The sequence below is a fragment of the Scyliorhinus canicula genome, chromosome 7 (genome assembly GCF_902713615.1).
Source record: "Scyliorhinus canicula chromosome 7, sScyCan1.1, whole genome shotgun sequence".
NCBI classification, from domain to species: domain Eukaryota; kingdom Metazoa; phylum Chordata; class Chondrichthyes; order Carcharhiniformes; family Scyliorhinidae; genus Scyliorhinus; species Scyliorhinus canicula.
Genome location: NC_052152.1, coordinates 191,947,705 through 192,524,420, shown reverse-complemented (window position 1 = coordinate 192,524,420; position 576,716 = coordinate 191,947,705). Strand labels below are relative to the sequence as shown.

General features: G+C 46.4%; 2 protein-coding genes and 1 long non-coding RNA gene across 13 annotated transcripts; 2 read left to right on the top strand and 1 right to left on the bottom strand.

Moving 5' to 3' along the window:
* Positions 1-98,560: 98,560 nt before the first annotated feature.
* Positions 98,561-122,418, top strand: LOC119968678. Its single transcript, XR_005461176.1, has 2 exons — positions 98,561-98,749; positions 122,266-122,418. It is a non-coding gene; the product is annotated as an uncharacterized LOC119968678 (long non-coding RNA).
* Positions 122,419-232,374: 109,956 nt separating this feature from the next.
* Positions 232,375-280,936, top strand: LOC119969651 (osteoclast stimulatory transmembrane protein-like). Of its 2 annotated transcripts, XM_038803585.1 has the most exons (4): positions 246,637-246,704; positions 266,224-266,286; positions 270,010-271,049; positions 279,354-280,936. In XM_038803585.1, the coding sequence occupies exons 3-4, from the start codon at positions 270,018-270,020 to the stop codon at positions 279,936-279,938; spliced, it is 1,617 nt and encodes a 538-aa protein (XP_038659513.1). In that variant the 5' UTR covers positions 246,637-246,704; positions 266,224-266,286; positions 270,010-270,017; the 3' UTR covers positions 279,939-280,936. The 2 variants fall into 2 exon arrangements, with proteins under 2 accessions (XP_038659514.1, XP_038659513.1); XM_038803586.1 differs by lacking the exons at positions 246,637-246,704; positions 266,224-266,286 and adding an exon at positions 232,375-232,438.
* A 4,825-nt stretch (positions 280,937-285,761) lies between these two features.
* Positions 285,762-575,163, bottom strand: LOC119969648 (nuclear receptor coactivator 3-like). Of its 10 annotated transcripts, XM_038803574.1 has the most exons (24): positions 575,042-575,156; positions 554,151-554,241; positions 482,099-482,218; positions 396,566-396,689; positions 369,349-369,456; positions 364,162-364,334; positions 354,934-355,034; positions 354,490-354,664; positions 351,175-351,363; positions 349,522-349,626; positions 342,094-342,234; positions 340,258-340,405; positions 334,472-335,780; positions 333,265-333,436; positions 325,670-325,870; positions 322,403-322,621; positions 318,044-318,173; positions 316,747-316,918; positions 313,548-313,853; positions 302,819-302,920; positions 301,438-301,639; positions 297,948-298,122; positions 296,885-297,071; positions 285,762-291,859 (listed from the first exon to the last, which is right to left on the bottom strand). In XM_038803574.1, exons 5-24 carry the CDS (start codon positions 369,435-369,437, stop codon positions 291,848-291,850), a joined length of 4,308 nt encoding a protein of 1,435 aa, XP_038659502.1. In that variant the 5' UTR covers positions 369,438-369,456; positions 396,566-396,689; positions 482,099-482,218; positions 554,151-554,241; positions 575,042-575,156; the 3' UTR covers positions 285,762-291,847. The 10 variants fall into 10 exon arrangements, with proteins under 10 accessions (XP_038659502.1, XP_038659499.1, XP_038659509.1 ...); XM_038803571.1 differs by lacking the exon at positions 554,151-554,241 and having other exon boundaries at positions 575,042-575,163; XM_038803581.1 differs by lacking the exon at positions 554,151-554,241 and having other exon boundaries at positions 351,181-351,363; positions 575,042-575,163.
* Between the last annotated feature and the right edge of the window lie 1,553 nt (positions 575,164-576,716).

Here is a 576,716-nt window from a genome sequence, read left to right as displayed (position 1 = left end):
ACCTAGCCTACACACCTTTGGACTGTGGGAGGAAACCCGAGCACCCGGAGGAAACCCACTCAGACACTGAGATCATGTTCAAACTCCACAGTCACCAGAGGTTGGAATTGAACCCAGATCCTTGGCGCTGTGAGGCAGCAGTGTTAACCACTGGGCCACAATGCCATCCTAATTTCACTTGTTCTGAGGCTCTCGATCAAGCGGGCTGGAATTGACGGCACACTAGCCCAGGAGGTCGTGACAAGATTCATACTACAGAGTACAAAATATTACACTCAACAACAGAAGCATCACCGGTTGGCGATTTTGGAGAATGGAAGTCCTGGTACTTCAGTGTGCACCAGGACACAAAGTCAGTTCAGGAGAATTCTACTCAGCCCATTTAAACACATCTTTCCAGAATACCAACCCTCCCATGTCCCATGATAGCATCTTATGGCTTCTTAAACCAGCCTGGAGCGTTTGCCTCAACCACCCGTTCCCCTCACCATTACTCTTGCTTTGCCACCTTTCAAGTATTTGCCTGAAAATTATTTCACCTCAAACATGCTGAACCCAGCATGATAGCTTCAGTATCCAGTCCTGAATCATGTTTATGCATTTTCACAGGTCCCTCTGGGCCCCCTGCCTAAAATACAGTGAAATAAGATTAATATACAGTTTATTCTACCACTCACATGCATGACTCTTCACAGCTTTCCACATTAAGTGCCTGAGTGTTCCATTGCCTCTGCTACCAATCTAATAGCATTAGTCCCACTGTCGGTGTGTGAAGATTGATGATTAATAAAGAACAGAGGTTAAAGTGTAAATATAAATCATAAAGCGAAACAGTAGCTGACATGCAGAGTGATGGAAGAGGTGTCCCACCAGAAAAGGCATCCCACCGGAAGTTCTCTGAGGTTTATTTGTTCCCCTTATCTCTTCAAACTCCAAATGATTCACTCGCTAACAGGTGTTTCTTTGCATCCCTTTTGGCCGTGAGGACTTTCAAACGTTCGAGAAATTATTCCTGCACAGAGGATTCAGTTTAGGTTGGCTGTTCCAAGCCAATATAGCTGGAAGTGAGAATCTGTGAAGAGGAGCCATTTGTAAATGCTCTCCTGATGGGCTATTCTTCACACGGAAGTACCAAGAAGTAAACTTTAATAACGGTGAGGGGAGTCCGACGAGTAAAGAAAAGAAGAGGTTTATTGATATGAACATGAGGCCCGGTTGTACCTCACCGGGTCATCTCTCCGTGTTGGTCGGTTCCTGACTGGCTGGGCTTTTGTACATGGTTATCAGGCCCGTAGTTAGCGGGGGAGCTCATACTCCTCGAGCCACATGGGGAAGACAATCAACCCCATTCCAGCTTGTCCCGTGTAGGTTAGTACATAAACGATCACCACATTCACAAAGGAGCCAACTGAGGTACATGTGTGCTCCTGTGGACCCTTCACCTCTGTACATCCACTGCAAGAAAGTGTGAAAACACCGGAAGAGCAACATAATAAAATCTTAATTTCAGGTACCGCTAATGATTATGTTGGAGTCGTGGACTTGACCTCCAGTATTCCCACACCATAACTCATTATTTTAATGATGTGGAGATGCCGGCGTTGGACTGGCGTGAGCGCAGTAAGAAGTCTTACAACACCAGGTTAAAGCCCAACATGTTTGTTTCAAACACTAGCTTTTGGAGCTAGCTTTTGGACTGTAACCTGGTGTTGTAAGACTTCTTACTGTGTGCATTATTTTAACACACTAGCCTAGCCCTCTGATGACAAATATGCGTTTGTGCGGAAACAAGCTTTACAAATCCTGCCCAGCGTTATTTAATCATATTAATTTACTTTGATCTCACTGAAATAATGTTGGTTCAAGCAGAAGACAGGTATGGCTGTAAGAAACCTGACTTCTGTTAAATCAAATCTGTGAAGCTTGCATACTGGGGAGTGTTACGGAGAGGACTGAGTCATTTACCTTTGAAACCTGTTCCACCATTCGACTAGATAATGCACCTTACCTTCACCTATTCTCCTTTTTTCTACAACCTTTCATACTCTTTTCTAACAAGAACCTATCAATCCTTGTTTTGATGTTTTTAATTGATCGAGCCGAAGCAGCTATTTGGGGCTGAGTTCCATATTTCCCCTACTTTACATGAAGACATTGGGCTGAATTTTCGCGTTGGAGACGGGTAACGGGAGCAGGGATATTTTCCAGCTCGGTGCACCTACCTTGTGAAAAAGTGCAGCGAAATTTGCAATTTTTGTCCTGGGAAAATAGGTGTTTACTGGAGTCGTGCCCGTCATCCCCAGAAACAGTTCAGAGCGAGACACAGGGGCTGCCAAGTGTTCAGATGGGCTGTTTAAATGGCTCACCCCAGTTCTCTGAGACTTTATCCCAGTTGTTCCTTTTACTGTCAGGCTGTTTCTTCTCCACCCCTCACTTTCCTTCATGTGTAGAAATCCTAAGAAAAAATAGGGGGGGGGGGGCTTGGACCCATGGGGGCAGGGGGTGCCCCATGTCAGATTGACCAGGGGGGCTGGTTGGAGGTCAGGTGTGGGCGGCCGTCCAGTGTGGGACTCAGCCTGGGTTTTTTCAATAGCCACTCTGAAGTTAGAAGCGTTTTTTTTCCTCTACGTCTTTCAGAATACTCATGAGAGTGAAACTGGCAGAATCATCTGAAGCTAGCGATTTCAATGGCTTCATTGATGGTTCCCAGCGCAATTATCCAGGGGAAGTTAGCTCTTCTGAACAATTGCTGGGCAAACCCTTACGTGGGAACCTCCTAGAGTGATTCTCCAGTGCACCATTGGGGTAGCACGGTAGCATAGTGGTTAGCACCGTGGCTTCACAGCGCCAGGGTTCCCAGGTTCGATTCCCTACTGGGTCACTGTCTGTGCGGAGTCTGCACATTCTCCCCGTGTCTGTGTGGGTTTCCTCCGGGTGCTCCGGTTTCCTCCCACACTCCAAAGATGTGCAGGTTAGGTGGATTGGCCACGCTAAATTGCTGTTAGTGTCCAAAAAAGATTAGATGGGGTTATTGGGTTAGAGGGATAGGGTGGAAGTGAGGGCTTAAGTGGGTCGGTGCAGACTCAATGGGCCAAATGGCCTCCTTCTGCAGTGTATGTTCTATGTTCTATGTACCCCACAAATGTGACTGGTGAGCCAGTCCAAATGGAAGGGAATTAGTGAAGAATGTGGTATACACTGAAGATTGTGAACTGAAAAAAGTAGTGTGCGGTGTAGTGTACCACTTGGGTTCACTGATGCACCCTCAGAACAGAAAAGGCCAGGGCACAGATTCCAATCTCGGACATTCCATGGACTGAAATTTTGGCACAGTGCCAAGGGAATGCAACATTTTTGGAGGTGCTGGTTTTCAGAAGAAATGTTAAATCAAGGCCTGCTCATGGGAAGTAAAAGATGCATGCCACTATTCATTAAAGGCTGGTTGTCCAGGCCAACACCTATCCCTCAACCAGCAGAACTAAAACAGATTGTTTACCTCATTACTGCGGACAAACCGTCTGCCACTTTGGCACTGCCTATACTTCAAACCTACTTCATTGGTTGTGAAGTGCTTTGGGACCTCCTTGAGACATGAAAGTAGCTGCATATAACTTATTTAAGTTTGTTCTTTGCATCAGAATTTTTCTTTTTATTAATCTTTTATTGTCACAAGTAGACATACATTGCAAGGAAGTTACTGTGAAAAGCCCCTAGTCGCCACATTCCGCACCTGTTCGGGTACACGGAGGGAGAATTCAGAATGTCCAAATTACCTAAAGCACGTCTTTCGGGACTTGTGGGAGGAAATCGGAGCACCCGGAGGAAACCCACGCAGACACAGGGAGAATGTGCAGACAGTGACCCAAGCTGGGAATCGAACGTGGGGCCCTGCAACTGTGAAGCAACAGTGCTAACCACTGTGCTACCGTGATTTCAAATTAGGTGCAAGGCTGGAACACTTTCCTTTTGTCTGCAGATAACGGGTCCCTGCGAATGAATGTATGTCACTTCTAGCAAGCATAAATGAGCTAGATTCTGAGCTTGACTGATTATCTTACAATTCTTGTTACTGTAGCCATCAGCACGTTCAGAATTGTTCAATAAATGTTGCCCTTGTGGCGCCAGGTATGCAGGGCAATTGGCTGATCAAATCAAATATGTTCCTCCAGCTGTTTGTAATGGGCAGAGTACAGACCATACCTCACCAGCCTCCACTTGTAAAACCCAAAACAAAATGCCTGCTGATAGATCTGATCCTGTAATTGGGCAGCAATTTATGAATAATCCTGAGTGCACTAATAGCTACACCAACAACCACTTTAAAGTAACCAGTTAAGCTCATTTACGCTTGAAGGAAGCATAGTGGTATAAATTCCTGCAGTATAAATTGTTGTAATCATTTGAAATTTGGCATTCTTGCATTAGTCCTAGTGAGTGCAAGGCAGAAAGCTTCAGCACCATGTCTCTCTGAACAACAATATTTGAGTTATATACTACCAAGTGACTGTTTCTAACAGCTACTATTGTAAGGGCCCTTCCTGTTTATTCCATTATTTCCACATTCTTTTATTGTGTTGTTATCCTTTTTCATCCATGGATGATTAATGAACATATATCGTTCAGTAACATATATCTTTAAGATGAAAGAATGAGCAATTCAGAAGTTACGGGAGATAATACTCTGCTAGTTTGAACAGGAGCTTCAGGCTTTTGGGCACCAGAGAGAGAGATGGGGTAGGACTTGGTTTGATTGATTGGCTGGGGGCCAATGAATTGACCCAAAAGGCCGTACTCTGCCCGGAACAGGTTGTGATTGGATTCTGTACCAGTGGAATGATTTTCACAGTCCTGGGAGCACAGGAAGAAGGACTCACTTTCTCTCCTCCATGTTTTCTCCAGGAAGACTGCAAGTGCTGTATTTCTGGAACTGTAGAGAACCTGAATGAATGAATCTACAGGAAATCCATTACAGGCTGCAAAGAAATACCAGGACCCTCTCTCTCCCCCTCTCTCACCAGAAAGGCTGTATTTCTGAAACTACAGGAGCCTGGATGAATCTTCAGCAAAGCCTCAGACTGAAAGTAGAGTTTGAAGAGGAATAAGGGGCTGGATTCTCCGCAGCCCTGCTCCAAAATCGCATTTCACGCGGGGGCGGAGAATCGGCGTTTATGCCTGAATTGGGCCCGGCGCTGCCCCTGTGATTCTCCAGTCCCAAGAGAATCGCTCGCCCGCGAATTATGCCAGAGGCCCTCCCAGCGATACTCCGGTCCCGACATGCCGAATTCCCGACGGCGTGGTTCTAACCATGTCTGGACGGTTGGTACTCAGTCCACGGCTGCCCTGGGGGGCGGGGCATCAAGCACTGGGGGTGGCCTTATGGGCGGCTGGGGCGGCGATCGGGCGGGTCAGATGGAGCGGCATGGGGCAGATCGGTGGGACCTTGTTTGTTGATCCAGGTACGCCGGCTGAGTCCGCCATTGCGTTCGGCGCGGCCGCGGAACCGGAAGTGCGGGGGCCCATATCCGCAGCTAAAGCTGCGGGATCACTCTGGGTCCCTGCCAGCTCCCTGAAGGTAAGTGAATTGCTCTTTTTATTTTCAGGGAAGTCTGGAGTGAAACGCCAGCAGGTTTACGCCGTGAGGACATAGTTCATTTTTGGAGAAATAGTCATCTGAAACAAAGACTCTTTTTCCCATTTACTTATTTGTTTTACCCCTTTCTTCCCCTCAGTGTTTGTCTCTCTTGGGTATGTGTATGTGCGTGTGTGTGTGTGTGTGTGCGCACATGTGTGTAGAGGGTGGGGGGGCAAGTTAAAGCAGGGAATAGTGAGCTAGTTGTATTTCCTGCATCTCCCCGTGTATTCGTGGGTTTTCTCTGGGTGCTCCGGTTTCCTCCCACACATCCCGAAAGATGTACTGTTAGATGAATTGCACATTCTAAATTCTCCCTCAGTGTACCCAAACAGGCGCCGTAGTCTGGCGACTAGAGTATTTTCACAGTAACTTTGGGTATTTTTCTAAGAATTATTGGGCAATCCACTTGTGTTGCGACTCCGGGTCAAGTGGGGCGGGAATTGACTAAGATGTCATACCTCTCGCAGCTGCCTCTCTCATTAAGATGCTCCGATTTCTGGAAAGCTCTCCCTCTACGTTATCATCTCTCAATCTGCCTCCAAAAGCTGCCTTCGTTTTCAGCCCAGCCTCTTTCTCCTCTTCTTCCTCATTGTCCAGATGGTGTGTGCCATTCTGCAAGGTGACCTGTCATGTAGCTCTGCAGAAATGTAGGTCATTATGGTGATTATTTTTATAAATATATCATAAAGGTTATAGTGAGAAGGTAGTGAGACAGTGGTATACATCAACGATTGCTGCAGTAGGGGGCATAGATGATGGTCAAAGGCATTATAGAGAGTACTTTTTAGGTATGTGATATATGCGATGGATGAACAGGAATTAAAGTATTCCATTGCCGGGTGTGTGATAGTGTGAAATAATGCTGTACTGCAAAAAAAATTAGAAATTCTGAAGTTTTGTTATCTATATGCTATGTTTTTTTTCCCATACTGAGGAAAAGTGCCTCGACTGTGGAGTTAGCAATGTCATTATATGCTCTCTGTCAGTTCAACCAAAGTGAAAACGAGGGAAAGCAATCACAGGGCAATTTCACAAAATTATTGTGCCTTCTTTGTCTGTCCAGTGAGCCAGTTAATTAAACAGGAGCATATTAAGGAAGTACTACTATATTTTCTTGAATTGTATGGTAAATTGGCAGAAACTATTGGCAGATGTATTTGCTAACTTTGGTTTTACAGGGAGAGACAGGAGCATTAAACCTCTGAATCATTTAGCTGATTTGAAGCTGTGAATTAGCAGGCTGATTGATGTAGGTGTAATGTGTCAGCAATGTTGAACTTGAAGGTAAGTGTTGGTGTTCAATTTAGCGATTAATTAATGTACAATCACTCACAATGCATAACGTTTGCTGAATCATTTATATGCAGCCCTACAACCAGAAGGGAGGGCACATGGGCAGTCAAGGTAGGGGAGGAGGTGGGGGAAGGGGAGGTAGAAGTTGGGGATGGGACTCAATGGGATCAAAGGAGAGGAGTGAAGGGGGAAAGGGCAAAGGTACGATACAAACAACAGGCAAAGCAATTGTCCATTTTGTAGTTAAGGGCATGAGGTCCTGATTGGCAGCCTAAGTTTGGTTCAGAGCCTGAATTTCAATTGAACCAGTATTAAGATCATTACTCGAACTACATCCTTATGGAACAGTGTGAGTCCCTATTCAGTCCAAATACCATTGACATATGCATGAAGGCAAAATCTAAAATAAATCAGTCACAACAATGTCGCAAGCCCAATTGTGCCTGTAAAACCCAATAATGGTATTCTATTATTTTGACTATCGTACAGGTGTGAACCCAAGATTTCATTGACTAGCACAGTGGGCTAAACAGTTGGCTTGTAATGCAGAACAAGGCAGCAGTGCGGGATCAATTCCTGTAGCGGCCTCCCCGAACAGGCGCCGGAATGTGGCGACTAGGAGTTTTTCACAGTAACTTCATTGAAGCCTACTTGTGACAATTAGCAATTATTATAAGACTGAAGATTTCTTCATCAATCTCAGTGGTGGCTGACAATTTTCTAACTTATATTCTTCCACAATTTACTTGCAATCGGAGCTTGCGGAAGGAAATTGGGATCTGACAACAATCTCTACATAGTTACGTAGGCGCTGCTCATGAATTTTAAACTTTCTTGATCAACTTTATTATAATCGAAAACTAGGTCTTGGCAATGGCTAATGGCCAAGTAACCCATAGCGTCTGCCTTTAAGAGCAGCAAAACATAATGTGCCAAAAATACAGATACAGCCAAAAAAAACAAACCAACTCAGAGAAGCAAATTCCTAAAAGGCCGAGTTACTGAAATAATTGTGTGGGTTAGCTATGAGGTTGCAAGATTTGGTATTGGGGTCTATTGCCATATTCTTGTCTGATTTGGAGAAGTATTACAAATCATGCATCCTGATGGACCCGTGCATCTTTAATCATAGGGACTCGCAGAACAAAATTGCATTTCAATGTAGGTTGTTTGGGGATGTATCACATGGATACAGGTTGTCAGCATACTGCCTGGGGTGTTAAAGGTTACCAGAAACTTGCATCCTCCTTAATCCAGGGTGCTTGGAGCTGTTAACCTGATCCAAAGTGGAAACACACTTCCCTTCCCAGCACCGCCAAACACTCTCAGCCCCAAAACAAACTGTGCCTTTGTTTGTGGAAACATATAAATTGAGATGTTTCACGTATCCTGACCTGACACAAGCATCCTTCTTACACTCTGTACGTGTTACTGGGGCAACAGAATTGGGTAATTGATTGGAAAAGATCTCCCAAATATTTGCAAATGTTGAAAACAGCAATTTGGTGTATGAAAAATGAATTAGCCGAGCAAAATGGCCATTCTGTGAGTCTTAGCTCTGACAGTAAAAGCAAAGGAGGCACCATTCAATCTGCTTCATAACAGCTCCCAATCTGTCGCATTAAGCAAGTATTATTGCCCCAGTCTCAGCTGGAAGGTGAAGAGCATGTTCCAACACTTCACTTTAATCAACTTAATGTTTTTCTTAACAAAACTCCAGCTGTGTTAAATGTAGGCTCCTGCTGCCTCAATCACCATTTGCAAACAGCACACAGTCACATATATCCTCCCCAAATAAACACATTGTAAAGCTCCTTGCTGTCCTTTCCAACTGTTTAACGTTATAAATTGTGTTTAAGTAGTGCTACGATTCTTTGTGTCATGGAGCAAACATAATACCTAATTGGCTGCTTCATCATCTCACAGTTTTACCTTTGTTCAAAAATACTCAAAGCAGCTCTCAAATAAATAGTAATCACCTTGTTTCAGAGTGTTTAAAGAATAATTTCAAATGAGGAAACATTTCACGATTTATTCCATCAAGGGAAGTCATTTGTTTGGTTCAGTCGATGAATGTACTCGTTCCTCAGTCCTGATTCCTGGGCTCCATTGTGCCCTGATTGAAAATCTTTCTTTGCCTGTGACTGGGCACATTCGTAATTAAGATTCCTTTGTCTGACAAATTTCTATTAGACTCAGATGTAAGAAACAAAAATTTGCGTAAATTAAATGCATGTCTGACTATTCAGAAATTCATTGAACATTATTGTGCAGAAGCAAGCCACTCAACCCATCACATTTGTGCCAGTGGTTTTGTAGCCATCTGGGGTGGCCACGTCCCGATTACGAAATGGACACTTTGCAAAGAATGCAGGGAAAATGGACAATGCTGAGAAAGCGAGCAGGTGCAAGGTTTGTCTGTTGATTGGAGCTGTAGCTCCCAGACAAGACCGATACTGCAAAGCCATTACCAAACTAATGAGCCATCTCCGGGGACAAAAAGTTAACATTTAAGTAAACAATACCAAGGCAGGCACCCCGGCGCCAGAGGAGGCTAGAACAAAGCAGGCCAACGGCCACCTAGGGCCCGCCCAGCAATCAGGGCACCCACTCCTTTATTGGAGGAAATTGATAGGAACAATCGAGAAACGGCCCAATTAATTGAAGCCAAGTTCAAGGCCCGCCCAAAAGCACGCAAAGCCCCTTTTGGGTATAAGAAGGATCCCCCAAGAGAGAATCGCTCTCTTGGCCTTGGCTCTCAGCGAGGAGAGGCCTGCCTAGCAGCTGCACCAGAACAAGTAAGTCCAAAGTCAACGCACGGTACGAGATAGACGCTCTTAGCTGCTATTCCGTACCAGCTCAACCCCAGCAGCCTCAGAACCGGACAACGGCCATTGTTCCTCTGACTGAGTGGGCGCCCGAAGCTAAGTATTGGCTTTAGTAGTAGTGATAATTTAGTTGGTAGAGTTTTGTGCATGAGTATATTTGACTGTGTGTGTAAATAAATGAACATTGATTTCGAACTTACTAACTGGTGTATCGAGTCTTTGATCAGTATTCGGTTTTGAACCTTGTGGCGGTATCGACAGATACCTGGCGACTCTTGAGCAAACGTAATTAGAATTAAGGACAACGACCATATTAACCGCCATAAACAGAGCCAATTAAAGAGAGAACACAATTAGAAACAGTTTTGACCATAAACGTCAAAGAGGACGTTTTTCACCCGACCTGCCCATCAGAAACTGGGTGTGCGGATATTAAAAAAACACCCAGGTTACTAACCCGCCTCGGAGCTGTCGCCAACTCACTGTTTGGGATTTTAACCTGCTCAATTAAGCAGGCAGCAAGAGCATCCACACAGAATCAGTGGGTTGGAGCCTGCTCCTGGGCCTGGCCAACCTGGCCATTAATAGGTCCAGGATGCGGGCAGCTCAGGTGACAGTCGATACCGACTGCCAGAAGATCTCATCTTAATAAGGTACAGATGTATCAAATTATAATGGTCTTTGCCTTACCAAACTTCATAACACTTTATCAATGCATAATGAAATGGTTACATCCGCTTTCTCTGGTTTTCAAAGAATAAACCAGATTAGAATGGTGTTCTACTTTGAAAAGCGGCAAGAATAGTATTTAGACAGCAATATATCAGCTGCCCGGAGCGATCCCGGAGCCCTTATGGTTTGGCTCTTTTAAGGGCAGAATAACAAGGAAAAGTCTTTGGTGAGATAACAACGCTTTAAATAAATGATCAGAGCGTAGCACGAGTCCCTGTACAAATTAAATAAATGATCTAAAGCTTAACACTGGTGCACACTGTATCAAAACAGTTGTGCCATTGATTTCTTATCTGACAGTGTGAAAAAGGTTCTTGCCAAATAAGGTTCTAGGTAACCTGGGCTCAAGTCAAGATCTACACGACCTAAAAGTCTTCTTCTTGCCACAGGAGGGAAGGAAGTTGACATTTCATAGAATGACTAAAGGTGGTGGGATGGACTAGAACTTCACTCCAGTGCTCCAGTGCTCAGGGGCTAGGGGTTCTTTCTGCAGTGCCACGAGGGGGAAACATTCCATGGGCTACAGGGTGGGGCCCTTCCCATCTGGCCCCGCAACCTCCCAAGCCCATAGGAAGGTCATCACATTTGATTAGACGGCCTCCCCAGGTGATGAAGTGATCCCCACAGCTGATAAAATACCAGCAGAGGTTGGACGGTAATGTGGACGACACCCCCCCCCCCCTTCCATTTCACCCAATTGTACTCACCCCCACCCCCACCTCCCAGCCTATTCCTGGGGGTGGGAGGGGGGGAGCACTAATTTATGGCAAGAGTCTCAATTTACTTTTCTCCACTGTTTCCCTTTCAATTGCTCTTTTTGAGGGAATGCTAAGAGAGTTCCTACATTTTAAAGGAGAGCAGACCCTCTCCTAATGAGACGAACCCACTATGTGAACAAGGTATTAGGAGACAACAGCAGGGATGTAATGGGAAATGTGGACCACATGGTGATAGCATTAGTACCAACAGCATCCATATTGTAGAACTGGGACTCAACAGCAAGTACAAAACATGTAGCTGCACTGATTTTATTCATAAACCATGGGTAGTCTTGGCAATGTCATGGAGTAAATTTGAGCGCACTCTGGTTTCAATCCAGCGAGAGACTGACCTGAGATTGATCCTCCAATTGGTACTGGACCTTGCCATCCCTCACTGGACGTACAAGGGGTAAAGAGTTTTATTAACTTCCAGGCAGCCAGTTAACAGCACCAAGATGGCACCATTCACAAGATGAATCATAGGATCATCTGCAAATAAGACATTGCAGGCAGCACGGTGGCGCAGTGGACAGCACTTCAGCCTCACGGGGCCAAAGTCCTAGGTACGATCCCGACTCTGGGTCACTGTCCGTGGGGAGTTTGCACATTTTCCCCGTGTTTGCGTGGGTTTCGCCCCCACAACCCAAAGATGTGCAGGTTATGTGGATTGGCTGCACTAAATTGCCCTTAATTGGAAAAAATGAATTGGGTACTCTAAATTTATATTTAAAAAAAAGGCATGGCAAAGTAGAATTCAGACATTCTGAAAAAATTAATAAAAAATAAAAAAACAATATTAATCAATAAACTGCTTTTAGTCTCATTACTCTTCAGATAACTAGTTCCTGGGATGAGAAGTCTGGCCTGTGGGGAGATACAGAGCAGAGTGTCTGGAAAGAGAAGTGACCTCATAATAATCTTTATTAGTGTCACAAGTAGGCTTACATTAAAACTGTTACTGTGAAAAGCCCCTAGTCGCCACACTCCGGAGCCTGTTCGGGTACATGGAGGGAGAATTCAGAATGTCCAATTCACGTAACAAGCGCGTCTTGTGGGAGGAAACTGGAGCGCCCAGAGGCGCAGACACGGGGAGAACATGCAGACTCCACACTGACAGTGACCTAAATCGGGACTCGAACCTGGGACCCTGCCACTGTGATGCAACAGGGCCAACCACTGTGCTGCCGTGCCGCCCATTGAAATGTTTGACATTGACAGGAGCAAATACTGAAGCTGATTTACCTGGCTGGAGATCCGAGAACTAAGGGGTCATAGAATTAGGATGCGGGATTGGATATTCAGGACTGAGAGGAATATAAATTTCTCCACTCAAGGAGTTGTAAATCTTTGGAATTCGCGACCCAAGAGGGCTGTGGAAGTTCAGTCATTTAGTACCTTCGAAACAGATCAATTAATCTTGGGGCACTACAAGAGTCATGAGTTAGGGGGATTGGGTGGGAAATGGCATTGAGGTGGAAGATTAACAATGATCTTCTTGAATGGCGGAGCAGGTTTGTGGGCTGTGTGTCCTACTTACTACTCCTATTTCCTGTGGTCTTATGATAAAAGAAAAACTGTACCATATCCCCACTCCTGCACCAGCTGTTAAGGGAGAAAAATGTGTATTCTTGCTCTGCAAAAAGATAAAATCCCAGGCAAATTGACCAATCCCCAAAAAATTACACCGACATCAACATTATTTAATTCATTTTTTCAACCTCATTAAGAGAAGTATCCAACAGCCAGCACCCAGTTATTTGAAGTTAGATGTAGAAAAATGCAGCCTAATTGGGACCTTCGTTTGAAGGTGCTAACGAGGATAACCTGACAGTACAGCACTTTGATGCTCCGCTGCTTTGCATCACATAACAGTGGGATGTTGCCGCAATTCCAGATTTCGAGATCGTCACCAGGGGACATAGAGTAAAAATCAACAAGCAAATCGAACTTCTCCACCTCAACTATCACTACTTTCATATACATCCGGCGGACACCCGGAGCAGCATTGGTACAGGCTGGAAGACCTCTGTAGCTTCATCTTCACTCATTGAGCAGCATATATATTATATTATGTTTAAATGCTCAGTAAACCATGTCAAAGAAAAGTGTGAAGATCAAAGAGACATTTTGAAGTCATTCGCCAGAATTTCAGAAATTACCAGTCGTACACTAACGTAGGCCTAGTCAAGAATATGGCTCTTTGACAACAGCACAAAAATATGCCCTTTGGCCACTTTTGCAATGAAAATTGCATTACTTCTCCTTCACCAAACATGCTCTGATCCCTTCTTCGGATGGCAATCAATTCTTCTGTTTACCTACTAATGGTGTTGCTAGTAAACAATGCTGGCACTTAAACGTTTTGGGACCCACTGAACAGACAGTAGGATGGTGGGCACAATGGGTGTATAATGTGCCAATACTGTTGTCAGTCAGAATAAAGTTGATTGGGTAATTGTGTCATCAATCATGCCTAGTGATTGAACTGCTGTAAGTGACAGGGATTGATTTTCATGCACACAATTTGTATGTAACTGCCCTCCATTCATTGCATTTTGTTGGAGAAATCAACGTGTTTTTATTGGAATATGTTGCTGAAGTTTTGGTCACAATGCTGCTTGCTGTAGTTTACTGGGACATCTTTTTTTAAAAATAGACTCTGTGGACTGTTTGCTGCAGTGTGCTGTTTAAACAGAGTCTATCACTGTAAAATAATGAACCCTGCATGATGGGGCTGTCCCATCTGCGCCTCACTGCCTGACACCATGGTGCCAATAAATATTGTGGGGCACAGTTGCTGCAGTAACTCAGCTGAACCTTCCAGAAGCTTCTGGGATATACAGAAGACAAGTGGAGAGGCAAATATTACGTCTCAGCCCCTCCCAACATGTTACATTTTTTAAGCTAACTTTATTGGTGGCTTTGAGTTCTGTCTCCAATTCTGACCTCAGATCGTTATCTAATGCTCAATCATAAAGACTTCCCCCAGTTGTGCATGATGCAGCGACCTATTCCACCTCAATCAACATTCTTTTCTGCACCAGATCACACAATATTGACGACAGATGAAAAATAATCAGTGGTTGAAATGCGCATTGGGAAATCCTGAGAACATGGTAAGGTGGATAAAAATGAAAGCTCAGGAAACTAAGGAAATTCGGCATGTCCACATTAACTCCGAACAACTTTTACACATGCACCATAGAAACATCCCATCTGGCTGCATCACAGCCTGGTATGGCAACTGCTCGGCCCAGGACCGCAAGAAACTTCAGAGAGTCGTGAACACCGCCCAGTCCATCACACAAACCTGCCTTCCATCCATTGACTCCATCTACACCTCCCGCTGCCTGGGGAAAGTGGGCAGCATAATCAAAGACCCCTCCCACCCGGCTTACTCACTCTTCCAACTTCCTTCATTGGGCAGGAGAAACAGAAGTCTGAGAACACGCACAAACAGACTCAAAAACAGCTTCTTCCCCGCTGTTACCAGACTCCTAAATGATCATTTTATGGACTGACCTCATTAACTCTGCACCCCTGTCTGCTTCAACCGATGCCGGTGCTTATGTAGTTACATTGTATACCTTGTGTTGCCCTATTATGTGTTTTCTTTTATTCCCTTTTCTTCCCATGTACTTAATGATCTGTTGAGCTGTTCGAAGAAAAATACTTTTCACTGTACCTCGGTACACGTGACAATAAACAAATCCAATCCAATCCAATTCAAGTTCATTCTTTCTCTCTTTCCCAGTTTGGATGTCAATTCTTTAATCTGCTAATATCTGATTCTCATTAGAAGAAAACCCTCAGAACATACTTCAAAACAAAGTGTGACTAAAGGGATAATTGCATTGGACAAAGTCACTGAATACCTGCTCCGAGTGGGCAGCTGGAAGTAAAAAGAGTGGGGGTTGCAGAATTCCTCACCTGCAGTTCCTAAGGAGAGGACTGCACTGGGACCATGGGATCAGTAAGTTTAACCCACATGGTTCCATTGTGTTTTACCCAAGCGCTTCCCAAGTTGACAGTGCTTTTGCATTCAGAGTCACTTCCTGAAGAGTTGAAACGTTCATCACCCTTTTTATTTTTAATGTTCCATGCAAAGACAAAGGACAAATTCTGGATACTTCCAATGCCCATGAACAGGCTTTTCTCTCAGGGTTCCATCTACAGTCATTTCCCACTGACATACAGATATGTCAGGTAGCAATTATTTTTTTAAAAGACGCAATTGTAAGCAGAGACCTAAGTTTCTATGTTGAATCCTTTCCATGGGAAACATAAGAAGCAAGCTTCTCATGACACCCACAACCTCTCAATAAAGAGATATTGGCCACAGAAAAGATATTGTGCAGGTAAGTTTTGGCATCTTTTTGCAAATATCACAATTTTCAAGTCTTTATCGTTTTACACATCTTTTCAGTCTTCAACTCAGAAGTGCAACAAGATGGAATCAGAAAGGAGTTCGTACAGGAGCAATATCTGAGCAATTAGAAAATGAACAACAGGGGGAGGCACAGTGGCACAGTGGTTAGCACTGCTGTCTCACAGCACCAGGGGCCCGGGTGCGAGTCCAGCCTTGGGTGACTGTCTGAGTGGAGCCTGCACTTTCTCCCGTGTCTGCTTGGGTTTGCTCCCGGTGCTCCAATTTCCTCCTACAGTCCAAAGATGTGCAGGTTAGGTGGATTGGCCATGTTAAAATGCCCCTTATTGTCCAATGGTTAGATGGGGTTATGAGGGATAGGGTTAGGAACAGGTTGGGGGATTGGGCTGAGGTAGGGGGTCACTAAATTCTCGATGGGCCGAATGGCCTCCTTCTGCACTGTAGGGATTCTGTGAACATATCATGCCATTTAATACATCAACTAAAATGGATCTATGTCCGGCTAAGAGAACAAAATGTAATTTTTGCTCAGTAAACAGAGATTGTGGATCAGTCAGGAGTGAAGAGCTGTTTAGGCAGAAAGCTTAGAAGTGCAAGTCAGAAGCAATTAGCATTTCCAGATTGTTTTGAATTTAAAACAAAAGCATGACATCCGGAGTGTGATGTTTGTGTGCAATAACATTGTGCTTTAAAAATATATTGTAAATGTGCAGAGGAAAATGACAGAGGATCTTTAAGAAGGATATGGTACTTGCACATTATGTTGTCTATCAGATGAAGGATCAGAGAGCAAAGTTGGATGTAGTTCCTCTTACATAATGAAAACGCAGGAGACCAGAGAAACTTTCTATCAAGTCACGAGCTCCAAATTCCATTTGCTCAGAAAGCCCCATGCCAAGTAGTAGCTTTGACCTCAGCCCCTCGGTAACAGTTCTGGCTGAAAGTGTCCTGCAGCAAAAGCAGGCTGTACTCCAGTTCTTCAGATCATTGCTGACCCCTGCAGTGCAAGCATCTGACATAACATGGTGTCTATGTGGTGCTGTGTACTGCAGGAGCAATGCACACAGATTAACCTTTGCAAACCCCGGAGACGGGCAGGAATTTTCTGTTTTACAACAGGGTCCAGGAGGTCATCAGCCTGTGCTAAGGTTTACAGAACTCAAGGGAATTGAATTTGATGGATATATTTGGTAACTAAGCCACCAAATTTCAGGTGAAGGCACCGCTGCTACTTTTCTGTCACATGGCATTTATATAATTCAGATCGACTTGCACCATTCCTCACCAAATAAGCATGGTTCATCACTTAAGAAACTTATAAGTCGTTACATCAATCTTCCATCAGTGCGCACAGAACACTTATTAAATCTGTCATTATTCCAGCACCAAAAAATTACAGATCCTCTGCGATGCTCGAAGCGCCTCGTGAGATCTAACGGAATCTGGATCTCGCCCCCACTGGGCATGACCTAGATAAGTATATTTAAATGAGCCATGAAGCTCATTCAAATGTACATTCACCAGATTCTACCAGAGCCCAGAACCCAACGGCCACGCCTGTGAGGCCTCGTCTACACAAACATGGACCAGGCGTAACAGTACCTGGGGAGATCTCTAAAAATGCTGTCCAGCAATATGTTTTAACCCATATCCCTGGACAATTGTCTCCTTCTATAATTTTGATCGATGGCCATTCGCCCATGAGGAGCAGGGCTGTGAGGAATCCAAACTCATTCCATTTGAGACCTTTACAACTTGTTCTGGGTTGGTGCCCAAGCAAGGCTGAGAGGTGCAGGAATAGTGTGCAAAGCCACTGTGGCACCCAACCTGATTTTGTTGATTATCTGAAAATCTCACCAGTGAATGTCACAGACTATCTCTTGGTGCTGATCCCCTTGCAACATGCTGATGGTTGTCAATCATGGAGCATGAAATAAAAGAAAGATTGATTGATTTAAGTCCTGTTCAACAAATGTTGGAGGGGGCCTCTCTGGGGCTAACCAGCCCATGGTGGGAATCCTGATGGCCCGGTGAATCAGGCCTCAGATACAAAATGGGTTCACGCTGGTCATGAAACCCATTGTGAGTCTCCTGACCTGACAAGCCGGCCCTGATGAGGTCCCCACTGACCCCGGCAAGGTTCCCGCCCAGGCCTAGTGGGAACATGTAAATAGCTAATTATTCCTAACTTGAATCTAATTTATGAGCAGGATGCCCAATTCAGCTGCCACCTGGCCCAGTGGGAGTTTCGCTGGCATGAATTGATGAAAGTCCTAAGAACGGGGACCGGGCAGCTTGCACTTTGATGGGGTTGCAAAGGGTTGAGTATCCTCCCTATCCTTACCTCCAGGATGCCAAGGGGGGACATTCTTGGGAGGTGGGGTTGGAGGGGTTTGGGCTAGGCTGGAAGGGTTCAGGTCAGGGGTCTATCCTGGGATGGGGTGGTTTGGGTGATCTTCCCATCTGCAGCCTTTAAACAATCTGTCAGCATGCCAAGTTCAAAGAACTATGAGATGAGTGTAAAAGTATTCCCTTTACTGTCTTGGAAAAGTGTTATTTTTAACAGTCGGTTTCATTGCCCCTTAAAAAAATTGGAAGCCTATCTGCAAGCTTAGAAACATAAAAGCTTTGAACTTCATTGTTTCCATTCAATTTGATGGGCTATTGCCTTTTATAAGCCTTTTGATTGGCAGGTCCAGGCAGTTTCAAAGGGAGGATCCTGTTGTTTATTTATATAGCTCTTTAAGGGTCCATTAACTCTCAAGTACTTCCTCTTTTGAGCAGCTGTTTATCCAACCAGTTTGTATTAAAGGCTGAAGAGATCTACCATGCAGATCTAGTGAAGCCTTGCAACATTAAAACTCAGTAGAAATTTGAGTTAAACGTCTCGGATGCAAATAAGAATCCTTTATTGCCTCTACTTGATTACAATTGAGAGACATTTAAATCTATTCTCAATAAAGTCCGGCTAGCAAAGGACTTAAAGAGAAGTAACTTATAAACAATTTAACTTTCGGATATTTTAGATCAAAGTACAGAATGATCCTGGAATAAAGATGGTTGTATGAACCATCATGTTTAAGGAGAATTTTATCAGTCTAAAGCCATCTACACCTCTGTGTCGTCCTAATTGGTTTGGGTGAGAATCAAATATATTTGATTCGACGGTTAACTGTCAATCCTCAATGTGCAATATAAGTTCTGAATGTTTCATGTTTGAATATTTGAAAATGAAAAAATGAAAAATGAAAATCGCTTATTGTCACGAGTAGGCTTCAATGAAGTTACTGTGAAAAGCCCCTAGTCGCCACATTCCGGCGCCTGTCCGGGGAGGCTGGTACGGGAATCGAACCGTGCTGGCCTGCTTGGTCTGCTTTAAAAGCCAGCGATTTAGCTGAGTGAGCTAAACCAGCCCCTGGTATTTATGAATATTTGTGTATGCTATGGAATGCGATTTTGTGCTATTATCAGGACTGGTTTTTACTGGTTTTCTGCTGACTTTGCTTTATCCATATTCTGGACAATGGTGCCTTCATATTATTATGGTGCTTACTTCGACCTTGATCTCGATTACCGGTGCAGCTTATTTCTTAATGTCAAACTGACTTTGAAAACCCCTTTATTAGAACAATAGCTTGTTCTAAAATGTTGTTTTAATCTACAATTAGTTTATGCATGTGTCAGGCTTTTGTGCTTCTGTTGACGTTATGTGTTTTGTCATGGCCTGAGGTTATGAGTACTGAAATCCTTATTTTAAAATAGGTATTAAAACTAGGCTTTAATATTTACATTAAAATACCCTTTATATCTATCAGAAAATAGTTGATTACTATCAAAGGCTGTCTCTTCGTCCTCAAGAGCGTCCGAGAAAGAGCATGTGCTCTGTGGAAACTCTGGGAAGTTGTTCAGAACAAAGAGACAACCCCTTTAAAAAAACTGTGGTTAGAAAACAAGCTGTTCCTCAGAGTTAAATTGACTGTAAAAAAAAACATTTCAAAAGATTTCCACCACATTAAAGGGAATACATAGAACATAGAACAGTACAGCACAGAACAGGCCCTTCGGCCCTCGATGTTGTGCCGAGCAATGATCACCCTACTCAAACCCACGTATCCACCCTATACCCGTAACCCAACAATCCCCCCATTAACCTTACACTACGGGCAATTTAGCATGGCCAATCCACCTAACCCGCACATCTTTGGACTGTGGGAGGAAACCTGAGCACCCGGAGGAAACCCACGCACACACGGGGAGGACGTGCAGACTCCGCACAGACAGTGACCCAGCCAGGAATCGAACCTGGGACCCTGGAGCTGTGAAGCATTTATGCTAACCACCATGCTACCGTGCTGCCCTACATTTACCTTCATCTCACAGATCTTTGAATATCGCATGCTGACAGACGGTTTAAAGGATTTAAGGCTGCAGAAGTGAACACTTTCACTTGATTCTCAGAGAACTTGAATATTGGCATGCTGACAGACTGTTTAAAAGCTGCAGATGGCAAGACCAGCCAAACGACCCCTTCTTAGGGGAGAGCCCTGACCCGAGCATCTTCAGCCCAGTGACCCCGGCCTCTCACGAAGGAGCTCCTCTTAGCACCCCCACACCACCACTCACCATCCCCTCACCACCACCCCAACGCGCGATCCAATCATGCGTCATATCTTGTGTCTTTCAGGATCACTTGGCGGAGGCGGAGAATTGCAAAGGCCCTGGAGAATACCGGGTCAGGCCTGCTAATGATATGCCAACAGGTTTTATTGTACATGCGGAGTAGAATGCATTGACGCTGCTGTCGAGGAACATTCCGCCGGCCATGATTTTTGCCCCACACGCGATTCTTCGCCCAATTATGTTCCGCAATTCTGGTGTCTCTCTTACCCTAAGTAAATAGTTATGTATTATTAGCCCTTCAATTTGTATGTTATATATGATTTGTACATAATTGCTGTTCATGCACATTGTTACATCTCAATACCACCGGTTGTCCCAACTGGGGAAGATGTAAGCCAAGTGGTCATGTGATGACATGCTGATGCAGTTACTTAAGAGGTCACGTGACAGGGTATGTAACAGCTGCTCGGCTCATGAATAAAGTAGTGTTTATTATAAGCCCTTGGTCGTCAGTCTTTGGGGACCCAGGACTTCTACACCTTTGTTACCTCTTGAGACAGAGTCAGAGCCAGATCCTCTGGCCTTTTGTGATTTAAAAAAATATAACATATTGACTGAAAAAGTTCCGTATTTACAGGAATGTGACACGAGCAAGAGAGCCAGCTGTTTTCCAAAGGTGATATTTTCCATAACAAGCCACCTCATTTTGTGGAATATTTGTCTGAATTTCACATTAAACCTCATTCCCGAAGAAACACATCCAGCATTTTCTGAAAGAGGTTCAGCAGAATCAATAGTGTGATTTAAGTCCCGAATTAATAGAGGCTACCCAACATCCGGCGGCAATGGAGACCAGAAGTCTTTGAGTACAAAGAGCCTGAGGGGAGACTTAATAAGGCCCATAATTTTATTTAGATTGCAGAGTGCAGAGAAGGGACCACCGGAGCACATATATGGAAGATGTTCCCTCAATCACAAAATAAAAAAAAGTGATACAGAATAGAGGCTGTTCAATTGCCACAGTTTATGTAAAAGAATACTTAATTTCTCAGTGGAGCTTCAAACTAATTTCAGAATGAGGGTAATTTTGAATTTGTGTGGCAGGAGCCGATCTGGGCAGCACAGTAGCACAGTGGTTAGCACTATTGCTTTGCAGCTCCAGGGTCCCAGGTTCGATTCCCAGCTTGGGTCACTGTGTGTGCGGAGTCTGCACGTTCTCCCCATGTCTGCGTGAGTTTCCTCCTGGCACTCCCACAAGTCCCGAAAGACGTGCTTGTTCGGTGAATTGGATATTCTGAATTATCCCTCAGTGTACCTGAACAGGCGCCGGAGTATGGCGACTAGGGGCTTTTCACAGTAACTTCACTGCAGTGTTAATGTAAGCCTACTTGTGACAATAAAGATTATTGTTGTTATTATTGTTTTTGATAACTCCCAATTTTCATTTCCATTGAATGCAAAGTTTCAATCATTTTTCAGAACTTGCGTCACACACCTGTGAGGACAGGTATGTATGTGAAATTGGACATTTGTAGGAACATAGGACTTAAGAGCAGGAGCAAGTCGTTCAGCCCTTCGAGCCTGCGCCACCATTCAATAAGATCATGGTCGATCTGGCTATGACTTTCACTCCACTTTCCTGTCTGTCCCCCATAACCCTTGACCCCTTCGTCTATCAAACATCTATCTGAACCAGCCTTGAAGAAATTCAATGACACAGCTTCCACTTCTTTCTGTGGAGAAGAATTCCACACACTAACATCCCTCTGGGGGGAAATAACTTCTCCTAATCTCTGCCTTAAATCGCAGACCATGTATTCTTAAACTGTGTCCCTCTAGTTATAGTCTCCCTCACAAGGGGAAACATCCTCCCAGTATCCGCCTTATCAAGCCCTCTCGGGATCTTGCGTGATCCACGAATCCTGTCATTCTTTTAAATTCCAATGGGTATAGGGCCAACCTTTCTTGAGAAGATACACCCATCGTCTCAGGAATGGGTCATCTCAGAAATGAATCAAACGAACCTTCTCTTGACTGCTTCTAATGCAATTATACTTTGCATCAAATAAGGAGAGCAGAACTGCACGTGTTACTCGCAATGAGGTCTCACCCTGGCCCTGTACAGCTGCAGTAAAACTTCCCTACTTTTATATCCCATTTTTCTTGCAATAAACACCAAGATTCAATTTGCCTTCCCAATCCCTTGCAGTACCTGCAGACAAAATTTGTGATTCTTGCACCATGACACCCAGGTCCCTCTGTACCGCCATGTTCTGCAATCTCTCCTTTTAAATGGCATACTGCTGCCCTCTTCTTCCTGTCAAAGTGGGCAAGTTTCCATTCTACATTGGCTACAGCTTTTTCAATGGCCTGAAAAACACAGATCCACTCAAGATGTCTAGTTGGATAGCAACAGTTAGATTCAGTCCCTTGCTTTGGATCCTGGATCGTGACCAAGGATCATTCAAAGGTATCTCTTATAATGACCCCGCTCTGGGATCGTTTGGATGGTATAATGAGAGCAGACTCCAGCATCACCCCCCCCCCCCCCCCCGTACGGTGCGATTACCGCCCCCGCCGAATCTCGGGGGGGCGGAGAATTTGGGACACGGCGGGGGCGGGATTGACGCCGGCCCTGGGCGATTCTCTGACCTGGCGGGGGGTCGGAGAATCCCGCCCCTGATTTGCTGAATGGCTTGTTTTATTATTGCGATATTCTGAGACAAGGGGCCCGCCGGGTCAGAGAATCGCCCGGGGCCGGCATCAATCCTGCCCCCGCCGTGTCTCGAATTTTCCACCCCCTGAGATTCGGCGTGGGCGGGAATCACGTCGCACCAGTCGGCGGGCCCCCTGCGCCGGTCGGTGGGCCCCCCGCGGCGATCCTCCTGCCCGCGATGGGCCAAAGTCCCGCCGCTGACAGGCCTCTCCCGCCGGCGTAGATTAAACCACCTCTCTTACCGGCGGTATTGGCAACGCGGGTGGGCGCCGGGGTCCTGGGGGGCGCGGGGCGATCTGACTCCAGGGGCTGCCCCCACGGTGGCCTGGCCTGCGATCGGGGCCCACCGATTGGCAGGCGGGCTGTGCCGTGGGGGCGCACTTTTTCTTCCGCCTTCGCCATGGTCTTCACCATGGCGGAGGTGGAAGAGATCCCCTCCCCTGCGCATGTGCCGGTAAGACGTCAGCAGCCGCTGACGCTCCGGCGCATGCGCGGACTTACGCCGGCCGGTGAAGTCCTTTCGGCCCCGGCTGGTGTGGCACCAAAGGCCGCTCACGCCAGCCGGCGGAGCGCCAACCACTCCAGTGCGGGCCTAGCCCCTCAATGTGGCCTTTTTCCCCAATTTTGCATAGCCCTGTCCGTCTACTGATTCTTACAGCATGGAAAAATATACATTTATAGCAAAAAGATTCAAAATTTTACTGATTTCCTTTATGTCTGTCGGTAATAAGATCATACTATGCTCCACAAGCTGAGCATTCATGTGTTAATTCTAAATATTGTTCATGGACCCGGGGTACAAGTGCAGATCGCTCTGCTCTACCACACACTCCCTGAATAAAATTAAAGCTCCTTCTCTCATACTCACTAGATAAAGTTAGAGTTCCCTGTGCTCCATTCCTCGCTCACTGTATAAAATCAGAGAAATTGTCACTCGCTCTCACTCAATAAATCAACAGAGGTTCCCTGGACTCAAGTTTGCTTTTAGCAGTAAGATGATTTTCCTTACTTGCATGTACAGGAGTTATGTGGTCTATTATGTTATTGATGAAATAACGGGCCGGATTCTCAATTTCTGGATCGAAGTGCTGATGCCGACGGAGAATCCGTGGACTTTCACGTCAGAATAATCAGCGCCACACCTGCACCGATTCTGCTACCGGTGAGGGGCTAGCACCGGCACCGCATGGAACACCCTCGAAACTCACGGGAAACGGTGCGGGAATCGCTGGGTAGGTTATAGATGCTCGTAGGGCTGACAAGCTGAAGCCGTGCTTGAACAATACACCACCCACACACACACACACTGATCGGGGCTGAAAAGATGGGACAGGTTGTGCTAGAGTGTGCCCATATAGCTGATGGGTCGGTTGAGGCCAGATGGCACCCAGGAGGGTGCCCAGGGGGGGGGGGGTCACCAATGCGACCCAGGGCACTAGGTTTACAGCGAGCTGTCAGCAGCATGCGCAGCCGCATGGCTGCCTTGCCGGCTGTGGTAATGGTATTGCGTACCCGTCCACCCTGAACCCCTAGCCCACCCGTGGCCCTGGCAGAAGCCCCCCGGCCAGCAGTATGGCTGTCAGCGATGTATTTGCGGTGCTGGACACTGTACGTACATCCTCTCTCTCTCAGCAGCCACCACGCCAGGTTCACAATTTGTGAGAGCACACGTGGACGGCACCATCGGAAACTCAGCCCATCAGAGGCAGAGCATCGCGGGCCCACTAATGATATGCAAATGTGTTTCAATTATGCGCAGCGTGCATCACATTGATGCTGTTTTCGAGGAGGCGGGGCATCGCAATTCGGCGTCATACCGGCAACCTGCCGCGATTTTGACGCCGGGAGCGATTCTCTGCCCGATCGCACGCTCCGATTTCGGCGCCAGCCGCCGGAGAATCCCGCCCAACACTTTTGATAATAAAACCCAAAATGTTTGTTTCAACAACTCGACTTTTTTAATCCTCAGACACACCAAACAATGGCACTTAAGCGAAAGCTTTTACCTTTTCGCCAAACCTCTGCAATTTTACCCGGAAATTTCCAGCATCATAATTTTCAAGGTTAGAAGTAAAGGTCAACGTAAAACTGTGACACTGTGGAAAATCTTGCGGGAAGAGTTCTTTCTGCCTCTGAAACAACTCCCTGAAACACCTCCCGGAGTGGCTTAGTGTCAGATGGAATGTGAAGCCTGCACTGGTCGCCCTTTGTCCTATTGTTGCTGTTTGTATTGTAGCTGTTCCGGGACTAGGAGATCATTAATTTATTTCCGAGGTCCAACCACCAGGGGAGCCGGCAGGTGTGATTCTGCCACAATTAGCTGTTAATAATGCGTGTTTTGCAATAAAAATTGGCTAGATGCTAAAGAGTTCACGACCAGATTTATATCTGGTTGTGGCTGCTGCTTAGTCATTAGGAAGCATGTGCCAGAACTCAGTGGAAAATAAAGACGGGACAGGATCCAAAAGGGGAGAAGTTAAGGTGGGGGTGGGGGTGGGGGGGGTGGGGGGTGGGGGGGGGGGGGGGGTGCAGAATTCCATGAACCAATGGCTTTGCACATCTAATGCTGACGTTTAATTTAAACATAAAGTGTACAAAATAATCGCGGTACAAAGAATTCAAAATCACAATGAACTTCAGTAATTTCACAACGTTATTTCATACCTGCCTAGTATAATACTGGAGGTGCATTTTAAAATATTCTCAAGCAATCTAGCTGCCCAACGAGAACATTTAAAGGTTCATTTTAATGCGAGCACTCAGCTACCTGCCCCGTATGTTCTTTGGTGACTTAATTCTCACAAATAATGTTTGCGATGCAGGCTGGCAAACTTAATTTATTCATATGAGATTCCTCTGTCCGCTGCCTTAAATGTAGATGTTTATGAATAGGTGCTTGGGCATGCTTATCTTAAAAAATAGCGCAAGAATTATCATTCAAATATGCAAAATGTAAACTCACTAATAGCAGACCTCTCGTTGCACTGACCTCCTTTGTCCTTATTAGACTCCTTCGTGATATCTGATCTTTTCCAAATCTCTAATTTTCATTGCTTCAGCTGCCTAGGCTCTGAGGTCTGGGAATCCCTCCCTGAACTTCACCACCTTTCTTTCTCTCTCTTGCTTTGAGGCGCTCCTTAAAACTCATCTTTTTGGCCAAGCTTTTTGTTGCCTGCCCTCATATCTTTACATAGCTGTCAGATTTTGTTGACTAATGTTGTGGTACATCGTTTATACGGGCAAGTAGGACCGTGAGGATTCATATGGCAGTCCATCAAATGGATAGACCGTCGTGGGTGGGGGGGGGGGTTTGGCGAACCTGATATTTTATTACTCCGCTAATGCAGAGAGGGTGTTGGGTTGGTGTGGTAATCCGGGAACCACGTGAGGACAGATGGAATCGAGGTAATGTAGGGGCTCGGGTCTAGGACCATTAGCAACGGCTTCGCTCCTGTTCTCACCGATAAAGTATTCACCACATCCCGTGGTTGTTTCCACTTGGAAGATATGGAGACAGTTTAAAAAAAAAAAAAATTTAAGAGTACCCGATTAATTTTTTCCAATTAAGGGGCAATTTAGCTTGGCCAATCCACCTAGCCTGCACATCTTTGGGTTGTGGGGGCGAAACCCACGCAACACGGGGAGAATGTGCAAACTCCGCACGGACAGTGACCCGGGGCTGGGATCGAACCTGGGACCTCGGCGACGTGAGGCAACAGGGCCAACCCACTGCGCCACCGTGCTGCCCGATATGGAGACAATTTTGACAACATTTTAAACTGGGGTCAGTGTCAAAGCTAGCTCCCATCTCTGCCAACAGGGCCAGTGCTAGGAATTGCGGGCCCAATTAGAAAATTGATGGCGGGGCCCCTACTCTACAAAAGTAAAAATTTATGTATGTTTATATTTCGTGTAGTATGCTCGTCTTTAACCAAAAAAAAACATTAAATGCTTGATACACTAAAATTTTGAAACTTACTTACCCGGGAGGAAGGATTTGGCGGCGCAGGGCTGAAGGATTTGTCGACGGTAATGCGGTGCGTTCCCCAAAAGTAAAAACTACCCTATAGTTCCTCTTAGAATACAGAAAAGGCTTCAAACGGTAACTCTGCCACCGCTGGCGCGGGGCCCCCTTAAGGTGCGGGGCCCAATTTGATGAAATTGGTCAAATAGGCTTAAAACCGGCCCTGTCTGCCAATCATCTGTTCAAGCCGGTGCGATTGAATGCCACATTTGAGGGGTGGGAGGGGAAGGTGTTGGAGAGAGCGGGTGATCTGGGGGGGGTTTGGAGAGAGCGGGTGATCTGGGGGGGTTTGGAGAGAGCGGGTGATCTGGGGGGGGTTTGGAGAGAGCGGGTGATCTGGGGGGGTTTGGAGAGAGCGGGTGATCTGGGGGGGGGGGGGTTTTGGAGAGAGCGGGTGATCTGGGGGGGGGGGGTTTTGGAGAGAGCGGGTGATCTGGGGGGGGTTTGGAGAGAGCGGGTGATCTGGGGGGGGTTTGGAGAGAGCGGGTGATCGGGGGGGGGATTGGAGAGAGCGGGTGATCTGGGGGGGGTTTGGAGAGAGCGGGTGATATGGGGGGGGTTTGGAGAGAGCGGGTGATCTGGGGGGGGGGGTTTGGAGAGAGCGGGTGATCTGGGGGGGGTTTGGAGAGAGCGGGTGATCTGGGGGGGGGTTTGGAGAGAGCGGGTGATCTGGGGGGGTTTGGAGAGAGCGGGTGATCTGGGGGGGGTTTGGAGAGAGCGGGTGATCTGGGGGGGTTTAGAGAGAGCGGGTGATCTGGGGGGGGTTTGGAGAGAGCGGGTGATCTGGGGGGGGGTTTGGAGAGAGCGGGTGATCTGGGGGGGGTTTGGAGAGAGCGGGTGATCTGGGGGGGGTTTGGAGAGAGCGGGTGATCTGGGGGGGGGGTTTGGAGAGAGCGGGTGATCTGGGGGGGGTTTGGAGAGAGCGGGTGATCTGGGGGGGTTTGGAGAGAGCGGGTGATCTGGGGGGGTTTGGAGAGAGCGGGTGATCTGGGGGGGGTTTGGAGAGAGCGGGTGATCTGGGGGGGTTGGAGAGAGCGGGTGATCTGGGGGGGGTTTGGAGAGAGCGGGTGATCTGGGGGGGGTTTGGAGAGAGCGGGTGATCTGGGGGGGGGTTGGAGAGAGCGGGTGATCTGGGGGGGGTTTGGAGAGAGCGGGTGATCTGGGGGGGGTTTGGAGAGAGCGGGTGATCTGGGGGGGGTTTGGAGAGAGCGGGTGATCTGGGGGGGGGTTTGGAGAGAGCGGGTGATCTGGGGTGGGGGGGTTTGGAGAGATCGGGTGATGGGGGGGGGGTTTGGAGCGAGCGGGTGATCTGGGGGGGGTTTGGAGAGAGCGGGTGATGTGGGGGGGGTTTGGAGAAAGCGGGTGATCTGGGGGGGGTTTGGAGAGAGCGGGTGATCTGGGGGGGGTTTGGTGAGAGCGGGTGATCTGGGGGGGGTTTGGAGAGAGCGGGTGATCTGGGGGGGTTTGGAGAGAGCGGGTGATCTGGGGGGGTTTGGAGAGAGCGGGTGATCTGGGGGGGTTTGGAGAGAGCGGGTGATCTGGGGGGGTTTGGAGAGAGCGGGTGATCTGGGGGGGGTTTGGAGAGAGCGGGTGATCTGGGGGGGGTTTGGAGAGAGCGGGTGATCTGGGGGGGGGGGTTTGGAGAGAGCGGGTGATCTGGGGGGGGTTTGGAGAGAGCGGGTGATCTGGGGGGGGGTTTGGAGAGAGCGGGTGATCTGGGGGGGGTGTTTGGAGAGAGCGGGTGATCTGGGGGGGGTTTGGAGAGAGCGGGTGATCTGGGGGGGGTTTGGAAAGAGCGGGTGATCTGGGGGGGTTTGGAGAGAGCGGGTGATCTGGGGGGGGTTTGGAGAGAGCGTGTCATCTGGTGGGGGGTTTGGAGAGAGCGGGTGATCTGGGGGGGGGTTTGGAGAGAGCGGGTGATCTGGGGGGGGGTTTGGAGAGAGCGGGTGATCTGGGGGGGTTTGGAGAGAGCGGGTGATCTGGGGGGGTTTGGAGAGAGCGGGTGATCTGGGGGGGGGTTTGGAGAGAGCGGGTGATCTGGGGGGGGGGGGGGGGTTTGGAGAGAGCGGGTGACCGGGGGGGGGTTTGAGAGAGCGGGTGATCTGGGGGGTGTTTGGAGAGAGCGGGTGATCTGGGGTGGGGGGGGGTTTGGAGAGAGCGGGTGATCTGGGGGGGGGTTTGGAGAGAGCGGGTGATCTGGGGGGGGGGTTTGGAGAGAGCGGGTGATCTGGGGGGGTTTGGAGAGAGCGGGTGATCTGGGGGGGGGGGTTTGGAGAGAGCGGGTGATCTGGGGGGGGGTTTGGAGAGAGCGGGTGATCTGGGGGGGGTTTGGAGAGAGCGGGTGATCTGGGGGGGGGTTTGGAGAGAGCGGGTGATCTGGGGGGGTTTGGAGAGAGCGGGTGATCTGGGGGGGGGGTTTGGAGAGAGCGTGTCATCTGGTGGGGGTTTGGAGAGAGCGGGTGATCTGGGGGGGGGTTTGGAGAGAGCGGGTGATCTGGGGGGGGGTTTGGAGAGAGCGGGTGATCTGGGGGGGTTTGGAGAGAGCGGGTGATCTGGGGGGGTTTGGAGAGAGCGGGTGATCTGGGGGGGTTTGGAGAGAGCGGGTGATCTGGGGGGGGGTTTGCCAGCCGAGAGGAATTGATGGAAAAGTTTGGGATCTCGGGTTCAGATTCAAGTCGGCTACTTTACGAAATGGGTTTTATCAACATTCCTCATGGCACCGCCAACATCCCAAATGGAGGGGGTTCTTTCGCTTGCAGGGTCAGGGGAAGGACACACCTACGGCATTTATGGACAGATTGTGTCGGAAGATTGTGTCGTGAGAGGAGGGATTGGGGCCCTGACTCGATGAGGTGCGGGGTGAGGCCCTATGCAAGGTGAACTCCCCGTCCTCGTGCACGACACTTGGTTTGATCAAACTTAAAGTATTTTTAGGGTGCACCTGAAAAAGACCAGAATGGGTTGCTTCTTTGCAGAAGTGAAGGATACGTGCGAGCGCTGTTCAGGAGGTCCGGATTACCTCGTGCACACGTTCTGGTTCTGTCCCAGGCTCGTGGGTTTCTGGGTCCCCTCTTTTAGGACCGTGCCAGCGATTCTGAAAATTGAAATGGAGCCCGGTCCTTTAGTGGCCATATTTGTGGTGTCAGACTTACCGGTGCTGTAGACGGGCGCACCGTCCTGGCCTTCGCCTCGCTGATTGCCCGGAGGCGAGTGCTGCTGGGGTGGAGGTCTCCACCTCCACCCAGTGCCTTGGTGGGGCTGGGAGATCTGATGGAATTCCTATACCTCGAGAATGTCAAGTTCACTGTGAGGGGAACAATCGAGGGGTTCTTTCGAAGGTGACTTCTGGGGCACATCTGGTGAGGACCACACAGTTGCCAATGCACATCAGGTGCAGGCAGGAACGTCCAGGCGAGACAGCAGGCAGAGGTTTGCTGGATCCCAGGACTCAGCTGGGTCCCAGTCAGATGCTGGGCCTCTGACTGGAGCTGCTGCCGTCGATAGGATGTGGCCGAGAGATTCAGAGGGGGGTGTCAGCAACACTCCGGCCAGTCCACAGCAGATTGGAGGAGCCCCAAAGGTTGAGGGCAAAGAAGAAAGTTCCGGAAATGCTTGGCACCGAGGCCAAATCTACTAGGGTGGCAACTGCAGTGGAGAGGCTGGAGCACGATATCAGCATCTTGAGTGATGGTGTCCAAGGGATTGCCCAGTTAGGCACGGCCACGGCTGAGTGCCTCGGCAGCATGTCCCAGTCTCTGGGTGGCCTGTCCCTGTGAAGGTGGACCTTTCCGTTGTGCTGTGGAGCATGTCCCAGTCATAGATGGAACTGGCTGGGTTGCTGTGGAGCATGTCCCAGTCGCTGGGGGGGCATTGCTGAGGCGCTGCGAGCATGCCCCAGTTGCTGAGGACCATGTCCCAGATGCAGGTGGTCATTGGCAAGGCACTGCAGAGGGTGGCCTGGTCACAGAGGGGCATCGCCAAGGGCATCCACACTGTGCTGCAAACATTAGGGAGCCACCAGGGCTGGCAGAACCAGATGACGCAGGGGCATCCAGAGCTCAGTCCAGCTGCCCTTTCTTACCAAGGTGACATCAATCTGCCTCTTTCTCCCTCCCACAGCTCCCAGCAGTAGACTCTCAACAGTGAAAAGTCACTCGAGGGTAGCGTAACAATACACTAGAAAGTCACACCGACGCAGAGCATGGTGATGAGTGAAAGAGCACCCCTTTCCCCCTCTTCAGCACTGGTAGAAGGTCACCTTAAATCCTCCCTTTGCTCGCTCCAGGCCACAGACGCAAAAGACCTGGCAGAAATGGTCAACAGACCTTCAAGCAAACTACTGAACAGTCCATATATCACACAGGCCATTAACCAACAAGGAAAAGGCATCGGGCTACTCCTCTTCAGTACAAACTACAACAGTGCATTTATACAAAAAAAACCAAACACACTTTAAACATGAAACAGTCAACAGCATAATGAAGTCCCAGCGGTTGAATCAACCTGTCCCCCTCCCCCCCACTCCCGCAGCTCCCAGAGACAGTAGCACAGTGGTTAGCACTGTTGCTTCACAGCGCCAGGGTCCCAGGTTTGATTCCCAGCTTGGGTCACTGTCTGTGCGGAATCTGCACATTCTCCCTGTGTCTGCGTGGGTTTCCTCCGGGTGCTGCGGTTTCCTCCCACAAGTCATAGACATAGGCATAGAATTTACAATGTAGAAGGAGGCCATTCGGCCCATCAAGTCTGCACCAACCATTGGAACGAGCACCCCACACCTCCACCGTAACCCAGTAACCCCACCTAATCTTTTTGGACACCAAGGGCAATTTAGTGTGGCCAATCCACCTAACCCGCACATCTTTGGAGTGTAGGAGGAAACCGGAGCACCCGGAGGAAACCCACGCAGACACGGAGAGAATGTGCAGACTCCATACAGACAGTGAACCAAGCCGGGAATCAAAACTGGGACGCTGGAGCTGTGAAGCGACTGTGCTAACCACTGTGCTGCCCCTAGTCCCGAAAGACGTGCTTGTTAGGTGAATTGAATATTCTGAATTCTCACTCTGTGTACCCGAACAGACGCCGGAATGGGGAGACTAGGGGCTTCTCACAGTAAAGTCATTGCAGTGACACTAATAAAGATTATTATTATCTACAAAAGTATTTCATCAACACTTCCAGCAAGCTGTTCGATCGAATCAATCCGCCTCTCTTCCTCTCTCTCCCTCCCGCAGCACCTAGCAATAGACTCTCATCAACAAAACTCATTTGGGGGTAGCGTAACAATACACTGGAAAGTCACACCAATGGTGGGCACATCAGAAGAGCGAAAGAGCACCCCTTCCACTTCTCCAGCACTGTTAGCAGATCATCTTTCATCCTCCCTATCCTCGCTTCAAGCCACAGAAGCAAAGAGCTGGCATCAGACAAACACATGGCCTTCAGGCATTAAATATTGAACAGTACAATAACTCTCTCCTGCTGCTAGTTTCTTTTGTCTCTCATTATTGGCCAGTGCAGACTGTGGGCCGAATGGCATGAGGTAAAGTTCTCACCACAGAGATCGCTAGATCTCTCAGTGAGGCTTTTGTGGAGTACATCAATAAGCCACTGAATGCAAACTCTGGGCTGTAGCATTTTGGTTTGGGGTTAAATCAGTAATCCCGAACAAATTGCATTCAAAATTGTACTAACTTTCAGAATTGAATCTTTTGCTCAAGTTTCCTCTCAGTCTCATTTGTTTTTTCAAACCAATGAATGGTGTAAAGTAATTTTTTTAAAAACCTTTTTCTCAGTAAAAATTATTCCTTGATATGTTCAGCTTTATTAATGCAACTAAAAATTGGTTTCTGACAAAAAAAAAACATTTTTAATCAGACTCTTCTCCATCATCTGAGTTTAGCACATCGCTAAATCGTTGGCTTTGAAAGCAGACCAGGGCAGGCCAGCAGCACGGTTCAATTCCCGCACCAGCCTCCCCGAATGTGGCGACTAGGGGCTTTTCACAGTAACTTCATTTGAAGCCTACTCGTGACAATAAGCGATTTTCATTTCATTTCACCTGGGGCGGAATTCTCCGACCCCCTGGGGGGTTGGAGAATCGCCCGGGGCCGGAGTCAATCCCGCCCCCGCCGTGGCCCGAATTCTCCGCCACCCGGGAATTGGTGGGGGTGGGAATCACGCCGCGCCGGTCGGCGGGCCCCCCGAAGCAATTCTCCGGCCCACGATTGGCCGAAGTCCCTCCGCTGACAGGCCTTTCCTGCAGGCGGGAATCAAAGCACATCTGGTGCCGGCGGGATTGGCGGCGTGGGCGGGCACCGGGGTCCTGGGGGGGGGGGCACGGGGCGATGTGGCCGAGCGGAAACCACTCCAGCACGGGCCTGGCCCCTCCAATGGGTTCTGGCCCGCGATCGGAACTCACCGATTAGCGGGCCGGCCTCTTACCCCCCCCCCCCGGGCCTACCTCCTTCCGTGGCCAGCCCCAGAACACCGGCGCCATGATGGTGAGGGGCCGGCGCGCGTAAGAAATTTCCCGCGCATGCGCAAGATGGTGCTGCCCAACTGCGCATGCGCAGGAATGAGCTGCCCCTACTGCGCATGCACGGGTTGGCGTGGCGCCCATTTGGGGCACCCTGTGGGGGCCAGAATAGGTCATGCCCGGGACCTGTTTGCGCCGTCGTGAAACGCGACGGTGTTCATGATGGCACGGGCACTTAGTTCCAGGAGCAGTAGTATTTAAAAGGTGCCTATTAGTGTCCTGTTGTCTACAAAAGCATGGGAGAAAGGTTGGGGATGGGAGGGGGTTGATTATCTCAGTTGAACAGCTGGTTCGTGACGTGGAGCGACGCCAACAGCACAGGTTTAATTCCTGTACCAGTTGAGGTTGTCCATGAAGGCCTCGCCTCTCAAACCTGCCCCTTGCCTGAGGTGCGGTGACCCTCAGGTTGAATCACCACCAGTCAGCTCTCAAAGGGGAGATAAGCCTGTGATCCTCTGGGACTGTGGCGACCTTTAAATTAACCGACAAAAGCTTGATTTTAAAACTTCCCCAAAGGTCCACAAATGTGTACAACTGACAGAATTTGAACATGCAGGGTATGGGGGCAGGGCTAGTGCTGTTGGGGGGTGGGGGGGGGGGGGGATGGTGAGGGGGCAGATAACAATGCAATGCTTCTTAAACCAGCTCAAGGGATGGTGGAAACTTGATTTGTGCTGAATGTCATTTGTACTTTTGATTCCGCAAGATTTTACAAGAAGGAGCTAAACTCTATTGAGGCCCAGATGTCCTCCCAAAACATATATATACCCTTTGTTGGTTTAGTATTGGAATGCTTTTGTGCAGTTGCAACCACATCAGAGCATGCCAAAAGCAAGCTCAACAGACAAATGGAACCCATCAGCAAACCAATTAAGTTGGATATTCAGCCAAAATTACCAACAAACCCACCAAAATATCATAACAACCTTAACAAACTCATTAATGAACCTACTGCACTCCTATAGAAGTTTTACAAAGCATTCCAGAAGTACATGCAAACATATTAATTAGGAGCAGAGCCCCTCAGCCCCTTGAGCCGGCTCCACTATTCAATTAGATTGTGGTTGGTCTGTTTGTAACTTCAACCCCACATTCCTGCCTACCCCCAATAACCTTTCATCCCCTTGTCAACCAAGAATCGATCTGGCTCTGCCTTAAAAATATTCAAAGGGCAGGATCTCCCGGTCCCGTGTGTTCCCCAGCAGCAGAGGGTGTGAACCACAGGGAAGCCCATTGGCAGAGGCGGCACTGGAAGATCTCATTGCTGACCAATGGCACGTTACCTCCACAAAATACACCAGTGCATAAAATCCCTCCCAAAGACTTCACTTCCATTGCCTTTTGAGGAAGAGAGTTCCAAAGGCTTACAACCCTCAGAGAAAAAGGTTTTCCTCATCTCTGTCTTAAATGTCCACAAAAGATCAGCCATGATCTCATTGAATGGTGGAGCAGGCTCGAGGGGCCAAATGGCCTACTCCTGCTCCTAGTTCTTATGTTCTTATGTTCTTTCCACATCCTCTCCATATCCAGCCTGTCAAGCTGCCTCAGCATCTTAAAGGTTTTGATCACGTTGCCTCTTACTCTTCTGAACTCCAGTGGATACAGGCCTGACCTGTCCAATCTTTCCTCTTGAGACAACCTGCCCGTTCCTGGTATTAGTCTAGTGCAGAGTTTTTCAAACTTTTTTTCCCGGGACCCACTTTTGCCAACCGGCTGACGTTCGTGACCCACGCAGGCCAACCTTCGGGACTCATGTCCCGTTTGCTTACCTTTAATGCAAAAGGGGAGCCTGCCTAGTCCTCTCAATCTTACTTCAATCACGTTCGCAGAAGGTTTACAGGTGCAAAGTTCAGCCAGTTTCATTGTGCCGCCTTCATCTTTGTGAAAACAAAAAATCCAACCTTGCACAAGTAGGCCATCATGAAGGGCAATAACAACAAAATGCTTATTTTACTCAGCACTGGATACTCCTGAGATATGAAATGAAAAATGAAAATTGCTTATTGTCACGAGTAGGCTTCAATGAAGTTACTGTGAAAAGCCCCTAGTCACCACATTCCGGCGCCTGTCCGGGGAGGCTGGTACGGGAATCGAACTGTGCTGCTGGCCTGCTTGGTCTGGTTTAAAAGCCAGCGATTTAGCCGAGTGAGCTAAACCAGCCCCTGCTAAACCAGATATGCTACTCCAGAATGCTGATGGCCTAATGGACTTTTGACCTGTGTTTTAATGTGCAGTCACAAGTCAGGTACAGCAGCTTAACCTTTTCATTTGGAGTCAGCTGTAAGTTAATAACTGACTCTGGCATCTCAACCTCAAAAGTAATTTTTCACCCACCAATTCTCTTTCATAATCTGAAACTTCTCCTCTCATTTTCCAGTTCTTCCTTGTATGTAACATACATGGGCTTTGCATTCTTTGCATTGGCACAATTGACAAAACCATGGGCGCGATTCTCCGCTGCCCACGACGGGAGGGCCTTCCCGACAATTTTCCCGCCCTCCCGCTATTCTCCCCCCCCCCCCCCCCACGGCCGCCCCACGACACGAATCGCTGTTCGCCGTTTTTTACAGCAAACAGCGATTCTCCCCAGGTCGATGGGCCGAGTTCCCAGGCCTTACGGCCTGTGCCAAGGGTGGCATGGGCCTGCGATCGGTGGGCACCGATCGCGGGCAGCGGGTCCGATACCCGCGCACTATTTGTTCTTCCGCCGCCCCGCAGGATCAGTCCGCGGGGCGGCTGAGGGGCATGACAGCCCGCACATGCGCAGGTTTGACGTGTCTGCGTGATGATGTCATCCACGCATGCGCGGGTTGGAGCCATCCAACCCGCGCATGCACGGCTGACGTCATCATGCGCGTCAGCCACCGTGACGCTTGGCGCGCGGACTTAACAACGGTCGCTAAGCCCGTGATGCCATGCTTCACGGGGCTGCGCTGCTAGCCCCACCCGGGGGGGAGAATCGGGTCCTGGGAGGGGGCGCGGAGGCTGCCGTGAAACACGGCCAGTTTCACGGCAGCCTTTACGACTCGCCGCATTTGCGGAGAATCGCGCCCCCTACCTCAAGAAATCATCTTTACACTGCTTTGTTCCCATGTTAAGTTTCTTCATTACAGGCTATTCACCAGAGGTCCTCCAGTTCTGTACAGAGCTAACACGAGCACTGCTCTGTCTTGCTATGGCTTCTTCTGAGCAGCTCTCTCCAGCAGATTCACTTGTGAGATTCTGGGCAGTGGTACACAGCCTATTTATGTCTCTTGCTGTCTCTCCCTTGTCACAAATCAATCCACCTTCACAATCCTCTTGCCTTGCTTGCTAGCATCTAGAAAATGAAAGAAGCTCTCCTCCGTGTTTTGGCGCTAAAAGCACATACATACAGGGGTGTACATGCAGGGCGTGTGACCTGCTCAAGACTGGGCACAGTCTCATTTAGTTCTCATTTAAAAGCTGGTAGTGACCACCGTTCTCAATTTAAATGCCGGTAGCGGCCGCTGGACGCTTCTCCTGCGATCGAGACCATCACGCGGGAATGCCGCGATCGATCTAGTAAACCTTCTCTGAACTGCTTCTAACGCATTTACAGAACAAATCCATTTTTAAAAAAAAGCAATTGCATCAACCAAAGGTTATCAGGAAGCCCAAACGATTGGAGAAAACATAAACAAAGGTGAAAGGAAAGCCACCAAAATACGCCAACAGATATGCCTTGAATATAAAAATAAACGGGCTCAAAATAACCAACATATCTAAATTATCAAAAATACACTGAGAAATGCAACAATATATACATTGTTATATATAACGTTGCAAGAGATATACAAGCAATAGCAGCACTAAAATTATGGTAATAAACTGACATTGTTGCAATAGCACTGACAAACTTAAGAGTCTTACAAAACTAGACCTACCAATCCATGCGCTGCCGCAATAAATCAAACAAAATGCACAAACAACCTGTAGCCAATCAGAATTTTCCAGTAAACCAAGCGAATCTTGGAAAAGGCTAACATCTTAAACACATGATGAACTTAAGTGAAGGAAGGATTGTGTGCTCAAAGTGGGAAGAATTCACCTCGATGCAAACCTCGATGCGCCGGACAGGCGCCGGAATGTGGCGACTAGGGGCTTTTCACAGTAACTTCATTGAAGCCTACTCGTGACAATAAGCGATTTTCATTTTTCATTTCAAAAGCAAAATGCTGATGCTGAAAACCTAAAATAAAAACAGACAATGATGGGAGCGCTCAGCAGGTCAGGCAACATCTGCGGACAGGAAAAACGTAATTAGTGTTTCAGCTCCATGGACCACCATCAGAGCAAAAGAATCAACTCAGAAAGATAGCGCAATTTTCAGTGCAGTTTGCCCACAATCAATTTGAGTGGCTTGAACCACCAGAACAAAACTCCTCCATAATTCAACCCCGGGGTTAATTTAAAATATCAACACATCAGCTCCCACCTTAAGGGTGTGATTTAACTCCCAACAAACCCTTGAGCACCCTGCCCCCACCCCACCTCTTAAGGGCAGGGAACCCCCTGGCCTGATCCCTGGCACAGACAACCCGACACACAGGCACCTTGGCACTGCTGGGGTGTCCGGGTGGCAATTCTGAGGTGCCAGGCTGGCAGTGCCAAGGTCCTGGGTGGCAGCAGGAGTGCCAGGGTACCACTCTGCCGGGAGCCCAGCCACGACGCGGGGCCTCCAATGGACTGGGAGACCAGCCCCCACCCCCCACCCCCACCCCCCACCCCACCCCCGTTATATCTTGCGAGGCGTTCAGAGCGTCGCAAATCTCGTGAGAGGCCACTCGAGAAATTTGACCCTCCTCATCATGTCACTGAGTCGGGTGCGACAAGGCCATTCAATCGGGCCCCAGATCTCAGCTATTTTAACTCAGCTATTGACTGATATAACATGCCCAGGAAAATAGTTGTTACTATATGTTAGACTTTCTGGTGAAGTTAGGTAGGGTTTTCTATCCGCCTATTCTTCAGTGGGTCCATTGGTATAATTTGATGGTGTATATAGATTCATTTGTTGGTGAGGTTTTTGATCTAGTTTTGTGGACTTTCTGTTGTAGTATAACCACTAAAAAGAAGAATTGAGCTCACTCGAGTCATAATGTGTGCTAAAAATTAGTCCAATGGATTGAAAAACTCACTTTATTGGAGACAAAAGTATTAGCCAATACAGAAATAGTTAAAACTCATAACGGAGAAGGTCTTCTGTCAGAGAATACCTACAGTGTAATGGAGGCTATTCATTCCATCGAGTCTGCACTGACCACCCGCAAGAGCACCATACCCAGGCCCAATCCCCCACCCTATTCCCTTTCATCCCACCTCACCTTTGGACTCTAAGGGGCAATTCAACATGACCAATCCACTAACCTACACTCTTTGGACTATGGGAGGGAACCAGAGCTCCCGGACGTGCAGACACAGGGACAACATGCAAACGCCTCACAGTCACCCAAGGCCAGAATTGAACCCAGGTCCCTGGCGCTGTGAGGCAGCTGTGCTAACCACTGCGCCACCGTGCCACTCTTAATGTCACTGACGTTCTAGGCACATATTTGTGAAGAAGGCCTATTACATGCTGTATCTAGCATGATAAGCCTTGAAAGCATTAATTTCTTGTTCCAATATTTCCTGACGAAGAACATTATCACAAAACAAAATAAACATGGGGGTGGCAGCGGGGGTGGGGGAGGGGGGGGGGCGGAGTGGAGAAGTGATTTTTAACCATGTCATATCACTTGAATGAACTTCAATTGTTTGTTAATGGGTTCTCTTTCTTTTACAAGCCTTCAGGGTCAAGAAATGGAATTAAATCCCATTTAGTAAAATAAGATGTCTGGAATGTTTGACATGCTACCCACCCCCACTCGCACCGCCTACCAGAAAGGAGAAGGACAAACAATGCTTGAGACAAACTGCCTGCAGAGGGAGAGGGGGGGAAGGTTAAACAAAAAATCAAAATGAAGTACAGTATAGATTTTAAAACCAGGGAATGATGTAACAGAATGATTAGCTGCAACCAAAATGGCACTTTTGGATTTAACCCTAATTGCTTCTATAATTTAAAATAGCTGAGATATCTTCAAAGGGCCTTGCAATTTTTTAATGATCAAATTATATGTTTCTTTTTCCCAATCCCTAACAGGGAGCAGGTTTTCCCTGAGAACCTGCAGTTTGGAATGTCCAGACCTCACAAAGCACATTGTCAGAGAGGCACCGGTTACACAGCCCAATTTATCAAGCTGTCACTTTGCTGACACTTGCTAATAAATATCCTGCCAGAACCCTCACACCTGGCAGCACAAGCACGGTGCAACATTCCTCTAACCTAATTTGCTAATTGCAGCTTTCCCCATTAATTTTATTCCTGTCTTCTCTGGTGCTGACATGGGAAAGCACAAGATCAAGGAAAACAGCCAGGACGTAATAGTTTTTGTGGATATGTCTCATGATGCCAGACTCACACCTTGCTTTTTTTTAAGTAAATCCAAACTGAATAGCTGTGAGCACCAAGATTATTTATAATTGCAGCCGTATTGAAGATCATTTGTTTCAATTATCCTTCCTTTGGCATTAAGAAAGCCCAGTGTCCGTTCACTCCTGCCCGGGTCTTGTGGTCGGATCGAGGAGGCATCGACAACATCTCTGGCCGTTTTCCTCGAAGGTGTTGGAGTGGGGCAGGGATTGAAATCAGGGGAATTCAATTCCTGCCAATCCAATTATTCGCGTTGTATTCATTTCAATGGAAAGTCTAGCAATCCATCAATTTAGTTAGCAGTTACATCCAGTGAAACTAGTAATCAGCCAAATTGTCCATTGTGACAAAGCCAATTACCATGTAAGTAAACTCAAAGCAGATTTAAAAACTGCATTGTCTGAACGATAGAAGCAAACATGTTTGCTCTTATGAATATAACACTCTTATGCAATATTATGCATGGTATAATTTGTTTTGGGGATCTAAAGCGAACCAATAATTCCAGTAATACGCTGAGTTTTACAATATTTTTTGGCCTCGAAACCATGCCTATCACTGCCTTTAAAGGAAGGGCCATCTTTGATAAATGACGCTTGTGAAAAATTCCAGTTCTAGCAAATTACAGTTACGAAGCAGAAAAATTCAAACCATATGCTACATGTAAATGAAGGCAGGTTGGAGACGATGAAAGAGGTCAACATGAAACAAATGATTCCAGAATCTCTACCAGATTCACAACTCAGGTTGATTGCCCTGCCAAGTTGATTGCATTGCAAGACAAGTGAATTATTGAGGCAGGCGATTTGTTATTACTGAGATCGACTCAGAAGCCGATTGTTTCACTATCGCCAGAACTTTTAATGCAACCTTGCGATATCCGAGCAGCTACTCGCACTGGCTGCACCAAGTTTAGAACTCATGGGCTATCTCACAGTGCTGAAGTGTGTTGCCCAAATCAGAAGCATTTTGATTTGAAATGTTAACGAAGAGCTGCCATGCAAGGAAAAAGGAACATGGTCTGATTAAAGCGGCTTAAAGACAGGCTTACGTTGACCCTTAAGTTGGCAGTTTGAATGTTCTTCGCTAGATTAGCGAAGTGGGCAGCACAGTAGCACAGTTGTTGGCACTATGGCTTCACAGCACTCGGGTCCCAGGTTCGATTCCCGGCTTGGGTCACTGTCCGTGCGGAGTCTGCATGTTCTCCCCATGTCTGCGTGGGTTTCCTCCGGGTGCTTCGGGTTCCTCCCACAAGTCCCGAAAGATGTGCTGTGAGGTGAAGTGGGCACTCCAAATTCTTCCTCTGTGTACCCGAACAGGCACCGAAATGTGGCTACTAGGGGCTTTACACAGTAACTTCATTGCAGTGTTAATGTAAGCCTACTTGTGACAATTAAGATTATTACTATGAGAAGCTTGGTGGACAATCAGAGGTTATGCATTATTTCCACCAAAGAAAGTTTCCGTCAAAGAACTCCCTGACACAATAAAACACTTTGCAATATATTTATGCCATTAATGATGCAGTGGTTGTCTATGGGCGGAATCTTACCATATTTTTTTCAAAGTGTCGGTGCCAGTGGGAATATCAGAGAGAATCCCGCCGATGCCAAAAGTGGGAAAAGTCAATGTATATGCAGCTTATTTAACAAAATTATATTTCCCCACGCAAACCACGCCCGCCCTCATGGCGACTTGCCTCTGATACATTCAGTTCTGTGTTTTCCAAAGTTGGGGGGGGGGGGCCTGATCGCATTAACCAGCAGCTCAGTAGTCCAAGCAGCGCCAAGTTAGATTTGAGGCGGCAGCTGGTATTATGGTAAAAGCCACCAAGCTACCCGCTTGGCCCGCCCCTTCTGCGGGTAAAGAAACAATGTGGGTGGGATGAGGTACTTAAACAGCATTAAATAGCCACTCCTGTAAAACAGGAGCAAGCTGGAAGGCAGTGGGCAGGCCAGGCACCGAACCACCAGCCTTCGAACACACCAGCAGAGGAGTGTAAACTCCAACCCCTTATTTACTTTCCAGGTAACCACTTCATTTGTTTGAAAACTTTGTTTGCAGCTAGTTTGATGAGGTTGGAATTTGACTCATTGCATTTGGCCGCTTGTCAGAAACTGGTCAGTTATGCTGGGCACGATCTAACCAAAATGGGAAGTATGTCCCATAGCGAGCGTGTTTAGCCGCGCGTTTCCTGGCGTTTCTCCTGTGACTCCGGTTAGATACGAGGCCTCAGCGGGGAATGCACAGCCAAGACTGCACTTAGACCCGTTCCCTGCACTGAGGAGTTCAGCTCACCGAAACGCCTCAGTGCAGGGAGAGATCCGGATGTCATTTCAAAATGCAGTCCTGATCTCTTGTACCCCCAAAGTGACCCCCAAACCCTCCCAAGCCCCAGCTCACTGTCCCCGGGCCCCCCTGCACCTCCCCACACCCACACAGGGCACTCCCGGCCTGAGCACCACTGCACACAACATGCCAGCTTGGCATCTTGCAGTGCCAACCTTGCAAACTGGCAGTGTCCCTGCCAGCTGGCAGTGTCACCTAGGCACCTTGGCAATGCCATGCTGGCGCCCAGGTGGCACTACAAGGGTGCCAGGCTGGCAGTGCCAGGGTGCCCAGGTGTCACCAGCAGTACGAGGGTGCTACCCAGCCCAGAGGCATGCACCTGGGGGTCTCCAATCCCCTAGGAGACCGACATGAGTGTCATTCCTTCTGGTCCCCATTTCTGGAGACCAGTACTGAACGGTGCTCGCCTGAGATCTCCAAAGCAAAGGGGATAGATCCCAATGCCTTGGCTACCTCAGGCAACTGTATATTAGATTGAGGCTAGGGGCGGGATTCTCTGATCCTGAGGCAAAGTGTTGACACCGTGCCCTACAGGGGGCCAGCATGGCACTGGAGCGACTCACACAACTCCAGCTGCCGATACCGGCGTCAAGCGAGCGCCGCAGGTCTGCGCATGTGCGCTATGGCCGGTGCGAACCCGCGCGTGGGCGCTAGTTTCCTTCTCCGCGCCGGCCCCAACGCAACATGGCGGAGAGCTGCAGGGGCCCAGTGCGGAGGAACATAGGCCCCCACCAGGACAAGCCGGCCCGCCGATCGGTAGACACCGATCGCTGGCCAGGCCAAGGTGGAGGTTCCCCCCAGGGTCGGATCCCCCCTCCCCCCACCAGGCCCCCCCCCCCCCCCCCCCCCCCCCCCCCCCCGCAGGACGAATGGTGAGGTCCCGCCGGGTAGGACCACACGTGAATGGCGCCGGTGGGACTCGGCCTATCTCGGCAGCCACTTGGCCCAACGCGCGATGCGAATCGCCGGGGGGGGGGGGGCAGCGTTGAACGGCCCCCGACCAACGCCGCGCTGACTGCGTCCTGTACCAATGGCGCCAATTCTCCGGGACCGGCGTCGGAGCGGCATTGTGTGAATTCTCCGGGGTCTGAGAATCCAGTCCTCGCTGTCTCGCACTAATATGCATATTTTCCACAATTACCGGGAATCACATCACCACGTCAATTGATATAAAAAGGTAAAGTTGCCATAGTCCCAGGTGACCATAGCCTGCTTTTCCTTTGGAGGGGGAGAGTTGACTGGTGGTGATTTAACCAGAGGATCACCACACCTTGGGTCAAAGTTGGGAAAGTGGGCCCTCACGAAAACCTCAACCTGTACATGAATTGAACCCACGTTCCTGGCCTCGCTCTGCAATACGAACCAGCTGTCTAGCCAAGTGAGCTAAACCGGCCTCCTCGCAATTGATGGGCAACATCATTCAAAAGCGTTGTATGTTTTGCTTTTCATTATGAATTGTGACTCCAGTTTAATAAGTGGGGGTCTGGTACAGTGATGCAAACCCAGGGAGACTGGAGACATTCATCACTGTATTCTTCTCACTGAACCACCCAAATTCTGCCACATCCACCACCCAACTGATGGGCAGAAATCACATTTCAGCTGCTGGGTCCCATGGGGGTAGGTGTTGAGGGAGGGCTCTGGGCATGATCGTTGGGGTGAGGGAAGAGATAGCGTCCCAGAGAAAGAAAGGACCAATGGTTGTGATTGAGGCTCAGACTCCTGCTCTTTCCAGCCCTCAAGGAAACCTTCTGGCTCATGACCCAGTTCCTAGCTGACACTGCTCACCTACTTGGGCCTCCAACCAAAACGTGAGCCTCCATCTGCTTCCCATTGCTTTCCTGTGGGGCATGTCCCAGTCAGGCGTTCAAATGAGCAGGCTAACGTTGAGACAACAGCAGGAGGAGATAGGGTAAGCGGCCACCCTAACTTTAACTACACCCTCCTACACCCCAGCCAGGCTTCCACCATGCCAAAACGGCAGAGGGTTCGTTAAAATCCGAGCTATGAAGGCTAACATTATTCTGCCAAAGTGCTGCTCTGAAATCTTCAGTTACTTGCCTTCCTTCAAACGCTGCCTGTCCGAGACTCATGACATCAGCAAATGTTTACCGAGAGAGAGTCAGCACAGAGATACAGAGGCAGGTGGGAAAGGGAAATACACTTCCAGACCATCTGCTCCTTTCACTAATAAGACACAAGATTCTCCAGCAGCCCCTGTGAACCTTTGTAATAAAAACTGCAAGACAAAGTTCAAAGCTCACCGATTTCTTCAAGCAAAACATCAGCCCACGAAAACTCAGAGCTGTTAATTAATGAGTCATGATTGATGACCAAACTCACAAACTACTCCACTCAGGGCATGCTGATCTAACTTCACCCCGATAAACTGTTAGGCTATTGACGTGTGATACTGGATCATGTCCAAGATAATACCTGTTCACTGCAAATAAGTTACCGACTCCATTTATAGCTTCATTGCATTTGTCACCCATCAGCATTTACAAGTTTACTTTTGATTTTGATGAACAAACCAGAACCATTAAAGAGGAGATTTATATCGAGCTATGAAACAGGAGAGAGATGAACCACTCAGGGGTTACGAATCACAGTTTAGTTTTACTGTGTATTCAGCATTTAAGTGTCGCCAGTTAAGCATTTTTAATCTCGGGCGTGATCTGACGGCCGCGTCGCGCCAGGAGTGAATCCAGTTAGATCACAGGAGAGGCCAACATTGGTTACTGATCTAACCAGCCCACTCCCATTGGCGAGATCCGGATCTCACCACAACGTGGCAAGAAACCAATAATCACCAATTAAGGCTAATGTCCATATGGTTAATGGGGCAACCCCCTATCTAACAGCCTCCCGTGATCTAACTGGCTCCCCAGCGAGTGGTCACGCTCACAATTAGTATTGGTCCACACAAACATGGACCAGGTGCATAATGCATAATGCAAACCCAGGGAAGCTGGAGACATTCATCACCGTATTCTTCTCACTGAATCAGAGACAGGGTAGGGTGGCTCCCTGGCTCTCCCTCTGGAAGCTGGACACCTCGGCACTGTCAGGCTGGCACCTTGGCACAGCCACCCTGGCACAGCCAAGGTGACCGGATGGCACTGACAGACTGGCAGTAGCACTGCCAGGGTGCCTGGGTGCCAGGGTGGCACTGCCAAGGGTCAGGGCATGACAGGGGCCCTGCCCATGAAAGGAGGGTTGAGAGAGGTATGAGGGGGGTATGAAAGGTGGGTGTGGAGGTGCCTCCAGAAGGTTGGGGTGGGTTACAACCTATGTAGGGGGGAGGTTCTGGAAGGGGGGAGACCCGAAAGGGGGCGTGGAAAGGTCTGAAAAGGGGGGGGCCTTCAGCAATCCCACAGCAAGGTGTCCTCACTTGAGGGGTGTGAGGTAATGCCCATGTGTGTGGGGGTGACATTGCCCACGGGTGGGTGGTGTGGGGGACCCACAAGCTCACATAGAGATTGGGGCACCCTTTCAAAATGGCGGCCCGATTTCTGAGGAGCCAGTTTGGCCAGTGAGTTCAGCTCCCCAGTGATGGAAAAAATTCTAAGTATGGGCTGGCCCAGGGAGAAACTCCCCAGGGCCCCAAACTATGAATAATTTTGGTTAGTTAGAAGTGGGGAACTCGCTGACAGAGCCGGGGATGGGGGGAAAATTCCCAGCAAAACCCGCCACAAATGACAGCTAGGGACGGGATTCTCTTGTTGTGCTCTCGCGTGAGCGAGACGAGGCCGGTGAATAGCAGGAGAGGGGGAAATCGAGAACCTTGCCAGGCGACAAACCGTTTGCGATGCAACTGACCCGCTCCCCTAGGCAAAATCTGGATCTCACCATAGCGTGGCGAGAAACCAATTATCACCACTTAAGCCTTATTTCCATACAATTAATGGGGGTCACCCCATATTCAGCGGCCTCCTGACAATCGTTACGTGGTCTCGCTGGCGCCGATTAGTACTCCTTTTGAAAGACGCGAACCTGGCGGGTGGGCTGCTATGGGGAGCCGAGGAGATGAGCAGCCATCTTCACTCACAGGCAATGAGCCCAGGAGCACTGGGCATGCTGCCCCTGTGCTCGGGTGGGGGGGAGGATTTGGGGGGGAGGGTGAACGTGCGCAGGCCCGCCATGCCAACTCCTGTACCGTGTGTTTCTGTAACGGGGCAACCAAGCCCCTGCCTGTCTGCTTCACCGATCACCCACGAGTCCCATTGATCGCAGAGGCCTCTGGTCGTGCGGCTGAAGGCTATTGCTAATGGGGAATTGGCAATCGAGATTAAGTCAACACGTCACCCAGAATTAAGTGGATTCCCGTGGGTGGGCAGGCCATGTAGCATGTGCGGCTCATCGCCCAGCATCCCAATCACACCTTGGTGCCTGGACACTGTGCTTGAACACAGCGGGAGGCAGCGCAGCAGATGCTACAGCCAATCTTCGACCACCCAGGGGATGGCCCCAGCAGCGAGCACATGTCCGCGGCCGGGTGTGCGTGGGCAGGGTGTATTGGGTGGGGGTGCGGGAGGGGCATGTTTGGGGGGGGGTGGGTGGTCGGCCCGCATCGTGGAACAAAGAGCCAGAGGCACAGGCGGCACTGACTGCCCTGTGGCCCAGCCTCGGGGACCCTCGGGGGAACAGGAGAATTATGCCCTGGGAAACCTTTTCATTAGATCATGCCTTTCATTTTTGAGCCTGACTAAGAAGGAATGGGAGACCAGCGAAGAAACATTTTGGGGGAACTGTTTATTCCAGGCCCATGAAAGCAACCAAAGATAGACTCGTCAACGTCTCCTACATCGCTGCCATCACATACCATGTTGTACTTCACCCAAGTAAACACAACTTAAGATGCAATTAGAACTTGCTACCCCAGCTAAATCGCTCAGTTTACCATGCTAATATAACCAGGGCCAATATCATTAAAGCTCACTGTGCCAATTAACAGTCCTGGCAATAGGATAATCACAGGCATTATGGCTGTGTAACTGGGACACTGTAACTTGAAATGTTATTGCATTCACCGTGCCAATGTAATCAGTGCTGGCATCAAGGGAAAGATATAATTGTGGCTCTTGGTTCCAATGAAAGAAAAAACAGAGAGGTGATATTTTAGAACACTCCCCCCCCCCCCTCCCCACGCCCCACCCTACAGCAGAAACCAGCCAGCACTGCCACAAAATGGTGAACAATAGCATCCAGGAAATAGCCTATGCCGCCATTGCCATGGCAATGTTCTCAAGGGTCTAGGTCACTGGGCAGCCAGAGTCAGGCATTAGGCCCAATAGAAATCCAAATCTGGGTCCTATAACATTCAGCCCAAAGGCCGGGAAATACTGCGTTTCAAGGTCCATTCTCCCATCCATCGACAAAGCAACTTTGATCTTCAAAGCACAAAAATACCCAAACGTAGGAAAGAAACAAAATACATTAAAATCCTTCCAATCAGACTCAATTGAAACACAGCTTGACCAAACATAAGTTTTTTTTAAAAAATCAAGTCATTTGGGAGCGTGTTGTAGTTTGGGACGTTAGAACTGGGAAATAAAACAGCGTCAACTCAAGTCAGAGTATACCTCAACTCCCAAAATGCGATCAACGCAACTTGAGAAAAGTGCCCCCCCCCCCCCCCCCATACACAGACTGTGGGTAAGTTAAGAGTTACCACCCGTTTAGAATTATTGATCCCCTGCCCACTGTTTCCAGCCAATCTGGAGAAAACTCAATTTGGTCATTAAGAAAGATTGTTCCATTCCTCATCTCACTGCAGCCACCCTGTGGCCTTTCTGAGTACGACTGCTTCTGCTGCCAAATGTTGGATAATTCGGCGTTCGAGGTTATGAATGTCCGCACACATGAATTAGAGGGCCCTTACAGACAACAGACAGAGGAGTCATTCAGCCTTTCTTTGGGCCCGACTCTGACCCATGTTACAGAAATAAAAGTTCCGTGTGCTCACCCCTGAACCATTCATTCCTCACTATTCATATTTTCAAACTTTCTTTCTGATCCCTTTCTGACGACTAAGTGGTTGCCTATTGCCTAGGTTCTGAAGTAAATCTTTTGCTGAGCGCCCCCCTCTCTTTGGTGAATATTGTCCCGTTCGTGCCTCCCTTCTTTCTAAGAAACAGAGAATGGAACATCCAACTTTGACAGAGGTGTGAAACAAGTGGTGATGGATCACTTGCCCATTGTAAAACCCTGATTTTCTTTCCTATTGACTTCAACTAGACAAGATCTAGAATGAATAAACATAGAAACATAGAAAATCGAAGCAGGAGGAGGCTATTCGGCCCTTCGAGCCTGCTCTGTCATTCATTATGATCATGGCTGACCATCAATTTCAATATCCATATCCCTTGATCCCTTTAGCCCCAAGAGCTATATCTATTTCCTTCTTGAAATTACACAACATTTTGGCCTCAACTACTTTCTGTGGTAGTGATTTCCACAGATTCACCACTCTCTGGGTGAAGATATTTCACCTCACCCCAGTCCTGAAAGATTTACCCCTTATCCTCAAACTATGACCCCCCAGTTCCCACCATCGGGAACATGCTTTCTGAATCGATAGTGAAAAAATTCACTACAGTCACATTTGTACTCCTGCCAAAGTTGAATCTCATCCTCTGTTGAATTGCATTGAACTTTTTCAGCTAACATAACCTAAAGACTAATAATTGTCACAGTGTCTAACGGTTGCCTGTGGTGTAACCATTGGACCAGACTAAAGAATTAGTTATGGTGCAATTCAATGGGGACATCATCCCCCCAAAAAAGCCTCATCTGCAATAAAATCACCAAAACGTGGCCGAGAATCTTTTGACCTAACTTTGGCCAAGATATGCACTGATCAAATGTAATGAAACTGTTCAGGTGGTAAATGGACTCCACCACCTGGTAACGTAGTGATAAGCCTCAAACCAACAGGGATGCTGCCACACCCAACAGTGCTTGGGTTGCCAACTCTCCAGGATTGCCCTGGGGTCTACAGGTGATAAAGTATTCAGAAAAATATCAGCCAGGTTGACCTTTTTCTGAACTGCAATCATTCCTGGTTGTGGGTGCACCCTGTTGCTAGTTGTGTTTTTACCTAATTCGCACTGTTTAATAACCTTGCTCTAGAGTCACCAAGTATCTTTATGATACCACCACGAGGTTCAAGTTCAAGTGCTGATCAATAACTCAATACACCAGTTAGGAAGTTTCAAATCAAAACACATTTATTATATACAGTCAATCGCTACTCATGCATAAAACAGTACTTACTAGAATATCTCTAACACTAAAAGGCCTATACTTAGCTTTGGAAATGGCCCACCAGGTCAGGGGAACAATGGCCTTTCGTTCGATTCTGTATCTGCAGGCTTCAAGGCTGGTATGGACTAGTAGCTAGGAGCGCCTATCTCGTAGCGTGCGTTGACTGGAGACTTACTTGGTAGGTGCAGCTGCTAGGTAGGTCACGGTCAAGAGTTGTTTCGAGCTGCTGAGAGACGCTGCCAAGAAGGATGAACTGAACTTGGGGGCTCTATTTTATAGCCCCCAGGGGCTTCGCGCCCTTTTGGACGGACCCCGTACCTGGTTCCAATTGATTGGACTAAGTTCCAATCAATTGAATCGATTTCTCCAATACTGGAGCTGTTCCCTGATCGCTGGGCGGTTCCTATGTGTCCGTTGGCCTTCCTTGGTCCTGGCTCCCACTGGCGCCGGGGAGTCTGGTTTGGTCTCGATTGCTCTTAATGTTTCCAATTGTTCCCGGGGATCGTTCATTAATATGCAGATAGTTGCTGGTTTCAGTTCTGTCTGGGTTTCTGCAAGTCCTAATACACAGGAAACTTTGCACCTGCTTGTTTTCCTCTTTCTGACCATTTCTCCCTGCATTCTTAGCGGACATCCATTTTGGAATCGGGAAGTGGCCAACCCAGGTGGCTACAACCCCTTTATTAAAGGCACCCAACTCAGGTTCATCCAGACCTGATGTCCTTCATATACACTTGTTGCTGCCTGTCCCTAATCAATGCATTCTACCCAACAGTTTGACACTCAATGGCATTACCATTGCTGAATCCACCACTGCCAACATCCTGGGGGTTGCGATTGACCAGACACTGAACTGGACTAGCCAGATACATACTGTGGCTATTAGTGGCTACAGCTTTGACAAAGGGTCATCTGGACTCGAAACGTTAGCTCTTTTCTCTCCCTACCGATGCTGCCAGACCTGCTGCGATTTTCCAGCATTTTCTCTCTGTGGCTACAGGAGCAAGTCAGCATCTAGGAAATCTGCAGCGAGTAACTTGCCTCCTGACTCCCGAAAATCTTTCCGCTATCCACAAGTCACAAGTCAGCCGTGTGATGGAATACTCTCCACATACCTGGACTAGGGCAGCTCCAACAACACTCAAGAAGTTCGACACAATTGAGGACAAAGCAGCCCTCTTGATTAGCACCCATTCACCACCATCAACTTTTAATTGCTCCACTCCCGACAGACAGTAGCAGCAGAGTGTACCATCTACAAGATGCACCATAACAACTCACCAAGACTCCTTCCCAGAACCTTCCAAACCCGTTATCTCTATCACTTGCAAGGGAAAGGGCAGCGGCTACATAGGCCAAGAACACCTGCAAGTTCCCCTCCACCACACACCATCCTGACTTGGAACTATATTGCTGTTCCTTCATAGTCGCCGAATCAGAATTCTGCAACTCCCTTCCTAACAGCACTGTGGATGCACCTACACTATGTGAACTGCAGTTGTTCAAGAAGGTGTGTTACCACCACCATGCCAAGGGCAATTAGGGATGGGAAGCCATTCCAGCCTAACCAGAAATTCCTGCATCCCATGAAATAATTTTGAAAAAGGCATTTGGAACTATCTGGCCTCTATCTTCTAAAAGACAGATGAAAGAAAGAAGAGATTCATTCCAGACCTCCAAGCATGGTGATGTATCAGAGAGATGTGGTTTGAGTAACTCCTGATGTTCCTCTGTGCTCACTAAACCTTGATGGCTCTTCAGACAGTGATGTTGAAAGTGGAGAAGAATGCCATTTATATTCAGCGTAAAAACAGGGTGAATGTAACGATTGATAACATCCGTTATTTTGACATCTTAGCCCGAACATTCGAAAATTCCTGGCTGTTACCTTCTAAAAGACAGCTGGAAGAAGTAACATCTTATCATTTTACAACATCCTTTCAATATGCTGCACAACTTATGCTTTGCAGTGAGATACAACTTTAAATAGGAAGGAGATTGCCTTATATTAGCATAGCATGAGTAAGTTATTTTTCCTCTTGCGGAATGGGATGTACCTCACCGAAGGCTGCTGCTCCTTTAATCACTCCTGTGACAACACTGACCCACTTCTGCAAGCTGCAATATCTCTGCCTGACAAATGACAACTGGCTTAAAATGTCAAACCAACAAATCTGTTTCTTATTCCTTCCTAGCATCTTCACATACCCCTATTCCACTGACTGTTAGCATTAATATTCAAGCAATTGCTTGTGATAAATCCCAATCCTGATGCCTGGTATAATGGTTCAATACCTCTGTACAATCGGTTCATGGCTCTGCTCAATGCTTCATTGGCACTGCATATTGTGTTATAGTCCTGTATAATGGCCTGATGGCTCTATAGAATAATTTAATGGTCCTATATAATATTTTGATAGCCCTGCATGACAATGTCGTGGTTCTGTGTAGTGATGGAATTATCTTATGCATTGGCAGATGGATTTGTACAATAATGTTGTGCAATGTACAATGATTTAAATCAAACTAATGATTAGTTAAATGCTGCGATGATCTTATATAATGGTGCCAAGTGTTTATATATCTATGCAATATAATGGTGCAATGGCTCTTGGTACAATGCAGTTGTTCTTTATCACACTACATTGATCCTATGCAATTCCAGAAGACAATAAAATATTGTAGTGGCTCTACAATAATTCAATGATTCCATGTAATCTTGTAACTGGCCTGTTAAGTGATACATGTTACTGTACACTGACTCACTAATGATGCAGAGACTCTGTATAAAGTATTTGATGGCCATATGACTGGTACAAAGCCTCTCTATAATACTGCAATTGCTTTGTATAATTGTGCATTGGTCATTTAACATGACCACCCAGCTGCCCTGATCCAGCACTGTATTTGCTGAACTCAGTTGGTCTTGTCTCAGTTATTTAATCTGTCAGCTTTAGTATTGCAAACACAAGGTCGCTGCATTGAAACAATTCAGCTATGGTGCCTTCCCATTGTAGAGTTGTCTTTAATCATCTAATACTGTAGTTATGTCACTCTGCTCTCAACCTGTTGCTATTTGGTTGGACGACATTGTTTTATCCAGTGAGACAACCCACTGCAGATATACAACTATCACAATTTCCAATGCAGTGTTGTATCACTCAGAATATTCTATTCTCTTCACCACGATCTTCACTTGAGCATAAAATGGCAGCGGACCTGTTGGAGTTAGCAGGTGAATGTTCCCGCGTCGAGGCCCTGTCAACCTGCAAATTCAGGCCAAGATTTGTTGACACAAAGTTGAGTGTTTTCAAGGGTTTGTGGTTTTTGATAAAGTGTTGGATGATTAGCTTGTCATGAAATGACTTCTTTTAAACGTCGGAGAAAGTTAAGAATGAATCCCTTTTTTCAAAGCTTTTTTTAAACCTACCGTTATGCATTATAGGATTCATTGGCTCATGATAGTTGACAATTTGGCCAATGGACGTGGAAGTGCCAGAGCTTCGCATAGGGGTATGACACGGACCTTTTTTTAACTGATCTTGACAAGGACCTTTTTTTAATTGATCTTTTTAGAGGGTCCCCTATGCAGACTCGGGTTCATGATTCCTCTGAAGTCCATCAACCATGACTCCTTAAAAACCTCGCCCAATTCCTTAAAAATTGTGGACAAGTAGGAGATCCCTATTCCCGCAATGGAGCCAAACAGGCTCATTTGACAGAACCAACCTTCATTCATCCTTCAAAGGCGCTCTCAAAAAGCAGACAGCCTGGGGATGGGGTCGGGAATTCCGGAATCAGAATCCGCCTGCCATTTTTAAAGGTATCCTGACTTAGTGAAAATTCTGGCCTATATTCCTAGCAAATCAGACACATCTCTTGCATTTCAGCTCAGAAGAAATCCATTCAGTTTTATTGTAACTGACACTTTAAGTAGAACAATCTACTGAATGTACCCTCCATTACTGTACACTTTACCCATTCCTTTGTATTCTTAAGTTCCAAACAATTCACTCGGAGTGAAAGTAATTTTACGACATTCTCCTTTGTTTCACTAATGGCAAAGAAGACTACATCTAGGGGCCATGAGTGCAAGATTACACTCATCGGGCAGCACAATCAAAGACCCCTCACAACCGGGTTACTCTTCCATCGGGCAGGAGATTCAAAAGTCTGAGAACACGCACTAACAGGTTCAAAAACAGCTTCTACCCAGCTGTTACCAGACTCCTGAGTGACGCTCCTATGGACTGAACTGATCTCTCCACACATCTTCTCTACTAAGTACCACTACACTCCGTACGCTTCACCTGATGTCCACGTCTATGTCTTTACATTGTGTGTCTTTCGTATGTCCTATGTTTTTCATGTGTGGAACGACCAGTCTGGTCAGCAGAACAATAATTATCACTGTACCTCAGTACACGTGACAATAAATCCAAATAAATCCAATAAGGAACTTATTCAAAGAGATTAAGAATGTGGAATTTGCTTTCACATCGAGTGATTGAGATGAATTACAGAGATAATTTAAGCGGAGACTTGATAAGTACACAAATAAAACAGAAGAACACTGTGATAAGTTTGGATGAATTGGATGGGAGGAATGGAGCATTATTACCAGCATGGAGCAGTTGGGCAGAATGGCCCATTTTTGTGTTGTAAAGTGCAGGCAGCCATTTATCCTTTAGAAGTCTTTCATAATTTTGAAAAATGAAATATGCCATATCAGTGATTTTTAGCCCACTCATTGAATTGTGCGCATTAAACAGCAAATCAAAAACATCAGATGCAATATTGAAAAAAATATATATAAGAAAGCAATCACGAATGTAGGCATGCGACACACAGAGAGGCTTCCATTAAAATTTCCAGTTTCAAATCAAGTCCAACAACGAACTGAAGAGGACAGTCTAGCAGCAGGAGCATTAGGAAGTAATTATTCCTGCAAAGGCTTGATTTTAAAACCACAGTGCTCGCTAAAAGCCTCTGAGTTTGTTATTTCACCCACCAAATTGTAATAAAGACAAATTGGTCAGCGTATTTGGCGTATGCCTTTCCCATGTTATACTATGAAAGCTGAAGGCTGTGCACTCACGCCTCGTGCAGAACGAGAGGCTTTTATTGCTTCCTACACAAATGACCGTTGTTTAAATGAGTTTATTGCTTTAAATGGACCACTGAGCCCTTCTCACAGCAGAATAGAGATGTAGATGTTGTAAGAGTCGAGAGTCGCAGTCTAATGAAGACAGCAGGGTAATGAGGTTGATATTGAGTGGTCTGTAATGGTAAATGTGTGTTGGACCAAAACACACACCTAATTGCTTCCTTGGGTTTCACTGATAGAGTTGTGGATGACTTAATTTTTTACTGTGTCTGTTATTTTTCATTACACTTTTTTATAGATTGCACTGTAGATTGTAGATAATGTCTTCCAAGCATAAACAAATCACTATTTATTCGTTTTTTTCCATCCCTAATAAGTATTCCATTGATTATCTAGCAAAGAATGATACAATATTAACAAATGGAAATTGTGAAAATATTGATTGCGGCTCTGCAGATTCACTGAGGTACAAAATCAACTGCCTGGGTCGCACGTTTTCTACAGCAAGCATCTTGGAATATATTCCAGTGGTAGTTTTGAGTAAATACCCTCAATACTTCCCCTATGCTGGGGAATGATATAGTCAATAAAATTTGGTAACTAGATGTTATTTCACATTCCCGAAATTTGGTTATCCAAAGCTCTGCTGCCCATGTCCTAACTCACACCAAGCTCCATTTGACCATCACCCTTACCCTCGCTGACCACCACAGGCTCATAGTTAAGCAAAGCCTCAATTTTAAAATTCTCATCCTTGTTTTCAAATCCTTCCATGGCCTCGCCAACCCTCCCCCCAACCGCCCCCCCCCCCCCCCCACCCCCACCCCCACCCCCCAACTCTGTAATCGCTGGTTTAGCTCACTCAGCTAAATCGCTGGCTTTTAAAGCAGACCAAGCAGGCCAGCAGCACGGTTCGATTCCCGTACCAGCCTCCCTGGACAGGTGCCATAATGTGGCGACTAGGGGCTTTTCACAGTAACTTCATTGAAGCCTACTCGTGACAATAAAGCGATTTTCATTTTCATTTTCATCTCTGCACCCCCTGTGCTTCTCTAATTCAGGCCTCTTGGGCATCCTTGATTTTAATCACTTCTTTGCTAACCCTGCCTTCAGTTGCAAAGGGCCTAAGACTGGACTTTCTTGCTGAAGCGGAGGCAGTGGCGTAGTGGTATTGTTACTAGACTAATAATCCATGAGACCCAGGGTAGTGCTCTAGGGACCTGGGTTCGAATCCCACCAGGGACGATGATGGAATTCAAATTTAATTAAAAATCTGGAATTAAAACAAGTCTAAAAGGTGACTATGAAACCATTGTCGATTGTCGTAAAAAGCGATCTGTTTCACCAATGTTCTTTGTGGAAGGGAATCTGCCATTCTTACCTGGTCTGGGCTACATGTGACTCCAGATCAGAGTGGTTGACTCTTAAATACCCTCAGGGATGGGCAATAATGCTGGCCCAGCCAGTGATGCTCACATCCCATAAACTAATACAGAAAAAAAAACTCTACCCCTTTCTACCTAACTTTCCTTCTCTGCCGTTTCAAACCTACCTCTCTGCCCAAGCTTCTGGTCAATTGCCCTAATATCTCTTCATTTGGCTTAATGTTAAATTTTATTTCATAATACTCTTGTGAAGTGTCTTGGGACATTTTATTACATTAGAAGTGCTGTATGAATGCAAGTTGCTATTGTGGTTATGAGGAGGTCATGTGGCACAGTTGTTAGCGCCATGCCGCAAACCCATTTATTGGGGAAAGAGTGGGCTTCCCACCTGAGGTCCTGTCCGTCCCACCATACAAGCATCCAGGTCAGGGTGGGTGGGATCCTGGAGGGAATCCTCCCCATGCACTTTTTAACGCTTCCCACCCCACCCTGCCCTGCATTGCCTCAAAACATGCCGGGTGGAGTTTAAAATTTAGGCCATTGTGAAATTGACAGTAGAGATCAAAGTACCTGAGTTGTCAATCAAACAATGAAGTAAGTTATGAACAAATTACTTTCTTAAACTTTTTTCAGCGTTTTCTTTTCCAATTTCCACGGTAGGTTCATCAGTTCTAAACAGCGTATCGAGGGCCATTGCTTGACGTAGGAGGCATTAAAAGCCACTGGGAGTGGGTGGAAGGGTGGAGGTTGGCTTGGGGCATGAGAAGCCATGAGGATGGGTGGGGGCATGAGGCGTCATGGATGGGGCATGGGGAGTATTTAGAGAGTGATGAGGTGTGAGAGCTGAGGGTTGGAGGGCCTTTGTTTTTTCACTTTAACTGAGATGAAGTTCCACGGCACCGAGGTGGGACTTTCAAACATTCCACGTCCGACCCCGGCAGCTCCTCTGGCTGCCTCTGCATTTCCTCTCGGGTTGGCTTGTCTGACTCCAGCCTGCATTCCCCCTAACAGCCTTTGCCAGCACTTTATTCCGAGGCAGGTGTACCCAAGTTGGAAAATCTCCTGACACCGCTACCTGTCTCGAGGATGATAATCCAGGTAATCATTGGAATTCATTGAGGACCTTCCGATCTCCCAACTTGTGCCTGGCCCTTGATCGAATCACTCTGCACTTCTGTTCCTCATCATTGTAACATAATCCTTGGCAGAAAATCACTCTGTTATCGGGCATTGTATGCCCGAGCACAATAATAATTATATAAACTGAAAAATTGGGTTTCCACAACCTGGAATAGAGAATGTATTATACTGGGACCCTTAAATTGAGGATACACAACATAACAGAAATAGTGTTATACCTGAAAGCTTTATAATGGTGGGGGGATGCAACTGAAAACCTTCTGAGGAAAATACAGTATTTCAAGTGTTATAGAAGATAACTTTAGAATAAAAATTCAGTGTACGAGAATTAGAGCTTTAATTGAAGAGCTGATTTCCATACTCGAGTGAACTTTGTAGTTTAAGACAAGAAAAGAAAACAAGTTATAAAAGGAGAAAAAAGAAACAATAAATAGGGGGTCACGGGGGTCGGCATGTGGAAATGCAGACTTGCATTGTTTTGTACAGGAGCAAAAATTAAACACGGGAAAGCACAGAGCCTGCGATTCTTTCGCATTGTCCAATCAATTGTTTTTTTACTGTTTATTCTAACACCTTGCAGAATAAGCACAGCTTGTATTTAAGTGAAAGCTGGCACATAGAAAAGTGCAATTTTGAAAAATAAATATTGAGCTTACTTCAATCTGTCAAGCAACTATTTTAATTCATCATCAGAGACACGAGAATGCACTTTTTGTTGGAAGATCGTGTCAGCTGGAAGGCATAAAGTACTGAGCATGCACTTGACTGCTCCAGTAATGTCACACCCATGCACTACAGTGCCCTTAGTTACACAGAGTGAGGGAGCGAGCAAGCCCCATGTGTACATGATTTCAGTTCAATTCCCACTCTAGTTGGTAATTGCTGCCTCCTGCTTTCAGGCAGCAGTCTGTCCTCTTTCAATCACTTTGCAATTCACTCTCAATGTTAGGAGTGGAATCAATGGGGTTAAAATACAGTGCTGCATCGTTCCAAGAAAATCAGTGCTTGCTGTGTTAAAAGGGCGTGTCAACAAAGCTGTTCCTTAAATCTGCAAAATCGCAGTCAGAAGGGGGGGTGGTGGTGGGGTTGAGGGGTGGTGTGAGGAGAGGCTGGGATAGCTTACAGCTTTCTGCTATTGTGAAAAACAGGTGGTAGGGAACCTGCAGCCAAGTCAAAATGGACCCCGGTGACTTTCCTTGGCCAAGGTAACACTCACGTTGGAAGAGAATCTCTTGCTTTCCGTGATTCCAATTTAAAACCGACAGCCCAGAGCAGTCTCAGTATTTATTTCATGAAACTGGATTCCCCCCCCCCCCCCCCCCCCCCCCCTCCCCACCCCACATTGTTTTAATCCTCACTTATCAAGATGTGAAGGAAGCACGAGAGTTAATAGAAATATGGAACAAAATTATTCATTGCCACAAAAAAAAACATTCTTTTTCGATTGCGATTCAGGGCCAGTAAACCCATTTTGTCAAAACTAAACAAAATTGAGGACAGTAATCGAGAAATAAAGCTGTCTGGGATGAGAGTGAGGAAGTGTTGATCTTCAGAACACGGTGTCAAACTCTGAGAGGAAAAGGCAAGAGGAAAATTAAACGGCAAAGACAAAAATAGTTAACAGATACCACGGAGGATACTGATGACGTTAGGAACACAAATCTGGAAAGGAACAACAAATATAGAACCTACGAACAAAAAGTAAATTCCAATGAATTCAGCCAAAAATGGAAAGAAATGTTGATCCGTTTAACTCCGAGCATCCAAACCCCTTTCCTTCATCCTTAGGTTTTATAGACCTTGGGCGGAATTCTCCGCCAGCAGGATTTTCCATTCCACCGGTAACGCACCCACACCCGCAGGTTTCCCAGCGGCATGGGGTGGCCACAATGGGGAATCCCATTGGCAGGTGGCGGGAATGGAGAATCCCGCTACCGGCGAAGGCGCGCCATCCAGGGAAACACAGCTAGCGGATCGGAGAATCCCACCCCTTAAATCTGATTCCTATTTCGGATCTCTGGAATCTTCATGACATGCATGCCTGATGCAATTACAAATACAGATACAAAAATAAATATAGATATTTGTACAATACTGATATGTGTACTTGTATATTGAGATAGATATTCTTTACATACTTTACATATAACAAGGGCAGATAGAAGTAGCTATAATCTGTATCGCTCAATGACATACTGCATTTATCTTCTGGACTATCAAAGGTGTCCTGGCCAATATTTATCCCTCAATTAACAGTTCAGAAACAGATTATCTGGTTATTACCACATTGCTAGTTGTTGGAACTTGCTGTGCACTAATAAACTGTTGTTTTCCAACATTACATCAGTGACAACCCTTCAACAAAGTACTACATTGCCTGTAAAGTATCTGGTAATGAAAGGTGCTCTATAAATGCAAATCTTTCAAAATGCTTTTGGTAAAATGAATTTTTACGGAATGCGGATTTCACTGGCTAGGCCAGCATTTGTTGCCCATCCCTAGTTGCCCTTGAGATGCTGGTGATGAGCTTCTTTCTTGAACCACTGCAGCCCATGAGGTGTAGGTACACCCACTGCCCTATTAGGGAGGGAGATCCAGGATTTTGATCCAGCGACAGTGAAGGAAAGGCGATATATTTCCAAGTCAGGATGGTGAGTAACTTGGAGAGGAACCTCCAAGCAGTGGTGTTCCCATATATCTGCTGCTCTTGTCCTTCAAGATGGTAGTTGTCGTTGATTTGGAAGGTGCTGCCTAAATAAGTTCCTGCAGTGTATCTAGTAGATGGTACTCACTGGTACTATTGTGCATCGGTGTGGAGGGAGTGAATGTTTGTGGAAGGGGTGCCATTCAAGCAGGTTGCTTTGTCCTGGATGGTGTCAAGCTTCTTGAGTGTTGTTGGAGCTGCACTCATCCAAGCAAGTGGGGAGTATTCTTTCGTGGCCAATATGAGGTGGCTTTGTGCTGCACTTTTTATTAAGGGACAATTTAGCGTGGCCAATCCACCTACCCTGCACAACTTTGGGTTGTGGGGTAGAGACCGACGCAGACACGGGGAGAATGTACAATCGCCACACGGACAGTGACGCGGGTCCTCGGTGCCATGAGGCAGGGCTTTTTAATGCATTTAAACCATTCCTGTTACATCTGGCCTGAAAATGCTTGTTGCTGATCTGAGATGGGGAAAATACTTCCCTCTTCCTCAACTGGAGTGTCCATTTTTATAATCCAATTTTAGAACATTTTACCAAATACGGTTCAAATTAGTGAAAGATTTGTCAGGAGTTTTCCTGTGATGTTCTGCTCATGATTCTTTAGATTTTCATTTAATTTCAATTAAACCACGACTTCTTGGAATATAATTGAAAACCTAATAAAGGCGATCAATCTTTCTTAAAGGCTACTAATATGCAGAGCATCTGACACGCTTCTTCACTGTTCCATGCACTGCACAAGAGTTAATTTTATGCAAATATATGCTTTGAGTCACATCAATGTAGCAGAGAAATGAGAATTCTGTCATGACAGCAAAAGATTGTTATTTCAAAGCTTTCAGGAATATAATAAGCATTGCTACAGACCGCATGCATTTTATCAAACATTTTGTATTAATTAGTCCATTGAAGGAGATGAAATACAAAAGTCCATCATCTGAGAATATTTCATTTGCTATTTTTGGAACAAACTTTACAAAAGGGAGATTCCATGTCAAGTGCAAATGTAATGAGAACTCAATCTGAACCTTTCATCAGTCAATTGTTAACAGCAGCTGCTCAACATGCAGCCCCTTGCACTCTACGGTGTGAAGTGCCTTTAAAGTTTGCCTTTATCTCTTAATTGCATATAATTATTTAATCATTTTCATTTAAAAAAAACTATTGACTTGCATCTGGCTTATGTGCATTGTGATAGAGTAGAATGTGTAATATAAGCAGTGTATTTTTGTTCAGGATAACGCTGTGAATTACAAGCCCAATAAATCACTCTCTTTTATTTGCCATGTAGCATAGATGTTCAAGAGTTTAAAAGAGAGACAGTTACAATCTATTCAGTATCAGATGTGTATATCACCTTTAACACACTATGTACTGTAAGTATTGTGGAGTTGAGGCTATGACGTACAAAAGCCATACAGTACTAGATAAGAACGCATTATACCTTTTTCCCACCTTGCTGTCGACATTATCGATGATTAAGTTGTAGGGTAACAAGAAAAACATTGTAAATTAATCTGAAAAATAAATTTAAATATGTCGCAAGCTCACAAACGCCAGCCAGTATGTATACAACAGGCAGCATGAGTGCCTTCCATCAGAACTGCTGAAGGAGACAAATCTGAAATGCTATTCGTTGCACAGAGCTGACAGGTCCACTGGATGCGTTGGGCCTTTTCTGCGGTATTCTTTATTTATTAAACCGTACGTATTTCCCAGTTCTCACCTGGATCCTAACACCCACGGTAAACTCATGACGCATTGCAACTGGAGTTTTAAGTCCTTTTGTCGCGTTACAATTGCTTTCACAGGAACCCTTGTGTATCTTACTGCCACTGTTTGTACAGCTAAGTACAGATGGGAATGTAACATTCCCTCTCATTTTGCAAAGTTGCTGTTTTTTTTTGTCAAGCTGCTCGTTGGCCGTTGGCTGTATTTTTTTTTTACCAAAAACTGCTGTGCTGGAAAGAATTCCGCCAGCAAGATACGCACACAACTGGGTAGGTCATTCTAACGGACAATTCTAAATTCAAACACTGAGGAGAGCAAAGATTTGAATCCAACATTATTCTTCAGACACATTTCCAAATTTCAGATGTTAAAGTGACCTGTCCTCCTGTGTGCATCCCACAGAATGTTTAATGTCTTGTATCGGATCTTTATTGGACCCTCACAACTACAGTTGTTACGATAAATAATAACCTATATTTCTTGTTCTATTACATAACTGGCTCCCCAGCCTATCAGACTGAATTTTAGATAGAACATAGAACATTACAGCGCAGTATGGGCCCTTCGGCCCTCGTCACGATACTTTGAGATCCTGATTCTTATATTTTTCCTGAATAGCAGTCGGTTATTAATTTTGATTTTTTTTTTTGTTCAATGTTATTAAATCCTGAGCATTAGTGTCCATATGTAGGAATAATTCGAGCTGTACCAAGAGCCCAACTCTTACAGATTATTTAGCTTAATCATGTGAGGGGGTGTTCTTTTTTCAATTGGTACAGAATTCAATACTGTATACAGATATATTTATTTATATATATTTATTTATATATATGACTGCTTTTGCCTTCAGATCGCTGGTTTGGGATGCAAACATGATTTATACAGAATTACACTTTAACTGTTGTAACTAACCATTTAGAGCCATTTCATCTGGAGAATGAAATGGTAAAACTCGATAGCCACATGAATATATGCTTCAATTCAAATTGATTCAGGCAGAAAGTACTTTTCATGTTCAAGATACGGACTAGTGAGCTGGTCACGTTCATAATGTACAATTTTCTGGTACACACCTTTGCTTCTGCTGCTTGATTCTTTGCCACATTTATATTTTCATTCATGTTTGCACAGGTAAAAAACACATTTGGTAAACCATAAGAAATCTCCACTTTCCACATTACAGATGCCTACATCCAGAAACCCATCACCCCCACATTACAGATATCTAAACCCAAAAGCCCCTCACTTCCATGTTACAGATATTGAAATCTGTAAACACATTTGTTCCCGCCAGGTTTATTTAAAATGCCAGGGTTTCCCTTCGTGCCATTCCAAGGAGTGAGTAGAGAACACAGCCATGCCGGCACTGCCGGTCCCACAGCCATTTAGCGGCCCAATAAGTGTTAATTGGCTGGAGACAGGGCCTCGACCCCTCACAATCAGATTGGCCGGCAGCTCTCTAGTCTCTGCAGCCCCAGAAACTGCAGTTGTCAGGACTGGGAGGGCAAGTCACCTTCATCGTCTAAATCGTGGGAGTCCAGGATCAGGTAGGTTTTGGGGTCTCAGGGTGGGGTGGGGTTGTGAGGTCCAGAGGGGGTTGGGAACAGGAGGTTGCAGGTCTTGATGGTGAGGCTGGGGGTAGGATGGAGCGTCTGCTGGGGCCAGACCTCTTGTGGGAGGTGCCCAGTGTTAAAAGGAGGCTACTGATGGAGGATTCCCCCCACCCACGAGAGTTCTTATTTGGGCTTCCTCCCGTCTCTGAACTCCTCCCACCAGCCTGAAAACTGATACCGGTCAGAAAAAGGGCCTTAAGTGGTCAATAATTGGCCACTTGAGTGCTTCAATTGGGACAAAGGTGAACAGGCTAGGCTTGGCCTCACCCACCCCAATATAAAATTGCAGAGAGGCATGACGAGCGGGAGCCTAATGGGTATGGCAACTGGAAAACCTAATCGCCACCCCTCACTATAAACCCGTTGGTGGGGGAAACATATAATTCAGCCCCAATCAGCATTTTGAGGGTGGGGCCGCTCATGCCTTAGCGGCCATTCGAATCTGCCAGGCTCTAGGATTAAAGGAGTCTGGAAGCTGGTTTTCAGGCAGCGTTTCCCGTGTCCTCCCTGCTGGGTTTATGGCAATGTCACTATCGAGGGATTGCCCTTTTGGTGTGGCAGCTGGAAAATGAGTGGGAGCAGATGAATCCATAGGGTCAGCGCTTGGGGCAACTGTGAGGTTCTTGGGTGGGGTCCCATGGGTGCCAGGCTACATGGGTAGATCGGGGGATTCTGACAAGTGGTGTTTTCCTGCCTCATGAGGCCTGAAGACCTTCACACAGGGGAGAGGATGATGGCAACTCCACACTCAGGCAGCACTATGCAACCAGAGGGCATCTGGGCTGGATTCTCCGTGCCCCTACAAAATTGTGTTCAGCGACGGGGTGGAGAATCCATTTTCATGCACATGGCCAGAGCATGTAGACATGGTTAGCTGGCCCTCCTTTACACCTCTCACATTTATCTTCTACCTCTGTGATCAAAGTGATTTTTAATGCTAGCTAGTTATTAAAATTATGTATTTTCTCTAATAGTGCTGAGGTTCACCCTGTGCCCACTAGGTGGCTATTGTTTCTTTGTCTTCCTCACCCTCCCGCTACGTCTAAGTGTATTCCCAGGAGCCGCAGCTGAGATTGAGGCGACCTACTGACTTCCTTGTCCTGTTACCCAAGATGCTCTTGGCGAGCGATTCCAGTGGGGCCTGCAATCTGAGCATCCCGTCCTGTTTTCAGGGCACATGGGTGTTGCAGTGCTACCCTCCTCAGTCTGCGGGGCTGGAGGTGTGTCACTCACAGGGAGGGGTGGGGTGCCAGATGGGCTGGACAGCCCAGAATCTCCGGGGTGGAAGGCCCCAGACTGTGCTTCTGTGATTCTCTTTGTTTCGGGTGTCCGGGGCCTCTGGGCTCCTCCAGGGGATAGAGGGGCAGCTGGAAAGAAATCGAGAAGTCCCGCTGACCTCTAGCGCTGACACTCGTCGATTCCCACTAGTGCCTGCACCTTGGAGCTGATGCCCTCAGCCATGGAGGTCATGAGCCGAACCCCACGGAGCATTCATCCCCCACCATGGAGTCTACTTCCTGTGTCAAGGGCTCTACTAGTGCCTGCCATCCTCGCAGTGAACTGAGGTGGGGTGGTGTTACAAGAAGAAAATAGGTGGTCTTGGTAATGACGCAGATATGTGGTTGGCTGGTCATCGCAATGGGAAATGAATAGAGGGGAGCAACTTCCAACCAGAAACCAGTTCCAAGATAAAACAACCTCTCTCACTCCAATCTTTATTTTGTTACCTGTATTTCACCTGTCCCATGCCGCTGCACCAAGTAGTTTCTGAGTTCACAGTTATCCTTCCGCTGTCAGATGGGTAGGAAGGTATCTATCTCCATGATGTAGGCGGTTCCTCTGTATGATGTTGACTACCAGTACTATGATTCACTGCTGTACAAAACAAGTATCTCAACAACCCAGAACAAAAATAGTAGATCGCCATTTATTATTTTTTTTACTTCCAATGCTCTGATCCAATAGTATTGGGAATGATTGACCCACATCCTTATCCTTAGTTCATAGGAGAACGGATCTAAAATCTAAAAATAAAATTGCTTAAAACTATAGAAATATGCTTATGGATCCATCCAGCATTGAGTTTCTCCTGCTTACCTCGTCTCTTTCCTTTTTCTTTCACCTGAGGAAGGAGCTGCGCTCCGAAAGCTAGTGATTCGAAACAAACCTATTGGACTTTAACCTGGTGTTGTAAGACTTCTTACTGTGCCCACTCCAGTCCAACACTGGCATCTCCTCATCATGAAATAAAGAAATGATGGGATAACAGTTCTATTGGCCCTCCAGCAAGGACCTCTATGTGGCACTGCTAGACTGAGGCTTGCCTGCTAAAGGAGCATGAGAAAATGTGGATTTGTCAGACGCTAAATACCCTGCAAATGGCAGATTGGTGATAGATTGGCTGGGATTCTCCGTCTGCCCAGAGGGCGCCTCTGATATCCCTCACAGTAGTTAACTCCTTCAGGGGAGGTGGTTAAAAAGGGTGGCGCAGGGAGAGGGGGTGAGGGGGGAAATGTTATTGAAGCACCGCAAAGGGGAACATGCCGGATGGAGAAAAGTTGAATTCTATTGCACTTTCTATGAGGTTTCAATTTGAAATGGTTTTGCCCTCGAGCTGAATGCCTGACATGGAATGTATATTGTAAATATCAAGTGAATGATATAGAGGCACCTAGGAGAGGCGGGTACAGTATGGAGACAAGTCAAATTACCTTGCACTTTCTGTAACTTTCAAGTTGAAATATTTTGTAATGTACTTTCATAAATTTTATGAATAAAGTGTATTTTTGGTGGGAGAAAGGGCTGATAGGGAAATTGGTGAAAAATAATATAGAAATGAGCTGCACAGCGTTGCTGCATTTAAGAGAGAGCTGGATAAACACATGAGAAAGTTAAAGGAATAGAAGAGTTAGATGAAGAGGAGTGGGAAGAGGATCCAGTGGACTGGAAATCCCAGCAGAGACCAATTGGGCTGAATGGGCTATTCCTGCACTGTACAGTCCACATATGGGGTTCACAAATCATGATGGGTGTTTGGAAATAAGTAGTGCCTAAAACATCCCCCCCCCCCCCCCCCCCCACCGTCCCATTCATCCTTCTCCAGGAGTTTGCCTCTCTATCCATGCACTTCAGAGACAGCAGGGCAACACAGTGGTTAGCACTGCTGCATCACAGCGCCAGGGACCCGGGTTTGATTCTGGCCTTGGGTGACTGTATGGAGTTTGCACATTCTCACCGTGTCTGCGTGGGTTTCCTCCGGGTGCTCCGGTTTCCTCCCACAATCCAAAGGTGGATTGGCCATGCTACATTGCCCCTTGGTGTCCAAAGATGTGCAGGTTAGGTTGGGGGATTGCGGAGGTAAGGTGCAGTGGTTGGGCAGCGGGGGTGAACCCAGGTAGGGTGCTCTTTGGGAGAGTCAGTGTAGACCTGATGGGCCGAATTGCCTCCTCCAGCACCGTAGGGATCCTATGATTCACTGTGGAGGGAGAACCATGCAAACGTGTGAATTAAATGCCGGCCATTCCTCAATCCCATACCAATTTTCAAATTAAAAACGAAATGAAATGTGATTCATCAGACAGGCTGGGTAATAACCAGCCTGCGCTTCAGTGGCCATGACTATTGTGCCTTTTGCTGGTTTGATTCCACCTACCTGGGCTCAACATCGTTAAAATACCATCGCAGCAAGGCAGGGGGATTCCAGGGCAATAACAATAATAAATGACTAATGAGCACGATTACAGGCGACATAATGTCCCAATAAAATCTAATAAAAATGATCGCAAGCTCGTCTCGGCGAGCACTCCCACCCAGCACCAGGAGCTGAGAAGCAGCAAAGCTCCACTGCGGTGATTAGAGTTCCTCTTTAGTCACATTGCCAACATTACCAGGCTGAATCAATTGTAACTAATTAAATATAATACTGTTATGAGCCACATTTTCATCAATATCAACTTCTTTATTGCACACATTATCGATATCATTGGATTGTGTGACACTCTCAGGAGAGCAGCAGCTAACATGCATCATTTTACTGATGAATGTGGAGTAAATTGGAAGTTTATTCCCTTTGAAAATAGCATTGAATATTATCAGGAATAAGACTAATCATGTGCCTTGTAGCATATGATGAGCAATTAATTTGTACAATATAAGCAGTAATGCTTTTAGATGAATGTGCAAGAACCGGTGTCTAAGCAATTATTACTGACTGTATCTTTTCTCTCCACAAACTGCTTTGGTGCAGTGGAAGCAAGGGCCGAGTGGTTATTTAAACTGCAAACTGAGCAGTTATTGTTATAAACCTTGAAATATAATCTGTTAGCATGTGTGTGACGACCATATTTGCGAATGCTGACACTGGCACCATCACACTTATGGACATTCTCTGGGAGTGATAATCTCATTGAATGTTACATTTGCTCGTGTGTGTGTGTGTGTGTGTGTGTGTGTCTGTGTTGGCAAGGGGGACCTGGACGGGAAAATAAAATGTACTCTCATGCACTTGATTAAACCCAAAGTCACAGGCGCTTACTAAATAGGAATGCACAAGCCTGTTCATAACTCACAATTCATTTCCAGTTGGGAATAAAAAATAGATGACTCTCTTCCCATCTTGACCCTGCCTCACTGGTTTCAGTTAAACTGTTGAACCGCCGGCCTTCTATAAGCGAGACGTGAGCTTCCTTTTCATTTTTTTTAATCTTACTTTCGCCCAACCTCTGCATCTAATTGTATTATTGCCCTGCCATTGCTGTGTGTTTTCAAATTCTTTGTGAGTCTCCTTATCAAGCCATCTCCTGCTAAGTAACCACCCCCCCACCCCCCACCCCCATCCCCCCACCCCACCACCACTCATGTATGGGTTTGTTTAAACATGCAATAAATCTTAAAGTTTACTTTGTCCCCCGCACCCCTGCAACACCCCCCCCCCCCCCCCCCCCCCCCCCCCCGGGCCCCCCTCTGTCTGAACATCCTCAAATTATTGTAGGGAGTGAAGGATAGGAGGTGGCAGTATGTCACAATGCATTTTATAGATTGCCCTCTGTCTAAGTCCCTTGAACAGAAGCTAAGTCGTAAAAAAAAAGTAAGTGGGGTGACAGGCACAAGCAAGACCAGTTAAAAAAAATACCCTTTGTATTACCACTCGGGCAAAAATGCCACCTCTTCCTTATCACTTCCTGTCTCTCTTTATTTTTTGCTTCTATCTTATTGTCTTATCTCTCCCTGCAGTCTAATGTTTATCTCGCAGTGGAGGCAGCGTGTTAAATCAGACATCAATCAAAGCATATTGAATACAATAATAGCAAATGACCTGTGTGGGACAAAATTACTACTTATGTGTGAAGCAAATTGGTATTTTTCCTTACATTTTGGAAGATCAAGACCCAAGTATTGCAAAAATCCACAGCAGATGCCTTTTAAAAAAAAATCGATGTGGAAACATTGTAAATTAAACATCAAAGCAATAATGTAACGCTCGATTTTAAACCTGTCATCAGTCATCGCTTCCGAAACTGGCACCAATGCGATTCAGCATTTAACCCTGTCAGAGCTGCAGAGGAATTTCTGTGGACAGGGGGAAAATGCGAGATTGCCGGAGTCAGTGTTGCAGCCACTCTAGTGTCCTGCCGGTCGCACAAGGGGGGTGAGGAATATTCTTCCTTCTGTCGACTGAAAATGAACAGGAATGTCTCATACATGCCCTCTATCTTACACATTGCAAAGTGAGTGAGGACGTTCCAGATATTCCCGTATTCAGGTTAATGTAGAGAGATGTTCTAGATTATATGAGTGAAAAGTATTTGGGATATTCCCATATTTTTAAAATTACACGACTCCTCCATTCTACGGATTAAAACAGAATAAGACATGTCCCAGACACTCTGAGGCCCTGCGATTTCAGCAATATGCGTAGAATTCTTCAGATCTCCCCTTATTCTGAGGGATACATGTGCATTAAATTTCTAGATATTCCTATTTTCTGCAGATTGTTCATAACATGACTCTCAAGATTATGCACAGAACAAGGACTACTTTTGATATTGCCTAATTTTTCAGAGCAGTTTTGGGCCAGTATATTTCAGACTTTTCTTTACCATCATGATCACATCATGAAAGGAGAATGGTCCAGCCTCTCCTTTCACTCTTACTTACTTTCTAAAATATATAAGAGAAATTAATCTCAGTCTTCCATTGTTCCAGTAATCTTTAACCCATTCTTCCCAACATCTGAACATCATTTAGTCATCTACTATGCCTTTTATGCCTTTCAGCAACAAACAATTTTCATTTATATAGCACCCTTAGCACAGTAAAATGTCCTAAGGTGCGTCACAGGAGTATTAAATCCATGGAATGTACTTAGGACAGTTTAGAACATAGAACATAGAACATAGAACAGTACAGCACAGAACAGGCCCTTCGGCCCTCAATGTTGTGCCGAGCCATGATCACCCTACTCAAACCCACGTATCCACCCTATACCCGTAACCCAACAACCTCCCCCTTAACCCTACTTTTATTAGGACACTACGGGCAATTTAGCATGGCCAATCCACCTAACCCGCACATCTTTGGACTGTGGGAGGAAACCGGAGCACCCGGAGGAAACCCACGCACACAGGGGGAGGACGTGCAGACTCCACACAGACAGTGACCCAGCCAGGAATCGAACCTGGGACCCTGGAGCTGTGAAGCATTTATGCTAACCACCATGCTACCCTGCTGCCCCAGTTTCTTAGAACAATGCATTGTGGAACTGACCACGGAACACACTACTTTAGATCTGGTAATGTGTAATGAGACGGGATTGATTGATGATCTTATAGTAAAGGATCCTCTTAGAAAGAGTGAGCATAACATTATTCAATTGCACATTCAGTTTGAGGATGAAAAACTAGTGTCTTAAATGTAATAAAGGCAATAACAAAAGTATGAAGACAGAGTTGGTTAAAATAGAAGTGGAAAATGGGTTAAAATGTCATAAGGTAGATAAGTATTGCAGACATTTAAGGGGATATTTCATAATTTTCAACAAAGATATATTGCATTGTGAAAGAAAGACTATAGGAGAAGGATAAAAATTTGTGTAAACTCGCAAGAAATATAAAAGCAGAGATTAAGAGCTTTGACAGGTATATAAGGAAGAGAGTAGCTAAAGTAAACATTGGTCTCTAGTAGGATAAAACTATATAATTAATAAATGGGTAATTTCCAGTTTGGCAAACTCTAACTAGCAAACTCCAGCAAGGATCATTGCTGGGCTCTCAACTTTATATGAACTATAATAATGACCTGAAGTACTGAGTGTGTTGTAGCCAAATCTGCTGACTATACAAAGATAGGAAGGAAAGCAAATTGGGAGAAGGATGAATCTGCAAAGGTTCGCAAAAGGATGTAGGTAGGTTAAGTGAGTGGGAACAAATTGTCAAGTGGAGTATAATGGGGGAACATACGAAATTATTTGCTTTGTTAGGAGGATTAGAAAAGCAAAATAATATTTAAATAGACAGACTACAGAATGTTGTGTTTAAGAGAGATTGTACAGGAAGGCCAAAAAGTTACACAGGTACAGGAAGCAATTAGGAAGGCAAATTGAATGTCAGTCTTTATTGGAATGTGAATTGAGTACAGGAATAAGGAAGCCTCATTTCTAATGGGCAGCATGTTAATGAAACCACACCTAGCGTACGGTGTATAGTATGGTCTCCTTATTTAAAGAGTGATATACACACATTGAAGGCTGTGCACAGAAGGTTCAAGAAGGTGATTCCTGGGGTGAAGGGGTTGTGTTATGAGCAGGTTGGGCCTGGGGAGTGGCGTCTGCAGGAGAGGGGGGGGGGGGGGGGGGGGGGGCATTGAAATTTAGATGAATGGGAGATGATGTCATTGGAACATATAAGATACTGAGGGGGATTAACAAGGTGGATGCTAAGAGGATATTTCCCCTCAATGGGAGAATCTAAAACTGGAGGCATAAGGGTTCTCCCATTTAAAACAGAGATGAGGAAGAATTTGTCCTTTAAGAGAGCCGTGATTCTGTGGAATTCGCTACCCCAGAGAGGTGTGGAGGCTGGGTCATGGAATACATTCCGAGGTAAGATAGATAGGTTTTTGAAGTGTTGAGGAGTCACTGGTTATAGGGAACAGAAATGGAGTTGAGGTCAAGATCAGATCAACAATGAGCTTCTTGAATGGATCAAGAATTACGGGTCCTCTTAGAAAAAGGAGAGAGAGCTACTCATGCAGAGGTTTTATATGGGGTTTTCCAGAGCTTTTATCCATGGTGACGTCCTGCTTTGAGTGTCTTTGCCCTTTCACCTTGATTTCTGAAGAGTTAAAAGAAACAACAGATTTGCATACAGTGTGGAGATGTTCCAGACATTTGTATTTTGCAGTGATGAAGAATCCTATTGACAATCTTTATTCTACACTTTGATGCCCACTGTCAGCACCGTACAGAGACTCACCATCATGAATTAAAGCTTGGGAATTTTGAAAGGGTCTAAGGAAGTCACGCCAAAAAAAGACTTTCAATATTTTAATGGGTCCTCACAACAAAAGGTTATTGCCACAAGCGTGTGAATTTTAATATTTTAAAATTCAGAATACTTTATCGCATTCCAAAAGGTTTATAAAGAACAACACTGAAAAGCGATTCACATGTTTTTCTGATGCCAGAGAATTTTTCTTTCTTTCTCTCCCTCTCTCTCTCTCTCTTAAGCTAATAACACTGAACATCCCAAACATGTCACTCTGCGTTGCATAATTCAGCAGGAAAAAAGGATCCTCGTATTACAAACCCCAATCTAATGGAAATTTGTGGTAACTTCAGGGAAGCTGTATGGTTTTTATTCATCAGGCATCATTATTAGATAACATGCATTATGAATACTTTGCAATTTAAAAAAAAAAGAAAGCTGAATAAAAGCAAATTATTTCCTTTATGTGCAATTACATCTTTGAATGTGAAATGGCGAGCTGGTGTAGCAGACACCCGTTACTGTCAAGCAGCGAAAGGGTACAGGTATTAATCAACGATTGAAACGGGTCGGCATGCTGTAACTTTACAAAATATCCTGATTATCATTAATTCACACACTGAATATTTCATATAATAAATATATGGGTAAATAGATGTGTACATTGCATATCTCTGGTGTGATGTAAGTAACATTCATTTTCTTGATTTAAATATACAAGATGTCAAAAGAAAAAGTGCAAAAAGAAAGGGGCCACCTTCTTCTGCCTGCCATGCAATACATAGACAGAACCTGCTGAATATTTGAATAATTTACCAGCGCTCCTTGTTTTTATTTAAATTTGGATGGTCATGCATCCACCATAGCAGCAGCAGTGCACACTGCACAGTGTGTAATGATAATATATTATATTCAGTTCAACAATTTAATTGCAAGGATTTTAACATGAAATAAAACCGAAATAGATACATCCTCATCTCCCTTTACGGCAGCCAGTGTCAAAATGGTAAATGGATTAATCTGTTGCTGAAAACTGCTTAGCTAGTCCACACTGCCCCCCCCCCCCCCCTTCCCGGTTTCATTGCGGATGGGTTCATAAGATGCATCCCAATCGTTGAAATTACTGTCGCAGAAACAATGCTCTTCTTCGTAAACTGTTCACTTGTGGAGCTGTTCGCTTATTGAATCTACTTTGGGATATATGGGAAGGAATTGCCACTTGGGGAAAAAAAACTATTGTGACAGCTTTAAATTGTGTTAATTTGAAGGAATAACGTGATAGGACCCATTCAGCGCCTGTTGTTACCTCAGTGACTGTTCCCTCTCGCCTTGCCTTGTATCCAAGCTGCTGCCATATCCCCTTCTGTAGCCCAGACACCTTATAGAATTGAAATAGATTTTCCTGGAGATCTGGGAAGACAGTTTTTATGTACATGGGCTGTATAAGAGTTCTGATTCTTAAATATTAATGGGTTTGGGGCCAGTATGCACAGATCACATGAAGTCGATTTCAAAATTGTTACTTGTGGCTATGTTCAATAATTTCATTCTGAAACTAAACTATTGCGAGTACATTGCAGCAACAGATCTTCTGTGAACAATTGTCTGTAAACTATCCAGTTACATAGTTGCAGCGTCGTTTTGAAAACACAATCCGACAATGCACTCAGTTTCTTTCTTGCGAAGTTGAACTTCTAACATTCACTGATGTGTTGCATGCAACAGTCCAAATAGCTTCTCAATCCTGTGAAATTTAAAGTGGATTAGCATGGTAATTGGACCAGCAATGCCAAAGAGTTTTGTGTTCGTTGCAGTTGGGCAGGTGCCAACCAGCGCATGCGCGGTGGCCGCCCTCCCCCAGGGCGGCCCCCCCGCTCGGTCCGCCCCCCCCCGGCTCGGTCCGCCCCCCCCCGCTCGGTCCGCTCCCCCCGCCCCCCCCCCCCTCGGGTCCGCCCCCCCTCGGGTCCGCCCCCCCCGTGCCCCCCTCGGGTCCGCCCCCCGCCCCTGCCCCCTCGGCCCCGCCCCCCCCATGGCCCCCCCTCTCGGCCCCGCCCCCCCCTCGGGTCCGCCCCCCCCTCGGCCCCCCCCCTCCCTCGCCCCCCCCCCCCAGGGTAAGGATTAGTGTCAATCCAGAGTGAAGCAGAGGGAGACTCTCTGGAGGACATCAGTGTGGTGTCGCTAGATATCTTGAACGCTTCAACCTTTCTGCAATTAATGAAGCTATTTAGTGTGCAGATGCTGTTTTGCCCTCGCCTTCTGAACATTTAGATTCTGGGATCACGTGTCCATCGGTGTAAGTATGACAGAGTGGAACACGCACCTGTCCTTGCCAATGCTGGAAACCCCAGTGCAAAATCTAGGGATGGAGTCATTTAGAGCATTAGCACCAGCAAGAATGCATCAGCTGCACCCACCCTGACCGGAACTGATCGATCCTTCCAGGGTAAAACAGAGTCCTCTAGATCCGTAGATGGGCAGAATACTTTTTTTTTGTTGTAGTTCTTCAGCCCCCATTGGAAGCCCATAACAAGAGGCGTTAATTAATCCCCTCCAGAACCAATTATTCTAGTGAAGGTTTAGTGCGTTTGTAAGTTATCAGAGAGGCTGATTGCCATTTCTTCATTAACCTGGTTTCCGCTGAAGATTTTCAGGGGTTTAGTGAGAGAAAGCCGGGGGATCCACCCTGACATGCATCCTTAACATGAGCTCATTGGAGGCAGATCCACCCTCCTACTTCCAATGCTGCAAACAGGATTTTAAAGCTGGATTCTCCGCAGCCCCGCGCCGAAATCGGGCCTGGCGCCAGTCCGGCGATTTTCCTGCACCCGAGAATCGGCATGATCGCGGAGTACTCCGCGCGGCTGGGGGGCCATTGACAGAGGCTAGCCCAGCAATCCTTCGCTCCCGACCGGCCAAGTTCCCAACAGCGTGGAAGTGACCCACTATTGCCAGTCGGGATGCTTGCGTGGTAGCTGCGGACTCAGTTCGTGGATGCCCTGGTAGCGGGGGGGGGGGGGGGTTATCGGACACCGATGGTGGACCTTATAGGCGGCCGGGGTTAATATCCGCGCTGTCAGATCCTCGGGCACTCGGACGATCGTGGGGCTCTAATTTCTGTGTCTGTTTCCACGGTCCGAGTCCGCCGTGGCGCTCGGCTTGGTCGCTGGAGGCCGGCGCCATGCGCAGGCGCAGACTCAAAACCGGAAGTGCGGGGGCCCGTATCTGCAGCTAAAGCCGCGTGAATTACTCTGGGTTCCTGCGAGGCTCCTGCAGGTCATTCAATCAGCTCCATTTTTCCCCAGGAATTTCCAGAGTAAAGCTCCAGCCTTTTTATGCCGGCGTGGGGGGACATAGTCCCATTTTGGGAGAATCCAGCTCGTGCTATATAATGTAGCCACATGTTGGCAGAACCACAATATCGCCCATTTTCAGGATTCCCCTCACCCTCCTTCTCCCTGGCTGTAACTGCCCCAGGGATTTGGAGGCCTCAGAATTTAACTTCTGAAAAAGAAACAATGCATTTGGCTGTCAGCTTGCCCCTGGGTAAGTCAGGTCAGGTCAAATTTCACCCAGGCAATATAAACCGAGTACTACCGAGCTAGAACTCAAACTGCAATTACTGATCTGGGAGTGACAGTCACAGAATAAATTTGCCTTTGGCAATAATTTGAGTTGTAATAACCATAATATAGCACACTGTACACCAGCTAGTGAATAAGTTCAGCGAATACCACATTTCAACAGAATTTGCAATGACCCTGGTAGTGCAGAAATTGGTTAAACAGGAATGCTGGTTTAAACCGCAAGTCATTGCACATTTTAATAATAATAATCTTTATAATAAAAATCTTTATTAGAATCGCAAGTAGCTTACATTAACACTGCAATGAAGTTACTGTGAAAAGCCCCAAGCCGCCTCAATCCGGCGCCTTTTCGGGAACACAGAGGGAGAATTCAGAATATCCAATTCACCGAACAGCTGGGGCGCGATTCTCCGCTGCCCACGCCGGTTGGGAAAAAAATAGCGGGAGGGCCTCCCAACATTTTTCACGCCCTCCCACTATTCTCCCCCCCCCCCCCCTCGCCCGACCCACGTCACGAATCACCGTTCGCCGTTTTTTACAGCAAGCGGCAATTCTCCGCAGCCGATGGGCCGAGCGGCCGGGCCTTTACGCCCGTTTTTTCACGGTAGCAAACACAGCTGCTTGCTGCCGTCGTAAAAACGGGCGCTGGATGCCCGTTTGGGGCGGGAGCACCACCGTTGTGCTCGGGAGGGGACGGGCCCGCGATCGGTGCTCACCGATCGTCGGGCCTGCGTCCAAAAGGGACGCACTATTTCCCCTCTGCCGCCCGACAAGATCAGGCCGCCACATCTTGTCGGGCGGCGGTGGAGAAATGCGGAACCGCGCATGCGCGGCTTCCGTCAATGGCGTGATGACGTCACCCGCACATGCGCGGGTTGGAGCCGGCCGCGTGTCATCTTGGCGCGCGGCCTTAACGACGGTCCCGCTCCTAGCCCCGATAGGGGGGGGGGGGAGAATCGGGTCCCGGGAACGGGCGTGAAGGCTGCCGTGAAACACGGCCAGTTTCACGGCAGCCTTTACGACTCTCCGCATTTGCAGAGAATCTCGCCACATGTCTTTCAGGACTTGTGGGTGGAAACCGGAGCACCCGGAGGAAATCCACGGACAAATGGGGAGAACATGCAGACTCCGCACAGACAGTGACCCAATCCAGGAATCAAGCCTGGGACCCTGGCGCTGTGAAGCACCAGTGCTAACCATTGTGTGAACGTGCCACCCTAGGTTGCTACAATTTAAAAAGTGATTTGCTTGCTTGCTACTAAGGTCTTGGGCGAGATTCTCCCACAACTGGCCGGATGGCCAGACGCCGAGGCCAAGTGGCGCGAACCACTCTGGCGTCCGGCCGCCCGGACGTTGCGGAGTCCTCCGTACTTCCGGGGGCTAGGCCGGCGCCGGAGGGACGCGCCAACCAGCAGCGAAGGGCCGCCGTGGGCCGGCGCAAGTTGGTGCATGCGCAGAATCGCCGACGTGTTTCCTGCACATGCGCAGGGGGTTTCTTCTCCACACCGGCGCAGAGGGAAAGAGTGCCCCCACGGTACAGGCCCACCTGCAGATCGGTGGGCCCGATCACGGGCCAGGCCACTGTCGGGGGCCCCCCCGGGGCCGGATCCCCCCCACGCCCCCCTGAGGACTCCGGTAGATGGCCGACAAGCCAGGTCCTGCCGTGTTGGACAATGTCCATTTCACTCCGGCGGGACTGGCCGTAAATAGGGGCCATTCGGCCCATCGGGGTCCGGAGAATTGCCGGGGGAACCGGTGCCAATGGCCCCAAACTGGCGCGGTGTGATCCAGCCCGAAAACCGGCTGCCAGATGAATCGCCCGGGGCCGGCGTCAATCCCGCCCCGCCATGTCCCAAATTATCCACCCCCCGAGATTCGGCGGGGGCGGGAATCACGCCGCACCAGTCGGCGGGCCCCCCGTGCCGGCCGGCGGTCCTCCCCCGGCGTTTCTCCGGCCCACGATGGGCCGAAGTCCCATCGCTGACAGGCCTCGCCCGCCGGCGTGGTTTAAACCACCTCGCATACGGGCAGGATAGGCGGCGTGGGCGGGCTCCAGGGTCCTGGGGGGGGGGGCCGTGGGGTGATCTGATCCCAGGGGGTGCCCCCACGGTGACCTGGCACGCGATTGGGGCCCACCGATGGGCGGGCGGGCCTATGCCGTGGGGGCACTCTTTTTCTTCTGCCCCCGCCATGGCCTTCACCATGGCGGAGGCGGAAGAGACCCCCTCCCCTGCGCATGAGCCAGTATGATGTCAGCAGTCGCTGACGCTCCGGCGCATGCGCGGACTTACGCCGGCCGGCGAAGTCCTTTCGGCCCTGGTTGGTGTGGCGCCAAAGGCCGTTCATACCAGCCGGTGGAGTGGGAACCACTCCGGCGTGGGCCTAGCCCCTCAATGTGAGGGCTTGGCCCCTAAAGATGCAGAGAATTCCGCACCTTTGGGGCGGCCCAACACCGGAGTGGTTCAGCCACTCTGACACGCCGGGATCCCCCGCCCCGCCGGCCCTTATTTTTCCAGGATACGTGGCAGAATAAAGTACGACCAGAGGACAGGAGATTCAGTTGTGCCATTACATTTGCAACTCTGGGTGCATTTCAGTACAGAAGTGGCAGTATAACGTGGAAATCAGGTCCGGAACTGGCTCCTGAGCACACTAAAGCCAATCAGTGTAACCCACCTAACCCACCTTTCCAGGAGGCTGCCTATACTGATTTGTCTGAGCACCAGCGACAGTATAACCCCAGCCCTGGTGCAAAGACACATAATTAAAGGGTCTTAATCATCCATTAGCCTGCTTGAGTAGTCTAAAAATTTGTTTTTCAATGAAATTAAGGTACTAAAATTGAAAAAAAACCACACAATCCTGTTATCTTTCTCTCGATTAAACATAAAACCCGTCTTTCATGGAAGAGACCTTACAAACACTCAAATTCACACGCACAGGTCACAGATCAGTAACGTGACCCTGGCAATTGCTAACAGCTGGTTAAAAGTTGCTAAAATAATGCTGGCATATCAACAGGCACAACACGCAATCATATTTGTGTTACAGATTTCTAATTACTTGATGAATGGTCCAGTTCAGCAATGATTGTGAACTTTGCACTTCAATTCTAACATTCTGAAAGTCCACGTTGTTACATTTCAGAGAATTGTATTTGATATGATTATCGTGGCCACATACTGGCATTTCATAAATTAAAGCACAACACGCAAAAACCGTGAAGCAAACACGTTCTACCAATACATTCAAGCCACAGTATAGGCACTAAATGCAGATAAGCATGTACATATTACAAAAAGTTTACAAATACATCTTACAGGGTAATTGGGGACATAATGAGCAGGGAGGTACAACATAAAAATCTTTTGCAACTCATCATAGACGGAGAAGCATGTTATGGAAACATCACAGAGAAGCAACATGGCAACTGCCATGGAAACGTATTTTAATCACAATGCAGGTGCATTCAAGACACGTTAGAAAATTATATCTCAGGATCGCAAACCCCCGGGGCTGCAAAAGGGGTTCTTAACGAGAGGTCACCTCACCAGGTTGCAAGTTTCTTCACTGGCGATAACAGATCTTGCACTGGACTAAGGGGCGGGGAGAACTATCCCGGTGAGAAAGCTCTGTTCACAAATTGTGACAATTGCCAACTGTTGTAATAAGACAAATGTTGTAACATCACAAATGTGATGATGAGGTTTTAACAACAAGATTTTATAACTTACAATTTATAAAAACAACTTGCTGTAATGAAAAGGTCATAATATCAGAATTTGTTACACAGTTGTTTGAGTAATTATATTTGTACTATTCACACATCCCAAACTGTGTACATTTTACACCAAGGCATTTTCTGGAGATAATAGCATCAAATAACATAACCTGGTGTTCTGTCAATAAGTGGAATATGCATGAAGTGCATTAATAATTAAATTTGATGAAATGTAGAATGTGTGTAAAATGCATCGGAATAAACAGTGTGGCGAGTTATTAACATTGAAATGCAAATAAAATTCATATTCAATATCTGCCTCAACACAGCGGATGGTCAATGCTTTATTTTTTTTGTTCAAATCTCATTTCTTGCATATTCCTTGATCATGTGATGGGCCCAACAGTGAATCTCTGCATTTCAAATACCATTCAATTATTTTTAATCTTTAATAATTTATAAGTCAGTTCACCTTTTGAAATAGTTCCAGCATTCCTCTCACGTGTGAGTATTGGCACCAACTACTTTCAAAGTCGTGTTAAAAAGAAACATTTCCATTCTTATCCTGTACTGTTTCAGGGGCTAAACATCTTGAATATCCCCCACTCCCTCCTCCTTTTCCCTGTAACTGTAGCAGTAGTAGTGCCTTAACAACCAGATCCTTAAGTTAAAAAAAAAATCAAATCTCAGCTCAACTCCTATATATGGGACGCTGCAATTAGATGCGGTCTCAATTCACAATAATTTAAAGCTTAAAAAATATTTTTTTGCAGGCCAGCCAAATGAGGGAACCTCGCTCACCACCTTGTCAATATGGTTGGGCTCTTAATTTCCTCCAGGGTGTCCATATGGTAGCAGATGAAGAAGGCAGGCACTTAAAGGGAGAGAGAAAAGGTTGCACGTTATGCCACTCTGAGTAGAGGCTCTTGAAGGGTTGTTAACACAGCAACATTGCAGAGCCGTGACAGCAGTTCGCTGGTCACCCCGGGCAGGGTGGCGGTTCAGGGTGGGGTGTGTGGGGGGGGGGGGTACACAGGGCAGGGGGATAGTATTAAACTCGTCAAAATTGTTCTCCGGTGTTACATTAAATAATGAGTTCTCTGTATTGCTCGAGTTCACTTATTTTGATTTTGTTGTCATAATATTTCTCAAGCAATATTTCATACCTTCCATTGTTAAGTGTATTTTCTTAAACAAATAAATAGCAAGTAAACTGCATCAACTGATCCACACGTGAAGTCAAGGCAGGGTGAGAGTCAGCATGAAACTTGGACTGGCTATCATTTAACAGGTAAATAAACAATGTTGCTTTTATTGTGGAAAGCTTTGCAACCCTTTGTAAACTTTCAATTAATTAAACTGGAATATGATAGTATTGCAAACTGTAAATACTCAGTATCAGTAATAAAAATCCTCAACAGTCAACTAATGACGCCTAGGCATCTCAGCTAAATGAAGGCATCAGAAATAAAATAGAGCTTTGGTAACAGTAAAAAAAAATCCTTTATTGCCTAACCTAATCTGTAAACTCAAGGCTCATGCTTTAATTTATTCTGTAACATAAAGGGGTTTTTTAAGTTGTTCCCAAAAAAGGAGAATTGTTTTTTTAATTCTTCTGTTAAAAAAGAAGCAAATTGTAAATTATTGCATAGGAAAATCATGGCAAGTACATTGCAAATTATCAGCAACAATGTGTGCATTAAATCACTCTGTACAATAGGGGTACATTTTAGAGTATTCATAGTGTAAGACTAGATAGCATATTAATCTAACACAAGGGTACATTTTCAATTATGTTGTAAGATCGGGAAACACAAGGTATATCTTAAATTATCTTAAATTATTCTACATAAAGTATTCAATTAACCAAAGAATGCATACAACTATTTGGTAAAATCTATGCACCTTTTAAATTTGTGCATAAAATGGAGACTATTTTAGTAAAAAGGAATGTATGTCGGAGAAAAGTTATTCTGTAAAACAGGATCCCATTTCAAATTATTCTGTCAGTATAGCATGTTCAAACTATTTCATAAAATAGGAGCTGGTTTTAAATTATTCTACAAGTAAGTAATATATTTTAGATTATTCTCCAAAATATGTAAATGATTATAAGAAATTTTGTCAAATATTGGACGGATTTTAAATGCTCGCACGGATACTGGGAACATTTAAATTTGCTCACAATAAACAGATGGAATTGCGTTGCTGTCTCACAGATGGGAGTTCTGTGTTATCATAAACCAAATCACAAAATGGAGATTAACCTTTCAAACAGAAAAGAGGGGGGAACTTTGTCACTCATCAAGGTTGTGATGCGAGTCCTGGGAATGAATTGTTTTCGACTGGATCACTAAATAATGATAATCTTCCCTCTCATAAAATTGAGATATTTTCAGGGAACAAAATGTGCGGTGAGGTGGGAGGAAAGTACTTTTGACCTCTATTCACAGATCCACGTGATTAGTGCTCAGTTCTAATCGTATCGGTTATTCTTACTGTGTGAGCATCCAACAAAAATAATTGTCGCGGGTTGTCTTTTGTGACAGTTCTTCTCTGAGGCATCCATTCGGCAATGAATAAAATGCAGCAACCCCTCGGTCAAGACTGAAGTTGTGGTGGCACTTTTCTATTCGGAGGAAAGCCTGGGCACGGTGCTAATCGTGTTGCCCTTTCCTCTCAGTAAGTGTCCATAGATGGAAACAGTACAGACTGCACCCGTTAATCATTTCACTTCATCAATGGAAAAAATAACGATAATGGACTGCAGCCCGATGCTGCTTTACTCTTATAGATGGTCCCGTGTAACACGAACCGGACACTGTTCATCACACCAGTCAATCTACAGCTTTTTGTTTTGCAGTCAGAAACTCACATTGCCCTTAATAAGACTGCTTTGCATATTAAAGTTTCAATGCATGTGACTGGTTCTTGGCGCCTGAATGTAAATAAATTCACTCAATTCTGCCGACATTTTAATTTAGCAGCTCATTACTTTTCCATTTTGATTCTCCAGTTTTGCATTGCCCTCGAACTCCCGTTACAAAAAAAAGGCAGTTCAATTGCGGTGATACGTTTTAAGGTGCTAGCTAACAGCCTCTGTGTTTTAACCGTGCTTTCGTTTTGTCGTTTTGCCACAAGTTACATGAAGATGATTATTGTTTGAGAAATGCCCTTTGCGTGGGGATGCTTAATATTTATGTGAATGAAGCAGCCACTTTCAAGCATTCCCATCAAGAATGTGTTTTTATTGAAAAGAAATATTCTTTGGGACATCCTTCAGTCAAAAAATAAACAAAAACATATTTACTATCTAGTCCTCTTAGATTGAGAATTTGTACACATGGATTCTCTCTTGCATCTCTTTTTTTTGACTGCCCCCCCCCCCCCCCCCCCCAACCTCAGCTTTCTGTTAAAAATTTCCACCTTGTAGTTGTGTTAATGCTGACTTCAGTCCTGCTGTGGAGAGAACTTCACATCTGCGTATTAATGACAGTAAAGATTAATTTCCCCAAGCCACAGTCAGAACCAAAAATACCAGCAGAAACCCCCTTAACAGACACCTCTAGTGGGGAAAAAAAAACAACTTTCTGCTGATCCAGTGATTCTGCTTTTTTTTTTGATCCACTCAGCTTCAGTCAAAGTAACCTCAACAGAATTTCTTTTTTAACACAAGTCTGCAAAAAAAAAAGATTAAAAAACAGTAAACACTAAAATAACTCCCTGAAACACAGCGATTTGAACTGGTAGCCCTGGGAACACTCAGGATCAATCTTGGCAGGGATCCGGATCACCCACTCGCCCTCTTCCCCACGGTGACGTTTTTCGCGGTAACCTCCTGACTGCATGTATTTTCTTCAGGGTGTGCAAAGTCTGCAAGAATCTATTTCTGGATCTGTCCGATGCTAAGCATCGGCGAGCGAAATTCCACACAGTATCGCCAGCCTTGACCTCATTAAGAGTGGCTTGCGACACGCCACACAGACAGGTGACCCACAAATCAAAGCCCCATGTTACGGGGCAAATGTTATCCCGTCATTGTTAGCGCGGGCATTTTGGAGCTCGCTGGGTCTGATAGCCGTGGTGAATATGCCCGTCTTATGCTTCAAACGCATCCCCTGAGCAGGTCAGGCTCATGAAATAAGAACAGAAAAATGCTGAAGGGATTCAGCAGGTCTGGCAGCGTCTGTGGAGAGAGAAATAGAGTCAATGGGCGGAATTCTCTGCAAGGCCCGACTCTGTCGTGAAACCTGGAGAGGTTCACGACGGCATCGGAAGCCTCTCCCGGCCCCCTATTCTCCCCTACCGGGGGGGGTAGGCGGGCCATACCGGGAAACTCGGCGGCCGGGCCCTGTCCCTGGCTTCAAGGCCCGGCGCGCCAAGAATGACGCCGCCGCGGCGCCTAATGATATCAGCCGTGCATGCGCAGGTTGGACAGCTCAAACCCGCGCATGCGCGGTTGCAGTCTTTCCCCTCAGCCGCCCCACATGACGTGGCGGCTTGATCTTGCGGGGCGGCGGAGTGGAAAGAGTGCGTCCCCTTGAGACACCGGCCCGACAATCGGTGGGCACCGATCGCGGGCCAGTCCCCTCCCGAGCACGGTCGTGGTGCTCGATCCCCGATCCGCCCCCCCCAGGCCCCACACTTACCTGGTGTGCCATGTTCACGACGGCAGCGACCAGATATCGTTGCCGCCATCGTGAACAGGTCGGGAACGGCAGGCCGCTCGGCCCATCCGGGTTGGAGAATCGCGGGCCGCCGTGAAAAACGGCGGCCCGCGTATCTCCGAGCGGCGTGTAGGAAAACTAGACACGCCATTTTGGGGGGGGGTGGGAGAATAGCGGGAGGTGCGGGAGTGGACCTCCCGCTATTCTCCCACCCAGCGTGGTTGCGGAGAATCGCAGCCAACATTTCAAGTCTATGTGACGCTTCTTAGGACCCATGGACCTGGGCTGGAGGGGCATTCAGAAAAAGAAATCACTTTCATTTATGTAGAGCCTTTCGTTACCCCAGGAACTCCCAAAGTGCTTTACGACCAAGGAGATATTTTGGAAGTGTAAAGAGCACGGTAGTGTCGGAAAAGCATCAGTTAATTTGTGCACAGCAATGTCCCACAAACAATCTATTGATGATCTGATTGTTGTAAAAATTCTTTCAGTTGGGAGATAAGGTCGGCAGCAGAGTGGGGAGAACTATGTTCTTCTTCAAAGTACTACCGTGGAATCTTTTACAACTATCTGAAAGGGCAGAGCGGGGCCTCAACTTAACATCTGAAAAGCAGCACCTCGGACAGTGCAGCACTCTCTCGGTAGCTCCACTGTACAGCCTAACTGGCTCTACACCGACCCGTATATAATTTGCAGCCAACAAATGTAACAATTCAAGCATGCCATCAAGCCATCATGGGCACCGAATCAGGATTGCATCTTCCAGAAGAGTTGCTGAATGCTGCAATCTAACAAGCCAAAAAATGTATTAGGTATCTTCCAGCAGCAAAGAACAAAGAACAAAGAAAAGTACAGCACAGGACCAGGCCCTTCAGCCCTCCAAGCCCGCACTGACCATGCTGCCCATCTAAACTAAAATCTTCTACACTTCCTGGGTCCGTATTCCTCTATTCCCATCCTATTCATGTATTTGTCAAGATGCCCCTTAAACGTCACTATCGTCCCTGCTTCCACCACCTCCTCCGGCAGCAAGTTCCAGGCACCCACTATCCTCTGTGTAAAAAACTTGCCTCGTACATCTCCTCTAAACCTTGCCCCTCGCACCTTAAACCTATGCCCCCTAGTAATTGACCCCTCTACCTTTGGAAAAGTCTCTGACTATCCACTCTGTCTATGCCCCTCATACTTTTGTAGACCTCTATCAGGTCGCCCCTCAACCTCCGTCGTTCCAGTGAGAACAAACCGAGTTTATTCAACCGCTCCTCATAGCTAATGCCCTCCATACCAGGCAACATCCTGGTAAACCTCTTCTGCACCCTCTCTAAAGCCTCCACATCCTTCTGGTAGTGTGGCGACCAGAAGTGAACACTATACTCTAAGTGTGGCCTAACTAAGGTTCTATACAGCTGCAACATGACTTGCCAATTCTTATACTCAATGCCCCAGACAATGAAGGCAAGCATGCCGTACGCCTTCTTGACTTCCTTCTCCACCTGTGTTGCCCCTTTCAGTGACCTGTGGACCTGTACACCTAGATCTCTCTGACTTTCAATACGCTTGAGGGTTCTACCATTCACTGTATATTCCCTACCTGGATTAGACCTTCCAAAATGCATTACCTCACATTTGTCCGGATTAAACTCCATCTGCCATCTCTCCACCCAAGTCTCCAAATGATCTAAACCCTGCTATATCCTCTGACAGTCATCATCGCTATCCGCAATTTCACCTACCTTTGTGTCGTCTGCAAACTTACTAATCAGACCAGTTACAGTTTCCTCCAAATCATTTATATATACTACAAACAGCAAAGGTCCCAGCACTGATCCCTTCCGAACACCACTAGTCACAGCCCTCCAATTAGAAAAGCACCCTTCCATTGCTATTCTCTGCCTTCTATGACCTAGCCAGTTCTGTATCCACCTTGCCAGCTCATCCCTGATCCCGTGTGACTTCACCTTTTGCACCAGTCTGCCATGAGGAACCTTGTCAAAGGCCTTACTGAAGTCCATATAGACAACATCCACTGCCCTACCTGCATCAGTCATCTTTGTGACCTCTTCGAAAAATGTCCCACAAACAATCTATTGATGATCTGATTGCTGTAAAAATTCTTTCGATCGGAAGTGGGCAGCGTCGGATTTTACAACACAGGTACAAGCCATTCGGCCCAACAGGTCAATGCTGGCGTTTATGTTCCTCAGTAGCCTCTTCCCACTTTACGACATCTCACCCTATCTGCATATCCTATGTCCTTTTCTCCGCCATGAACTTATCTAGGTTCCCCTTAAATGCATCAACGTTGTTCTCTTCAACCGCCCCTGTGTGGCAGGGAGTTCCACATTTTCAGCACTCTTTGCATTTTATCGTCACCAAAAGCCACCAAGAATGCAAATGCCATTCCTTCTTCTCAGTGGGCTTTGTATATTATAACAAATATACATTGGCTGTGAAGCTTCTCTGGAAGTCCTGAGATTGTGAAAGGCACAAGAGAATGAAAATTATTTGTATTGGCCTAAATACTGAGCCAGCCCAGTTACTAAAACAACATTAACAACATCATACTTAGAGAAGGTAATAAGGTTATAAGTACATTATATGTTGCCATAAGTGCATTCTGACGATTACAGTACAATTAGATTATAACACTGTGCACCACAATTAAACAAATATTGCTACATACCTAAACCTGAACCGAAAAGACAGCATGACCCCACTGTTATTACGATGCCACTGCATTACAACCAGATTGAGTTAAAAGTAGCTTTGTTGCAGCGATTTGTATCTAGTTTATGTAGGGCCCTGTCTCCATCAGGGCTAAATAGCTGGCTTTTAAAGCAGACCAAGCAGGCCAAGCAGCGCGGGTTCAATTCCCGTACCAGCTTCCCCGAACAGGCGCCGGAATGTGGCGACTAGGAGCTTTTCACAGTAACTTCATTTGAAGCCTACTTGTGATAATAAGCGATTTTCATTTTCATTTTCAATGCCAAGGCTTTATATCCATGATGTGGAGATGCCGGCGTTGGACTGGGGTGAGCACAGTAAGAAGTCTTACAACACCAGGTTAAAGTCCAACAGGTTTGTTTCAAACACGAGCTTTCGGAGCACGGCTCCTTCTTCACCTGAAGAAGGAGCCGTGCTCCGAAAGCTCGTGTTTGAAACAAACCTGTTGGACTTTAACCTGGTGTTGTAAGACTTCTTACAAGGCTTTATATCGACATTGTGAATAATTGCACCAGTGACACCTAGTGGTAGCTCATTAGAACCATTCAGACTTCTGTTTTAAATTCCATTAGCAATCAAGTCTTACTTCAATGTGAAAATAGCAATAATTATGAACAAACATTCAACCTGGCTATGTTTGATAAGAACGATAGTACCTACACTCAGCGCAAGGGTGTCCGAAGATCACAAGAAATCTTGGGCTGGATTCTCCCCTACCCAGCGGGGAGGGGGATTTCTCCGCACCTTTAAGGGCCGAGCCCTCACCTTGAGGGGCTAGGCCCGTGCCGGTGTGGTTCCCGTCCCACCGGCTGGCATGGAAGGACTTTGGCGCCACGCCCACCAGGGCCGAAGGGACACGCTAGCACAAGTCTGGAAATAATGCTGTTTGACAATCAGTGGGGAGGAATAGACAGCTGGAAAACAGGGCCTTACACAATGTAGACACAAATCACTGTGATGCCGTTGCTTCAATGGTTGAATGTCTCACTAACACTCTGTCTCACCTCAGACGTAAAGGACGGTGAGGGGGAAGAGGGTGCCACTTGGGTGAAGTATCTGCAGCCTGTTAGCACCAACAGAAATGAACCTCAAATACCAGCATTGGGAAATTAGCAGAAATGAGTGCCGCAATAGGAATGTGTTCCTGGGGGGGGGGGGGGGGGGGGGGGGGTTATTGGAAAACCGGTGGCAAACCCGACTGAATTAAGTGCCTCTCACTGGCCAGTTGGTGAGCCTACCCTGGCACATAAGACGCCGCCAACAGAATTCTCTCCATTGCCGGCTGTGCTACTGGGAGTGACGGCTGTTGCTGGTACGACACTGACGCCTTCACCAGAGATCATCCTGGGGTCTGGCCTCGATTTTGGCGTCGGAATCTATTCTCCATTCAATCGCTTTTCCTGATGGGCAGCACGGTAGCATAGTGGTTAGCACACTTGCTTCACAGCTCCAGGGTCCCAGGTTCAATTCCCGGCTTGGGTCGCTGTCTGTGCGGAGTCTGCACGTTCTCCCCGTGTGTGCGTGCGTTTCCTCCGGGTGCTCCGGTTTCCTCCCACAGTCCAAAGATGTGCAGGTTGGGCGGATTGGCCATGCTAAATTGCCCTTAGTGTCCAAAATTTCCCTGAGTGTTGGGTGGGGTTACTGGGTTTTGGGGATAGGGTAGAGGTGTGAGCTTGGGTAGGGTGCTCTTTCCAAGAGCCGGTGCAGACTCGATGGGCCGAATGGCCTCCTACTGCACTGTAAATTCTATGATTTCCTGAATCCAGCCCATGGTCTTTACGTGGCTCAATAATGAGTTTGATTAGCCAGTGGGCAGTTTCCACACGTCAGCCTTTTCCTGCTGCTGATTGAATGTGGATCATTTTCTTTGCTGGCAGGAGTGGGATGCACGGCCACCCCCACAATTACCAGGCCCCACGCCAAGGGCGAGTCGGGGACAATGGATAAGTCCATTGACCCATTGACCTCGGGCGGGATTCTCCGGGCGGGCGCAGCCGGAGAATCCCACCCCCCACAAGTCTGCTCAGTGCATTTCTAAATATCCTCACGGTTTTCAAGTTGCTGTTTTCCATGTTAAAAGCAGCTGCGGGCAGGAATCGAATGTAGCTATTATAAAAAGTTATAATCCGGGCATTGCCGTACTGACAGCGATCTCAGGAAGCCTGCACAAAAGACCCGGCTAATGACAACAAAATATACAGCACCTCAGTAAAGCTGCTGCGTAATAACTCCTGACACTAATAATTATTAAGTGAAGCTTTTGCGTGCACAGGCTGTTAGCTTAATAACAATTCATACGACTGCAGCCCCAGTTATGACACACTGAATATGCAGACTATAAATAGTTGGAATGAAAGTTATTGGAAGAATTAATAACACTGCCTCGGGGTTACAACTAATTCTACTAAGACTTCATGTGACACTTAACAGCTATTATACATGACAACACAAAAGCATTGTCAATTTGCACTGTAATGCCTGATTCTTCACACGAGCAGCTCAGTTACATTGTAATGAGCTCCCTGAGCCTTGCTGTCTTCCCGATCTTTTTTATAAGCCCATCAGCTCCGAAGCAGCCATTTTAAATGACTGGCCAACACCCTCCAAATACTGTCTCAATTTTTTTCTGTCAATCAACTACCCCACCCCCCACCACCACCCCAAATCTCTGGGTAGAACAGGCATTAAAGTCACCTTAAAGCGAATGCAGTTCCCAGATATGCTATTCTCTAAATCTGAATGAAGACTGAAGACTTACAGTTAGCACAAGCTCTTTATTCAAAGGGTTCGTTCTGCTTCCAGAGCTTAACTAGGTGTAAAACAGTCAAGAGGTATGACCAGTGAAACTAAGGTAAACTACCTATGCTGAGCTGTCTGTGTGTGCTGCTGCTCCCTAGCTCTGTGCTTCTCAAAGAGGCGGATCTTGCCTTGGGCTCGACCCTTTATACCCGTCCCCCATGCTGCCCTCTGGTGGTGCTGTGACTGTTACTTCTGTGCTGCAGTCCCTGGTGTATGTGCAGATGTGTGTACAGATGTACAGATCACTCCACTAGAAATCTGCGTCAAGGAACAGGATTTATTTTAATTGCGAATTAATCTTTGATGTTAATCGTGAGTTTGGTTGCCTATGAGATGGAATGATCGACGCTGGAAGTCTGTGCAGATTAATTACACCCAGCCGCCCTCCGACTGCGTTCCTCTAGCTTTGGCACCCTCCCCACCCCCACCGTTCCCCGCACTTCCTTCACTCACCAGTCCGGCAGGTGAGGCGCTAACTCCACTTCCTTAAGTTACTGCTGGAAACGACGACCAGGGATTTACACTTATCCTAAAACTATGACCTCTCAATCTGGATTGCTGCATCAGAGACAGTGTAGGCCTAAACTGCTCAATCCCTCTTCATAAGACAAACCCCCCAAAAATGGGGCTGTGTCCCCATGCCAGGGTAAAAACGTTGGCGTTTCACCCTGGGCTTTCCTTAAGAAAGTCCTGAGCGATTATCCTGCCTGCAGGGGGCTGGCAGGGCCCCGGAGTGCTCCTCGCAGCTTTGGCTGTGGATACGGGGCCCCGCTGGCAGGGCCCCGCACTTCCGGTCGGGAGTCCGCGCAGGTGCACGGCGGCAGCCTGCAGCGGCCGTGCCGTGTGCAATGGTGGACCCGGACCACGGATCGTCATCCAAAATGTAGGCCACCCCCGAGAACGCGCGCACCCGCGGATTGGTGTCGTCCAATCACTCCCTTGGCCATCCATGAGGCCCCCCCCCCGGGTGATCGATCCCCACCCCGCCTCCCCCCCCCCCCCCCCCCCCCACCAGGGCGGCCGTGGACTGAGTCCGCAGCCACCACACGAGGTTCCCGCCTGACGGCCGATACGTGGTCAGAACCACGCCGTCGGATACTTGGCCAGTTCTGCACGGGGTGGCGGGGGGGGGGTCCTCTGTCAATAGCCTCCTAGCTGCGCCGCGTAGATTGCGCGCCAGCGATTCCCCAGCGATTCTCCGGGGACCGGAAAATCGCTTCAGCGGCGTCGGTCCCGATTTCCTCAAAAACGGCCATTCTCCACCCCCCGCGCCGAATGCGATTTTGGCACGGGGCTGCGGAGAATCCAGCCGCCCATCTCTGGAATCAATCTAGTGAACCTCCTCTGAACTGCCTCTAATGCCTCCTCAAATAAGGAGACCAAACTGTACACAGTGCTCCAGGTATGGCCTCACCAATGCCTTTGACAATCGCACTTCCCCACTTTTATGCTTCATTCCTTTAGCCAACCTGCCCTTATGGTCTACTTAATGTGGCTCAGTGTCACCTATTATCTGATTGCACTCTTGTGAAGCACCTTGGGACATTTTACTACATTAAGGCCACTATATAAATGCAGGTGGTTGTTGGTCAAAATAACCAACTTGTGGCAGAAAATTGTGAGACTTCATCTTGGTGCAAGTAATTTTCTTTATCATCACCATTTCACACCTGGTGCTGAGATTATTAAAATAATTAAGACTTAAATTTGGCAAAGTTCCTGGATTTAACTAAACAATGGAGGACTGAATGGGTTTTTTCCTTGAGTGAATCAATAGAGGAAAGTAGTAAAGTGTGTGTGTGTGCGTTACTCAGAATGTCACTGCCTTTCTTTCTCATGCCCTCTCCTTTTGTCGCTGGTCTCTCTGCTCCACCTGAATGGAGTTAGGAGGCCAACTCCACTTACTTACCTGAGCACCAATTAGAGGCTGTCGCCCTGGAGCAGCAGTGCTGTACTGTTGAAGGTGCCGTCTTTCAGATGAGATGTAGGATCAAGTCTACCGTCCACCCTCTCCGGGGTGATATAAAAGATCACAGGGCACTGTTCAAAGAGCAGAGAAATTCTCCCCGGTGTCCCCGGTGTCCTGGCCAAACATTTATCCTTCAACCAACATCACCAAAAACAGAAACGCTGGCTATTTGTTTCATTGCTGCTTCTTGGGGTCTTCGATTGGCGGCCATGTTTTCTGTATTACAAGAGTGGCGTTGAAGCGCTTTAGTTTGCCCCGAGAGAGTGAAAGGCACGATAGAATTGCAAGACTTTCATCAAATCCACCGCATTGGTAGGTGCAAATGAGCAGGTGGGATCCGGCCATTGTTGTCAGCCATAATGGTGCTTCAAAAGTGAGGTCTATCAATAGTGACAGCCGTCCTGGGTAACTGATTGACATGGGTGGCGGGATTTTCCAAAACAAAGTGTCAGGTTCTGACTGAAAACCAGCCTGTTTCTCTCCAGAAACACAGCCAGGTTTTCTGTCCAGGTCTTCTCACACTTCTTGTCAGAAACAAATTGGAGGGGAGTGGGGGGGCGTAGCTTACGCAGTCATTCTGGCAGGGCGGGGCCTGTTAGAGCTGCCAGGCCCAACTACACAGAGATCGGGGCGCCATCTTTAACGGGCGCCCCAATCAGTTCCCACCCCCCGCTCCGCCACAAGCTTTAGGGTTACCCCCCACCACAGAATTATTGAGTATCGGGTTGTGCACTCTCCCCCCTCTTCCCCACACCGTGCATTCGCTGGCACACAAGCCTCTTTCCAGCGTGGTCATCACAGCTGGTTTTCGTTGGTTGGGGTGGGGGGGAGCAGCATCACCGGAGCTGGAAGGTGTGGCAAAAAGCCATTTAATGAGATATAAGTAAACGTAAATTTACGGAAATCAGCTTCCCGCCTATTTAGGGCTTACGTCACCGGTGGGGGGTTGGGGGGGGGGGGGGGGGGGGGCAGCCATAACGGGATTTGCGCCCGTAGCAAACGGAATAGAACAACCGTGTCCAAGGAGTTATTCTGGGTGATGGGAGGTACGTGCAGCAACTCTGAGTGATCTGCCCATCAGTCAGTACGAGCCAGAATAGGAGATCCATCAGTGACTAACAGATAATTCCTCACTGCTGGAATAGCAGTCATTGCTGCAATTAAAATCATTGGAGCTACTTTGATGTAAGGGAGGGAACAATGACAGATAAAAGGATTGTGCACAACCAAAGAGGACAAATATAAGTCACAAAAGTGGTTCCAGAAACACAGTCATGGGTGAACTTATTTCAGGCATCAACGCCATTTTGTTTCACCCTCTCTTCTATATAACTCTTCATTGGTTTGCTGAATGCATAATCCAGGAAAATGATTGTTTAATACAATCGAGACATTTAATTTGAGTAGCCCCCGGGTCCAAAGTCTGTGAAACAGGAATCACGGCACAATTTAGACAGTGGGTCACACAGAACATTGCTTATTCATTTTTAAATGCACAGTTTAGCTTTCAAATTTGCATGGGAAAGGACTTTTTTCTTTTTAAATGTGAAGAGAGAGAACACAGCCAAACTGGAAGACTGAAATATTTACCCATGGGTAGGTTTTCTGAATCCTAAAATATGTTTTCTAAATCCTTGCTGTTCATGCTATGCTCTTACTTGTTTACACTAAATTCCTGCACGCTCATGTTAAACTCTTCAATTTTCTTCCATCCACAGTAAAAGGTTGAAAAAAAATCTTCGCTGAAGACGGGGCTGAGAAATAGCTCAAACCATTAGAAGAATCAAATACAATGAGCCAAAACAGGCCAGAGGATCATTTTGTAGGTGTCATATTTTCTTTCTGACTAACAGAGTAGCTTCAGCTCCCAATTAGGGGCGAGCATTCCGACAGCAAAGTGGAAACATGTTTTTGTCAAAGCAAGGAAGATTTGTAGCTCTCCTGTCATTTCTATGAACTTTAACTTGTTTCTTCTGAAGCAAGATCACCCTGATGACATTCAGATGGAACCTGAGCACGGGGATGAGATAATAATGTCACTCAACACTTGGGAGATTGGGTCAGCTGAGAGGAATTGGATGCACTGAGCCTCAGTGGGCAGCACAACACTGCCATCATGTGGCCCAATTGGGTATGTGTCCCACTACCTCAGCTGAAAAGGGCTTGGGTTGGGTTAAGGTACTATCGCTCGAATGCCTTACCATCCAGTGCTGAAACAGGCACTGCTGCATCACTGAGCTGCACGGGGTTCTTTCCTAAGGGCCTACTTAATGTATTTATCAGGCTGTCACCTAGGATGGGAAGAACAGAAGGAGCAATGTTAACCGTAGATGATCCAACAGCCCGATGCAAGCAGGAGACCTTATTCTCTTTCACATCCCAACAAAGTCACAGCAGTCTTAAATAAATTGTCTTCATGAGAACATAGAAACAGGAGAAGGACATTTGGCCCTCCAGCCTGTTTCAGCATTCAGTAAGGTCATCATAGATATCATAGAATTTACAGAGCAGAAGGAGGCCATTTGGCCCATCGAGTCTGCACCAGCCCTTGGAAAGAGCACCCTACTTAAGCCATGCCTCCACCCTATCCCCGTAACCCAGTAACCCCACCTAACTTGGACACTAAGGGCAATTTATCATGGCCAATCCACCTAAACTGCACATCTTTGAACTGTGAGAGGAAACCGGAGCACCCGGAGGAAACCCACACAGACATGGGGAGAACGTGCAGACTTCGCACAGACGGTGACGCAAGCCGGAATCGAACCTGGGACCTTGGAGCTGTGAAACAACTGTGTTAACCACTGTGCTACTGTGCTGCCCTTGTCATGTCTGATCTGTGACCTAACTCTTGAGCCTTTGTCCCACATCCCTCAATACCTCTGGTTAATAAGAATCTATCAATCTCAAAGTTAAAATTAACTACTCATCGAGCATCAATGCTGTTGCAGAAGAAAGTTCAAACTTCTACCACCCTTTCTGTGAAGCAATGTTTCTTAATTTCACTCCCAAAAGATCTGGCTATAATTTATAGATTACCCCCCCCCTGGTCCAACACAGTCCCTGACCAATGGCTCCTTAAAACTGGATTGACACCAGGCTATGTACTTACCCACCACAATAACATGCATTAATCAACTTTCTTCAAGTAACCTTTGGACAGAACTATGCAATTACTTCATGGAATATCTGTAATTTTCCTAATGTCAATAAAAGGGAGAAGTAATATCAGTTTACTGGTAGGCTTTACACAAAGACCTATTTCAAAGCAAAAGGTCCTTAATCAAAATCACTGAAGGTGTAACTCCGATAACAATCCATTGTGTTAGCTCCAGCGTCCACTGTGAAGCAATCGGTTTTCAGTGCAGCACCAAGTTCCCTCCCATGTGATCTCAATTGCCAACCTTCGTGCCGCTCCCTATTCCAAAATCTGGTTGCTCCTCATTCTGTCATTTTGAGATTTAAAATTTCTGTTATTAGCTAGTTTGTATCTAATTCCCACTTTATTCAGAATTCATTCTTGGGGTCTGGACATCACTGGCAAGGCTTACATTTAATTCCCATCCTTAGTTGACCTTCAAAAGGTAGTGTGGGCTGTTATATTGATCCACTGCGGTTCATGAGGCGATGGTGCTCCCACGAGACTGTTACCGAGCTCCAGTTTGTTTTGCCTCAGCTAAGACGAAGGACCGGTGATGAAGTTCAGGTGGTGTGTAACTTGCAGGAGTTGATGGTGCCTCCATGCAGCTGCTACCCTTGCCGTCATAGATGGCAGAGTACATAGTTTGGGTAGAAGCTGCCTCGGCCAGTTACTGCAATACATCCTGAGGGCACACTGTAGAGATGGTGAACCACTGGTGCAGGGAATACTTCTCCCCATCCCAAGCCCCTTATTGCGGTCTTTATTCAGTCCAAGGAACTAATGCCCATCAATGTTTAGAGTACTTGGACTCCCTGGGCGGGATTATCACAGCCCGCACCGGGCCGGAGAATCGCCGGGCCGGACGCAAATTACTCAACGTCGCCCAGACACCGCCCAGACGCCGCCCAGACGCCGGTCTCCCAATTCTCTGTAGAGCGGAGAATCGGCGCAATTGACGCCGGTGCGGTCCGCACAGCGCCGGTCGCTGTACGCGGCCCCACAAAAAGTCCGAGTCCCGCCGGCGCCACCCGCGTGTGGTCTTACCCGGCGGGATCTCAGCGTGCATCCATCCGGGGGCGGCCTGTTGGGGGGAAGAAGGGTCTGACCACGGGGAGGGGGCCTCTGCTGTGGCCTGGCCCTAGATCGGGGCCTACCGATCGGCGGGCCGGCCTCTCGGGCTGGGGGCTTCTTTTGCTCCGGCCCCTGTAGCCCTACGCCATGTTGCCTCGGGGCCGGCGCGGAGAAGGGAGCCACTGCGCATGCGCGCATTGGCGCCGGTCCCACCGTGCATGCGCAGACCCTCGGCGCCTATCTAACGCCAGCATCGACAGCTGGAGCGGCATGGGTCGCTTCAGTGCCATGCTGGCCCCCTGTAGGGGTCAGAATCGCTGCTCCTGAGGGCACGTTAACACCGTTGTGAATCGTGACGGCATTTACGACAGCGTCAACACTTAGCCTCAGGATCAGAGAATCCCGCCCCAGTTCTTTGGCCCATCTGAGATCGGAAATCACTCTATTTCACAATCTTCTGTTGCAGCATTATCCTGCAATTCCTTCTTCAACCTTGCCCTATTTACAGTTTCACCTGATCCCCTATTTGTGGCTTTGGAGAGTATCGATTCCAGATGTTCACCTCTACGTCATCGGGGAGGAGATGTCAGTAATATTGCTCTCCTGGAACAGCTTGGCCAGAGGCTTGGCCCGTTCTGGAACAGAAGTCTTCAGCACTCCACCTGGGATGTTGTCAGGGTCCAGAGACTTTGCTGTATCCAGTACACACATTCATTTCTTGATATTGTATGATGTAAATCGAATTGGCTGAAGACTGCGATCTGCAAATTCTGAGGATCTCAGGAGATGAGCGAGGTGGGTCATCTACTCAACGCTTCTGGCTGAGGATGCTTGCAAACATTTCAACCTTGTCCTTTGCGCTGATGTGCAGGGCTCCCTCATCATCAAGGAAGGGAATGTTCACGTATCCTCTTCCTTTCATTGATTGTCCACCAGCATTCCCAAGTGGATATGGCATCTCATTCGTTGTGGTATCGCTTAAACCTGTCTGTAGCACACTGCGCCAGTTGGTTAGCGTGCAATAAATCCTGAGTTGTAGCTTCACCAGGTTGGCACCCATAGCATTCAAGTGCTGTTCCTGCATGTTCGTCTACAATCCCTGGGGTCGATCCACTGGCCCAGTGGTAATGGGAGTGTGAGGCAGATTCCAGACCTTAAGGTTACAGATTCTGGTTGAATACAATTCTGCTCCCAATACCCCAAAGCACCCTGTTGGTGCCAAATGTTCATCTGATTGATCTGTTCTGAATCTATCTTATTTAGCACAGTGATAGTGCCACAACAATATGATGGACGATATCCTCAGTGTGATGATGGGATTTCAACTCACCAAGGGCCATGCTGTGCCCCATCCTTTCAATACCATCATGGACCGGTACATTGGTGAGGACAAGACCAAATAGGTTTTTCCCCTCTTGTTGGTCCTCTCTGCACCTGCCACAAACCCAATCTAGCAGCTTGTCCTTCAGGACGCGACCACTTCAGTCAGTCGTGATGATACTCAGCCACCCTCACGAAACAGACATTGAAATCCCCCACCCAGAATACATTCTGGGCAATCAGCAGAAGGTTTCCCTGCCATGAGAATTCACGGGGGCGGAATCAATGTTAGGAATTCTGAGCGCCACTCCCTCCTGAAGGCAAGCCATGTTGTACCTTTGCCTCTGCCAATGGGGCAGGACGTACCCAGGGATAGTCATGGAGGTGTTGGGACGTTGATTGCAAGTTAGGATTTGGTCTGCATGAGTATATCAATCTGTTGTTTGATTCTGGTGTTTGACGAGGGTAGTGGGTGCCTGGAGCACGAGGTGGTGGAAGCAGGGACGATAGTGACGTTTAAGGGGCATCTTGACAAATACATGAATTAGGATGGGAATAGCGGGATACAGACCCTGGAAGTGTAGAAGATTTTAATTTGGACGGGCAGCATGGTCGGCGCAGGCTTGGAGGGCCGAAGGGCCTGTTCCTGTGCTGTACATTTCTTTGTTCTTTGTAGTCTGTGGGACAGCTCTCCCAATTTTGGCACACTCCAGATGTTAGTAAGGAGGATTGTGCAGGGTGGACAGGGCAAGAAGGTATGCCTTCATCATGTCTGGGACTTCGGTCGATGCTGGAGGATTCATCCTGTTTTATTTTTAAAAGCTTTCTTTGTGGCAGTTTCGCACAATTGAGCATATTGCTCGGCCACTTCAGAGGGCAACTCAGAGTCAATGACATTCCTGTGGCTCTGAATCCATGTGTAGGCCAGACTGGGTAAGGATGGCAGATTTCCTTCCCTGCAGGACGTTCACGTACCAGCTGGACTCTTACGACAATCTGCTTCCATCGGCACGATTACAAATACTAGCTCTTAATTCCAGAATGTTTTGATGAACTGAATTTAAACTTCCCAGCAGGGGCAGTGGGATGTGAACTCATATCCCCGAATCATTAGTCCAGACCACTGGATTACCAGCCCAGCACCCCAGCCACTGTGCCTCTGTAGCTGCAACGTAAATTTAAAGCCAGGTATTTACTTTGATGGAGCAGCTCTCTGTTGTGAAGATTTTGCAACATTGCTCTTTTCCAGCTTACTCTCTCACACTTTTTTTTTTGCAAAACTAGAGTCCTTTTTTTGAAATGTCAAAGGAATACAGAAGACGCAAAGTAGCTGCTTTTATTACACAGAATTAATCATACCTCGCAGCCCAAACTATGAGAGGCTTGAAGTTTATATATAAAAAAAAAAGCACCTCAATACGACTAACACATTCAACTGCAAATAAGCACCATCAATCATTGTACAGTCAGAAACTCATGTGTGCTCCTACCTGCTAGTCACTGGCATGACTTGCACAGTCTCTAGAGCACGCTGGTTGGTTTTGTGTGAAAAACTACTTGTCAGCAGGCAAGTGGCAGGTGTGTTAGGGAACATTTTAGAGTTTGCAAAGTTCTTTTTTCTTTCCCCCCCCCCCCCCCTCTCCTTTTTCGTGAAGCAGGTCGATAAATGAGATGACTGCGGTGTCCACAGAGGGGTAATCAGCCGTCCATCCGCAATCTGCTCCAGCCCTCCACCCCCCTCACCGCCCTTTGTGTTGATGTGTCGCCGCGCTTAAAACCCTTTGATTCCAGTGCTCCGCGGTTACGCTGAGAAAAGCCACTTGCTACTTCAAGTGACGTTCGACTTCAAATGGCACTATTCCCCGGTGAGATGAATATCTCACAACTGCAAATTATGGAACAGCAGGTCGGGACTAACTTCATCATTTAGGAGCCGATAGGTGAGAGTCAGCATCAGATTAAGGAAATGCTCAAGGGTTTTCTCAGCTTTCATAGTACTAATGAAGCCTGTCATTGCGTTTATATGGAGGCAGCTGAATTGCTCAGTCTGTGGTTTAAAATCCACTTATTAAGGCATAATGAAACTAAGCACGCTGCTATCGCTGGGAACTTGTAAGGGGGGAGCTATGAAAACAGGGCTGGCTGTAAGCTACTGTAATGACATGATAAAACTATCTCCATATGGCAACCTTTCAATGCTGTTTCAACACCCATACCATCACCCGGCAAGCTCAAGGCAAGCTTGTCAGTTGCAGATTGTGTTGTGAAACGCCTATAATGTTATTCCAGTTGGGTTATTTATGCAGGGTAACAGAATTATAATCAAACCGTACTGTCCCACCAGAATACCGGTTCAAAGCTTTGCATCAGCATAACAGCTTTAGCTCTTCCTCGAAAACAAAACCTCCAAATCTATCCAGAACGCGTACAGGGAAAAATAAATCAATGGCTGTGCCTGAACCTGCACCAGGACTAGCTCAGAATATTAGAATCGTCCCTTGAGTATTGCCAACCCGCGCGGGTTTCTCAGGAGATTGTATTCTGCAGGCCGTGATCCACAGAGTGTGACACACAGAAGGAGCAGGGTGCGTGCAAGAGCCACTGCTCAGTGGCTGGGCCATCTCTGTAACTCACAAGTGACGAATGAGTCACAATGGTCTTCGTTTCACATCTTTTGTTTGTACAACATGTCCAAATCTGTCAAACTGCATGCATTGTGATTGGGGGAAAAGTTAGTCGCCACAAGCATCTCCTTTACAATGTACAGAAAGTACAATCGACCAAGCAATGCCCGGCAACACCAAGTCCCAACAATGATCACACGCGACTATATTTCTAAAGGGTTTGCACACTTTGCTCCACATGGACCTTAATGAGCTGAACCCTGGAAGATAGGGATGGAAGAAATCAGGGGCTATTTGTGGTGCTGACTGCGCAAAAACGTATTATAATACCACAAATTGCACATTGTGTGTTCACCACTGATCAGCTCATTAGGCAACCGTGTGAGCAAAGCCATACATCTTCTTTCAAATAGTCGGACCCTATTGTCATCTTGCTGCCATCTGTGTGTTCATGTGCTGGAACAGGCCAGGCTGTTTCCATAACGCTGGTGTAGGACAAGGCAATGGTGGCTGGACAAATAAAGCCTCATGTCTCAGGAATTAGCTCTGCAGTCAATTTGAAAAGCTGAACTCTTCCTCAGTTGGCCCAGTCCAGGAATTTCTCACATTCTGGCCCACCCCAGGGCTGAAGTACAAGAACCAAGGTTGACACAACAGTGCAGTACCGAGGAGGTGCTGCTCTACCAGTCTTTCAAATCAGGCAATAAACTGAGGGAGGGCACATCTACTCTCCGGGATGGAGATGAAAGATCCCATGAGAGTATTTTGAAGAGCAGGGGAGCAATCCCCGGTGTTCTGTCCAACATGTATCCCTCAATCAAAATCACTATCGGAATACTTCCGTGAGAGTTTGCTGTGCGCAAAATGGCTGCCATGTTTCCTACATTATACCATGAGCCAAACTTCGAAAGCCATGTCCCACGGTTGTGAAAAGCGTCATATAAAGACAAGTCTTCTTTTTCTTTCTTTCGGGTTGATTTGTATGAATTGATTTCAATTTGTAATGGAAATTGGTGCTTACTCTATTTAAGGATCATTTTCAACTGGTAGCAACAGCAAAACCAGATCAATGATCACAGATGCAAATTTGGATTTCCAACGGTGAATTCAGATTTGTAAATACCCGACTAGGTTCAGCTCCCATTTACACTGCTTTTAATATGGGCGAAAGAGGACAGCAGTGATGGCAATATGGAGCACGCACATTTTCAAGAGCACTCATAACACTCTCCATTCAATCTGCTGGAAATGCAGTTTAGCTAACGAACCCGCCATGAGATTGCGCAGTGTTCCACTTTGTTTCCACCTAAGTTAATGGGTAAATGTTCCCTCCAAGTGAAGAGAGGTATGATGTGCATTCTGCGCCCAAGAAGCACGTAGACAGTGATACAAGTTGTGACACTGGGCGGAATTCTTCGGCTCGCGATGCCACAGACGCAAACCGCGATCGGGCGTCCTGCCAAAATAGAGGTCCGTGCCCAGTGCCAATTCGGGGCCCCATGCTCCGCCCTCCCTGGTGGCGATAAGAATGTTTGTGCCCCGTGCCAGTGGCGGTGTGCAAAACCGGCATTTACATGCATTTAAATGTGATTGGCGGGTTGGACACAGGATGCTCCGCCTTACCGTGGTGCTCCGCTCCTCTCAGGCAGATGTCTCCCGGGCGTGAATTGTTACAAATATTTACAAGCGTGGACTCGGTGCCATGGCTGCGGGGGATGGAGTGGGAGGCTAAAAAAACACTGTAAAACAGTTGAAAATTGTCGGGCTTGCTTGGGGGTTTGGCGGTTCGGGCTGGGTTGGGGGATGGCTGTCCAGGCTAGGGGCCATAGCGGACAATGACTTGGTGCCAAGTCGGTGGACATCGGGTGTCACCCTCGGGATCGGTTAGCCTGGCTCAGACCCCCATTGCTGCAGTCTATCTTTCAAAATGAACCTTTGGTGCTACTTACAGGCTTGAGTCTGTGGCCCACGCTGGGGGGCCATGCTCCTCACTGGCATGGAGCTGTGGATCCACCTTGGACTCCCGACCTCGGGGCAGGTTTTCTCTGAGCCTCCTTGGTGCTGCAGTGAGTGTGTGCTAAGTGTGGCGCCTAAAGACAGCTCCCGCTGCCAGACGCTTTGGCGCAAACTCTGGCCCCAGCTGTTAGAATGCCCTCTGGGCCGAGAATCGCTCAAAATTTGCGCCAGCAGAGAGCTTGCCTATCAGCATTGCTCCCCAAATAGTGCCCCCTATGAGAACACGAGCTGCACTCAATTCAGTCCCGGCACCAACACTTTGGGGTGAATTCCCTGCTGGCGGAATTCTCCGTTCTACCGGCAGCGCATCCCCAGCCGCGTGTCTCCCAGGGGCATGGGGTGGCCACAGTAGGAAATCCCATTGGCCGGCTGCGGGAACAGATATTCCGCTGCCATTCCCAGCATGCACGGGGCTGGGGAGGCGGAGAATTCCCCCCTTTGTTTCCCAAATGGAGAATTTCGCCCACATTGACTCAGCAACCTCGCAATTGTGTTGTCAAATAGATTAAAATTGTCAGTCGCTAAGGCAACTGAACCAATACTGAGGCTCCATGTCAACAGTAACAAATGAAGATGCTATGTTAATCCCAATAAAGATACCAAAAAACTATTTTTGCAAGAATAAGGGTCTGGATTCTCTGTTCCTGAGACTATGTTGGCGCCGGGGCAGGATTCGTGGACTTTCACGAAGCAAAACTGGCACCGAACCTGGACCGATTCAGCTACCGTTAAGGGGCTAGCACAGGTGCCACATGGAAAACAATCGATTCCATTGGAAAACGGTGCGGGATTTGCCGGGTCCATGATTGACACTCGGGAGGCTGACAAGCTGCAGCCACACATACACACTTAATAATAATAATCCTTATTAGTGTCCCAAGTAGGCCCACATTAACACTGCAATGAAGTTGCTGTGAAAATCCCCTAGTCGTCACACTCCGGCGCCTGTTCGGGTACACTGGGGAGAATTCAGAATGTCCAATTCATCTAACAGCATGTCTTTCAGGACCTGTGGGAGGAAACTGAGTGCCCGGAGGAAACGCACGCAGACACAGGGAGAACGTGCAGGCTCCGCTCAGATAAGCCGGAATCCCCACTCCCCACACACACCATCCCAGCCAACAAGATGGCACTGGTTGTGCTGGATTGTGCCCATACAGCTGATGGGTCGGCTGGGGCCAGGGGGCAGCTAGGGGGATGCCTGGGAAGAGGTTGGGGACGGGGGGGGGGGGGGACACCCATAGGACCTGTGGCTCGAAGTTCAAAGTGGGCAGTCAGCGGCGTGCGCAGCTGTGGCAATTGTGTTCCGTGCCCGTCCATCCCGACCCCACAGCTCACCTCCTGGTCACCCCCTGCTATTCCCTCCAGCCCTGGCAGAAACCCCCCCCCCCCCCCCCCGCTCTTCGGAGAATCGGCGGACCGGCGTCGGGGCGGCGTGGCGCGATTCGCGCCCATCCCGCCGATTCTCCGGTCCGGCCCTGGGGTGACAAAATCCCGCCCAGGGTCCCAGGTTCGATTCCCGGCTTGGGTCACTGTCTGTGCGGAGTCTGCACGTTCTCCCTGTGTCTGCGTGGGTTTCCTCCGGGTGCTCCGGTTTCCTCCCACAAGTCCAGAAAGACGTGCAGGTTAGGTAATTTAGACATTCTTAATTCTCCCTCAGTGTACCCGAACACGTGCCGGAGCGTGGCGACTCAGGGATTTTCACAGTAACTTCATTGCAATGTAAGCTTACTTGTGACAATAAAGATTATTATTTCCACTCCAGCGTCCTATGAACTAAGGAGCCAAATGTTTTAGAACAAAGCCTAAAAACAAGCATACACAGGGAGATCAATACATAATGACATGGTGATTCTACACCATCAGGTGGCAATGTTAGAGTCATTTTACTGTTCATGTTAGTCTGCCACAAAGTGTTTAAACATATTAACCTAGGGCTGAGAGTCAGGTTTAGTGCTAAGCACAGACAATCCCAAGATTTATTCCACATGGCCTAACATTACAGTATTAGGAGAACTGTAATCCTATTGAACATATTATTGTGCGACACAGCCTTCAAATAGACCAAAATTACGTGATGGTTTCAGATTCTCCCCCATTGCAGCTTCAATTTAATTTAGGAAAAAAAAAATTGCATGCTTCAAAGAAATGCGCAAGGGATTTGCTTTAGCACAATATTTTGAAGAAAATCATTGAGTGCTTGGTGACATGATGCCACCATTGCACTGCTTATCGATGGTTCGGAGTGTCACAACATTTAAGCAGCATTTTCTATGATAGAACCCATGCCTAAAATGCTGCAGCCAGCAAGCAAATTTATAAATAGCAAGTGTCATTCTGGCAAAGTGGAAACTCTGCAGCAGAAATGAGATGCGGGGTGAGACTGGAAAAGGAATCAGCCAGAGCAATGACTTTAATCTGATTTTTTTTGGAGCCGAGAGTAATGGCAATTTTTCGAATTGCGTACTTTGATTCAGAGTACTTTGAACTGAGAGCTATGACCCTTAAATTACACCATGGCACAGTAGCGGATGAATATCTCCTTCCCCTATATTAGCCGAGGCATTAGAGTGTTAACTTTGAACCGGTTAGTACCCCAGCTGGAATAGGGCAGGTAGGAATTTCAGACACCACACGCTGTGGCTTGTCCTACAGCTATGTTTCAGAGTGTTGCTGAATGGAGACCTTTATCACAATCATGATTCTGCCATAACACATGTCATCGAACCATACAGAGCTGAAGGAAGCTGGGTGGCCCGACATTCTGACTCTTTGAATGAGCCATCCCAAAGAGCCCCTTTCCTAACGTTTACCCCGTAATCCTGCATTTTGTCCCCTTTTCAAGTATTTATCTTATCCACTTTTGAAAGGTACTAGTGAATTTCCTTCCCCCATCTATTCAGGTAGTGCATTCCCCCTCCCCCCTCATGTCCCCTCTGGCTCCTTCACTAATTATTTTAAATCTGTATCCGCTGGTGACAGGTCCTCCTGTCATTTCTCCTTGTTTACTTCATCAAAACCCATCACAATTTTTTATACTTTGATAAATTCTTCATTTAACCTTCTCTGCTTTAAGGAGAATAATCCCAGATTCTTCTCCGTTCCATTTGTCCCTCATTCCAGGACGTTTCCTCTGCACCATCGCTAAGGCCTTGAGATCCTGTTTAAAATGTGGTGCTTACAATACTCCAGTTGACACCAAACAAGTAATTCAGGAATGTCTGACGCCTTTTTATCATATTTTCTTGAGATGTGAGAATCACCGGTAGGACTGGCATTCATTAACCATCCCTAAATTGCCATTGAGAAAGCAGTGGTTAGCATAACTTCCTTGCTTTAATATTCTATATCCCTCGGTGTATAAAGCCCAGGGCTCTGTCAGTCCTTATCAATTTGTCCTGACACTCTCAAAGGTTTGTGTGTGATTTATGAATTTGTCTTTCAAGAATCCAGGCAGCCCGCAGAAGCCTCAACCTCACCTTTCCATTTGAGAGCGCATAGGGTCCAACCCTGAGCATTTCACAAAGCTTTACCCAAGCATGTTCAGCACATAAAGATCCCAATGCACCTTGCCACTCAGTTTATTGTATTGGATGCAATGTGTTCAAAGTTGGAGGTCTCTGGGCCCTCTTAGATCAATGCTTTGAACGTGATTCAACAAAATATTTCTATCGGCATGATCCTCCGGCCATGCTGCGTCGGAAAGTCAACTTGCTGCTGCACAGCGTAGCTGTTGAAAGCTGGGAGACCCCGCTACCTTGATCTACCCGCCTCGCAACGCCTGGCAAGAGTCAGCGCGATCTCGTGAGGCATTGCAATGTAAATCCCACCCACTATGGGCGGGATCACGTTTTGGCAAATCTGCATATTAGAGCGAGGCAGTAAGTCTGACTCTAATGTGCAGATTCCCGAGCTACCTGAGGCTTGGGATTCAGCCCCTTCGTCTCAGGGATCTCGGGCGAGTGCCGTTCAGCACTGTTCCCCACAAACGGGAGTCTGATGGAACGGCACTTGTGGGAGTCTCCCCAGGGATTGGAGACCCAAGCTGCATGCCTTTTGGGCAGGGTGGTGCCCTGGAACTGCTGGTGCCACCTAGGTACCCTGGAAGTGCTAGCCTTGCACCCTGGCAGTGTCACTTTGGTGCCATCCTTTGCAAGATCTAAAATGATCACACAGGATGTTGCAATGTGAAGCCTGACCGTTGTGGGCAAAGGATCATTTTTGGCAAACCTGCATATTAAAGTGGAACAAATAGTATCATTTCAATATGCAGCTTCATGAGGCAACCAATGCATTGGGATCTATCCCATTTGCCTTGGAGACCTCAGCCGAGCGCCGTTCAGTACTGATCTCCACAAACAGGGGTCTACCAGGGGATTGGAGGCCCCCAGAGCCATGCCCTCTGGGCAGGGTGCTACCCTGCCACTGCTGGTTCCACCCTTGGCACTCTGGAAGTGCCAGTCTGGCACCCTGGCAGTGTCACCCAGGTGCCAGCCTGGCACTGCCAAGGTCCCAACTGGCATTTTGTTGCGCGGTGGTGATCAGAGAGTGGGTGCTCTGCACAGGTGTGGGGGTTTCAGGGGGCCCGGAGACCCCTTTACAGTGAGTTGGGGCTTGAGGGGGGTTTGGGAGGGGTCATAGAAACAGAGAAAATAGGAGCAGGAGGAGGCCATTCAGCCCTCCGCGCCTGCTCCTCCATTTATCACGATCATGGCTGATTATCCAACTCAATAGCCTAATCCTGCATTCTCCCCATAGCCTTTAACCCCATTCACTCTAAGTGCTACATCTAACTGCTTCTTGAAAGCATACACTGCAGGATTCTCCGTCAGCGGGATCCTCCGCTTGGCTAGCAGCGCACCCACGCCCACGGATTTCCGACGGCGTGGGATGGCCACAATGGGAAACCCCATTGACCGGCTGCCAGAAAGGAGAGTCCCGTTGCTGGCAGTGGCACGCCCCACCAAAAACGGGGCTGGCGGGTCGGAGAAGCCCACCCACAATGTTTTGGCCACAACTACTTCCTGTGGTAACAAATTCGACAGGCTGATCACTCTCGGAGTGGTCCTGAATGGTCTACCCCGTATCCTCAGACTGTGACCCCTGGTTCTAGACACCCCCACCATCGGGGAACATACTTCTTGCATCTACCCTGTCCAGTCCTGTTAGAATTTTATAGATTTCTATGAGATCCCCCCCCCCCTCATTCTTCTGAACTCCAGCGAATACATCCTAACCGATTCAATCTCTCCTCATGGCAGCACTCCCTCGAGAGCAAGAACATCCTTCCTCAGATAAGGAGACCAAAACTTCACACAATATTCCAGGTGTGGCCTCACCGAGGCCCTGTATAATTGCAGCAAGACATCACTGCTCCTGTACTCGAATCCTCTCGCTATGAAGGCCAACACACCATTTATCTTCTTTACCGCCTGCTGCTCCTGCATGCTTACCTTCAGCGTAGGACTTCCGGAGATGGCATGTAGGTGGAAGTCACACTTTGGGTGGCTCCTGCTCGAGACTCTGGTTTTTGGACTTTAATGCCTGGTTTCAAGGGGAATTTTTTAATGAGCTGGTGCAGGAAGGTATAAGGAAGGTGGGGAATGTCGAAGACCCAGAAGAAAGGTGCTGGAAAGAAGGGAGCAAGCGAAAGTGCGCTGTCGAATGAAAGGGTGAGTCCGGCAGGAGGAAATATGGCAGAGGCTGGATCGCTGGGTGAGCCCCCCCCCCACAGTGGAAACTCTGACCGAAGTGATGGCCGGAGAATTTGAGAGGCAGTTCACCAACATATGGAGGTGCTGCAGAGGGAGATAATGGCTGCGATGAAGGAGTGGTTGAGGAGGCGATTCTCCCCCCCCCCCCCCCCCCCCCCCCCCCCCCCCCCCCCCCGTGAGGACAGCAGTGTCGATGACATCGACCGAGGTACGGGAGCAAGGAGGGAGGTCGAAGGGGCTGGAGGAGGCACTGTCGCAACACAGTGACCAGTTGACCGCGATGAGTGACGAGCTGCGGTGGGTGGCAGAGGCTAACAAAGGGCTCAGAGCCAAGGTGAAGGACCTGGAGAACATTCGAGGTGGCAAAGCCTATGGATTGTGGGTCTGCCTGAGGGGGTGGAGTGCCCGAGGCCGACTGAGTACTTTGCAAAGATATTGGCAGAGCTGTTGGGGGAGGGGGTAGATACCTTCCGATATGAGCTGGACAGGGCACAACGGTCCCTCCAATTTCTAAGTGCTCTGTCCTAAAATCTTTGAAAATAGATTCTAGAATTTTCCCCACTACTGACATCGGGCTTACTGGTCTATAATCATGCTTAGTGGTTACGTTAGGGGCTCGAGAGATCCGGACGCCATCTGCTCTGAGAGGTTTCGGCGAGCAGGGCTCCTCAGTGCAGGAAACGGGACTGAGTGTGTCCTCGGCCACACGTTCCCCACCGAGGCAGGAAACGGGGCTGAGTGTGTCCTCGGCCGCACGTTCCCCACCGAGGCAGGAAACGGGACTGAGTGTGTCCTCGGCCACACGTTCCCCACCGAGGCAGGAAATGGGGCTGAGTGTGTCCTCGGCCACACGTTCCCCACCGAGGCAGGAAACGGGACTGAGTGTGTCCTCGGCCACACGTTCCCCACCGAGGCAGGAAACGGGGCTGAGTGTGTCCTCGGCCACACGTTCCCCACCGAGGCAGGAAACGGGGCTGAGTGTGTCCTCGGCCGCACGTTCCCCACCGAGGCCCCACATCTAACCAGAGGCATGTTAGATAGTGTTGCGTTTCTTGGCGCTCACAGCACCGGGAAGCACGTGGCTAAATGCACTCGCTATGGGACACAGTTCCATTTGGTTTGATGACGCTCTGAGTAATTTTTTTGGGGCCTTGGGGAGTTTCTTCCCGGTCAAGCCCACACTCAGAAATGTTTCCAACACAAGGTGTTGAACTCGCTATTGAGGTCGACTCCTCAAAGATTGGGGCGCCATTTTGAAAGGGTGGCCCGATCGCTAAATGATCTTGAGGCCCCCCCCCCCAAGTGAGGACTACCTGCTACAGGGGGCCTCCCTCTTCATGACTCCCCACCCCCTCCTCCTTTTGGGCTCCTCCTTTCAGGACCCCCACCCTTCATCTTCCCAAACTTTATTAGGCTTCTTCATACCCACCCTTCACACCCGCACCCTTCATATCCTCCTTTATCCCCCCTTTCATGGGTTGGGCCCTCTCAAGCATAGAACCCTGGCAGTGGCACCCTGGCAGTGGCACCCTGGCACCATGGCAGTGCCAGGGTAGCAGTGCCAAGGTATAAGCCCCATAGTGCCAAGGTGCCGGAGGGAGAGCCAGCGGACCACCATGCCCTATCCCCTGCCACACAGGGGTCTCCAAAAGCCTGCGAAACCCCCCAAATACTATTAGTACTAAATGGCTTCCTGTCGAGGCCTCGCTGGGGAGGCCGTTGGTTCCTGGGGCCCTGGAGAATACGGTGCAAGCATATTTAAATTAATCTAATGGCGCATTTAAATATGCTGATCTGAATCTCACCCAATGCAGGCGAATCTCATGAGACATCTCGGGCGTCGAGAATCTCGCAAGATTGAACGGCCTCGTTGCGCCACCAGGTCGGGCACGACACGGCCGTTAGTCGCTCCCTTCTATTCCACAAGAAAGGGTGACACCTTGTGTGATGTCTCATCACTACTTGTTTAGAAAATTCTGAAAGCTAAAGTCTAAGTCGGCATTGGTGCTCCATTTCCAAGCATTCAGCATCAGAAGTAAGGACCTGATACAGAAAGAAGTCACTTCAATAATCCTCTCTTGTTTTTAGCACGCTTTGGAATTATCTTGGAATTTAGCATTGACTAAATGTGCTCCAAATATCAGGGTCACACGTGTCGATGGCCAAACCGAGTTGGAGCGCGGCAAGTGGCCAAAGCAATGGTGTCGACGATCTGTGTGCCAGTCCGCTGCCTCTATTCCCAGCCCAAGTGAGGTCTGGAGGATAGCAGAGGGAGAGTGAGCTGATAAATTCACCTGCAGCAATGCTCAGGCCAATCGATTAAGTAGCTAATTCAGAGCTGGCCTTGGAATCTTTACACGTTTTCATAGGGTAGTGTGACTTTCAGGAGCTTTCTAATGCAGACCAGCAGGATGGGAGGAACAAGGTTGTTTGCATTTTGAAGGCAGAACATAACTTATAAGTGGCAATGAAGAGAACCACTCAGGCATTGAGCTGCCCCAAAGGTGCGAAATCCTCCGCACCTTTGGGGGCTAGGACGGCGCCGGAGTGGTTTGCGTCACGCCGGCCGGCGGGAAGGGGCTTGGTGCCATGCCAACTGGCGCCAAAGGGCCTCCGCCGGCCGCCGTGAATTGGCGCATGCGCAGGAGCGCCAGCGTCTGCTGGCGTCATCCCCGCACATGCGCAGGGGGTTCATCTCCACGTTGACCATTGCAGACCGGTACAAGTATGGCGCGGAGGAATAGAGTGCCCCCACGGCACAGGCCCGCCTGCGGATCAGTGGGCCCCGACAGCGGGCCAGGCCACCGTGGGGGCACCCCCCGGGACCAGATCGCCCCGCGCCCCACCCCCCCCTGAGGATCCCGGAGGCCGGCCACGGAGCTGGGTCCCGCCCGTAGGGACTAACCTTGATTTACGCCGGCGGGACCCCCATTAAACGGACGGGACTTCGGCCCATCGCGCCCCGGAGAATTCGGGCGGCCCTGGGGCCCATTGCATCGCGCAGCTCCCCGCCATTCTCTGAGGCAGGCGGCGCGATTCACGCCGGGGCGATTTTTGGGGAGCCGGAGAATTCGGAGGACGGCGGAGTTGGGATTCACACCGACCCTCGGCAATTCGCCAACCCGGTGGGGGGGTCGGAGAATCCTATTGCATTTGACTGTCGTCCGTGGTAGTACAATCTAAAACTGTACCTCCGACGGAAAAAAAAGCAGGCGTTGAATTTCATTGATACCTGACATTTACCAGTATGGCACTATGGAGTGAAATAGAGACTCTCCCTATGTAAATAATAATAGGATTAAAGAAACAAGATCAATTTGCTTGCAATGCATTCTTTGATAATCACAAACTCCAAGCACTCAAGGTAAATCGGCAGTCAAACTCACTTTAATGCACTTATCTGCCTGCACTGTTCAGAGGACGAATCCCTCAGTAAGAATGTGCCACACACTTTGGATAGTCGGTCCACTCCCCTTTTCAACGGTTGAATTTAATAAGTCTTGAAAAACACTGGAAAGCCCCCTTGGGGTATTGTTGAAACTACTGACTGAAGAAGCGATAAAGTCATCATGCATATGAAATTCGGGTTGGAAAGTTAATTTGTGCCGTAGCTTGAACATTCAGCCACAGAAGTATGATGAGGGTGCCCTGAAAACTGAGCCTTCAGGCCATAATTCTAGTCTTATTTGAACAAGATTAATAGTCCCTTCGAAAATGCGAATATGATGTACTCACTCTGACACACAATATTGATCGATGCTTGACTAAGGTCAAGCACTGAATACTCAAAGGTATTTACTCAGTGCTTTGAAGTAAATCCCCATCCTAAATTACTAACAGTAAACTTTTTTTAAGTTCTGACAAGCAACTTAAGCTTTATTTTTGAATGGCAATGTTGAAATGTTTCTAAGCTAATCATGCTTCCAATTTAATTGCTAAATTGACCTTTCTCTTGATGTCACCAGTTTAATGTCAACCTTGCTCCTTTGCAAAATCTGAGACATCATCTAAAAGACAATTCATTTGAAAACAAATTTGACAATAAAAATGTTAATATATGGGCAGACTTGGAATTAAAGCAGTTTTTGTTTCAAAACATTTACTGACATTAGAAATGTCTAAATTGCTTTAAAGAATTATATCCGTGCTTCAAAATGAGATGCATTTGCAAAGGAATTGATAAGTAAATTGCAAAATGTATGTGTCCAAAATCTAATAGATTCATATTTCCCAAATAGTGACAAGTTCCACTCAATACCTAATGGAGTGGGACACATTAAATATAACTATTTGTTCAATTGCATTTCACCTTTGTCTTCATGTTGCATCCTCTTCTAATTGTTCATCTCACCTTCAGGTTTTCCTCATTGTAAGACGTACATGATATGAAATATTTCTTTCCAGCCAATATATTGCAGGCATCATTCTTGACAATCAATAACAGTAATATATCCAAACTCCCATTCTTCCAATTTCTGGAAATAACATTCAGCACAAGGTTATTTGCACTTTAAAAAATTAAAGTCCTGAATTTACATTTCGTTAGTTTGTGTCGGCTTCATGATACCATTCTTTGCAAATTGTAATAGGAGATTAATAACTTACACATCAACACGGGGCCAAGGACAGATTGTGCATTGAAAATTGAGTGGAGAGGGAGGTTCTGTAATTCATCCAAGACATTAACCCATATTAGAGTCAGTGATGTTTTAGTACATTGGAAATATTTTTTTTCCTCTGGAGAAGTTGCAATTTATATATCTTCTTTATTTTTGGTCCATAAATTCATTCATTTCGTGGGTCATAAATCTGGGGCATCAATATTTTCCCCACCCTTTAAAAGCAATGTGACCAGAAGTACACATGAGAATCTTTTTTTTAATATACATTTAGAGTAGCCAATTAATTTTTTTCCAATTAAGGGGCAATTTAGCGTGGCCAATCCACCTAACCAGCACATATTTGGATTGTGGGGGTGAAACCCACGCAGACATGGGGAGAATGTGCAAACTCCACACAGGCAGTGACCCAGGGCCCTGATTCGAACGCGGGTCCTCAGCGCCGCTATCCCAGTGCTAACCACTGTGCCACATGCCTCCCTTTATATGAGAATCTTAACCTGCTTGAAGTAAGATGCATTGTTCCTGCCTCTCCATGATGGTGGATGGGATTGTGTACAGTTGTGTTATTGTCAGTGAACAATGGGAGTGTATATCAGGAGCTATAATAGTCCTTTGGAATGCATGGAAAAACTCAAAAAGAATTTGTGGAATGTGTTACACACAATGAGAAAATGCGTATGATTATGTTACAGCCAGAATATATTGCAAAATATTATACTAATTTCAGGTAGGTGTGACAATGTGTTATGGTCAATGCATGTGGATACATTCAGTAATGATTTACCACCCTCCGGCGTTTACCATTTTGTGTCAAGAAGCTAAAAAAGGCTCTTTGTTCTGTATTGTTATGTCTGCACATTTGCCCATCTCCCTGCACACAGGCCCACAGGTTTGAGGGCATTCCCACTGTGAAAATGGACCGTTCTTACCTCCCTCTTCCCACTCCTTTGCTTCAGGGCATTCATCCAAGGTGGACCAAGCAGCCTTCTGTTTCAGGTGGGCTCCAGTGTGCAAACTGGGGCCTCACACAGGCTGTCACATCATGGTGCGCTTTTGAGGTCCCAATGGGTGCAACATGCACCACGTGCTGGCTGTTAGGAAGCATGACCAGGTCCTGACTCCACAAAAAAACTTCCAGCTCAGTTCCAGCCAGACAACCAGAGTTCCACCAGGCCTCCATACCACCCTTTAACTCCCAACTTCTATCTCAGGTCTGCATGGGAACTGCCAGAATTTAAGATCCTTTCACCTCTCCCACTCCCATCTACTCCCTGAACCCTTGATTCTGCACTCGCAAATCACTGCTCATATTGAAATGGCTGAGGCCCAGCAACAAGGACTTCAAACGATGATGCAAGCACCATTTCTATCATCCCCCAACGTGAAGGGTCCATACAGTTCTCCCATTTATACTTATGCTTAATTTACAAGTTTGTCCAGTTCCCCAATGTTTGTACAGTTCCAACAGTAAAAGGTAGCCTCAGATGGCCACAGGCTGCTTTCCCCTTTGAGGGGGAGAGCTGACTGGTGGTGGTTTAACCTGAGGATCACCACATCTCAGGCGAGGAGCTCCTTCATGAATAACCTCAGCTGGTATGGGAATTGAACCCGTGTTGCTGGCCTCAGTGGCCAAGTGAGCACATTACAGTTCCCACATTACAGCACCGGAGGAGGTATTTTGCCCAATGTGCCCATTCTGACTCTTTCACCGAGCTTTCCAATCTCACCCCTTGTTCTTTATCCATAGCTCAGTAACGTTTTTCTTTTCAAGTATAATAATAATAATCTTTGTTAGTGTCACAAGTCAGCTTACATTAACACTGCAATGAAGTTACTGTGAAAAGCCCCTAGTCACCACATTCTGGCACCTGTTTGGGTACACGGAGGGTGAATTCAGAATGTCCAATTCACCTAACAAGCATGTCCTTCAGGACTTGTGGGAGGAAACTGGAGCGCCCGGAGGAAACCCACGCAGACACGGGGAGAAAGCGCAGACTCTGCACAGACAGTCACCCGAGGCTGGAATTGAACCCGGGACCCTGGCGCTGTGAAGCAACAGTGCTAACCACTGTGCTGCTGTGCCGCCAGATGCCATTTTAAATTTCTGTGAAGTTCAGCACCATGAAAAATCCTGAGGAAAGTTATGAAATCTGAAAGGTCAATCAGTGGGAGTGGGATCAATTGGATAGCTCTTTCCCAGACACAATGGTCAAATGGCCTCCTCTGTGTTGTAGGATTTATGGACCTGTGACTACTCCTGTGAACCTATCCAGCCCAGAGCAGAATACTCTCAGTTTTAGTCACAGGTTTTCAAATTCTTTTGCAGTAAATAGTTTTGTCCGTAGAAATACATATTTTAGAATGGGCTGCAACGAGGACAGACCAATTATCCACAGATAAAGTAAGCCCTAACTTGATGGGCGAAATAATTTAATTCTATTCTCAGCCCATCTTTAAACGATCTCACATTAAAATGCTTCAAATGATCTCAAGCTACATTGAAATAATCTGCAGAGAAATTAAATGCAATTAAAGAACTCTTGAAGTGATTTTAGACGCCGTTATTTAATATTTAAATAATAGTCTTTTCCTGTCAGTCTTTTTTTTTGCAGGTCAGCAAATCAATTTGAGATCGTCCATGAGATTGCCTATTAAAATCAAAATTGGTCTCATTCAAAACAGTTCCCCAAAAATGGGCGTGGGTTGCTTTTGGCGGAAGCAGTTTGTGCCATTGCGGACAGCCAAGGGGCATTGTTGGAAACGTGACCCTCATCTCCCAAATATGAACAAGCTCGCGGGTCGCTAGTTCAATTCCCAAGCAAAATTATATTAATTTGGGAGAATTTTCCATTTACTTCTAATTTAATAAGGAAAGCTCCATATATTCAGATTGGACATTCATCCTTTAATCTGGCCAAAAATAACAAGTTAGCTCGCGACATCTTTCATTGCTCCCTTTTTCCAACTTTATTTTTTTTACTCGTTTGTTTCTTCCCCCCTCACAAATTCTTTTTTCTGAACGCCGAGGTGGAGAATGGAATCATCAAATGAACATGTCAGTCGAGCGGGGAGGGGGGGGGGAACATGTTATTCCGAACATGGGAACAATTATGTGAGGACCAGCTCGAGGCGCTTGTTAATTTAAGGCAAAAAAATAGCTGGAGTGCCAGCATTTAGTGTACATTTCAGCGCGGATAAATGCTGAGCATGCAGCCTGCCAAACACTCAGAGTCGATCAGGAATTCAATTCGGAACATTAGAAGCTCTAACTACTTCCTTCATTTTTTTTTAAACGACCTGAATGTGTGTATGAGGAAACCCGATCTCAACAAATTTATAAAATCATAGATCCCACCATCGATCGATCCGCTGACCCTTTCAGCGAGTCTCGGGAGATCAGTGGCTGCCCAATCTCTCCCTCGACAAAAGACACCCAATTTAATTTTTCAAAGTGAACTCCTCCTGGTCATTTTTCAAGCCATGCCGGGGCTCCAGTCTCTCGGTATTAAAGTAAAAACAAAGAGATAAGCACAGCCGTATTGTCCCGTCCATCTAGATTTCACCCGCCAACGGAAACAAAACCAGAATAAAAGCTGATATGTACTGGCAGGCAGAAAAACAATACAACCAAAGAGTCACAAGCTGAGTAAGGCAGAAACTGGCAGACATGTCCTCAGTAAATGTCCATTATTCACCTACATTTTTGCACAATTAAAAATACTAATTTAGAAGAAAAACCTTGGGTGGCTGCACGGCGCGGCCAGGTAGAAATATTCAGTGACTGGAAGTTTGAACATGTGTTAATATTTATCCCATGGGTAAAATCCAAGAGGGAATGTGACTTTGCCTGTGGGATGCACGGAATGCTTGGAGTAATTTCTAGCCAACGTTTCCACTTCCTTTCCTAGGGTTTAATAGACTGAATTTTTGAAAACTGAGAATCAAAATTTTAAAATATGTTAAGGCAGTAGAATAATTTAGCAGTGCCTGCGCGGAATAAGTCATAGGGGAGCGATGGTTTAGATCCAGGGGTGCAGCATCTGGCAGGAATTCAGGGAATCTGGAAGGAGACCATATTTGGATCACAAGTATCTGATGGCTCAGTCAGGTGAACTCATTATGAGGCAGGATCAATTCCTGGTCCGTGCTGATTTAGGGAATTATATACAACCTCAGTGAGCAGACAAAGTTCCTGCTCTGACGGACCCGCACTCAAAAAGTCCTCGCATGTGAATGGAGGACGAGGCCTCGACTGTGCAGATGCAGAATGGCCACTTATGTGAGGTACCAGAGGCAATGAGCCATATCCCAGCATTAGGATTTGCTTTCAATGGAGGAGGGAAGAAAATAGTCTTTAAAAATCCTGGCTATGCCCTTGAGATAGTGGCAGATCAACTACCTTTCCTGACACAGGGTTGACCCAAGACACTTCACAGCAATAGCATGCTTTGAAACGTAGTCACTGTCACATTAAGGGGCTGCTTTAGCACACTGGGCTAAACAGCTGGTTTTTAAAGCAGACCAAAGCAGGCCAGCAGCACGGTTCAATTCCCGTACCAGCCTCCCCGAACAGGCGCCGGAATGTGGCGACTAGGGGCTTTTCACAGTAACTTCATTGAAGTCTACTTGTGACAATAAGCGATTTTCATTCATTCTGTAGGTAACAGGGCATCGAATTTGCACGAAGCGAACTTCCCCAAATGGCAATGAGATAATGGAGGGACAATCTGTTTTCATGGTTTTTTGAAGGATAAGTATTGGTCACTGAGAAGCTCTCTTATTCTTCTTTGAATAGTGCCATTAGTCTTTAACCTCCATTTCAGAGGGTCGATAGGGGCATAGATTTGAGGACAGATCAGACATTCCCCAAGACCACATCACTCAATGGCAGTGATCTATGGTCACTTGACGGAAGTACCAGAGAACTACGGGCATCCATATAACTGCACTGGTCTGACTGAGTCCGAGGTTTAATGAATAGGAGGGGGGGGGGGGGGGGGGGGGGGGGGGGGGGGTGGGGGGGGGGGGGGGGGGTGCGGGGGGATAAAGCTGCAAAGGACAAAATGTCAAAACGAAGATAACTAATAAACTTAGGCTCAGTGGAAGCAGCTCAGGCAGAATCAGCACAAAGAGGGAAAGCTGGACCAAAACTTTTCATCATAACTATCCTGCTTCTCAAAGCACTTTTGCAGTATAGCCACAGTCATAATGTAGGGAACAAGGCAACCAATCTGCGCAGGGCAATGGCCGGATAATTTGCTTTACAGATGTTAATTGAGAGGTAAATATTGGCCAGGTCACCAACTATAACTCCCCTGCTCTTCTTCCAAATAGTCCCATGGGATTTTTATTCTCACCTGAGAGGGCAGACATGGCCTTAGTTGAATGTCTCAACCAAAAGGCAGCACCTCCAATAGTGCAGTACATCTTCATAGAATTTACAGTGCAGAAGGAGATCATTCAGCCCATTGAGTCTGCACCGGCTCTTGAAAGAGCACCCTACCTAAGCCCACACCTCCACCCTATCCCTGTAACCCAATAACCCCACCTAACTTTTTTAGACACAAAGGGCAATTTATCATGGCCAATCCACCTAACCTGCACATCTTTGGACTGTGGGAGGAAACCGGAGCACCCGGAGGAAACCCACGCAGACACGGGGAGAACGTGCAGACTCCGCACAGACAGTGTCCCAAGCCGGGAATCGAACCTGGGACCCTGAAGCTGTGAAGCAACTGTGCTAACCACTGTGTTACCGTGCTGCCCTCAGTACTGCATGGATGGGGTGAGGTGGGGTGGGGACATGGGGGGGCTGGTGGTCAGCCTTGACTTTTGACCACCTGTTCTGGAGAGAACCTTGTGACTCAGAGCTACGCAAGCATGCTACTGAAATGGTAGAGGCCAACGAAACAGGGTTTGGCAAATCCTACTGTTTCTTTCTTAGGCATTGACTGGGGTCCTGGTGCGTTTTAAATCAGCATTGGCATTGGCAACTTTTGGACAAAGGAGATGGTCCTGACAAATCTGTGCACGCTAATTCATTGCCATCAAGAGTCTCAAACTCTAATGAAATACATCAAGCACGCTGTCTCTTCCTGTTTATACACACATCATCCACAAAGAAACTGCTACCAGAATAAATGTGAGCAGTTTGAAGGGTAAATTGAGTTAATTTCCAAAACTGAAAGAGACATTCAATGTATTACAATAGAAAGCCAGTCTGTTAGAAGAAAACAGCTTCCGCAACAGAATAGTACGATCAATTCTGTAAGAAACTGACTTTCCGCAGCACTTTGCATTCCTTTTTCCAAAGCTCCACTCGCAATGGAAGTAAGGGACAGATAGATATTTAGCACCGGATAGGCATTGCTGGTTGGCAGTGGTATAATACGCTTTATTAGGGCAGGAGTACTATACAATATATGGCACAAAGTATTATTTGTCTTCTCAGGTGAAGTTGTGCGTGATCTCGCCTGGCCTTTTTCTAATTGCTGTAAATAGGCACCTGCTTAGGTTACTGGCTAAGCATATACTGAGGTCAGAGGATAATTGTTTCTCTGTAACTCGCAGCTGCTTTTAAACCCCTGGCTGCTTGCTGAGGCGAAAGCCAGAAGGAAGTGACCACCTCTCGTTTTTAAAAAAAACTCTTTTTGTCTTTGAAATGTGACCCCTTAGTTATGAGATCTGACGTCAACACCCTTTCTGACGTTGTTCGAAACATTTTCTGGCCACGCAAGTTTCCATCTACAAAAAGCATGACTTCTTGTCGCAACGTTTGGTCATGGCTTTTGCATCACATTTTTTTTTACATTTTCACGTTGAATTATGAACCTGCCTCGGTGCGTTTTCACGTTATTGTCTGGAGTGCACAGCCTGAAAGGATAGTGGTATCTGATCCAATTCTAACTTACCGAAACCCTGCCAGCCAAGTCCCAAGTCTCACCAAGTTATGTTTACTCCTTGGCTCGCTGACTTATGTAGGCTCCCGGTTGAGCAACACCTCTATTTTTAAATCCTCGCTTGTGTTTTCTGTAACAACCCTCACGGGGTCCACGGCGATGCCTTACTCGATCCCCTCCATGCGACTCACGGAATACGAGCTTCCCCGCTAGTGGGCAGAGACCCACTCTGTTGGGGTGCGTAATTAGCCGGCCCGGTAGTCCAATTGGGGGGTATAGTGTGCGTGTGTTCCGCTGTAGCAGCTGTTTCCTTTCACCTTAAATAAACCTTTGTTCACTCAACTATTCAGCCTCCTGGGTCCTCATATTTTTAAAAAAATATTATTTTTTAAATCTTTCATGGGATGTGGCCGTCATTGCGAGGCCAGTACTTGTTTCTTTTCAGCTGAGTGCCTCACCCGTCCATTAAGAGTCAATCACATTGCTGTGGGTCTGGAGTCACATGTCGGCCAGACCCAGGTAAGGACAGCAGATTTCCTTCCCTAACCAGTGAAGCAGACTTTTTCCTTTGCAACAATCGTTTCATTAGGCTTTTAATTCCAGATGTTTATTGAATTCAAATTCATCCCATCGTTGGCGGCCATTCCTCTAGCACTGAGCGCGTAGCTCAGGAATTCCCTCCTCCATCTTCTGCGTCTCTCCTACCCCGTTTAAGACACTCCTTCGCGCCTATGGCTTTGACCAAGCTTTTGGTCAGCTGAAATGAAATTTTGTTCACCACGCTCCTGTGAAGTGTCTTGGGATAGAACATAGAACAGTACAGCACAGAACAGGCCCTTCGGCCCTCAATGTTGTGCCGAGCCATGATCACCCTACTCAAACCCACGTATCCACCCTATACCTGTAACCCAACAACCCCCCCCTTAACCTTACTTTTATTAGGACACTACGGGCAATTTAGCATGGCCAATCCACCTAAACTGCACATCTTTGGACTGTGGTAGGAAACCGGAGCACCCGGAGGAAACCCACGCACACAGGGGGAGGACGTGCAGACTCCACACAGACAGTGACCCAGCCGGGAATCGAACCTGGGACCCTGGAGCTGTGAAGCATTTATGCTAACCACCATGCTACCCTGCTGCCTAATGTTTTACACATTAAAGGAGCTATATGAATGCAAACTATTGTTGCTGTTATACTTGTAAAAGAAAATCATTGCAGAGCTACGTTGAGTGCAGGAGTGGGACTAATCTTTCAGAGAGAGCTAGGCAAGCAAGGTGAAATGTTTGGCCTCCTCCTCCCCTGTATAATTCTATCATTCCATATTCCAACATAGCTCCATCCAGCCTGGAGAATACACCTGGTGAACTTGAGGAAGCTGCACTGACTCTGGCTCTGAGAAAGAAGTATCTGTTATAGTGGAACGAACATAGAACATATAGTGCAGAAGGAGGTCATTCAGCCCATCAAGTCTGCACCGACCCACTTAAGCTCTTACTTCAGCCCTATCCCCGTAACCCCGCCTAACCTATTCGGACACTTGATGCACAATCAATGGACACGAAACGTAGATAAAGTCCGAACAATAGGCTTTAATACACAAGAAGTGGACCCGGCAGCAGACGTACAGGAGAATGGCAGACTGCAGGGGAACACGGGTTCTTATACCCCGCCTCGCAGGCGGAGCTACCTACCTCTCAGCCAATCGGCTGAGAGGCACATGACATACCTGGGCCAATGGGCAGCGAGTCCTCTGCACCAATGGCAGCTCACACTTCCAGGTACCGTAATACCCCTAGTCATACTACCACAACACTAATGGCAATTTAGCATGACCTATCCACCTAACCTGCAGATCTTTGGACTGTGGGAGGAAACCGGAGCACCCGGAGGAAACCCACGCAGACACGGGGAGAACGTGCAGACTCCACACAGACAGTGACCCAGCAGGGAATCGAACCTGGGAACCCTGGCACTGTGAAGCCACAGTGCTAACCATGTGTGCTGCCGTGCTGCCCAGGGGAACAGCAAAAGAATAAAGAATATTTGAAGCAATGGAAGACAAAGAGAAATGCGATTAGTTTTGAATTGTTTCAGCCGCATTGTAAATATCTGTGATTCTATGCAAGGTAACGCTAAGTCGGGGTGTATTAGGTAGTAAGGAGACAGAAAGGTTAGGAGACGTTAAACAAGACAAGATGACAAAAAGGGAAATGAAAAATCAGGATATCAGAAAGAAAAGGAGAATTCAAACTAAAATGTTTTTATATCTAATGTAAGGAACCAAAGGAATAAAACTAAAGAATCAAAATTATTGATTAAATAGGACACCAAGCCTTATTGTACAGCAGCTAGCGATTGTACTTATGAATGATTTGTTTGTAAAATGCATTTTTTTAACCTTCATTTAACAAACACACAAGCACTTGGGATAAAATAAAGAGCCTCTAACATCAGGAGCATTATCCAGAACGGAGGTAGCATCATTGTGTCTGTACATATTCTCTGTAATGGTGTCTTTATTGGATGAATTGCATCATTAAATTAAAGTGCACAACTAAAAATGCACCATTAATTTCAGAAACAACAGTAAATACATCTCATTTCATATATGGGGTCTGCATTGAAATGTTTCGCCTGCAGCTACCTTTGCAAAGTATTGGAATCACATTATATAAAAAAAAATAACGATGCAGTCACTATGCTAAAGTGTCTGTTATATGAAAATTAATATCTTTTTAATTGTCTGTAACTCATATGCAGAGTATTCATGGTGACGGCCATTAGCTCCCTGTCCATCAAAACCTCCAATGTAAAATGCCAATCCTCATGTTCAACCCCTTCCAAACACAGCCTCCTGGACATCGCGCACTTCCTTCAACCCACCTTAACTGGCTGTGCCTTTAGCCTTCTTGGCCACTAGGTCCATAAATCATTCTCCACCTCTTCACCTTTCTTTCCTTCTTTGAGACATTCCTTAAAACCTACTGAACGTTTGGCTATCTATCCTAGTGCCCCCTTCTATGACCGTGTCAATTGTTGTTTGATTAACACTTTGGGGTGTTTTATGGTGTTAAAGGTTTATATAAATGCAAATTTGAGCTGTTGTGGCATTAAATTCTCGTCAAAGAGTATACAGCACATGTCAGTCATTTACCTAATGTGATACTGTACACAGGGGCATGTAATAATGCGCTTCTGCAACCTGTTTTATAAATATCTATGACATCCAAAGAGCAGCCTTTATTTCAATTTGAGTATATCACGAGGTAATCATAAAGATACTCAATGCACACTGATGGGATCACAGTGCCATTTACAATTCTAATCCAGTCCACAACTCAATCTTTTGAATCTCTAAATTCAAAGCTTGGATTACAAAAGAAAAAGTTCCATTTCTATGGCATCTTTCTTGACCATTGTACAGTGCAAAGTGCTTTACAGCCAATGAAGTCTTTTCATTGACCACCACACAGGAATTGACATCCTCCAAAACGTCTAGCTTATTGATTGCTGTGTTTGTTAATTGTTCATATTGTAAACTTTGATTGTTAATGTTATATTGTGTTTCATTGCAGGAATGTTGTGTATTCATGTTGTTCCTATTTGGGGCAAGATCACTTGGAAGAGTCCAATCACATGATGTATTGATGATGTCATCGGCAGTTTGGGTGGGCTAACAGCAGCCTGTAGAGAAGTCACCTTTCCAATAAAGCTCTTGTTTGTTGATACCTTTGTGGTCTTAAAGCCTATCCTTTTAAAATATCAAGCCACTGTGTCACTGCTTCCCAATATCTTCATCATCATTAAGGCATGGTGGGATGAGAGTTACGTTTGGATTCACTATTGTAGCAGAATTAGCTTTTAAAAGAAATTTGTTATTTATAAAGTTAGTGCAGAAGTCTCTCTTCTGGAGATTATCTATAAAGTCAGCCTTAGAAGCTGTGCATGTACAAGCACCTCAGTGGCCAAGAGGTACTCCATTTGTCACAATAAATGGCAGTGAACGCTGGCAGCATTGACTGGACAAGTACAACAACACTCAAGAAGCTCAGCACCATCCAGGGCAAAGTTGCCCGCTTGATTGGCACCCCATCCACCACCTTAAACATCCATGCACTTCCACCACTGGTGCACAGTGGCAGCAGTGTCCAGCATATATGAGATTCACTGCAGCAACTCACCAAGCTTCTTCGACAGCGGTGACCTCTACCACCTCGAAGGTCAAGAGCAGTAGCTGCAGGGAACACTATCACCTGCAAATTACTCTCCAAGTCACACACCATCCTGACTTTGAGCTATATCGCTGTTCTTTCACCGTCGCTGTGGCAAATTCCTGGAGCTCCTTCCCTACCAGCACTGTGGATGCACCTACACTATAAGAATTGCAGCGTTTAAAGGCAGCCACTCACTATCACCTTCTCACAGACAATTAGAGATGGGCAATAAAAATTCTGACCTACTCAGCGATATCCACGTCCAATGAGAAAAACGTTTCAAAAGTCTTAGGCACTAAAACATCATGGGCGGGTTTCTCCGTCCCACTTCCCCAGATTTCTGGTGCGGCACGCCATCTGGATGTTCCGTTTCGCCGGCTGGCCAATGGGGTTTCCCATTGTGGGGAAGCCCCCGCACCGTCGGGAAACCCCCCGGGCTGCCAGCAAAACGGAGAATCCCGGCGGCGGAGAAATCTGCCCCATGTCGCGGTTGTGACTCCAATTCAGAGGTTATCCACCTGTAAGCTCATTGTTTTCAAAGTACATTCTCCGCCAAAGACATTCTCCAATGTTACAAGGGCAATTCTAAACAGGAATGATCTCGATAAACACATTCAATCTTTTCATGGCATCGTCTGTCCATGAGATTTTGCTCTCCAGTTAATTAATTTCCAAATTAATTCAGGGGAGCTGGGCACTCAACATTGTCACTGAGTGAAGCAACCTGGAACAGAGCATAGATTGAGTAAACCTGAGCTGAACGGAAGACTAACTAAAAAAATAAGACTGGCTGGAGAAGAACGCTGGATCAAAATGAAACATACGTCTGAATTTGTGGCAGAAAGGGGTTTAAGGCAAAGTTGGGGTGTTCTGCGACTTGCGGCAAATATCGTGGAATGGGATAGTCCCAGAATTACCTAATATTTGACAAAGGTTATGAAGTTTGACCGTTTATTTCCAAAATAAAGCCACACAGACACATTCTAAAGCCCTGGCATTGAAACATGTTGTGCTTTCACACAGGCCCCCTGAAGTTATATGCAAAGAATCAGGCGGGTAGGAGTTATTCCAATCGACATACAATGCATGTTATGAATGAAGAACTTAATCTAAAAATAGATTACATAAGGGACAATCATCCTGGGGAATGGATAGGAAAAAGCATGAGGCTCAGCTGTGCTGTTCTCATTGGTGTCATCACGTTCTTTGCCACCTCCGTAAAGGGCAGCGCCCAGCATGAGGGGTGCAACATGCAGGGGTGCACAAAGCTTCTGTCTCTCAGGACAATAATACGTCCATAGCCCCCCCCCCCTGCTAATCCACTTCAATGGGTGCAAAGGCAGCGAGAAGTGAGTGGCACCTGTAATTCCGAGGCTGCGGAAATGCCGGAGTCATTAGCTGGGCCAACCCATGGACACACACACAGCAGACAAGGCAAGAATCTACAAGCTGCCTTAGTTAAAATTCCAGACCACAAAAAAACATACACCTCACAGTTATGGATGTGAATTTGAGTTGGACTGAAGAAAGAACTATCTTGGAGTGGTTTAATGTGATTTTGGATCATAAATCAGCGGCCAACCTGAATTAGATCGATGGGCATGTTTAAACCTGAGTGAGTGAAGATGAATTAGTCACAGCATAGCATGGAGGTAGACAGAAACGAAGGGAAAGCTGCACTGACGAGGTGCCGAGTTTCAGATGAGGCGTTAAACGAAGGCCCGACCTACCCTCTCAGACGGATGCAAGAGGTTCGTTCCCTGGCATTAATTTGAAGGGGTTATCTCTGGTGCCTTGACTACAATCCACATCATTAAAGCAATTATTTAATTAGTATATTTGCTGTTTATGTGGCTCTGCAGTACATAAATATGTTAGACAGCATTATTTAGTCCACATATAATGTAAGATAAAGCTATGATCCTGGAATCTTTGGTCAGATTGTATTGTGGGACCATCTTTTCCCCAACTTTTGAAATCGATGAAATGCTTCAACATGACAATGGTGTGTTCAGTAAAGTTTCTGGTAGTTATATGCACCAAGTTGTATCTCTCAACAGATGTTTACAGTTGTCACAGATGTGTCATAAGCCAATGCTCCTCACTGGAATATGTATGACCCAGATTTTGAGTGCAGTGTCTGAAAATTGCAAAACTGTAAAACAATGAATTAAATTTTAGTGCCCATGTCACTGGACAAATAATGCGGAGAACAGGAGTTTAGAAAAAAAACATCTGCGGCATTCCTCGCCTGCAGACTCGGAAGGTCCAAGTGATAAAACTGTCAGTTCTTCTTCAAATACCCAATTATTTAAATTATGCCCTCAACTATTATTGACATCGCCGTTTCCAAGGCCTATTGAACCAGTGAATAAATAGTGATAGGGTTTTGAAGCACAGAAAAAGACCTTTGGCCCACCGTGTCCACACCCGATCCCATTTTCCAGCACTCAGTCCATAGCCTTCTGTGCTATGGCGTTTCATGTGCTCATCAAAATGCTTCTTAAATGTTGTGGGGGTTCCCGCCTCTATTATACTATTATACTTTCAGGCAGTGAGTTCCTTCCAGATTCCCACCACCATCTGGGTGAAAGAGTTTCCCCTCAAATTTCTTCTCAATCTCCTACCCCTGGTTATTGACCCCATCAGCAAAGGGAAAAATTATTTCCTCGTTATCCTAATCCCTCATAATTTAGTACACTTCATCAGGTACCCTGCCTCAGACATCTGTGCTCTAAGGAGAACCCCAGCCCCAACCAACCTCTCTTCATAACTGAAACACTCCAACCCAGACACCATCCTGGTGAATCTCCTCTGCACCCTTTCCAGTAGTCACTTCCTTCCTCTGGTAAGGTGACCAGAAATGCACACAGTGACCTAGCTGTGGCCTAACAAGTATTTTATACACCTCCATCATAGCCTCCCTGCTCTTATATACTATGCCTTGGCTAATAAAGACACGTATCTGAATGATCTGAAAATCTTCACCACACGAAACCTAAAACCTACAGGCAAATTTGAAGCCACACATTGCCGTACAAAATTAACTTCTCTGTCTCCCACTCTGCCCTGCTATCCCTTCCTTTTCCATACAATTCTGCGACTAGCCTCTCCAAAGGGGTCAAGCACCAACGCTGGAAGATAGGGAAAGAGCAGTTGTTGTGAACAATTTCTCCTTCACTTTAAAAGAACAATGATTACACATTTCTCCTGGCTGTTTAGTTATATTTTCGGACCGCTTCGTGCCAAACGACCAAATGCAGCAGTTTCTAATTTGCTTCAACAATTCCATCTGTGCAGCTGCCCAGAAAGACCAACTCCTCAGTTGGCAACTCTGGAAATTGGAACACTGACTCACAGAGATGTTGGAATATAGAGGCAGGAGTAAGCCATTCAGCCCCTCGAGACTGCTCTGCCATTCGATAGATCATTGCTGATCTTCAAACTCAATGCAATCATTTACAGGATGTGGGCATCGTTGGCTAAGCCAGCCTTTATTGCCCATCCCTAGTTGCCCTTCAGAAGCTGGTGGTGAGTTAAACCACTGCAGTCCCTGAGGTGTAGGTACAGCCACAGTGCTGTTCAGGGAGACAATTCAAGGATTTTGACCTAGTGACAGTGATGGAACAGTGATATATTTACAAGTCAGGATGGTGAATGATGGGGAGGGGGGGCCCGCCAGGTGGTGCTGTTCCCAAGTATCTGCTGCTCTTGTCATTCTAGATGGTAGTGGTCGTGGGTTTGGAAGATGCTGCCTAAGGAGCATTGGTGAGTTCCTGCAGTGCATCTTGAAGATAGCACACATGGCTGACACTGTGCATCGATGGTGGAGGGTTTGAATGTTTGTGGAAGGGGGAGGAATCAGCCCAACCCACTCAGCACCAGTTCGACATTGCCTTTGCAGTGTGTGACAGGGTAGATAGAGGCAGGATGTTTCTCAAGGCTGGTGAGTGAAGATACCAGTCTCAGAATAAGGGGTAAGCCATTTAGGACTGAGCTGAGGGGGAATTTCTATATTCAGAGAATGGTGAATCTTTGAAATTCTGGAAACCAGAGGGCGGCAAAAGCTCAGCCATCGGGCCGGATTCTCCGCTCTCCGACGCCAAAATCGCGTTCGGCGATCGGCCGGAGAATAAACGTTGGCCCCGAAATCGGGGGGTGGCGGCGCTTTGTCCTGGATGGTGTTGAGCTCCTTTGGTGTTGTTGGAGCTGCACTCATCCAGGCAAGTGGACAGTATTCCATTACCTGACAGCCAGGAGAAATGTGTAATCATTGTTCTTTTAAAGTGAAGGAGAAACTGTTCACAACAACTGCTCTTTCCCTATCTTCCAGCGTTGGTGCTTGACTCCTGACTTGTGCCTTGTAGATGATGGGCAGGTTTTGGGGGGGTCAGGAGGTGAGTTACTCACTGCTGGATTCCTAGCCTCTGACCTGCTCTTGTAGCCACAGTATTTATATGACTAGTCCAATTCAGTTTCTGTTTGATGGTAACCCCAGGCTGTTGATAGTGGGGGGTTCAGTGATGGTAATGCCATTGAATGTCAAGGGGCAATGGTTAGCTTCTTGGTACTTGTGTGGCACGTATTTCACTTGTCAGCCCAAGACTGGACATTGTCCAGGTCTTACCGCATTTTGGCAGAGTGCCTGATATACCTTGATGTATTTAATATCTAGAAATCTACCAATTTCAATCTTGAACATACATAATGGGCTGGATTCTCCGAATCTGAGACTAAGTGCTGACGCTGGCATGGAAACGGTGGCGTTTTATGACCATAAAAATGGCACAAAACGGCCACTGATTCCCCCGACTGGTGGGGGGCTAGCAGGCACGCACGTAGAGCATCCGGCTCTAGCTGCAGATGTGGCCGGAGAATTGCTGGGTCCATGGCCGTGCATGCGCACGGTGGTGGCCCACAGCGGCCGTGCCGAGTAACATGGCGCCGGCCGCGCACGGACCCTGCCTGCCGAATAGTGACCCCTTTGGCCAGGCTCGCCACCCCCGGACCACCCCCCACAAGTGCCCCAAACCCCCCACCCCCCCACCTCCCGGCCGCGAATTGGTTCATCCCCGACTGAGGCGGCGTTGGACTTTGTCCTCAGTCGCCACGCCAAGTTCCCGAAAATAAATACCATACGTGACCGACGCCATTGGGAACTCGGTCCATCAGGAGGTAGGCCTCAGGCAACGTCCTGAGGCCATCCCAACGGCGTGCGCCGTACCACTAGAGTACCCCATTTTGCAGGGGGCGGCGCATCGTAAAAGCGCCGCCACCCCCGATTTCGAGGCCAACGTTTATTCTCCGGCCGATCGCGATTTTGGCGTCGGAGAGCGGAGAATCCGGCCCGATGGCTGAGCTTTTGCAGCCCTCTGGTTTCCAGAATTTCAAAGATTCACCATTCTCTGAATATAGAAATTCCCCCTCAGCTCAGTCCTAAATGGCTCACCCCTTATTCTGAGACTGTATCTTCACTCACCAGCCTTGAGAAACATCCTGCCTCTATCTACCCTGTCACACACTGCAAAGGCAATGTCGAACTGGTGCTGAGTGGGTTGGCTTTCTGAGGCCCGAGCGAAAGGATGTTGTGAGCCAGTGCAGAGCAGGAGGCCAGGATTCTCCTGACCCTGGTGTGATAGGCAGGAGGTGCTGGGAAAATATCAGGAAGCCACGTTGGGATGGCTCCCTAATGCAGTTCCAGAATCAAGGAGATTTCTCAATTGCGGGTCTGGATGCGGATGCAGTCTCAAGTGAAGATGGAAAGCCAATCTAAATTATTAAAGGTTTTATTAAGTGCTAAGTTCTTGGACTGCTGCCATTTTCCCAGTGAGGAAACAACTCCTCACCTCGTGGGAAAGCCACCAGTTTCATGGAGGCTGCACCTATCTGGCCATCGGGGGTCCATTGTTGCTGGAGCCTCTATGCCCCCAAGAGGGTGCCACAGGCACTGCCTCCTCGGCCCCTTTCATTTTAAATTTGTACCATACCTTTCCCAGGGCATCTAAACTTGGAGACACTATCTTGATCTTCTACCTGTATCAGCAGAGCCCATTCATCTCAGTGGATCTGGTGCGGCTTTGGCACAGCCAGACCTGTGATTGGGCTCAGGACTCCCTTTGATGTTGGAATCTCAGAGCGTAGAGAGCGTTCTACTCTACATTCATGTTGTGTTTTATTCAATCTGGGGGTACTCGAGGCTAACACCGAGTGGCAAAGTGTTATGTTCATTGGTAGCATTGGTGCAGAGGAGTCAGAAACTGGTTGGTTCACATCCTTCAGTTGGCATTTCTGTGAATTTGCATTTGCGTGCACACCATGGCTATTTGGTCAGGGTCAGCCACTGTGCATTAATGCAGCTTTACCAAATATTCCTGGGCCAGTTATACGGCAGATTTTACATTCATTGAAGGCAATTTTCCTATTGTGCTGAAACAGAAACGGCAACACAGCCCCCGGTTCAAAATATCAGCCCTGATTTTAACCCAATCCATCCAACAAAAAAGTGACAGCAAAACCTGGCACCAGGCACCAAAGTGGCGAAAAGGTAAATAAATGTTAAACTTTTTTGGTGAGGAATTTCCTCCTGTGTCACCGCATCAGCCCTGGCCTACACCCCTCCCACTACCAACAGGTCCTTTTCAACAACGTAACCGCCCATCTCCCATGCCACTGGATTGGATTGGATTGGATTTGTTTATTGTCACATGTACCGAGGTACATTGAAAAGTATTTTTCTGCGAGCAGCTCAACAGATCATTAAGTGCATGGGAAGAAATGGGAAGAAAAGAAAATACATAATAGGGCAACACAAGATATACAATGTAACTACATAAGCACCGGCATCAGATGAAGCATACAGGGGTGTAGTGTTAATGAGGTCAGTCCATAAGAGGGTCATTTAGGAGTCTGGTAACAGCGGGGAAGAAGCTGTTTTTGAGTCTGTTTGTGCGTGCTCTCAGATTCTCCTGCCCGATGGAAGAAGTTGGAAGTGTGAGTAAGCCGGGTGGGTGGGGTCTTTGATTATGCTGCCCGCTTTCCCCAGGCAGCAGGAGGTGTAGATGGAGTCAATGGATGGGAGGCAGGTTTGTGTGATGGACTGGGCGGTGTTCACGACTCTCTGAAGTTTCTTGCTGTCCTGAGCCGAGCAGTTGCCATGCCAGGCTGTGATGCAGCCAAATAGAATGCTTTCTATAGTGCATCTGTAAAACTTGGTACGGGTTAATGTGGACATGCCGGATTTCCTTCATTTCCTGAGGAAGTAAAGGCGCTGTTGTGCTTTCTTGGTGGTAGCATCGATGTGGGTGGACCAGGACAGATTTTTGGAGATGGGCACCCCAAAGAATTTGGAACTGCCGACCACCTCCACCTGGGCCCCGTTGATGCTGACAGGGGTGTGTACAGTAATTTTCCCTTTCCACTGACCATTTCCCTTGAATCCCAGCAGGATCTTCGTAGGCCACCCCCACTGGTTTTTGGGTGGAAGATGGTTCCCCCAAGTTGGAAAGGCCTGGGCTTTACACACAACTCACCGCAGAGGTTTCACTCCCTCCCTGAACTCCACCTACACTGAATATATCCAAGGGTTAAAATAGGAGCGAGCAAACTTCAGTCTGATCCAATTAATCTGAAGCAATGTAATTGCAGCCAAATGTTTTAAATGCTCTCCTATTCAGTTTGCTTGAGCAGTTTTCCATTTTTCAATGTTAGCAGACAGCCATAAGACCACTGGCATTCCGCCAGTCTCCTGAGCAGTTAGCACTCTATGTAATTTTGTGTAAAGAACTCTAGTTATAGATTGCCTTTCAGAATCTAAGAATGTCCCAAATAACGGCACATTCAATTAAGAAATGCACAATACCAAATGGTACACAGGAAGATCCCAGAAACAGAAATTAGATAATGAGCAGGTAATTGAATGTATTTTTCAGCACACAGGGACAGACACTTCTGCCCCGATATCTATGGGGCTGTGCATTCAGAACTGTGGTCCGGGAGGACTTACAGACGGAAAATCCCAAAATACTTCTGAAAATCCTGTAGTTTGTTACTGCAGGGCACACAAACATACTGATTAGGAGCAGGAGTAGGCCACTCGGCCCCTCGAGCCTGCTCTGCCATTCAATAAGACCTGAATGCAACATCCCACCTCCCCTCGATAACCTTTCACCCCCTAGCTGATCAAGAATCTCTCTACCTCTGCCTTAAAAATATTCAAAGACTCTGATCCACTGCCTTTTGAGGAAAAGAGTTCCAAAAACTCCTTTGGGGAAAAAAAAATTCTCCTCGTTGCCGTCTTGGCTCATTTTTAAAAGGTGATCCCCAGTTCTAGTTTCTCCCACAAGAGGAAATATCTTTTCCATATCCGTCCGGTTAAGACCCCTCAGGATCTTCTATGTTTCAATCAAGTTGCCTCTTCCACTTTGAAACTCCAATGGATACAAGGCCTAGCTTGCCCAATCTTTCCTCAGAAGACAACTTGCCCATCCCTGGTATTACTCTAGTAAACCTTCTCTGACTTGCATTTACATCCTTCCTTGAGTATTGAGACCAATACTGTACACAGCACTTCATATGCAAGACCAATACCTCATACTCCAGATGGGATACCAAAACTGTATTAAAAAACTCCAGATGACGTCTTTTAAATATTTCATCCAGGTTTCCCATCCAACAACCGGCCTTGGGGGCAAGGGTGGTTAGGGGGGCAAGGGTGGTTAGGGGTGAAGATCTTCATCTGGGTATAGATGATGTTCAGGATAGTCGGATGATTGGGTGATAGAGATGGTGGTTGATGGTGGTACAACTATGAGGTGTTGAGGGGTAAGCTTGTTGGTCCAGGGGAAATACTCGTGCATCCTCCAAACAGCGCTGCAAAGCCAATTTATTTAGGAATCCAGCCCTTCTCACTTCCTTCCGCCTGCTGGGTTCTGGGGAAACTCAGCCAGCATGGGGTAAAAATGGAGATACTTTTAAAATGAAGATAAACAGCTGACCCACTTTCTGAGAGCAGAGTGGATATGCAGACCTGCCTCCACCCCTCTTCCCCCATCCAAGCTGGAGGCAGGTGGGTGCAAGGTGGGCCCTGTTTCAGATGTTAACATTTTCATCCTCCCACCCATTCCAAACCCACTATTTAACATTCCCCTTTGGGATATTATGGGCAGGATTCTCTGTCCAGCGACACCGGAAATCGCGAATCACGATCAGGCGGAGAATCGCATATCAGCCGAAAATCGAAGTCGGCGCAGGCATCCAACGGAACGCCATGCTCCGGGGCCTTGATAGCGGCACGAGTGTGGTCTACGCCCTGTGCCGGCATGGGCATGCAAATTGTACAGTAACGGCCATTAGTATATCATTAACAGGTCCGGCCTGGTAGTCCCCGGCCTGCCATGATGCTCCCCCTCCCCCAGGCAGAAGGGCGAGGAGACAGGGTTGTCCGGGCACAGACCACCATTGCCACAGCCTGCAAGGCAGCCATTTGGCTGCGACCTCCACTGACTGCCCACTGTGACCCTTACATGTGCACAGCGCCACCGGCCGTGTGGGTGCCCTACCCTCCCTCTGGCCCCCCCCCCCCCCCCCCCCCCCCCCAGGCTACACCCCAGGAACCCCCAGACCCAACCAAACCATCAGCGGGATGGGTGTGGCCCAGCGCAGCCAGTGCCCACCAGGTTTTGCCACCCCTAAGTGCATCCATCCGAGCCACTGACCCACTGCAGGGGGGAGTGCAGAGCGCAATCGGAACAGCGGGTGCCTGCACCGCGACCCTTGTAACCGCCCCTCCCCAGTTCACTGACCTCCTCCCCGCCCCCAAGCTGGTGCCCCACCAGTTGCACCATCAGCCAGGCCACCTCGCAGGAACACCAGCCGTCAGCAAGCCCCACCTGCCCACTCCCATCCACCATGCCCCCAGACAGGTAGGCACAACCAGTGCGTCGCGCACAGGACCCACGGCTACAGCCCCAAAAGGTGCCCACCCCAGCCCCGTCCGCAGTCCCTGCCCACACGCATGCCACCAGCCATGGCGCTGATCGGTGGTACACAGTGCCCCCCCTCCCCCGCAACCAGGTGGCACCCTGCTGGTAGGGTACCATGCGGCCCACCCAAGGAGGTCATGTACGGTAGACCCCACAGGAGGGCCTGGGATAGGAACCTCAGAGCACAGTGCTGGCATGGATGGGTGGCAGGGCAGGAGGCACCCCGGTGACAGACATAGCGGGGCGCTGTGAGGAGGGAAGAGTGTCGGTGGGAAGTTCTAGGATCAGGAGGGGGACATGCAGGGGCAGGGTCTGCAGTGAAGGCCAGGGCCACCGCGTACGCCTTTGGACCTGGTTGGGCACAGGAGTACTCAGCATGTCTGCCCTTTACCCCCTGCATAAAATGGATTTGCTGGGCGGGGGTGGGGGGGGGGGGGGGGGGGGGGGGGGCGGTGGGACTGCAGAACAGGAGCCTGCCCCAGAGTAGCAAGAGCCAGCCAGTGAGGCTGGAGAGCCGGCTCCACAACAGGCCAAGGAGCAGATGGGAAGGAGGCACCTCATCAGGCTTCGTATCAAGCGGCAGCGCCTGTCGTATTGCCTGTCCTACAAGGACCGTCAAGGTGACGGTCGCCCTGAACGTCTATGCGACGGGTCTTTCCAGGAGCAATTCTAACCTTACATGCCGCAATGATCCTTCTAGGTGGTCCCCCAGGGTGGTACATCAGAAGTGGAGGCGGCCTGCTGCGTTCACCGCCCTGGGACCTGGGTACCCTTTAGCAGCTGTCCTCTGGAGTGACCGGACCCAGATGGACCCGGCAGTCTTCCCAATGTCACAGATATTCTGCCAGCTGCCCACCAGATGCACCAGGGACAAGTGGAGAGGATTCAGAGGTGCTGCGGTGTCCTGGCACCCCTCCTGCGGATGTCGCTGGCACCACCTGATGGGGGCTGCATGGGGTTTGGGGGGGGGGGGGTGAGGTTGTGTGGGACAGGGGTGGTGCCAGGGGCATAGAGGTAGTGGCTCACCTGGGCCGCACTGAGGAACTTGTGCAGCTTTTTCCCAGACTGCTGCCCGGTCCTTGTGGTGGGGCCCACGGCACTCACGGCCTCTGCCACCTGCTCCCAGTTGACGCTGGCGGGTGGCAGCCACCTTCCCGACCCGGGGAAAAGGATGTCCCACCTCTCCTCCCCGGCATACAGCAATATCTCCAGCTCTGCATCTATGAATCTCATGGCCACTCTCCGGGGTGGGATCTTCTTGTCTGGAATGAATGTGGAATTGCACCGGCTCGACACGGTGTGAGTGTTGGCCAGTTAGCCTGTTCTGAATTGCTCCAGGACCAGCACCACCATTGGACACTGGCCACTCGGTCCCAACATCGGCACTTAGTCTCTCAAACGGAGAATCCTGCCCCATATACTGCAGCTGGAGGTGAATGGAAACTGATTTGCATTCCCGCTGGGGTGTCTCTGTGGGAGGGTTCCTTTAGATAGGGGGGTCTCAGTGGGGGCTCCCTTTAGTGAGAGAGTCTCTGGGGGTGATCCCCATATTCAAGGGATCTTGGGGGGCCTCACTATCTCGGGGGTCTCTGTGGGAGGGCTCCCTATTTAGAGGGTCTCGGGAGGAGTGAGTTCCCCAAATTAGTGGGTCTCTCAGTGGGGGGGAGGAGCCTCCCTATCTAGGGTGTCTCTCTGGGGGAGGGTCTCGCTATCTAGTGGGTCTCGGGTGGTCTCCCTATTCAGGGGGCCTCTGTGTGGGTCTCCCTATCTAAGGGATCTCTAGGGGTGTCTCCTATTTTAGGGGGGGTCTCAGAGGGGCCATGTGGTGCATTGCAGGGGGTAGGAGGGTGGCCCTCCAGTGAACCCCATGACCCACAGTGAGGTCCACCATGTGAGGGCCACTCTGGGAAATACCAATAGTGATCAGTGCCCAGGGGATTCCCAGCCCGGCGGACCAGAGAATGGCAAGGGCCCGGAGACTCCGGTGCTGGGCCCGCTAAATGGCTGAAAATGGGTCATTAGGACCCACCTGCATCCATTAACATCCGCCTGCTACTGCACGGGCACGAACCCCGATTTCATCCGGACGCCCAACTTGCCGCCCAATTGCCATCCGCCGTGCCCTCTTCGGGTGGGGAGAATCCAGCCCGAGGTTTAAAATGTCTCTCTTTGGACACAAAAAAACCCAAGGATGGAGCATCAGTTTTCTCAAGTGCTGCCAAGTGGTTCCGTAACAGGAACCACTCTTAAAGCAGAATAAAGATGCCACTGTGTCCCTGGTGTGGTGATATGCATCACTGTAAATACACAAGAGGTTAATGTAAATACACGTCGACTAGCTAGACACTAGAGAGAGCACCAGAGAAATGACACACAGACATTCAACCAATAGGTCAGTAAGATAGGACACGACCAATGGGCATTCACGATACACACAGAGGTGACACTACCACAGGGGGGCATTACACCAGCCCACATAAAAGGACACAGCACACATGATCTTCCTCTTTCCAGTGGAGACATTCAGTGAGTACAGATAGGGTTGATTGAACACATCACACCCACCACGTGGATTGTAGCAGACTGGTTCGTCAGTCTGAGTAGCTATAGCAGGATTAACAGGAGAGTCGAATCCAAGTAGGAGAATTGTTAACAGTTTAAATAAAAGTGTTAAAGCTATCTCCAAGTCTGAACCTTCCTTTGTCAGAGTGAACATCAAGGAAGCAGCTTATGCTACATCAAGAGCAAAACAAAACATGGTACCCATGGAGTGACCTGTTAAATCCATATAGTTACAACTCAGCAAACAGTAACAACCAGCAACAGCAGCCAGGCAAGATGATGTTTGGGATTTCGGTTCCACAGCAGCTCAGGTATCATGGCAATCTCAGTGAAAGCTGGCGTTGGTTCAGGCAGAGATTTGAGATCTACCTGGTAGCATCCGAATTAGATGGCATGGCGGATCAGAGAAAATAAAGCTTCTACTTATTATCGCGGGTCCAGCTGAAATCTTCCAGACCTTCAAATACTCAAAGGGGCAAAGCAAGAGCGACTTAAAGGCAGTCCTGGACAAAGTCCAAGAATTCTGAAAGGGGCATACAAGAAGAAACAATAAAGAGGTGCCAAAACTCACCATGAGGCAAAGGTAGGCTTTCCATTGGAGAAATCTGCAGTTTTGAATTGCAGCCATCTTGGTAAAGGTGCTACACATGCACAGTTGAGAAAAGGGCCCCAAGTAAAGGAACAGCGATCTGCGCATGCCCAATCACTTCCTACGACCTACATCACACGCGTCATGATGTCAGAGGCCCCAGACCACGCCCACTTAAAGGGGAAATGTCACAAAACACGGGGGAAAAAATTGAAAGCCGCAAAACCCGATTTGTTCACCTGGAACATAAGAACATAAGAACTAGGAGCAGGAGTAGGCCAGCTGGCCCCTCGAGCCTGCTCCGCCATTCAATTAGATCATGGCTGATCTTTTGTGGACTCAGCTCCACTTTCCAGCCCGAACACCATAACCCTTAATCCCTTTATTCTTCAAAAAACTATCTATCTTTACCTTAAAAACATGTAATGAAGGAGCCTCAACTGCTTCACTGGGCAAGGAATTCCATAGATTCACAACCCTTTGGGTGAAGAAGTTCCTCCTAAACTCAGTCCTAAATCTACTTCCCCTTATTTTGAGGCTATGTCCCCTAGTTCTGCTGTCACCCGCCAGTGGAAACAACCTGCCCGCATCTATCCTATCTATTCCCTTCATAATTTTAAATGTTTCTATAAGATCCCCCCTCATCCTTCTAAATTCCAACGAGTACAGTCCCAGTCTACTCAACCTCTCCTCATAATCCAACCCCTTCAGCTCTGGGATTAACCTAGTGAATCTCCTCTGCACACCCTCCAGCACCAGTACGTCCTTTCTCAAGTAAGGAGACCAAAACTGAACACAATACTCCAGGTGTGGCCGCACTAACACCTTATACAATTGCAACATAACCTCCATAGTCTTAAACTCCATCCCTCTAGCAAAAAAGGACAACATTCCATTTGCCTTCTTAATCACCTGTTGCACTTGTAAACCAACCTTCTGTGACTCATGCACTAGCACACCCAAGTCTCTCTGAACAGCGGCATGCTTTAATATTTTATCGTTTAAATAATAATCCCGTTTGCTGTTATTCCTACCAAAATGGATAACCTCACATTTGTCAACATTGTATTCCATCTGCCAGACCCTAGCCACTTAACCTATCCAAATCCCTCTGCAGACTTCCAGTATCCTCTGCACTTTTCGCTTTACCACTCATCTTAGTGTCATCTGCAAACTTGGACACATTGCCCTTGGTCCCCAACTCCAAATCATCTATGTAACAACAGCACAATGCCTGAAATTCGACCAGTAGCTGAAAGTAACCTCCGCAGAACCCTACAACAAGCAGTTAGCACCGCCCAAAGAGATGATACAGTCCTTGAAGACTATAACTCAGACCTTGAATTCTTCTTTGGACATCGGAAGCCCAATGCCAGCTCCGACACAAAACACGATGATATGGTCTTGGAAGACAATGACTCAGACGAAGATTTCACCTTGGGAGGTGGCTACCCCAGTACCAAATGCGAACCGCAACTAGACGTGTTGTACATTGACGACCCCGACCGACGTGTTCTTTGGATTGGGGAATCTTCAGCTCAGCATATGCGACATCCCAGTGAGTGCAGGATGAAGCTGCGGCCTGATGCCAAGAGACAGAGAGCAGTACAAGCCCACAGAGAGCGGCCTGCTGCCCCACAGAGAGTGGTCCATACACCACGAAGGGTCCCAGACTCCACACAGAGAGTGGTCCATGCACCACGAAGGGTCCCAGACTCCATTTTAGAAGCAACGCAAGACTCCAGAGTGCAGTCTTTGCATGAACAAGAAGTGACTCGAGTGACACAAGCCTCCACAGCGAGCTCGTGGACAGCCTCCACGATAGAAGCAACGCAAGACTCCAAAGTGCAATCCTTGCATGAACAAGACCATGAGAATCTAGCAACCTCCTCTGAGCAACCAGCAGCAGACAATGCAAGTCTACCACGCTCAAGTGAACAACAGAAAGACTATGACAGTCTGCCATGCTCAAGTGCACAGCAAGAAGACTGTGACAGTCTACTACGCTCAAGTGAACAACAAATCGACGATGAAAGTCCACCCAGATTGTTTGAGCCACCAGAAGAAGACTCTGACAGTCTACACAGCTCAAGTGAACGACAAGAAGCTACTGAGGCTCTACCCACTGTATGTGCGACAAGTGATGACAGCATCCCTCTTGCCATACAAGATGTGCAATGTGACGGACCTCAGCTAGTGTGTACAGAGGTATTCGACAATCACAGTGAGACTACTGGTGACTCCGGTGACACCACGTTACTTCAAACCTCATTCGCTCGAGCCTCTCCACAAGCAAATGCATTCCTGAACGTTTTGACTCCGGACGTGGAGCATCAAGAAACCTCAGAAGATGCAAGTAAACCTGCAATGACTCCGGACGGGGAGCGGCAAGAAACCAAAGCTGATACAGGTGAACCAGAAAGGGCTCCAGATGGGGAACATCGACAAGCCAAAGCTGGCTCAGGTGAAACAGACCTGACTCCAGATGGGGAGAATCGACAAGCCAAAGCTGATTCAAGTAAGCCGGACATGACTCCAGACGGGGAGTGCCGCGAACTCAGTGACAGCACGCTCAAGGAAACAACAGATGCCACAAAGCACGCTGGCACGAGTAACTGTGTGAAGTACTCGATTATCCACAGAATGTGGGCCTTGAGTACAGCAAACACGGCAACAAAACCAACCAACACAACAACAACATCAAAGACAATAACAAGAAGCGTACTAGAGGCAACAATGTCGACAACATGCACGACAAAAACAACAACTATGGCACAATGACTGGTACGACATGGTACAGCTCTGCCCACAAGGGACACTGTTACTGCTCAGCTCAGTACAATGACATACCATGGCAGGACGACAGAGATTGCATACATCGCTACCACAAGCATCGAAAGAAAGAGTCCACATCAGACAACAAAGTGATTTGACCACTTCTTGGTTCCTTACGCATAGGGACACGGATGGCATTTACAAAGCAATGCCACCATCAACATCACCATCTCACCGACCAAATAAGTAAGCCACTCGACCATAATAATTAATGAATTTAGGACTCATACATATGATTTGGACTTATTGTTTAATGATCACTGTTATCATAACTTGTACATAGCATCACATATCTACCTGTTTTTGTTCAATTTTCTTTAACACTGTACAGAAAATATGTAACACGAAAAAAAGGGGGATGTGGTGATATGCATCACTGTATATACACAAGGGTTTAATGTAAATACACATAGACTAGCTAGACACTAGGGGGAGCACCAGGGACATGACACACAGACATTCAACCAATAGATTAGTAAGATAGGACACGACCAATGGGCATTCACGATACACACAGAGGTGACACTACCACAGGAGGGCATTACACCAATCCATATAAAAGGACACAGCACACATGATCTTCCTCTTTCCAGTGGAGACACTCAGTGAGAACACAGGGTTGATTTGAAACACGTCACACCCACCACCTGGATTGTAGCAGACTGGTTCATTAGTCTGAGTAGCTATAGCAGGATTAACAGGAGAGTCGAATCCAAGTAGGACAATTGTTAACAGTTTAAATAAACATGTTAAAGCTATCTCCAAATCTGAACCTTCCTTTGTCAGAGTGCACATCAAGGAAGCGGCCTATGCTACGTCAAGAGCATAACAAAACACCTGGCTCTCTCAGCGACGGCAGACAACCAATGTCGGCCAGGACATGCTGAGGAGAATTGTTGCTGCTTGTGGTTATGGAAGCCACCCACACTAGCAGAGCAATCTGCCTGCCCTATGATCCCACTTTACACTGCATTTCAGAGAGACATGAGTAATGCGAGGCCTCAAATACCGGCTGTTCCGTAATAATGGAGCATCACGCGGGTATGAATATCTCCTTACAACATACTGAAATACCGACAGCTGCAGCCAAAGAACGGGACTCTGTACACTTTTTAATGGACCATTTTATATGTTGGCAGCCAACATGAAACCCTGTCTACTTAGGAACCCTATCAAAAATTTTAATTGCTCCAAACCAGGTGTGAAGTTCAGTCTTTCTCGAGTACCACCAAAACATGGCAATGAGAGCAACGACAATTATTCCTTATTATTGCACAAATATACATAAGCAATTTCATCGTTACCCCTCTTTATCTGACAGAATTTCCTTTTTAAAGGGTCTGTTGTATAATTTATCAGTGGTGCCTACCTCATGTACAAGTGCAGTAAATGCTAATATAGACTCAGTTTTTATTCTGTTAATTGCCCTGGGAATTTACAAAAGACAGCCCGTATTTACTCCATGCAGGGAATGTATGGTAATAAATTATAACCATTATGGAACTAAATAAGTCAATGACAGTGAATAAATGGGAAATGAAACCGGGTACCCATGTGTGTTTTTCAGTCATGCATAAGATGCACTCTCCATATGGGAAGCAGGAATGCAAATGCTTGTGTAATGAAGTTTAAAATAGCTCTGTTTTAAATTAAAACATTACAATCACATTTCATTTCTTTCCAATTCAGTTAAAGCAAGATCAGAGAATATAAAAAGTAAACTTTCTCATTAATAGTAATATATTCTGTCCCATCCTTTCCTTTTGAATATGTGAGAAATATCACGGTTGCTTTTACAGAGGAATCTGTGTAGCTCAGGTCACTTCTGACTCTTAAAGCAACATTGAGGACAGGTGACACAATATGCATGCAGTCTTTGCTGCGACAGTGATTGGTAAGGCTCAGAACCCGGACAACAAAGGGAAAATCAATTTCTCACTTGGTTTGCATTCTGCAGAGATATTTGTGGATGGCACGGTGGAATACACGCTGTCTCAGGGACCCGGGTTCAATTCCGGCCTCAGGTGACTGTCTGTGTGGAGTTTGCACTTTCTCCCCGTGTCTGTGTGGGTTTCCTCCGGGTGCTCCGGTTGCCTCCCACAGTCCAAAGATGTGCGAATTATGTGGATTGGCCATGCTAAATTGCCATTAGTGTCTAGAGGTGTGCACAGGTTAGGTTATGGGATTACGGGGGTAGGGCGAGGTGGACAATCATTAATGGGCAGAGTACTCATTCAAAGTGTCAGTGCAGACTTGATGGGCTGAATGGCCTCCTTCTGAGCTGTAGGGATTCTATGATTTTAGAGCTACATCTTTATAGTATACACGAGTATCCTGATAATCATAGAATATGAGGTTGGCACATTTAAGTTACATTGTGCTGCATTAATTGGGACACAGAGGTTTATTCACTGGCCTCTTGATATCCTTTAAATTTAAAAGTTAAGGATAGTTAACAAGATCTCAGATCTCTACTCATGTTAAGATTGAGCTGCATAATGTCCAGAGTAATCCAACAGAACAGCTTGAACTTGCCTTCATACTAGCTTGATGCTGAAATGATGTGGAGATGCCGGTGTTGGACTGGGGTGAGCACAGTAAGAAGTCTTACAACACCAGGTTAAAGTCCAACAGGTTTGTTTCAAACACGAGCTTTCGGAGCACTCAAGTCACACGCCATCCAGACTTGGAAACGTATAACCACTCCTTCATCGTCGCTGGGTTAAAATCCTGGAACTCCCTTCCTAACAGCACTGTGGGAATACCTTCATCATACAGACTGCTGTAGTTCAAGGTGGTTCACTACCACCTCCCAAAGGGCAATAAAGGGTGGAAAATAAATACTGGCCATGCCAGTGACTCCCACATTCGTGAGGATTTGTGAGACTCCCCCCCCCCCCCCCCCCTTTGGGGGGGTTGGGGGGGGGGGGGGGGGGGGGGGGGGGTTCCGACCCCGGGGGAGCCTCCAATGTGGCCTGACCCATGATCAGATCCACCGATCGGTAGCCGGCCTCTGCTGGGGGCCTCCTTTCCTACGCGCCAGTCCCTGTAGTCCTGCGCCATGTTGCATCGGAGGCGGCACATTGAAGGAGGCCACTGCACATGCGCACGTTGGCGCCGGCGCAACAGCGCATGCTCGGATCCAACGGCGCACAGTTCGCGCTGGATTCGGCAGCTGGAGCGGCGCGAACCGCTTCAACGCCGTGCTGGCCCCCTGTAGGGACCAGAATTAGTCGTGGGAGCGGCCCATTCACACCGTTGTAAAATGCAATGACGTTTACAATGGCATGGACACTCTCCCGCGGGATTGGAGAATCCTGCTCTATGTATATGGGCTTCCAATGTTTGTGGTGAAAACTGATCACAAACCACTGTTCGCAATAGGTTAAAAAATTCTGAACGAGATGTGTCCTAGGATCCAGTGCATGATGATGAAGCTACAACGATATGACTTTGGGCTGATCTACACACTGAGCCAGCATTCTGTTGTAACTGACACACTATTCCAAGCCACAGGCATAGAAGAGACACACGAGTTGGATAAGGACGTTCCAGTCCATGAGAATCTTGTCACTGAGTCACTTCTGGTACCTGATGACAAATCAAGATTAATAAAGGAAGGAACGACTAAAGAAACAGTCTTACAAAAGGTGATGACACATCTCCACGAGGTTCCTAAACGTTCCTGCTCCGGCTATTATAATGTAAGGGCAGATTTAAGTGATGTAAATGTTTTCTTGCTTCGACAACAAAGACTTGTAATTCCACGATCATTAAGGTCGATGATGCCAAGCAAAACCTCCATGAAAGGCACTTGGGAAGAGAAAAGTGCGAGAGAAGAGCCGGGGACACAGTCGATTGGCCGGGTATCAACCGTGATATTGAAGCAATGGTACAAAACTGTGCACAGTGTAGGAACGTGAACGACTGCACACAGTACAGGAAGCTAGAAAACTGCACACGGTGCAGGAAGCTTCAGTTCAAACAGCCGAAAGAGTCAGTTACTCGAAAATTAGAGAGGAAACCGCTCTTTCGAAAAAGGAGATAAAGGAGATTTAAAGACAAATCCACAAGGAGGCTTGATGACAAATCCACAAGACGATCCAACCATTGCAACCAGATGACACAGTCAGACTGGAAGATCCAAATGGGAACGGATTATCAAAGTATGCGATGATCCTGGGGCAGGCAGGTCTTCATTCATGTCTAATCATCACTGGTGATGGAACAGTATTAAGGTGAAACAGAAGAGCTTTGCTGAACCTTTTGTAATGAACCCACAAGAAGAAATGGTGAGCAATTCTAAGACATTTGAAAAAGATACAGTTCAGTATACAGAGCAAGGACAAAATAATCATGCACAAATGCAAGAAGAACAAGAAAAATCCCCAGCACAATGCCTGTCGATTTTCCTGCCAGAGGCATTTTTTAGAGAGATTGAAGGGATGATCACCTCATTCATATGGGGAGGGAAGGTGTCCAGAATTGGAAAGGTGCTACTACAGAGGGGAAGGCAGGCAGGGGGTTTGGGTCTTCCGAACCTGATGTATTATTACTGGGTGGCAAATGTGGAGAAGGTACGGAGCTGGGTCGGAGGGATTGACTCCCATTGGGTCAGAATGGAGGAGGGTTTGTGTAGGGGGTCGGGATTGAAGGCGCTAGCAACAGGGCCACTCGCAACGGCCCCGGGGAAATACTCAGGGAGTCTGGTAGTAATAGTTTTGTTGAGAATTTGGAGGCAGTTTCAACAGCACTTCGGGTTGGGGACATGGTCAAGGGAAATGCCGATTCTGGGAACCATAGATTTGAGCCAGGGAAGTGGGAGGGAAATTTTCAGAAATGGGAGGAGAAAGGAATTAGGACACTAAAAGATTTGTTTCTTGGGGTTCGGTTTGCAGGATTGAAGGAGCTGGGAGCGAAGTATGCGCTGGAGCAGGGTGAAATATTTAGATACATGCAGGTTTGAGACTTTGCCAGAAAGGGGATACAAAGCTTCCCGGTAGAGCCGGCCTCCACATTGCTGGAGGAGGTGCTGACAACAGGGGGACCGGGGAAAAGGGTAGTGTCGACGGTTTACGGGGCTATTTTGGAAGAGGAGAGGGCATCGCTGGATGGGATCAATGCAAAATTGGAGGAAGAGTTGGGAGATGGTATGGAGGAGGGGTTCTGGTGTGAGGTGCTCCGGAGGGTGAACGCCTCCACCTCGTGCGTGAGGTTGGGCTCATACAGCTGAAGGTGGTATATAGAGCACACCTCACAAGGGTGAGGATGAGCCGGCTCTTTGAGGGGATAGACAATGTGTGTGAACGTTGAGGAGGGGGCCCCGCAAACCACGCCCATATGTTTTGGTCCTGTCCAAAGCTGGAGGATTACTGGAAGGAGGTTTTTAGAGTAATCTCTAAAGTGGTGCATGTGACACTGGACCTAGGCCCTCGGGAGGCCATATTTGGGATGTCGGACCAGCCGGGGTTGGAAACGGGTGTGGAGGCAGATGTTGTAGCCTTCGCCTCGTTGATCGCCCGAAGGCGGATCTTGTTAGGGTGGAGATCAACCTCTCCACATTGTGTCCTGGCTTGGCGGGGGGACCTGCTGGACTTCTTGACTCTTAAGAAGGTGAAATTTGAACTGAGGGTAAGGATGGAGGGGTTCTGCAATTCATGGGCGTTGTTCATTATGCACTTTCGGGAATCGAACATTAGCGGGGGCGATTGGGAGGGTTGGGGGGCGGGGAACTGTATGTGTTAATGGTGACTATGGGTGATTCCTAATTTATTTTTGTTACTTGTTTATGCTAACATGTGTGCTAATAGAATTTACAGTGCAGAAGGAGGCCATTCGGCCCATCGAGTCTGCACCGGCTCTTGGAAAGAGCACCCTACCCAAGCCCACACCTCTACCCTATCCCTATAACCCAGTAACCCCACCCAACACTATGGGCAATTTTGGACACTAAGGGCAATTTATCATGGCCAATCCACCTAACCTACACAGTGACCCAAGCCGGGAATCGAACCTGGGACCCTGGAGCTGTGAAGCAATTGTGCTAACCACTATGCTACCGTGGTGCCCAAATGTTTGGGAGTTTGGTGGGAGGATGGGATTGTTGTTATTGATATGGGGATTGACATTACATTCGTTACTGATTACTGTTTATTGTTGGTGGGTGTACATTTGGGAGAAAATGTGAAAAAGGAGAATAAAAATATTGTTAAAAAAGGAAAAAGCCACAGCAACAAACGAAGATGAAAGAAGATCACAAATTTAACCACTGATCAGAAGATCAACAAGACAAAGATGTAAACCTGAGAGACTGAATTTGTGATGGACTGAAAATAGTTAAACGTTCTAAAGAATTCTGCATATCATATTGTAATGTAAAACATGGCCAAGAATATAAATAATTACATTTCCAAAGGAAAGGGGGTTTGATGATATACATAAGCAATCATGTATATAATGATGTACACGACCTCCGACCAGCAGGTGGCAGTGTAACTACCATGTGACTCTGTACCTGGAGGAGTTAGGAGTTAGCCGTGTTAGTGGACAGTCATACTTGCAGTAGCTCTAGGATAATTTATGGTATTAGTGGTTTTTAATATATTTCTTCTCATCTTTACCATGCATTTGTTTTATAATAAAACACTCTGGATTGGTTACTCAGCCCCGCCGCACCAGATTTCTGGTTCACACGTTGGGAGTCTCAGTTTCACCGGCTGGTCAATGGCTTTCCCATTGTAGGGCAGCCCCGCGAATTGACTCTGATGTCCAAATCGGGGCCGGCATCCGTTTGATGCCAGTCAGCCATGCTCCACCCCCTCAGAAATGGCATAATCACATCCCACCATTGCAATGGCGATGCTCTGCCTCTAATGAGCCAAATTCCCGACCGCGTGGCACACGTGTGGTCTCAGCGGTCGGGGAACGGCGTGGCGGCTGCGGACTGTGTCCAGTGCCACCACACTTGGCCAGGATCCGTGCCACTGGCCAGGGGGGCTTCCGTGAGGTCTGGGGGAACTGGTGGGGGGAGGCCAGGGGTCACGGGTGGTGGGTTGGGTCCATGCACAGCCGGCACCATGTTGCACGACGCGACCGCTGCAGGTCATCAGCCGTGCGCATACGCAGCCCGGGACCCGGCAATTCTCCAGCGGTTTTCGGCGCAGGAGCCAGGAGTTGCTAGCCCCTCACCGGTCCCGAAATCAGTGAGGGGTCGACGCTTATTTTTTTCATCGCAAACCTCCTGCGAATTCTCCATTTTAGCCAGCACTTCGCCGCTGAAATGGAGAATCCAGCCATATGTTCTCCCGCCAGAGCTGAACTGCAACTGGTTTACGATCCCAATGGAACCGCAAACCGGAAACTAATTCAGTGTTCTACGCCATGCAAATTTACGTATGGCGTGGAATACAATGAAATCCCAGGCAATCACACTATTGAATCACCATCTTGAGTGGGCGGCCCGATAGCACTTTGGTCCCGCGACCAGCTCCCCCCCCTCCCCCCTCCCCCCTCCCCCCGCACTGTAATTCAGGCCTGAAATTCCCACCCCACACCACACAGCAGCCCCCCCCCCCCCCCCCCCCCCCCCCACCCCTGGATTGCCTGTGTGCCCCCCCTACTCTTAGGTATGGGGTGACCCATCCCATCCCCATGCCCAGGGACTCCTGTAATAGGGAGACACCACACAGGGACCCTTGTAATGAGGAGACCCACCCCACAGGGACCCATGTAACAGGGGGACCCCCCACAGGGACTCCTGTAATAGGGGGACCACCCACAGGGGCCACTGTAATAGGGAGACCCCCCTCCCACAGGGACCCCTGTAATAGGGAGACCACCCGCGTGGACCCCTGTAATAGTAAAAATGCCCCACAGGGGTCACTGTATTCGGGGGATACCCCACAGGGAGCCCTGGGTGCCCCCCTTCCACCGACCACCTCCCCACCCCTCAAAAGAGACCCCTGTCTGGAAGAAGCTAGAAAACAGTCCAGACAGAGGCAGTGAGAGGAATTACAGCTGTAACACTTACCTTGAAGCTCCATCTGTCCATTCCACTAAGGAGAACAGCTGTGACCTGCCTCTGTTTCCCACAGATCCATTAGCTGGAAGCCATTCATAGCTTTCTTGTCTTGGTCTGTGATCGACAACGTCTACAAATCAGCTTCAGCTTTAATGAATTTGGCTTGTTTCACTGTTCAGTGGCCTAAGTGTAAAACGCCAATGTTTGTAAACATCAACCATTTCAAAGACCGTTAACTGCTTTACAATCACCCCCTTCACGCTTCAGTGCTTTTGAAGTGGTCAGCTGGAAATTGACAGCATTTAACTCTCTTTGAAGTGGTTGATGTTTACAAACATTGCGGTTAGAGCACTTGAGAGTTACTCAATCATGAAGGATGATGAATGAAGCAAGGCTAACAGCTGTGTGTGTGTAGAAGCTGTCAATCACAGACTAGTAAGGGAAATTAATGAATGGCTTGCAGCTCAAGGATCGGAGGGGTTTAAACACAGCTGCCTGGTATTGTCACATGGTGCTTGCTGTGTCTGAGTCAGCAGGCATATTGCCCAGGTGAGTGTTATAACAGTAATTATTTCACTGCCTCTGAGTGGACTACTGTCTAGGTTCCAGACAGGGCTCTCTTTTCTGGAGGGTCCATGGGGTGGGGGGTCTCCTTATTTAGGGGGTCTCTGTGGAGGTAAATTGTGTTCCGGGGAGATGGTGGCCAGCTGCGAGACCTTGCTATCGGGCCACCCGCTCAAAATGGCCTGCTCAATATTGGGTTACCCCTGGGAATCTCCACATATTCCACGCCATGCATCAATTTGCATGGCAAGGAATCTGGAATTGCATCCTGCTTTACGACCACAAGGGGATCATAAAACTAATGCAATTCAGCTCCTGCGGGAGAACAGTGGGCTGGATTCACCATTTTTGAGACTAAGTGTCGACGCCAACAGAGGATGTGTGAAGTTTTGCAACAAAGAAATCCGATCCACTTCCCCATCTGTTACCCATATCCCTTTAACCCGTTTCTTACCAAAAACATATCTATCTCTTTCTTGAAACCATTTAATGGCACAGATTCCACCACTCTATGTGCCAGTGAGTTCCAAACATTCACCACCCTCTGCGAGGAGTAGTTCCTCCTCATCTCAGTTCTAAATCTACCACCTCTCAACCTATAACCATGACCTCGTGTTCTAAATTTCCCCACAAGGGGGATCATTTGCTCTCCGTTTACTTCATCAATCCCTCTTAGTATTTTATACACCTCAATCAGATCCCCTCTCATCCTTCTAATCTCCACCTTGAACAAGTCCAAACTGTTTAATCTCTCCACATACGTCAACCCTTTCATCCCATGAATCAATCTGGTGAGCCTCCTCTGAACTGCCTCCTATACCACCACATTCTTCCTCAAATAAGGAGACCAAAACTGGACACAATACTCCAGATGTGGTCTCACCGACACCCTATACAATTGCAACAACACTTCTCTACTTTTATACTCCAGTCCTTTTGCAAAAATGCTAAAATTCCATTTGCCTTTTTTATTACATGCTATACCTGCATTCTGACTTTCTGCGATTCATGAACAAACACACCCAGATCCCTCTGCCCTGACACATCTTGAATCTGTTTTCCATTTAGATAAAGATTTGCCTTTCTGTTTATTCGAACAAAATGGATAACCTCACACTTATCTACGTTAAACTCCATCTGCCAAATTTTGGTCAAATCTCTGAGCCTATTTGTATCCGTCTGTACAATCTGTATCTCCTTTTCATTGCCTGCTTTCCCATCTATTTTAATATCATCCACAGATGTTGCTATGTTACACTCTGTCCCTGCTTGCAGATCATCTATATAAATTGTAAACAGCTGAGGTCTGAGGATTGAACCCTGCATGAATTGAGCCCTGGATCATGGGTGACTTTAATCAACAAGTAAATCGGGTGAATCAGATTGGCAAAGGTAACCTGGAAAATGGGTTCGGAGAGTGCATTTGAGACAGTTTCTTAGAACAATGTATTTGGAAGCCAACCAAGGAACAGGCTACCCGTGCCTGCTAATGAGCAATGAGACAAGATTAATTAATAACCTTATGGTAAAATAGCTTCTAGTCTTGGTGACAGTAATCATATGGTAGAATTATATGTTGAATTGGTAGGGGAGTGCGGTGTTCTTTGTGATGCTTAATTCAGGATGGTTGGCATAGTGTTCACAAAGACCACAAAGTAGCTTTAACATATAATCTACACTCACCTACAACTAATCTCTGCACTATAATAAACTATAATCTGCTCTTACTCGCACTATATTTACTTCAGTCTATGCTCTAGCTAACTCCATCACTTCTCTCCCCCTACAAGGCTTAGCATCAATGTCTTATATACTTGTAACTGTAGCTCCATCTAGTGGCTGATCTAAATATTTCATTAACCCTTGCAGTTCTTACATTTATGATAGCACCACAGGGAGAAGTGTGGGTTTACAGCCAGTCTGTGCACAGGGGCGTCCCAGAAACAGCAATGTAACAATGTTCAGATAATCTGTTTTTGTGATGTTGACTGAGAGATAAATATTGGCCGGGACAGTGGGACTAACTTCCCTGCTCTTCTTCTTCAAAATTGTGCCACTGGATCTTTTACATCCACTTGCAGAGTCAGTGTAATGTCTTATCTGAAGGATGGCACCTCCTGAAATGCAGTACTCCCTCAGTACTTCTTTGGAGTGTCAGCCTTGATTTTGTGCTCAAATCCTGAAGTGGGACTTAAACTTGGAACCTTGTAGGTCAGAAGCAAAAGTGCCACCAACTGAGCCGTGGCTGACAACAATGCACCCCTCATTAAATCAAACACACAGCCCACCAAGGAACCAGATAAAATAGTTACTGGAAAATTATGTAATGTGGACCTGTGCCAATTACACTAAAACAAGTAAAATTCTAAGAAGCATATTATAATCAGCAAGTTCCTCTTTTATAATATAATATCATCTCTATTCCACATACCTCAAACCATAGACCACTGAGAGAGTTTGGGCTGAAGAACGGCCTGCTTTTAATGCAGTCGATCTGTGCCTCTTTTAACAGCTGGCAAAGATTGATGTTGGCGCAGATCAGGGAGCAGCTCACTTTACACGCTCTCTCATTTAACGAGGGCAAATTGACATGGTACATTGGAAAAACATTAAAATGGAACAAAAGTTCTCGGTTCGTTCATTCCAAAATATTGCGCACACTGGGTTCTGAGCCATAATTGATAAAAGTGGGCTTGTTGATCAGTTATGGCAATATGACAAATTTTATATTTGAGTGTTTGCCGACGCTCGGCTGTGGAATCGAAACCTCTGCTGCTACCTGTTCCCCTGAAGAAAGGGTAACTCATTCTCTAATCACAGCTTCATGTTACCATTCACTGATCTTACAACAAGATTATGTTTCTATGTTCCTTTTTACAATGATCTCCACTCCGTGTTTTTTTTAATGTGTATTGGGCATTCCCTTTACCTGAGTATAAATGGTGATTCCTGGTACATTCATCTGTCTCCACAACAGATCGACATGGAGGCAATCCCCCACCATTGGTAGACACTTAATATTAAAAAGACTACAAGTGTGGGGAGAAGAGTGGGAAAGTGAGTGAATTTATTTCTATTAGTAACATAGTCAGATAAATATTATGTGAAACAGTGTTGATGATTTTGGTAATATTCTGTCAAACAGGCAAGCCACACTAACACCCAGCTCCTTTTGGGAGTTTTAAATAGCCAGCCATCTGAGAGAAGTGTTTTTCACTGTAGAGGCGCCTGGTCATCAGTTATAACTGACAGGCGAGTCTTGGATTTCTGGTTACAAACACAGTGGCCAGCAGGGATTATCAGTGAAACCACCAGGAGATTCTGAAGTGCACACAGGATAATGGAAGCTCTTCATTATCAAGGACCTGTTTGAGAACTTGAAATCCTGTTGCCATCTTTTACTTCGCTGAGCTGATGTTGTGCGGCAGTCATCTGAAATCATACTTTGTTACGAAGACTGGATTATTAATCGAAGCCTGTGTGTGTGTGTCGGAAGTGATACAGTTGTCACACAACATTCCAGAGTCAAACCTACAAGCTTGTTACCATGGCTGCTTCTCCCCCCCCCCCCCCCCCCCCTTTCCCCGTGCCAGCTCTCAAAGCGTGATTCTTCCTGATTCCAACATTTCCACTTGCCCTCAGAGTGCTGGAACAGGACCATTCCTGGGAACTACTCTCCTTGAGCAAAGAGCAGAGCTGTTGCCTCACGCTCCCCCCCGACAAACCCCCCCCCCCCCACCACCTCCACACCTTGGAAGAATTCACCTGATGGAAAACTGTCCCCCTGATGTTTTCTTTTTCCCTTTCCTGTCTTGCCCTGCCTTCACCTGGAGGCCGGAATGTTTAATTTTCTAAAAATCAACCACCAAGTATTACCGCTTGGTGAGTACTCCACGGTGTTCTGCTGTCAGAAGCATGACTCCATCTCAGTTTTTTATTTAGTTTACAGCTCGACGTCTATTGTTGACAGGCTGTCATGTGGGCATGACGGGATCACGTGTCACTCGCTCATGTTACAGATGCCAAGGAATGAACATCTGTCTGAAAGATTTTGCAACAAGCCTTCAATAAGGTCCACATGTAGCGATGGTTTCAATCTGTCGCTTTATATCCCTCGCACATCACATGAGTGCAGGGCAGGATCACCTCTTTGTTGCCAGTTCAAGTAGCAACCTAACCAAGCCTGTCAAAATCACTAGCATCATAATTAAATATTCCAGGTGACACAACACAAAGTAGCAAAAATGGGAACTCTGATCCCAGGGCATAGGCTGGTATTGCAATCCAAAATAGTCGATTGGGACTCCGGGCAATAAATGATAATAGAGCCTGCCAAAGTAAATCTTCTTTGCCCAGCTCAAGGTAAGCTTCTGAACAAGAGGAGGGTAAAGGGGGCGCTTCAAAAACACCCTGAAGGCTCACCTCAGGAATGCAATATAGACGCCAACGCCTGGGAGATCCTTGCTCAGAGGAGACCTACTTGTAGGAACCTCCTGATCGAAGGGACATAAGTCTTCAAGGACATCTGCCGACAAGAGGAGGCCCAGAAAAGGAGCTTGAGGAAGGAATGCCAGCGATCCAGTGTCCATGAACCGATCCCACCTCCTGAAAACACCTGCCATGCAAGAGCCCACAGAACCCATGACCAATATCACGGATTTTCTTAGGTAGACAGTCATACTCGTTAGCGAGTGATCGCTGAAGAAAATGATGATACCAGAATGCAAAATAAATATACATTTATTTTAAATGATCTTTGGCAATCCCTTGTTAACGTACATAGTTAACATAGAATTTACAGTGCAGAAGGAGGCCATTCAGCCCATCGAGTCTGCACTGGCCCTTGGAAAGAGCATCCTACTTAAGCCCATACCTCTGCCCCATCCCCATAACCCAGCAACCCCACCCAATCTCTTTGAACACTAAGGGCAATTTAGCATTGCCAATCCACCTGTCCTGGACATCTTTGGACTGTGGGAGGAAACCAGAGCACCCGGAGGAAACCCACGCAGACACGGGGAGAACATGCAGACTCCGCACAAACAGTGACCCAAGCCGGGAATCGAATCTGGAACCCTGGAGCTGTGAAGCAACAGTGCTAACCACTGTGCTACCGCGCTGCCCAAGTGGAAGGAAAATATCAGTTTTGACTACAGGTTTACAGGTGGCTCATGAGCCCTATCTTAACCTTGCATGTCTCCCACATTAAAAGCATCAGTTGTTAGCTGGTTGAAGCGATGATGGATTGTTGACTTGTAGAGATTTTGGCCGGGATTCTCGGCGTCCGCGGCGGGTCGGAGAATCCCGCCACGCCGCTCCAATGCGGCGTCGCCGATTCTCCGGTGACTGGAGAACTGGCGCCAATCGCGCCCGCGCGTCCCGCCAGCGTGGCTTACATATGGTCCCATCCGGCGGGACCTCAGCGTTCTGGTTGCAGGGGCCGTCCTGGTGGGTGGGCGAGGGGATCCGACTCCGGGGAGGGGGACTCCACAGTGGCCAGACCCACGATCGGGAGCTACCGATCGGTGGACTTGCTCATTCGGGGGGGGGGGGGGGGGGGGGGGCCTATGTTCCTCCGAGCCGAGTCCCTATAGGGCTCCGCCACGTTACCCAGGGACCAGCGCGGAGATGGCAACCACGCGCATGCGGCGGCGTGGAGAGGGCCATGGCGCGCATGCGTGGACCCACGCTGGCCGTGTAGGGGGAGCAGTGCACAGCACTCCGGCGTCGTTCTAGCCCCCGAGGAAGGGGGGAATGACTGGGCCTGGAGGCCTGTTGACCCCGGTGTCGCTCGCGATGTTTTTGATGCTGGCGTCAACACATGGCCGGGATTTTGGAGAATCCCGGCTAATATCTCCTCGTTATTCTCTCTGTGGCAGCTCTTGTTGATTGGACGCCCTTGATACAATTTTTGATGATGGATCACCATTTTGATCATGATTGGTCATCTGCTTCCCATGTGTTAATGTTACTTTCATGGAGGCTCTGAGATTTTCATGTGTTCCTGTGCTTGAATGGGCACCCTTGCATAGCTCTTGGGCACCAGTTTGGGCAATCTTGAGTCGGGCATTCTGAGAACATGCCCTGTCCATCTCAGCTGATGTGAGGTTACTCATGGTCTTTATACTTCTGTGTCTTGTAGAGCATTTGTTTTTTATTCTCGCATGTGATTTGCAAGATCCTTTTAAGACAGTGTTGATATTGTTATTCTCGGGCATTGATGTGGCACCTAGAAGTTGTCAACACTTCAGCACTGTAGAAATCGTGGCAAGAACCACTGCCCAATAAACATTTATTTTAATGTCAGGTCTGATAACATGATTCTCAGCACCAGGGACCCCGGTTCAATTCCAGCCTCGGGTGACTGTCTGTGTGGAGTTTGCATGTTCTCCCCATGTCTGCGTCGGTTTCCTCCGGGTGCTGCGGTTTCCTCCCATAATCCAAAAATGTGTGGATTTGGTAGATTGGCCACGCAAATTGGCCCTTCGCGCCCGGGGATATGCAGGTTAGGTTATGGGGTCACGGGGCTAAGCCAGTGTGAACGGGAGAATGGACATGGGTGCTGTGCTCTTTCGAAGGGTCGGGGGGATGGGCCGAATGGCTTCCTTCCGTACTGTAGGGATTCTGTAACTGTGAGGAGTTGACAAGTTCTTCCCGTGTCTACGTCAGTTTCCTCCGGGTGCTCTGGTTTCCTCCCACAGTCCAAAGATGTGCAGGTTTAGGGGAATTGACCATGCTAGATTGCCCCTTAGTGTCCACAGATAAGGTGCGGTTACGGGGATAGGTGAAGTGGGCCTAGGTAAGGTGCTCTTGGTGAGGGTCGACACAGGCTGGATGGGCCGAATGGCCTCCTAATGCACTCTAGGAACTCTATGGTTCTATGACTCTTTGTACCATTAGCGGGCAGCCCAGGATGTTCCATGAAGTCGTAACCATCATGTTTAATCTGATTTGCAGATAGCTAGCACATGGCAATCATATGACCATCCTGTTAGCACAATTCATCTTGCTATCCTAGTGCAATCTGTAGCACTCAGGTACGACGTGTTCTCCCATTCCTTTTTTGACAGATGACTCGTTTCTCAGATACAAATTGCTAGCAGCTTGCCTTCACATACATCACCGCATGCAGACGAGTCCTCATCAAACCCACACTACATCTCCCATTTATTACCCAGTTTGTTTGCAGTTAATCTGTATCCTTGCTCAGAACAGCATCTATCTTCCACACATCTGCTACCTGTCACCCAAGCGTCAGTCTGATGACAGCGAAAATGACAAAACTGTTGTAACAGTACAGCACTTTCTGTTCACAGCAAGAGATTAAATTGTACCAAAAAAAAACAGCACCCGGGGAAAAAAGGAGAAAAAATTGAACAATTAATACTCACAGATAACATGGAGTGACTATGATGAATTTTCTTTCTGTTAAGCAAACCTGCACGAGAACTAGGGAAAGGCTGTTTATGTATCATGGAAAAGCTGGTGCCAAAATTGCTGAAATTGTCATTTTTCTCCAAACTGTGATATATAAAATTGTGCGTTAACTGTGTAATAGCCGAAGCTACCTCACAGCTCAGGGCCATTGCTGTATGTGCCACACAGTGACTTCAAAGGGGAAACCTCAGTGTGATCAAACCTTGTTTTTATAGCCTCACACAGGGACCAGAGCAGTCAATCTTCTCCCTGGTGGAGCCAGGCAGGGAAGGAGGAACCTTATCGGGTTCACGCATTTACTACAGCAGGACAGAGGAACAGAAATAATTTGCAACAACAAGGTCGTCGCAACGATTGCCGTGTCCTTAAATAAGGCTGCAGTTTATTGGGGATTACTGTGAAGATTTGCTAGGAGTGGTACACTTCTCCCCACACAGCTAGCACACAATCCAGACAATTTTATTCCTCGAACACCAAAGCTAAAATCAAACAATTTGCGAGATTAGCAACTTTTCAACTCGAGTGCAAACGTAATCAAAACCTTAAAGCTAAATTTCACACATCAAGCTCCAGCCTCATCCGCCCCACATGCAAGTCACTCAAGTCACACACACACAACGATCACACATTAAATAAACAACGCAATGACACCAAGACAAGAATAGAATACGGGCTTCACGCAATATTAGTGCACATTTATATCAAGCTTTGATCTGAATTTCAGTTGCACTGGAACAGATGCTCCCACTGAACTCATCCCACAGAGGCACAGCTGATTGCGTTTGCACTAGTGTAAGCTATCACAATTATAATTTCTGATTGTAATCACAGACATGAGATAGCATCTCAGCCGCCTCTCGACATCACTTTGCGTTTTGAGTGTCAATAATACATTGCTGGATTTCAAAGTCCACAGCACACAATTTCCATGAGGTAAATCTTACTGGTGGTAAGATCAATTGTAACACTTGTTACAATTCCGACAGGAAACCATAAACTATAATAACCAAATTTACTGAATGTCCCCCAAATAAAGAGATTACCAATGAGATCCCATAAAGTTTTTACTTTAACACAAATCAGAACCAATATAAATTACACAGGCAGATGATACTTCAAGTAAAAAAGGTAAATTTCACAAGTAATAGTCAACACATCAAAGATACGGCTTACAGAACCACAAGCATTTGCCTCACTCTCCACACAAATGTGGTACAACATAGCTACACAGTTCCACAATATGTTGTTCTTTATTCATGTGGGGTCCATCAGGAGTCGTATTGGATAACAGCTTTCACCTTCAAGTTTCACAGGTACAATTATTATCAGCAAGACACAATTCTACGAACCCTACCTCCTTCCAGATATGATGTGGAGATGCCGGCGTTGGACTGGGGTGAGCACAGTAAGAAGTCTTACAACACCAGGTTAAAGTCCAACAGGTTTGTTTCAAACACGAGCTTTCGGAGCACGGCTCCTTCTTCAGGTGAAGAAGGAGCCGTGCTCCGAAAGCTCGTGTTTGAAACAAACCTGTTGGACTTTAACCTGGTGTTGTAAGACTTCTTACTGTCCTTCCAGATATGACAGTCCTGATGGTGTAGCTTTCCAGAGTTCCTTTTCAACTGAGCAACTAATAACACACAAGTTCATGGTTTGGCCACTCCTGGGATAACATCAAGCTCTTTAGTACCTTTGAGCTATTCACAGAGCTTTCCAGGTTTTTTAGACCTTTTTAGCCAGCTTGCATGGTACCTTCAAGCCTTCTTTTCTGCCAAACCGAAAACCAAGCCTCTTCATAAGTATGATTTGCTTCTTCTACTCTCAAGAATTCTCCATGTCCCTCCTTCTGCCTCTGTCTGCTTTCTTGCTGTGTCTGTGCGCTGATCATTTTAACCCTCCAGCTCCTCTGTTTGTCGCTCTTTTTCTGTCTGCCACCTGCACAATGTCCCCCTTAACCCCTTTCCTGTTGGTACTGCTTCCAGGTCAAGCACCGCCAGTCATTTGGACCAGTATTTCTTATTATCCACAAAAATTACAACTTTACAATTGATGTAAACACTTCAAAATTCCTTTCAAACATTCTTTAAAACAATTACAGATTTCCTAGACATTTTAAAGAAATTACACATTTTCCTTACTGCTCCCAGGTCAAAGGTCATCGCACATTATTAAATAATTTAAAACCAAGTTGGTTCTATCTTGACTGAGTGTGCTTAGAATTTGGCTAACTGTGCACTCCCTGGCTGTATCTGTAACAGGATACATCATATTGCATTTACATATTACTGTCTGAAAACATAACAGAGGAGACTGAATATGTATAACAGGCTTACTGTATTATCAGAACGCTAATTGTTTTATAAAATAGGACTGACTCTTTCTATTACCGAATGATTCTATCATCACTGACTATACATATAACAACACTGGCTGTCTCGGTATTTACAGAACAACATGTTTCTGGAGTCTGTATCAGGCATATGAATGATAAGTCCCGACCAACTCCACTGGGCCTTGAAGTTGGAGAAGTTTGCTTCGGCGATGACAGTATAGCAGTATCTCTATTTCCGCACAAACTCATATTAATTTGCCAGTCTAACTCAAAAAGGCCAGAGGATGATGTGGGAAGATCGGCGTGGCATAATACAAAGCAGTGCTCTCATTGTGCAGTAAGGCACATCGGCAAGACAAGGTTATCTGTCTCTTTGATGTAATATTCTTGACCTGGAGGTTTAGCAGGTTTAAAAGATACAGAGATATTCCATACGCAGAAAACAAAGTTTCCCCACCTTGGTGAACAGAATACAGCACCAAAATATAATCAAACATGTAGAGGGCCACCCACAACGGAGGCACTACCAGGTAGCGATAAAATTGAAGTGTTCATGGGCAGCACGGTAGCCCTGCTGCCTCACGGTGCTGAGGTCCCAGGTTCGATCACGGCTCTGGGTCACTGTCTGTGTGAAGTTTGCACATTCTCCACGTGTTTGCGTAGGTTTCACCCCCACAACCCAAAAGATGTGCAGGCTCGATGGATTGGCCACGCTAAATTGCCCCTTAATTGGAAAAAAACAATTGGGTACTCTAAATTTATTTTTTTTAAATTTAAGTGTTCAAATGGCATCGGCATACGGTCTCTAAGGAAATAGAACCATCAAGATCATAGTCTCACTTGGAGGAGATCATCAAGAACAATAGTTTTGCACGAAAAGAAGATTTGAAAATATAGACATGAAAACAGTGGGCATTGTCTGCTGTTTCAAACGTGTATTATAAATCAATGTCACTACTCGCCTATCAGATGTCACTTTTACCTTGGTGAAAACACAGTGACAAATTATTTTTACAGTTTACAAACATGCTGAACCACAGAATAAGGGAATTGTTACTTCGCAGAAGGAGGTCATTCGGACCGCTGCGTCTGCACCGGTTCATCAATGAGCATCATGACTTAGTGCCATTTTCCTGCCTTTCCCCCTTAACCCTGCACATTGTTTCCATTCAAATAATCACCTAATGCCCTCTTGGATGCCTCAATGGAACCTGCCTACACCACACTTCCAGGCCTTGCACTCCACACCCAAACTACATGTTGGGCGAAAAAGGTTTTTCCTAACATCCAATCTACTTCTTTTGCAAATGACTTTAAACCTGTGCCCTCTCGTTCTTGATCCTTTTTCCAGCGGGAACTGTTTCTCCCCCGTCTACTCTGTCCAGCCTCCTCACAATTTTGAACATCTCTATCAAATCAAATCAAACCAAGACAGGACTGATATTCTATCATTAGTTTAATGCGTAGCGCCTTGTGTTATTTTTCCTAAATTTATCACCAGTAGACAATCCTGTGTGCGACCTGCAGGGACAAAGTATTTCAAAAACATCACTGGTAATGAAGCGGTTAAACTGAGTGAGCCTTATTATTTCACTGTTACTGCAGCCACTGCCTGACGACACAGTACAATTAAAGAAAGCAGTTAAAGTGAAACATTTTCTCATTGTTTGGCCACTGATTGGAATCTATGTCTTAATGTATTTACAACAAACTCCATCTCATCAAGCAGCCATTTGGCTAGCAGCAGGAGTTGGACAAGCACCGTGCTTAACCAAAGACTAATAGAACGTATTTCTATTATCATAGAGCCACAGCCTCAACATCTGAACGTCAATCTTCAACTTTGATCAAATCACTAATTAAGTCATGCATTGTTAATGAAGGCTAGTGCACTGAACTTACGCAAATTATGCACAGTGAATAATTAGCAAGGGGGAAGATAATGAATTTTCAGTTCTTGTGCGAGTCTGCGATAAGGCATAAACGCTCAATGTCTCAGCAACTTTTTAATGGTAAGGTGAAAGGAGACATTGAAAACTCTTACCCTTCACCATGGTTCAACTCTGCACTAGATCACCATTTCAGGAGCACTCTGCTCCCCCCCCCCCCCCACCCTCCCCTTGCTGTATCATCTCAGCTATATCCCACATTCCATTCTGACCTACCAGCTATTCTATGCTCAAACTCCGATTCCAGTTTCTGATGCCCAATGCATGCTGTGTTCTGTGGTTTGACGCCACTTCTAATATATTCCAGTCTTCCCTGTAAAAGGCTTTGGAATACCCCGTAACCCTACCCCTGACCTCATCTGTAATATTGAACCCATCGCTGCAGCAATTGAACGATTGAACCCACCTGACAGCGCGCTACCCTTTCCTATAGAACTACCACCTCACCTTACATCACTTGTTAGCACTCCTTCGTGCTCTCCCCACCTATTTCTGCATTACTCCATAGGCCAATCTGTCACATAGCATCTCAATACCATAGCCCTCAGCCATCTCAACATTTTCCATTGCACTAAAGGAATAAAAGTAAGTGATAGAATATATACCGCAAAAATTAGGATACATATTTGACTGGCTGTGAAGCAGGTGTGCTTTAAATATTTCTTTGATGTTATTCTAAGAAATGGAATACCTAATCAAAGAGAGCGGACTCCAGTTAAAGATCTACACATGTCTAATATTTCTTTTTAAAGTTCGTTCATCACATTAACAAGAACCATGACATTTAAAGCGCGGAACAAAGATATATTGATGTTTTCATTGGACTTGCCATAAGCGGGTTCAGTAATTCTGTACAGAGTCACAAAGATGAATGTTACGTGAAGCACAACCTTTGAAGCAAAAAAAAAGATGATCTTTGGTTAGATGGTTGTGTAGTTCGAGCAGAGCTAGCTGTACAACTGCGTTTTAGTGAATAGAATGAAAAGAGACATTATTTATATACAGCAGTGTAGTGTGTGGAAAATATCGCTTAGATTGTCCAAAAGGATTGGGTCAGGCTTGCTAAAAGTGCCGTGTTGTTATATATTTGAGTCAGCGTGGAGAGAAACAGCAAGAGCAGCCACACAATGTGCAAATTAATATAAATATTTGCATTTTATTTGGTCCACTTGATCTAAACGTGCAGTAACATTAGTCAGTCTCTGGGCTGTCCAATCTTTCTTCGGACCTGCCCCAAAGTCTGGGGTGGTTCAGCAGTGACTGAAATTCAATATGCCTTGTAAACATGGCAGAGGGAAACAGGAACACCATTCAATAAAAGATACATACTCCGACAGGGAAAGTAAGATATATAAGATGCAATCTAATGGCCGCACTGCGCCCAATTCGGGACATGAACTGGCCAGTAAATCTCGCAAGAGGCCTCTCGTGAGATTTACCCAGCTTGTTACACCTTGCGAAGTCTAACGGGTTTGCATATTCATGTGAATAGTTGATTATGTCCATGCCGGATCTACCCAGCGCCCAGGATCGAATCCCCTCACCTGGGAGACCCCAGCTGTTTATCACTGGTCTCCACAAAGGTAGGCCACCTGGAACGGCACATGGGAGAACTCTTTAAGACCATCGAAGGCCCCTGGATGGTCGGCCTCTGAGCAGAGTGAAACCCTGGCACTGCTGATGCCATCCAGGCACCTTGACACAGGTTCCTTGGCAGTACAACCTGGCACCATGGCAGTGCCACCAGGTGCCACACCGATACTGCCAGTACTGCCAGGGTGCTCAGGTGGCACTGCCAAGCTGGCATGGGCACTGGCAGTGTGCCAGGCTTGCAGTGTCGAAGTACCCAGGTGGCATCTTGCCCATGCCGGGGATCAAGCCTGGGTGTGCCCTGGCCTTATGAGGTGGAGTGGGGGGGGCCTCGAGGACCCCCAAATCGGTAAGTTGGGGGGGTCCGGGATTTCATGTTGGGGGGGAGGGTCAAGGGATCAGGGTGCAATTTTTAAATGGTGCCCCAATCACTTCTTGTACTGAGGAGCAGAGCTCGTCAGTGCAGGAAATGAAGGCAAGTGCGGCTTCGGTGGGGCATTCCTCACCAAGGCCCAAAAAAAGAACAGAGGGTGGGATTCTCCTGAATCCCCGCGAAGGCCCGACGCAGGCGTAAAAAACGGCGAAAACCACTCCGGCTTCGGGGCGACCGGAAGTTGCGGAATCCTCCACAGTTACGGGGGTTAGGCCGGTGTCGGAGGTGTTGGTGCGAGTTAGCGCTGGCCTATTCTAGCGCATGAGCAGGGGGTGTCTTCCCAGCGCCGGCCCCTGTAGGTCCGCCCGCAGGTTGTTCTCGGCACTGCGAGCGTTGGGAAATACCCCATTAAACGTGCCCACGATGGGACTCGATTTTTTTTCCGTTAAATTGGGCCCATAATCTGGCACAGAAAAGGAAACAGATCCCCATCAGGAAAGAAGAGTATAATCCCAGCAAGGATCAGGAACATAGGGCGGTATTCTCCGTTCCCAGGACTAAGTGCGCGCACCATCGTGAACGCCGTCATGTTTCACGACGGCACGAACAGGTCCCGGGCATGACCTATTCTGGCCCCCACAGGGGGCCAGCACAGTGCTGGAGTGGTTCATGCCACTCCAGCGTCCCTACGTGGCGCCAAATGGGCACCATGCCAACCCGTGCATGCGCAGTTGGGGTAGATCATTCCTGCGCATGCGCAGTTGGGCCGCGCCATCCTGCGCATGCGCGGGAAACTTCTTATGCACGCGGCCCCTCACCAACATGGCGCCGGTGTTCTGGGGCCGGCCGCAGATGGAGGTAGGCCCGGGGGGTGGGGGGGGGGAAGGAAGAGGCCGGCCTGCCGATCGGTGGGCCCCAATCGTGGGCCAGACCCCATCGGAGGCCCCCCCCCGATGAAGGAGCCCCCCTCCCCCCCCACAGGCTGCCCACCCCCCCAGCACTCCCGCACAGTTCCCGCTGGCAGCGACCAGGGGTGGACGGCGCCGGCGGTAGCCTGTCGTGTCGGCGCGGCCGCTCGGCCCATCCGGGCCGGAGAATCGGCGCTCGCCGTTTGCGCCGATTCTCCGAGCGGCCCGGCACACTTTGTGCGCCGCTGGTTTCAGGGGAGTGGGAGAATCGCGTACGGGGGTCGGGGCGGTGTGGCGCAATTCGCGCGGCGCCCCGGCAATTCTCCCACCCGGCGTGGGGGGGGGGGAGAATACCACCCATAATCTTACTGAAGAACAAGAAATGATCCCATCGAAAATTTGAGCGCAAGGAATTTTATTTAATTTTTATTCGTTCATGGACTGTGAGTGCACTGGGAGGACACCATTTTTGCTCATCCCTAATTGCCCTTCAGAAGATGAGTGTCTGCACCCTTCTTGAACCGCAGCTTTTCTGCAGCAATTTGATACAACTGAGTGGTTTGTTGGGCCATTGCCGAGGGCAATTAAAAGTCAACCATATTGGCATGGGGCTGGAATCAGGCTGAATAAGAATGGTGGACTCCCTCTCCTGAAGAAGGTTAATGAGCCAGATGGATTACGATGATAATCTAGTGGTATCATGATCATCCAAACTGAGATTTCTGTTAATTCACTGAATTTAAATTCCCCCGCACTACCATGGTGGGATTTGACCTTAATCCCCTGAATGGGAATACAGGGGCACGGATTGAAGGTACAAAACCCAACAGAGGAAATGTGAGACAGCCTCAAAGGAACCAGGGCACAATTTCACATACTGCCTCAGTTCCAGAGGCTGTACATCATCATTCTGGGGGCGACTGGTAGCACAGTGGTTAGCACAGTTGCTTCACAGCTCCAGGGTCCCAGATCTCTGATTCTATGATTCCTACACCCCTGGGGAAGAAAAGATATCAGCCAGAGTTCCCAATCACTACCCAGCAATTCCTGCTGAAATGTGCATGAGTATATACCGTGATCACGGCTGGATCTTCCGGCCCCGACAATGATGAACCCCCACTGTGAGTTTCACGGTGGGGTTTGCAGACAACGGGAAACCTGATTGACAGTGACGAGACCTGAAAACCCTGCCGCCATTTCTGCTGCCGAGAAACACACCATGGGGGGTGGGGGGTGGGGGGGGGGGGGGGGGGGGGGGCATGGAAAATCCTGGCCGTGTGAGAACAGGATCAAATTCAGCTTTGATGATCCTCGACATTGTTAACAGTCTCCTTACACTGCTGCACTAGGTATAGGTACATAGGTCCATAGGAAAGGTAATGAACTAGGCAACCCACATAAACAACACATCCATCACTTGCTTTATGCATCAGCGGACAGACAATTGACTGATGTGCTTATGCTTCGCCTGGCGCAGCCTGTAAGGAGCCAAAATAGAGGTTGAGTGCGATTGTGGCTTTGACTGTCACTGTGGCAAGGAAGTGCTTCCGGCTTCCACACCTGGGACACACAAGTGGCACTCGTGTGGGACACGCAGGTAGTGCATCTCTCTTGCCTCCTGAGGGAAGCACTGATGCCTCACATGTTGTTGATCAGCAAGATTGAGATCAGACCCATAAGACCATAAGAAATAGGAACAGGAGTGGATCGTTCGGCCCCTCGAGCCAGCTCCGCCATTCAATAGGATCATGGCTGATCCGATGTTCCCATGTCCACTTTCCTGCTCTTTCCCGCAACCCATGATTCCCTTACAGATCCAAAATCTATCTATCTCAGCCTTAAATATACACAAAGACTATGCCCCCACAGCTCTCTGTGGCAAGGAGTTCCAAAGACTCTCAATGCTCTGAGAGAAGAAATTCCTCCTCATCTAAGTCTTCAGTTGGCACCCCTTTATTCTGAGACTATGCCCTCTAGACTCTTGCATGAGGGGAAATATCTTCTTAACATTTATTCTGTCAAGCCTCGATAGAATCCTGTATGGTTCAATGAGATAACCTCTCATTTTTAAATTCCAATGAGTAGAGTGCCAACCTGTTTAACCTTTGCTCACAAGACAATCTTGCTCTGTATATACAGAACGTTGGGTAGTTATAGTTTGGTGACTCCTGTGATGCTGATTAAATGTGACTTCTTGTTCTTCCTGACTTCTCTTCTTCTTCACAGAGATAAAAGGGAATTTCTCAGGGAAGCATCACTATAGCAAGCATGAATACAAAAAGATAGAACTTATTTATGTTTCATGACCTCAAGATATTTCACAACCATTGAGGTATTTTAAAGAAATGTCATTGTTGTCGTATCGGAAACGGACCAGCCAATCTGCACACAGTAAGGTCCTGCATCTAAATGACCACATAATCCAGTCCAGTGATGTTGGTTAAAGGGTAAATATTGGCCAAAGCAATGAATAGTCTCACTAGATCTTTTACATCCAGCTGAGAGGGCAGGTGGGACCCCAGTTTAATGCCTGCCGAAACACAAAGAAAACATACAAGTATTCATCAGGAAAGTAGGAACGAGTACAGAATCCTCAAAAGATGGTCTTGCAGCAGCCATCTATGAACCACATGTGCTGCTTTTACACTGGACTTCATTTTGCGAGGTTAGACACATAGTGCATGGGACAGGTCTGCAAACTGAAATAGATAAAGGCGCCAATGATTTGCAATAAGTGCCTGAGATTTCAGCAAGCACGGTGTTTGGAGGAAGACGTGAATGGCTATTTTGAAAAATACTTGTGCAATAGCTTCAAATTTTCTTAAAGCTGCACTTATCATGTAAAGTATCTTTGGCCTTTTGGATATAAATTGGATTTTCCGTTTCACAATTTATTGTTGAAACTCTTTCATTCACAGATTGAGGCCATGTTTATTACAATGGGGCACTTTCCTTTGGCAGGACCACCTATTTAATAACAACCACATATTGCTTCACAGCTGCGGACGAGATTCATCCAGCCGTTTGCAGAACGAATATCAACCCACTTCCCTAGAAAAGGGCAATAAAATCCTTTTTTTTCCATACAGTCCCATAATCGATACAATTCAAATCAACCAATCACGGTAGCAGTGGTTAGCACTGTTGCTTCACAGCTCCAGCAACCCAGGTTCGATTCCCAGCTTGGGTCACTGTCTGTGCGGAGTCTGCATGTTCTCCCCATACCTGCGTGGGTTTCCTCCGGGTGCTCCAGTTTCCTCCCACAAGTCCAAAGAAGCGCAGGTTAGGTGGATTGGCCATGATAAATTGCCCTTAGTGTCCAAAAGTGTCAGGTTGGATAGGATGGAGATGTGGGCTCAGGGTGCTCTTTCCAAGTTGCAGACTCGTTGGGCCGAATGGCCTCCTTCTGCACTGTAAATTCTATCATTTGACAACCATTCTATCATTTGACAACCATTGACAACCATGGGGCAGGTTTAGCACAGGGCTAAATCGCTGGCTTTTAAAGCAGACCAAGGCAGGCCAGCAGCACGGTTCAATTCCAGTATCAGCCTCCCCGAACAGGCGCTGGAATGTGGCGACTAGGGGCTTTTCGCAGTAACTTCATTTGAAGCCTACTTGTGACAATAACCGATTTTCATTTTCATTCTTCCCACAAATCTTGATTTCACACACTAGCTACTGCATTCCCAAATCAGCTACAGTAATCAAGATCTGTAATTTTGTAAACAGTATGTAAATGGTTACTTATCACTGTAGATTTTGTTTCTCTCCCTCCAGTAGTGGGGCCCAATGCAGACTTTCATTTGTTTCCATAGCTCGTTTTTTCCTGGAACAAGTCACTAGTCTGTCACCAGAAGCTTAAAGCTTAAGGGGCGCCACACAAACATAAAACCTCCTTATTACTAAAGTGCTCTCCCCTTTAACCAGTTTTCCCATGGAATTACTGTGGGCGTGCTGTCCTAGTGCTCCGAGTCAATTCCTACTAAAAGGAGAAGAATCGTATGAAATGCAGATCCAGGTTAGTTGTCGTGCAAGATGTGAGGACACTTTAGCCTGCCTTCTTGGCTTAAAGAGATGCAGATGGTGGACAGTGGGAGTATATTGAAGTCCACACAACCTTATCCTCAGTGAAAATCATGGCTGCATCTACCGGTGCCACGTGCAAGTGAGGCAAGGAACAGAGAGCGAGTGCAGCTGAACGCATGGCTACAGGGCTGGTACAGGAGGGAAGGCTTCAGATATGTGGATCATTGGGATATCTTCTGGGGAAGGTGGGACCGGTACATGAAGGACGGATTGCGCCTAAACTGGAGGGGCACCAATATCCTGGTTGGGAGGTTTGCTAGAACTCTTCGGGAGGGTTTAAACTAGTTTGGCAGGGGGATGGGAACCAGAGCTATGGATCAGAGTAGCTGTTGAACAGGCAGAAATAGTATGCAGCAAGTCTGTGAGGAAGGATAGACTGTTGATAGGGCAAAGTTGCACTCAGTGGAATGGGTTAAAGTGTGTCTGTTTCAATGCAAGGTGTGTCAGGAATAAGGAAGATGAACTTAGAGCATGGATCAGTATTTGGAACTACGACGTCGTGGCCATTACGGAGACATGGATTTCACAGAGGCAGGAATGGTTGTTAGATGTTCCGGGATTTAAATGTTTTCAGAAGAATAGGGAGGGAGGTAAAAGAGGAAGGAGAGTGGCACTGTTAATTAGGGAGTGCACCACAGCTGCAGAAAAGGGGGTAGTCGAGGAGGGTTTGTCTACTGAGTCAGTATGGGTGGAAGTCAGAAACAAGAAAGGAGCAGTCACTTTATTGGGAGTTTTCTATAGATCCCCCCAATAGCAGCAGAGAGATAGAGGAACAGATTGGGCGGCAGATCTTGGAAAAGTGCAGAAGTAACAGAGTTGTTGTCATGGGTGACTTCAACTTCCCTAATATTGACTGGAACCTCCTTAGTGCAAATGGTTTGGATGGAACAGATTTTGTCAGGTGTGTACAGGAAGGATTCCCAACTCAATATGTGGACAGCCCGACTAGGGGGTAGGCCATATTGGACTTGGTGCTCGGCAACGAACCAGGCCAGATGTCAGATGTCTCGGTGGGAGAGCATTTCGGTGACAGTAACCACAACTCCTTGACTTTTACCATAGTCATGGAGAGGGATAGTAACATGCAGTATGGGAAGGTATTTAATTGGGGGAGGGGAAATCATGCTGCTATTAGACAGGACCTGAGGAGCATAAAGTGGGAACAATTATTCTTGGGGAAATGCACAACAGCAATGTGGGGATTGTTTAAGGAGCACTTGCCGCGAGGGCTGAATAGTTTTGTCCCACTGAGACGAGGAAGGAATGGTAAGGTGAAAGAGCCTTGGATGACAAGAGAAGTGGAGCTTTTAGTCAAAAGGAAGAAGGAAGCATACGTAAGGTTGAGGAAGCAAGGATCTGACTTGGCTCTAGAGGATTACAAGGTAGCCAGGAAGGAACTAAAAAATGGACTGAGGAGAGCTAGAAGGGGGCATGAAAAAGCCCTGGCGGGAAGGATTAGGGAAAACCCCAAGGTGTTCTACACTTATGTGAGAAATAAGAGGATGATCAGAGTGAGAGTAGGGCCGATCAGGGATAGTGAATGGAACTTGTGCCTAGAGTCTGAAGAGATGGGGGAGGCCCTAAATTAATACTTTGCTTCAGTATTCACTAGAGAGAGGGACCTTGAGAACAGTGCGAACCAGGTTAATAGACTCGAACAGGTTGATATTATGAAGAAGGATGTGCTGGAAATTTTGAAAAGCATCAGGGTAGATAAGTCCCCTGGGCCTGATGGGACATACCCAAGGTTACTACGGGAAGCGAGGGAGGAGATTGCTGCACCGTTGGCGATGATCTTTGTGTCCTCACTCTCCACTGGAGTAGTACCGGATGATTGGAGGGAGGTGAATGTTGTTCCCCTATTCAAGAAAGGGAATAGGGAAATCCCTGGGAATTACAGACCCATCAGTCTTACGTCTGTGGTGAGAAAAATATTGGAAAGGATTCTAAGAGATAGGATTTATGATTATTTAGAAAAACATAGTTTGATTAAAGATAGTCAGCATGGCTTTGTGAGGGGCAGGTCATGCCTCACAAGCCTCATTGAATTCTTTGAGGATGTGGCGAGACACATTGATGAAGGTCGGGCAGTGGATGTGGTGTATATGGATTTCAGTAAGACATTTGATAAGGTTCCCCATGATAGGCTCATTCAGAAAGTTAGGGGGCATAGGATACAGGGAAATATGGCTGTCTGAATGCAGAATTGACTGGCCGTAAAGAAGACAGCAAGTGGTAGTGGATGGAAAGTATTCTGCCTGGAGGTCGGTGACCAGTGGTGTCCCGCAAGGATCTGTTCTGGGACCTCTGCTCTTTGTGGTTTTTATAAATGACTTGGATGAGGAAGTGGAAGGGTGGGTTAGTAAGTTTGCCGATGACACAAAGGTTGGCGGAGTTGTAGATAACATTGAGGGTTGTTGCAGGTTACAACAGGATGCAGAGCTGGGCTGAGAAGTGGCAGATGGAGTTCAACCTTGATAAATGTGAAGTGATTCATTTTGGAAGGTCGAATTTGAATGCTGAATACAGGGTTAAAGGCACGATTCTTGGACGTGTGGAGGAACAGAGGGATCTTGGGGTCCACGGACATAGATCCCTCAAAGTTGCCACCCAGGTTGATAGGGTTATTAAGAAGGCGTATGGTGTGTTGGCTTTCATTAACAGGTGGATTGAGTTTAAGAGCCGCAAGATTTTATTGCAGCTTTTTAAACCTCTAGTTAGACCACACTTGGAATATTGTGTCCAGTTCTAGTCGCCTCATTATAGGAAGGATGTGGATGCTTTGGAGAGGGTACAGAGAGGGTGCTGCCTGGACTGGAGGGCATGTCTTATGAAGAAAGGTTGAGGGAGCTAGGGCTTTTCTCACTGGAACGAAGAAGGCAGAGAGGTGACTCGATAAAGGCATACAAGGTGATGAGAGGCATGGATAGAGTGGATAGCCAGAGACTTTTCCCCAGGGTGGAAATGGCTGTCACGAGGGGACATAATTTTAAGGTGATTGGAGGAAGGTATCGGGGAGATGTCAGAGGTAGGTTCTTTACACAGAGTGGTGGTGTGTGGAATGCACTGCCAGCAGAGGTGGTGGAGTCAGAGTCATTAGGGACATTTGAGCGACTCTTAGACAGGCGCATGGACAGCAATAAATTGAAGGGGTGTAGGTTAGGTTGATCTTAGATTAGGATAAATGGTCAGCACATCATCGTGGGCTGAAGGGCCTGTACTGTGCTGTACTGTTCTATGTTTTATCTCACATTTGACCTTCTGGTTTTGGATAGTGCAGTCAGGGTTCAATTCCTGCAGTATGCAACACTCTGCATTGTGTGCAGTTGTGAATGAAACCTTTTCAACTGAGTACAAGGTGTAACATTGCCCCGTTGAAACCTGCAGGAACACTTCCAAACAAATTACAGAGTTATCTGGTCTTCAGTCAAGAATGTGTGTACAGCATTATCAGCTAGGTCCTCAAGCAGCTTTAATTTTAAGTGCTATCAAAAGCAACCAATATTCTCAATTAACTTCTTCTAACAACCTCAGGGCAAGTAAACAATTATTCTCCAGCAATTCTGCTAACTTGCCTCCTTTGCTCCACAATCCTGTAATCAGCCACAGGCATTTTTAAGGCCCAGTGTGTGCCTGAACTGCTATCCCAATTTTAAATTAACCTGCTGAAAGGGCTTGGAGCTTATTCAGGTCACTTGCCGTTTTAGACCCTGTTCACTTCAATGGAGCATAAAATCGGGCAGGTGTCTGACCTGAACCTGGCCCATTACAGTCGGGCAAGGTCACTTCAACCCAAAACGTCCCTGTCAGCTGAAATCTCTTGCACCAATGATGCACCTCTGCATTGTCCCAAAGTCCACTGTCATCATACTGACGAGCATCAGCAAGAAATCCAAACAGGCAAGTGGATCCCCAGGAGTACATCTCTTCTGGTGCATGGCACATTCCTTGCCAAAAAACATCACCCACATGGGAAAATCAACCCTCTGTGAGGGTGCATTTCAGAATCAAAAGAACTTGGTTCAATATTCCACATTCCCCCCAACCCCCCACCCCAGCAATAATTTACACTCAGGATTAACAGTAATTTCAGTAAAAGTCATTGAGCAGGAATCCGTTACACTAATTACTCTGAAATATGCAAGTTCAGGAGTGGTTAAACAACCTGCCAACTGCCGTTGTTCGATCAATTTGTAGTTTTTTGCTGCTCAAATTAAATTTTCAATGATAAAAACTCAGCGGGTCAATTGCAAATTAACTTAATTCCACTCTGTTAATGGCAAGTGCGAGGTTGTTACATCCAACACTGCCAGCGGTGATAAAGTCATCAAGTAATGAGGTCTGAAGTTTCAACAAGAGTAACCCCTTGAGGGAAAGACTGGTAATTCAGCAGGGAGTTTTATCCATCGTATCCAGAGGAGAATCCGGGCTGCAATTTCCCTGCAGGCTTCTGAGCACTGCTGTCCGGTTCCAGGCTGCACACTGCTGTCCGGTTCCAGGCTGCACATTGCTGTCAGGTTCCAGGCTGCACATTGCTGTCCGGTTCCAGGCTGCACATTGCTGTCCGGTTCAAGGCTGCACATTGCTGTCCGGTTCCAGGCTGCACATTGCTGTCAGGTTCCAGGCTGCACATTGCTGTCCGGTTCCAGGCTGCACATTGCTGTCAGGTTCCAGGCTGCACATTGCTGTCCGGTTCCAGGCTGCACACTGCTGTCCGGTTCCAGGCTGCACATTGCTGTCAGGTTCCAGGCTGCACATTGCTGTCCGGTTCCAGGCTGCACATTGCTGTCAGGTTCCAGGCTGCACATTGCTGTCCGGTTCCAGGCTGCACATTGCTGTCCGGTTCCAGGCTGCACACTGCTGTCCGGTTCCAGGCTGCACAATGCTGTCAGGTTCCAGGCTGCACATTGCTGTCCGGTTCCAGGCTGCACATTGCTGTCCGGTTCCAGGCTGCACACTGCTGTCCGGTTCCAGGCTGCACATTGCTGTCCGGTTCCAGGCTGCACATTGCTGTCCGGTTCCAGGCTGCACATTGCTGTCCGGTTCCAGGCTGCACATTGCTGTCAGGTTCCATGTTGCACATTGCTGTCCGGTTCCAGGCTGCACATTGCTGTCCGGTTCCAGGCTGCACATTGCTGTCCGGTTCCAGGCTGCACATTGCTGTCCGGTTCCAGGCTGCACATTGCTGTCAGGTTCCAGGCTGCACATTGCTGTCCGGTTCCAGGCTGCACATTGCTGTCAGGTTCCAGGCTGCACATTGCTGTCAGGTTCCAGGCTCCACATTGCTGTCCGGTTCCAGGCTGCACATTGCTGTCCGGTTCCAGGCTGCACATTGCTGTCCGGTTCCAGGCTGCACATTGCTGTCCGGTTCCAGGCTGCACACTGCTGTCCGGTTCCAGGCTGCACACTGCTGTCCGGTTCCAGGCTGCACACTGCTGTCCGGTTCCAGGCTGCACATTGCTGTCCGGTTCCAGGCTGCACATTGCTGTCCGGTTCCAGGCTGCACATTGCTGTCCGGTTCCAGGCTGCACATTGCTGTCCGGTTCCAGGCTGCACATTGCTGTCAGGTTCCAGGCTGCACATTGCTGTCAGGTTCCAGGCTGCACATTGCTGTCCGGTTCCAGGCTGCACATTGCTGTCAGGTTCCAGGCTGCACACTGCTGTCAGGTTCCAGGCTGCACATTGCTGTCCGGTTCCAGGCTGCACATTGCTGTCCGGTTCCAGGCTGCACATTGCTGTCCGGTTCCAGGCTGCACACTGCTGTCCGGTTCCAGGCTGCACATTGCTGTCCGGTTCCAGGCTGCACATTGCTGTCCGGTTCCAGGCTGCACATTGCTGTCCGGTTCCAGGCTGCACATTGCTGTCCGGTTCCAGGCTGCACATTGCTGTCCGGTTCCAGGCTGCACATTGCTGTCCGGTTCCAGGCTGCACATTGCTGTCCGGTTCCAGGCTGCACATTGCTGTCAGGTTCCAGGCTGCACATTGCTGTCAGGTTCCAGGCTGCACATTGCTGTCCGGTTCCAGGCTGCACACTGCTGTCCGGTTCCAGGCTGCACATTGCTGTCCGGTTCCAGGCTGCACACTGCTGTCAGGTTCCAGGCTGCACACTGCTGTCAGAGACCCATTTCTAGACCAGTGGCTCTCCCAAACTTCTGCAACATTATCACCACCACCACCACCTCTCTCCACCCCAATCTGGGTGCCTTCTCTCCCCTGCCCTTTCCATGATGACCGCTAACCCCTTCTCCTCCTGGCCCTCGTCCTTCTCCTCCTTTGGCACCTTCTCCCATCTCCATGTGCAGCAAGACCCCCACACCCACCTCCATGCTGGTACCTTACATTTAGAATCTGGGGACTGGGTGTATTCGTATCAGTGGCCACTGCTGCTGGTGACGCTTCCAGCACTACAGAGCTGCTGGCCAATCAGATGGCCGGCAGCATTAAAAGGCTGCAGAGCTGCCAACACCGGGCCACCTTTTCCTCGTGGAGCAGGAAACCCACCCTATTCAGTTACATGTCAAGAAAGAATGCCAACAACCATTATTTGCATACAAAATGTTGACTGCGGAATTCTCTGTCAGCGGGATCCTCCACTCCGCCGGCAGCACACCAACGCCCGTGTGATAAACCACTGTTGCACCTATATTAGGTGATGTATGGTGGGACCTGTACTACAGGTACGTCGGGAGTCCCTGCCTGCTGGCTCCACCCAGTAGGCGGAGTATAAATATGTGTGTCCTCCATGCTACAGCCATTTCGCCAGCTGCTGTGGGAGGCCAAACACCTTAGAGCAATAAAGCCTCAGTTGTATCCAACTCTCGTCTTTGTGCAATTGATCGTGCATCAATTTATTGCTCTACGACGTGTCAGACCCCACCCCAGCAGCTGGCAAAATTTATTGCTTTGAAATTTTCAGAAGATGATCCTCCTGTTGTGAATGTATAACATAAATTCACACTGTATATCACTGTGTCCCTGTGGGCTCCATCTGTGAGCCGTTGCGCGGCTCTGCCCACAGGGGGAGATGAGGAGCATGTACAGGGCTCCGCCCTTGGCTCCGCCCACAACCGGAAGTATAATGTGCTGCGGTCTTGCGAGCCTGCCTTCAGTTCAGCTAGTCGCAGGCAGGCTCAGTTGTAAGTCGATTAAAGCCACAGTTTACTTCAACTCGTGCCTCTGAGTGAATTGATGGTTGCATCAATTTAATCGACTTAAAAAAACTACCATGGAATCAGCCCTCAAACCTGATCGACTGGAACTCGATCCACAGGCCGCAGAAGCGAAGGAAATATTTTTGCATTGGCTTCGGTGCTTCAAGACCTACCTGGCTGCGTCGACTACCTCCGCCGTTACAGAAGAGCAGAAACTCAGTCTTCTATACGCACGGGTGAGCCATCGTATTTAAACTCAACTTGATAGTACTGACTTGTACACTGAGGCCCTCGCGATACTCGACCGCCTGTACGTGCAGCCCGTAAATGAAGTTTACGTGCGGCACATCTTTACAACCCACCGCCAGCGCCCTGCAGAGTCGCTAGAAGACTACCTGCGCGACCTTAAAGCTCTAGCACGAGAATGTAACTTCCAGACCGTGACAGCCTCCCAGCACATGGAACTTGCCGTCCGAGATGTGTACGTTGCAGGGGTCCGGTCCAATTATGTGCGCCAGCGTCTCCTCGAAAAAGGGGCCCAGAACCTGGAAGACACGGTAACGCTAGCGACCTCGTTGGAGGCCCCTTTTCAAAGCTTAAACTCGCTCCCGGCCAGCCACGCAACACCATCGTGGACCCCCGACCAGAGACTGCCCCAGGCCTGCGCCGCGCGGCCACCCGCCCACCACGGAGGGCTATCGTGCCACTTTTGCGGCCAGCCCCAACACCCCCGGCAGCACTGCCCGGCCCGCAACAAAACCTGCAGCAGCTGCGGGCGACACGTGCGACTCATGGGGGCCGCCATCTTGGCAATCCTCCCCCACGCGGCCGGCCATGTGCAATTCATGGGGGCCACCATCTTGGGCATCATCTTCCTCGCCGCCTGCCACGTTCGATCAATGGGGCGGCCATCTTGGATGCCATCTTCCTCGCCGTCCTCCACGTGCGATCAATGGGGGGGCGCCATCTTGGCCATCACCCGAGATGCCACTCGACGACTACGACCTCCGCAGACAGTCATCACGGGGCCGCTCCAGCACCGCTGACCACGCCACCGACTACCCGCAGCTCAGTGCAGTCACTTTGGACCAGTCGCGGCCAAAGCACCTCAAGAGCTCCATGATGTCCGTCCAAATCAACGGATACGAGACACCTTGTCTCTTCGACTCCGGGAGCACCGAGAGCTTCGTTCACCCAGACCTGGTAAGGCGCTGCTCGCTTCCAATATTTCCAACACAGCAAACTATCTCCCTCGCCTCGGGGTCGCACTCTGTCCAGATACAAGGGCGCACTATTGCAACACTAACGATACAGGGCGCCAACTACTCCAACCAATTGTATGTACTCCCAGACCTCTGCGCCCCTCTCCTCCTAGGACGGGATTTCCAGTGTAACCTCAGTAGCCTAACACTCAGCTTCGGTGGACCCCTTCCCCCACTCACTATATGCAGTTTAGCAACACTAAAAATCGACCCCCCTCCACTCTTCGCTAACCTCACCGCTAACTGCAAACCAGTGGCCACTCACAGCAGGAGGTATAGCCTGCAGGACAGGGTATTTATTAGAGCCGAAGCCCAGCGGCTCTTACGTGAGGGAGTCATAGAGGCCAGTAATAGCCCCTGGAGAGGTTGTCATCAAGACCGGGGAAAAGTTCCGGATGGTGGTTGATTACAGCCAGACCATTAACCAGTTCACGCACCTCGATGCGCACCCCCTCCCCCGGATTGCAGACATGGTAAATCAACTCCCTCTCCCTCATTGCCCCAGGGCCCTCAAGAGGTGCCTCGGATTTTTCTCCTACTACGCCCAGTGGGTGCCCCAGTATGCGGACAAAGCCCGCCCACTATTTAAGACCACACTCTTCCCACTGTCAGCCGAGGCCCGCCAGGCCTTCAACAGCATCAAGGAGGACATCACCAAAGCGGTGGATGAATCCGTCCCATTTTAGGTGGAGAGTGACGCCTCAGAGGTCGCTCTCACTGCCCCTCTGAGCTAGGCAGGTAGGCCAGTAGCGTTCTTTTCCCGAACCCTCTCCACTTCGGAACTTCGACACTCCTCAGTCGAAAAGGAAGCCCAAGCCATTGTGGAAGCCGTATGGCACTGGAGGCACTACCTCGCAGGTAGGAGGTTTACCCTCATCACTGACCAGAGATCAGTTGCCTTCATGTTCGACAACTCACAACGGGGCAAAATTTAAAATGACAAAATCTTGAGGTGGAGGATTGAACTCTCCACCTATAATTATGATGTCGTATACCATCCGGGGAAGCTTGTGAGCCCCCAGATGCCCTGTCCCGCGGCACGTGTGCCAGCGCGCAAGACGACCAATTACAGGCAATCCACAATGACCTCTGCCACCCAGGGGTTACCCGGCTCGCCCACTACATCAAGGCCCGCAATCTGCCTTTCTCCACCGAGGAGGTTAAAGCCGTCACCAGGAATTGCCCGATCTGTGCGGAGTGTAAACCACACCTCTATAGGCCAGACAAGGCCCACCTGGTAAAGGCATCCCGACCCTTTGAACGACTGAGCATTGATTTCAAAGGGCCCCTCCCCTCGACCAACCGTAATATCTATTTTCTTAATATCATAGATGAATTCTCTCGCTTCCCGTTTGCCATCCCATGCCCCGATATGACCTCCCACACAGTCATTAGGGCCCTGCATAGTGTCTTCACCCTGTTCGGTTTCCCCAGCTACGTGCACAGCAACAGGGGTTCGTCCTAAATGAGCGACGAGCTGCGTCAGTACCTGCTCGGCAAGGGCATTGCCTCGAGCAGGACTTCCAGTCATAACTCCAGGGGGAACGGGCAGGTGGAGAGGGAGAATGCGACGGTCTGGAAGACCGTCCTACTGACCCTATGGTCCAGGAATCTCCCGACCTGCCACTGGCAGGAGGTCCTCCCCGACGCGCTCCATGCAATTAGGTCCCTCCTGTGTTCGGCCACTAATCAGACTCCTCACGAGCGATTATTTGCCTTCCCTAGGGGCACTACCACGGGGGCCTCACTTCCAAGCTGGTTGAGGACACCGGGCCATGTCCTCCTTCGGAAGCACGTCCGGACACATAAAACAGACCCGCTGGTAGAGAGGGTCCTACTCCTGCATTCAAACCCCCACTACGCGTTTGTCGAGCACCCCGACGGCCGACAGGACACCGTTTCCCTCCGGGACCTGGCACCTGCAGGATCTACTACCACTACCGCTGAGGTACCCCTCACACCACACCCCACCCGACCCCCCACGCCTGCGCCCCTGCACCTACAGGCTTCCTGCACCCCCTTTCACCCGTCACACCGGTCAGGAACGAAGCTCTGGAAGAACCACCCCCGGAGTCCACCCTCGGATTCACACCGAACCTCTGCCCACAGCCATCCGAAGCGGCTGCAACTCCGGTGCTCCGTCGGTCCCAACGCACGATTCGAGGACCGGACCGACTAAACTTATGGACCCGTCACCCCCACCGGACTTGATTTTTTGGGGGTGAATGTGGTGAATGTATAACATAAATTCACACTGTATATCACTGTGTCCCTGTGGGCTCCATCTGTGAGCCGTTGCGCGGCTCTGCCCACAGTGGGAAATGAGGAGCATGTACAGGGCTCCGCCCTTGGCTCCGCCCATGGCTCCACCCACAACCGGAAGTATAAAGTGCTGCGGTCTTGCGAGCCTGCCTTCAGTTCAGCTAGTCACAGGCAGGCTCAGTTGTAAGTCGATTAAAGCCACAGTTTACTTCAACTCGTGTCTCTGAGTGAATTGATGGTCGCATCACCTCCGTATCAAACCGGATCACCTGCAGCTGGATCCGCAATCAAGCGACGCTAAAAAGGGACTTTCAGCACTGGCTAGCTTGTTTTGAGGCGTACATCAACTCGGTGCCAAGCCCTGTTCTGGAGGCTTTAGAAAATACAGATACTGTACTCGAGGTTGAGCTCCTACGTCTTTCCGCTGATCCAGGATGCGCTAAACTACACCGAAGCCATGACGCTACTTAAAGAAAATGCTAACCTCCTTATGCGGGATGCTTTTGTTATGGGGATTGGGTCGGACCTCATGCGCCAGAGACTTTTAGAAGGGGCCACGCTCGATCTCGCAGAGACAAAAAGCTAGCGCTCTCTATGGCGGTCGCCTCGCGCAACATTCAGGCCTACACCCCCAGCCGCGTGGCCCACTCCTCCTACGTATCATGGATCCCACAGATGGCTGCCCCAGCAGGAGCCTCACCCAGCCAATACGCCTGCGCCACGTGCCAGCCAGCAAACCCCGGGGGTTCCCGATGTTACTTTTGCGGCCAGCAGAAACACCCCCGTCAATGCTGCCCGGCCCGCGCTGACCTTGTAATGCTTGCAGTAAGAAGGGGCACTTCGCCACGGTGTTCAAGGCCCGCGTAGTCACCGCTATTGCCCCCAACCCCCTCGTTTATGGACAATGGGCGCCGCCATCTTCACCTCCCCAGACGACGCACGGTCAGTGGGCACCGCCATCTTCTCCCCCTCAGACCAAGCGTGGCCAGTGGGCGCCGCCATCTTCTCCCGCTCAGACCAAGCGCGGCCAGTGGGCGCCGCCATCTTGTCCTCCGCAATTCTCCCTCAGACCACGCACGGCCAGTGGGCACCACCATCTTCTCCCCCTCAGACCAAGCACGGCCTGTGGGTGCCACCACCTTCCCCTCCGTGCGACACGTGCGGCCAATGGGCGCCACCATCTTTCTCAACCCCGCCATGTGTGGCCCATGGGCGCCGCCATTTTGTCCTCCCCAAGACCTTCAGGCACCGCCATCTTGTCTCCCCCACAAGCGTTCCAGGATCCCTGCCGCCTGGGCACCCCATCATCCGACACCAGCGACGACCAACCACGACTCGCCTCAGTGACCATTGACCAGTCTCGTCCGCACAACCTGGCCGCCGCATCGACAAATGTGAAAATCAACGGACACATGACCTCTTGCCTGCTGGACTCCGAGAGCACCGAAAGCTTCATCCACCCGGATACGGTAAGACGCTGCTCCCTCGCGGTACACCCCGCCAACCAAAGAATCTCCCTGGTCTCCGGATCCCATTCCGTGGCGATCCAGGGGTACTGTACGGTCACACTCACGGTCCAGGGCATAGAATTCAGCGGCTTCCGCCTCTTCGTCCTCCCTAATCTCTGCACCTCTAATCGTCCTCGCTATTACTCGGCTTGGACTTCCAGTGTAACCTCCAGAGCCTAACCCTGAAATTTGGCGGGCCCCTACCACCCCTTACTGTCTGCGGCCTCGCAACCCTGAAGGTCGATCCACCTTCCCTCTCCGCAAATCTAACCCCAGATTGCAAACCCATCGCCACCAGGAGCAGACGGTACAGCACCAGGACAGAACCTTCATCAGGTCCGAGGTCCAGCGGCTGCTTCGGGAAGGCATCATCAAGGCCAGCAACAGCCCCTGGAGAGCCCAAGTGGTAGTAGTTAAAATTGGGGAGAAATATAGAATGGTCGTGGACTACAGCCAGACCATTAATCGGTACACGCAGCTCGACGCGTACTCGCTCCCACGAATATCTGATATGGTCAAGCAGATTGCACAGTACCGCGTCTTCTCAATGGTAGACCTCAAATCCGCCTACCACCAGCTCCCCATTCGTAAATCAGACCGTACATAAACTGCCTTCGAGGCAGACGGTTGCCTCTATCACTTCCTCAGGGTTCCATTCGGCGTCACCAACGAGGTCTTGGTCTTCCAAAGGGAGATGGACCGACTGGTCAACCTGTACGGTTTGCGGGCCACCTTTCTGTACCTAGACAATGTCACCATCTGCGGCCATGATCAGCAGGGCCATGATGCCAACCTTACCAAATTTCTCCACACCGCCACTCTCCTAAACCTCACCTACAACAATGAGAAGTGCGTGTTTAGCACGACCCGCTTAGCCATCCTCGGCTATGTGGTCCAGAACAGAGTTCTGGGGCCCGATCCTGACCGCATGCGCCCCTTATGGAGCTCCCCCTCCCCCACTGCCCCAAGGCCCTCAAACGCTGCTGGGGTTCTTTTCATACTACGCCCAGTGGGTCCCAAACTATGCGGACGAGGCCCGCCCACTCATACAGTCCACGCATTTTCCCCTGACGGCCGAGGCAAAACAGGCCTTCGCCCGTATCAGAGTCAAGGCCGGGATGCACGCAGTAGACGAAACACTGCCCTTTCAAGTAGAGAGCGACGCATCAGATGTCGCCCTAGCCACCACCCTCAATCAGGCAGGCAGACCCATGGCGTTCTTTTCCCGCACCCTTCATGCCTCAGAAATTCAGTACTCATCCGTTGAAAAAGAGGCCCAAGCTATCGTTGAAGCTGTGAGGCATTGGAGGCATTACCTGGCCGGCAGGAGATTCACTCTCCTCACTGACCAACGGTCGGTAGCCTTCATGTTCAATAACACACAGCGGGGCAAGCTCAAGAACGATAAGATCTTGAGGTGAGGATCGAGCTCTCCACCTAAAATTGCAAGATTTTCTACCGCCCCGGTAAGCTCAACGAGCCCCCAGACGCCCTATCCTGAGGTACATGTGCCAGCGCACAAGTAGACTGACTCCGGGCCCTGCACGACAACCTTTGTCACCCGGGAGTCACACGGTTGTACCATTTTATAAAGGCCCGCAATCTGCCCTACTCCGTCGAGGAAGAACGGACAATCACCAGGGACTGCCGGAGTGCAAGCCGTACTTCTACCGGCCGGACCGTGCATGCCTGGTGAAGGTCTCCCACCCCTTTGAGCGCCTCAGCGTGGATTTCAAAGGGCCCCTCCCCTCCACCGACTGTAACACGTATTTTCTCAGTGTGGTCGATGAGTACTCCAGATTCCCCTTCGCCATCCCATGCCCCGAAATGACGACTGCCACCGTCATCAAAGCCCTCAACACGATCTTCGCTCTGTTCGGTTTCCCCGCCTTCATCCACAGTGACAGGGGATCCACATTCATGAGTGATGAGTTGCGTCAGTTCCTGCTCAGCAGGGGTATCGCCTCCAGCAGGACGACCAGCTACAACCCCTGGGGAAACGGGCAGGTAGAGAGAGAGAACGGGACGGTATGGAGGGTCGTCCAACTGGCCCTACGGTCCAGGAACCTCCCGGCCTCCCGCTAGCAGGAGGTCCTCCCTGATGCACTACACTCCATTCGGTCACTACTGTGCACTGCCACTAACAACACACCCCATGAACGTCTTTTTGCCTTCCCCAAGAAGTCCATATCCGGGGTGTTGCTCCCGACTTGGCTCGCAGCTCCAGGACCCGTCCTTCTCCGTAGGCACGTCCGACTCCACAAGGCGGACCCGTTGGTGGAGAGGGTGCAATTGCTCCATGCAAACCCCCAGTATGCCTACGTGGCGTACCCCGACGGCCACCAGGATACTGTCTCCCTCAGGGACCTGGCACCAGCAGGTTCCACACATACACACCCCTCCGGCCCAGCGCCACCCTCCGCTCCCCCGGCGCTCCCAGCAGCAACGCCCCCAGGACCATCTGTCCTCCCCCTGCCCACGCCCGAGGATGAAGAGGATTTTGGCACGCTCCCGGAGTCACCGAAGATCAGATCAGCATCACCGCCACCACTGCGTCGCTCCCAGCAGCACATGAAGGCTCCGGACCAGTTAAACCTCTAACTGGACCACTGGACTTCAAAAGACTTTTTTTTTCTCTCCACTATTGTAAATGTATAACTCATTTGTTGTATATAGTTCTCCACCACCCCCGACGGACTCAATTTTAACAGGGGGGGGAATGTGGTAAACCACTGTTGCACCTATATTAGGTGATGTATGGTAGGACCTGTACTACAGGTACGTCGGTAGTCCCTGCCTGCTGGCTTCGCCCAGTAGGCGGAGTATAAATGTGTGTTTCCTCCATGCTGCAGCCATTCTGCCAGCTGCTGTGGGAGGCCACACATCTTAGAGCAATAAAGCCTCAGTTGTATCCAACTCTCGTCTTTGTGCAATTGATTGTGCATCAGCCCCGGGTTTCCTGACAGCGTGCGGTGGCCAAAATGTGAAATCCCATTGGCCAACTGCCGGAACAGAAGATCCCACTTCCAGCGAGGGCGCACCACGCAGGGAAATGTGGCTGGCAGAACAGAGAATCCTGCCCTGTATCTTTGGACTAACAGTATAAAATAAATAGATTGTTGATGCACGTGGGTCGAATGCAATATCAACAGAGGGCAAAAGCCCATGAAGTAGCTGATAATGTCACATTACACATAGTGTAATGCCCCTTCTTAAAGAGGCATTACACACGACTACAATAACCCATATATATAACATCCCTCCCCCTTTACTTCTGAGGCCTAACTCAACTAATATCATAGAATTTGCAGTGCAGAAGGAGGCCATTCGTCCCATCGAGTCTGCACCGGCTCTTGGAAAGAGCACCCTACCCAAGGTCAACACCTCCACCTTATCCCCATAACCCCAGTAACCCCACCGAACACTAAGGGAAATCTTGCACACTAAGGGCGATTTATCATGGCTAATCCACCTAACCTGCACATCTTTGGACTGTGGGAGGAAACCGGAGCACCCAGAGGAAACCCACACACACACGGGGAGGATGTGCAGACTCCACACAGACAGCGACCCAAGTCGAAATCGAACTTGGGACCCTGGAGTTGTGAAGCAATTGTGCTGTCCACAATGCTACCGTGCTGCCCTATAATAAACAATTATTTTTTGTCTGTCGTTTGGAATGTGTAGGATATTGGACCAGTCTGAGCCAATACCATCGCAGGGCCTATTTCTTACGAGTGGTGTAGCTGCGTGCTAACACTTGTTCTTGTTGAAACGAGCATTTCCTTGAGTTACTTTCTCGTCTCAAGATCTGTGTCTGTTGGCTGCGCACTATGTCAGGTGGCTCCTGTAGCAAAGGTAGTGCCACAGCTTCCTTCTCATTAATAACAAAACTGGTGAACTTTGTGTAACCACAAGTGTCATTCTTCATTGTGTTGCTAAAAACCTGTTCACACAGTGATGTAATGAACCTAGGTCCTTGGAAGCTTACTGTGCCTGCTTCAAGGACTGGGTAAACCTTTCAGCCAAACCATTTGTGGATGGGTGATAAGGTGTTGATTTTGTATGTTGAACTCCAGGCATATTGAAGTAGTCTTAGAAATCTTGCGTTGTAAGCTGTGGCTCATTGTCACTCACGATCTGCTCTGGTTTTCCGAATCTCGCAAAGATTTTGTTTCGTTTCCCGATGGTTTGTCCCACAGTGGTTGGCTTCATTCGGACCACCTCAGACCACTTTGAACATGCGTCTACATGGGTGTGTCCCTCGAATGGACCAGCAATGTCAATGTGCAGACGCCGCGCACATGACTGGCACAGCACTGCTTTTTCTTCCATCTGGGCATCAATTCCTGACCACCGTAAGTAGCTTTGTGCTAGTTCCTTCATTTGAACTATACCTGAGTGTCCTTCATGGGATTATACCAATACTTTTTGTTGGGAATTTGGAGGAATAATTGCTCTCATTCTCACCCCCCACAGCAGGCAGCCGCCCTGTGCTGTTAATGTGAGTCTCCTGGAAATTTACGTTTTTAATTCAGGATGTTTTCCTGCTATCTTACCCTTTAATACCATTTCCTGTACCTTACCCATCATACGATGATTTCACATCTGTCTTTGGACTTGAGCTGTAGTCACTGGACATTATCGATCTGTGCGCGATATAAATAAAATCATGACTAAGTGATTTTTGACCAGCTGGTAAAGGCAAACGTGATGATGTACCTGCATTGGCATGGTTTTCAGATTGATGGTATTTGATGTCACAGTAATGTGCAGTTAATATTAAAGACCATCGTTGGAGTCTGCTTGCAGCCAACGGAGGGATGTCTTTGTGTGGGCCATAAATAGCTGTGAAGGGCCTGTGGGTCCATCAGCAATGTGAAGTTTCGATCACACAGGTATTGGTGAAATTTCTGTGCACCAGATATAACATTCAGTTCCTCCTTCTCCAACTGAGCGTGGTTCCATTCCGCCCTTGTTAACAGATGAGATCTAAGATCATTGGTCTTTCTTTCCCTGACGGTAGTATCTGTGACATCACTGCTCCAATACCGTACAGCGAAGCCTCACAGGCAAGTTGTAATGGAAACATCGGGTTGAAATGTACCACCACTTCTGACCTCTTCAGTGTCTCTGTTGCTGATTGATTTGCTTTTTCGCATTCTGGTGTCCACTGCCATGTCTGTTTTGTACACAAGATATGTAATAGTTTAAATAGGTTTGCCAGATTCTGGGCGAATTTTCCATTGTGGTTGATTAAACCTAGGAATTGCGGTGATATGCATCACTGTAAATACACAAGGGGTTAATGTAAATACACTACGACTAATTAAACACTAGAGGGAGCACCATAGACATCATGACATGCAGACATACAGCCAATCAACAAACAGAATAGGACATGACCAATGGGCAGTCAAGACACCCAGAGGTGACACTACCACAAGGGGGCATCACACAACCCATATATAAAAGGACAGGGCACACATGCTCTTTCCTTTTCCACAGGCGCCCATGTGGCTTGGAGCATCACACCCACCATGTGGCTTGGAGCAGACTGGTTAGTTAGACTGAGTTACAATAGCAAGATTAGCAGGAGAGTCGAACTCAAGTAGGAGAATTGTTAACTGTTCAATAAATGTGCTAAACCTATCTCCAAGTCTGAACCTTCCTTTGTCAGAGCACACATCAAGGAAGCAGCTTATGCTACATGAAGAAGCATAACACAACAGGAATGACTTAAGCTGAGTGATATTCTTTGTTTGGGGAGCCTTGATATAGCTTCCATCTTTTAAGATGCTTTTTGTAGACCCTTGCTGTTAATTACATGTCCTAGATATTGTATGGATGTCTGAAATAAATCATATTTATCTTTCCTGACACAAAGCCCGTGCATCTGAAGTTGTTTCGTGTCCATTTGTGCTGGTTATCAATGTAACATCTTGGTAACACCGTACCCCCTGTAAGCCACTCAGGATCTTGTCCATTGATCATTGAAATAAAGCTGGTGCTGAAGTTATTCCAAAAGATAATCTCTTGTCGTGGAATAGGACTTTGTGAGTGATGATGGTGAGCAGCTGTTGAGATTCAGCTGCTACAGTCATTTACAGGTAGGCTTGCGATAGGTCAATCTTGTTAAACCTATGTCCTCTTTCTAGGCCTGCAAAATAATCTTCAATCAACGTTAGCAGGTTTTGATCCACACATAGAACCAGATTGATTGTTGTCTTAAAATCTCCGCAGATACGAATTGTCGTATCCTGCTTCATGACAGGTACAATAGGGGTTGCCCAGCCAGTAGTATGACGGATTCTAAGATTCCTGTTTCCACAAGTCTCTGTAGTTTACATGTTACCTTTTGACGTATAGCATAGGGTACAGCTCTCGCCTCGAGACATTTTGGCTGGCTACTTTCCTTCATCTTCAGGTACCCTTGTAATCCTTTCATGGACCCCACCGTGTCATCAAAAACACTGATGGATTTTTTCCTTATGGTCTGTAAGTATAACTTTGAATCAACTAAGTTGTTTACAGCGCAAGTTCAGTTTGATCGTTTCCAGCTAAGAGCAGCTGAAGAGGGCTGGAAAACCTTCTCAGACCACATGGAGTGATTGTTCTGCAGTTTGTCCACTTTGACTGTGATGCAACGTCTCAGAAGCACTATTTCCTCACGATTTCCTCAAGATCACATCTGCCGGTTTCAAAAGCAGGCGATTAAGTTTCCATTCCGAGGTGGTCTGGGAAATTCGGGAGGCACCAGCCCCGTATCAAGGTCCATTTTGATAGGTTGTCCATTTAGTTTTAACACTATCCAAGAATGGTGTGAACCACCCTGGGCTGAGAGTATATTCAGCTTCAATTCTTCATCAGAATCAGTGCTACAGCTTCACTGTGCTTGTTGTTCTTTTCTTGCACATCGTGGGATTTAATAGTTGAAGTCATGGGGCGGGATTCTCCGTCCCGCCAGACCTGTTTTCTGGCCCAGCGCGCCTCGCCGGTAGTGGGATCCTCTGTTCTGGCAGCCAGCCAATGAGGTTTCCCATTGTGGCCACCCCCACGCCATCAGGAAATCCGCGGGTGTGAGTGCATGGCCAGAGAAGAGGAAGATCCCACCAATGGAGAATCCCACCCATTTTGTTTCTTTCTTTGAATGAGTTCTGTGTCTTCCTTTGAGTGTTCTTCTGTGGAGAAGTGATTTTTCTTCAGCAAGCTCTTACTATATGGCCTGTTCTGCCACAAGTTTTACATTAGTTGACCTTGCTCCAGCAATCACCTGGTGAATGGTCCATTTTTGCACAGCGATGACACGCCTGTTACTGTGTAGACTTCTTCTGGCCGGTCGGCAGCTTATGGAGCCCTTTACTTGTTGCAAGCTGAAAAACCTCCTTAGCCTCAAACTCCATTGAAACGACTATATTTAATACAGTCTTCAGACTTATATTCTGTTCCGTTAATAATCTCCTCTGAATGACCTCACGCTGACAGTCCTCAGAGGTAAAGCAGTGGATGTAGTGTATATGGATTTTAGTAAGGCATTTGATAAGGTTCCCCATTGTAGGCGTGTGCAGAAAGTAAGGAGGCATGGGATAGTGGAAAATTTGGCCAGTTGGATAACAAACTGGCTAACCGATAGAAGACAGAGAGTGGTGGTGGATGGCAAATATTCAGCCTGGAGCCCAGTTATCAGTGGTATACCGCAGGGATCAGTTCTGGGTCCCCTGCTGTTTGTGATTTTCATTAACGACTTGGATGAGGGAGTTGAAGGGTGGGTCAGTAAATTTGCAGATGATACGAAGATTGGTGGAGTTGTGGATAATGAGGAGGGCTGTTGTCGGCTTCAAAGAGACATAGATAGAATGCAGAGCTGGGCTGAGAAGAGGCAGATGGAGTTTAACCCTGACAAGTGTGAGGTTGTCCATTTTGGAAGGACAAATATGAATGCGGAATACAGGGTTAACGGTAGGGTTCTTGGCAATGTGGAGGAGCAAAGAGATCCTGGGGTCTATGTTCATAGATCTTTGAAAGTTGCCACTCAAGTAGATAGAGCTGTGAAGAAGGCCTATGGTGTGCTAGCGTTCATTAGCAGAGGGATTGAATTTAAGAGCCGTGAGGTGATGATGCAGCTGTACAAAACCTTGGTCAGGCCACATTTGGAGTACTGTGTGCAGTTCTGGTCGCCTCATTTTAGGAAGGATGTGGAAGCTTTGGAAAAGGTGCAAAGGAGATTTACCAGGATGTTGCCTGGAATGGAGAGTAGGTCATACGAGGAAAGGTTGAGGGTGCTAGGCCTTTTCTCATTAGAACGGAGAAGGATGAGGGGAGACTTGATAGAGGTTTATAAGATGATTAGGGGAATAGATAGAGTAGACAGTCAGAGACTTTTTCCCCGGGTGGAACACACCATTACAAGGGGACATAAATTTAAGATAAATGGTGGAAGATATAGAGGGGATGTCAGAGGTAGGTTCTTTACCCAGAGAGTAGTGGGGGCATGGAATGCACTGCCTGTGGAAGTAGTTGAGTCGGAAACGTTAGGGACCTTCAAGCGGCTATTGGATAGGTACATGGATTAGGGTAGAATAATGGAGTGTAGGTTAACTTCTTAAGGGCAGCACGGTAGCATTGTGGATAGCACAATTGCTTCACAGCTCCAGGGTCCCAAGTTCGATTTCGACTTGAGTCGCTGTCTGTGTGGAGACTGCACATCCTCCCCGTGACTGCGTGGGTTTCCTCCGGGTACTCCGGTTTCTTCCCACAGTCCAAAGATGTGCAGGTTGGGTGGATTGGCCATGAAAAATTGTCCAAAATTCTTTGATTAACCTAGGACAAAAGTTCGGCGCAACATCGTGGGCCGAAGGGCCTGTTCTGTGCTGTATTTCTCTATCTATTAGTCAGTACGCTAAAGATAGCGCCGCATATTTGAAACAACTGAAGAGGGAGCAAACGATTAGGCCTCATTACCTCGAAGGGCAAGAAATAAATGATTGCACATGTGCAGTCGTGTTTACTGGCTAATTCAAGTTCAAGCATTATCTTACTTCGCAAGCTGTAAGAATCTTTCGCTCTCTGCCCTGCTCTACCTCCATGTCGAGCTCTGCAGCCTGAACTCCCGAGTGCTGATTTAAAATCGGTACGGGCCCTTCCTTTGAATTTCTGCCCCCAAAATCTTAGTGGTTCTGATGCCAGGTGCAATTTCTGACCTCCTGGTAATCTGTTTGATCGATTGATCTGTTGCAGCAGCTCAACTCTGGAACATCAACATAGAACATAGAACATACAGTGTAGAAGGAGGCCATTCGGCCCATCCAGTCTGCTCTGACCCACTTAAGCCCTCACTTCCACCCTATCCCCGTAACCCAATACCCCCTCCTAACCTTTTTGGTCACTAAGGGCAATTTACCATGGCCAATCCACCTAACCTGCACATCTTTGGACTGTGGGAGGAAACCAGAGCACCCGGAGTAAACCCACGCAGACACGGGGAGAACGTGCAGACTCCGCACAGACAGTGACCCAGCGGGGAATCCAACCTGGGACCCTGGCACTGTGCAGCCACAGTGCTATCCACTTGTGATACCGTGCTGCCCAAATGGGAAATTATGGCTGTTTCACACCAAACGATCTCTAATTGTGTCGTCTAACGAGTCACCAAATTCACAAAACTCTGTAAGTCGCTTGAGGGCTACAACAAACTGCACAATATTTTCCCCTTCTAACTGATTCCTTCAATGAAATCGAAACCTTTCTGCAATCATTTTTTTTTAATTTAGAGTACCTAATTCATTTTTTCCAAATAAGGGGCAATTTAGTGTGGCCAATCCACCTACCCTGCACATCTTTGGGTTTTGGGGGCGAAATCCACGCAAACACGGGGAGAATGTGCAAACTCCACAGGGACCGTGACTCAGAGCCGGGATCGAACCTGTGACCTCGGCACCATGAGGCTCTTTCTGCAATCATCAACGGCTTTGGTGCATAATGATCTTCTAATATTTGAACCAATTCTTGATATGTCTTATCCCCAGGTTTCTCTGGTTGACCCAAGCTTCTTAACAAACTGAAAGTTTTGCTTCCAACTGTACTTAGGAACACAGGGACCTTAATACCTTCCAAAATCTTATTGGTTAGCATTCAATAATGGAACCTTTCTAAGTATGATTTCCAGTTCTCTGGGGCTTCATCGAATGAGACCATCACACTAAATCGTCCCACCATTTTTGATTTTGGAATGTTCTCCAAATTTCCCTTCAATTAAAAACAGTTGAATTATTAATGTGCAAAACCCTTTAACTCGCTTTGCAAGCTGTGAGAATCTTTTGCTCCCTGTTCCACTCTACCTCTGTGCCTTTCTGTACTGCAGGTGGCGAGTTCTGCAGCCTGAACTCCTCGGAATGCTGGTTTAAAGTTGGTACATGGCCTTACTTTGAATTTTAGCCCCCAAAACCTTATTGGTTCCGATGCCAGGTGCAATTTCTGACCTTCTGTTAAGCTGCTTGATCGATTGACCAGTCGAATCAGCTCATCTCTTCTACATCAACGGCCAACCTTTGACTTTTTCTCTTTTTTCAGAAAAATATTTTTTTATGCTCTGTTTCTCGTTGCTAATTTTCTTTTTGTAATCTGTTGTATCTGTGGACTGACGAAAAGAAATAGTTCGCGGACGCACTGGGTCAAATGCAAGATCAACAGTGGTTTATAAGATTGGTCTTCATTGTACAAGGGTTGGTACTAGACTAAGGGCATAAGCCCACGAAGTAGCCGATGATGTTATGTGATTCCCTTCTTAAAGTGACATTACACACAACTACAATCACCTACATATATAACATAGATTGGCACCTTTAAAGTAATAAAATTATCCAGCGTGCTTCCAGGAGTGTTATGAAACTAAAACTGACATTTAACCACACATGGAGATATTAGAGTAGATGACCAAAACCCTGGCTAAAGGGTTTAGGAGCAATTTGGAGAAGGAAAAAGAGGTAGGGTGGAAGAGAGAGAATTCCAGAGCTTGGCGTCTAGGCAGCTGTAGGTGTAAACGTCAAAGATGGAGCGATTAAAATTGAGACATATGGAGCAGGTCCCGCCGACAGGAAGAGCCGGAAAACTTCGGCCAATGGGCATGATTCTCCAGCCGCGTTGTGCTCAAGCGGGAGCACAAAGTGGCCGGAGAATCCCGGAAGAGCCCTCTCACGAGCCTCCCAACAGCCTTCGCGCCTCGTGGCAGTCACCCAAGTCCCGTGGAATGTCAGAGTCGGAGCTCGGCGCCAAAGGAGCGTGACCAAACACCGCTCCCAGACATAGGTCGTAAACCTTCTTACGACCTACCTGCCTGAGATCTACTGGCCTCAATTGATTCACCAGCCTCCCCAGCGAGGCTGCAGCCAGGCGCCAATCGGTGCTGGTCCAAACAAAGGTAGAGCAGGTGGAACGGCACCCGGGGAGGTCTCCCGGGCCATCGGAGAACCTTGGGTGGTCAGGGTGGCCCCCTGGCTCTCCCCCTGGAACGTGGGAACCTTGGCACTGCCACACTGACAGTGCCAACATCCCCAGGTGGCACTGCCAAGCTGGCTGTAGCATTACCCAGGTGCTAGGGTGGCAGTGCAGGGATGCCATGGGCAGGAATCAGACGTTGTTGTACGATGCAGAGCACCAGAGCTCATCGCAGAGGGGGTTGTCATCATCCTCCATCCCATGGGTCAGTTCCCGCTGTTACTGTCAACCCTGGGCCCACACCCCTTAGTGCAGCAGATATGTATCACAAAGGGGGTTGCAGGTGGGGGGAGTTTCCAGTGTGGGAAGTTAGGGGCTATGGGATTGGGATGTGGTGTCCATGCCCAAGTCTAGTCCCTTCCTCTACCCCCCTCCAAGTCAGTGAACCTGGAGGCGATCACAGCATCCCGTGCACGCGGCCCTAGCGCACGCCCGCCTCCCTTGCCTGCCTGGGCGCCATGTCCTACCCGCCCTCACCTTCCCCCGCATCCTCCTCATCAGACGAGGCCTGGCATTCCTCCTCCTCCTCCAACACATCGCCCCTGTGCTGTGCAATGTGGAGGATGCAGCAGGCTGCCACAATGCTGGTTACCCTCTCAGTATCATACTGGCGGGCCCCTCCAGAGCAGTCCAGGCACCTGAACTGCATCTTCAGGAGGCTGAAGAACTGCTCGATCATGCCCTTGGTCGCCATGCGGGTATCTTTGTAGAAGTCCCCGTGGTGTCTACTGTACATGCGTTCAGGAATGCATTGATGCCACTGTCGAGGTACTGGAGTATTGCGATTTGGCGTCACCACGATTTCAGCGTCGGAACTAATTCTCCACCCAATCCCCTTTCCCAATTTCGGCATCGGCTAACAGAGAATCCTGCCCTCTCTCTATCTTTCCCTCTCTCTTTTGAAACAAAATGAAATAAAATGAAAATCGCTTATTGTCACAAGTAGGCTTCAAATGAAGTTACTGTGAAAACCCCTAGTCGCCACATTCCGACGCCTGTTCGGGGAGGCTGGTACGAGACTTTTTTGTCTTTATCTGTCAGATTTGCTGTGCCACTTTTTATTTCTGGTCTTCTATGTGCGTTTTTTGATTTTTGAACTTGATACCTTTTGTTTCACTTGAGGGGCATTGTTGTAATATGTCAGCAGAGCTTAGGTTTCGCTCAGTCGCAATGAGCATGCACAGGAGGCTGGTACAGTTTGTAACTGTGCAGAGGCATGACACCGAGGAGACAAAAACAGCATTATTAACCTGTTTAGGAACCCTGCTCTACTTGATATATGTTGATGACTTCAGCTTTGATGTACAGGGCACAATTTTAAAATTTGCATGTGATATGAAACGCGGATGTGTTGAGGATAGCATAGAATTTCAAAAGGACATGGACAGATTGGTGAAATGGATGGACAATTGACAGATGAAATTTAACGCTGAGAAGTGTGGCGTAATTCTTTTTGGTCGGAAAGCAGACAGAGAAAAGTTTAAATAAAGGATACAATTCAAAAAGGGGGTGCAGATGCAGAGGGACCTGAGTGTATGTGTGCATAGATCATTGGAAGTGGCAATGGGAGTGGTTAATAAAGATTACAGCATCCTGGGCTTTATCAATAGGGGCATAGAGTACAAACGCAAGGAAGTTATGTATAAAACACCACTTTAGCTTCAACTGGAGTATTATGTCCAGTTCTGGGTCTCACATTTTAGAAAGAAAGTTGGAGGTAGAGAGGAAATGCAGAAGGGATTCACAAGAATGGATCCAGGGTTGTGGATCTTCAGTCAGGTAGCCAGATTAGAGACGTTGGGACTGTTCTTCTTGGAGAGAAGAAGGTCAAGAGGAGATTTGATAGAGGTATTCAGAATCAGGAAGGGTCTGGACAGATCAATGGTGGCAGAGATAATAATTGACAACGTTACAAAGCAGGGTCCACCATTAGTACACAACACTAAATAAAGCAGATGTATCATTAAAAATATAGAGTCAGTTCGCTATTAGATGGGGGAAGGATACATCTTTCAATGAACATCTCAGCATCAAAATAATATGGTAGCTTCCTCAACCCAGAATTATCCAATGCCACACAACTGACATTCATTTATTCCGAGGGTCATTTCACACAACTATTTCTTTAATTACAATCTCCTGCTTCAAAAAATTGTACTTGGTGATGAAATGAAAAATAAACATGAGGCAATGCTTGTCAGTACAAGTCAGAAGTAAAAACATCAGCAGAAAAGATCACTTTCAGCCTCAAGAAACACAATCACCACCAAATTACATTAGAATTTTTTTTTTTATTAAAGAAAATTGCTTCCTGCAAAGTTAAATAATACAATCCCCTCTTCTCGCATGCCATGGCCCATTTCCTGTTGTATTTTTCACACTAACTAGTAGATACTTGTGACAGAGGAACTGTATAAAGAATCGGAATCAAATTAACTGTACATTCTAACTGCATTAGGTGCTGTCAAGCATAGCACTTTAACTTCATACATTTGTACCTTGGGAGTAAACAATTCATACCATTTATCTCCAAGTAAAAATGGACAACTCGCGTAATGGAGAGCTGCTGTTAAACTGTTTGGGGGGAGTTATTTTTCAGGAAAGGGTTGCGGTGACGCCGGGGAAATGTGGGGAGATAACAGCGTATTAAGAAGTAAACAGAGGACGTTGATTCATTTTGCTCTTCAGCTGTCATGATAGCTGGACTTCGATCCGCTTCTCAAAATCTGAAACACCATCACTTCTAGTATCATAATATCATAATATCTGACTGCCTATTCCACTTGGCCTTTGCCCATATTGATTGCCTGAGGCAGAGAGCCCTGATGGATCATTTTATAAGGTTTTTGCAAGTGTTACATCCAATTTATCAATAAACTAAAAAGCAATGAATACCCTACATGGGAGCTTTTAGCTTTATTCCACTGCCTTTGGAAGTGGCGATATTCGAATGCAGCGCGATATTCACATTTACACGTTCGTCCACCCTGAAAAAACTGAGTCATGCTATTTGTTGCCATGGCCAAAGATAATAATAATTTCTATTAGTGTCATAAGTAGGCTTACATTAACACGGCAATAATAATAATAATAATAATCACTTATTGTCACAAGTAGGCTTCAATGAAGTTACTGTGAAAAGCCCCTAGTCACCACATTCCGGCACCTGTTCGGGAAGGCCAGTACGGGAATTGAACCTGGGCTGCTGCCTTGCTCTACATTACAAGCCAGCTATTTAGCCCACTGTGCTAAACCAGCCCCTAATGAAGTTACTGTGAAAAGCCCCCAGTCGCCACATTCCGGCGCCTGTTCGGATACACAGAGGGAGAATTCAGAATGTCCAATTCACCTAACAAGCACGTCTTTCGGGAATTGTGGGAGGAAACCGGAGCACCCGAAGGAAACCACGCAGACACGGGGAGAATGTGCAGACTCTGCACAGTGACCCAAGCCGAGAATCGAACCTGGGACCCTGGCACTGCGAAGCAACAGTACCAGCCACCGTGCTACCGTGCTGCCCAATTATCACTGATTTTTCCTTCCTGTAATTTTTACCTGTTTCCTTCCTGTAACAAATTTACAAAGCTGCACATCTAAACTAGTTAACGTTTGTTAAGTCTATCACTTTATAAATAACCTTCCCCACTTTTAAAAACATCAAGCTACAAAGCATGAAAAGTATAATATATAGAGGAGTGGGAATGATCCTGAAAAGTAATGCCTACAGATTCTTAATTTACTTAATAGATGTGTCTTTTCTCCTCTCTTAATCCACAACCTTTTCCTTGCTCAGTCTTTTTAATTTTATCGCTGCTTCTATGACCAATGCGCCAATGACGTTTCCTCTTGTCCCTTCTGAACTCCAATTATGCTAATCTCTGAATTCTTAACGTTTGGAAATTAGGGACATCTTCTTGTTCCTATTCAAACTCATTTTCAAGACTGTGAAAGCCTTTAGATCGTCCATTCCTCAAGCAAGGCCTTTAAAACATTGCTCAGGTGGCACTTATCCACGAGTTCAACTCTTTTCCCCACAGAGAATCAGCTGAGATTTAATGGAGGTGTTTGAAATCATAAGTGGTTTTGATAGAGTAAATAACGAGAAAATATTCCCAGTTGCAGAAGGCTTGGTAACCAAGGGATGCAGATTTAAGGTGATTGGCAAAGGAAACCAAGGCGACATGTGGAAACTTGTTGAATGTACATGCAGTGCGCCGTCAACCATCTCCACCTCGGCACCATTGATGCAGACAGGGGTGTGTACTTTGCATCCTGAAGTCAATGACCAGCTCCTTAGTTTTGCTGGCGTTGAGGGAAATATTGTTGTTGTTACACCACACTACTAAGTTCTCTATCTCCCTTCTGTACTCTGACTCATCATTGTTCCAGATCCACCCCACTACGGTCTTGTCATCGGCAAACCTGTAGATGGAGTTGGAGCCAAATTTTGCCACACAGTCATGTGAGTACAGGGAGTATAGTAGGGGGCTAAGTAGGTGGCTGCTTCGGGAAGGCATCATCGAGGCCAGCAACAGCCCCTGGAGAGCCCAAGTGGTAGTGGTCAAAACAGGAGCGAAAAACAGGATGGTCGTTGACTACAGTCAGACCATCAATCGGGACACGCAGCTCGACGCATACCCCCTCCCACGCATATCTGATATGGTCAATCAGATTGCACAGTACCGGGTCTTCTCGACAGTGGACCTGAAATCTGCCTACCACCAGCTCCCCATCCGTAAGGCGGACCGCCCATACACTGCATTCGAAGCAGACCACCACCTTTACCACTTTCTCGGCGTCACCAATGGGTCTCGGTCTTCCAATGGGAGATGGTCCAAATGGTTGACCGGTACGGACTGCGGGCCATCTTCCCATACCTGGACAATGTCCCCATCTGCGGCCACGATCAGCAGGACCATGACGCCAACCTTTCCAAATTTCTCCACACCGCCACTCTCCTCAACCTCTCGTATAACAAGGAGAAGTGCATGTTCAGCACAAACCGATTAAGCATCCTCGGCTGTGTGGTCCAGAATGGAGTTCTGGGGCCCGACCCCAATCGTCCCCTCATGGAACTCCCCCTCCTCCACAGCCCCAAGGCCCTCAAATGATGCCTGGGGTTCAAGGACAAGGCCCGCCCCCTCATTCAATCCACCGTTTTTCCCCTGACGGCCGAGGTTCACCAGGCCTTCAACCGTATCAAGGCCGACATCGCCAAGGCCACGATGCACGCGGTCGACGAGATGCTGCCTTTCCATGCATCAGACGTCGCTCTGGCCGCCACCCTCAACCAGGCAGGCAGGCCCGTGGCATTCTTTTCCCGCACCCTCCATGCCTCCGAAATTCGGTACTCCTCCGTCGGAAAAGAGGCCCAAGCCATCGTAGAAGCTGTGCGACATTGGAGACATTGGAGGCATTACCTGGCCGGCAGGAGATTCACTCTTCTCACTGACCAACGGTCGGTAGCCTTCATGTTTAACAACACGCAGCGGGGTAAGATCAAAAACGAGAAAATCTTGAGATGGAGGATCGAGCTCTCCACCTCCAACTACGAGATTTTGTATCGCCCCGGTAAGCTCAACGAGCCCCCTGATGCCCTATCCCGAGGTAAATGTGCTAACGTACAAGTGGACCGACTCTGGACCCTGCACGACAATCTCTGTCACCCAGGGGTCACCCGTTTTTACCATTTCATCAATGCCCGCAATCTGCCCTACTCCATCGAGGAAGTCAGGGCTATCACCAGAGACGGCCAGGTCTGTGCGGAGTGTAAACCGCACTTCTACCGGCCAGACCGTGCGCGCCTGGTGAAGGCCTCCCGCCCCTTTGACTTCAAAGGGCCCCTCCACCGACCGAAACACGTATTGCTTCAGTGTGGTCGATGAGTACTCCAGATTCCCCTTCGCCATCCCATGCCCCGACATGACGTCTGCCACCGTCATCAAAGCCCTGAACACCATCTTCGCTCTGTTCGGTTTCCCCGCCTATGTCCACAGCGACCGGGGATCCTCATTCATGAGCGATGAACTGCGCCAGTACCTGCTCAACAGGGGCATTGCCTCGAGCAGGAGGACCAGCAACAACCCCAGTGGAAACGGGCAGGTGGAGAGGGAGAATGGAACGGTCTGGAAGGCCGTCTAGCTGGCCCTATGGTCCAGAAATCTCCCGGCCTCCCGCTGGCAGGAGGTCCTCTCCGACGCACTTCACTCCATTCGGTCGCTCCTGTGCACCGCGACTAATGAAACCCCCCATGAACGTCTCTTTGCCTTCTCTTTGAAGTCCACGTCCGGGGTTTCGCTACCAACGTGGCTGGCAGCTCCAGGACCGGTTCCCCTCCGTAGACACGTTCGACTCCACAAGGCGGACCCATTGGTTGAGAGAGTACAGCTACTCCACGCCAACCCGCAGTATACTTACGTAGCGTACCCCGACGGCCGCCAAGACACAGTCTCCCTCAGGGACCTGGCACCAGCTGGTTCCACACACAACCCCCCTGCCCCGGCGCCACCCTCCCTTCCCCCGGCGTACCCCACCGCAGCCCCCGCTCCGGTACAATCCGTCCTCCCCTTGCTCCCACCCGGGGATGAAGAGGGTTTCGACACGCTCCTGGAGTCACCAAAGACCAAGCTGCCGCATGAGTCACCACCAGCACTGCGGGGCTCTCAACGGTAGATCAAGGCACCGGACCGCCTGAATTTGTAATATTATCTGTAATTTTAAACACAAGTTTCTGTACATAGTTCTCCACCACCCCCGCTGGACTCATTTTTTTTTTAAATAATTTTTATTGAAAGAGTTTTTCCATACAAACATTTACCCCTACTAATTTTTAAATTATTTACAACACAATCCCTCTAGGCAAATGTCCCTCCCTCGCCCGCCCTCTCGCGCGCACCAGTCCTCCCCCCCCCCCCCCCAGGCAACCTTAACAAACAAGGCAGCCTACAGTTTCAGACATGAGCAGCGAGCAGACTTGCCCGCGTTACAGTCGTGCATGTCCCCCCACGACCCTTGCTGCCCCCCCCCTCCCCTCCCCCCCTCCTCCCCCCCCCCCCCCCCGGGTTGCTGCTGCCACGACCCCGAACGTCTATCTCTGATCTAAAAAGTCAAGGAAAGGTTGCCACCGCCTGGAGAATCCCTGTACCGACCCTCTCAGGGCAAATTTGATCCTTTCTAGCTGAATATAGCTAGCCATATCGTTAATCCAAGTTTCAACGCTTGGAGGCCTCGCGTCCTTCCATTGAATTAATATCCTTCGTCGAGCCACTAGGGACGCAAAGGCCAGTATTCCGGCCTCCCTAGCCTCCTGTACCCCCGGTTCTACCCCGACCCCAAAGATCGCAAGCCCCCATCCTGGTTTGACCCTGGACCCCACCACCTTCGACACCGCCCTTGCCACCCCCTTCCAGAACCCTTCCAGCACCGGACATGCCCAGAACATATGCACATGGTTCGCTGGGCTTCCCAGACATCTGACACACCTGTCCTCACCCCCAAAGAACCGGCTCATCCGTGTCCCCGTCATGTGAGCTCTATGCAGCACCTTAAATTGAATGAGGCTCAGCCTGGCACACGAGGAGGAAGAATTGACCTTCTCCAGTGCATCCGCCCACGTCCCGTCTTCTATCTGCTCTCCCAGCTCCCCTTCCCACTTGGCTTTCAGCTCCTCCCCTGATGCTTCTTCCGCCTCCTGCATTATCTTGTAGATGTCTGATATCTTCCCCCCTCCGACCCAGACCCCCGAGAGCACCCTATCACTCGCCCCCTTACTGGGGAGCAGGGGAAACCCCTCCACCTGCCGCCTAGCAAATGCCTTCACTTGTAAATATCTGAACATGTTTCCCGGGGGGAGCTCAAACTTCTCCTCCAGCCCTCCCAGGCTCGCAAACCTCCCCTCTATAAACAGGTCCTTCAGCTGCCGTATGCCCACCCTGTACCAGCTCTGAAATCCCCCGTCGATGTTCCCCGGGATGAATCTATGGTTCCCTCTTATTGGCGCCGCCAACAGACCTCCCATTTCCCCCCTATGTCGCCTCCACTGCCCCCATATCTTGAGGGTGGCCGCCACCACCGGGCTCGTGGTGTACCTCGTGGGGGGGAGCGGCCATGGTGCCGTTACTAGGGCCCCCAGGCTTGTGTTGCCACAGGACGCCCTCTCCATTCGTTTCCAAGCTGCCCCCTCCCCTTCCATCATCCACTTGCGCACCATTGACACATTTGCCGCCCAGTAGTACCCCGAAAGATTGGGTAGTGCCAGCCCTCCACTGTCCCTACTCCGCTCCAAAAAGACCCTCCTCACCCTTGGGGTGCCATGCGCCCACACGTAGCTCATGATGCTACTCGTCACCTTTTTGAAGAAGGCCCTAGGGAGGAAGATGGGCAAGCACTGAAATAAAAACAAGAACCTTGGGAGGACCGTCATTTTGATTGACTGCACCCTCCCCGCCAGCGGCAACGGTACCATGTCCCACCTCTTAAATTCCTCCTCCATCAGTTCCACCAGCCTGGAAAAGTTCAACTTGTGGAGGGTCCCCCAGTTCCTTGCCACCTGCACCCCTAAGTACCTAAAGCTCTTTCCTGCTCGCTTGAAGGGGAGTCTCCCAATACCCTCTCCCTGGTCCCCCGGGTGTATCACAAAAACCTCGCTTTTGCCCAAATTTAGTTTGTACCCCGAAAAGTCCCCAAACTCTGCTAATAGTTCCATTATCTCCGGCATTCCCCCTTCTGGGTCTGCCACGTACAGCAGTAGATCATCCGCATACAGCGATACTCGATGTTCCTCCCCTCCCCTAGTCAGTCCTCTCCACCCCCCTGAACCCCTCAGTGCCATCGCCAACGGTTCAATCGCCAGTGCGAAAAGTAGGGGGGATAGGGGACATCCCTGCCTGGTCCCTCGGTGGAGCCCAAAATACTCCGACCTCCTCCCGTTTGTCACTACACTCGCCGTCGGGGCCGAGTAGAGCAACTTCACCCACTTAATAAACCCTTCCCCAAACCCAAACCGTTCCAACGTCTCCCACAGGTACTCCCACTCCACCCTATCGAATGCCTTCTCCGCGTCCAGCGCTACCACTATCTCAGCCTCCCCCTCCACTGCCGGCATCATAATTACATTCAGCAATCTCTGCACGTTCGTGTTGAGCTGCCGCCCCTTCACGAACCCCGTCTGGTCCTCATGGATTACCCCTGGCACACAATCCTCTATTCTAGCTGCCAGGATCTTTGCCAGCAACTTGGCATCCACGTTCAGAAGCGAGATAGGCCTGTAGGACCCGCACTGCACGGGGTCTTTATCCCGCTTCAATATCAGGGAGATCAGAGCCTGCGACATTGTCGGGGGCAGAACCCCCCCCTCTCGCGCCTCATTAAAGGCTCGTACCAGTACCGGTCCCGCTAAGTCCACATTTTTCTTATAGAATTCCACCGGGAACCCATCTGGCCCCGGCGCCTTCCCCGCTTGCATCTGACCTATTCCCTTGACTAGCTCCTCTAGCCCTATTGGCGCCCCCAGCCCTTCTACCAGCCCCTCCTGGACCCTTGGGAACCTCAATTTGTTTAGGAAGTCCTCCATTCCCCCTCTCCTCGTCGGCGGCTCAGACCGATACAACTCCTTGTAAAAATCCCTGAAGACCCCGTTCACTTCTTGCCCCTTCTGCACTACCTTCCTGCCCCTCTCCTTCACTCCCCCAATCTCCCTAGCCGCATCTCGTTTGCGAAGCTGGTGTGCCAGCATCCTGCTCGCCTTTTCCCCATACTCATAGACCGAGCCATGTGCCCTTCTCCACTGCGTCTCTGCCTTCCTGGTGGTCAGCAGGTCAAACTTGACCTGCAGGCTGCGCCGTTCTCCCAGCAGCCCCTCCTCTGGTGCCTCCGCATATCTCCTATCCACTTCCAATAGCTCCCCCACCAGCCTCTCCCTCTCCTGCCTCTCCTTTCTTTCGCTGGACTCATTTTTAACAGGGGGTGAATGTGATCATCACCACTGATGTATATACTGTATATATATGTGTTTTATGGTAAGGCCCCTGTACTACAGGTATGGGGGTAGATCCCTGCCTGCTGGCTCTGCCCAGTAGACGGAGTATAAATATGTGTGCTCCCCGTACAGCAGCCATTTCGTCAGCTGCTGTAGGAGGCCACACATCTCAGTGTAATAAAGCCTCGATTACATTCTGCTCTCGTCTTCGCGTAATTGATAGTGCATCACTAAATGCGCAGCCTTGCGGGGCCCTGGTGTTGAGGACTATCGCGGAGGAGGTGTTGTTGTTTATCCTTACTGATTGTAGTCTATGGGGTCAGGAAGTCGACGATCCAGTTGTAGAGAGAGGAGCCAAGTCCTAGGTTTTGGAGTTTGGATATGAGTTTGGCTGGGATTATGGTGTTGAAGGCGGAGCTGTAGTCAATGAATAGGAGTCTGACATAGGAGGTCTTGTCGAGATGCTCTAGGGATGAGTGTAAGGCCAGGGAGTTGGAGTCTGCTGTGGACCGGTTATGGCAGTATGCGAATTGCAGTGGATCAAGGCATTCTGGGAGTATGGAGTTGATGTGTCCCATGACCAACCTCTCGAAGCCCTTCATATGATAGATGTCACGGCCACCAGATGGTAGTCATTGAGGCATGTTGCCTGGTTCTTCTTTGGCACCGGTATGATGTGGTCTTCTTGAAATGCAATAGCAGAATTGATAAATAAAGGTTATGATGACTTTGTCAAACTTTCTAGCAACTTAATTGGTACAGACAGAGCTTTAAGTCAGCAGGGTCATTGGAAGGTGAAGTAGAACCTTAACTTGGCAATTAGTGAGGGGACTCAAGTCATGATAACCGCCTGGCCAAAGAAGATGACATCAAAAAGTTGTGGCTATTGAGACTGCTTCAAATAATCCAATCAATGAGAAAAAAAATGGTAAGTTATGCTCAGCGTGACAGAAATGTATGGCAGACTTCATTCCCAACAACCGCCACCCCTTCAAGCTGGTGACTGAAGGAGCTGTAATCAGTGTTCCAGCAGAAATGATTGCAAACTTGCGGTGAATTCTGACCGGCCAGCAATGCTACGAGGCATAGAGCAAAAATTGCAGTGTTTTTTCAACCCAGGAAATCCATGAGAAAGTGCATTGGCAGATTCCTAGGACATAAACAGCATCTATCTCAATGAGTGTTCTTCTGATCTCATCTTCCTGCCATGGATGGATATCAAGTTTGAACCATGATAGCCAGTTACGTTGCATTGTTATGCTAACCCTTTCCATGGTGAGTTAAAAAGAAATGCTAGTCAAAGGCACTTGGAAAATCAGATCATATACAAATGATGCTGATGACATTAAAGAGACATACATGAATGGCCAACAGCAAATACCTGATACTCTATAGTACTTCAACATGTATGGTGTATGTTGTCATGTATACGATGTGCAGCATGGGATGCCCCATTTTGGGAAGGGTACTCAGGTGGCTGTCCACACCGGCAGCAAAAACTCTCCATCTGGTCAGACTGCGGTGATTTGCAATTTCTCGGCCTGTTGGGCGACCGGCTCTCCATCCTGGATGGCTGCCTCCATTTCCTCTGCTGCACGCTCCCTTGCTGCAGCTTCCTCCTCCTCCTCGAGCTGCTCCAGCTCACACAGCCGCAGGGCGTCCCCCAGGGCTGCGGCGACTAGCATGAAGGACACCATTGCTGATTGAATTCCAATATCCATTGTCTGCAGGGTGAGAGGCCGACATATTATCATGGTTCGTACCGCCGTACCCAACCAGATCCAACAAGTTACATCTTGGCCGCGGTTGGTGCACCACCTATCATTCGAGGACCTGCCAGACCGAGCATCCCGTCGAAGATTCCAGCTGAGCAGGGAGACAGTGCGACATATCTGCCAGATGCTGGCACACCTAGCACCGCGGGGGTATGGGGGCGGACACCGTCAAGGTGACGGTCACCCTGAACCTTTACGCAATGTGTTCCTTCTAGTTGCCGAGTGGGGACCTGTCCAGGACCTCACAGACCTTGGTGCACAGATGCATTTGTGCCGTCACAAAAGCCCTACATGCCCAGGCGAATCAATACATCCATTTCAATGTGGACCAAACCCACCAGGGTGCCCGGGCAGCAGGGTTTGCCACCACCAATGGGTTGCTCCGGGTGCAGGGTGTGATCGACGCTGCATACCCCGCTATGAGCACCTGCAGATGACAGGCCGCTCTCCACCAACTGAAAGGGGTTCCACTCAATGAACGTGCAGCTAATATATGACCAGCAACTGTGCATAATACACGTCTACGCCCGATACCCGGGCAGTGTGCACGACGCCTTCATTCTAACATACTCGGTGATTCCTGACATGTTCGAGATGCCCGATCTCCTCTCCCCCCCACCGGCTTGGGGGGGGAAGAGGTTGGCTCCTGGGTGACAGAGGCTATCTGCTGCGGTCGTGGCTGATGACACCTGTCGGAGGCCCAGACTAACACGGACACCCTCTACAACGACACCCATGCAGCAACAAGAGACGTCATTGAGCAGACGGAGGAGACGGCCTCCTGAAGATGTGCCCAAAAACGGTCCCACATCGCCAACGTGGACCCTAACCCATCATCAACCAGGCCATTCCCTTGGATGTAACGGAGCTGCAGAAGGTAAATTGTGATGTAATCTGCACTGATCTCAGTGCTTTACCACTTGTTCAATTGCAACACCGATGCCAGGCCACCACATGTAGCTTCTTGCTAGCATTTTCATTTCAGGTACGCCCAGATGGGCACTATGTAACTCTTCCAGTAATAATACTCTTCCTAGCCCGGGGATGACCACTCTCAATCCCCAGAGGATAATACCATCCTGACAGCTAATCTCGGCTTTCCTGATCTGGTAGGACTTCATTTCCTCTGAAGCTGTCTCATTCTGCCATCTATGCAACATCATCTGCTTCACCTTCGACAACACTGGGTCTCTGTTAGTCCAGTTCTTAATCTGTTGAGCCATCACTGGCAGAGTGTCAAGAAGATTCACGGCATTTTTATCTCTTCTGGTATTGTGAGGGATGCACCCGTCTCTGGAAAAGGAATATGGTTCAGGGCATCTGCATTGGCTATTTTTGGCCCTGGGCAATGATCAATGGTGTTTTCATAAGCTGGCAAGAACAACACCCAACGCTGTGTCTGGGCCGAAGGTCTTGGTGGAATCACCTTATCTTTCATGGTAAACCCAACAATGACTTGTGGTCTGTCAGTAAAGTGAAATGTTAGGGGCTGTTTTAGCACAGAGGGCTAAACAGCTGGCTTGTAATGCAGAACAATGCCAGCAGTGCGGGTTCAATACCCGCCTTCCTGAACAGACGGCACAATGTGGTGACTAGGGGTTTTTCACAGTAACTTCATTGAAGCCTACTTGTGACAATAAGAAACTATTATTATTATTATTAAGTGTCCCATATAGATATTGGTGGAACTTTTGGATGCCACAGATGGCAGCCAGGCCCTCTCTCCCGATTTGTGAATAGTTCTTCTCTGCGTCTGCAAGGTTCTTGGTACATATCCCACAGGCCTCTGTGACCCATCATCCATTCTGTGGGATAAAACTGCCCCAATGACATATCATAGAATTTACTGTGCAGAAGGTGGCTATTGGGCCCATCAAGTCTGCATCAGCCCTTGGAAAGGGCACCCTACCTCAATGCTATCCCACACCTCCACTCTATCCCCGTAACCCCATCTAACCTTTTTTTGACACTAAGGGCAATTTAGCATGGGCAATCCACCTAACCTGCACATCTTTAGACTGTGGGAGGAAAGCGAAGCACCCGGAGGAAATCCTTGCAGACACGGGGAGAACGTGCAGACTCCAAACAGACAGTGACCCAAGCCGCAATCGAACCTGGGGCCCTGGAGCTGTGAAGCAACTGTGATAACCACTGTGCTACCATGCTGCCCACATATGGGGATGCCTCACATGTTAGTCTTAGCTTCTTGCTGGGGTTGAAGTGCATTAGTAAAGACAACTACTGCACCACCTGCTTGACCTGGTTAAATATCTCTTTTTGTAGTACCTTCCAGTAGTTGCTTCGTCGTCCAGTACTTCCCCGGAGCGGAGAAACTATGACATCTTCTTCGCAGCCTTCAACACGTCATCGATGAAGACGAACATCTTGCCAAAGTCATCCACACACTCCACTAGTTGCCTTCAAACAACCGCGCAACCTCAAACAAACCATTGTTTGCAGCAAATTACCCAGCCTTCAGAACAGCGACCACGACACCACACAACCCTGCCATGGCAATCTCTGCAAAACGTGCCAGATCATCAACATGGGTACCAGTCGGGGAACACATCAGCAGTCAAGGGCATTTAGCCACTGATCTCCGGGTAAGCGTTCTCCAAGGCGGCCTTCAGGACGCACAACAACACAGAATCGCTGAGCAGAAACTTATAGCCAAGTTCCGCACACATGAGTACGGCCTCAACCGGGATCTTGGATTCATGTCGCATTAGGGGCAGCACGGTAGCATGGTGGTTAGCATAAATGCTTCACAGCTCCAAGGTCCCAGGTTCGGTTCCCGGCTGGGTCACTGTCTGTGCGGAGTCTGCACGTCCTCCCCGTGTGTGCGTGTGTTTCCTCCGGGTGCTCCGGTTTCCTCCCACAGTCCAAAGATGTGCGGGTTAGGTGGATTGGCCAAGCTAAACTGCCCGTAGTGTCCTAAAAAGTAAGGTTAAAGGGGGGGGTTGTTGGGCTACGGGTATAGGGTGGATATGTGGGTTTGAGTAGGGTGATCATTGCTCGGCACAACATCGAGGGCCGAAGGGCCTGTTCTGTGCTGCACTGTTCTATGTTCTATGTTCTATGTTCTATGTTCTACATTCACCCTCCTCCATCTATCCTAGGCTTGCGAAATCCTACCAACTGTCCTGGCTTGAGACAATTCACACCTCCTTAACCTGTGATTATCCCTCTGTCTGGATCTGTAAAGACTTAATTACCTGCAAAGGCTCTCATTCAAAGTATCGTCTTGCATCTTTGATTTTGTCTATATATATGTTTCTGGAATCTACCTCTTCATTCACCTGAGAAAGGAGCAGGGCTCCGAAAGCTCGTGATTCGAAACAAACCTGTTGGACTTTAACCTGGTGTTGTAAGACTTCTTACTGTGCTCACCCCAGTCCAACGCCGGTATCTCCGCACCATTCTTAAAATCACACAGGTTGAATGATGCCAAGGTCTTCCAGTCTTTTCAACTCTGTTTCAACCTTCTTCAATAATGCATGGGCCCTGAGGGATCTTAGGGTGGCTTCTGGGTTCACATGAATTCTCGCCTTTACTACTTTTATTTCTCCCAGTTTTTTCCTGTAAAATATCTTGGCACTTGCTAATGATTTTGTCCAGGCCCCCTTCTTTGATGTAAAAAAATCTCTTGCGAATTTAACTTGATCTCCCGGAGCCAGTCATGCCTCATTAAACCTGATCCCTGACTAGCCACCAAGACTGAAGGCAGCTGGACAGATTGCTGTCGATAGCTTACTGGGGTCATCGTTGTGCCCCCACTCCCTTGCATACATTGTCAGTCTGGTCCCAGTGTTCTTCAACCTCAGGCACCCGCTCTTGAAGGTACTGGTAGTTCTGCTCCCCCACCAAGGTGGCTGAGGCCCGAGTGTCCACCTCCTTCCATAACGTCCTTCTCGTTACCAATAACTCCACTGAGGTCCGGGCCACTTTGCCTGCTTTTGCATTATTGACCAACATAACTTTCTGCTCCACCCCAAGGACCATCTTCCATAAGGTATACCGGTGCTCTATTCATGCTAGGCTGGCTCTGGTTGTACTCCCACTTAAGTCTCAAATATCCATTTGTCTGAATCTGCAGCATTCTGCTTCTCTAAATCTGCATACCTGTGGCGGGTGGCTTCCCCCACAACTATAACACTCTGCGCACTCTGGGTCTATCCTAGGCTGTGAGTTTAATCTGCTATACCTTCTGGCTCTTGCAGGTCTCATATTCATTTCCTTGTTTGGACTAATGGCTTCACTCCTGTCACCACTGCTGAGTGTGGTTTTCCATCTTAACTGGTGGACTGCACTGTTCAGAGCATTTTGTAGCTCCTGGGTGCCGGTTGGTCTAGATAGGACACGTGATAGGTGCTGGCTTAGAGGGCCGAAGGGCCTGTTCCTGTGCTGTATTGTTCTTTGTTCTCCGTGCTCTCCATAGCTAAAGCAATCTCCAGTGTCTTATTTAAATATATGTTCGATTCCACCAAATGCTTATTTTGTATGGTTTAATAGTTGACACCACATACTAAACATTCTCTTAGCATCTCATTTAACACTGTCCCAAAAACACAATGCTCTGGAGTGTACTTGAACCTCAAGTTACACGAAGGCTGTAATGCTTTCTCCTGGGCCTCTCCCAGGCGAATTACTGGGCCCTTGGGGTGGTAGTACCCTTTGAGTAACTCTATGATCTCTGTGAATGTTTTGGTATCGGAGGCATAAGGGAACATTAGGCTTCAGAACAGACTGTATGCCTGTGCCCCACACGCAATTAATAAAAATCACTCTCTGCTTCTCCTACCCCTCTATTTCATTCACATGGAAAAATAATTTTGTGTTCCACAGACTGGACCCAATCTTCTGTCGCAGGATCAAATGGCTCTAGTTTTCTGATTCGACAGCATTTCGACAGCCCTCTTCCTTGCAGGCTGGACTTGTCTGGACTTTTTTCCATGCGTGTTTCCCATCTGAGAGTTTGGTCTTTACCTCATCGTCAATGTAATAACTTCAAGAATGAGCTCCACTGATTAATTTATAAAACACAATGGTTTATTACAACAACAAACAACTATTTACAGAGTGTTTTAATGGCCTTTCCATACTCAGCTCTAGGGTCCAACTACTGGGACAAGTCCCAACACCTCTCAGTGAAGTCCCAACTCCATCCCTGATTGGACTATCAGGTCACATGGTCACATGACTCCTCCCCCAGAGAAAGTCAAGCTACTTCAAGCTACAGGTTCAATGGCATATTTTGTTTGATAATGCTCTTGTGAAGTTTCCTGCGCTGTTTTATGATGTTCAATGTGCTCTGCATAAATGCAAGTTGCTGATGGTATGAGAAAATAACATTTCCATATCCGATCATCACCTTTTCCATAGCCGTGATGAGTCAATATGCCAACTGATTTGTGAATTACAGTCAATTCTACACAGTTTGGTCATGCTTCCCAGGAAGACTTCCAAAACAAATTCCACCTTGGTCCCTGTATTCCAAAACAGATTCAATCAGCCCTGGTGGAACAGGTCCCAAAGGCTTAAAGGATGTGTCCTGACCAGGTGCATTGCCCAGTTCTCTGGCAACATGGGGCTGGATTTTGTTCATGGAATATGAGTTCCTCTGCCATTTGGAAACCACCAGGAATGCCCATGTTGCTTTAAGACAAAGGCCTGAAGCGATTAAGAGCGCAACAGGCACTTAACAGGTCAGCTCTGGGCCTCCTATACAATTAACAACCTCAGAGGGCAGAAGCCACCCCCATCCCCAACCGGCAGCAGTGATAGAAAAACAATATAGTTCCAAGTCAGGATGGTGTGTGACTTTGAGGGGAACTTGCAAGTGGTGTTGTTCCCATGCATTTGCCATCCTTGTCTTTCTAGGTGGTAGAGGCTGTGGGCTTGGAAGGTGCTGTCCAAGGATCCTTTGTTAATTGCTGCAATGAACCTTGTCGATTGTACACACTGCTGCCATTGTACTCCGCTGGTGGAGAGATTGAATGTTGAAAGTGGTGGATGACTTGAAAATCAAGCGAGCTTCTTTTTCCTGGATAATGTCGAGCTTCTTGAGTGAGGTTGGAACTAAACTCATCGAGTTAAGTGGAGAGTGTTGCATCATTCGCCTGACTTGAGCCTTGCAAACAGTGGACAGGCTTTGGGGAGTCAGGAGGCAAGTTACTCGGTGCAGGATTCCCAGGTCAGGATCCTCCCTTCTGGAGTCTGAGTCCCCACGTGGAAAACTGGCGCCAATGACTCCGGCGTCAATGGCCCCCCAAGGTGAGGAATTTGCACCTTTCTAGGGGGCTAGGTTGACGCCGGAGGGGTTGGCGCCACTCCAGCCGGCGCAGAAGGGATGGCGCGAGTTTGCGCATGCGCGGCACAGCCGGCGTGATTCTGCTCATGCGCGTACCAGCCGACGTATTTTCGTGCATGCGTGGGAGGTTCTCTTCTCTGCACCGGCCCCAGGCAATATGGCGGGGCCCTACAGGGGCTGGCATGGAAGGAAGAAGTGCCCCCACAGAACAAGCCTGCCCGCAGATCGTTGGGCCCCGATCGGGAGCCAGGCCACCGTGGGGGCGCCCTCCAGGGTCGGATCCCCCCACGCCCCCCGAGGAACACTCACACATTCTCACCTGCCAGGTCTCGCCGGTGTGTGAGTTGAGTGATTCACGCCGGCGGGACTGGCCAAAAAATGGATGGCCGCTCGGCCCATCGGGGCCTGGAGAATCGCCGGGGATGAGTGGGGGGGGGCGGGTTTGCGCCGCCTCCCCAGGGATTTTCCGGCCCGGCGCAGGGTCGGAGAAACCCGCCCCCAGTCTCTGACCTGCTCTTGTAGTCACAGTATAAGTTTCTGGTCATTGGTAACCCCAGGATGTTGATTGTGGGGGATTCAGTGATGGTAATACCATTGAATCTCAAGAGGAGATGGTTAGGTTCTCTCTTGTTGGAGATGGTCATTGCCTGGCACTTGTGTAGCATGAATGTTACTTGCCATTGATGAGCCCAAGCCTGAATGTTGTCCAGGTCTTGTTGCATGTGGATATGGATGGATTCAGTATCTGAGGAGGCACAAATGGTGCTGAACATTATGCAATGGGAGGAGTCCTGGGGCAAATTCCTCCTGACTGTATACCACTGTGCTGCGCCCTCTGATGGGTCTATCCTGCTGGTGGGGCAGGGCAGACCCAGGAATGGCGATGGTGGTATCTGCAACAAAGTCTGTAAGGTATGATTCCATGGGTATGACAATGTCAATGTAAAGCATTGAGTAGTACATCGGACATCCCAATTTTGGTACAAGCCCCCAGTTATTAGTAAAGAGGATATTACAGTGTCAACAGAGCTGTGCTTGCTGTTGCTCTTTACATAAAGTGCTGGATCGATGCCAGTTGATCTATGTGGTTTCATTGCCTATCGACTTTTCTGTCGAGGTTTGATCCAACTGACTGGCTTGCCAGGCCAATCCAGAGGGCAGTTAAGAATCAACCACCACTGATACAGTTATTGTATATGCCAGCAACATGCTGTCTGTTTCTTTTCGCAATTATCTAACTCAAAATCATTTCCGACCATAGTTGCTTTTTTTAATATTTGTGGCTCCCCAGAACCTGGGATAAGGGTAATGAAGGAACATCGGCTTTTATTTAACATTTATTACATATGCCCAGTGATAGAAACACAATTGGACAGGTCGCCTTTAAGATACATCAATGTGAGAAATTCTTATGACACCGATGCCTGAATAAGTTCATAAGTAGCCTTGCCAAGAGTGTAAAAGAAATTGCACATTCACATGGCCAAGAATACCTAACCCATCAAAAATATCTCCCTTTTTATCCATTACAATGATTAGAGCTTTCGTTTAGTCAATGTGTAATGCACTAAGGGACAAAAAACGTCCAGTAATACACTTGCTGCTTAATTGTAAATAGCAAAAAGACTCAATCTCCATTAGCCATTTTGCGGGAGTAATTAATTATACAATAGATTTTTTTTTAAAGATTGCAAGCATGTTCATATTTATGAATACTCACCAGTTCGCCGCATAACCTTTGATTAGCACAGTTAAATACCTAAAGCAATGTATTATTCATTCAAAACCAAATACAAAATGAATAGATTATTGACTCAAATGTAGTTTTGTAACTCATGGTGGTCACAGGCATAAGGATCATATAAAATCGTCCCTTAGTCCGCCCAAGTGATCCGGTTAACTTCAGCCAGCACTGCTTTTTGATAGATCTTGTTTAACACGAATAGTCAGATTCGACACAAGTGAGTGATTTTAATGCTTTCTTATGAGGTCTTAAGCACATGACATTTCTATTTTTGAAATGAAGCTCATTCACTTCTCTGTTTAATGCCCGCACGAGCTGTAAATGTCAAAAGTGCAAAAGTAAATGAAGGGTGCGGTCAACCACGAAGAAATAGGTCTTCCAATCCAATCTTCCAATCCTGACTCACGCCGCAAATATATTTTGAATCACCCTGGGTGCAAAATTAACTAATTTGTTTTAGTCCAAAGGTACCATCATTTCCTGTGGAGAGGCGCCACCCGTATTCAACTTGGACTGGAGTGATGACTTGCAAAGGGTTGGCACTGCTGTCACAGTCACAAACACAAACCCTGCAGCAGAAAACAAGTCATGGTGGTTGACCGGAGGTGTGACTCAGGTTTACTGGGCAAATAGCTACCACCATAAACTGTGAAGAGGAGAGGGAATGAGAGTCAGTCAACAATAAAGGAGATTAAATGAAAGGGGGAGGGGATGAGAGAGACAATGAGAACATTCACGGAAGAAGCGATGCGTGCAAGGTGGTTAATTAAAACAAAAACTTGCATTTATATAGCGCTTTTCACAACCATCCCATACCTCAAAGCGCTCTAAGCCAAATAAGTACTTTCAAGTGTCATCCTTGTTGTAAAGTCGGAAATGCCAAGTTAAACTCAACAAACTCCCAGCAATGTGCTAATGTCCATAGAATCATTGAATCATTGAATTTACAGTGCAGGAGGCCATTCGGCCCATCGAGTCTACACCAGCTCTTGGAAAGAGCACCCTACCCAAGCTCACACCTCCACCCTATCCCCATAACCCAGTAACTCCACCCAACACTAAGGGCAATTTTGGACCCTAAGGGCAATTTAGCATGGCCAATCCACCTAACCTGCACATCTTTGGACTGTGGGAGGAAACCGGAGCACCCGGAGGAAACCCACGCACAGACGGGGAGAAGGTGCAGACTCCGCACAGCCAGTGACCCAAGCCGGGAATCGAACCTGGGACACTGGAGCTGTGAAACAATTGCGCTAACCACCATGCCACCGTGCTGCCCTAAATCCAGATCTTGTGTTTTTTGTGGCACAGATTGAGGGATTAAAATTGGGATAAATATTGGCCAGGATACCAGGGATAACACTGCTGCTCTTGTTTGAACTACATCCACCTGCGCAGACATGTTGCTCGTGGAATTTCACACCTGGGTGTGTTAGGTTCCACGTCAAAAACGGCTATTGAAAGGAATGGATGTGTCATTTGCATCTTTATGAGCGTACCTCTCCAGCTGGGACCAACAGTCCCTGAACAGTTTTGGGGCCCTTATCTAAGGAAGGATGTGCTGGCCTTGGAAAGGATCCAGAGGAGGTTCACAAGAATGATCCCTGGAATGAAGAGCTTGTTGTATGAGGAACGGTTGAGGACTCTGGGTCTGTACTCATTGGAGTTTAGAAGGATGAGGGGGGATCTTATTGAAACTTACAGGATACTGCAAGACCTTGATAGAGTGGACGTGGAGCGGACGTTTCCACTTGTAAGGAAAACTAGAACCAGAGAACACAATCTCAGACTAAAAGGGCGATCCTTTAAAACTGAGATTAGGAGGAGTTTCTTCAGTCAAATGGTGGTGCATCTGTGGAAATCACTGAGTGTCTTTAAGCCAAAGACAGATAGGTTCTTGATTAATAAGGGGTGAAGGCAGGAGAGTGGGGATGAGAAAAGTATCAGCCATGATTGAATGGCGGAGCAGACTCGATGGGCCGAGTGGCCTAATTCTGCTCCTATGTCTTATGGTCTTATGGTCTTATGGTCTTATGGTTTAAGAGTCCATCAGGACAATGGAAAACTCCATGCCTGCCATGGTATACAATCACCAAACACTGAAGCCCCCTGTGGAGGATGAAAGAACGCATCTGCTCTTGGTTTCTACTATTTTGAAATGTGTCAAAATCTTCTGAGATGAAATATCAAAATGTGATTACCTGTTCTGCAATGACGACTAGAGCAGACATAGTAATCAAATTCCTTTGGAATGTACAGTGAGCAGGACCTCAATAACTGGGGTTTCCAGTCAGAAGCCAAGGAATCTGGAGAAGCTGCTAATGGGACAGTAAAAAGTCTCCTTCTACAGGTAGAGAAAGCCTTATCTCTACAGTCTAAAAGGTCCAGTACAAGAGAAAGTGAATGTCCATCGAAAAGAAACTCAGATGAAATTTACCAATTTCTGAAAGGTCATAGATCATAGATCATAGAATTTACAGTGCAGAAGGAGGCCATTTGGCCCATCGAGTCCACACTGGCCCTTGGAAAGAGCACCCTACCCGAGGTCCACACCTGCATCCTATCCCCATAACCCAGTAACCCAACCCAACACTATGGGCAACTTTGGACACTATGTGCAATTTAGCATGGCCAATCCACCTAACCTGCACACCTTTGGACTGTGGGAGGAAACCAGAGCACCCGGAGGAAGCCCACGCACACACGGAGAGCAAGTGCAGACTCCACACAGACAGTGACCCAAGCCGGGAATCGAACCTGGGACCCTGGAGCTGTGAAGCAATTGTGCTATCCACAATGCTACCGTGCTGCCCAAGGTCGATCACAGATTAAAAGAAAGGAAAAAGTCTCCAGCAGGTGGACACACATGGACTTTAATGCAACACCAGGATTTTAAAGGAACCAGCTGACTTAAAACGGCCGCAACATAGAATTAGAATTCCTGCAGTGCAGAAGGAAACCATTCAGCCCATCCAGTCTGCACCGACCCTCCGAAAGAGCACTCTACCTAGGCCCACTCCCATGCCCCATCGCCGAAACACCACCTAACCTGCACGCCTTTGGATACCAAGGGGAAATTTTAGCATGGGCAATCCAACTAAACTGCACACCTTTGGACTGTGGGAGGAAGCCGGATTACCCAGAGAAAACCTACATAGACACGGGGAGAACGAGCAAACCCCACAAAGACAGTCACCCAAGGCTAGAATTGCCCTGGGTCCCTGATGCTGAGAGGCAGCAGTGCTAACCACTTACCGCCCAACATTCAACAGTCTACACCTCAAGGACAAGCAAAGGACTTAACCATTTTTTTTTAAACTCTCATTTTGGCTCTAACTTTTCTTACTCCTGACATCTCACGGTAGCATGGTGGTTAGCATCAATGCTTCACAGCTCCAGGGTCCCAGGTTCGATCCCCGGCTGGGTCACTGTCTGTGTGGAGTCTGCACGTCCTCCCCGTGTGTGCGTGGGTTTCCTCCGGGTGCTCCGGTTTCTTCCCACAGTCCAAAGATGTGCGGGTTAGGTGGATTGGCCATGCTAAATTGCCCGTAGTGTAAGGTTAATGGGGGGATTGTTGGGTTACGGGTTACGTGGGTTTAAATAGGGTGATCATTGCTCGGCACAACATCGAGGGCCGAAGGGCCTGTTCTGTGCTGTACTGTTCTATTCTATCTGTGTTTTAATGTGAGACTTTACACCTTTCATTATTTTTTCTTGGGTTTAGCGGCTAATAAACTTGCTCTTTCTCTGACTCAAGAAAACCTCATGATTGGCTTCTTACTGTTAACCGCTGAGATAGTAAACATTACATTTAAATTTGGGAAAAGCCAAGGGGAAGGGGAATTAAAAGACCTTTACTGTAACCAACTGAGAATTTGGAAGGAAGAAAGATGGACTTTGGAACAGGAAGAGTAAGAATTAAAAACTTAAAATTCAGATTTCAAGAAAATAGCTGGAAACAAAACATGGGCCGGGATTCTTCAATAATGGGGCTATGTCCCCACGCCCACCAGAAAACGGATGCGAATCACTCCGGACTGCTCCTGCTGCCGATCCGGGGCCTTGCGCCTCCGGCTGCGGGTCTGCGCATGCGCCTGTGGCGGTGTCCCCGCACCACATGGCAGACCCACACAGCGGACCGGCGCCGCTGAAGTAAGCCCCCCCCCCAGATCGCGCGCGCCTGCCGATCGGTGGCCCCCAATCGCGGGCCTGGCCGTCGTGGAGACACCCCCCCCCCCCCCCCCCCGCTGATGAATCCCCCTGTCCCTCACCAGGGCGGCCACCCCAGCCGCGACGCCGAGCTCCCGCTGGGTGGAACCATAAGTGAACCATGCCGGCGGGAACTCAGCCGGCCAACCACAGTGAATCGCAGCGGGGGCCTCTTTCAACGGCCCCCAACCCGTCACCGGAGAATCACGTGAAGGCGCCGCAGGTCTGACGCCCCATTCTCCGACCCCGCGCTGGCGTGACTGCGACGCGGGGACTCAGAGAATCCCGGCCATGGGGTGGGAAATTCCCCATGTTCCGGGGCGGGCGTGACTGGAAAATCCCATCTGAGATCAATGGGCCTTTAAATAGCCCATCAAAGTTTCCAGTCCCACCCGTGACAATCCCCATGGCGAGCAGGACTGGAAAATATATCCCATGGTGTACATTTTCATTGTCCAGCTCTTTGAAATTTGTAAATTTAATCACACTTGCTTTGCCGTGGGGGAAGGTCAGAACTCACAATTATTAAAGACTATTTGCATAACTCACAGGGGAAAACATAAAACCTTGGAATCAGGTGCAGACTTCCAGTCAACCAGAGTAATCTTGCATAGAATCACATAGAAGGTACTGCACAGAGAGACAGGTCATTCAACTCGACTATGATCCATACCAATGTTTATTTTCCACACAAACCTCCTAATTATCTCTTCCAACCTACTCTGGCGTCGCTCCCCCTCCCCCACTCCTCTGACCCCATATCCCACTATTCCCTTCTCCCCCACGTGTGTATGCAGATATGTTATCCAGTGAGATAGTGATAGGGCTGCCAATGCGCCACGTTGTGTCCAGAAGCATAAAACAATTGAAAATGAGTCACCCGGAAACTGCAAGCAACCCAGGAGAAAATGGCTGCGTGATGGAGCGGCAACAGAAGGCTGGGGGACTTTCAATTAAACCTCGAGAAATTTGTTCAGCCAAAATCGGTAGCCCAAGCTAATGCCTGTTTCACGAGGGTCGTAGTTTAAACATCTTTCCGCAAGTGCTGATACTTGCTCGTGAACCAGCCGGGAATATTTACAATACTTCTAGAGACCTCTTGCAAATATTGAGATTGGATAAAAATTGGATAAATTGCAAATATTGTTGGAATATACTCCTGAGACCCCTTCTTAACTTATGAAAGATATGTGTCAAATCATGTAAGGAGATGAGTGTTGTCACTGCAAAAACATATTTTCAATATAAATGACAAAAATAATAATGGGCTAGTAAGTTAACAGATACAGAAGAATGCAAGTTAGACAGATATCTGTCGGCAATTCACAACAGCCTGGTACCCCTTTTGGAGTCCTCTCGGGTCCAAAGGATAGGGTTCAAAGGGTAGAGTTCAGGAGTAGAATCATCACCACAAACAGTGCAGCAGAAACCCAGAGGGAATTCATTTCAATTTGCGAAGCCTATCCCCTGCTAAACTATCGCACATTTGAGCAGGTCATCAAATTTCGTGAATGCAGAGATTGGCCACGGTGATGAATTTTGGTGGAAAACCCTTTGAATAGCTTAGATCAGACATTGTGGGTTTTTTAACAACCCAAAAAATAAAACACTAATGCAGATCCTTGGCTGAGAGTGGACAGCAAACCATTTCACTTTCAGCTTCTGAACAACTTCAGCTTGTTGGGGAGTAAAAACGACTGGGGCTCACTTTCCAGACTCTTCAATCGTAAACAAATACGATGCACTGCTAATCTTAACACCATTTTCAAGAAATAGCAAATGTATCTCCAAATTCTAACGGCATTCTAACGGCGGCACAGTAGCACAGTGGTTAGCACTGTTGCTTCACAGAGCCAGGGACCCGGGTTCAATTCCCAGCTTGGGTCACTGTCTGTGCGGAGTCTGCACTTTCTCCCCGTGTCTGCGTGCGTTTCCTCCGGGTGCTCCGGTTTCCTCCCACAAGTCCTGAAAGACGTGCTTGTTAGGTGAATTGGACATTCTGAATTCTCCCTCTGTGTACCCGAACTGGCACCAGAATGTGGCGACGAGGGGATTTTCACAGTAACTCCATTGCAGTGTTAATGTAAGCCGATTTGTGGCAATAAAGATTATAATCATTTCACACGTGTGGTGTATATTTCAAAACAGAAAAGATAAATACACATGACACAATATCAGATACACAATGTTACTCCGTGTGATAGAAAATAGACAGCAAAGTAGGTCAATTCATTGTGGACAGTCAGTGGTATTATGAGGCTATGACTGCCTTTTTGATTATAATGTTCCTGCAACTGGGCCTTGAGCAGAGCGAGCGTGACAACTGTTCTCAGTTCTCCACAGAGGAATGAGTGAATAAGTAAGCATGACTGAGACAGGTTAGAACTTGCTCCTGACACCATGTTATGGCCATTTGTATGATAAAGTGTAAATAACCTGTCAGACAATAACTAAAGACTCCCCTCCTGTACCTTTCTCTGAGGAGTCAACCTCTGAACAGGAGGAATAATTGCTTTAACAAGATGGGGTATTCCAGTGATTGTTTGCTTTCCATTGTCTTTCTACCAGATGGCGGGAATGATGTAGTGCTTAGGAATACAATGCGCAGGTCATGACCCAGTGATCTACAACACAGCCTGAGCAAGAAAATGAGAATGAATAAGTTTGTAAAATAAGGGTTTTGTTTTTTGAAGCAGCGCTAGCAATTGCGCAGTTACAATCTTTGTTCAATTCTTTTGGAGAATGGGTCAGTGACTTTTTAAAAAGTGTTGTATTCGACTCATTCAATGCAGATTGTCCTTATAACAAATTCCGGAATCCGCTCCCAAACACAACCTGTTAATATTATTCTAATGACGTCCCTGGGGGACTGTAACACCCTGTCACAAACATCATTTCCCTTCAGCTGGGGCGTACTCCAGCTCTTCCAAAAACACTTAAAAGATGCAATGAAAACAGAAACACAAGTTCGGCGGCAACTGAAAAGGAGAATGATGGATTAATGTTTTGGGTAATAGTCCTCTCTCAGAGATCTATTTCAAGATAGCACTGGATCCCCATGATGGTTCCAAACTCAAAATGGAGACATTAACATACCTTTTCTCTTTCCAGATGTTAACTGTACTTCTGTTTCTAAGTTTAAATATTTGCCATTTGCAGTTTTCCGTATAAATATTAAGATGCGTTTTTGCAACTTTTAAATGTTGGTATTGCCACAGACAGGTCTTATGGGTTTTCTGACTTCTCATGGTCAATGTGTTTGTATGTGAGGTGTGTGTTTTCTTATCTTCAGTCATTGTCCCAATTTAAATAATTCTAACAACCAGCATTTGGTGAACTTAAAAATAAGGAAGGTTATTGATTGTCACACACTTGTCCCGGAGGTTGCAAAAAAGTGATATCTTACTCATTTGACTCACTCAGACAGATTAGATACAAACGAGGGAAAAAAAACAACACCGCTACAGTTCATGATAGTCTCAGCCTCTTTCATGGCAGACCTGTAGTTTCTTAGATGCGTTGACGCTTTGCTTGAAGTGAAGGCCTGTGCTGCAGAGGATTTTCGGTCGGTTGTGAAGTTGTGATTGACTTTTCAGGAGGGTGTCAGATGAATTTGAAGTTGGAACAGATTGGGGGAAGAGCTCCTCCCATTTTAAATATATTGCAGTTTATTTCCTTAGCTTCTTGGATGAATTGCAGCTAGTTGATCACTTCTGGTGGAAGCTCTCTGTGTAACGACTTCTTGCTGTTTTTTAAAAAGGCAACAACTATGGGAGTCTCAACATGTGATCTGTTACAAGTCCAAAGTCCTTTTCCAAATAATGTGAGTGGCTTGATCAAATACACATCCTGTATGATGACTTTCACTCCTCGAGAGTTATCTGAATGGCCCTGTCAATTAAAAGTTACCCTTTTGAAATAGTTTCAGGAAAAGGTATTGAGTCCACATCAGTCTGGAAAGTTCTACTTGTTCCCTCATGAGATACACATGAAGTCAGGGGGTCTTGAGCAGCAGTCCTTATGTAGCTTTTTAAAAAAAAGTAGAATATTGATTCAAACCTTAACATGACAATATTTTAACATATTGCAGTAGGAAATGAACCAAATGCTGTAACTCAATTTCTGGATTTAGATTAATGTGCTCACTTTTCAGTTTAGTTTTGCTTCCTCAATTGGACGTTCTATTCACTCTGCCGTTATAAAAACATAGGATCGGAGAAGGTTAGTCAGTTCCTTGAATCTGTTCTGCCATTCAATGAGATCATATCTGGCCTATTCCAGTTATGTGTTGGTTACAGTCCAGCAATCTTCTGAAGAAGAAGTCAAATGTTAACTGGAAATTTTCATTAACTCTTAGACTATTTACAAATAAACTAAGGGTACAAGCTAGGAAATGAAATGAAAATCGCTATTGTCACGAGTAGGCTTCAATGAAGTTACTGTGAAAAGCCCCTAGTCGCCACATTCCGGCGCCTGTCCGGGGAGGCTGGTACTGGAACGGAGCTGCCCCCATGCTAGCTGATACACAAAGATCAGGCCAGCACTAGACTGACCCAGAGTGCAGGTCATGTACTCACTTACACCACAGTCTGGCTGTACTCACAGTCCCAAATTAACCTTTTATATGGCAAGACTTCATTGAATGCATATTAAGTGATTATAGTTTAACCTTATGTCTTGCTTTGCTATTACTATCAGACATTTACATTGCCATTACTACATATGTGACATCATCGGAAGGTTGTGGAGTAGTGGTATTGTCACTGGGCTAGTAATGCAGAGACCCAGTGCAATGATCTGGGGACCTGGGTTCAAATCCCAACACGTCAGGTAATGAAATTTAAATTCTGTAAAATATCTGGAATTAAAAGCCGAATAATGGCCATTGTTGATTGTAAAATCCATCAGGTTCACAAATGTCCTTTAGGGAAGAAAATCTGCCATCCTTACCCGGTCTGGCCTACATGTGACTCCAAACCCATAGCAAGCAATGTGGTTGACTCTTAAATGACCTCTGCCAAACCATTCAGTTGTAGTCAACAGCTACGAAAACACAAAACAAATAATTAAACCGGATGGATCACCCGGCATCGACATGGGCACCGGAAGTGACAATGGCAAACCCAGCCCAGGCGACATGCAAAGTCCTCCTTACTAACATTTGGGGGCTTGTGCCAAAGTTGTCTCACTGGCTAGTTAAGCAACAGCCTAACATAGTCATACTCACAGAATCATACCTTACAGACAATGTCCCAGACACCACTATCACCATTCCTGCACTTGTTGGAAAATGATGGTCCATTTTCCGACTCAATCTTGTTCACAATACTGTAGCTCACAAATATCTCCTTTGGTGCCTTAATTACTGCCTCTGTGGTCGTTGCATATATCCGCTTCACCTCAACTCAAAGATGTGCCGGGTAGGTGGATTGGTCTTTCTAAATTGCCTTGAATGTCCAAAAAAGATTAGGTGGGGTTACTGGGTTACGGGGATAGGGTGCAGGTGTGGGCTTAAGTAGGGTGCTCTTTCCAAGGGCTGGTGTAGACTTGATGGGCCGAATCTCCACCAACAGCGGTGCCAGCCTGTCCGAAAACGTCTCCTGGAATTCCAACGGGAACCCATCCGCCCCTGGTGCTTTACCTGTTTGCATTTTCCTTATCACCTTCCGAACCTCCTCAATCCCCACTGGCTCCTCCAACCCTGCCTAGTATTAGCATAACTTAAAATGTAGGTATGAGCATAACTGAATGCCTTTGGAATGAAAGAACAAACTTATATTTACCTACGACTTTCCATGACCTCAGGTTATCCTAAAGCACTGAGCAGCCAAGTGTAATGAAGCTTACCAGCTGAAGCTCACCAGCAGGAAAGGCTTCTAGCAGATCTGCACGTCGTTTTGTCCGGTCACGCCAATCTTCCCTCCCTTCCCCCTCCCATTCGGCCACCCCACCTGATTTGTTTGACACCCCCTCACCCCTCCTCTACTTGGCAAGACCCTCCCAGGCCTGATGCTTCGGAGTGCCAACCTGGCAACTGGGCACCCTGCCACTGGCAGCCAGCGCCTGGCAGTGCCCCAGCACCCTGGCACTGCCAAGATGCCTTGGTGCCGGGGGAGGCACCTTGCCCTCTCCCCAACCACCCGGGGTCTCCAATGGACTGGGAGGCCACTCGCAGGTGTCGTTTGTGTGGAGCAGTGCTAATTGGTGGCCTGGTGAGGTTCCCCAGCTTTGGCCGGTGAGTCCCCAGTGCCGAATGAATCCAGCGTCCGGGTATTTTAATGACCTGGATCCCGGCCAGTGAATCAGGTTACTCGCGGTCACGATCGGCACGGCTCGCAGCCCGAATAGGCGCTCGTGCTGTTCACCTGCTGCGCTCGGATCCGTGCCGAGTGCAATGGTGTTGCAAAATCGCGCCCATTGTTCTTCTGATTTGAGATGACTGCTCTGATCCCATCTCTGATTATCAGTGCAATTTCACCTCCTTTCCTTTCCTGCCTGCCTTTCCTAAACATTGAATATCCTTGGATATTCAGTCCCAGCCTTGGTCATCGTGCAGTCATGTTTCCATAATGGCAATCATATCATACCCATTTACCTCTATTTGTCCCTTTAGAGCATCTACCTTGATATGAATACGGCTTGCATACATTCAGGTAGAGCGCCCTTAACTTTGTCGTTTAGATATTATTCCACACTCGACACATACTCAATGCTTTGCTTTGTTTCTCCTGCTTTCTGGTCCCACGAGTATTTCCCGTTACCAACTTTACTTCCTTCCAATTCAAGTTACTCCTCAGTCACCGCCCCTGACAAGCTAGTTTAAACCCACCCCAACAGCACAAGCAAATCTGCCTGTGAATATATCAGTACCAGTCCTGTTAAGATGTAACCCATCCACCTGTCCCAGAACCAGTCCCAATGCCTCAGAAATAGGATGCCCTCCTTCCTACACCATTTCTCCAACCAAGTGTTTATTCGATCAATCCTCCTATTCCTATGCTCACTAACATGTGGAACTGGGAGATATCCTGAGATTATTGCTCCTGAGGTCCTGCTTTTTAATTTCCTTCTTAACTCCCTGAACTCTGCTTTCAGGACGTCATCCCTCTTTGTAATAATAATCTTTATTGTCACAAGTAGGCTTCCATTAACACTGCAATGAAATTACTGTGAAAAGCCCCTCGTCGCCACACTCTGGCGCCAGTTTGGGTACACGGAGAGAGAGTTCAGAATGTCTAATTCACCTAACAAGCACGTCTTTCAGGATTTCTGGGAGGAAACCGGAGCACCCGGAGGAAACCCACGCAGACACAGGGAGAACGTGCAGATCTTCCTATCCATGTTGTTGGTACCAATGGGAACCATGGGCGCGATTCTCCCAGACAGGGAGAAATCGTAAGGCTGGCGTCAAAACCGGGCGGGTTTGACGCCAGCCTCCCCCTCCCCGACCGGGAACCGATTCTGGTCCCCGGTCAGGGCTAGTATGCCGTGGCCGTGAACTCCGGCATCGCGGGCTTAACGAATTTCGTTAAGCCCGCTTGCCAGAGTTTGCGCCGGCTGACGCGTCACATGACGTCAGCCGCGCATGCGCGGATTGGAAGACTCCAACCCGCGCATGCGCGGATGACGTCATTGCGCATTTGCGCGAAACCCGCGCATGCGCGGGCCGGGATGCCCCTCAGCCGCCCCGTGAAGTGATACAGCGGGGCGGCGGAAGGACAAAGAGTGCGCGGGAATCGGACCCGCTGCCCGCGATCGGTGCCCACCGATCGCGGGCCCATGGCACCCTTGGCACGGCCGTGGTACTGCTGTGCCAATCGGTGCCATGGTTGCCAAGATCGGGACTTTACGGCCGTTTTTACGAACGGCCAGACCAGGTGTGTTTGCCGTTCGTAAAAACGGCCGTAAAGGGCTTGGAACTCGGCCCATCGGCCAGCTGAGAATCGCTGCTCGCCGTAAAAAAACGGCGGCAGCGATTCGCATCGGGAGTCGGGCGTGGGGGGGGGGGGGGGGGAGAATAGCGGGAGGGCGTCGGACTAGCGTGGCCGTAAAAAAAAATTTACGAACCCCGCTATTCTCCGCACCGTCGTGAGTGCGGGGAATTGCGCCCCATGACTTCTGGCTGATGGCCCTCGCACCGATGGATGCCCTACTGCCATTCTATGGCATCCTTGACCCTGGCACCAGGGAAGCAACACACCATCCTGGAGTCACATCTACCTCTACAGAAATGCCTGTTTGTTCATCTAACTGATCCAGTCCAACATCCCCTCTTTGATACCCTCCTCCACTTCCAGTCTGACCTAACCCCCCCATCCCCCCCATCGCGGTCTCCCGGGATTGTCTGAACCACTCACCGTTGAAACTTTCCTTCTCCCTTTAAATTGTCCTTTTAACCATCTCCATTACGGCAGCTAGTGCCATGGAAAGGGGGGGTCCTTTGTTCACTGCGCCCCAGTTATTCCTCGTCAATGTAGCTGGAGGTTGCCATTCTGAGAAAGTTAAGGGCATAAGTATAAATAGAGTGAGTAGAATAAGTTACTGGAAATGTTACTTTACTGCACTTACGCTCACTTTATCTTACTTCATTTATTTCATTGCTTTATTTCATTTTGACGAGATGTAACTTTACTTCCCTATTGCTCATGTCCCTTCCTGAAATGCACAGAGCTACTTCTTTCTAAATGATGTTTTTCTAGCTTCAGGCATTTAAACCCCGACAGCAGCTTGTCACCAACCAAGGAACTGACCGTTTTCCTGGAATTATTTTTTAAACTCAGCTCGCTGCCCGAGTAGAGGTGTCCCTCGTAGGTCCGGCTGTCTCTGCTCCTGGAAGGTGAGTGAAGCCCCTTCGTCGCTCTCTATTTATCCGCTGCCCCACTGCAGGTGTCCCTCGCAGGTCCGGCTGTCTCTGCTCCCAAAAGGTGAGTGAAGGTCCCAAGCTTCGCTTATTCATCTGCTGCCCAAGTAGAGGTGCCCCTCACAGGTCTGGCTATCTCCGCTACTGGAGAAACATAATGTTCTTTCCAATTTAGTAGAGGTGCATGAATTTCTGGCAATAGGGGACCAAACCTAGTTCTTGAACAGACTACCATTTAACAATGCGACCATCTTTTAAAACTGGTGAGCTTTTGCGATCCCAAACCTCAAAAATGGCTGCATTCGATAAAAAGGTGACACCAGTATTCACCCAAACTCGCCACGAAAACGCTGCAGTACATTCATTTTATTTAGGTTAATTATCAATGATTGATTTGAAGGAATCTTGTGCTTCTTGGGAAATTCACAAAATCTTCCCAGATCTAACATCCTGTAGAAGAAGTTATTCTCAAGGCCATGAATCTACAGTTTCTGAGATTAACATGTATTTGAAGGGGGTGGGGGATGTGGGGAATGGGGTGGGGGGGGGGGGGGGGGGGGGCGAGGTTGAGGGCACAGTGGGTAGAGGAGATTGCAATCTATTTTGACTTTGGTCGCCCGGCTATTGAGGATAGACGGATTTGAACTATAAAAGAAGTCAAGAGTTATGGGGAACAGCCTGGAAAGTGTAGTTGAGGCCAAGCCATGGTCTTATTGAATTGTAGAGCGGGCTCAAGCAAATGAATGGCTAGTTCTTCTGTTCATATGTTCTATTGAAAATGTTTGATAGTTCAGAATATGCTCTTCAAAAATTAATAGTGATTCACCGATAACTGTGATCAGACCAGATGTACAGAGATTCTGTCCCTTCAATAAGATGGGGGGGGTGGGGGGCAGTGACTTTTGAATACATTTCCAAAGTGGATTTCACATTTTGAAAGAGCTGATTTTCTTTTCAACCCATAATAAAAATTAATTCCGAGAACAGGGTCTTGACCTCCAACCTAATTGTCGGGCCTTCCCTCTCTCGACCCAAAGCTGTGCCATTAACCTCAATGAGAAGAGTGGAGTGCTTTTTACATTAACTGGAGCACAAGTAGATAATAATTGCCTCGTGCTCTTGTGACAGCGTTCAGAGTTCACCAGTGCTGAGAGAAAAAATAGATCAGGCCTCAAAAACAATTCACTATCGGGGTAGTTGATGGCAAAATAACCTCCAACTATTTTGTAATAGGATTCAATCAACACCATAATAATTTGCTGGTACCATTTCTACATATGCTCAATAAATGGACTAATAGGGTGGCATTTCTAGGTGGATAAAAATGTAAGATAAAAGTCAATTTTCCTGCCATCGTTAAGAGAAACTTCATTTATTTTGTTCCGCAATTTATCTCCCACTGTTTCTGCTTATGTGAAGCAGTTGCAAAGGTGGAAGGCCGGATGATAGACTGTTACATAAACAAAGTGCGTTGCACCATTTACCTGCAAATATTATAAGTGTGGGGGAAATATATGAAGAGTAATGGGTTTATCATGTTAAACAAGAAAGTTGTAAATTATGTTTTTGCTCGTGGTAAATGCGCAGCTCAGCCAAACACGGATTATGTCAGCAACACTTAGGGTTCCATGTGACACTGATAAGCCTTGACAATTTGTGAACACAGCTTGTGACAGCTAAAAGCACGAAGCTCACCAGACTAGCAGCCCTCAATCAGGCTGCGAAAGAAACTGTCACCACACTCAACACACAAAAAAAATCCCACACAGACATGGGCTGCATCTCGGGGCTTGTCATTTTCTTAAAATGATAGGAAAAAAATTATTCAGAAAAGAAACTGTTGCTGCCAAAAAAAAATTGTCTGACCATAGCAAAGTACAGCAAGACAGATGCACTGCTCGATATGATAGAATACCTTTACCATGGATCACCACTCTTTTTCTCCCCGCACCTTCCCCTTTATGTTACTTGCCTCCATTACTCATAGCAGATAAGAAAATGTGAAAAAGTAATAATAATTAGACAAGGACAAATGGCTGGACATGGATATGGATGGCTTGTTCCACTAAATAACGGCCTGTTACCATGCCAACTAGCCGGCAGAGTGCTGATCTGACAGAGCGCTGAGCCGCTAACACAATGGCACATCATCCGTTATAGCGAGGCTCGGGCACTGTTCACTGAACACGAGACAGAGCCCAGGGCCTCATGCTCCATCAGTTAAAGTCAAGAGAAGCTATTTTTTTCATTACACGGAGCCGCACAATTTGGTTGGAGCAAATTAGGCAGCAGCTCAGTGCATCAGGAAAATCCATGGTCCATTTACAGATTCAGAGAACTAGGACAACGTGAAAAAGCATGCTTACAGAGCCTGGAACAGGTTCCTGATAGTGCTCTATCAGTGTGCTACAGAGCGCAGTGCATCAGAGAGTGTTGTACAGTAGAGTATCAAGGCAAGACTTAGTCTGGAACGCAATAGCACAGCACAGGTAAGCGTCATTGTTGGGCAGTTCTGGACTACACCTGGAGGTCACCACAATACATGCATGTAGCTTGTCAATACTGGACTAAGTATCACAGGATTAGCACATTACTCAGGATAGAGCCCAATGCAAGCTTCAATGCATCTCTCAGTATCATATAGAAAGAGTCAGTACGTTGCTCAGTAGTGCACCACAGTACATTACCAAAGACGGAAGTCTCACAGGACCATTGATTACACAGCGCAGAAACAGACTTCAGGATCACTAAAGCAAAATACTGCGGATTCAGGTAATCCAGAATCACAACAGAAAATGCTGGAACTACAGTGAATATGGAGAGGGTAAAAGTGGCAACTCGTAACAGTTGTGGACCCAAAAATTTGAATCAGGTAGAAGCTGAATGGACACAACATCCCTTTGTATCCTAACACAGGTAAACTCTCAGGCGATATTTTCTCAATCTGTTACTTGTAGTAAGATGATCAATGCAAATACAAAGGACACTTTCAAGGTTTCACTGCAGTTAGTGAACACAGATCTACCATCATGCATTACTGTGGTTGTGACATCAAAGCTAAGAATTTCCTCTGATCCAGTCCTGTAACCTGAAGTATGATGGAATGGGGCCAGATTCCCACTTGTACATTAGTTGGATCTTGACACTTTGCACTCCCGGGCATTTTTACACATTGAATGCATGCTAAAGCAGTATGTTAGAGACAGAGCTAAGTAATTCAACAACCAATGGATACGTTTTAAGCTCTGTGATACTGCCGTGTCCATTTGAGAATGGTGATGGACAATTAAATAGCCAACCAGGGAGGAAGTTCCACAAATATCCCCATCCTCAACGGTGAGGGAGGGGGGGGGGGGCAGCATTTTAGTGCAAAAGACCAGGCAGAAGCATTTGCCAGCACCTTCAGCCAGAGATATCGAGCACATGAGTCATCTCAAGCTTTTCCAGAGGTCGCCAGCATCATAGATGCCTGTCTTCAGCCAATTCGATTCACTCCAGGTGACATCAAGAAACAGCTGAAAGCACTGGACACTGTGAAGGTTATGAACCCCTCCACAAGACTTTTTCTCCTGAACTAGCCGTGCCAATTTTTCCAGTACAGCGACAACACTGGCATCGGCCTGGCAAAATGGAAAATTGCCCAAGTAAGTCCTGTCCACAAGAATGAGGACAAACCGAATCCAATCAATTACTTCCCCATCAGTCTATTCTCAGTCATTTGCAAAGCGATGTTATCCACACTGTTTCGAGCAGCACTTATTTTGCAATAATCTGTTCACTGTAGCTCAGTTTGGGTTCCGTCAGGGTCATTTCCTCCTGATCTCAACACAGCCTTAAAGTCACAGACCACCCTGACTTGGAATTATATCACCATTCCTACACAGTCATTGGGTCAAAATCCTGGAACCCCCTCCCTAACTGTGGGTGCACCTGCACCACATGGACTGCAATGGTTCAACAAGGTGACCCATCACTGCCTTCGCAGGGGCAATTAGGGATGGGTGACAAATGCTTGCCATCTTATTAAAAGGATTTTAAAAATTGGATTGGTGCCTAGGTCACTGTAGAACAAAAGTGTACACAAAACTCTGTAGGTCTGGCAGCATTTGTGAAAATAGTTAATGTTTTTGGTCGAATAGGACTCTTCTGTGGCATGGTGGCATAGTGCTTAGCACTGCTGCCTCGCAGCTCCAAGGACTCTGGTTCAATTCCTGCCTTGGGTGACCGTCTATGTGGAGTTTGCAAATTCTCCTCGTATTTGTGTGGGTTTCATCGGGGTGCTCCAGTTTCCTCCCGCAGTCCAAAGATGTGCAGGTTAGATGGATTGGCCATGCTAAATTGTCCCTTGCTGTCCAAGGATGACGGGGTTACCCGGATAGGGTAGGGGAGTGGGCCAAGTTAGGGCGCTCTTTCAGAGGGTCAGGACAAACGCGATGGGCCAAATGGCCTCCTTGTGAACTAGTAGGGCTTCTATGATTCTGGACCAGATCAGCCCATGTCTCAGCCTGGTTCCTTCCTGCAACTGGTCACTCATCACCAATAGGAGACTAACCATAGCAACACCAGACACAGGGAACCCTTATACCTTGAGCTAAAAGGTGATATTCTGCTTCTGTTTCCAAGCACAAACTCTGAGCACCCCAACACCATTTGCATTTGACATCATTGCAGAAATTCATGCAGTGACCTTGCATTTTGTTTGTGGGGAAATAAACATTTGTAACTGGAGCCACTGCGATCCAATTTAACTTGGCCAAGTCAGCATTAACAGTCTCGAAATGGGATCGGTAGACCCACTGACTGAATAATGACAGCACTGTGACTGCTGCCATTATAGACCAGGGCTTATCACTGGATGGTTGAAGCATTTACCCGTTTCAGATGGGTGGCTCTCTTCATGTGTAAATCGGGGACCCAAGCGGCAAGTGAAACTAGATATTTTAGGATGCACCTGAGCAGAGTGTGCACCAATAAATACTCCAGTTTATTGGCAGTACAGAAGGGGCCCCAAACAAATGCTGGAATGCACCTCCCGGCGAAACAATCGGAGCTGCTGCTGCCTCCACCATCACCACCTTCCCCACCATCTCCACAACCCCACCCCCCAACCTCCCCTCCCCCACCCTCATGATTCTGGCATCTTCACTCCCGCATGGTGGGCACCTGGCGCCTGTTGCCGGTCTCCGTTCCAGAAATTAAGATCGGCCCCAGTGATGCAGCACATTAAAGCATTGACTCTTTACCTCACATGCTCAGTTTCCAACATTGCCCAACAATTTATTATTGTCACAAGTAGGCTTACATTAACATTGCAATGAAGTTAATGTGAAAATCCCCTAGTCGCCACACTGCGACGCCTGTTCGGGTACACAGAGGGAGAAATCGGAATGTCCAATTCGCCTGACAAGCATGTCTTTTGGGACTTGTGGAAGGAAACCTGGAGGAAACCCACGTAGACACAGGGAGAACGTGCAGGCTCCACACAGATAAGTGACCTGTTGACAATACCAATTGTAGAGACCTTAAGGATGACTAGTATAAGAAACATAACAATTCTCACAGCACCTTTTCAATGTTCTTCCAAGGTTACTGTTGAGCTACATTGGGTGGACAACATAATAGGAATTTTCGCTTTGTATGGCCATGCTAAACCGATCCTGGGGATGATTGACACAAACTCTGGTTGCCAAAAATGGAGAATTGTTCCAGTCCCAAGCAGAAGTCATCCCTCACCGTGATGAGGAGAAAAGAAATTGTCAAAATAATAAATTATTTTAAATATATATAGTCCAAACAAAATGCTCGTTACCTGACCCTTAAGGGATCACCGATAAAAAGAAAAATTGCTGCTTCCTTTTTTTTTATTGTCCGACATAATCCTATCTCAAAGCCATCATAAATGTTATATGGACCTGCCCTGAATACAACTCAGCTTCTTTTCAATGACCCAAGCAATTCTGTTGACATTTTCAACCCTGGAAATGACAGAACGTCTAAAAAATACTCAATGTTCAGCCATTCGTTTTATTTTAAACAATTTTGGTAGACTTTGAAAAAAAAATACTTTGGTGCTTTATTTGATGTATAACTGCAGTGAACTTTTCAGACAAAACGAGCACAATTTAAAATAAATCTTGCAACAGTAACGCAAACCATTTTAAGCAAGTCGGATAAAAAAGCAACAACTTTCCCATTCACTTTTCACTCCTTTAAGAAGTGTCCCTTAACGGTACAAGCTGAAGTACCTGTCTAAACTCAAGACCAGGCCCGCCGTAGGGGGGGAAGACACATTTTGATTTCATCAAGTCCTTATATACACTGGCACGTGTTCCGTCAGATCGGATTACTTCTGTCTGATACACAGTTCTATCCATTCCGGTTTGAATCAGGACCTGGATCAAAAAGCCCTCCCTTTCATAGCTGTTACACTCCATAAGAAAAATGACTACTAATACTCTATCTAATTATTTGTTAATCAGAACCCTCACCAGACATCTGTTCAAAATTCGACAAATGATATTCACTATGTGACAACTTGTAATGAGAGAGAGAGCGAGAAAGAGGGTGGGGGAGGATACAATTTCTACACTGCTTCAAAAAAACTGTGCTTTTAATAGTGAGATTAATATTAAAAAGTTCAGGTCGCAAAAAAGTCATTTGGGCTATTTTCCCCAAGAATATCTCCACATGACTGGCACTTTCTGACCTCGTCACAACCTGTTCAACTTCCTGAGGGACGGGAACATTCACAGTCAAAATTTCTAAGCTATGGTAAAACTTTATGAAATGCTTCCCCTTTATATCTGAAGATAACCGAACAGAAATAGGGCAGCACAGCTGATTCACAGCTCCAGGGTCCCAGTTTGGATTCCCAGCTTGGGTCACAGTCTGTGTAGAGTTTGCACGTTCTCGCCGTGTCTGCGTGGGTTTCCTCCGGGTGCTCCGGTTTCTTCCCACAGTCCAAAGATGTGCAGGTTAGGTGGATTGGCCATGATAAATTGCCCTTAGTGTCCAAACAAAAAAGGTTAGGTTGGGGTTACAGGGGTAGGGTGAATAGGGTGGAGGTGTGGGCTTAAGTAGGGTGCTCTTTCCAACAGACTTGATGGGCCGAATGGCCTTCTTCTGCACTGACAATTCTATGATGCTATGAAATTCCAGGATATCCATTTGACTTTATAATCTATATTGGTCAACTCTGTCCTGCGGTATTGTAAGGGTGACGCTCATTATTCCAACAGGAGTGGAAGGAGACTGCCCAAAGAGGGTCTTTGATCAATTGTATCTTTAATCATCCTTACATTTTATTCTATTCTCATCCAGCTTTTATTAAAGGAGTTAATCACCAAGGCATTAATAGCATTTATTGGGAATAACACATTTTTTTCCAGAAAATATTTTATTAAGGCATTTATAATTTTAACATTTTCAACAAAGAGATCCAACAAACACAAAAACCTCCCACAATAATATAACCATCTCCCCCCAAGCATAGACCCTAACTATCATGGTCCATGTAACTACTCCATCCCACGGTTCTCCCTTCATTAGATTCACTACCCTTATTCGTCACTTCCATGCCTCCCCTAGGTCCACCGCCCCCCCCCCCTCCCAATCGCCCCCCACCCCCGTTGATGGTCAATTTTCTTGAAGAAGTCGAAGAACAGCTGCCACCTCCGAGCGAACCCCTGGAGCGAACCCTTTAAGGCTAAACTTAATTTTCTCCAACCTAAGAAACCCTGCCATGTCGCTAACCCAAACACCCAACTTTGGAGGCTCCGAGTCCCTCCATCCCAACAGAATCCGTCTCCAGGCCACCAGGGAGGCAAAGGCCAAAACGTCGGCCTCTCCCCACCCCCCCACCCCCTCCCACCCCCGAATCTTCCGACGCTCCAAATATTGCCACCTCTGGACTCGGAGTCACCCTCCCTTCCAGGACCTCAGACATGACATCCGCGAATCCCTGCCAAAATCCCCTCAAGGGAATAACCCATTTAAGCTTTGAGTTGCATTTGAGGCCTGTCACTTCTCTACATATGTGCTCTCATTACGAAATGGCATTTTAAACAGTCTGTGTGTCTGTGAGTTCCTGCCAAGTTGAGTCCTTCATCGCCTTCCCTAAAATTTGTCCTTTTCCTTCTTGTGTGCAAGTTCAAATCTGTTAACCTTTCCCGTCCTATCAGATGATATTTCCTTTTGCAATGTTTGTACTCAACAAAAGTGAAACATGTCAGTGCTGAGGACTGGGGCCCTCCCCAACTATTTGTCACATCTGTAACCTCAAGTCTTTGTCGTTGCGACCAGTGTGGTACTCTTCATATTTCCACAGAGATGTACGACTTCTCCAAATAAGATTTTTCCATTTGAGGCCCAGATAAGAGGATGTAATGAAATAAGAACAGAAAATTCTGGGAAACCCCAGCAGGTCTGGTAACACCTGTGGAGAGAGAAACAGAGTTAATGCGGTGAATACTCCGCCTCTCCAGCCGCATGTTCCTCGACGGCAAGTCGGCAGCGGGATTCTCCATTCCCGCAGCCAGCCGATGGGAAACCCGCGGGGTGTCCTGCTGGCGACATGGAGAATCCCGCCGACAGAGAATTTACCCCAACGTCACAAGACCAATATGACTCTTCTTCAGCATTTTCTGTCTCTACTGCAGACTTCCAGCATGCGCAGTATTTTGCTTTTATTTAAGGGGCAGCCACACCCATAAAGCACTTGCTCTGGAATACCCAAAGTTAATTTGCAGACCTGTTGCAGCCAAAGAGATCATCCTTTCCTCAGTTCAGTCTGGATTTTAAAGCTATTTTTGAGATATTTAACTCACCCGACATGTAAGTCTGAAGTCCATGGATCATAATCATTGCTCTTCTGGGAAAAGGTGCTGCCTATCATTAAAACCAGGTTTAAGGTCTTTTATATTTGTTTAATTCCTTCTTAGGAAGTGAGCATTACTATTGTCAAGGCCAGTTATTGCCCATCCCTAAATACACTGAGAGAACTGTACAACCTGCACAGTCACCAAGGAGGTCAGGTTAGAGGCAATCACATTGGTGTGGGACTGTGGTGGAGAGTCGCTAAAGTTTGCTTTTGTGAAGATCAGTGCAGCATTTGATAATCCAGTAGCTATGTGGTCAGTTTAACCAACTTCTAATGCCCAGATTATTTCAACTGAATTCAAATCCTCAAACTGCTGTGGTGGAATTTCCCCTCACAGTCTCTGTATGATTTAACTAAATCTCTGGATTAATAATCCATAAACATAACCGCTACAGTGCTGTACCAAGGATTGTAAATACAGTGTGAAAATTACTCCGTTCTACAAATAACTATTGCTCAGATCATTTTAATCTTGATTGTTTTATTTTAAAAGGGGCTGCCTCGTCAAATGTTTAGATGATAAACATTTGGAGATTTATTTTTACCACAAACATTATGCTCACCTCACCTATTGCCCCTTAGGGCAAGGCAACGAATGAGGATGCAGACTTTATTTTATTTTAATAATTCCCTCATCTCATCTTAATTAGAACAAGGTTTCACTTTCCTGCCCAATCATTGTTATAGCAGTCATCTTGCAAAACAATCTCTTATCAAGTTTGGCTACAAACAGTAAAAGGCACTTCATAAATAACTAATGATGCAGAATGTGTACTTGCCATATGTTAATCATGTGCTGGTGCCTCTCATCCACAGCAGCTCCATAAAAGAAAGCAGTTGAGTAGTTCTCCCAGTGATTCAGCATCGAGCGTGTTAAGGTAATATTAAGAGACCTCTTTTTGTGCGTTAATGTAAAATCAAGAAAGATTTAAAACATGCATAATGAAGCAGACAGCTTCTTGTAGCATTTGTAGATGCTCAAACATTAGGCTCAGCTAAGCTCAGAGAAGCTGATTTTGGAAAAGCTACTCTTCAGTAATTATTTGTTAATATAAACTATTATTTTAGCCTAAGCAGTGAAGTGAATCGCGTTAAATATTTTAAAAATCAAAGTTTCCTTGAATGTAGAAAACATAAACACACAACCACAAATGTCCCAAATACTGGAAATTCTGCACAAAATAGTGGGAGTTGACAATAATTCAGAGCGAAATTCTCTTATCGAGGGCTTGACTCAAAATAACATCACTGGTCAGTAAACTCAAAGATATAATTTTGCCACATATTCTGAACATGAAAAAAAGCAATTAAATGTTTCAGGAGTCAGGTTCCAGAATCCCCTCAAACCCAAGAACTGAAGTCTGCTGTAACAATAATTTATCACAAAATTCTGTCATTAATCATTGAAGTGAAATAGTAACCGAGTGGGACCACATGTCCTGCTTGTACACTAGTTTTAGTATGTATATTCAATCTTAATCATTTGAGTGTGCATTTGTAGAATCTGACACTTTTAAACAGTTGAGTTCCATGGTTGTCAATGCAGGAGAGTTATGGAAGAGTTTCCACTGAAGGATTGTTCGATTCTTTACTTGAATATGTGTAATCCCTTTTCACAACTCTCCTTACCAGGGAATACCTTCCAACCAGGAAGACAAGTGACCTGAACTCTGGTCTTCCCAGCTACCCTTGTATCTGTTATTAGATAGGAGGAGGTACAACCCAAACACCAACTAGGAAATGTTAGCACTTGTCACTCTGAGAAAAGGAACCCTTACCTTCCATGGGCACTAAGAGATCAGTTGTTAAGTGGTTAAAAGTCAGCCGATGAATTGGAGTATCAGCTAGAATTTATTCAACTGAGGCAAATGGCTTAAAGTGACAGGCAACCAAAGGCTCATTCAAATAAACTGAGCGAGTATTGGAGTAGCAAATAGCCTTAGACTCACCAAACTGAAGCAAGTAACCTGCAAGTGCCAAGCAGACCTGGATTACACTCCATTGAAGCAATCTATTTGGATTGACAAGAGCGGCAGCACGGTAGCATGGTGGTTAGCATAAATGCTTCACAGCTCCAGGGTCCCAGGTTCGATTCCCGTCTGGGTCGCTGTCTGTGCGGAGTCTGCACGTCCTCCCCGTGTGTGCGTGGGTTTCCTCCGGGTGCTCCGGTTTCCTCCCACAGTCCAAAGATGTGCGGGTTAGGTGGATTGGCTATGCTAAATTGCCCTTAATGTCCTAAAAAATAAGGTTAATGGGGGGGGTTGTTGGGTTACTGGTATAGGGTAGATACGTTGATTTGAGTAGGGTGATCTTTGCTCGGCATAACATCGAGGGCCGAAGGGCCTGTTCTGTGCTGTACTGTTCTATATCTATCTAGCGCTGGTCATCACCCAATTGATCCTGCTCCTGGTAGAATGAAAATGAATGGCTATCAAACTGTAGTTGAAAGTAGGTCCCCAATCTTGACGGTATGAAAGGGGATGACTCATTGATGTTCCTCCAGGCTGAATCAAGAGGATAGTGTTCCACTCCCGGACAAATTAATTGGGATGGGTTCTACATGGAACAGCCTTGTGGCCACCCTTCACCACTGCTGTGAGAAATATTAAATGGCGAGGCCAGAGAAGGGCAGCTTGATTGCAACGTGAGACGTGCAACCTCAATATCAGAATATTGTAGTTAGCCTAATGACTAAAACAATAGAGATAGAAGTCACGGAAATACAAAAGCTAAAGGGAAAGAAAAGAATTGTTCTTATTTATCCAATACAATTCAATAGAAACAAAAACATTAAGTATTTACTGAGGGAAATTAACTGTGAATGCAATTCTTTTTGGAAAGTGAAATCGGACTTGCTGCAGTGTTACTTCCAAAACCCGACCATAATTCTCGCAGGATTTATTGACTGGATTGAGTAAATCTGAACAAGCATCCTTTAAAAGCAGGTCACCAATAATATAAAACTGGTACGTTATAAATGAGGGAAATCGACAATGAATGAGTGTTAAGGCCTTGAACCCCTGATCAGGGATTATCTATGATCTATCCTGAGATGTCTTCCTTTATTAGTGACTTTGGCCTTCTGTGTCTCCGTTTTTGATCAATGTTCTTCTTGATCTCTGATGTTTTTTTTACTCCAGTGTCTAACTGCTCTTAACTATCTCACCTGATAAACAGCTGCTTTAGTGAACACTGATTCCTTATTGATTTTTTTTCCCATTCTGCCACAATTCTATATGTCCACCATTTCCCTTGTGACAGATCGCAGAGATTTTTGTTGTAACTTATTTTTTTTGTCTCATAACGCGGCGTTCAACCATTTAACCCCAGTCAGTTTTTTTTTTACAAAATCCACCGCTGCCTGCTAGAACTGAACCCACGTTGCTGCAGTATTCAAATACCCGGAGAAACAAGGGAGTCAAAAACAGGTTGGTTTCTGTGATAGAAAGCTGCATAGTTTTACAATTCTGTCTGAGATATGTTCTCTCGAAAAATAACTATTTACATTTTAAACAGTTCATTAATACAGTGATTGAAAGAGCAATTAGGTTCTGAATTTTCTCAAGTTCCACTTAGGGTATTGTGAGCATTGAAATAGGCAAACTGTCTCATTCTTCTTGATGGCAGTAGGGTGTAAAGCGTCTTTCTGCAGCAAACCAGAACAAACAGTACCAGAATGAAAAGGTTTAAATTCCACACTTCGCATTCACGATAAGAAGGCCTCTCGAAAAACTGGGTTGATGACACTGAGCTTCACTGTAAGACTAATTATACAAACACATGTATGCTGCAATGTATTGTAGGCAGCCACCTTTCGTTAAAAAAAATGGAGTTACTTCTCTTTCTGTACGACACCCATGTTATCTGTCAAACTGGTCAGCCAGTAACTTGAAGAACAAGGCAAAGATTAGAATTGACTCCAAGCAGACTCGCTAGAGCTTTTCAACTTGCAATTGATCTAAGCATATTCCATATACTTTTGCCTGCAAGGATTTAGTTTTCATTTCTTCTCCTGTCCTTTCCCTCTTTTAAAATACCTTGCCCATTGAATTATTAGAGTCAAATGAAAGATTAGGTCAAACTTTACAGCCAGTTCTGTCGGTAATCATTGGGTAGATCACAGGGCAGCACGGTGGCACAGTGGTTAGCACTGCTGCTGCCTCACGCCGCCGAGAACCCGGGTTCAATCCCGGCCTCGGGGCGCTGTCCGTTTGACATTTGTACATTCTCCCCGTGTCTGTGTGGGTCTTACCCCTACAACCCAAAGATGTGCAGGGTAGGTAAATTGGCCACTCTAAATTGCTCCTTAATTGGAAATTCGAAAAAAAAAATAATTGATTAGATCACAAAATCATTGGTTAGTTCACGAGGTTGATCATGGGTATGGAGGGATTTTCTTATGAGGAGAGGTTGAGTAGGTTGGGCCTGTACTCACTGGAGTTCAGACGAATGAGAAGCGCCCTTATTGCGACATATAGAATTTGGGGACTTGACAAAGGTGCATGCTGTGAGGTTGTTTCCCCTCGTGGGACAATCAAAGACCAGAAAGCTTAATTTCAGAATAAAGGGTCGCCCATTTAAAACAGCAGTGAGGAGGAAGTCCCTCTCTAGAGCGAATCTGTGGAATTCTTTACCACAGGGAACAGTAGACGCTGGGTCATTACGTATGTTCAAGGCTGACATAGACAGATTTTTAATCAGTAAGGGACTCAAGGGTTACGGGAATAAGACAGGAAAGTGGAGTTGAGGATTATCTCATCAGATCATTTATGATCTCACCGTTTGGCAGAGTAAACCTGATGGGCTGAAAGGCCTACTTCTGCTCCTAATGGTCTTATTGAAGCTCCCCTGCCACAGTAAGTTTTTTTCCCCAATATAAATGCACCTTGGGCATCCAACACTTAATAAACTTTACGACAAAGTTTCCAACCTAAAATCCCATATCTTACAGGTGGAAGACTGAGAATATCGTTTCTCAGAGCAGGATGAGAGAGAAAAATCAAGGATGACTCATTCCAAATTGCTTTTGATGACCTATTCGCGTCTAATTTGAGGACAACATGGCAGTGGCTAGAAACAAATAGCTTGCCTGCCCTCTAAGTGGGCGGCATGGTAGCGCAGTTGCTTCCCGGGTTCGATTCCTGGCTTGGGTCACAGTCTGTGCGGAGTCTGCACGGCCTCCCTGTGTCTGCGTGGGTTTCCTCTGGGCGCTCCGGTTTCCTCCCACAATTCCCAAAAGACGAGCCTGTTCGGTGAATTGGACATTCTGAATTCTCCCTCTGCGTACCCGAACAGGCGCCGGAGTGTGGCGGCTCGGGGGATTTTCACAGTAACTTCATTGCAGTGTTAATGTAAGCCTTCTTGTGACAATAATAAAGATTGTTAGGTTATTAAAGTCAAGGGATAATGTCTGGTGCCAGAATGAGAAAAGAATAGAAAATACCTTGAAATGATTCCATAGGCATATTGAGTCACCAGATTTTACATGGATCTATCTGAGTCCAAACCATTTGTCTTCAGGTCCTCAGGGGTGGCAAGTCTAAACGTTATTATTCGGAAAATATGAGGTGGCCTAAATTTTCAAACTTATCCCAGCATTATAGTTGGCAGACTCACAGCCAGTGAAGGATCAGCATTGAGTTACATGAATGCAAACCAATCTACTTAGATCGAGTTGAATCAATCAATGCAACCAACCCGAATCAGTTCCACTCTAATCAAAACCAGATGAATCTCAATAATCTAAACAAATCCAGTGTAATCCAGCTCGAATTAACGTGATTCAATTGAAATTAATTCAATCAAATCTGGTCAATGTGATCTGTACAAACTCAATCTAAACTCATCTGCTTCATTCCGAACTAGCCTGATCGGAATCAGTACAATGCTGTTTCATTTGAAAACGTTTATTTGAGAAAAATCAGAGTTCTTTCCCAGTCATAGGATGACTATGAAAAATCATAGCCAAAGCACAAATTCCTACAGCTTTTTAAAAAAAAAAGTATCATGTTATGACCTCCCACACTGTCACTTACACTTCTTTTCCAATAAGATTGAACTCCCTTGGCTGTTCTTTGCAGCTCACTGATTTAGAGTATGCTATAATACACAAAATTAAAGGTAGATCTCATTATTACACAGTCAAGGTCACTTCTGTAACTCAAGGACTATTGTTAACTTTATAGCTGGTGAACCATTTGCTTAACAAACCTCTGAAAGTGGATGCATTTTATGAGCAGGATTCTTTTTCATTTCTATAATACTGCACTGTAATTGACACACAGGAATAAATGGTCCTGGTTACATTAACACATGTACTAATTCACAGAAATAATGAACGATTCATCCTGCCCCTGAAACATCTCCTCAGTATATTGCAATGTACTGTATGCTTTGGGGCTGGTAATGATTTTGATTGGTACTGTCACTGTAACACACTGTCACCTCGCTAACCCTGAGTGAGGATATCATGTTGAAATATAAAAGAGGGCAATTGTCAGTCAATAGTCTGACTTTTTATCACCAGGCCGATAATTGTAGTTTGCCTACGGAAATCTGGACCTCGGCCAAATCTTAGCCAGAATAAATGATCTACCTCAAGTTACCCGGGGCATAAACTATCTCTGCAAAGTCTCAGAATCTGTCAAACCAGCAAATTATTCAAGGGTAGATACAAACAAAGTAGGAATATATCAGACCATCAACCACATTATAAAGCCTATTGTCATCTGTAGCATTGAGATGTGATCCGAGTATGTTTAAAAACAACGTCCGCAAGACAGAAGAGAAAAATATTTGCTCACAAATACAATTCATATGGTTATTTGTATTGCGTAACTTATTTTCCATTATTTCATGGTGTATTAACTGATGATTCAAAGAGAGTTAAGTGCTGTCAATTTCCATCTGAGCACTTCAAAATCATTCACGCGTGAAGGAAGGTGATTGGAATGCACGTAACCCTCTTTGAAGTGGTTGATGTTTGTAAACATTGTGGTCAAAGCAGTTCAGAGCGACTGAACCATGAAAAAGATGAATGAAGCAAGGCTCATAACTGTGTGTGTGGAAGCTGTCCTCAATTGGGGTGCTTTGCATGTGTGGGTTCCAATCCCATCCTCATCGCCAGTGTTAGATCCGAGGTAAGCAGCCTTGCATAGACGGTAGTTTAGAATTTTACATTCTAAATTCTCCCTCAGTGTACCTGAACAGGTGCCGGAGTGTGGCGTCTAGGGCATTTTCACAGTAACTTCATTGCAGTATCAATGTAAGCCTACTTGTGACACTAATAAAGATTATTGTTAATAATAACTCATAACTATATTCATTCATTTCCCTCAGTGGGCTGTGAATGACCGCAATGTTTACAAACATCAACCACTTCAAAGAGGGCTACCTGCACTCCAATCACGTTCCTTCACGCGTGAATGATTTTGGAGTGCTCAGATGGAAATTGACAGCACTTAACTCTCTTTGAGGTGGTTGATGTTTGTAAACATTGTGGTCAAAGCAGTTCAGAGTTACTGAACCATGAAAAAGATGAATGAAGCAAGGCTCATAACTGTGCGTGTGGAAGCTGCCATTCACAGCCCACTGAGGGAAATGATGAATGAATGAATGACTTGCAGCTCAAAGATCTAAAGGGTTTAAGTGCAGGTCACGTTCTCTTTCCAGGAATTGACACGTGGTGCTTCCTCTGTCTGATCTAGCAGGTATATTGCCCAGGTGAGTGTGACAACAATGATTTTTTTTCACGGCCTCTGTCAGACCTGCTCCCTAGCTTCCAGAAAGAGGTCTCTTTTCTCGGGGCCTTCCTGACAGGTTTCTCTTTTCTGGGGAGCTTCTTGACAGGGGTCTCTTTTCTGGGGAGTATGTGGGGCTCCCCTATTTAGGGGTTCTATCTGGGGGGGGTCTCCCCATCTAGGGGGTGTCTGTGGGGTAAATGATCTCCAGGGGATCTCTGTGGGAGGTCTCTTTATTTTGGCAGTCTTTGTGCGGGGGTCTCTCGGGGGGGGGGGGGGGGGGCTGTTAGGGAAGTCTGGTGGGGATGGGGTGGGCCGGTCTTGCATTGTGGAGGGGGGCCCTCGGATGGGTTACCCCCTTGGCCCACCGCAAGGTCTACAACGTCAGGGCCACACTGGGCAATACCAGCAGCAATGTGCAGCCCCTTGGTTTCTGGCCCGGAGGACCAGAGAATTGTGAGGGCCTGGACAGTGTGCCCCACAAAGTGGGTGTAACATTTTTTTTAAAAAATGTTTTTATTGGGTTTTATACATGGTATATTTACAGATGTGCACACAGAGAAACCAAAAAGAAATAACAAAAACACTACAAAACGAAAAAAGCCAAGAAGTGGGAAAATAAAAACAGGGGAAGTGTATATACAGAGAAGCAACAAAGAGAAAATGTCATTACACATGCCATGGATGTGGGTGGGAGGGCTTTCTCCTCCCCTTTCTTTCCTTTTTTAAAATTAAATACAAAACAAGCAAAACCAAACTGTGTGGGAGGGGGGAGGGGCCCCTGGGGGGGGGGGGGGGGGGGGCTGATGTTACTTGCATCTCTTGGTCAGTTTTGTTTTTTGTTTTTGTCCATTTCCCATTTGCCTCAGCTTCGACCGTCTGTCGTTCCTTCTTCCTGCTCTTTCTTACTCTCTCTTGCCCTTCTTGTTGTGGTCGTTGTCGTTTCCTGTGCTCTCTTTCTCTAGTTTGTGTTCCCTCCTCTTTCCTCCCCTCTGGCTCCCCTCAGTTGTTCACCTCCCCTCATCCTTCCTCCCTCCCTGTACACCCCCCCCCTCCCTAATCCCCTTTCCCCCTCCCTATCTTTTTCGCTGTTTTTGGCCACTCCCTCTTGCACCGATCCCGATTTTTTTCCCCAACCCCGATTCTCCACCGTGGGAACCCCCCTACCGGCGTTGAGCACATTTCAGCATTCCAGCATAGGTGTTGACCCTATGCAAAGATTGGCAAAGTGGAGATAATTTGCATAAAATGCAAATAACAGGTGCTCTCAGTACTAGAGGCAAATCTGAGGTGCTCGACTGTCAAAGGGGTAATGTTCTGGAACAGCCAGGTTTGTGGGGTATTCTCACACCTCATTCCCATCTCAGAAAGGTTAAGACGCTGTCCCCCTTCTAAGGGGAAGTTACTTTAAGGTCACAGCTTAGGTCATGCAGAGGTCATAGTGGCCTAAGATGTGCATGGACCAAGTCTAGACCACGATTAAGGCCCACCATATAAGGCCTGGTCCAACTCTACTAGGTGCACAGCCATTACAGTCTTTGCTAAGTTAGGATGTGGAACTTCTTGGCAGTGGAGGTTCCTTCCCCTGTCCCCATCTTCTCCAAAGTCACGGGTCTTTTAAGAACCAAGTGTCTGTACCTCAGAACAATCCCGGATGTAAGGCAGGACCTGATTCTGATTTAATTTCCAAAGTGGTGGCTGGTCGAGCTCTTCAGCGTAGAAAACACAGTCTCTCTGCTTGTAAAGCAAACACTTTTACCTCGACACAGAAAGTGGGAGTCAAACCTCTTATTTGAAAAACTGTAAAATCTGAAAGTTTGGCAGTCCTACTGAAGAAAAGTATAAATCTGGAGTGAAAATGTTTTGGATTACTCAGCGAAGACTAAACAACCAAAATTGAGAATAAATGAATGTATTACACCCCATATAGGTTAATATCTGCGATGTCCAGTATCAGTAATTGCAGCCGTGTGTCCCATCTACAGGATGCACTGCTGTAACTCACCAGGGTTCCGTAGGCAGCACCTTCCAAACCCACGACCATTACCACCCAGAAGGACAAGGGTAGCAGATACCTGGGCACCCCACCACCTGGAGATTCCCCTCCAAGTCACTCATGGTCCCGACATGGAAATATAGCGGCGTTACTTCACTATCGCTGGTTCAAATCCAGGAACTTCCTCCCTACCCACAGCCACCTACTAAAGGGCAACTAAGGATGGGCAATAAATACTGGCCTAACCAGCAACGCCCCCATCCTGTAAATGAATTTAAGAAACATACTATATAATTACTAATGCCAGCAGAAATGTACTAATAATATTGTACGTGATATTGCCCTCCCAATATATTGAGATATTAACAAAAGCCAATATTCAATTGGCTCTGGTGTGGCATCAAATGCTATCTGCCTATGAGTGATTCTTTGAAACCATGTCAGCTTTATCTATTCAGCAACTAAGTCTGAAGAAGTTGCAACAGGCTGATTTTGACCTCAGCAATGGGTCAGCAGAACACGCCATCACATGTGGCTCACCATAGGCTGAGATAAAGAGAGCAATCCAGAAACATTTTCCATGTCAAAGAGACAGCTCGCAACATTGCAGGACACAGAAGTGTCTTCACACTGAGAATTAAGATTGGGCAACGCATATCAACAGGAAGCAGCCACTCCTAATATCGAGGGACTTCCAATAATAATTATGGAATTAATTTGGGAAGGTTGAGTGAATAGGTTTAATTTCATTTAATCAGACATATGACAGTGACACCAATTATCTGTTGACTGCTGTGCATTGATTGAACACGTTTAAGATGTCACATGGGTTACTTTTTCTGCATCAAATATATTGTTGGCAATGATTTCCATAGAACCCATTGATTCCCTACAATGCAGAATGAGGCCATTCAGGCCATTGAGTCTGCCCTGCCCTTCTGGAAGAGCATCCTACCCAGGCACACTCCCCTGCCCTATCCCCATAACCCACACATCTTTGGATACCAAAGGGCAATTTAGCATATCCAATCCACCTAACCTGCACATCTTTGGACTGTGGGAGGAAACCGGAGCACCCGGAGGAAACCCACACAGACACGAGGAGAATGTGCAGACTCTGCACAGACAGTGATCCGACACGGGAATTGAACCTGGGTCCCTGGTGCTGTGAAGCAATAGTGCCAACCACTGTGCCACCATGCCAACAAATGAAAAATAGCTTCCCAATGTTTTGTAGCCTCTATTTTGGATATTACAGTCTTATATTAATTAATTAACAATCAATGATCTTTTGTCCTATATTGATAAAATAGAAACATGCAGATAGTCTGAAGCATTTAGTATTTCATTCAGCCCACTATCCTCAATTTCCCTGTCCCCGGCAGTGGAATCTATCAACAGTTCATCCCATCCCATTTGCCAGTGGATTTACTTCCGAGTTATTTCATTTTTCTACTCCTGAAGTTGTTAACTCTCTGCTAGGATATCATAAACGAGTGTTGGATGTCCTTTTATACCTTGCCAAAATAGCCAACGTTCATATGTGAGCCTCAACAGTGTCAGAAGGCTATTCTCCTGCAAAAGGCATCACTGCAATTCTGCCCTTATCTGGTGCTCATAAGTGTGGACTATTATCAAAGTTGCTGGTTAGTGATCCAGAGTAGGAATTGTAACTGAACCTATCCCTCCCTTACCCCAATATGCTGTGACCACTTGTAATAATTGAAGTAACGTAGACCCAGGATCAAATCTTGGACTGGATTAGCCTGTCAGACATAGTATTATGTTCCCAGACCAGACTCCACAGTGACTAGGATACTGGACGGACACCCCACTATTTCAGTTTATTTCTAAGACTGTGCGGAAAGGAAGATTTGCTCCAGGAGTGATTGCATGGAGAAAGAGGGCTTGGTTATTTTTAAAACAAAACAATATTATAATTACAATATTAAAATTGAAATTCACACCCAAAAAAGAACAGCTTACAATTATCCCTCATCACAACAGTACAATTTCCCATTAAACAACAAGAAAGGAGACATACAGCTCTTAATCCAGTTTAAAATTAGCAGGACATAGAGTAATACTTTTTTAAAAATAAATTTAGAGTGCCCAATTAATGTTTTCCAATTAAGGGGCAATTTAACGTGGCCAATCAACCTAACCGACACATCTTTGGGTTGTGTGGGCAAAACCCACGCAAAGACGGGGAGAATGTGCAAACTCCACACGGACAGTGACCCAGAGCTGGGATCGAACCTGGGACTTCAGCGCCGTGAGGCAGCAATGCTAACCACTGTGCCAGCATGTTGCCATCCGAGTAAAACTTGTGGTACAGAACAGATTCTGGCTCTTGTTAGAACCCCTTCAAACTCTGGCTGAATATCTTCAAATGGCTTCTTCAACCCAATTGTTTCAGCCTCTTTAAATAAGAATGCTTTGCTTTTAAAATATTATTACTTTTTTTCCCCCATCGTACTGCGAAAATAAACTGCCTCTATCTGTGCCAGATCAGACTTCATTTCCAAAAGACCTCTCTCTCAAAACCCTGTCTCTCTCCACAGCTTTTTCCAAAACTGCATATCTCCACAGCTTCTGAAATGTCTCTCTGCATTCTTTTGCTCCACTCAGCAATGATTTCATTTCCCCCAAACTAAAAAAACAACTTCTCTCCGCAAGCTGTAAAGCCCTTTAACTCCCCACGGACTTCCCCAGGCAAACTACTGGGCATTAGCCCAGACTGAAAACCACAGTCCTTGGTCAATTTCACCTGCTGGCTGCTAAAACTACCCAAGCCCTGAAGACTAGAACTCTCCTTTTTTAAAAAAAATTTGCAATAAAATACTTTAACCCCAGGCTTTTAACCCTTAAATTGTCCCACTATTTAGAAGCCAATATTCCTAAAATGTTCCAATCGTCACAATTGCGACGCTCTGGATAAATTCACTGAGCAATTGGATGATCCCAGTTTAATCAAATAACCTGATTAATCTATAAATGCAAAGGTAAATTCACACATCTCCAGCAGGGACCTATAGCCAGGAAGAGCCTCCATATTATATATGTTGATGGAACTAAGTTCTTCTTCTCCATTTCATTTGAACCCAGAACCCCTCCCGTGCTGACTGGCTTCCTGCTGGACAACAGGTTTTAGACCAGTGACAACTTTCTCTGGCTGAAAATCTATTGTGTTCAATTCCTGCCATCAGCTTCACTCCCTTGCCTCCATTCTCCTCCACAACTATTGACTCGGGAGGAAGCAGATAACCCTAAAGCCCTGAGCAACAGGAAAATGAGTTTCAAACATCTTAACCATCAGCAAAATTCTACTGCCTCGACCACCTTCTTTGAAACCATCGTCCCTGCCCTATTACCTCTGCATTCAAGCTCTCTAACATTCTCCTCTTTAGCCCCTCATTCTGCACAAACTACAACAAATCGAAAAATGTAATTACCCATATTCTGTCTTACCCCAATCCTGTTTATGAATTACTCCTTCCCTCTTCCCTTTTCTGACCTACAATACATCAAGTTTAAATCTTCATATCTATCTTCAAAATCACTCTATGTCCTCACCTCATCCTGGTTTAGCTTGTTTAGCACACTGAGCTAAACCGCTGGCTTTTAAAGCAGGCCAAGGCAGGCCAGCAGCACGGTTCAATTCCCGTACCATTCTCCCCGAACAGGCGCGGAATGTGGCGACTAGGGGCTTTTCACAGTAACTTCATTGAAGCCTACTTGTGACAATAAGCGATTTTCATTTTTCATTTTCTGATTCTATATCATCTCCAGCACTCTTTGCTCCTCTAATTGTCGCCATCTCCTCTACACTTAACCCACTAACATTGCTAATAGAGTCTTTAGCTGCCTTGCCAGGACTATCGAGAACTCTTTCTCAATCTCTCTCAGCTCTCTCAATACCCATCACTTTGTGCCTCCTAATCACATCATCGATGAATTCACATCCTTTCCAATATCTACTCACATTTATGTTTCCTTCAGCAATTACCCCGGTAAAACTCTTTGGGATCTCCTAGCTGAAACGGCCTAAATAAATGCAAGTTATTGTCAGTGCCACAGTGCTCCAACCCTATCAACTGCTACTGAGGCCAAAGCAACAGTGAATTTACACTGTTTTTTTGTTAACTATTGAAGAAGTTGCGCTGATAGATTTTTCACCATCACCAATTCAAAATCATGTGAATGCATTTGTGGTGGGAGTTCAAACTACTCCCTGTTTGAACTTGTGCAACTTCTGATCAGGGCACTGTGCTCCAAGTAGTTTTCTCAAACTCTTTTTCTAATTGCAGCTTAAAATGTCTCGGTTTCCACCTCCTGATTTCTGAATCCTTGTGCTTCTTTCTTCATGAGTGGAATAGGACCATAGGTGCAGGGGGAGGCCATTCAGCCCCTCGAGCCTGCTCCACCATTCAACTGGATCGCGGCTAATCTTCATCCTGCCACACTATTTCCCTGCGCTATCCCCATATTCCTCGATATCTTTAATATCTGGAAATGTATTTCATGACAAGTTTATCCCATGACTCAATATTACGGGAAATCTTATTTGTAAAAACTTGGCTGACTGCAGTGAACCACTCCCATGCTTTTTCTAGTATTTCACGGAACATTAGTATTAACACAGAGGCAAAATTAGCAGACAATCTGGATAAAGCCCTGGCAAGGCAGAGAATGGTCCTGACTATGCGTCAGCACCTTCCAGCCATGGCCCTCTAGCACCACCTCATGTCCCAATGCTGCACATTAATCATTGCAGAGGTATGGAGAGGGGGTGTGTGGGATAAAATGCAACTGTATCTTTCCATACATTTCAAAAGGAAGTGACGGATGGCCTTGTACATATGAACTGCTCTTCACTTCATCAGATTCTGTAACAAATGGAGTGTCTTTTACACGGTTTTACAATCACAGAGCCTCTCAGTTTAATTCCATTCTCACTCAGGGTCAGGACAGGAGCAGTTAGCATCAGCAAATGCTTCTTTCTTTCACCATGCAGTAAACTACGTTTAGGGATTGTTTCTCGATATGAAATGAATAGGCCATTTATCTACAAGTGCTGGCTGTCGCGTTGCACAGCTTCAATACTTCACGCTGACCTAATACAGATCACAAGGTGCCCTTTCGAGCCAGCCCAGGTCACAGAGTTTTATTTTTTTTAAATGGGGTTGCAGCGTCGCATGGCGATTCTAAACTTTTCTTCAGCTGAAGACAGAACGGCAACAGCTGCGTTAAAGTCAGCGTCGCTTTCCATTCCAGCATCTTAAAGGTGACATTTAAACGCTAGGACAGATCGAACATGACCACCCATTACACCTGCAGCCTAAGATGGAACAACTCACTCTATTCTGCAAGGCTTGTGGGTTCTTTATAGCAAACGTCTGTAGCCTGGTAAGTGAGACTAGCTCAGTAAAATCCCTTATTATTCATCCCCGCTTTCTCAGTGTCAATACTCAATTTCCTACTTATGTGGGTCGGTACTAAGCTTGCTCCCAGCATAGTCGGGCATTACACCCCCAAAAGGACTGACGATTCACCGATCCATGAAGTCAGGGTTTGTATCGCTGGTTGGAAATTTCACTAAGCATTGACATTTTGGGGGCAGCACGGTGCCACAGTGGTTAGCACTGCTGCCTCACGGCTCCGAGTTCCCAGGTTCGATCCCGGCTGTGGGTCACTGTCCGTGTGGAGTTTGTACATTCTCCCCGTGTTTGCGTGAATTTCACCCCCTCAACCCAAAGATGTGCAGGGTAGGTGGATTGGCCACACTAAATTGCCCCTTAATTGGAAAATATGAATTGGGTACACTAAATTTATAAAAAACAAAGCATTGACATTTCAGAATGTGTGCGCGCCGGAAAGTAATAACTGAAACACAATGATTATAAGTTTAACTTGCATTTTGTGCAGTAAAACAAACCAGGGCACCTAACAGAAACAAAACCATACTGGCGGCAGAATTGGAGAAAGCTGGAGCGTCCCAATGGGACAGTCTTCACCTTGACCGCTCTTGGACCAGTCTCCTGTCAAATTGGATAACTAGGGTTGAAGAGAGGGTTTTAAACCAAATAATCATGGCGGGGGGGGGGGGGGGGGGGGGGGCGTATTTCACATAAGAGGAGATGTGAAACGTTGAAGAGAAAGGACAAGGTATTGGGCAAGCTAGCCATGCAGGAATACCAGAATATAGCAGAAAGGGACAGAGTGTACAAACATACCAGTACACCAGCAAATAGGGTCAGAGTATGGGGAAAATAGTCAAAGGTCAGAGGCTCGAACAGAAAATATTAGTTATAGGAGCAAAATTTGGTACAATGGAGTTTTTGTACCTACTAACATCTAGAGAAGGAATGAGGAGTCACGCATGAATAAAAAGACCTTAGAAACCCCATTCTAATTATATTCATTGGGCAGTTCCGTAAATTAACAAATATCATCGGGACAGATCCAGAGAGTCCAGTTTCCTTTCCCACATTTATTTCTTTCAAAGTCCATTGCCATGTCAATCAAGGAAATAAGGAATTAAGATACCCCACTATTGATCGCAAAAGTCTCAAACTAGTTTAAAATGGCAGCTATGATTCAGTTGGCAGCACTCCGCAGTGCCAAAGGACAGTGGGTTCAAGCCCCGTGCCACTTGAACATCTAATCCAGCTTGGCATTTCAGTGCCATACTGAGGAAGTCCTGCACTGTGGGAATTGTCAGCTTTCAGAGGAGGCAGCAGCCCGTTGGCTCAATATGGTGGACCATTCCGCTCCCGTCGGCAGTGGGGATCGTGGAGAGAGGGGAGCAAGATTTGGCGGGTGGCCAGAAATCAGTTTCCTGACGGCGGGAAATTATCCCTGTTTGGAAGCTAGAGAGCAGTTCAAACATGGGAAGTGAAAAGAAGTGAAAAGAATTGCTGTTGTAACACTCACCTGGGCAATCACCTACTGGCTCAGACAGAGGGAGCACCACATGTCAATTCCTGGAAAAAGTAAATCAGTGACCTGTATTTAAACTCCTCAGATCCTTGAGCTGCAAGCCATTCATTAATTTTCCTTCCTGGGATGTGATTGGCAGCTTTCACACACAGCTGTGTGCCTTGCTTCATTCATCTTTTCCATGGTTCAGTAACTCTAAAGTGCTGTAACCACAATTACAAACATCAACCACTTCAAAGGGAGTTCTGTGCATTCCAATCACCCTCTTTCACCCTCGAGTGATTTTGAAGTGCTCAACTGGAAGTTGACAGCACTTACCTCACTTTGAAGTGGATGTTTGTAAACATTGTGATCAGAGTACCTCAGAGTTACTGAATCATGAAAAAGATGAATAAAGCGAGGCTCACAGCCGTGTTTGTAGAAACTGTCAATCACAGCCCTCTAAGAGAAATGAATGAATAGCTTGCAGCTCAAGGATCAGAGTGGTGTTAACATAGGGTTCAGGTGCACAGAAGGAGAATTCAGAATGCCCACATTACCTAACCTGCACGTCTTTCGGGACTTGTGGGAGGAAACCGGAGCACCAGGAGGAAACCCATACAGACACGGGGAGAACGTGCAGACGCCACACAGACATGAGACCCAAGTCGGGAATCGAACCCGGGACCTTGGCGCTGTGAAGCAACAATGCTACCCACTGTGCTACCATGCTGCCCAATTGGCTCCACTTTTTCTATATTATAACAGTAATTACATCTTAGAAGGACTTAATTGGGTGTAAAGCACTTTGCGATGTCCTGAGTTCATTAAAGGTAATAAATAAATTTTTTGTTTTGTTCTTCAGCAGAATCTTTTGTTTGGGATTCTCCATCCCGCCAGCCCCATTTTCCGGCATTGCACATTCCGCCTGGCAGCGGGATTCTCCATTGCCGCAGCCAGCCAGTGAGGTTTCCCATTGTGGCCACCCCACACCGTCAGGAAACCCGCAGACGCGAGTGCGCTGCCGGCGAAGCGGGGGATCCCGCTGACGGGGAATCCATCCGTTTGTCTTTTGATGGATGTGAAAACAGGCCAAGCCTCAGAATAGGCAAATTCCTGAACGTCTTGTCTGATAAAGTGACAACCATTTAAGACTCAGATGAGGAGAAAGGGTTGTGAATCTTTGGAATTCTCTGTCCCAGGGATTGTGGATGTGCCATCACTGAATTAAGGAAAAGAGAGATTTTTGATCTCCCAAGGAATCAACATACATGGAGAGCAGGGCAGGAAGATGGAGCTGAAGCCATGATCACATGGTGCATTGCTCCGATTTCTTCTGTTTGACACATTTTGGGCCAAATATGACTCTTTCAGGAGATTAGGGAATAGTGAGAAATCAGAATCCATAATCCACTTGTACTAGGATTTGCAAATCCGGGGTCCTGTGAAATTTCAAAATATTTTATATGACAAGAAAATGTACCTTCTCCGTTTTACAATTCTTCAAAATCACATAGCAATTTCACAATTATTCAGCAAGTTTTCTGCCTCTGAATCATTTCAAATGAATCACATGCTCAAGCTCCGCACTGCATCCCCTAGATTTCTGCCTATTTCACCCCCATGTTAAGACATGTTCTGAACTTGGGAGTGTGCTTCAATGTGAACAAACATCTAAGGCAGATTTTCCCCATGGACCCTGACATCAGGTTCAAATAAAGGGTCAAAAGACCGCACCGTGTAGCGAACAGTCACTCAGCTGAGACTTTCATTGTTTTGGCCAAATAATAGCCATCAGATTAAGGGTGATCAGGCAGGCTCTCGAATTGGGAAGACCAACGTCCTGCTCCACAGAAACATGTGGCCTTTGAAGGCGAGTGGGGGGGGGGGGGGGGGGGGGCGAACCCCAATGTGTGGGTGCTCCCTCTCTCTCTTTCCAACTTCTTTAAATTCAAAACGAAAAATGTCCTTCACAGCAGCCAGGTCACGAATGTGATGGGTGGGGTTTGGTAGAACACAGGCAGGCAGGCTGTCCCTCACAGTCAGTCAGTAATGCTGCTCCCTCTGGAAGGACATCTTCAGGAAGTGAGGCTGTTTTCCACAGCCCCGGGGAAAATTCCAGCTATTGGCCTCTGACAGTCAACATTAAGTGGCTTTTAACGCCCCTTGATTGGCTAACCCTGCCCCCCCCCTACCCCCGCTCCCCCCCCCCCCCCCCCGCCCCCCAGTCCCCACCTTAAAGAAAATGGCCTGAGGGGGTGGATGGGGGGTTGATGGTGCCAGGTCACCCAACTACCAGCTGGCTGGCAGCATGAAATTCCATACCCACCTGACTCTGTGTCTGCCCTCATCGCAGCCCGAATAATTCAGTCCCCAGACTGGGGGCTGGATTCTCCGACCCCCCGCCGGGGCGAAGAATCGCCAGGGGTGGGGGGAGGGGGGGGGGGGGGCGACGTGAATCCCGCTCCTGCCGTCTCCCGAAGTCTCCGGCACCAGAGATTCGGCGGAGGCGGGCACCGCGCCGCGCCTGTCGGCGTCCCCCCCCCCCCCCCCCCCCCCCACCGGCGATTCTCCGGCCCACGATGGGCCGAAGTCCCGCTGCTGTAATGCCGGTCCTACCAGCGGGATTCAAACCATCTCTCTTACCGGCAGGACCAGGCAGCACGAGCGGGCTCCGGGTTCCTGGGGGGGATGCGGGGCGATTTGGCCCCGGGGGGGTGCCCCCACGGTGGCCTGGCCCGCGATCGGGGCCCACCGATCCAGAACCGGGATCGAACCTGGGACCTCGGCACCATAAGGGTTAAGTGCTAACCACTGCGCCGCCGTGCTGCCACCTAGCATTAATTTTAATAGAAGGTTCAAATCCCACTAAAATATTGAACAGTAGGAGGTGCTGGGCGGAATTCCCCCCCCCCCCCCCCCTCCCCCCCCACGCCGAGTGAGAGTATCGCCGGGTCGCTGCGCAAGTCCCGCCACGCCGCCCCGGCACCCGCATGCGATTCTCCCACCCCCCCCCCCCCCCCCCCCAAACCGGCACGGCGAAATTCACGGCTGGCCACTGGGAGAATCGTTCGTAACGGGCGAGCGGTAATTCTCCGGCCCGGATGGGCCGAGCGGCCTGCCCAACACGACAGGTTCCAGCCAGCGCCGTCCACACCTGGTCGCTGCCGTCGGGAACTGCACGGGAACGCTGGGGGGAGGGCGGCCTGTGGAGGGAGGGGTTCTTGCACTGGGGGGGAGCTCAATAGGGGTCTGGCCCGTGATCGGTGCCCACCGGGCCGGCCCTCTGAAGGAGAACCTCCTTTCCTCCGCCACCCCACAAGATCCATCCGACATCTTCTTGCGGGGCGGCTGCGGGGAGGACGTCAACCGCGCAGGCGCAGGTCGGCGCCGGCCAACCCTCCCGTGCGTGGATGATGTCATTTAAGCGGCGCCGGACGTGTCATTTACGCTCCTAGTCCCCCGGGGGTGGGAGAATAGGGGGCTGGGAGCGGCCTCCGATGCCGGAGTGAAACACTCCGGTTTTCACTCCGGTGTCGGGACATAGTCTCCCGATGGGAGAATTGTGAGCACACAAATTTGAAGTAATCGCAAACAATTTCTCATATAATTACTGTTTGTGAGCAGTCAACAATGTATTTGCCTGAACAATATGAATGACATTTCAGCAATTTTGGTTGGCATTCGGACCTGCTTATGGCTGGCTCCACTTCATTTCTTCTGGTGGGAGAAGTAACGCTTCTTATTAACAAATTTTATTTCTCCATCCATTTTCCAGCCTGATTCTCTCCAATTTGCATTTATATCTCTGACATGTAAAAAGAATGTATCACGAACCAGAGAATTGTTGCGGTACAGAAGGAGGCCATTCACCCATCGAGTCGACACCTGCTCTCCAATGAGAATTATTAAATTTAGTGCCATTCTCCTGCCTTTTCCCTCTGCACACTGTTTCTATTCAAGTCATCAATCAACCCCCTCTTGAATGCTTCGATTGAACCTGCCTCCACCAGGCTTACACCACTCGCTGTGCGAAAAAGATGTTTCTCAAATGACATTTACATGTTTTACAAATCATTTTAAATCTGTGCCCTCTTGGTTTTGATCCTTTTACCAGCCAGAACAGCTTCTCCCTATCTACGCTGTCCAGCCCCCTCGTGACTCTGAACATCTCTAATCAAATCTCCTCTCAGCCTTCTTCTCTCCAAGGAGAACAGTCCCACCCTTTCCAATCTATCCTCACAACTGAGTTTCCCATCCTCTGAACCATTCTTGTAAACCTCTTCTGCACTCTCTCCAATGCATTCAGATACTGTGGCACCCAGATCTGTACACAATACTCCAGCTGAGATCTAACTAGTGTCTTGTATAGGTTCAGCATAACCCCCTTGCTCTTGTATTCTATGACCCTATTAATAAAACTCAGACTATTACATCCTTTGTTACCTGCTCTCTCCACTTGCCCTGTTACATTCAATGATCTCTGCACATAGCCACCCAGGTCCCACTGCTCCCGCACCCCCTTAAAAATTTTACTCCTGGTTTCATATTGTCTGCCGTGTTCTTCCTACCACAATGTATGTACTTTTCCGTATTGAACGTCATCTGCCACCTATCTGCCCACTCCATCAACTTGTCCATGTCCTTTTGAAGTTCCACATTGTCGGCCTCACACATTACAATGCTTCCAGGTTTTGTGTCATCCGCAAACTTTGAAATTGTCCCCTGCAGTCCAAGATCTGAATCATGAATATATATCAGGAAAAGCAAGGGTCCCAATCCCGACCCCTGGGGAACTCCACCATAAATCTACCTCCAACCCAAAAAGTATCTATTGACCATCACTCTTTGATTGCCATTACTATTCCGATTACATAATGGGTGGCATGGTAGCACAGTGGATAGCACTGTTGCTTCAGAGCGCCAGGGACCTGGGTTCAATTCCCGGCTGGGTCACTGTCTGTGCGGAGTCTGCACGTTCTCCCCGTGTGTGCGTGGGTTTCCTCCGGGTGCTCTGGTTTCCTCCCACAGTCCAAAGATGTGCAGGTTAGGTGGATTGGCCATGATAAATTGCCCTTAGCGTCAAAAAATGCCCTTATTGTTGGGTGGGGTTACTGGGTTATGGGGATAAGGTGGAGGTGTTAACCTTGGGTAGGGTGCTCTTTCTAGGAGCCGGTGCAGACTCGATGGGCTGAATGGCCTCCTTCTGCACTGTAAATTCTATGAAATCTGTGAGTCAAACAGGAGGAAGGGCGAGTGGAGAATGGAGGGAGGAGATTTTTGCAGGAGGTGATTGAGGTGAGGGGGCGACAAGACAGATGTAGGAAAAATGCTGAAGAGTAGGAGTTGTTGAAGTGAGATTAGGACTTGTTGAAGTGAGCAGGCGGCGATGGGCAAGCAAAGGAAGCAAAGAGAGTCTACAGGTTGAAAGATTAAGGGGACAAAGAGAATCTGGGTGAGAGGATGACGAATGTAGAGATGTAAGGTGGTGGCCGGCCACTCAGGGAGCAGAGGAGAGATTTGAAAACTAGAAACAAGAATTTCTAAATCGAGAGAGTGGGACACAGGGGAACCAGTGGAGAGTGGGGGGGGGGGGGGGGGGGTGTGCTAATGGGAGCTTTGAATTTTACTTGCTTCCTTTCCAACACTGACCCCAGTGTTTCAGGCTTGCCCGCTGTCAGGGTGCAACAATACTGTGTTTCCTCAAGTTTCTAAGGCGACAGTGCCCTCCAGTGGTGTAGAGTTTTGCAGCACTGGTTGTTATTGCTGTTTGGCAGGTTTGAAGGAAATTAGATATTTTTCCAAATAGTGATATCAGGATAGAGAAAAGAATAATTAATAATAATAATCTTTATTAGTGTCACAAGTAGGTTTACATGAACAATTCAATGAGGTTACTGTGAAAAGCCCCTAGTCTCCACATTCCGGTGCCTGTTCGGGTACACGGAGGGAGAATTCAGAATTTCCAATTCACCGAAAAGCACGTCTTTCGGGACTTGTGGGAGGAAACCGGAGCACCCGGCGGCAACCCACGCAGACACAGGGACAACATGCAGACTCCTCACAGTGACCCAAGCCGGGAATCGAACCCGGGACCCTGGCACTGTGAAACACTGCGCTACCTAATTTAATTGTTGATAGAAATCCTACACAGAACCTCTGCTGCAACAAAATTCAGAGAAGGAAATAACAGCATTGGACGATCCCGGCAACCGGGTGGGGCTATTTCCCAAAACACTATCTCACTCTTGGAAGTTAGAAAACTCTTCATCTTCTTCTCCATTGCCCTCTCCTGAGGCTCGTAAACCCAGGCCTGGCATCAGCTAATCAGAATTTCCTGACTTACTTTCAATGTTACTTTGCGTAGTTCCAGTAAAATCCCACAGTTTAGGCCAGGATTTTCCATACCCGCTGTGGTTGATTCCCAGGCATGGTGAACCGTTCAGTTCCGTCCACTTCAGTGGGACTGGAAGGTCCTGCTGGGAGGAGAGGTCAAAAAATCCCTCCCCATGAATCTTGACTTCTTACATTGGTCACTCAATAAAGATTGGCTTGAAGAGGGGACAGGAGGGTTGGGTTGGGGAGGTGGTGGTAGGGGTGGGAAGGAGTGAGGTGGGAAGGGAAGGGCTGTGGAGGGGAAGCGTAGCAGCAGGGAGGTGGCTGCAGGTGTTGGGAGAGATGGAGGGGTGAGAAGGGGGTGGGGTGAATGGGCTAGGGAAAGGAGGGAGAGTAAGGAGAAGTGAGGGCTGGGGCGTGGAGTCATTGGGTGGGGAAAGGGGAAAGGTGAGCTGTGAAGGGGAAGGTGATGGAGAGGAGAAGGGGAAGGGTGAGGGTCAGTGGAAGGATTAGGAGGAGTAAGGAGAGAGGTCAGGACAGATGAGGAGAGATGGGGAGGGAAAGGGAGCAGAGAGGAAGGCTGGGAAGGATTAGCAAACTCTGCAAACAAGGTCACACTATGTCCATCAACACAAGCACATGTTTTTAAACCTATTAGTTAATCTCCCATGGCATTTCTCATGGTTGGACTGGCCTTGGGAGCAGGATCATAATGAATAGTTGCTGACCTGATTTATTTCTTTATCATGGGTAAGTGTCAGGTAAACAGAATTTTAACTGATCTATATTTCTATTGTTAGAAGGTATAGATTTAAGTGCGTTCAATTTAGTAGTTTTGTGTCAGAAGAATTGAGTGGCATCTTGCTTCTGGTTTCGGAGCAAGGTGCTATCCTTGAAGTCTATGTATATTTGCGAAGTTAAGGGGGACTAAAGGATTATATAATAATCAAACCTTTTATGTTTCCTAGTTGTTACAACCCAATTAGCATTCCTGTGTTCCTCCATCTATAAAACTTTACCATCTTCTGAGTCAAGGTTCTATTCTGGAAAATTCCCATCCAGTACTAACACCAACTGGGATAGTAACAAAAGGGGAGGGTCTTGTGGGATTTCAAAACATGGAAAAAGTGCTATTGGATGCTGATTAGTCGTAATTTCGTGGGATATTCTTAAAAATGGAAAGCAAGTTACTAGATGCTGAATAGTAAAACTTGATCTGGAATTTATTGATAAATGGTGGAATCTGTGAATTCTTAAAAAGAGTTTGCGGAGTCAAAGAACAAAAGAAAGAATTTGCATATACCTGGCAGAGTAAAGACAGAATCTTTGACAGAAGTGGCAGTTCTGTCTTCCCCGGTGCCTGCTTTGCCTCCAATCACTGTTCTGCTGTCAGTTCCCACTCTCGGCAACTAACAATTTGACTGACAGTCAAAGGCAGGACAGTGAATACGCAATGGCTAATATTAAGGAACTAATGTATGCATCACAATAGTTGAAAATTCTTTCTAGAGCAAAAACAGAATAAGGAAAACAAATTAAATCTAGTATTAGCTCCAAAGAAGAATAAAGTCACGAGAAAAAGTAGCTAGCCTGATGTTGGGAGCAGTTTAGAATTCAGCAAAGGAGGACCAAGAGATTGATTAAGAAGAGAAACATTTAGAGTATGAGAGTAAACCTGCAAGGAATATAAAAGCAGACTGTGAAAGCTACTATGAGTGTGTAAAAAGGAAACTATTAATGAAGACAAATGTGGGTCCTTCACAGACTGAGACGGGTGAATTAATATTGGAGAACAAGGAAATGGCAGAGCAACTAAATAACGACTTTAGCTCTGCGTTCACACATGGAAGACACAAATAACTTCGCAGAAATGCTGGGGGAGCAAGGATCTAGTGAGAAGGAGGAATTGAAGGAAATTAGTATTCATTAAAAAATAGTGCTGGAGAAATTAACAAGACTGAAAGCCGATAAATCCCTTGGGCCTGATAATCTACATCCCAGGGTATTAAAGGAAATAATGGATGCATTGGTTGTCATCTTCCAAAACTCTGTAGATTCTGGAACAGCCCCGGCAGATTGGAAAGTGGCAAATATTTCCCCACTATTTCAACAAGGAGGGAAGGAGAAAACAGAGAATTACAAAGTGATTAGCCCAACGTTAGTAGCAGGGAAATGCTAGAATCTATTATAAAGGATGTGTTAGCAGGACACATCATATCATATAAACGGGATCAGACAAAGTCAACATTTTTGAAAGGAAATTCATTTTTGACAAATACACTGGAGTTTTTTTGAAGAAGTAACTAGTAGATTGGATAAAGGAGAACCAGTGGATGTGGTGTAATTGCATATTCAGAAAGCTTTTGATAAAGTGCACTTAAGTGGTGATGCACTATCAATTATGACGAGACGAGAGTAGAGAGTAATCGAGCCTTAATCGAACCGAAATGGCTGCAGCTTGGTGAGCACACACATTTATACTCCGCCTACTGGGCGGAGCCAGCAGGCAGGGATCTACCCCCGTACCTGTAGTACAGGAGCCTCACCCCGTAATACACCTCATGTATGTGATATATTCACCCCCCTGTTAAAAAAGAGTCCGGGGGGGGAGGGGGGGGGGGGGTGGAAAACTAGTTACATGTATGCGAGCAATTTAAAGCGTACATTTTTGGGGAAAGTTCACAAATTGAGCCGGTTGGGTGCCTTGATCCTCTGTTGTGAGCATCGCAGTCCCGGTGGTGATGCAGGTGCCGGCTCAGTCGCCAGTGACTTCGGGAGCGTGTAGACCTCATCTTCATCCCCGGGTGCTCCCAGAGTCACGAAGGCAGGATGTCTTGTGCCCATCGACCTTTACTGTCGTTGACACGGTTGCAAGGTTGTGCTGCCGGGACTGGTCGATCGTGACGGAGGCGGGCTGTAGCCGGTGTTGGTAGGCCCCGGGCTGGTTGACGGCGGTTGCGGACGATGAGCAGCCCGATGAGGTGCCCGACGAGCAGGGGTTCTGAGGCGGGGAAGATGGCGGTGCCCACGGGTGCATGTGGTGGGCGACGTTAAGGATGGCGGCGCCAATGGGCCACACGAGGTCTGATGGGGGGGAAGATTGTGGCACCCACGGGCCGCACGTGTCCTGGGGCAAGGAAGATGGCGGCGCCCACAGGCTGCACGTGGGTTGCGTGGATGAAAGTGGCAGCATCCATGGGTTGCATGTGGGGGGGTGCAGGAACAATGGGCCTAGTTACAGCGGCGATCAACCAGGCCTGGCACACCGCAGCAAAATGTTCTTTCTTCCCGCAGGTCTTGCAGAGTGCACTCCGCGCCGGGCAGCGCTGCCGGGGGTGCCTTGTCTCTCCGTAGAAATAGCTCTTGGGCCCCCCGGGGTTGGCTGGCTGCCGCACGGCGCAGGCTTGTGGTTGGCTGGGGGCAGCCGCTGGTGGGGTCCATGCTGAGGCGGCCACTGGTGGGGTCCATGCTGAGGCGGCCGCTGGTGGGGTCCATGCTGAGGCGGCCGCTGGTGGGGTCCATGATGAGGCGGCCGCTGGTGGGGTCCATGCTGAGGCGGCCGCTGGTGGGGTCCATGCTGAGGCGGCCGCTGGTGGGGTCCATGCTGAGGCGGCCGCTGGTGGGGTCCATGCTGAGGCGGCCGCTGGTGGGGTCCATGCTGAGGCGGCCGCTGGTGGGGTCCATGCTGAGGCGGCCGCTGGTGGGGTCCATGCTGAGGCGGACGCTGGTGGGGTCCACGATGTCCAGGAGGGGGACGCCGTGCGGTCCGGGGCGTACGCTTGTACATTACGGGTGGCAACAGTTAGCGAGGCCGCGAGTTTCTTGGTCGCCGCGAGGTCGAGGGTAGCCCCTTCTAAGAGGCGCTGGCGGATGTACGCCGACCCTATGCCCGTAACGAAAGCGGCCCTGATTAGGAGTTTGGAACGTTCAACGGCCGAAACGGCCTGGCAATCGCAGTCCCTCACCAGAAATCTTCCAAGGACTCACCGGGGAGTTGATGCCGCGTGGACAGGAGGTGCCTGGCATAGGGTTTGTTGGCCTGCTGGGTGTAGTTCTCTTTCAGAAGCGCCATGGCCTCAGCGTAGGTGGGCGCATCCCAGATGAGGGGAAAGATATCGGAGTTCAGCCGTGTATACAGGATCTGGGGTTTCTGTGCTTCTGTGGGTTGTTCCATCGCAGATCCGATGTAGGCTTCAAAGCAAGCTAGCCAGTGGGCGAAGGCCGACGTGGCGTTGCCAGCTTGAGGGTGCAGCTGCAGGCGATCTGGCTTGATGCGGAGATCCATCATTGTAAAATCTCTGCTTAATAAATTGATGCACTATCAATTACAACGCGACGAGAGTAGAGAGTAATCGAGGCTTTATTAAGCAGAGATGAGAAGCCTCCTGCAGCTGCTGCCGAAATGGCTGCAGCTCGGTGAGCACACACATTTATACTCCGCCCCAGGCAGGGATCTACCTCGTACCTGTAGGACAGGAGCCTTACCTTATTACATCTCATGTATGTGATATATAAAAACAGTGGTGACAACCACAAGATCAGTGCCTGGTCGCGGCTATTCACAATATGGGCAGAACTGAGTGTCGGTTCTCAAGTCCAGTCAGTGGATGGCTGCCAGGAAGACAGCACCATGATTTTCAGAGGGAGCATTCATCAAACACTTGGGTGTTGTGGAGCAGAGGCGTGACATCCTCATTTAAACAAAGTCTGCCTCCTGATGTCTTCCGCTGTCCCCTTTCACAGCCCCTTCACACCTCCACAGTGACCCCTCACCCAGCTACATTACGGATTCCCAACACTTCTCATGGCACCTTCCAACCCCCTCCCATCCCCAATCCCCATGTACCCCCCCCCCCCCCCCCCCCCCCCAGTAGATAATCTGGCCTCACATCCCCGCTCCAACCCATGTCCCACTCATGACAGCCTTCGTCACCTGGCAGGACCCCAGCCTACACTTTCCCCAACTGCCTCATTGCAGTAGGAACTCAAGAACAACCGGTGAGAGTGGGTACAGCCTGCAGGAGTCATGCCTGAGCTAAGATGCCTAAAGCCCTTTGAGGAGAAGGCCCTTGAGCTGGCAGGCGAGGAGCAGGACCTCACCAGTGCAGAGGCTGAAGTGGGGGCAAGAGACAAAAGTGAGAATCATCACGGCATGCAGCCATGGTGGAAGCCTCACAGGAGTTCACTTTCGCCCAACATTTACCCCCCTATGATGCACTAATGCCGCCTCGCTTCCCTTTCAGGGTCAATCAGTCAACCAGCCCAGACCATCATCGCACCCTCTGCACACCACAGACCTGAGCAGCTACAAGGGAGACATCTCAGAGACCAGCATCCAAGAGGCGTCACAGCTGTCACCCACACCCTCCACCAGCGCAGGAATGGCACCTCGGTAGGATTACCCAGTTGGCAGGCTTCAGTGCCACTCACTGGTGAGCACCTCACGGCTGAACACCCACAGGAAGGGGAGGAAGGAATGTCCCAAACGGCCAGCACTTGGAGGGACGGCGGAGCCTGGGGACTCAGCTGGCCCCTGGCCGATGATGTGCCCCTGGGTCTCGTCGTCCTGGAGCTGCAAAGGCAGAGTCGCGAGCCTGAGGCGGGATGACAGCAGCCCTCCTCGAACTCCAAAGCCGACTGGAGGAGACCAATCACTTTCTGTCCGAGGAGATGATGTAGTCACTCCGACGCAACGAGGCCAACAAACTGCAGGGGTGCCATCCACCAGCCAATCAATCGAACTGAGTCCCACTCCATCTCTCAGGGTCTGGGCTTTTTGTCTAAAGCTAGAGTGTTCTCTGTTGTATTCCTCGTTGTCTCTGCTGCCAAAGGTACATGTCCATGAAGTATTTATGGATGAAAATGATAACAGCAAAAATGAAAAAAGGGAAAATAAGGGAATCATCAGGAAGGATCCTTACACATCCAATTAATATTTGGAATTAAAAATCTAATGGTGACCATGAGACCATTGTCAATTGTGGTAAAAACCTGTCCTTGAGGACAGGAATTCTGCAGTCCTCACCTGGTCATGTGACTCCAGATTCACAGAATGGTTGACACAGTAGTTGACACTTAAATTCCGTCTGAAATGCTGAGCCAACTGCTCAGTTGTGTCAAAACCGTTTCAAAGTCTAAAAGAAAAGACACTGGACGGACCACCCAGCATCGAACTAGGCATTGAAACGACAAATGGCAAAGTCCTCCTTACTAACATCGGGGGGCTTGTGCCAAAGTGGGAGGGCTGTGTCACAGACTAGTCAAACAACAGCCTGACATAGTCATAATCACCGAAGCATACCTTACAGTGCCACCACTATCACCATCCCTGGGTTTGTCCTGTCCCACGAGCAAGACAGACCCAGCAGAGGTGGTGGCAGCTCAGCGGTATACAGTCATAGAACATAGAACATAGAACAGTACAGCACAGAACAGGCCCTTCGGCCCTCGATGTTGTGCCGAGCAATGATCACCCTACTCAAACCCCTGTATCCACCCTATACCCGTAACCCAACAACCCCCCCTTAACCTTACTTTTTAGGACACTACGGGCAATTTAGCATGGCCAATCCACCTTGACCCCCAAACTCCCTGCCCCCTTTGACCCCCCTCACCCTGCCCCTTTTGACCCCCCTCACCCTGTCCCCCTTGACCTCCAAACTCCCTGTCCCCCTTGACCCCCCTCACCCTGTCCCCCTTGACCCCCAAACTCCCTGTCCCCCTTGACCCCCTCACCCTGCCCCCTTGTCCCCCCCTCACCCTGCCCCCTTGTCCCCCCCTCACCCTGCCCCCTTGTCCCCCCCTCACCCTGCCCCCCTTGTCCCCCCCCTCACCCTGCCCCCTTGTCCCCCCCTCACCCTGCCCCCTTGTCCCCCCCCTCACCCTGCCCCCTTTGACCCCCTCACCCTTCCCCCCTTGATCCCCCCCCTCACCCTGAACCCCCCCAAACACCCTCAGCCCCCCCGCTCCCTCAGGAGAGTTTTTCCCTGGGAGTCCTCAACACCGACTCTGGACCCCCATGATGTCTCATGGCTTCAGGTCAAACATGGGCAAGGAAACCTCCTGCTGATTACCCACATACCGGCCACCATCAGTTGATGAATCAATACTCCTCCATGTTGAACACCACTTGGAGGAAGCACTGAGTATGGCAAGGGCACAGAATGTAATCTGGGTGGGGGGGGGGGGGCGTCAATATCCATCACCAAGAGTGGCTTGTTAGTACCACTATTGACCGGGGTCCCCAGGTCCTAAAGGACATAGCTACTAGACTGGGTCTGCGACAGGTGGTGAGGGAGCCAAGAGGGAAAAACATACCATACTCATTCTCACCAATCTGCCTGCCGCAGATATACCTGTCCATGACAGTATCAGTAGGAGTAACCACTGCACAGTCCTTATGGAGACAAAGTACTGTCTTCACATTGAGGATTTCCTCCGAGTGCCATTCCTGTGCTGGTGGAGGGTGCGGGTGACAGCGCTATCTTTGTGCTAAATGGGATAGATTCAGAACAGATCTAGCAACTCTGGACTGGGCATCCATGAGGCACTGTGGACCATCAGCAGCAGAATTGTACTCAGCCACAATCTGTAACTGCATGGCCCGGCATGTCCAACGCTCTACCATTACCAGCAAGCCAGGAGATCAAACCTGGTTCAATGAAGTGTGCAGGTGGACATGCCAGGAGCAGCACCAAGCATACCAAAAATCAGATGTCAACCTGATGAAGCTACAACACAGGACTGCTTGCATGTCAAATAACATAAGCAGCAGTGATAGACTGAGCCAAGTGTACCTACAATCAACGGATCAGGTCTGTGCAGTCCTGCCACGTCCAATTGTGAATGGTGATGGACAATTAAACAACTCAATGGAGGAGGAGGCTTCACAAATATGTGATGGAGGGGCCCAGCACATCACTGCAAAAGACAAGGCCGCAGCATTCGCAATAATCTTCAGCCAGAAGTGCCAAGTTCAGGGTCCATCTCGGTCTCCTCCAGAGGTCCCCAGCATCATAGATGTCCGCCTTCAGCTAATTCAATTCACCCCACCTGATATCAAGAAACGGCTGAAGGCATCGGATACTGCAAAAGCTATGGCGTCTGACAATATCCCAGCAACAGTACTGAAGACTTATGTTTCAGAACTTGCCGCACCTTTAGCCAATCTGTCCCAGTACAGTACAACACTGGCATCTACCCATAATTATCTGAAGGCGGACATCTATGATGCTGGGGACCTCTGGAGGAGACCGAGATGGATCCTTCACTTGGCACTTCTGGCTGAAGGTTATTGCGAATGCTGCAGCCGGAAATGTGGAAAATTGCCCAGGTGTGTCCTGTACACAAAAAGCAGGACAAATCCAACCCAGTCTACTCTCAATCATCAGTAAAGTGATGGAAGGGATCATCAACAGTGCTATCGAGCTGCACGTACTTAGCAATATCCTGCTCACTGACACTCAGATTGGTTTCTGCCAGGGTCATGCAGCTCCTGACATCATTACAGCCTTAGTTCAAACGTGGACAAAAGAACAGAACTCCAGAGGTGAGGTGAGAGTGACTGCCCTTGGCACCAAGGCAGCAATTGACGGGGGCAGACATGGTAGCACAGTGGTTAGCACTGTGGCTTCACAGCTCCAGCGTCCCAGGTTCGATTCCGCCTTGGGTCACTGTCTGTGTAGAGTCTGCACATTCTCCTCGTGTTTGCGTAGGTTTCATCCGGGTGCTCCGGTTTCCTTCCACAGTCCAAAGATGTGGCGTTTAGGTGGATTGGCCATGCTAAACTGCCTTTAGTATAGTGTCCAAAAAAAGGTTAGGTGGGGTTACGGGGATGGGGTGGAAGTGTGGGCTTGAGTGGGGGTGCTCTTTCCAAGGGCCGGTGCAGACTCGATGTGCCGAATGGCCTCCTTCTGCACTGTGGATTCTCTGATTCTATGACCGAGTATGGTATCAAGGAGCCCTAGCAGAACTGGAGTGAATAGGAATCAGGGGGAAAACTCTCCACTCGTTGGAGTCATACCTGGCACAAAGGAAGATGGTTGTGGTTGTTGGATGTCAGTCATCTCAGTCCCGGGTCATCACTGCAGGAGTCCCTCAGCGTAGTATCCGAGGCCCAACCATTTTCAGCTGCTTCATCAATGATCTTCCTTCCATCAGAAGGTCAGGTGTGGGATGTTCTCTGATGATTGCTCAATGTTCAGCACTATTTGCGACTCCTCACACACAGAAGCAGTCCACATACGATTGCAGCAAGACCTGTACAATATCCAGGCTTGGGCTGACAAGTGGCAAGTAACATTCGTGCCAGGCAATGACCATATCCAATAAGAGAGAATCAAACCATTGCCCATTGCCAATCAATGGCATTACCATCACTGAATCCCCCGCTATCAACATCCTGGAGATTACCATTGACAGGCAAGTGAACTGGACTAGTCATATAAATACTGTGGCTACACGAGCAGGACAGAGGCTGGGAATCCTGTGGCGAAGATCACAGCAACTGACTCCCCAAAGCCAGTCCACCAGCCACAAGGCTCAAGTCAGGAGTGTAATGGAATATTTCCAACTTGCCTGGATGAGTGCAGCTCCAACAACACTCAAGAAGATTGATTGGCACCCCTTCCACAAATATTCACTCCATCCTCCACCGACATACAGTAGCAGCAGTGTGCACTGTCCACAAGATGGGAGCAGAATACCATTCAAAAGAATTGTTTCATACAAGGGGTGTAATTGGATTCAGTTTTATTAGTAATTTCACAGGGTAGAAAAATTAACTGACTCCTGAGCAACAAAGAGGAATGATTGAACAATACCGTAATGTCCGCGATTCAGCAGACTCAAATTAAATTCCGTTGAATGGCCCAAATAGCAGGGTGTTTATTGGTGGCTGCAATGCCCAGAAACACCCTGCTATTCAAAGAAACCTTGTTGTTTTATTTGGCCTTGGGTAATTTCTCCCCAACAACGCTGCACTTAGAGGGATCGGGCGTCATTTAGTCCAGCAGCCCCGATCTTCCCCCCCCCTTTCAGGCCCTCCACGCTCTTTTGACCCTCCCTCCACTCCTCCAACCTTGAAGAGGCTCCCAGGAACCACCCCCCATCGTCCACCCCCTTCCACCTGGCAAGGCCCCCACAGTCCATGGCAGTGCCAACTTGCCCTGTCACTGAGGGGTCTCCAACCCCCACCCCCCCCCCCCCACCCCCCCCCCCCCCCTTCCCCAGGCACCATTGCATTTGTGTAGGCCAGTACTAAACAGCAGCATGGCGAGGTCTGCCTGGCGTGGCTAGTGAGTCCCAGGCGCTAGGTGAATCCAGCGCTGGGGAGGTAAACGAGCTGTAAGGCTCATTTAAATATTGAGATCTGAATCTCACCCAGTGAGGGTGGCACCCAGATCCCACCCGGTGGAGCGAGTTAGTGATTGCGCACCCAGATTTGGGGCTCACGCGCGATTCACCCGTTGTGCCCGGATCTGCGCTGGGCACAACTGGGTCGTTGAATGTCACCCAATGTGTATTTAAGAATGTATAGGCCTCCCAGTCCAGAAATTAGTTACAGATGCAAAACAATCTCTTGGATACATCTGCAATGCAGCCTGAAATTGACAATGTTTCAGTAAGTTAGGGAACTTAGTGAGGGGAGGGGATGAATCAGTTAATATACCTGCTCCTCATCATCTCATGACCCCTTCAAGTAAGCTAACACATATTTGCATGAGTTGAACGCAGGGTCATAGTTGATGTGTTGGGTAAGCTGGGTCTGCGAGGACTGCGTTTACTGCAGCAGTGAGAGAGACAGGCTTCCAACACTTGAAGAAATGCAACTCTATTTTATTGAACTCTTAACTATCAAACATACTGTAACTGTGGGTTGACACTATGCTGAGTTGACTGGAGACCTGAGGCTAACCTGACCAGACTATCTTACTACCACATGGTGGATGTTCTAGTTGTTGCTCACGGGCTCTGCCTGTCTCAGAGGCTGGATCCCGAGAGAGCGGGAAAACTAGTGCCCTCTGGCTTTATAGTGGCCGTGTCCTGTCTGGTGATTGGCTGCTGTGTTCTGTGTGTTCATTGGTCATCCTGTGTGTCAATCAATGTCTGTCTGTGCACCATCATATACTTGTGTGTATATTATGACAATAGTTTCTTTGAATTTATTCTTGGGATGTGGGTGTCGCTGGCTAGGCCAGCATTTATTACCCATCCCTAATTGTCCGTGAGCTGCTTTAGTAGCCCATGTTGTGAAGGTAGGCCCACTGTGCTGCTCGAGAGGGAGTTCCTGGATTTTGACCCAGCAACAGTGAAGGAGCTGTGATGTAGTTCCACGTCAGGATAGAGGGTGTTTTGGAGGAGAACATCCAGGGGGAGGTGTTCAACACTTCATCACTGATCCTCAGTGACGAATGAGGAAAAATAGATGGGCTATAACTGAGGAAAAACACAACTTACTCTTCAAAGGAGAATGGATACAAATATATAATATAACCACTTGTGTGTTTGCTCAAACTTGTGGTTTGTGCAACCCAATATCTGTGATCGCTGCTGGAGGCTAAGAAGGTAAAGATAGCGAAAGGGATTTTTTTTCCTACTAAAAATAGCTTTGTTTTTCTCTCAGTTGCTGAAATAAATATATTTTACATCTGTGCAAATTATACCAATCCAGTGTATATAGCTGCACCTCACAAAGACAAGATATTGCCTGCCTTTACCATTTGGGGAGAGACTGGTATGTAGGAAATGCTTTTTAGCCTGTATTAAATAATCATTTTTATTTCGCGTTATCCTTAAAAATTAAAAATGGATGAATAATTAATGGTTTAGAGTAAACATGCGGAAACATCAAAGGTTATTGCAGAAAGGTTCAGGTATGGGGGTAACATATTGGCATGGATAGAAGATTCGCTATCGAAAAGGAATCAGAGAGTATGCATAAATGGATCATTTTCTGGTTGGCATAATATAACAAGCCTCAACGTTTTATGACTTATATAAACGACTTAGATGAAGGGAACAAAAGTATAGTTGCGAGGTTTGCTAATGACACAAGGATAGGTCGGAAAGTAAATTGTGATGAGGACATGAGGAGGCTACAAAGGGATATATATATATATACATATAGGTTAAGTGAGTGGACAAAGATCTGGAAAATGGAGCATAACATTCGGAAAATGTGAAATTTTCTATTTTGGTGAGAGGAACAAAAACAGCGTATTATGTAAATGGTGAGAGATCGTGGATCTCTGAGATGCAGAGAGATCTGGGTGTCTTGATACATGAATCTAAAACGCTAGTATGTAAATACAGCAAATAATTAGGAGAGCTAATAGAATGTCATCATTTATTGCGAGGGGAATTTAATACAAAAGTAGGGAGGCTATACTTCATTGTACAAGACATTGGAGAGCACGGTAGCATGGTGGTTAGCATAATTGCTGCACAGCTCCAGGGTCCCAGGTTCGATTCCCGGCTTGGGTCAGTCTGTGCAGAGTCTGCACGTTCTCCCCATGTGTGCGTGGGTTTCCTCCGGGTGCTCCGGTTCCCTCCCACAGTCCAAAGATGTGGATTGGCCATGCTAAATTGCCCTTAGTGTCCAAAATTGCCCTTAGTGTTGGGTGGGGTTACTGGGTTATGGGGATAGGGTGGAGGTGTGGGCTTGGGTAGGGTGCTCTTTCAAAAGAGCCGGTGCAGACTCGATGGGCCGAATGGCCTCCTTCTGCACTGTAAATTCTATGACCTATGAGAGTTCACACCTGGAGTACTGTGTACAATTTTGGCCTCCTTAATTAAGGAAGCATGTTCATACATTAGAAGCAGTTCAGAGAAGGTTAACTAAACTAATATGAATGAAAAATGAAATGAAAATCGCTTATTGACACGAGTAGGCTTCAATTAAGTTACTGTGAAAAGCCCCTAGTCGCCACATTCCGGCGCCTGTCCGGGGAGGCTGGTACGGGAATCGAACCGTGCTGCTGGCCTGCTTGGTCTGCTTTAAAAGCCAGTGATTTTAGCTGAGTGAGCTAAACCAGGCCCTAGTGAGCTAAACCTGGAATGGGTGGGTTGTTATAAGGAAAGATTAGAACTCTCTTTACAATCAGATCAGCCATGAACTTATTGAATGACAAAGCAGGCTCGAAGGGCCGAATGGGCTATTCCTGCCTCTAATTCAACAACGGAAAATATTGGACAATCTCAGCTGGTCTGGCAGCATGTGTGGAGAGAAAGGGAGCTAACGTTTCAAGTCTGAATGACCCTTTGTCAAAGCAGTATGTTCATATGTCCTTCATAAGAATTAATTGGGTGCAATTGAACTGGAGTGTCCAGAGGTTGGGATAATTGCTGAATAAGTGAAAATCATTCTTGTCCAATATATATACATAAACAAATGTAAATTGCACATGTGTAGATAGCATAGATAAGAAGGAAGTCTATTATAAATACAAGTCTAGGAATTGATGTGTGTGATATTAGTTAATGATCGCTTACCACAGATCATAAAAAGTCCTATGTCTGTAAATTTAGCCATGGGTAGATGTTTTGATTTTGCTATCACTACTGAAAAAGCAAGCCCAGTGTGCCCCATATCATACTTTATAAACTACACAATACAGACTGGCATTTAAAGAATTTCTGCAGCATGTTTTATGATATCAGTTTATAATCAATTAAGTACTATTCCCGCAGAGACCCCCCCCCAAAAAAAAATTGAGTCACTGTTATCTGGGAAACGCAGTGACCAATTTGTGCACAGCAAGATCTCACAGCGATATGTATTGAGGGATAAACGTTGGTCAGGTCTCTGGGAAGAGCCTCCCGGCCCGTTTTCAAATAGTATCACAAAATCTTTTATGTCCACCTCACGTCTGATCTAAAAGTCAGCCTGTCTGAAGGTCCTGCATTGCCTCATTACTACACTGGAATATCAGCCCAGATTGTAGAGTGGACGTGTTAATTAGGTGAACTTAACATCTTCATGTAAGAATGTTATCACTAAGCTCAGATCAGCATTTTGCATTTATATATCACCCGAAACATATTTCAGTAACATCTCAAAGTGCTTTGCATCCAATTAATTCCTTTGAAATTATGTGATTGCTGCTATAAGTGTAACATAGATTAATTGCATTACAGACAAATATGCAACATAGCGTGTAAGCATTCAGTGAGTCCACAATGTGTAAACAGACACACAGTGTAATCAATTTATTCCCAGATAATCATATATGTTTAAACTCCATTCCAGCAGATCATCAGATTCACCAAATACTGAAAACCTTTAACAAACGTACAGTACACAAACCATTGTACTTTTTAATTGAAAAACGTCAGTGTTGCTTTCAAGCTACAATGCGTATGTAAAAGGAAGGATTTACATTTATGAAGCACATTTCCCAACCTCAGGACATCCTAGAATGTTTCACAACCGATTAAGTAGTGTAGTCAGTGTTGGAATGTCTGAAAAGTGGCAGCATTTTAATCCGTGCTAAGTTCTCAGAAAGAACAATGTAGTTCTGAGTGCGACCCGCGAGACATATGTTGACCATTGCCTATGCGCAGGGTTGCCAGATTCGCAGGTTTCCATCAGTGTAGTTTTATTTCCGAGGGTAGAACGGTGGCGCAGTGGTAGCACTGCAGTCTCATGGCGCCGAGGTCCCAGGTTCGATCCCGGCTCTGGGTCACTGTCCGTGTGGAGTTTGCACATTCTCCCCGTGTTTGCGTGGGTTTCGCCCCCACAGCCCAAAGATGTGCAGGGTAGGTGGGTTGAACAGGCTAAATTGCCCCTTAATTGGAAAAAATGAATTGGGTACTCTAAATTTATTTTTTAAAAAGTGTAGTTTTATTTCCTACCGGTATAACTAAGGTAATATGGACATGAGGAAGGGCAAGTGAAGTGAGGCGCGGACTGATTGCACACAACACTGATTGTGAGAGCCGTGCGCTCCCTCCGCAGAGGGGCTGGTTTAGCACACTGGGCTAAATCGCTGGCTTTTAAAGCAGACCAAGGCAGGCCAGCAGCACGGTTCAATTCCTGTACCAGCCTCCCCAAACAGGCGCCGGAATGTGGCGGCTAGGGGCTTTTCACCGTAACTTCATTTGAAGCCTACTTGTGACAATAAGCGATTTTCATTTTTCATTTCATTCAACCAGAGCCTAAATATTTCTTTTGTTTCTAAACTTTTGAAGTTGAAGACAGTTCTATTAATTTCCATAACTCGTTATGAAATTTTCCGCATGTATTAAATGTATTTAATCTTATTCATGGGGTCGTGGTTAGTGATCATGCCTAATTTCGGTCTTGTGGCCCACTGAGATGAAGGAGGGTCACTCACTGGGCTGACTAAACAGTAACTGAAAGTTCTCTCATTCAAGCCCAAATATTTTTTACGGGGCTAATATGGAAGAACGTCCAAATGTAACCCAAAATAATGTGTTTTTCTGCTTCTCTTTGCAGTCTACAAGATGTCTGCCTGTTTAAACGTTGCCAGCAGTTTGCGAACTGGGGTACAACACCAGTTGAGTTATGTTTGGTCCGTCTATTCCAAACCTACCCCATGCAACATTAAAGAGCTTTTCATTTTATTTCTGTTCTGTTTGAGTATCGCTGGTGCTACTGGGGGACTTCTATATCAATGGCTGTCAAACACACTCCAATACAAAGAGGATCCATCGGGTATTGTTGCAGGCACCTTTGCCTCCATCGTTCTGCTGCTTCTATTTCTGGTGCACCCTGCCCGTTGTGCCTTTACCTTGATAATCCCTACGCTGGTCACCAAACAGGGTCGAAAGTTGCTTCTATCTGGAATATGTCTACTCCTTGGAACAAACGTCATCCCAAACATTGTTCGAAATATCAAGATGTTACTGGAACTATCTCAGTGTATTCTGAGGAGTGCAACAGACAATATCTTAAACTCTACTCAACTAGTATCTCAAGCAATGTCTGCCTTGGAACTTGGTGGCATAGATAAAGTTATTAAAATGTTGCACTTACAACTAAACTACCATCCAGATATAAACTATGCCCATATTAGAAGTACTTTGACAAATGTCAGTCAGCAGATAAATGGAGAATTTCAGAGTGTACAGGTGTGGATGGACCGAGCCACGCTGTTGACTAACAGAGCATTTGCTACCATACTCATCTTGAATCTGATTGTGGCATCAATCTGGTACCTCGCTCATTATCTGACCGATCTAGATTTTGACAATAACTACCTGACGAGGAAGCTGGAGAAACTGTGCAAGAGCAGTTCAGCCAACTGTGACGTGTTTCTGTCTATGGCTGGGAAGTTAACAAAAACAACAGGACTAAAACTGTCTCAAAAGGAAAAGAGGAAGTGTCTGATACGCCTGATAATGGTTACTATATACTTAGTACTGTCAGCAGCAGTTATAGCAGCAGATTATGGCATCTTCCACCTCACCAGCAGCCTCACACAATGGACAGAGAATGCTCCGTGTTTAACTGCGAACCTGGATCTCACATTTGTGGTGAGTTGAAAGCTAGGCTAACAGAGTTTACCTTTACGTGTTATATCAGAAATTTGTAACTGCTTTCAGCTTATGCTGTATTGTACGCGGTGATAGCAGGCCTGAATTGCATTTCAGTAAGTTGGCATTTACCAAATATTCCCTTTCACTTCACCAATAAGAAAGAGAGCGTTAGTAATAACCTTTATTAGTGTCACAAGCAGGCTTACATTAACACTGCAATGAAGTTATTGTGAAAATCCCCCAGTCACCACATTCCGGCGCACAGAGGGAGAATTCAGAATGCCCAATTCACCTAACAAGCACGTCTTTCGGGACATGTGGGAGGAACCCAGAGCACCCGGAGGAAACCCACACAGACACGGGGAGACAGTGACCCAAAGCCAGGAATCGAACACGGGACACTGGAGCTGTGAAGCAGCAGTGCTAACCACTGTGGTACCATGCCACATTCGCTTTCATATAGCACAATAATACTCAGAAATGGGAGGGGGATGGCATGGTGGCACAGTGGTTAGCACTGCTGCATCACGGCACTGAGAACCAAGGTTTGATCCCAGCACCGGGTCACTATCCCGTCACTGTGGAGTTTGCACATTCTCCCAGTGACTGTGTTGGTCTCACCCCTACAACCCAAAGATGTGCAGGGTAGGTGAATTTGCCATGCTAAATTGCCCCTTAATTGGAAAACAATAACTGGCTACTGTAAATTTATAAAAAATAATATTACTCAGAAACATCTCAAAATACATTACAATAGGAAATGACTGGCGTTTGTCGGCAAATATGACAGCTCCATCTTCGTTTTACACAGCTAGGCACTTTCTTGGTTCCTCCATTTGTACCTTGAAGTGGATTGTATCTCTCGCCCCACCATCGGGAGCATTCTCAACCATCATCCTCACCTAAGTTAGAGTTCGAAATTTGGTTTCTTGTTGAGTTGTAATGTCTCTTTAAGAGCCGAGTGCACATCGGCAACTTCGCAGGTTTTTGCCCTTTGTCCAGAACCAGCCTTTGTGCAGTTGTGAACATCCATCTAATAAACCTCTGTTGATCATCGCGTTCAACCCATGTGCTTCAACATTTCCATTCTTTGATTCTGCAAGTACAAAGATACAACAGGTTAAAAAGAAAACCGGCGGCGAGGAACAGATCAGAAAAAAAAGATATCTCAGAGGAAAGAGAAACAATTGAGCTCTCGACAGTCGATGTTGAGGCAGATCGACAGGAGGTCAGCAATCGCACCCAGTATAATTGACAATTCAACTTTATTTAAATAAACCATTAATTTGAGGGAAGTCGGTAGAGCATTCTGATTGCATTGGCAAAACGCGCAAAACTTTGGAAATCATGCTCAGAAAGATTCCACCACTATGTCCTAGCCAAAAATATTTCAGAAGATATTAAGATACTAAGTACAATTGGAAGCAAAACTTTTAATTTATTAAGAAGTTTGGTTCAGTCAGGGAAATCCAGTTATACAGCATATCAAGAATTGGTTAAAATATTCAAAGATCATAATGCACCAAAGATATTAATTATCGCAGCGAGGTTTTGATTCCATTGAAGGAATCAGTTAGAAGGGGAAAATATTGTACAGTTCGTTAGAACCCTCAAGTGTCATGCAGAGGTTTTGCGAATTTAGTGACTTGTTGGACGATACAATTGGTGACCGTTTAGTTTGTGGATTGAGAAATTAGGCCAGAGAGAACAAAATCAAAGTCTAAAAAACAACATTAGAAATTGTTGTCTAAGTGGAGCTTGCTGCTAAGGAGGTTTCTCAGCTCGGAATAGGCACAAGGATCCCTAAACTGGCTGCCGCCCAAAGGAGGTCTGCCCAGCAACAGGTGTATCATGGCTGTGCAAAAATGTGCCATTGACAGGCTGAGTATTGGAACAAGGACAGTCAATGTAAAAATTGAGAGATAACTGGCCACACTGCAAGAGCTTGCTGATGTAAAATAGCTTCTCGAGAGAAGAAAGCTCAGACGAAGACACAACTCATTCAAAGAAAGCAACAAAACAAATTCAACTAAGAAAACTCACAACATGGAAGAAAAGATCAACCACAGTGAAGCCATAGCACTTCATTCTGATCAACAATTGAAGCTAAACCTACTCAGTTCAGGGTACTTTTGGAGCTCAGAAACTATAGAATCCCTAGTGCAGAAGGAGGCCATTCTGCCCTTCAAGTCTGCACTGACCCTCCAAAAGAACACTCTACCCTAAGCCGACTTCCCTGCCCTATCCCCATAACCCAGCACATTGATGATGGCCAATCCACCTAACCGGCACATCTTTGGACTGTGGAAGGAAACTGGAGCATCCGGAGGAAACTCATGCAGACATGGGGAGGACGTGCAAACTCCACAGGGACAGTCACTCGCGGCCGGAATCGAACCCGGGACAACCTATCAAAATGGAGGGCAACACCAGAGATCAGTCATCTCCCTAATTCCTTCGACCATCTACGAATGGAAACTGAATCGGCTACCTTTGAAGCTTGCAGATGTCATGCTAAATGTAGACCAAATGTTCCCCCTTGTAGGGCATTCTAGATTGGATAGGATTGGATTTTCTTATTGTCACGTGTACCGAGGTAGTGAAAAGTATTTTTCTGTGAGCAGCTTAACAGATCATTAAGTGCATAGGAAGAAAAGGGATTAAAATAAAATACATAATAGGGTAACACAAGGTGAAAAAATGTAACTACATAAGCACCGGCATCGGATGAAGCATACAGGGGTGTAGTGTTAATGAGATCAGCCCACAAGAGGGTCATTTGAGTCTGGTAACAGCGGGGAAGAAGCTGTTTTTGAGTCTGTTCGTGCGTGTTCTCAGACTTCTGTATCTCCTGCCTGATGGAAGAAGTTGGAAGAGTGAGTAAGCGGGGTGGGAGGGGTCTTTGATTATGCTGCCCACTTTCCCCAGGCAGAGGGAGGTGTAGATGGAGTCAATGGATGGGAAGCAGGTTTGTGTGATGGACTGGGCTGTATTCACGACTCTCTGAAGTTCCTTGCGGTCCTGGGCTGAGCAGTTGCCATACCAGGCTGTGATGCAGCCAGATAGGATGCTTTCTATGGTGCATCTGTAAAAGTTTGTGAGAGTTAATGTGGACATGCCGAATTTCCTTAGTTTCCTGAGGAAGTATAGGCGCTGTTGTGCTTTCTTGATGGTAGCGTCGACATGGGTGGACCAGGACAAATTCTTGGAGATGTGTACCCCTAGGAATTTGAAACTGCTAACCATCTCCACCTCAGCCCCGTTGATGCTGACAGGGATGTGTACAGTACTTTGCTTCCTGAAGTCAATGACCAGCTCTTTAGTTTTGCTCGCAGTGAGGGAGAGATTGTTGTCGTTACACCACTCCACTAGGTTTTCTATCTCCCTCCTGTATTCTGACTCATCATTATTCGAGATCCGGCCCACTATGGTCGTATCGTCAGCAGACGTGTAGATGGAGTTGGAACCAAATTTTGCCACGCAGTCGTGTGTGTACAGGGAGTAGAGTAGGGGGCTAAGTACGCAGCCTTGCGGGGCCCCGGTGTTGAGGACTATTGTGGAGGAGGTGTTGTTCATTCTTACTGATTATGGTCTATGGGTCAGAAAGTCGAGGATCCAGTTGCAGAATGGGGAGCCAAGTCCTAGGTTTTGGAGCTTGGCTGGGATTATGGTGTTGAAGACAGAGCTGTAGTCAATAAATAGGAGTCTGATGTAGGAGTCCTTGTTGTTGAGATGCTCCAGGGATGAGTGTAGGGCCAGGGAAATGGCATCTCCTGCGGACCGGTTGTGGTGGTATGCCAATTGCAATGCTAAGAACAAGAGGTCACAGATATAATTTGAGAGGCGGTCAGTTCAGAACTGAGATGAGTCGGCACTACTTCTTGCAGAGGGTGGTGAATTTGTGTAACGCTGCCCCATATCAACATCTGTTTGCAGTTCGCTAAGCTTGTTTTTTTTAAAATAATAATTTATATTGACATTTTTTACAGAAAATATAACAACAAACAATGAAAAGCAACAATAAAACACCATAGTAACTGTAACACCCCCGAGACCGTATCAATGCATGTATCTCACCCCCCCAAACCCAGTAAACAACAAGAGAACAACCCCCCCTTTCCCCAACCCCTTTCCCCCCCTTTTCCCCCTCCCCCCTTTCCCCCCTTCCCTTTTCCCCCGCCCCTTCCCCCCTTTTTCCCCCTCCCCTTTCCCTTTTCCCCCTCCCCTTCCCCCTTGTCTCTCCCCTTCCCCCATCCCCCCCTCCCCTTTCCCCCTCCCCTCTCCCCTCCCCTTTTCTCCCCCTCCCCCCCTCCCCTCCCCTTTTCTCCCCCTCCCCTCCCCTTTTCTCCCCCTCCCCCCTCCCCTTTCCCCCTCCCCTCTCCCCTCCCCCCCCTCCCCTCTCCCCTCTCCCCTCCCCTCCCCTCTCCCCTCCCCTTTTCTCCCCCTCCCCTTTTCCCCCTCCCTTTTCCCCCTCCCCTCTCCCCCACCCCTTTCCCCCTCTCCCCCTCCCCTTTCCCCCTCTCCCCCACCCCTTTCCCCCTCTCCCCCACCCCTTTCCCCCTCTCCCCTACCCTTTCCCCCTCTCCCCCTCCCCTTTCCCCCTCTCCCCCACCCCTTTCCCCTCTCCCCACCCCTTTCCCCCCTCTCCCCCACCCCTTTCCCTCCTCCCCCCTCCTCTTTCCCCTCCCCCTCCCCCCTCCTTTCCCCCTCTCCCCCACCCCTTTCCCCCTCTCCCCCACCCCTTTCCCCCTCTCCCCCACCCTTTCCCCCTCTCCCCACCCCTTTCCCCCCTCTCCCCCACCCCTTTCCCTCCTCCCCCCTCCTCTTTCCCCTCCCCCTCCCCCTCCTTTCCCCCTCTCCCCCACCCCTTTCCCTCCTCCCCCCTCCTCTTTCCCCTCCCCCTCCCCCCTCCTTTCCCCCTCTCCCCCTCCCCCCTCCTTTCCCCCTCTCCCCCTTCCCCTCCTTTCCCCCTCTCCCCCTCTCCCCCTCCCCTTTCCCCTCCCCTTTCCCCCACTCCCCCCTCCCCCTCCCCTTTCCCCCCTCCCCTTTCCCCCTCCCCTTTCCCCCACTCCCCCTCCCCCTCCCCTTTCCCCCTCCCCTTTCCCCCACTCCCCCTCCCCCCTTTCCCCCACTCCCCCCTCCCCCCTCCCCTTTTCCCCCTCTCCCCCCTCCCCTTTTCCCCTCTCCCCCCTCCCCTTTTCCCCTCTCCCCCCTCCCCTTTTCCCCTCTCCCCTCCCCTTTTCCCCTCTCCCCCTCCCCTTTTCCCCCTCCCCCTTCCCCCCTCCCCCCTCCCCTTTTCCCCTCTCCCCCTCCCCTTTCCCCCCTCCCCCTCCCCCTCCCCTTTCCCCCCTCCCCTTTCCCCCCTCCCCTTCCCCCCCTCCCCTTTCCCCTTCTCCCCCTCCCCTTTCCCCCTCTCCCCCTCCCCTTTCCCCCTCTCCCCCTCCCCTTCCCCCTCTCCCCCTCCCCTTTCCTCCCTCTCCCCCTCCCCTTTCCCCCCTCCCCCTCCCCTTTCCCCCTCCCCTCTCCCCTCCCCTTTTCTCCCCCTCCCCCCCTCCCCTCCCCTTTTCTCCCCCTCCCCTCCCCTTTTCTCCCCCTCCCCCCCTCCCCTTTCCCCCTCCCTTCTCCCCTCCCCCCCTCCCCTCTCCCCTCCCCCCCTCCCCTCTCCCCTCCCCTCCCCTCTCCCCTCCCCCCCTCCCCTCTCCCCTCCCCTCTCCCTCCCCCCCTCCCCTCTCCCCCTCCCCTCTCCCCTCCCCTCCCCTCTCCCTCCCCTTTTCTCCCCCTCCCCTTTTCTCCCCCTCCCCTTTTCCCCCTCCCTTTTCCCCCTCCCCTCTCCCCTCCCCTTTCCCCCTCTCCCCCACCCCTTTCCCCCTCTCCCCCACCCCTTTCCCCCTCTCCCCCTCCCCTTTCCCCCTCTCCCCACCCCTTTCCCCCTCTCCCCCACCCCTTTCCCCCTCTCCCCCACCCCTTTCCCCCTCTCCCCACCCCTTTCCCCCTCTCCCCACCCCTTTCCCCCCTCTCCCCCTCCCCTTTCCCTCCTCCCCCCTCCTCCTCCCCCTCCCCCCCCCCCCTCCTTTCCCCCTCCCCCCCCCCCCTTTCCCCCCTCTCCCCCCACCCCTTTCCCCCTCTCCCCCACCCCTTTCCCCCTCTCCCCCTCCCCTTTCCCCCTCTCCCCACCCCTTTCCCCCCTCTCCCCCACCCCTTTCCCTCCTCCCCCCTCCTCTTTCCCCTCCCCCTCCCCCTCCTTTCCCCCTCTCCCCCACCCCTTTCCCTCCTCCCCCCTCCTCTTTCCCCTCCCCCCTCCTTTCCCCCTCTCCCCCTCCCCCCTCCTTTCCCCCTCTCCCCCTCCCCCCTCCTTTCCCCCTCTCCCCCTCTCCCCCTCCCCTTTCCCCCTCCCCTTTCCCCCACTCCCCCCTCCCCCTCCCCTTTCCCCCTCCCCTTTCCCCCTCCCCTTTCCCCCACTCCCCCCTCCCCCCTTTCCCCCACTCCCCCCTCCCCCTCCCCCACTCCCCCCTCCCCCCTTTCCCCCACTCCCCCACTCCCCCCTCCCCCCTTTCCCCCACTCCCCCCTCCCCCCTCCCCTTTTCCCCACTCCCCCCTCCCCTTTTCCCCTCTCCCCCTCCCCTTTTCCCCTCTCCCCCTCCCCTTTTCCCCTCTCCCCCTCCCCTTTTCCCCTCTCCCCCCTCCCCTTTTCCCCTCTCCCCCTCCCCTTTCCCCCCTCCCCCTTCCCCCCCTCCCCCCTCCCCTTTACCCCTCTCCCCCTCCCCTTTCCCCCCTCCCCCTCCCCCTCCCCTTTCCCCCCCTCCCCTTTCCCCCCTCCCCTTTCCCCCTCTCCCCCTCCCCTTTCCCCCTCTCCCCCTCCCCTTTCCCCCTCTCCCCCTCCCCTTCCCCCCTCTCCCCCACCCCTTTTCCCCTCTCCCCCTCCCCTTCCCCCCTCTCCCCCACCCCTTTCCTCCCTCTCCCCCACCCCTTTCCCCCCTCCCCCCACCCCTTTCCCTCCTCCCCTTTCCCCTCCCCCTCTCCCCCCTCCCCGTCCCCCTCTCCCCTCTCCCCCCTCCCCCCTTCCCTTTCCCCCTCTCCCCTGTCCCCCTCTCCCCCCTCCCCTGTCCCCCCTCTCCCCCTCCCTGTCCCCCTCTCCCCCCTCCCCTGTCCCCCTCCCCTGTCCCCCTCCCCTGTCCCCCTCTCCCCCCCTGTCCCCCTCTCCCCCCCTGTCCCCCTCTCCCCCCTCCCCTGTCCCCCTCTCCCCCTCTCCTGTCCCCCTCTCCCCCCCTGTCCCCCTCTCCCCCTCCCCTGCCCCCTCTCCCCCCTCCCCCCTCCCCTGCCCCCTCTCCCCCTCCCCTGTCCCCCTCTCCCCCTCCCCTGTCCCCCTCTCCCCCGTCCCCCTCTCCCCCCTCCCCTGTCCCCCTCCCCTGTCCCCCCTCTCCCCCCCCTGTCCCCCTCTCCCCCTCCCCCTCTCCCCCCTCCCCTGTCCCCCTCTCCCCCCCCCCCCTGTCCCCCTCTCCCCCTCCCCTATCCCCCCTCCCCTGCCCCCTCTCCCCCTCCCCTGTCCCCCTCTCCCCCCTCCCCCCCTCCCCTGTCCCCCTCTCCCCCTCTCCCCCCCTCTCCCGTCCCCCTCTCCCCTCTCCCGTCCCCCTCTCCCGTCCCCCTCTCCCGTCCCCCTCTCCCGTCCCCCTCTCCCGTCCCCCTCTCCCCCCTCCCGTCCCCCTCTCCCCCCTCCCCTGTCCCCCCTCCCCTGTCCCCCTCCCCTTTCCCCCTCGCCCCCTCCCCTTTCCCCCTCGCCCCTCCACTTTCCCCCTCGCCCCCTCCCCTTTCCCCCTCGCCCCCTCCCCTTTCCCCCTCGCCCACTCCCCTTTCCCCCTCGCCCCCTCTCCCTCCCCTTTCTCCCTCGCCCCCTCTCCCTCCCCTTTCTCCCTCCCCTTTCCCCCTCCCCTTTCCCCCTCTCCTTTCCCCCTCACCTTCCCCCTCCCCCCTTTCCCCCTCTCCCCTCCCCTTTCCCCCTCTCCCCTCCCCCTCTCCCCCTTCCCCCTCTCCCCCCCTCCCCTTTCCCCCTCTCCCTCCCCTTTCCCCCTACCCCCCTCCCCTTTCCCCCCTCCCACCGTTCCCCCCTCCCCTTCCCTCCCTCCCCTTTCCCCCTACCCCCCTCCCCTTTCCCCCCTCCCACCGTTCCCCCCTCCCCTTCCCTCCCCCTCCGCCCCTTCCCTCCCCCCTAGCAGGTCCTTCTGAAGTTCAAATCCGCAGGTTCAGTGACTCTGATGTCTAGATACAGTACCAGCTAATAGGAGAATTGCAACATTTTTCTTTCAGATAGAAATGGACATCCCTGGAATTTCAGACATGGAAAAATTTAAAGACAACACACTGGGTTTTTTTGGTGTAAATACTAATGTTAAAGTAATAAAACCAATAGTGGACATTAACAAAAAGCTCTCCTGGTGTTATGACCTGATACCCATTGACTGTGTAAAGAAGCCAGTTCGTCCGGATTTGCAGGTAATATGTTTTGTCGGTGGTATGTACATTGTTACTTATTTCATGGCAGCATTGGATGCCTATGCAGTCCGCGTACGCAGAAGAATTGCAGCCTCGTTTTTCCAGAACCAGGAAGAAGAAAGAATCAGTTACTTGTATCAGAAGATTTTAACGAAATGTGGAAAAGGCAGCAATAGACAATACGTAATTTCAGCTGGACCCTCAGAGGGGGGCTCCTGGGAGAGGGGCTGTGCAGAGCACGGAGGAGTAAGCCGCATCTCACAGCGATGGAGGGGAAACGAAAGAACTCAAGAACAACCTGCGAGCGAACCGGCAACTCTCGCAATGGCGAGTTACAGAACAGCTGAGGCACCTCATTGGGAGATGCAAGACAGCGAAGAGGAGGAAACCAACTTTTAAAAGAATCATGAAATTGTTTCAATAGCGGGGCCGGAAGAACTTTTCATCCTGTATATTCATGCCGCATACTTCCATCCAAAATGCCAACGTTTTTTTAAACTGTAAAAGCTTTACCTTCGATGAATATCTGTTGCCATTGGCACCAAGTCCTTCTTGTGATGTGACTGACGTGAAATGCCCCAGATCAACTTAATAAAGGGCTGAAGATTCAGAATGGCCAAACGTCAGAAAAATAATCTATGGGCTGTGTGTTATTTTTAATATTAAAAGTTAAATCAGAGTATTTTTAGGAAGACATTGCCACTTGGCTTGCTGTACTACTGCTCAGCTACAAAACCAGCATCGCCCTTCTCTTCCATTTTTAAATGGTCTGTCTCTCTCCCTCTGACTTCCTCTCCGTCATGTTAGGGATATATTAGGAACTTGGGTCCAGAGGTAGCAGGCAATTTAGGGGTTGAAAAGACTGTTAGCAGCAGACTGAGAGGGATATGCTCTCACATGGCTTCGTTACATGGTCTCATTCAGACTTCAACTCATCAGGGAATGCATAAGGTGATTCACCAGAGATACATTATCACTCGGGACATTCCAGCATGATCAGCTATTATCCTATTACAGAGGCTGAAGACCCATTTGTCATCAATGGAAAGTGGTTGAATGGCATAGCTCTGGTCGTTTGTGTAAACGGAGTGGGCAATCATGCAGTGCAAATTACAGTTGATAAGTTTCAGTCTGGAAACCCCAAAGGAGGACCTTTGTTTGAAGGGCTGGACAGAGAGGAGAGAGAGGAAAGAGGGATCATGAAGAAAGCCACAAAGCCGATTTTGGAAAAGGGTTCTGAATGAATGGAAGAAAAATTGCTTCCTAAATGCAAGTGTTGCCTTTGCCTGTATGTGTAAGTGGAATGAGATCTATATTTTCATGCAATGTGTTGTTTGATGGGAACTCATGTTAGATTAAGAAACTGCATGTAATCAGTTAGCGTTAGAAATGTGAAGTAAAAGTTTAAATATTGCTTTCTTTTCTATGGTTTTAATAAAGTTTGTTTATAAAAAAAACAAGCCCTTTTTCTTGAGTTATGCATCTGATTCAATCTCTTAGCCATTGCTGAAGGCTGACCAGGCGTCAGTAACATCTCCCTCACATTCCTGTCCATTATTTGAATTCAGTTTTTTTATCCTGATTCTGGTCTCAATTTAAATGACCTGGCTGTTTTTCCTAAAGGCCTTGATCATTTCTACAAAAGTTGTTTCTTTTTGGCTCATATAAAAACATTAACAAATTTAACTTCACTTGATAGGTGGCACGGTGGCAGAGGGGTTAGCACTTCTGCCTCACAGCTCCAGGGGCCCAGCTTCAATTCGGGACTCGGGTGACTGTCTGTGTGGAGTTTGCACTTTCTCCCCTTGTCTGCGTGGGTTTCCTCCGGGTGCTCCGGTTTCCACCCCCAGTCCAAAGATGTGCAGCTTAGCTGAATTGGCCATGCTAAACTGCCCTGTAGTTTCCAAAAGGTTAGGTGGGGTGACTGGGTAAAGAATAGGGTGGAGGCATGGTCTTAAGTAGGGTGCTCTATCCAAGTGCCAGTGCAGGCTCAATGGGCCTAATGGCCTTCTTCTGCACTGTAAATTGTGTGTGTGAGACAATGAGTGTGTGAATGAGAGGATGTGTTTGAGGGGATGAATGTGTGTGTGTGTGTGTGTGTGTGAGAGAGGGTGAATGTGCGCGCGAGAGGATGAATATGCGTGAAAGGGTGAATCTGCGCGTGCGAGAGGATGAATACACGTGAGCATGACTGCACGTGTGTGAGAGGATGACTGCATGTGAGAGGGAGGATGAATGTGTGCGAGAGGATGGGTGTGTGAGGGAGGATGAATGCATGAGTTTTTGTGAGAGAGGATGACTGTGTGAGGGGATGAGTGTGTGTTCGAGAGGGGATGTGTGTGTGCTCGAGAGGGGATGAGAGAGAGAGAGAGAGAGTGTGAGTGGATTCCCTTTGAATTTACTTGGGTTCCTCAATGCCAAACCTGCCTTGATGTTAAGGGAATCACATTTACCTCAGTCAGCAGCTTTTTTCTCTCCCCAAATTCCCACATGACTCTACCACCCCTTTTATTCTCAGTTTATCTATGTCTCTGTTACTTCCTATAGATCTCTGCATTTAACTTAGTCATTCACTCTACATGTCCCAAAAAAAAGAAAAAGCATGCTTATGCCTCCACCAGGATGGTCGGAGGGCTTCCCATTTTTTTCAATGAACAGAGGTCAAACCAATCTCCATTCACGTTCCTCTTTCTGGCTGACCTGAAAATGTTTTACTTTTATCCTCCACTCACTTTCTCCAAATAAAAGGTATTGCTATGGATATCTGCATGCATCCTAGTTATGCCTTTGGTGCTATGTACAAGAATCCATCGATCCTGCTCTGCCATTCTTTATGTTCATGGCTAGTCTCAGGTATCAATTGCATTTTACCACTCACTCCCCTAATCCCCCAAGATCAAAACTCTATCTAATCCAGCATTAAATATATTCAATGCTGGAGTATCCACAACCTTCTGGGGAAAATGCCAAAGATTTGTAATCCTTTTGACTGAAAAGGTTCTCATCTCAGTCCTAACCCTTATACTAGAACTTTGCCACCATGTTTCACATTCCCTAGCCAGTGGAAATATTTCAGTGTTCACCCCGTCAAGTCCTTTCAGAATCCTTTGATTCCATGAAATCACCTCTCATTCATTTAAATGTCAGATAATATAGGCACAATTTACTCACTCTCTCATCTTAGTACAGACAACCCTCTCATCCCCTGGGCAGCATGGTGGCACAGTGGTTAGCTCCACTGCCTCAAGCACCAGGGACCCGGGTTCAATTCCAGCCTTGGGTGACTGCCTGCGAGAGTTTGCATGTTCTCAGTGCCTGTGTGGGTTTCCTCTGGGTGGGGAATTGATCCTAGGTAGGTTGCTTTGACAGAGGTTTGATGTGGACTCGATGGGCCAAATGACCTTCTTCTGCACTACACATAGATACAAGGAAGATAGGAGCAGGTGGCCTTTTGGCCCTTCGAGCCTGCTCAGCCATTCAACACAATCATTGGCTGATCATCCAACTCAACAGCCAAAGCCTGCTTTCTCTCCATACCCTTTGATCACATTCTCCCCAAGTGCTATATCCAGCCGCCTCTTGAATATATTCAAAGTTTTAGCATCACCTACTTCCTGTGGCAATGAATTCCACAGGCTCACCACTGTGTGTGAAGAAATGTCTCCTTACCTCTGTCCGAAATGGTTTACCCTCAGACTGTGACCCCTGGTTCTGGACACACCCATCAATGGTAATATCTTCCCTGCATCTACCCTGTCTAGTCCTGTAAGAATTTTATAAGTCTCTATGAGATCCCCCCTCATTCTTCTGAACTCCAGCGAGATAAATCCCAATCTAGTCAATCTCTCCTCATATGACTGTCCCGCCATACCTGGAATCAGTCTGGTAAACCTTTGCTGCACTCCCTCGAGAACAAGAACATACTTCCTCAGAGGAGACCTAAACTGCACACAATACTCCGTGTGGCCTCACTAAGGCCCTGTACACTTGCAGTAACACATCCCCACTTCTATACTCGAAACCTCTCGCAATGAAGACCAACATACCATTAGCCTTCTTTACCGCCTTGATTATACAGGGTTTCTATGATCCCAGGAACCAATCAAGTGAATCTATGCTGTTTCCCCATCGATTGAAGTATATCCTTCTTAAATATGGAGACACAAAAGCAGCGCACATGGTTTCACCAAAGCCCTGTACAATTGTAGCAAGGCTTCATTATTTCTGTACTCCCAATTTCCTCACAATAAATGTTAGCATGCCACTCATCTTCCCAATTACTTTTTGCTAACTTTGTTCCTTGGAAGAGCACACCCAAGTGTCTCTGAACATTTACAAGTTGCATGCCTTTTTGAAAATATTTTGTATTCCTACAACCAAAATTAATAAATTTCCACTTCCCCACATGAAACTCCATGTTATGTTATTCCCCACTTACTTAACCGGTCGTAGCCTCTCGGTCTCCTTCCCACACCTTACCTGTTCATCTAGGTTGGCATCATCAGCAAACGGAGAGATTACTTTCCACCTCTTCGTAAAAGTCATTAATATTGATTGTAAATAGCTGAGGCCCCAGTGGTGATCCTTGCAGTGCTTAACAAGTAACAGCCTGCCAACTTGAAAGTGCCACGTTTATGGCTACCCTGTTTCCTGTCCATTAATCATGCTGTAACACTGTCAAAATATTTCCCATATTCCATAAAACCTCATCTTGCCTATCAACCTTTTGTATGGCACCATATTGGATGCCTTTTGTAAACTACATCTACTGATTCTCCTTTAACTACCTGAGCAGTTACATCCTGAAGAAACTCTTTGATCCAATTCCTATGTTGATATTATCTGATCATACGGTGCTATTTGGTGCATTGCTAAGACAATGCAGCTTTTATGTGGAACCATCCTATTTACCCCTTGTTTGTCATTTTCCCCTGTACTTTGATGACTGCACTGGTATGGTTTCCTGCTCTCTCCCTGAACTGGGAAGGGTCATTATCTTTGCTGCCAATTTCACAACTTCTCAATCCATCTCCAACATCTCTTCCTCGACTTCTCAGTCTCCGTTTCGGAGGGTCAACTATCAACAAATATTTACTATAAACCCACCAACTCCCACAGCTACTACTTCCTCACACCCTGTCCATTCAATTTCTCCCTCTGTCACATCTTCCTGATGATCCAATGCATTCAACAGATCATCTTCTACCATTTCTGCTACCTCCAGTGTAATGCCACTGCCAAACACATCTTGCCTCACCCCCCTCCCTTTCAGCATTCCAAAAGGACTTTCTATTTGGTTCACTCTTCAATCACTGCAAGTCTATCACAGACCTTTTTGTCACCTTTTTCCCCCAGCTACCATCTGCCTTTCACTTGTTCAAACCTATTGCATTTTTCATTTTTCCCTGTTCTGATGAAAGGTCATGAACCCAAAACATGAATTCTGGTCTGCAACTTCCTCAGAGTGGCAACCTCCGCCAGACTGCCATTCTCGATGGACTTACCCATGCTGGGATTCTAAAACCCTCTCACCCAACCTTCCTCACTCAGGCTGAGTGAGACAGGAGTAGCGAAGCGCACCCCTGGCTGCGTTGGCATGGAGTAACTGGAGCATAGAGGTGTAAGAAACGCACCCCTTTTACAACACCCGCTGCTGTACAAGAGGTCTTTAAAGGGACAATTAAAAGGTAAGTGCAGACAATGGGTGGGGGGAGGGGCATTCGGGACAGAGAGAGGGAGTCAGTCGGGGATGGTGGGTGATGCAGAGGGGGTTTAGTATGCGGGGGTGGTGGAAGGGGTCATGTGCATACGGTGTCTGGGCTTTAAATACTTAAGAGTAATTTATTTTTCTCTAACCCTTTCAGAGTAACTATCAGGATAAGACTGGTAGAACCATCTGAAGTAAGTGATTTAAATCGCTTCTGTTGGATGGTTCCCGACCTAGCGCAATTGTCCAGTGGAAGTTAGCTTTTCTGGGCAACTGCCAGGGAAACTCTTTACGTAGGAACCTCAGAGAGATCCCCCTTAAATGCGACGCTGGGGTAAGCAGGACATTTTGGGCCTCCCATTTCTTTCTCCCCAGATGCTGCCTGACCTGCTGGATATTTCTAGCATTTTGAGTTCATCAGAGACCACCTTTCTTTCTGACCAAACAATGTGTTAAATAATTATCGAAACCATTAACACTAAATAAAATGATACACAACGTGATACAACTTTAGGTTTCTTTTAACATTCACATTCACACACTTTAATATCATGAAAATTTATTCAGACATGGCTTATGTGTATTTAATGTACAACTTTTACAGAATGCTTTCTTACAACATCTGTTTCCAAACAGCAGAATAGCAAGATACAGTTACAAATCGGCAAAGACATTTTAAATAGAAATCTTTATTTACAACATTAACATCAAGAGGCAAATAAATCAGTAAAAGCAATATCTGCTAACAATCTTATCTTTTTTCATTATTTTGTGTTTTTTAAACAAATTTTTTATCATACTTGCTTTGCAGGAAATGTAACATTGGGATACAAATAGCAATATTAGCCATCTTTAGACCGAACTAAATTAAATCCTCACTACTCTTCAATACTGTAGGTCTCCTCCAGTTGGCCTTTCAAATATTGCTTTTACAGCATGATAAATGTATTAATTTTATTATTTTAAGTTTTTTTTTTAACCGGTGTCTATCACCAACAAAACTTGATACATAAAATTAAAAACACAAAAATTAGATTGAGGCTAATGGGAAAAAGAAAAGAAAAAAAGTGACTCATTATAATACCTGCATTGAATTATTCCTTTTTAAATAATAAATAGTTTGCTCCACTGGGTAAACCTATACATTAACCATAGTAATGTACAATTTGGTGTTATCAGTAAGGAAAGAGCTTGAATATACATGATATCAGATTACTATAGCAGTATGCAATGTACAAATGAGAACAAATCAAAAATCTATAGTCTAATCTCACACATTTTACCTAGAAATCCCAAACTTCCAAGAGCACCCAGTTCAGATCACACATAATTATTGTATAGGAATTCAAAACAATCATTTTCTGCATTAAAATAAAATTCCAAATTATTCACAGTGCTCTGAACTCATTGTGATGTGAAGCATTATTAGGTAAAATGGTCACTTACTGTCAGGGAAGCGGGAGAGGGGGGGGGGGGGGGTGGAGAGAAGAGTTAATAAGAAAATCTGGAGATTGGAGGTGCGGCCTAGCCCTTTTAGTTTCCAAAAAATCCATTGTGGACATTAGTATGGTCAGTGCTCAGACTCAAAGAATGACGCCAATTGACAGACACTGTTACTCACGTTTCACCTGAAATGAAAACGGAGTAGCATAAAACCGTCATTAAAATACATAATGTTAGTTCCACGGAACAAGCTTTTCTCTCAGTTCTTCCTTCGAGAAGTACTAATGGTGGAGGGTGGAGTATTTTTCATATCCAATCCTTGCACCATTACTCATCTGCAATCCTACAGAGTGTACCTCATCGGGCTATTTGATCCTAGCTGCTTCTAGCCCAACCGTGCCCCAATATCCACTTATAGACAAACTCCAGGAGGATCAGAAGTGAGAATGTGAGTCAGTTTCTTCCTCCCAAACTCAAGAGTCATCAAGAACAATTGCAGTGCGCCTTTTTTTCCCCTCAGCCCCCTCCCTACCTGAGCCATGCTGGTCGGCATGTTTCATGATTTGCCAGATGCACTGGCTGAGGTATCAAGGACTCAAAATACTGCTACGTCCTGGGGTGAGGCTGACATTACATCTCATGAGCAAGTCAGAATATCGATAGCTTGGACTCTTGGGAACATGGGCATTTTCCACTCTCTGAAGTAACGAAGAGGAGTTTGTGCACTGATCTTTTGTAAATGTTGCTCACCCTTAAGAAAAAAAAGGGATCGAGTTGAGACAATCAGCAGTTAATTTGTTTGTACCCTTTATAAATAGCTCTGTACAAAAGCCTTTATTAGAACTTACCATTACAATATTTTTACGTCAGTCTGTAGCAATTAGCTGCAGAAACTTACATCAAATGCAAGCATCTCATACTGCTTCCAAAAAGCCCTTCTTAAAAAAAGTGTAAAAATCAACTAATTTTCGTAACTTGGGAACTCGATCTAACTAATAACCTTCTCTGCTGGGATGCAAGCAATTTAACCTGAGCCACGCACCATGATTCAGTACAGAAGGAACAAATTCTGGAGTCAGACAGGTAGCTCTGCAATTCATCTTTCTGTTGAGAATAAAATACGCACATTGCTCCAGATACCAGGTCACCAGTTGTAACTGGGCATTCTTTGCCAGTGAGGAATGCTCATACATTGGGCTGTGGTTTGAGACCTGAACATTTTATACAGGGAATAATCCTGCTTAATGGCCGCAATATTCAGAGTTTCAGTACAGCAAGCCTGGAAATCAGCTATAGTATTATGCCTAGATTTAACAGGGAAAGAAATGCGGAAATTATTAAATAATGATGAATAAAATATACACTTTAATTGGTTATATTCATAAGGACACTCTTCACTGAGTACAGGTATAGCATTTTTAATATCTACTTTCTCCTCAGGATACAGAAAAGTGCAACTGAATATAAATGAAACATATATTTTTCCATATGGTTCCTGACACTAATGTCAGGTTACAGGATTATCACATGATCCCCTACACTATCAGGCTAATTTAGTTGTTTGTTTTTTTTTGGTTAGTTTTAACCTCAGTCAAGATGCGCAGCAAACCTGAGTGTTTTCATCACTTATAAACCAAAGTAACTGCTGTCTTCCCTCCACACCTCAGCCCACCCACAGTAAAGGTTGTCCGTGTTTACCATAATTAAGCTTTCAATCTTGAAAACATCCACTCTGAACTACCCATGTACAAATAAGGCAAGTTACGATTCCCCACTCCACTAAAGAAAATCATCTTTTCATGACTTCAAGAATGAAACTATTTCCAACGGAGTGGAAACAATAGGCACTTGGCCATTTTTCTTTTCTCAACTTGGCAAGGCAACAGCTGAACTGTAATGCCTCTGTTTAATGGATTGCCCAGCTCCATCTATGCATGGTTGGCTTCAGATGGACAAATTTAGTTTTGGCTCATTTGCACACCAGGGAGCTCCAGGCAATGGCTGCCAAATGTCTGCCCCGTGTGCAGCAATTAATGGCTGAAAGAAGTCATCTGCATCTATGCTTCTAGACAGCTTTCAGATCATTTAAAAAGAAACCTAAACATATTAAGCAGCATCACAAAGGGATGCTTCGAACATTAAAATCAGATGTTGCCACTTAAACCTTTCCTAATAAAGCAAAGCTTCTTTCGGTTTAAGAACAGCCAATATGCAGTCAGTAATACATTAAAATTAAATTAAATGTTTGCTTTGTTTCTCGTGGGGTTGGGTGGGGAGGGAGGGGAGGGGTCACAAAAAAAATATTCAGTCGATGTGGAATGTATCTGCTGCTGACGACAGCAACTTGTTGTTTTCTTTTAAACTATGTTAAGTGATCAATATGATCAGACAAGGCCTCAGGCTATTAGTTGCACAAAACATACCCATTGCTTCAACTAAAGTAGGTTCAATTTAAGTTAATATTCAAAAAAGCTGCCAAGAGCAGCAATTTTTCTATTCCACTCATCCAGCACTTGCTTGTCGACAAATGCAAGTTACAATAACAAAGTTCACCAGGCTTGACATGGTCTTTATCTACGGTAGTTCCAGTAACATTGTATATATTGATTTTAAAAATAACAAATCTACAGAGGCAGAAGTGCAGTTGTGGCCTGACTCAAACTGCATTGGCAGCACAGAAACCTTACACTCCACTTAAATTGTTGCATAGATTTCTGTACCATCTGAACATTTGACTTCAGTCATTAGGTGGGGGGAAAGAAGTTTCCATTCAAATTGCTGTATCCTTTTGGGGGGAAAAAGAAGTTCTCGGTGGCAGTAACTAATTTTGCATTAAAATGCTAGTCATGATTTTGTGTGGTCTTGGGGTACATCCTTTTTCTCAACAAAAAAATGCACCAGCAGACGTGTCCAACCTTGTAAAACACTATAAGCTCCAGCAAATCAAACAATGTTTGAGTAGAAAGAAATACAAGCAGCAGCAAACAGGGAAGGTGGAAGGAAAAAAGGAACTCGCATTAACTAGAACAATCAGCATTTATGGAATAAAAACTACAAACTAGCTTAGATGTGCAAAATGATTCCACTTCCCTGTGATGATGAGCATGTGACCTTTATGCTTCTATGTCAGTCTAAAATCTATCGTTCAATTGGCTTTGCTCAGCTACAGTATTACTTTTATATCTGACAAACTTTGGAAAAAACACTGCAATCAAGCAAGTTACCTTTTGTTGAACAAATCTGAAAACATCCTGAAATCAGTGGCATTAACTGGTAGCAGTTACTTCCAGATCAATCTGTGCAGAACTTTCATCCTTCTTGCAAAAAAAAATCCATCCCAGTATATTATTACCCACAAAAAATCAAAAGCAATCAAAATTTAGTTTTACAGTTAAACATAAAAATGTTGTCCATTGAATTAAACACCATCATTATGAATTGCATAATGTTCAGTCCTGTCACTCATTCATCAAGTCATCACAGACCTTTGCTCATTCAGAATCACACAGAATCAATAATTTACACTCAAAATAGGGAAATTAGGTAGAATATTATTCCTTTGGAGTACAACCATGTAACGTAAGCTGAAGTTTAATGCAGTATCACTTGAAACCTGTCACCAGAATTGAATCTCATCTTTAATGATGCAAATCTCATTCCATCCCCCTATATTTGTAGAAGCAATGAAATGCCAAATTTATGTCTTCATAAGGATCCTTACATCGTCCATCACCATAACATAGACACTATGAGTTATTGCTCAGCAATTTACAGGCGACCCCTCTCTTCCTCTCACAGAGGTGAGGATGGCCAAGCAGCACTTCATGGGAAATTCTGTCTCAATATAAACTACTAGTGAGAACACTCGTGAGAAACAAATCATTTTTCAAACTTTTGATTGGTTACTGTTTGACCAATTGAAGCTTTGATTTTTCAGGTCAGATAAATGCAGTTGCACTTTTCAGAAGCACCTTTTCTTATAGAGAAAATGTTGGGGAGAGGAGGGAATGGGGGGGATGGGAAAGAGAAAAACAACTTTTAGAAAGTTAAAAGGTAGATTGGCAGCAGAAGATTAAAATCTGGGCGATCGACATGGAAAAATCTAAAGGTTTTGCACATTTTTTACAGATTGGCTCAATTGTCAAGGTCTGGTGCAAACAGGACTGACAACTTGAACTGGTGCTGAAAGGCAAAATGTACAGAAACAAGAATCTGTCAAATATTTAGCCTCACCAATGCTGTGCAAAAAAAAAAAATCAGAAAATGTGATCTATAAAAGTGTATATATAATATAATATTGTATTCATTATTTACAAGATATATTCACAGGAACCAGCTTCCAGGAGTTTAATGCTGCAGTACCTTGCTTTGAGTGAACAGCACGCACTTAAATATACCCCATTTGAAATTTTATCTGCAATATTTTAAAATAAAGAAAATTATTGCTTGGCATTGCAAACGCAGATTTTAAACGTTGGAGGTTGGTCATACAGTTATGTTCTACTGCAAAATACCAATGGGATATTTAACACAAAGATGATTTGAAACACAAAAATAAGAATTTGCTAATGTGCAGATATGACTACTGATCAGGAAACACTGCAGCGACCCTCGACTACTTCAACCCTCTCTAAAGTGCATCAACAAGCACACTGTCCTATGCTGACACATAGCCGTCACCTTTTTCTTTCCCTCAAATTTTTGTAAATGTGATGATCACATTACAAGTGGCATTTCACAACCCTGCCAAAACAAATAAAACAAGGCTCGGTACTGCACTAAAGTAGATGCAAGATTTGGCAAGGGAAAAGGTAGCAACCAGATGACCTTAAAGGACAATTAAAAACCAAAGCAAATCCGAAACGATTCGGGTTTTCAACCCAGCGGTGTACTGCTGCCAAGAGTCTTCTTTTTCAAAAATCAAACACATCTAATAAAAACAGAGAAACAGTTCTCTTCTTTTGTTAAGAAATGTACAACTCAGCAGGCTGGCACAGTGATTCTATTTGGGCTGCACCAATCCTCATCAGCACACAAGGTGGCACCATTTCCATCTGTGTAAGTGTCTTTGTTGTATATTCTCACAGTGCATTGCTCTCAAAAGCCATGTGGACCCAAATTAACCATTTTTGGATTGATGATCAGCCGTCCTGAGTTGTCAGCAATATTTCTGTATCAGGGAAAGGTGAGAAAAGGAAGGGAATTAAGAACATTTTGAGAGTCTGACATCTACCCCACTCTAGTTCAATATAAAATCTACACAATTGAATCAAAAGGCTTACACAATCAACTTTTGTGCATCAGCAAGAGGGGTGTCCGAGTTGGAGAACACAGTGCAATTGCTTTCATGACAGAATCAAGCCCTTCCAATTTAGATAGAGGAAGATCAGACATGCAGCCCAAGTTGCCCCGCTTTTCCCCGATAACATGTTTGCCACTTTACCAGCCCACGGTTTCTCCCCATGTATTTTAACAATCAGTAAAATGTGAGTTGTCAAGCTCAGAAATGAAACCGTGACCAACAATCACATCAGAACACTTATATCTCTGCAACATGTCTATTTCCATATCAGACACCCTCCTTAAAACAACAAGATTAGGTTGCAGTACTGGAGCTGCTCCTGGATCAAACGAGATTGAGGGCAGATCTGATAGAGGTGAATAAAATTCTAAAGGTTTTGGATAAGATTGACAAAGAAAAATTAGTTAATGATACTAGGGGCTAGTTTAGCACAGTGGGCTAAACAGCTGGCTTGTAATGCAGAACAAGGCAGCAGCGTGGGTTCAATTGCCGTACCGGCCTCCCCGACCAGGCGGCGGAATGCGGTGACTAGGGACTTTTCACAGTACCTTCATTGAAGCCTACTTGTGACAATAAGCGATTATTATTATTAAAGGACCGGGGGACACAGATTTAAGATTTTTAGGAAGAGATACTGGGATGGGGAAGGGAGATTGAAGAAGAACACTTTATCACAGTTGTGTTGAAATTGGCTGTTGCATTTTCTTACACCTGTTGAGGGTATAAATAACAGAGTAGATCAAGGAAAACCAATGATACAGTATATTTAGATAACCAAAAGACATTCTTAGATTGTGTTACATAAGAAAGGGCTCATAGGATTCTGGTTATTATATTAGTACGGAATGAGAATTGGTCAATCAGCAGAAAACAGGGAGTGGGAACAAAAAGGTAACTTTCAGGATGGAAGCTGTGACTAACGGGATGCCAGAGGATCAATGCTTGGGCCTTAGATGTAGAGCTTGTGTAAGCTTGATACAGATCCAAAGGTAGATGGGAAAGTAAGATGCAAGGAGGATGCAAATGCAAAGCAGCTGCAAGGGGAAGCAGAGTAAGTGATGGGCAAGGTCTCAGACGGGAGTATAATTGGGTGAGGGGGGAGAAATTATGCATTCCGGCATGAAGAACGGAAATGCAGATTTAAAAATTATTTTTGATATTCAGGTGAATTTCTACATGAATTACAGAGAGGTTAATATTGAGGCATGGGAAGTAATTCGGAAAGTAGATGTTACTTTATTGCAAAGAAATTATAAGAATCAGGAAGACTTATTGGAATTATACTAGGCTTTGGTGATTCGACACCTAGAATACTGGGCATGATTCTCCCGATTTGATTCTAAATGCTGCAGCCAGTGATAAAACTGGAGTGCTTCCTGATGACACTAGCACTACTCGATGGCATTTTGAAATACGTTTTTGGAGCGGGGCGTGTTTTGCGCTGGCCTTGAGGGGCGGGGCTGAAACTCATCGACGGGTCCTGCTCCTCAGAGATGGAACCCATTTTAAAGGGTGCCCAAATATCAGATTAATATTCCAGTCCTCGCCCCCCCTCTGGCAAGTGAGCGACATCCCAACATGGGATTTCCAAATGCCCCCTTCAGGCCTCTCCCCCTAGATCTCCCCCTCTTAGCAGTGCTAGCCTTCAACATTGATTCCAAAGGGGAGAGAGGGGGGGCGGCGAGAGGCTGAGTATCCTCCCTACACTTACCCCCAGGGTGCCAAGGGGGGTTCTTCAGGGGAGGTGGAAGTCGGGGGGGGTTTGGCTGGGCAGGCTTAGGTCAGGGGTCTATCCACGTTGTGGGTCATGTGGCAGATCTTTGTGGCTTTGAAAATCAATAAAAGATCTTTCAGCATGTCAAGTTGTTGTTCAAAGTTTCCCCTCCCAAGTGTTGAAACCTTTGATGTCTCTCCCAGCATGACAATATCAATGATCTATCAGATGAAGGCTTCTGAAGAGCTTCCTAGAAAGAGCAGCTGCTCTGTCGGAGTGCTGTCCTCGCACCTGCTCTTTCTAGGAAGCTCTTCAGAACAAAGAAACGGCCCCTTTAAAACAACTGCAGTCAGAGAGAAGCACTTCAAAGTTAATGGACTGTGTCATGTGAGAGGACCTATAAGAAATGGGTGTGTATATAAATATCTGTAGTGAGAGTACCTTTAAGAAATGGGCGTTTATTACTGCAGTGATGTCAGAGAGTGGGTGGAGCTGGGCTGTCTGTCAGCTTTTTACTTTCGTTTTAGGCTGTTTGCTGCAGGGTGTGTTTTAGTTTTGTTTTCAGAGCAGGTTGGCTGCAGTCACAGCCAGAAGGTGAATGAGTCTCTCTCACTGTAATCTAAAAACTGTAAATCGATTCTTTGGTGATTTAAAACTAATAACTGCTCTCAGTAGTGACTTTAACCTGATGTGCTTCTGTTAAATGTTTTGTTTTCAAGTCTTATGGGTGTTAAAAAGAAAGCTTAAAGGATTACTTAGTGTTGTAGTCTTTGGAGGTTGTATTTGAATTAATGGTTGCTAAGATATTCACTGTATGTTTTAAAAAAGTTAACTTGAGTTCATAGAATAAACATTGTTTTGCTTTAAAAAATACTTTTCCATTTCTGCTGTACCACACCTGTAGAGTGGATTGTGTGCTCCCCATACCACAATCTATTAAAAGTTGTGGATCAGGTGAACTTCATGATACACTTTGGGGTTCTCTAAACCCTGGCACATAACAAATGTGAAAAGCTATAAAAACAAAGCTAATCCCTCCTTTGAAATAAGATCATAAGACCATAAGACATAGGAGCAGAATTAGGCCACTTGGCCCATCGAGTCTGCTCCGCCATTCAATCACAGCTGATATTTTGTCATCCCCATTCTCCTGCCTGTAATCCCTGATCCCCTTATTAATCAAGAACCTATCTATCTCGGTCTTAAAGACACTCAGTGAATTGGCCTTCACAGCCTTCTGGGGCAAGACGTTCCACAGATTCACCACCCTCTGGCTGAAACAATTCCTCCTCATCTCTGTTTTAAAGGATCATCCCTTTAATCGGAGATGTGTCCTCTGGTTCTAGTTTTTCCTGTAAGTGGAAACATCCTCTCTACGTCCACTCTATCTAGGCCTCGCAATACCTTGTACGTTTCAATAAGATCCCCTCTCATCCTTCTCAACTCCAACGAGTACAGACCCAGCGACCCAAACAGATGGAACCTGTCAATCAAGAGGCTTGTAAAAGGTAATGGGCCATGAAATTGAACGTAAACAATACAGTTGAAAGCTTTTAGGTTTCTCAACATATCCAGAGGCTTGAAAATTTTAAGGGGAATGAACTTGACTGTAAAAAAAAAAGCATTTGAAAGTTTCCAACAGATATGAGGGAAGACTTCACCTTTATCTGATAGATTATTGATATGGACATGCTGGTAGAGACATCAAATGGTTACAGAGGGCTACAAAGGGAAGGCTTTTAACTACAGCTTGACATGCTGAAAGACAATCGAACAATTTTCAAAGCCACGTGGAAGACCTGCCATATGACCCCCATCCCAGCCAAGTCCAAGCCCCCCGACCAACATCTCCACTGGGCCCCCTCGACATGATGTAAGTATAGAGAGGGTACTCACCCCCTTGTCCCTTCTCACAGTCCAAGGCACCATGTCCCCGCATGTCAGGACCTGCACTAATTCACACCCGCGGGACTCCTGCCTGGGTGGGGAGGTGGCTGTGGAGCATCCCAGGAGATGAGTCAATTGCGTTTCCTGCCTGATAATTACATTCAAATCATAGAATCCCCACAGTGCAGGAGGCCATTCATCCCGTCGTGTCTACACCGACCCTCTGAAAGGGCAGCCCACCTAGTCCCAATCCGACCCCCCCCCCCCCCCCCCCCCCCCCCCCCCCCATCCTCGTAACCCCACCTAACCATTGGACACCAAGGGGCAATTTAGCACGGCCAATCCACCTAACCTGAACGTCTTTGGACTGTGGGAGGAAACCGGAGCACCTGGAGAAAACCCACACAGTCATCTGAAGTTGGAATTGAACCCTGCTCCCTGGTGCTGTGAGGCAGTAGTGTTAGCCACTGTGCCACCCAATGAATGTAAATGGGAAGTTAGCATGTTCTCTCCTGTTCTGGTGAGAACCTGATCGGGGCTGGCAAAACAGGCTGGGAGGCGTGCAATTGTTTTGACGCCTGGCAAGAATCCTGTTTTGGCGCTCAAACCCGAATCAGCCACCATTGCGATTCCCACCTGGGGCTAGTAGCCCCTGGGAACCTCCCACACTATGTACGGTTTGATCCCCTGACCAAAGCACGGCTATACTTGCCTCAGAGGGAATGGACCAAAGTTTTGCAAGATGAATTCCTGGAATGAGACCTTTCCTATGAAGAGTGATTGATGAGAATAGGCCCATGTCGATGGAATTTAGAAGACGGAGAGGTGAAATGCATAAAATTCTTAGACATCTTGACAAAATGGATGGCAAGAGCAGTTTTCCTGGCAGGAGACTTTAGAACGAAGGATCATATTCTCAGGATAAGGGACTGGTCATTTAGAAATGGTTGGGGAGAAAGTCATTGATGCAAAGAGTTGTGAATCTTTGAAATTATCTAGCCCAGAGGGTTTGCCGGTGATCAGTCATTGAGAATATCGGAGACGGAGATCAACAGAGTTTTAGATACTAAGGAAAAGTCAAGGGGTAGAGAACAGGATTGGAAAGTGAAGTTCAAGCAGAGGGTCAGCCACTGAAGGCTCAAACCCTATCCCTGCTTACCTTCTTACATTACAACAGTGACCACACCACTGCATCGGTTGTGAAGAGCTTTGGGACATAGCAAGATAATGAAAACCTTTCTACAAGGTGAAAGTTCCTTTTAAAAAAAAAAACAAAATATGGGTAGTCCTACCTGTTCTGGACCCATGGCTGACATCCCTGACACAGACATTGGAGTCATGCCAATTTGCCCTGGCATCTGACCCATACTAGTGCCACTGGCATTCACTGGCATGTTGGTATTCATATTCATCAAACTGTTGTACGTGCTGGCATTTGTCTGTTGCCCGAATTGCTGTGGAGACTGCTGTGGAAATGTACTGTAAAAGATAAACACAAAAATCAATAAAATGAACTCATTCTTCTGCAGCCTCAATCTGGGCACAATACACTATTCAAAGAATTAAACTGTGCATACCATAAAGTAGGTTCATATAAAGAAGGCCTTCTTTCAACACTTTTGATTTCATATTTTCAAATACCAGCCTGACCTCTTCACATTACAACATTTGGCAATTCTGGAGGAGAACCCAATATGCTGCCACTAACTACTGTTTCTGCTTTTGATCACCTTTTACGCAAAGGAATACTTACTGATGTCAGTCCTTCACATCTGTTTGCTTAGGCATTTCTCAGAAATATTGCTCTAGCTTTATTATCTCTACACTATTAAGCATCAGGCTATATTCAAACTAACATTCAGCAACAAGGCAAAGTGGTTTCTGCTTCAAAGACACGCTGAAGTTGCAGTATATTTTTCAAGCCTGGGCTTAACTCAACACCAAAGAGAGGTAGTATGAAACTCATAAGAAAAGGAGTAATCTTGCATAGCTTTGGTTGCATGAAGTGTTATTCCAGTGCAGTCCAACCAGTTTTGAATATTAGTCAAAGAATCCCTTGGCTATGTAGACTTGTTTTAAAAATCCAAGTCATAAATATAAATGACATTCAATGAAGATGCTGCCATCCACACATATAGATCACCGACACATAAAATGTAGCTGCTGGGAGAACAGTTCTGTAAGCACATAGACAGACCTTGGATGGATTTTCCAGGCTGGCAGCGTAAACAACATACTATCTGGTTGCAACCAACACTGTGGTGTAAGGTTCCCGGTGATATATTTTTTCAAGGTGGAAAAGACCCAATAGTTCCTCAGAGCTCATGAACTAATAGCAGCTCCGTTATTGCATACCTATTTCCACCCATGCTTCCTGTGGACCAGCCCTTCATGTCAGTGGTTGTTTGGTAGACAGAAGCTGCCTGGGGGTGTTGCATCATGGGATTCTGTGAAAGCCCCATTCTTGACATGAGTGCATTATGGGGGCTGGGAGCCCTGCCAAAAGTTGGATCAGGTTGTTGATTCATCCCTGTACAAAGAAAGCTACAGTTAATCCACAATAATGCAACTCATACAACCAACCACCATCAAAATAAATTAGGTCAAATTTTAAATGACTTTTTAAAATGATCAACTTGTTATTTAAAAACACCACCAAGGAAGGACGTATCATTGTATTTCTAGCATAAAATTGAGAGATTTTTTTTTCCTAAGTCTTTTCCATGCTAGCTCTGACTAGAGTAACATTCCTCAGGCAATGGTAATCCTTATGTATCTTGTCACAGGGGGGGGTGCAGAGATCGCCACCGAGATGGATTCAGTTTTCCCCCAATGCCCACATAAGCACAATTTCCAGGAGGAGATTGCCGAAAAATGATCAATAATGAGAGACCAGGTGGATTTTTCCCCACTTGAAGAGAGACGCTGATGCTAGTCGCAGTATCTCATCTAATGCCTTGGCTGCTCTGTATGGCTAAAGATTCATCACTAGACTTCTATGAGGCAATGTGAAAATCAAGATTATATTGCCCATAATTTACCAAGTAACTCTCTAAAATATTCCACTCCAGGCATTCCTTAATCAGAGATTAAACATTATAAAGCGCCTCCAGTTATTAACTGATATATGGTCAACAATGTGGGAAAAGGGATTGAGAAAAAAATGAAGCTAAACTAACCAAACAAGTGAAGCGGTTGAAGGGATGTTAAAGAAAGAGAAATGAAAGTGGCCGGGGCAGCACGGCAGCGTTGTGGCCGGGGCAGCACGGCAGCGCCGTGGCCGGGGCAGCACGGCAGCACCGTGGCAGCACCGTGGCCGGGGCAGCACGGCAGCACCGTGGCAGCACTGTGGCCGGGGCAGCACCGTGGCCGGGGCAGCACCGTGGCCGGGGCAGCACGGCAGCACCGTGGCCGGGGCAGCACGGCAGCACCGTGGCCGGGGCAGCACGGCAGCACCGTGGCCGGGGCAGCACGGCAGCACCGTGGCCGGGGCAGCACGGCAGCACCGTGGCCGGGGCAGCACCGGGGCCGGGGCAGCACGGCAGCACCGTGGCAGCACGGCAGCACCGTGGCCGGGGCAGCACGGCAGCACCGGGGCAGCACGGCAGCGCCGTGGCCGGGGGAGCACGGCAGCACCGGGGCAGCACGGCAGCACCGGGGCAGCACGGCAGCACCGTGGCCGGGGCAGCACGGCAGCACCGGGGCAGCACGGCAGCGCCGTGGCCGGGGCAGCACGGCAGCACCGGGGCAGCACGGCAGCGCCGTGGCCGGGGCAGCGCGGCAGCACCGTGGCCGGGGCAGCACCGTGGCCGGGGCAGCACGGCAGCACCGTGGCAGCACGGCAGCACCGTGGCCGGGGCAGCACGGCAGCACCGTGGCCGGGGCAGCACGGCAGCACCGGGGCCGGGGCAGCACGGCAGCACCGGGGCAGCACGGCAGCACCAGGGCAGCACGGCAGCACCGTGGCCGGGGCAGCACGGCAGCACCGTGGCCGGGGCAGCACGGCAGCACCGTGGCCGGGGCAGCACGGCAGCACCGTGGCCGGGGCAGCACGGCAGCACCGTGGCCGGGGCAGCACGGCAGCACCGTGGCCGGGGCAGCACGGCAGCACCGTGGCCGGGGCAGCACGGCAGCACCGTGGCCGGGGCAGCACGGCAGCACCGTGGCCGGGGCAGCACCGTGGCCGGGGCAGCACGGCAGCACCGTGGCCGGGGCAGCACCGTGGCCGGGGTAGCACGGCAGCGCCGTGGCCGGGGCAGCACGGCAGCACCGTGGCCGGGGCAGCACCGTGGCCGGGGCAGCACGGCAGCACCGTGGCCGGGGCAGCACCGTGGCCGGGGCAGCACGGCAGCACCGTGGCCGGGGCAGCACCGGGGCCGGGGCAGCACGGCAGCACCGTGGCCGGGGCAGCACCGTGGCCGGGGCAGCACGGCAGCACCGTGGCCGGGGCAGCATCGTGGCCGGGGCAGCATCGTGGCCGGGGCAGCATTTTGGCCGGGGCAGCATCGTGGCCGGGGCAGCATCGTGGCCGGGGCAGCATCGTGGCCGGGGCAGCATCGTGGCCGGGGCAGCATCGTGGCCGGGGCAGCATGGCAGCACCGTGGCAGCACAGTGGCCGGGGCAGCACCGTGGCCGGGGCAGCACGGCAGCACCGTGGCCGGGGCAGCACAGCAGCACCGGGGCAGCACGGCAGCACCGTGGCCGGGGCAGCACGGCGGCACCGTGGCCGGGGCAGCACGGCAGCACCGTGGCCAGGGCAGCACAGCAGCACCGTGGCCGGGGCAGCACTGCAGCACCGTGGCCGGGGCAGCACGGCAGCATCGTGGCCGGGGCAGCACATTTGCTTCACAGCTCCAGGTTCGATTTCCTGCTAAGTCATTGTCTGTGATGAGTCTGCACGTTCTCCCTATGTGTGAGTGGGTTTCCGGGTGCTCTGGTTTCCTCCCACAGTCCAAAGATGTGCAGGTAAAATGGATTGGCCATGGCAAATTGCCCTCAGTGTCCAAAAAGGTTGGGTGGGGTTGCGGGGATAGGGTGGAGGTGTGGGCTCGGGTAGGGTGCTCTTTCCAAGTACCAGTGCAGACTCGATGGGCCGAATGGCCTCCTTCAGCACTGTAAATTCTATGATTCTATCAAAGCATTGTTCAAATAAATACACTTTCTGAGCCAAAGAAAAGGTAAAACCAATTGTGAAAAATAAAATTATACCCGAAATATCTGTAGTGGTAAATCGGTGAAAGATTTTAAAATTAGCAAAGAGTATTTTAGGACAGTAAATCTGTCAGTTGTCAATGAGATAATTAATTTTACAAATCATATTTAAAATATTTCCATTGAAATTACTCACAGGAGACATGACACCAAGGTTTATAAACTGTTTAAGAATAAGACATACAGACTAACTTCACCAACAGATCGCACTTATACAGTGCTTTTAACGCAGTAAAATGTCACAAGGCACTTCAGTGTTATCAGGCAAATCTGACAGAGTCACGGATATTAACACAGACATCCAAAACCCGATCAGAAGTAGGTTGTAAGGAACTTAAAATAAAAGAGGAGCAAAGGAGTGGATTCTAAATCTTAGAGCCTAAACAGCCGAAGGCACAGCCACTGATGGAGCTGAGAAAATGAATGCCTGAGCCTGATTTGAAGTACCGAAATCTTCTAACCAATCTGGTTTCCCACATATTCATCATTCCATGGATAGTCTGATACTAGAATGTCCAACATTAAGCTGCAAAATACAGGGAGGGAGCTGGAGAGGAACAAGGAGGGCAAACAACAAAGGTTCTGAGCTGAGGTATAATTGAAAGGCAAAACTTTGCCATCTTCAGTCACATACCATAATTTGGATGGTAGGTGAATTGCTGTGGTGATGCTGGGGTTATCTGAGGCCCGCCCATAGCACCTTCCATGCCAGTCGGAGCAGTTACATTGGGTGGAGGGCTGAAGCCTTGTTGCTGTTGCTGTCGCATAATCATGGCTCGTTGCACCATCTGCCTCTGGTGTTGACTCAGGAGTTCTCGATGCCGCTGGGCCATTATCTGTGTATAGAAAATACCCTACAGATTAGTGCAGAAGTCACAGGCAGCCCACAATAATCTACAGACCAATTTATTAGGATCTGAATGCGACCAATTGATGATCATTTGAATTTTTATGATTTATTGAGCACTGAATGTTTTCAACAGTACCAGAGACCAGCTTTGCAAAAGAAGAACACTATCTTTTTTTTGTTGTTTAAAAAAAAAAAAATTTTAGAGTACCCAATTCATTTTTTTCAATTAAGGGGCAATTTAGCGTGGCCAATCCACCTACTCTGCACATCTTTGGGTTGTGGGGGAAGAAGCCCACACAAACACAGGGAGAATGTGCAAACTCCACATGGTCAGTGGCCCAGAGCCAGGATTGAACCTGGGATCTTGGTGCCATGAGGCTGCAGTGCTACCCACTGCACCACCGTGCTGCCCCTGCACAGGATCATCTTATAACAGGCCCACAATTAGCCCTAAGCATAGTTCAGACTGTCTCCAGAACAGTCCTGATCAGCTTCTGCCGAGTACAATCATGTGAATTGCCCAGAAATATCAGTTTTTTAAAAAAGTGTCTGCACAGCATAAATTCTCCTAATCCCAGACTGAAAAGAAATAACTGCCTCATTTCCTACATATGCTGGTACCATTATACAACAGTAATTGTATCTCCCCATGATTCTCAAATTCCCTGCTAAACAATTAATACCCAATTACTGCAAATTACACTTTTTGATGCAAACTATTCTTGCTCTTCATGACAATCATAAAATAGAAGTGGGCAACAGGGTTGCACTAATTACTTAGGGTAGGTTAGAAGAAATATTCTCTGTCAGCCGCATGGCTGTTCAGCAATCCAAAAGTCCCTGCTCGGGCTATACATTAATCAGCCCCATTAAATTATCGCCATATACAGGTGGCCATGCCAAAAAATTAAAAGCACCCACGCATGTAAACAAGCACATTCCAAAATTAAATTAGAGGGAGCTTTGGTTAGAAGTCATTAGAAGTTTATTCAGCAGATTCATTATATCACAGCCCCATAAGATAAAATATATATATTATGCGCGCTCAACTACAGAAAAACTATTCACATTTCGCAATTCACACACCATACAACTTAAGAAAATGCCCTACGGAGGGAGACCACTTATTATATACACCGAACACACAAATATATGAAACACTTACCTGTGCCACCATTTGCTGCGGTATGCCTTGTCGATGAGCTGGATTGACTGTATTGGGATTTTCTAGCTTTACTCCAAGGGACGGACGGTTTGGATTCATAAGCTTCAAAACACAAATTTCAAATGTCTTTCTAATTCCAATTCAAATAGAAAAGCATCCCACATCAATGCAGCATCATTCTCTTGCATTTTCTACACAGTTGGAGGAGCCATAATTTGTCACAAGATTGAGTGATGATAATCAACTGAGTTCAACTCGATTATCAAGAATAGGAGTGGTCATACAGTATTCAACTGTAGCAATGCTATTCAAACTGACCAGGTAGTTTAAGATCAAGAAAGCAAACATTTTCCTTCATAAGGCGGAGATAAGTTTTGACTCCCTCTCTGTATCTAATTGCCGAAATCATAGCAGCTACAGGGAAGGAGAGTGCTTGAGGAATTATGGGTACAAAACAGTGTCCTCCATTCAACTGCAGAACACAGCAAATCTAATGTTTTAAGGATGTTGATTTTAACGAACCTATTGAAACCCATTAATGCCAGCAAGCAACAGGGCTTCAATGACATCCAGGTTTGAAAGAGAAAACCTCACCAGTAGTGCAACACAGTGGGGGAGAAAAATCACACCACACTAACTGGCTGTGAAGATTGCAGTTCTCTGCGAATTCACTCTGGCAATATTTGCTCCTTGCATCAGATTCTAGCTGTGATCAGCTGGAACCAGGTACAAAGAACTCAGCAGTGCGGGTGCATAATCTAAGGAGTTATGTCAAAAGGTTCAATAAAGAAGCCTGTTGCGAAGGAAACCCAGGTTGGTAGTCCTAAGAAATCTGAAGGAGTAAAGATGGCGGAGGTGCCGCACCTATTACAATGGACATCCTAGAAGTGAAGATGGTGCAGGAGCTGGAAAAATTTGGAAAATAGATGGACAAGCAGTTTGAGCGGCAGGGTAAAGAGATGAAGAAATTCCTTCAAGTCACTATCGAGGAGGCATTGGTCCCAGACAGCAGCTGGGTAAGATCTCAAAGGCGGTGAAAGAGCAGGGCGAGATGTTGGAGGGATTGGAGGACACCACGTGCAGCATGAGAGGTGGTTTGTCTCATTTGAAGCAGAGTTGCTGTTCGTGGTGGCGAATAACAAGGGCAAAACTGAAGGATCTGGAGAACAGAACGAGGCGCTTGAACCTCAGGATAGTGGGGCTGCCAGAGGGAGTGGAGGGCTCGAGGCCAACCAAGTAATTCTCGGAGATCTTCTCCTGGACGGTGGGAGGGGATGAGGTGTTCTCCCTTCCGCAGTCGGAGAGAGCCCATCGGCACTCCGGCAGAAGCCACGGACGAATGAGCCACCGCAGGGCGGTGATTATCCACTCTCAGTTTCCAGAAGAAGTAGTGAGTCCTGGAGTGGGCAGGGAAGAGTTGTAACATTGACTGGGACGGGCACAGGGTGCTATCTGCCAGGACATTGGACCGAGCTGGCAAAGAGACATGGCAAAGGCAGTGTTTACAGAAAAGAAATGCAGATTGGAGTGGTGTACCTGGCGCAACTGAGTGTAATGATGGACTCAAAGGATCATTTATTTGACACGCAGGAGCAGGCAGAAGCCTTCGTCAGAGAGAAGGAACTGGGACCTGTCTGAGGAGGGCGGATGTGGACTTTGTTTGAGAGATGGATCAGGGAGGGTGTGTTGATATTGTCTTCCAATGTGTTCACGTTTTTCTTATCATTGTTTATTTTTTTTAGATGTTAGGGTTGTAAAAGTGGTGCTTCAACAAGTATCGGTTGGGGAAGAGGAGGAGAGTTAGGATGCCATGGCTTGGGCACTTGTGTGGGTAGGGCGGGATGGTAGGGTTTAGGCTGCTGTTTATGGCTGACTTTTTGGAGGGGGATCCTGGGTGGGAAATACCTCACTAGAAAGCAGAAGTAGCTAGTGAATGGGAGCAGAGTGGAGGGAGGGGCTGCGACTCGTTGGGCCAGTGCTGGTAAGGCACAATGGGTCCGGCTGTTTGTTTATTTGGTGAAGGGGATGGGGTTAGCAGAGGCGGCGGGTAGTCTGCATGACTGGTCGGGGAGGGAGGAGATCCTGGGAGGAAGGGGAGATCCAGCAGCGACCAGGGATTTTCTTTGTCTCATCTTTGGGGTGGGGCTGGTGGCCATCTTATGTGGGCCTGGAGCCCAGGAACTTGTACGAAGAAAATTATGCATCACGGTGGAAATGGCTGACTTGAGGGCAAGAGTGGGGGAGACAACCCCAACAAGGTTAGTCACCTGGAATGTACGGGGCCTGGGGGGGGGGGATACATTTAGGTATCTCCAGGTTTAAAATTTTGTTCAAGGGATGTTGTCAATATTTCCGGTGGCGCCACCTTCAACCTTATTGGCTAAGATTCTTTCCTGTTTGGTGTTGGAAGAGCGTAGTACGTCCGGCACCTATGGACGGATTTTGGGGGAAAAAGTTGGTCTTGGTGGAGGTGTGAAGATAAAATGGGAGGAGGAGCTGGGACCCATACTGGAGGAGTAGGTGTAGAGTAGGTCCCTCCACAGGATGAATGCCACATCATCCTGTGCGAGGCTGAGCCTGATCCAGCTCATGATTTTAGGGCAAAGGCCAAAATGAGTTGTTTCTTTGCAGGGGTTGAAAGGTGCGAGAGCTGTTGAAAAGAGCCTGCAAAGCACATGTTCTGGTCCTGTCCCTAGCTTGTGAGTTTCTCGGTCTCTCTTTTCAGCACCATAATCGGCAATCCTGAATATGGAGCTGGAGCCCTGACCTTTAGTGGCTTGATTTGGGGTATCGAACCTGCCAGAATTGTGGATGGGTATGGGGGCGGATGTCCTGGCATTCACCTCGGAGGCGAATCCTCCTGAGTTAGAGACTGGTGGCGCCACATAGCGTTTCGCCGTGGCTCAGTGACTTGATGGCGTTTTTGCACCTTGAGGAGGTCAAGTATACTGTGACCTCTAACCAAAAAAAAAAGCTCTGTCCGTTGGATTGCAAAACTAACAAGTTTTTTATTTTTATTTTTCAGTAGTTGGGAAGTTAGTTCAGTGGGAATGGAGGCTAGGGCAGTTGAATGTTCCTCCTGCAGAATGTGGGAGGAAAGGGTCACCTCTAGTGTTCCTTCTGACTACATCTGCAGGAGGTGCACCCAACTCCAGCTCCTCGAGAGCCGCATTAGGGACCTGGAGCTGGAGCTGGATGAACTTCGGATCATTCGGGAGGCAGAGGAGGTTATTGAGAGGAGTTATAGGGAGGTAGTCACACCTCAGGTAAAATAAGTAGATGGGTTACCGTCAGGGGAGGGAGAGGGAACCGGCAGGCAGTGCAGGGATCCCCTGTGGTCATTCCCCTCTATAACAAGTATACCGTTTTGGATACTGTTGCGGGGGACGACTTACCAGGGGTAAGCAATAGGACGCAGGTCTCTGGCACAGAGTCTGTCCCTGTTGCTCAGAAGGGAAGGGAGAAGAGGAACAGAGCACTTGTCATTGGGGACTCCATAGTTAGAGGAACAGACAGGAGGTTCTGTGGGAACGAAAGAGACTCACGGTTGGTGTGTTGCCTCCCAGGTGCCAGGGTTCGTGATGTCTCTGATCGTGTTTTTGGGATCCTTAAGGGGGAGGGGGAGCAGCCCCAAGTCGTGGTCCACATAGGTACCAACGACAGAGGTAGGAAGAGAGATGGGGATTTGAGACAGAAATTCAGGGAGCTAGGGTGGAAGCTGAGAGCTAGAACAAACAGAGTTGTTATCTCTGGGTTGTTACCCGTGCCACGTGCTAGCGAAGTGAGAAATAAGGAGAGAGAGGAGTTGAACACGTGGCTACAGGGATGGTGCAGGAGGGAGGGTTTTGGTTTCCTGGATAATTGGGGCTGATTCTGGGGTAGGTGGGACCTCTACAAACAGGATGGTCTTCACCTGAACCAGAGGGGTACCAATATCCTGGGGGGGAGATTTGCTAGTGCTCTTCGGGGGGGTTTAAACTAATTCAGCAGGGGGATGGGAACCTAAATTGTAGTCCCAGTGTACAGGATGTTGAGAGTAGTGAGGTCAGGGATAGGGTTAAAAGTTCGAAAGAGGGCACCGGCAAGCAGGACGCTGGTTTGAAGTGTGTCTACTTCAACGCCAGGAGAATCCGGAATAAGGTGGGTGAGCTTGCAGCATGGGCTGGTACCTGGGATCTCGATGTTGTGGCGATTTCGGAGACATGGGTAGAGCAGGGACAGGACTGGTTGTTGCAGGTTCCAGGATTTAGATGTTTCTGTAAGAACAGAGAAGATGGTAAAAGAGGGGGGGGGTGTGGCATTGTTAATCAAGGAAAGTATTACGGCGGTAGAAAGGACGCTTGAGGATTCGTCTACTGAGGCAGTATGGGCCGAGGTTAGGAACAGTAGAAGAGAGGTCACCCTGTTGGGAGTTGTCTATAGACCTCCGAATAGTTCCAGAGATGTAGAGGAAAGAATTGCAAAGATGATTCTTGACAGGAGCGAGAGTAACAGGGTAGTTGTTATGGGGGACTTTAACTTTCCAAATATTGACTGGAAATACTATAGTTCGAGTACTATAGATGGGTCAGTTTTTGTGCAGTGTGTGCAGGAGGGTTTTCTGACACAGTATGTAGACAGGCCAACAAGGGGCGAGGCCACATTGGATTTGGTACTAGGTAATGAACCCGGCCAGGTGTTAGATTTAGATGTAGGTGAGCACTTTGGTGATAGTGATCACAACTCGGTTATGTTTACTTTAGCAATGGGCAGGGATAGGTATATACCGCAAGGCAAGAATTATAGCTGGGGGAAAGGCAATTATGATGCTATTCGGCAAGATTTAGGATGTATAGGATGGGGAAGGAAACTGCAGGGGATGGGTACAATCGAAATGTGGAGCTTTTTCAAGGAACAGCTACTGCGTGTCCTTGATAAGTATGTACCTGTCAGGCAGGGAGGAAGTTGTCGAGCAAGGGAACCGTGGTTTACTAAGGAAGTTGAAGCACTTGTCAAGAGGAAGAAGAAGGCTTATGTTAGGATGAGACATGAAGGCTCAGTTAGGGCACTTGAGAGTTACAAGTTAGCCAGGAAGGACCTAAAGGGAGAGTTAAGAAGAGCGAGGAGAGGACACGAAAAGTCGTTGGCGGATAGGATCAAGGAAAACCCTAAGGCTTTCTATAGGTATATCAGGAACAAAAGAATGACTAGAGTAAGATTAGGGCCAATCAAGGATAGTAGTGGAAAGTTGTGTGTGGAATCAGAGGAGATAGGGGAAGCGTTAAATGGATATTTTTCGTCAGTGTTTACACTGGAGAAAGACAATGTTGTCGAGGAGAACACTCAGGTTCAGTCGACCAGGCTAGATGGAATTGAGGTTCAAAAGGAGGAGGTGTTAGCAATTTTAGAAAATGTCAAAATAGATAAGTCCCCTGGGCCAGATGGGATTTATCCTAGGATTCTCTGGGAAGCCAGGGAGGAGATTGCAGAGCCTTTGTCCTTGATCTTTATGTCGTCTTTGTCGACAGGAATAGTGCCGGAAAACTGGAGGATAGCAAATGTTGTCCCCTTGTTCAAGAAGGGGAGTAGACACAACCCTGGTAATTATAGACCTGTGAGCCTTACTTCAGTTGTGGGTAAAATGTTGGAAAAGGTTATAAGAGATAGGGTTTATAATCATCTTGAAAAGAACAAGTTGATTAGCGATACTCAACACGGTTTTGTGAAGGGTAGGTCATGTCTCACAAACCTTATTGAGTTTTTTGAGAAGGTGACCAAACAGGTGGATCAGGGTAAAGCTGTTGATGTGGTGTATATGGATTTCAGTAAGGCGTTTGATAAGGTTCCCCACGGTAGGCTATTGCAGAAAATAAGGAAGTATGGAATTGAAGGTGATTTAGCGGTTTGGATCAGTAATTGGCTAGCTGAAAGAAGACAGAGGGTGGTGGTTGATGGCAAATGTTCATCCTGGAGTTCAGTTACTAGTGGTGTACCGCAAGGATCTGTTTTGGGGCCACTGCTGTTTGTCATTTTTATAAATGACCTGGAAGAGGGTGTAGAAGGATGGGTTAGTAAATTTGCAGATGACACAAAGGTCGGTGGAGTTGTGGATAGTGCTGAAGGATGTTATAGGATACAGAGGGACATAGATAAGCTGCAGAGCTGGGCTGAGAGGTGGCAGATGGAGTTTAATGCGGAAAAGTGTGAGGTGGTTCACTTTGGAAGGAGTAACAGGAATGCAGAGTACTGGGCTAATGGCAAGATTCTTGGTAGTGTAGATGAACAGAGAGATCTCGGCATCCAGGTACATAAATCCCTGAAAGTTGCCACCCAGGTTAATAGGGCTGTTAAGAAGGCATATGGTGTGCTAGCCTTTATAAGCAGGGGGATTGAGTTTCGGAACCACAAGGTCATGCTGCAGCTGTACATAACTCTGGTGCGGCCACACCTGGAGTACTGCGTGCAGTTCTGGTCACCACATTATAGGAAGGATGTGGAAGCTTTGGAAAGGGTTCAGAGGAGATTTACTAGGATGTTGCCTGGTATGGAGGGAAGGTCTTACGAGGAAAGGCTCAGGGAATTGAGGTTGTTTTCGTTAGAGAGGAGAAGGCGGGAAGGTGACTTAATAGAGACATATAAGATAGTCAGAGGGTTAGATAGGGTGGACAGTGAGAGTCTTTTTCCTCGGATGGTGATGACCAACACGAGGGGACATAGCTTTAAATTGAGGGGTGATAGATATAGGACAGATGTCAGAGGCAGTTTCTTTACTCAGAGAGTAGTAGGGGTGTGGAACGCCCTGCCTGCAACAGTAGTAGACTCGCCAACTTTAAGGGCATTTAAGTGGTCGCTGGATAGACATATGGATGAAAATGGAATAGTGTAGGTCAGATAGGCTTCAGATGGTTTCACAGGTCGGCGCAACATCGAGGGCCGAAGGGCCCGTACTGCGCTGTAGTGTTCTATGTTCTATGAGGTCAATTGAAAGGTTCTACCGGGGATGGCAACTGCTCATATCGTACTTTAAGGAATTGGCCACTGCTAGCTGTTGGAAGGGAGTGTGAGTGAGTGAGTGTGTGGTTTACTTTCTCTCACAAACCCCTTTCTATTGCTCTCCCAAGACCTATTTGATGAAGATACCCAGCAGTTGTCCACAGCGCACCCAGGCCCAATATTGAGCCTCTAGCCTACTTGTTCTGGTGCAGGGTTCAAACTACCAGTGTGGAACTTCTTTTTTTTTAAATAATTTTTATTGGAATTTAAAAAAAAAAAATATCAACAGAACAATAATAACAATAACAATAATAAACACCTCCCGGCACCCGTAACAACGCATGTAACAAACCCCCCCCCAACCCCAATAAACAACAAAATAAATTAACAATAAGCAAATTAACTTAAACAATACCCCCCTGGAACCCCCCCCCCCCCCCCCCCCCACAGGTTGCTGCTGCTGCTGACCTAGTTCCTTATCGTTGAGCCAGAAAGTCGAGGAAAGGTTGCCACCTCCTAAAGAACCCTTGTACCGACCCCCTCAGGGCGAATTTGACCCTCTCCAGCTTAATGAATCCCGCCATGTCATTGATCCAGGCCTCCACGCTCGGAGGTCTCACATCCTACCAATGCAGCAAGATCCTCCGCCGGGCTACTAGGGACGCAAAGGCCAAACCATTGGCCTCTTTCGCCTCCTGCACTCCCGGCTCCACCCCAATCCCAAATATCGAGAGTCCCCAGCCTGGCTTGACCCTGGACCCTACCGTCCTCGCCACCCCCTGCCAGAATTCCCCCAGTGCCAGGCATGCCCAAAACATACGGGCATGGTTCGCTGGGTTCCCCGAACACCTAATGCACCTGTCCTCACCCCCAGAAAACTTGCTCATCCTCGTCCCGGACATATGAGCCCTGTGCAGTACCTTGAACTGGATGAGGCTAAGCCTCGCACATGAAGAGGAGGAGTTCACCCTCTCCAGGGCGTCCGCCCATGTCCCCTCCTCAATCTGCTCCCCCAGCTCCACTTCGCACTTAGCCTTCAGCTCCTCTACCAACGCCTCCCCCACCTCCTGCATCACCTGGTAGATGTCAGACACCTTCCCATCCCCGACCCACACCCCCGAAAGCACCCTATCCATTACCCCCCCACGGGGGCAGCGAAGGGAACCCCTCCACCTGCCGCCTAGCAAACGCCTTGACCTGAAGGTACCTGAACATTTCCCCAGGGGGAGCTCAAACTTCTCCTCCAGTTCACCCAGGCTCGCAAACCTCCCGTCAATGAACAGGTCTCCCAACATCCTAATGCCCGCCCTGTGCCACCCCAGGAACTCGCCATCAATGTTCCCTGGGACAAACCGGTGGTTCCCCCGCAGCGGGGCCTCCACCGAGCCCCCCACGTGTCGCCTCCACTGCCCCCAGATTTTGAGGGTAGCCGCCACCACCGGGCTCGTAGTGTACCTCGTTGGAGGGAGCGGTAACGGCGCCGTTACCAGTGCGTTCAGGCTCGTGCCTCCACAGGACGCCCTCTCCATCCGTTTCTATGCTGCCCCCTCCCCATCCATTGCCCACTTACGTACCATCGAGACATTAACCGCCCAATAGTACCCAGAGAGGTTGGGCAGCGCCAGCCCCCCTCTATCCCTGCCCCGCTCCAAAAAGACCCTCCTTACCCTCGGAGTCCCGTGCGCCCAAACAAATCCCAGAATGCTGCTGTTCACCCTCCTAAAAAAGGCCCTCGGAATGAAAATGGGGAGGCACCGAAACAAAAACAAAAACCTCGGGAGCACCGTCATTTTAACGGACTGTACTCTACCCGCCAACAACAACGGCAGCATGTCCCACCTTTTAAACTCCTCCTCCATCTGCTCCACCAACCTAGTAAAATTAAGCTTGTGCAGAGTCCCCGAGCTCCTAGCCACCTGAACCCCCAGGTACCTAAAACTCCTCACTGCCCTCTTTAGCAGGAGCCTACCAATCCCCTCCTCCTGATCTCCCGGGTGTACAACAAACAGCTCACTCCTGCCCAGGTTCAATTTATAGCCCGAGAAACTCCCAGACTCAGCAAGAATCTCCATCACCTCCGGCATTCCCCCCACCGGGTCTGCTACATACAGCAGCAAGTCATCTGCATACAGCGACACTCTGTGCTCCTCCCCACCCCGCACCAGACCCCTCCACCTCCCCAACTCCCTGAGAGCCATGGCAAGAGGCTCAATTGCCAACGCAAAAAGCAAGCGGGACAGGGGGCACCCCTGCCTCGTCCCACGGTGGAGCCTGAAGTACTTGGACCTCCTCGCATTTGTCACTACACTCGCCATTGGGGCCTCGTACAGCAACCTCACCCATTTAATAAATCCCACCCCAAACCCGAACCTTTCTAACACCTCCCACAAGTACACCCACTCAACCCTATCAAAGGCCTTCTCCGCATCCAATGCCACCACAATCTCCGCCTCTCCTTCTGCCGCCGGCATCATTATCACATTTAGCAGCCTTTGCACGTTAGTGTTCAGCTGCCTCCCCTTCACAAAACCCGTCTGATCTTCATGTATCACCCCCGGCACCCAGTCCTCTATTCTAGTGGCCAAGGTCTTCGCCAACAACTTGGCGTCCACATTCAGCAGTGAAATTGGCCTACAAGATCTGCACTGCAAGGGGTCCTTATCTCGCTTCAGGATCAAGGAAATCAGTGCCCGTGACAAAACACCCCCCTCCCATGCCTCGTTAAAGGTCTGAACCAACAGGGGGCCCAACAGGTCCGTGTATTTCTTGTAAAATTCAACCGGGAACCCATCCGGTCCCGGCGCCTTCTCCGACTGCATGCATGTGGCCAATCCCGCTGACCAGCTCCTCCAACTCGATCGGCGCCCCCAGTCCCTCCACCTGCTCCTCCTGCACCCTTGGAAATCGCAGCCTGTCCACAAATGCTCTCCATTCCCCCTCCTACCCCCGGCGGCTCCGACCGGTACAGTTCCCTGTAGAAGTCCCTAAAGACCCCCATTGACCTCTGCCCCCTGCCGCATTCCCACCCCTACCCTTCACTCCACCAATCTTCCTAGCCGCGTCCCGCTTGCGAAGCTGATGCGCCAGCATCCTGCTCGCCTTCTCTCCATACTCTTAGACCGCTCCATGAGCCTTCCTCCACTGTGTCTCCGCCTTTCTGGTGGTCAATAAATCAAACTTGGCCTGCAGGCTACGCCGCTCCCCCAGCAATCCCTCCTCCGGGGCCTCCGCGTACCTCCTATCTATACTCAACGGCTCCCCCACCAGTCTCTCCCTCTCCCCCTCTCTATAGGCTCGGATGGAGATCAGCTCCCACCTAATCACTGCCTTCAGAGCCTCCCACACCATCCCCACCCAGACCTCCCCAGTATCATTGCCCTCTAGGTACCTCTCGATACATCTCCGGACCCTCCTACACACCTCCTCATCAGTCAACAACCCCACGTCCAGACGCCAAAGCGGGCGCTGGTCCCGCACCTCCCCCATCTCCAGATCCACCCAATGCGGAGCATGGTCCGAAATCGCAATAGCCGAATATTCGGCCTCCTCCACCCTCTGGACCAGTCCCCTACTCAGGACAAAGAAATCAATACGGGAATAAACCCTGTGCACATGGGAGAAAAAAAAGAGTACTCCCGAGCCCTCGTAGTGTGGAACTTCTAACCCACTTCCTCCATCTACATGATCAAGAATTAAACTTTGAAACGGTCTAAAAGACATGTTCAACAATGTGATTCACTGTACAAGCTCCTCTTACCTGCTGCTGGCCTTGTAACCTCTGTTGAAGTTGCAATCTGAGTTGTTTGGGAGCAGAAGCATTCATCATGCGATGCCGGGCAAAGTTTGCTCTGGCATGAATGTTGGGAATGGGGAAGCTGCCTTGTTGACCCATTTGATTCATCATGGGGTTAAAGCCCGGTTGCTGGCCCTGCATGGAAGGATAACACCCCTGTACCGGACCAGGCTGGGATGGAAATGGTTGACCATATATAGTTTTTTGTTCCAACATCATGGTCGCGTCTTGCCCCGAGAACAGTTCTGAGTGCGTCTCAAGAGGTTGAGCCTAGGCAGCAAAAATAATAAGGGTTAAATCAATTCATTCTATAAAACTTTAACTAATGGTGAAAGTATCCAAATTTTCCATCTCTATTCTCTTTCGCAGATTCAAATTCTTTATTTCAAGTCAGTGCAATGCACCATCAGTCTGTCAATCAGTTCATCTGATACAACAATATAACTAACCCTGCTTTACAGAAACTTCACATATAAAGTGGTGAATAAGTCAGACAGGTTTGGAATGCTACATTAAAAAAAAACTTTTAGCTGATGTGCTTCACATCAATGTCTGTTCTTTTGACAATTTTCTAAATGCTTGTTAAACTTCACAGGACAAATAAAAGGAAGGATTTAGCAGACTTGATTTAGTAGACTTGATTTAGTTATCCATTTTCAGCAAAATCCAAAGGGGGTAAATTGGTTAACCCCAACCATGAACAGAAATTTGGAGGTGCAATTGCAAACCACCCTTCAGGGGTTGGCTGTACAATGCAAATTAGTCTCACAGCCTCATTATCACAGGACCAGCAATCTGCAGGTGCCATGTGGGCAGTTTCCTGATCACTTTTAGAATGAGATTAGCCAGTTTGATTGCCGACAGCGACTGTCAAACTGGTCGAGAAGACAGCAAGCAGGACGAGTGTAGTCTGCTGGAGATCCTGTAAAACTAGTTAGATCAGGGGTGGGCAAACTTTTCCGTGCAAGGGCCACATTCAGAAATTCACAATTCACAAAGGGCCGCATAGTATATCAAGTAAAATAATTACTTCACCCGGTTATGATTCTGGGCGCCTCATATAGAACATAGAACAGTACAGCACAGAACAGGCCCTTCGGCCCTCGACGTTGTGCCGAGCAATGATCACCCTACTCAAGTCAACGTATCCACCCTATACCAGTAAGTAACCCAACAGGCCCCCCCCCCCCCCCCATTAACCTTAAAAAAAAAAAAAAATTTTTTTTAAAATGTTTTTTTTTAATGACTTGGTGGGCCGCAGAAATACCTTTGGCGGGCCGCATGCGGCCCGCGGGCCGTAGTTTGCCCACCCCTGAGTTAGATCATGTGCAGGTTAAGTGCCGACCAATTTCAGAGCGGGGATGTTAGAAACAGGTTAAGACACCTCATTAGTATATGCAAGACAGCAAATTCTTGTATAAAACAATCTCCAGCGATCTCTGAATTTCATTCAAGCCAATATGGTATTGAATACATTTCCTTTTTCCTTGAAGCATGGGCCACAGTTTCACAGCTGGTCATTTTCTACTGCTATTTGACACTGAAAATAACTGGCAAAATTGAGTGCTCCCCGCAATCTCCAATTGAATACAGTAGCACATTTATCCACTTTGATTTCCTTTGCGGCATTTAAATAAGAGCAAAAGCCGTGAGAATCCTTTCAGCTGTACACGCTGATACAAAAGGCAACAATACACTGCACTTGAGACAATAAATGATCTTGCAGTTGGTAGCAAGTTCGGTGAGCCAGATTTTTAAACATATTTCAATATGGCACTAATATTATCAAATTTAAGTGTATAGGTATACTCATACTTGCCCTGTGACCATCTGCCAAAGCAACACTTGTGAAATTAAAAGTTTTTAAAAAAACTGAATGACTATGGCAACAAATTATACTTAAGGTTTAACAACTCAAATTGCGCGTGCATTTTAATTGTGAAACAAATGTTTATCTGAAGTATTGAGCCTGTAGATATTTTACAAATGCTTATTTGATACAAATTTAATCTTCAATATTTCAAAACTTAAAAGACATTTATAAGGGATGGAATCAGGAAGGCCAATCATCAATATACACCACCATTTTGGTCCTTTTGGGAAATTGATCCTAGGGTCCCAGGTTCGATTCCGGCTTGGGTCACTGTCTGTGCGGAGTCTGCACATCCTCCCCGTGTGTGCGTGGGTTTCCTCCGGGTGCTCCGGTTTCCTCCCACAGTCCCAAAGATGTGCTGGTTAGGTGGATTGGCCATGATAAATTGCCCTTAGTGTCCAAAATTGCCCTTAGTTGGGTGGGGTTACTGAGTTATGGGGATAGGGTGGAGGTATTGACCTTGGGTAGGGGGTAGGGTGCTCTTTCCAAGAGCTGGTGCAGACTCGATGGGCCAAATGGCCTCCTTCTGCACTGTAAATTCTATGTAAAAATCATCAATATACACCACCATTTTGGTCCTTTTGGGAAATTGATCCTTTTGCTACTCCCACATCAATTTACATCACTCCCCATCAATCCAGAAATCTGGCCATTATACTTCAGTGAAAATATCAATGAATGAACTACTACACTGATGAAATGAGACGCACTTCATTTCCTGACTTAAATTCCCAACATCAGCTCAACTTTGCTGCCAACAACTGTTTGTTTAACCCATGGCACAGACACAGGACCAACAGACCAAGTTTACGAAGACGAGTAGCAGCCAATTTGAAATTAATACCGACAACTTTAGGCCTGAAAAATGGGGAGGAGATGGAGAAAATGCAGGATACAACATGCAGTTGAAGCAAGGAATGTCTGTATTTTGAATACCATGATCTACATTGCCTGACAATGGACGTAGAACGCAATTGCACAAGAAAAGTCCAACCACTTGCTAATTTGGTTTCACAACTTATCTCTTTTAGCACATGCGCTACCAAAAAGAAAACAAATATTCCCCATTAAGTTATCTTGGGCTGGTACACTGTGCTGTCAAGGTGCTTTATTGAGACTGGGTTACATTGATGTAACCTGCATGTAGCCATGAAGTCCCCAAAAATAAAGCTGTCAATGGCAGTACAACGTACAAATGATTATTTACCATTCCCCAGCTCTCATATCACTTGCGGTCAGTGCCACACATCAATAAAAGAAAAATACAAAACAGAAGTTTGATTGTGGTACCTGACTGATAAGATCTGGAATTCCTAACGCCCTGTCAATTTCTTCCAGACCCATTTCATCCGCATTGCTCAGCAGTGTGTCTAATTGATCCAGTAACGCTTTTTCATCATTTTGAGCTTCTGCAGTAGTGGGAGGGCAAAGAAGATCATCCAGGGAGCTTCCAAATGGCTGCCTGTAACAGACCGTATTTAAAACCAAAAGCATTATTGCAGGTGCCAACAGTATAGATTGACTGCAAGCAATCATTAATTTGGGTAGAGGAAGGAGGGAATAGTATACATGGCTGTATTAATACATACGAATCCAGAGACTCTGACCAAAATCTGCAACCTCTTTCACTGTAGATCATTGGTGAATTATAGATTAACTTTCCTAGTTTTATCACGTTAGCAGCTCAGATTCTCAGACCAGAGAAGTTCATGGCACAGAAACCCATGCAACCTATTGTGCCTATGTCGGCTCTTTGGGAGAGCAATCTGAAATAATTCCACAGCCATGCTCTCGTCATAATGGAGTATCCCTGAGGAGGTTCACAAGTAGTTCCATATATTGGAATTACCTCCCTTTAGCAGAAATACTTTGAAAATTTAACCCAAGAAAATCAGCCGGCAAATAGAGCTGCACACTGTTCTACGGGGCACTTAGACACAAGCTCCGTTCCCTGTCTACACAAGTTTCCAATCTCAGCCGCCCAATCTGAGGGAGCCATTCAGCGCAGATGCTTAAAGCTTGCCAAGGAGGAAAGGAGAGAAAACTGTGAGGACAATGACTCCAGAGTTCTCTTACTCAACACTTCAATAGATTGCGACATTCCTTTGGTGTTTAGACTCAACCACCTGAAGCCAAAGAAACTGACCATGGGACAGCCTGCATCCAGTTAAACTTCAGTTGACACAAATAAAAAGGTGGGACAGTTGGCACAGTGTGTTGGAATTCATCCCAAAATGGTGGCATGACGGTCTGTCAATCATGACGTGGGTTTGGTGAATCTCACAATAGTTCCCAGTGTGCACAGCAATGACCTGTAATCTGTCGTTAATTTTCAGAGTGACCAGAAAGGTAGCAAATATAGGAAATTAAAATGTCAAATAGGAGTTGCTTGTAGAATGTTTAACTCTGTTCTTTTTTAGTGCAACATCTGACCTGTGAATGCTTGAACTGAACACAAATGATGTCGTCAAAAATTAAAGACCAAGCTGATTGTAATATGAATATTTACTCCAAAAGGTGAACCTCAATTATGAAACAAAAACACACGGCACAACCATTATGCCCCCAGCACAACCAGCAAGCTCACCTGCTCGGGTTGCCCGAGGCTCCTTGTTCCAGCTGAAGGACACCTTCTGTCCATGATGCAGTTGGATTGGCTGGCCCTTGCTGTTGTCCAAACTGTGGACCTCCAAGGCCCACATCCATTTCTGAAGGTCCTAGATAATAAGAGAACGCTTATGAAAAAAATTAGGTTGCAGATTCGTAAAATCTGGACGCTGTACAGTAAAATTAAATAGATTCGCATTTCTATCTTACTGCTCCACCCAATCACAATTTATATTTAAACCTCCAGTCAAGAGACTAGACTTGTGATCTGATCCTCTGCCTCTACTAATACAACTCAAGCCTGTTGGAAACAGGTGCGTAAAAGACCGTTCAGATACTTCTGCAATTTTCCTTCCTCTCTTTCATCTGTGCCTTACTTTCCTTGTCATCTCCAATAACATAACCATTAACCTGGGCTTAGCAATGTAGACAAGCACATTGTTACATCTCTGGTGCCCATTTTAAAACTTCCTTGAAACATAGGAACAGAGGGCGGAATCTTACCATATTTTTTCCCCACCCCAAAGTGTCATGTTCCAACTTAAAAGCAGCGTGTAGCGCTCCAGCTGCACAGCCGAGATTTTAGTCCACATCTTGAAACTATGTGAAATAAAAAATCAGTGGCCGTGGTTTATGCTGTCATTGAGGTGGAGCAGAGTCTGATAGAGCTGGTGCGGCCAGCTCCACAGAGATTGGGGCACCCTGATCAGCTCAGAAAGAAACTACCCCTCAAGAGGCATGGGACCCCCAATCCCGCCCTCCCGAAGTATCATGACACCCCCCAACCCCTCTCCAAGCACCAGCATTAGGGCTCTCCATCCCCAACAAACATTCCTCATCTCAGATCTAAATATTCTCCCCCCTATCCTGAGACACTGTCCCCGGTTCGAGATTCCTTAACCAGGGAACACATCCTCCCTGCATCTAGTCTGTCCAGCCCAGTTAGAATTTTATATGTTTCAATCAGATCTCCTCTCATCCTTCTAAACTCTAGTGAATACTGGTCTAGGCGAATCAACTTCTTCTCATAGGACAGTCCCACCAACCCCGGTTTCAGCCTAGTGAACATCCACTGCACTTCCTCTTTGGCAAGTATATCCTTTCTTATGTAGGTAGACCAAAACTGCATGCAATGCTCGAGATGTGGTCTCACAAAGGCCCTATATAACTATTTCTGAACTCAAATCCTCTTGCAAAGAAGGCCAACATGCCATTTGCCTTTCTAATTACTTGCTGCACCTGCATTTCCACTTGCATTGACTGGTGTACGAGGACACCCAGGTCCCTTTATACATCTACACTTCTAATATATCACCATTTAAATAATACTCATCCTTTCTGTTTTTCACACTAAAGTGTATAACTTCACATTCAACCACATTGTAGTACATCTGCCATGTGTTTACCCACTCAATCAACTTGTCTAAATTACCTTGAAGCCTCCGTGCTTCCCCCTCACAACTCTCAATCCCATCCAATGTTTTGTTGTCAGCAAACATGGAATTGTTACATTTGGTTCCCTCATCGAGGTCAATAGTACATATCGTGAAGAGCTGGGCCTCAAACACTGATCCCTGCAGTGCCGAGTCACTGCCTGCCACTCGGCAAAGAAAAGAAATATTTCCACTCTGTTTCCGGTTTGTCCTTTCTGGCAACAAATTTTCGATCCATGCCAATCCATCACTCCCTACCCATGTGCTTTAATTTTGCCCACTGACCTCTTATGGGGGACCCTATCAAAAGTCTTCAGAAGGTTCATATACACCATATCCACTGGCTCTCCCTTATCTATACTGCTAGTTACATCCTCAAAAAAGTACAGTATATTTGTTAATCATGGTCTGCCTTTCTGGTTTTGTCCAATTTCCAAATGTTCTGTTATCACGTCTTTTAGAAAGATTCTAGCACCGCAGTTCCCAACCTTTCCCTTTATGCAGACCATAGACAGACACCAAAATATTTTGCAGCCTACAACTTATGCAAGCCATTTTAAACATTATTTTTGCATAACCTTTGTCTGATGGGGGTCAATCTTGTATAGCAACGAGTATTTAAAATGCAGCTATTTCTAATAGGTTATGATGCACACTTACACTTGTGAAGCAAATGACCTTGTGAATAATAATGTAACATCGACTATGATACAGACAGGGCAATTGTATTATTTTTTCTATGGACCACAGGTTGCCATCCACGGCTCTAGCATCTTACCCACTACTGATGTCAGGCTAACTGGGTTTTAATTCTCCCTTTTTTCTTTCCCTCCCTTTTTAAATAGTGGAGGTACATGTACTAACCTCCAATCTGTAGGAACTACTCCAAAATCTATAGAATTTTGGAAGATGACCACTAATGCATCCAGTATATATTTTGGGATGTAAATATCAGGCCCTGATGATTTGTAAGCCTTTAACTGTATTAATGTCCACAGAACCATTTTCTTGCTAACACGGATTTCCTTCAATTATGCCCTCACTAGACTCTTGGTTCCCTAACATTTCTGGGAGGTTATTTGTGTTCAATTCTTTTGCCATTTCTTTGCTCACCATGTTAATTCCCCCAGCTTCTGTCTGAAGGTTGGGGGGGATAAGAGTGTTCGTGAACCAAATTGCATGATGGGAAATTTGGTCAAGTAAAGAAATATTCTGACTCTAGCTACAGTAACAAGTGCACAATGATGGAAACCTCAGGTGTTCAGACACAAGGTGGTGAATCTCAAGAAATGTATTAAACAAAAGTTAGCAACTTCATAACAAAAGAAAAACGGGAACGGACTGTAGAACAAGACAACCGCAAACATTTGCAGACCCTGCGCAAGAGGGTCACCTGGCCTTTGTGGTTGCAATGCCTGTTAAGATGGAAAGCTGCTTAGGGCCAATGAAACAGATGCATCCTGTTTGCCATACTTTTGGAAGAACAACTTCAGCCACATGAAGGTCTTACACATGTCATTGAGAATTCTAGAACAGGGTTTTTCAAACTGCGGGTCGTGACTGCAGGTGGGTCCTGGGCGGGCGTCAGAAGAATCGTGAAAGATTGTCGTGGCGTTCCAGATCACATGAGAATGCCGGCCGCAACCGGCTTTTATATTGAGAATGCCGGCCGCAACCGGCATTTAAAATGGATAATGCCCGCCACAAACCGTCTTTTAAATGCATGCTGGCCACAACCGGCATTGAAATGAAAAATGCCGGCCGTAACCGGCTTTTAAATTGAGAATGCCGGCCGCAACCGGCTTTTAAATGCCAACTCTGCAGTCCTCCTAACAGAAGCGCGGCAGTGAGCAGGCCACGCTCCCGGCATGTACTCTGATATCACACGCCCTGCATGTCTTTTGGCGTGAAATCACGGAGCAGAGATTCCCCCATTTTGTAGCTGCCAGGTATGGCTTTGTTAATTGCGCCAATGCTGATCAGGGTGCAAAGCCCATGTGTGTTATATGATGGAACGCACTGGCAAATGAGAATTTAAAACTCTCAAAACTTCAGAGACATTTGAAGACTAACCATGGTGAGAACAAACCTCTTGATTTTTTCCAAAGGATGCAGCAAAAACGTAAACCACTAGCTGAAGTCCTTAGCAGAAATGCAACATTGAATGAAAAAGCAAGTGAGATAATGAGGACCAAGCAGGCTCACCTGTCACATTAAAGGGAAGGGAAAATGGTGTGTCGGGAAGGTCGGCCGGCGTGGGTCCCAAAGGGTGGCTGGTTGGTAAAAGTGGGTCCCGGGAAGAAAAGTTTGAAAAACACTGTTCTGGAATATTGGAGAAATCATGTACAGGTCGAAGCCTCAGGAGCGACAGCTCTGGAGCAAAAGCTGGGAACAACTATTGCAGAAGACGACCCCAAATCAGGGACTCTGAGACCAGTGAAGTACCCTCACAGAAGAAGCCAGCTGTTCTGCTAGGGTGATACTGGAAATCAATTTGTGAGTTGAGCAATGTTTATGTTGAGTTAAAGAATCTGTGAGACATTCATTGAATTAAAGAGCCTGTGTGACATTAATCGTGTTTAAAGTATATGTGACACATTAGTACAAATAAAAAGTCTTTGGGGTGAATTCACCACCTCCTCAGCCATGTTCTCCTCCTGTCGCCGGCAGCGGGATTCTCTGTTCCTGCCGCTGGCCAATGGAATTTCCTATTGTGGCCACCCCACACCGCCAGGAAACCCGCAGGCAGGGGTGCACTGACAACGGAACAGAGAATCTCAACCAGCGGAGAATACACCTAAGTAAATACTATCATACTTGTGCAGTTTGTGATGTGTCAGTTGTGAACCATCAATGAGTAGCGCGCAACAAGAGGGAGGAAGAAATGAAAGCATAGAAAAACTTACTCAGTCCCATCATCTGTTGTTGAAGCAATGTTCTTGCACCAGATTGTCCATTAGATCGCATTTGCATTACAAGTGAGGAGTTTCCCACCATAGCTCTTTGCAGAGATGAGCTATAGTCTGAGCTTGATCTGATCAAAGAACTAGGTCCTGTGTTCCCAGTAGAGTTTGGCAATCCCCACTCCCCTGTTTGCTGAGCAATGCTCATGCCTCCGTGTGAACCTGATGAAATGCAATATGCATTTGAAGCATGCAAAATCCAGAGTAATATCATATTCTGAACTGAACAACAACAAGATTTGAATAATGTTCCTTTCATAATTATATTTGAAATATGTCCAGTATAGAATGCTCATCAGTTCACATTGCACACCTGTACAAATATTTTATCTATTCTACACACAATCCAGCTGGTATTAAACAGCCATCATCTCATTGAAATAAAAGATTCCACAAACAACAAATATCTGTGTTCCTCGGGGTATCAGTTGAAGGGGAAATGGTGGCCAGGACATTGGAAGAACTGCTTGTTTCTTTTCTTTTATATCCACCTCAACAGAAGGGCATCAGGTCAAGGTTTCATTTAAAAAACATCACAGACAACGCAGCAAAGCCCTACTGTAACACCAAGTGGAATGAAGGGGAGTTTGGCCACATTGATAGAATGGTAGTTGGAAGGCAGAGATTTAAGATAAAAGGGTAATACTTCTTGAAAGGTGATGAGTGGTGTTCAACAACAGCTTTTGTTGGGGCTGCTCAAAACTGCTATACTTCGAAATTATCTGAATTTAGGAATAATATTAATTGGAACTGGAACCAAGGGGGTGGGGGTGGGAATGGATGGAATGTATAAGAGGTGGAAAGAAGCAGGGCTGGTCAAGGTGAGGGATTTGTATCTGGAGGGAGGGTTTGCCAATCTGGACGAATTGATGGAAAGGGTAATCCCGAGAGAGATTGAGTTTAGGTACTTGCAGGTAAGGGACTTTGCGCGGAAGGTGTGGAAGGAGATCCCTAGGTTGCTGTGGTATACCCTGCTGGAGTGACTGTTGCTTCCGGATGTGGAAGGGAGGGTAGAACTGGAGATAAATACATGTGACTGGGAGAGCAGGGAGGTGAGCAGGTGGTGAAGATTGAGGAAACATGGGCAGGGGAGCTGGGAGGGAAGATAAATTGGGAGTATGGAGTGAGACACTGCAAAGGGTAAATGCAACCTTTTCATGCACAAAGATGAGTCTGATACAGTTCAAGGTCGTACACAGGGTACATATGACTCGGGCGAGAATGAGTGGGTTCTTCCAATAGGTGGCAGATGAGTGAGAAGTGTGGGAGAGGACCAGCAAATCACACGCACATGTTTTGGGGCTGCAAAAGTTGGAGATATTCTGGGTGCGAGTGTTTGCGGCCCTAACAAGGATGGTGGGGGAGGAGATGGAGCCAGATTCTTTGTTAGCGATATTTGTGGTTTCGGAGAAGCCGGAGCTCATGGAGAGGAGGAAGGCCGACGTTGTGGCCTTCGCCTCTCTGATTGCCCGGTGGCGGATCTTATTGGAATGGTGGTCAGCAACACCACCGGGGGTAGTGGCCTGGCTGGGAGACCTGTATGATTTCCTTCGGCTAGAAAAGATAAAATACGAGTTATGGGGTTCGGTGGAGGTGGCTGAGGCAAGGTGGGGGATGTTCCTGACCGTGTTTGAGGAGTTGTGCATTGCCTGGGGTTTTGGGGGGGGGGGGAGGGGGGGGGGGGGGGGGGGGGTGAAAATGGAGAATATTTTGCTGTAATTGCAAACAATAGATCAGATACGGTTGAATGAGAGCATCATTGGCTTGCAGTTCAGATATTTAAGTTGAATGTACATAAATGTGAAGTATTACCTTGTAGAAGCAAGGAAAAGAATACCTCAAATTCCACAATTTTAAGTTAATAAAAGAACAGTGACCCTGTTATGAATGTATATGGGTGCCTTAACAAATGGCAGACCAAGAACCCAAGGCTACAAAAAAATGATTCTTGGTGTTGCAAATCAAGGCAAGCCCCAATCAAGCTTCTATTCTTTTGAGAAGACTATTTCAGTTGGATGGTGAACAAGCACCGATTCCCTGTCCCCCCCAGTTGTCAATGTAAGCTTTGAAGTGCGGCTCAATTATTGAAAGGCACATGGGCATAATTACTGGAATATCGATTCTCAAACAAATCCACAAAGGATAATTTTAAAAAATAAATTTAGAGTACCCAATTTTTTTTTCCAATTAAGGGGCTATTTAGTGTGGCCACTTCACCTACATTGCACATCTTTTTAGGTTGTGGGGATGAGACCCACGCAGACATAGGGAGAATGTGCCAATCCACATTGACAGTGACCCAGGGCCGGGATTGACCCCGGGTCCTCAGCGCCGTGAGGCAGCAGTGCTAATCATTGCGCCAACGTGCCGCCCTATCTGCAAAGGATCATGAATGTATTTAAGTTTTTCTATCATTTTGTACACCAAAGTTCTTAACAATATTGCAAACAGGCAATATAAAAAGTTTTATTTTCAAGAACAGAAGAGTATGGACTGGACAAAAAACACTCATTCAATCAAACCCCCCCCTTGCTCCAAACAATTTAATACTTTTTCTAATGTGCATTCTACCTAATATAACATTCCTTAACAGGTAAAACTTTGAATACAACGTTTGCATAACCTTCTCCACGAGCTCTCAAATTATTTAACCAAGAATTGAAGAATATCGATCTGTCCGTCGGATGAAATAATCATCTGCCCTCCCAAGTGGGCACAGTTCTCGTGGCACTATTTTGAATATGAGTTATCCCTAGTGCCTTGACCAGTATTCATCACTCAAATCAGCATTACAAAAACAGATAAGGTCATTTTTGCATTGAGGTTTGTGGGAACATGCTGTGCCCAAATTAGCTGCTGTTGTTCTTATATTACAACAGTGGAACATTTCAAATGTATTTCATTGACTGTGAAGCACTTTGGGATGTCCTGAGGTCAAGAAATGCACTGTAAATGAAAGTTCTTTCTTGTCTCTTCCCGCAGGTGGGTAATGGTAATGGCTGAACAAGGTTTCCTCTCTATACTATACAGAATGTAAACACATCCTTCAACAACCAATTTATGATGTTGCTACACAGTATGAAATTTCTTCTTTCTGGGACAAGAGAGCAAAAAACAAAAATTGAAAGATGGAAACAGCAGCAAGTTTCTAAACAGTTTTTCCCTGTGTACCCGAATGTTTTTCAGAAAATTGTTCAAATAGAAACATACCTGGGCTCCCCACAAAACTTTCTTGGCTGCCTCCCATCCGGTTTGCCATCATTGCTTGCTTTGCCATCATTGCATATGGGCTGCTGTTTCTCAGAGGAGGACCAAGCCCTGCATTGGGCTGGCCCTGACTGTTTATATCCAACGACATGGCTCGGTTAAACCGAGGTCTAGAGGGTTGCATAGGTGGCGGACTGCCTAAAGCTAACAGAGTGACATAAAAGCAGAGTTTAGCAGAGGTAGAGTCTATCCTGATAAGAATCTGAAGTAAAATGTCAACACATACAGAATAAACTCTCTATTCACGTAGAATGTTACAGGAGACCATTGCAACCATCTAGTCTGTACAGTTCTCTCAAAGTGTCACTTAGTTGCATTTTCATGCCCTTTTCCAAATTGTTTTTTTTTAAACAAACAATTTTATTGAGGTATTTTTGGCATATAAAACAATGACATTGTATAGTACTGTACAAAAGGAAAAGCAAATAACAGTGCAAAGCACGACTCCATGGACCTCCCTAAACCACCCCCTACTCTACACTACACTAGCCACACCCCCCCCCCGGACGATTAATTCTGCGCTAAGAAGTCAATGAATGGCTGCCACCTTCCGGGCGAACCCACCATGTCCGATAGCCATGTTTCGGTCTTCAGAGGTTTTGAGTCCCTCATGTCAACATTATTCGTCGGCAGGTTACCAGGGAAGCAAAGGCCAAGACATCGGCCTCCTTCTCCTCCTGGACTCCCGGGTCCTCCGACACCCCAAAGATTGCCACCTCAGGACTCATTACCACCCCAGTTTTCAAAACCCGGGTCATGATGTCCGCAAATCCCTGCCAGTACCCCGAGTCTAGGGCATGACCAGAATATGTACACGTCATCAGTCTGTGTATCCTCTGCTCTCATTAGTTCTTTGTAAATATCCGAGACTCTACTCTCACCTACCTCTCTTCTAGAAACTACCCTGTCCTGCCTTCCCTTTGGCGGGAGGCGTGGGAAGGACGGCACCAGTCTGGGCACGAAATCCCGCACCTGTAAGTATCTAAAGTCATTCCCTCCTGCCAGCCCCAACTTCTCCTCCAACGCCCTCATGCTTGGAAAGCTCCCTTCCAGGAACAGATCACCCACCCTCCGCCACAGTCGATACCCACCGTCCATGTTCCCCAGGGCAAATCGGTGATTGCCGCAGACTGGGATCTACACCGATGCTCTCACTTCCCCTACATGACTCCTCCAGATCCGCAAAGCCGCCACCACTACAGGGCTGGTGGAGTACCGCGCCGGTGGGAGTGGCAGAGGTGCCGTAACCAGGGCCGCCAAACTGGTGCCCCCGCACGATGCAGCCTCCATCCGCTCCCAGACTGACCCATGCCCACCATCCATTTCCTTATCATCACCATGTTGGCCGCCCAGTAGTCGTTGCTAAAGTTCGGCAACGCCAGCCCCCCTCCCCTCTACTCCTTTCAGGCATCACCTTCCTCATCCGCGGGGACTTCCCCACCCAGACAAATCCAAGGATAATTTTATTCAGCCTCTTAAAGAAGGACCTCGGGATGAAAATGGGGAGACACCGAAATATGAACAAGAATCTCGGGAGAATCGTCATCGTGACAGCGGGAGCGCATCCCAACTCCGAACCACCCCCCTCACCCGTTCCACCAATCGGGACAGGTTGAGCTTATGCAACCTGCCCCAGTCCCGTGCCACCTGTATCCCCAAGTATCTAAAGCTTTCTCCTACCAGCCTGAATGGCAACCCCTTCAGCCTACTCTCCTGCCCCTCGCCTGAATTACAAACAACTCGCTCTTAGCCATGTTCAATTTATATCCTGAAAACCGGCCAAATTCCCTCAGGATTTCCATGATGGTGTCCATCCCAGACATTGGGTCTGCTACGTATAACAACAGGTCATCCGCGTATAACGAGACTTTATGTTCCACTCTCCCCCCAGACCAGCCCTTTCCAGTCCTTTGAAGCTCTCAGAGAAATTGCCAGCAGCTCTATGGCCAGCGCGAACAGCAGTGGGGAGAGAGGGCAGCCCTGTCTTGTCCCGTGGTGTAGTCTGAAGTAATCTGATGTCGTCCTGTTCATATGTACACTAGCCTCTGGGGCCTGGTATAACAGCCTAACCCAGTCAATGAACCCCTCCCCGAACCCAAACCTTTCTAGCACCTCCCACAGATAGTCCCACTCGACCCAGTCAAAAGCCTTTTCCGCATCCATAGCTTTCACCATCTCTGCCTCCCTGCTCTCCGGGGGCATCATGATCACATTAAGCAACCTTCTTAGATTGGCTGCCAGTTGCATACCCTTTACGAACCCAGTTTGGTCCTCCGCAATTACGTCCGGTACACAGTCCTCAATTCTAGTCGCCAAGATCTTGGCCAGTAACTTAGCGTCTACGTTGATCAAAGAGATTAGGCCTTTAAGACCCACAGGCCTCCGGATCTTTACCTGTTTCAGAGTAAGTGAAATAGTGGCCTGCGACATCGTCGGGGGTAGGACCCCTCTGTCTCTTGCCTCGTTAAAAACCCTGACCAGCACCGGCCCCACTATCTCGGCAAACGTTTTGTAAAACTCTACTGGATACCCATTCGGCCCCAGGGCTTTACCCGACTGCATGACCTTCAGGCCCCCAAGTACCTCTTCGATCCCAACCAGGGCCCCCAGTCCGTCTACCAACCCCCTACCCACTCTTGGGAAGGTCAGTCCGTCCAGGAATCGTTTCATCCCCTCCAGTCCCCTGGGCGGGTTCGAAGTGTATAGCTTACTATAAAAGTCCCTAAACACCTTGTTCAGCCCTGCTGGGTCCCCCACCAGATTTCCTCCCCATCCGCTATCATTCCCATCTCCCTAGCCGCTTCTCTCTTCCTTAGTTGTTTCGCGAGCATTCTGCTGGCCTGCTCTTCATGCTCATATCGTGCTTTTTGCCTTTCTAAGCTGCTCCACAGCCTTGCCTGTAGTCAGCACCCCGAACTCAGCCTACAGCTTTTGTCGTTCCCCGAGTAACTCCGGCCTCACGGACTCCGCGTAGCTCCTGTCCGTCCATAAAATTTCCTGAACCAGTCGGTCCGTTTCTGCCCTGTCCCTATGGGCCCGGATTGAGATCAGCTCCCCTCTCACCACTGCCTTCAGTGCCTCCCAGAGCACCGCTGCTGAGACTTCTCCGGTATCATTTACCTGCAGGTAGTTCTGCATGCATTTCCTGAGTCTCTCACACACCGCCTCATCCGCAAGCAATCCAACTTCCAACCTCCATTGTGGGCGCTGGAAGCTATCCTTAGAAATCCATTGGTCTACCCAGTGCGGAGCATGGTCCGATATAGTAACCAACGAGTATTCTGCCCCCACCATCCCGGCCAGCAAGTCCCTACTCATGACAAAGAAATCAATTCAGGAATACACCTTATGGACATGGGAGTAGTACGAAAACTCCCTCGCCGACAGCTGGCTAAATCTCCACAGATCAACTCCCCCCATTTGCTCCATGAACCCTCTCAGTTCCTTTGCCATCGCTGTCAAACAGCCCGTTTTTGAAGACGGCCGATCCAGGCTCGGGTCCAGGAATGTGTTAAAGTCCCCACCTATGATTAGTTTGCACGAGTCCAAGTCGGGGATCTTCCCTGGCAACCTCCTGATAAAATCCACATCGTCCCAATTAGGGGCATACACACTGACCAAGACTACTCTCACCCCTTTGAGCTTACCCTTAACCATAACAAATCTGCCGCCCCCGTCCGCAACTGTACCCTCCGCCTCAAATTGAACCCTTTTATTAATCAGGATCGCAACCCCCGTAGTCTTAGTGTCTACCACTTTCAAGTGCGTCTCCTGCAGCATTACTACATCCGCCTTCAGAACCCGCAAATGCACGAACACACGTGCCCTCTTCACTGGCCCATTTAGCCCTCTAACATCCCAGGTGATCAGCCTGGTTGGGGGGCACTTCGCCCGCCCGCCCGCCCCCCCCTTTACCAATCAGCCATCTTCTTTCCTTGGCCGGCCCCCCCAGCCATGTGTCGCGCTTCCTCTGGCCCGCTTCCTGGCCAGCTCCACCCATGACCTCCTCACTGTTGCCATCCTCGTCAGCAGAACAACTTGCCCCCCTCCCCTCCCCCCCAGTAACACCACCCTACCACCTAACCCCTGCTCTAGTCTACTCTATGAATCCCCCCCCCCCAAACCTGGTTTCCGTTGACTAGCCCACCCAGCTAGCCTGGTGGCTCCCCGCTTCAGCGTCAGCCATTTGTTCCCTGGCTCCCCTCCCCCGGCCCATCCATACCACTTCCCCAAACGAGCCTTGATTAACACACACTCTATACAAGTCAAAGACATCCCCTACAATAGTGCAATTTAGATCAAACAGATAGAGATTAGTACCAGGCACTCTCAGCCCTTCCCCATCACACAGAGAAAAAGATTGCAAAAAATTCTCCAGAAACCCCCATCATAACCACACCTTTTTAGCTACTTTCTTTTGTATTTTCCCCCTACCAAACCTCCAACCAAACAAGAGACCCCAAAAAGGAAACATTCAAGGAAACCACGAGAAAGAACAAGAAAAACACATCGCAACCAAAATACATCAACCTAAAAAGGTCGGGAAAAAACGAAAAGAACGGATCCAAGCATGCAGGCATCACTCAAAGTGAGAGAGAAACAAAATAGACTTAAAAGTTCTACCATGAGTCCAAGAGTCCTCAGCTCAGAGCCAGCCCTTGCTTCTTAACAAAGTCCATCACCTCCTCGGGTTCCTCAAAATAGTGGTGCTGGCTCTCATACGTAACCCAGTAGTTCCAGAAAAAGCAGCCCGAATTTGACCTTGTTCTTGTACAAAATCTCCTTCACCTGCCTGTAGCCTCCCTTCCTCCTGGCCACCTCAGTGCTTAGGTCTTCGTAAACACGCAGGGTGCTATTGTCCCAGGTACAGTTTTGTGTGCTCTCGGCCCATTGCAGAACCCGCTCCTTATCCAGGTACCTGCGGAACCAGACCACCATCGCTCGTGCAGGACCCCCTCGTCGCGGCTGCTTCACCTGCACTCTGTATGCCCTGTCCACCACCGTCGGGCGAGGGAACACCTCGTTCCCCAGCAGCTTGGAACATATCTGCCACATGCGCGGCAGCATCTAGCCCCTCAGCCCCCTCCGGGAGGCCAACAATTCTTACATTCTGGCGGCGAGATCGGTTGTCCAGCTCCTCCAGCCTTTCCAGGAGCATTTTTTGTTGATCCCTCAGCCTCCGAATCTCCACGTCCGCCACCGTTTGAAAGTCTGCCTGCTCCTCCACCTTCTGGAGGTTCTCAGCCTGATCATCCAGCTTTTTTCCAATCGGTTCATCGACCTCTGGAGCGGCTCCAAATCATCGTGCTTCAGAGCTAAAAAGCCGTCCTGCATGGCCTGTAGCAGCTGCTCCATTGTAGGCTGGGCTGTCAGCGCCTTGCTCTGGACACCGGCCATATTGGTCTCTCTCACAGCCTCCACCGTGCCCTTGTTTGAACATTTCTTATACTGTTTACGGTCCCTCCGGCTTCTTAAGTCTATACAACTCTGTATGGGTTCAGTGCTCGAGTACTATTGCTTTCCAGTTCCGTGCTCAAAAGCGCAAAAAGGTCGGGGGGAGAAGGTCCAAAAGTCCGACCGAAACGGGAGTCACCAAATGTGCGACCTACTCCCTCATGGTCGCCACTGGAAGTCCCAATTGTATTTCTTAATATGTTTGGTCACAACTATAAACATCTCTTAAAGAAAAATAATTACCCCTTTTAAATAGTTTCCAGTTTGTGCATTAGTATTTGAAGTTTATGAAGGCAGGGAACTGGAAGTTCAATTCTCAGTAACTACCGGTAATTGGAATTTCAGCTCATTATGCCAATCAAAGGGGTTAGATTGAAGTCTTTTGAGATTAGTTTTTATGCTTTTTGAAAATAGTAATCTGCTGAATAGTACAGAAGTAGAGAAAGCCCTACATATTACATTTAAAATATTCTTCCTTATGTTCAAAAGAAAATACCACCATCATTGGAGAAGATGACAAAGAAACTAATGAATACAGATGGTAATCAGAGTTTAACTTCAACTGTGAGAGAATTCAGTTTTGTTACCGTAGTTGGCTCAGTAGTGTCTCCAAGCCATTCAACAAGTCATTAACATTCCCCCCATTAAAGGCAAACGATATATTTTAAGTCAGCGGAACAAAGCATTAAAACAACAAAATATACGATTAAAATCGATGTTAGGCCTTACTTGTGTAAGAAGGTACGCTGAACAGTATTTAAACTATGAGAAAATGTGGTGCCCAAGCTGCATGTTCCCAAGTTAGTTGTAAAAATCCTGTAGGCGAGTGCAGCTTAAGCACTTAATTAATTTCCGAGCCAAGTTTGAACTTTAATCACTTAAAGGTAGAAAATGGCCATTTATCCCATTGATGTTTGCGCACAAGTTGGCTGCTGCATTTGTCTATAAAACAGCGATCACACTTGAAAGCAACTCAGGTGATGTGAAGTGCTTTGGGACTTCCTGAGGACACAAGAGGCACTATACAAATACTTGCATTATGTATATATATATTTTTTGTTTTAAATGACTCTCAATGTGAAGCTTTCCTTTTTCCAAAGAATTTTTAAAAAATGAACTTAATAATTCATACCCTGCTGAATAGGTAATAAACATTTGATTTCATCAACGAATATACAATATCAAATACAATTCAATCTCACAAAATGGAAAAATCAAAAGCAAGACTATCTTGAAAATGAACTCCGACCCTAAATTTCATTAATTATTTTGAAATAAAAGTAAGTGGTGAAACAGTATAAATTCAAAATTCCATTTATCAATTTTGGAAATTTGTCCACGTAATGATATCCTGAATATTACTTCCAAATTAATTGCCTAAACTGCATAAAGTTCTCATCCAAGCTTTAAACTTCAGAACTAAAATCAGAAACAAAATACGTTGCTGATATTAGCCGATTTTCAGTATCTGCCTTCAACCTTTGCCTGTGTGCTAAATGTATCTGAAGAACATTTAAGCATTTGATAACCTGGGCATGTCTGCGCTCCAAGTTCCAGTAATATCTAGCCCTGACAAATTCTTGCTGCAAGAATGCCCCTTGGCAGTGTCTGGGGTGTGAAAAAGATTTTCGGCAGCAGATGGACTGGCAGTTTTGGGGCATTTTGGACTTTATACAATCAGCAACAGAAAGAACTCCATACCAATCCTTGTCCCAGGAAGAAAAGTAGGGCCTTCCTCTGGTCCATATTGTTTGACCCTCTTGTATTTTGTGATGGGATGGTTTCAGGCCTTTGGTCAATTCTCAAAATGTGCTTCTTCCCTCCATTGAAGGAGCAAATTGAGGTAGGAAAGCCAGGAAGGTTCACAGTTATCAAGAAGGCCACTCCAAATCTCAAAACCTCTCAGGGCACTGTCGCCCAATTCTCTGATATGATGTACATTGTTTATAATTTATTCCTAAAGACTAAAGTTTCCTACATGTTAAAGAGCTACATGCATTAGCAGATTTAGACAGCAGGTGGCACAGTTTTTCTTCCCTTGATATAGAAGAACAATTCCACCATGAGTAATAGAACCAACTTACTGCCACGGATTTGCTTCGGTGCTCCTGGGGAAAGCGAGTGACCTCTTTCAAATGCCATGACATCCTGAAACATTGCTTGTTTGTTTATCATAGTGTTGCTATTCCCAGAATCAGAATAATACTGGGGCAAATCACCCAAAATATCATCTAAAGTGTCCAATTCATTGCTTGTCTGAAATACAAAATATAAGAAAAATCAATATTAAGAGTTTCAGGCCCATCCTAACTGAATGAGAGCAAATTTATGTCAAATAATCATAGTAACTGCTTGTTTGCTCAAGCCATCAAGTAACAAAATATAATTTTTGCTTTGTTTGCACAAAGTTCAACAGAAGAAACCCAAGCTATTTTATCTTATTTCTGTGCACATTATTAGCTTTATTTAAATGGAAATGAGTCATTTGCAATGGTCCTGTCACCAGAAGTGCCATGGACAGGCCTACATAATAAAATCTATTCAAGAAAATGTACAATAAAATACTATAATTAGGATGAATTTAAAAAAAAATGAAAAATCTTGAAGCAAATGTTCATTGAAAACAAGAGGTAAATGGAGCGCTTATGGTAGCTAAACTACGGAGGGGGGGGGGGGGGGGGGGGGGGGGGCACATGCAGAGAAGGTGACAATTCAGTAGTGGTAATATCACTGGATTAGTAATCCAGAGACCAGGCTAACGCTCCAGGAATTAAAACAGAAAATATTGGATAAACTTGGCAGGTCTGGCAACATTTGTGGAGAGAGTTAACATTAAAGTCTAAATTACCCTTCTACAGAACCCAAGTCATTTAGACTCGAATTTCTGTTTTCTCTGCCCACAGGTGCTGCCAGACCTGCTGAAATACAAGTGGCCACCTGAGCTCGTGGATCCCTTGACACGGGCAGGAAAGATATGCTTACTTCATTTATCCCCTGAAACAGGCAGAATTGTCAGAATAGGCTCTTTCAGATCACAAGGAATGATGAATCAACCTCATTCTCCAAGGCTGATTCTTGAATTTTTGATACAACATGGAAGAGCAATGTGAAGACAGCCTATTAGCTAACTCTTATACATGCAGCACTATAACCAGGGTTCTTAGGGCATTGGTGCATCCATTATCAAGCATTACATATAACTCATTAAGTCATCTATTTTTATTAATAAAACACTATAGGCTATTAAAAAAATTGTTTCCAAGTAGCAAAATGAAATTATTTTTCTTTCACCTGGTCAGTTGGTTCAGTCTTGATACGCACTTCATCTTTCACCTGTATTGAACCTGACATTTTTACTCCATGACAAGGATCCATTTTGTCCACTCCTTCAATTTTAGGTTTAATATCCTTTAAAGTGAGTTCTTTCGGATCATCTTTATCTAACAGGTATCGCAGTAGTGCATTATTTTCCTTCTTCTTCGGGCTCATCTGTTCTTGCTTGATGACAGTGTCTCCCACTGGTGTCATACTGCCTGAGTCCTGACAAGACTCTTTACCCGTAGCCTCTGCAGTAAGCTTGGCTACTTCAGCAGGAGAGTTTCCATTCTTCAACAGCTTGTGTAAGATTTTGTGTTTCTCTTGTAAAGAGGAGCCATGCAACGTGGTTGCAGAGTTGCCACCAGCTACAGCCGAGGATGAGGAGACCCCTGTCGGGCTCGTGATACCTGGAGAAGAGTCTTTAGCACTAGAATCCAAGTTGGAGTTTGTTAAAGAAGTCAAACCCATGTCATCGGAGGGAGAGGTCAGTAACTGCAAAAGTTTGGTGTGGTTTTTGTTCTCATGGAATCGTCTCTGGCCCTCTATGTTGTCACTGTTACCAAAAATGGTCAGATTTCCTTCCTTGATGCTCTTCTGTTCACTATGAGCATCTCTACTTTCTGGTCGACTCACTGTGCTCTCAACCTGGTTGTGTTCCCCAAAAAGGCCAGGAGAATCTTTTAGATCCATGCTACCCATCTTTGATTGCTGGAGCAAGTTCACATTTGGGGAAGTTTCCATTTTTTGACCAGGTGATGATAGTGATGACAGGAGTGAAACTCCCAATCCTTCACTTATGGCTTGAAGTGCATTAAGGGAACTACTAGAGAAGGTGCTACTTCCTGTGTTCATATGTCCCACCGGCGATTGCATGCCACCAGCTGTAGAATACTGGCTTGGTCCCATTCGTGGACTTACCCGATGCCTCGGTGAAAGCATTAGATTCTGTTGGGTTGTATTCACCCCAGGGCTACTGTGTGGGGGACTGTTCATGGCGAGTGCATAGCTGTTCCCCTGTAAGTTAGGTGTCTGTATACCAGACCCATGGTTCATTGCACCAGCAGTCCCACTTCCTGCACCAAACCTACCCATTTGCCCCATAGAACTGGGGTCATTCAAATTATTTGCACCATAGGTCATACTATTGTGCACTTGCATTCCCTGTCCTGCTGCCCCTGATGACATGCTCATATTGCCTGAAGAGTTTGTGCTTGCTGTAGCAAGTGTTTTCATCATTTCTTGCCCCATGTTGGTTTGGTTCAATCTGCAACCATTCTGTTCCCTATAAGTAGAAGGAGGTTACTGGGTGTTAGATTCAACATTAGAAATGACAAATTTCCTTCACTTGAGAAATAAAAAGCCCAATAATGATATTGTTAATAATTATAGCATCTTATTCAATTAAACACACATAATGCCACATTCTGGACATTCCAATCATTAAAAATCTGGACATGCCGAACCCCATTCTTTCACCCAAGATTTCCATTCTCTGTTCAACTCTATTGATATCCAACTTCTCAAAGCTACCACACACTAAAAGCAAAAAATATGACAATAGTTTTTTTTTTAAATTTAGAGTACCCAATTATTTTTCGTTCCCAATTAAGCGGCAATTTAGCATGGCCAATCCGCCTAACTCGCACATCTTTTGGGTTGTGGGGATGAAACCCATGAGACATGGGGAAAATGTGCAAACTCCACACGGACAGTGACCCAGGGCCGGGATTCGAACCCGGGTGCTCAGCGCTAACCACTGCGCTACATGCCGCCCTTACTCTAGAATTGTTGACTTAGTTAATAGACTGTAATCTTTTGTAGCAGCTCTTAACTTAGATGGGGATGGTTTAGCACAGTGGGCTAAATAGCAGGCTCTTAATGCAGAACAATGCCAGCAGCACGGGTTCAATTCTTATATCAGCCTCCCCGAATAGGCGCCGGAATTTGGCGACATGGGGCTTTTCACAGTAACTTCATTGAAGCCTACTTGTGACTAAGTGATTATTATATTATTTCATTATAGACATTATGGTGTTGACCCTGCCTGTATAACACAACTGCGAATGGGCAGAAGTAATCCACGTGCACAAATTTAACTTGGATAAGCAGAAATAAAAAACTCTACCTGGCTCCTTTGGAACCTCGGCAACAAATGCCAAATTTCCAGAAAACCCAAATATTATTCAAGTGAAGACAAAAGCATAGAAGCTCAATGTTCACCAAATCGACACAAAGCAGGAATGAGCTCTACTGATGCAACTCATCTTTGTGCTGTTTTGTTCCAGGACGGACAAAATCTGCAGATTCTTTGCAGATCTAACTGTCCATAGCTGGACAAACTCTGCATTGGCAGTGATGGAACATCTTTCATATTGTAAAGTCACAAAAAGCGACTCAACATTTTAACCTTCAATAAAATTACCAACTGACAAATTGATTCAGGCAACGACAAAAAAATTATCCTGGGTATGGGGAGGGGGGTTTTTTTTTTTCCATTGACCAAAGACCCAACTGGACGAACGATATAAATGCTGTGGCTACAAGAGCAGGTCAGAGGCTAGGAATCCTGCAGGCGAGTAACACACCTCCTAACTCCCCGAAGTTTGTCCACCACCTTCAAGACACAAGTGTGATGGAATACTCGACATTTGCTTGGATAAAACTTGACACTATCGAGCACTAGGCAGCCCATTTGACTGGCACTCCATCCACAAATATTCACTCCCTCCACCACTGATGCACAGTGGTAGCCGTATGTACCATCTACATGATGCACTGCAGGAACTCACCAAGGCTCCTTCGGTTGCACCTTCCAAACCCACGGTCACTACCACCTAGAAGGACAAAGGCAGCAGACACATGGAAACACCACCCCTAGAAGTTCACCTCCAAATCACCATCCTGACTTGGAAATATATTTCCATTCCTTCACTGTTGATGAGTCAAAATCCTGGAACTCTCTCCTAACCAGCACTGTAGGTGTCCCTAAGCTACATGGACTGCAGCTGTTCAAGAAGGCCACTCACCACCACCATCTCAAGGGCAATTAGGGATGGGTAACAAATGCTGGCCTAGCTAGCTAAGTCCACATGCCATGAATTAACTTTAAAAATGTACAATAACCATTTTTATTTTTATTAAACGCATTTTATTCAAACTTGTATCGAAGTAGGTTACAGCAAATAAACAACCCGGGAAACATTCTTCCTAACAATCAACTATACAATTTGTACAGATTTTTCTCCTTTTTCACCCCCCCCCCCCCCCGCCCCACCCTGCGACGAACAGCTCCTCAAACACTGTCACAAACATCCCCCACCTTTTCTCAAACTCCCCTGCCGAGCCCCTTAACTCATACTTTATCTTCTCTAACCGCAGGAAGTCATACAGGTCACCCAACACGCTGCTACCCCTGGCGGCGATGCCGACCACCACTCCAGCAAAATTCGTCACTATCCAATCAGAGAGGCGAAGGTTATGACATCGGCCTTCCTCCTCTCCATGAGCTCCGGCTTCTCTGAAACCCCAAATATCGCCACCAAAGGGTCCTGGTCCACTCCCTCCTCCACTATCCTGGCCAAGACCGCGAACACTCCCGCCCAGAACCTTCCCAATTTTTCACAACCCCAAACATGTGCGCACGATTCACTGACCCCCGCCCACATCTCTCACACTCATCTGCTACCCCCTAAAAGAACCCACGCATTCTCGCCAGAGTCATATGCACCCTGTGCACCACCTTAAACTGTATCAGGCTCATCCTTGCACAAGAGGAGGTCCCGTTTACCCTTCACAGTGCCTCACTCCATACTCCCCAATTGACCTCCGTTCCCAACTCCGCTTCCCATTTCTCCTTGATCTTCACCACCCGTTCGCCTCCCTGCTCCCCCAGCTACTTCTATATATCCCCAATTCTTCCCTCCCCTTCCACATCCGGAAGCAGCAGTCGCTCCAGCAGGGTGTATCCCGGCAATCGAGGGAACCCCTTCCAGGTCTTTCATGCAAAGTCCCTAACCTGTAGATAACTGAACTCACTACCCCTCGGCAGCTCTACCCTCTCCCTTAGCTCCTCCAGACTGGCGAACCCTTCCTCCAAATACAAATCCCTCACCTTGACCAGCCCCACTTCCCTCCAGCTCCTGTAAACACTATCCATCCCCCCAGGCTCAAACCCATGATTCTCACCCTCCACCCTAAAATGACTCCTCAGCTGATTCCATATCTTCACCGTGGACTGCACCCCTGGCTTCCCGAATACCTACTCTGAGCCATTGGCAATGCTGCCGTCACCATAGCCCTCAAACTAGACCCCTTACAAGATTCATCCTCCATCCTAATCCACTCTACCCCTTCTCCTTTCCACCACCGCCGCACCTTGTCCACATTTGCTGCCCAATAATAATGAAGCAAGTTTGGCAACGCCAACCCCTCCCTGCTGCCTCTGCAGCAGGGTCCTCCCCACCCTCAGCACCTTCCTCGCCCATACAAAGTCAGAGATGATTGTGTCCACTTTCCAAAAAAAGGCTTTTGGTATAAAGATCGGGAGAGCCTGAATGATAAACAAGAACCTCGACAGAATATTAATTTTCACCATTTGGACCCTCCCCGCCAACGTTAAGTGCAGTGTATCCCACCTCTTAAGATCCTCCCTGGCCTCCTCCACCAGCTTTGTTAAGGTCCACTTATGGAGCCCTGTCCATTCCCTCGCTACCTGAATCCCCAAGTACCTAAACCTATCCCTCACTACCGTGAATGGCATCCCTCCTAAATTAGCCCACTGTGCCAGCTCATTCACCGGGAATACCTCGCTTTTCCCTACATTCAGCTTGTACCCCAAGAATCCTCCAAACCTCCCCAACAGGCCCATAATCCTTCCCATACTCTCCAACAGATCCGAAACATACAGCAAGAGGTCATTGGCATAGAGCGACACCCGATGCTCCCTCTATCCCCTCATTATCCCCTGCCGACTCCCCAAGAGCCAACGCCAATGGCTCTATGGCCAGCGCAAACAGCAGCGGCGACAAAAAAAGGTACAATAACCATGGTGAGATACGATATCACTTCCCACGCTGCAGGCTCTGCGCCTCAGAAAGGCCTACACTGGAGGTGATGAGTTCAGTCAAGTAGTGAGGGATCACAATAATGATAAGAATTTTTATTAGTGTCACAAGTAGGCTTATATGAACACTGCAATGAAGTTACTGTGAAAATCCCCGAGTCGCCACATTCCGGCGCCTGTTCGGGTTCACTGAGGGAGAGTTCAGAATGTCCAATTCACCTAATAAGTACATCTTTCAGGACTTGTCGGAGGAAACCGGAGCACCCGGAGGAAATCCACGCAGACACGGGGAGAACGTGCAGACTCCACACAGAGTGACCCAAGCCAGGAATTGAACCAGAGTCCCTGGCGCTGTGAAGCAACAGTGATAACCACTATGCCACCGTGTCACCCATAAAAAATAAAGTAAACTTGTGCAAATCTGAAAAGTCATCCAGCGAGCTGGGGAAAGTAGAATTCACACAGGCACGGCAATTCTTGAACCTGCACAGTTATTAAATGCTGTGCCGCAGAAACAGTAAAACATAGCAACAAAGACAATGGATTACATACTACGGTATGTCCCAGTGAATCTACCTGCTCAAATCTATGGAAGAACTGATAGTCAGCTATAATACAAATATTATATTATATTCTAGGATAATGTAAAAAAAAGATTTTTCATCTAACAGTTGCAGATATCAGCAAGTTCCTGTACCTTTGCAGCAAGTGTGTAGAGCCAAAGCCAACAGACTCGTTGGATGCTGGGTTTCGTAAAAGTTTGGTCTTGGTTTGTGCAGTGACTATAGTGCCATCCGACAAGGAAAATCGATAAAGGGGACTCTCAGCTTGCCCTTGCGTCAAGGCTAATTAGGAAAGGAAAAGAGTTAAAGAACATAATCGCCTAGGTCAATATGCCAATTACATTAAGTAGCAGTCTCGTCAGTAATGCATAAATAGAACTTTCAAAATCTTTACACATTGCTATTACCCATTTTGCTTTGCGTTGAGAAAATCTTTTGTTTTCTCGACAAATGTTAAGAACGAAACAAAATAGATAAAATACAACAAAATATAGCTCAACTAGAGGGAGGAGATGAACTTCAATTGAAATTGGGAAGCTGAAGCTTGTTCGTTCTCATAGTTTCAAAACATTATCAGTGCTTTAAAAAAAATTACAAAATGGTTACCAAACTCTGAAATGGATGATAAAAGCATATTACTACGGATGTTGTAATCTGAAACAAAACAGAAAATGTTGGACATTCTCAGCAGATCTGACAGTATATGTGGAGAGAGAACTGAGCTAATGTTTCATTAGAGCTGATGACACTTTGATGAAGAGTCATCCAGACTGTTACCTTCGTTCTCTCTCCACAGATGCTGTCAGACCTGCTGAGATTGTCCCAATGTTTTCTGAAATGGGTGGTCCTGGTAGCCTTTATGTGCTCCAGGAACAGTTGAAGAATTAGGTGAGCTCATTGTGTCAGCCACTACATACAACCCCTAAATTCAGCCAATGTACTCAGACATAGAAAGAATCAGAAAACAGCAGCAATCTACCAGGGTCACTCAGCGCGAGACCTCATTATAGTTTTGCTTTAAACATGACTGAAAGAGCTGAAGTCCAGAGGTAAGGTGAGATTGACTACCCCGGACATCAAGGCAGCATTTGATCGAGCATGACATCAAGGAGCCCCAGCAAATCTGGAGTCAATGGGAATCGGTGAGGAAACTCTCCACTAGTTGGAGTCATACCTAGCACAAAGGAAGATGGTTGTGGTTGTTGCAGGTCAATCATCTCAATTCCAGGACATCACTGCAGGAGTTCCTCAGGTTGGGGACCTATTTGATGGGATTCTCGCCATTTTCCTGGATGAGTGCAGCTCCAACAACACTCCAAGCTCGACACCATCCAGAACAGAATAGCCTGTGTGATCAAAACCTCATCCACAAATATTCACTCCCTCCAGCATTGACACACAGTAGCAGCAGTGTGTACCATCTAAATGCTACCCTGCAGGAACTCACCAAGGCTCCTTAGGCAACACCTTCCAAACCCACGACCACTACCATCTAGAAGGACAAAGACAGCAGATACATGGGAACACCACCACCTGGAGGTTCCCCTCCAAGTCACTCACCATGCTGACTTGGAAATATATTGTCGTTCCTTCACAGTCGCTGGATTAAAATCCTAGTACTCCCTCGTGAACTGACTTGTAGGTGTACCTGCACCACAGGGACTGCAGCAGTTCAAGGCAGCAGCTCAACACCACCTTCTTAATGCCAATTAGGGACAGGTGATAAATGCTGGTCTAGCCAGCGAAGCCCACCTCCCATGAATGAATAAAAATAAATAAATCAGTGCCTAGTTTGTAAAACTACAATATCTTTGGGCTATAATGATGCATTTCATTGGAGGGCTTGTCCTTTTCTTTCACCAATCCCCATATCACTCTCAGATCTCAATTCCACTTATAAAGTAATATGTAGGGCTCATAATAAATCAATAACTATTTTTCTAGGCCAATGCCATTTTGAAACACTTCACCTTCTTGATAATGTCTTTTCAGAGACCATGGCTGTCCATCATTATGATGAAAGAACCTCTGTATGCACCTTCTTACAAGATCTTCCCAGCCTTGTTTCATTGAGGCACGCATGGCACTTGGATCTATTGAAGTAATCTTGCCTGAAAATAGGAATGAGGGGAAAGGAACTTAACATAGGATCAGAATCAGTTGAATTGCTAGAACAGGAAAGAGTAAAGCAAATCAGGGATTGATACAAAGAATAATGTACATTTACATGGTGTGCTTAGCCTAGAAGCAGGTATAATTCAGAACTAACCAGAATTCTGGAATTTACAAAACAGCCTTCAACCATTGATAAGTTTGTGTTTAATCATTCAGACAATCTCGTTCATTATTCCAAGTGACTGATAAAGATTCACCTCATCATTCAAATTATGTAGCCAGATTATCAATAAAAGTATCTGCATGATCAACTTGGGAGTTTATATCTTTTGTGCTTTAAAATGTCCCAAAGTTGTATGATGGGGATTGGGGTGGGGTAGGTTGTATGAACTGAGTGGGACAGAGTGAAATTATGAAAAATGATTCAAATTACTGATGAAAATCGATACATTTTCCGAATACTTTTGAAGGTGGTGAGAAGGTAACAAGGTAAATGGGTGTGCAATCAGAATTTGTGCAGCCACTGAATCAATACTGGAGTGGATAAGCATGGGGGAAAGCCCGTAGTTCTACAGTTCGAAGACCATAGAATTGAAACTTGCACAGGCAATCATTGGAGAAGACAACAACAATAATTTGAAAGTCAATCCAAAGGGGGATGGTCATAACATCAAGGCCAGGTTACGAACAAGAACCACCTTTATTAAAGCAACAAAAACACCCACAGCCATGGCAGACAACATTTGCACCCCAGCCCAGGTACCTATGCTGCGGCTGGTCCGGGTCAGAACTGCGGGTTTTAAACTTCCACCATGCATCTCCTATCGGGTGAGCCTCCTCCTGCTCAATAGGGGAATTTGTATTCCACAAAGCCCACGGGGAAACCTATTTACAGTCCCTTGTGGTCATTGTAACATTCCTCCGCACCCCCCCTCCCCTCAAGTCCGTTTCTCCCCCCCCCCTTAAGTCCGTTTCCCCCCCCCCCCCCCCTTAAGTCCGTTTCCCCCATCGTACTCCCATGCCGAGGAGGCCTCTTCGCAATTGGCCTGAGGTCGGAATATGATCTGGAGGTGTGAACCACATTGGTGATCTTCGTTTCCAGAGGGAGCGCCAAAGAGTTACCGATGCGGATTCCTCCTTGGAGTCTTCTACCAATGGTAGACCTGATTCCTGTGCTTCCATCTCAGAACCAGAGTCCTCGTCATCAGGCAAGACAGACACAGAGTTCTCTGTGGGAGGTAGACCTGCAAAGGCAGTTGCCAACTTTGTGGTCGGTGGTGAGGCTTGTGCAGGGATAGACCCCCTACTTCTAAGTTGGTCCAAGTGTTTTCTCAAGGCCTTATCCTGAACCTTCACACTTGAGGATACGGGCCCCGTTTTCTCCAATATCACTCCAGGGACCAACGAGAGTTCTTCAAAGACCAAAGTTCTTCACATAGACTAGGTTGCCTGTCTTGAATATTCTTTCGGATCTCACAGAATCACAATTTATTTTCTGATTCTCTTGTTGGGATGCCACCCTACCTGCCAGGTTTGGGAATAGTAGGCTTAATCTCGAGCAAAGCCATCGTCCCATTAACAGTTCTGCCGGGGCGATTCCTATTATTGTGAGAGGAGTGGCCTTATAATGAAATTAAAAAGCATGCCAATTTGGTCTCCATAGATGCCATCAGTTGGTTTTCCATGCCGATTGTAAGTTCTGTGCCGCCAATTCTGCAAGTCCATTGGACAATGGGTGATATGGTGCTGCTCTAATAAATCTGACAGTATTTTATTTGATGAAGACCTGGAACTTCCCACTGGTGAAGGCTGTGCCAGCAGCAGAAACCAGGACTTCTGGCATGCCATGTGTGCAAAAACTGTGTCATAGTTTCTCGATCGTAGCATGGGAGGTTGTGGAGCCCATGAGGAGTGCGCGTCCACCAGGAACAGAAACATAAGAACCAGAAAAGAAAAGGCCCAGCAAAGTCTACGAGCACCCACACCCACGGCCTGCCTGACCTCTCACGGGTGTAGTGAGGCTGAAGAAGAGTGTTTCTGCTTTTCCTGGCCCCAACCTTGTCCTCCACTGTGTGTAGTAGCCCTTTTCTGTTCACCCGATAGTCCGTATAGGTCACTTCGCTCACTTGGAAAACCCATGTCTCCCTTTTGCGATGAATCCCTGCTTTCAAAAACCACCACAAGACCCCATCAAGGTTTGTCAGATGCTCTGCTTCTGAAGTCCACTGCCATTTTGGGTAATCCTTTGAGTATGTTTTCTATGACCTGGTGAAATATGGCACATGCTGACGAGACCCTGACGGGGAAGCAAGTATACTCATACATGCTCTTATGCATGTTGATTATGACGTATTTGCAGGAAGGCGCGTCAAACTAAGAGCTGATGACGACCGTGGCTCATATTTTTAAAAAAAAATTTAGAGTACCCAATTATTTTTTCCAAGGGGCAATTTAAGGTGGCCAATCCACCTACCCTGCACATCTTTGGGTTGTGGGGGCGAAACCCACGCAGACACGGGGAGAATGTGCAAACTCCTCACAGACAGTGACCCAGGGCCGGGATTCGAACCCAGGTCCTCAGCGCCGTAGGCAGCAATGCTAACCACTGTGCCACCATGCTGCCCCATGGCTTATATCTAACTTAGTGAACGATGGGCCACCTACTAGTTTGGCATAGGAAAGGTAAAGTTTCCAAAATCCCAGATGACCACAGGTTGCTTTCACTTTTGAGGGGGAGAGCTGACTGATGGTGATTTAACCAGAGGATCACCATACTTCAGGCAAGTGGCATGATTGAGAAGGCGGGCCTTCATGAATAATCTCAGCCGGTACGGTAATTGAACCCACGCTGCTGGCCTTGTTCTGCATCACAAACCAGTACCACAAACTAGCCCTGAGTGAAACGGGACCGGGGCATATGGGTCTTCTGCTTGCAGCTTGGGGTAACTATCCAATTTAGAAATCCAATTAATCGCAAGCTTATAATTCCTGGAAAGGCAGACCGATTTGTTCAGTTTAAGGTCGGGCTGACCGATTCTGCTCACTCTGCGAATTACAGGTCTTATTCTACCTAGACTTTCCAGACATCCAAGCTTGGTCTCTACCTTCTCCAACAGGGAAAACAGAACCGGTCTTGCTCGGAAATATTTAGGCATAGCGTCGGGGTTGACATGGATTTTGGCTCTGGCTCCTCTTATTTTCCCAAGGCCCCGTTGGAAGACAACTTTGCTGATAACTTTGCACAGTTCTTCAACAATCAGTCTGAAAATCTCCAGCCAATCCAGCCTGATCCACTGGTGCCAGTCTCTCCCCTAAGACTTGGTCCCTGTCCTTGCACAATGATGAGTAGAAACCAGACGGACTGCTGCCTGTAGGTCACTGGGCCGTTGTAGTACCCTTAATGCAGAAAGGTTCCCTCATGTAGATGGTTTATCTGGCTCTCGTGTCTTCAAACTCAAGCATTGGATACCAGTTTGGAGGCAATCAAATGTCTGTTCCCTAATGACAAGACACAGCAGCAACCATGTGCACATCCAACTCCAATGGATGACCATTTACGTATAGCTTCATCATTATTTGAGCGACCTTGGTATTGACGATACAGTTTAATTGCATTGTCTCTTCATCTGGAAGTGGACATATCTGCATGGTACATGTTGGGCTTGGCTTCTTCCCTGATCAGCATGCCTTTTGCCAATTCCTATAGCCTTGCCTTGGTTGTACTCTTTTACATGGCTTACAATAGTCCATCATCTGGTATTTGCATTCGTCCAGAGTGGGTTTCCTAGCATTCTTAGGATTATCATGAAATTTCCTTGATTGCTGGGGGACACCAGCTGAGCTCCGACTTGGTGATGGGCACGGTCACCCGAGGAATGGGCATCGTTACACGAGGCTCCTCCCCCTAACTGGAGGGCATTACCATCAGGTGCCCTCTGTAGCTCATGAGCCCCTTTTTTACGTTAGCACAGTGGCTAGCATTGCTGCTTCACAGTGCCAGGGTCCCAGGTTCAATGCCCACTTGGGTCACTGTCTCTGCAGAGTCTGCACGTTCTCGCCATGTCTGTGTGGGTTTCCTCTGGGTGCTCCCGTTTCCTCCCACAAGTCCCGAAAGACATGCTTGTGAGGTGATTCTGAATTCTCCCTCTGTGTACCCGAACAGGTGCCGTAGTGTGGCGACTAGGGGATTTTCCACAGTAATTTCATTGCAGTGTTAATGTAAACCTAATATTATTTCTGTGTTCTCTAAGGATACGGCAATCTCAATGATGTTTTTTAGATGCAGGTTAGGCTCTGCCAGTAGCTTTTTGAGTTGTGACATTGTTTCTTCCACACACCAATCCTGCAAATCCCGGTCAGGGTTGGGTCGAATTCACAATGTTCTGGCAGTTTCTGCAACCTGGTTTAAAAATTGAGTGACGATCTCCTGTGGTCTTCCTCACCTTCATATTAAAGCGGGTTCTCTGGAGGATAATAGAGGGCTTCTGATCATAGTGATTCCGTCCTAGGTCAACAAGCTCGTCAAAAGTTTTCAAGTCAGGGACATCTGGGTAGGTCAGGCTTTTTATTATGCTCAGTGTTGGAATCCCACATGCTGTCAGCAGAATCACTTTCAGCTTCTCATCTCCCACGATGTTATCAGCCCAGAAGAAGTAACCCATGTGCTCCGGCTATGGGCTCAGTCTTTACCGTTAAAGTTATAAAGTTCGAGTTTACTGAAGAGAGACATTTTGTTCCTTACCGGACATGCGGCTTGTATTCAACATTCTGCTTGGAAAAACGTTTTACTCCTCATCGCCGACGTAGCAACTTCGCCAAGGCAAGTCTATTAACAATAACTCCCTTTATTAAAGTAACAAAAAGAGCCGCGGCCACGGTGTACAACACTTGCGCCCAGTCCAGGTCTTAACTGCAGGTTTTGAACCCCCGCCATGCACCTCCTATTGAGTGATCCTGTGCCCGCTCAATAGGGGAATTCATATTCCGCAAAGCCCATGGGGACATAAATTGACAATCCCCAATGTCTTTTATGGTGATCGTAACAGGGACCAAGAACCCAAGAGCTTGGTGACAAAGAATTGGCATGAATGAGAGATCACTATGGAACATCATTATGGGACATAATATTGCACGAGTCATAGGGCGCAGCACTGAGGCCACTGGGACATATCAAGCCTAATGCTGCCAAATGAGGATTTCAGCAGGAGTGGTAAGAGTTTGGGATGGAATTGGACAATTTTGTGAAGGTAGTCGCAAGGTTTGAAATTCAGCTAATGGAAGAACTGAACACCAACATCATCAGTTTGGTTTGATTAATTAGCAGGAAAAGGAGAAGGATTTGATGCCTGAACTTCTCAACATTAAACTCTGGGCCTCAGAGAGCTGAAAAAAAAATACCCTTGGTATTTGTGTTTATCTAGACAATGACCAGTTTCAGATGACGCGCATGAACTCCAGAGACAATAAGAAATTTGAACATCAAACTTGGAAAGAATAAGACCATAAGACATAGGAGTAGAATTAGGCCACTCGGTCCATCGAGTCTGCTCCGTCATTCAATCATGGCTGATATTTTCTCATCCCCATTCCCCTGTCTTCTCCCCATAACCTCTGATCCCCTTATTAATCAAGAACCTATCAATCTCAGACTTAAAGACACTCAGTGATATAGCCTCCACAGCCTTCTGCGGCAAAGAGCTCCACAGATTCACCGCCCTCTGGCTGAAGAAATTCCTCCTCATCTCGGTTTTAAAGGATCGTCCCTTTGGTCTGAGATGGTGTCCTCTGGTTCTAGTTTTTTCTACAAGTAGAAACATCCTCTCCACGTCCACTCTATCCAGGCCTCGCAGAATCCTGCAAGTTTCAGTAAGATCCCACCTCATCCTTCTAAGCTCCAATGAGTATAGACTCAACCATTCCTCATACGACACGTTCTTCATTCCAGGGATCATACTTGTGAACCTCCTCTGGACCCTTTCCAAGGCCAGCACATCCTTCCTTCGACACGAGGCCCAAACACTGCTCACAATACTCCAAATGGGGTCTAACCAGAGCCTTATACAGCCTCAGAAGTACATCCCTGGTCTTTTATTCTAGCCCTCTTGACAAGAATGCTAACATTGCATTTGCCTTCTTAACTGCTGACTGAACCTACATTAACCTTACGGAATCGTGAACAAGGACTCCCAAGTCCCTTTGTGCTTCTGATTTCCTAAGCATTTCTCCATTTAGAAAATAGTCTATGCCTAAATTCCTCCTTCCAAAGTGCATAACCTTACACTTTTCCACACTGTATTTTATTTGCCACTTCATCGCCCACTCTCCTAGCTTGTCCAAATCCTTCTGCAGCCCTCTTGCTTCCTCAATACTACCTCTCCGTCTGCAGATCTTTTTATATCTGCAAACTTAGCAACAGTGCCTTCAGTTCCTTCCTCCAGACCATTAATGTATATTGTGAAAAGTTGTGGTCCCAGCACCAACCCCCTGAGGTACACCACTAGTCACCGGCTGCCATCCTGAAAAAGACCCCTTTATCCCCACTCTCTATTCATGCTATTCAGAAACAAAGTAAAATGCAAGAGGATAGCACTTATGGTGGTTAGCACTGCTGCCTCACAGCACCATGGACCCGGATTCAACTCCGGTCTCAGGTGACTGTGTGGAATTTACACTTTCTCCCAGTGTCTGCGTGGGTTTCCTCCGGGTGCCTTAGTTTCCTCCCAGAGTCCAAAGATGTGCAGGTTCGGTGGGTTGGCCATGTTACACTGTCCCTTGACATCTAAGAATGTGTAGGTTAGGTGGGTTACAGGGATAGGGTGGGGAAGCAGGCCTGGGTAGAGTTCTTTTTCCAGAGGGTTGGGGCAGACTCTATGGGCCAAATGGCCTCCCTCTGCACTGTAAGAATTCTGCGCTGTAGGAATTCTATGATTCTATAACAAATGGAGTAAAATGGAAAATTACAAATTATAAAACAATTTATGAATATGTTCTAAACTATTTTACATGAACAGGGTTAAGCAGAATTGCAAAATTATGACTAACAAAGAAATGTTATTAATAAATTAGGCATTGCTTCAACTATATTTTACATGAGGTGATATCTTTCAAATGGCCAGCATAGTGAGCATAGAATTCTCAAGCTTCCAGCTGTTGAAGCTTTAAAAGAATGGCTTCAAAATAAATAAAGCCTTTTTCAGTAACTAACTTAAAAGATGAATTAACTTAAATTTCACAGCTTGAACACACCTTTTCCGTTAATAAAAGTGGTTTCTCCGAGTGCTCACCTGTCATATCATGCCTTGTGACAAAGCTTTCAGGAGTGGACGGAAACACTGATCTCTCCACGGGTGTAATCCTTCTTGCTACACAAATCATACAGGACTGCAGATCTGAAAGGGAAAAAACTGATTTTTCATTTCTAATTTTCAGGTTAGAATTATTAACATCTTTTATAAAAAGAAACAATATTATTCTGTACCATAGACAATGTTCCATGCTATTTAATCACCTGACACATAACAATTACAGATGCACAAAAGCAAGCAGTCATGATGATTTAGGGTTTCAGAACTCCTGAAGTAAACGTTAGCAAAGTTGGCCTTGCCCTCTGTGCAATTGATGGTTCAATTACAGCTTTTAATACTAACAATACTGAAGCAGATCACTGAAGCAGATCCACCTAAATTATTTACTGGGTAGTTTAAGAAAATATTCCACTTTCTGACCACAGGAAAATGGTTTTAAAAAATCTTGCTATCATGCACCAACTTTATCCCATTTCCATTCATGTGGCAACACCAGTGTTCATTTCATTTGCCGCTCCTCAGATAATGAAGTAGTCCATGTCCACATGGCCTGACTAACTTACGGGCATGTACTGATAAAGTAGCAAGTAACAGACAATCACCATCTCCATCAAGCAAGTTTAACCAACTCCATTTGACATTCAACAGCATTACCATTATCGATTCCTTCACCACTGAGAGTCTGGGGCTCAGCTTTAACCAGAAACAAACTGGACCAGCCACAATAATACTTTGGTTATAAGAGCAGTTCAGAATCAGGACAGTCAGGGCAGCACGGTGGCGCAGTGGGTTAGCCCTGCAGCCTCACTGCATTGAGGTCCAGGTTCGATCCCGGCTCTGGGTCACTATCTGTGTGGAGTTTGCACATTCTCCCCGTGTTTGCGTAGGTTTCACCCCCACAACCCAAAGATGTGCAGGCTAGGTTGATCGACCACGTTAAATTGCTCCTTATTTGGAAAAAATTAATGGAGTACAAAATCAGGGCAGTCTGCTGAAAATGACATACTTCCTGACCCCAAAAAACCTTTCTAAGGCCAAAGTACAAGTGTGGAATGTGATGAAATATTCTCCAATTGCCTAATTGAGTGCAGTTCCAACAACACTCGTGACATTCGACAACATTCAGGGCAAAACAGCCTGTTTGATCGGTATGCCAACCACCACCAGTGCAACAATGTGTACCATCTACCAGATGAACTGCAGCAACTTATCATGGCTTCCCCAACAGCACCTGCCAAAGCAATGGCCTCTAACACCTAGAAAGACAAGAGCAATAAGCACATAGGAATACCACCCCTGAAAGTTCCCCTCCAAAGCACAGATCATCTCGACTCTGTTAATCTTGCGTTTTCATCATCGCTGAGAAATCCTGGAGCACTCTCCAGGTGTACTGTGTGTATACCATCATTGACTGTAGCAGTTCAGGTAGATGGCTCACAATAACCATTTCAAGGAAATTGGGATGTGCAGAAATACTGGCCTTGCAGTGGTGCCTACATTCCATGAGTGAGCAAATAAAAACATTAAAGCTTGATACATTTCAGCCAATTGGCTAAGTGACCTCTTTAATAAAAGCAAATCAGTTCAGCTTTCAACTGCAAGTCCTAACGGCTTAATATATTAGAACATTACCTTCACCTTCTTCAGTCATAGCTTTTGGCTGAGAAAGTGCAAAGCACTGCATAGTTTCATATTTCTGACGTGGCTCGTGGTTGCCATTCGACTCATCTAAAGTATCATATGGCATCTGAACTAACATACGACAGTTAAACGTATGGCTCTTCTGTCTCTGCGTTTCATTTGTCCAAGAAACGCCATTCACTGAAGAATAAATAAACAAAGATCATGAGTAATAGTACAGCAATGTTTATGGTTAACAAATCAGACATGCAATCTGTAAATCCTGGAGATGCATTAATTCACATCATTCAGATATCTGCAAAGCTGTTAAGAGGCAGATAATTAATGGGGATTATCATCACATTGCCAAGTCTTCAGCCTACTCCAGGAACATGCCAGCTCCAATACCTGGCTGCACCAAGTCCTCTCCAATAAACATACACAGCAAGACTGCACATGGGCATTAATTTCATACGCTAGATTTTTGCTACTGCATTGGGCGTTCCTGAAATGTTTATAATTCAAGGTTACAAGTACAGAAATACTTAATCTCAATTTTCTTTGATTCAACGTGTCAAAATAAAGAAAATTCAATCTGAAAAAGAAAATAATTGTTGGATACAAAACTTTTTTTGTTCTTTTAATAATTTTGACTTTCTGCTTTGTTGTCTTTTTCTGTTGGAATAACTTGATTGCTCTAGCATTTTTAGAAACAAACGGTTTTATCCAGTTTTATTTTTTGAGATGCCAGTCATTCACACCAAAAGTGCCAGCATTCACAGCTCACCAGTGATTCACAGCAGTATCAAGGGAACGTGCAGGCAAATAACGCCATACCTCAAAGAGCATTGAAAAAAATTATTTCATGGGATGTGGGCGTCACTGGCAAGGGCCCTTGAACAGAATGGCTTACAAGGTTATTTCAAAGGGCAGTTCAAAGTCAAACACATTGCTGTGGGTCTGTGTCAGCAGTGGGCCTGACCAGGTAAGGAGGCAGATTTCCTGCAGTATAGCGCATTAGTGAGTCAGATGGGTTCTTATAAGAACTGATGATAGTTTAATGGTCCCCATTACTGAGACTAGCTTTCAATTCCAGGTTTTCTTAATTTGCTGTCACGGCGTGATTTAACCCGTGCCCCCATAAAATTAGCTTGGGCCTGTGGATTACTAGTCCAGCGACCGTACCACTATGTCATCATCTCCCCGCCATCAGCAAGTTTGAAATCAAATGGCCTAATAGTTTGTATGTAAAGTCGAAACAACGTTAAAATTGGTAATATGACATTGCTCTTCCAGCCGCCACTCTCCAAGCCCATAAACTTGTGCATACAAATAAAGTTTACTGTGGTCGTACAAAAAAAAAATAAAATCCAGAGGCCAGCAACTATGAGACATCACGTTCATTAAGTTTTGGTCTCCTTACTCGAGAAAGGACGTACTGGCGCTGGAGGGTGTGCAGAGGAGATTCACGAGGTTAATCCCAGACCTGAAGGGGTTGGATTACGAGGAGAGGTTGAGTAGACAGGGACTGTACTCATTGGAATTTAGAAGGATGAGCGGGGATCTTATAGAAACATATAAAATTATGAAGGGAATAGATAGGATAGATGCGGGTAGGTTGTTTCCACTGGCGGGTGAAAGCAGAACTAGGGGGCATAGCCTCAAAATAAGGGGAAGTAGATTTAGGACTGAGTTTAGGAGGAACTTCTTCACCCAAAGGGTTGTGAATCTATGGAATTCCTTGCCCAGTGAAGCAGTTGAGGCTCCTTCATTAAATGTTTTTAAGATAAAAAATAGTTTTTTGAAGAATAGAGGGATTCAGGGTTATGGTGTTCAGGCCGGAAAGTGGAGCTGAGTCCACAAAAGATCAGCCATGATCTCATTGAATGGCGGAGCAGGCTCGAGGGGCCAGATGGCCTACGCCTGCTCCTAGTTCTTATGTTATGTTATAGATGGTGGACCAGCCTCCCCGAACAGGCGCCGGAATGTGGCGACTAGGTGCTTTTCACAGTAACTTCATTTGAAGCCGACTTGTGACAATAAGCGATTTTCATTTCATTTTTCATTTCATTTTCAGTGGGAGGAACAGGACTGTTCCCCAGCCCTTCAAGGCAGCTCTGAGTCTCTTTCCTGCCAGTCACAGCCACTGCACATGGTGGTCACCCTCCACCAACGAAGCTCCAAACTCAAGCCTCCTGCTGAGATCTGACCCCCCCGCCCCCTGCCACCACCACTCTGCCATAACAAACCACAATCTCTCCCTTCCACCCAGTTGCTAACTTCTGTATTGCTGGTCATAACTTTTTTTTTTAAACTAGGAAAGCCACAAGAAATCATGGGAAGAAATGAGTCAGCAAAATCTTATTTCAACTAAAAATTTAAATCCAAGTTAGGTGTTAATTGACAGAGTAAATGCGTCATTGTGCACATTTTACAGTGTGGATACTGTTAGTCGTTTGTCAAAATAGCTTTCTGCCAAGGGAAAGCACAGGAAGTCTCAATGAGTGAGCCTTAGCAAGCAGCAACTGTGAATTAAAATTGCCAAAGGTCACACCCCAAAGGATTATAGTCATGACCTTGATGCAAATGCATCTCTTCCTGACAGCTACCATTATGACCTATTAAACCGTAAATTTTAAGATGCTATTAACGTATCCATTCCTAAGTTTAGGCTAGTTCCCACAAAAATTCAATTTGTCAAATGGAACCTCCGAGAAGCACTACGTTGTCCTGCGTAGGACCTTGTCCACAAGAAATGCAAATGGGGTCAAATGATGGCAAGTTATGATGGTCCATGAGCCAACATAACAATCAGAGTACTGGTCACAATGACAACAGTCAGCTCTTATTGGATCTTGTAAAAGGGCTTGAATATCACAGGACATAGATTGAAGTGGGACCATTTATTGCTCTACCCTACTGCCAAAAGTTTGCAATAGGAATCCAGCCACTCGGTGCTCTGAACTGCTGCCGCTTCTATCTCTGGGTAGCTTGACTTGTCAAAGATCGGAGTTAAATTCACCTTATTTGGTTGCATATCTTTCCATTGTGCTATTGATTATCCGGAATCTAAACTGATTTGTTGTGGACTGCTTTGCTGAAGAACAAAAACAGTACTCTCACAGCTTGGGTTTACTTATCTGTCAGACTCCTTGGTTGGATTAAAACCCTTTCCATCCATGCGCCGTGATGTTGGGTGTTCCCACCTGGTCGCAAAGTTTTGGTAATCAAATCAAGACATACGTAGGAGGATGGGGTGGAGACCTGCAGTCTGATTGACACACTTCATTCCTTAGGCCACAATTTTAAAGGCACAATTTAAAATACCTGTAGATTTTGGTAAATTTCGAAGAAATTCATCCCGGTCCTCTTGATGAAGGATGTTATACACGCTCGTGTTCATAAGTTCCTCCTGTTTGTACTGAAGGTACTGGGTAACGTTTTCAGACACAAAAACTATGTTTCCATCTCGATTGACCACAAACAGAAAGCCATCCAAGGCCTACAAACCACAAAGAAAACCATGTCTTGTTATGTAAAATCTCTGTAGGAATATTTATCAGCATTCACCACAGGGTTCATTTCAGAGCAGCAAGTGAAGGCGTGTATCTTAAAAGATGCATGTCCAACAGCATTAAGAAAAAAAAACTTTTCTACACAAAATCTACTTGGATAATTAAACCGTCCAAATGAGAGTTTCTTCCAATTCAAAGGCAAAAATGCATGTGTGATAGAAACTAAAATTAAATCTGTTGCGCCTTTGAGGCTTACCTTAAGCAAGAGAGGACCCAATGAATCCTTGTCAATGACTCCTTGCCCTGTCGAAGATACGTCCGCTTTCTGCACATCATCTTCACTTGAAGATGCTTTTCCTATGAAGAAAAACAATCATTTCTTATTACACGGACACTAATAATGAAAAAAAACAGAAAAGCTGCTCTCAAGTTTCACTGCCAAATACGCATTGTTTCCGCGAAGTAACCTGGGGGTATATTTTTAAAGTTGGAGTTGCGAACAGAGCTCATAATATACGTTAAAAAAAAAGTCTAAGTATCATTCAATTTCTTTATCACAATTCCATTACACCAGTTTCTCAGTTTAAAAATATTAACAATTTACCACGGTCAATAGCAAGTTATTTACATAGTCCGTGTTCACAGCAGAAAATCCCAACATGCTTCCTGGATGGGCATAAAGAAGAGTGGGACACCCAGCCGAGAATGGAAAGATTAGGAGGGATGATGAAAATGATGGAATTGTAGGAAAGAGGAGAGGTAGAGAAGTTTAGGGAGAGAATTCTAGAACAAAAGACCAAGTAACGGAAGGTCGTGTCACTCATGGTGTAATGAGTGAATGAATAGGAAACGTGCACATCCGATTAGAGTCAGGGTAATTAATACTTCAGAGGATAGAGTTGGAGGAAATTGCAGAGATAGGGCTTTTCAAGTCAAGGATGAGGATTTAGAGATATAAAAATGGTGCTAAAAAAACAGAGCAGGTCTAGCAACATCTTGTGGCCAGAGTAACAGAGGTCACGTTTTGAGTTCAATTGGACTTTTCCTTGGAATGGACTACCTGGGACAAGATTGAACCAAGAACTCTGGTAAATTGGAGAAACTCAGTAAAGGCTACTGGTGTTTTGTTTGAGCTAGAATTCAAATAAGAACTCACAAAAGTAAGTAATATAGGACTAAATATTCCACCAATTCTTATGACTGACGAAAAGAACTAGCGTTAATAGAGTTTAAAATCAAGTGTTTGACTATTTTCTCAGCAGGATGAACACATATGTTAACTGCGGATCTTTGTACAATAGCCCAAATTAGTCTATCATACTGGAACAAGAATTCAATCACTTTGCTCTGGGACCACACTGCCAAATGACAAATTAAAATTAAGCAGTTACAAAGCAATTCTTGAAAGAGTGGTGGTGGTGGTGGGGGGGGGGGGGGTCAGCATGGCAGCACAGTGGTTAGCACTATTGCTTCACAGCCGCCAGGGGCCCTGGTTCGATTCCTGGCATAGGTCACTGTGTGGTGTCTGCATGTTCTCAGTGTTTGCCTGGGTTTCCTCCGGGTGCTCTGGTTTCCTCCCACACGTTCCAAAAGATGTGCTTGTTAGGTGAATTGGACATTCTGAATTCTCCCTCAGTGTACCCAAACAGGTGCCGTAGTGTGGCAACTAGGAGATTTTCATGGTAACTTCATTGCAGTGTTTTTTTTTAAATTTAGAGTGTCCAAATCGTTTTTTCCAATTAAGGAGCAATTTAGTGTGGCCAATCCACCTACCCATCTTTGGGTTGTGGGGGCAAAACCCACGCAAACACTGGGAGAACGTGCAAACTCCACACTGACAGTGACCCAGAGCCGGGATTGAATCTGGGACCTCGGTGTCGTGAGGCAGCAGTGCTAACCACCTCACCACCGTGCTACCCCAACTTTATTGTAGTGTTAAGCCTACTTGCGACACTAATAAAGGCTCCTTCACCTGAGGAAGGAGCAGTGCTCCAAAAGCTAGTGATTCAAAACAAACCTGTTGTACTTTAACCTGGTGTTGTAAGACTTCTTACAAGAAAGAAGGGAAACAGAAACCAGAAAACTATACGCCTAACATCTGTCACTAGGAAAATGCTGGAATCCATTCTTAATGAAGCATCAGAATATATAGAAAATCATAATACAATCTGATAGTCAAAATGGCTTTGTGACAGAGAAATAGCATTTGACAAATTAGATAGTTGTTTGGTAGCACAGAATTTGAGTATTGCTAAAAAATAGAGACATTGCTGTCAAAGCCTTTTGTCTTGCATTCATCAGGACAGTTTATAAGAATAACAACAGTAAAAGGAACAACTACAAGAGAAGAGAGTACTGACTTGTTGGCAAGTGGACTCTGATCTAGGCCATGGAGAATGCACCAGGGAACTGTTATCTGCCAAGCTCATTTTTGAAAAAACCGGGTTCATCCCCCATGGCAATAACTTGACCAGAGTCAACCTGCCTGGTTTGAATTTGAACAAAAACTTGAAAAGGTAACTGGCAATCTTGTGAACTATCCTGGGGAGTTTAAAACAAAAAGCTTCAATAGCATGTCTATTTTTTTTTTTTAAAGCAATTCTAGTTTTTTGAGGATGTAACAAGCAGGATGGAAAATAACCAGTCAAAGTAGTGTAGTTGCATTTCCAAAAAGCTTTTGAAAAGGTGCCATATAAAAAAGTTACTTACTACACCAGGTGCGAGCTCATGATGTTAGGTGTGATACATTAGCATGGATTGAAGATTGGCTAACTAACAGGGTTTGGAATAAATGGGCCAGTTTCGGGATAGCAAACTGTAATTTGTGGAGTGCCGCAAGGATTGGTGCTTGGGCCTCAACTATTTATGATGTACAATAATAACTTGGATGAAGGGACCGACTGTACAGTAGCCAAATTTGTTGACAATAAGAAGATGGGGAGGAAAGCAAGTTATGAGGAGGATACAAGGGTTTGTAAAAAAGGTTACAGATAGGATAAATGTGTGGGTAGAAATTTGGCAGATGGGAGTATAATGTGAGGTGTGTACTGTGGAAGAAGATGCGAAAAGCAGATTATTTAAATGGAGACAGACTATAGAATGCTGCAGTACAGAGGGATCTAGGAGCCTTATACATGAATCACAAAATGTCAGCAAGCTGGTACAAAAAGTAATTAGTAAGGAAAACGGAATGTTTTTTGCAAAGGGGATGGAGTATAAATGTTAGGAAGTCTTGCTGTAACTGTACAGGGCATTGTAACACCACACCTAGAGTACAGTTATCATCCCCTTATTTAAGGAGGGATATACTTGCATTGGAAGCAGCTCACAGACTGATTCCCGGATGAAGGGGTTTCGTATGAGGAAAAATTGGGCAGATTGGATTATTACTATACGCATTTGAGTTGAATTGAATTGATTGGAGTTTGGAAGAATGTGAGATGATCACTCGAAACACAGGATTCTGAGGGGGTTTGACATTTGCAAGTCAGTTTTATCTGTAGTTCAACATCTCAGAGGGGTGAGCAAATTCCATTTACTTTTGTTCCAGCCATCAGCCAAATCAAACTATGCTGCAGACCTGCCATTAATGGCTAAACAGGAAGGGATCTGATTTTGAACAGTTAGTTGTAAATTCAACAGTGGCTTGTAGGTCCCATCACTGCAGCAACTGAGGTCCCCTGTTTTTATAATGCTGATAGAAGTACAAAAGAGAGGGAGGCAGAGGCAGAGGGGGGCAGGCGGAGGCAGAGAGGGGCAGGCGGAGGCAGAGAGGGGCAGGCGGAGGCAGAGAGGGGCAGGCGGAGGCAGAGAGGGGCAGGCGGAGGCAGAGAGGGGCAGGCGGAGGCAGAGAGGGGCAGGCGGAGGCAGAGAGGGGCAGGCGGAGGCAGAGAGGGGCAGGCGGAGGCAGAGCGAGGCAGGCGGAGGCAGAGCGAGGCAGGGGAGGCAGAGCGAGGCAGGCGGAGGCAGAGCGAGGCAGGCGGAGGCAGAGAGAGGCAGGCGGAGGCAGAGAGAGGCAGGCGGAGGCAGAGAGAGGCAGAGAGAGGCAGAGAGAGGCAGAGAGAGGCAGAGAGAGGCAGAGAGAGGCAGAGAGAGGCAGGCGGAGGCAGAGAGAGGCAGGCGGAGGCAGAGAGAGGCAGGCGGAGGCAGAGAGAGGCAGGGGAGGCAGAGAGAGGCAGGCGGAGGCAGAGAGAGGCAGAGGAGGCAGAGAGAGGCAGGCGGAGGCAGAGAGAGGCAGAGGGAGGCAGAGAGAGGCAGAGGGAGGCAGAGAGAGGCAGAGAGAGGCAGAGAGAGGCAGAGGGAGGCAGAGAGAGGCAGAGGGAGGCAGAGAGAGGCAGAGGGAGGCAGAGAGAGGCAGAGGGAGGCAGAGAGAGGCAGGCGGAGGCTGAGAGAGGCAGAGGGAGGCAGAGAGAGGCAGAGGGAGGCAGAGGGAGGCAGGCGGAGGCAGAGGGAGGCAGGCGGAGGCAGAGGGAGGCAGGCGGAGGCAGAGGGAGGCAGGCGGAGGCAGAGGGAGGCAGGCGGAGGCAGAGAGGGGCAGGCGGAGGCAGAGAGGGGCAGGCGGAGGCAGAGAGGGGCAGGCGGAGGCAGAGAGGGGCAGGCGGAGGCAGAGCGAGGCAGGCGGAGGCAGAGAGAGGCAGAGGGAGGCAGAGGGAGGCAGAGGGAGGCAGAGGGAGGCAGAGAGAGGCAGAGAGAGGCAGAGGGAGGCAGAGGGAGGCAGAGGGAGGCAGGCGGAGGCAGAGAGAGGCAGGCGGAGGCAGAGAGAGGCAGGCGGAGGCAGAGAGAGGCAGGCGGAGGCAGAGAGAGGCAGGCGGAGGCAGAGAGAGGCAGGCGGAGGCAGGGAGAGGCAGGCGGAGGCAGGGAGAGGCAGGCGGAGGCAGGGAGAGGCAGGCGGAGGCAGGGAGAGGCAGGCGGAGGCAGGGAGAGGCAGGCGGAGGCAGGGAGAGGCAGGCGGAGGCAGGGAGAGGCAGGCGGAGGCAGGGAGAGGCAGGCGGAGGCAGAGAGAGAGGCAGGCGGAGGCAGAGAGAGAGGCAGGCGGAGGCAGAGAGAGAGGCAGGCGGAGGCAGAGAGAGAGAGAGGCAGGCGGAGGCAGAGAGAGAGGCAGGCGGAGGCAGAGAGAGAGGCAGGCGGAGGCAGAGAGAGAGGCAGGCGGAGGCAGAGAGAGAGAGGCAGGCGGAGGCAGAGAGAGAGGCAGGCGGAGGCAGAGAGAGAGGCAGGCGGAGGCAGAGAGAGGCAGGCGGAGGCGAGAGAGCAGAGAGAGAGGCAGGCGGGAGGCAGAGAGAGAGGCAGGCGGAGGCAGAGAGAGAGGCAGGCGGAGGCAGAGAGAGAGGCAGGCGGAGGCAGAGAGAGAGGCAGGCGGAGGCAGAGAGAGAGGCAGGCGGAGGCAGAGAGAGAGGCAGGCGGAGGCAGAGAGAGAGGCAGGCGGAGGCAGAGAGAGAGGCAGGCGGAGGCAGAGAGAGAGGCAGGCGGAGGCAGAGAGAGGGGGGCAGGCGGAAGGCAGAGATAGAGGACAGGCGGAGGCAAGGCAGAGAGAGGCAGGCGGAGGCAGGGGGCAGAGAGAGAGGCAGGGGGCAGAGAGAGAGGCAGGCGGAGGCAGGCCGAGAGAGAGGCAGGCAGGAATGGCAGAGAGAGAGGAGGCGAGGCAGAGATGAAGGCAAGAGAGAGAGAGAGGCAGGCGGATGGCAGAGAGAGAGGCAGGCGGATGGCAGAGTCGAGAGGAGGCGAGGCAGAGAGAGAGGCAGGCGGAGGCAGAGAGAGCAGGCAGGCGGAGGCAGAGAGCGAGGCAGGCGGAGGGCAGAGAGAGAGGCAGGCGGATTTGGGCCAGAGAGAGAGGCAGGCGGAAGCGGCATGAGAGAGCAGGCCGGCGGAGGCAGAGGAGAGAGGCAGGCTGGAGGGCAGAGGAGAGAGGCAGGCGGAGGCAGGAAGGCAGGCGGAGGCAGAGGCATGGAGGAGGCAAGAGGCAGGGGAGGCAGCGGCAGGGGCGAGCAAGAGGCAGGGGGAGGCAGAGGCAGGGGGAGGCAGAGGCAGGGGAGGCAGAGGGAGGCAGAGGGAGGCAGAGGCAGGGGGAGGCAGAGGCAGGGGGAGGCAGAGGCAGGGGGAGGCAGAGGCAGGGGGAGGCAGAGGCAGGGGAGGCAGAGGCAGGGGGAGGCAGAGGCAGGGGGAGGCAGAGGCAGGGGGAGGCAGAGGCAGGGGGAGGCAGAGGCAGGGGGAGGCAGAGGCAGGGGGAGGCAGAGACAGGGGGTGGCAGAGACAGGGGGTGGCAGAGACAGGGGGTGGCAGAGACAGGGGGTGGCAGAGACAGGGGGGTGGCAGAGACAGGGGGTGGCAGAGACAGGGGGTGGCAGAGACAGGGGGTGGCAGAGACAGGGGGTGGCAGAGACAGGGGGTGGCAGAGAGAGGGGGTGGCAGAGACAGGGGTGGCAGAGACAGGGGGTGGCAGAGACAGGGGGTGGCAGAGACAGGGGGAGGCAGAGACAGGGGGAGGCAGAGACAGGGGGAGGCAGGACAGGGGGGAGGCAGAGACAGGGGGAGGCAGAGACAGGGGGAGGCAGAGACAGGGGGAGGCAGAGGCAGGGGGAGGCAGAGACAGGGGGAGGCAGAGGCAGGGGGAGGCAGAGGCAGGGGGAGGCAGGGGGAGCAGAGGCAGGGGGAGGCAGAGGCAGGGGGAGGCAGAGGCAGGGGGAGGCAGAGGCAGGGGGAGAGGCAGGGGGAGGCAGAGGCAGGGGGAGGCAGAGGCAGGGGGAGGCAGAGGCAGGGGGAGGCAGAGGGGGGGGGAGAGGCAGGGGAGGCAGAGGCAGGGGGAGGCAGAGGCAGGGGGAGGCAGAGGCAGGGGGAGGCAGAGGCAGGGGGAGGCAGAGGCAGGGGGGAGGCGGAGGCAGGGGGAGGCAGAGGCAGGGGGAGGCGGAGGCAGGGGGAGGCGGAGGCAGGGGGAGGCGGAGGCAGGGGGAGGCGGAGGCAGGGGGAGGCGGAGGCAGGGGGAGGCGGAGGCAGGGGGAGGCGGAGGCAGGGGGAGGCGGAGGCAGGGGGAGGCGGAGGCAGGGGGAGGCGGAGGCAGGGGGAGGCGGAGGCAGGGGGAGGCGGAGGCAGGGGGAGGCGGAGGCAGGGGGAGGCGGAGGCAGGGGGAGGCGGAGGCAGGGGGAGGCGGAGGCAGGGGGAGGCGGAGGCAGGGGGAGGCGGAGGCAGGGGGAGGCGGAGGCAGGGGGAGGCGGAGGCAGGGGGAGGCGGAGGCAGGGGGAGGCGGCGGAGGGGGGGAGGGGAGGGAGGGGGAGGCGGAGGAGGCGGAGGCAGGGGGAGGCGGAGGCAGGGGGGAGGAGGGGAGGCGGAGGCAGGGGGAGGCGGAGGCAGGGGGAGGCGGAGGCAGGGGGAGGCGGAGGCAGGGGGAGGCGGAGGCGGGGGGGGGGGGAGAGGCAGGGGGAGGGAGGCAGAGGCAGGGGGAGGCAGAGGCAGGGGGAGGCAGAGGCAGGGGGAGGCAGAGGCAGGGGGAGGCAGAGGCAGGGGGAGGCAGAGGCAGGGGGAGGCAGAGACAGGGGGAGGCAGAGACGGGGGAGGCAGAGACGGGGGAGGCAGAGACAGGGGGAGGCAGAGACAGGGGGAGGCAGAGACAGGGGGAGGCAGAGACAGGGGGAGCAGAGACAGGGGGAGGCAGAGACAGGGGGAGGCAGAGACAGGGGGAGGCAGAGACAGGGGGAGGCAGAGACAGGGGGAGGCAGAGACAGGGGGAGGCAGAGACAGGGGGAGGCAGAGACAGGGGGAGGCAGAGACAGGGGGAGGCAGAGACAGGGGGAGGCAGAGACAGGGGGAGGCAGAGACAGGGGGAGGCAGAGACAGGGGGAGGCAGAGACAGGGGGAGGCAGAGACAGGGGGAGGCAGAGACAGGGGGAGGCAGAGACAGGGGGAGGCAGAGACAGGGGGAGGCAGAGACAGGGGGAGGCAGAGACAGGGGGAGGCAGAGACAGGGGGAGGCAGAGACAGGGGGAGGCAGAGACAGGGGGAGGCAGAGACAGGGGGAGGCAGAGACAGGGGGAGGCAGAGACAGGGGGAGGCAGAGACAGGGGGAGGCAGAGACAGGGGGAGGCAGAGGCAGGGGGAGGCAGAGACAGGGGAGGCAGAGACAGGGGGAGGCAGAGACAGGGGGAGGCAGAGACAGGGGGAGGCAGAGACAGGGGGAGGCAGAGAGACAGGGGGAGGCAGAGACAGGGGGAGGCAGAGACAGGGGGAGGCAGAGACAGGGGGAGGCAGAGACAGGGGGAGGCAGAGACAGGGGGAGGCAGAGACAGGGGAGGCAGAGACAGGGGAGGCAGAGACAGGGGGAGGCAGAGACAGGGGGAGGCAGAGACAGGGGGAGGCAGAGACAGGGGGAGGCAGAGACAGGGGGAGGCAGAGACAGGGGGAGGCAGAGACAGGGGGAGGCAGAGGACAGGGGGAGGCAGAGACAGGGGGAGGCAGAGACAGGGGGAGGCAGAGACAGGGGGAGGCAGAGACAGGGGGAGGCAGAGACAGGGGGAGGCAGAGACAGGGGGAGGCAGAGACAGGGGGAGGCAGAGACAGGGGGAGGCAGAGACAGGGGGAGGCAGAGACAGGGGGAGGCAGAGACAGGGGGAGGCAGAGACAGGGGGAGGCAGAGACAGGGGAGGCAGAGACAGGGGAGGCAGAGACAGAGGGAGGCAGAGACAGAGGGAGGCAGAGACAGAGGGAGGCAGAGACAGAGGGGAGGCAGAGACAGAGGGAGGCAGAGACAGAGGGAGGCAGAGACAGAGGGAGACAGAGACAGAGGGAGACAGAGACAGAGGGAGACAGAGACAGAGGGAGACAGAGACAGAGGGAGACAGAGACAGAGGGAGACAGAGACAGAGGGAGACAGAGACAGAGGGAGACAGAGACAGAGGGAGACAGAGACAGAGGGAGACAGAGACAGAGGGAGACAGAGACAGAGGGAGGCAGAGACAGAGGGAGGCAGAGACAGAGGGAGGCAGAGACAGAGCGAGGCAGAGACAGAGCGAGGCAGAGACAGAGCGAGGCAGAGACAGAGCGAGGCAGAGACGAGACACACACTCACAGGCAGACACAGAGGCAGAGAGAACAAATGAGAACTCTGGGCTTCACTATTAATTCCTACCTTTGAAGTCACTGTACTTCAAAGGTCATTCAAGGAAACTGTACAACAACAACTTTGCATTTATATAACAGCTTTAATGTATTAAAACGCCCAAAAGGTAGAGTTTAGTTTAGGCAAGACCAGCGAGTGTAGGAGAAGGGACTGAGTAACTCTGTGTAAGCTATGCTGGCTGGGGGGGGGGGGTTATTTACTGAGTTACGTTTACATCTGTAAGTATTGTTATAAAATCATAAATACCTTAATAAAATGTTTTTCAAAAAAAGTCTGAAGGTGTTTCAGAGGAGCAGTATCAAACAAAATTTGACAGTGACTCATTCCATTGGATATTTCCCTCAGTAGTACTTTGTAGAGAGCTATAATGTATCGGATTACCTTGCTCCTTTATCTGACGAATCTGCCTCACAGTTTCTTTCAAGATTGCACATTTATCAGGTTTGACATTGAAGTTGTCAATGTCACTTAGGTTGGCAGAGATTAGTTCAGCCAGCTCCTCGATGTATTTGCTCTCTTGCTCACGACGACGCTTTTCAATGCTACAATTCACACTGACAAACACAAGTTATGCAGGAGATGAATACTCTAATAATGATTACCAACATATAATCTTACAACAGTCTAGTTCCTGCCATATTGCTTTCACCACAATCTATATATTCTGCTACTTTATTTTTTCTAAGTTCAATGACTTCTACTTGATAGAACGTACATTGTTAAACAGTGATATGCTCTATGTGGTGTACTCCAAATTAGCCATCGGCAAGCGTAATTAAGAAGTCAATTTATATACCAAAAAAATGTTTTCTGGAATAGGACTTTCAAAGAAAGTACTCAATTGAGGGGATTCGTCAGCATCAGATTCCATAGTACATTTGAGTAAACTTACTTTGCCACATTGGTCTGCTGTCCCTTCAGAGTCAAGAATTGGCACTATAGTAACATAGGCTTATCACCAACCCAAGATTCTTTCAAATACGGCCGAGAATGGGGAACTGATAAATTCACCTTGATACTTTTTGGAGGAGTATATGTAGCTCTGAAGTATCGTCAATGAATTAAGTAAACAATAATGCCTTAAACTGTTGTGGCAATCACTTTGGCATTTTAGTTGGAACTTGCGCTTATCTACTTATTGTAGCATCAATAAATTAAACAGACCAGTTCCAGTGGTGGATCATGTTGGCATACAAACATTCTGGCATGACATTGGTATAATAATCCCAACTGTACCAAATTCCAGGTAAATTGGAGGACCTGGTGCCAATCAAAAATATTTAATAATAAAGGCACACCAATATGCACCTCAAGACAGATGGTTCCTGTACCTCCCAATAATTTAAACCCGAATTGGTGATACATTGTTGTAGGGCTATCTTCAATACCTCCGGTTCAAGTTCATTTCAAGTATGTCCAAGAATGCTTGTTGATCTGTTGGCAAGGTCACACAAATAGCACTGGAAGTAAGTAAATTTGATTCAAAATAAACCAGTGGGATTAACTTCGGAGGCTGTGCAGGGTGAGGTAACTGCTGTGGAGGTTGAGGCTGCTCGAGTTGCTGTTCTGGAGAACCATCGACATGTCCCATGTTGGGTCCAGTCAAGTATGGGACATGAAGGAAGAAACTGTGAGCTGATTCGAGGGATTCGGTGGGTGTGGTGGGGGGGGGGGGGGGGGGGGGGAAGAGAGAGAGAGAGAGAGAGAGAGAGAGAGAGAGAGAGAGAGAGTAGTGCAAACTGTGGTATAATGCTGGATCATGGGAAAAATGAAACCAGATGAAAGGTACCATAGAAAGGTGAACACAAGAGAGATGGAATAAAACAACTAACAGGATAAACTGAAAGAATAGATAGGAATAATAGGTTTTGGAATGATAGCCAAGGTGTGCACACAGATGAGCACAAGGGACACCTGAGCTATGTCAACAGGATGGAGATGCAGGTGAGGCATGGAAGGGTCTTAGGAAGTGGCCAGAGAGGACAGAAGATAAATCAATTATTTAAAGGACCAGGAAACAGCAGAGTAAGACCTGGATGTAGAAAAGAAAGGAAGTAGAGTCAGCAGCAATTGTAGGCCAGCGGGGAAGAAGCCCAGCTCTCAGCTGGCAGAGAACAGTCAGAGGAGCAAAGTATTGACTGAGGTTCAACAAAGGTTGGTAAAAGTCTAGAGAATTCAGAGAAGGAATTCAGAATTGACCAAGTGTCTCAACATTCTAAATGAATGGGGAATCATTTAAATGACCCCATGGATCAAAAGCACACTAAGAGGCCAATTGAGTCAACCAATATTTTAGGCAACGGAGAAATAGTCCACAGCCATTTTTACTCCTGCGAACCCAAAATTGCCATTGGACTGAGTCTGTGTCGTTACTGCAAGTGAGTGTTTCGTTAATCTGAGATGTTTCAAGTAGCTACAATTATGGTGATCTTCTCAGTATCTGGTTTTTAAAAAACTCCAATTCACAATGTTCTCGAAAATTGAAAATGGCAGTTAAATACATCTGCAATTCAAATCATTTTCTGCAAGTGATCAAGTTTAGCACGAAGAAAGGATTTGAAATTCAGAATTCAGATCATGCCAATATTAATCTATTTAATTAGCTCCCATGGGCTTGGTTGCTTTTGAGGATTTGATCCCACGTGAGCTCGCTGTTATGCACTGAAATGGCTTTTCCAGAAACTTTCATCATCAGCTCGCAGTAGAGAAATCGACGCGTAAAGCGCCGTAATTTACAGCATGCGTCACCAACCAAGCCTTCCAGGAAATTCTGATGTTTCTAATTTAGAGATACAGCGCGGGGGTGGGTGGAGACAATCTTGTAGTATTGCGGAACTTCCCACAGGTGGCAGCAGATTAATGATTTAGTTGGATACAGGCCTTTGAATTTAAGCAGATTCACATGGGGAAGGAAAAATCTGAAACTTTACATTTATTCTGATAGTTGGCTGGAAACAGTGTTTTGCTAGGTAGAAAGCGGTGTTGTCAGTCAGAAAATCTCAAGCTCCTCAGAAAAGTTTGATGCATCTCAAAACAATACATTGTTTGTACCAAGACTTGGTGCTGAACAGATTCGTTCAGGTTATGGCAAGATCCATTTTTACTGCTGGGCACATTTAAAATAGATACACAAGATGACTTTTTTTTTGGCATCACTTGCGTGAAAATGCACACAGCAATTGAGTCAACCAATATTTTGGGCGGTGGAGAAATTCACAGTAAGAGTCCACAGCCAATGTTTTTACTCCTGCCAACTCAACATTGCCATTGGACCTAGTCTGCCGAGCTATCGTTTACACTAGCGATGATTTCCAATAAATCATCTGCTCGTTGATTATACCAAAACAAAATATATTGTTAAATAGTTCCAACTCGTGCACTAAGAGTCTGAAGTAAAAACTGACCACTGTGCACAGTGTAACTGGCAAGATGTTCTTTATAGGTTTCAGTCATTTTCTAGTATTTAAACTCAGCTCACTCAGAAGTGGACCTTCTGGACTCGGATTAAAAATGATTTGTTTGTGATAAGCCTGGGGTAATCCAAGAGCCAATTTCGCAAAGCGAAAAATATATAAAATAAAGGAGGCCAAATCCAATTTGTTCTCCCAACTGAACCGTTCTCAACAGAGTTACAGCCTATCCTCAATTGAAACCACTGGTGCCTGTACCACCCATCTCCCAAGAGTCACTTCAGATGGCCACAAATAGGATGGGTGTGTCAGGAAGAAAGGAAAATTGACATTTTTCTCCCTGAATTATAATTAAGGTTGCCGACTGTGATTAAATGTAATCCTGGAGGTTTCATCACATGACTAGTCCTCACGCTAAAAACATTATTCAGCCAAAATATCCATCCTTGTGATGCACTGCCTTCCTACATCAATTGGAAAGCAAAAATACTCATTACCTAATTGAATGATGCTTGATTGTCAGCCAAGTACCTACTGTCATCAACAGTGCTATCGTCATTAGCAGTGTTATCATATGACACTTAGCAATAACCTGCTTGCGGACACTCAGTTGGGTTCCGCCAGGGTCAGTCAGCTCCTAACCTCATTGCAGCCTTGGTTCAGCCCTCGACATCAAGGCATCATTTGACCATGTGTGGCATCAAGATGCCCGAGCAAAACTAGTGTCAATGGGAATTAGAAGGAAAATTTTACACTGACTGGAATCATACCTAACGCAAAGGTGGATAGATGTGATGATTAGAATTCAATCATCTCAACTCCAGGGCAACACCGTATGAGTTCCTCAGGGTAGCACCCTAGGCCCAACATCTTCAGCTGCTTCAATGACCTCCCTTCTATCGTAAGGTCAGAAGTGGGAATGTTTGCAGCTGATTTCACAACGTTCAGTACCATTCACGTCTCCTCAGATACTGAAGCAATTCATGTCCAATTGCAACACCTGGACAATATCCAGGCTTGGGCTGACAAGTGGCAAGTAACGTTCGTGCCAGGCAATGACCACCTCCAACAAGAGAGGATAAAACCTACACCCCTTGACAGTCAATGTCATTACCATTACTGAATTTTCCACTATCAGCATCCTGGAGATTACCATTGATCAGAAACTGAGCTGGACTATGCATTTAAATGCTATGGCTACTAGAGCAGGTCAAAGGCTAGGAATCGTGCAGCGCATAACTCAGCTCCTGATCCCACAATGTCTGTCCACCATCTACAAGGCATAAGTCAGGAGTGTATGGGAATACCAAGATAAACAAATTACTGCATACTGGAATCTGAAACAAAAACAGCAAATATTGGACAATCTCAGCAGGTCTGCTAAGATTGTCCAGTATTTTCTGTTTTTGTGTGATGGAATACTCTCCACTTGCCTGGATGAGTGCAGCTCCAACTATACTCAAGAAGCTTGACACCAGCTCACTTGACTGCTACCTCTTCCACAAACATTCAATCCCTTTACCAACAACCAACAGTGACAGCCGTGTAACATCTACAAGATGCACTGCAAGAACTCATCAGGGTTCCTCAGGCAGCACCTTTCATACCCACGAGCACTACAATCTAGAAGGACATGAGCAGCAGATACCTGGGAACACCACCACCTGGAGGTTCCCTCCAAGTCATTCACCATCCTGACTTGGAAATAGATAGCCCGTTCCTTCACGGTCACTGAGTCGGAATTCTGGAATTCCCTCCCTAACAACACTGTGGGAGTACCAACACCTCGGGGACTGCTGCGGTTCAAGGAGGCAGACCACCACCACCTTCTCAAGGGCAACTGGGAATGGGCAATAAATGCTTCCCTAGCCTGCGACGTCCAAACCCTGTAAATTAATTTTAAGAAACAGCCTTTCCTCCCATTTTTTATATGTTTAGATCCAGTAAAGAGAGAGAGAAATATTCAAAGAAACTGACAAAAAAATCCTTTTTTTCATGGTTTCTATTTTTCTCCATCATTACACACAGCAGTGCCCCAAAGATGATCTTCAATTCTGAGAAACTCCTGATCAATTCTGGAGGGTTGGCAACCCCAATTATAATGCTGCTACTGACACTAGTCATAATGAAAAGTTATTAATTACAGCTCTTTAGATACCTTGATCCCTGAGCATCGAAGGATGAAAGTTTTCGTTTCCTTGAATCAGAATTCACCGGATCCAGTGCGTTTTCTCCGGGTCCACTCATCTTAAACACATATCAGCGACTGCGAGACAAAATTGAAGAGGTAAGGGCTCAACTCAGATGCAGTCTTTCTTCAGAAGTGCTCACTGGTTAGTTTAACTTTCTTATTCACCTGCAAATTAGCAGGTTTCTTAAAAATTCCAAAAACACACATCAAGTAGCTTTATGTCAGATCATGCAAGTACCAGAAAAGCCGATATCTAATGCACCAATATGATCAACTTTAATCAAGAATTAAGACTGCCAAGCTTAATCCTGACCACAAAATGACGAGGGCCTGTGCTTTCACTTTGTGCCACCTCTGCAGAGAGCATTATGTGCGTCATTTTCCATTTGTCCTGCACGTGACCCTCATTTCCTTTCAATTTTGAAAGAAATAGTTGGTTGACATTAAAGATGACACAGTTACTTTGTTCCAGTTCTCACCCAATTTGCATAAACAACTCTGACAGATGATATATGAAATGTGCATTGCAGTATCTGATTTAATACTGGAAATAATCAAACTTCACTGAGCAAATACATATGTATAAAGAATGCAAAAATGCATACAGATTTCAGTCTGAACAATGGCACTGGGATTCCAGCTATTTAAACACGGTCTGAATTCATGGTCAGAGTCTAACCTGACACCAAGGGAAGGAGTGAGATTCCCTCAGGATTGCGGAAAGATCTCAATTATGTTCCTTTAGGAGTCAATTCCGACCTTAACAGCCAATTTAAACTAGAAATCTGGCATGGGTGCAATGCCCAAATCACTTCAAACCAACACTAAACTCACAATACATACGTCGAAAATGCTCAGTAAGGAGTCACTAAAGATAACCAATGCAAAACAAAAGTGCTAAAGTCAAAATAATTTTCATTGTTCTAAGGTTGTCAACGAGTCAAAGAATGTGTTTAACATTTATAATTCATGTGGGAAGTTGAACATAGTTTTCCATGCTTAAAGTCACGAGTTTAAGTCATGAACTTTGAGAATTGACCAATTCAGATTTGAAAAACACAAGGCTACAGGAAAAGGTGGGAGTCGGCGACTAGGTAAGTTGGTCTTGCAGAGAGCCAGCATGGACATAAGGGGTCAAATGGCCTCCTTCTGTGCTGCAACCACTATGATTCTATGAAAACAAGTTCCACCTCACTGACAATTGGGGGTGAATCAAAAGGGTCAATAATCGGATTAAACCAAAGCCATTCCCACCCATGAACTGGATGACGATGAACATCATTGTATCAAGGCATACTCTTCCTAAAATGAATAGATACCTTGCCTGTCCTTCTACAAGACTATGGCTGTGACTGCAGAAAAGAACTAAAGCCAGACCTCTGGAATTCCTACAATTCTGCCCCAATATTTTACATCAAGCCAAGAAGTCTGCAAAGCTTTATAAAGACTTCTCCTTCTGAAGCTATCTTTCTGTCAGTGTCATCATCTTGACGCCTTTTTATGATGCACAAAAGTTAATGGGAATAAGTATCCATCTGGTGCTGCTGAATCAGGATTAATAAACTAGCATTTGGCTTTACAAAAACTGGGCTTGTGCAGTCTATCTTAGTTTCCAGAAACCCCCCAAGGTCAGCAATGAGTCAGCATCAGCGCCCTAATGAAATCTCCAGCAGAACCACATTTATATAAAATATATTTACAAATATGAAAATATTTAAATATCTATGTCTACAAAAATAAATATCAGGAAGGTCAAAAAGCCCCTGCACAATCATTCATTATTCTTCCAATAGGCAGCAAGTATAGAATTAATCAAATTTTCATAAAATCTGATAATTGAAGAGTAATTTTTCCAATTGGCTGGAAACAGTTGTATTCTCTCTCTTCTTCCCCCCCCCCCCGCCCCTGTGATAGTTGAGCAAAACTTCCTGTTAACATGTGGCGGAAGTTGAAGGTTTTTTTTTCCTGCAGCACTGGTAGATTTACTGAATAAAGCAACAAAGACAAAAAAACATTCAAATCTCACATCTAGCCAGTTCAAAATAATTTCTTCAGTATGTTTACAGTCATTCTCAAATTTTACTTTCGGGTTCATAATTATTAACATACAGAGCTCAACTTAAAAAAGGGTTTTTTGTACGAAGGAAAATATTCAATGCAGTAATTACCTTAGATATAAACTGGGTTAATCCTATGCCTATGTGACAATCAGCTGTTTAATAACATGACAGTGTCAATATAGGCCCATTAAACTTTATATAGTAACTGGGGAAAATAATGGAAACTATACAATGCTGTAGATTGGAGGCATGTCTATGAAGCAATAGCTTAATAAGTAACCAGAGTGCTTGTATAATAATAGCTTAATAAGTAACAGCATGAAGTTAGGAGGAAAAGTTCTTGTCCGACTGATCTCAGTTTATTTGAAAATGCTACAAGTAACACATATTGGAAGGGGCTGTGATGCAGTTCATTATATTTTTCCTAGAAGTTAAAATAAAGGCCTATATCAAAGACTACATGGCAATTCAAAGTAGAATTTTGTGACTGGATAAGAACTCTGATCAAAATAAATAAGCAAGCATTCAGCGAGAATAGTCAGGCCAGAAGAGATGTGATAATGTCAAGTATTACAGAGGCCAGTCTTTGACCTTTGATATTATTTACATAAATTTCCTGGATGATGCAACCAATTTGAAGTGTGTTACTTTTGCAAACATTACGAAAACGGGGAGTGCAACAAGAACAGTGAAGGCAGATATAGTCTTATAGAAGGATTTAGCTCTGCTTTACATCAATACAGTACCAGTAAATGGGAAATTAAATAGAGAAAGTGAAGCATTACACATTCGGGAAAAAAAAAAGAGTTAGAGCAATATGCAACGAAAGAGACCTGGGAGCGATAACAGATTTCTCACTGACAATGTAAAGGCAATAGAGTCTTTCAGGTTCCACAAAAATCAAGTGGGGTGATGCTGCCCCACCTTTACTCCATCCAAAATCTCTCTCCACCCCCACCCCTCTAATACGGTATTTTAAGCAAGCAATTTGCTGGTAGGCCTCAAAATGGCTTAGGCATCCCATCTGAAAGCCAAAATCGGGTGTGGAGAAGTAATTAAATAAGAAATCAGAATGTTTGGATACAAAACCAAACCAGTTTAGCAAAAGAATACAGAAGATAGGAAGACTTTATATTGCATCTTAATCAGATTGCTCTCTGCATACTGCGTGCTATTCCAGTTTCCACACTTCAAGGGGGAATAAATGTGTTTTGAAAGAGTGAAAAGAGCAGTAGCAATGATCATGAGGCAAGGAGGAATGGACCATATTAGAAAATTTACCACATCACCATCCCAGAAAGGACAAGGATAAGTTACATTATGGGAACAGGTATTGTTATGATGCTAATGTGAATCAAAATACTGTTATGTCAATAAAATAAGAACAAACATTTAACTTATTTAAAATAATTTGAAAATTAATAAAGTCACTACAGTCCCAGATGACCATAGGCTGCTTTCTCCTTTGCAGCAAGGTGGCGCCGGAGCATAACAACTCTCTGCGAGCTCTACCAAACAGATCCTCTTTTTACATCTCTTATAATCGTACTAATCTTTTAAAATTTAATTCTAGCACTAACATTATCACTAACCTTTCTCTTTAAATCTTCCCTTGCAAGTTTGAAGATCCTCCAAGACCCGCGGCGGAGACCTTTTAACCCGACTCGACCGGACGTGGCTGCACTCCTGTATGCTTCACCCAATGCCGTGTCTATGTATTTACCTTGTGGATCTTGTGTTGCCCTTTTATGTATTTTATTTTTATTTTATTTTATTTTCATGTACTAAATGATCTGTTTGAGCTGCTCGCAGAAAAATACTTTTCATTGTTCCTCGGTACACATGACAATCAACAAATCTGATCCGGGGACTTCCGGTGGCGGTGATGTCCGAGTGAGCCGCACATTCGGCGGGCTCTCACTCGGTTGGGCGTTTAGAGGCTGATTCCCCGCGATAGCGGGACCACGGACCTGAAGGAAGGCTGCAGCGAAAGTGCTGAGGAGCGGGCTGCGGCACATGGAACAGCGGGAGTCCAGGAGGCAGAAGAAAAGAGAGAAAAAGGGACAGAGACAAGGAGCTGAAGAAACTTACCTGGAACCTAAGATGGCGGACACACGGACCCCGGACTCAGCAATCCAGCAGGCGCTGGATAACATGCTCCAGGTAATGAAATCCAGTTTTGAAGCGCTGAAGCGGGACAGCTTGGACCCAATCCAGAAAGCGGTGGATCAGCTGAATCAGAGGCTGGATGCGCAAGATGTTAAAGTTAAGGAGCTGGGAGAGGCGGTGCAGGAGCAGACGGTTGCGGCGCTAGAAGTTGACGGGCTGAAGGAGCGGCAGAGAAGACTGCTAGACAGAGTGGAGGAGCTGGAGAATAGAGCCCGCAGGAACAACCTGAGGATGGTCGGCCTCCCGGAGGGGGCTGAGGGAGCTGATGCTGCAGCGTTTGTAGCAGACCTGCTGAAGCAGCTGATGGGGGCCGAAGTCTTTCCGCGACCGCCGGAGCTGGAGGGGGCATAAAGAGTGCAGGCGAGGCAGGGGCGGTCGGGCGGACCCCCCCACCTCCCGATGGTGATTAGGTTCCACAGGTTCGTGGACAAGGAGCAGGTGCTGCGGTGGGCAAAGAGCGGCAGGAGCAGCGCGTGGAACAACAGTGTCCTCCACATTTACCAGTGGCCAGCAGCCTTTAAGAATGTCAAGGAGGTGCTGTTCAAGAAGCACGTGAAGTTTGGTCTGCTGTTCCTGGCTCGTTTATGGGTCACGCACCAGGGTCAACACCACTACTTCTCCGAGCCTGAAGAAGCGATGGACTTTGCGAAGGATCAGGGGCTGGTCCCGAAAAGAGGCCCCACGGACGCGAATTAGGGCCCGAGGACTACCGTAGGAAGGTACGCCGAATGGGCCTGGACTGCTGTTCAACGGTTTGCTGGGTCAAAGATGCCAAGCGGAACATTTGGGACTCTTTCCTTTGATCATGGACATTGGTTTGGGGTTTTTTTTTTGTTTGTGTTTTTTCTCTTATGTTTTTGTTTTTTCCTCTTTTTTCTGTTTTTTCCTTTTTGGGCAGATTTGTACTTTTTGTGCAGCTCGCGGAGGACACTGGAACCAGCACGGTAACGAAGGGGGGCCGGTCAGCAAGGGGGGGCCAAGGACGTGGGTTGGGGTTTTTTTTTTTGTTTTGTTGATGTCCATGCCTTCCTGTGCCAGTGAGTTTGCTCCAGTGGGTTGGAGAGGGGGATGGGGCGCCAGGGAGGACGGGGAAACAATGAGAATGAGACAGGAGGGCGCCGGAGTGCTGAGTAACTGGGCTAGCAGATTGGCTAGTCAAGGGAGTCAGGTGGGGGGGGGGGGGGGAGGAGAGAGAGAGAGAAGAGATCACAGCCAGTGGATGGCAGGGGTGGGGGTATCATGGGATGTTGTTAGGGAGGGGGGGGGGGGGTGTTCTGCTGCCGTGGGAGGGACTTGAGGTAGGCACTGGAGGGGAGGTCGAGGGTGGAGGCAGCCAACAGGCGGGCCAGGAATGGCGCGACGCACGGGCTGGGGGCCGGCCCCAGAAAGGCTATGGCTGACCAGCGTGGGGGGTGGGGGAGGGAGGGGGGGGTGCCCCCCCGACCAGGCTGATCACCTGGAACGTCAGGGGACTGAATGGGCCGGTTAAGAGGGCGCGGGTGTTCGCGCACTTGCGAGCTCTGAGGGCGGACGTAATTATGTTGCAGGAGACACAACTGAAAGTGTCTGACCAGACCAGGCTAGGGAGGGGCTGGATTAGCCAGGTCTTTCCCTCGGACTTGGGCTCGAGGTCCGGGGGGGTGGCGGTCATGATCGACAGGCGGGTGCAGTTTGGGGAGGGGGGCATGGCCGCAGACAGGGGGGGGTAGATACCTCATGGTATGGGGCAGACTGGAGGGGAGAAGAGTGGTGCTGCTGAATATATGTGCCACGAAATGGGATGACGTGGACTTCATTAAAAGAGTGCTGGGGAAGATCCCGGACCTGGATTCTCGCAGGCTAATAATGGGGGGGGGTGACTTTAACATGGTCCTTGACAGGGCTTTGGATCTGTCGTGTCCCAGAACGGGTAGACTCCCGTCAATGGCAAGGGAGCTGAAAGGGTTTGAGGACCACCCCTGGAGAGCCGGGCAGCCGACAGGAAGGGGCTACTCGTTTTACTCGCACGTCCATAAAGTATATTCTAGGATAGATTTCTTCGTGTTGAGCAGGGATGGTGTAGGGGAGGTAAAGACCACGGAATATTCAGCAATTACTACCTCAGACCATGCCCCGCACTGGGTGGACCTGTAGATCGGGGGGGTGAGCTACCAACGCCCGCAATGGAGGCTAGACGTGGGGCTGCTGTCGGAGGGGGGGGATCTGTGGGGGGCTTCGGAGGTGTATGCAAAATTACCTGCAGGTGGGTGGCACGAGGGGGGGTCTCGGCGGCGACCCTGTGGGAGGCGCTAAAGGCAGTAGTGCGGGGGGGAGCTGATTTCAATTGGGGCCCGCGGGTCCAGGGCAGGCAGGGCAGAGATGGATAGCTTGGTATGGGAAATGGGTCGGATAGATGAGGGGCGCGCAGAGTCCCCGGGGAAGGTTTTTCTCCGGGAGGGGCGGAGACTGCGGGTGGAACTGGGGGCACTATCCACGAGTAGGGCCGTGGAACAGCTTAGGAAGGCGGGGGGTGTGGTGTACTAGCATGGGGAAAAGGCTAGCAGACTGTTAGCGCAGCAACTCAGGAGGGGGGAGGCAGCCAGGGAAATAAGTAGAGTGATGGATGGGGAGGGGCGCAAAGTGGAGGACCCGGCAAGGTTGAATAAGGTATTCCGGGACTTCTATTGCAAGCTATATGCTTCGAGGCCGCCGGAAGAACCGGAGGAGATGAAAAGGTTTCTGGACGGGTTAACATTCCCGGCAGTGGGTGGGGGAGGGGGCGAGTGGATGAGGTATTGGGGGGACCTAAAGGCCATGCAGTCGGGGAAAGCCCCGGGGCCGGATGGATACCAAGTAGAGTTCTATAGGAAGTTTTCTGAGCTGGTGGGCCCGGTCTTGGCGAGGGTTTTCAATGAGGCGTGGTGGGGGGGACCCTGCCGCCGACAATGTCGCAAGAACAAATCTGATCCGATCCTTTGGTGGGAGACCTGACCATTGTTGATTTAACCGGAGGATCACCACACCTCAGGCGAGGGGCAAGGTTGAGAAGACGGGGCCTTCATGAATAACCTCAGCCGGCTCCTTTATCTCTTTTACCTTGCCACTCAAACTGCCTGTCCATCTGCTTCCCAACGTGTAAAATTAAAACGCATGGGATTGAGGGTAGTGTATTGAGTTGGATAGAAAACTGGTTGGCAGACAGGAAACAAAGACTAAGAATTAATCAGTCTTTTTCCAATTCGGCAGGCGGCGACTAGTGGGGTGCTGCAGGGATCGGTGCTAGGATCCCAGCTATTCACAATATATATTAACGATTTAGATGAGGAAACAAAAATGTCATATCTCCAAATTTGCAGGTGGCGCCAAGCTGGATGGGAAGGTGAGCTTTGAGGAGGATGCAGAGATCCTTCAGTGTGATTTAGACAAGTTGAGTGAGTGGACAAATGAATGGAAGATGCAGCATAATATGGATAAATGCGAGGTTATTCACTTTGGTAGCAAAATCGAGAAGGCATACTATTATCTGAATGGCCATAAATCAGGAGAGGGAACGTGCAATGAGTCCTGGGTGGCCACGTACACTAGTCACTGAAGGGAAGCGGGCAATAAAGGCGGCAAATGGCATGCTGGCCTTCATTGTAAGAGAATTAGAGTACAGTAGAAGAGAGGTCTTGCTGCAATTATACAGGGCCTTGGTGAGGTCACACCTGGAATACTATGTGCAGTTTTGGTCTCTTTATCGGAGGACGAATGTTCTAGCTATAGGAGTACACCAAATGTTTACCAGACTGATTCCCGAGTGGTAGGACTTGTCATAATATACACCAGTATATCATAGTGCAGACACACGCTGATGGACATACACAGGGACCAATCACCATGTACAAACACCGCAGCCAATCATCAGTTAGAATACACACACTATAAAGGCGGAGGGCACCACGGTTCCCGCTCATTCTGGATGCTGCCTCTGAGTGTAACAAGAACTCATCCAGCCCAGCACAGACTCTCACCACGTGCTGAGAGAATCAACTGGTTCGGACAAGGCTTAGGTCTCTAGTTTAAGTTAGCATCATTTAGACCCACAGTCATTGTGTGTTAGTTAGAAGTAGTTAATAAAATTGAGTTGAACCTTCATCAGTGTTGGATGTGTCTGTTCATCTCTCAAGTCTACACTAACCAACACTTCAGGACTGACATACGAGGACAGATTGAATCGGTTAGGAATACATTCGCTGGAGTTCAGAAGAATGAGGTGGTGGTTGTTCTCATAGAAACCTATAAAATTCTAACAGGACGGGACAGTGTAGATGCAGAAAGGATGCTCCCGATGGTGGGGGTGTACAGGTGGGGTCAGTCTGAGGATACAAGGGTAGACCATTTCAGACAGAGATGAGGAAAAATTTCTTCACATAGAGTAGTGAGCCTGTGGAATTTGTTACCACAGCAAATAGTTGAGTCCAAAACAGTGTATGTTTTCAAAAAACAGTTAGATAGAGCACTTAGGGCAAAGGGGATCAAAAGATTTGGGGAAAAGCAGGATGAGGCTATTGAGTTGGATGATTAGCAATGATCATATAGTATGGCGGAGTGGGCTTAAAGGGCCGAATGGCCTCCCTCCTGCTTCTATTTTTTCTATGTTTCTTTGTATGTTTTCCAGTTCCTGTGCCATCATCACAGCTAGCGTGTCTGCCTTGATGGGTACAGCTGCCTCTGCCATCTTCTCTCCTTCAGATTCCCTTGCCTGGCTGCCAAACCGGGGTTTCTTCCCAGTGGGCTTTTTCGACGAGACTTTCAACATATTTCTGTTGAGTAACCATTGGCTAGTTCAGCGAGCTGGGTTTGAACCCATAAAATTTCAGAAAAATGGGCAAAAGGGATCAAACAAATAAAGACCTGGGCGGGAGCCACCTTGCGTTCTTTGTGCTCTTACATGGCGTCACCGGAAATCCCGAATATCAACCATTTGTTCAATCGGAGTACTATAATTAAAATGTCCACACATAAAATTTCAATTTGTTTATTAACTCCACAAATTCTGCCTGGCCCGCTCAGCGGTTCCAGTATCATCTTTATTTCAGATTTCCAGCATCCACAGTATTATTTATTTTAATTTAGAGTACCCAATTATGTTTCTCTCCAATTAAGGGGCAATTTAGTGTGGCTAATCCACCTATCCTGCACATCTTTGGGTTGTGGGGATGAAACCATGAAGATATGGGGAGCATGTGCAAACTCCACAGAGACAGTGACCCAGGGCCGGGATTCGAACCTGGGTCCTCAGCGCCGCAGTCCCAACTCTGGACCCATCTTTTAGGAACCTCAAAACTCTTCTACAAATATTCTGTTATGTCCCAAATCTCACTTACCTGCCACCTCTCTGCTCACTCACCAACACTGGCTCCCTGTCCTCAAATGTATATATTTCGAAAATCTTCCCATGTAAAATCCTCCTTGGCTTTTCCCTAGTCTATATTTGCAAACTCTTGCACGCAGTTATACCCGTCTATAAAGTATTATGCTTAGCAATGGATCATAGGGTGGCACAGTTGTTAGCACTGCTGCCTCATGGCACCAAGGACCTGGGTGCAATCCAGGCTGCAGGTCATTGGCGTGTGGAGTTTGCACATTCTCCCGGTGTCTCGCCTCCACATCCCAAAAGATGTGCAGGGTAAGTGGATTGGCCACACTAAATGTCTCCATTACTGGAAACCTTTTTAAAATATAGCAATGGATAATAGATTTACAAGATGTCAATTTCCAAAACCAAAATAAAAAGAAACAAACAGCCAAAGTACTATTATCTATATCAAGTACTAAATCCACTTGATAGGAAGTGTGAAAGTTCCTTAAAATTGTCAATCTTAATGTTTAAAGTACTTGCAGCTAGTAGTTATACTTATTCTACAGAATATTAGTTCAGCAAGGAAATAGATTTAACATGGTGCAAATTACATGCAGTTACTACTTATTCAGTAGGCGAAGAGTTAAGTGCTTAGATCAGAGGCTTTCTTTGTAAAGATGACTTCCTTCCTCTCTGGTTTAGCAGGCAGTCTAGGAATTACAGTGGTTATCCAGACTCAGTTATTTTTATTCTTTTGTTGGTCATTCTGCCCAGCCTATTTATGCTGTCATGAGATCAACTCCCCAGTGAACCTGGCAGTGCAATTTTGAAGATGTGATAAGGCAGTGCATTGGTGCTCTAAATCACTACACAATGCAATAATAGGTCACAGGTTTGTGCACATTTGGCAAGTTTCAACCTCCCCTATACCAACAAAGGTGATGCCAGAAGATCAAGCAACTTTTTCTAGAAGGAAACAGGACTACCATGTACAGGCTACCATGTATTTCCCTCGTTCAATTTCCAGTTGCTAGTTCAAAGTAGAAATGGTCAGAGACTTGTCGCCAGAGTGGCACAAGATTTAAAGGTAAACTAAAAATTATTTACAGTTAACAATTGAAAGAGACTTGCGGTGGCAATGATGGGCTGAGCAGATGCACATCAGGTGACTCTCCTCCCAATCTGACCCAAAATAACAAAATTTCTAGTGCATTTGGCTCAAAAAGCCACCAAAAACTCCTCTAAACCCAGAAGATATCAACGGTGAAGCACTAGAAGGGAACATGCTGGCAAACGGTAGCTCAAAGGGCCATCAAGAAGGCAGAAGCAGCAGAAAGGGCAGGAGCAACGAGCAGATGAACCGGTGGACCCATGAGGCAAGGCGGAGGCCCCGGCAAACCAAGAATGAAGGTGCCGGCGACCCGAACAGCGGAACAGGAAGCGACGCCCCCACACCAGGGGATGGATGGAAGATATTTCTAAGAAAAGGAGTTGACCGCTATGAGTGAGGCGATTAAAAGGGAGGTCCAGGTGGTGGTGAAAGAGGTGGTGATGGGAGCGATGGCAGTCCTCCAGCGCATGATAGATGGCCTGGGAAAGAAGGTGCAAACCCAGAAGAAAACAATCCTGGATCTGGAAAAGGCATCAACCGGCCAGGAGAGACAGGATAGCGGCTCTGGAGAACCAAGAGGAAGGCTCTGGTGGCAGCCCATGGGAACTTGAAGGGTAAGGTTGAGGGCCAGGAAAACAAGTCCCGGTGGCAGAATGCCCGTATCGTGGGACTGCCAAAGGGTGTGGAGGAAAGGGGTCCAATGGACTACATCGCCCAAAAGCTCGGCAATCTAGTTGGGAGGACAACTTTCCCAGCCTATCAAAACTCAACAGGGCACAAAGGTCGTTCCGACCAAACCAAGACTGGGGAGCAGCTGAGAGCGATAATTGCAAAGCTGCACTGATACCGGGAAAAAATCCTGAGGTGAGCCCGATAGAACGTGCTCATGGGAAGGACACAGAATTAGGGTGTACCAGGACATTGGGGCAGACCTTGCAAAAAAGAGCCGAATTTAACAAGGCAAAGTCAGCACTCTAAGCGGGATGAGGTTTGGCATGCTGGTTACCGGCCAGACTTTGGGTAACATACAAAGGGAAGGAGCACTACTTCGGCACCCCGGTGAGGCCGAAGAGTTTGTGCAAGCGAACAACCTGGAGAAAGAACAAATGCGGCAACAGTGAGGGCAGCGGGAAAGGAAGGACTGAAAGCGGAGGACGAGATGGGACCAGGACCCATTGTATGGACTATGTGTTTGCGCGGGACTGTGCTGCCTCGATGGAAGACAGAGAAGGGAGGGAGAATAAGAGAAACAGGTAAGGGGGCGAGAAAGGGAATGGAGACAGGCAGATAGATTAGAAACAGGGCTAGAAGACCAGCCCAGAGAGGGGAGCCATCGTGCTAGCAGGAAGGGCTAGCACGAAAAGACAGGCAGTAAGGGGCTCACGGCACACCTCTCACGGGAGAGGGAGCTCCTGGCCAGGTGGGACACACACACACACACACACTGAACAGAAAAGGAGGAGAATGACAGGCAAGGGTTGGCAATGAGACAGGCACAGGCCTCAGCACGCATGGAGCAGGCCGAGGAATCAAGATGGCACCGCAAGCAGCCACTTTGGAGGGTCCCTAAACATAGGAAGACCCTGGAGTGCAGGGGCGCACCCACGTGGCGTACACATAGTTGCCGGCCATGTTGGGTGACCCCCTGAACAAAAGGGAAATGCCGGATCCGGTGTAGGGGCCCGACCTCATGGTGAGAAAGGCGACCGCGGCCATTTTGGACAGCTCTCTAACAAAGGGAAACCCCGGAGTGCAGGGGTGCATCCAGCATTTAAGTATGGTTGACCCACAGGAACGGGGGTCACCAGGATAGTCACCTGGAACGCAAGGGGACTTAACGGCCCAGTAAAAAGATCCAGCGTCTTCGCCCATCTGAGAAGCCCGAAGGCTGACATCCTACCTATAGGAGACACAACTGAGGGAGAAGGACAGATTACTGGTAAGGAAGGGCTGGGTGGGAGAGATTCATGCTACGGGACGAGGGCTAGGGGAGAGGCCAAACTGATCAGCAAGAGGACGAGATTTACTGAGACTAGGACGGTTACGGACCCAGGGGGATGGTACGTCATGGTCAGCGGTATCCTGGAAGGGGCACTGGTAGTCCTGGTAAATGTGGATGCTCCCAACTAGGACGACACAGACTTTAGTAAAAAAGACCATAGCGGAAATCCCCGACATTGACACACACCGACTGATTATGGGGGGGCGACTTCAACTGCGTACAGGACTCTCTGATCGACCAATCAAACCCCAGAACGGGGAAAAAAGACAGGCATGGCTAAGGAACTGGGAGCATTTATGGAGCAGGTGAGGGCAGTGGACCCATGGAGGTTCCTGCACCCAGGAGAAAAAGAATTCTCGTTTTTTTTCACATATGTATGGACTTCTTTGCAGTGCGTAAATCGGTGCTTCCAGGAGTTACAGGAGTAGAGTACTCCGCGATAGTCATCTCCAACCACGCTCCGCAGTACATGGATGTGAGGTTGGAGACGGGCCGTGCCTAGCGACCCACATGGAGGCTGGACACTGACCTCCTGGCCGACAAGGCCTTCTGCCAGAAAACATCACAGGCCAGAGGTAACTACGTGACTAACAACTGGAATAGGAAAGTCTCACCTTCCATGTTTTGTGGGTACTGAAGGCTGTGATGCGAGGGGAAATAATAGCCTACAAAGCACGCAGAGAAAGGGAAGAGAGGGAGGCCAGGCAACAGCTGATCGAGTCCATCTTGAAAGTAGACAGGAAGTACTCCGAGGCCCCGACCGTAGAGCTGCTGGCCGAGAGGAAAAAGCTACAAATGGACTTTAACCTGCTATCCACTAGGAAAGCAGTGTACCAACTCCGCCAGACACGGGGTACCTTTTACGAATACGGAGAAAAAGCTGGCCGCCTACTGGCTCGCCAGATGAGAAAGCAGGCAGCCACGAGGAAAATAGCACATGTATAAGGATGGCAGAGGCATACTGGGAGCAGAACCAAAAGAGGTCAATCAAGCATTTGAGACCTTCCACCGAGGACTGTACACCTCCAAATCCCCCAATGGGGACGCGGGAATGAAACAGTTCCTCGAGAGACTGTAAATGCCAGTTGTAGGGGAGGACAGACGAGGGGGAGGAGGAGAGAAAGAGAGCTGGAAGCACCGACAGAGCTGGGAGAAATCATGGAGAGCATCAGCTCCATGCAGCTGGGGAAGGCACCGAGACCTGATGGGTTCACGGTGGATTTCTACAAAAATTTTGCACCGGCCCTGGCCCTACATCTAAGGGACAGGTTCGCAGACTCGCTGGCAAGGGGCACTTTGCCTCCTATGCTAGAGCAGGACAATCTCACTGATATCCAAAAAAGACAAAGACCCGACGGGATGTGGACCATTTTGCTGCTGAATGTGGATGCAAAAATACTTGCAAAGACCCTGGCCAAAAGGCTGGGGTACGCGTTAATGGAGGTGGTCACTGAAGACCAAACGGGCTTCGACAAGGGTAGGCAACTCACTGCGAACATCAGGCGGCTGATGAACGTAATAATGACCCCCCCACCCTCCTCAAGGAGGGAACATCAGAGGTGATCATCTCCTTGGACGCAGAAAAGGCCTTCGACAGAGTTCAACGGAAGAACCTCTACGGGGGGGCGAGCTTTTGAACTAACACAACCAGCTCTGACTACTTCCAGCTACAAAGAAGCACAAGGCAAGGATGTCCATTGTCCATGTGCCCGTTTGGATTAGCAATTGATAGCCCTGGTGATAGCCCTACGGGGTGCGAAAAACTGGAAGGGCATCCAAAGAGGAGACAGAGAGACATAGAGTTTTGCTCTATGCAGATGATCTGCTCCTGTACATCTCAAAACCACAGGAAGGACTGAAAGCAATCGTGCGGATCCCAAGAGAGTCCGGAACCATCTCAAGTTACAAACTCAACCTGGGCAAAAGTAAGGCATTCCCAGTGAACCCAAAAGGGGGCGGGACAGAGCTGTAAAAGGGTCCCATTCAAAATAACCCAAAACAGATTCCGATACCTAGGGATCCAAACAGCCAGAGACTGGACACAGATCCACAAATGGAAACTGACCAGCCTGGTGGAGGAAGTCAAAAAGGACCTACAGAGGCGGGACCCACTCCCACTCTCCCTGGTGGGGAGAGTGCAGACGATCAAAATGAACATGCTGCCGAGGTTCCACTGCCTCTACCGCTCTTCATCCCCAAGGCCTTCTTCCAAAATGTAGATAGCATAATCATGGTGTTTGTGGGTGGAGGGGGGTAAGAATCCAAGAGTCCCCAAATCAACACTGCAAAGGAGGAAAATCAAGGGAGGCCTGGCACTGCCAAACTTACAGCATTACCACTGGGCAGCAACAGCGGAAAGAGTGAGGGGATGGGTGCATGAACCGAACTCAGAGTGAGTGCAGATGGAGGAAGCCTCCTGCAAGGCAACAACCCTCTGGGCCCTAGCCACATCAGCACTCCCATCCCCCTCAATGAAATACCAGTGGTAGCAGCCTCACTGAAAACGTAGGGCCAACTAAGACATCACTTTGGGTTAACTAAGATGTCTCCCATCGCCGCCATCTGCAGTAACCACAGATTCCCGCCAGCCATGCTAGGCGCAATCTTTTAAAAAATGGAGACAGGACAGGGGAACACTGACAGTTCGGGACTTTTACATAGGGCACAGATTAGCGACAGTGAAAGAACTGACGGAGGAATGGGAATTGCCGACAGGGCAGGAAATCAGACACCTGCAAATAAAGCAATTCCTCCGCAAAGAGTTAGTAGGATACCCCTGGGTCCCAGAGATCAAACTATTAGAGGACCTGATGGCACGGACAGTAAGGAGGGTGGACTCTGTGGGGAAATATAGGGACAGCTCCTGGACAGAGCCCGACACATCACTGGATAAGACCAGACGGAAATGGGAGGACAAACTGGGGACAGAAGTGAGGTGGGAATTCTGGAGCAAAGCACTGAGCAGGGCCAACTCCACCTCCTCCTGAGCAAGGCTCAGCCTCATGCAGCTCAAAGTGTCGCACAGAGCGCAGCGAACCAGAACCCGAATGAGCAGGTTCTTCCCGGAGGTGGAGGACAAAGGTGAATGGTGCCAGAGGGGCCCGGAAAACCACACCCGCATGTTCTGGACATGTCCCAAACTTGCTGAGTTCTGGACAGCCTTCTCCAAGGCAATGTCCAAGTTTGTGGAGGTGAGGGTGAAGCTGTGCCGAAATGTGGCAATCTTTTGGGGCATCAGAGCAGCCGGAGCTAAATATGGGGAAGAGGACCAATGCCCTAGCTTCAGCTTCCCTATTCGCACACGGAAAATCCTGCTCGACTGACGATCAGCAGCACCACCCACAGCTGCAGACTGGCTCGCTGACCTCTCAGAATTTCTCCACCTGGAGAAGATAAAATACTCCATCCGAGGGCCGGAGGAAGGCGTCCTTCCTACACGGGGGCAATTTGTCGGCCTGTTCCAAAACATGTTTGAGGCCAGCAACAGCCAGTAGATAGGGCAACGGGTGATCTGAAAGAGGGAAAAGAAAGAAGGACAAGGAGGAACGTCAGGGACGCACAACCCAAGCAGGGAGGATCGCCCCGACACCGGCCGCGATTCTCCGCTGTACGCGGCCAGGATGCCGGTTCTCCGGCCCAGATGGGCCGAGCAGCCGCTCTAAAAAGGCAGAGTCCCGCTGTTCACACCTGGCGGGAGCTCTGCACGCGGGGTCGGGTGGCGGCTCCGACCCCGGGAGGAGCCTCCGATGGGTCCTGGCCCGCGATCGGGGCCCACAGATCAGCGGGCCGGCCTCTCGCTCCCCAGGCCTATTTTCTTCATCACCGGCCCCTGAACACACGCTGTTGCGCTGAGGCTGGCGCACTGAGAGTGGTGCCGGGTTGGCGCCGGCACCACTGCACATGCACGGATCCTGCGGCGCACAGTTCGTGCCGGGACGGGAGGCTGGAGTGGCATCAACCGCTCCAGCGCTGTGCTGGCCCCCTGTAGGGGCCAGAATCAGTACTCCCAGTGGTCTGTTCACGTCGTCGTGAAACATAACGACGTTTCCGATGGCATGGACACTCTGCCGCCGAATGGAGAATATTGCCCTACACTTCTCACAGGCCTTCAGTACCCAATATAAAATTCTAAATAGAACACTTTTGTTTTTTAGTGGGCAGCATGGTGACGCAGTGGTTAACTCTGTTGCCTCACAGTGCCAAGGGCCCGGGTTCGATCCTGGCCCCGGGTCACCGTCCGTGTGAGTTTGCACATTCTCGCCGTGTCTGCGTGGGTCTCACCCCTACAACCCAAAAGATATGCAGGGTAGGTGGAGTGGCCACACTAAATTGTCCCTTAATTTAAAAAAAAGTACACCTTGGTTTTTAAAAAGTGTTTTAATTCGACCGTTAGAATACTATTCTCTGCTTATTAGACACCTAATTAGATTAACATTTATAACTGTAATTCAGATTTTAATGTTTTAATTCCAAAGCCATTGATACAAAATAAGGTTGTGGAACTTTAATTACTGCTCCTTACGTGAGAAACACTAACACTAAACATGGCAGATGTGGGTTAGCAGTATGGCTTTTACAGCCTAGTAAAAAAGAACAGCATGGCTCAGAAAAATAACCACAGGTTCTTCATGCAAACCAGTAATTAAAAATGCTGCATTAATGACCTGTATCAATCAAACTCAAAATCATAATTACTGCAGTGCCAGTTTTTCCAACTCTCTGGTAATTATTTATATATTGTAAGGGTCTTTTTTCTTGATTCCCTTATTTCCCCTTTCTTTATTTTTGCCGTTATCAATTTTGTTCCATGGGTGTTAATGGACATGAATCTTCAAGTCAAGCAGCAGGGAGGAAGATGAATTCAAGAAATTGCAACATAGTATATGGTGCTGTTAGCTTTGGACAGGAAGACCCAGACCTTCAGTACCCGAGAAACGGGTTGGGATTCTGTTTGATTCTTTGGCTGGTAGCCAATGAATTGGCCAAAAGGCCACTTTCTCCCGGCAACAGGTAGTGACTAGATCACGCTCAAGTGGGATGATTCGCAGAGACCCAAGGAAAGCAGAGTTTAGACCTGGAAACACAGAGAAAAGGACCTGGCTCACACTCTCTTGTTTTCTCCAAAAATGCTGCGAGCTGCTGTATTTCTGAAACTGCAGGGACCTGATTGAATCTAGAGTGAAAACCACGGCAGACAAGCTAGCAGAAATCTTGACCCAAAAGCCTGGTTTGAAGGAGTGTGCAAGAAACAACAATCTGAAATAAAGTTTTATCCATTCCATTATTATTTGTACACCCCTCTTCTCCCCTGTTTGTGCGCGTGATATGTATACATATATGTATATCTTTGTGTGTGTGTGTGTGTGTGTGTGTATTGACCACGCACTAGCCCAGGGCGTCGTAACAAGCTGATCAAAATGATAGGCAGATTAAAATGGGAGACCATAAATCCCCACCAATACGTAAGTATTCCCCCAACTGATTAACAAATCTCCCCCCCCCCCCCAACCACTCATTCTAATGAGCACCAAGGTGTGAATTACTCATTCCACCAGTACACATAAAAGTGCATTTCATTCATAATTAGCTGCATTTTCCCTTCCAGCTCCATTCCTCCTCCATTAGTTGCATTTTCTATCCCAATTCACTTGTTGGTTGGCCATCCTTTTCCCTGCCTCTAAAATAGTCCCCCAGAGGATACTACTATGGTGTTTCATTTTCCCTTTTACAGTCAGCATCCCAACTGCATTTCCAATCCAATTCCCCAAACACTCCCCTCAATGGCTGTATTTCTTCTCTCCTATCTCAATACCCTAACTATTGATCTGAATTCCTCTTTCATGCACTCCTGTCCTGTCCTCTCCTCAAAATCTTTACCCTTTTCTGTTTCCACCCCCCCCCCCCCTCCCTCCTGCTTTCCTTCTCACTCTCTCCTTAAATTTGCCTTCTCCTTTGCCTCCCCTTTCATTCTGCCACACCAGTTCCATCATCCACCACCATCTCAATCTGCTGTGCTGAAAAATTGCATTAAACTAAACTACTGATGCACACGACAAAAGATCAACTGGTAAAGTACTGAAAACAGTGACCAGTCTCAGAATTGCAACTGTGTTGCACTTCGAAGCGATTGGGTGAAGAGAACGGTCTTTGAGTAGTTGAGAACAATGGGGAGTCAAATATTATATGCAGGCACTAACCCTTAATATTCAGCAAGTGCCCCTTTCAAAATAAAACTCTGGTTGGAGCCTCCCAGAAACAAACTGAACGACAGTACTGTTAAACTTGAACGGTCTGAATGCGATAGGCCCATTGTCTGAACAAAAAGAATTTTACAAAAGCAAATGCACATCTGTTAGAGGCAGTCTACAAATTCTGTCCAGAGAACCCTGCAAGTGAGGAACATTCAAATCTGAAAAAATGCATGAGTGAACACACAATCTTGCATCTATTGCATCTTGAACATGTATTGAAAAGCTCAACTAGTAATCAGAGGAGAAAGAAGGAATAGGGCACATGCTGAACAGCCATCATGAAGTTCAAGGAGACATACCATGAAAAATGTAACTATAAACAGAGCTTGCAAAGTCTAACTCAATCACTTCAATACAAATATCTATGTAGACCTTTGAGCAGCAAGTGCACATACACAATAGCCAAAAATAGATGACCCAAATGCCTCTACTGAATATTAACGGGAAACCATAAGCAGTTAACACTGCACACTAGATTGATTTAGGTCCACTGATATTTCTAGGGATCTAAGAAACAGGTCCCTGGAAATGTAAACAGTACTAACTTATAACATTAGTGTTGCTTCTCATGCACCCCCCCCCCCCCCCCCCCCCACCCAACATAAAGCAGAAATATAGCACCATGCACAAATAGTGTACCCATGAAATAAAGACAGAAGCTATAATTAAACCATACTTGCTCTGCCATTATGAAGTCTGCTTCCATGTGTACAACGATTACACCCAGCTCTTCTACTTCACCACCTCTCTCAACCTCTTCATGTCCTCTATAATGTCAGACTATTATCTGACATCTAGTGTCAGATAAGCAATGGGTAACTTCCTGTGCTCAATGTTGGGAAGACAGATGCCACTCATCTTCAGTCCTTGCCACAAAATCCATACCACGAATCCAATCCCTCCCTGACCACTCTCTTTGGCTGAACTACACTGTTTGGAACATTTGTTGTCCTGTTTAATTTTCAACCCAGATCCCATCAATCACAGAGTCTGTTCACTGGAATCCAATCTCCCCTCAGTGATGAGAAAGTGCTTAAGGACAGGAAATCGAATCCAAATCTCAATGTTCCATTCCCTGTCATAAACAGAAATTGAATGGGGTGGACACCAAACCCACAACCTCCAGTGGATTTCAGGAAGAAATGTTATGATCCTATGCCAACACTGAATCGCCCTGTCCTCACGTGGAGCAGAAAGATCATGAACATTCCTCAAGGAAAGATAATATCCTAATCCTCCACTTCATCTCCCATCACCAGCCCCTCATCACCCTGTCCAAAAATGATTTTCTAAAGAAAATTCTAATTTTAATTTGAAGGTGGGGCAATAAAGGTTAGCAAAATAATGGGCAATGAACAAGTGGGTGAAGGAGACATTTGTACACAAGAAAATTTCAAATTTAAGGCATTGGGTGACCTGAAGAAAATTAGGTTTTTTTTTGTGCAGTAGCAAATAAGCAAGCAGAAGATCGTACCAGATAGGATACAAGCAGCAAATATCTGGATCAACTAAAATTTATGGAGAGCTGAATTTTAAAGTCTGGCACATATGAAAGTTTTGGTGGCAACTGGACTGAGGTAAGCTGGAGAAGGGTAATACTGTACAGATCCTAGCTAACAGTCTTTATAATAGATAGGATAGAGGGCTGAAAATTGAACAGGACAACAAAGTTGCAAGCAGTCTAGTTCAGGCAAAGGCATGGCCAGGGAGTCAGTGGAGAAAGTATATATTTTGCGGCAAGAACTAAAGATGAGTGGCATCTGTCTTCCTAATGTTGGGCAGCAGGATATGAAAATGTTAATAAAAATGAAAATCGCTTATTGCCACAAGTAGGCTTCAAATGAAATTACTGTGAAAAGCCCCTAGTCGCCACATTCCAACGCCTGTTCAGGGAGGCTGGTACGGGAACTCTATTACTGGTGCTCTATTACTGCTCATCTGAGACTGAATATCAGACTCGACAGAATAGGGGCAATATAGGTCAAGAGGGCTGGTGAAGTAGAACAGCTGTATATAATTGCTGATTGGAAGCAGACTATATCAACAGAGAAAGAGGAAGTGTCCAAGTATGGTTCTTTGAGGGACAAGGAGGTGACCGTGTAGGGATGATGCTAAAATAATTGGTACAACTATGCCCTCACTGTCTTGAACTCTTCAAAGTGGGGAGGAGAAATAATGTACGCAGTCAGGGAGAATATTTTAAATCGACTTGCGTTAGAACGGTTTTCAAATCTGATGAGAGATGCAAACAGGAAGCTGCAGGTGCAAGGACTGGAATACAATGGAATGTTCAAGAAACTTGAAAAAGAAAGGGGAGATTAGAAATGAATGGCGGTTATGAAGAACAAGAGTACTTTTGAACGCGCTAATGATGTTTTGAAGAGAAGGATGGAAAATGCCCGAGGAGAACCATTCTCACTCAGCCAGAATATTGGTCAGGAAGGGAATATTTCCGTGATCTCCATGAGAATTGTGCTGAGGTAGCAGGAGATGGATGCAATTAGCTTTGACGAGGTAAGAAGGGGGACATAGGAGAGTTTGGCTTGATGTGATAGGGAAAAAAAAAGCAGAGGCAGCTGAATGGTTAATCTCTATTTTGAAGAGTAGATTGCTAAACCCCTTCATGCTGTTAAAAGACAAAGAAGCCATGGGGACGATGTCAGAGGAAGCAAATGACAGTAGGGAAAAAAATAGCCCTATGGCTTTGTGGAGTAGTCCTACAGCAGCAGAGAGTTTTGGCAGAAGCAAACTGGGGCAGATAGAGAAATGGCTGACAAACCCAACCGTGAATCACATGCACTCAAGCTCATCTCACTTTGACTTGAGGCAGTAAAGATGCAACCACACCAGAATAACAACAGATGAATCAAGACTTTACTGTAGATACGCCACTGAAATTGGAGGGGAGGGAATGCCTGTGTAAATCAACACTGTTGGTGCATTGTGGTGGAGAAGAATCCAGTTATAAACAATGTATTTTTTTTCTAGGGTTTGGTCAGTGATTGGGTGGCACAGTGGTACAATGGTTAGTACTTTTGCCTCACGAGGACCTGGGTATAATCCTGGCCCTGGGTCACTGTCCATGTGGGGTTTGCACATTCTTCCTGTGTCTGCATGAATCTCAGGCCCACAACACAAAATGTGCAGGGTAGGTGGATTGGCCACGCTAAATTGCTCCTTAATTTGAAAGAACTTCATTAAAAAATAGTTTTGTCCGTGATGAAAATCATAGGAGTGGATAGGCCACAGGACATGGCAAAGTCAAGACACTGACTATAGGTAGGAGGAGAGATGTTTAAGAAACACAAGAATGTAGTGAACTCGGAGAAGAGACAGAGCAGCAGGACCGGAGATGGAAAATGAAACGATCAAGAAGTTGCTCATGCAGATGGAAGAAAGGAGAGATTTTTTTCTAGGGCTTGAGGGACAGCAGACATTGAAGATTTGAGAGAATCAAGAGAGGTAGAATTGAGAAAACTGCCTGGAGGAGTAGATGCATAAGGAGTAGGAGACCCGACTGACACTGGCGTGCTTTGGGCAGAGCAAAGTACAGCTAGAAATGGGGGCTTCAGCCAGGTTCCTGAAAACCTAACTTAATTCAAAGTCAATATTTGTATCACCAACAGCTTCCTTGATCATTAATGACATTTATTACCATGTCACTTTTTACTCCATGGTTAAGGTAAATATAAATTTGCGAGTAAAAAAAAACAAGCCCAGTCAGTTACAGTTTTCATGTGAAAGCAGATGGAATCTCAGAAAGCAAAGCTTTTTAAGGAGTCAAGTTCCCACAATACTATGCAATAAACAGGACTTAACGTCACAGGGCAGGGATAAGAAGGTTGGGGGACCTGTTTGTGAATGGGAAGTTCGCAAGCCTGGGTGAGCTGGAGGAGAAGTACGGGCTCCGTATCTACAAGGGCGTTTGCCAGGCGGCAAGTGGTGGAATTCCCGCTGCTGCCGCCACACACGGTACAGGACAAGGCGCTCTCGGGGGTGTAGGTTGGAGAGGGGAAGATTTCGGCAACATACCAGGTGATGCAGGAGGAGGATGAGGCCTCGGTGGAGGAGCTGAAAGGTAAGTGGGAGGAGGAGTTGGGGGAGGAGATCAAGGAGGTGATGTGGGCAGATGCCCTAGGGAGGGTGAACTCTTCCTCTTTGTGCGCGACGCTCAGTCTCATACAGTTTAAGGTGCTGCACAGGGCACACATGACCGGGACAAGGGTGGGCCAGTTTTTTGGGGGTGAGGACAGGTGTGTTAGATGCTCAGGGAGTCCAGCAAACCACACCCATATGTTCTGGGCATGCCCAGCGCTGGAGGAATTTTGGAAGGACGTAGCGAGGATGGTGTCGAGGGTGGTAGGATCCAGGGTCAAACCGAGCTGGGGGCTCGCAATGTTTGGGGTTGCAGAGGAGCCGGGAGAGCAGGAGGCGAAAGAGGCCGGTATTCTGGCCTTTGCGTCCCTGGTAGTCCGGCGGAGGATTCTTCTTCAGTGGAAGGATGCGAGGCCCCCAAGCGTGGAGGCCTGGATCAATGACATGGCGGGGTTTATTAAATTGGAAAGGGTGAAATTTGCTTTGAGGGGGTTGGTGCAAGGGGTTTTCAGGCGGTGGCAACCGTTCCTAGACTTCCTGGCAGAATGGTAGACAATGGTCAGCAGCAGCAGCAACCCGGGGGAGGAGGGTTGGGTTCTATTTTATTTTTGTTTTTCTATATTGGGGGATCTGAGGGGGTGTATATATTTGCTATGTGTTTTGACGGGTGTTAATTTATTATTTATGTATAGGGGGGAGGGGGCATTGAGTTGTTTTGTTCTGTTTTGTATTTAATTCTATTGGGTTCCTTTTTCATTTTGTTGTTGATATTTTGTGAAAACTTTAATAAAAATTATTTAAATAAAAAACGTAGTCTTTACTATTTAAACAACCTCACTCGAGCATAAGGCATCACCTCCGAAAGAGGAGAAAACAGGGGAGAAAATGTAGGGATGACAGGAGTGGGTAGTAACATTCTGCTGTGACAATGAGTGGCCACTGTATAACATTTCAATCATAGAATTGAGGGCTCATTGAATAGTTGTGCAATATTCCATTGAAAACACTTCTGGGCTTCTGTATTATGCTGCTTCATTTTCTTTGGGGAATATAATAAATGAATTGCTTTCTTCAATGTGTACAATCCTCAAACATTTATACAAGCACTCTTCAGATTCTGAGAAAAAACACCATTTCTCCAAGGAGGGGAATTTACTCTCAAGAAAATTCTACTGCAATCTTTGCTTTTTCTTAGTATTGCAAATGGAAACAGACTGCACATACAGCCTACCATTCAGGTTTTCAAGCCATTGGAAACTCACTTTCCTGTAGCCTTTGGAAGCAAAGACAGATTCTCAGCAACAATTTTTGTACCAGCAAATATAAAGTGATTGCAGACTTGGGTTATCATTGAATGTTTTATCTATATTCTACACAGTAACCAAGTTTACTTCTCAAAGTGCATGCACAAACTAATTCCCTTCATCAGGAGGTTATTTTTATGTAATAAAGCTGCTGAATAGCAATTTTGTAGGCAAATATGGATATCCAGAAAGATCCTCGAATGTTGTAATTTTTTAACCTATACGTTTTATGTTAGGTTCATGCAAAGTTGGCAGAGGCGATTCACAATATATTTTGCCAATTTGAAGCTTTTGACAGAAAGGAACAACATGCATCAAATTGGATGACAGGACCCTACTCACGATAGGCATTGTAATGTTCTTGTCAGATCGCCTGATTTATATTACAAGAACACTTGTAGCTAAAGCTATAAACGATTTATTAACATTAACTGTGGGTCAAATATATACAAAACAGATGAACAATATTAACACGCACAAGCGACCTTTCTCTTCCAGCTCCCTCGTTAATCTAAGGTCACCTGACACTAACATTTACTTATATACAAATGAAACTCCTTGTGGTCAGTCAGGATTACAACACAACCATGATATCACTACAGGTATCATTAGTAGACTGTACAACTACAAAGGCATCATAGTAGGCATCAGTAATAGACTATTAAGTACCCATAAAGACTACCAATCAATTTATATAATTTTCTTTACAACAATTCACACTTACATTATATATTTAACTCCGGAAACCATAGCATAGTGCTTCAAAGAAGCATAATCAACCAAGAATTAACACCCCAAGCTATTAGAATGGGTGACCATAAGTGTGGGTAATGAGGTAGGTTTCCAGGCGAGTCTTAAAACAGAAAAGAGAGGTTGCGAGGTTTAGGAAGGTTAGTTCACAGTTTAGGATCAATATAGGTGATGGCATGGATCCCAACTGTTGAGCACAGGAAGTGAGGTTGTCCAGGATGGAGAAACAGAGTTTGTTGAGGGTTCAAGGAGGTAACAAGGAGCAAGGTCATGGTGGGATCTGAGCACAAGGACATGCTAGGACAAGACCTAATGTAAGCCATCATGCACAGTACACAATAGGACATGATCCAGGTAAGGAAAACTGAGTTTGGGATGAGCTTAAAGTTCAAAGGGAAGGTTGGCAAAGTATTCATTGGGAAAGCTTCGTCTGGAGTTCACAAAAGCATTAATCAAAACTTCAGCAACATCAAATTATCTGGTTTGCAACTGTCATTTTGGGGAGGAAATTTGCCATCCTTATCTGGTCTGGCCGACATGCGACTTCAGACCCGCAACAATATGGTTAACTCTTAACTGCCCTGTGAAATTGTCTAGCAATTCATTCAATGCTACTGAAACGCAACAGTAAAGTTGAATCCAATTCAAGCCAGTCAGACCTCCCAGCATTGGCTTAGGCACTTGGAATGACAACAGCACACCCTGGCCAGTTGACCCTGCAAAATCCTCCTTACTAACATCTGGGAACTTGTGGCAAGAGCAATTTTCCCCTCTGATTCCTACTGGCTTTCAGTTTTGCTAGGGTACTTTGCCATATTTGGTTAAATGCTGCCTTGATGATGGTGTCACTCTTACCTCAACTCTCGAGTTCAGCACTTCCGTTTGGTCACTGAGTGGCCTTGGCAGAACTCAAACGGAGTGTCCTTAAGCAGATTATTTGCAGAGTAAGTACTGCTCAACAGCACTATCGATAACAGTTTCCATCACTAACAGAAGTCAGTCATATACTTGACCCAATGAGTGCAGCTCCAACAACACTCAGGAAATTCAACACTATCCAGGACAAAGCAGCCTGTTTGATTGGTGCCCCTTCCACCACCACCTTAAACAGTCACTCCCTGCATCACTAGCAGACCGCCATTGACAAAATTCACTGCACCAAACCTCCTTCAACAGCACCTTTTAAATCTATGACTACTACCATCTAGAAGGACAAGGACAGCAGATGCTTGGGAACACCCCCACATGCAAGTTCCCCTCCAAGACATGCAGCATCCTAACTTAACTATATTGCTGTTTCGAGATGAAGATAAGGTGACCTTTGAGATGAAGGGGCAGCACAGTAGCACTGTGGATAGCACAATTGCTTCACAGCTCCAGGGACCCAGGTTCGATTCCCAGTTTGGGTCACTGTCTGTGTGGAGTCTGCACATTCTCCCAGTGTGTGCGTGGGTTTCCTCAGGGTGCTCCGGTTTCCTCCCACAGTCCAAAGAAGTGCAGGTTAGGTGGATTGGCCATGCTAAATTGCCCATAGTGTTCAAAAAAATTGTCCTTAGTGTTGGGTTGGGTTACTCGGTTATGGGGATAGGGTGGAGGTGTGGACCTTGGGTAGGGTGCCCTTGCCAAGGGCCGGTGCGGACTCGATGGGCCGAATGGCCTCCTTCTGCACTGTAAATTCTATGATCTATGAAGAGGATACAGGGTCAGAAGCTCAGCACAGGGCAAAATAGGAAAATTAGTTTGCAGATAGTTTAGTTCAACAATGGACAATCAGCTGCCAAGAAGATGGTTAGGAAACAGAGTTTAAGATGATGGCTTTGGGATTCCTCATATTTAATTCATCAGTTTCATATCAACAAAACTCAGAATCTGATCCATTGTTTTCCCAACTAAAATTGCAAATCAGTTGCATCTAAACAAAAGTAGGATTGGGCAGATGGTCCAAACAAGCCTAATTATTTTGTAATATTCAGGTGCTATACATCAAACTTCAAATAAATATGAAAACCATCATTTGACTGAATATCCATAATAGTTGGATAAACCATTCCAAGGATACAACATGATTGAAGGAGAACTTTTGATTGTTAAATAAATCTAATTATTTTTACTTGCTCACCAGCAGGGAAAATGGCCCCAAATTTCACAAGTATTTGCCACCATGTACCTCAGCTTCAATCTGTATACATCTGGATGATCCTGCAACTTCTCATAATAGTGCAATCAATCATCATGTGTCATATCTGAAAAGCAAGAGGAGACATTAAACTTTTCAATACAAAATGGAGCCAATGTGATCTTATTCATAAGCCTGGAATCTGTAGACATGATCCAACGAGGTCTACATTTTCTTCCAATGACTGAAAGAAACAGTCATTTCACAGAAGTATTTGAATGAAAAAATGAAACAAAAAAGTTCAATTCAACACCTTCACTCTCATTATGAGGCAGCAACATAGTATGGTGCTATGTTCGTCCCTGTTTCAACTTGCTTCTTGCTTTATTTTTGGCGTAAAGAGGTGGTGTACTTCCAATTAACATTACTGCTAGGCAACTACATCATAACGTTGGATACTATCCTCACTAATCGTCAAATCCTGCAACTGCAAGTGAAGCGATAATCAATTGAAGACTCAGATTAATTTTTCTTTGCAGTTTTAATTCAGAGTGAAAGATTTCACTTTGAATTCAATTTTCTTTTCAAATTAAGGGGCAATTTAGCATGGCCAGTCCACCTACCTTGCACATCTTTGGGTTGTGGGGTGTGACCCATGCAGACAGAGAGAATGTGCAAACTGCATATGGACAGCCACCGGGGGTCAGCATCAAACCCAGGTCCTCGGCGGCGAGGCAGCAGTGCTAACCACTGCGCCACCTCACATTCAACTTTAAGCCCATACAAAAGTATCTCCCCAAACTAGTTTCTTGTTCAAACTGATGGTGCTTGGCTGTCTAATATACAAATGGAGTGACAGATTTGATGGCCTCCTGATTTTAGTTGGATCATTGATATGTACTGTCTCATAGTCAGGGAAGTTTTAACGATAAGATTATCAATTTTACTCATGCACACTTGTGTTAAAAAGTTACCAGAAAGACAATTGATAGTTTTTGCTGCAATTCTTTCTCCATCTGTGCAAAAGAGTAGTTAAAAGCAAGAAACATTCATGCTCTAATGTAATCTTCCTGCCAAGTGATAATACCTTTTGTTTGGCAGGATTAAGGAAGAGGGTAGACATCTTCAATTAAATGTGATGAAAAACAGTTTCAAGGGCAATGAGACATTCAAAGCAACATTTATTAACGGTTACTACAGTAATTCAGCTGGAAGCTAAAGTGGGATAGCTGACTAGTATATATTTCAGTAGCAATATCACTCGTGCAAAACATGAGACTATGAAGGAGTAGGAATCCTATATTTTGCCATAAGCAACATGAGTTTCATCATATGTAGGCTCACCATTGACCTACTTTAAAACAAAAAAGGAAAGTTCCAGTAGAAATCTCTCTACAGCTATCTCATCAGCCAGACAAAACATTGTTGCCATTTTCTTGTTGAAAATATGGAACAGGCCAAGGTTATTCCAAGAAATAAAGATCTGTTTTGAGTCCCATGTGCTAAGGGCCCAAACATCCATGGGGCATAGTGGAATTTAAGATTCATGTGCTAGGCTGGAATTTCTGGCTGGGATCAGGTCATTTTAATAAGACAGATAGGCCTCTGTACTGGTATAGAACATCTTGGGTACGGAGGAAAGCAGGAAGGGGGACTTGAAGAACACGTGGCGTTTCAGCAATCTGTAAAATTGGATTTTTGTACAAAAGCCAATTCACACTGTATAAACAATAATCTTGGGACTGTTCAAGTCAGTAAATCTGTCCGGGACACCTCTGCTGCTCAATTACACCCGAATATTGCCAGCATTTAGTCAACTTGGGGCAGGAGAGGAGGAACAGTAGGCATGCCATCAATAATGGCATCCAACAGTCTCCACCTCCTTTTGGAACACCATATTTCTAAGAACAAATAAAAGTACAGCACAGGAAAAGGCCCTTCGGCCCTCCAAGCCTGTGCCGACCATGCTGCCCGTCTAAACTAAAATCTTCTCCACTTCCTGGCATGATCTGGTCTTCAGAGGAGAGATTCATCATGACTGAATTTCACTAATTTTCTGCCAACCCCACAAACAAATGCCATGCTTCAACTGCTCAATCCATGGAAATTTAGAGTCAATATATGTTACAAACCTAGCTGAAACATCAGAAATTTTACCTCAAAAGATAAATGGCTTAATATTCTTTCATTAAATGTATTATTCCCATTAGTAATAAGCTAGTAATTTCATTTCTCAGAACAATGGCCTTGAAATTACGCTATGGGATAATAGTCACCTGATGCTTAATGTATTTATTTTAAATTGGTAAAGGGCATCACTAAAATGATAGATTGCCAACGTATTCTTTTTTTGATTCAAAAGATGTGTGTAGAACTCCATTAGAATCCTTTTGAGCAAAGGAAAGCATGCCATTCTTCATTCATCCTTCATTCAAAGGCTAAGCAAATCAGAATGCCTTCTTAGTGGTGAGAAGCTAGGTGGTGTTGAGCGGTATAAGGAATTAAGTATCCAAATACGCAAAAATCGGAGAAGGTTAGTGCATAAACTAACAAGTACATGCAAACACGAGTATGAGCTGGAGTAGGGGTCATTTAATCCCTTGAGCCTGCTCTGCCCCTCATTAAGATCATGACTGATCTGACCATGGTCCCAGCTACACATTTCCCCGAGGGTACACATCCTCAAAAGGGTAGGGAAAAAGCTGGAACACTTTCCTCTGCACTATGGATGCTGGGTCAATTCAAATTTTCATGACAGAAACATAGCGTTCTGTCAGTTATGGGAATTGAAGGACATGGAACAACCATAGGTAAACAGAATTCATGTAACTGAATGGTAAAAGCAGCACGAAGGGCCAAAAGGCATATTCTTGTTTTTATTATTGCTTTAAGCAAGACCCCCACAAAATTATATTTAACTAAATTGGCAATGAATACCATTTCACATACTTTCTTTTTCAAACTGACGAGTTAGTGCGAAAATCTAGCAACTAGCTCAACCATTTTTGTCAAATATTGAAAGACAAGAGATAAGCATTTACCAACATGACTGCTCATTCACTAAATTTTCTACAATAAACCTTTTATTTTGTTGACAAGGACTGAATTACTACCTCAGACAGCAGGTCCAGAAAAACAAGGGCCTCACTAGGCCAAGCACTATTGTAAATTTTCAGCCACAGTCCAAAAGAGAACAAAGGAGAAATAAAGAATCAGCAAAAACCCAGGCAATAAAGGTTTTCATTTTTCCATTTCAAAAGATGGCATTCACAAATCAACAAGTGCCACAAAATCTACCAAATTGCTCAAGTCATTCCCTCTCAATTTTGGCTGTCACAATCTTCGCTCAAGTTAGTGTAATATTAATATCAATATTTACAACAAAAATAGATTATCCAATTCTTGATGTGCAATGAGGGTTTTCTCCCACGCAGGCCTATTATGCTGTCTGGAGCCTGGGCTTAAATTGGAATTTAAGTTGGACAAATCTTGGACGACATTGTGTCAGTAACAGATGTACCAAGGGACCTGGCTTTCAGCCTGCACACACATTCAGAGCATCCTGACACATCTAGTCACCAGCAGGTAGGAAATTTACAAGCCAAGGTGTTTGAAATAAAAGGAGAAAAAAAAACCTTACCCCCTCAACATTTTATATAATGTAAAATCACGAACATTTTTTTTTCATAGAATTTACAGTGCAGAAGGAGGCCATTCGGCCCATCGAGTCTGCACCGGCTCTTGGAAAAGGCACCCTACCCAAGCCCATACCTCTACCCTATCCCCATAACCCAGTAACCCCACCTAACACTAAGGGCAATTTGGACCCTAAGGGCAATTTATCATGGCCAATCCACCTAACCTGCACATCTTTGGACTGTGGGAGGAAACCGGAGCACCCGGAGGAAACCCACGCACACATGGGGAGAACGTGCAGACTCCACGGAAGGAGATTTGAGATAACAATGAGGTTTGGGATGATGTTTTCATTGCATTAACCTGATTAAAAGATGCTGAACTAATTTTCATAATCCCAAAAATTGGAAGCTTGAAGCAATCATTCTTGAAAAAAAACCTGTTTCTTTGTTATTAATTCCATTTCCCTTCCACGCAATTGTTCAACTTGAACCAGGCTGCGTGCTAGTTCATTGTCCTATTTGACTGTAAAGTAAATTTAGCAAAACTGAGCTTTAAATCCCATGTTCTATCCGTCACCAAAGAAAGAATTTCCACGGCCACAAAATTGCTAATTTCCATTTAGCCTACTACCTCCGATGAAACGGTCAGCTCCCAGATTTGATTACTTCAATTCTGCCCTGGTTGGCATTTCAGCCTCCACATACATCAACTTATCCTAAACTTTGTCATCTTTATCTTGTCTATATCAAGTCCTGCTTCCCATCAACTGCATCCTTGATGATTTAATTTGATCCCTTATCAAGTTGAAATCCTCACTGGCTTCACTCTATGTTAGGTCTGGAATATATCTTTCAGCCCTACATTGCCTCCCCCATGCTCCAATCCTTATTCCACACACCGTTAGTCTTAGATCCTTCAGCTGCCTCAGTTCTTCCGAAACCTTTCTGCCTCACCACCTTTTTTAAAAATCTCTTAAAATCCATCCTTGCAACCAATTTCTCATACTCTAGGTAAGTGTGCGCTGTGTGAACATTTTGCGAAACACCTTGGATTTGTTTTTGCTTGTGCTATAGAAGTACATATTGTTGCGGTTGTCAATGTAAATGTACAACAAGGTGGTAGAGGGAGAGATAACAAATCTCTATCTCAAGTAAATATTATAAATCAACAGTTAGAGGATAAGCAAACAAGTATTTATAATGTAAAAGATAACAGAACTTTTATAATGTAACAAATAACAGAGGTTTTAGGGAGGGAAGAACAAAGTTACGTGCATCCTAAAAAGTGGCAAGCAAATAATAGTACTAAAACAGCTTCTGTGACATGTACAACTTTCAGCCTCAGTCTGTTGCATAATTTATTTATAATTTGTACTAATAATGTGTTAAAAACAGTTAATTGTTCATAAACTGAACAAATCAGCAGGATTTTCTCACCAGCCCCCCTTGTATTTTTCGGCAGCACAGGCCCTCCGCCAGTGGGCTCAACTTGTCCCGCCGTTGTCAATGGGATTTCCCGTTGACAGCACCCCATCACCAGGATACCCATGTGCCAACATGGGACCGGAACGCCCCGCCGGCGTGAACAGCTGGTAAATCCCACCCTATGTGTACTGTGCGCCCCAGGGAGGGAAAGGGAAATTTTCTGTTTTTCTATTTGAACCGAGGCTCCACGAAACTTAAAATCCCCCATTTTTAAAAAAAACCATTTTCATGCAAATGAGGTGAACAACAACAATCAGCAATCCCAAAATAAATTGCAATTGTGATCTTTGATCAACAATTAAGTATTCGGATAATAGAATTAAGAGTTTTACAGTTGACACTCCCAGACCTGTGACATTAATCAAAATGACAAAACATCAATAAGATGATTTTGGAGTCAGTATACAACTCCTCTAAATGAAACAGTAAGACTACATGCTTTTCTGCGCACAGAAATAACTCATTATGATGTTTGGATGACAAAATGAAGTTAAAAATAGAGCTAAAATGATCAATTAACCAGTGAGCCAGACAAACACATTAAACAACAACTGGTGATTTCCAAACAAAATTTAAGGCAAATGTTCAGATTGTGCTAGCAGTCTTGGATCGTTGGTGCAGTGCAACAACCAGCATATTAAAAAAATAAAAATTGAGACTGCTCCTACACTAAAAGCAAAATTCACATTCAAGTTACTGAAAATGAAGTAAATATGCACCATCTACAGAAGTCCCAACTATCACAGAATAATGCATCTCTATCAAAGAAAGGCAGAATTGTAATTCCCAATAAATAACCATATTACCAGCTACAACATGACCGAAACAATGGTTGTTACGGTGAGCTGCTAATCAACCCAATAAACACTGCCCAGAATATATTGTTGTTTCGTTAACTGGCAGAAACTGGAAAACCATTAAGAAAGGAACAATGAAAAAGATTCCAACAGGTTCCATTACCCACATTATTATTTTCTGCTGTTTTTGAGTGAATAAGATGGAAAATTGGACTTGAGACGTAATAAACCTCAGACAATTACCGGACTACACGTGTGTGCAAGTGAGACTTGAACGGCGGCACAGTGCTTAGCATTGCTGCCTCACTGCGCCAGGGACCTGGGCTCAATTCCAGCCTCGGGTATCTGCCTGTCTGCAGTTTGCACTTTCTCCCAGTGTCTGCATGGGATTCCTCCGGGTACTCCGGTTTCCTCCCACAGTCCAAAGATGCGCATGTTAAGTGAATTGACCATGGTAAATTGTCCCTTAGGACAAGGTGGTTGGTGGGGTTACGGGTTAAGGGAGGAGTGGGCCTAGGTATGGTGCTCTTTCAGAGGGTTGATGCAAACTTGATCGGCCAAATGGCCTCCTTCAGCACTGTAGAGATTGTATGGTTCTATGACTCAAGCTTTGACTCAAGAAGTAAAAACTCTCAGACAATTACCAGGACTATATATGTCAGTACGAGTCAGTCTTGAATGGGTGTTCTAATTTTGTGGCACTGGTTAAAACAATGGATTTATCCAAATGGCAGCTGCCACTCTCCATTGCTGCTACGCTATTTCTGGGCACCCACCATTAGGAAAGAGCACTGCTTTTCTCCTTATGCTCTCCACCACCACTTCCATAGCATCATCTGAAAATTCAAGGGCCTCAACTGTAGTTATCTTCTTCTCGCAGCATGAAGAAATAACTCCAAAATTTGCCTGTAAATAAAGGCTGTTCTCTTAGCAGCATAGGCTTCCATTAAATAACAGCAACACTGCCATTACACTTAGTAACCCAGTGGGTGAGCTGATAATCGGCAGCGGGAACAGGGCCGACAACTCTGAATATTTGAATCTGACCCGACCATGAAACCAGTTCTGGCCTCCAGTATCATCAACCAATTGGCATTACAGGATGGCCCACCAAATGTGGCACAACTGTAAAACAGACACTAAATATAATTGAGTGCTCTGGACTGGATAATTCAAAGAAAGGCTGAAAATTCTGTGAGGAATGTTACTATTTTGCCGGCAAAAAACAACTTGTCAGTATTTTTCCCCCAGTCATACAAATTAAATTTGTGTATGCACTAAAACTCCCATGTCAGCCTATTATTTCTTAAAATGTCTCAGAACCTAGTGCCTATCACCGTGCTTTACCCTTTGCAACAACCTGTCCCTACCATGGTCTAACAATCTTGCACATCTTGGTGAAATTCCATCGCTGGAATCAGTGAGGCAGTTAGCAGCTGAGTGTGAAAGGTTCCTGGGATTTGGCCAACTTGGCTAAATGGCAGCATTCCTGCCTCAGGGCCAGAAGTTGAAGAGTTCAAACTACGCTCCTGATAGCCTCAAAGATTAAAATGCAGGTTCTAAATCGTGCGATCTCTCTGGTCTCTATGATCTCTCAAGGTTGACATCCAACAGGTGCGCATGAAGACACCGTTTTACTCAGGGTAGAGTTTTTTTTTTTAAAGTGTTAAACGTACACATACAGATATAAACATCCTTATGCACATGCAGGTGCAGATGTATACATTCTACACCAATTTGAGGAAGCATCTGCTTGAACTGATAAAAATGAACAACATAGCATGTTTTGACTAATAGGACAGTAAGAAGTGAATTGAATATAGTTACTTTGCTTCCTCATTACAGCACCAGATTTTGACTCATTAAGTGGAATGGACAATTAAGTAACCTGAAGTTCTTATCAAAAGGTGTTGTTGAAGTGCAACTAATCAACAATTCATCATTATCTTCAGAAATATAAACAAAAACTCTCAAAATGTTATCAAACTGTTGTACTTTAGAACTGATCTACTGCAAAAGTCTTGCAGGATTAAGCAAAGCTCTGGATGTTCAGCTCCATTAGAAAGACAAACTGCCATGGGCAGGCCTAAATTATGAATGACCCACATGATCACATAGCATAATATTTTTTAATACAAAGCTAACAACCCATATAGCACAGTGACTATCATAACAGGCTGCACTTTTCTTTGACCCTGTGGACGGTGTTGCTATCACATGAAGACTGCTATTTAAAACATTTTTGTTTTAAAATTAGAAACTATATTCTTCACTCAATTTTAAAACTTTAGAGTTTCAATATTTTGGTACAGCGCACCACAGAACAAGAGGTTCAATCTTCATACGCTCAATCCTTCACACAGTAGGAGTAATTTTAATTTATGCCAATGGTGGTAGTGACTGTGGATTGTTGTGGAGTAAAAAGAAATTCCTCTCTAGCCCTTCCTGCCATATGACTTGATTATAAGACCATTCAATATGCCCCTATCTTCCTAAAAATTACTCTCAGGCGGCAGGTGGCGCAGTGGATAGCACTGGGACTGCGGCGCTGAGGACCCGGGTTCGAATCCCGGCCCTGGTCACTGTCCGTGTGGAATTCGCGCATTCTCCCCATGTCTGTGTGGGTTTCACCCCCACATCCCAAAGATGTGCAGGTTATGTGGATTGGCCACACTAAATTGCCCCTCAATTGGGAAAAAAAGTAATAATTGGGTAGACTAAATTTTTTTAAATTTTTTAAAAAATTACTCAGCAGTGAGTTTCCAATCCCCGCTTTGTTGCCACAGTAAATTGCTGGCTGGAATAACCAAGTCATTTGCATGCACCTCTTGCAGGTATTTCAGACAGACATGGAGACAGGATCGTCACTGGTACCGGTCAGTTCTCGGGGCAACAGTAGCACATGGGTTGGGAATTACCAATGAAAAGAAAGTTTAAATACATTTTATGTATTTAATGAATTGAGTGGGGGCATACAAGAATGCAATTCAGGCATTTAGATACAGAGTCCTAAATTTACTAGATATCAGTTTTTTCATGCTCAAGAAACATTTACAGTGCTACAAGGTTTGCCATTGTGTCAGCTTTCCACAAGGTCGGAGCAGTTTGCTCGTTAAATGGAGGAGGAAGTGCAGCAGCTTTTTTTCCCCAGAATAAATCCAGGTATAATCAGATCATACAGCAGGAAAGGCGAGAAGGAGGGGAAATATTTTTGTTGTTGGGATACTACTCACTACCACTCATAACAGATAATTGAGAGCAAACTGCAATTTATTCAGCTGCAATTCTATCCAATTTTAGTGATCTGAAAACGGAGAATGATTTATGATCAGTAAAATTGTTGTTTTAAAATCACTAGCAAATTCTGTTTCATTTTGTCCAAGCTTTTTCTTTATAAAAAAAATGTTTCTATGTTTTTATACATAGATGAGACTTGGAGCTGAATACTAAGAATGACAGCTAACAATGGCAAATCCTCCCCATTCGATTTGGCACCGTGCCCCCCCCCCGAACAACTCTGATGAAAAGTCAGACTTGAATAAGGTCAGAGAAGTAACATACTCTCCAATCACTTTTTTAAATACTGTGGTCAAAATGCTATACATACATTGATAAGGAGATAGCAACGCAGAAGAATCTTTCAGTCCACCTAACAATTAAACTCATCCAGGGTTACATATAGCATCTACTCAGACTCATTCATCTCAAGTCTGCATATCTCAAGGGTTTTTGTCACATAGTCTCGTCAAATTTTGTTTCAGATCAATCGAGTGAAAAGACTGAATTAACAGATACAGTTTTCAAGGGATACAAAACAGGATACGGCATCAAAAAATAAAACAAAATTATATGGCATCTGTACATGTAATAAAATGTCAACTTGCATATCTATGTTGCTAGTCATAGAGAGGAATATTTCTCAAACATGATACACAACAGTCATTTATTGCAGGTTTACCCCTCAGGGTCGCATGTATCTTTATAATAAATTTACAACCTTTATTACAAATTTATAACCTTCATTTCACTATAAACACACAGCAAAACTGCTTCAACCAAAAAACTTTTAATCATAGATGTCTAAAAATATTCTTTGGCAAGCAAAACTGAAATAATTACACCCACACACCCGAGAAGCAGAGTCACTATCATAGCACTTCCAGTAATAAGCTTTTCTATGTAGAGGAAGTCAGCATAAACAGTGAACAGATATTGCAGAAAAAAAAAATGCTCACCTTTAACCAATGAGATTGCTGAAAGTGGGCAAGATGCCAAGGTCTTCCTGGTACTCAGCTAAAAGCCTCACTACTAACCAGTTAACTAAAGTAATCACCCACTTCCCACTCCTCCCAAACAATAGCAAAACTACTACATGCTGAAACTAAGCTGAAGACCTTTCAAAATTCAGAGCACTCAGCTTGCTCCAATGGAAAACAGAAAACAGGAAACAAATCAACAAAACTCATCAGCTTGTTTCACTTAGTTCACGTGATCTTTGCCCAGTCAGCAGCCAATGCATTTCCCTTCCTGTATGGGCAGAATTATTGTGCTGATCGTAATGACTGCTGAAAAATTCCCAACCTCCTTCTCAGAAAGAATGTACCAAGCTGCTCTTCAGCATGCACAGTGCTTCCAAAGAATGTTGCATTATTTTTGATGTTTCTATTTAATTACTGTAACTGAAAGCTGCAAGCGTCATTCTATGCATATTTTAAATAGTTTTTTTTTCCCCACAATGAAGCTGGTACCAGTCTAAAAACAAACCAAGAGACCTGGTATTTGAAAGAATCTGCAGCGACTCTGCCACAGACTGAGCCATTTCCGACTATTTATATCAATCTCTGCTTGCATGCAGAATTATTAAAAATCAAACCCTTCACTATATACTGTTAAAAAAAAATCCAGACATTTTTCCACCTTAATTATTCCATATCTACTATTTTTGGAGGACGATGTAACTGCTCCTGTGAGAGACAGTAATGCGGCAGTTTGCAGATTTTAGTTTAAAGTTTATGTAAATTAAACAGATGCTACATCTTTAAAAGACAAGATTTTTGCATCTTAAAAAATAGCTTAATGTGTCATTTTCACTTCACAATTACTTACTGTTAAACAGTAATCCCTCTTGATGCAAATGACAGTTGCAGTCCAGCATATTCAAATGGTTCCTGTAGGGCTGTGTACAACATTGCAATGAAAAATGAAACCATCTCACATTCATGTCCCCTTGCTTTCTCGCTGCCAATACCACCTCTCCTGCACCCCACCCCACCCAACAACCTCACCACCCATTTAATTTAGCAATATTAAAATAAGTTGCATCTTGTGTTTTCTTTAACGAACTGGGCTTCTGAAAGATCTACAGAATCCTGCAGCCCAGTTCTCGATTTTTACAGTTACTGGACAACAGTTTAGGCTCATTGAAATGTTTGACTTTGTAAAGTCAGACTTAGTTGCAGATTAGATGAATCCAATATTTTTTTGTTCTTTGGGAACCATTAATGTAGGTCTTACTCATTTCCATCAGAAGAGAAGTCATTTGTTTTATTCATTCATAGGATGTATGCATTGCTGGCTGATGAGGCCAGCATTTACTGCCCAACTGTCCTCGAGAAGGTGGTGTTGAGCTGCCTTCTTGACAAATTAATGGTTTGGTAGGTGGGAGGTTGGTTAGCTCAGTTGGCTGGATGGCTGCATCGTGACATGGAGTGATGTCAACAGCGTGACATTCCTGTACAATTCCTGTACCGGTTGAGGTTATTCATGAAAGCTTTGTCTTGTCAACTTTGCCCCTCACCCGAGGTGTGGCGACACTCAAGTTAAATTACCACCAGACAGCTCTCAAAAGGGGAGAGCAGCCTATGATCCTCTGGGCGGTGGCGACATTTACATTTTATGCTTTTTAGAGGACAGCTACGAATCAACCATATTGTAGTCACACAAGTGGAATCATCAACTAAGGATAGCAGACTTCCTTCCTTAAAGAATGATCCGGAGCCAAATTGAATTTTATGACAAGCCGGGCTTTATGGTCACCATTAGTGATATTATTTATTCCAGATTTAGTTTATTGAATTTAAATCCAAGCTGCCATGATGTGATTTGAACTCATGTCTTCAGGTCATTAGTGCAGGCTTCAGGTTACTCGTCCAGTAACAAGACCATTATGTTATCGTGCCCCAATAATCTTGAAGGTGAAACTTAGATGCGAAACTGAAGGCATGTTGCATTAATCATGTCACAAAATAATACAATTTCCCATTTTCAGTCGAAAATGTAAGTTAAAATTGTAGTCAGGAGAGCTCAGAGTTCAGGGACAGTTAGAATTGAGATGATAGGTGTATTACTAATAACACAATGGGGTCTTGACCACCAGTTGGAGAATTAGTGGGTATCCTGCACCTCTTCTCTCGGGACCCCATCATAAGTCACTGGCAAACCTAACAGAGTTTGCTGGACAACCTCCCCAGGTGACGAGTACCCTACCCATTGCTGGTTGAATATCAATACTGATAGGATGACGCCTTAGGTGGCTACTTTAGAGCCTCAATTGGACTCCGGATGGGAAGGCTGTCATCCACCCGGAGCTGGATTGTGGTGCGGAGAGGGGAGGGAACAGTATGTCTGGAAAGCAACTGTAACCCTACCCCACACCCTCTTGCTTCAACTGCAGGGATGTTGGGGATGGGGCTTACAGATTTCCACCCATCCATTATTTTAGATTGGTGATCTCTTACCAGAATTGTTTTGACAAAAGATCACTGGAACAGTCATTATTTCGGTCTTCAAAGATTCGGTCTAGTATTTCCAGCACTTGGATTTTATTTTAAATTTTGCATATAGGTTATTGATGAGTTGGCATTACTCCATGATGTTAGCAATGACTCCTATGAATTCCTATAATATGGGGAGGCTGATGTGTGTTTTGAAGAAGTTTGGCTGAGCATCTCTCTGCTAAGTCAGATCTTCAGCGTTACATCTGGGATGTTACAAGGGACCTAGCCTTTGTTGTGTCCAAAGTAGTCAGCTGCTTATCATTATATGGAATGAACCAAATGGGCTTGACACCTTCAGGTGGTCAGAATCTGTCAAGGGGGCAGAATACGATCGATTATTCATGATATTACAAACATTTCAGCATTGTTTAGAGGTCCTTTAGAGGATGAGAAGGGAGTTTTAATAATGGGAGATGAGGAAATGGCTGAGGAACTGAACAGGTTTTTTGGGTCGGTCTTCACAGTGGAAGACACAAATAACATGCCAGCGACTGATAGAAATGAGGCTATGACAGGTGAGGACCTTGAGAGGATTGTTATCACTAAGGAGGGAGTGATGGGCAAGCTAATGGGTCTAAAGGTAGACAAGTCTCCTGGCCCTGATGGAATGCATCCCAGAGTGCTAAAAGAGATGGCTAGGGAAATTGCAGATGCACTAGTGATAATTTACCGAAATTCACTAGACTCTGGGGTGGTCCCGGTGGATTGGAAATTAGCAAACGTGACGCCACTGTTTAAAAAAGGAGGTAGGCAGAAAGCAGGAAATTATAGGCCAGTGAGTTTAACTTCGGTAATAGGGAAGATGCTGGAATCTATCATCAAGGAAGAAATTGCGAGGCATCTGGATAGAAATTGTCCCATTGGGCAGACGCAGCATGGGTTCGTAAAAGGCAGGTCATGCCTAACTAATTTAGTGGAATTTTTTGAGGACATTACCAGTGCAGTAGATAACGGGGAGCCGATGGATGTGGTATATCTGGATTTCCAGAAAGCCTTTGACAAGGTGCCACACAAAAGGTTGTTGCATAAGATAAAGATGCATGGCATTAAGGGTAAAGTAGTAGCATGGATAGAGGATTGGTTAATTAATAGAAAGCAAAGAGTTGGGATAAATGGGTGTTTCTCTGGTTGGCAGTCAGTGGCTAGTGGTGTCCCTCAGGGATCCGTGTTGGGCCCACAATTGTTCACAATTTACATTGATGATTTGGAGTTGGGGACCAAGGGCAATGTGTCCAAGTTTGCAGATGACACTAAGATGAGTGGTAAAGCGAAAAGTGCAGAGGATACTGGAAGTCTGCAGAGGGATTTGGATAGGTTAAGTGAATGGGCTCGGGTCTGGCAAATGGAATACAATGTTGACAAATGTGAGGTTATCCATTTTGGTAGGAATAACAGCAAACGGGATTATTATTTAAACGATAAAATATTAAAGCATGCCGCTGTTCAGAGAGACTTGGGTGTGCTAGTGCATGAGTCACAGAAGGTTGGTTTACAAGTGCAACAGGTGATTAAGAAGGCAAATGGAATTTTGTCCTTCATTGCTAGAGGGATGGAGTTTAAGACTAGGGAGGTTATGTTGCAATTGTATAAGGTGTTAGTGCGGCCACACCTGGAGTATTGTGTTCAGTTTTGGTCTCCTTACTTGAGAAAGGACGTACTGGCGCTGGAGGGTGTGCAGAGGAGATTCACTAGGTTAATCCCAGAGCTGAACAGGTTGGATTATGAGGAGAGGTTGAGTAGACTGGGACTGTACTCGTTGGAATTTAGAAGGATGAGGGGGGATCTTATAGAAACATTTAAAATTATGAAGGGAATAGATAGGATAGATGCGGGCAGGTTGTTTCCACTGGCGGGTGACAGCAGAACTAGGGGGCATAGCCTCAAAATAAGGGGAAGTAGATTTAGAACTGAGTTTAGGAGGAACTTCTTCACCCACAGGGTTGTGAATCTATGGAATTCCTTGCCCAGTGAAGCAGTTGAGGCTCCTTCATTACATGTTTTTAAGGTAAAGATAGATAGTTTTTTGAAGAATAAAGGGATTAAGGGTTATGGTGTTCGGGCCGGAAAGTGGAGCTGAGTCCACAAAAGATCAGCCATGATCTAATTGAATGGCGGAGCAGGCTCGAGGGGCCAGATGGCCTACTCCTGCTCCTAGTTCTTATGTTCTTATGTTCTTATGTTTACTGTTTGAGAATGGTGATGTTCACAAAGTCAGAGGAAAAACTGGCGACCCAAACACCTGAGCATAGTCAGAGAAAGTCAGATTTTACTTGAATGTCCGTGAACTTTCAGAAAAGAGGCCAACAAGGCACAATAAAGCAAAATGATAAATTGCAATTCATATGCCATTTTTATGACATCAATAGCAATTCCAAAAGTAATGCAAGTTTCCATGATCACAAAACACTATGAAGCTATTACGCACTGCAAAATGTTGATTGCCGAAAGGAATAAAATTAACACAAAGATGCAAATCACCAACACTGCAAGGCGTTGTTCAAGTCAAACAAATGTGAAATAGTTGATGCTGAGATATAATATTGCAGTACATGAGCAATATCATTCAATAATCATTGAAGTAAAATGTTCCTCAGGTCTGACCAAAAATTAACCATTTGGATTTCTTTTAATGAAACATTTACAAATGTTCTACTGGTCTGTGTTATTAATAGGGCAATCACATGTTTCTGTTTATACCTTCCTCAAAAGGTTGCAGGGCATTATTTCTGTGACAGAATTGTTATCAAATGCACTTATCTGTTGAGAAAAAAATTACTAAATGAAAAAAAAGCCTCAAAAGGAAATAAAAGCTCAGAAACTGACAGACTCTTAAACTGTTACCAGAACCGCTACTTCCTTTGTGCATCTGGGAAGTGGCCTTCATTACTGGTATGCAGTTCTATTACACTGTTATATGGCTCAGAATTGATCTAATCTACACTTTAATGCATTTCTCAGTGTTCCCAAAGTTATCCCAATATATACTAATGCATTCTTATGTTTTAGCAAGCTTCAATTGTAATTGAAGTGGAGTGTACTTGTGAATAAATATAATTCATACAATAATTGATTTTCAACAATGCCACATTAAAAAGTACAATTCCCACTCTGAGCACACAGTAAAGAATAGAGAATGTAATGATACAGTAATGTCAATTTCCATTATGATAAATCACCAATCTAATAAATGTAACAGTAACAATTGAAATCAAAATGTTTTTGTAAGGATGCATTAATTCAGCCCTTACCAATGTAACTCCAAGCAATTCGCTTCCAAGTTTGCATATGCTATGGAAGCAACGCCATTACTTCAGAATACGTGTACCAAACCAATTTTTTGGTTTACAAACATTGGTTACTTCATCCCAATAATGACAAGCAATTGAGAATCCTTTACTGTGCAAGTACATTTTTTCCCCTTATAGACCCTTCTTAAACTGACGTTTTTGGGCCTGAACTGCAACAGACTGTATTCATATTGCAGTACAAGATTTGTAGTTCAGGTCTGAACCAAGCAAGTGTAAGTGGAAATTCCAATCTGGATATCATTCATTCCGCCAGCTAATTTATTTACTTACCACTCTTCAGTGGTAAAAGGGTGTTGTGAATGCACCTTAAGAATGTTCAAAGCCATTACATTTGAATGAAAAAATGAAAATGAAAATCGCTTATTGTCACGAGTAGGCTTCAATGAAGTTACTGTGAAAAGCCCCTAGTCGCCACATTCCGGCGCCTGTCCGGGGAGGCTGGTATGGGAATCGAACCGTGCTGCTGGCCTGCTTGGTCTGCTTTAAAAGCCAGCGATTTAGCCCAGTGAGCTAAACCAGCCCCTTTTGGTTTTGGTAAACCAGCCCCAAATATGGACATTTGGTCCATATAAATGGAACATGGCGCATGGAAGGCAGAATAAGAGTAAATGGGGCCCGTTTAGATTGAACTGTACAGGTGTTGACGGACTGATGAAGACCGAAACAAAATCAACCAACTACAGCAATTTTGGTAATGCAATGCCTGGGCAAGCTGTTGCAGTTTCCTGTGGGCCTATTGATGATTGGATAGTGACTCAGGTAACCGCGTATACTTTATATCAAAAAGCACTATAATACAATCAAAATCTGATACTAAAATCTCAACTGAATCGTCCCTTTTCCACTTTATTTCAGCCGAAAATAGTATTTGGCGACTTATAGGTTCTTGAAGATTATCCACTTTCTTGAAACCAACACCAAAGTTTTCCAGAGCTGCCTTGTAAGGTCTGGAACTTTTCGGCTGGAGCCCGAGCTTCACGCAGTTCCTGCGCTGCAGCTTCAAGCAAAAAATTCAAAATACCCCTGGTTTCTAATAGCTCTATTCTCCTGGTCCAGTTGTTTTACAGCTGCTAACAAATAATTTCTCTCTGCCTAATTCCAAGCTGCTTGTTTTTCTTTGAGGGTTACTATAGATCCCTTCCTCTAGCTCAGCAAAACTTCCAGCCTCATTTCTCTCATGAACTCCGTCTCAAAACTGAACTGCTGACTGCCTGCTTCTCTGCGCAAAAGCACACACAGGATAAAACAAAAGGAACATCCCTGAGCCTACAGCTCATTTACATGGCAACCTGGCACATTTAGAATGTTCCAAACATAAATGTAAATGAACTATCTTTTACTTGAAAACAACACCTTTGATTCTGTGACGCACATGACTGTCTCGAATTGATATAATTGTCCTCCTTCCGGACTCCACCAATGAAATCCCATATTTACCAATATATCCTTATTTTATCTAGGAACAAAAGTAATCCTTTTTTTTAAAGAAACAATTTCAGGCCTCATGTCTCTCCCAAAAGCTCAAAGAAAGGAAATCCATATTTTGTGTTTTCTCCCTTCAAATTCTGACCTTACTAAAACTTGGAACTGTAATTATTCCTGGTCTGTTTGATTTAAATTTACTTTAGTACCGGCTATCCGTTTCGCAGTCAGACGTTTCCATAATACTTTATACAGAATCTAAAATAATGTATTGCTAAAACTAACAGTTATACCTTTAAAATATTAGTGTAACCCATGAAACTAGAATTATGACAACAGCTTTCCAAACAATTATAAATTCCTATGCCTTTGTTCTATGGATTTCAGCAAGTGAGGTGCATTCCTGCAGGGAGATAATATGCACTCCATATTTGGCAAAGAAAGGCTCCTAGATACAGGAGTAGGCAATTTGAACTCTCAAGCCTGTTCATTCAATTCGATCATCACTGTAGAACTTTCATAGAACCCCTACATAGAAATCCTTCAGTGCAGGAGGCTATTGCCCCAAGTGAGTCTGCACCGGCCCTTGTTCCAATAGAGCACCCTACCTAGGCCGAATTCCCCACTCCTAGCTCCGTTCCCCCACCTAATTTATGGGCAATTTAGCATAGAAATTCACCTAACCAGCACCACCTTTGGACTGTGGGAGGAAACCGGAGCACACCGAGGAAACCCACCCAGGCACGGTGAGAAGGTGCAAACTCCACACAGTCACCAGAGGCCAGAATTGAACCTGGGACCCGGGCGCTGTGAGGCAGCAGTGCAAACCACTGTGCCGCCATCACCCTTTTTTAGAAAAAACACCAGCTCCCAAAACTACTCACTCTTTTATGAAAATGAGCAAATCCTTTCTGATTTGATTCCAAGTGCGCTGAAGATGCTTTTTTTGGTTGTTTTGTTTGTTCATTAAATCCATTCCACCAGTCCCTTTCGTTTAACGATGAACATTTTCTTTCAAAACTCTTCTTTTTAAAAAACTATTTGTCCTTGTTTGCCAAATTCTGACTTGCTGCCACCCTAGAATCCATATGGCACAGAAGGAGCCCATAAGACTGCAGTAGGTGCATGCAGAACTTCAATTTAGTGATATATTTAAATATTGAGGGGGGGGGGGGGGGGGAATTGAATTCAGTATTCTAATCTTGTACGAAAATAGGTTATGGTTACATAACTGGAAAGGAGTACTCCCAAAATGAAGTTCCAAGAAAGGAGATTGGTTTTCTTCAAATCCATTTTCAGTTTTGTTTCCCCCCACTGTCATGGATAGTAATAAGCTCACCTATGCTCAAAGTTATCTCACAGTTTTCTTTTCAAATCATCCAAATACATGAAGGAGGGTGGCAACTGGAGGAAAAGAGTACAGACAGGTTTTTAGCTTTTGGCTTAGCGATGTAATTAAGAGCAAAGGATGATAACATACCCACTAAATAAAGCATTTCAATATGTTACTGCACAATTGAGCATGGTCACATTTTCTCAGCAATTATTTTTAAAAAAAATTTGTTTATGGGATGTGGCAGTCACTGGCTACGCCAGCATTTACCGATCCCCAATTGCCCTGGAGAAGGTAGTAGTGAGCTGTCATCTTAAAACCGCTGCAGCCCATGTGATGTAGGTATACCTACAGTGCTGTTAGGGAGACATTCCAGTAATATGACCCAGCAACAATGAAGAAACAATGAGATGTTTCGAAGAATGGATTGCGAGTGGCTTGGAGGGGAATTTTCAGGTGATGACTTCCCATGTATCTGCTATCCTTGTCCTTCTAGATGGTAGCAGCCATGGGTTTAGACAATGCCATCTAAGGAGCTTTGGTGAATTCCTGGAGTGCATCTTGTAGATGGTACACACAGCTGACACTGTTAGTCAGCGGTGCAGGAATTCAACGTTTATGGTAGGGGTAACAATCAAGACGGCTGCTTTGTCCCTGGATGGTATCGAGCTTCATGACTGTTGTTGGAGCTGCACTCACAGGGAAGTGAGGTGTATTCCATCACACACCTGACTTGTGCCTTGTAGATGATGGACAGACTTTGGGGAGTTGTCAGGAAGGGAGTTACTCGCCACAGGATTCCTGCGTGTGACTTGCTCCTGTAGCCACAGCTTCTATGCAGCTAATCCAGTTAAGTTTCTGATCAATGAGGGCAGCACGGTAGCGCAATGGGGCACTGCTGCCTCATCGCCGAGGACCCAGGTTTGATTCCAGCCCCGGGTCACGTCCATGTGGAGTTTGCACATTCGCCCAGTGTCTGCCAGGGTCTCACCCTCACAACCCAAAGATGTGCAGGTAAGGCGGATTGGCCACACTAAATTGCCCCAAAGAGGTTTCTGATCAATGATAAGCCCAAGAATGTTGATAGTGGGTGATTCAGCGATAGTTAGTGCCACTGTATGTTACGGAGTATTGATTAGATTCTCTCTTGTTAGAGATGATTATTGTCTGGCACTTGTGTGGCATGTTACTTGCCATTTGTCATCCCAAACCTGGATATTGTCCAAGTCTTGCTGTATTTGGATATGGACTTCTTTCGTTTCTGAGGAGTCATGAATGGTGCTGAACATGGTCAATCATCAGCATACAATCTACTTCTGACCTTATAACGACGGAAGGTCATTGATGAAGTAGCTGAAGATAGTCAGGCCTAGGACAGTATTCTGAGAAACCCCCGCAGTGATGTCCTGGAACGGAGATGAATAACCTCCACAACCATTATCTTTTGTGCGAGGCATAGCTCCAACCAGTAGAGTGCTTCTCTCGTGCCCTGATTCAGATTTGCTAGGACAACTTGTTGCCACACCCAGTCAAATGCTGCCTTGATGTCAAGGTGTTGAGTGGCTCTGGCAGAGCTCCAACAGAGCGTCAGTGAGCAGGTTATTGCTGAGCAAGTGCTGCTTGATAGCACTGTTGATGACCCCTTCCAAGAGTTTACTGATAATCAAGACTAGTTCATTGGCTGGTTTGTTCAAAGTTTAGCACGGTGGCAGTGCCACTCAACATGACAGAGGGTATCCTCGATACGAAGATGGGGCTTTATCTCCAGAAGGACCGTGTGGTGGCCACACCTGCTGATACTGCCATGGAAAGATGCAACTGCAGTTGACAGATTGGTGGGATGAGGTCAAGTATGTTTTTCCTCTTACTGTCACCACCTGCCACAGACTCAGTCTAGCAGCTATGCCCTTCAGGGCAGCTCAATCTGTACTGGTACTCCTCAGCCACTCTTGGCAAGGAACACTGAAGTCCCCCACCCAGAGTATATTTTGCGTGCTTGCCACCTCCAGTCCTTCTTCAAATTGGTGTTCAACATGGAGAAGTAATGAAGAGCGTGGGGTAACGTGGTAATCAACAGGAAGTTTCTTTGCCTGTGTTTCACTTGATGCAATGTGTGCAATGGGACATAGTAGAAATATTAGAAACCATACTTATTCATCAACTCTGATGCCAACAGAACCAATTGCACATTGATCTGCTGAGGCTTAATACCTTGCCACAGAAGGTTTCACCTCTAGGACACGGACTTGTATGTTGACCAACTGACAAGAATTTAGCCCTCTCTCTGTTGTAAAAGCACCATCTGAAGAGTATGTAGTCTCAACCCATGAAATATTATAAACAAAATCATAAAACTATTGGATAGACGTAGGATGTCTGATGTAGAAAATGGGAATATGATACTATTAATATGGGAGTATATTTCAGAGATTGTCCCAAAATACTTAAAACATGAGTATTGGAAAAAGTAAAGGAGGTGCAAAAACAAGAGGCATGGAGGGAGCTGAGGTCCCACAATGCGTCTTGGATTGCTTTGGATTCAGTATGGTTTTAATCTGACAAGGAAAGAGGTAGTGCAGGATCCACTTCTGGAAAATGAAGCAAGGCAAGTAGATAACAACTAGAAAACAGTGAACATAATATAGGAAGCTTTGGCATAAACGAAAAAGGACAGTAAAAAAAAGCAGGAACACAACTGTCAAAAGCCATTTTCAATTGAGACAAAAAGGAACAAACCCAAATAAACTGTAAAGAAGGAAAGCAAATTAAAACAGTGCACAAAGAATAGGATGATAAAGGCAGACTCAAAACGGTTCAGCAAAAATGTAGAAGGACCCAGTGGGTCTAACACCAAATCTTTCAAACATCCATAGGTATATAGAAATTATACCAGAGGAATTCGGTGTACAAAATGAGAGCGGGAATAAGCAAACCAATTAAGGGATCGCCAGCCTAACATAGTTAGTAATTAAGTTTCCAGGTCATAACCAAGATAAAATACTTAGCACGACCCAGGTTAAAGAAACCCTAGTAGGCAAAAAGGTAAATTGCGTCTGACAATTCGAAGTCCTGTAAAGATGTGTTCTGATAAAGGAAATACAGTGCATGTAGTTTACATGCTTTTCAGACAGTGATTGATAGAAACAAAGGCAGTTGTTAGTGGAAGGTTTTCAGATCAGAGAAATATAGATAGCATAGAATCCTTATAGCGCAGGAGGTGGTCGTTCGGCCCATTGAATCTGCAGTGACCCTCTGAAAGAACACTTCAACATGGGCCCACTCCCCCCTCCCTATCCCTGTAATCCTGCACATGGATCACGGCCAATCCACGTAACCTGCACATCTTTGGATTACGAGAGGTGGAGCACCCAGTGGAAACACACGCAGACTGGGGGAAGAACGTGCAAATTCCGCAGTCATCCAAGGCCAGAATCATACCTGGGCCCTGTGAGGCACAAGCGCCAATCACTGTGCCACCGTGCTGTTTTGTAAGTAGCATCATTCTTCAGGAGTCAGTGCTGGGATATATAGGAAACAACAAATAAGTGATTTGGCCATTAGCACAGGGTGCACTATATCTGAGGGTCAGTTTAGCTCAGTTGGCTGGACAGCTGGTGTGTGATGCAGAACAAGGCATCGCCAGCCTACAACAGTGTGGGTTTAATTCCCAGACCACCTAAGGTCATTCATGAAGGACCCGCTTGAGGTGTGGTGATCCTCAGGTTAAATCACCACCAGTCAGCTCTTCCCCCTCAAAAGGGGAAAGCAACCAATGGTTATCTGGGACAGTGGTGACGTTAATTATTATATCAAAATGTGTAGATGACACAAAAATAGGAAGGACATTTAAATTATGGAAGTGACTAAGCAATTTTGTGAAGACGTAGATTAGTTAGTGGACTGGATAAATAAGTGAAAGCTATAATTTTATTGCAATGAAGAAAAATGCAGAAAGCGCATTTACAAGAAATGGAAAACATCAAAAAAAAGAGCAAAGGGACTTAGGCTTTTAGATACACATAAGTGAGAAGACAGTCAAAACAAAAAAATATTTGGGATCCTAGGTTTTAAAAATTGGACTATTGGACGGCACAGTGGCTAGTACTGCTGCCTCACAGTGCCAGGGACCCGGGTTCAATTCGGCCTTGGGCGACTGTCTGTGTGGGGTTTGCACTTTCTCGCAGTGTACGCGTGGGTTTCCTCCGGTACTCTTGTTTTCTCCCACAGTCCAAAGATGCGCAGGTTAGGTGGATTGGCCATGCAAAATGGCCCCTTCGTGTCCAAACGATTAGGTGGGGTTACTGGGTTACAGGGATAGGGTGGAGATGTGGGCCGAGGTAGGGTGCTCTTTCCAAGGGTCGGTGCAGACTTGATGGGCCGAATGGCCTGCTTCTGCACTGTAGGGATTCTGTGAAGACTAAAAAGGGCATGCTAAATCTCAACAAATCATCAATTTGAAAGTAACAGTGCGGGTGTTCAGATTTGCGCACCTTACTTTGGGGAGGATATCAAGGCAGTAGGCAGGATGCAGGAAAAAATAATTAGATCATCCCAGGGTTGAGGAGCTTTAATTCTGTGGACACTAGTTTAAAACAAAGGTCAAAAGGGAATCTCTAGTGTTGTTGAAAATTATGTAATCATAAATCATGGAAAACTATTTCTCTACTGGATATGAAGTTTGCTGTTTAGATGCAGGGCACATATGGTTACTGGACCAGTGGTTCCTAGTAAGGAGGTATAATTCAGGAGCTGATTCCGATTTTTGGCCAGAGGCAATAACAGTCAATTGAGTCAATGTGATGTTGAAACTCAACGTTGCATTTAAACTCTGATTGATATTAGCACCTGCTCATGGTACATGTTAAGGTTTATGAACACAGGAATGCTTAGGAGTATTTCTTTTGAAACCTATTTATATGCTAAGTCTTCCTGTTCCATTATCTCCCATAGGATATAGTCACTTGAAAAAATATCAGCAATGCTATTGAGAATTTGGGTTATCTCAAAACACCCATATGAGCGAGCAGTAATTACAATAGCACAAGTGAGCATGGAATTGCCCAACCATTACCTTGGCTCAGTTGGCAAATTCTTTACCTTCTAGTTCAGAGATTTGAGAGTTGAAGCCTCAAGAGGGCTGATCCTCTAATGTAGCACTGAGGAAATGCCTCAACTATCAGCAGAGATACGAAAGTGAGAATCCAATTGCCTCTTCAAGTGCGCCAACCAACACAATATTGAGTTCAGAAGAATGGGGGGGATCTCAGAGACTTATAAAATTCTAACTGGACTAGACAGGGTAGATGCAGGGAAGATGTTACCAATGATGGGTGTGTCCAGAACCAGGGGTCACAGTCTGAGGATTCAGGGAAAACCATTTCGGACAAAGATAAGGAGACATTTCTTCATACAAAGAGTGGTGAGCCTGAGAATTTGCCACAGGAAGTAGGTGATGCTAAAACTTTGAATATATTTAAGAGGCGGCTGGATATGGCACTTGGGGAGAATGGGATCAAAGGCTCTGGGGAGAAAGCAGGATTAGGCTATTGAGTTGGATGATCAGCCATGATTGTGATGAATGGCAAAGCAGGCTCAAAGGGCCAAAAGGCCTCCTCCTGCTCCTACCTTCTACGTATGTATCTATATGTTCCTCAAGCAATACCACATTAAAATGGATTGATCATTCATCTCACAGCTATTCACAAGACATTCAAGGTGCAGTTGTCTGTCAAATTGGTTCATATGATAACAAAGTTTCATCATTACAATTAAAGACATATTGAATTATGTGAATTGTTTGGACATGTATTGCTGGAGAATTAAGAAGGTACTACAGGGTACGGTGCAGATTTAAAATCAAAGTTTTAATGGTTAACCTCATAGGACACCATCAGGTCAATTCATTAACATAAAACACACAACTTCATGTGAAGATTGTGCTTTGTGCAGGGAGCATGCTTAATGTGGTGTGGGCAGGGAGGAGCAGAGTGAGAAAACAATCTTGAGAATACAACCTTCAATGGCTTTCTGCTCAATATTATCGAATTTAAAGACAAGAGTTGCACGTATTGGGGGGGGGGGGGGGGGGGGGGGAAAGAGAGGGATGAAAGCAGTGCAACATTTAAGACCAATCCAATATGGAGGCATACAATAATTAGTCATCAGGTTTGTAAATTTAAACACAATTAATTTTTATTTATAACAAGAACTATACCGCAATATGCAGCACATACAACTGTTCATTTATGTAATTCACACATACACACACCCCATCTCTCGGGTACCACGAAGTCAGAGTTCTCCTGTTTGAAAAACCAGCACGATATACTATGTTGCAACTTTTTGAATTCCTCATTCTTTCTGCTGCTTGGCTTAAAGGTACATGTCCATTAAGCATCCATGGATCAAAATGATCACAGCGAAAATAAAGAAATGGGAAATAAGGGAATCAACACGAAGGACCCTTACACCAGTTTGTACTCAAGGATGGTATTGCAGCTGCAGAAGGCAACACAGTATAAATTTGCCAAAGTACGGCAATGCAAGAATTGCAGCCATCAGGTAGAGAGGTTTTCAAGCTGCATCTTACAGCAGAATGCCTTCCTACGCTTTTGAGAATTTCTGATGTAATTTCACTATAAAGCAATTTAGCTGCTTGATGCAGTCACTTATTGATATCCAGGACAACCGAACAAGGTGGGTCACTGTGTATGTACTCTTTCAACTTACAGCAATTAAAGGTTACTTATTTTTTTTGTTCATCAGATCTGAACAAACTATCTCAGTAGCTAAAGGCTCTAATTCTCTTGAAGGATAATATGCTAGTCCAACAGTGAAGGAGCCCAGTGAAAGGGTAGGAAGCAGGCCTCACAGCTGGACCAGTAACCTTCTGCTCTTAATTCTTATTCCCTTTCTCAGACTCTCAAATTTACACACAACCACCATGCATAATATCTTGCAAAGCAAATGTTATTTGAGGTGTGTTTTAAAACTAGCATTCTAACTTCTTCTTCTGTCACTTGGGGCGAAGGAGAACACCTGCCAGCACCAGCACAGTTATACACATTCCACAGGATAGATTTAGTGATGTATGAGAGGTAACATTAAGTGAGGAAAAGTATACAACTAATTGCTGGTCACCATAAATGGCTTGGAAGGCCAAGCCAGGTTACTGTTACTCTTCAGTAGGATAAGGAAATCAAAGAGTTGGTGATACTGATCGATGCATTAGTTATCAGCTTGATATCTGTGCAGCAACACTAGATATCAGTGTTAACTGGTGCAACAACATCTGTCTAAAGGTAAGCTAAAGGTATAAAGTTGACCCTGACTGCCAGTGACAATGTTGTTCTAATATTTCAACACTTCAGATCAGGTGTCCTTGTGACATGACCTGTAATGGCAATTGTTCGATCACTGGCAGATAGATGTACCTGTACATGGTCACAGCACAACAACAGTGGCTGCCAGTTTGGCTCAGGTACCATTACTCTCTCTAGCATGTGATTTGTTTAATTCTTGTCGAACTTCGACCATGAAATACTACATTTGGATACATATAAACCAATCATCACCAATTATTTTCTTCATCGCAACTTTCCAAACACTATGGAACTCTCATGCTTGCATTTGAATATCTTATGCTTTCCTGAGCTCTTTTTCAGGGTTCCTTTTCAAACACACATTTGCAATCTCTGCCTTTTCTTTTTTTTTTATAAATTTAGAGTACCCAATTATTTTTTCCAATTAAGGGGCAATTTAGCATGGCCAATCCACCTACCCTGCACATCTTTTGGGTTGTGGGGGTGAAACCCACGTAAACACGGGGCGAATGTGCAAACTCCACACGGACAGTGACCCAGGGCCGGAATTCGAACCCGGGTCCTCAGCGGCGTAGGCAGCAATGCTAACCACTGTGCCACCGTGCTGCCCTATCTCTGCCTTTTGGGGCAGCAGGGTAGCAGGGTGGTTAGCATAAATGCTTCACAGCTCCAGGGTCCCAGGTTCGATTGCCGGCTGGGTCACTGTCTGTGTGGAGTCTGCACGTCCTCCCCCTGTGTGCGTGGGTTTCCTCCGGGTGCTCCGGTTTCCTCCCACAGTCCAAAGATGTGCGGGTTAGGTGGATTGGCCATGCTAAATTGCCCGTAGTGTCCTAATAAAAGTAAGATTAAGGGGGGGGTTGTTGGGTTACGGGTATAGGGTGGATACGTGGGTTTGAGTAGGGTGATCATGGCTCGGCACAACATTGAGGGCCGAAGGGTCTGTTCTGTGCTGTACTGTTCTATGTTCTACTGAAATCCTGCAACTGCTTTCCTCAGTGTTATACTTGATGACGTCAAACAATAATACATTTTCCTGTACCAATACTTAATAATCATTAAGAAATAAAAATGTATTCTCCCTGAAATTATTTTTAAAATAACTATTTTCAAAAACACAAAAAATGTTAGAAAGGTATTTAAGAAAAGTAGGCTAAACTAAATAGTAAAACAAGTCTGTTCATCATAAAGAATTCCAGTACACATGGTAGTTCCTTCAAACTACATCAGCACAGGTGTCCAATGAAAAACATTGATTCGAACACTGAAAATGCTACTACTGAATCACTGTTTAATTGTTCAGTTTTCATTGAAATCACAATGACAGCCAAAATTATTTTCAGCAATCTAGTCAACTAATTAAAAAAAGTTGTTGCTGACAGTCCGATTTTTATTTATGCTTCCTTGAACTTCATGATTAACTATTTTAATTGCAACTTGACAACTGGCTCATTCTTATCAGTTTACTTGTAATTAGTTACTGTTTTCAGTACATGGAATCTAGTTATCAAGTGAAAGTGTGACTTGAAGAAAAAGCACACTAGACAATTCCAGTATAGGTAGAACAAAGAAACAAATCTCTCATCAATTTCGCAGGAAGTAAGTGAAAAGATAGAATCAGAGGCAGAGGACAGCAGGAAACTTTTCTTCAATCAATGAAATCCTTAGTTTTCAGTTACCGTTCCACCCAGTGATACATGTTATACTATACCATCTGATGCAAACAGAAAGTCACACATGAACCTCATGTAGGATTACTAAGAATTCTGAAACATACTGTAATGCAATAACCACTGAAAAATCATACAATTAAAAAAATTGCACCAAATACACCAATTTAGCTACCTTTAAACAGGGATGCTGGGCATCATGGAGGCACAGTGGTTAGCAGTGCTGCCTCGCGGCACTAAGGACCTAGGTTTGATCCCGGCCCCGGGTCACTGTCTGTGTGGAGTTTGCACATTCTCCACGTGTCTGCGTGAATCACACCCCACAACCCAAAAGATGTGCAGGGTAGGTGAATTGGACACGCTAAATTACCCCTTAATTGGAAAAGGAATTGGGTACTCTAAATTTTTTAAGACATGGAATCCTATGTGAATACAAGTTTTTTATTCATTCAAGGGATGTGCGCTTCACTGGCTAGGCCACCATTTATTGCCCATCTCTAATACCCCTTGTGAAGGTGGTGGTGAGCTGCCTTCTTGAACCGCTGCAGTCCACATGATTTAGGTACACCCACAGTGCTGTTAGGGAAAGCGTTTCAGGATTTTGATTCAGTGACAAGTGAAGGAATGGCAATATATTTCCAAGTTAGGATGGTGAGTGGCTTGGAGGAGAACCTCCAGGTGGTGGTTTTCCCCAGATATCTGCTGCCTTTGTCCTTTTTTAGATGGTGGTGATAGTAGTTTGGAAGGTACTTTCGAAGGAGCCTTGGTGTGTTCCCACAGTGCATCTTGTAGATGGCCCACATTGTTGCTACTATATGCGGTAGTGGAGGGAGTGAATGTTTGTGGATGTGGTGCCAATCAGGCTGGCTGTTTTTGTCCTCGATAGTGTCAATCTTAGAGTGTTATTGGAACTGCACTCATCCAGGCAAGTGGAGAGTATTCCATCACACTCCTGACTTATGCAAGTCTTTATTTTAAACTCTAATTTCAGGAGTGGGGACTTTCCAATTATTGTACCCTTTTCTCCAGCCTCAGTATTTATCCTGTAACTTCAGAAATTAGGAAAGGCTCATTGTACGACTTACGACTGAGGTGAGTGTAACAAATTAGATCCAAGCATCACATCTAGTCGGTAATCCTCACTCATTTATCAGTCCACTGTGTTCTACTTTGTCAACTGAATCGGTCTGCTTTAATCCCATTGTGGAAGAATTTTGTATTCAATCTCTGAAAACTTATTTAACTCTTATCACAAATTATATTGTAAAGTATTTAAAACTGCTATTATATTTTATTCCCTCCAAGAAGAAAAGATCAATTGTGATGCCCATGTTGAGGAAAGTGCACTTATGCTTTTGAGAAGACATACTTCATTAACTCCTTGATTTATCAGTACAATAAAATGTAGTTGGGGCTTGTTAGGTGAAGTGGCTGCCAAGGTTGAGGTACTGTATTAAGAAAACAATGGTTCAAGCATTTACACTTGAACAATTATACAAATAAAGTTCAGAATAAAATACCCTACCTCACCCTGGAACATGACCTCACCACCGAACATCAAGCTGTTGTTTCCAGGATTGTCACTGATCTCATCCCCTCTGGAAATCATCCCTTTACAGCTTCCAACCTCAGTCCCTCAACACCAAACAACCCACATCTACCTCTACTCCAAAATCCACAAACAGAACTACTGCCCTGATAGACCCACTGGATCAGCCTATTTTTGCCCCACTGACCTCAATTCTTCTTATCTTGACTTTTTGCCCTGTCCCTTCCCAACTACATTTACAATTCCTCTGATGCACCACATCACATCAACAATTTCCAGTTTCCTGGCCCTCACCACGTCCTCTGCACTATGGATGTTCAATGTCTCGACACCTCCGTTCCCCACAGGAGGGCCTGATGAGGCTCTCTGCTTCTTCCTTGAGCATAGGCTTAAACTATCTCGGTCCACCAGTGTCCTCTACCAAGCTGAACTTGCTTTCTCGCTCAACAATTTCTCCTTTAACTTGTCTCAGTTCCTGCAAATAAAAGGTCAGGCTATTCGTACCCAAATGGGCCTCCATTATGCCAGTCTTTTTGTGATGTATGTGGAACATTCCAGCCCTACTCAGGCCCAACTGTTACATTGATGGTTGTATCAGTGCCACCTCATGTTCTCGTCTGGACCTGGAAAACTTCCACCTCTCACCTGGGAGTGTGTTCCACGCCCCAACCACTCTGAGTAAATACCTACCTCTGACATCCCTCCTATATCTTCCACCATGAACCTTAGCGATATGCCCCCTTGTAACAACTACATCCACCAGAGGAAAAAGTCGCTGAACGTCCACTCTATCTATTCCTGTCATCATCTTATTCACCTCAATTAAGTCACCACTCGTCCTCCTTCACTTCAATGAGAAAAGCCCTAGCTCCCTCAACCTTTCCTCATAAAACCACCCTCCAATCCAGGCAGCATCCTGGTAAATCTCCTTTGCACCCTTTCCAATGCTTCCACATCCATCTTATAAATGAGGTGACCAGAACTGCACACAATATTCCAAATGTGACCTAACCAAGGTCTTGTACAGTTGCAGCAAAACCTCACGGCTCTTAAACTCAATCCCCCTGCCCATCTTCAACACTTCCCTTCCCTGACCTCTTGCCTCCATTTCTGGTGATAGACAGGCCACCAACATTCATTACAAGCCCACAGACTCCCACAGCTACCTCAACTACAGCTGCTCACATCCCACTTCCTGGAAGGACTCCATCCTATTCTCCCAGTTCTGCCCCCATTGCATCTGTTCTGATGAAGCCACCTTCGAAAACGACGCTTCTGACATGACTGCTTTTCCTCAACCAAGGTTTTCCTTCCAATAGTGGTTGACAGGGCACTCAATCCAGCTGCCCCACTTCTGCCCTCACCCCTTCCCCTCCCTGCAAGAACCATGATTGGGTCCTCCCCTCCACCCACCTTGTCCTTACTTTCCACCACACCAGCCTCCGCATTCAAAGAATAACCCTCTGCCATTTCTGCCAACTCGAGCATGATGCAACCATGGAACACCTTCCACTCACCCTCCCTCCCCCATCAGCATTCCATAGGGATCATTTCCCCCCCCCCCCCCCCCCCCCACACACCCCGGTGACACCCTGGTCCTCTCCTTCAGCACCCCAAACCCTTCACCCCCTTTCCCAAGCAATTGAAGGTGCACCACCTGCCCATTGACCTCCTCCCACCTCACTGTTCAAGGCCCAAACACTACTTTCAGGTGAAGTAGCATTTCACTTGCACTTCTTTCAATATGTTGCTCCCAATACAATATCCTCTACATCAGGGAGACTAAATGCAGACTAGATGACCTTTTTGTGGAACACTTTAACTTAGTCTGCAAGCATGACCCAAACCTTCCTGCTACTTGCCATTTCAATTCACCATCTTACTCTCATGCCCACACGTCGGTCCTTGGCCTACTGCAATGTTCCAGAGAAGCCCAACACAAACTGGAGGAACAACTCCTGATGTTCCAATTAGACATATTACAGCCTTCTGGACTTGTTGAGCTGAACAAATTTGGACTGTGAACTTACTCCTCCACCGTTTTTGTCAGTCCGAATGTAAACCCTCACTCTGGCCCAAGCCCATCTGTTGCTTGTTCTTAGGTTTTGCTTTAACTGAGCACTGACCTTTGTTCTCCTATTAACACATTCTGCTATCTTACCTTAATGCCACTATCAGTCTCTTCTTTAGCCTATATTAGCATTAACATTGCGTTTGTCTTGTGTCCATGACATCTTTGTCAATCTCTCTTTAGCTCCCATCAATCCCTGATCTTCTATTCTGCTCCACCTGCTCCAACTATACAATCCATTATATTTCTCCCTCTTCCACTCTTGGAGAAGACATACAGACTTGAAACGTTAATTCTGTTTCTCGCTCCACACGTGCTGCCAGACCAGCTGCGTTTATCCATCACCTTTCAATGTCTCCACAGCCTTGTTTCATCTCCAGTTGATAACATGCTTCAGCATTACGGCGCCATCACTCCTCTTGACACTGGTCTATTGCTTGTTCCTGTCCTTTTCACTTCATCACTGGCTGCCACTGTACATTGCCTCCAACATTTGGAAATTTGTGCCAAAACCACTGCCTGACCCCTGCCTTCAAAAGACTATTGGAGACATTTCTCTCCACTTCTTCTGGCCTTGCTCCTTAAACATATTACATCTATTCTACTGCCTCGCTACCCATTCTTCACACTTATCGTCCTTTATAACACATTTGCTCTGGTGTCAGGAGCACTCCATAAATGTAAGCTGTTCTCAGAAACCATTTTTTGACTATTGCACTACACAATCAAATGCAAAGCCAGTCTAATCTATCCCCTCCACTCTTACACAAAACCATCCCAAATTAGTCTAGCATCTCATGTCTGACTTGTACCCACAGTCAAATGGCCAGAGTAGCATTAATTCTTCATGTGTGCATTAATGAAAAATTTGGGACTCCGATGATGGTGATGTACTGAACCCGGACACACATTAGGTGGCTTTCCTCCAAACCAGGACACAAAAAGAAAGACACTTTTAGTTGAATTTTGTCCAAATTTCGAAGTAAAAAAATCCCTCAACCGCCAAAGATGGGTGACCAAGAAAACAGGACCTTGAGGGGCCAAAGAGACGGCAGTAGCGGCGGAAAGAGCCACGACCAGTAGGCGGACGAGACGGAAAGCCCACGAGGCGAAGGGGCCCTGGCCACCCTGGAGAGAGGATGGCCAGCGACCAGAGGGTGGCCAGCGGCCAGAGCATCAGGCTCCCACCCACCACCTGGAGACAGATGGAAGAGTTTCCTGATGAAGGAGCTGACTACCACGAAGGAGGCGATCAGGATAGAAATCCAGGTGTCAGTCAAGGTGGCGGTGGCAGGGACTACCGGTTGTGGCTATGCGGAGCTAAGCCGCACGTTCGGCAGCTCCCGCCAGGAACGGACTTTTGGGCTCTTTTAAGGGCCCCCAGTGGTACTTGCTCGACGGTTCCTGACGTGGGAAGGTGTCTGCAGCGGATCCCCAGTGGTCTATGGTCTTGACCAGGAGCAGGGCCAGCAGAAGAGCGGTGGCAGCGCCTAAGAAAAAGCCGGGGGAAGAGAATCAAGAGGCGGCCGGCGGAGGTCTCGAGGAATGGAGGCAGTGGGCGCAGGTGCAGCAGGAAACTCTCCAGCGCTGTTTTCAGGAGCTCAAAGTGGAGCTGCTGGACTCGCTGAAGGCGAATACAGACAAGCTGCTGGTGACAGAGATCCGGTAGCTCCGACAACAAGCCTCTGAAAGAGAGGATGAGACTGCGGCCCTTGCGGTAAAGGTTGAGATGCACGAGGCGCTCGACAAGAAGTGGCAGGAGCGGTTCGAGGAGATGGAGAACCGGTCGCGATGGAAAAATTTGCGGATCCTGGGCCTCACGGAGGGGCAGGAAGGGGCAGGCCTGGGGGCCTATGTTGTCGTTTTGTTGAACTCGCTGATGGGAGCTGGGTCCTTCCAGGGGCCCCTGGAGCTGGAGGGGGCCCACAGAATACTGGCCAGGAGGCCCAAACCGAATGAGCCGCCACGGGCGGTGCTGGTGCGGTTCCACCGGTTTGCTGACCGAGAGTGCGTGCTTAGGTGGGCCAAGAAGGAGCGGAGCAGCAAGTGGGAGAACACGGTAGTGCGGATCTACCAGGACTGGAGTGCGGAGGTGGCCAAACGGAGGGCTAGGTACAACCGGACAAAAGCGGTGCTCCACAGAAAGAGTGTGACGTTTGGCATGTTACAGCCGGCACGTCTGTGGGTCACCTACAAGGACCGGCACTTTTATTTCGAGTCCCCGGAGGAGGCGTGGGCCTTTGTGCAGGCCGAGAAGTTGGACTCTGACTGAGGGTCGGGGGTTTGTAAAGAACTGTGTTAACTTTTGGTGGGAAGGGTCTCTGTTTTATGCTGTTTCATGCTGTTTTAAGCTGATTGTGTGTTGATTCTGGGGTGGGTGGGGTGCTGGCTTTTTTTTCCGGGGGCGGGGTCGGGCAGAGGGAAAGCACGGGCTTTTCTTCTGTTTCCCACGCTGAGGGTGGATGGTGGCGGGGTCGGAGCCGAGAAGCGCGGGCTTTTTTCCTGCGCAAGAGCGGGAGGGGGAGGAGGGGGGTCTGCTGATGGGTCTGGGGGAGGAGGGGTAGCCCCACTTTGGGAGGGGTTGGAGGTGTGGCGGGAGCTGCCGGGGTCAGCAGAAGTTAGCTGGCTCACGGGAGTGCTATGGTGGGAGTAACGCAGCTGGGAGGGGTCCTAGCCTGGGGATTTGGGGGGGGGGGGGGGGGGGGGGGGACCAGGTTGCTGCTGAAATGGCCAGGAAGGAGCTGGAGTCTGCAGGGGGGGCCAGGGTGGCGGTTTGCCGCCGTGGGGAACGGGCCGAGCGAGGGGCGCTGGCCTGGGGCGGGCACGGGACGGGTTATGGCTAGTCGGCAGGGGAGGGGGGCAGAGGGCCCTCTGATCCGGCTGATAACTTGGAATGTGAGGGGGCTGAATGGGCCGGTCAAACGGGCCCGGGTGTTTACGCACCTGAAGGCGGACGTGGCTATGCTCCTGGAGACGCACCTCAAGGTGGCGGACCAGGTTAGACTGAGGAAGGGCTGGGTAGGCCAGGTAGTAGAAGAAGAGGAAGAGGAAGAGGAAGAGGAAGAGGAAGAGCGAGAGAGCGAGAGACTTTAACACGGTGCTGGATCCCCCATTGGATCGATCCATGTCCAGGACGGGCAGGAGGCTCGCGGCGGCTAAGGTGTTGAGGGGGTTTATGGACCAGATGGGAGGGGTGGATCCGTGGAGGTTCACGAGGCTGAGGGCCAGGGAGTACTCATTTTTTCGCCACGTGCATAAAGCCTATTCCCGGATCGATTTTTTTTGTCCTGAGCAGGGGGCTGATTCTCAGGGTGGAGGATGCCGAGTATTCGGCCATAGTCATTTCGGACCACGCCCCGCACTGGGTAGACCTTGGGCTGGGGGAGGAGAGGGACCAGCGCCCGCTCTGGCGCCTGGAGGTGGGACTGCTGGCGGATGAGAAGGTGGGCGGGCGGGTTCGGGGGTGTATCAAGAGGTACTTAGAGGCCAATGATAATGGGGAGGTCTGGGTGGGGACAGTTTGCGAAGCATTGAAGGCGGCGGTTAGACGGGAGTTGATTTCCATCCGAGCCCATAGAGAGAGGGGAGAGCAGAGAGAGAGGGAGAGGTCGGTGGGGGAGATGGTGAGGGTGGACAGGAGATACGCGGAGGCTCCGGAGGAGCGACTGTTGAGGGAGCGACGTAACCTTCAGGCCAGGTTCGACTTGCTGACCACCGGAAAGGCGGAAGCTCAGTGGAGCTAGGCACAGGGAGCGGTGTACAAATATGGGGAGAAGGCGAGTAGGATGCTGGCGCATCAGCTTCGTAAGCGTGACGCGGCCAGGGAGATTGGTGGAGTGACGGATAGGGGACGCAATGTGGTGCGAAGGGAGGTGGACATTAATGGGGTCTTCAGGGACTTTTATGGGGAATTGTACCGGTCCGAGCCCCCGGTGGAGGCAGGGGGAATGGGGCGCTTTTTGAACAGGCTGAGATTTCCGAAGGTGGAGGAGGGACAGGTGGTGCTGGGGGCGCCGATTGAGCTGGAGGAGCTGGTCAAAGGGATAAGTAGCATGCAGTCGGGGAAGGCGCCGGGGCCGGATGGGTTTCCGGTCGAATTTTACAAAATGTATGCAGACTTGCTGGGCCCCCTGTTGGTTAGGACTTTTAACGAGGCAAGGGAGTGGGGGCTTTGCCCCCGACGATGTCACGGGCGCTGATCTCCTTGATCCTTAAACGGGACAAGGACCCCCTGCAGTGTGGATCATATAGGCCGATCTCGTTGTTAAATGCGGATGCCAAGCTGTTGGCGAAGATCTTGGCCACAAGGATAGAGGACTGTGTGCCGGGGTCATTCATGAGGACCAGACGGAGTTTGTGAAGGGACGGCAGTTGAACACCAATATACGTAGACTTCTGAATGTTATCGTGATGCTGGCGGTAGAAGGGGAGGCGGAGATAGTGGTAGCATTAGACACGGAGAAGGTCTTTGATAGGGTTGAGTGGGGGTACTTGCGGGAGGTGCTGGAAAGGTTTGGGTTCGGGGAGGGGTTTGTCAGTTGGGTGAGGCTGTTATAGGAGGCCCCGATGGCGAGCGTAGCCACGAATAAGAGGAGATTGGAGTACTTTCGGTTGTACCGGGGGACTAGACAGGGGTGTCCCCTGTCCCCCTTGCTCTTTTCGTTGGCAATTGAGACCCTGGCCATGGCGTTGAGGGAGTCGAGGAATTGGAGGGGTCTGGTGCGGGGTGGGGAGGAGCACCGAGTGTCATTATACGCAGATGACTTGTTGCTATATGTGGCGGACCCAGTGGGGGGAATGCCGGAGGTGATGACAATCCTTAGGGAATTTAGGGGCTTTTCTAGGTACAAGCTCAACCTGGGTAAGAGTGAGCTGTTCATCGTGCACCTGGGGGATCAAGAGGAGGGGATTGGTAGGCTCCCATTGAAAAGGGCACGGAGGTGCTTTCGGTACCTGGGAGTCCAGGTGGCTAGGAGCCGGGGGGCCCTTCACAAATTTAACCTCACTAAGCTAGTGGAGCAAATGGAGGAGGAGTTTAAAAGATGGGACATGTTGCCGCTGGCGCTGGCGGGCAGGGTGCAGTCCGTCAAGATGACGGAGGTTTTTGTTCCTGTTCCAGTGCCTCCCCATCCTTATCCCGAAGGCCTTTTTTAGGAGGGTCAATAGGAGTATTACGGGATTTGTATGGGCACATGGGACTCAGAGGCGAGAAGGGTGTTTTTGGAGCGGGGCAGGGATGGAGGGGGCTGGCATTGCCCAACCTCTGTGGGTACTATTGGGCTGCCAACGCAGTGATGGTGCGTAAGTGGGTAATGGACGGGGCAGGGGCAGCATGGAAGAGGATGGAGATGGTGTCCTGCGTGGACACGAGCCTGGAGGCGCTGGTAACGGCGCTGTTGCCGCGCCCTCCAACGAGGTATACCACGAGCCCGGTGGTGGCGGCTGCCCTCAAAATTGGGAGGCAATGGAAACGGCATAGGGGGGAGGTGGGGGGCTCAATGGAGTCCCCGATACGGGGGAACCACCGGTTTGTTCCAGGGAGCATCGATGGTGAGTTTCTTGGCTGGCATAGGGTGGGTATTAGGAGGTTGAGTTTGTGGATGGGAGGTTTGCGAGCCTGGGTGAGTTAGAGGGGAAGTTTGGGCCCCCCCCGGGGAACATGTTTAGGTACATGCAGGTTAGGGCGTTTGCCAGGCAGCAGGTGGCAGGGTTCCCTCTGCTGCCCCCACGGTGGGTACGGGACAGGGTGCTCTCAGGGGTGTAGCAAGGGCGGTGCAGAGGGTGGTAGGATCCAGGGTCAAGGCAGGCTGGGGACTCGCAATTTTTGGGGTTGCAGTGGAACCGGGAGTGCAGGAGGCGAAAGAGGCCGGTGTTCTGGCCTTTGCGTCCCTAGTAGCCCGGCGGAGGATTTTGCTGCAATGGAAGGATGCAAAGCCCCCAAGCGTGGTGGCCTGGATCAATGATATGGCGGGGTTCATCAAATTGGAGAAGGTGAAATTTGCCCTGAGGGGATCAGTACAGGGGTTCTTTAGGCAGTGGCAGCCTTTCCTTGACTTCCTGGCAGAACGGAAGGAAAATAGGCCGGCGGCAGTAGCCCCCCCGGGGGGGGGGGGGGGGGGGGGGGGGGGGGGGTTCTGTTTATTGAATATGCCGGGTGCTTATCTATTTCTTCTTTTTGTAGTTACTAGGGGGTGGGGGTTGGTCTTGGGGGTTATTGTGTTATTTCTTTTTGTTGTTGTTAATACGGTTTTCTTGCTGTTATTTTATGTTTTTGATATGTTTTTCAAAATCTTAATAAAAATTATTATTTTATTTTATTTTTTTTTTTTATAAAGGTGGCGGTGGCAGAGGCAGTGGCCACCATGCAGAAGGCAATCGAAGTGCTGGGGAAAAAAGTGGCGACTCAGGAGAGGACGATCCTAGTCCTGGAGAAGGACCAGAGTGACAGAATCGTCGCCCTGGAGGCAGAAGTAAAAAGGTTGGTGGCAGTCCAGGGGAAATTAAGGAGGGGGGGGGGGAAAGAGAGGAGTTGAGAACCAGGAGAACAGGCCCCGATGACAAAATATCAGGGTCGTGGGCCTGTCAGAAGTTAGAGGGCAAAGGCCCGGAAGACTACGTCGCCCGTTGGGCGACCTAGTCGGGAGGGAGTACTTGCCCAAACCACCAGACTAGGTCCCTCAGACTGAAACTTAAAGCCGGGGAGCAGCCGAAGGCAATTATCGTAAGGCTCCACCGATACCAGGACCATGAGAGGATCCAGTGGTGGGCACGCCAGACAAAAGCAAGTACCTGGGAAGGACAGGATCAGAATCTACCAGGACATTGTGGCAGACCTAGCAAAATGCAGGACCAAGTTAAATCAGGCAAACGGTGTACATTTCAGTATGCTGTTCCTGGCCAGGCTCTGGGTCACATACCATAAAAAAAAAAGGAACATTACTTCCCGGAGAAAGAAAATCAGTTTGTCAGAACCAACGGCCTGGACAAGAGACAGGCACAAGATGAAAGTTGTGCAGGGAAAGACTCTGGAAAAGCAAAAGACTCATTGAACAGTGAGCATATTTGCAAGGTCTGTGCTGCTTCGATCTGATCGTAAATGGAAGACTGGGTCTTTTTTGGGGGGGGGGGGCGCAAAAGGAATAAAGTTGGAAATATGAGTTGGGTACCGTACGGGCTTCAGCGAGGGAGGAACAGGTTGAAGGAACAGGTTGAAGGAACAAGATGACGCACCAAGCAGCCACTTTGGAGGCTCCTTATACAAAGGGAGACCCTGCAGGCCGAAGTGCGGGGGCGCACACATGGGCCGTACAGAAAGTTGGCAGCCATTTTGTGCACCCCCTGGGCAAAGGGAAACCCCGGAGGGCAGGGGCACGTCCACCAAGTGTGGTTGATCCAGCAGGTGTTTGTTTTTTTTGGAGGGGGGGGGGGGGGGCAAAAGCCCCCACGAGGAGGATTATCACCTGGAATGTCAGGAGACTTAACGGCTCGGTGAAAAGATCCAGAGTCTTCGCCCATCTGAGAAGCCCGAAAGCCAACATAGTCTTCCTGCGGGAAACATACATGAGGGAGAAGGACCGACTGCGGATAAGAAAGGGCTTAGTAGCCATTTGATTAGTAAGAGGACGAGGTTCACTGCGACAAGGACAGTTACAGACCAAGGAGGACGGTACATTATGGTCAGCGGTGTCCAAGAGGGGGCACCAGGGGTTAACATATATGCACAATTGGGACGACACAGATGTCATAAAAAAGACCATGGTGGAAATATCTGCACTGACTGATCATGGGGGGGACCAATTGAAGCCCAGATCGGGGACATGAATGGGCATGGCTATGGAGCTGACAACATTCATGGAGCAGACAGGGGTGGTGGACCCATGGCGGTTCCTCCACCCCGGTGACAAGAAATTCTCGTTCTTTTCGCCGGTCCACAAATCATACTCAAGGATAGACTTCTTTGCCACGGGGAAAGCAGTGCTTCCAGGAACAGCAAGAGCGGAATATTCTGCGATAGTTATCTCCGACCATGCTCCACATCACATGGATGAGAGATTGGAGACAGCCCGTGCCCAGCACCCCACATGGAGATTGGACATGGACCTGCTGGCTGATAAGGTCTACTGCCAAAACATATCACAAGCCATAGGCGAGTATGTTACGAATAACAACCCGAACGGGGAAACCTCACCTTCCACTTTCTGGGAGACACTGAAGGCTGTGATTAGGGGAGAGATTATAGCCAACAAGGCATGAAGAGATAGGAAGGGAGGGTGCTGAGGCAACAACTGATCGACTCCATTCTAGAGGTCGACAGAAAATACATCGAGACCCTGACTGGAGAGCTTCTGGCGGAGAGGAAATAACTACAGATGGACTTTAACCTGCTATATACCAGGAAACCAGTGCTCCAACTTTGGCAGACGCTGTAACTTTCTACAAACACGGGAAAAAGGTTCAACAGCTGAGAAAGCAGGTAGCCACAACAGAGACAGCACAGGTAAAGGATAGCAGGAGAAAGACTGGTAATCGAGCAAAAAGTAGTTAATCGTGCATTTGATTATTCGATCTGTACATCTCCGAACCCCCCGACAAGGGATTCCGTTCCTGATAGTTAAGTACAGTCCCTCCAGTCCAGCAATGTTGTAAAATACTTGCTATAGAGTCAGAGTGACAGAGTGCAGGAGAGACCCTTCAGCCCAAGAGAGACCCTTCAGCCCAAGAGAGACCCTTCAGCCCAAGAGAGACCCTTCAGCCCAAGAGAGACCCTGCAGCCCAAGAGAGACCCTGCAGCCCAAGAGAGACCCTGCAGCCCAAGAGAGACCCTTCAGCCCAAGAGAGACCCTTCAGCCCATCGAGTCTGCGCCAACAAAACTACTCCAAATCTACACTAATCCCACTTTCCAGCACTTAGCCTATAGCCTTGAATTTTGTGACATTTCAAGTACTCATGCACAAATTTTAAAGATTGAGGTTTCCCCACCTCGACTAGCCTCCCATCACCCTCTGGGGCTGGTTTAGCACACTGGGCTAAATTGCTGGCTTTTAAAGCAGACCAAGGCAGGCCATCAGCACGATTTAATTCCCGTATAAGCCTCCCCGAACAGGCACCGGAATGTGGCGACTAGGGACTTTTCACAGTAACTTCATTGAAGCCTACTCGTGGCAATAAGCGATGTTCATTTCATTTCTGGGTTAAACAAATGTTTGCATAAATCTCCTCTAAACTTCCTGCCACTCGCTTTAAAATGATGCCCCCCTCGTTATTGATGCTTCAACTAAGCGGAACAATTGCTTCCCATCCACACTGTCCATACTCCTCATAATCTTATACACCTCAATCAAGTTCCCACTCAGCCTTCTCTGTTGTCTATGTTTATTTACAGTCAGAAGTGCTGAGAGGTGTAAAGTTGTGTTTGATCACTTTGAAGGTCTCCACTGCAAGTCTATAATGTTAAGTAGATAGGGATATGGGCAGCACAATGGCGCAGTGGGATAGCCCTGCTGCCTCACGGCGCTGAGGTCCCAGGTTCGATCCCGGCTCTGGGTCACTGTCCGTGTGGAGTTTGTACATTCTCCCAGTGTTTGCATGGGTTTCGCCCCCACAACCCAAAGATGTGCAGGCTAGGTAGATTGGCCATGCCAAAATTGCCCCTTAATTGGAAAAAATGAATTGGGTACTCTAAAAATAAAAACAAAATAGATAGGGATTGAGAATTCAACCCTATCCAGAGTCTTGGGCATATAATGTCTCCGATCAGACATTAAACCCAATCTCCATCTGCTCTGTCAGGCAGATGTAATATATTCCATGGTGCTTTACATCAAGAGCAGAGAAATCTTTCGTGTCGTGGCCAATATTTATCCTTCAACCAACATTGATCCAAAAAGAGATGATGGCTGCTTATCGCACAACGGTGTACATGACCTAATGTTTGCAAATTGGTTATAACATTTTCCAATATTACAACATCATTACGCTTCAAAAGCACTTCATTGGCTGTGAAGTGCTTTAGGATATCCTGAGGTTATTCAAAGCACCACATATATTTTTCCTCCTCAAAATGTTTTCTTCATTATTCATGGATATTCTTGCCCCGATTTATTATACTTTTAAATACTCCATTATACGTCTAGCATAGTAGTGGCTCACAAGAAAATAAGACTCAGTTTGATCATTTCAAAAATTGATTCACTCTAGTCAGAGGGACTTTCCTTCACCATCAGGAAAGGCTCTGGTCCAAGTAGAAAATCGCACCACTCTGCAAGTGTCCGGGGTCCAGACAGATCAGATGTTTTTTATCTTACTGGATCATATATTGCTAGTATACAGTCAAAGGAAATTAAGTGACAACAGATGATCTGAATTTAGTATCATCCATGGTGGTTTGAGGGCAGGGAACAAAACGTGAAACATTTCCTGTTTTTCTTGATGTTTTCACATTTGCATTTTAAAAACCACCCACTCTAAAAAGCACAAACACGAATACAAAACTCAGCTTTGCACATTCTTGTTCTCAGTTACTAAATACCATAGGCAACACTGATTTGAAATCTGAATATTGCTCAATGCAACCCTCAGTAAAAGGCAAGAGAAAAGATTACAGCAATATTCAAACATTAAATATAGCACAGCAAGGTAAAAAGGGCCCAATATTCAAAATACCAGCACCATATATTGCTTTTGCTGCTGTTTTTAAAAGATGTTGCTCACTCATACAAAGGGTTTGAGAAATATGGGCCATAATTCTCCGGCCATTGAGGTTCCTGTTCCTGCCAGCAGTGCACTCCCGCCCATGGGTTTCCCAGTGACGTGGGGTGGCTTCAATGGGAAATCACATTTATAAGTGGTGGGAAGAGAGAATCTCGCCGCCAGTGAACGACACGTCACCAAGAAACATGCGGCTGGGGGACTGGAGAATGTAGCCCATGAGGTTACAAAATACAAGTATGTGATTTTATTTTATTTATTGTCACGTGTATCCAAGTATAGTGAAAAGTATTGTTCTGCATACAGTCCAGACAGATTGTTCCAAACATGAAAAAACATGGGACGTACATAAAAACACAATGTAAATACATGAACACAGGCATAGAGTGAAGCATATGGAGTGTAGTACTACTCAGAAGAGAAAATGTGAAAATTTCAGTTTAGTCCATAAGAGGGTAATTTAGGAGTCTGGTAACAGCAGGGAACACGCTATTTTTGAACCTGTTAGAAAAGTCTGACTATCTCATGCCTGATGGAAGAGGTTGGAAGAGAGAATAGTCCGGGTGTGAGGGGTCTTTCATTATGCTGACCACTTTCCCAAGCAGTGGGTGGTGAAACAGAGTCAATGGATGGGAGACGGTTTTGCGTGATGGGCTGGGCTGTGTTCGCGACTCTGTGTAGTTTATTATGGTCTTGGGCTGAGTAGTTTTTTGCTAGGCTGTGATACAGCCAGATAGGATGCTGACGATGTGCATCTGTAAACATCGGTCAGTCAATGTGGACATGTTGAATTTCCTTAAAGTTTCCTGAGGAAGTACAGGTGCTGTTGTGCTTACTTTGTAGACATGGGTGGATCAGGACAGATTGTTGGCGATGTGCTACACCTAGGAATTTGAAGCTGTCAACCTCAGCACCATTGATTCAGATAGGGATGCATACAATACTTAATTTCCTGAAGTCAATGACCAGCTCCTTAGTGACCTGCCCTACAATAACATTTATGCCAAATCATCTGAACCACTATAACCAGCAGACTGCTGCCCTGGCTACGAAGGGAAAGCAGACTTTCCATTCTTGCTGTTGCAGCACAGTGAGCTATTTATTTTTGATGGTACAGCACTAATTTAAAAAAAAACAATCCTTCTCTCTTCAGAACCTAGCTGAGACCAATAGATTGTTCCAAATTTGGCATTCTGGGTATCAGGTAGTCTAGATTAGGGTTTTTCAAAGTGGGGGTCACGGCCCTCCGGTGGGTCGTGGGCAGGTGCCTGAAGGGTCGTGAAGCTACGGGTCACGAGTGATTGGATGGGGTTAGAGGGTAGAATTAAAGAGCCTTTGTGTACTTGGGAGACATTGCTGTGCGATCATTTGCACCCTCCTGACAGGGCTGACAGAAACATTTGTTTCTTGTCTCCTCAAAAGTATGGTGCACCAAACAGTGCAGCACGCTACCAGCATCATCACGGTGACAATCAAACTATTTCTCGTTTTGAATACACTACTGCGAAGGAGCGCACCTGGTGTTCCATGGTCACGTCTAGGGAAATCAATTCACTTCCCAGTCGTAATTGGCATTGAATGCAGAAACCAATGTATCAGGAAATGTTATCACTGGCAAATTTGCTTCACTGGAAATCTTGCTTAAATGTACCATTATGTTATATTTTGTGGAAGCGCAGCAACCAGCCAGGTAACAATTATCAATGGCCGCACAAACTGTATGGTGTTTGATAAAAACTTTCTCAGAGGTGGAGGATGTTAGCGATTAAAAACTTCAAGTTTGTACACAAAGGCAGTGTAATCATTCTATAGATGTGTCTCAATTTCTTAGAAAGTTATCACCGCACATGTAAAATGGGCTTCCAAGTCAGGGAAGGGAATTTTGAGGAAAATATTGGCAGCAAAAAATAAATAAGTAGCCATCAATAAACTCCAGAATTTTCCAGTAGGTGAAAATATCAGAGCAAGTGACTATTTAATGCCCATCTCAAGTTTAAGATGTGAATTTAATAGCGGCTTCCAAACACCTGTTCATATCAAGTGTTGCAGTTATTCCACAACAAATGATGAGAGGCAAGAGTATTTTCCAACTCTCACAACGAGTCACATTTTCGTGGAAGGAGCAAATCAACGGTTACATCAGACATTCAAAAGGCGCTGCTGCTCAATAGGCGTCTTGATTGAGCAGTTACAACAATTGACATGGAAAGCATTTGAAATGAATTGCTGCATTTAGTCGGGAAAACTGAATAACCTCTTGATTTGTTATCTCGAAATTTGATAGGATTGAGCAGGACATTAGTGAAATATCAAAGGTTAAATTTTTATGTCTGGAAACGGCAAGCTTACGAGTGTGCAATGTCATTACTTAGGTAAACTGAAAAGAAATTGGAAGGTTGCAGCGTAGTTGCAATGTTGCTGGACTTCAAACTAGAGACCTAGGCATATGGTCTGCGGGCACATATTCAAATCCCACCATGGCAGCCAGTGGAACATTTCACCAGGAACCCTTGTTTGATTCCAGCCTGAGTGACTGTCCGTGTGGTGTTTGCATGTTCCCCCAGTGCTCCGTTTCCTCCCACAGTCCAAAAGATGTACAGTTTAGGTGGATTGGCCATACTAAATTGTCCCTTGGTGTCCAAACGATCTACAGGTTGGGAGTGGGTCTAGGTCAGGAGCTCTTTCAGTGGATCGGTTCAGATTTGATGGGCCATCAGGCCTCCTTCTGCACTGTAGGGATGCTATGGAATTCCCACTGTTAACACCAGAAATGTGAGTAGCTTTCAGACCACTTAATATTTTAAAATTGTAAATGATAAACTCATTAAATTGATATTTGTACTATATTCTAATTATATACCTGCTTTGCACAGGCTGACAAATGTGAAAATATTTTTTGATGCAAGAATATCGATACAGTTTTGATTGTAATATGAACAAAAGTGCTGGAATAATGTGTGTGTGATGGGAGTGTGTGTGTTGGTGTGTGGGTGGGGGTGTGTGTGTGTGTGTGTGTGTGTGTGTGTAATGAAGGAAAAGATCATGGGATAGGATGGAGGCCAAAGGCGATTAAATAACAAAAGGTTGTTTGTTGCAGAGGCTGGTCAAGGATATAGCAGAGACAAAGGTTTCGATTCCGCTGCCTTTGCTCTCCTTATCCTCCTTCAGAGTCTCTACAGCCTTCAGCGTGATTCAATCACGTAATCCTCGCGATAGTCTGTGCTCCACTTTTCAGCTTTATGAAACTACCCTATTCTCTTCCTCTTGCCTATCCAATCAGAACAAATGCATCTCCATCAATGGTTTCTCTTCCCAATACTCAGTACAGTATCCAAGGATCTAGTCTTGGCTTCAAATCTTCCTCACGTAAATGCTGTCTTTGGCAAGGACGGCCTCAGGTATTGGATCAGTTTTTGTATGTAGGTTGATGACACCCAGCTCTACCTCTCCACTGCTTGTGACACCAGACTGCTCATCTTATGTCCAGTATTGGATCATCTGTATTTGTTTTTCACCTAAACACTGGAAAAGCATTGTTATAGCCCTGATCACCACAAATTCCAAATCTTCGCTTCCAATTCCACCCGCTGTACAGCACCTGTCCCAATAGAATCAAATTGTCTGCAATGTCGTCAACCCATTACATTGTAGCTTAGCTTCCAATCCTTTATCCTCTCCACCACAAAGGCTGGCTACTTTCTCTTGTGCAACATTGCCAACTTCTGGCACGCCTCAGCCAACAGGTCATTGAAATCTTCACCTTTCCTTGTTCACCTCCAAACTGGGTATTTCAATACTCTACTGACAGCATCTTATCCTCAACCCTCACTTCACCCACACTAAACGCCAGTCTCCCATCACTTTTGTCCTCACTGACCTACATTGCTTCCAGAGTCCGGCATGACTCAAATTACATATTCTCACCCTTGTTTAGTCCACTCATGCCATTATGCCTCCCTATCTCTAATCACCGATGCGTTGGGTAAGCTGGGTCTATGTGGACTGCGTTTGATGCAGTGTAGAGAGAGACAGGCTTCCAACACTTGAGATGCAACACGATTTTATTTAACATCTAACTATATTACATGCTCAACTGTGGGTTGACATTATACTGACCTGACTGGAGACCTGAGGTTAGCCTGACCAGACTAACTGACTACCACATGGTGTTTGCACTGGCTGCTGCTCATGAGCTCTGACTGTCTCAGAGGCTGGATCCCGAGAGAGCGGGAAAACTGGTGCCCCCTGGCTTTATAGTGGTCGTGTCCTGTCTGGTCATTGGCTGCTGTGTTCTGTGCGCTCACTGGTCATCCTGTGTGTCAATCACTGCCTGTCTGCACTCCATCATATACATGGATGTGTATTCTGACAGTCTTATGTGCATTCCCCCCCCCCCCCCCCCCCCCCCCACACACCTTTGACAGTCCTGCATAGATCTCACACTCCGGAATTCCTCCCCAAGCTGCTCTGTATCTCCCTTTCCTCCTTTAACATCGAACCTTTTGACGAGGCTCTTGGCTACCTCTCCCAGTAAGTCTTTTTTTGGCATAGTGTTCATATTTTAGCTTATGTCTCTGAAATGCCTGTATTATTTACAAGACAATTGCCACTGTGAAAATGCGGATGAACACAACTTACAACACTTTTTCACCAGCATTTAAGACAGGCTCTTGGACCAAAAATCTTTTGTGCTAACATTGTGAGCAACACTTGCTTCTGATATCAATTTGTTGTCTCGGGTCACAAAAATACACAAGTCAAACACTCATCAGTTGAAGGAGCATCGAGTTTAGAAAAGCAATAGTACAGTCCACTCAGAGTCATAGAGGTTTACAGCATGAAAACAGGCCCTCTGGCCTAACTTGTCAATGCCCCCCAGTTTTTACTACTATGCTAGTCCCAATTGGCTGCATTTGGCCCATAATGCTTTATACCCAACTTTCCCATATAACTGTCTAAATGTTTTTTAAAAGACAAAATTGTACCCACCTGGACTACTGCCCCTGGCAGCTCATTCCAGTCACTCACCACCCTCAGTGAAAAAATTGCCCCTCTGGACCCTTGTGTATCTCTCCCCTCTCACCTTAAACCGATGCCCTATAGTTTTAGACTCACCCTATCTTTTGGAAAATATGTTGACTATCTACCTTATCTATGCCCCTCATTATTTTGTAGACCTCCATAAGATCACCCTAAGCCTCCTACGCTCCAGGGAAAATGTCCCAGTCTACCCAGCCTCTCCTTATAACTCAAATCATCAAGTCCCGGTAGCATCCTAGTAAATCTTTTCTGCACACTTTCTAGTTTAATCATATTGTTTCTATAATAGGGTGACCAGAACTGTACACAGTATTCCAAGTTCAAGTATTCCACTTCAGCAAGATGTCCCAACTCCTGTATTCAATGTTCTGACCAATGAAACCAAGCATGCCGAATGCCTTCTTCACCACCCTGTTCATCTGTGACTTCACTTAAGGAGTTATGTACCTGTACTGCGAGATCTCTTTGTTCTGCAATTCTCCCCAACTCCCTACCATTAACTGAGTAGGTCCTGCCCCAATTCGATCTACCAAAATGCATCACCTCACATTTATCTAAATTAAACTCCATCTACCATTCATCGGCCCACAAGTCCAATTGATCAAGATCCCGCTGCAATCTTGTATAACCTTCTTCACTGTCCATTATGCCACCAATCTTGGCGTCAGCTGCAAACTTACTAACCATGTATCCTAAATCCTCTTCCAAATCATTAATATAAATTAATTATATTAGCGGACCCAGCACTGATCCCTGAGGCACACCGCTGGTCACAGGCCTAGTTTGAAAAAAGAACCCTCTACAACCACTGTGTCTTCTGTCGTCAAGCCAATTTTGTATCCAATTGGCTACCTCATCCTGGATCCCGTGAGATTTAACCTTATGCAATAACCTACCATGCGGTATCTTGTCAAAGGCCTCGCAAAAGTCCATGAAAGCAACGTCGACTGCACTGCCCTCATCTACCTTCAAAAAACTCAAATCAAATTTGTGAGTCATGATTTCCCACTCGCAAAGCCATGATGACTATCCCTAATCAGTCCTTGCTTCTCCAAATGCCTGTAGATATTGTGTCTCAGAATACATTACAACAACTTACCCAACACAGACGCGAGGCTTACTGGTCTGTAGTTCCCAGGCTTTTCCCTGCGGCCCTTCTTAAACAAAGGCATGACATTTGCTACCCTCCAATCTCCAGGCATCTCACCTGTGGCTCTCGACAATTCAAATATCTCTGTTAGGGGACCCGAAATTTCCTCCTCCAGTACAAAGTCCTAGGATACATTTCATCAGGTCCCAGGTAATTGTCTGCCTTGATGCACTTTAAGACTTCCAGCACCTCCTTCTCTGTAATAGGTACATTCCTCAAGACATCACTATTTATTTCCCCAAGTTCCCCAACATCCATGCATTTCTCAACAGTAAATACTAACACTTCTGTCACCTTCCCTTCCCTATTTCCCAAGAGGAGGTCAGGTTATGACCCCCCTCTAGTCGGACCATCCACAGACTGAATGAAAACTTCCTCCTGAATACACTGAACAAATTTCTCTCCTTCCAAGCCCCTAATGCTATGGCTGTCCCAGTCAATGTTGGGAAAGTTAAGTCCCCAACTATTACCGCCCTATTTTTCCATCTGTAATCTTACATATTTGCTCCTCATTTTCCTGCTGACTATTTGGGGGCCAGGAGTATAATCCTATCAAAGTAATCTCTCCCTTATTTTTTAGTTCTACCCACTCAGTGGGAGAACTCTCGGATATATCCCCTCTCAGTACAGCCATGATATTCTCCCCTATCAAAAAAAACACTCCCCTTCCTGGTTTATCTTTCCTATAGCATCTGTACCCTGGAACATTGAGCTGCCAGTCCTGCCCCTCCCTTGGCCATGTTTCAGTAATAGCCATAATATCCCAGTCTCATGTACCCATCCATGCCCAGAGTTCATCTGCTTTGCCAGTCAGGCCGCTTGCATTGAAATAAATTCCCGATTCCCGGCTTGGGTCACTGTCCGTGTGGAGTCTGCACGTTCTCCCAGTGTGTGAGTGGGTTTCCTCCAGGTGCTCCGGTTTCCTCCCACAGTCCAAAGATGTGCGGGTTAGATGGTTGGCCATGCTAAATTGCCCTTTGTGTTCAAAAAAAAAGTTAAGTGGAGTAACTGGTTTACGGGGATAGGGTGGAGGTGTGGGCTTGGGTAGGGTGCTCTTTCAAAATGGGCCGGTGCAGACTCGATGGGCCGAATAGCCTCCTTCAGCACTGTAAATTCTATGATTCTATGAATGCAACTTAATCTAGACTTCCCTTGCTCTCTGCCCTGCTTTCTCAGATCATCTGTCCGGTCATGTTTTGTACACTCTCCGTGTTCTATTTCTCTTCGCCTTACTGGCCATTCCACTGCATTCACCAGTCTCCGTACTCTGTACTGTGGCCCTTTTTGATTTTTGACTTTGGTTTCTCTGCCTTTCACTTTTCCCCTTACTGCCTTTTGTTTCTGTCCCCACTTGACTTCCCTCCGACTTCCTGCACCGGTTCCCATCCCCCTGCAACATTAGTTCCCAACAGCACGAGCAAACACTCCACCGAGGACATTGGTTCCAGTCCTGCCCAGATGCAGACAATCCTGTTTGTACTGGTCTCACCTCCCCCAGAAACAGTTCCACTGTCCCAGGAATTTGAATCCCTCCCTCTTGCATCATCTCACAATTCATGTATTCATCTTATCTACCCTGGCATTTCTACTCTGACACAACGTGGCACTGGTAGCAATCATAAGATTTCTACTTTTGAGGTCCTACTATTTAGTTTAACTCCTAACACACTAAATTCAGCTTCTAATTTACAAAAGAAAATGCTGGAAAACTTTGTTCTGGTAGAGCAGGGGTGGGCAAACTACGGCCCGCCAAAGGTCTTTATGCGGCCCACCAAGTCATTTTTAAAAAAATTTTTTTTTTAATTTTTTTTTAAGGTTAATGGGGGGGGGGGGGGGGGGGGGGGGCTGTTGGGTTACTTACTGGTATAGGGTGGATACGTTGACTTGAGTAGGGTGATCATTGCTCGGCACAACATCGAGGGCCGAAGGGCCTGTTCTGTGCTGTTCTATGTTCCATATGAGGCGCCCAGAATCATAACCGGGTGAAGTAATTATTTTACTTAATATACTATGTGGCCCTTTAAAATTGTGAATTTCTGAATGTGGCCCTTGCACGGAAAAGTTTGCCCACCCCTGTGGTAGAGCATCAGCATCAGCAGAAACCGAGCTTGGATTCAAAACATTAGCTCGGTTACTTTCTCCACAACAAAAACAGAAAATACTAGACCAACTCAGCAGGTCTGATGGCTCCCTTCCCTCTACAGGAGATGCTAACATTTTGAGTCTGGATGACTTTTTGTCAAAGCTAGAGAGAACTGGAAATGGAGTCAGATTTTATACTGTGGTGGGGGGGGGCAGCGGAGGGCTGGTTAGCGGGCCAGCGATAGGTGGAAATTGACAAAGATGTCGAGGACATAAAGACAAAAGGAATGTAAATGAGGGTGACTAAGACTAAGGGTGCTGATACTGGTGCATACAGTTCAGAAGGTGTGAATGGCAAAAACAAAGGTGAGCCTCCAGCACCTTCACATGGTCCATCTGCAATACTTCCCTTCCTTGACCTTTCTACTTTAATTTCTGGGGATATACTGTCCACTAATATCCATTACAAACCCACCAACTCCCACAGATACCTCGACAAGAGCTCTTCACCCCACATCCGGTAAGGACTCCATCCCATTCTCACAGTTCCTTTGCCTGTCACAGTTGTTCCGATGATGCCAGTTTCCAAAACGGTGCTGCTGACAGGTCTTCATTCTTCCTTAATCATGGTTTCCCACCCAGTGGTCGACAGGGCTCTCAACCATGCATGACCCATCTCCCGCATCTCTGCCCTGTTTTTCCTCCCAGAACCAGGATAGGGTCCCCCTTGTCCTCACTTTTCTCCATACCAGCCTCTGCATTCAAAGAATCATCCTCCGCTAGTTCTGCAACTCTAGGATGATTCCAACACCAAACACATCATCTCCTCACTCTCCCTTTTCGCACTGCATTTCGCAGTGACCATTCCCTCCGGGATATCCTGGTCCACTCCTCCATTACCCCAACACCTCTTCCCACAGCACCTTCCCATTAATCACAGAAGGTGTAACATCTGCCTCCTTACCTTCTCCCTGCTTGCCATCTCAGGCCTTAAACACGGCAGCGCCTCACGTGCACCTCCTTCAATCTGACCTACTGCATTTGCTGCTCCCAATGCAGTTTATTCTACATTGGAGAGGCTAAACCCAGACTGGGTGACAGCTTTGCAGAACAACTCTGGTCCGTCCACAAGCAGGACCCAAACCTTCCTGTCGCTTGCCATTTCAACTCCCCGTCCTGCTTTCACATCCACATGTCCATCCTTGGTCTGCTGAAATGTTCCAATGAAGCCAGCGCAAAATGGAAGAACAGCACCTCATCTTCCGAATAGGCTCACTACAACCTTCCGGACTGGAGTTCAACAACTTCAGACTGTGAACTATCTCCTCCACCTTCGCCCCAGTTTTATTTTATTGATGTATTTTATTTTCCTCCATTGATCTGCTTTCCCCTCACCATTATTCCCTCTCCCTCCCTAGCTACTTGGACCAACTGTTACGAGTTGCCCTTTTAAGTTCTGCTATTCACACATTCTATCAGCACATTTCGTAGCCTTAATCATCTCCATTTACATTCCTTTTGTCTTTCTGTCCTTGACATCTTAGTCAATCTCCATCTATTGCTGGCCCCGATCCAGCCCCACCACTGCACACCCTCCCCAGCTTTGGCAAAGAGTCATCCAGACTCGAAACGTCAGCTCCCTTCTCTCTCCCTAAATGCTGTCAGACCTGCTGTGATTGCGCAGTATTTTCTGTTTTTGTTTCGGATTCCAGCATCTGCAGTAACTTGCTTTTATTCTCTCCGCAGATGCTGCCAGACCTGCTGAGTTGTCCCGGCATTGTTGGATTTTGTATCTGATTTCCAGTATCCACATGTCTGCTTTTATCCGTGTAATAGCTTGAAAGAACAATGTTGATGTTGTTGCCAAAAACACTTCAGCTTTTAAAACAGTTGTTTGCCACTTGCATGTATATCGGATAGCCAATTTTAGCATACAACATTTCAGTCTAGGGCCATGCACATGAATTAATACAAATGATTTGTGACTCTGGACTAAATGACTGCGATCCACTTGAATTGATATATCAAAAACAGTTGTAACATGCAGCACCTGCCACTTACATTTCACAACTTAATATAATGAGCTAAATGGGTGTCTCAAAAATAGAAGCAAATTGTCACCGTTTAATAACATACAGGCAAATAAAATGCCATTAACAGCAGGATAGAAGAGTTGCAAGCATTACCTCAAATTGTGGCCTGATGCTTCGAGTAGTTGTTTCACATACTTAAAGAAGGTCATTGATTTTTTTTTTAATGTAAAAAATTCAGAATCTGTGACAGCAGTATTTGCAGTATGTACTTCTACTGGTTGAGGTTTTTTTTCTGTCGTCTCAGAATGCAACAGATTTGCTATCTCACTTCATAACACAGCATTTGGGCTGGGCGGGGGAGGGGATACAATGTTAAAGAGATGGCCTTCATAATACTGCATCTTCTAGTTGTACTCTGACTTTACCGTGATCCTGTACCACTGACGAGCCAGCTCCACAAGCAGCCAGGCAACATTTTTACTAAATCAACCTCATGCTTCTATTTTCTATGTGAGCAGGATTAGGCTATGGAGTTGGATGATCAGCCATGATCATAATGAATGGTGGAGCAGGCTCGAAGGGCCGAATGGCCTCCTCCTGCTCCTATTTTCTATATTTCTATGTAACCTCTATGGACCAGATGCTGTGTTTCAATGGTCGAAAAGATGCTCCCCCACCAGTCTCGTTTCATCAACTCTCAAAATGCCAGTGTTCCAGAGAGGTACAAAGAAAATGCTTTAAAGCAGGGGTGGGCAAACTTTTCCGTGCAAGGGCCGCATTCAGAAATTCACAATTCACAAAGGGCCGCATAGTATATTAAGTAAAATAATTACTTCACCCGGTTATGATTCTGGGCGCCTCATATAGAACATAGAACAGTACAGCACAGAACAGGCCCTTCGGCCCTCGACGTTGTGCCAAGCAATGATCACCCTACTCAAGTCAACGTATCCACCCTATACCAGTAAGTAACCCAACAGCCCCCCCACCCATTAACCTTTAAAAAAAAAATTAAAAAAAAAAAAAAAAAAATTAAAAACAAATTTTTTTTTTTTTTTTTTTTTTAATGACTTGGTGGGCCGCAGAAATACCTTTGGCGGGCCGCATGCGGCCCGCGGGCCGTAGTTTGCCCACCCCTGCTTTAAAGACTCTCTAAAGCTCCCCTTGAAGCCTGGCAGCATTGACGTTATCTACTGGGGGGAGCTTGCTGCCAATCGTTCAATGTGGCAACTTGTTCATCAAACCACATCACACTTTAAATCACAAAGTCTTAAAGATAAGGCAGAGCGGCAAATGAAAAAGGAAAGAAAAAAAGCCAATCCTGCACCTCGCATCCAACTACCTCATGGGACATCCGAGCTCACGTACTCAAACATCTGAGAGTCAAGATCAGTCTGCTCACATGAAGATCCATGAAACACACAATTCCAAGTAGACGCTATCCTCTAACTGAGGGACAACCGAAAATGACAATTAGTAACTTAGTCAGATCTCCCAAGTGTTCAGAATTTTTATCGTATCTTCACCAAGCGTCACTGCATGTGTGCCTTTTAAGCATTCACGACAAAATTAGAGATTCTGAACCACTTTAGCGACTTTGAAGGAGTCGCGATAATCGCCTCCAACCAATTATTGGTTGCTAGCCATTTAGTGAGGCTCAGACAAGGTTGGACTCACTTGCAGCTTTAACCAAAATTGCCAAAAATTGTTCAGCACATAGCACATCTCCCTAAAGCGATACAGCAAGATTGAGACGTCTTCTGAAAGGAACACTAATTGCCCAAATATTTCTGTCCATTTTATCACGTTTTGTGGACTACAACAGGAAGAGTTACAAACTTGAAGACAAGATTTTATGAAATTTCATGTTCGGTTGTCTTCACTAGAAATTGAACTTAATAAATACATTTGGTTTCTGAATTATCAGTTTAAAATTATATAATTGCTTATTTTCTTTAAAAATGCACTATTCCACACTAGTGAAATATTTTAATTTGCCTATCAGCAGTTATTTTGTTGGCTAAATGTGTAATTCAGTATAAAGGGAAAAACCTAACCAGACTGGTTTACTGTTAAAATGCAAATATATTGCTTTGGTGGGCTGGAGACCACTTGAGATTCTGCTTTGCGTATGCAGATCTTCGCCAAAACAATCAAATGTTGGAAACATATACAGGAGTGATTGGCAAAATGCATATTGAACAATTAACATGTTCTCTCTCACACACAAATGTTTTTCTTCAGAAAAATAAACCAAATTTGCAATCTCAATTATGCATGGTCATCAGAGATCAATTAAAACTATATTAATGCATTTTTATCATCCAAGTCACTCCACTTACCACCTCAAGTCACCCCACTTAAAGTGGTTTCCACTTTTCTTTGTAAGGACTCTTCCTATTTCTTTTATTTTGTGGTTATCATTTTGATCCATGGATGTTTAATGGACATATACCTTTAAGTCGAGCAGTGGAAGTGAGGAACTCAAAAGTTGCAAAATGGTACACTGTGCTATGGAGGTTTATGATGTGGAGATGCCGGCGTTGGACTGGGGTGAGCACAGTAAGAAGTCTTACAACACCAGGTTAAAGTCCAACATGTTGGGCGCTTCCATATAATATCCTCCCCGTGTGTGCATGGGTTTCCTCCGGATGCTCCGGTTTCCTCCCACAGTCCAAAGATGTGCAGGTTAGGTGGATTGGCCATGATAAATTGCCCTTAGTGTCCAAAATTGCCCTTAGTGTTGGGTGGGGTTATGGGGATAGGGTGGAGGTGTTGACCTTGGGTAGGGTGCTCTTTCCAAGAGCTGGTGCAGACTCGATGGGCTGAATGGCCTCCTTCTGCACTATAAATTCTATGTTTGTTTCAAACACTTGCTTTCGGAGCACTGCTCCTTGCTCAGGTGAATGAAGAGGTATGTTCCAGAAACATATACATAGACAAAATCAAAGGTGCCAGACAATGCTTAGAATACGAGCATTAGCAGGTAATTAAGTCTTTACAGATCCAGAGATGGGGGTAACCCCGGCTTTAAGGTGTGAGAATTGTCTCAAGCCAGGACAGTTGGTAGGATTTCGCAAGCCCAGGCCAGATGGTGGGGGATGAATGTAATGCGACATGAATCCCAGGTCCCAGTTGAGGCCGTACTCATGTGTGCAGAACTTGGCTATAAGTTTCTGCTCAGCGATTCTGCGTTGTTGCACGTCCTGAAGGCCGCCTTGGAGAACGGTTACCCGGAGATCAGACGCTGAATGCCCTTGACTGCTGAAGGGGGGTTAGGTTAGAGTAGCGTAGGGGGGAAAAATTAGATTAGTGTAGAGTAGGGGGGTAAGTAATGGCAGGACCTGCGGGAGAGAGTGGCAGAACTTGCACTACGTAGATATTTTTGCTTTTTTTTGTCATTTATACTGTGGATTTTGTTACTGTTAAACTGCTAAAGAAAAGGGGAAACGAAGAGGAATGTGATAATGATAGGAGACAACATAGGTTAAGGAGATGGCTACTGTTCTCTGTAGTAGACATCATGCGTACAGGAAGTCAGTGTTACCTGGTGTCAGGGTTCAGCATACCTGCTTAATGCTGGAGAGGAACCAGCAGCGAAAGAGTGCTCATGTTACATATAGGTATCACTGACATAGGCAAGATGCAAGGAGCCAGGAGCTAAATTAAAGAGCAAAACCTCAAATGGTAATCATTACCTGAGCCGCCGGCAAATTGGCATAGTGCAAATAAGATGAGAGAAATTAATGCCTGGATCATAGACTGGTGTGAGAGACGCAAGTACCTGTTCTTGGGGCACTGGTACCAGTACTGGGGAAAGTGGTATCTGTGCCATTAGGATGGTCTACTTATTTATTTTTTTCTATCAGTTCATCGGTTTTGTTTCAAATGCTACACGTATTCAGGTACAGAGCCTTTAGTTTTGTCCATCCTAACAGTTTAGATACTAGCACCATGTTGGTGGTGATGCCCTAGCGAGCAGCATAACTAGCAAAGTAGAGAGGGTTTTAAACTGATTACAGGGGCAAGGAATTGAATTTTGGTAGATGTGGTAAACCAAAGAGTAGAGACAAGGTAAGAAAGAAAGATACTTATATGGAAAATGATAAACAGAACATACAGAAAGGGATCGATATTATAAATCACAGCTACGCCCCATTGCAAAGCAGAGCACCCACAGAATCAAGCTGTTGTGCAGAAACAAAAGCAACAGAATTCTGACTATTTTATACCCCATAGGTTCTACCCTAAACTTAGAAGAAAACGACAGGTCCTGTGTGATAATTATTTTCTGGATTTGGCTCAATGTTAAAACCTATGGGATGTTGTTTTGAGAAAGGAGTATTCTCAAAGTTTACGAAAGTAGGTAGATTTGGATTGGGGTAATTTAAGCATATTGTCTGGTTCACAATTAGTCTAGTTAATTAAAAATGTTGTACTTTAATGCTGCTTTTCTAGCTGCTCGTTTTAAAGTTTAATGAACAATTTATTTGAGTAATATACAAGACTGATCCCTTTTCTTACTAGGTGTCATCTCTTTTCTCACATGTTTCCAAATTGCAAAAATAATAAGAACTGGCATTCCATGTTTCTCTTCTGGGATTTGGGGTGCCCTCGCATTGAACATCAGCGGGGTTCATAACAGTGGAGATAAGAAATGAATACGGCAAGAAATCACTTTCAGGAGTGGTTCACAGACACCCTAATTGTAGCTACATGGTAGGATAGAATATGAAGAGGTAATGGGAACTTGTCATAAAGGTACCGTGTTAATCATGGGGTATTTTTATGAGATTGAGATTGGAAAACTCAGATGGGTCAAGGTAGGTTGGGTTGAGGAGTTCATAGAATGTTTGGATAGCTTCTTTCAATAGCACATTCTGGAGCCAACAAGACAGCAGGCTAGACTAGATCTTCTGGTATTGTACAATAAAATAGGGCTCATTGATAAACTCATTGTGAACTCAGTATGATTGAATTCTACATTCATTTTGAGGGAAGAGTGGGTCCAAGACTAGTATTTTTAAACTTATACAAGGGCAATTATGTGGGAATGAAGCGTGAGGGAATGCATTTTGGGAGGAATGCATTTTGGGAGGATGAACAGAGAATACTGAAAGGAATAGAGGTCACGAGACCTTGGTGCGCATGGCCACAGACACAGGTCCTTGAATGAAGGACAGGCAGATAAGGTGGTAAAGACGGAACAGAGGAATTTTTTTTTTTATTGCACAAGGTACCGAATATAAAAGTAGGGACTGTATAAAATGATGGTTAGTCTACAATTGGAGTGGTGTACAGTTTTGGACACCACATTACTGGAAGGACATAATTGCTTTGGAGTACAGAACAGGTTTACAAGAATGCTGTCATGGCTCAAAAATTACAATGAGGAACGATTAGGTAGGCTTGTTTTCCTTCGAATGGAGGAAGATCGAGTTGTACAAAATTATGAAGAGCTTAGATAGAGCACACGGAAAATTTATTTCCCCTTGCAGATAAATCAATTACCAGGCAGCACAGGTTCAAGGTGATTGATAGGAGGATTAGAGGGAATATTAACAAAATCCTTTTCACAGAAACGGTCGGTGTCTGGATTTCGCTGCCCAAATTGATGGCTGAAACCCTCAATTCATTCAAAAGTTACCTGGATCTGCACCCGAAGTTCTGTAATGTGCAAAACTACGAATTGGGTGCTGGAAGGTGGAATCAGAAGGAATAGCTAGTTTTTTTTAGCCAGCACAGGCACAATAGGCTGACTGGCCTCCTTCTGTTCGATAACCTTTCAATGGTTCTATGAAAGCAGAGTTAGCCAAAGAGAACTGTCAAACGAGGTTAAGGGATCGGTTGATAGAGATGGAAAGCATTTAAAAGGATACTTCGGAATGTATAAGATACATTCCAATCGATGAGAAATGAAAATCTCAAGGAGCGGACCTACCAAATGTGGTTAACTAGAAGTTTTAAAAAAAATAAATTTAGAGTACCCAATTATTTTTTCCAATTAAGGGACAATTTAGTGTGGCCAATTCACCTAACCTGCACATCTTTGGGTTGTGGGGTTGAAACCCACGCAAACACAGGGAGAACGTGCAAACTCCACACAGACAGTGACCCAGGGCCGGGATTCGAACCCGGGTCCTCAGCGCCATAGGCAGCAATGCTAACCACTATGTCACCGTGCTGCCCGTTAACTAGAAAAGTTAAAAGACAGTAGTAAAACTTACAAAAAATAGTATATAATTGCGCAAAGCAGGTCTAACGACCAGACAGAATATAAAGAACAGCACAGAATGACAAAAATATTAAGGGTACAAGAGAAAGTTAGCTAGAAAGATAAAGGCAGATAGTAAGAAATTCTACAGATAGTTAAATAAGAAAAAAAAAGTTAAGTGAGGGTTGGTCCAAAAGACAGTGTCTGGGGAATAAATGATGGGAAAATAAAGGGTACGGTATTTGGGCTGCACGGTAGCACAGTGGCTAGTACCATTGCTTAACAGCTCCAGGGTCCCAGGTTAGATTCCCGCTTGGGCCACTGTTTGTGCAGAGTTTTCATGTTCTCCCCGTCTGTGTGGGTTTTCTCCGGGTGCTCCGGTTTCCTCCCACATTCCAAAGATGCGCAGGTTAGGTGGATGGGCCATGATAAATTGCCTTAGTGTCCCAAAAAAGGTTAGGTGGGGTTATGGGGATAGGGTGGAGGTGTGGGCAAAGGGTGGAGGTGTGCACTTGGGAAGGGTGCTCTTCCCAATGGCCTCAATGGACCGAATGGCCTCCTTTTGCACTGTAAATTCTATAAAGAGAAGGCAGATATATTGAACCGGTATTTTGCATTCACTTCAGGAGGATACAAATGACATCCCTAAAATAGCTTTAAATCAGAGATTGGAAGAGGGGGAGGAACTCAAGAAAATTACCATCAGAGAAGTGGCAGATTGTAAATTGTTGGAGCTGCAGGTTGACAAACCCCCGGGTAGTGATAGACATTATCCCCGTCTTAAACAAAATGGCTATAGAGGTAGTTGATGCGTTCGTTTCAATTTTCAAAAATTCCTTGGATTCCGGGAAAATGCCACTAGAATGGAACACAGCAAACGTAACTCCTTTATTCAAAATGGGATGGTTACGGAAAGTAGGAAACAAGAGGCAAGTTAGCTTAAAATCTGTCACAAGGAAAATGTTGGAAGATATAACCAAATATGTTATGATAGGGCGCTCAGAAGATTTTAAGGCAATCAAGCAGAGTCAATATGGTTTTGTGAAAGGGAAATTATGTGGAACCAAGTTACTGGAGTCTCATGTGCTGTGGATAAAGGGAAACCTGTGAAGTGGATGCATTGTACTGAGATTTGCAGAAGGAATTTGACAAGATCAAAGATTATTGCAGAAAATAAAAACTCTGTGGGGAGGGGGCAAGAGGAGGAGGTTGCATATTGGCATGGATTGGCTAGCTAACAGGAAACAGAGGGTAGCCATAATGCGTAGTCTTCTAGTGGTGGGCAGGGGGCTGTAACAAGTGTGCCACAGGGTCAGTGCTGAGGGCCTCAACCTTTTACACTTGTATTAATGACTTGCATGAAGGGGCAGAAATTTGATGATACAAAGTTAGATAGAAAAGTAAGTTGTGAAGCGGACATAAAAATAGAAAGAAATATAGATAGGTTATGTGAGTGGGCAAAGATTAGGCAAATGGGAGTACAATGTGGGAAAATGGGAACTTGTCCATTTTGGCAGGAATAATTAATTAGCTACATGGTATGAGATTACACAGCTCTGACATTCAGAGGGATCTGGGTGTCCTAGCGCGTAAATCACAAATGGCTAGTATGCTGATACAGCAAACAATTAAGAAAGCTAATAGAATGTTATTGTTTTGTGCAAGGGGAATTGAATACAAAAGTAAGGAGGTTATGCTTCAGTTCTATAGGACATTGGTGAGACTACATCTGGAGTACTATGTGCAGTTCAGAGAAGGTTTACTAGACTAATGCCTGGAATGAGCAGAGTATGCTTTGAAGAAAGGTTGGACAGGCTCGGCTTGTATTCACTGGAATTTAATTTAGAAATGTTAGAGGCAACTTGATTGAAACATACAAGATCCTGAGGGGTCTTGATATGGGGGATGTGGAAAGGATGTTTCTTTTGTGGGGGGAATCAATCGAGAACTAGGAATCATGATTTAAAAATAAAAGGGTCCTCAATTTAAGACAGGTGAGGATAAATTGGTCGTATTTTAAACTCTCCCTCAGAAGGCAGTGGAAGGAGAGTCTTTGAATATTTTTAATGTAATGGTAGATAGATTCTTGCTAAGCAAGGGGTTGAAAGATTATAGGGGATAGGCAAGATTGTGGAGTTAAGGTTACAATCAGATGAGCCATGATCTTATTGAAGGGCGGAATGGCTTGACGGACTGGGTGGCCTACTCCTGCGCATAGTCATCATTTTCAGGAGCATATCCAGAAACTTAAGTGAGAGCTTACAATATGCCTGCAGTGTATCCCTTGGATATATTAAAAACCACAAGTGCAGAGATTTAAAAACCAATCATATGTGAAGTACATATTTGCAGATTTTGTTTTTATTCTTCTTTGTGATGTGGGCTTATTTGGCAAGGCCAACATTTGTTGCACATCCCTAATTGCCCTCGAGGATGGTGGTGGGCTAATCTCTTGGACCGCTGCAGTCCATGTGGTGTAGGCACAGGCACAGTGCTGCTGGGCAGGGAGTTCCATGATTTTGATTCAGCAACAGTGAAGGAACAGCGAAATAGTTCGAAGTAAGGATAGTTTGTAGCTTGGAATTGAGCTTGCAGGTGGTGCTGTTCCTATGAATCTTCTGCCCCTGTCCTTGTAGGTGAGAGGGGCTGTGGGTTTGGATGGTACTGATGAAGGAGCCATGGCAAGTTTCTGCAGTTACCCTGGTTAGATCCCATTTGGAGTACTGTAAGCAGTTCTGTGCACCACACCTTAGGAAGGATATTTTGGCCGTGGAGGGAGTGCAATGTAGATATACAAAAATGATACCTGGATTACAGGGGCTGAGTTATGAGGCGAGATTACTTAAATTAGACCTGCTTTCACTAGAATTTAGAAGGTTATGGGGTGATCTGATTGAAGTATCAAAGATATTAACGGGTAAAGACAGGGTAGATAAACTATTTCCACTGGTTGGAGATTCTAAAACTAAGGGACAGAGTCTAAAAATTAGGGCTAGGCCATTCAGGAGAGATGTCAGGAAAAACTTCTTCACTCAAAGGGTGGTAGAGGTTTGGAACTCTCGCCCACAAACTGCAGTTAAAGCTATATCAATTGTTAATTTTAAATCTGAGATAGATAGATTTTTGTTAAGCAAAAACATTAAGGGATATGGTCAAAGGCAGGTATATGGAGTTAGGTCACAGATCAGCCATGATCTCATTGACCGTACTTTTTAGAAATAGAAAGAACAAAACTCGACTCCATTATTCAGATGTAGCCTAACCAAGGCAAATAATCTTAAAAAGACCTTCCTAGACTTATTAAGTAACAGTCATTGGACATTCAGACTCTCCAGTACATTCGTAATTCAATTGGATCACAAGTGATCTGTACTTCAACTACAAGTTTATGGCCCTGGCTAGGCATCTGCGTTCCATTGGCTTTCAACAGACTGGAGATAGTGCCCCAGGATTCTCGACTGCACCAAAAATCATTTGCCATTTTGCACATAACCCACATCAGCCTTTGTTCTGCCAAATATCATAACTGTACATCTCCTTGCATAAACATGCATTTGGCACCTCTTTACCTGTTCATCAAGCTTGTCAAGAACTTTTAAAATTTTGATATCTATCATTTGCCATCAATAGTTTGATACATTCTGTAAATTTGTACACCATTCCTTCCTTCAATTCATTTACAAATATTAAAAACAGCCAGCTCAACACAAAATCTTGTGACACAGAACTGGTAACTGGTTGACAATTAGACACTTATCCAAGCAAGACCACTCATTATCATTTCCATCTACCCCTTTAGCATATGTAACGTCCTATTGCATGGTGGTAGTGGTGGTAGAGTCCTCTTTATTCAAGGATGTCCGAGCTGCAAGTGATTTCATTGTCTTGTCAGTCCGCCCACGACAGATGAGTTTGATGCAAGATTACCAAAAAAACCAATAGGACTGGCAGTTCCTGTCTTCATTATTTTATTACGATCCTGGACCAGACTCCAACAGTGGACAGGATACTGGACAGAAACCAAATGTTTTATTTTAATTTTGTAAGACTGTGAGGAGAGCGTACATCGCTCCAGGAGTGATTTTGCGCAATTTCCTTTCGTTTCAATGTCAAATCTTCTGCACTGTATGTTCTATCTATCTATCTAAAACACTATTGATGCTTCAGACAGCTTCACCGAAAGTAGTAACTCCAGGCATTCAGTGTTGTAAACTTATCCAATCACACCAATCTTCACCTAGAAACCCAGGAGAGTCTCCCGCCCCTCGCCAGCCAGGAGAGTCTCCCAGCCCTCGCCAGCCAGGAGAGTCTCCTGCACCCAGGTGCTGCCGTTTCCTCCCACATTCCAAAAATGTGCAGGTTAGGTGGATTGGCCAGGCTAAATTGCCCCGAAGGATGTGTAGTCTAGGTGGGGTTACGGGGGTAGGGTAGGGGAGTGGGCCTAGGTAGGTTACTCTTTCGGAAGGTCAGTGCACACTCAATGGGCTGAATGGCCTCCTTTTGCAGTGCAGGAATTCTATGGTAACCCCCTTAATCCAAACAAAACTTCAAAAGCCTAAGCTTTTATGATGTCTTAATTTGACCTCCATCTCCCAAAGTGTTTCAAACCAGGATTCTTTCAAAACACTACTGCAGTCATACGCACACTCAAGTCAGGCCTTTAACCCTTATTATACAAAAAGCCTGCAAGAAATTCCAACATTCATCACAGCTGATGCTTCAAGGAAGGCCTGCAGCTGTGCCACCAATCACCTCCCTCTGGGGAAATTGAATTTAGTGCCATAGATGACCTCGGAACATGCTGAACCAAATTTTTGTGCTTGCCTCCATGTGGGTCAGTTGGCTGCAGAGGTGGTCTATAGTTCAGAAGTTCATACGGCTTTATTTAGGACGTCTTAATATCTTTTTTACTGACCACCTCAATATCGTTTCCCCAAAACAGTTTCCCAGAGAAGGCCTGCTTGGGATTCTGTGGTCAACCATGTGTGAAACATTCTAAGCTGAATTTTCTAGAGGGTGGTCTACCTTCTGTTGAGCCCAGCACAATGAAGGACTTTATTGTTGTAATTTTTTCCTGCCGTCAAATTCTGAGTTCAAGTGTTCCGGAGCTTGCATGCGACATCTATATCAGACCCAGGATCCTGCACCATACAACAGGGTGGTAAAGATAATGGCTTGGTAGTTTGATTTTAGTCTCCAGCTTAATGCCCTGCTGCCTGCAGACATGATCATGGAGTCAGTCCTAGGCTGAACCTGCTTTTGGTAGTGACAGTGTCACATGCCTTCCTGAATTTCTGTAGATAACATGCATTCTCTCTCATGTATCTACTGGGTCTGTCAATCTCTCAAAGAAATGTATTAAATTCATCAAGCATGACCTACCAATCCTAAAATTATGTCCATCTCAGATTAGCTCATGTTCAAAATGCTCCTTTGTACTCTAAAATTATCCAATAGTAAAGCAGCAGGTGGTAATGTATAAATCACACAATAATTGAAAGGTGCAATGTAAAATCTATACTCCAAAAGGAAGAACCCAAGGATTGAAACCAAAGTTTGAAGTCTTCTAACAGTCAAATGCTGCTTTATATCAATAGCAGTCACTCTCACCTCAGCTCTTTTGTCCATTTTTGAACCAATCCTGTTATGACGCCAAGAGCTGAGTGACCCTGGTGGAACCCAAACCAGTGAGTGCATTTTTGCCAATAAGTGCTGTTTGATAGCGCTGTTGATGCTCTCTTCCATCACTTTACTGATCATCAAGAGTAGACTGATGAGGTGGCAATTGGCTAGGGTTGGATTTGTTCTGTTAGTGCGTACAGGGCATAGCTGTGCAATTTTCCACATTGCCTGATAGGTGCCAGTGTTGTCACTCTGCTGGAATAGCTTGGCTTGGGCATGGCCAGCTCTGGAGCACACATCTTCAGTGCTATTACCAGAATATTGTCAGCGCTGACATTCTTTGCCATATCCAGTACCTTCAGACATTTCTTGATATCACGTGGAGTGCATCAGATTGGATGAAGACTGACATCTGTGATGCTGGGGACTTCTGGAGGAGGCCAAGATGGATCATCCACTCGGAACTTCTGGCTGAAGATTGTTGCAAATGTTTCAGCCTTACCTTTTGCACTGGTGCACTGGGTTCCTCCATCATTGAGAACGGGGATATTCGTGGAGCCTCCTCCTCCAGTCAGTTGTTCAATTGTCCATCACTATTCATGGCTGAATGTGGCAGAACTGCAGAGCTTGGATTTGATCCGTTGATTGTGGAATTGCCAAGCTCTGTCTATTACTTGCTGTTTATACTGTTGGCACACAAGTAGTCTTGTGTTGTAGCTTGACCAGGTTCACACCTCATTTTTCAATATACCTGGTTGCTCCTGGCATGCCCTCCTGCTCTCTTCATTGAACTAAGGTTGATCACCCAGCTTGGTGGTAATGGTAGAGTGGGGGAAATGCCGAGCCACGAGGTTGCAGATTGTGGTGGAGTACAATTCTGCTGCTGACGGCTCTCAGTGCTTCATGGATGTCCAGTGTTGAGTTGGTAGGTCTATTTGAAGTCTATCCTATTTAGCATGATGGTAGTGCCACACAACACAATGGAGGGTATCATCCATGTGAACATGAGACTTATTGTGTGGTGGCCTCTCCTACCAATACTGTCATGGATAGATGCATCTGCGGGCAGGCAGTTTGGTGAGGGCAAGGTCAAGTATGTTTGTCCCTCTTGTTGGTTCCCTATCACAGACCCAGTCTAGCAGCTACGTCCTTCAGGACCAGCCAGCTCAGCCTGTGGTATTACTGTTGAGCCACTACTGGTGATGGACATTGAAGTCCCCCACCCAGAGTACATTCTGCACCCTTTCCACCCTCCGTACTTCTTACAAATGATGTTCAACATAGAGTACTGATTCATTAGTTGAGGGTGTGGTGAAAAGTAACAATCTAAGTCAATATTTTCAGTCACAAATTAGTCCAGTATTTTAAATTCTGAATTATAAAGAGACACACTTACACAGATTTAGATTTGATTTGTTACTGGACCAAGGTAGAGTGAAAAGTATTGTCCAGACAGGTTGTTCTATACATGAAAACACATAGGACATACATAAATACACGATGTAAATACATTTGCACAGGCATCGGGTGAGCATACGGAGTGTAGTTCTACTCAGTAGAGAAGATGTGTGAAGAGATCAGGTCAGTGCATAAGAGGGCCATTTTGGAGTCTGGTAGCAGCGGGGGAGAAGCTGTTTTTGAACATCTTCGTGCACGTTCGCAGACTTTTGTATCTCCTGCACGATGGAAGAAGTTGGAAGAGAGAATAACCTGGGTGGGAGGTATCTTAGATTATACTGCCCGCTTTCCCAAGGTAGTGGGAGGTGCAGATGAATGGGAGGCAGGTTCGCGTGATGGACTGGGCTGTGCTCATGACTCTGTAGTTTCTTACGGTCTTGGGCTGAGCAGTTGCCATACCAGGCTGTGATGCAGCCAGATAGGATGCATTCTATGGTGAATCTATAAACATTGATAAAGAGTCAATGTGGACATGCCGAATTGGCTTCGGCAGGTAAAGTGCAGGCTGAAGGAACAAGGTGGCGCTGCAAGCAGCCACTTTGGTAGACCATTAAACAAAGGGGAATCCCAGAGTGCAGGTGTGCACCCACGTGGCATACACACAGGTGGCAGCCATATTGGGTGCCCCCTGGACAAAGGGAAACCCCAGAGTACAGGGGCCCAACCTCATGGTGAGAAAAGTGACCGTGGCCATTTTCGATGGCCCCCAAACAAAGGGAAACCCCGGAAGGAGAGAGGGAGAGGGAGAGAGACAGAAACTCCTCAGTCGGGTAACCACCTGGACTGTCAGGGGACTTGGTGGCCCAGTGAAAAGATCCAGAGACTACGCCCATTTGAGAAGTTTGAAAGCCGACAGTCTTCCTGCAAGCGACACACCCAAGGGAGAAGGACCAACTGGGGGTATGGAAGAGCTGGATGGGACAGACGTATCACTCATGTTATGGGACGAGGGCTAGGGAGGTAGCTATCCTGATTAGCAAGAGGACGGCGTTTACGGCAACAAGGACGGTTACAGACCCAGGGGACCAGTACGTCATGGTCAGCGGGGTCCTAGTCAGGGCACTGTAGTTCTGATAAACATAAATGCACCCAACTGGGACGACAGATTTCATGAAATGACCACATCGGAAATCCCAGACATCGGCACACACCGGCTGATCAGGGGGGGCAATTTCAACTGTGTATGAGACCCACAGACGGACAGATTGAGCCCCAGAAAGGGTAAAAAGACAGGCATGGCTAGGGAACTTGGAGCATTCATGCAGCAGATGGGGGCAGTAGACCCGTGGCAGTTTCTACACCCCGGTGGGAAGGAATTCACATTGTTTTCGCCGGTGCTCAAAGTATACACCTGTATTGACTTCTTTGCAGTTGCTTTTCCAGAAAGAGTAAGGGCAAAATACTTTGCGATAGTCATCTCTGACCACACTTCACATTACATGGATGTGAGGTTGGAGACGGGCAGTGCCAAGAGCCCCAATTGGAGGCTGACAAGGTCTTCTGCCAGAAAACATCACAGGCCATAAGCAAGTACACCACTAACAACCAGAACAGTCTCACCTTCCACGTGCTGGGAGGCACTGAAGCGGATGATTAGGGGAGTGATTAAAGCCTACAAGGCACAAAGAGATAGGGAAGAGAGGGTGGCCGGGGAACAACTGATCGACTCCATTCCAGAGGTCGACAGAAAGTACTCTGAGGCCCCGACCGTAGAACTGCTGGCGGAGGGGGAAAGGTGGCAAATGGACTTTGACCTGCTATCCAGTAGAAAGGCAGTGCACTAACTCTGCCAGTAACAGGGGACCTTCTACAAACACAGAGAAGGCTAGCCACCTACTGGCTCACCAGCTAAGTAAGCAGGCAGCCACGAGGGAGATAGTGCAATTGAGGCACAAGTGAAGGACAGCAGAGGCAGACTGATAGCCGAACCAAAAAAGGTCAAGCAAGCATTTGAGACCTTCTACAGAAGGCTGTACACATCCAACCCCTCCGACTGGGACGTGGGGATGAAAGGTTCCTCGATGGACTGGACATGCCAGTCGTGGGGGACGATAGGGGAGGGCAGCTGGAAGCACCAATAGGACAGGAAGAGATCATGGAGAGCATCAGCTCCATGCAGACGAGGAAGGCGTCACTACTATAAAATATTCGCAGTCAAATGGAAGTACTTCATTGAGGTACTGGAGCGGTTTGTGCTCGGAACAGGGTTCACCTTGTGAGTGAAACCCCTGCACAATGCCCCTAAGGCAAGCATACAGACCAACACCACCAGATCTGAATACTTCCAGCTGCACAGGGCCTACTGTCCCTACTCATGTTCGCCCTGGCAATCAAACTCCTGCCGATTGTCCTGCAGGACGCAAAAGACTGGAGGGGTGCCCGAAAAGGAGGCAGAGAGCTCAGAATTTCACTCTATGTGGATGATCTGCACCTCTGCGCCTCGGACCCACAGAATGACCTGAAAACAATCATGAAAACTCCTGAAAGAGTTTGGGGCCTTCTCGGGCTACAAACTCAACCTGAGCAAGAGCGAGGCATTTCCAGTAAACCCCAGCGGGGGAGGGACAGAGCTGGGAGGCATACGATTCAAACTAGCCCAAAGCAAATTCCGCTACCTGCGGATCCAGATACCCATGACTGGGCAAGGATCCACAAGTGGAATCTGACCAGTCTGGCGGAGGAAGTTAAAAAGGAGCTGCAGAGATGGGATGCAATCCTGCTTTCCCTGGCGGAGAGGATACAGATGATCAAGATGCACGTGCCGCCGAGGTTCCTCTTCCTGTTCAGATCCATACCGATCTTCATCCCCGAAGCCTTTTTCCAAGGGATGGACAAAATGATCATCGAAATGTCCTCCATAGCCCCCATTTGTGGCAACCATAAATTCCCACCAGCCATGCTCGACGCCACCTTCACAAAATGGAGATCAACGGCGGGACACTAGCGGTCAGGGACTTTTGCATAGGGGACAGGCATGCAAACCCGACAAAGAACTGGAGCTACCAACAGGACAGACCTCCGGCACCTTCAAATCAAACACTTTCTCTGCAAGGAGATAACGAGGTACCCTGGGGCCCCAAGGGACACTTTACTGGAGGAGCTACTAAACACAGACAGCAAGGAGAGGGGGAACTGTGGGGGCACCTACGGGCGACTACTGGAAAGGGCAAGGACACTACTGGGCGGAGCTAGGCAAAAATGGAAAGACAAACACGCGAAGGAAGTGGGTTGGGGGACTCTGGTGCAAAGCACTGAGTAGGGCCAACTCCCGCTCCTTCTGCACAAGGCTAAGCCTCATACAGTTAAAGTGGTGCACAGAGCACACTTAACCAGAACCCAAATGAACAGTTTCTTCCCGGAGGTGTGGGATAAATGCGAACGGTGCCAGGGAGCCCGGCAACAACGCCCACATGTTCTAGGCCTGCCCCAGACTTGTTGGGTTCTCAACAGCCTTCTTTGAGGCAATGTCCAAGGTTGTTGGGGTGAGAATGGAGACATGTCCAAGAATGGCAATCTACGGAGTATCAGACCAGCCAGAACTACATAGGGGAAAAGGGCGACTCCCTGGCTTTTGCTTCCTTAATCGCACGCTGGAAAATCCTGCTCAGCTGTAAATCAGCAACACCACCCACAGCTGCAGAATGGCTGTCAGACCTGTCAGAATCCACCTGGAGACTATCAAGTACACCATCCGAGGGTTGGACAAGTGCTTCAACAAAGCGTGGGGCTATTCCAAGACCTGCTCGAAGCAAACAGTGATTAGAAGGGGAGGGGGGGGGGGGGGGGGGGGGGGGGGGGGGAAGAGGAGGAGAGCAGATAAGAACAAAATATTTTAAATTTAAATAATCTTTATTGTCACAAGTAAGCTTACATTAACACTGCAATAAGGTTACTGTGAAAAGCCCCTAGTCGCCACATTCCGGCATCCGTTCTGGTACACGGAGGGAGAATTCTGAATGTCCAAATTACCTAACAAAACGTCTTTCAGGACGTGTGGGAGGAAACCGGAGCACTAGGCAGAAACCCACGCAGACACGGAGAGAGCGTGCAGACTCCGCACAGTGACCCAAGCCAGGAATCGAACCTGGAACCCTGGTGCTGTGATACCAGGAGAGGAGCAGAGGGGGAAGGGGAGGTGAGGAGGGAACCCAAGGAAGTCGCAAAAAAGAAACGGGGGGGGGGCACCCAAAGACAACAAGGACCGCAGAAGAGGGGAGCGGAGCACAATAATGTGACACCCAGGGCGAAAGGTGGTGCCAGGAAAGAACCAGACTACCAACCGGAGGCGGTGGCCGGAGAGGATATATGTAAAATTTGCAAATAAGCAACATTCCAATTTGTAAATATCGGGTGCACTATATGTTAAATTGTTATTTTGCAAAAACTGAAAAAATACCAATAAATAATGCCAATAAATGGAGTGCCAAAAGTGCCAATAAATGAAGTGGCAATTCTCTAAAATTATAGCAACTCATTTTTGGGTTGAGATGCCAAAAGGCATTTTGGGAATCTAGCTCAAACAAGCACTTGAAGATTTCTGCAGATTGCAAGTTATTGTGAGCCTACAGAAAAGGTCAGGAAGGGTGTGTCATGATCTTTACATGGGTATGTACAGAAGGGATTGATGGGTAATGGAAAGACCACAGGGGGCAGCACTGGCGTGTATAAAAGGGGGACGCAAGCAGCCCTCTTGTCTCTTTGGCTGATTAGACTGGGGAGAGCAGAGCCAGAGATTTAGCTCAGGGCTGCTAGTGTGGTCAGGCCTAGTTGTAGAGCATAGAAAAGTTGTAACCTTTCTACTCGTACAGTTCTTTAAAGTAAAAACTCACGCAGTTATTTAAGTTGTGTTGCTCAATAAACCTTCTGTAAAACTTATGGACGACTTTGAGCCTTCTTCCAAAGCCTCTACTGTAACTGAGCTGAGTGGCACAGATTACCTGCCTTTCAGGTAACAAAACAGGGTGATCTTGAATTTCTCCTGATATCGCCTCATTTGTCCCTTGCCTCTCGCAACCAATCTGCTCTATAAACAAAAATATCAACCTGGGTTAATATCGAGAAATGTGGATTTTCAGTCGACAGGAATGCTGAGCAAGAAACAGAATACAAAATTATGAGGACTTCTAAAGGAAAAGGATATTAAAAAGAGAAAACATTTTGAACGTACGGCAAATTTCGACCTGAGTGACTCAGTCATGTCTCTTCAGGTGAATCATGAAATGAACCTTGCAGATACTTGGGCTAGTTGCATGTTAGATTGAATTGAAACGCATGGTGTTGATTCCCAACCTAAACATAAACAAGCTGCTATGACTGAGGGATTCAGGTCAGCAAGATTCTAGATTCAAACCACAATCGACATTTTGTTTGTTTATCTCAGCGAGGTGCCGGTAGGGATGCAACAATTTGCCACAATGTCCCAGGTTAGGGAAAAGAAACAATTTGGTCCCTATTCCAAAATGTTACCTAGCCCATAATTTGGACATTCTGAATTCTCCCTCCGTGTACCCGAACAAGCGCCAGAATGTGGCTTTTCACAGTAACTTCATTGCAGTGTTAATGTAAGCCTACTTGTGACACTAATGAAAATTATCATTGCTTGTGGGTGTCACTGGCAGTGTTAGCAGCTACTGGCCTCGAGAAGGTGCTGGTGCTTGAACGTTGCAGTCCATATGTTATACCCAGTGTTTTTAGGCAGGGAGTTCCAGAATTTTTATCCAGCAACAATGGTGGAAAGGCAAAATATTTTCAAGTCAGGATGGAGTGCGTCTTTTAGACAGAGGACGTTGGGTTTTTGTTTAAAGTGCTCTCAGAGAAGCCTTGGTGAGGTGAAGTGCATCTTGCAGATACTTCTGCAGCCCCAGTGAGCAGGTAATGGGGAGTGAACATTAAGATGGTGGATTGAGCACATTAACTGCTTTGTCAAGCTTCCAGAGCATTGTTGCAGCGGCACTCATCCAGACAAGTGGGAAGTAGTCCAACACAGTCCTGACATGTCTTGTATATGGTAAAAGGGCTTTTGTGAATCAGGAGGTGCCAAGAAATACCCCCAGGGCATTCAACCTGTTCTTGTAAACACAGCATTTATGTGGCTCATCCAATTACATTTCTAGTCAACGCTGACCCCAGGATATTGATGGCATGGAAATTCAGTGTTGGTACTGCAAAGGGAAGGTGGTGAGATTCTGTCTTGTTGAAAATGGTTACGGCCTGGCACTTGTGTGGCGCAAAAGTTACATACCACACATGAAAAATGAAAACATGAAATGAAAAATCGCTTATTGTCACGAGTAGGCTTCAATGAAGTTACTGTGAAAAGCCCCTAGTCGCCACATTCCAGCGCCTGTTCGGAGAGGCTGGCACGGGAATTGAACCATGCTGCTGGCCTGCCTTGGTCTGCTTTAAAGCCAGCGATTTAGCCCAGTGTGCTAAACCAGCCCCTACATCAGCCAAGCCTGAATGTTGTCCAGGTCTTGCTGCACACAGGTACATACTGCTTCATTAATAGAGTCACCACGAACGGTACTGAAGATTGGTGATTATCAGCAAGCATCACACTTCTGACCACACGATGAAAGAAAGGTCTTTAATTAAGCATCTGAAGATGGGATTCGCCGAGGGCATGCACCCTTGCAGCAAGGTCCTGGGCTGTGATTGGTCTCCAACAACCATCTTGCTTTACGCCAGGCAAGACTCCAACCAGTGGAGTGCAACGTCTGCCCTTCCTTCGCTTCCTACCCCCACCTGGTTTGCATGGACTTCAATTTTATTCAGATCCTCTATGCTACACTCAATCAAATGACTCGATGGGCCAAATGGCCTCCGTCTGCACTGTAAATTCTATGTAAATGCTGCACTGATGAATCTCACCTGAACTCTGAAATTCAGCACCTTTGACCTGTTTGAACCAAGGCTGTAGAGTCATGGTCCTGGCCTAACCTAAGCGAAGCGTTGGCGAGATCATCAGGAGACCGGACTACAACCCAGCACAGAATTACAAGAATATGATAATAGTGGGGAGCACCATATGGGGGTGTGGGGAGGGTAATGAAGAGAAAGTAGAGGGGATCAAAGGCTATTTTTGTACACCTCCTAGTTGATCACCATTTTGGCAATTGCATTAAATCCCAGCTTGATACAGTTTCCAATCGAAACAAAACTTTACCATGTACAAATGTAAAAAGTAAGTTTGTATCCTAATTTAGATCAACTTCAGTAGAAAGTCCTACGTATTCGAAGAAATGCTCTTGCAAAATATTTCAGACAGTAGCTGAGCAAGAGATAATGATAAAGATGAGCCCCTGGAATGGGATTTTGAAATATATCCAAATATAGTGCATTCCTAGTTATGTGAAGCTTTGGTAATTTAAACTAATTATGCTGAGAGTACTACACTGATGAGAAACAATGCATTGGAGGATAAAGCACTTTGCTCATAGGCACATGAAGGGTTCTATGTACTTGTATAAAGCTGTTTTTTAAAAATTAGACAAAGTAAACCCTGTATTTTTCAATCACAACCCCCCCCCCCCCCCCTCCCGGCCTTTCTCCTTGATAAATGAAAGTGAGTATGCAGCAAAGTCATTTCAAGAACTCCATATAACCCCACTGCAGGAAAAGAGCATTTTAGCTCTTGCCAACTACTTTGCATTCTACATAGCTCTATTTGACGAAGGTCAAAAGTTTAGGAGTTTTTCAGAAACTAAAACAGCCAATCAAGAGAACAACACAAAGCTGCATACACTTTGACCTATCCAAAAGGATTTTTTTTTTGTGTGTGGCTGTAGGCATGATCTACAATTGATTTAACATGCTGAGAGTATATGCATAAAATCCACGAGGCAAATGGGGTGGCAACTAACTTCGGCACATAAATAATTCACAAGCTCCTCAGATTAGGAAAAAATGATGTAGTTAAAGCATCTACATAATAATGAAGACAAACAAATTGAAACAAATATGTTGTGTTTCAAACACAAGTTAAAAAGCCCAGTTTTCTCCCTATGCATGTAGGGATGTTTCTCAATGTCCTACAAGTTAGTTACTAAAAAGAATGGTGTGTAATTGACAAAGACTGTTTGTCCTGTACGAGGATTTGTGGCAAATCTACACTACTGAACGGCTAAAATAACAAAAAAAAAACTGACAATTTCAGCACTTAAAACTTAATAAGCACACCTTTTTAAAAAGATCCAGATATTGAGAGAGGGTCAAGAACGGATTTTTTTGAGAATCCATCCCGATATTCATCCAAGCCCTGTTAATGTCTACTCTAACTCTATGGATGACGGTTCACTTCAGTTTTTAAAGCATTTACGAGCAAAGAGATGGAGATACGTTCCATTAATTAATGGGATATTTTTAAACTAGGAATTATATTGATTACACGATAGGGGGAAGATTGTATACACTAGCTGGGAAGTCAATGACATGGTTCATCTATTTAAAAAGGAGTTAATAAATGATGAAAATATTGGAATGAAACCTCTATGCAGAAAGTTATTCATAGATTCATAAACCCATTATTTTAAAGGAGGAGCTGTTATAGTACAGAGAATCCATAAGGGGATAGTGTACCTCCATTAAGATCCAGTCGGTGTGAACTGTAGGGACGTTGTTCCATAAATTAAATCAGAATCCCACCTAAATGCACTAACAACTCCCGATCGTTAGGCGAAGAGCACAGCCAATAACCTACACCCTTACCCTCTCCCGGCTCACAATGCATGCTTCACCCCAATGCATGCTTCACCCGATGCCAGTGTCTATGTACTTACATTGTGTACCTTGTGTTGCCCTATAATGCATTTTCTTTTTATTTTATTTTCATGCACTAAATGATCTCGCAGAAAAATGCTTTTCACTGTATCCCGGTACACATGATAATAAACAAATCCAATCAAAATTCAAAACTTTTCCAGCCCTCTTCTACCACACAAATCACCCTCAGAGCAAAGTTTCACACATTGGATCCTGATTTAGATATTTAATGACTTGGGCTCAAAAGAGCAATGTAACTTTGGGACTTGGCAATAGTATTTCAGAGAAAAAAGTTGTTAATACTGACTGCCATTTGATAGGTTTACACCAAGTAGTGGAGTAAAAATCATAGTCATGGAATCTTAGAGTACAAGAGGGTGTAATTTGGCTCTCCAGTCACTCAACTAGTCCCACAGTCCCATTCTTTGCCATTAGTCCTGCAAATATCTCCTTTTCAAGTCAATGCAAATCGCTTTTGAAAGTTATCAAACCTTGGGCAGTGCATATCAGATCACAACCACTTACTGTGTAAGAACATGTTCCTTTATGTTGCCTCTTGTTCTTTCAATATCCCTCTAATCTATATCCTCTGATTACTGGCCCTGCATGACTGGATTCTTGTTCATTAACAATATCAAAATGCATTACAACAAATATCTGATACCTCTCAGTTGCCTCTGTTCTAAGGAGACAACTGTAATCTCTCCATATGACTTACCCTCGTAGTATTTGTGAAAATATCTCCTGCACAACCTCAAATCTATCTTTTTATTGGTATTTCCCATATTTATAAACAATTGTGTATACATCACATCTTTTATACCCGCGTTAATTTACTTTATTGTACAGAAGGTGTATCCTTCCCTTATTTGGCCCGATATACATTTTGCCATTCTTTGGATCGGTCCATGGTGTCTGCCCCCCCCCCCCCCCCCCCCCCCGCGGGGGCTTCTGTTGTGCTTTGCTTTTTATGTTGAGGGGGGTGTTTAACAGGCCCCCCCCCCCCTTTCTGTGGCTTTCCCATCTTACTTTCACCCCCCCGGATTGTGCAGTTGGTTCCTCATCTATTTTCTTTTTTTATTCTTCGCTTGCTCCTCGTTGTTGGCCTCAAAGTTTTGGAACAGGCTGACGAACTGCCCCCAGATATCTCAGAAACCTTCCTCCGATCCTCTGATCTTCTCCAGGTGGAGAAATTCGACAAGGTCAGCGAGCCAGTCTGCAGCTGTGGTTGGTGCTGCTGATTGCCAGACGAGCGGGATTCTTTAGCATGTGGTTACGGAAGCGAAAGAAAGGGCCTTGGCCCCCTTCCCCATGTGTAGTTCTGGCTACTCTGATACCCCAAAGATTGCCACTATCGGGCATGGCATTACCCTCACAACCTTGGAGAAGGCTGTCCAGAACCTAGCAAGTTTGGGACAAGCCTAGAACATGTGGGTGCGGTTGGTCAGGCCCCTCTAGCACCGATCATATTTGTATCCTCGAAGACATCTTGACACCCTTCCTCAAGTGTGGTGCCCACAACTGAACACAATAACTAGTTTTATGGTGGTTTAACATGACTTTCCTGTATTCGTACTCGTTGCCTCTATTAATAAAACCAAAGATTCCCATGTGTACTGAATAACAAAACAACTTTCTCAACTTTTCTTGCTACCTTTGAAGATTTGTGCATGCTAATTTGAAAAAGAACAGTAGAAGGAATAAAGAGATAGACATATGAGGAGAAGCAAGGAAGAGGGATTTACCTTGCATTGCTCTAGTGAAGAATTGCACAAGAATAATTAATAAATTCTGTGATGCAAAGTTATATAGTTCTTCAATGCTGCAAACTTTTATAGTTCTTCAATGGAGAGGAAAGGCTTTCCCAATGTTAAATGATTTCTGTTATAAGAGATTTCATTTTCTAGGAGCCATATTCTTAAATTATTGTCTCAACTGCAATTCCTGATTCATAACGCTACAACAGCAGCATACCAGTTTTGCTGATAGATTAAGCAAGCACGAAATAAAGCAGCTTGGAGTACACAAAGAAATGATTGCAAACAGCGAAGTGGAACAAACCATCAGATTGAATTCATAGGGACTTGCCGGGCAAAACAAGCTGCAGAAATAAAAAAGGAAAAATAGACTGAAAGCCAAAATGATCAGAGCAAGAAGAACAGAATAAAAGAAAAAACAAGAAGCATGAGGATGGAGAAAGCAAACAACTTCAGAATTTGCAATTTAGCTTTACAATTTTTAGATATATAGTTCATCAGCACGAGTAATTTCTTTTTTTTTTAAATAAACAATTTTAATGAGGTATTTTTGGCATTACAAACAACAATATAAACGCAATGTACAAAGAACAAGAAAATTAGTGCAATCGCTGAGCATAAGTCACCTCTATAAATGGTCAATCATCTTTCTTTTATGACAGCTGATTCACATTGTTGTATATCTACAGTAATATGGCAAGTTGGATTCAAAATGGGCTCAGTAATAGGAGACAAAAGAGTTTGGTGGGAGAAGGCTGTTTGTGTGACTGGAGATTGGTGTCCAATGGGGATCACAGGGATCAGTTTGGAAGGTGTAACACAACAAGGGAGAACTCAATGAGTGGCAGGCACAAAGAAGCTCAGAGGAGCATGGGGATGTTGGGGTGCTTGCTTGTGGAACCCTGTCTCCAAAAGACTTTTAGGGCATAGGTTTCGACTTCGAGCTCGACCGGGCACAAATTGTGCTTGAAATTGCACTGGTTGTTTACAGTCCAAGTTTATTAATGTAAAATTTTGTAAGAATTACTGCAATCAGCATAATAGAACCTGGTTTTCCTTCTCTGCATTAAAAATATTTACTGATTGGAGGGGAAACCTGGTGCAATTTTATTCATAATACAGTTGAATATGGAATTATCACAAAAGTTAAGGTTTCTTTTAAATGAGTGCAAATGAGTGCTTTAGTCCTCCAACCATACAAACTGGATTTTAAAATCATTGAAAAAAAAGCTTGAAAAATTAATACTAAACTATTTACTTATTTGGCTGGTAAACAATAGCCAGTTTCTTACTAGATTAAACATTCAAAAGGTAAAAAATTAAAATGTGCCTATTATGCCTGTGCATAAAAACTACAACAATTTGAGAATCCTTCTCAAATGTTTCCCCAATCAATAGCAACTTTCCAGTCTCATTATTTCTATCTGGCTGTCATGCCCAGTTTTGTGAGCAGGGCTGGCTTCTAGGCAAATGTTAACTGTCACAGAAACGTAACTCAACTCAACAAAAAAAAACTTGCATTTAAAACTCCCCAAGTGGCCAACTTCACCCGGATAAAACTAATATAAACTCTACCCATGCATTTTTTTTAATTACACATTCTCCATCGTGTTTACAATTCTCTATGACAGGAAGAAGGCATGCGGTGTGGAAACCTTCGCAAGATATTCAATACCAGCACCTGGTATATCAGACACATTACGCCGTCTATAGTTCCATATAGGTCTATAGGTACACCGACAACGGAGAGAGGGAGGTTTTGAGCGAGATCAAGTCAGAGTGAACGTGTGAACCAAAGGCCAGAAGAGGCAGGGCGACAACGAGCCAAAAGCTGGGCCGAACCAAAGGTGCAAGCGGCAGAGGTTTGTAGTAGTAGCTTCCACCGCAGCGCGGAAACCTCGAACGTTGGGTCACAGAGCGACGTGGCGGCAAGGCACCGGCGCGAGGCTACGAGGTCACAGGCGCACGCTCGGCCAGACAAATTGCTCGGATGAAGCACCGACGACGACTCAGCAGGAGCGTGTGTACGTACGAAGGTGTGGAGGAGAGCAAGCTCCAGCACAACAACAACACACCACACGCATACACACGAAGCTGCAGGGTCCATCAGGCAAAATGTAGCGGAATGCGTGCATGCATCATCCAGCGAACCACAAATCACTGGGACAGCCTTTATGGCCAGTACATCTTCAGATTCAGCCCAGGTTGTGTAAGCCAGGAGCTGTTCCTAGATGCAAGGTTGATAGATTTCTAGATAACTAGATAACATCAAGGAATAGAGGGAGAGCGTAGGAAGATGACATTGAGAAGGTTGGCCATCATCTAATTAAATGGCGAGGCAGGCTCAAAGGGCTGAAAGGCGTACTCCTATGTTCTGATTTCTATCGTCACTTAGAAAAAGTAGTCACTCTCCATAAAAGATAGCCAGGCAATATATCATACAAGAATTTGTCCACCAAGCAACAATTCAAAGGTAATTAATTGGTGAACACGATCATGGTGGTAAAGCTGCCAAGACCCTCGAGACACACCGGCTCGGAGTCGCCGGTCGGTGCTGCGCGTGTCCCAAAGGGATGCAAGGCACAATATAAACTCAAAATGCTTTTTTGAATATCCTGATTTCAAGTTATTGGTCAGTTCATGAAAACAATCGAGAGGCATTACGATTGTGTTTTCATTAATTTAAGCTGTTCTACTATAAATAGGGTCAATTGTGTTATGTTTTTGTAGAGGAAAAATGGAAACAATTATACAGAACATCCAATCTTCATTTCATATCTGAAATTAACACTTGTAAAGATTGAAGATTTAAAAGCACAATCTCATTTAAAAGTTACTACATTGTTATTATACATGCTTTAAGCTCTGTGCATTACTTCAACAATAACCATTTATACACAAGAGTTGGGAGTTTTTAAAACAAAAAAAGTTCAGAATTATTTTAGAAAGCAATTTAAACTGCAGCACTTATTGATAATCAAAACAGAAAATGTCAAAATGAAAGCTGGTCAAAAGATAAGTGAACATTTCAAGTATGGTCCTTCAAGGCATTACCTGAATTATCAAGTCTTTCCCAATCAGCACTGATCTACTACATACTTTTCTTCTTATTTCAGATGTCCAAAAGTCAGTTTGCTTTCTATATCTGTACTATGTTCACTAAATATCAGTGCAATGCAAGCACATTATAAACTATAATACTTGTGTTACAAAGCAAAAGGGACAAGCACAAGCAATTATAATTTTTTTAATGTAGAACAATTATCTGGCAGTGAGTACAAGGCTGGAGTTCAATCAAATAGCTTGGAGAACAACAGAAACCTGGAGTTTTACTTAACTGCCTTCCAAACATCACTTAAACCACAAGAACAATCTTTAACTCATTACCACTTATTAGTTGCTTGCAAGATTATTACCTGTCATTTTGGGGGGGGGGGGTCCAAAATAGCCTGATCAAAATATACATGAGACTAAGATGACATTAAGTAGAATATATAGAATAATTGATTGCAACAGCATTCAATTTCTCTTCAGTTGTGCATGGAGGGCTTTTTAGGGGAGGGTAGCAGGGAAAATACAAAGGGAACAACTACCAGAAAGCAGCACGGAGCTGTACGCAAAGCAACTCTACCACCCAACCAAATAAACAATCCAACGAAGAAGTTATTTCAATGGATAATCTTGAGCGTACTCATTAGTGCCAACTCAGATCAAGAATGTATACTATTAGATGGTGAGGAACAAGTAAAATAAGCATTGCTTCAAACCTAAACAAAGTACTGAAGTACAAAGTGGCTTGAATGAAGATATTAAACTTCAGTCTCATATTTACAATATACTAGTGTAATTGCAATAATGAGAACAATTTAAGTAGTTACAATGCTGCTGAAATTACTTTGAAGGCAGACAATTCATTTCTGGTATAATCATTCAGAATACATTTGTGGGGCACTTCCGGTGACAACAATATGCTCAGCAGTCACACGTCAGGTGGCTCTCCTCCCGTGGACCCGTCAAATAGTCACTTTTCAACGAAGGCCGGGTCCAACCGGATCCGATTGTGGCACTGGAGAAAGAGGTGGCGAGGTTGGTCGCAACACAAGATAGTCTGCAGGGATCAGTATAGGATCAGGAGAACCGCTCAAGGTGGCACAAATCTGCAGATTCTAGGCCTACCAGAGGGGATCAAAGGCAGGGACCCCATGGTATATGTGGCCGAGATGCTGGGAATCTGGTGGGAAGAGAAACTTTCCCCAACCCACCAGAAATAGACAGGGCACACCAGCTGCTGCGCCCGAAACCCAAAGCTAGGGAACAACCGAGGGTAGTAATATCCAAACTGTACCGGTACCAGGACCGGGAAAGAATCCAGCGTTGGGCCAGGCAGTCCAAGAACTGTAGCTGGGAAGGGCATACAATAAGGATATATCAGGATATTGGGGCTGACCTGGCCAGGAAACAGGCAGAGTTCAACAGGGCAAGATCAGCTTTTGTGTGCTGTACCCAGCAAGCTCTCTGGGTCATATACCAAGGCAAAGAACACTTCTTTACAGCCCCTGCCGGGGCACACAGGTTTGTCGTGGAATGTGGGCTGGAGCAGCGACAGCAGGGAAAGCAATAAGGGGCCCTGGCAAGGAACAACAGCACGTCGACGAACTGACGAAGGGGTGGGGTAAAGAGACGAAACACCTCTCTCCAGGGTCCCGGAGGGTAGAGGGGTCAATTATTCAGGGGCATAGATTTAAGGTGCGAGGGGCAGCAATTAGAGAAGATATAAGAGGCAAGTTTTTGTTTTTTTTAAAACCAGAGGGCAGTGGGTGCCTGGAATTCGCTGTCAGAGGAGGTGGTGGAAGCAGGGACAATAGTGACATTTAAGGGGCATCTTGACAAATACATGAATAGGATGGGAATAGAGGGATACAGACCCCAGAAGTAGAGAAGATTTTAGTTTAGATGAGCAGCATGGTCGGCGCAGGCTTGGAGGGCGTAAGGGCCTGTTCCTGTGCTGTACTTTTCTTCGTTTCTCCCCTCCGCCCTCCCCCCACCCCACCAAACACACCCTGGGCACAGTAAGGGCAGCACAGTAGCACAGCGAGTAGCACTGTTGCTTCACAGCTTCAGAATCCTAGGTGTGTATCCCGGCTTGGGTCACTGTGTGGAGTCCCGAAAGACATGCTTGTTAGGGGAATTGGATATTCTGAATTCTCCCTCCGTGTACCCAAGCAGGCGCCGGAAAGTGACAACTAGGGGATTTTCACAGTAACTTCATTGCAGTGTTAATGTAAGCCTACTTGTGACAATAAAGGTTAGAGAAAAACAAAATAGAGATTTTAACTGTGTACAGGAACCACAGACTGACTGGTGAAACCCCAAAACAGGGAAGACCCCAAACATGACGAAGAAACCCGGTCGGTTTATGGAGCAAATGGGGGCGGTGGACCCTTGGGCGTTCACCCATCCAGAGGAGAAAGAGTTCTTCTTCTCCCCAGTGCACAACGTATATACCAGGATTGACTTCTTTCTGGTGGCAAAAGCGGTACTTCCAGGGTTGGTCAAAAACAGAATACTCAATCGTAATGTCTGACCACACTCCACATTACATGGTTGCGAGTTTGGACACAGGCAGGGCCCAACGTCCCGCATGGAGGGTGGACACTGCCCTACTAGCCGACATGTTTTTCAACGAAATGGTATAGCAGGCTATAGCAGAGAATACGGAAAACAATTAAAAAGGGGAGGTCTCACCCTCCACGTTCTGGGAGGCGCTAAAGGCCATGATCAGAGGAGAAGTTCTTGCCTTCAAAGCGCGAAAAGACAGGGAGGAAAGGGTGGCTAGGCAGCAGTTGCTAAATACTCAGTGGCCCTGACTGTAGAGCTCCTGGTGGAGAGGAAAAAGCTACAAATGGACTTTGACCTGCTCTCCACGAGGAAAGCAGTGCACCAACTCCGCCAGGCACGGGGGACCCTTTACGAACATGGAAACAAAGTCAGCCGCCTGCTGGCACACCAGCTGAGAAAGCAGGCAGCCACTAGAGAGATCGCGCAAATTAGAGACAACAAAGGAACACTGGAAACAGACCCAGAAAAAGTCAACAAATCCTTCGAGGCCTATACACCTCAGGAGCCCCCAACAGGGGACTCGGGGTTGAAATGGTTCCTCGACAGACTGGACATGTCAGTTGTGGGGAAGGGCAGTAAACGGGGCTTGGAAGCACCACTAGAACTGGGAAAGATCATGGAGAGTATAGCTCCATGAAGGCGGGAAAGGCGCCAGGACCAGACGGGTTCGCGGTGGACTTCTACAAGAAATTTGCGACAGCACTGGCCTCGCACCTGCGGGAGATGTTCACAGACTCTTTGGCTCGGGGCACAGTGCCACCTCACGAGCACAGGCCTCAATCTCGCTAATACCCAAGAAAGACAAAAGACCCAACGGAATGCAGGTCATACAGACCCATCTCATTACTAAACGTAGACTCCAAAATATTGGCCAAGATCCGAGCCAAAAGGCTGGAGAACTGCGTTCCAGAGGTGGTCGCAGAGGACCAGACAGGCTTTGTAAAAGGTAGACAGCTAACATCAAACGCCTACTAAACGTGATCAATACCCCTTCTGGGGAGAGAACACCAGAGGTGATCGTCTCCCTGGATGCAGAACGAAGTGCAGCACTAGGAGGTCTGCCATTTAAACAAGCCCAATACAAAGTCCACTACCTGGGAATCCAAATCGCTCATGACTGGCAGGTGTTCACAAGTGGAACCTTGCCAATCTGACAGAGGAAGTCAAAAAGGACCTTCAAAGATGTAACACTCCCACTCTCCCTCGCAGGGAGAGTGCAGACAAGCAAAATGAACGTGCTGCCCAGGTAGCACTTCTTACTTCAATCTATGCTGGTTTAGCACACTGAGCTAAATCGCTGGCTTTTAAAAGCAGACCAAGCAGGCCAGCAGCACGGTTCGATTCCCGTACCAGCCTCCCCAGATAGGCGCCAGAATGTGGCGACTAGGGACTTTTCAAGGTAACTTCATTGAAGCCTACTCGTGACAATAAGCGATTTTCATTTCATTTCTATATCCCCAAAGGCCTTTTTCTAACTCACACGTCAACAACTCGGCCTGACCGAAATGTCCGACAAAGCCCCCATCTGCAACAGCCATAGGTTCATGCCAGCCCTCACTGATGCCACCTTTAAAAGCTGGAGACAGGATGGGGGAAAAACGGAGAGTCAGGGACCTATACACCAACAGCAGGGTCGCAACACTCGGCAAACTGACAGATTCCAACTAGTTATGGGCAACAAACTCATATCTGCAGTTGAAAAACGTCCTACGGAAGGAGACAAGGACGTACCCACAACTACCGCAACTGACACTACTAGAGGAATTACTGGACACAAACATTCCAGGTAGAGGAAAATGTAGCGACATGTATGAACGATTGGAAGAGAGGGTTGACACTGTACTGGGCACAATGAGGAAGAAATGGGAGGAAGACCTGGGGCCTGAAATAGGGTGGGGACTCTGGAGCCAAGCACTACATAGGGTCAACTCCACCTCCATGGGCAGAAAGGTGGCGCAGTGGTTAGCATTGCTACCTTATGGCATCGAGGTCCTATGTTTGATCCCGGCTCCGGGACATTGTCCATGTGGAATTTGCACACTCTCCCCGTGTTTCACCCCCACAACCCAAAAGATGTGCAGGGTGGGTGGACTGGCCCCTTAATTGGAAAAAATGAATTGGGTACTCAAATTTTTTTATTTTTTTTTTAAACTCACTGCCACATGCGCAAGAGTCAACCTAACGCAACTAAAGGTGGTACGTAGAGCCCACTTAACAAGATCCCGAATGAGTAGGCTCTTCCCGGAGGTGGAGGACAGATGAGAACAGTGTCAAGGGGGCTTGGCCACATGTTCTGGTCTTGCCCCAGACTTGCTGGACAGCCTTCTTCGAGGTGATGTCCAAAGCAGTGACCGAACGTGGCAGTCTTTGGGGTATCAGACCAGCCAGAACTCTTCATGCCTCCCTGATCGCCCGCCGTAGAATCCTGCTCGGCTGGCGGTCAGCAGCACCACCTAAGGTTACAGACTGGCTCTCCGATCTATCGGAATTTCTCCAAATGAAGAAATACAAATTCGCCATCCGGGAGTCGGAGGATGGCTTCCTCAGAAATTGGGGACCCAACTGTTCCAGGTCCTGCATGTAGCCAATGAACAGACAAATAAATAAGCAAGTAGCCAAGAGCCAGGGGGAAGTAGCCAAGACATGAGAAAAGAGGGGGAAAGAGGGGGAAACAGTGCAAGAGGGGGTAGCAAAACACAGCTGAAAAGAAAGGGGAGCTGCAGAGGGGGAGAGGAGGGGGAGAAAAAAGGGGCAGGGAAGGAGGAAGGACAGGGGGCAAAAGAATAATAGAGGGCAGCCAAAGGGAAGGAAAGACGAGGGAACACAAACTGGAAGGAGAACACAGGAAACAACAACAACCACAACAAACACAGGAGGGCAACAGAGAGTAATGAAGTACAAGAGGAAGGAACAGCAGATGGTCGAGGCGGAGGCAAACATACAACAACAGCGAAAACCGACCGAGAGAAGCAACTAACACCAGGGGTGCTGTCCAGGCTTCCTGCCCACCCAGTTTTGTTTTGTTTGTTCTGTATTTTTTTTAAACAGAAAAGAGGGGGGGGGGGGGGGGAAGAGAGAGGAGAGAGAAGCCCCACCACCAATGGCATTGACATGTATAACACAATTTATATTTGTGGGATTCATGGGAAGATATAATTGGATTATTTTACAGCTGTAAAGTAGAAATTTAATAGGATTAAGAATCTTGCAGAGTTATTCTTACTTCTTCAGTATATGAACCTGCTGGTAGCAGGCCTATCAGCCAGTGCATCTGGAGATATGCGGAGAGCTTGGTGAAAAGGTGATGAACCCTACAATTTCCCGTGGAAATCCAAACGGATCTCTTTGTCTTAACTTAGAAGTAGAAGTTGGATATTTAAGAGTTCAGACTGGTCATCTTACTCTGCCAACTTCTGTTTGGAGCGCAAGATGGAACCATATTGAATTTGTAGTCTCACCCAATTGAGGCAATTGAAATAAAATCTGTTGGAAAGATACAAACTTCAAGATGGAGATGGGGAAATTGGTTCTGTCATTTTGGATCCTGTCCATTTCTATTTTATCAAAATTTTTTTACAATTTTATAAAATGCAAAGAATTTATCAAGAGGATTTTGGTTTGCAACTACATTCCAGTATGCACACAAAACACGAGAAAGAATTTTTGGCATGTATTAATAATTGATACCAAGTGTAATAATCAAATTCAATGAATGCAATACCTACCATATCATCACAGAAATCAGGTCAGTGTTACTGTCGATGGGGATCTACCTTCTGTAAAACTCAGCTTCCATTAAATTCATGAACTTTGAGTGCTTGAGCAGTGCAAAAGGCTATTGCATTCTGGAATACAAAAATCCAATACAATTATAAATGTTTGTTTTCCAGACAGGTTCTCATCACTTCACAACAAGCAGTCATACAAAGGACATTAGTTATTAAATAGGGAAATCTTCCCTGGGAAGACAGGCTTCATATTAAAATGAGACTTCAAACATCTTCAGTCTATTAACATTCTCATCACAGCTGGAACAATTTATATTTGATTTCAGAAGAATATCCAAGTTTGCACTGTATCGTACTGGGGCAATTATGTGCCGTCATAGCTTAACCTAGTAACTGATGACTTTTTTTTTTAAATTAAACAAACTAAACCTAGCTTTCCAACTAGTCAGTTTAAATTTATAAAAGAGAATACTTAAAGCCAGTTTACTTTACCTCATGTCCCAAAATGTGATATCAATAGAGTTGGAACAAAAAAAGTAGCGGCATTGCAGAGGTTTGACAATGAAGAATGTCAGAATGCACTGGCAAGCAGTACTATTATCAAGTATGTGACCCAGTGCAAACAGCATCAAGACCATTGCTTTCGCAAACCCAATTCTTATGTTCATGATTTGTTTACATTTCTAGATTACTCTTCTTCTATTAATAATATTGTTGCTTTGCAAAAGGTTGCTGCAGCAATGATTTTCCATTGTTACATAAATCTCTACCAGAATATGAATACACAATTTTTCTAGTTTTTCCACAGAGGGAATTGTAATTTTTTGAATGGAAGGAAGGGGTGGTAGGTTGAGAGACATTCTCCCTCAGTGTACTACCGGAGTGTGGCGCCTAGGGGATTTTCACAGTAACTTCATTGCAGTGTTAATCATAGAATTGTTAATCATAGTGCAGAAGGAGGCCATTCGGCCCATCGAGTCTGCACCGGCCCTGACAAAGAGCACCATACTGAAGCCCACGTATCTACCCTATCCCCGTAACCCAGTAACCCCCACTTAACATTTTTTGCACATTAAGAGCATGGCCAATCCACCTAATCCGCATATCTTTGGACTGTGGGAGGGAACCTGATCATCTGGAGGAAACCCATGCAGACATGGGGAGAACGTGCAGACTCCACACAGACAGTGACCCAGCCGGGAATCAAACCTGGGACCGTGGAGCTGTAAAGCAACTGTGCTAATCACTATGCTACTGTGCTGCCCTTAAACCTACTGTAAGCCTAATTGTGACAATAATAAAGATCATAGAATTTGCAGTGCAGGAGGTGGTCATTCAGCCCATCGAGTCTGCCCCAAGAACACCCTACTTAAGCCCACACCTCCAGCCTATCCCTGTAATCCAGCAACCCCACCTAACCTTTTTGGACACCAAAGGCAATTTTGCATGGCCAATCCACCAAACCTGTACATCTTTGGACGGTGGGAGGAAACCGGAGCACCGGTGGGAGGACACAGACACGGGGTGAATGTTGAGACTCCACACAGACAGTTACCTATGCCGGGAATCGAGCCTGGGAACCTGGAGCTGTGAAGCCATAGTGCTGACCACTGTGCTACCGTGCCGTTAAAAGGAATCCTCCCAAGTCAGAATACAGGTAGAGCAAGGATGTCAGTCCTGAATCCACCCTCGCCAGAACAGGGATTAAATCTAGAGAACCAATCTGATCTACACCAGCCATCTGACTGCACCCCCCACTCCATTCCCCCCCCCCCCCACCCAAGAAATGAGAGTTTCTGTGGCAACATTCGCTGTTACATTCTGCGAATATGCTACTTCTCTATTCTTATAGAAACATAGGAGCAGGAGATTCAGTCCAGTGAGTCTGTTCGCCATTCAATACGATCATAGCTGATCGGACGTTTCAATGCCTTCCCAACATTATCCCCACATACCTTTTCCTTTAGGCCATTGACAGATATCCAAATATCAATTTCTGCTTCAAACATACTAAATACTCTCAGCCTCTGAGGTAGAGAATTCCAACAATTCACAACCCACTAAGAAATGTTGTCCTCATCTCGGTCCCAAGTGGTTTCGCTCTTACTTTGAAATCATGTGCTCTAGTTCTGGACTCCCCAACCAGGAAAAACATTTTTACCTGCATCTACTCTTCTATTCCTTTAAGTATTTTGTCGATTTCAATGAGATCATGTCTCACTCTTTGAAACTCTAGCGAATACAGGCCCAGTTTGCCCAATCCCTCTTCATCGGACAATTTAGCCAAGCCGGGGACATGTCTGGTGGATCCTCATTGCACTCCCACTATTGCAATAATATCCTTCCTATGGCAAGGGGACCAAAACTGCACACAGTATTCCAGGTGGTGACTAACCAAGGTCTTATGCAACTGAAGCAAGACTTTGCTATTCCTGTACTCAAACCCTTTTGCAATAGGTATTCTAATTGCTTGCTGCACTTGCATGCTAGCCTTCAGTGACATATTGACAAGGACTCCCAGCTCCTTTTGTACATCAACACTTTCTAATCTCTACCATTTTAAAAATACTCTGCACATCTTTTCCTCCTACCAAAGTGGATAACCTCACATTTTTCCACCTAATATTCCATCTGCCATGTTCTTAACCACTCACTCAGTCTGTAAGCTGGGTCGCATCTTCCTCACAACACATTAATACCCCACTAGTTACAGCCTGCCAACAAGAAACACCCCCTTTAGTCCTAATCTTTTCTGTCTTGTTAGCCAATCCTCTTTTTAAGAAATATTTTTAGTCGAGATTTTCAATTATATACAGGAAAAAAAGAAAAACAGCATCAGTAAATATCCTTCACAAACCACACACGATACCCAAACCACTCCGTCCCAGCCCACTCCCGCTTCCCCGCTTTCAACCGTCATAACAAAACAACCCTCTCCTTTCCTGACGCTTTAAGACTGAACAACCTCCACCACAAGAACCACCCCTCCCCCCCCCCCCCCCCCCCCCCATCTGTGCCTCGAATAGCAAACTTCATCTTCTCTAGGTGTAGAAACACTACCAAGTCATTCACCCACATCATCACTTTGGGTGGCTCCGCGTCCTACCATCCTAATAATACCTGCCTCTGGGTTATCAGAGAGGCAAAGGCCAACACGTCAGCCTATCCCCCCACCTGCACTTCCGGTTCTTCAGAAACTCCCAACATTGCCACCCATGGGCTCGGAGCCACCTTCACCCCCAGAACTATTGACAGTTCCTGCAAAGGCCTCCCAAAACTCCTCCAACTTCGGGTATGCCCAAAACATGTGCACATGATACGCCGGTCCCCTTGCACAGCCCTCACATCTATCCTCTATTCCTGGAAAGAACGGACTCATCCTAGACACCGTCACACGTACCCTATGCACCACGTTGAACTGGATGAGATTCAGTCTTGCACATGACATCACCCCGAATAGGACCACCTTGGCCCAATTGCAACCGTCCTGCAACTTGGCCAGCTCCGCTCCCAAGCCCTGATAGATGTGAACTGCATGCCCTTCCTATGTGCACTCTCTCGTCTTCTTTGCCCAACATAGGATCTTCTCCTTATCCAGGTAGCGATGTAACTGCACAGTGATCGCCCTTGGCAGCTCTCCTACTTTTGGCTTCCTCCTCGGCAACATGTGCGCCAAATCCACTTCAGGTGGCCGGTCAAAGACGCCTTCCCCCACCAGCTTCTCAAACATCCTAGCCACATACTTCATGGCTTGCATTCCCTCGATCCCTTCAGGCAGCACCACGATCCCGAGATTCTGCATCCTCAAGCTATTTTCCAGGTCGTCTGCCTTCTCCCTTAACTTGGGCCCTCTGCCATCTACAACATTTCCACCTCAAATGATCCTGGTGGTCAACCACTGACTCCTCAGTCTTCTGGGCAGCTCGGATCGGCTCTGCCACCTTAGTCAAGACTTTTGAGGCCACTTTCTTCTACTGCTGGAAATCAGCTGTCACAAACTCCACTAGTTGCTCCGTTGACCATTGTGTGGGCAATGATGCCACAATTCTGTCCACCATCTTTTCGCCAGTCACACCTAGCAAGCCCTCCTGGTCTGACTGTTGCCCTTTGTTTGTTGCACTCCTCATTTGGTAGGCTTTAGACATTCCCTACCACAGGAGAATCACTAGTTCTCAATGTTCCTACGTTTTCCACCTGCCTAATACACCACAAGGAATCCAATATTAGGCAGGAGCCACCAAATGTGCAACCACTCATTCCATGGCTGCCACTGCAAGTCCTGTTAGCCAATCCTTAATCCATGCCATTATCTCCAATTCCATGTGCTTTAATTTTGCTAGCCAAACTCCTGAGGAGTACTTCATCAAAAGCCTTCTGAAAATCAAAGCTTACCACGTCTATTAACACTGTTTCTGTGAGTGACATCCTCAAAAACTCCAACAAGCTTGTCAAACACGATTTTCCATTATAAATCCATGTTGACTATCATAGAATTTACAGTGCAGGAGGCGGCCATTCGGCCCATCGAGTCTGCACCGGCTCCTGGAAAGAGCACCCTACCCAAGGTCAACACCTCCACCCTGTCCCCAGAACCCAGTAACCCCACCCAACACTAAAGGCAATTTTGGACACAAAGGGCAATTTATCATGGCCAATCCACCTAACCTGCACATCTTTGGTCTTTGGGAGGAAACCGGAGCACCCGGAGGAAACCCACGCACACACGGGGAGGATGTGCAGACTCCGCACAGACAGTGACCCAAGCCAGTATCGAACCTGGAACCCTGGCGCTGTGAAGCAATTGTGCTATCCACGATGCTACCGTGCTGACCTAATATGCCTCATCAGATCATTATCACCCAACTGCTGATTTATCACATCCTCTAATAATACATTCTAGCATCTTCCCTACTACTGTATGACTAGCATGTAGTTGCCTATGTTCTCTCTCCCTCCCTTCTTAAATAGTGGTGACATTCGGTACCTTCCAATCTGCAGCAACCATTCCTGAATCTATAGAACGTTGGAAGAAAATCACCAATACACCCATTATCTTTATAATTATCTCTTTCAACACGCTGGTATTTAGAATATCAGGTCCTGAGTTATCAACCTTCAGTCCCATTAATTTCTCCAACACAACTTTCTTGCCATTGTTACGATCCCAGTTGATGTCATAACTGGACATGAAAATCCCATAATGCAACCATGGCTCAAGATGCCCCAGCTTTTACTATTCTTTTAGAAAACGTGGAGGAACAGGAGTGACAGGACCACTAACTAGCTTTAACAGGAATAACATTTATTAAACAGGAAAAACTGATTATGCAATACCGCTTAGTTCAACAAATACACACATTTTAAGATGGCAAAGTCCATCTTAAGCTACAATGGTTTCAAAGTCCCCTGAAGCACATGGATTGGCTGTGGACAAATACACACACTCCACACTGAACCCAGGTTAGTAACTGTGGATTTCGTCTCAGAACCCCCCAGATGTTTGTCACATGAGAATTTTCAAACTCCACTCCCTAAAACACACTTTAAAATATTCTGTCACAATAACGCTTTCAATTAGTGGTGTGCATTCTGAAATCCAGTTCAGGATTTCCAAATGACTCTTTTAAACAAAGCTTCTGTTCGACTAACGGTGAATTTTGTATCCAGATTTTACACAACCCCCTTTTGGATTTCTTTGCCTTGACTGCTGTACAAACTGTTCACAATTGTTTTAACTGTCGAGTCCCAGACTCTTTAAATGACATCAAGGTTTTTACATTTACCTCTGAAGTCTGCTTTCCCACTTTAAATCTGGTTACTGCCATTGTCTCACAACACTTTTGTTTACTTTTCCTTGAATTCTTCTGCATACCTTGGTCTCTGTTCTCTCAATCTTATTACTTCTGTCCCAATTCCCTGGTTATCTGGACAGTAACCGGCTGCTTGGGAATACCGCCTCTTTGCAGCTCCAGTCATTTCCAGTCTTTGTTCTGGCAGTTGAGAGATGTTTCCTCCCTGGTGTGCTGTCTTTAACAGTCCACAAATTCAGCTAAAGAACAGAAAGCCTTCCTATCCTAAAAGAGCATTTTTAAAGCGGTTTTTAGGATTTTTGCTAGTTTACATTAATAGTCTATTCTCCCTTCCTTCATAAGTGTCTTAGTCGTCCTTTGCTGTATTCAAAAATGTACCCAGTCCTGAGGCTTAGTACCATTTCTGGCAACTTCAAGTCTTTTCTTTTAATCTTATGCAATCCTTAACTTGTTTTTCAAACATGGTAATTTGACTTTTCTTTTTGGGTCTTTACGTCTTGAAAGATGTATTAGGTTCTGTGAAGACTGTAATAAGTTTAAATACTATCCATTGCCCATGTAAAGTCATACCTTTTTAAGATTACCCAATTATATTTTGGTTTTTTTTCCCCAATTAAGGGGCAATTTAGCTTGGCCAACCCACCTAACCTGCACATCTTTGGGTTGTGGGGGTGAAACCCACACAGATACGGGGAGAATATACAAACTCTACACGGACAGTGACCCAGGGCCGGGATTCGAACCCGGATCCTCAGCGCCGCAGCCCCAATGCCAACCACTGCACCACATGCCACCCGTACCGTCATACCTTTAATGTATTTTCCCAATCCCCCTCAACCAATTTACTCCTTATATCTTCATAATTTCCTTCGTTCAAATTTAACACCCTGGTTTCAGATTGAACTCTTCTTCAGCAATCACTCGCTAACAAATTTGATTGCCCATGTAAGAAACTCAGTTTTGCTGGTCATAGCATGGTGGTTAGCACAATTGCTTCACAGCTCCAGGGTCCCAGGTTCGATTCTCCACTGAGTCACTGTCTGTGAGGAGTCTGCACGTTCTTCCTGTGTGCGCGTGGGTTTCCTCCGGGTGCTCCGGTTTCTTCCCACAGTCCAAAGATGTGCAGGTTAGGTGGATTGGCCATGCTAAAATTGCCCTTAGTGTTGGGTTGGGTTATGGGGATGGGGGTGTGGGCTTGGCTGGCGTGTTCTTTCCAAGAGCCGGTGCAGACTCGATGGGCCGAATGGCCTCCTTCTGCACTGTAAATTCTATCTATCTATCTTACGTGGTTCATGAGCCCAATCCTAGAGCCGCTTCTTCAACCACACACGGCAGCTCTTTACAGGAGGTGGGATCAGTCCTTGGACTCTAGACTGCTGGTATTCCTTTCTCAGCTTCCTTTTCCAGGTCTCCTCATGCCGCCGCATGTCCTCGATGAATTGTGTCCCTTCAATCAGGAGGTTCCTCCAAGTAGATCACTTCTGAGCAAGGGTCTTCCAGGCATTGATGTCTATGTTGCATTACTTGAGGTAAGCCTTCAGGATGTCTCCAAAGTGCTTTGTTAGTCCTCCTCAAGTTTGGGAGTCTTCCTTGAGGTGGGCGAAGAGTTGCTTTGGCAAGCGGGACTCTGACATCCTAAACACATGGCCGGTTTCGGATGATCATGGTCTTGATGCCGGTGCTCTAGGCTCCTTCAAGGACGATGTTAGTACGCTTGTCCTCCCAGCTGATGCGGATAATCGTCTCAGACAGCATTGACAAACCTCTCCAGGGACTTGACAAGGTGGAAGAATGATGGAGATGACGATGGAGGAAAGGGTGGTGGCGATGACACATTCCTGAACGTCTCCAGTCTTGAACTCAAATCTTATTTCTGTTAGTGACGACTGTCCACTGGCATCTTGTCATGGAGGGGTGGGAGGATGTTGATGAATTGTAACATGTAGAATTATGATTGTAGTCACCCCTGATTTCTGTATTACCTATGCTACATGCTTCTCTAATTTCCTAAAATTTATCTCATACCGAACATTAACACTACCATAAGGACGTGGAGGCTTTGGAGAGGATGCAAAGGAGGTTTGCCAGGATGTTGCCTGGTCTGGAGGGTGTTAGCTATGTGGAGAGGCTGAATAGACTCGGACTGTTTTCATTAGAAAGACTGAGGTTGAGGGGTGACCTGATCGAGCTCTACAAGATTATGAAGGGCATGGATAGAGTGGATGGGCCGGCACTCTTTCCCAGGGTGGAGCAGTCAGTCACCAGGGGACATAGGTTTAAGGTCCGTGGGGCAAAGTTTAGAGGAGATGTGCAAGGCAGGTTTTTTTAAACCGGGATAGGCTTTACGGAATTAGACTTCAAAAGGGAATTTTGCCAAGATCATTTTATTTGCAACAGTAAATTCTGCAAATCAAAGGGCCACACTTTAAAATCAAAAATGCCAAGATATCATTCAAAAGGGATTTAATTGATATCACCTTTATTTTTCTCAACTCTTAAATATGTAAGCAACATTTTCTGCCCAAAATCATTCTTTAACATCGCTAAGGGACTCCCTCCAAGTTCATCACCAATGCAGATTCATTCTCAATTTAAACTTTGTGCTTGTACAAGCACAAACTATGAAATTAAATGCTGCATGTAATTTATTTGTAGATAATAATGGATGCCTTTTGCTGCGACAAAAGATACATGGGAAGGAGTTCAAAGTGGAAAGAAAGGCTGCAGAAAGAAATTTCCACAAAAAATATTTTACTATATGTATTATTTGAAATATAGTTGGAGTAGGCATCATCAATTTATTTATTTGTCTCTGTTAGCATCCATCTGTATCTAGCATCATGTTCACCTTGAACCACTGCCAGCACATGAAACCAAAGTGGCCCTATTTTTGTCAGGGCCATCTTTCTGAAATGGCTTCTAAAAACCATGTCACAACCCTTCACTGACTGCTGCAGAAACCATTCTAACATTATGTTCCATGTGTACCCTTCCCAATTGTATCAGGGTGGCGTTTACATATTTGTGTGAATGTAGTAGTGCTTCACAAACAAGTCAATCTCTATGCTATTGATCTCATCTGAAATATAAATTTTATAAGGAGTAGGCCAGATTGAGGTCCAAAACGAATTTCAAATACGGTTTCAGAAACTATTGCATCACAACGGCTGACTTTATCAGCTGCCAAGTGCCAATACAGTATGGCATACAGCACATGAAAAGTAAATGAAACTTTTTGGCTGGCTCCAGTAACCCCTACAACTGCAGCTCTTTACTCAAGTGACTTCAATTGCAGTAGAGATGAAAAAAAAGTTATTTTAAAAAGTATGTTTGTTAAATTTTGCATGCATTCAACACACTTGATGTGGCTTCCCTCTTCAGCTATTATAATACGAATACAGTACCAATTGTTTTTAAAATTTGGAGCTGTCTTTTTGCAACCATAAACTAGGTACAAGAGACAATATGCAAGGAAGTGAATTATTATTAATGTGGAATTAGTTCATACTGAAAAAGGAGTTAAATGTAGGAAAAAAATTAGGCATAATTCTAACATTTAATTTTAAAACAGTGAATACTGATGGCAAGTATCTCCACATTTTGAGGAGATAAAGAGATGATTCAGCAGTGTGCTTTAATACAGGGTTTTAATACATTTCTCCCAATACCTCAAATCATTTAAGAAGTCGGCATAACATTCAAGAAGTATTTAGATGTGCGCTTGTGATCCCAAGGCACTCAAGACTATGGGCAAGTGCTGGAAAATGGGATTTGAATGGTTAGGCGGTTGTTTCTGACTGGCACAAACGTGATGGGGCAAAGTGCCTTTTCTGTGCTGTAGGCCTCTTATGGCCTCAGCTGACTTCAATATTTCTTGCTTTTTTGAAATTTAAAGTAGCCAATTCTTTTTTTTCCCCCACATTCAAGAGGAAATTTAGCGTGGCCAATCCACCTACCCTGTACATCTTTGGGTAATGGGGGCGAGACCCACGCAGACACGGGGAGAATATGCAAACCCCACACAGACAGTGACCCAGAGAGGAGATCGAACCTTGGTTCTCAGTGCCGTGAGGCAGCAGTGCTAATCATTGTGCCACCCCCTATATTTCTTTCAACCTGCTATGTGTGTACACAGCACTTTTTCATGCATTTTATTTCAAAAGATAAAATTAAACAATAAAAGCTTTAGCTATCGAATGCATACCCAATCTGATTAACTGCTTTTTAACAAAATTACTGCAGATACTAAACTATGAAATCGCAAATTGTGTGCAATGATAAAAAGTCACTTATTAACAACAATTAAGCAAAAAACAGCTCTTACATATTACAAATACATATTAAGGAAATGAGGATGCTGTGAAAAGAGAGGAAAACCTTGCATTATTTTCAATCATACTATGGTTTCAATCATAGCCTCCAAGTCGTTTTGCTGCCCCTTCTCCATTTAATAGTTAATCTGCTCCCACCCTGAAGAAAAGTACATTACAATATGATGGCAAGTGGGGGAAGTTGAGGATAAAATAATCAATGCAATAAGTGGCATTTTTGAGGGCAAGGTTAAAGCACTGTTCTGAGAATATCATTCAGCAACCAGCCGTGCTAAAACTAATTTTCATGTGTTTACAACTTTTGTTGACTAGTTAAAAAACAGGCAAAAATTCCCATTGTGTTACTGAGCTGCAAACATGAATTTACTTCCAAAAACTTACTTCAGCTTTAATTGTAGGCAGAGACTTTCACATCAGGATGTTCCAAAGCATTAAGTACTTGTGACATGCAATCACTCCTGGAATGTAGGAAATGTGGCAGCCACTTTGTACACACCAAAACTATCACAAACAACAATGGGATGACCAGATAATCTGTATTCCAGTGTTTGATGGAAACATACTGGCCATAGCGCTGGGGATAACTCCCCTGCTCTTTTTAACCAAGGTACATGACATGGCCCCTTCAGAAAATAGACAGGTTTAATGGGTCATCCAAATGAAAGTACCTCAGACAATGTAGCACGCCCTCCCTCAGAATTCCCTAGGAGTGCCAGTCTAGATTTGTGTGCTCACGTCTCGGAATCAAGGCTAGAGTATTACCAATTGCATTATTGGTCATTGGTATGATTTTAAGAGTCCATTATTAAAATATTAGACTGCGGAGTACCTAGAAGCGCATGATGAAATAGGACTGAGTAAGCACGGCTTTGTCCAGGGGAGATATTTAGATTTTAAGAAGGCCTTTGACAAGGTGCCGTATAGGAGGCAGTTAAAAAAGTTACGAGTTAAAATGTTAAGGACAAGATACTGGCATGGATAGAGGATTGGCTGACTAGCAGAAAGCAGAGAGTGGTGATAAAAGGGGTCTTTTTCAGGATAGCAGATGGTGATTAGAGGTGTGCCTCAGGGGTCGGTGTTGGGACCACAACTTTTCACAATATACATTAATGATCCGGAAGAAGGAACAGAGGGCACTGTTGCTAAGTTACAAATGATACAAAGATATGCAGAGGGACAGGTAGTATTGAGGAAGCGGGGGGCTGCAGAAGGACTTGGACAAGCTAGGTGAGTGGGCAAAGCAGTGGCAGATGGAATACAGAGTGGAAACTTGAGAGATTATGCACTTTGGTAGGAAGAACGGAGGCATAGACTATTTTCTAAATGGGAAAAAACTGAGGAAAGCAGAAGCACAAAGGGACTTAGGAGTTCAAGATTCTCTTAAGGTTAATGTGCAGGTTCAGTCGGCAGTTAGGAAGGCAAATGCAATGTTAGCATTCATGTTGAGAGGGTTAGAATACAAGAGCAGTGATGTACTTCTGAGGCTGTACAAGGCTCTGTCAGACCCCATTTGGAATATTGTGAGCAGTTTTGGGCCCCGTATCTAAGGAAGGATGTTCTGGCCTTGGAAGGGTCCAGAAGAGATTCACAAGAATTATCCCTGGAATGATGAGTTTGTCAATTGAGGAGCAGTTGAGGACTCTGGGTCTGTACTCGTCGGAGTTTAGAAGGATGAGGGGGGATCTTATTGAAACTTACAGGATACAGAGAGGCCTGGATAGACTGGACAGGGAGAGGATGTTTCCACTAGTCGGAAAAACAGAACCCGAGGCCACAGCCTCAGACTGAATGGACAATCCTTTAAAACTATGAGGAGGAATTTCTTCAGCCAGAGAGTGGTGAATCTGTGGAACTCATTGCTGCAGAAGGCTATGGAGGCCAGATCATTGAGTGTCTTTAAGACAAAGATAGATAGGTTCATATAAGGGGATCAGGGATCATGGGAGAAGGGGGATCAGAAACAGATCAGCCGTGATATACGGCGGAGCAGACTTGGTGGGCTGAATGGCTTAATTCTGCTCCCATGTCTTTAAGGTCTTGTTATTGCTGACACAACTGTCTTATATTTTGCTTTGAATCTGTGAATAACCTGTCTACAATTAAAATTAAGTATTCAAAAGACAAACAAGTGACGAGCTTAAAGATCTCTTCCTTTCTTAAATACTCAGTAGCAAAAACAAAACGCAATGCTGATTTTCAGGTTAGTATAGACATTTTTGTTGAAATAGACACAAAAGCATACTGATTTCATTTTGGGCAACTTTAGGTAACTTGTGCATCAACATAATTGCAATGGAGATATACAGATCATATTACAACACTAATTGCTTTCAGCCTCCCTAATGCTGACTTTGAGATTTGTACAAAAATTAGACCTATTAGAGACTGGCCTATAACGATTAGTTGTTTTTACTAAATTAAGAGAGCACAGATGGGTTATTCGTTAGATACAGTATACATAACTTGACAATTCTCTTTAAAGTACCTTTTTGAAGGGATTTAATCAAAGAATGTTTTAAAAAGTCAATTAAGGATAGATCTTAAACAAAGCAGTAAAAACAACTTCTGAGTGAACCGAAGACAGTGCCAGGATCTTCAATATTCACTACTCAAAAAATTGAAAATGTAGATATTTTAGTTTCACATGTTGTATTAGTTGCTTGCGTACCTCTGCTTTTGCATCCATTCTCTTTAGGTCTTAGGGCAGTTGGGGGGGGGGATGAACTAGGGGTTATGGTATCAGTACCTCAAACTGGGAAGGGATCGCACTGGATTATCTGGGATTTTAAACCCAGTACTATTATTAGAGCAAGAGTAACAAAATCGAATCATATGCTAAGATTCCTTTTTTAGTTAACCATTAGGAAACCAGATTAACTGGTCAAACATCAACAGTGGCCTATATGGAAGCCATGCTTGATTCTTGTATTCAACTATTGAGTCACTGAAGAGGTTTTACTGAGTTGCAAATTCCATCACCAGACATGTCAGTTCACGCCATCACAACACATGGAGAAACCAATTACGGGGGGATAAAATGGTAATTCTTGATACGAGTACACATTCCTTGAAATTACATGCCTATTAAACTTAAAGTAATTCGACTGCATTTTATTTTGTTTTTTAAAACATTTTATCAAGGCATTTATGGTTTTATAACAATAAACGATACAAATACAAATGTAAACATAGTTCAGTGCGCAACATATCCCTCCATCTCCCACTGTTCCCACCTACTCGAGACACAAGATAACCTAACTTCCCCTACCCACCCCACCCTTATTGAATCTGCTAACAGTTTAGTTTCCTCTGAAGGAACCCCAACGTTTATCCTCTCGGGGCGAACTTAAGTTTCTCAAGTCTAAGAAACCCAGCCATGTCGCTAACCCAAACACCTGATTTTGGAGGTTTCAAGTCCCTCCACGCTAGATCCGTCTCCGGACTACCAAGGAGGCAACGGTCAAAACGTCAGCCTCTCTCACCCCCTGGCCTCCCGGATCTTCCGACACTCCAAAAATCGCCACCTCTGGACTCAGTGCCACCCTAGTTTTAGCACCGTGGACGTGACATCCGCAAATCCCTGCCAGCATCCCCTAAGCTTTGGACGTGACCAAAACATATGAACATGATTTGCAGGTCCTCCCGCACACCTCACACACCTGTCCTCCAACCCTAAAAAACTTGCTCATCCGGGCCACCGTCATGCGTGCCCGGTGAACCACCTTGATTTGTATCAGGCTGAGCCTGGCACATGATGAGGATGTGTTGACTCTACTCAGAGCATCCTCTCTCAGACTCACCTGTATCTCTCAGACTCACCTGTATCTCCCCTCCCAGCCCGTCTCCCCATTTATGCTTCAGCTCACCTATCTGGGTTTCCTCCCACTCCACAAGTTCTTTACAGATTTCTGAAACCTCCCCCTCCCCCTTTCTAGAAACTACCTTGTCCTGCAAACCCTGTGGCGGTAGAAGCGGAAAGATCGAAACCCGCCTTCATGCAAAATTCCTCTTCTGCAGATATTGAAACCCATTCCCTTCCGGCAAATTAAACTTATCCTCCAAATCAAAGCTCCCATCAATAAATAGATCCCACAGCCTCTTAATCCGTGCTCTCTGCCACCTCCGAAACCCCCATCCAGCCAGCCCTGGACAAATCGATGGTTGCCACAAATTGGAGCCCACACCAATGCTCCCTCCACACCCATATGCTTCCGGCACTGCCCCCAAACTCTCAGAGCCGCCTCTACCACTGGGCGTGTGGAGTACCGGGCCAGCGAGAATGGCAGAGGAGCCGTTACCAATACTCCAGACTTGTGCCCTTACGAGGCCGCCTCTACCCATTCCCACACTGACCCCCCACCCACTTTCCATTTCCGAATCATGGCTATATTTGCTGCCTATTATTTCCTAAAGTTCAGCAGTGCCAGCCCCCCCCCCCCCCCCCCCCCCCCCCACCCCGTGGAGACAGACAGCTCCTCATCCGTCTGGCACACCTCAAGATCTGTTCCTTATCCAGGAACTGGTGCATTTGTACCACCATCGCCCTCGGCGGCTCATTCATCCGCGGCTTCCTCCGTAGCGCTCGGTGCGCCCTGTCCACATCTAAGGGTCGAGCAAACACACCGTCGGCCAGCAGCTTCTCAAACATGTGCCACGTATGCCCCTGCGTCCGATCCTCAATGCCCTCTGGGGAGGCCAATGATCCTCAAATTTTGCCTGCACGACCTGTTCTCCAGATCCTCCACCTTCTCTTGCAGCCTTTTCTGGTGGTCTCTCATCAGATCCATCTCCACTGCCATCGCGGTTAACTGGTCCTCGTGCTCAGCCACCTTCTGGATCGCCATGGGCTTCCAATCTTTGCTCCACCTGATCAATTCCCGTCATAATCGGGTCCAGGTACTCCTGTGTTTGCTTGGCAAAGCTCTCCTGAAGGAATTTCACCAGCTGCTCCATTGACCACTGGGCCGGCAATCCCAGCTCGAGCCTCCGCCATGTTTTCCTGTCCTACAGACTCCACTCTCTTCTTTGCCCAACAATTTCTTCTTTGCAGGCCACTTCTGGTCCATGACTCCATAAACCGGTGGGGGATTCCTCTTCTCTGCCTCACCAGTCTCCAATTTTTCCAATCAAATCCCCCATAAATCGGGGGGAAAAGGTCCAAAAAGTCCACCATGAGCAGCAGTTACCAAATAAGCAACTTCTCACTCCATTGCAACCACTGGACATTCCACTGCATTTTAAACTGGAACAATAGTTCCCAGTTATAGCCATTGCCTGACAAAAACAAATTTTCCAATTTTTACATGTGCCTATTTCCTTTCCGTTTCCTTAGGGCAACTTGTTAGGTACAAATCCACAGAACTGTTCACCTTCCAAGCTGTTGCGCTTTATTTATGAGTTTGAACAGCAAATGGAATAGGTTATTCATAGAATTACACCATAGAAACAGGAGCATTTGTCATCAATAGTCAAAAGTGTGAGGTGATTCATTTTGGAAGGAATAACAGGAAGACAGAGTACTGGGCTAATGGTAAGATTCTTGGTAGTGTGGATGAGCAGAGAGATCTCGGTGTCCATGTCCATAGATTCCTGAAAGTTGCCACCCAGGTTGTTAAGAAGGCGTATGGTGTGTTAGCTTTTAGTGGTAGAGGAATTGAGTTTCGGAGCCATGAGGTCATGTTGCAGTTGTACAAAACTCTGGTGCGGCCGCATTTGGAGTATTGCGGGCAGTTCTGGTCGACACATTATAGGAAGGATGTGGAAGCATTGGAAAGGGTACAGAGGAGATTTACCATGATGTTGCCTGGTATGGAGGGAAGATCTTACGAGGAAAGGTTGAGGGACTTGAGGCTGTTTTCGTTAGAGAGAAGGTGGTTAAGAGGTGACTTAATTGAGGCATACAAGATGATCAGAGGATTAGATAGGGTGGACATTGAGAGCCTTTTTCCTTAGATTGTGATGTCTAGCATGAGGGGACATAGCTTTAAATTGAGGGTAGATAGATATAGGACAGATGTCAGAGGTAGGTTCTTTACTCAGAGAGTAGTAAGGGCGTGGAATGCCCTGCCTACAACAGTAGTGGACTCACCAACGCTAAACGCATTCAAATGGTCATTGGATAGGCATATGGATGATAAGAGAATAGTGTAGATGGGCTTTAGAGGGGTTTCCACAGGTCGGCGCAACATCGAGGGCCGAAGGGCCTGTACTGCGCTGTTATGTTCTATGTTCTAGGATTCTCCACCCAGAGTCATGGAGGATTTGAACACGAGGATGAAAATTTCAGTGTTGAAGCACTGGTGGACCAGGAGCGAATGTAGGTCAGCAGGCACAGTGCTGATTGATGAATGGACTTGGTACGGGTAGGGTACAAGCAGCTGAGTTTTGGGTAATCTCAAGTTTACATCCCAAGATGGGATGCCTCGAAGGAAAGCATTGGAATAGTTGACTCTGGAGGTAGCAAAAACTTAACTGGGAACTTGCACAGAGATGGGCTGAGGGAAGGCTGGAGCCGGGCCCTTTAACAAAAGGTGGAATTAATAAGTCTTGTGATGAAGAGGACATGGAGTCAGAAGCTCAACTTAGAACTAAATAGGATGCTGAGTTGCGAACTGTCTACTCCAGCCCAGGACAATGGCTTTTGGGGGGGTGGGGGCAGGGTACAGAATCAAAGACAAGGGAAGAATTTGGGGTCGGACCAGAGATAACAACATTGGACTTTCCACTGTTCAATTGGATGCATGTTTGTCTCATTTAAGACTGGATGTCAGACAATAAATCCGACAGCACAGTGGCAGTGGAGAGATTGCCGAGTCGGTGGAATAGAACTGGATGTTATCAAAATATGTGGAGCATGCAAATGGAAGGGCCCAATGATATTTGGGACTCCAAAGGCAACAGTGCAGAGGTGGAAAGAGAAACCATTTCAGATTTTCTGACTATGCCAATCGGTGAGAGTGGAATCAGGCAAGGACAGTTTCATCCAGCTGGACAATGCAGAGAGGCACTGGAGGAGAATGGTGTGGTCAACCTTGGTAAATGCTTTTTTGAAAAACATGATTTTTCTTTTAATTTTTCTTATTAAGGGGCAATTTTAGCATGACCAATCCATCTACCTTGCACATCTTTGGATTGTGGGGGTGAGACCTACGCAGACACAGGGAGAATGTGCAAACTCCTTATGGACAGTGACCCAGGGCCGGATCGAACCTGGGTCCTCAGTGCCCGGAGACAGCAGTGTTAACCACTGTGCCATCGAGCCACTCTAACCCTGGTAAACGTTGCAGAGATTGAGAAGGATGATAAGAAATAATGCACTATGGTCACAAGTCGCAGAACATTGCACTGGTTAGTGCTGTCTTGGTGTTACAATAGGGAGGGATCAAGGACAATCAGACATGAAGCTAAGGGGTAAATGGGCAGGGATTTAGGAGGTGGGAACACATTCAAAGACTGCTTAATTTCTAGATCTACTGAACCATTAGGACGATGTGACATTTTTAAAGTTGGTTAATAAAGGTTGTGTGTACATACAACATATCATACTACACATGACCTTTACTTATAGGATTCTCTATCTTTAAAAATATCCTCTATTCATCAAAGACACTCAACTACCATTCACATCAAAGTTATTTAGTCATACAAAAAAGCTGCAGAACAAGCCAGCCATATCCCATATTTCAAGAACTTGTCTCAAACACAAATGGAACTATCAAATGTGAAGCATGAGTAATTTGTCCAAAATTTAGAGCTAATTATAGGCAAACATGCTATAGTTTAGAACAAATTTTCAAAAATATCTGAACAAAAGTTTCTACTGTGGAGTTCAGTCACCCATTGTAAGCTTTCTTAAATTACATTTTATATTCAAGGTGACAGTGATTTCAGTACTGGACAAAGAATGGAAAGTAGGAACACAATTCAATTCCAAGTTGTGTTGAATTTGGCCAGCCAATGACCATGTTAAATGCAAAGTAAAGCTCATCCAAAAAAGTGCCTCAATCCCAGCCCAAGGACAATGTACAGTTACTAGGCCAGTATGATACTGTCCATGTCCTTCACCTGCCATCTTAATGGCAGCTCCAAGTGATAATGTCCATTTGCAAATCAAGTGTTCATGCTCAAAAGAAACTAGTTTCAGAGAGCCAAACTTTATTTCACATAGGATTCTTGCAGCCCACAGAAAGCCCACAGGTTAGGCCTGTCCAACTTTTCCATGTGCAGAGCCACGTTTCAATTTCTTTTTTTATTTTTAGGGGGTGATGAGCAAATTTTGGAATGAAACAGTTTGGCATATGACAAATGCATTTTGTTTAAAATCTGATGTACAAAGAGAAACTGCTTGCTTTGTGGAACAAATGCTGAAACTGTAAAGTGGTCAGTCTATAAAATGTGTAATAAGTCAAGGTGACTGTTAGGGTGAGAAAGGGTGTACGTGTGTGCATGTCAACGCACACACAACCCACCCGCCCTCAACAAATCAGTGTGGGAGTGGCGATGAGAGACGAGACTTGGAGCGAGGCCCGAGGACTAAACAAAGACAGCGAGCGAGAGCGCGAAGCATTTTGAACAAGGATTCCGGGGGCACAAAAGGGTTACACGGCTCACAATCCAGCTCATGAGTCACCAATTCGACAAGCTTGGGTTTACTCATCAATTCAAACCCAGGGATGATACCCGGGTTCGATTCCCAGCTTGGGTCACTGTCTGTGCAGAGTCTGCACGTTCTCCCCTTGTCTGCGTGGGTTTTCTCCGGGTGCTGCGGTTTCCTCCCACAAGTCCTGAAAGAAGTGCTTGTCAGATGTACTGGACATTCTGAATTCTCTGTGTGCCCAAACACGCGCCGGAGTGTGGCGCCTACGGGATGTTCACAGTAACTGCATTGCAGTGTCAATGTAAGCCTACTTGTGACACTAATAAAGATTAAAAATTAATCCTCTTTACCACTACAAGCTGAGAAGCAATGTGCATATAACAGAATGGGTGTACATAATCGTAAACATTTAAAAAGATAGGACATCCCATGCAACTCCCCTTGGTCTTTTTGTTTTGTGTTTGAACTGCTCAGCAAGCATTTACTGCTAAATTTGCTCTTCATTGACGTCATGAAGTGATATCAATTGCGTAGTTTCTGTAATGCATTCATGACGGATTGGATTTGTTTATTGCCACGTGTACCGAGATACAGCGGAAGTATTGTTGTGTACAGTTCAGACAGAAAACTCCATACATGAAAAGAAATAGGGCAAACATAAAATACACTATGCAAATACATAGACACAGGCATCGGGTGAAGCAAACAGGAGTGTGGCACAACTCAGTAGAGAAGATGTATGAAGAGATTAGGGGCTGGATTCTCCGATCCCCAACGCCGAAATCGCATTCGGGGATGCCCAACGATGCCTAAACACCCCCCGAACAGGGATTCAGTGACCATTTTGTAGCAGTTTTCCTGGTGTAAAACGCCACCATTTTCACGCCAGCATGGGGACTTATTGTCTCAAACGGAGAATCAAGCCCCAGATCAGTCCATAAGAGGGTCATTCAGAAGTCTGGTAACATCGGGGAAGCTGTTTTTGATTCTGTTAGTGCATGTTCTCAGACTTTTGTATCTCCTGCCGATGGAAGAAGTTGGAAGGGTGAATAAGCCGGGTAGGAGAGGTCTTTGATTATGCTGCCCGCTTTCCCCAGACAGCAGGAGGTGCAGACAGAGTCAATGGATGGGAGGCGGGTTCATCTGATGGACTGGGCGGTGTTCACAACTCAAAATTTAAGATGCCTTCTTCAGATACCTTCCTTTACAGCAAGGCAGATATGTGTTTTTTTATGTTTTTAAAATTAGACCAAAAACAAAAGTACCTTTTTTTTTTAAAAAAGAAGGAATTTAAGTTTTTAGCATCCAGAACCTCTATTCTGGTGATCACCTAGGAAAGTTATTTTTCCATAACTAAACAATTTTGTTTTCTATAAACACCCCAGAAATAATAAACTTATGATTCATCCTACTCTTGAAATGACTACCCTGTACAACATTGCAATAATAAAAAAAACACACAACAGAAAATGTTCCCAGTAACATACTAAGTATATTATTAAATACGACTAATTAGAACAGTACAAATGGACAGTTGTTAATACAAGTTTCTTTCTTGTCCCAATGAATGTCAGTGGTGGCTATTTCCTAAACTTATTTGGGGAAAAGGTCAGTTCCTAGCCAGTTGGCAAGTCACCTCAAAACAAAAAGTGAGAGCGAGAGCGAGAGAGAGGGAGAGAATACAGTCATAACACTCAAGTGGACCTCAAAAAGCAATTCACTTTGAGAAATGGAAAATTCACACGAGGACAAAACTATAAAAATTGATTGGGGGGGGGGGGGGGATTTCCATTTTTAATTTCTAAGAACTGTTGGACCAGCAAGAAAAGCGGTATGCAGCACGCCAATTGCGCATCTGGCTTTTCTCTCCATACTGTCGCGCACTTCAAAGAAATAAAATCCTGGAAGTGCGTCTCACGCCATAACACTGGTGGGGCGGGCCTCAAAAAAAACCCAGCAACTTTGGCTTTCCAGAGATTGAGGCACCTTTTTTTTTATATAAAGGGGCACTCTGATCTCCAGCACTCAGAATAAAAATATAGAATCCTTCCCCCCCCATGCACATGGGAGCGCCCCCCCCCCCCCCCAAATTAACTGACACGCACACACAAAATGGTGGCATAGGCCATCACAAGGAAAACTTGGTTTCCTCCACTTAACAAAATCACATGGTCCTCTAAATTTTGCACGTCTCAAAAAAACACTCTCGGGATTACATTCAACCTAATAAACAATCAGCAATTCCATAATTTAAGACAGACTACTCCACCACCTTTTTCAAAAAAAATTGCAGACATTCAAGTCACAGTTGTTTGCACATGCATGCACGGGCGTGTTCTTCCTTAGTAGCTCCCAACGCAATGCCTTACTTTAAGCCCAAGAGAACAAGGGTGTCTTAACAACATGAAATTACTGGCTTCTATTTCAACAAAAATTATAGGTTCGGCTGACCCAATTTAATATAACGTACCAATCACTTCTGAACGCCCAGAAAGAATCCCGTCTCCAGACAGGACTAAGCTGCTACCAAACGATTGACCTTAAAACACGTAACAAAGCTATCAGTGTTGCAAATTCCAACTTGTGCAGAGTTCATTGGGACTGTATTGCTGACACGTTGGATGTATTGAACTAAATCTGCATGAGCAAAATATACAACATGCAAGTTATCCCAAGAACCCCGATATCTACAATCTCCACCAAGAATAAAATTTCAACATTAATTTGGAAGCAATATTTTTCTTTACATTTAAATTTTTGTTTTAAATTTAAGTTTATTTTATTTTCTTTCCCCAAGTCATTCAGCAAAATTTATTTTTCTTAATCTGCTGGATCCTCCCACTGCTCTCCCCTGCTTCAGTCACACACCCAAGTCAAACAGTCAAAATCATACAACAATAAAGTGGCTTGCAGTCCTAACTGATGACTGCTAACTAGACACGCTAAATAAGTCTTGCATTTCTTCGAGAAACATCCAAAGAAAGTGCCATATCAAGTTCACAGAGTAAAGGCTGTGCAAGGTAAAACATCTGAAGGATGTAGCACAGACAGTAACCCAAGCCAAGCATCGAACCTGCGGCCCTGGAGCTGTGAAGCATAGTGCTAACCACTGTGCTATCATCCACCCACTTTGTTGATTCCAAGGGTGAAGGGGTTGTCATATGAGGAAAGGATGAGCCTATCCTCTTTGGAGTTTAGAAGAATAAACGGTGATCTCATTGAAAATATAGGCCAAATCTGGTCAGCAGCAGGAGGGAGCACCTTTTACACAGGGACCCTTTGGATCTTTCTGCTCTACCTACTTCAGATGCATTGCCAAGCAGAGTGGGAAGGCTTTGCAGTAAAGCATAATTCCACAAAGCAATGCCACCTTTTTCGTCATCAACCGAAAGCACTCCCCAAGGCCTGTCTTCAGTTCATCAATTTGCTGAGTTTTTAATATGCCCGTTTTATAAGGTTCTCCCACCATCACACTCCCAACAATGCTTAACCCGTACCCATGTTCCTTCACCACTGCTAATTCTGTTCTAATATTGGCAGGTTGAAGGAGCCAATTATTCCAGAAGACTCTGGGAGGGAGTGTGGGGATATCTCCTGAGGCATCAGACCCTCCTGATTCTAGCGTGAATCGGCTCCCTCAATAGCAGCAAACGTCTCAAGTGGTCGCTGCCATTGGGAATTAAAGATCTGGGCCATTAAATTGAACAGGCTTGACAGGGTACCTGTTGAGTGGATGTTTCTCCTTATAAGAGCATCCAGAGCGAGGGGACAGTTTCACAATCAAGACATTTCTCGGTGAATGCAGAGATTTTCTTCTCTTACGGTTGTTAATCTTCAGAATTTCCAACCCCAGGAAGCAGTGCCGGTTAGATCATTTAATGCAGTGTTTTTCAAACATCTTTTCCAGCAACCCACTTTTACAAAATGGCCAACTCTCAACCCATGCCACATGCACGCTGGATTATCCATCGTTACATTTTAGAATGTCATATTCATTGTTGGCACTTATGTATTATTAAATGTAAAAATTGTAAAAATGTTTTTCTATTTTTTTTGTTATTTGGAGGTCTAAATAACTTGTAATAAAAACCTCTGAACAGATGCATTTTTCCCCTGACTGGGTTGGATGAAGTTCCCAAACCGACACCCATCTCCACCCCACCCCCAAAGCAGAGTTCAGAATGAGGCAAACATTAATCAGCTTCATAACAATAGACCAATTGAAATGCAGGGGGATACCCACAGGAATTATCTGCTAAATCTTGTACATGGGAGTAAGAGTTATTGACTTGGGTACTTGTGGAAACATTTTCCAGTAAGCTGTCATTTGGTTTAGGATGGAAGATGCAGACCTAGATTTTAAACTCTTCAATTTCAGCTGCAGGTGCTGACTAATCTGTAGAAATGGGAGTCGCTGCTGGAAGCTGTGTCAGCGACTGTAACAGTGACCCAGGGAGACAAGAAAGTCCATGGCACCAGCTTCTACGTCAGCCGCATGTGGTCATACACTGTAACTGCAGAAAGAATTTACTCAGAGGAAATGAAAAAAATGGTCAGGCCATCTTTGGGGGTCATTTTTGGTGATCTTTTGACGACCTATTTTACACCATCTGGCAATCCCCCTGTGGGTAGCGATCCCCATTTTAAAAACACTGATTTATGTATTTAAGGCAGGGTTAGCTTTTTGATGTAAACGGGTGCCAAGTGTTATGGGCAGCAGGCAGGAAGAGGAGCTCAGGCCATATTCTAATTTCATTGAACGGCAGAGTAAGTTTGCGGAGCCAAATGGTCTACTGCTGCTACTATTTCTTATGTTCTTATCACAAGAAATCTGATCAGGAAGCATAAACATTGGGTCACAAAGGAATACTCACTCATTATCTTATCATAACACTTGCAAAATGTACGTGAGGGAAGTGTGGGAGAAAACAGAAAATGCTGCAAACACTTAGCTGGACAGGTAGCATTTATGGAGAGAGGAAGGTAAAGTTAACATTTCTATTTGGCTCCATTTTATTTCTGGTCTTTACCAGTCAATGCCAATTTGCAACAAATGAAACATTACTTCTTTACGGCATAATTGTTTTAAAAATGGGTGTTGTCATGAAACCCCAGAAAATGACCTCCAAAATGCCACATAATAAAAACAGAACGCAATTGATTGAATGGATAAAATTGTAGAATTCAACCCCAGGATCCCCTGGGATCAAAAAATCCCAGAATTCAATCCCAGAAATGTTAAACAAATCCTGGAATCCTTTGTAGAAAAGAGAATTTTAGCTTTATTGGTCAACATAAACAGTGGCCCAGGTATCAATCCAATTTGAAAGACAAGACAAGTAGTAACTGAAATAACTTCAGGCAGCAACTGGCAGATATAGACAATAATGCATTATCTTTATTCCTTGGGAGTTGAACAGTCAAAGTAACAAACAAACTCAGATTGTCGGTGTTGCAAACTTTCAGCTCCTTAACTAATTTTTCCATGGTAAGGGTCATCAATACATGTTGTGTACTTGGATTTCCAAAAAAAAAAAGCCTTTGATAAAGGTACCCGCACAGTATACGCATGACCAAGTTCAGAACATATGGATTCAGAAGAAAAAGTAACAGTGAATAGCAAGCTGCCGACAAAACAGAACAGGAATTAAAGGAAGTTGATTAGATTTGCAAATGGTGCAAAGTGGTGTTCCACAAGGACTGTTGTTGGGATTACTGTTGCTCACCATTTCAAACAATTTGCACTCCGAGATCATATCTACTTCACGCCAAATTACAGGAAAATATGAATAAACTTGCAGAATAAGTGGGTAATATGCAAATGAACTTAAACATGCACAACACAAGTACAGTAGTAGCTTTTGGCAGGAAAATAATGAGGCCACATCTCCTTGGAAAATAAGCGTCTGAAAAGGGGTACAAAACCAGGGATTGGAGGTGGGCACTGAAACACAAATCACTGGAAGTACCAACATAGGTTAATAAAGCCATTTTAAAAAGACAAAGCACGGGGGATAGAATTAAAAGCAGAGAAGTTCTGATAAACTTGTCTCATCCTTAGCTGGACCACATTTGGAGTTATGTGAACAGCTCTGGTTTTGATATTATAGAAAGAACATCAGGGTATTAGACAAAGTGCAAAAAGATTTATTTAAATTACATCAGCACTCTGTGTCATTGGCATTGGGAAAGATCCAATGGGCTGGGCTGGGCCCTTTTCCCTAGGAAAGCAAAGCCCCGATAGAAGTCTTAAAGATTATGAAAGAATTTGATAAGATTTTTTTTTAAATATACATTTAGAGTATCCAATTTTTTTTCTCCAATTAAGAGCCAATTTAACTTGGTCAATTCACCTAACCTACACAATTTTGGGTTGTGGAGGTGAAACCCATGCAGACACAGGGAGAATGTGCAAACTCCACACAGACAGACAGTGATCGAACCCAGGTCCTCAGTGCCGTGATGCAGCAGTGCTATCCACTGCGCCACCGTGTTGCCCTGAATCTTGTTAAGATAGACATAAAGACCTTTCCACTTGCAATGCCAGAACTAGGAAAAATAAATACAATAGTCACGTACAAATCTATGAACAGAATTAAGGAGAAACCTGTACCAAGACAGTGGCTGGAACATGGAACCCACTATCTCAAGAACTAATTCAGGCAAATAGTATCAATACATTTGAAGGGGAAGAACACACAAAAGTTAAAACGAAATAGAGATGGATGTTGCTAGGATTAGAAGAGGAGGGTGAGACGACGGTGTGGAGCATAAACACGAGCTGAATGGTATATAAATATTTTCTAACTTTGAAATGCTTGGATAACAGAACATCGGTAATTTTATGCCTCACCATTACAGGGAACATTGTAGCTATATTTGAAGGTCTTCAATTTAGCTCCAGTTTAAGACTCAAAACTTCGCAAAGATAAGAATAATCCACTCTGTGCAAAGATTCATCCTTCTTTTTAAAAAAAATTATGCAGCTGAAGTGTCAATCTTTCAGTTATAATTGAGCAGCATAAAACGTTGCTTCCATTAATCCAGAGACACGAGAGGTTCAGCAAAAAACAAGACGGGGACTTTGCCATGCTGCTTTTTTTTTAAAATAATTTTTATTGAAAAATTTTGTATTTGTACAACAACGAACCGTAATAAAATGCCAACAATAACAATAATGACAGCAATCATAAACATTCACCCATCCTCAATGACCAACAAAACATATTAACAACTTAAATTAACACAATGTTAAGTTACATAACCATAACCCCCCCTCTCTCCTCCTCCCCCTCCCTCCTCTTCCCCCTCTCTCCTCTCCCTCCCCCTCGCTCTCTCCTCCCCTCTCCCTCCCTCCCCCCCCTCCCTCCCTCTCCCCCCCTCCCTCCCCCCACCCTCCCTCCCTCCCTCTCCCCACCCTCCCTCCCTCTCCCCCCCCACCCTCCCTCCCTCTCCCCCCCCCACCCTCCCTCCCTCTCCCCCCCCCACCCTCCCTCCCTCTCCCCCCCCCACCCTCCCTCCCTCTCCCCCCCCCCACCCTCCCTCCCTCTCCCCCCCCCCACCCTCCCTCCCTCTCCCCCCCCCCACCCTCCCTCCCTCTCCCCCCCCCACCCTCCCTCCTCTCCCCCCCCCCACCCTCCCTCCCTCTCCCCCCCCCACCCTCCCTCCCTCTCCCCCCCCCACCCTCCCTCCCTCTCCCCCCCCCCCCACCCTCCCTCCCTCTCCCCCCCCACCCTCCCTCCCTCTCCCCCCCCACCCTCCCTCTCCCCCCCCACCCTCCCTCCCTCTCTCTCCCCCCCCACCCTCCCTCCCTCTCCCCCCCCCCACCCTCCCTCTCTCTCCCCCCCCACCCTCCCTCTCTCTCCCCCCCCACCCTCCCTCCCTCTCTCCCCCCCCCACCCTCCCTCCCTCTCCCCCCCCCACCCTCCCTCCCCCCCCCCCACCCTCCCTCCCTCTCTCCCCCCCCACCCTCCCTCCCTCTTCCCCCCCCCACCACCCTCCCTCCCTCTTCCCCCCCCCACCACCCTCCCTCCCTCTCCCCCCCCACCCTCCCTCCCTCTTCCCCCCCCACCACCCTCCCTCCCTCTCCCCCCCCACCCTCCCTCCCTCTCCCCCCCCCACCCTCCCTCCCTCTCCCCCCCCCCACCCTCCCTCCCTCTCCCCCCCCCCCACCCTCCCTCCCTCTCCCCCCCCCCCACCCTCCCTCCCTCTCTCCCCCCCCCCCCCACCCTCCCTCCCTCTCTCCCCCCCCCCCCCCACCCTCCCTCCCTCTCTCCCCCCCCCCCCCACCCTCCCTCCCTCTTCCCCCCCCCCCCCCCCACCACCCTCCCTCCCTCTCCCCCCCCCCCTCCCTCCCCTCAGGGCAAATTTGACCCTCTCCAATTTTATAAATCCCACCATGTCACTGATCCAGGTCTCCACACTTGGGGGCCTTGCATCTTTCCACTGCATCAAGATCCTCTGCCGGGCTACTAGGGTCGCAAAGGCCAGGACAACGGCCTCTTTCGCCTCCTGCACTCCCGGCTCCACCGCAACTCCAAAAATCGCGAGTCCCCACCCTGGTTTGACCCTGGATCCAACCACCCTCGACACCGTCCCCGCCACCCCCTTCCAGAATTCTTCCAGTGTTGGGCATGCCCAGAACATATGGGCGTGGTTCGCTGGACTCCCCGAACATCTGGTGCACCTGTCCTCACCCCCAAAGAACTTACTCATCCTAGTCCCGGACATGTGGGCCCGGTGCAGCACCTTGAATTGGATGAGACTAAGCCTTGCACATGAAGCGGAAGAGTTGACTCTCTCCAAGGCATCCACCCAAGTCCCGTCCTCTATCTGCTCCCCAAGTTCCCCCTCCTATTTAGCCTTCAGCTCCTCCACTGATGACTCCTCCACCTCCTGCATTACCTTATAAATGTCAGACACCTTCCCCTCTCCGGCCCACACCCCCGAAAGCACTCTGTCCATCGCCCCCCGCGAGGGCAGCAAAGGGAACTCCTCTACCAGTTGCCTAGCAAACGCCTTTACCTGCAAGTATCTGAACATGTTCCCTTGGGGGAGCCCAAATTTATCTTCCAGTTCCCCCAGGCCCGCAAACCTCCCGCCAATAAACAGGTCCCTCAGTTTACTGATGCCCACCCTATGCCACCCCCTAAATCCCCCATCAGTGTTCCCCAGGATGAACCGATGATTTCCACCTAATGGAGCCTCCATCGAGCCCCCCGTTTCCCCCCTATGCCGTCTCCACTGTCCCCAGATTCTTAGGGTCGCCGCCACCACCGGGCTCGTGGTATACCTCTTAGGAGAAAGCAGCAACGGCGCCGTTACCAAGGCACCCAGGCTCGTACCTCTGCAAGACGCCATCTCCATTCTTTTCCACGCAGCCCTCCCCTCCATCACCCATTTACACACCATTGACATATTGGCCGCCCAATAGTACCAAAAGGTTGGGCAGCACCAGCCCGCCTCTATCCCTCCCTCGCTCCAGGAAAACCCTCTTTACTCTCGGAGTCCCATGTGCCCACACAAAGCTCAAAATACTGCTCGTCACCCTCCTAAAGGCCCTGGGGATGAAGATGGGCAGGCACTGAAAGAGGAACAAAAACCTCGGAAGCACCGTCATTTTGACGGACTGCACCCTCCCCGCCAACGACAATGGCAGCATGTCCCACCTCTTGAACTCCTCCTCCATCTGATCCACAAGCCTGGTGAAATTATGCTTGTGAAGAGTTCCCCAGTCCCTGGCCACCTGCACCCCCAGGTACCTAAAACTCTCCCCTGCCCTCCTAAGCGGGAGCCTACCAATTCCTTCCTCCTGGTCCCCAGGGTGCACCACAAACACCTCATTCTTGCCTAGATTTAGTTTATAGCCTGAAAAGGTCCCAAACTCAGCTAGCAGCTCCATCACCCCCGGCATCCCCCCCACCATCCTGCCACATACAGTAGCAGGTCATCGGCATACAACGACAACCGATGTTCCTCGCCACCTCGCACCAAACCCCTCCACCTCCCTGAATCCCTCAACGCCATCGCCAACGGCTCGATTGCCAATGCAAACAAGGGGGACAGGGGGCAACCCTGCCTGGTCCCTCGGTAAAGCCAGAAGTACTCCGACCTCCTCCCATTCGTGGCCACACATGCCATCGGGGCCTCATATAGCAGCCTCACCCATCTAATAAACCCTTCACCAAATCCAAACCTCCCCAACACCTCCCACTTCACTCTATCGAAGGCCTTCTCCGCATCCAGCGCCACCACTATCTCAGCCTCCCCCTCAATCGCCAGCATCATGACAACATTCAACAACCTCCGCACATTCGTGTTCAGCTGCCTTCCCTTCACAAAACCGGTCTGGTCCTCGTGTACAACCCCTGGCACACAGTCCTCTATCCTGGTGGCCAGGATTTTTGCCAGCACCTTGGCATCCACATTGAGGAGAGATATGGGCCTGTATGAACCACACTGCTGGGGGTCCTTGTCCCTCTTTAAGATTAACGAAATCAGCGCCTGCGACATCGTCGGGGGCAAAGTCCCCCCTTCCCACGCCTCATTAAGTGTCTGCAACAGCAAGGGACTCACTAGGTCCACAAACTTTTTATAAAACTCCACCGGGAACCCATCCGGCCCCGGCACCTTCTCTGACTGCATCCGCCCGATCCCCTTAACTATCTCCTCCAGCTCAATCGGTGCCCCCCCTCCACCTGCACCTTCGAGAAAGATTGCCCGTCGAGAAACCTCTCCATTCCCCTCCTCTCCACCATTGGCGCCGACCGGTACAGTTCCCCGTAAAAGTCCTTAAAGACCTCATTCACCTCTACCCCCTTCCGCACCACATTCCCACTCTTGTCTCTCACTCCAGCAATTTCCCTAGCCGCATCCCGCTTGCGGAGCTGATGAGCCAGCATCCTACTCGCCTTTTCACCATGTTCATACACTGCCCCTTGTGCCTTCCTCCACTGTGCCTCCGCCTTTCTAGTGGTCAGCAAATCAAATTTAGCCTGTAGGCTGCGCCTTTCCCCCAACAGTCCCTCCTCTGGTGCCTCCGCGTACCTCCTATCTACCTCCAGCATCTTCCCCACCAGTCTATCCCTCTCACTCCTCTCCGTGTGCCCGGATGGATATCAGCTCTCCACGAATCACTGCCTTCAGGGCTTCCCAGACCATCCCCACCTGGACCTCCCCCATATCATTCACCTCGAGGTACCCCTCAATACTTGCCTAGACCCTCCTACACACCTCCTCCTCCGCCAACAACCCCACATCCAACCGCCACAACGGGCGCTGGTCCAGCACCTCCCCCATCTCCAACTCCATCCAATGCGGAGCGTGGTCAGAGATTGCAATGGCCGAATATTCGGCCTCCTCCACTCTCGGAATCAGTCCCCTACTCACCACGAAGAGTCTATCTGAGAATAAACTCCATGACCGTGGGAGAAGAAAGAGTACTCCCGTGCCCTCGGCCTCACAAACCTCCATGGGTCCATAAACCCTCTCAGTACCTTGGCCGCCGCCGGCCTCATACCCGTCCTTGAACTGGACCGATCCAGTGAAGGATCCAACACCGTATTGAAGCCCCCCCCCCCCAATAATCAGACCTTCCGCCTCTAGATCCGGGACCCGTCCCAGCATACGCCTCAAAGCCCGCATCGTCCCAATTTGGGGCATACACACTAGCAAGTACCACCTTCTCTCCATGTAGCCTGCCCCTAACCATAACATACCTACCCCCCTTATCCGCCACCACCTCAGATGCCTCAAACGACACATTTTTCCCCATCAGAATCGCCACTCCCCGGTTCTTCACATCCATCCCAGAGTGGAAAACCTGCCCCACCCACCCCTTCCTCAGACGGACCTGGTCCGCCACCTTCAGGTGGGTCTCCTGAAGCATTGCCACATCTGCCTTTAGCCCCCTCAGATGAGCAAGTACCCTCGACCGCTTCATCGGCCCATTCAATACACTCACATTCCAGGCGACCAACCGGATCAGAGGGCGCCCCGTCCCCCCTCCCCCGTCGACTAGCCATAGCCCGTCGACTGCCCGCCCCAGGCCAGCACCCCCGGCCCGACCCAGTCCCCACAGCGACAACACCTCACCTCTGTCCCCCCCGGCCCACACCAGCTCCTTCCTGACCCTGCCAGCAGCAACCCAGTATTCCCCTTTCCCCCCTCCCCCCCACCTCCCCTCCCCCAGGCTAGGAACCCTCCTAGCCGCGAACCGTCCTCCATTGTACTTCCGTGGGTCAGCTAACTTCTGCTGACCCCGGAAACTCCCGCCAAAAACCCTACCCCTCCCAAAGTGGGATCATCCCCATCCTGTCCCTCCTCCAGGCACCGCTCCAGCGCGGGGAAGAACCAGTTAAGGACCCCCCCCACCGTCTCCACCCCCTGCCCTGCAACGCGGGAAACCAGAGGAACGCCCGCGCTTTCGCACTGCCCCACCACACCCTTCTGACGCAGCTCCCAAATACCAGCCCCACTCCATACCCCCAACCTGATATAGAATACAACAAACCCCAACCCTCCCCGCAAGATACAAAACTCAAACAATGCCCCCCAACAAAAAACAGAACAACACCCCAATAAATAACCATATCAAAATTACAAAAGTACAGAAAAAGAGAACACAGCAACAGCAGAAACCAGCAATAAAGCATTACAACCGACCCCGCAACCCCCAACCCCTAGTCAGAGTCCAGTTTCTCCATCCGCACGAAGGCCCACACCTCCTCCGGGGAATCAAGATAATAATGCCGGTCCAAATAAGTTACCCACAGGCACGCAGGCTGCAACATTCCAAACTTTATCTTCTTCTTGTAGAGCACCTCTTTCGTCCAATTAAACCCGGACCGCCGCTTAGCTACCTCCGCACTCCAATCCTGGTAGATCCGTACTACCCCATTCTCCCAATTGCTGCTCTTCACCTTCTTGGCCCAGCGCAGCACATACTCCCGATCATTGAACCGGTGGAACCTCACCAGCACCGCATACGGGGGTTCGTTCTCCTTAGGCCTCCTGGCCAGTACTCTGTGGGCTCCCTCCAGCTCCAGGGGCAGATGGAAAGGTCCTGCCTCCACTAGCGAGTTCAGCATCGTGACCACATAGGTTGTCAGATCCGACCCCTCCAGCCCCTCCGCAAGGCCCAAGATCCTCAGATTTTTCCGCCTCATGCGGTGATCAAGCTCCTCGAAGCCGTCTTGCCACTTCTTGTGGAGTGCCTCATGCCCCTCCACCTTACTCACGAGGACCACGGCCTCCTCAAGTTCAGTGGCCTGCGCCTGCAACGCCTGGATGGCAGCACCCTGGGTCGTCTGAATCTCCGAGAGCTTTTTATTTGTTTCCTGCAGAGAGCTCAGCACCTCAGCCTTGAAATCTGCAAAACAGCGCAGGAGAGCAGCTTGCTGCTCCTGGGCCCACAGCTTCCACTCCTCTGGTGCTCCGCCGGCCGCCATCTTGGAATCCTTCCCCCGTTGTTTCTGGGGAGCTGCGGCCGTTTTTTCCCCTTTCCACTCCGAATTCGAGTCATGAAATGCGGAAAAAGTCGATCCGCACACCTTCTCCCACCGGGAGACGTCGAAAAAATTCCGTTTTGGGCTCTAAAAAGAGCCGAAAAGTCAGTTTGAATCGGGAGCTCCCAAATGTGCGGCTTCCTACGTCATCGTCGCCACCGGAAGTCGCCATGCTGCTTCTTCTACACGCAGAACTTCCTGGGATACTGCTGCAGAAGATTAAGCGGAGAGTGCTCAACAACCATTTGCTGAAACAGGGCTTCGGGAGTAATGGTAATGTGATCATCTGTGTAACAATACTCATTATTAATAGGCAAGTAGAGTGCCCCAATACCCGTTAGACCAGTTTATGATACTTTCACTTTAGCAGATTCTTTCAATTTAAAATGGCGATCAATTTTCTGATCCACCTGTTCCACTTCTAAAAGGGTGATGGCATGCATTAGTGGGAGAGCGAAAAACACCAAACTGTGCGCTCCTTGTTTGATACGTAATTTGGCCAATTTAGATCTCAATTTATGGAAATAAGTCTTCATTCTTCCACAATATAATTGTAAGGAGAATTGCAACATAATCAGTTTGAATTGGAAAACCTTAATTTTGTCTGAAGCTCTTTAGACTAATTTCAAACATTGGAAGCAGGCTTTAGAAAGTTTCAATCCCCATCCCAAATGTACAAACATCACAGCACTTTTGTTAAAAGTTGGGCAGCACGGTGGCGCAGTGGGTTAGCCCTGCTGCCTCACGGCGCCGAGGTCCCAGGTTCGATCCCAGCCCTGGGTCACTGTGTGTGGAGTTTGCACATTCTTCCCAGGTCTGCGTGGGTTTTGCCCCCACAACCGAAAGATGTGCAGGGTAGGTGGATTGGCCAAGCTAAATTGCCCCTTAATTGGAAAAAATGAATTGGGTACTCTAAATTGTTTTTTAAAAGTAGAATGACCCAGCTGTTCACCACCCTCAAATATACATCATACACTGACCAGCACAGAAAGAGGCCATTCAGCTGATCATGCCTGACCCAGGTACATAGACACACCCGCACACACCTGCAATTGCAATATATTACAAACTTCTACTACTCCACACCATATGGAGTACTCAGTTGATCTAGTTGAGATAATTCAGTATGCCCAAATGTTGCACATCAGAACATATAATGACAACAGTGTAGCACAATAATGGGGGGAATAAACATCTCCATATTAGTCAATGCATTTAATTGTAAAATACTGTCTCAGCACATTCGTTGTGGAGAAGGAGGGGTGGCGGTGACGGGGGGGGAGGGGGGGGGGGGGGGGGGGAAGAGCCCACTTTGCTGGACTCACTTGGAGAAACAATCCCATTGGGAATTATTTTCTCTTTTAAATGAAGTAATGAAACAATAAGAAACTACACAATTTACTAACATCCCCGGCGGCATGGTAGCACAGTGGTTAGCACTGTTGCTTCCCAGCAACAAGCTCTATTCCCGGCTTGGGTCACTGTCTGTGCGGAATCTGCACATTCTCCCTGTGTCTGCGTGAGTTTCCTCCAGGTGCTCCGGTTTCCTCCCACAAGTCCCGAAAGACGTACTTGTTTGGTGAATTGGACATTGAATTCTCCCTCCGTGTACCTGAACAGGCGCCGGATTGTGACGGCCAGGGGCTTTTCACAGTATCTTCATTGCAGTGTTAATGTAGGCCTACTTGTGACAATAAAGATTATATCATAGTATCCAGTTTGCGCTCAAATTAAATGACAAAAACAGGATTTTTAAAAAAAAGACTTAACTCCTGAAACCCTTGCATGTTGATAGGACCACAGACAATTCCAACTTTACCCTTCCCCTCAAAAGTTTGAAACATATTGGCTAAAATCTTTTGGCCTCATTGGAGTTGGGATTTTCTGGGGTTATTGAAAGTGAATGGAATTTTGGCTGAGGGCCAAATTTTCCATTCTCGCTCACAATGGGTCCTGCCACAGCTGAGACCAGAGAATCCCGCCCAATACGTTTACTAATTTTAGGGGAAGCAAATCAATACTTCTGTATTTAGAGTGTCTCGATAATCAGCTTCAATCTTTTTGGACAAATGCATATGTAAAGGGAGTGGAAAGTAATAATCTGGCAGAAATGTGTGTAGGGTCAGTAACAGCTCAAAACTTGGAATGTAACCAGAGGCTCGTTAAAATAACAGTGTGTTTTAAGTTCTGAAGCTTTGTACTAGCCCTACTCAAATACATAAAACCAGAGTTGCTGAACGAATGGTTCTTTGATGTAGCAAAAGCTGTATTGCAGTCCTTTTCACTTACTGAAATTCCAACTTAACTGGATGTTTCTTTAAATTAAAAACTAAAAGAACAAAAGATGATCCTGCTTTGTTGGAAACCAAATCACTGTAGTTCCCTAAAAATGCTTTTAATTTATATACATATTTGTGTTTTCATAATTAGAGCAGATACCAAAAATAGTAATGGCATTAAGTACAATTTAAAAAAAAAACTTCATTTTGTTATGTGTAGGAGGCATAATAGAACCAAAGTTGCTCAGACACAAACCAACCCTTTGACAGAACTTCACCCTTCGGGCAGTGAAATATCTGCCACAACGCATCACCTATCCATCCCACCATTAGTTATGTTTGAATTCTTAATTTCTCCTATTCTGGTGTCCCCCACATGGAATGTCATTCCCCAGGGCAACAACTGATCTGATTTCAGGCCTTTTACCAACGTCTCCATTATACCAGCATGATTTTACTTCCTGCCAATTTGTGCATTTTGTCGAGGCTGGCTCTAATGCAACATGGACAGGAAGAGTGGAAGTTGGATGGGATGTGCCCCCTCACCCGCAGAAGGCCTAAGGTCTGAAGAAACCAGTGCAGGAAAAAAAAGGGCAGGATAGAAAATATTCCTTAAAAACACTCAATGGCTCAGGTTCAGACCACAACCAATTTACTTAAGATTTTGGCAAAAAACTACTGGATTTCAAATGTGCAATCACCACTTCTGTTCTAGTTTGAAAATGCATTATGCATTTTAAAAGTCTCTGATGTTTGTCTTTTGAACTTTTGATCTGAAAAATTCAATTATAAAAAGCCTTCTCAAGTCTGTGAATAACCCAAAGTAAACTTTAATGTCCTGTTGGAGCAAGTTGTCTACTGTTTGCCAACCTGAGAGAACACATGTTATTGCAACTGCTTAAAAAAATAGTGATATGCCCTGTTTATTGCTTTTTCTAAGTATTTGACATCTGCAAACAGGAGCTAGTAGAGACAGTTTTTCAGCCATGCAATGCTTGTGCCAAAATGAACTGCTTTTGAAGACTGCAGAACAAATCATGCTTCAGGATGCAAAGCTTCACATTTTGGAAGTATCATGTTTGGAGTCTTAGTTTTGAATTGTAAACATACTTTGAAATGGGTACTTGGAAGAGTTGCTTTTCCTGCCTTCAAAATTCAGAGGACTTCAAAATGTGAAATGTTACATGTCACACTGTTAATCAGTTAACTTACTAAAAGCATTCTTCAATTCACCAGTGGTGGGCGTTGTGCAGAATATGTACCAATGAAGGGTCAAAAGTTTACAGTGTTTTTATTTTCACCTTTCAACATCCAATCAGAACGAGAGGTTATACTCACTGAACTTCAACTTACGCCAAGTAATTAACTCCTTAAGTACCATAAAGATAGAGGATGTGGAAAGCAGAAATTGTAGGAAACCTAATTGCAGGAAATTTAAGTATGGCAACACCCTGAATTCATAAATTGAACTTTGGACATACTCAAACAGACGAGTTGAAGTTGCCATAATTTATTTTTTTGTAAAACTCTCTCACTACGAATTTTGAAAGTTAGATTAAGCTACTGTCAAGCTATTTAAATTGCATTGTTGGCCAACAGCATAACTAAAGTAAATTAGGAATGATTGAAATCAGCAGAATGTTTTCTCAATGGTATACATGCAAACTAGATCAACAAAAGATGCACATCTATCATACACGTACCTCAAATCTTCTAAATTCTGCACCGTACCAGTTTTTAAAAAGACTGAATTTAAAATTCCAGTTTCAGTTAAGAGCTTCCATACACCAGGGGTTTGGAAGTGCTGTTGAATGAGCCTTGGTATATGTGCCAGTGGTGAAGCGAATCAATGCTTACGGTGATGGATGGGGGTGCTGATCAAACTGGCTGCTTTGTCTTGGGATGGTGTTGAGCTTCTCAAGAGTGCTGGAGTTGGACTCATCTAGGCAAGTGGAGAGCATTGAAACACTTGTAACTTCACGGAATCAGAATGGTAATAGCACAGGAGGCTATTCACCCAATTCCTGTCTGCTGGCTCTCTACAAGAACAACTCGGTTTATCCCACTCATCCAGGTGGCCTGCAATTTTTTTTTCTTTAACTATTGAGGTTCTTAGCCAACACCCTTTTGAAAGCCCAGAGTATCTGCAGCCACCACACTCAAGCAGTGCATTCCAGATCTCAACCACTCGCTGCATAAAATGATTTCTCATGTTGCTGTTGCTTCTTTTGCCAATCATCTTCAATCGGTGTCCTTTGGTTTATGAACTTTCCTTCAATGAGAATAGTTTCTTACTATTCAACAGAATGTAGCATGATGGCAGAATGTTTGACACAGCTGCCTCACAGCACCAGGGACCTGGATTCAGTTTTGACTTCGGATGACTGTCTGTTGGACATTCTTCCCGTGTTTGCTTGGGTTTCCTCTGGGCGCTCCTGTTTCCTCCACCGTACAAGATGTGCAGGTTAGGGAGATTGGCCATGCTAAATTACCTCTTAGCGTCCAAAGGTTAGGTGGGATAGGGCGGGGAGTTGGGATCTTTTAGAGGGTCAGTGCAGACTCAATGGGCCAAATGGCCTCATTCTTCACTGTAGGGATTCCGTGATGGGAGAAACAAATTCAATTAGATCCAAAAGTAGCCTTCGAAATGAACTGGATAAACAATTGAAGCAAGACAAATTGCAGGAATAAGTGGGTAGAACAGCGGAATGGAAAAATTGAATAGTTTTGCAAAACAACCAGTGTACACTTGATAATTAAATGGCCTTGTTTGCTGCACTAGTCTATGATTCTACTCGGTCTAGAAATTACTAGGTCTGTAAATTTGTTCTCCACCCTCTAATACCTTCAGATAACCTTTCTCAAATGTGGTGCCCAGAATTGGTCAGATGATCTGTGCCTTGTGTTATGATCAGTGTAGAGACCGATATTTTTTATTTTTTTTAAAATCCTTGTTAGTTACTAAAAGAAAGAAGCCACAAGATTCCACAGTCTGAAACAGAAGAAATGTGACAGTGCAAAAGTCAAAGCAAATATCAACTACTATCAGAGTTAATCACCTATACTTTAAAACACAGTCAACATTAGTTAAACATGAATTGATAGGCAAGTTGCAATTGATTATAACCTGTAAATTGCACATTAAATGCCAGATAACTAAGACAGGTGATTTTACAAATTAGCCGAGCAGAATGCTCAGCATACAAGTCAAACTAGTAACAAAGATTTTCAAAACTCTGTTTTCATTATCAAGAATTTCAGTTCTTCTTTCGGGCCCCAAGCAGGCAGCAGCACACAATCAACACAAGTTCTACGGGCATAGTCTTCTTCAAAATGTCATACATCTGCAGAACCCACAAATCTGCAGAACATTCTCAACTCTATGGAAGGGTATAGATCCTCCAAGTAACAAAAAGCAGCTGCAGAAACAATATATATTTGTTATTCTCAGCCTCTGGATCTAGCCTCTGTTCTTCTTCAGCTTGCCTGCGCTGCACCAATAGACTCTTCAAATTCAAAATCTGCGCTTTAATGGCTATGTCTTATTTTCAGTAGTTTCTACCAGAAATTTTGGTTTCCAATGTCATTGTCACACAGTTTCCTTAGCAACATGGGAGGCTATGGCATAGTGATATCATCACTGGACAAGTAATGCTCTGGGTTCAAATCCCACCACGGCAGATGGTAAAATTTGAAATCAAAAAGAAATCTGGAATTAAGAGTCTAATTATTATTAGAATTATTGATGGGTGATAAATGGCTGGGTTGGATTTGTTCTGCTTTTTGTGCACCAATTAATGGGATAGAGAGATAAGCAGTGCCTAGACAATTTGGTACTCAAAAGGAGCTTTACGCAGTATGTTTAAAGGAAAACTCCGAACAAAACTTGCATTGCCTATTCTCAGTGAAGCAATTTTGAATGTATTCAGTGACAGAACAATTCAGGAAACTACCAATGCATTAAAACTGTTACGCAAGAAGCACCTCACGTTGATTTGGAGCTACACCAAGTGCAACATAATTCTACTTTGCCCTATTGTAGCGTATAAAGCAGCTCGCATTTGATACAGATCCCCAAAAATTCCTATCTGCAAAATTTACACTGGACAATGTACAAATTGAATTTATTAATGCCATGAAAGGAGCCCAAGCCCGTTTTATGCTAATAAATCCAAATCTGTCTTAATCAATTCAATTCAAATCATTCATCCCAGACCACTGGAGAAACTCTTTGGGGGAAATTGAAAATTAATTTCATCAAAACTTTTATTCAAAAGCAAAATCACTATAGTTGACCATAACTGGAAAATTCCACTTGCTGTCCACTGATAGTGAGTAACTTTCCAAGCTGCAAAACAACAAAGCTCTTTCCAGTTATTTGAAATAATCTACTTCTCCTTCCACTTCCAATGCTTCAGTGAAGGCAGAGAAAAGGGAACAGGTAATAAATAATAGGCGTCAATAAAGTCAGTGTATTTAACTCCTTTACCTTTGTACCTTCAATAATAAATCTATGCAGCATGGCAATCATGAGCCTTTTTACATTTTGTTCTGCTAAACCAAAAAAATCCACTTCGAAGATAAATAATTAGAGCTCTGGTATTATACTAAGGCTGGCCTAGATTTACTGAATGTCCAAATCCAACATCTAAACCAGAGTCCAAATCACCAAACATGTGTGTTTCACTCTCAAAACTCACATGCAAAGAAAACTAACTAGATTCTCTCAACCACTCTTCTATCCAGCCAGACACTTGAGCGTTTTTCCCTATTTAGCCTCTGATGACATGGGAAACAGGCTCAGCCACATACACAAACACCTCAAGATAAATTACTTGCAATCTCTAATCTCTGAATCAAGGGGTAATTTCTTTTTTTTTAAATAAACAATTTTATTGAGGTAGTTTTTGGCTTTGTAAACAGTTACAGACATCAACAGAAAGAAAGCAAAAAACGCAAAAATGTGCAAACATCCACGTACATTCAATACTTCAATCGTAACATACTGCACAAGCCCTCTCCTCTCCCGCCAATTGTACGACCCGCCAATTTATCCCTCCTACTCTACTACTACTACACGCTGCGGTTCCTCTCCAGCATCGCCTTCTTCACCCACAGAGATTTTCCTGCCCAGACAAAGCTCATGATCATCCTATTAACTCTTTGAAGAAGGACTGTGGGACAAAGATCGGGAGGCACTGAAAAACAAACAGAAATCTAGGGAGGATCGTCATCTTTACAGTCTGCACCCTCTCTGCCAGCGACAGCGGGAGTGCATCACATCTTCGAAACTCTCCCTTCATTTGCTCCACCACCCTTGTGCAGCCTGCCCCAGTCTCGCGCCACCTGGATTCCCAAATACCGGAAATTTTCCTCAACCAGCCTAAACGGTAGCCCTCTCAATCTGTTCTCCTGGCCCCTTGCCTGTACCACAAACATTTCACTCTTGGCCGTATTTAATTTGTATCCTGAAAACTGGCCGAACTTCCTCAACATTCCCAGTATACTTCCCAGCCTGGCCACTGGGTCCGACATGTACAGGAGCAGGTCGTCCGCATAAAGAGAGACCCTATGTTCTACCCTGCCCCTCACCATCCCCTTCCATCCCTCTGCAGCTCTCAGCACAATCGCCAGCGGCCTATGGCCAGCGCAAACAGCAGCGGGGAGAGCAGGCAGCCCTGTCTGGTCCCTCAGTACAGCCTAAAGTACTGACACTTCTGTTAGTCCTGACACTGGCCTTTGGGGCCAGATATAATAATTTGATCCAATTCACCAGTCCCTCCCCAAACCCAAACCGTCCGAGCACCTCCCATAGATAGTCCCACTCCACCCGGTCAAAGGCCTTCTCGGCGTCCATTGCCACCACTACCTCCACCTCCCTACCCGCCGGGGGCATCATTATCACATTAAGTAATCTTCTCAGGTTGGCCGCCAGCTGCCTACCTTTCACGAACCCAGTTTGGTCCTCCCCAATCACCTCCGGTACGCAGTCCTCCATTCTAACCGCCAGTATCTTTGCCAGGAGCTTGGCGTCAACATTAATCAGGGAGATTGGCCTGTAGGACCCGCACGCCTCCGGGTCTTTACCCCGCTTCAATATCAGTGATATAGTGGCTTGCGACATTGTCGGCGGCAGGGTCCCTCTCTCCCTTGCCTCATTGAAAACCCTCGCCAAGACCAGGCCCACCAGCTCAGAGAACTTCCTACAGAACTCTTCTGGGCATCAACCCGGCCCCGGGGCTTTCCCCGACTGCATGGCCTTTAGGCCCCACAATACCTTCTCCACTCTAATCGGGGGCCCCAGCTCATCCACTCGCCCCCCACATACTGTTGGGAATGTTAACCCATCCAGAAACCTTTTCATCTCCTCCGGTTCTTCCGGCGGCTCCGAAGTATACAGCTTGCGATAGAAGTCCCGGAATACCTTATTCAATCCTGCCGGGTCCTCCACTTTGCGCCCCTCCCCATCCATCACTCTACTTATTTCCCTGGCCACCTCCCTCTTCCTGAGTTGCTGCGCGAACAGTCTTCTAGCCTTTTCCCCATGCTAGTACACCACGCCCCTCGCCTTCCTAAGCTGTTCCACAGCCCTACTCGTGGATAGTGCCCCCAGTTCCGCCTGTAGTCTCTGACTCTCCCTGAGTAAAACCTCCACCGGGGACTCCGCGTGCTCTTCATCTATCCGACCCATTTCCCTGACCAATCTATCCATCTCTGCCCTGTCTGCCTTGGCTCTGTGGGCCCCAATTGAAATCAGCTCCCTCCACACTACTGCCTTTAGCACCTCCCACAGGGTCGCTGCTGAGACCGCCCCTGTGTCATTCACCTGCAAGTAATTTTGTATACACCTCCGAAGCCTCTCACAAATCCCCTCCTCCGACAGCAGTCCCACGTCTAGCCTCCATTGTGGCCATTGGTAGTTCGCCCCCCCAATCTGCAGGTCTACCCAGTGCGGGGCATGGTCTGAGATAGTAATTGCCGAATATTCCGTGTTCTTTACCTCACCTATACAATCCCTGCTTAGTACAAAGAAATCTATCCTAGAATATACTTTATGGACGTGCGAGTAAAACGAGTAGCCCCTTCCTGACGGCTGTCTGGCTCTCCAGGGATCCACTGCCCCCATTTGTTCCATAAACCCTTTCAGCTCTCTTGCCATTGCTGGGAGTCTATCCGTTCTGGGACACGACCGATCCAACAAGGGGGGGGGGGGGTAATTTCTATCACGACCAACATTACTTAGGACATTATCCAGGATTCAACTTCAAGGAAAATCTCTCATGACAATAGTGCATTTAGGTTAAAAAAACACTGCCTGCCAATTAATGAAAACGTCCAACAGTGTTGCTCAGTAATGTTGTTCAATGGTAATGAACTTTTAAAATGTGAGAGTAGTGTACACACACTTTTAGAATATAGATATTTAATGCAACCAAGGTCACTTGTTGCTGTCTCAGGAAAAACAAGCTGAATAGCCTAACATTCTCCAATTGATAGATATCCCTTCCAAGGAATGTTATCAATTTAAAATTCAGAAACATAATTCCTCATAAATCATTAACCCAACTGCTGCTGGAATTAAAAGTGAAATGGTTTTGCAATTCCAATTCGTAAAATTAATTTCCAGTAACCTGTCATCTTTCACATTTTTTTTTAAAAACCTGACTAAAAATTATGTTATGAATAATAACTTGCCTAAAGACTTCCAACTACTCAAACAGGGTGTAGTGCAACCCCCTGACTGCACAAAATACCCATGACTCAAATGAAATCAAGGTCCCGATTAAGGGGGCTTAATATAAAACCTTAAGTGGCTATATTTCAATTAGTGAGCATAGAGAGCAAGAATTATGATTAGATGTATTTATTTCTATCAGTACAACTTACCTTTGCAGTAGTATTCAAAATAAAGATCAAATATCACTACCCTAGATTAGTAGGTTGTCTTATTTGGTTTAAACAACAAATCTGCTAACTGCTCCTCCAGTATTTCTGGCTCAGAGCGTCAAACCTGCACAACTCACTGTTTAAAAGTATAACCTCAGCACCATTCTTGCATTAAACGGCATACTTTTTCCTCCAACCCAAATTAATTCCCAATACAATGGATGCAAGGCGTTTTCAGATTACCTAGGCAAGCTAGCACATTGCCTGCTATCCAGTCACTTGGGTGAACTACCACAATTTAGTACATTAACCACCCTGTTACCTATGTAAACAAAAACATGCCTGAAAGTCAGCTGATTCAAAAACCTACTTACCCAGACCTCTTGCTTTCACCAGCACTGAGCATCGTTGCCATGATCCGCAAATTGCTGAGGTTTGAATGATGTCATCACAACCAGATATTTCAATATTATTGAGACCCAAATAAGATTCCATCAGGCATGGAATGCAATTTGTTGAATCCAGCGAATTACTAGCAATATTTTCGTTCCGTTACTTCTGGTGTCCCTCAAGGATCGATTTTGCCAACTGCCTATTTTGTGCCATTACTTGGGTGACATCATCCAAAAATAGTGGCATTTTCGACGTGTAGACTGATGACACCCATCTCTCCCGTATACCAACGCTCCAAATTATCGTACAGCTTATCCAACTTCTAGTAACAAATTAGCAGAAATTTCCTTCAGCTAAATATTATGAAGCCTCGTTTCCACTGTCCACTACACTCAGTCCCCTAGTCACCAACTTCATCCCTCTCCCTAGCAACTGTGAAGCTCACCTATCTGCTCACAGGCCTGGTGTCACTTGACCCAAAGATGAACTTCTCCTTGCGGTTCGATATTGATCATGCTCCTATGAACTGCCTTGGGGATGGATCCCTACATTAAAAGCACTTTACAAGTAGTTGTTACTGCTCTCACTAAAATACCTCAGTATCCTTCTAAAGTGTAGCCATGATGTGGAGATGCCGGCGTTGGACTGGGGTGAGCACAGTAAGAAGTCTTACAACACCAGGTTAAAGTCCAACAGGTTTGTTTCAAACACGAGCTTTCGGAGCGCGGCTCCTTCTTCAGGTGAAGACGGCTCCTTCACGGCTCCTTCTTCAGATTTCACCTGAAGAAGGAGCCGTGCTCCGAAAGCTCGTGTTTGAAACAAACCTGTTGGACTTTAACCTGGTGTTGTAAGACTTCTTACTGTCTTCTAAAGTGTAGCATCCAATACTGAATACAACTGAGATCTTGTCATAATTTCCTACATTACAACAATGACCACAGTTCACAAGCTTTAACTGGCTGCAAAACCATTTCAGATATCCGGAGATCGTGAAAAGCACAATATAAATGCAAGTATTTCTTTCTTACAATCTCTTAGCTTTTATATTCTGTACCTCTCATATTTTGATTTAGTTACTATAAATCTCAACAGCTTGCACCTACTTCAATTGACAGAAATAACATGAAATAGAAATTGTGCTCTGATAGCTAGACGAACAACCAATTTAAGAGAATCAATTGAGTCCATAACATGGCTTATTTATATTTTCTAGAAGCAACCGAGAATTATGCGCAGGGACCAGTCTCTGCAAACAAAAGGAACATGTTCAAGGCTTGCACCTTCTTTGAATTACCTGGAGCTTGGGGAACCTACAGTTCCTACTGCTTTCTCCATTGCAATGCCTCGGTCAAAGTGGGCTTGCCAACAATTCAGCACTACAGCACAAATTATGATTGTTTGAGATTTTGCATTCTTGTATTAGCCCTGATGAGTGAAAGATGAAAAGCACTGGCAACATGTCTTTGCTTTGCAACAACATTCAAATAGATTTTTTAGTACTGCTGGCACCTTCTAACTAAGCTGCATCTGTAAAAACAACAGAAACTAATCAGGCAATTTTCAGTTCCCATTACTAGAACATGATTTCACATACAAGCCTGTTCAAAGCTGCCACTTTTAACCTGACAACATATGCTCCTTTAAAAAATATGTTTCTGTTTTCATTACGTTTTAAAGCAGTAATTTTGTACAAACGTGCCCATTTATTTGATTAAACTTAAATTTGCATTTTTCCAACCATTGCACAAAACAAATATGGTTTTAATTTTAAAAGCTGGAGTGAATTATCTTCATCATGGACTCTGGTGATTTAATACAGCTGCGAAATATCATGTGGCATGAATCACCACAATCCTGCCAGAAATGTACATGCATTCAAACCATGGTTCCACCATACATTTAAATGTTGGAATTTTCCTTGCACCTTTCAGCACAAATACTTATCTTTCAAACCAATGACCAAACCTGTAAAAGAATATAATTAAACAGTTTACAAATATGATACCAGGAACATTTTGTTCTCAACACTATTCCCCTGGTAACTTTGAAACAGTAAGACTCTAACACTGGCACGTACCCCCAGTTCAATACAAAATGCTGCACAGCTCTCAAGACTTTAACTCTTTTCTGACACAACATTTTTTGCTGACAGAACACTGTAGTACATATTTTAGTCAGCTGACTCTTGGGCAGCATCAAACGGCATGAAGGTCAGGACAGATCCTCCTCTTTTGTGTAATTAATGTTTCATCCATGTTGAATTCCGGGAATGAAAAACATATGAAACAGGCACTTCAAAGGACTTCACTAAAATAGAATACTGCAAACAAAAGCAGGCCTTGGAAAAGTCAGCCTGTAAAGCAACATGTCTCAGTGCCATATGGATAGTCAGAGGCTTTTTCCCAGGATACAGGCGTCAATTACTAGGGGACATAGGTTTAAGGTGCGAGGGGCAAGGTTTAGAGGAGATGTACGAGGCAAATTTTTTTTTTTTTTAATAAACAGAGGGTAGTGGGTGCCTGGAACTCGCTGCCGGAGGTGGTGGTGGAAGCAGGGACGATAGTGACATTTAAGGGACATCATGACAAATACATGAATAGGATGGGAATAGAGGGATACGGACCCAGAAGTGCAGAAGTTTTTTGTTGAGACGGGCAGCATGCTTAGGTTCTCCAAGCACAGGCTTGGAGAACCTAAGGGCCTGTTTCTGTGCTGTACTTTTCTTTGTTCTTTAAAAGGGTTATAATTAATGCAACAAACCAATGAAGGGATGAAAATGCTTTTAAATGAAGAGGGAGTGTGTGTGGAATGTTGTCATTAATTGTTTCCTCCTTCCTTATGATCCTGCGCACACCCTCCATTCCTGCAACACTGCATTTCTCAGTCTGCTCCACCCCAAATTCCACTAATGCATTTATGCTGCAAGAATGTCACTTAGTATTTTGGAATATATCTAATGTAAAGCTTCCCATTTCGTTCCAACAGTACTCGAGCATTCTCACAATTTCTAGTATGGAAGGTTGAAGCAAGATTAAATATTAAGTATCCATCCCCTGCCCCTGAAAGCAGATTCATTTCCTTCCAATAAATAACTGTAATCTTTTTTAAAAGAAAAAGTAAAAAATGTGCTTTGTGGTTTAGATTCAAAAGAGGAAAAAGGGGTGAGGATGCTTGCCAGAAGAACACTTAAAAGTACCACTGCAGCTAAAAATAATTTAACTTCAAGCAGAACAGCACGGTTTCCTACATTTTAAAAATAAATTTAGAGTACCCAATTAATTTTTTCCAATTAAGGGACAATTTAGCATAGCCACTAAACCTACCCTGCACATGTTTTGGGTTGTGGGGGCGAAACCCACGCAAACACGGGGAAAATGTGCAAACTCCACATGGACAGTGACCCAGAGCCCAGGATTGAACCTGGGACCTCAGCGCCATGAGGCCGCAGTGCTAACCCACTGCACCACCGTGCTGCCCCTGTTGTCCTACATGACTGTAGGCCGCAGCAATAAGAAGCAATATGTATTTATAAAGCATTCCTCATATTGCATAGCAATCACAGCAAAAAAAAAACAACAGACACCTGAGCACAATACAAGTACAAAAGCAAAATAATGAGATACCGGAAATCTGAAAGTAAAACAAAAAACACTGGAAACACCGAGTAGTCAGGGAGCATCTAAGGCAGCATCTAAAGACAGAAAGGTCGAACATCAACTCTGTCTTATAATTTATGGCCCCCAGATCTAGTCTCCACCACAAGTTGAAACATAATTTCCACGTAAAACTCCTGCATAACTTTTCAAGACTAGAGTTCACCCTTCAGTGTTTATTTTCCTGGAAATAAATACCCCAACCTCTTTCAATTTTCCCGATAGTTACAACTCTTCAGTTCTGGTATCACATGAATACATTTTTTTGCAACTTCTCCCAAGCATTTCTACATCCTTTTTAAAATATCGAGTCTAGATATGTAGACACGGAACAATGAAAATGAAAATGAAATGAAAATCGCTTATTGTCACGAGTAGGCTTCAATGAAGTTACTGTGAAAAGCCCCTAGTCGCCACATTCCGGCGCCTGTCCGGGGAGGCTGGTACGGGAATCGAACCGTGCTGCTGGCCTGCTTGGTCTGCTTTAAAAGCCAGCGATTTAGCTTGGTGAGCTAAACCAGCCCAAGGGGCAAAGAAGATAGAAGTGCTCAAGAAGCTAGCTTTTTAAGGTGGTCCAAGAGCAGGGGAAGATGTGGAGAGGTAGAAAGAATGGAGAATAGAATACAGGGGTGCAAATTTCCCAAAAAAATGTCAATCAATTTCCCTAAAGAAAACAATTGGTGCAATTCCGAAGGAGTTGCGATCCAGATCACAACCTTTAGGCACTTAGAAAAAATGCATTTCCCCCACATGGAAAATGACATGCTCACGGTGTGAAGCGTCTGATTCGCCTTTTGAAATGAAAATCACTTGTCACAAGTAGGCTTCAAATGAAGTTACTGTGAAAAGCCCCTAGTTGCAACATTCCGGCACCTGTTCGGGGAGGCTGGTACGGGAATTGAACCGTGCTGCTGGCCTGCCTTCAAAGCCAGCAATTTAGGTCTGTGCTAACCAATTTGAGCACTTCGATCAAGGTAGCACTACATTTATATGGCTCCACTGCAGTTGCCAGGAGCATGGCAGCCAATAAACCAACTTCATGATTCACCAAGGGGCACCTTACAAGAATGTTGGATGCCATGGAGAGATGGCAGTCTTTACCCTCAGACTGGCAGAATCCTTCAGCAAGGTCACGAAACCTTCCTGGGGGTGCAGTGTGGGAAGATGATAAATTACCTACTACGATCAGCAAGGATAAGTGCACCCCGTCTCCACTTGGCACTCCACCCTTCCATCATCTCCCTGTCCCTCCTTCCACTCAATCAGAACCCCTTCCTGCCGCTTACAGAGGGCCATGGTGTTTGCAGGGGGTGAGTAGGAGAGGGCCCACACAGAACAAGGTTGGCGTGTGGGAGATTTTCATCCAAATGATCAATCTAAAGTGAGTGCTTCATTGTCAAAACCTCTTACCAGGCCATGTATGAAAACCACATCCCGTGCCTTGCAAGAACATTTAACCAGTTAACCAGCAGTGCCTTACTGCCCACCCTCAAAAAGCATCTTGGATCTCGAGGATGCCACGGATAAAGCAGCACAGCTTTCCCGCACATCATCCACCATCGCAGTCACACACCTTGGTATGCGAACCCACCAGGCAGGCTTCTGGGTCACTTTCTGGTGAGTACCGCATTGCTTCTGATGCACATCAGGTGGAGGCAGGAAGATCCAGAGATCGGACAGTGGGAGGTCTGCTGAATCCCAAACACAGCTGTGCCCCATCCAGGTGCCATGCCTCTGGTCACCTTCGTCCCTCAGTTGCTTTGGATGCAAAGGCAGAACCAGGAATACCAGGCATGCTCATCAACAACATTTCTGTGACTGTAAGGTTGAATGGAGTCCCAAAGCCTCCTGTCGCAAAGGATATTGCCAGCGATTTGTGGCACCAGCCCAGCACTGCAAGTGTGGTGGCAGCAGTGGGAAGCCTGGAGTAAGACATCAGACCCATGACTATTGAGGCTCCCAAGGCATGGCTCAGTCCTGAGGATCATGGCCCAGACAATGGCAGGCCTCCAGGACTGGCAGCACCAGATGACACTGAGGATTCTGAAGTTCACTCCAGCTGCCCCGCCATCCCATGGAGTAATCCAGGAGTTCACGAGCACCCAGAGGGAGGAGGAACCGCCAGACTAACTCCCGGAGCCAGGCAAGGACCAGCCCTATGATTCCCCCTTCCAGCGTACCTCAGAGGGAGTGAGCTAAACAGAGTGATGTGGCAAAACCAGTGTCACCCAAGTAGGCTGGGCCCTCCAGAGGACTGCCATCAAGGGCATCTCAGGCAATAGCATGGAAGCAGCAGGCCACCTCCACTTCTGATGCGCATCATGGGTATACACCTAGGCATTGTGGGAGGGATCACAAAGCTAAGGAATTGGAGGGGTACAATGTGCACGGGTGAACTTAGGCACAGATAGCTGGGGTCTTTATCAAACGGCACAAATGCATATGTTACCACATTAGGATCTCTCAAGGCAGTGGAAGCAGCCCAATGAACTGCTGTGAACCTTGTAGCGAGCCTCTGCACTGGCGTCAACTGCCAAAACCTCAGTGGGTATCTTTTGTCCCCAACAAGCCACCCGTCAGCCTTTGTTAACCCTTCAACATTCAGGGATTTATGATTGCCCAAGCGTGTAGCTATCATGCACACTTCCTGGAAAACATGCATGAACCTCATCTGATGGTCACATACTAGCTAGACATCCTGTTGACGAATGGGACTCCCTGATGTCACGAGACGCACAGAACTACAGGAGTGCAGTTTATCACCCCCTGCACCTGTGGCAGACCAGCTCTGGTCACGAATCCCATTCCCTTTTATCTGCTGGGCCTGATCCAGGTCAAAATCAACAAAGTCCAATGCTTTTGGCCTGGTCATATTTTGCAGCCATGACAGGATTTGCCCCTGCAGCTTACAGGTCCTCCAAATCCTGCCCCAAAGAGCAGAAGCATAGATGCTGGACAAGCATCAAAAATAGAGAAGCGAAAGGAGCAAGCTGTCCGATGTTGGGAGCAGCATAGGGCAAAACATTGAAGTAGGATTAATGAGCCATTGAGGTATTTGAAAATCAAGAATGAAATTCGTTAGGGGGTTAAAAAAAGCTGACAGACTGAAGTACAGGAATACATCAAGTGCATGTTGACTGAGTGCAGGTAAGGACATCGGCTGCAGCAAACCAAGGTAGTGAAATCCTATGGAGAATTTATATAGAGATGTCAGTTAAAGAGCACTGAGGAAGTCCAGCTTTGAGGCAATGCATGCATAAATAAGGATTCTGGCAACTGAAAGGAGCACAAACAAGCTTTGGTAAAAGGGAACAAGGTGGGGGGGGGGGGGGGGGGGGGCGTTGAACTCAAGCAATATGCTCAAGTTCCACCTTCTCAACAATCATGTACAGTCGATATTCTAGAAGCAAAAGACGAAGAAATGCTGACAGAAGCCGAAGAGATTGGTGGCAACTTTGCCCCAATATGTAGCCAGAGAAACATTTGTTTATCCAGTCTCACAATCAAGATAGGCTATTAGGTAATGTGGCAACAATCTTTGGGTAAATGCAAGAAACCAAGCCGTAACTATGTCATTTGCATTTTAATAGATGCTTCCAGGTATTGTTGTCAAGCGGTACCATACAGATAGTGAAAAAGGCCAAGAACTGACGCCTAGGGTACAAGGTGACCTTGCAAACAAAAAAAAAATACATTGTCCAGCTTTGCGATGCCTTCTTTGAACCAAGAATGCAGCAATCCTGAAAGTGGAGATTAAATGGATGATCATGTTCAAAAAAAAAAGAATAAAAAAGAGGATGAAAGGAGGTAGGAACATGCAAAGCAGCATGTTCCTGGACAGAGCAAGAGACAGTATAATATTAAGGTGATAGCTGGAAAGAGTGGAGATTTATAGTGTTTTGTTTTGTTGGCAGCTTCATAAACAATAAAGTCAGAAATTGAATATCTTTACAAGCATAGGGGTTTGGTACAAAGAACAAAACAGCACAGGAACAGGCCCTTTGGCCCTCCAAGCCAGCGCCGACCATGGTACCTGCCTAAACTAAAACCGTCTGCACTTACGGAGTTCATATTCTTCCATTCCCACCCTATTCATATATTTGTCTAGACGTCCCTTAAATGCTGATGGTATTCACAGTTCAGATGGATATGAAGTACAACAAATTCAGTTCCCATCATCATGTTTTTTTTTAAAATGATGGCAGCAGTTCTGAACATCCACTATACACATGCAGGAACTTTAATGAGGTACTTGCAGCGTGACCTACAGCAGTGTTTTTCATACTTTGTTTCCATGCCAGCTGGCCTTCATGACTCATGCCACGTATTCTTAATAATGCAAAAGGGGAGCCGGCTTGGTCCTCACTTGAATCTGGTTCAAAGGAGGAGAGTGCAATGCAGAAACCCAGGTGCAGACTTCAGCCAGTTTCTTTGTGCCGTCTTCATCTTTATGAAAACTGAAAATCCAACCTTGCACATGTAGGTCATCAGGAAGCACAATTTCAACAAAGTGCATCTTTTCCTCAGCACTGGATATACCCGAGAGATGCTACACCAGAATGCGGACAGTCTCTTTGGTGTGTTTTTAATGTGGTAGTACAGGTCAGCCAAAGCAGCTCAGCCCAACAGACTATGGGTCAAATTACTTCTCATTTGCCAGTATTTCTCTGCCTATAACACATAGGGGGCTTTGCATCCATATTTACATTGGCACAATTGACAAAACCATACCTCAAGCAATCATCTTATCTACTGCTTTATTCCAGAGTTAAGTTTGTTGTAACCTGTTAACCAGAAACCCTGAAGCGCTATACAGAGCTAACACTAGTGCTCTGTCATAGAGGTCAACAGCTCAGAAAAGGACCTTTTGGCCCATGACTCCTAAACAGCTTTCTCCAGCAGATTCTGTTGAGTTCCTGCTCATTTGAGTCACTGGCTGTCACTTATTTTCAAGAAATCCATTCATCGTCACAGTACTTGCCTCGGTTGCCAGCAGCTGGGAAATGTAAGCAACATTGCTCCGCATTTTGGTGCCAAGAGTACGTACATGGAGGGCGTTTGACGTCAAGTGTGCATGCAGGACAAGTGACCTGTTCACTGCCACTACTTCAGGCTGAAAAACTCCACACAGCCTCAATTCATTTCCATTTGGAAGGCGACAGCATTTGCCATTCTCAATGTATAATCCAGTCGGGGCTGTTGAATGCTTCTCCCGCGATTGGGACCACCATGGGAACACCACGACAAATCGCTCTGCGACCCTCCCAACACCCGCCCGCAACCCACCCCCATGGGTCGCAGCCCACACTTTGAAAAACCTTAGATCTACAGGACTCTCATTCAACATTTATTTGAATTAGGTAATTTGTGCAAACCCATTTTTGTCAATGAATCCTGAAACTTCAGATGTACTTATTAAATAAATCAAACACAAGAAATGAAACTTTAAACAAAGTACTTGATAAAGACATGGGTCACATTTTTGTTGTAAAACAAATATGTGAAGGCTAGTAGGGACCCTAGATTTTGATGAATACATTGCATCCTATCTGATAATGAAACTAGTTTGTAAAATCAAGCCTTGAATTTTCTTTTGCATTCAGAATTGGTGATCCATACACTAAAACCATAAAAGTTCATTTAGCTGCTTCTTGGATTTTATTTATCTTCCCCTTCCCCCACCAGACCAAAAAGGAAACAGAATATACATTTGGAGCATTTAGGCTGCACGCATCCCCTCAGAAACCATCAATTCCTGAAGTGTTCTCAAGGTGCCAATCAACTAATGTGCTTCAGGAGCTCCATGTGGGGAGCAGACGCACATCAGATGGCTCTCCTCCAAACTGGGGGGAAAAAAGGCACTTTTAGTCGGATTTTGCCCAAATTTCGAAGGAAAAAGAAATTCCTCAACAGCAAAAGGAGAGCAACCAATAAAAGATGCCAGCAAACTGGAGCTCGAGGGGTTGAAGCGACTGCAGAAGATAGAGGATAGAGCCACGACCAGCTGGCGAATGAGACGTCGCCCCAGGAGAGAGGACAGCCAACCACCTGGAGACAGATGGAAGGGCTTCCTTGTGAAGGAGCTGACCACCATGAAATAGGCAATCAAGATAAAAATACAAGTGGCAGTGGCCACCATGCAGAAGGCAATCGATGGGCTGGGGAAGAAATTCAGGAGTACAATCCCTGACCTGGAAAAGGCCTCAACGGACCAGAGCGACAGAATTGGCATCCTGGAGGCAGAAGTAAAAAGGTTGGGGGGGGGGGAAAGAGAGTTGAGGACCAGGAGAACAGGTCTCGGCGACAAAATATCCAGATCGTGGGCCTGCCAGAAGATAGAGAGCAAAGGCCCGATGGACTACGTCGCCCAAATGCTGGGCAACCTCGTCAGGAGAGACAGCTTCCCCCAGAACTTGATAGAGCACACAAGTCGCTCAGACCGAACAGCCAAGTGCAATTATCACAAAGCTCCACCGATGTCAGGACCATGAGAGGATCCTGCAGTAAGCACGCCAGACGAAAGCGAGCAACTGGCAAGGTCACAAGATCAGAATCTACCAGGACATTGGGGCTGACCTAGCAAAACGGGGCTGAGCTCAACCAGGCGAAATCAGCCCTGTATAAGAACGGGGTACGTTTCGGTACGCTGTTCCCAGCTAGACTCTAGGTCACATACCAAAAAGAAAAAAAAAAACACTACTTTAACGCCCCAGAGGAAGCAAGTGAATTCGTCAGAACCAACGGCCTGGACAAAGGACAGGCATAGAACATAACGCAGTACAGGCCCTTCGGCCCTCGACGTTGCGCCGATCTGTGAAACCACTCTAAAGCCCATCTACACTATTCCCTTATCATCCATATGTTTAGCCAATGACCATTTCAATGCCCTTAATGTTGGCAAGTCCACTACTGTTGCAGGCAGGGCATTCCACGCCCCTACTACTCTCGAAGTAAAGAACCTACCTCTGACATCTGTCCTATATCTATCTCCACTCAATTTAAAGCTATGTCCCCTCGTGCTAGCCATCACTATCCGAGGAAAAAGGCTCTCAATGTCCACACTATCTAATCCTCTGCCTCAATTAAGTTACCTCTTGGCCTTCTTCTCTCTAACGAAAACAGCCTCAAGTCCCTCAGCCTTTCCTTACAAGATCTTCCCTCCATACCAGGCAACATCCTGGTAAATCTCTGCACCCTTTCCAATGCTTCCCAAAGGCTCAGCAATCTTCTCCCTAGCTTCCCAGAGAATCCTACGATAAATCCCATCCGGCCCAGGGGACTTATCTATTTTCACACTTTCCAGAATTGCGAACACCTCCTCCTTATGAACCTCAAGCCCTTCTAGTCTAGTAGCCTGTATCGCAGTATTCTCCTCGACAACATTGTCTTTTTCCGGTGTGAATATTGACGAAAAATATTCATTTAGCACCTCTCCTATTTCCTCGGACGCCACGCACAACTTCCCACTACTGTCCTTGACTGGCCCTACTCTTACCCTAGTCATTCTTTTATTCCTGACATACCTATAGAAAGCTTTAGGGTTATCCTTGATCCAACCTGCCCAAAGACTTCTCATGTCCCCTCCTGGCTCTTCTTAGCTCTCCCTTTAGGTCCTTCCTAGCTAACTTGTAACTCTCGAGCTCCCTAACTGAACCTTCATGTCTCATCTATACACAAGCCTCCTTCTGTTTAGCACAGGGCTAAATCGCTGGCTTTGAAAACAGACCAAGGCAGGCCAGCAGCACGGTTCAATTCCCATACCAGCCTCCCCGAACAGGCGCCGGAATGTGGCGACTAGGGGCTTTTCACAGTAACTTCATTTGAAGCCTACTTGTAACAATAAGCGATTTTCATTTCATTTCTTCCTCTTGACAAGTGATTCAACTACTTTAGTAAACCAAGGCTCCCTCGCTCGACCACTTCCTCCCTGCCTGACAGGTACATACTTATCAAGGACACGCAGTAGCTGTTCCTTGAACGAGCTCCACATTTCAATTGTCCCCATCCCCTGGCATCGATGAGGGTTGTGCAGGGAATGATTGTGAAAGAGCAAGACTCACCGGACAGTGAACATGTTTGCGCGGGACTGCGCTGTCTCGGTCCGCCCATAAAGGGAAGACTGGGTCACACAGACACACACACAGACACACACGGAACAGAGCGGGGAAACATGAGTTGGGTTTCATATGGGCTTCGGCAGTGAGGAATAGGCTGAAGAAACAAGATGGCGCCGCAAGTAGCCACCTTGGGGGGTTCCTAAACAAAGGGACACCCTTGAGTGCAGGGGCGCTCATGTGGCGCAAACACAGTTGGCAGCCATGTTGAATGTCCCCTGGACAAAGGGAAACCTTGGAGTGCAGGGGCCCAGCCTCAAAGTGAGAATGGCGACCACAGCCACTTTGGATGGCCCCCTAACAAAGGGAAACCACAGTGTGCAAGGGCGCGCCCACCAGGTAAGTAACCCCCACCAGGATTATCACCGGGAATGTCAGGGGACTTTAAATCCTGGTGAAAAAATTCAAAGTTTTCACCCACTGAAGAAGCCTGAAACCCAACATAGGCTTCCTGGGGAAACACACCTGAAGGAGAAGGACAGACTGCGGGAAGTCTTCCTGGGGAAACACACCTGAAGGAGAAGGACCTACTGCGGGTAAAAAAAGGGTTGGGTGAAACAGACGTACCATTCATGCTACGGGATGAGGGCCAGGAGAGTCGCCATATTGATTGGTAAGAGGACGAGGTTCACTGCGACAACGACAGTTACGGACCAAGGGGGACGGGACGTCATGGTCAGCAGTGTCCTAGACATGGCACCAGTAGTTCTGGTAAATGTGTACGCATCCAACTGGTATGACACAGGTTTCATAAAAAGACAGAAATCCCCAACATGACGCGCACTTACTGATCATGGGGCAGGTGACTTCAACCGTGGACAGGATCCACTGACGGACCGATGGAACCCCAGATCAGGGAAAGGGCAGACAAGGCTAGGGAACTGGGAACATTCATGGTGCAGGTGGGGGCAGTGGACCCGTGGCAATTCCTACACCCCGGAGAGAGGGAATTCTCGTTCCTTTCGCCGGTCTACAAAGCATACTCGAGGATAGACTTCTTTGCAGTGGGGAAAGTGGCGCTTCCAGGGATAGTAAGAGCGAAATATTCCGCAATAGTTATCTCCGACCATGCTCCACATTACCTGGTTGTGAGGTTGGAGATGGGCCGTGCTCAGTGCCCCACATGGAGGTTAGATATGGACTTACTGGCTGATAAGGTCTTCGGTCTGAAAATACCACAAGCCATAGGAAAGAATGTTACAACAATCAGAACGGGGTAGTCTCACCTTCCACGGTCTGGAAGGCACTGAAGGCGGTGATCAGGGGAGAGATTATAGCCTACAAGGCACAAAGAGATGGGGGAAGAAGGGGCGGCCAGACAACAACTGATCGAATCCATTCTGGAGGTCGACAGAAAATACTCGAGGCCCCGACCGTAGAGCTTCTGGTGGAGCGGAAAACTCTGCAGGTCGATTTTAACCTATCCACTAGGAAACCAGTGCACCAACTCCACCAGACACGGGGACCTTCGACAAACATGGGGAAAAGGCTGGCCGCTACTAGCTCACCAGCTGAAAAAGCAGGCAGCCGGCAGCCATGAGGGAGCTAGTGAAGGATAGCAGAGGCAGATTGGTAATCAAGCAAAAAAAAATGGTTAACCGAGCGTTTGAAACCTTCTACGAGGGTTATACACCTCCGAACCACCCGATAGGGATGTGGAGATGAAGCGGTTCCTTGATGGACTGGACATGCCAGTCGTGGGGGGAGCTTGAAGCACCAATAGGACTGGGAGAGATCATGGAGTAGATCAGCTCCATGCAGGTGGGGAAGGCGCCAGGACCTGACTGGTTCCCAGCAAAATTTGCACTAGCCCTGGTCCCACACTTACAGGGCAGGTTTGCAGACTTATCAGCAAGGGACACCCTGTCGCCGACACGAACACAGACCACGATTTTGCTGATACCCAAAGAGACTAGAACCAGACAGAATGTGTATCATATAGATGCATTTAGCTGTTGTGCCCGTGAGTGAAAGCAGTTACCCTCCCTAACCTTTTGGACACTTAAGGGGTAATTTAGCACGGCCAATCCACTTAATATGCATGTCTTTGGACTGTGGGAGGAAACCGGAGTACCCGGAGGAAACCCACACAGACATGGGGAGAAAGTGCAAACTTCACACAGACAGTCACAGAAGGCTGGAATTGAACCTGCGACCCTGGAGCTGGGAGGCAGCAGTGACAACCACTGTGCCACCAAGCACCGGGAAACTCCTGGCCACAAGATTGGAGAACTGCATATTAAAAGTGATCGCAGAGGTCCAAATGTGAATGGTGCCAGGGAGGTCCGGCCAACCACACCCAATGTTCTGGGCCTGCCCCAGACTTGTCGGGTTCTGGACAGCACTTCTTGTTGTGCCAGTGTGTGGCAGTCTTCGGGGTATCGGACCAGCCATATCTTCATATGGGGAAGAGGGCCAACACTCTGGGTATTGCATCCCTGATCACAAGCCGGAGAATCCTGCTCGGCTGGTGATCAGCAGCACCACCCACAGCTGCAGACTGGCTGGCAGACCTGGTGGAATTTCTCCACCTGGAGAAGATCAAGTACACCATCCGAGAGTTGGACGATGGCTTCCCCAAAGCGTGGGAACGTTCATCAGCCTGCTCCAAGACGGGTTTGAGGCCAACAGCAACCAGGAAGGGGGAGGGAACCCAAGGAAAGCACAAAACGAAGCATGGGGGCAAGGGGAAGGGCCATGCAGGCCCCCCCCCCCTCTACCCCCCGCCCCCGCAAATATAAACTAAAACCTCCAGCAGAAAGTGGAATACAACACAGAGCGCCCAAGGCAATCGGCAACACTGAGATGGGAACTAAACAACCATCGAGGCAAGGGCCTCATGTAAAAACCATTGTAAATAAGACATTAACTTGTTTGTCAATACTAGATACACTTCAGGTGTTAAATGAAATGAAAATCGCTTATTGTCACGAGTAGGCTTCAATGAAGTTACTGTGAAAAGCCCCTTGTCGCCACATTCCGGTGCCCGTCCGGGGAGGCTGGTAAGGGAATCAAACCGTGCTGCTGGCCTGCCTGGTCTGCTTTAAAAGCCAGCGATTTAGCTCAGTGAGCTAAACCAGCCCCTTGTTGTGCTAAAACTGGAAAATACCAATACAAATCTTCCCCCCAAAAAAAATGTGCTTCAAGTAAATACCAATAAGATGATTGTTGGAAAGCCGAGCAAAAACAGGGCATTATGACAAAATCAAATTATATCTTCATCTAAAAACCATACATCTGAAATTCCCGCAGGAACTCAGTGGATAATAATCAGCAACAGGAACTCAAATCTGTCTTCCTACCGAACCCAAGGGCAGGGTAGGCCGTTCCACCACAACCAGCCATTATCTTTTAAATAGATTTTCACTTTTCTCTGAAAATTTACCTTTCTTGATATATTCACAAATCCTCAAATCAGGCACAGGAAAAGTTTACACCAAACACTGGAAAAACACCAAGTTGCTAGTTGAATTAATTAGCAACCCTATATTTTTTCCATGACAAGTTTGAATCCACTTACTTAATTCATACACAGTGATGTCAAAAGCTCAATGGAGCATTCAGCATTCCTAGCTTGCAGTTGTGCATTAATTTGATGTTGCTCTGTTAACCCACTGTCCAAAACAAAGCAGTGTGCAAATCAGAAATACTGACTACTCATTCTTAAGATTGCCTTGGTTGTGATAAAAATTAAATTTTTCCATCATGTTACAGCAGCAGGTATTTCTTTCTCAAGGTGATGATGGTACAATGTGTTGTGTTGGACAAAGAGAAAGGCAAATTCTTTTGTTCAAGAATACTTACATAAATGATTTAATCCAGATTGGGGACAACGTACTTAAAATGGAGGTGAAAAGGTGTAATAGCTGAGTGAGCACAATGGCACCTTTGCTGTAATTCATACCTTTTTTAAAAATTCACTTCAATCTCAAGCAGTTTAATCCCTTCAATTTTGTACTTGAAAAGAGAGTGCAACGTCTTGACACAGCAAAAATAGTACTATTACTAAGATCCATGGGCTATCCTATTCAAAACAAAAAAGTATATTCAAATGTGGACTACACCAGAGTCCTTTTAAATGTCTGAAACTATTCTATAATGAAAGTACATCTTTGCTCCTTAGATTTCAATGCAGGATGAACCAAAAGACAAGATTGATGCAGCTTCTAGAATTGCGCAAGTTGTTAGACGACAAAAAAAAACGTTTTACATGAATGAAATGATCAACATGGCAGATAAGAATTTTAGCAGAAGTACTGTAACACAGTCGATCTCCTGCGACACTACACATGGTAAGCCAAAAACGATAGTCACTCTTACCGGTCTTTCAAGCCTGCACGTTGCCAGTTCCCTCAGCCTCTGCTCCTATTGTTGCATTTCTCTGAGCTCTTCTTTCTTCTGTCATTTTTATTTCCAGTGGGAGGTATTTGGTGGTGTGACCAATGACTAAACTGCATATGAATGGAGATGAAAGGAAACTGTGGCTCTCAGAAGCTCCATTCCATTCCAATCTTCAATTACTTGTGCTTCCTCCAGACTCCCATCACAATGCCTATCCCTTCAACTTCCCATTTCTCCTCCCTTTCACTCCAATCAAGACCCCCTACACGATGTGAAATATTCATCCACATTCCCCCCCTCCACACTGCTTGACAAACAAATATCTCTTAACCCTATATCCACTTCCCCATCCTCATTCACACTGTTTGTCCACCCAAACTACTTTGCATATTTACTTACGAGTAATAATTCATGGAAGTAAAACCATGTAAAAGATTGTATGCAACAAGCTCGGCAGTTTGCACCATGTAATCCATGGTGATCAGTTTTAAGACTCTCTCAGGGAGCTTGTGACTTTCCTGCATTATTGGTCTTTTTGGGGCAGAAACCCTTCATACAATAATCCTCCCTCTCTTGTAAGCATTCTGGTTTTCCAGCAACATTTCCACTTAGTGCACACTCAAATATGGGCTGGCACATTTAAATAAAGGGACAAGGTCAGTGTCACATCATTGAACATTGTTCCTAGTTTGGGTTTGCTTTATTTATTCTCACGGGTATAACAAGCTACTCATTTTCAAGAGTGGTCAGTAGTGGGCCATAATACTCCATATCTAATTATACAATAAGGCAGCCTAGAAGACTCAAATGTCAATTCCAAGGTTTATTGCATCTTTGCATGTGAAGGTGTGTGCAGTCTCCCAACATTTATGAAGACAGACCGAAACACTTGAGGCCGGGCCCAGTACAAATGATTATAATCAATAGAGAAATACTACTTGCTTAAAGTAGACTCTCTTCTCTGCCCGAAACAAAATTAGGGAGTGGTAAAAGAACCGTGCATCCCTTCCATCACTCAATCATTTTTTCTTCTGACAACAAACTTCAAAAACGGATCGCCTAAATTTTAGCTTCAGGTTCCAGGTAAAGGACAGTACCTCAGTGTCCTTTGGCAAACTTTGACAGCCCCCAAACATGGGTTCTGCACTGTTTTTTGTTGCATCCTGACCGTAGGCAGCTGAGGTGTGGTCACCATACGAGTAGAACAGTCCTCACTTCAAAGGGCAAGATTATTTGCTGGTTCTCTAAAAAGAGCTCAACATCCCTACTGATCCTGGATAACGAGCCTGGGACGAGACAATAGATTCTAAATTGTCTGACACAAACTCCAAATTGTGAAATACCACAAACAGGATAATCTCATTTTTAAGCAGATCTCCAAATTTTTTGAACTATTTCAAACCAATAGAAATAATTTAATTGCAATACCTTGATCACAAAAGGAAAGCTTCAAAGTGATAAGAGAATTTGTCAGGGTCAAGCAAGCAAAATCTCCAGAAAGTCATCCCGGGGGGGGGGGGGGGGGGGGGGTTTAAAAGCAGTGCTCGAAGAAAAATTCCAACTCCAATTTCTAAACTACTGATTTATTTGTGGAGTTTCAGAGTTGAATACTCTGTACACAGGTATATTAGAAAGGTGAACAGTCAAAAATAAAAACTGGAAGATCACCTTTGAAATTCCAGCAGATTCTTTGCAGGGATCAAAGAAGTTCTGTCAGCCAGTGAAGCAATCATTACTGTCCCTTCATGTACAACGTCATACACTGAGGTGCAGAATCTTCTGTGGTGGCATTATCAGCTAATTCTAGTGATATTTACAGAAAGTGCCACAGCCATTTTTCACCAAACTTTCCTGTGCATGGAATATAAGCAGCAGTGTAAAAAATTAGCACGGTTTAAGTGCAACTAAAGAGGCCCCAAGGAAAATAGGAAAGTGAGCAAAAATGTAATTCTTTACTGGGGCTACGGAATTAAGCTAAGCAATCGAAAGCTCTTTTTCAAATGTTTTGAGTCCAAACAGTTTCCATTGTTTAAAAAAAAAATCCTCTCTCATAAACACACAAGATGTTCAGTCATGCAGAAAGGGGGCCTACAATTCTGCAGAAGATATCCTTCAGGTTCTCAATGAGATTAAGGAAAGGTGGGTTTGACAACTTCAGAAGACGGGCACAAAAAGAGGTGGCAGAGGAACTCACTGCCATCTCATTGCCCGTTGGACAGAACAGCAATGCCCGCAGGACAGAAGAGGAATGCCATAAAAAGTTTAAAGAATTTGCAGTGCAGGAGGCCATTCAGCCCATCGAGTCTGCACTGGCTCTTGGAAAGAGCACCCTATTTAAGCCCACGTCTCCACCCTATCCCCGTAACCCAATAACATGACCGAACCTTTTGGACACGAAGGGGTAATTTAACATGGCCAATCCACCTACCCTGCACATCTCTGGACAGTGGGAGGAAACCCACGCAGAAACGGAGAGGAAGTGCAAACTCCTCACAGACAATCATCAGAGGCCGAAATTGAACCTGGGACCCTGGAGCTGTGAGGCAGCAGTGCTAACCACTGTGCCATTGTGCTGCAGAAAGGCAAGACACCAAACACATGATCATCTCTTCGCTGCTGAGTTCTGGGGATCCCAAACTAGAATCAACAGCAGTAGTATCAAGGGGTAGGCACACCATTCAGGATCAGTCATTCACTTCACCCCTGCTGGCTGCAAATGTGAACAATGACAACAAACCAGCTAGACAAATGTGCTAACGGGGGTCAAAGACCTTTTTATTCATGGAGCTGACTGACTTTTCATTGGGACATTTGAGTGCAACAGATCGCAAATTTATGACAGGCTCAGGGCTGACACAAATAAAAACCCCAAAAAATGCACCTATTGTACACAAAATAAACAGGACCATTTGGTTCGTGAATCCTGCTTTTAAACCTCAAGCACCATGACAGAGAGAATCCATTACTATATTTTGTTTTTTCACAATAGGAAATTTACATCATATCCTCAGTTCCCATCTCCGGCAAAAACAAGAGAACAGTTCCTCAATTATTTGCAGTTTTATTAGATGTTATGCTAAGTAACAGAATCAGATGTTTGACTCAAGGTCAGAGTTATAATCCAAATGTCAATTTTATCATTTGGTTCAGCTCTGCAAAGATAAATGACAGACTACAAATCTAGGGTACAGTGGAAGAAGAAATTATTTCTTAGGCAATACCCCATTTCCACTCAGGTTCAATGGGTTGAGATGGTTGATAAATCCAATGTGTGATCTACAGACTTTGCCACATACAGGGCAGGTGGTACTTTAAGGGTTGGGTAAATGAGCTGTTTGCAGGTTTGTGCATGCTCTTGTGTGTTTCGAAGAAGATTATTGATGTTTAGTGCCTTCCAGCATGAACCTCTGCCACTTTGGTCAATCACAGACCAGGGATCAATGAGTTGGCAGGGATGTTTGACCTCCTTATAGACACTTTGAGGGCATCCCTAAGTGTTTCCACTGTTGTCCTGGGAACTCCTGCCACACTTTTATTCCAATTACAGCAGTTGCTCTGTGACTACAGCATGTCCGAATCAGTGAACCCGATTTAGTAATTAACGCTTTGAAGTTGGAAATCTTGCTTTGGGAGAAGATGCTGCTGTTGGGCCACCTTTCAAGACACCCGATTTAGAAGATAATACAAAGGCACCACTGGTAGTAGTTCTCCAGAGTTTTAAAGGGTGCTTGCTTAGGTTCCCCAAGTCTACAAAGCATATAGAAGCACAGGTATTACATTACCACTGCCTGGTAAACCACACCTCAGTCTTTGGTTTGATATCCTGGTGTAACTTTTGTCAGCTGAGACTAAATTAGCACACTGGTGACAATGATAAATGAATACTAACTACATAATAGAAGAGACCTCAACATTAGAAAAAAGGATATAACCGGATACTCAAAAATCCCTACATTTTTCAAACTTTGCGGATGATAAAAAACTTGGCAGGATTCTGAACTGTGTGGAGGACAGAACTTAAGGACATAGGCAAGTTGGTGGAATGGATAGGTGGCAGATGAAATTCAATGAAATATTCAGTGGTTGTGTTTGGTAGCAAGAACATGGAGAGACAATATAAAATAAAGGGTATAGTTCAAGGCAGTGCAAAAGCGGAGGAATTTATATATGCATAAGTCATTGAAGGTGACAGGACAAGTTAAGAGCACAGTTAATAAAGCATACTGTATCCTAAGCTTTATTAAAAAGAGGCATAAAGAGGTCATGTTGAATTTGTATAAGTCACCGGTTCAATTTCAGCTAAAATACTGCATCCAGCTCTGGGTAGCGCATTCAGAAGAGATGTGAAGGCATTAGAAAGGATGCACAATAGATTCACGAGAATAGGTCCAGGAGTGAGGGACTTCAGCTATGAGGACCATTTTCCTTAGAGAAAAGAAGATTGAGAGGGGATTAGATAGAGGCATTCATAATTATGAGGTGTCTGGACAGAGTAGATAGGGAGAAACAGTTTGCACTGGTGAATGAACTGAGAACAAGAAAGCACTGATTTAAAGTGATTAATAAAAGAAGCAAAGACGTCCCATGGCAGCATGTAGGGAGAAGGGAAAATCCCTTTGGATGGTCACCTGGAATATCAGGGAGTTGGATGGCCAAAGAAAAAGATAAGAGGGTATTTACTCACCTGATAAGTTTGAATGTTGATGTGGTTTTTGCAGGAGACCCATTGGCTTGTAAGGGACCAGACAAGCCACATATTTCATTCAGGCTTTGATGACTGGGCCCATGGGGCAGCGTTTTTGATTAATAAGGAGTTCCATTTTTGGGTGGGGAGATTGCAGTCGATCCTGCAGGGAGATATATTATGGTCAATGCGTCTTAGGTGGTTGCTTTGGTGGTCCTGGTCAATGTCTATGCGCCAGACTGAGATGATAAGGGATTTATTAGGAGGTTTGGCTTCCATTCCTGATTTGGAATCACATCAACTAATTTTGGGAGATGGGGAAATCAGAGGTATAAGCATTGTTCTTCTTTTTTCCCTTGTTAGATCCACACAGAGCAACTACAAGGGAGTGATATGAAAGCTAACAAAGGTTTTAAAATCACACAGTAATGTACAATATACACAACTCCACTAGCTGAAGGGTCTCCCACCCACATCCGGGTCAGGGTTTTAATGTCGAGTTGGTTTCCCTTGTTAAGGGAAAGCCCTACCCCCTTAACAGGAAAGTTTGTATTCTTCCAACGTCACGGGGAACCTGACAGTCCACACCCCCGACTCTCGTGTGGGTTATAACAAGTTATAACATTTCCCCATGTCCATCAGATGTATTCTCGGATTTACTTTTGTTTGGTGGGTAGGTCTCTTCTTCCGTGTGAAGAGGACAGAGTATTCGGGTATTGTGATTTTGGACCATGCTCCACACTGTGGATTTGGTCCCAGTCGGGTCCCTCTCAGTGCTCGCCATGGAGGTTGGACAGTGTTGTTAGCAAATACAGGATTTTGCAAATGTATATCCTCCACCATTGAGGCTTATGTCAAGTTTAACAAGAGCAAGTCCATCTCACTCTCTATGCTATGGGAATCCTTATGGTGATCATTTATTGGGGTGGGGATAAACTCCACGTCCTCCTGTGCTTGGTTCAGTTTGATCCAGCTCAAGGTGTCGCATAGGGCCTGTATGGCCAAGGGGAGGATGAGTGGATTTTTAATTGGGGGTGGAAAACACTTGTGAGCAGTGCTCTGGGGGGGCCGGCCAATCATATTCCTATGTTCTGGTCGGGTCACAAGTTGTTATTGGGCTTCTTTCTTTAATACTATGTCAGAGATTCTTAACTTCGAACTGGAGCCATGTCCGTTGGTGGCCATTTTCAGGGCATCAAATTCACCGGTGGTACAGATGGGAGCGAAGGTGGATATCCTCACCTTTGCCTCATTAATAGTCCGGAGGCATTGCCTCCTGCTTGGGTGGTGGCCTCCTACTCCGTCCAGTGTCTCGGCCTAGTTGGGTGACCTCAGGGAATTTTTTGCATTTGGAGATGGTGAAGCACACCATTAGGGGGTCGGTAGAGGGGTTCTACCTGAGACGGCAGCCATCAATTTCCTTTTTTAACGAGTTAGCCGGTTAGTAGTTGGGGGGGGGGGGGGAAGGGGGAAAGAGTTTAGCTTATTGCTGGAAGGGAGGGATGGGGGGTTAGGTTTGGATGTGTTCTCGACTGTTGAGCGAGTTCCTTTTACATTGTAATTTGTAACACCCATTTTATATTATGTTGTGTGTTGTTATAAATGAAATATATATGGGCGGCACGGTAGCAGTGGTTAGCACTGTTGCTTCACACGCCATGGTCCCAGGTTCGATTCCTGGCTTGGGTCACTGTCTGTGCGGAGTCTGCACATTCTCCCTGTGACTGCATGGGTTTCCTCCGGGTGCTCTGGTTTCCTCCCACAAGTCCTGAAAGACGTGCTTGTTACGTGAATTGGACATTCTGAATTCTCCGTATGTGCCCAAACAGGCACCGGAATGAGGCGACTAGGGGCTTTTCACAGTAATTTCATTGCCATGTTAATGAAAGCCTACTTGTGACAATAATAATTATAAAAAGTTTTCTAAAATATATGTTATTTAAAAGCAAAAAAGTGATACGAGGAAAGCTTATTTCACACAAGTGGTTATGGTTTGGAATGCACTAATCAGATATTTATGGAGGCAGATTCAAGTGAAGAATTCAAAAATGAATGAATGCACTCTCTGAATAGGAAAAACGTGAAGGGTTACAGGGAGAAGACGGGGGAATGGCTCTAGCCGAAATGCTCACTTAGAGCGCCGGTGCAGACACGACTGGCTGAACGGCCTCCTGCACCAAAATGATTGAGTACCCCAGGCACAAGAGTATAAATACAGTGGAAGAAACTTCTATACAGTTGGAACATTTGACCTGAGGCTTTGCAAAGCATACATTTTAATGAATGACGAGAAAATATGAAAGATGATTTTGTGTTCTGCGTTCCTGGGACTGAAAAAATTATGGACTGAGCCTTGCAATTTCAAAGTACAATTGAGGATGATATCAGGCTGGGAATGTGCAAATTCCAAATAAGTGACCCCCCCCCCAAAAAAAGAAAGCTGCAGATAATGGAATTACCAATGCATTTGAATTTGAATGACCAAGCAAATTACATTCAAAGTCCCTTCTCCAGCCTGCCACCTAACCTTGGGACTTTTCATCCCTCCAGGTACAAGTATCAATTTTGTCCGACAGAAGTCCTCAAAAAGTACTACATGCTGCAGCTAGAATTTTATAATTATTAAAAGCCAACTTATCACAATCCACTTTTTATGGAGACTTTGAACATAACTTATATTAATTATTTCATGGCTTAACTGCTTACATGTTCAGAGTTGGTAAAACACAATCCAGACCAGAGATGTGAGACCGGCAACAAAAGCTAAATTGACTCTCAAAACAACCATTAAAACTAAATGAAAGAAAGCAGCGAACTCATTAAAAGGCCAATTGAAACATTTAACTTCATGTCCAAGTGAAATTCTGTAAAATATTAAGAGATTGTATAAATTCACACATTTCCTTCTCACCCAAGCTCATTCCAAGTCAAAAAAATATTTGGCTTTCTCTGCATAACGAAAGTTAATTGAAACAAGTAGATTATGGATCTTTTAATGTGATTTTAGAGTCATCTCAAATTCAGGCTCTCTTTTAAATTGCCATTAAGAAATCAGACTATAAAAATCAGGTCATTTTTAGTGTCCATTACATAAAGTATCGATAAGCATACAATTTTCTCCCCTCCTATCCTTATTGAAACAAATATCTAGAAACTGGGGACCAAAATATCAGAAAGTAAGAAATCACTTTATATTTTCATTAACAATCTGAATTTTCAAGTATTAGTGCACAAGGAGACTGGCAGAATAAATCCAATAACCTTTCAAATGTAGGCAGTACAATCCAGAACATTGAGCAGACTGATCACTGTCATAACTGACCGACCTTGAGGCTGCACTTAGCAGTCTGTTACTATAGCAACACTACATTTCATCAGCTACAGTCTGCCTGTAAAAAAACCCATGCAGCAGGTAACCAGGGAGAACAATACAATCACAACAAATTTAGCTATTGTTTTTATCTTAAACAGCGTACTGTCGACAAGTGGCAATTTTGTGCTATATCAAGAGTCAGATTAAAGCTTTCTTGCTCAAAACTATGCTGGATGAGGTCACACAGAATCCATTCTTCTCCTTTCTCTCACTGCCCCCACCCTTCCAAATTTCTACCTTCCACTTCTGAAGGTGCTGACATATGCTAGGCTGATGTACAACCAGTGCTCTGCAGTGCAAGGGACCACTTGCTTTGGGTATGCAGAAAGTTATAAGTTTGCTTGAGACTAATTTGAAACTGAAGAAATGGCATTAGAGAAAGACACCATTTGTTGCAACTGACAGGTTTTGCTCTTAAGAAATATCCATTTGAGCTCCTATAGCACCAGCCAAATGTAAATTAAACAGCCTGTGCAATTCAAGTATTTATTTCTAATACTTTGCGGTGGCAAAAATGGCTTCTATTTTAATGCAGACGAATGATGGAGAAGCACAGGAAGACAAAATCTCTAGGATCCTCTAAATTTAAACATCTACTTAAAAAATAATCAATTAGACTTTCATTCAAACACCAAACAACAAAACATTACTGGGCTTCCTTTGGGTGAATAATATAATTTTGAACTTAACTTTTAGTTAAGTGTTGAATCCAGAAGGAGCATTTAGTCAATGTTAATACATTAACTTGGTGGAGTGAGATTAGTTGATACCAGGTCCAAAGTACTATGCAGAACAGAAGCCATTTTATAATGATTACAATAGAGTTTATAGATCTCAAGAAATATTTACTATTTCAAACAGGATTTCCAGGAAATCCAATTTTGAAAATGTAAACGCATGATCATAAAAAAAGGGAAATAAGCCAAAATGACTACTTCAAAGCTGAATTTTAAGATAATATAATTTATTCCTCTTCAAGGAACCTACCTCACCCTCTCTGCTCGACTGCTCAATGCTGAGCAAAGCAATTAGAACATGACAGAAATAAATCCCACATTCAAACAGTGTAATAGAACAATGCATTCATAATACTGCCAATGACCCTTCTACTGGCTGCAGGAATTTCCAAACCTCCGTTTGGTCTGCCATTCACAGTTACTGAAAAATCCTGCAAAAAGCTTCAAATCCTTAAACTATATTTTTGCCTCCATGGGCTAAAATTTCAAATTTTTAATATACATCTCAACTAATGGGGCTAGTTATTTCTTAGTGGCTTCAACATAAATTAAGGAGCACAAGACAATGCATTGCCCAGAAATGGTACAAATATTAAATTAGTCAAATTACAGTCTAGTCCAGACAAACCACCAAATCTTTAGGTCTTTTTACAACGACAATCTCTAGGACTTCTGCTAAAGAATTTTGCTCCATCTGTTAATGAGACAACACAATAACCATTGAGAATTCCTGCTGGCAAGAGATTAACAAGAGCTTTCATTACAAGCTGATTTAACCTTTTATAAATCATGGACAGGACAAACGAATGGTAATGTGTAGGATAGCAGATTATTGCTAAACAATTCTATGTGTATTCTGGTACTTTCAATGCACTTGGGTTTTCTTTTAAAATCAAACTAAAGTTAGCACTTCAGCGTAGTTTAAGAAGCCTCTCGGGGATTAGAGCTATTTGCAAAGTATGTGTTTATGGGGGGGCCTAGTACAGTTAATATGGTTTATATACACAAAAACTAGGAACTGGTACTATCTTTAACAGAGACAGACAAATTGCATTTATAAGGAACCTTGAAATATAATGGACGTCTTAACAAATAGATGTGATGAAACAGACTACAAATCAGGAACAGAAAAATTAAAGAGTAATCATTAGACTGGTTGACGTTTTCAGTCAAAAGAGCATTGAGCAAAGTTATAGGATTAGAATGGATTGCAGATGGGAGAACTTCATAAATGAGAAACAGGAATTCAAATTTCATGGTAGGTATTTTTTTCTTTCATGGGATGTGAACTGGCACAGCCAGCATTTGCTGCCCGCCCTTAACTGCCCTCAAGGAAGATGAGCAGCTGCCTTCTTTGAACTGCTGCAGTCTGTCTGGTATAGGTGCACATAAAGCTGTTCAGAAGGAAATTCCAGGCTTTTGACGCAGCAACAATCAAGGAACGATGGTGTAGTTCGAATTCAGCATTGCGTGGGTTGGAATGGATCTTCCAAACTGCAGTGTCCCTATGCACCTGCTGCCCTTGTCCTCCTTGGTAGTAGATGCCATGGGTTTGGAAGGTGATGTCGAAGGAGGCTCGGCATGTTGCTGGAGATCTTGTAGGTCAGTGTTCTTCAAAGTCGGGGGCACGACCCGCGGGGTGGGTCACGGGCAGGTGCCGTTGCCCACGGCACTCCCGTACACGCAAATCCCTGCGCAGCAGCCAGCTTTTCATAACGTCGGCTGGAAGCGGCCTTGAACATGTCAAAAAAACAAAATTCGCCACATTGCACATGCGCATTCCGCGAACATGTTGAAAAAATTCGGCCACATTGTGCATCCGCGCCAGTAATCGGGCACGTATGCGCAGTGCAGCCGCTATTTTTTTTATATAAACGGTTGCAGCTTTTTGTTTTACAAGTTCTGTAGTGGTTTTTATTCATTTATTTTATTCATTTAATTTTTTTTTCATTTATTTTATTCTTTTTTTTACAAGTTTGTGGGGATTTATTCATTTTTGTCATTTATTTTACTCATTTTCTTTTTTACAAGTTCGGGGGGGGGGTTAATCTGATAAATTTTTTACAGGAAAAAAATTCAGAACTTTGGACAGATGGAGACTCCATACTTTCCGACACCGGATGCTTCACCTTCATCCAACAGGTTCCATTGGAGGACCGTGTACGAGGGCCAAAGAGACCCAAAACCATTTCCTCCAATTTTGTCAGCAGCAAACAAGGTAAGAAAAAATGGTGGGTCGCGCAGGTGGGGTCCTGAAGGTTAGCCGGTTGGTAAAAATGGGTCCCCGGAAAAAAAGTTTGAAGAACACTGTTGTAGGTGGTACACACTGCTGCTACAGGTGCTTGGGTGTTGGAGAGTGCGAATGTAGGAAATGTTTAAGGTGATGGATGAGAAATGGTTACTTTTTCAAAATGGTATTGTTGGAGCTACATTCATATTAGGAAAGTGATATTCCAACAGGTTGGCACCTCGTAAATGATGGACAGGCTTTGAGAAATCAGGTGGTGAGTCAGACAGCACAAAGTTCTGAGTAACTAACCTGTTCTTGTAGCCATGGTATTTACGTAGCTGGTCCAGTTTCTGGTCAATGAAAATTCATAGGATATTGAGTGGGGTTTTGATAATGTTAATGTCATTAAACATCAAGGACAGATTGTTAAGTTCTCTAGTATTCGCCCTCCACCTGGACCACCTCTCAATCTTTTCAATGAGAACTCTGGGTGACATGAGCCATCTCAATTTCTCTGCTCTCATCACTCACTAACCCAGTGATGGGCAACCTCGGCTCATGAGTGGGCCACGAGTGCCCTTCATCTCAGTGGGCTGCAAGATTGAAATCGAGCATGTTCACTATGACCCTATGAATTACATTTAATGCACATTGAATATTTCAAAACAAGTTCTAGAAAATGCTTATTCATTGCTATATTAGTAGAACTATCAACTTCTAAGTGGTAAAAACAAAATAAACATTAGTTTGATTAGATTCAGAAAAGGCACACGGTCCTTACTGTCAGTGTATGTACAATCAGCATCTCACCTCTGTAGAAGTCCTGAAAACATTAACTCTGTTTCACTCTACAGATGCTGTCAGACCTAGAGTTCATCCAGCAATTTTTGTTTTTATTTCGTATCTCACTGCACACGCCCTTGCTTTATGTGCGCATCACTTTAGTCATTCTAATTGAAGAAAAAAAGCGACTTGGATGGAAACCAGTGGAATGTGGCAACTCTGCACGTGGGCAACAGTCAACAAAATGTCTCATGGGATGGAAAAGAAACCTGATGTGTCCCCTGGGCTACAGGTTGCGCATCACTTCTCTAACCTGCCTCCCTCTTAACTTACTGCATCCCATTCTCTCAGATCCATACTTAACATTGCCATCTAACCTACTGACAAGGATGTTACTGTGGTTGTCCAGCAAACAGACCTCTATCCAGCAGTAGCCAAATGTCAACTCTCCAAAACTTCCTCCCACACTCCTAGATTGTTACCCCACTGGTGAACATTAAGCCATGATCTCCAAGATGGTTACGGACCTCCTTGCCTCCTGATCGTTCTCCAACAGTTTCCAATCTCCTCAACCACAAGTACGAAACAGCAAGTTTCTACCTCCTTCCTAGGATTATGAAAAGAAAAAGGACTGCCCTGGATGACCCATCACATCAGCCTGCTCCTGCCCTATTGAACGGATTTCTTCCAATCTGGAATCTAATTGTTCTCCCCTTGTCCAGTCTCTTCCCATCTACATCCATAACACTTTCAATGCCCTGTCACCAACATGTTCTAATTTCTTGGTCCTAACCGTCTCCTCTTTATCATGGAAGTCCAACCACTTTACACATTCGGGGCTTTCCATTTTTTCTTTGAATGGAGGACCAACCTGTCATCATCCACCACCACCCTCCTCTTCCTGGTTGAATTGGTTTCCAGAGTGAACAGCTCTTTAACTCTTCACTTCCTCAAAGAAATGTTGTTCTAAGTATCTGCATGGATCCTAGATATGGCTATCCTTTGTGGAATATGTAAAACATTCCTTGTTCCAGCCCTACTGCTTACGTTGAACAAAGTTTGATGAAGGGCCATTATCCCAAATTGTTAACTTTTTTCTCCCCATGGGTGCTACCTGATGTGCTGAGTATTTCCAGCACTTTAAATTTTAGTAATCCAAAAGTATAGCTTAATTATTAAGAAACCCAGGAGTTCAAAGTCTAAAAGAATGGTTTGAGAATTTGAATTCAGTAAAAAAAATTTAAAAATCAAGAAATAAAAACCTGTACATGTGAGCATAAAACCCAACTGGGTCACTAATGTCTTTAAAGAAAAAAAAATCTGTCACACTTACCCAGTCTAACCGCTGTGACTTCAGGTCGTCCAGAGAAATTCATCAACATCATCAGACTCCTCAACAAAAGATCGGCGACAGTCCTCACTGACTGAAATAAGACAGAAACCTTCAAGGTCAAGACTGGAGTCAAGCAGCGATGCCTAATCGCCTCCATCCTTTCCTCCATTTTAATTGCCACTATCCTTCACCTTGTCAAGAACAAGCTTACAAGTGGAGTGGACATGGTCTACAGGATGCCCGGAAATCCATGGCATCACTCGTGGAACTTCAGTAAGTGGATACAAAGCCACCTCCGTTCTTTTGGAAGAGAATCTCCAAGCTCTGCCTGACATTTTTGCAGAAGCATACCAAAGAATCAGTCTCAGCCTCCAAGTCCTTTACCAATCTGACACCACCCCAGGGTAAGATCCTGTCACTACCTCCATCAAGATCAATGGAGAAAGCCTCCCACACATGGAGTATTTCCCCTATGCGGGGAGCCACTTTTCATCAAAGACTGACATTGACGTGAAGATCCAATGTCATATCCAATCTGCAACATTCTTGCGGTCACCAAGATCTTAAGATCCGAATGTACAAGGCAGTCATCCTCTCAACCCTTCTATATGGATCAGAAACTTAAGAGTACATACAGCCGCCATCTCAAGGCTCTGGAGAGGTACCATCAACATTGTCAGAGATAAATTCTCCACTTCAGCTGGGAGGACAAGCATACCAACATAAATAAGCATCTTAAAAGGTGCCAAGAGCATCAGCATCAAGGCCATCATCATCTGAAACCAACTCCGTTGGGCGGGCCACATGCTTAGGAAGCCAGAATTCCAATGGTCAAAGCAAATCTTCGCTCCACTCAAGGAAGACACCCGAGCTCGAGGATGACAAGGGGAGCACTTCAAAGACACATTGAAGACTTGTCACAAGAAATGCTTAGTCATAGACGTCAATGCCCAAGAGACCCCTTGAGAAGTAGAGCTGATGTGCCGATCCAGATTGAATGGCAAAGCCCACACCTGACTGTCAAGGCTGACCCTCAGATTTGCCAATCTAGTACAATGTGTAGCTTGCAGCGATTTGCCCAAGGTGAGACTCCTCTGCACGCCTGGTTTCATTTAGATTTTGTACCTGCCCAGCATTCTGGCTATGAGAACTGATCTATATCTTGTATTTTGTCTAGAAGTGTCTTGATGTTCTTGGAGCCAAGCGTCATCTCGTAGCTAGTTGTCCTTTAAATTTAGTTTAGGTTTCATCTGCAGTGATTGGTGACCAGCCAGGTGCATAGAGAGCAGGCTGTGTCTGGGGTGCCTGTTCTTCCCCTTCCCCGCACTGCAACTAAAACGTCTGCTCGGTTGGCTTAGGAGGATACAAACTCCACTTTTGCCCCGATCTGTGGCGAGTGCGCATCAACCAGAAGCTATCGGTGTATAGGATTGTGACTGAAGATTGCCAGCAAGTAGCATTTTTCCACTTCCAGATTACCATAGGGCTTGGCAGCCTGATATGAAGTATAAATATTGAAAAACAGCATGGAGTTCTGCATTACGCAAAAACTAGCCATAATAATTGTAAGAAAGCAAGTTCTATCAAACATTTAAAAAGTACAAAGTTACAAAGAACAAACTTGTAAACAACTTCCTACAGATTTGGTTGAATGTGATTGTGGCAACATGAGTGGTGTAATTCTGACACAGCTATGCCAGAAAATGTGATGGCACAGATAAAATTTATACATCAGAAAAAAGAAAACAAACTCACTGCTATCCTTTTCCTATGCCCTTACATATAGTTACATGAATGCGCAGAAAGACAAATAATATGTATTTTAGAAAAAAATCCATGCCTCCAAGAACAATTTAGGTTTCATAGAACCCCTATAGCGCAGGAGACCTTTCGGCCCATTGAGTCTGCATCGACCCCCTGAAAAAGCATCCTAGCTAAGCCAACTACCCCACCTTATCCCCATAACCCCACCTAACCTGCACATTTTGTGACTGTGGGAGGAAACGGAGCACCCAGAGGAAACCTACACAGACATGGGGAAAACATGCAAACTCCACATAATCACGCAGGGCCAGAATTGAACCCGGGTCCCCATCACTGTGGGCAACAATGCTAACCACAGTGCATCTTTACAGCATTTTTAATGTAATAAAACACCCCAAGAATCTTCATTGAAGCATTATAAACAAAATAGGTAATTGAGCCAAATTCGGTTTTAAGGAGTGTCTATATAGAACATAGAACGATACAGCGCAGTACAGGCCCTTCGGCCCTCAATGTTGCACCGACATGGAAAAACCTAAAGGCCATCTAACCTACACTATGCCCTTATCATCCATATGCTTATCCAATAAACTTTTAAATGCCCTCAATGTTGGCGAGTTCACTACTGTTGCAGATAGGGCATTCCACGGCCTCACCACTCTTTGCGTAAAAAACCCACCTCTGACCTCTGTCCTATATCTATTACCCCTCAATTTAAGGCTATGTCCCCTCATGCTAGCCACCTCCATCCGCGGGAGAAGGCTCTCGCTGTCCACCCTATATAACCCTCTGATCATTTTGTATGCCTCTATTAGGTCACCTCTTAACCTTCTTCTCTCTAACGAAAACAACCTCAAGTCCATCAGCCTTTCCTCATAAGATTTTCCCTCCATACCAGGCAACATCCTGGTAAATCTCCTCTGCACCCGTTCCAAAGCTTCCACGTCCTTCCTATACTGAGGCGACCAGAACTGTACGCAATACTCCAAATGCGGCCGTACTAGAGTTTTGTACAACTGCAACATGACCTCATGGCTCCGGAACTCAATCCCTCTACCAATAAAGGCCATCACACCATAGGCCTTCTTCACAACCCTATCAACCTGGGTGGCAACTTTCAGGGATCTATGTACATGGACACCGAGATCCCTCTGCTCATCCACACTACCAAGAATTTTACCATTAGCCAAATATTCCTTATTCCTGTTATTCTTTCCAAAGTGAATCACCTCACACTTCTCCACATTAAACTCCATTTGCCACCTCTCAGCCTTTATAGATAGGGATGAGATGCAAAGCCATGGAGGAATTTGAAAACAAGGATCACAATTTTTGGGAGCCAATGTACATAAGACTTGGGCAACAAGACAGAAGCAGTTGAGTGAAGTTATGGAGGTGGAAATAAATGCTCTTTCTGATGGTGTTTTGGATTACAAAAGCAGCCAATATACAAAGCTTTCTGATTCAGCTGAATTTGAATAATGTGAATGGCCCCAGTCGTCTTCTTCAGTACCATTCCCTGACCTGAAGGTAAAGTCGCCAAGGTCCTAGGTGATCATAGGCTGCTTTCCCCTTTGAGGGGAAAAGAGCTGACAGGGTGGTGATTTAACCCGAGGGCAAGGTTGAGAAGACATTCCTTCATGAATAACCTCAGCCGGTACGGGAATTGAGCCTGCGCTGTTGGCCTTGCTGTGCATCACAAACCAGCTATCTAACCAAGTGAGCTAAACCGGCCTCCATTTCAGGCAGTCGTCTACAAACTTACAGATGGAAGAAAATTTCACAAATTCGCAATTTCTGATCTAACCCCCCAGTGGGGGATTTAAGAAAAACTGACTTGCGTTTGAATAATACTTTTCACCATGACAGAACCTTCCCTCTGGGAAGGCACTGGCATTGTTACTGCACTAGTAATAAAGAGACCCAGAACGCTCTGTTGAAATCAATAAAAATTTGGAATTAAAAGTCTGATGACCAGGCAGCACGGCGGCACAGTGGTTAGCACAGCTGCCTCACGGCACGAGGTCCCAGGTTCGATCCCGGCTCTGGGCCATTTAAAAAGTTTAAATAATTTGGGCAGTACGGTGGCGCAGTGGTTGGTACTGCTGTCTCACGGCACCAAGGTCCCAGATTCGATCCTGACTCTGGGTCACTATCCGTGCAGAGTTGGTACATTCTCCCCGTGCTTGCATGGGTTTTGCCCCCACAACCCAAAGATGTGCAGGGTAGGTGAATTGGCCACGCTATATTGCCCCTTAATTAGAAAAGAATGAAATGGGTACTCTAAATTTATATTAAAAAGTTTAAATAATTTACCTTTTCTTCATCGCTTCTCTCTTCACTTTATGCTGTCTTGCTCGCTCTACTCTCCATACATTACGCTCTCTCTATGCATAATTTAACTTTATGTACATGATTTTACATGGAATCAAATATTTTAATTTAGGGTGAACTGAAAAGTCTTCAATCCAATTGGTTGAAGAGACTCTCAGTCACTTGTCTTATTCACACATGCAACAGATCCCCAGAGGAAGGCATGACACCGAAAAGAAACTCCAATCAACAAGTCTCCACTTAAAAAGCCCACAAGGCTGTGAAAAATTTAAACATTCTTAATGACAAGTGCTGTTACTTCACCACTGACCACAAAACCTGGGTAAAATGTTAAGTGTGATATTTTACCTATTTTTGAAGGAGATAAGAGACTTTGGTGGATATCCCCTATCTCTGCTGAATTATAACTGAGCAATGTTAATACTGTGATGTGCTTTTACCAAGATGGAGATTTCCATTCTGCCAGTAAAAGAATAAAACAAAAACTTGTCTGCTGGGACCTCAATGTCAACTCACAATTTTAATATGATCACCAACTATGACCATCAACATAGTAAAGACGTGGTTCCATTGTGCAAGGTCAGGGGCGCCATGTGTTATGTATTATAACCGAGTACCAAACGTAACTAAGCATAATTTAGGTTCCAATTTTAGTCCAGTGAACATGCAGTAGATGGAAGAAACAAGACAGTCACAAGTTTTTCTGAAGAGGGAACGGATGAAAAGCAAGTTCAAGTAATCACCGTTGTGCATTTCAGTCACTTGATCTGTATTTTAAAAAGGCCTCGTCATATGTAGCCCATCCACAACATAAAAGAGGGATATTAAAAAGTATTGACTGAACTGTATGCAAAAAGTACCAGAATTTATTTTCAGTTTAATTAATGGCTTCCAAATAAAGTTTATTTTAATAAACTATCCTGAACATTCACTGCATCATCACCATAGCTAACCAGAATAGAAGATGTTAATCTGCTTTACATTGATTTCAAAACCAAACCAAACTACATCCTTCAGTACTTTAGCTACTCAGTCATTATGGCTACTCAGTCATTATGGATTCAGAGTTAAGAAGCTTTTTGTCCACAATGCTTATATAGCAATCCCAAAATCGAGTAACAATACATCGTAAAATAATTCTTGGGTATACCCTTCAATCCGCTGGATTGCAGCTGAAACATTATAGTAGGACTATAGAAAACAATTCAAGATAAATACAAGCAAAACTACAATATCTTTCATATGATCATCTTATGTCAAAAGTTGGATTTTTGTTTTGCTTTCCCCCCCACCCCTCCCAATTTTGTTTTGCACTCATTAGATTTTGTGCAAGAGACCAAAACATACTTCACTTCAGGCACCCAATATCAGTATGGACAAGCCACGTATAGCACAGTTAGATATCATCATAATATTCTTGTTCCAGGAAAGTGTAGTCGCCTAAACCGTAAAAGAGAACTCACTAATTCATTAGTACACCTCGTGACCCCTCAATCTTTCCAGAGCCCACTAAACACACGTCAGGATATAATGCCATTCTTGTCATCCACACATAAATATGCCATACTCGTTATTCATATATGAATAACGAGTATGGCATATTATATTTTGGCTTCACAGCACCAGGGTCCCAGGTTCGATTCCCCACTGGGTCACTCTGTGCGGAGTCTGCACGGTCTCCCCGTGTCTGTGTGGGCTCCGGTTTTCTCCCACAGTCCAAAGACATGCAGATTCGGTGGATTGGCCCTAATAAATTGCCCTCAGTGTCCAAAAAGGTTAGGAGGGGTTATTGCGTTATGGGGATAGGATGGAAGTGAGGGCTTAAGGGGTTGGTGCAGACTCGATGGGCCAAATGGCCTCCTTCTGCATGTATATTCTATGAATATAGATACAAGCATGCAATGAGGAATAGGCCATTCTGCCCCTCAAGTCTGCTCTGCCATTTAACAAGATCATGGTAGCTCGGATTGTGGCATCAATTCTACTTTCCGGTCTACCCTTTATGCCCTTGTGAATCAATAACCTGTCAAACTAAGCCATAAAAATATTAATTGTCCTTGCCCCATTGCTCTCAGGGGAAGAGAATGCTACATACTAAATGACCCTCAGAAAATATTTCTCACCTCCATCTTAAATGGAGACCCCTTATTTTTAACTGCCCCGCTCCCCAGTTCCAGTGTCTCCCTCAAGACGAAACATCCTTTCCGCGTCCACCCTAACAAGTCCCCTCAGGATCCTATGTTTCAATAACATCTAACCCTTCATCCCATCAGTCAAGTGAATATTCTCTGAACAGCTTTGAATTCATTTGTATCACTTAAGTAAGGAGATCAAAAGTACAAGAGTACTTAAGATGTGGTCTCACCAATTGTAAAAAACGTACCCTATTTTATATACCATTCCCCTTGCAATAAATGGCAACATTCCATTTGCCTTCATAATCACTTACTGTACCTGTATACCAACTTGAGATTCATATACTAGGATGCCTAGATCTCTCTGAACTACTGAGTTCTGCAAACTTCCTCCATTTAAATAACATGTAGTTTTCTATTCTTCCTGCCAACCAATCCTGCTAAAATAGATAAGTTCATTTTCCCCATGTTTTACTCCTTTGTCTATTCCCTTAGCCTGTACAGCTAATTGCAGACTCTTATGTTCTCTTCTCTCAATCTACTCTTCTGTTTACGTCATCGATTCAATTCCTTCGTCCAGATATAAACTGTGAATAGTTGAGGCCATAGCACCGACCCCTGTGGCAATCCACCAGTTACAACTTGCCAGCCTGAAAAACACCAGTTAACCCCACTCTCTGCTTCCTGTTAGCTAACCAATCCTCTAACCATGTTAATATGTTATCCCCATACCAGGGCTTCCAAACTGTTCCAGCCATGGAACCCTTTCGACCTCCCAAGAGTAACCACACAATACAATAGGTGTAAATATTAAAAACAATAGGTGTAAAGATAAAAAACCTACAAGATGTTTGTGTCTTATTTACATATTTGTAATTAACAAGTTCTGTTTGGTCATTTTTAATGAAAGCACTCCCTCACCAACGCCCCCCCCCCCCCCCCCCCCCCCCCCATCCCCTCACTAAGTCACTAAGGGCACAGCTCTTCTCATGCTCCTCTTACCACCCACCTCTCTCCCCATTAACTAACATTAAACTGTAGCATTTTCCCCATTGACAGTCATTGGCTTACAGTTTCCTACCTTCTGTTTCCCTCCTCTCTCGAATAGGGAAGTTACATTTACAACTTCTGATGGGGCTGATGTGTTATCTGTGTTGGTCTGACATCGACTGCAACTGGATGCTGTAAAACAAGAAACAGGCTTCCGACACAAGAGATGGTCCAACACTTTTATTGAACCTGTTGATTGCTGTACATAATCTGGTGTGGATTGACTCTCTATTAACCCAACTGATAACCTCCTACTGGCTTGACCAGACTAGCTCTCTATCACATGGTGATGATGTTCATTGGCCTGTGCACTGTGACTATCTCCCTAGCCGTGTCCTGTGAGAGAGGGAGAGCCTTAATGCCCTGTGGGCTTTATAGTGGTGGTGTCCTGTCTGGTGCTTGGTTGTTCTGTGTCGTGTGTGTTCATTGGTTATCCTGTCTGTCAATCACTGCCTGTCTGCATCTCATGATATACATGAGTGGATATTATGACAGGGGCTTTTCTAGAATTCAGGGAATTTTGGAAAATTACAACCAATACATCTGCTACCTCAGCAGCCACTCCTTTTAAGACCCTAGAATGCTGGTCATCAGGACCTCCCTCCCACCTCTTACAAGAATTTCTGAGATTTATTTACATCTTTTCCAGCGGACAGGCCCAAAATATCTGCTCACGCTTTCGTTATTCCTTATTTCTCATTTTTCCTTCCCCAGGCTCACTCTCTGGAGGACAAATGCCCCCTTTAGTGATTCCCTTCCTTTTAAATATTTTTGAAAAACTCATTTGTTTTTAATATTTCCAGCTAGCTTGCTCTCATCCTCTAATTTCTTCCTGATTTTGTCATTCTGTGCTGGTTTTATAAATTCTGTCAAAGCTTCTAACCTACCACCAATCTTTGCAGAATTGCACATTTTTTCCTTAGATTTGATTTAATACCATCTTTAACTTCCTTAGTTAGCTACGGGTAGTGCATCTTTCTCCTGGAGTCTTGCTTTCCCACGGCTATGTATCTTTGCTGAGTGTTATGAAATATCTCCTCAAATGTCAGCCACTGCATCTCTAACGACCTACCTTTATTTTTTTAAAATGTTTTTTTTATTGAGTTTACATATTTTATATACAACATATTACAAATCATTTGAGAAGAAAAAAAAACACACGCAAAAATTAACATGATATTTACAGGTAAGCATCTTCATAATAACAATTGTGGCCGCCCCCTTTAGCCGGCATACATATTTTACATTCCCCAATATGGCCGAGGCACATGTTTATAGGCATTTATTTATAGTTTGGTTTTGGGCCTTAGCTTGCCATCAAACCCCCATAAAGAACCCCCCCCCCCCGGCTACCTTCCCCCGATTCCCGTCCATTTTCCCCTGATTCTTGGCCACCCGACTATTCTTCCTCTTGTTCGTTGGCCACAAACAGGTCCCGGAACAATTGCATGAATGGCTCCCACGTTCTGTGGAAGCCGTCGTCTGACCCTCTGATGGCGAATTTGATTTTCTCCATTTGGAGAGATTCCGAGAGGTCGGACAGCCAGTCTGCAGCTCTGGGCGGTGCTGCTGACCGCCAGCCAAACAGGATTTTACGGCGGGCGATCAGGGAGGCAAAGGCAAGGGCGTCCACCCTCCTCCCCAGGAATTGATCTGGCTGGTCTGAAACCCCGAAGACCGCCACTATCGGGCATGGCTCCACCCTCATCCCCACCACTTTGGACATAGCCTCGAAGAAGGCTGTCCAGTACTCCACAAGTCTGGGGCAAGACCAGAACATGTGGGCATGGTTGGCCGGGCCTCTTTGGCACCGTTCACATTTGTCCTCCACCTCCGGGAAGAACCTACTCATACGGTTTCTTGTTAAGTGGGCTCTATGTACCACTTTTAGTTGCGTCAGGCCGAGCCTTGCGCACGTGGAGGTGGAGTTGACCCTATGCAGTGCTTCGCTCCAGAGTCCCCACCCTATCTCCATCCTCAGGTCGTCCTCCCATTTCATTCTTGTTGCGTCTAGTACGGTGTCGTCCCTTTCTACCAGTCGGTCATACATGTCGCTACAGTTCCCTTTCTCTAGGATACTTGCGTCCAGTAGGTCTTCCAGTAGTGTCTGTCGTGGCGGTTGTGAGTACGTCCTTGTCTCCTTTCGTAAGAAGTTTTTGAGTTGCAGGTACCGTAGCTCGTTCCCCCCAGCTAGTCGAAATTTCTCTGTCAGTTCGTCCAGTGTTGCGATCCTGTCGTCCGTGTATAGGTCCCTGTCAGTGTCCCCCCATCCTGCCTCCACCTTTTGAAGGTGGCGTCAGTCAGTGCTGGTGTGAACCTATGGTTGTTGCAGATGGGAGCCTTGTCCGACATTTTGGTCAGGCCAAATTGCTGCCGCAGTTGGTTCCAGGATTGGAGGGTGGCTGTCGCCACTGGGTTGCTGGAGTGTTTTTTGGGTGGGGATGGTAGTGCTGCCGTGGCGAGGGCCCGGAGGGAGGTTCCCATGCAGGAGGCCTCCTCCGCACGCACCCACTTGGCTTCTGGCTCCTGGATCCATCCCCTTACTCGCTTGGCTGTTGCCGCCCAGTGGTAGAATTGTAGATTCGGGAGGGCTAGCCCCCCCCTGGATTTTGTTTTTTGTAGGACCTTCTTTGGGATCCTAGCATTTTTACCCCCCCCCCCCCCATACGAACGCCACAATACGTTTGTCCAGCACTTTAAGTCCTTGGGGATGTAGATCGGAATGGATCTAAACAGGAGGAGGAACCTGGGCAGTACGTTCATTTTGATCGTCTGGACTCTCCCCGCGAGGGAGAGTGGGAGGGTGTTCCATCTTTGCAGGTCCTTTTTTACTTCCTCCGTCAGACTGGTGAGGTTCCATTTGTGGATCCCTTTCCAGTTATGGGCTATTTGGATCCCCAGGTAGTGGAATTTGTGTCGGGCTTGTTTGAACGGCAGCCCCTTTAGTGCTGCTGCCCCCCCCCCCCCCCCCCCCCCCTTCCCTTGCGGGTGTACTGGGAAGATCTCGCTTTTGCTTATGTTGAGTTTGTAGCCCGAGAAGGCTCCAAACGCTTTCAGGAGCGCGATGATTCCGTCCATGCTGCTTTGTGGGTCCGAGATATAGAGGAGCAGATCATCTGCATAGAGTGAGACTCTGTGCTCTCTGCCTCCCTTTTGGATCCCACTCCAATTTTTTGCTGCCCTGAGCGCGATTGCTAGCGGTTCGATTGCTAGTGCGAACAGCAGCGGGGACAGTGGGCATCCTTGTCTGGTGCCCCTGTGCAGCTGGAAGTATTGGGAGTTGGTATTGTTGGTCCGTCCACTCACCATGGGAGCGTTGTATAGGAGCTATACCCAAGCGGTGAACCCTGTTCCAAGCCCGAACCGCTCCAGTACCTCTATGAGGTATTTCCATTCGACTCTGTCGAAGGCCTTTTCTGCGTCCAGGGAGACGATCACCTCTTGTGTTCTCTCCCCGGAGGGGGTCATTATCATGTTCAGCAGGCGCCTGATGTTTGAGGTAAGCTGTCGACCTTTGACGAAGCCCGTCTGGTCCTCTGTGACTACCTCAGGTACACAGTCTTCTAGCCTTTTGGCTAGGATTTTGGCCAGTATTTTGGCGTCTGCGTTCAGCAGAGATATGGGTCTGTATGATCCACATTCCTTTGGGTCTTTGTCTTTAACGACCTACCCTTTAACCCAATTTCCCAGCTCATTTTAGCCAGCTGTCTTAATTCCCTCGCATTATTATTTAAGTTTAAAACAATAGTCTTCGACACCCTCAAACCTGAAGATGAAATTCAACCATGTTATGATCATTATCTGAAGCCTACTTTACTATGATGTCATTAATTAATCAAATCTCATTGAACATCACTATGAATAGAATAGCCTGCTTGAATTGGCTCTGTAACATGTTACTCTAAGAAATAGCCCCAACAACTCTGAACTCATCTTCCAGGCCACTTTTGCATGGGTGAGTGCAATCACAACAATGCTCAAACTGGTCAAGACAGGGCAAGTCACTTGATTGGTTTCAATATCTGCTTGTTCTGTTTTTTTGTAAACTGCATCCCCTATATTCAAAATCAACAGAATGCACTGCAGCACCTCACTTAGATTACTTCCGTAGTACACCTTTCCCCTGCAATCTCCAAGAAACACTAAGGTAATTTCAAAGAAAAATTACTTCAAACGGTCATCTTCAAGTCACGCAATCATACGGACTTGTGCGCCAAGGTGGCTAGCACTCCTTACCTCACAGCGCCAGGGACCCAAGTTTGATTCCGACCTTGGATGACTGTCCATGCAGAGTTTGCATGTTTTCCCAATGTCTGCGTGGGTTTCCTCCAGGTGCTCCGGTTTGCTTCCACAGTCCAAAAATGTGCAGGTTAGATGGGATTACAGAGATAGGGCAGTGAAGTGGGTCACTGTACGGTGCTCTTTGGGAGGATCGAAGCAGACTTGATGAGCTGAATGGCCTCCATCTGCCCTGTAGGGATTCTATGGATCTACTGTCACTCCTTCATTACTGCTGGGTAAGTGACCTAAAATTCTCATACTTAGCATCATTGTGGAAGTACCATCAGTTTGCTGACTGCAGCAATTCGTGGAGAAGGCCTATCATATTCCAGGATGCTAGAGGTAAGCTGTTAAATGCAGCTTTTCCAGCATCACCCGCATCCTGAGACTAACTTAAAAAAAAACACTGTCCAAAAACAGGGACCTTACAACTAGCAAATGAAAAGGATCCTACACTAATCTGGGCTAGATTTAAATTCACATCGGAGAGCCAAAACCAGTGTTGAATGGTGCTTTTACATTATATTTACATTATTGAAATTACTGTCGCCACTATAATGGAAATGCATATTAAAAATAAACGTATATTTTAATAAATTTATAAAAGGGCCCAGAATTGTTTTTTTTTAATTCACATTCAAGGGTCAGTCTGACACCGCAGGGAGGAATAATTATAATCCCTAGAGGATCATCTCAATGCATTTGGGAGTCAGTTTGGGCATCAATGCCAATTCACAAGTTGAATATTAGTGTAAAATTAAAACAGATTCACACGTATTAAATATTGGATAAACACTTTGCTTCTTCAATGAGCCCAAGTAACACCCAGTTCCCAATAATTTATATTTACTTAGCACTTCTAATGTAACATAAAACATCCCATCCCATTGCCCTTCACAGGAGCATCATGACACAGACCACATAAAGAGATATTAGGTGAGATGCCCAAAAGCTTGGTCCAAGACGTAGGCTTGTGTCTTAAAGGAGAAATAGAGAAATGGAGTTATATGGAAGGAATTCTAGAGCTTCAGGCCTAGGCATTGAAGTTATGACGAAAGGTGGCGCGATTATAATTGAAAATACACAAGAGGCCATAATTAGAGGAGCATAGATATCTCAAGAGGGCTTTGGTGCTGGAGGAGATTGCAGAGCTAAGGAGGGTCAAGGTCATGGAGGGATTCAATAATAAGGATGAGAACTCTAAAATGAAGATGTTGCATCACCAGGAGCCAATGGAAGTCAACTAGCATGGGACAATAGGTGAGCCAGACTTGTTGCAAGTTAGATAGGGACCGCAGCGTTTCATGTTTACAGAGGGCACACTGAGACACCAGCCAGGATTATATTGGAATAGGGCGACACGGTGGAGCAGTGGTTAGCACTGCTGCCTCACGGCACTGAGGATCCGGGTTCGATCTCGGCCCTGGGTCACTGCCCTTACGGAGTTTGCACATTCTCTACGTGTTTGCGTGGGTCTCACCCCACAACCCAAAGACGTGCAAGCTAGGTGGATTGGCCACTCTAAATTACCTCTTAATTGAGAAAAAAAAGTTATTGGGTACTCTAAATTTATTTTTAAAAGGATCATTATGGAATAGTCAAGTCTAGAGCTAAAGGGGACAAGGATGAGGGTTTCAGCAGATGAGCTAAGACAGGGAAAAATGTCAGATGATATAATGGAGATGAAAATAGGTGTTCTTGGGTGATTACACGAATGACCGGCTAGAAGTGCATCTCAGGATCAAATGTGACACCAAGATTACAAACTGGCTGGCTTAATCTCTGGATTGCTGTCAGGGAGAAGAATAGCACCAGTGGCTAGGGAATGGAGTCTGGAGTATGGACCAAAACAAGAGTTTCAGACTTCCCAACATTTAGTTTGAGGAAATGTCTGCTCATCCAGTACCGTATGACAGATAAGCGGTCTGCTAACTAAGAAGTCTGCTAATTTAGCAACAGAGGAGTCGTCCAAGAGAAGTGGTGGTGAGATAGAACTGGGTGTGTTGTCAGCCGCCATGTGAAAACTCACACCATGCCTTCAGATGAAGTTGTCAACGGGCAGCATGTAGTTCAAAGTAGAAGGGGCCATGTATCGATCCTTGGGCGACATCAGAGGCAGTGGTGCAGGAGCAGAAAGGAAAGCCAATACAAGTGATTCTCTGGCAACAAGTAGGTAGATAAGAATGAAACCATGTCTGAACAGTCACACCCAGCCAGATGTGACATTGGAGGAGGATGGTGTGGTCAACTGTCAAAGGCTGTATACAGGTCAGGAAGGACAAAGAGGGAATGTTTACCTGGTCACAGTCACACAATTTCACAGGACAGAAGGATTCAGAAGCATCGGTCAAAGTATTGTCTGTGTGGAGTTTGTACGTACTCCCCATGGCTGCATGGGTTTCCACCCACAGTCCAAAGATGTGCAGGTCAGGTGAATCGGCCATGATCAATATGCGGGGTTACAGGGATTGGGCCTAGGTAGAATGCTCTTTCAGAGGGTGCGTGCAAACACGATGGACCAAATGGCTTCCTTCTGCACTATAGGAATTCTTTTTTTTTTTCTTTTTATAAATTTAGAATACCCAATTCATTTTTCCAATTAAGGGACAATTTAGTGAGGCCAATCCACCTACTCTGCACATCTTTGGGTTGTGGGGGCGAAACCCACGCAAACACGGGGAGAATGTGCAAACTCCACACAGACAGTGACCCAGAGCCGGGATTCGAACCTGGGACCTCGGCGCCGTGAGGCAACAGGGCTAACCCACTGCGCCACCGTGCTGCCTACTATAGGAATTCTATGGAAAAAGTTTGATTCAAGAAGAACTGAAACATTACAATGATGCAGTAACATTTATTTTTCGGGGAAAAGAGGTGGTTTCAGTAATGGTTTGATGATGGGGCGGTTGTGGATTTTTACCATGCACTTAGCCTCTATTATATTGAGCCATTGAGTTTCACATTCACTTAATGGTGAATGTTCAGTACCAACCAAATTTTTTCCCCACAACTTTTCTTAATAGACTCGTGTCAGACATCATAAATAATAAATTGGCAGTTTCCCAAAATAGACACCTAATGCAACCTTTTTTTAAAAAACTGTTTGACTCCAGGTTAGGAAAATTCTGTACATCAGATTAATAATAAAGGACCAGGGGACAGCACGTGACACAGTGGTTAGCATTGGGACTACGGCGCTGAGGACCTGGGTTCAAATCCCGGCCCTGGGTCACTTTCCGTGTGATGTTTGCACATTCTCCCCATGTCTGCATGGGTTTCATCCCCACAACCCAAAGATGTGCCGGCTAGATGGATTGGTCATGCTAAATTGCCCTTTAATTGAAAAAACAAATAATTAGGTACTCTAAATTTATAAGAAAAAAACTAAAAGGACCAAACAAAATGATCAACTTTACTTGGGTTGGCAACAATCATAAAAATTAAGTAAATTGCTTTTTGCCATTTGACTAATGGTAGTTTTAATCATTTAGTAGATTTTTGCGGATGAGAACTCTTGTATTTTTTAAATGCATATCAATCCTATCGCAAATGTTCAACCCCAATTTCGCTGAAGCAGCACTTTTCGATGCAGTTTTCTTTACACTGTCAGCTATTTACACAGCTAAGCAGATTAAATGTTTCTCAACAAGCCTCACAATAGCCTATGCAAAGTTCAAATACTAAAAAAATAACTACACATATCCAACATCAGCATGCATCTCATTACCCAAGCTAAAACATGGCACGAGTTCCATGATCTGTTTTCACTGACAGCAAAGTGAAATGCAATTCCCACCATACACACTGCAATCACTCTCATTAGATGCCGCCATCTTTTACAAACGTTCTGCCCATCTGTAAAAATGAATTTAAATTGTATTTTATATGCATTTGTGTTGTGAAACCTGCAATGTAGTGAAAGAATGTTCCTATTCCAAAAACAGGTTCTGCATGCTTCAAATCAATCTCTCATTAAACAAGTTTACATTTTAATAATTGAAATTCAGAATATAATACACAAATCTACTAAATTAATTAACACTTTGTTGATGGAGGAATATAATAAAAATAAGACATCAAGTAAGTCACAAACCAACATTTATTGTAGGCTATGCACCCCACCCCCCATGCCAGGAAACTGAAGAAAGGAGGAAAAATGGATAATATTTGTGAACACAGGTTGTGAGGATTGTACCCAGGGTACCTATTAATTTAGTTCAAGCTAAGTTAAACCGTAATCAGATTCATTGAAAGACAGTTTCTTAAACTACATGGATTCTGAACGAGAGGGTTCAGTTTACATTGATATAAATATAACTTAAATTTAGCAATGTATGGACTTCCTTGTAAAAATAGAAATTTACCATGATTTATGACCAGTACTTTCAGCTCCAAAATGCTCATCAGTTGATAATATGGATAGAGAAGGAAAAGACTACAGGGTAGATGCAGGGAAGATGGTGGATATGGCCAGAACCAGGGGGACACAGTCTGAGGATTCAGGGTAAAACATTTCGGACAGAGATGAGGAGACATTTCTTAACCCAAAGAGTGAGCCTGTGGAATTCATTAGCACAGGAAATATTTGATGCTAAAACATTGAATATTCAAGAGGCGGCTAGATATAGCACTTGGGGCAAATGGGATCAAAAGGTAATGGGGGAGAAAGCAGAATTAGGCTATTGAGTTGGACAATCAGCCATGATCAGGATAAATGGTGGAGCAGGCTTGAAGGGCCAAAAGGCCTCCTCCTATCTTCTATATATCAATGTAAACAACCATGATAAAGCAAATTATTGAAAACAACGTTAAGATCTGGATTACATTTTCTGAAAGGTTGGTGTGGAAGTAGATTGAATAGTAATATATTCAATTTCCTTTTGAAAATGTTATAAAGAAAAAAAGAAAACATTTGAAAGGCTATGGGGAAAGTGAAACTCACTAGATAATTCTTTCAAACAGCTGGTGCAGGTACAACGGGTGAAATGGCCTCCTTCTGCACCATATATGATTCTATGATTCTAAGTATTTCAGAACCAATAAAACCCGGTCATTTCAGAAACTGCACAAGTGATCTTCAGTATTTGGGACATGTGTTTTTAACCTATCTTATCATATTCACATAAACAAAGGATAGCAGCCCCATAAAACACACAAAATTGCTTAACTGATACAAATCATGTTTTTTTTGGTTCTACATCCTTAAGCCATACTGTTTATACATTCCAAAACTTGTAAACAGATTTGCATGTATGCTTTGCTTCTTGTCTTCAAACAACAATTGCGTTATAAATAGCAGTGACAAGCAAGCAATTCAGTAAAATAACTCTTACTACACCGACCGTCACCCACTGCAGAAATTCACCACGCTTGTGCATAATCTGTTGCCACATTTCAAATCAACCATTTCACAGGCTCGCTATATTTTAAATGCCATGGGCAGTGCACAGAGTAAAGCAATGAAGGAAGGAAACAGAAGAAAAGGAGGTCACAAATGGGGCGATGATTAGATAATGGCACAAGTAATAGTCATCAGGTGCTCATTTAGTTTTAAGAGCCCTAATGTGTTTGCATGCTAAAATGCCCGTGATATTAAAATACACCAAATACTGCTTATTTTACTATTTTCTAACAAATTGGAACCTGGTTCCGTTTTGGTGAAGTACTGCTGAATTTCTTAAAGGGTTAAATTATTGTCTTGAGCCACTACAAATTTCAAATGGAAAATAAAAGCAATATTCAGTCAGAGACTAAACATTTGAGTTTTAATACCTCAGACAGACCTGGGTGCAAAATAGCTTAAAAACTTTCAAATAGACATAACAGACCAATAAAATATTCTGGAACATCATGCCCATCGATGCTGTATTATTATTTTTAAATCTCTTTTGTTACGCAAACTGCACCCAGAAACCAAACCGCAGGAAGACGTCAATATTCATCTATGTGGTCATCCCATCTTTTAGGTAGAATGAACTTGCACAAAATTTGAAAAACAGGTCCAACCAGAAATATTTTTTTCATGCACCCACGTGGCTGCAGACACTGTAACCCAGCTAGCTCTTCCTAACCACTTGATAGTAGTAACGGCAGTCACTCTGAACACTACGCGAGGTCGTCTAGTGGGGTTGCTATAACAACATTCTTGGCTATTCCAGGCTGACGTATCAACTGTATGGAAGTTGCAGTCAGTTGGTAGTTTGACCCAGAGCCTTTAACACAATCTGAAGGGATGGGGAAATTGACCTCCAACCCCTTACCTGGCACACAAATGCACAACCCAACCATTCCTAAGTCAAAAGCGAAGCTACGTCAGGCTGGAGGGAGAGCCCGTTCCGCAAAATGTTTTAGCAACCACCATTATAAAAAAGAAAAACACACCCAGGCCATCTGCAGCACCAGCCTTGGGAGTATCAAAAAGTGTAATAGAAGTGTTTTATAGTTTTGTTCAGACATTTAATAAATGCACTGCTGACACCCAAGACATGAAAACGATTTTTCCCCTGCTAGTAGTAAAAACGTTACAACATGTCATTTTTCTTTAATGCCAGCTTTGGAGAAAAAAAAAATCAGCAAGTGCACTGCAGAAAGGAAAACAACTGGTTCCAATCAAGGACAGGTTAACATTGCATTCTAAATTTTAGCACTTCTCTTGGCACGCATATTTCACACACATTCACATTAAATCTATCTAGTCTAATCGGGTATTCATCTGATGTCTAAACTGGCATTGTCCTGTCTACCTCTCATTTTGTCCTTTCACTTTTCAGTATACAGAAAACAGCCAGAGAAATTGCATTCAGTTCAAATGAATGCCGCCACAAACCTTATCGTCATCTAAAAAGGTGTTTGATCCCAAGTGTAAAATAGTTCAGTACCTTTAAATAAACTAGCTAAACCAGAAAGAAGATACTTAATGTCAGGTGAGGATTTTGAACAGACACATTGCACGGAAATACTGAACACGCCAGAATACCAAACATTTAGCTTAATGTTGTATGGAAAGTAGCTTCAGGCCCTTCTAACAGGCCTGCCAATAATGGCATCCAAACAAGATGTAGATGTCAGACCCACCAGTACGTTAGCAGCTGTCTATCAACAGGGTCTCAACAAACACACCAATGATAGCGGCTTACGAATGCTATCAGCAAACAAGCCAATAGCAGAAGTCCCCCTGCACGCTGTCACCAGACTCGACGACAACACATCAGCCTATCCGACTGCAGCCTGCACGTCCACAATTAGAAGCAAGCCATCAAGGAGCTGTCACGTTGAATTATCTTTCTCAACAAACAACGTTGCGCTCTTCTAATGCACAAAACTGCACGTATAATCGCCGATTTAAAATTAAACACGCTTGGGTACTGTAGTATTTACAAATCGACAACGGCCGGAAATTACAACCGAAGTCAATCGTCATAACGCAAATAATTCAGAGTTGAAAAAAATTACCAACAGCATATAACAATTCATTCTCGCGACCTCTGAGCAAGTCTTCCAAAAATAGCTTGTCAAGTTATGTCGTCTGTGTTTTAAGCGTGCGTCCATCATATAGAGCAAGATATTTTTCAGTTGGCTAGCACAGAACCACTTCAACTGCAGGAACAGAGATTGAATTTGTTCATTTTCCACATCAGCTTTCAGGCTCCATACTTGGTAACAATTCTAAACGTACAGAAAACACAATATTCGACCAAAACCTATTCTTAATAATTATACACTATTTTGGTTCGTGTAAATATTCTACCCATAAAACTGATTTCAAACTTGTGTGGAAGATCGCTTACAAATATTGACACACACTCATCTTAATGACCCGAAGGAAAACATTACATAAAACATGGAAATGTGCTAGCAGATCAAGAAAGAGAAATACAGAAATCTGAAACGATTGACAGAAACTGGATGACCTTGGTGATTTCCTGGGATCCCCTCAGACGGTGGAGCTAATTTGAAAATCTCGCAACCACATCTGTTTTACTGAGTCTGCAATGGGCAAGTGAGCCACGCTGTATTGATTAGGAACACCCTCGGTTCAATTTCTGATCTATTCAGGGGTTAAACAATCTCAGCCAGAGCAAAAGTGGTAATAGGTGGTTAGCTTCTGCAGCATCGGGGTCAGGATAACATGAATAAAAACAGGCTTCCCACTCCCAGTCGTTATCTAGTAGTCCTATTCAAAAAGCACAGGGGCAGATGTGAACACTTTAGTTTTACCTTCAGGGACCAACGCCACCCCTTCCTCTGTACACTCGCTCTCTCACTGAGTGTCCCGAAGGATAACCATTTCAGCATTAAGACGATTAGCCACTAGAATCGCACCCAACACAGGTCACATTTATGACAGCGAGGTAAACGGAAAAATGCAGATGAAAGCCGGGGGGGGGGGGGGGGGGGGAGAGAAACGCATCTGCAAATGATGCTAACATAAGACTTTAAACGCGCAAAGAAAAACGTGAAAACTGGCAGTGTACATGCTGCTAAAAATAAAAGAGTAAGGATACAGCTGCCTCGTTACAACCTTTCAATTTTAACAAGCATATTCATGGCAGGACTTAGCAAGACGGCTGCGGGCATCCGAATGCATTCCAGAAACACGTTTTAAATCGTGGTGGTGGAGCACTTAATGGAGAGGTCCTTCCCACAATTTTTTTTCCAGTGCACATTACAGGCATGCAGAGGGACTGACAGAGCGGAGGGTGACATTATGCATCTTTTTTTTACAGGAAGAAATGCCATTAAAAAAAAAACACAATCACAATCGGGATTAAATAAATCAATCTCTTTCCCCCCCACCCACCATCACCCCTAACGTTGACAGGGGACAAAATGCTATGGCGACGGTCTGGGGGGGGGGGGGGGGGGGGTCCAGGATTCGGGGCGGGCAGCCTATGGGCTGGAGGCGGGGGCGGGAGCCGGGCTCCCAAGTTCGGCCTCAGTCATTAAGTTGTCCCGAACCAAGACTCAAGAAAAAACAAAAAAATAAAGCGCCGAGGCCGGGCTGGGCGGACTCCTCCGGGGAGGGTGGCCGGGGAGGGCATGTATTTGGGTGAGGGCATGTATTTGGGTGGGGGCAGCCTTTCCACCCGCTCCCTCCCTCCTCCCGTTAACAGGTTAGTTGGAGGCTCTCAGGTGAACTTCAGTCCGGGACGGACGGGGTTGAGGGCGGGCCCGGTGGTGGAGGGTGAGAGGGAGGTAGTGGCTTCTCCACAAAGAAGGGGAGGAGGGGGATGTGTAAATTTAAAAAAAAATAACCACTTTACACAAAAAATAAAAACACCATTTACCTCACCCATCAACCTCCCCGTTTCAGCCGCACCAACTCACCCGCGCTGGCTGTTACTCGGAGGAACATTCCAGTATCCTGACCTTCGTTTCCCTAAATAAGCCTAGTAAAAGCGCCGCCATGTTGCGCCTTGTTTATTTAAATCTCGAACACTCCCAGGGAGGGAGGCGGGCCGCGCCAGTGCGCACGCGCGCCGCAGTGCGGCCTGGGAGTTGTTGTCCTCATCCCATCCCCCGCCTGCAGTCCTTGGCTGCTGCTGCCAGCCTGCTAGTTTGGGCAGGCTGGCAGCAGGGTACTGGGGAGTAAGGGGACGGATTTAATCTACCGCAGGGCAAATAAAACTGCAATAAAGCAGCAAAACGCTTGAAGTGAAACGCAAGGAACCAACATCTGGCTGGAGGAGAGTGGGTTTTTAATGACTATCCTTATTAGTGCCACAAGTTGGCTTGCATTAACACTGCAATGAGGTTACTGTGAAAATCCCCCTACTCGCCACACTCCGGCGCCTGTTCGGGTACACTGAGGGAGAATTCAGAATGTCCAATTCGCCTAACAAGCACTTCTTTCGGGACTTGTGGGAGGAAACCGGAGCACCCGGAGGAAATCCATGCAGAAGGAGCACGTGCAGACTCCGTCCGCACAGACAGTGACCCAAGTGGGAATCAAACCCATCCTCCTGGCACTGTGAAGCAACAGTGTTTTTTTTTCTTTTTAATAAATTTAATGTACCCAATTCATTTTGTTTTCCAATTAAGGGGCAATTTAGTGTGGCCAATCCACCTAGCCTGCACATTTTTGGGTGGTGGGGGCGAAACCCACACAAACACGGGGAGAATATGCAAACTCCACACGGACTGTGACCCAGAATCGAACCTGGGACCTCAGCGCCGAGAAGCTGCACGGCTAACCCACTGTGCCACTTGTGAAGCAACAGTGTTAACCACGGCTACCGTGCTTTTGACATTTTAGGTGTGTATCCTCCATCAGAACATAATTGAGCACACTTTTAAATATAGGCAGCTGTGTGGTACAGGTAATCACAAAGGTGAGTTTGCAGTGCATTCAGTGTGAACATTTGGTGAAGAACATCTAAGTAAAGTAAAGTCACCATAGTCCCCGATAATCCTTTCCCCTTTGAGGGGGAGAGCTGCATGGCGGTGGTTTAACCTGAGGATCACCACACATAGAATTTACAGTGCAGGAGGAGGCCATTTGGCTCATCAAGGGCAATTTATCATGGCCAATCCACCTAGCCTGCACATCTTTGGACTGTGGGAGGAAACCGGAGCACCCGGAGGAAACCCACGCAGACACGGGGAGAACGTGCAGACTTCGCACAGACAGTAAGCCAAGTTGGGAATTGAATCTGGGACCCTGGAGATGTGTAGCAACTGTGCTAACCACTGTGCTACCGCTCAAGGGGAAAGGTTGAGAAGGCAGCGTTTTCATGAATTACCTCAGCCTGTATGGAAATTGAACCCATGCTACTGCCCTCACTCTGCATCACGAACCAGCTATCTAGCCAAGTGAGCTAAACCAGTACCCAAGTACTGGTGAAAAACATCATTAAATCTACAATTGCTCTGTGTCCATGTTTATAGTCGACACAAGCTTTCTCTCAATCCCTCATTTATGGAAGGGGTGTATTTAAGGAGTTGGGTATGCTCAGTGCAAAATATTGGATGCATTTATTGATTTTGGGGCAGGGAATCAAAA

Bases quoted from the DNA above. Each gene is read 5' to 3' on its own strand.
- LOC119969651 (XM_038803586.1), top strand. From the start codon at position 270,018: ATGTCTGCCTGTTTAAACGTTGCCAGCAGTTTGCGAACTGGGGTACAA. The intron at 271,050-279,353 runs GTGAGTTGAAAG...TTTTTCTTTCAG, and splicing joins ACCTGGATCTCACATTTGTG to ATAGAAATGGACATCCCTGG.
- LOC119969648 (XM_038803571.1), bottom strand. From the start codon at position 369,437: ATGAGTGGACCCGGAGAAAACGCACTGGATCCGGTGAATTCTGATTCA. The intron at 325,871-333,264 runs GTAAGTTGGTTC...TCACTCTGTTAG, and splicing joins ACCGAAGCAAATCCGTGGCA to CTTTAGGCAGTCCGCCACCT. The intron at 318,174-322,402 runs GTAAGTTTTTCT...CTTATTATCTAG, and splicing joins ACAACAGATGATGGGACTGA to GACCTTCAGAAATGGATGTG.